Here is a 407,918-nt window from a genome sequence, read left to right as displayed (position 1 = left end):
GGTCGGTATTCGCAGGTCTGTTAGCAAGTGAGGCAAAGTATTGGCCACCGAGATTCGTTTCTGGTTGACGTATGTGCGCCGTGACGGCAGACTGCATGCCCGTCTTAGGTACAGATGTCCTCAGAAAGACAGCTTCCGGCATTGCAGACATGTATCTGCACCCTAAACCTGTACGGATACGGATGCCATTGTATGAAGATAAGTAGGTACATACGGGCGTAAGAGGCTAAATGGTGCATGCAACAGCGGACATGATGGTCGATTCTGGTTTGAGGTCGAGGCCGGTATGATGTGATGGTTGTTATGCGACGGACGACCTTGAGCGCAGAGCGCCCCCAGCTGCCAGCTCGGAGAGACATGGAGGGGAAGCTGGGAAAAAGAGGGGAGGGGGAGGGGGGAGTCGGGATTGGGGTGATTGGAGGGAGGGGAAAGCACCGAGAGACGAGATGAAGGCGTTTGCTTTTTTGGTTTTTTTTTTGGCCGAGCTTCATTTTTTTTTAGTCCATAGTCTGTTTGAGCTGACCTTAATTACGCCGACAGGGAGATGGTTTCTTGTTGCGACAAAGTCTCTGCTAGTGATTGCAACCGTATGAACAGAGATTTCGTCGTACTGGGGCACGAGGAGAGACGGGAGATATGAAATGGGGCGTGAGAGGGATGAAGACTTGGTGAACTGAGCAGCCGCTGACCGAGATGAACGGTCCTGGAAGTACCCTTACTGAGCGAAGTAAGGTAAGCACGCTGCGGGCAAGTAAGGTGCCTGCCTCCACTGCCTTAGGTAAGGCAAGGCAGGTAATGAATGCAACGCTCCTGCCATTGACTGACAATGACACTGCCATTGCCATTGGATTGGAAAGAACCCCCTTACCTCGATACCTTGAGCTGCCTTCCGATTGTGATATCCGTAGAGCAATTGAGGCAAGTGCAATCAATAGACGGGAGCTTGGGCATCTTCTGTGCAGCCGTGCTTGCCTGCCTTACCTTACCTTATCTCAAGGGGTCGTGTATCTTAAGCTCAATGCCCGCTGTCGCTGACATGCACATGCAGCAGCAGTCAACTCAGCCCGCGCCGGCGAGAAACAACCAAAGTCTGTTTCCTGCATGTTCAAAGGCAGGCCGTCAGCAATTCGGAATCTTCCAAGCTCCTTCTTTTCCCCACTCGCTGACCTGACAAACAGGTGAAAAGTATCTTCTTACCAGGCTAGGCTGACCGTTGGCCGCCAGCCATTGGAGGTCCAGAAGAAAACGAACCGTTCCATTCTGTTCCAATTCGCTTCCGTCTTCATGTCTCTATTTCAGGTGAGCGCCATCATCTAGCGTATGTATCCATTTTCGTACCTACCTACCACAGGTGAAGCAGACCAAGACCCTCTCCTCAAGGCTCACGTCCATCATAATGGCACTTTGGTACGGAAAGACCCATCCCCAGTGCCAGTGAGTGAGTGCTAGGGCCCGGCGGATGCCAGTGCTCACCGGGGCCGGCGGGCCTGCCCTTGGGAATTTACATCTTGTTTCAAACCATCGGGCACTTGGACTTCCTTGCTCCACAAAGGGTCCAGGTAATGCTTCATCGCGCCAGTCTTTGGTTTTTTTTCTCTGCGTCTTGTCCTTGCCGGCATTGAATTCTCCTCTTCTTCCAGACACTCACGTCCGCGCCCCCAAAGCTCTCTCACTGCAAAGGTAGCAGCATGCAACACCTGCTCCTCCCTTTGCCCACCCACCCACACTACCGCATCCCAAAACTAGGTTGGTATGGCGTAAGTACATACCAAGGTTGTCTACTATGTAAGGCTCTAAGCATCCCGTCCCATCCCGTCATCAACCCCAACGTCCGTGCCCTTCTGCATCTGCATGCTGAATGTGTGTCTGCGCACGCTTGAACCGTTCAGCTTCACACGCCCGCGCGGGCCACAGTTGCCAACGCGTCTGTCTGGTTGGAGGAGACGAAACGGGCCAACGCCGGTCTGCAATCGCCCAGAGACGGCGGCGGGAGCCGTTTTCTCAAGCGTCCACTGCACCACTGAGACCGTTGCACCAGTAAAATAAGGTCCCGTTCCCGTACCAGGGTCGACAACAAACCAGACGGGGATGCCACCAAGGAACTCGCGCCAAATGCCATCATCATTCCTCCTTTGGGGGACTCGCCGCCCAAGACCAATGCCCACTCGCTGCTTCGTCCCAGTTCTGGATTGCAACGAGATGAAGCCATCCATCCGCACCATCGGGATGCGAGATTCGTCCAACTTCGCCAGTGATTCACGGCCTGCCCCGTCCCCGATCTCATATCACACCCTGCCGTCGTGGGGAGCTGTCTTTAAAGGAGGGCGCCACATTCGGTCAAGGTCGTTCCACGGCTGGCATTGGCGCTGATGAAGCCATGCGTCCCTTCTCCAATCCACGAGCCTGCGTGCGAACCAGCTTTCGCTGACATCGCCCACATGTGACGCGAGCCTAACTGCCCAGGCATTTTCTACAAATCACGACAACGCGATTGACGAGATTGCCGATGCCAGAAGACGCGGCTTCCCCGAACGAGCTTTCAGGGCCGCAACGGCCATCTACCGAGGTTTGCCGCCGAACTTTTGCTCCAAATGCTGCTGTTTAAAAGACCCCGCGATTACTATGTCTGACAGGAGCCCTCATTCATGGATCATCCCTTTCAGGACACGAGCTCGACGGCTCAGAAGAGCTGTTGCCGGGTCCTCCAAAAAGCTAGCCATGAATCATGTCATGACAGCGAATCATTCGTCTTGCTCGCATTGAAAAGTCTGGCTGCGGCGCATGCGTGCATCTCTGCCACATCACCACAAAAGTCGAGGAAAAGCCCCGTGGTGACTACTACCAGGCGTTCGTCTCCGCTCCACGCAGAACGATGAGATATGCTGGAGGGCAATAAGGTTCCGCCGATCCTGGAGGACAGGGCATGGAGGCTTTGTTTGTCTCCCAAGTTTCTCTTAATCAGAGGCTCAGCTTCGTGTCAGCAGAGCTGTTCAGAGCAGAATTAACATAATCCCAGCGTATCCGTCGTCGTCTCAGTCATCGTGCTACCCCGTTCTCGTTCCGGACGCCTTGGGATTCGTCCGCATCCATTTCCTCCCAAGCTCACCTGACGTGCCAGAACGCCTGCGAACGAAGGCTTGTTCTGAGACGGTATTTTTGAGAGGCTGTCAGTCGCAAGCTGCCAACCACGGCATGTCTCTCGCTGGCCATGTCTGGCCACGTAGCACAGCTGTGGGATGCTTGTTTGTGCCTGCAACAAGCCAAAAGCCCCCTTGCCGTTGTTCCTGCAGGCTGCAGGATGCCTCTCAAATGAACCATTTGCCCCTGCATTGAGCAGCAGCCAGTCGCGATTTGCGACGACAGCAAACCCATTACTTCTTGCCGGAAACCGAATTGCCTAAATGATGTCGATGGTGCCAACTTGCAGCTAGTACGACTCACGACCCTGGACTCACCGTTGCGAAGGGCTTTGCGAGCGACCAAGCCCATGCTGTCTACCACGATCACGCAGCGAGGGCGACATGTGCTTCGGAGGGTGCGAGATTTCAGCTAACATCTCGCAATGGGGGTGCGTGGTTCTGCTGATTGGCCAAGGCTGCGTAGATTCCTGCAGTCTGCCACGGGGCAGCCTTTCGCTTCCAGACGCTAGAACAGCGATGGGCTTTCTTTTTCCGATGCAAAAGTGCCCGGGTAACCACAGGACTGAAGTTGCGGGAATCTTGCAGAGGTTGTCGCTGGCTAGCGCTGTGTTGCTGTGTACAACGTAAGGAGATGACCTGGTGTGGTCTCGTGGACATGGAGGCTTTCTATGGCGAGCCTTTGATGGGCTGCTTTTGGTGCGATTGTCTGGCTCGGACTGGGCATTGCAAACCACCCTACGTTCAGAGGATCGAGCTACCACGAGTTGTTCAAGGGAATACCGACGGTAAAGTGTGACGGGCAACTGGTCTAAGGAGCTTGCCAACTCTTTTCAGGTAATGTCTATATCCCAGTGTCTAACATCTCTTGCGGCCTCCATCCTCTTTCTGTAGTCAGTAGTCAATCTACGGACGGCTTGTCACCCTTAACCGCATCAACCTGTCCCTGCAAAATTCCGTTCTATGTTTGTGTGTTTTATGGGCAGTTTGACTTCACAGTGGTTGTCTCAACATGTGCGGTCTCTCCTCAACTTACCGAGAGTCCAAGTATAGTGATATGGGTGTTGGTACCGAACCAGTCGAGCTCTTGCCTCGGCCGGTTTTGTTCTGAGGTAGTTCACGATGTTTAAAGAGCGCACGGATGCCATCGTCATTGAAACCGCGATCTTAAGCAACTCGGGACGAACGGACCCCTGAAGTTCGGAGCATCGTGCCCCGGGCCGAACTCCGGGCCGGCGATAGCCCCCATCTGGCCCGGCAAGGGAGACCAGGCGGAGAATAGCGGCGGGCTTGAGTCAAGCCGAACCCCACGTGATCCGGAGCTGGCTCCCGGAGGTGGTTCAGCGGTGTGGGTTTGAACTTGGAAAGGTCCAATCAGAAGGCGGTCTGGAATGTGCTGGCCTCACCAACTGTGCCGAGAGTCCAACGGCCGACTCCAACCGTCCCCCGTCCTGGCCCTCCAGCGAGTGCCACCTGGCCGGTGCGAGGACGCCTTAACAATTTAGGTTGTGGCTGAGGCTTAGTGTGGGGCAGCTCAAGGTGGAGAGCACCACTGGCAGGCGGAACCTTTCTGGAAGAAGGATCCCTGCCAGCTCCAGAAATTCCATCCCCAATTGAACACCATCGTGGAGTCGAGAAACTTCCACCTCACCCTTTAGCCCATCCGAGCTTCGAGTCCATCTCGCCCTCTGACTTCTCCATCTCCCCCAACCATCAATTGGCAGGATTTGCAATTCTGTCAACCTCGCCCTCGCCGTCCCTCCCCCGATTCTGTCTCGCCCACTGGATTTGTTCATTGTTGCCGGTCAGGGTCGCAATGTTCTAAGCCAGCAACAAGCTACTCTCCTCGGTCTATCTGCTGCTCCACGGTTTAACACGCTTCGGCCTTCTTTAATCGGAAGACTGATTCTACTGGTCTTGTCCCCAACTGCTGTGTATATCCTCAGTTGTAAGTCTTGTTAAAGCCGAGCAGTTTGCACGCTGCTGCATCGCCGTCTTTGCAGCGTCCGGAGCTAACTGGTGCTGTCCCCCTTGCAGATATACCGAATTCACCCAAACAACCCCTATCATCCCATCCAACCACCCGACGACGTTGATCGACACTATTCACAATGGCCTCTACCGATTCTACAACTTCCAACGGCGCTGAGCCTTCGGCTGCCCAGAAGCTGCTTCAGACTCACGTCGACCATCACCCCACGGTCGAGGAGGTTCCTGACGAGGACCTCCCCCTGAAGAGCAATGCCGGTGACTCCGCCTCTTGGGCCGAGCCCCAGTCTTCCAAGGCTGCTGGCAAGCAGAAGGAGACCTCCGTTCCCGGAAAGAAGATCGATCCTAACGATCAGACTCTCTTCCCCGAGCTCGGCGCCGGAAAGCCCAAGAGCAGCCCCAACGTCGCCCCCATCTGGGGAGCCAAGAGCAACGTCTCTACCCCCGCCAACGGTCTCTCTCGCTCTTCCACCCCCGCCTCGGGCGGTGTTGCGACCCCCAAGAACGCTGCCCCCTCGATGTCGATCCCCGGCCGCAACGTGGAAACGGTTGTTCTGGAGCCCCAGTTCATCCTTCCCCGTAACCAGCTTAGACGCCCCATCCCGGACATCATGAAGGACATCAACCGCAAGTCGCGCGCCAACATCACCTTGTCCACCGCCACCAACGGTCGTCTCAAGTTCGACGCTACTGGTCCTCAAGACGTTGCTCAACAGGCACTCAAGGATCTTGTCCAGCAGATCGGAACCAAGGTCGGCAAACCCCAGATCTCTTCCCCACAGAGCTCAAGCTAACTTTTTTTTTCTGAACAGACCACCATCAAGGTCCCGATTCCCCAGTCTGCTCGTGCCCACATCATCGGCAAGGGAGGTTCCACCATCAAGTCCATCCAGGAGAAGTCTGGTGCCCGTGTCCAGCTTCCCAAGGTCGAGGATGGTGCTACTTTTGACGAGGATGACGACTCCACCATCGATGTCCTCGTTGAGGGCAACGCCTTGTCTGCTGCTTCTGCCCGCGACCAGATCATGAAGATTGCCGGCGAGCGCGCTGCCAACGTCAACACCAAGCTTCGTGGTATTCCTGCTGAGTTCTACCCCTTCATTGCGGGCCCCAGCAACAGCCATGTCAACCGTTACGAGACCGATGGTGTTCAGATGCGTGTTCCTCCTCACCAGATTTGGGCTCCTCGCGGCCGTAACATGGCCGTGAACGAGGGCGAGCGCCCCGTCTTCGTCCCTGCCGGCGACAACCACATCCAGCTGGCCGGTGACCGCGCTGCTGTGCAGGCTGCTCGTGCTGAGATTGAGCGCCGCGTCCAGGAGCTGCAGCAGCAGCTTGCCGTCGACCAGTTCAGTCTTCAGAAGGGCCGCCACCAGTTCATTGCTGGCCGCCGTGGCGAGACTCTCGATGAGTTCTTCAACGAGACGGGTTGCACCATCTTGCTGCCCACTGATGAGGATGATGACTCCGTCACCGTCATTGGCCCTGCTGCCCAGATCAGCAAGGGTGTTGAGACTGCCATGGACAGAGCCATGAACATGCAGTTCTCTACCTTCGACATTGGCCGTTTCCACAAGGGTGCCCCTGGTGGTGTTTCTAGCCACGCTCGCAACGTCACTCGTTTCCTGAGACATCGTGACATGTTTGACGACATCGAGAGGGCTCACAGCACTCACATTAACACCCCTCTCGGTGCCAACGGCGCTTCCCCTTACGAGCTGTACGCCCGTGATGGCAAGAACGTTCTCCAGGCTCAATCCGCCATCGAGAAGCTTGTTCACGCCATCCCGCCTGCCAGAATCGTCCCCATCCCCGTCGACCCCTTCTACCACCAGTACCTGAACAAGGATGTCAGCCCCCGCATGAGAGACAACCACGGTGTCCACGTTGTCCTTCCTGAGGCCGGAGAGATCGACGCCCCTGTCCTCCTTGTCTTTGAGGGACCCTCTGCTCCTGAGCCCAAGCCCCAGATCAAGACCGGCCGCCCGTCCCAGGACGAAATCCGTGCTTTCCAGCAGAGCTTGGAGGATGCTCGCAAGCAGATTCTCGACATCATCAACAAGCAGGAGCAGATTGCTTCTGCCTCTATCGATGTTCCCCAGAAGTTCCACGAGCGCCTCCGCCGTTTCATCAAGAAGGAGCAGGCCAACCGTGCCGATGACCAGATCCCCATCCGTGTCTCTTCTGTCGGCACCGTTGTCACTCTCCGTGGCCCGGCCTCTGCCGTCAAGAACCTCGAGGCCAAGGTCAACGCCTTCGTCGAGCAGGAGAAGGAGGACGAGAAGGAGCGTGGCTTCACCATGTCCTTCGACTTCCCTCAGAAGTATGCCAACCACCTTATCGGCAAGGGCGGCTCAAACATCAAGGAATTGCGCGAGCGCTTCGACGTCGAGATTCAGGTTCAGGATGGCAAGGTCGAGCTGAAGGGCCCCAAGGCAAAGGCCGAGGCTGCCAAGGCCCACATCAGCTCCCTTGGTCGCACTCTCGCCGATGAGGTTACTCACGTCCTGAAGGTCGACCCCAAGTTCCACAGAGAGCTCATTGGTTCTGGCGGAAGCGTCACCAACCGCCTGCAGTCCAAGTACAAGGTTCTCATCTTCTTCCCCCGCTCTGGAAAGAGCAACAAGGATGAGGAGGAGAATGACGCTGCCAGCGACGCTGGCAAGCCCAAGCGCGTGCAGAACCCCGACGAGGTTATCGTTCGCGGTCCCAAGAAGGGAGCGGATGAGGCTCGCGACGAGATTCTGTCTCTTCTCCAGTACCTGAAGGATACCTCCTTCACGGCAACCGTCTCTGTCCAGCAGAAGCAGGTCCCGTCAATCATTGGCCAGGGTGGCGCTGCGCTGGATGAGCTCCGCCAGACCACCGGTGCCAAGATCGACATCCCCAGCGGACGTGATGCCGAAACCGTCGAGATTCAGATTAAGGGCACTAAGTCTCAGGTCGCTGCTGCTAAGAAGGCTCTCGAGGAGAAGAGGGATGTTTTCAACGACACCGTTGTGAAGACTATTGAGGTTGATAAGAAGCACCACAAGTCTCTCATTGGTGCTGGAGGTGAGATTGTTCAACCTAACCTGCATTCTGTTTCTTTAAGCTAACCACTGATAGGTGCTACCCTCCGTGATATCGTTGTCAAGGCTGGCGGTTCTGACGACCGCCGCGAGCTTGCACGCACCATTCAGTTCCCCAAGCAGGAGGCTGATGGTAACACGATCAAGATCGAGGGTCGCTCGGACGTTGTCAGCAAGATCGTTGCCAGGATCGAGGAGATTGTCGCGGAGAAGGACAGCCAGGTCACCGACATTCTGGATGTCCCCACCGAGAAGCACAGAACCCTCATCGGTCGCGGTGGAGAGGCCAAGCGCCAGCTCGAGTCTCAGCTCAACGTCTCCATTGACATTCCCCGCCAGGGTGACGGCAAGACGGGCGTCAAGATTACTGGTCGCCCCGAGAACGTCGAGAAGGCGAAGGAGCACATTGCCTCTCTCGTCAAGGAGCAGGAGGGCGAGACTCTGCAGGTCCCTCGTGGTCTGCACCACGCCATCTCCAACAACGGCCAGTTCTTCCGCCAGCTCCGCAACAACCACCAAATTTCCGTCGATCACGCTGGCGCTGCCCTACCCGCCAAGCCCAGCGCTGGCGCCAGCCGCAGCAACGGCGGTGCTCTGCCTTTGATCACCGACGACGAGGATGCCGTTGCCGATGCCCACTCCTGGAAGGTTGTGGATACCGGCGCCGGCGAGGACGGCGAGATCCCTTGGGTCTTGCGCGGTTCTCCCGAGAACATCGAGAAGGCCAAGGCTGCCATTGCCGCCGCTATTGAGCAGGCCCGCAAGAACACCCACACTGGTTACCTTGTCCTTCCCGACCCCAAGACCTACCGCTACGTCATTGGCCAGGGCGGCAGCAAGGTCAACACCATCCGCAAGCAGAGCGGTTGCAAGATCAACGTTCCTCGCAACGACGCCAATGAGGACGCCATCGAGGTTATCGGCACCGCTGAGGGTGTTGAGAAGGCCAAGGACCTGATCCTGGCTGCCGTGCAGGAGGGCCTCAGCTCGCGTGCGCCCCGGGATTAGAAGTCGGGGGCTGAGCATGGCACAACAGATACAACAACTGAGCTGAATCAGTTCAGAGACCAGCTGAGAGCACTCGTGATGGACTGGTCCGAGGAGCCTCGCGAAGACGCAGCGAGAGGAGAGCTGCAGTGGTAGGAGATTTATAGCGAGAGTATTCGGGCTGCATGCGAGAGCCACCTCATCATCATCGATACCTGGGAGAATACCATGATACCAGGCACATTGACACATATATAACACACAAAAATGGCAATACATACTGGATTGATCTACCTCTGCTTTTGGCCATATTCAGATTGTGACGAATATTTGCGTCTTTAGTGACCCCGTGCCTGATTTTGTCTCGATGCATCCCAGCGTATATCAACTATTGATCTGGCGAAGCCTCTTTTGAGCAGTGAGTTGCCTTGGCTACGTCCTACCCTCCCATCGTTCTCCATTGTCTTATTGTAAGCACCTTCCTTCGTCCTAGCTCATGTATCTCGTGGTCTTGAATGCCTCAGCCAGCTCCTACATCATGACATCTGCGCCGCCAGGAGAAAAGTCTAACTGCATAACATGCAAAATCCGCTAGAGGCGCTGAGGATCAGTCAGCGTCACATCGAGCAACATCGCGCCGATAGAGATTTTCCCTTCCTGAGCGGTGACGCTGGTCATGCTCTTGCATTCGGCTTCTAGAACTTGCAGCAACACATCCATCATGAATCAGTCTCGACCGGAAGACCAGGTTGGGGGTTCCCCGAATGTCCCAGGAACCTCCATGTCCGCACCCGCGGCAGGAGCCAAAATGAGTAGGTCGAGAGCATAGAACAGTTTTGCGCACGAAGTTCACAGCTGGAAGAAATGACAGGCGAAATTGAAAACTTTTTTGATAGAAAACCTAGCCGCCGCGGCGGTATAGGGGTCGCTTGCTGGACCCCCACGGCGCCCACGCTCGGCCACGGGACCCCAGCGAGACTCCCACGGTAACGGGGAAGCCCTGACTTTTTGCAGGCTTCGAGAAGCTCTTCATCCGTCGTGGACTGTTTCATCTTCCCTTTTGCGGCGACACGGCGTTGTGCAAAGGTTGCCACCCGCTTGGTCGAGCGTGGGGTGGCCAACACTGTTGTACCCAAGTCGTGCATTGTCACAATGAAGCCAGAGCTCACCAGTAGTATCTTGAGGAGGCAGTCTGCATAGAGGTGCGGTGAAGAATCCGGCACCCTGACGAATTACGGCAGAGGCTCCCAGGACCGCCTCCTCTCAACTTATCTCGAAGAAGGTACGTGGAGTTGTCGAGTCCGCAAGAGGGCAGATGGGATGGCGATGTTGCTGTCACCGCCCATTCTGACCCTGGAGTTGATCCATCATCAAAAGCAAATGGAGACCAATGAGCGCCTGAACCGCGTCGGAAGTAGTTGATGTGTCTGATCTTCTTGAGGTTCTAGCAACAGAACGTTTTCCGTGCCATTAAGTAAATTCGAGGAGTTCGACTGACATTGAACATTGACGCGAGGACATTCAATCCCGTTGTCAATAATTCAGAGGGGCATCCACGGGTTTCGGAGATTCGTCCGAGATAGAGGTGGGTGTTGCACAGCATGTTGTGGGCACGCTCGTTCGTTTTTTGATGGCAGTGCAAACCACTGAAATTGCTACCCTGAACGAGTCAGGAGAAGAAGCAATGAATCTAACACGAACCAAGCAAATCATTGCGGTGGAGTGCGCCAGAGCGTGTGTTTTTGAGGATCGACAGCGCCATCTGCGAGAGCACCGTTTTAATCTGTTAAGCCTGACGAGTGTTGATAGCTGAGACCGTCTGCCTCGTAAGGCAGGTCCGAGAAGGCCGGCGGCAGAAAAATAAGGTATGGGTCACGGCGCCGGTCACTTCTTTCGGGTGTCTCTTTTCGGCGTCGAGAGAACAATCAATATTGATTTGGTTTCCAATATGACCGGTCATACACTGACCCAGGTCGATCGGAGTTTTAACATGCAGAAGTATCATCTGACAATGACTGCGGAGCCGAGCTAGACCGAGACAAGAAAGCCGTTGCCAGTCGCTGATGATCCGAGTTCTGGGATGTAAGTCACCTTGGTCTTTGACCGGTCTTCCGGTTCACCGATATCTTGAGGTCAGTGATGGTGGGCAGCACGACGGACAGGTGATGGAGTCGGCCTAGAAACCCACAAAATTGGTGCTCATCCCATGGTGGACCGCCACGATGTTTCGACGCTAGGGACGGCATTACAGCGTCCAAGCCGCGGGGGTGGAGGTGGCAGGCTGATGCCGGGTCACGATGGAGTCAGTCTGGCTTCTTTTGTTTTTGGGGGAGACTCCCGTCGACGGACGGGATTTGTGGGGATAGGTGCGTGCGTGTTCGCAGGGTTGCATTGCAGCGAAGAAACGCTGGAAGGTCGAAGGCCTCGTGGAAGAATAGGAGACGAATCCCTGACAGGTCCCTGTAAGGTCAAGAACAGACCGCTGGATGAGTATGTGGGAGAAGACAGAGTGTCAAGAAGCTTCGGTAGAGGCTGGAAGGGCGGACAGTTTCCGTGGATATGGGTGTGTAATAGTAATTAGTTGAATATGTTGCGTGACTTTGATTGCATCAAGTGCACCTCCTTCCCCGAAATCAAACATTTCTGGCAAAGAGGAGGAAGTTGAGGATCGTCTGTGCTGCTGGCAGGTGCTAAGGTTCTGGTCCAGGCGCAGGTCCAAATTGCCTGTTCCCATTTTAGCAGTCGGGCTCGCTTGAGAGCGTGCGGTGCCTGCATCGTGAAGCTCTAGCTGGGGCAGCTTAGAGGAACAGGCAGTTGGGACGACCGGGGATGCCAGCAGCCGCCACGAGAGCCTCAAAGATGGGCTGGAATACTGGAGCTGATCTTCTTACATAGTGCACTTATCCACTGTGAGCACGCAAGCTCCCGCTCCTTCTCCAGACGAAAACATCGTGAATGTGTCCCGCAGTTTACTAATATTCGTACCTACCTTAGTTTTTAGTCTGGCCTTACCCCCTTCCCAAGTTTTACTACAAAATTACATGACCATTGCACCAGAAAAGAAAGGCAAGCGCAGCCAGCTCAGCACCTTGCCAATGCGGCTCGTCAGGGATGTCTGAGCCAAAGTTCCTCTGGACAATTCAACTCCTGGAAAAAATCTCTTCTCATCGTCTGATCGACTTCCAATAAGACACCCCGGCCATGGCATCACCACCTCCGCCATCACAACATACCACCACCGGAGCCTAGCTCATCTTCTGAGGAATCGACGCTCTCCTAACCACACCAGAGACACGTTGCAAAAAGCACTTCCCAGATGAGCAGCTCGCCGAGGCACCGCCAATGGCTCCTCTTCCGGGTACCCACGATAGCTCCGCCAACTAGGGACGGACACCGTCTCCTTTCTCCACGCCGAGCGTCGCTAGTCTCCTCCAGCTTCCAGACGATCCCCCAACCGGCAACGGGAACACAACCGCGGTGCTCAGTCTCATTATTTTGGAACCAATATCCTTGCCATGGGAACTGCAACTTGGCCACAAGCTCTTTCCAAACCAGCAACAAGTTTGCTGCTGGCCTGTACATGTCTCGAAAACTTTACGCCGCTTGTTTTCGCCGGCTTCCAACCCTCATACGAGACATGCTCAGGCCTGACCGACCCTCTGCCGTTGCCCATGACGCCCAGCTGAGGCATGCTTTCCACATAGCAATGCGAACTTGCTGGATAATATCAACATCGGCATTCTGCCAGCTCACCCGAGACGACGTTTGAGGAATAGTCGGCCGTCAGCCCTCTCCTGCTACCGGCGCCTACCGACAGCGCCAAGGATGCTTGAGCTACAGCACTTTCACGCCTCCAGAGGCAATGGTCTCCGGCCCCGAATTTGGAACTGTCGGCCGCTGAACATGCGAGAGCACTTGCACCTAGGCGGTGACTGCCACGGCATGCTTTTCTATGCACAGACAAGCTTCCCAATACTCATTCCAGACCGCCCTCGAAGCCCTTGGGTTCCACTGTGTGCAACCCTACCTAGCGAGTCATCCGGGGAACCAGCGGAACGGTGTTGGAAAAAGCGGCTGGGGGACCAGGTAGCTCAGGAGGAAAAAGCTACCCCTGTATTGATGCCGCAGGAGGAGGCAAGGGAACGCACGCAGAACACGGACAGTTGTCCGTCCCACGTTTTCTCATACCTGGATGAGATGTGTCGTGTAAAGCACAGGGCTTCCAGCAGGGCCCAGAGTTGGGTAAGACGGTGCCTGGAGCTAACTGTAGCCACGTGCCCCGCTGCAGCTCGACATCCTCTCACACTTCCAACGATTCGGATGCCGTCTAGCTGAACGATCCAGAAGGACGCAACACGTCTCATTTGACTCGAAGACAGGTTCCTGGGGATCAACTGAATGTGAGACTCGCATGAACCAGCGCCCCGGATGCTCGTGCGACCCTTTCCCCCGCTTGACACTGATCTACCTCGACGGTTGCTATTCTTGCTTGTACGGAAGAAAAGTTAACACAAGCCTGCTCTTCAAACGGCTTCGCCAGCTTGTCCGATGTCACTGTTGCACAGAGCCGTCAGAGCCGTCAGAGCAAGCATACTGACGGCCCTGTCTTGAAATCTCTGCGTGGTGTTCTTGGCCAAAACAATGTGTTTCGAGACTTTAAGTATGCGAAACGAACTTTTGGGTGCTTAGAAAAGAAGCGAATATCTGGAAGATGTCCGACCGTTGACAGCGCAATTACGCACGCCTCACTCGGCATCCCCATATTCCGGCCTGTTTAATCAATATTTCAAGTCCAGGTGACCAGCACCCATCCGTGTCCTTTCCTTTCTCGTGTCGCGGACATGGGAAGGAGAGACAAGCTCATCAAACCTCTCGAGCGAAATCGGAGAAGGTGCATTGCATCTGAGACTTGCGCAAGCTGCATACATCTCAGACAGACAGATGGACAACATCCAGACGAGCCGGCGTTAGTGCCTCTTCGTACAGCAAACTCGCCGCGCGGCTCAGAATTGCATTGCAGCAGTCTCTGAAGGTTCGGGAGGCACCGAAAAGCTTGGCCGCCACAGATGCTTGAGAAACAGAATTCTCGGCGACAGTTCGGCCGAGTGTGCCAGCCGTCTGTCTGTCTGCACTGCCCGAAAGAACTTACCGCCCTGACGGTCTCTGGGCCACCAGGTTGGCCTCCAGATCTCACCTTCCACACCACCATACCTATCGCTCACTCCGGCGGGAACCTCTCGGTCTCTCACGTGGAGACTTGGAACCTCTGTTTGATACACATAACCGTTCTAAGTTGCACCGCGCAAAGCAGGCTTGATGATTACAGTTACACTGTCTTCGGATGACGCACTGCTGGCAGTTGGTCTGCTAAACAATGTTTAAGGCTTGCGTGCGATCTTGAGGCGCTGATGACAGCTTTGAACTCAAGATGCATCATGTTGAAGCTCAAACGACATGAGAAAACCACAAGACCCATGTCTACATCATAGGTAAGGCGTCCCTGGCGCTGGGAGGCGTGAAAAACGATCGACACGCAGCTATTTGCGACTTCACCGTTTGTACTATGCGGAATTTGCCTCTGTCGCGCCGCCGTTACTGCCGCCTTCCGACCGGTTGGAGAAAACAATGTCAAGAGACAGACGAAGTTGGGGAATGCTAGAAGGTACAGCTGCCTATTACCAACGGTGGACAAGCTCAGTTCAAAAGACATTGCAAAAGTTACAGGGCAATTCGCGGGTCAATGCAGCCGTGCTTTTGGCTACTGCCATTGGCATGAGTTGGTTGTCAGCTCTCAGAGTCAAGGTCCTAGACTCTAGACACAGTTTCCTCAGAAACAGATTCAGACACAGAAGAAACAGTGCGCAAAAATCAGAAAAACCAGCAACCTTACATTCTCAACACAAGCATGCCCGACTCAAGGAGGGTGGTGGGCTGGCGGGAGCATCCAGGGCAGAAGAATACCTTCAGTGCCAGGAGGTCGGAGTCTCCTGACTATGGGCGAGCAAGCAAGCAAGCAACATCCTAGGTGAAATGTGTCGTTGTTCCCTCCACAATCAACTCAGCGGCCCACCATGACGCCCCGGAGCACGACTCCCGCAGATGGTTGGGGGCACCCACCTCCGCCGATTATGGTGTTTGATTCCTTATCAGCGAGCAACACTGGATCGCCTCGAGTTTTCAACTCAAGCTTTTCTTGTAGGCTTTATAGACATGTCACGACAGCGGTGAGGTCTCGTCCCATCTCGGTCCACGACAGCGGCAGAGCCTCGACCGCAACAAGCTGTCATGGTGGTCTGTCATGCACCTCATATTTGGTTGTGTCATTACGCTCGACCCGTCAACAACAAGGAGGAGGACGACGACAACATGATATGGACCCAGCGACCCGTCAAGTAAGGTAAGCTCGATGCGAATGTGACGTATTTGTACCTTAATAAACGCTAGATATCTACCCTTATTTACGGTAGGGTGGAATTGCAGGGGGGTAAATGCGCTACGGCGGGGTCTGCATTAGCGTCCAGGGCGGCCTTGACGGGCAGGACGGACGGAGTAGCCGCCACCCACCGCACCTGCACTGCAGCTGCGGACATGCAGCGCTGCACTCCACCTTCTACTGAATGCCCGGGTAGCTAGGTGTTGGATGTACTTCCATTTGTAGAGGTGCCGCCATCCGCCAGTCTCCAGAGACGTAGGTATTGAAATAGATCCCGGATAGCATCAGGAGATGGAGATGATGTTCACATCCATTACGGCCAGCGAGCAGCGAGGAGCTGCTCAGAAGTCTGTTGAAAACGGAAGCTTCGCTTCTCCTCAGCGATGAGCAAAAGTAGACATTTTATACGAGCTGAGCTGACCCCCATTCTCACCACGAAGAGGGTTGCAGCAGAGAAGCCCAGGGCCCCTTGCTCGCTGTATTTCCAGATATGCCCGCCCACGGGTGCATGTCGCAGTGCATGGTGTTGCCCCCAAGTCCCAGGCAACTGAACGGCTATTACCCCTGTGGCGGCAACACCACCAGCTCCGAGTGGGTGTGTCCAGATCTTCCCAATTGCCATCTCATCCCATCGTATCCCGACCGGAAACAATCCCATTCACCGTCAGTCACACCAACAGGAGCTCAAGCAGCTGCAACCTCGAAAAAAAAATCTCTGGGCAACTTTTTTTTTTTTTGGTCTGAAAAAAACCGGGGCTCTTTGGGGGGCACTCACACTTCACCCACTCCACGTCCGTCACTTGCAACACTAGTCGACTAGGAAGGTCCCAAGCCTGATGTCAGGTATCCGTAGAGAGCTCGCCTCAGAAACCGCTGCTGGAAGGTACGCATACGGTAGCGGACGGTCCTGACGCCTTCCTTGCAGCTTGCACTGTAGAACTTCACCGTAGCTGCCCCGTTCGACCCAATCCTCACCTCCCGGTCCCTCACCTCACCTTACTGCGTGCCAGCTGTACCTTCCCAAGCTGATCTCACCGTCTTGCCCGGGGCAGTCCCCATCGCTCCTGCCCTCCCACCTCCTTCCCTCCTTCTCTCCCCTACCTTACCTCACCTCACCTACGGATAACTTTTTCACCTTCAGTGACCTACCTACCTACCTACCTCCCCCCCGTCTGGCTGAGCTTACACGGACCACGCCTTCAGTCCCCTTCCCCCCCTTCGGACCTATATCAACTTGGACGCGCTCCTGCTCGCACCTCTCCGACCTGCCCTCTCCCATCCACATTCCATTGCCATCTTCTTCCTCCCCTCCCCAACCAAGCTTGTATTTTTGCGCAAACTCGCATCTTCGCGCTTTACATCAACAGTCTCAGACTCACTCACGTCTGTTTACTTTTTTCTCAAGAAGCATCACCACTTTCCATCTTCTACAGAATCCTTATCTTCTCCCTCCTACCTACCTCAACCCGACCGACGACAGCAAAAATGGCTTCCGCTCGCTCTGCCCTGCGTCTCACCTCCCGCCTCGCTCCCCGCGTCGCCATCCGCAGCCAGGTCGCCCGTCCCTTCTCGATCTCGGCCCGCGCTCTCAAGAGCGACGTCGTCCGCGAGAAGGAGATCCCCGTTTCGGTCTATGCCCCCGACGCCAAGGGCACTGGTCAGTCGGACCACTTCTCGATCCCCGTCCGCGAGCACGACTCTCGCCCTCCCACCGAGACCCCCCTTCCTGTTCCCGAGAACGACAATGTCGTCCCTCTTACCCGCAAGACCTTCGATTCTATGCCTCCCATGATGCAGAAGCTGTCCGTCATGGGCAAGACCATCATCGTCACTGGGTAAGCTTGGTTTTCCCCCTTCCTTCCCAATCACCACCCAAACCGGCCAATTGGCTCGGATCCCCATCAAAAATCATGATGGAACAATTTGCTGACTTCAATTCGCAGTGGTGCCCGTGGTCTGGGCAACTACATGGCCCGCGCCTGCGCTGAGGCTGGAGCCAAGGCCCTTGTCATCTTTGACGCCAACCAGGAGTTGGGTGATGAGGCCGCTGCTGAGCTTCACCAGAAGACCGGCTTGCCCGTCACCTTCTTTAAGGTGGATGTCCGTGACGGCGCTGCCATTAACGCTGCTGTCGACTCTGTGGTTGAGCTCTACGGCGCTCCTGATGTCCTTGTCAACTCTGCTGGTATCGCCGAGTACGTCATTCCCCACAATGCAGCGTGCACACAGAGTGCACGACATCACATTGCCCCCTTTCGCTTACGCAGCCCCACTAACATACGTCTTTGTGAACAGCTCCAACATCAAGGCCGAGACCTACGACCCCGCCATGTTCCGTCGCCTCATCGACATCAACCTGACTGGCTCCTTTCTCATGTCCCAGTCTGTTGGCCGCGCCATGATGAAGGCTGGCAAGCCCGGCTCCATCATCCTGGTCGCCTCCATGTCTGGCAGCATTGTCAACTACCCCCAGGAGCAGTCCTGCTACAACGCCTCCAAGGCTGGTGTCATCCAGTTTGGCAAGTCCCTCGCTGCTGAGTGGGCCAAGTACAACATCCGTGTCAACTGCATCTCTCCCGGATACATGGACACTGCCCTCAACCGCGTCCCTGCTCTCGATGCCCAGAAGAAGATTTGGAAGTCCTTGACCCCTCAGGACCGCCTCGGCGCCGTCGACGACCTCAACGGTCTCTGCGTCTTCCTCGCTAGTGACGCTTCCAGCTTCATGACTGGCTCCAACGTCATCATTGACGGTGGCTACACCTGCTACTAAGCGGGTGCGCAAGGAAAATTCTTCCCGGCTTCGCGGCCGAGAAGGTGTCGCACGAATCTGGCAAGTTGCTTACTACACAATCAGTCTACAACGACATCGTCTTTTGCATTTCGCAGCCACTTGCGGCCGTCCATTTGCTTTCCACGATGGGAGGCATTGCTGAGCTACACTTCCGGTACGTCTGACTCGTGCAGAAGTGGTACCCGTGGCTTCAGCAAACCACCGCCTCGTCCTGGTCGCGGCCTTCCGCGACTTCGTGCCGATTTCCTTGTGTCTACGCTTTCTCCTACGTTCGTCGATTGCAACATTCCGGGACTATACCCCCCAGCGCCAAGGGTCACACGGCACCTAATCACTTTGGCTTTTCCAACCCCATCATCGAGTGTGTTGTTTTCAAAGCAGGCAAGGCAGTTTCAGGAGTCTCAAAAAACAAGGTGTGGTCTTTTTGGAACGAATCTTGGATTCGGAAGGGGGGACACCGTTCTTTTTTTTCTGGGTTTCGGGTCTTGGTGGCTTTGGGAAATGACCATAAGAGAATAGAGAGAAACGTCCGAGGCTTGGACTCTGGGTTTCCACGGTAGATGAGACAGACAGACAAGATCGCAGGATAGAATCCAGGACACGTCTTTGTGTCACGTACTTCATACGCCTTGGCGCCTTCCTCGAGCTTGCAACGTGAGACCGTCTTGGAGCATGTGATGGTTGATCACCTTTTTTTTTTTTTTTTTTTTTTTTTCCGCGGCGCCCAAGAATGACGTAGTGTCGAGTCGCACGATAGCCTAACACGCCTTTTCCCCGCTAGCTTTGAGAAGCTCAAGCTCCAGCTCCAGCTCCGCCACGGGCCCACCATCGTGAAATGGACCCCTCAGTCCCATCCACCGTCCGTCAATCCATGCCCTGGACGATCCCTTCCCGCCCCTGGGGACCACGATCCGGCAGCATTGCGTGCGAGCAGCCAAAGAGAACCGAAAAAAAAAAAAAAGACAGGTTCACCCACACCCACTCTTTCCTTCGGCCCGTGCCTTTCCCAGCGTCAATCATGTGCGGATGATGTCCGAGGGGACATGGCATGCATCAAAACGCGAATGGGAAGCGGGAAATTGGAACGAAAAATAAGTTGAAGCAACCATGAGATGAACTTTAACCGTTCCCTCGAAAGTGTGTGTGTTTACGGACATTGACGTCAATTGGGTTTCGCGACGGGAGATGGGCTCAACTCTATGCTGCGAGAAACCTTTCTTCGCACAAGCATTTCTTTTCTTCCTATCGGTATTGCCGCGCGTATTATTTCACATATAGATACAAGTAGCGTAGCAAGTGACGTCTCTACGCGTCAGATGCATGAGGACTTCAGATGCAGTTCCACCCCTTCCTCTTTCGGACGCATGATTACCAACGTGAGCCTCTTAAGTCGACAAAGAGGAAAGAAAAAAGACGCAAACCACGCCTGCAATAATCCCACAATCGCAAAAGTTCCGAGGCCACCGCTCTCTCCAACGCCTGGGTATTTGCCATCCCAAATAATAATCAGAGTAATGTTCTCGTATCACGGTACTTCCTAATGGCACCATCGTCGGAAGCCTCATCCATCATCGTCCGGATATCCTTGGCGCGATCATGTTCTACAAGTCTCTCTCCGACTCAACCCACCGGATGAGGGACACGATGTAAGGTGCCTGTAAACGTGTTAGCACGGCGTGTTTGCCAGCACAGAGTGGGGCTTGTGGGACGTACCAGAATCTTGTTCTCGCTCATGATCTCGTAAAGACGGGGAAGCAGAGTGCGGAACAGACGCTCGTTCCAGCCGCCGCCTTCGCCTCCAAGCTCGTGCAATTTCAGGAGATCCTCCTGGGCAGGGGTCTTGACGACGTTGCGGGCGATGTTACGGAGGATGAGCACCGCGCTGAGAGGAATGCCAGCAGCCTGGGGGCCCGCGGCGGGGTTCTGCTCGTCATGGATAGCGGCCGTCTCTTCGTACTGGAAGACCATGGTGTCGCCAGGCTGGGATCCGGGAGGAGACTTGTTCTTGTTGATTTCGATTCCATTGAAGATCTGACAACAGTGTGTCTGGAGGTGATGGCCCATTTCGGCGCGCTTGATCTTGGTTGCCTTCGCGTACTTGGCGCAGTCAGCCCATTGACACCGAACCTCTTCTTCGCTGTTGTCAAATGCGCCTTCCTCGTTACGAGTCCATTTAAGATGCGTCGAGACGACGTGGTTCCACATGGTCTCCTTTGATCCAAAGAAATGGCCGCACTTCTCGTTCGGTCGGCCGCTCGACGAGTCCCAAAGACAACGGAGGAAGACCTTGCCGTCAAGGCCCACGGGCTGCGTCCTGCAGCGGATGCCGTGTATAATAAACTTCTGTTGCATCTCACCGGGAGCGCCCGAGCCATGCCACACTTCAGCCTTTGAACCCTTGTAGACAGAGCAGCTGTTCCTAATAAAGTCAGCTGGAGTGATGAGCGGTTGGCCTTTAGCTTGCAAGGCAGCCTTGAATGCGGTCTGGTATGCCTGCCATGCCGCGATCTGCGTGACGAAGGAGTCCTTATCTTCCTCGAAAAAGCACTTGACCCATTGGTTACATCGCTCAGGTTCTTCGAGTTTAAGGAGTTCCTGCAGCAGGTCTTCAGGCATGGCAGCAGGGTCGTCTGTCTGAGCTGGCTTGATCGCGGGCCGCAGAGATGTCTCGTGCTGCCATCGTTTGGCATTGTGCGACAGCAGACGAACCAAGTGCTGGACCAAATGCTCGCAGTTGAGCGACTTGACAAGGTTGTCGACATTGTTGACAACGGCGGTATACTGGTAGAGAAAATCGAGACAGGCATCCATGAGCTCGTCGTCGTTAAGCAACATTAGCTCGCTGATCTTGGTCAAAACGACAGACGGGACCTTGTCCAGCTTGTTGGTGGCCTCGAAGTTCATCGAAATGCGACCAAGAGCGCGAAGAGACGTGAGGATCACGCCGCGGTCGTCGGAATCACGGAGCTGCCACATGAGGACCTTGTACAAGGGATCTCGAGAGTCAATCTCCAGGTACGGGGTAAGCGACTCGGCAATATCGAGCATGGCATGCTTCAACTCGACGACCCACTCGTGTTTGGGAAGGCTCAAGACGATGCAGATGAGGTCTTTGATGGGCAGGAAATCAGCCAGGTGTGCAGCATTCTCGCGAAGGAGCGACATGTTTCTCAGCGTCAAGGCGGCTTCGTTAATCAATACCATCCTGTCGGCAAGCTCTGCAGGGACAATGAGTTCGTTGAGCTGCTTGGGCTCCAAGGTGTCGATGCGCTCGAGGATATCGTCGGTGCCTTCGTTACCATCAAGAATGTCGATGCTGTCGGCGGCCAAGTGCGAGGTCCAAGAAACCTTCCACTTGATGTCGTAAAAGTAGCTGCCAATCTCCAGAACCTTTTCGACCAAGCCTTCACTGAGACCGGGGAAGCCCTCGAACTTGAATTTGTCATGCCGTTCGTAGGAAATCTTGACCAGATGGTACAGAGCAAACTGTTGCTCCTGGAAGATGTTCGAGCGCAGAGCCATCAGGCAGCGGATGTAGATGTTCGGGCCCTCAAATCCAACTGCAAACAATGTAAGCAAGCTTGCATGAAGCAAAACAACGAGGGTCACATACCACCGGGGTGGGGTCCCGTACGGCGAGGCGGCTCCAGAAGAGAACGAGCGACCTGCCGGCGCCGGGCAAATTCTCCGGGATTATTGCTGGGAGTCTCAACTGGTCGCATGGCAAGGACCTGCTGCTGCTGCGGCGGCTGCAACGATCTGGGGATGTAAACGTCAAGTGCCGATGACGTGTTTTCACTATTGGCAGGGTTGAAGCTGCTGCTTGGTCCCCTTGGAGCCGCACGTGGTTGATGCGGAAGAGGAACTGGAGTGTGTTGTACTTGTTGCGGGATGGCATGGTGAGCACCGGGCTGACCCGCAGAAGTAGGCGTTCCTACATGGCCAGGCTGTTGACCGGAAGCATGGCGCGTCGGCCTAGACGGGCCGGTGTCCGGCTGGAAGATGACTCTCTGAGGGGGGGCTTCACGTAAACCTCGGGAGGCTCTGACGCTTGAAGGAGCGGGGGCGTCTGGGGTCGGCCGCTCTCGAGAAGGGGTGGCATCGTCGCCAGAGGCCGCCGCAGAGTCTCCAACAGTGCCGCTTTCGCGCTTGCCGCGGAAGTTCTCCCTTGTACGCATCAACAGGCCTCCACCCTTGGCTGACACATCCTCCAAGATGTCCTTTGGGGGAGGCTCTTTGCCATGATGAAACTTGATTTCATAGGCAGCAAGATTCTTATAGTACTTTTCTTTCAGGGAAAAGGCAGTCGACGCAACGTTGGAAGAGTGAATGCCCAACTGTTCTGCCATCCTCCGCCAGGCCAGCTTTTCATCGGAGACCTTGTCGTAACCGCCATTCTCGCAGATGTGGGTGTATGTCTTGAACAGATCGAGATAGACCGGCCCAACCTTAGGCTCGGCCTCAAGAGTAGTGCCGCGCTCATTGTGGTATGCTTTCAGCTTGTTCATGAAATCCTCGTACTCTGGTGTTCGGCTGATGGAGTGAAGGGGAACTTCGGGTTCCTTCTCCGGTTCTTTCGAGGGCGCCATTGTCGACTTTGCGGGGTGGAACCTGTCAAAGAATGGTTAGAATGTTCTATAATCGTGAGAAATGCAGGTGGCGAACTAGCTGTGTAAAAGCCTTGGGGTTCCTTCGTGTGGAGATCCAGGACAGGCTGCAGGAGAGCCTCAAGGTTCTAGAAGTTGTCGCAAACGCGCTCGTTTCGTGTTTCGGCAGTTGAAGTACGCGTGTTTTATTGAAGTGCAGGTGCTGATTGTGGATTTTTTTGAAAATCCAACACACGATGGGAGAGGGGTTGGTGGTGCTGTCGCGCAGGTTCCGGGCCCTTTGCGATCGGTCGGTGATGCGCCGGAGACTGGAACCAACCAAACCGACCGTGTTTTCGCGACAGACTGGACGTTGGAAAAATCCCTGTCGCTGCTGAGCTTATCATCACGTGACTCAGAGCTCTGTGATAAGACCGCAGCGGGTGGACTACCTATGCTTTCCCCAGTGGGGTTAGCGTAATACGAGCTGCACTTGCCTGCCCCACGATCCTGCTTGACTGATGGGGAAAGACCCCTGCAGCTAAGGTAGGTAGCTGTTGCCCTAGGCTTGGAGATCTGGTGTAAGTCATGCTCGCTCTTTCTTTCCAACCATTTCTCTTATCTTTCAACTCTACGCTATCGTCGTCCTCCCCATCCGTGGACATCGCCGGACATGCCTCCCCAGGCGCTGCGCTGGGAGTTTGGCCTAAGCCGCTCCCAGGTTATGAAAAGGGTCTCTCACATATCTCCCCAATGGATCACTTCATCTGACCAAGGCAACTGCATCTTGGGGGTGAAGTTGGAGGAGCTGCTTTCCAGCCAGAGCCTGTTGCACAAGCCTTCCCCTCAACAGAGGGATTATGTACTTGTTGTACCCAAGCATGGGGGCTCACTGGTAAGCTGAAAGGTCCAATGGGGGGTACCCATGCTGAGAAGCTCGTAGAAGCTCAATTTTGGGAGCTTCGACGGGTCCAGGCTCCCAGACCGCAACTACATGCTGTGTCGTGACGACCACGCATTGCGTCTTGTCATCCGGTGGGAAACGATAGAGGTGAGTAAGGACGACGATGCCGCCGGAAGACACCAGAGACAGTGACAATTATAACACAGAAGAACTAACCTTGGTCAGGACGATACCCCAACGCAGACCCAAGTTTGCTTGGTTTTCAAGATTCCTGCAGACTTCGACCACGTTTTGAAGGACTTTGGGGATCTGAACCTACCTCCAAGAGCACTTCAGCAGGCACCACGCACTTCTCAACCAGTGTTCAGACGTCCGGAGCCATTCGCTGGCCGCTTGGCGGCATCTCAGCCCAGACCGTTTCACAGAGGCATGAGCGAAGTTCCCTCCGATGCCAGGCCAAGGTCGGCCGTAGACCATAGATACTCTCGTCAGAGCAGCGTAGCCCCTGCATCTTCAGGGTCATATATCAGCAGCAGCAGGCCTGCAGTTGGTCATAGCCACATCGCCGGACATACGCGGCCTCCCTCTCGTCCTCACCCCCCATCTAGGTTGGCACAAAGACCAAGCAGTACCCTCTCAAGGATCAACGAGAGTAGAGCCACATCAGTCGCTCCTGCAGCTAGTCAAGCCTCCTCTGGCTACTTTTCTCAGCCGCCTCATCGCCAAGCCTCCCTTCAATCTCAGTCATCGTCGCAACCCGGGCACGCTTTGAGTCAAGAGCTCAGCTCCGGCAGCGGTGGTCTAACGTCTGTCGAGGAATTCCTTTCTAGTCGGCCACGACCTATGACTACTGATCCTTTGGAGGGTCTTCCTCCACCTCGAAAACTCCCCTTCCGACGGTCAGCCTCAGTAAAGCCGACCCAATCTCAAGTCGCAGACCAAAGTCTCGATTCGAATGCCGACATTGGCATCAGGAGCAGCACCATGATCACCGATCGGTCGAAGCCGCCAGTGCTACCAGCATTCGGAAGGAACACCCCGGCTGAAAAGAAGCAAACGAAAATCACTTTGAGGACCACAAAGAGAAATCTCGAAAATGAAGTGGAAGATGCCGCCTCCAAGAAGCAGAAGTCTGATGTGCCATCCAGACGCATCTCAACAACTCCAATTCCGCTACCAAGGATGCCCACTCCAGCCTCGCAGGGATTTCAGCGTAAGACTCTCAAACCAGTTTCAATCAATGGAGATGAATTCCGGGCCGACGACATCGTGGAAACTCTTAGCAATGATCTCGCAGGGAATGAGGAGATTTCTACGCATTATACAACTCCACTTGTTCAAGAAAGCATTCCAGCAGAAACACAGCAACCGCCCCGTGTTGATGACACAGCCTTGTTCGTCGCGAAGTCGACGCTCCTGTGGAAAACAAACCTTTTTGGCGACGACGGTTACGACAAATGGTGCAAAGACCCACGGCCCGAAACACTGCAGCGGGTGATTGCAGAGATGCTGCAGAGAAACAGGCAGTCATGCCATGAAGCCGTCGCCCGCTATGGCTCAGGGGCTATGAATATCCCACTGGCGAAGCTGGCTGCAGCGATATGTGGAGGAAACGAATTTTGTCCCATGCCAGACAGCATTTACGATGGGAGAATTTGACGAGGACATAATGGATTTGCAGGAGCTCATGTCACGATTGTTACGATTGCACGCTACACGAGAAACGTATTCACGATAGACTTAGACACGGTGCGTTGAAATGAAAGTAGACCTCATGTTCTACGATAGACGTAATTCATTCACAACTTGAAGTCTTGCAACATAAAATTCTCCCTGCTATGGAGCCCACAATGAGTTTTACGGATTGACTCTCTTGAAAATTCTTTCTCTCGTATGAATCTGTCCACACACGCCGACGCCCCTGAACAAGCTGTCATCACAACACCACTCATCCTCTCATCAACTCCCGTACACCCTCAAGTACCCAAACACCATCACTCAAACTCAAGCCTTGCTCTCAACCTTGCCGCCCTCCGCCGCACCCTCCCCCTTATCCTCCGCCGAAAACGTCAGACTGACGCTGTTCACACAGTGCCTCTCGTCGGTGGGCGTGTCAAAGCCCTCGCCTTTGAACACGTGGCCCAGGTGGCCGCCGCAGTTGGCGCACACGATCTCGGTGCGCGCCATGCCCAGCGTGCGGTCCTCGTGGCGCACGACGGCGCCGGGGATCGAGTCGAAGTACGCCGGCCACCCGCAGCCCGACTTGAACTTGTGGTTGGCCTTGTACAGCGGCGTCGAGCACCCCGCGCAGGCGTAGACGCCCTCCGAGGGGTAGTGCTTGTCGAAGGTACCGGAGCCGGGGGCCTCCGTGCCCTTTTGGCGGAGGATGCGGAATTGTTCTTTGGGGTGAGGGTTAGTGATGTGATCTCATGTATAGTGAGTCGTTGAGACAATCAGAGAGGTTGGCGTACCCTTGTTCAACACAGCCCTCCACTCGTCATCGGTCCTCTTATCGGGATACGACATCTTGTCCTGCGAAGACGACCCGAACAGAGCTCCAAGGAAGGGGATACTCGGCATAGAAGCGCGCAGCGGGCGGGTGACGAATGGTTGCTGCACCGATGAGGCGGCGGCGGAGGCGACGCGGGGACGGGTGAGGCTGGAGAAGGTGTAGACAATGGTTGAGATGAAGGGTGAGAATCGCATTTGCAAAGACTCTCCCAAATGTGTAGTTGCTGATTTCGGAACTATCACCAGGTGTTTGAGGTTCTGGTGAGTGAGTACGTTTAAGCTTGACTAGGAGCAAGAATGTGAGTGGTGGTGGGGGTCTTGGTGAGGTTTTATGCGCGAAGGGTGAGAGGATGCAGTTTGAAGACGGGATGATGTTCCAATGAGGGGAGGCAGTGACAAATCGGAGGCCCGGGATGCTGGGACGGGGCGGCTTTACAGGGCCTGTGGCCACCGCGGGATGGTGTTGCGTCAACGATTTTTGGCGGGGTGTCACCGCCACACAGGATGCACTCTGGCGCCACAGCGTGGAATCAGTGGGGGATTCCATCACGATTCCATTGCGGGCAGGGGTCCCAGCTCACCCTCACAGCATCCTTCAACATCGCCACCCCTTCAGCTCACTGCGATTTGGAATGTGAACCGCACAGATGAGTGATTACTTGATTTCATTTGCTTACGATGGCCTCTTTCCGGGATTCTGTGCTCTCCGAATGAGTACGACCTAGGTACGCTACACGCCTGGAACGGCTCAGAAGACAACCTCGACTTTTTTCATACGCCTCACCCATGCAATCGCTCATCCGCCCGCCCGTTGTCTCTCACTGAACGCCAATCCTGCACCCGCAAAACACAGTCCCTAACATCGCAATTTCGTGGCTCGAAAGTCGTAGATTTAGAAGTTCTCCTTGCCAGCGAACTTCTCATTCTGCACAACCTCGACCCAGTAGTTGTCGGGGTCCAGCAGGAAAGCCACGTTCTTCATGCGGCCGTCGGTGAGACGCTTCTTCCAGTTGCACTTCAAGTCCTCGAAGCGGGCGCAGGCGGCATCGATGTTGTCGACAGTGACGCCTAGCTCGTGTTAGCCCTCATTCCCGATAGGTTTTCATGTTCCGCCGTGACTCACAGATGTGGCCAAAGCCCTGGGGCTGGTCGTTGCCGTTGTGGTAGCTGAAGCTCTCGTCCTTCTCGGTGCCGTGGTTCCAGGTGAGCTCGAGGATACCCTCGCGCTGCGCCTGGCTCTCGCCCTCCTTCAGGTCGCCGTAGGCCAGGAAGAAGAGCGTGAAGTCGCTGGCCTCGTTCTTGCGGATCAGAGTCATGCCCAGGACCTCCTGGTAGAACTTGAGAGACTTCTCGTAGTCCTTAACGCGGAGCATGGTGTGGTTCTGTCATTCGTCAGCGCCAGCTCTTCCCCAAATCACAGCTCCCGCGTACCATTCTGTAGGTAGTGACATCGGTCGTCTTGATGCTCTCCGTCTCCTCAATCGGCTTCTGTCCGATAATCTCAACCCAGTACTCATCCGGGTCCAGGACGAACGCAATGTGGCGCATCCTGCCGTCGGTCAGCTTCTTCTTGAACGCGTACCCGGCGTCCTCGAGGCGCTGGCACGCGGCCTGGATGTTGTCGACGCTGATGCACGTGTGCCCGAAGCCGCGGTGAGGCTCCGTGTTGCCGTTGTTGATCTTGTACTCGGCGTCGTCCTCGGTGCCGTAGTTGTGTGTAAGCTCGATGATGCCCTCGCGGTCAAAGGTGCTGTTGCCCGCGGAGGCGGCCTTGGGAGAATCGTAGGCCAGGAAGTAGAGGTCGAACTTGGCCTCCGGCTGCTTGATCTCCTTGATGACGGACATGCCGAGCGTCTCGTAGAACTTGACTTGAAGGGGCCATTAGCGGGTTAGAGACACGAGGACAGACTATGAGTGCGTACCCGAGCGCTTGGGGTCCTTCACTCGAATCCTGGCATTGGGTCAGATCTTCAGGCTGGCAGACAATTGAGTATGCAAGGCTCACATCGAGTGATTGAACTTGTAGTTCTTGACGTCCGTCGTGGCAGCCATGGTTGCGTATTGATTGGTTCGTCCTGCGCGTGGGTAATATAAGGTCAGAGGGAACAAGACGACGCTTGCGATAGAGACCAGATAGGGTTCTTACCAAGGGGCTTGGCAATGAGGGTGTTTTGGATAAGCTTAAGTCTTTGAAGTGCTCTGAAGGAGTTCATAGAAGCTGGTGAAGTGGTTTGTGGGATGCCGCTCAAAGAAGCTCGGAGATGGAAGCTTCAAAGATGGGGCCTTTCTTCGGACATAAAAAGTGCATGACGAACTCCTCAAAAGCTCCAGTGTCTCGTCACTGCTATTTTGTCAGCACTGTAACAGCTCCTACCCCGCCGTAGCAGCTCTGCCCCTCATGCTGGGACCCCCCTCCCACCCCACTGACGTCAATGTGAAGCCAATGAAATTGCACCGGCCCCGGTCCGGCTTCAACCCCGGGCTCGGCCGAAACCACCGACCTCGCCGCGACACGATTAAGCATTCGAGTTCCAGGCAAAACGCTGCTGTGTTTTCTCTATCAGTGTATGCTATGTGACTTCCCTACACTCCATGATATCCATTTTCTGTAAAACCTAGTCCAAAACGTTGCTATCAATTGCTTTTCATCGTTTCCAATCGCTGATCGAATTCAGCGCTCCTAATTCATGATCCTCGTCAAATGTAATACATAGTGTCCCGCAGGTTGGGGTGAACCTGGATCACGTTCGAAGGCGTGGTGCCGTGGGATACGCCCGTGGCTGTCGATGCCACGTCCGAAACATCAAAGAGATCCGGACGGTGGACACGGGCTCGGTCGCAGACAATGTCTGCGTAGTAGGCCGGCGGGCAAATGCTGACCGCCTTGGTGGCACGGCCGAAGAGGTAGCACAGGTTGTGCGTGAGCTTCTCCAGCTGGTCTGCCGCTGCGGTGCCGACACCGTACTTCTCCCTGAAGATCTCGTCCATGAGCACAGTGTAGTGAGCAGGGCGAGCAGTGCCCTTGAGAGCCGTGTGAGCCGTCAGGAAAAAGTCCCAGTAACGAGCTTGAGTGACGCCGCGGTCGACGATCGTGCCGCTCTTGATGTTGCGCGACTTCTGGTCCATGTTCTGGTCAGAAGAAGGATAGAAACGCGTCTGGTGGCGCTTGACGGACACGATGATGGATAGTTTAGGGCGCTGTCCGGACGGGTAGAGCTGGGCACACGCCTTGCGAATCATGGGCAGCTCGATAGTGAGAACTTGGGTGAATTGGCCCTCAGAGACACCGTCGCGGTAGATGAGGATGAATTCGGGAAGCTTGCCCTGGTTGCGCGAGCGCCACAAGACCAAGCGAGACTTGAAATGCTCGACAAGCTCCTCGCCAAGCATCTCCTGGCGAGCACCCTGCTCCCACGCAACGGCCGGCCACTGTCCGAGGTCCCTGTCAACGCTGGCAACCATGCCGACAAGACTGGGCGCGGCATTCTTGTCGTTAGGCATATTGGTCGGGTGAGTGACGTCGTACCCAACAATCATGGTCTTGCCCGAAGTGATGATGTCGCTTGTGTCTTTGACCAGGTGATTGTTGCCACCGTTCTTCAGGTTCCACTTGAGACCAATGTTGGCGAAAGTCTGGGGGTTGTTCTTGAGGAACGTCTTCTCTACGGAGCAAACGGTGTGGAAACCGAACTGGGTGTCGGCGAGAGACTTGACGGCGCCATAGAGGGCGGTGTCCTGCCTTGGCAGGATCACAAGCAGGAAGAAGTTCTTGGTGGTACCCTTATCCTTCTTAGTGTGGGCGTCGATAGCCGCGAACGCTCTCCTGATGTCCTCAGTGGCATTGCCGCGACCTACATTGATCTGGTGAGCGGTGTTTGGAGCCTGAGTGTCAATGGCGACTCCACTGGTGTTCAGGAATGCCACGAATTGCCGAACGGATTCTGCGACCTCGTCGGTAGAGATCCTGGGGTTTCCAGTGTCAACGATGCGAACCCAGTTCCAGTTAGTGATCCGGGGGCCTGCCTTGGCAAACTTGACGCCACTCATGTTCCAAGAACCACTGCGAGCTTGGAGAGTCTTGGCATTGCCGTAGGTGACGATTGGAGGCATCAGCTCACGACCGATGACAGATAAGAGCCTCTTGTCAACCGACAGACCAAACTGCTGCAGGATCGGCTCGTCAAAGCCCAAGGCCGCTGCGCTGTCACGCTCGAGGGAGATGGCGTTGGCAAAAGGAGAGCGGCAAGCAAAGTCGAGCATCATGGTAGTCTCGTCACCGGTAAGCTTAGAACGAACAGCCTGACCCGCAACGATGGTGCACCGCTCGGCAGGGAAGAACATGGGCTTGGCGGCCGTGCCGAGGTTGACCAGCGGCAAGGTGTTGTCGGGAGCTTGTTTGTACTTCCACTGCCAATACTGCCCAACTGAATAGGCACCAGGCGGCTTATTGCCCATGACCGTAGTCTGGCCCTCCTCAGGCTCCAGCTGGAACTTGACCTCCGAGGGGCCACCGTAGGCAAAGTCTTTGGTGAAGAAGACGGTGCTGTCGATAGGGGGCCTGGAGAGGTCGTGCTTGCACGCGAGACCCTGGATCGCCTTCTTGGCGATAACGTTCTTCCCGTCACCGGTGCGGAATTCGATGGTCACGCGAGTCCTTGCGAGGAACTTGGACAAGGTGCGCAGAGTTCCTCTGGCTTCGTTGTGGGCGCGGACATTGCCGGTACCGAAGACATCAACGCCAAACCACTTGCAAAGGTCGCTGATCCGGACATCGGTCTTGAACACACCGTGGGTGACATTGACGTTCAAGAGGGTGCGGCCGGTGCCGAGACGAACACTCTGGAAGAAACCTCTGATGGCTGTGAGGGGATCCTGAGAGCCGAGCTGTGCCGTGGCGGAACCGAGACCCCACGGGAAGAACCGGCCCTTGCCAATAGCAGTGACCTGGTCGTTCAGCCGTGGGGTGTAGCCGAGAATGACACCAAGGGCATCCATGGAGGTCGCGAACCGGGGGAAGTGCACTTCGTCTGGGTCACTCGTATCGACCATGGTCTGGAGGTACTGGACCATGGCAGCCAACGGAGCCTCTGTCTCGCCGACGACCTTGACGTTGTACAACTCCTCACGGCTGGAGTTCTCGTTCTTGAATTTGACGATGATGGGGTTCTTGACGAGCCTCAACTTGTTGAGACAGACGAGCTGGGACTTGAACTCGGTTGCGAAAACGGCGTCGGGCTCAAGCTTCTTGAGCTCTGCAAGAGCGTACTGCAGGATGACTTTGAGCTTCCGAGCAGGAATGGCAGCAGGAGCGCCATCGCCAGAGCCAGCCGGAGGCTTGCCCTTGCCCTTGGCCTTGACCTGCGGTTCTTCGGGCGGAGCGTCCTCTTTCTCGCCCTTGCGGACTTCGAGGTTGTACCGGTACAGCACCATGGGGTTGACGCTCAGGCGGAAGTAGTTTGCCCAGACGATGATCTGCTTGCCCTTGGTACCGTAGGCAGGGCGGCGGGGCATCAGGGAGGCCGAGCTGGAATCGGCGAGCTTCATGCTACTCATCTTCTTGATGAGGGCCTGGTCCTTAGACTGGTGACTCTGGATGATTTTGTCCTCGAGCTTGGTGATATCGGCATCAGGCTGGCGGATGGTGGAGCCTTGTCTGAGAGGTGTTAGTCACTGAGATAGAGCTGAAAGACGTCCGACGTACCCGTAGAAGGTGCAAGCTTCGCCTTCGAACGCATCACGGCGAGGAGCGAAACCGCCGCGACCTCCTCTACCACCACCACGTCCACCACGATCACCGCCTCTGCCTCCGCCGCCGAAACTGCCGCCACGGCCGCCGCGGTCTCCTCTAAAGCCGCCGCCGCCGCCGCCGCGATCTCCACGGAAGCCACCTCCACCACCACCGCGATCTCCACGGAAGCTACCACCACGTCCACCACGATCACCACCACCACGATCGCCACGACCACCACCGCGACCACCACGATCACCACCGCCGCGACCTCCTCGGCCCTGGCCGCGGCCCCCACGCCCTGAATCCGCCATGTCGACGTGAAAAGCTTCAACAAAAGCGAGTGTCTCTCCGAACTAGCAATGTGTGCTGGCTAACAAGAACTCTCTCAGGCGTTATAGAAAGAGAGAAGAGAGAAAACTGTGTCCCAAGTAAGAACTGATATTGGGGATAATACTTGCTCACGGGCAGGGAGCAAGCAGCACGTGGTGAACGCCAGACGCCAGCACAGACGGCAAACAGGCTGATGAAGACTGATGTCGGGTGGCCAGAAACGGCAAACAGACAAACGAGGTGGAGAATGCCGGAGGCCGGCCAGACAAAGTGGATGCAGAGAGCCGGGAGCTACTTTGATGGTAAGGCTCCGATGGCAGTAAGACTTGGTAAAGTATCGGATGTCGTTGGAACAGGAGATGTACGGGCAGAGATCGATGTTTGTACACAGACAGCGAACCCTTGTCCAGTCGAGGTGGGGAACGAGGTCAAATGGAATGGAGCATAAAGTTAAAGACACACTGAACAACGGGGGCAGGGAAGGATGGGAAGGATGAGAGAGCAAGAGGGGACGCCGACGAGCACAGAGATGAAGATTGGAATTGGTTCAGGATAGGGTATTGAGGATATTGGTATCTGTCCAGGAAAGAGAAATTGGTGTGTGGGAGTGAGGGAACAAGGGAGAGAATGAGGAGCGAAACTTCATCGTCATCCGCCCCGGAGCAAACAGGTGCAAAGAAAGGTAACCTCTACCGCCAACATGCTCATGGGCACAGCACTTCGCATGTCTGTCTACCTTAACATGCACGCCAATAACAGCAGGTAGCTAGCTACTACGGCATTGCTCTCAGCAGCCACTGGGCAGCACCTTGACAAGTAAAGCCAGAGGGAAGTGGGAAAAAGGCCCTCCATAAGTGGTTGTGCAAACCAATGTGTTCTGGCAGGGCTCCGTCATGGGCAGATCTACCAATGACAGATGCCAATTGTGTCCATGGCAACTTTTTATGTCGTCTCGTGGGGGGGTGCACAAACCCAGCCCTGATGCACCTATTGTTGGCTCAGGGACGCTCCCAATTGGCGCAGATGAGGCGGGAGGGTTGCAACGCACCCAGGGCCCCCAGTGTCGTTTTCAGCGGCAGATGGTGGTTTTCCGGGCACCTTATCGGGCCCAAGCCCCTGGAAACCCGCCGCAACTTGTGCACCCTGCAGCGAGGGAGGTACCTCGTGCTCGCGGGAGTTGTAGTTGAGGGTTGTTGTCTCACTGCACCGAACAGTCTGCACGTGGAGGCAATAGAACAGGCCTTGTTTTCTCACGATGATGCTTGGAGCAAATTGCTGTCGAATTGCAGAGAAACCGTCTTGAATGATGAAAATCCAGCAGCATTCATGGCATTGTGTGTTGAGAACAGCCGTACACCACGTTGCAACGCGGGCTGGACCAAGCCAGTGACGAAATCGTTCCGTTTGCTTTTCCTTGCTGGCTCTTTTCCCATTGCGGACACACCGCTCCTTTGGTCTTGCTTTTCCTTCTCCCACTTCGCTTCTCTGGCCCTTTCCTGCACAGTAGGACGATTACCCTGGAGGTAGCCACTTCTTGCTGGCGGGCAGCATGACATGACAACAGTCGATCAGGAATTGGACGTTGCCCGTTTGCCGCCATGGCTGGTTCCCGCGCTGTCATCTGCACAGGTAGCAACTGGCAGCGGACCGTTGCATGTAGTGCCACCAGTGTGCTGTGTTGGTCTCTGACTACGCGATCGTGAGAACGAACAACCACCACCTGGCGTAATGTCAGGAAGCTGGCTTATGCTGGCGTCTTCACATGTCCTGCCGTCGCCACCTTCAGAATGTCGCCCTCCAGCCCCTTAATGTGGACAAAGTCGATACCTGCCCTCTCAAGAGCCGCCCGTCCCGTGTTGTCCTTGACGAATTTCTCGGGCTCCTGTACACCGACGTACACTGCCTTGATGACGGACCGCAGCTGAAGAATCCGTTTGGCGCAAGGCAGGTTCCCGCTTAACCTCACTGAACACGGCTCCATGGTGGTGTAGAGGACGAGGGGTGTCTTGATCACCGAGCCAAGCTCCTCTTCCGCCACCTCATGCTGTTCCGCCAGCTTCATGAAGCAGCACTGCTCAGCGTGGGTATTGCCGGGTAGCTCCAACGTGTATCCCGTTGAGACGACGGCATTGCTTGCGGGGTTGACGAGGACTGCCCCGACGCGGTAGTTGGTAGGTTTTGGCGGTGATTGCTTCGCCAGAGAGAGGGCATACTGCAGGTAAGCTTTGTGATCGCCAGGCGCTATCGGCGCTGGTTCAATGGCATCAACCTCTGATGTCATGATTCGAGATGTTACACAGAAAACGTGCTCGAGGGTGAAGCGCTCAAAACTGCTGTGCTGCGGGATGCGATGTCAGGTCAAGATCTCGAACAGCAGTATAGCGCCTCAACTGAGTGCGAGCTCTTCGATACAAAAAAGATGAGGTAACCTGTGATCCAGTCGCATGGAGGGGGAGGGGTCACCAGAGGTCTTGAAGCAGTCGGTGTTGCACTCGCCGGTCGCCGACCATGCCAGACAGCTAGCTTGTCGTGCACGGCTCACCAAGTGGTCCAATCACGCGTGCACAAGCTTGACCCACCACTTTAGCTGTCGCGTCTGGACCAGCTCCAAGCGCGTCGCAAAGCTTCGCCTTCAGGCCTGAATCAACCCAATAAGTCCTTGTCATCGACTCTTCCAAAATGTCTTCCCCTGCGTCAGATGATCTCGTCGAGAGCGAGCTTCCAGTCATCGATCCGTACGAGACTCTTGGACTCGACCGCGAAGCTACGGCCGATCAAGTCAAGTCTGCCTATCGCAAGGCGGCGCTCAAGAACCATCCCGGTATGAACACCTTAACCTTCATCGGGGCCCTTCGGAGCTCATTCTGACGAAATGTTTTCTGTAGACAAGGTTCCCGACGACCAAAGAGATGAGGCAAAGGAGAAGTTCCAGTCCATCGCTTTCGCATACGCCATCCTTTCAGATCCTGCCCGGCGCAAGCGCTATGATACGACTGGGTCTACCTCCGAGTCCATCATCGACTCGGAGGGTTTCAACTGGTCCGACTACTACCGCGAACAATTCCGCGATGCGATCTCTGCCGATGCTATTGAGAAATTCGCCAAGAAATACAAGGGTTCGGATGAGGAGAAGGATGATGTCTTGATTGCCTACGAGCAAGCAAAGGGAGACATGGACAAGATCTACGAGACGGTGATGCTGAGCAATGTCCTCGAGGACGACGAGCGGTTCCGCAAGATCATCGATGAAGCTATCGCAACCGAGGATGTGACAGCGTACAAGAGGTACACCAAGGAGAGCAAGCTGTCCAAGGCAGCCCGCATCAAGGCGGCCAAGGGCGAGGCCGATGAAGCCGAGGAGTACGCCAAGGAGCTGGGTGTCCATGACAAGCTCTTTGGCGACAAGAAGGGGAAGGGCAAGAAGAAGGGCAAGGACAGCGGTGAAGATGACCTTGCGGCGCTCATCAAGAGCAACCAGTCGAAGCGTGCTGGCTTCTTGGACGACCTGGCTGCCAAGTACGGCGCGACAAGCCAGCCCAAGAAGGGTAAGAAGAGGGCAGCTGTCGAGGAGGAGCCATCAGAGGAGGCTTTTCAGGCCGCAGCCGCACGTCTGAAGAAGCCCAAGGCTGATGAAAGTAAGCCTGCAAAGGGTGGCAGAAAGTCGAGGCGATAGGCAGAGTGTGTTTGGTCTGGCGTCACGGGGGATGGGATACACTGGATATTAGGTTATGGGTTAGCCAGGATTCATCATATGGGCCTCAGGAGTTGGTAAACTTGATATCACGAAAAGAAGATCGTTTTGAGCTCAATCTTTGCTTTGGTATTTTGCAGCCGCGAAAAGTCGAATGGGTTTCATTGCCTGCTGCGCCGTCCTCCCCTGTGAGGCGCGGCGTAGCGGAGGCACTGCCGCACGCTGCACGCTGCACTGTACCTGCCACAATGCGGGGCACTAACGACCCTGCAAGACATCCCCAGGTCAACCACCTCAAGTTTGGCTTCCCTCAGTAAAATAAACTCGCCGGTGACAGACACATTTCTCAACGCGACGCGTCCTCTCCGTTCCGATCGACCGCCCTCGACTCACCGCGATATCGTAACAGAATAATGGTCGAACATCTCCAGGCTGGAGCGATTTGACTTCCACTAATCATGCCATGACGGGCGACTCGTCTCCGGGCCTCTACCCCCGCTACTGTTTCGAGCTGTCTCCCACTCATAACACATGGTGCTTGATGCACGTATCCGACATCCATCGCCTGGTATCGGTCCCAGATTATGAAGGTACGTTTGCCGCGCATTGCAGCAGCCTTGCACAAACCTCCAAGCTGACACACTGTTCAGCCCAGGACTTCTACTTCTACAGGAATCTCCCGATCAAATGGGTCCGCGTTGTTGGCATCGTTGTCGCAGTTGACGACTACCCGGGCCGGCGCATATACACGGTCGATGACAGCAGCGGCGCCTGCATCGAATGCACTGTCGTGCTGAGGACGCCTTCCGCCGCCCCTCAGAACCAGCCTAATGGACAATTCGGCCTGAGGCCTCAGCCGCTGCCTCCGGCTGACTGTGTGGACGTCGACGTGGGCTCGGTGCTTGACATCAAGGGCGGCCTGACCACGTTTCGCGAGGAGATGCAGATCAAGATTGACAAGGTCAAGGTGCTAAGGTCTACGGAGCAGGAAGTAGCGCTGTGGGAGCGGCGCACGCGGTTTCGGGATGAGGTCCTCCTAGAGCCATGGCTGCTCACAGACAAGCAAATACGAAGGTGTAAGAGGCAACAGGAGGACGGCGATGATGATGATGAGAGAAGAAGGAAAAAGAGGGAGAAGAGGCGAGAGGAGAAGAAGCGGGCTGCCGAAGAGGAAGAGAAGCGACGCAAGGCTGCCGCCGAAGCAGAAGTCGCGAATCGATATCGGTATCACAAGATGAGGAAGAGCCAGAAGGCACAAGAGCGAGGCGCTGGAGCATCTTCTACACTACTACGACATGTTCTGGACGAGAACATGAGGGGCAAGTACAATGCCCTCGGTCTTTGATGTGGGAAACGGCGCTATGGAGTTATTGGCTTTGCTTTTGATACCCGGGAAATGTATTTGGGTCCATGGTACGGATTATGATCAACCAATCAGTACTGCTTGTACGATTCAGTTTTTCTCAGGTCAAATCACTTTTGCTGCCCCTGGAATCAGTCATTCCTTGTCTTGGATTGGATCAGACCTCAGTTGGTCATGAGGGACGCCAGTCTTATGATCGCCAAGCCCGGCCAAGGTGCTGATCTGGAGCTTGGGACCTGGTCACACCGGGCTTACTACACCTCAATCTCAAAACAACATCCACATAAACCGTCAACTTCTCAACTTCAACCTGCTCAAGGAGGATGAAGGAGCTGTAAATGCTACCCGTTTCCCATCCTACATGTGTTGGCGATCGTGTGCTTGCGTCATGGCCTCAGAACGGCCCGATGCGACCCCGCTCGACCTGACTTCTTAAAGAAGCAATGTAGTCTGCTAACGAGCCTTGATCCAAGTTGCATGCCATCGCGATCGTGGCCAAGTGACCGGTTGCTCCGTGAATTGTCATCTATCACCACAATTGAATGTTTCTTCTTCTTGCCAATGAACCGGCAGGTTCGATGCCGGAGGGTACCCACGCCAAGGGCAGGCATGCGTCAGCCAAAGAGGGTCGGTCTCGCAGCATTAGTCGTGTGCCGAAACTTCCTTCCTTCAGAATATCTGATGATGTTGCACGGGCATGAAGCAACGACATAACTAGCAACAACATCTCCCTCCTCGCAGTTGAGTTTTTAAAATCTTCTGAAGGTCGGTCTCCCCTACCATCTCGATTCTGACAAAGGCTGTTTCGCCCAGCCCTACAACGTCTCCCGGCCACCGTATTTGGATACGGAATCCAGCATCATCAAGACACGATCATCGCCAACGCCTGCCTGTCTCGTCCGATCACGATCCCTCATATCCTAAAAACGGACTCTCTTCTTATCACACAGCTCGCCTCTTTGCAATCCGACATCGAGTTTCCGGGCAAACTATTTAGCATTCCTACCAGGTGAGACTTGCCCATTGTTTCTGAGACTCTCGCATTCCTATCGCCCCCCGCCCACACCACTGTTGCGCGGTAACGATGCTGCCCCGCCGAGTTCTGGGCTTCGATCTTCAGTGCGCTGGTATGATGCTGCCGTTTCGTCGATGGCTCTCATTGTTGACCCAATGGCTCTCCTCGTGGGCCGGATATTTGAACCGGAACACTCGCACACAAGCGTGGGCGGCTGCTGATGATCTCTTGCCCCTTTACCGCGACATTCGCAAATTCAAGCTGCCATAACCGGCCTGATATCAAGAAAACCACATACACAAACACGATAAGATCACTGCTATCCCGCAATGGCGGGCCTCAAATACAAGATGGGGATCATTAGGCTGACTCTTATACAGGTTTTCCTCTGCGAGAGCGCCCTCGCCCTATTCCACCAACAACACGTACGACTTCATCTTGCAGACCGAGAGCCGAGAGCTGTTGGAGAACTCAGCATCCGTCCTTTGCTACTCGATAGCCGCGATCTGACTTGCCTTACCGAAACGACCAATTACACCGTTACCGTCCAGGTTCCCAGAGGAAGCCAGCCAACGCAGGGATCCGCTTCAGGCGCCAATTCCGCCCCATTCGTCACCAGCGCACAATCTGGAGGAAACGTCGTTGTATTGCCATCCCTCACTGGTCAAACTCCTCAGACTACCGGAGACGTCCACAGTAATCTCGATACCGCAGGCAAGGTCACTACTTGCCCTTTGATGTCGGATCCGATTCCGACTCCGTCGACCTTGATTGAACCAACTTCAGGAGGAACTGTCGTAGCGCCGCTACCGTCTGCACCAATGGCATCAGGAGATCTTTTCGCAGAGCCTATTGGCACGGATGCGCCGCCGTCATCTATTACGACTCGAAGCGACCACCCTGTTCCACGGAAGGGCATTACATCAGGCGGGCCGCTCCAGACCAACAAGTTCTACGCCAATTTCTTCTTGGGTGATCAAACGGCACCAACTTACACCTACCCGTACGCCATAGCATGGGGTGCAGGGAAAGGAGCCGCCGCGAGCTACGGCATGACTATTTCTCATATCGATGCGAATCAGCGGGTCTTTGGCCCGAACAAGGACTCCGGGGCGGCGTCCTATTTTATCAACCCAGTAGGCATTCAATCCATGGTCATCAGTGCCCAAGAACTTGAGGCGGATACAGCCGTGGGTATGGACAGCGTCACTGCATTTTCCGCCAGAGTCCACCTGAAGCCGAATTCAGGAGCTGTGCCTGCGATTTCGTTTCCTTTGGTTCAAGGGATGCCGTTTGTAACGGCAAACTACTCTGGAGCTACTCCTGTGATCCGCACCGGAGTGTTCTTCCGGACTGTTACACGGGCAACCCAAGACCCAAAGGCCGGCGTCGCCAAGTACACGTTCCAACTCGAAGACGGAAAGATCTGGCGGCTGTATGCATACGCGACCACAGGAGACCAATTGGACCTACAGGTTGTCAACAACGGAATGGCCCAATCAACGAAGCCCTTCTACGGATCCATCCAGCTTGCCAAGGATCCTGGAAATGGCGAGGCGGTGTTTGATCTGGCAGCTGGTGTCTATCCTACGACGGTCACCTTGTCTGGCTCCGTGAACGGTAACACGGGCACGTACAGCCTCAAGTTTTCCAAGGAAGGACACCAGGATGGAAAGCTGGCCATGTACGCACTGCCGCATCACGTCGCATCGTTCGACGCCACGACCAAGGCCGCGGTTCAGCAAGTCCTGCTTCAGACCCCTACCAAGGGCAATGGAACACTGGTGCTGGCTGATCAATGGACCATGGTTGAGCCGAACCTGCCCGTCAGCATGGGCTTTGCTCCATGGAGTCCCGAGAAAGGTCCTCTCACCACCATCTCTGAACAAGCGAAAACCGTAATCCGCGGGATAGCAACCCAGGAGGTGTCTCAGGATATGAGTGCGCAGTCAGATCTGGACTCGATGTATTTCAGTGGAAAGGCACTGGCCAAGTTTGCTATTTTGATCGTGGCCATAAACGACGTTGTGAAAGATACGGGGTTGGCCCAGTCAGCCCTGCCCCGGCTGAAGGAAGCGTTTGCCAGATTTGCGGACAACAAGCAGAAGTTTCCTCTTTTGTACGAAAGTAGGTTTTGATTTGCCATACTATTCCGCTTTTTGCTAACAGCTCTACAGGCGCGTGGGGAGGTGTTGTATCCTCAGCAACATATGTAACAGGCAATGATGGCGCCGACTTCGGCAATACATATTACAACGACCACCACTTCCATTATGGCTACCACATCCTGGCAGCCGCTGCAATCGCGCACCTGGATCCTACATGGATGCAAGCCAACAAGGCTTACGTCAATGCCTTGGTGCGCGATTTTGCCAACCCTAGCACCAAAGACACGTACTTCCCACTTTGGCGCTCTATGGACTGGTACCACGGGCATAGCTGGGCACACGGTCTGTATGCCTCGTATGATGGAAAGGTGAGCGCCCCGTCTGGGTTTGGAATGCCATGACTAATGATTCAAAAGAACCAAGAATCAAGTTCGGAGGACATGATGGCCGCCTATGCCATCAAGATGTGGGGAGAAGCCTCTGGTGACACTACTATGGCCATGCGCGGCAATCTTCAGCTCGCCGTCATCGCCCGCTCCCTCCAGTCATACTATCTCTACAAGAGCGACAATGTCGTGCAGCCACCCCAATTTATTGGAAACAAGGTGGCCGGCATCTTGTTCGAGAACAAGGTCGACCACACAACCTTTTTCGGCGCTAATATAGAATACATCCAGGGCATCCACATGATTCCTCTCCTTGCATCGTCGCCTTTCGTTCGTACCCCGGCCTTCGTCAAAGAAGAATGGGACGTGTACTTTAGTAACGGCCGCGTCGATAGCATCGTCGGCGGATGGAGGGGAATCCTGTATGGAAACCTGGCGACGATCGATGGGAAGACTGCGTTCGACTTCTTCAACAGCCCCAACTTTGATCCTGGTTGGATCGATGGAGGCGCAAGCTTGACATGGTACCTGGCCTACGCTGCGGGTAAGTTGATGTCTCTTTCATTTGGTGGATGACCGCTAACATGCTACCCAGCGATGGGCGGCATCTAAACTCCCATGACACGTTCAGAATGCAAGTAATGAACTAGGAACGAGACACGATGCTTTGGAGGGCGGCAACATTCGATTTCCTGCTTGCATGAGTAATGACAGAATGAACACGACCAGTATGAAGAGATGTTATGGTAATCCTAAACGACGAAAACGATCAAAAATAACGACCGCAATACGCTTAGATAGTATCCTTTATGAATTGAGAATGGGAGTTTATGCTTTGGTCTTTTGCATTTTGTTCACACATTGATAACGCGGTGTACCAAGTTGTTTGGGATGTTTGTGATTGCGCAGGTGCAGTCATCTTCGGCCTTCTTTTGTGCTATCGGTGATAAGTCCATGCTATCATCGAGAGGTGTTTGTATTGGGATACCAATGAGCATACCCTTGGGGACCGGAACTCTCGAAAGTCAGGTAATATGTTGATTTCCCGGCAGAACCCATGACATACTCGCTACACTTGAAGCCTCTTTACTTGGTCACTTCATGATTGGCATTAATTAATGCTTAAGCAATACTGCCGACGTTGGTGGCCCGATAGTTATAAGTGCCTGGCTAGGCTCCAAGACTCCGCCAAAATGAGGCGTGAAGAGCGTTGCGGCGAGCTGCGGAGACTTGAGAGACAGAGATATGATGGGTTATGCCGATTTAATGACCATTGGAGGGAGCTCAATCAGTCACTGCGAAACATGCATAGGCGCATATGACGGAGGATGAGTTCCGCATTGTTCTCGCGCTGGAGAGGTTGCGAATTTGATCTTGTTCGATCAGGTTTAGCCCTGCTGCGGAGTCCTTGAATTGTCGAATCATAGCAGGTCAATATAATCACACATGTTACTTATAATTTCAGCTGCGTACGGGATAGAACATCTCGAGGGTCTGCTGTGCCAAGCCTTCAAACCTGCGGCTGCATCTCGAAATCTGATAGCAGTCCCGAACGTCTGGACCAGCTAAGAAGCCGGTTGGTTGGCTAGATCTAGCTCGGGGGGTGGCCTTCTTCTCTTTTGCAATTCACACGCCCCTTTATTCATTCGCGGGGGAGAAGGAGGAAGATGCGAAATTCCGTCAGATGGGAATTTCCAGGGGGGCTTTTCTGATGACGCGTCACCCATCTACGTAACACGGGCCCCTGGTTTCCCATTTTCTTTGGGGGCCGAAAAGGCTAAGCTTTTCTCGCCACAATGCTTATTGTAACCGCTTTTGATAATCAGGCTGGCTTGGATTCAGTAACCGTCATCGACTCTGTTTTTGCAAGTTGTCACTTGCATGTAGAGGATTTGGGTGCGGTGCTCTTGAATATGGCCGCTGGTGTGTCGTTGGAGGGCACGAACACCGTGGCGTTCAGCCCATGCGCACCGTTGGTCAGCACTGTAGGTGCGCGGCGCGCATTGGCATTCAACATCCGGATTCCGGGGTCCGTCTCTTGTCGACTTCTTGAAACATTTCCCCATTTCACCCAAGAGACACAGCATACGGTTGGGGCTCCCGCCGGAGTTGTCATTGCTATTGACTGGGTTGGTCGTTAATACAGCCTCAAACCTCAGCTGTCAGGCTATTGAGAAGTGCAGCTGAGGGCAAGGTTTTCAAAACCCGTGAGGCTCTGCAGCCCTTCAAGGCGACTTGATTAGATGCATTGACGAACAGCAGAGGCAACGCTGTCTCCTGGAAGCTTGCCCTGACGCGGTTTGAGCGGGTTGATAAGGATGGTGTGGTCTAGTTCGGAAGACGGCACAATCGGCCCAGTCACGACCGCCTCGCAACCGTCGAGCTTTTGGGCCGATGGGGGCACAAGAGATGACATTCTGGGACCGCCTCAACATGAGACGAAGTGCGAGCCGCTTTGAGCCCGGGCGCTTTGGGTCCACGTGAATTAGGCCGATGCGCAAAAATGCTGCAGTCAAAATTTGCCATGTTCATCATTTCACGATAGTCTCGAAGACGGCGCTGTCGGCTCAAGAATTTCGGCGCAAACAACTCCAGCGTATCCGGAATTGGCTTTGTCCGGTTACCTGGCTGCCCAACAGCGAATGCTGATTGCGATAACGAGACCACCAAGGTACTCGCAAGACTTCAGGCAGATCTGCAGCTTCACTCTGGTTAGCCCAGTGCTGGCTGAGCCATGAAGGCCACGTGCATATTGCGACGCGCCCAAGGCAGCGTCCCGTGAGTGCCGCTCAGTGTCAAAGTTGCCGACTCGAGAGAAGGAAGTGAACGGAGATGAGTGGGGGTGGGGGAGTTGTCGATTGGACGGATGACGGTGGCTGTGAAAGTGCCAGCGCACGATGGCGGCGTCGAAAAAGCACACGCATGAAGCATGAGAAGCTGGATGACTCGGGAGATGTCTGCAAAATGAATCGGAGACATGCACTCTGACCAGCCTCCGTGCCCGTCTCCCCTCCCCCGTCCCCGCATTTCAGAGTTGAGGCAATCGTGTGTTGGATCATCAGATCAGGCGGGCTGAAGAGACGAGGCAGACGGGCCTGCTTCATGCGAGGATTTGAGCGTTAAGTTTGATACTCGAGATGGACGAGGCTGTGCGCACTCTGGCCATTATAGTTGAGGCGATGAGCCAAGAACAAAGTGCAGTTGAACAGAGCGTCGAGTTTGAGTGTTTGACTTTGGGTTGATCCAGTGAGGCGGATGGCAGGGCAGAAGGGCAGGGCCAGCAGAAGCTTTATCGATAAGGCTCGATAAGGGTCCAGAGCGGGTGGGCTGCAGACAGAGTCCATGTCCGCGCCGGGGCATGGTTCTCTCAGTTCACTGCGAAGCTGTCGGGTCGGGACTCGCAACTGGGGGGTCCGTAGATCGGGACATGGGGCTCCGAATCCGAGTGGGCATTGTGGAGACCCGCCCCCAGCAAGCCAAGGCAGGGCGTTTCGCAGGGCAACCGAATGCAGCATTCGCCATTGGCAGGGAGCACGAGTCTGGAGCTTGTTTGCCTCGCCCGGCAACCATTGGGACACTGTAGGGTTCCATTGGCAGCAATCGTTGTGGGCATTCGGGGGTACGTAGCGCCATAGGTGCTGGTATGTTAGTCGCAGGAGCACCCAGAAAAAGTCAAACTTCAGACGAGACCAGGAGATGTCCCTGTTTGAGGTTGAAGAGGTCAGCCGAGTTTGAAGTGTGTGTGTTTGGTAAGAGCACCGTTGCTGCTATTTTTTGCTGCCGTCCAGTATCTTCAGGCCGTGGTCGTGGGCGGGTGAGCTCGAGCTGTTGTTTGTCGCAAATCGTCCGGTCCCCTGAGCCGAAGTTCAAGACGATCGTCCCTGGCTGTGGAACGGCTTCGTGCCGAGACGAAATATGTGGAAAGGGACTGTCAGCCAAGCCTAAACTTGTGCGTTTTCGACCTCAAGGTTCGATGTTGGTAGTTGCTGCGGCAATGGTGGCGGGTAAGTATCTGTACAGCAAATTGGCTTCGGGAAGAAAGGTTGAATGCGACGCCGAATAGCCTTTTGCGGGTGAGTTGCTTGTGACCTACGTGCTCGCGAGCGGCCGCAAGCAAACGGATGGTCGTTTTCCATTTCCTTTCTTTTCGGATGGATGACTGAGCATGCGTCGATAGGAAGCCAAAGATACGATGGACGGGAGCAAAAGTCCGATGATGACGGTATCGTGTCCACAAGCTAGGGGAAGCGGGCAGTTGCCGCGTACCTTGGTGACGTTTAATAAGCTTCTCTTGCCCGGCACTTTGCGAGGTCTTGCTGCCACCGGCCAGGGGCACTGGGCAGCCAACAAGGACAAGATGCGCCTGTCGTATGGAAAGCAGCAGAGTTGTTTCCGCCTCTTCCCAGCTTCGCTCCCATATCGGCCGGCGGAAAAGTGGGAAGTGGGAGAGAATCCCAGACTGTCAGAGGAAAGTGGGTGCTGTCCGTACCTAACTAAGGTACAAAGTAGACTCTGAAGGCCGGCGGCAGGAGGCAGGAGGGCGCTAGGAAGCAGCGGAGAAATTTTGACGAGAGTGAAGGTGAAGCAACCCAACGCCAAAACAGCACAGCCACGCTTGGCATCATCAGTCACCTCCATTGGGCGCCGCCGACTTCACCCTTGCTGGGAGTTTGAAACCTGCCGCCAGGTAGTCGCTACTAGCTCGCCCGCTGTATGACGTTGGGGGAGGAGCAGAACCTAGGGACCCGAAGGAAGCTTTCTGGGAGCTTGCTCTAGTATGCAGTGAAGTGACTAAGGTGCAGTCCAGCGCTGCAGGAGGAGTGGGAAGTGATGCAGTGTACTCCATGACCGCATGCATGGGGGAGGCATCCAATGTCCCAGTGTGCCATTGTCATGGGCCCCATCATCATTCTCCAAGGAGGCCTCCCTTGGGGATCCATACCATCTAAATGCCAAGCAAATCAGGTTCCAGGTCGAGTCCTGTTGGACAACCGTCCAGCAGCAGTAGCAGCACCAAACTTGAGGAACCAGCAGACTTCCACACCACCACCAGCCAGACCAGACACATTCTTGCTGAATGTTGAATTGCTGCTTGTTTCGTCCTACCTTTACGACATCCCGTCCCACGTTTCCCCATAATAGCTTGACAAGAAAAGGGGGCTGTGTTCTTCCCCTTCCTGCACCGCGTCTGAGCTGCTGTCCTACCGTCCACCACCCCCAAAATTGATTGCTCTTGGCTATCACCTGAAGCTTGCTCGAGAAGCACATTGGAATTGCAACAGCAGCAGCATCTGTATTCTGGAACACGGCTTCTGGACCCCGTCTTGTACCCTCTCTTCCTGCCTATTGAGATCTACGCAAAGGCTGCCAATTGGCAATTGCGCTCGCACACCATTCCTCGTTACGGTCAGGGACGTCTGGACTCCCCAGTGCGCACGACACTACCACACTACACCACGCTCGACTCGATCACGACCCTACCACCACACCACGACTCTCTGATACCAGATCCCTCATTACCTTGCGACTTGGCGGCCCAACGTGCCCTCATCTCTGCGCAACCCTCCTCCATTGGATCACGCACGACTTGACCGACCGTCCTCTACCCCACTCACCCGTCGGGCGGCACGCGCATACTGCGTACTGCACACAGGTACAGTAGACCGAGTACACACACACTTAGACACATCCGCTGAGCAGGGCCTCCCAGGACTCTCATCCGGTCCGTTCGTGACAGCCAACTTGTCTATCTGCGATACCTGATAGGAACTCCCGTTGCTGCTACTACTGTACATACGACAGTCAGTCCGCAGACATGGTCTGTAAGTACCCTGCTGCTATCCTTCACAGATAGATACATTGCCGTCCCTGCTGTTGCGTTGGATTTCTGTTTGATTGTTTTCCGATCGAGAGAGGGAAAAAAAAGTACCCTGCTGCGCCAGCTACACCGCAAGGTACTATCGCCTTGTCTCTGAGTTCTTACACTTCACCTACTCACCACTTTTTCCTCCCGTCACCTCCTCTCCATCACCGCCGCCGGCCCCAGTAGCAAGCCCCGTTTCTTCTCTCCCACCCATGTACTGGTAGCTGCAGCTCCCTGGATTGCCTGCGCTACTCTTGCTACTTCAGTCTTGGCACTCCAGTCTTTCCAGTCTTGGATGCACTTCACTCACGCCGGCAACGCACTTGACATTCTCCTTCCCTCCAAGCCACAGCGCGCATCGTAACGTCCTGTTCCTGCGAGTCCTGTTCCTGCGACTGGCTCTTTCTCTTCTTTCCTGCCACACCCATTCCAGGCGCACATCTGGTCGCCTTGTCCCTCGGATCGTCACTCCTTGATTTCCCTTCTATTTTCGTTTCTCATCGGTTGCCTCACCACTTAACGCATACCTTACACTGTTGTCGACCTTCGCGACATCGCAGATACAGCTTTTTTTTCTGGTGGTCTGGGCTTCGGCTAATATGGTGGCGCGATGTCCGACGATTCAGCCAACAGACATTTTCGCGAACAGGTTCGCTCTTGGGGCAGCACGAACAAGCCCAACGCCCGCGATGGCGAGGTAGACGAAGAATCGCCTCTGCTCAACGGCAACCACTCCTCCGGTCACCATGACCAAAACGGCAATGGAAACGGCGTCGCCGAACACGACCACCACCAAAACAAGACCTACGGCTTCTTCCTCGACCCAAGGCATACTCCAGGCACCGACAGCGACAATGTTGCCGTGAGATACGGCTCTTACGCCTGGCACATCACCAAGGTCACTCTCCTCAGCAGTAAGTCGCCCAGCCGCCAGCCGCATCGTGTTGCTGCGCCTGGTAGCTAACAAACCATTTTTCACAGACTATGTCAACTTCCTCCTGGTCATGGTGCCTATCGGCATTGTCGCAGGCCAGGGCAACTGGAGCTCTACTGCCGTCTTCACCATCAACTTCTTCGCTATTATCCCGCTTGCCGCCGTCTTGTCATTTGCGACCGAACAGATCTCCGTGAAGCTGGGCGAGGCACTGGGAGGATTGCTCAACGCTACTTTTGGAAATGCCGTCGAACTGATTGTCAGCATTGTCGCCTTGAAGGATGGTCAGATTGAGGTCGTTCAGTCGTCCATGCTGGGCTCGATCTTGTCCAACTTGCTTCTGGTTATGGGCATGTGCTTCTTCTTTGGCGGCATTGTCAACATGCGCGACAGAGTTACGGGCCAAGGCATGGAACAGAGCTTTGCTTCCGCAACGGCGCAGACCACTTGCTCGCTGATGACCTTGTCTTCGGCTTCGCTGGTCATCCCTGCTACTGTAAGCTTCTCGCGGAATATGCATGTACCCCGCTCCTTAACTAACACCGCCTACAGCTCTACTCCGCCCTGTCTAAGGCTGATTCGGACGACAAGGAGCACAGCATTCTGCTGCTCTCTCGCGGAACTGCCATTATTCTCCTGACGTTGTACGTGATGTACCTCTGGTTCCAGCTCCGCACCCACCCCAACCTCTTCGATGCCGAGATCCAGCACCACCACGACGAGGAGCCTGAGGAGGCCCTCATGGGTCCCATCGCCGCCGCCGCCGTTCTCGTCGTTACCACGGTCCTGGTCGCTATCTGCGCCGAATACCTCGTTGGCAGCATTGACGACCTCGTTGAGAGCGCGCACATCAGCAAAAACTTTATCGGTCTTATTCTCATTCCGATTGTCGGTAACGCAGCAGAGCACGTAACGGCTGTGGTTGTGGCCATCCGAAACAAGATGGACCTGGCCATGGGCGTTGCAATCGGCTCCAGCATCCAGATCGCTCTTCTCGTCACCCCTTTCCTTGTCATCCTCGGTTGGGCTGTTCTCGACAAGCCCATGACTCTCCGCTTCGAGACTTTTGAGACTGTGGCCTTTGCCTTCTCCGTGCTTGTCGTTACGTACACCGTGCAGGACGGCAAGTCCAACTACCTTGAGGGAGCCATGTTGCTTGGCCTCTACATTATCATCGCCTTGGCTTTCTACGTCAGCCCCAGCGACGCCCTGGACAAGGCTTTTTCTACCGTCATGGGTTGAGCGATGAGTAAAATCATACGTTTTTCTTAAAAGTGTCAGAAGGCTCCATACACAACCTGGAACCTGAATTTTTAGAGCTCCGCCAAGAACCAATGACTCTCATATACCCAGCGGGACGTCTTGGTGGCGCGTAGCTAACTTTGATACCAGTATCAAAACATTCCGAGTCTGTCTTGCAAGACGAGGCTCCTGTTCGAAAGACTATCGTTAAAAAAGAGAGCTCGCTCTCGTGTGTGCATATTTCCTTGGTGTGTCTATCTCATCTGTACAATATTCAACGGGCGCGGCTTCTAGGGGGCGGTATCCAAGGTTCCTTCGAGAAATGGGAGAAATTGGTGTTTGCAAAGGCACAAAGACAGAAAACACTGGTTCGCGAGGTCCGCAGTATTAGTGCTCAATTGCAATAAAAGACGTCCATTTGGACATCGAATCAAGATTAACTTTTCTGGTCTCATTTCGCCTTTAGCACCTGGTATCTCGCCGGATACAATCATGAGGTGTCTATGTGTAATATGAAAGTAGACGACGTATTCAACATGGACCAACAATGCATTTCTCCCCATCCGACCATGCCTTTTACAACGTTGGCCTTGACATGGGCGCAATGATGCCCTGCTTCTTGAGGATGCGCGGCTTCGTCGCCTCCTGGAACGACTCCTTGGTAACCCACTCGGGACCCAGAGGCATACGCAGCGAACGCTCGTACTGCGCCTTGGACTCGTACATGTGAGGCAGCTGGGTAGCAAGATACTTGTCGTTCTGTGAGAAACTTGTCAGCAAACTGTATCGACACAACACAGGGACAGAAAAAGAAAATTTACCTTCTTAACGCGCTTCTCGCTGATGATGACCCTGTCGAGCTTGGCATCCTTGCGATCCGCCTTCTTCACGCCCTCGACCTTTGTCACGAAGCGGCCCTGCTGCCTCTTCTTCTCCCGCTGGCTGACGCCCTCGCCGACCCAGCCGCCCCACCCCGGCAGCGTGTTGTCGACGATCTTGTCGTCGTCCTCGGCCTCGACCTCGGCCTTTTCGCGCGCAAAGTCGACCACCACGTCGTCGCCCGCGAACGCCTTGTCCATCTGCGCAATGTCGCGGATCGCGAGGGGCAGGTGAACGTCTTCGCCCTCGTCGGAGTCCACGTCCTCCTCTTCGTTGGAGTCGTCGGCTGCTTTTGAGCGGGACTTGAGCTTCGGCGCGGCGGCCGTCATGGCTTGCGAGTTGTCCAGGTCCAGCACGCGCGGTTGGTGCGCCTTGGAGGAGGACTTCTTGCGCGGGCCCGAGGACCACGCGGAGCCCGTCGTCGAGGGCTCGGCGGTGATGGAGTAGCCTGCGTTGACGGCGCTGTTGTCCGGCACGTTGTCGTCGTCGTCTGCGTCCGCGCCGGCGGCCTTCTTGCTCTTCTTGTTCTTGGAAAGCGCGGGCGCGGAGATGGCGGGCTTAGCCGCTCCGCCGAACTTCTTGCGTCCCACCTCCGTCACCTCCTCTTCGTCACTGGCCTCGCCGTTGGAGTCGATGTCCCGGCGGATCTGCGCAATGAGCTCGTCATTGGCCTTCTTCTGCATCGCCTCGGCCTTTTGCATGAACTTCATCTTCATCAGGTTCGACGCCGGGCTGTCGTCCTCTTCGTTCTCGATGCGCTTGAGCTGCTTGAGCAACTTGCGCTTCTCGCGCACCACATCGTCCTCGTCATCGCTACCCTCGTCATCCTCCTCCTCTTCGGACTCGTCCTCGCTCTCGGAGTGGCCCGCGCGGCCCTCCTTGCGCTGGCGCAGCTCCTCCTCGCGGCGGGCCATGTCGTGCAGTCCCGCCCTGTAGTCGTCGTCCCAGACGGCGCGCTTGTTGGACGCGCCCAGCTTCGCCCACTTGGAGTCCCTGTGGCGGGCGCCCACGCGCTCCAGCGCCCTCCTGCGGTCCGCCGCCTCGCGCTCGGCCTCCGAGTCGATCTCGCCGTTCTCGGCCATGGCCTCGTGCAGCTTCATCTCCTCGCGCTCCTTCTCCTTGCGGTGCACGCGGTGGTACGCCTTGCTCTTGATCTTCTTGATGCGCGCCGCCTTCTTGGTCTCGCGCGAGGCGATCTCGCGCTCCCGCCGGCGCTGGTTGACGAGGTCCTTGAGCGCCTCCTTGGACAGGCCCTCCTCCTCCGCCTCCTTGCGCATCCTGTTCTCCTCCTGCTTGTTCATCGCCAGCCCGCTCTGCTGCATGATGGACATGATGGTCTGCTCGAGCTCGTTGCTCGAGTTCTTGGCCGTGAGCGCCTGCAGCTCGCGGTTGTCAAGCCCCTCGTCCGCGGCGTTCTGCGGCAGGGGGAAGACGAGGTGCTCCGCGCGGCGGTTGTGCTTGACCGTCTCCTGCCAGCGGCCCAGCGTCTCGTTGGCCGTCTCGTACGCCGCCGCCCGCTGCAGCTTGTCCTGCTGCCGGCGCGCGAGCGGCACCTCGAGCTTCTTGCCCGCGCCGGGCCGCGTCTCCTTCTCCTCCTTGGCCATGAGCTTCACCGACTTGCGCATCTGCGCGTCCTTGACGCCCGCCAAGCCGAGGTCCTTGAAGCTGATCTTCTGCTTCTGCTTCGTGGGCGCCGCGTCCTCGTCTTCGCCGCCGTAGCTGGTGATGAACTTTTGCAGGGCGCCGAGCTTCGACGGGTCGACCTCGTCTCCGTCCTCTTCGTCGTCTGAGTCGGACGAGGGCGGGCTGTCGGCGTCGGAGTCGGACCCTGAGCCCTCGGAGCCGGAGCCCTGGTCTTCCATGGACTCGTCGGATTCGTATTCGTCCAGAGCTTGCGCGAGGTCGATTGCGTCCTCGCCCAGAGATTCGTCGTCATCTTCGTCTTCTTCAGAGTCGTCGTTCTAGCTGCGGTGTTAGTGATAGCTTCTCCCGACCGGATATCTAGGTCGCTGCAAACCTCATTTTTGGCAGTCTTGCTACCTCTAAAAGAATATCCCTGAAAATCCTCCTCGTCGCTGTCGCCAAAGGCCTCGTCACTGTCGAGCTCCGAATCCTCGTCCTCGTTCACGCCGTAGTGCCATTCGTTGCCCTCGCTGTCGCTGCCATACTCCGAATCATCGCCCTCGCCGCCGCCGCCGGAGGCCTTGGCCTTCTTCCGCCTCGGCTGCTCCTCGTCATCGTCATCTTCGTCCTCGTCCTCGTCGTCCTCCTCGGTGCGCCTGTGCTTCTTTCCAGTGTCGGGCTGCGCGTCAATCTCCCGGAACCTCGGCGTCTTCTTCTGCTTGGTGGGAAACTGCTCCGAGGCGATCGTGAAGGCGTCGAGGGCCTTGGCCTGGGCTTTGGATTTCGACTTGCGGAAGTTCTTCGGCTGCTGCTTCGACGACAGCAGGGGCCGTCCATGGGATTGTCTTCCGGCCATTTTTCGTTTCGTCGAGAGAGGCTGCTGTGAGTGACTGCTCGTGTGCTCTGGTCCTCCCGTCTTTTTTCCCCATCCAAGAGAGAGCGCAGCGCACGACCATGGGAACTTTTTCTGCCGTGGTGGGCGAAAAGCGGTCAGCCAGAAATTTACAGTGGGGCAGCTCGCACCACTGGGCCGTGGCGTGGGCTGCACTGTGCTCTGGAAAACGGCCCAGGGTCGTTGCGTGCGCCGGGCGGTGTTCAAGGGTCTATGACAAAAAGGTGGTCCCACCTGCTGCCGAGGGGTGCCGGCGACGAACCACTAAGCCGTCCTCGATTTCCCATCCTCCAAATTTACTCTGATCAGCGCATCACCAAACAGCTCCCACTGCGTCGCAGCAAGCACCACTCACCCCCCACGGGCCCAACATGGCGTCTTTCGCACCGGGACTGCGAAGGCTCGCCCTCAAGGCGTCGCCTTCGCTGTTCGTATGCCGACAATGCCAGCGCCAGCAGCCGCAATGGCGCTCCTCGTCTTCCCGAATCCTTGACATCGTACGATCCCAGCAGCAGCAGCAGACCCGATGCTTCAACCAGACCAAGGCGCCTCTGAGCTTTAGCAGCAACGCCGTCGTCGACAAGACCTCTCCGATTATCCAGCAAGCCACCGAGGCGGCCAAGGACACCGTCAAGAAGAGCGCCTGGCCCGAGACGAACTCCAAGTCGGTGGCCTACTGGCTTCTTGGTTCCGCCGTCAGTGTCTTTGGTATCGTTGTCTGGGGTGGTCTTACGAGGTTGACTGAATCTGGGTATGCCTGAACCTCGACACAACTCCTCTGAAGCTTGAGTAACACCGTAATCAGCTTGAGTATCACCGAATGGCGTCCCGTAACCGGTTCCATGCCCCCTCGTAATGAAGCCGACTGGGAATCCGAATTCGAAAAGTACCGCGCCTCTCCCGAGTTCAAGCTCCTCAACCCGCACATGACCATGGACGAGTTCAAGAAGATCTACTTCATGGAGTGGTCTCACCGCCTCTGGGGCCGCTTCATCGGAATGTCCTTCGTCCTGCCGACCCTGTACTTCATCGCCCGCCGCCGCGTCACGCCCAAGATGGCCCTCAACCTCTGCGGAATCTCCTGCCTCATCGGCTTCCAGGGCTTCATCGGCTGGTGGATGGTCAAGTCCGGCCTCAAGGACGATCTCTTCGCTCCCGGCTCCCACCCCCGCGTCTCCCAGTACCGCCTGACCGCCCACCTCGCCACCGCCTTCGTCTGCTACTCCTGGATGCTCATGACGGCCCTGTCCATCTTCCGCACGCGCCGCCTGCTCGCCGACCCTGTCGCCGCCTCTAAGGCCCTCGCCGCGCTGCAGAACCCGGCCATCAAGACCTTCCGCCGCCTCTCCTTCGCCCTCGTCGCCCTCGTCTTCACGACCGCCATGTCCGGCGCCCTCGTCGCCGGCCTCGACGCCGGCCTCATCTACAACGAGTTCCCCTACATGGGCCTCGGCCTGACACCTCCCGCCAAGGAGCTCTGGGACAAGTTCTACTCCCGCAAGGAGGACGGCTCCGACCTCTGGTGGCGCAACATGCTCGAGAACCCCAGCACCGTCCAGCTCGACCACCGCATCCTCGCCATGACCACCCTGACCGCCATCCTTTCCCTCTTCGCCTACTCCCGCACCGGCCGCGTCGCCGCCGCCCTCCCCAAGGACGTCAAGAAGGGCGTCCTCGGCACCGTCCACCTCGTCCTGCTGCAGGCCACCCTCGGCATCAGCACCCTCATCTACATCGTCCCCACACACCTGGCCGCGACGCACCAGGCCGGCGCCCTGGCCCTGTTGACCGGCGCCCTGGTCTTGGGTCACCGTCTGCGCGTGCCCAAGTCCACCCTCGCCATGGTCCAGAAGCGGATCAAGGCCATGAACATCAAGCCTTGAATGGCATGTTCTCTCTGAGGCTAGCGTTTTTTCCTGAGTTAAAATAGCATTGATACCTGCATTATGGCAGCGATTTGGCATTATGGCATTATGGCACATGAACACAAAAAAGTAGATATGTATAACAAATGTAGCAACACGCAATAGGGGCGGAATGCGTTTCACGGCCACCCTTTGAGGTCTGGGTCATCACATCTCCTGTCTAAAACTTTTTTTTCATTTAAAATAGAAGCTCAACTCTAGACTATGGAATGTCTGCCGGATATCTTTTGTTTTTGGTTGGCACCTTCGAGTGCCCTCACGACTAGCAATGATGACAACATCATTCGTCTCTTGACATACCAGTCCATTCATCTATCGTGTTGATCCTCTACTTGTGGGCTGCGACATGTTCAGTCAGACATGAACTAGCGACGAAGGGCTGAATGAGACTTACCAATACCCTCCTCAGGGACGGGCTTGACACCAACGACCTCCGCGGCGGAGGCCTTCTTCTCCGCCTGCTTCTCCTCCTTCATGAAGGGGAAGGCAAGAACCTCACGAATACTGTAGTTGTCGGTCAAGAACATGACCATTCTGTCGATACCCATACCCTGCAATTTGTTAGTTCGTGGTCCTCTCGTATGGCTCAGGAAATAACACTTACCCATCCTCCGGTGGGAGGCAGACCGTACTCGAGAGACATGCAGAAGTTCTCGTCAATGAGCTGGGCCTCGTCGTCACCCTGGTCCTTCTGGTTGGCCTGCTCCTCGAAGCGGAGTCTTTGGTCGAAGGGGTCGTTCAACTCGGTGTAGGCGTTGGCAATCTCCTTCTTGCACACAAAGGCCTCGAAACGCTCGCAAAGACCGGGGATTTCACGGTGGTACTTGGCAAGGGGCGACATGACCTGGGGGTGGCCAAAGATGAAGCAGGGGTTGACGCACTGCTCCTCAATGTACTCGCCGACAAGCTTGTCAATCATGCGGGCGTTGGTCAGGGGCGGCGAGCACTCTAGCTTCATCTTCTTGAGGACCTTCTGGAGGAACTCGTTGGTCTCGGCGGTGTGGAGCTGGTCAGCCGGGGGGAACTTCTCGCCGGTGGCCTTCTCAAGCTCGGGAATCATCTCGAAGCGCTTCCAGGGGGCCTCCCAGTTGACCTCGTAGACCTCTCCGTGTTGGGTGTGGAACTTGGTCTTGTAGCCGCCGGTGAGGTGCTTGACAAGGCCGGAGACGAGCTCCTCGGTTGTCTTCATGAGGTCGTAGACATCGGCGAAAGCCTGGTAGAACTCGCAGGTGGTGAATTCGGGGTTGTGGGTGAGGTCGATGCCCTCGTTGCGGAACTGGCGGCCAAGCTCGTAGACGCGGTGGAGACCACCAACGACGAGCTCCTTGAGGTAAAGCTCGGGGGCGATTCTCATGAACATTTGCATGTCCAGGTCGTTGTGGTGGGTGATGAAGGGCTTGGCGGTGGCACCACCAGCAATGGGACCCATCATGGGGGTCTCGACTTCGACGAAATCCTGTGTGGTGTAAGTTTCAAGGGTTCGGTGTGAAGCTTGCGAATGAGTCCCAACTAACCCTGTCGTCAAAGTACCTTCTGATGTAGGTGACAATCTTGGATCTGGCGATGAGGATTTGACGGCTCTTCTCGTTCATGATCAGGTCGAGGTAACGCTTGCGGTGGCGCTCCTCGTGGTCCTTAAAACCGTAGTACTCGTCGGGCAGGGTGTGCAAGCAGGGGGTCAGGAGAATGAACTCCGTCGCGAAGATGGAGAGCTCACCCTCCTCGCCCTTCTCGATCTTGGACTTGGGTGCTGTCCTGTTAGGTGTTCGTTAGAATTGAGATTCCTATTTACCAAGTCACGCGACACGAACCTTCCGGGGTAACCAATGATACCGACAATGTCACCTGGACCATGTCAGCCTATGTCTCCTCTGCGTATCAATTCTGGTATTTACCTCGGCGAAGGTGCAGGTGCTGATCCTCGAACGACGGGGTGCCCTCGGCGACCTCTTGCGCCTGAGCCATGACCTGGACCTTGACGCCCTCGGCGCGGACATCGTAGAAGAAGAGCTTGTTGCCGGAGGCACGCTTGTTGTAGATACGGGCACCAACACGGATGACCTTGGACTTGTCGCTCTCGCCGGACTTGAGGTGTCCGAAGTCACTGGTGAACTTGCGCAGATCGTAGTCGGCTATATTCGTATCAGGTCCGTTCTTTCGTGGTCCGTAATGGTTCGGAGGACTTACTGTGGAACTTGTGGGGGTAGGGGTTGGGAGACTTGGTCTCGCGCAGCCTGTTCCAGTCCGGTCAGCATATAATTCCATGCAATTGACCCGGATATCAGACGTACTTGTTGATAGTGCGAGATCGGTTCTCAAAGTACTGGCTGGGGTCGAGGTTCTTCTCGTCAGCCTCAGCGTTGCCCTTCTTAGCAGCAGCAGGCTTAGGAGGGGCAGCGGCGGCCTTGGCGGCCTTCTGAGCTTCCCTTTCACGGGCCTTCTGGCGCTTCTTAAGCTCGGTCTTGGAGATCATCTCGCCGGTGACCTCGTCAAGCAGAAGCTTAGCCACCTGCTCGGTGGGGGGTTCGGGGGCGCTGGAGTCGGCCATGGTTGCGGATTGCGGGGTATTTGCCTGAAAGAGTTTGCCTTGTCAGTTTATAAAATCCGGGGGTGTTTATAAATGGCTGGTGTTCTCTTTCGAGGCTGATTGCGAGTCACCTCGGGGTCGGCTTTGACTCACCAAAAATCCTGCGTTTCGCGATCGAAGATGTACCAGTCAAAATTATTTAAAGTCGGGACGAGGGGCACCAGACCAGTGTATTGGCTGCAGCGGGGTAGTGGCGCACACTGAGTCAAAAAAGCAATTGCCCTGACTCACCGCCCTGGATGGAGGGGCAGACTTCCAAAATCGCTACGTGGGGGAGGGGTTATGCTACTGTGATCCTCGAAGTCGCACACTGTATTTTGCACGACTAGCCCCTGAGCCTCCATGCGACCCAACGTCGTCCAAACCAACCTAGATCTCCCGACGGTTTAATTTTACACATCGCCCAGCGAATTCGCAAGCAGCAACTGTGGAAATGAATTGTATGCCAGAGCGACTTCGTTTCCTGTGTGCTTGCTATCGTTGTTGCTGTCGTAGTTGCTATGATGATTGCTGTTATCATTGTCTTTCGCTGTTAGCTATCGTCTTCGTTCGTCGTCGTTGTTGTCTTTATTAAAGTCACTAAATACACAGGAAATACAGCCGCCCGGACGCAGAAAATTTAGGCGGTCTCATGAATTATTAACAGTTTTGGGCTTATATGAGAAGATTATAGCTGTAGTTGAGGCTATAGGAGGCTTCATAAATCTGCGGACGGACTACGACATCCTGTGAGATGAGCGACTCTCATGGGGTGTCTTGCCAAGGTTCTCAGTCTTACCAACATCTGAACGAGCCTTTATCGCTGATGTTATGATACTTTCCCCATGTTGGATACAGGTAGTGTTTTGCAAAAAGAATTGAAGCAAAGATCCAGAAAGCAAAAGTTCAGGGCAATCTGAGTCGAACCTGCCAGCCCCCTCCGCTAGCCCAAATTGGCGATTCTTGGGTTCCTCTTTCCGAAGTGCATCTATGAAAGAAGCTCCTGAAAGATATGGAACCCAACGCCTTCCCAAACAACCTGCATTGGGGATCTAGGAGGGCACCACCTCGTCTCCTGCACCACATGCGAACAACCCCTTTCCCCCTGAAAGATGTCGTCGTTGATTTTCTTCAACTTCACACTCCACACACTTACCGTTCGCGAATTCCAACATCAGCCACAACATAGGAAAAAATAATCAAAGCATCTCAAATCAGGATAACCTTCAATGGCTGACCCAAATAAGAAGACAACGGCAAGCAAGAGGACAAGGGCAAGAGCAAGAAGAAGAGAGGCCAAGAGGGCCAGGGAAGAACAGGCTAGGCAACAGCAGGCCAGAGAGGAAGAGGCGAGAGAACAGCAGATCAGAGAACAAGAGGCCAGAGAACAGGGCACAAAAGCTAGAAAGGAGTTTTAGGAGCCTCTGTATGTCCCCATCTGTTGTCGTTGTTGAAAAAAAAAAAAAAAAAACTGACCGATGTTCCAAGGCACGCGCTCCAGAATGATCTACGCATCAAGTTCCAGGCCGTCAGTAATTTGATGAGAGACCTATACCAGCAAGCACCAAACCCGTACGATATCAATGATACCAAGCGCATGCAACAGTCAGCCAGGCCAAGATGGGTCAGGACACGAGTGCAACTCTTTCACGCCATGATCACACTCAAGGCTGCCGAGGAGCCCCTTCTGGACTGCGCAATGGGGTACCGGGGTCGGATGACTGAGGACGAGTGGATCAGGGTGTTAGAACAAGTAATGGGACTATTAAATGCGATCAAAGCTGCTGGCTGCGACAAGCTGTACGCTGACCTCCTCGGACCGGAACTGGCAAGCCGGTGAGTTACGAAGCAGACTGTTGGGCAAAGCGGAAGAGAAACTGAGCGATTATTGATTGATACGGCTGTTATTCACTCTGGGACCTCTCTTCTACGGGTAGAAAGCGATGCTATTGACTGCAGACAAACCAGATAGTACTACGAATCATACTTCTTCATAATCTCCCTCAACCGATCCAAAGGCAGTGCTTCGATCGTCCGGCCGCAGAAACCGGTCATGGTCTCGGCAGAGCACAACACGTTGTAGATACTCTCCTCCGTCGCATCGGCCGCAGCCTCGAACAGTCCGTTGATGCTGGTATCGTCAATGGACTCAATCTTCAACGCCTTCGCCTTCCACGGATCGACCTCGCGTCTCTCCATGCTGATAGTCTGCACAGGGATGTGGTTGCCGGTGGAGAAGGCGAGGAAAATGTCGCCGGACGGGTTGTGGCCGTACCCGCCGACCCTCGACAGCCCGACCGTCGCTCTCTTGGCGAGCCTCTGGCACTGGATGGGCGTCAGGGGGGCGTCGGTGGCGATGATGACGATGATGGAGCCGTCCTTCTTGTCCTTGTGCTTGGCAACCTCGACGAAGGAGTCGGCCTTCTCCTTCTCGAGGATGCGGCCGACGGGGAACCCGCCGATGCGCAGGTGCGCCGCCTTGCCGTAGTTGGCCTGCACCAGCGCCGCGACGGTGTAATTCTTCTTGTTGCCCTCGCCGTCGAATCCTTCGACAACACGACTGCTCGAGCCCGTGCCGCCCTTGAAGTAATGGCAGATCATGCCCGTGCCGCCACCGGTGTTGCCCTCCCGCACAGGAGCATCCGTGGCCGTCTCAATGCCGTTGATAACGTCCGAAGGCTTGACGGCCAGCTTCGAGATGTCGTTCAGATGCCCGTCGAACGTCTCCCCGACAACGGGCAACAGGAACCACTCCACTTCGCCCTTCTCGTTGGAGTACTTTTTGATGGAGTACTCGTAGATGCCGCGGTAGCAGTCGCCGACAGAGAAGGAGTTCGTCAGGACGATGGGGCTAGCGAGCAGGCCCGTCTCCTCGATCCAATGCGACCCGGTCAGCTCGCCGGAGCCGTTGAAGCGGAAGACGCCGGCGTAGCACGCGTCCTTGAACCAGTTCTTGTGCGGCAGGATGACGGTCACGCCGGTGTTGACGCCCTCGTCGGTGTGGATTTCTTGTGTGGAGGCCAGGATGCCGGGGATGTCGGTGATGGAGTTCTTGGGGCCGGCCGGCCAGGTTCCGAGGTGGAGATTCGGGAGGATGTCGCGGATGCGGCCGCGGGGGGTTGATTGAGTGGACATGATGGTGTTTATATAAGTCAAATAGGGTATTATTGAGCGTGCTGAGCTGCCCTTTGACCTGATTGATTATTCTGTCTCTCTTCCATTCAATGGCCTCCGTTTTATACTATTCGATTTGCACAACGACATAGTCCTCATCGCAAACTCGTCGTACGAAGGATCGCGAAAACCTCCACTTTGGCGGATGAATCATCATGAACCATTGTGAATGATTGGTCAATTGGTCGATTGGAGCGCTCCGACTTGCTTCATCAGGCAGGTCGTGCAAGGAAGTGTTGCCTACCGGGGAATACGTACTCCGCTTGCGTGGATGTAAGTGGATGTCTCGCCGTCTTACTGCTTCAAAACGCGTGGTCATCCAGCGCCTGCCTGAATGTTTGGCTCAGGCTGGAGTAAGTAAGAAAACTGCTCCCCTCAGGCAGACGCATTCGAGATGCATGACGGAGACCAAGTCTCAAAAGTAGGGTCACTTTTGGAGAGAATTCGATCCATGTTAGTGTACCTCGGCAAACGGGCTCCACATCTAGATCGCTCGGTCGGCAAGTGGAGCCTCGATGCGGGGGAAGACGCCTCCAAACACTTCCCCCCGGCGTAGTCGACCATGGGCACTCCAACATGGCCTAGCCTGAGCGGGCAGCTCTGTGCGGAGGAGCCGCGGGACCTGAATCCCGACATCGCTCCCTTTCCACCTTGAGTTTACCGAGAGCTTCACATCATCTCTCATCTCACATCTGTCGTTCGTGATTCTCATATCTCGCATCCAGTCTCTATCTCACTCAATCTTGTAAGCCTGTCATCTGTACCATAGTGCTACACCTTGTATATCAGCATCTCATACACAAACCGTCCACAATGACGCCTTCACTCCGCGTCATCCCCAACGTAAGTCGCCTCCTAACCCGCCTCACGAGCTCTCATCTCACGACATCCTCCAGGCCGCGTCCCGCGCCGTCTCTCTTCTGAGGACAATCCAAGCCCACCCGCCATCATGCCCCTGCCACACAAACCCAGGCCACCACCACAACCACTCCCCGCTTAACTTCACCCCGCGGCCCCTGCGGACCTCCTCTCGCGGCTTCGCAACCCCGGTCGACCACTCCCAGAAGGAGTACGCCTTCGAGATGGCCGCCTCCTCCATCCGCTTCGGCCCGGGCTCGACGCAGGAGGTCGGCATGGACTTCGCCAACATGGGCGCCAAGCGCGTCGCCGTCGTCACGGACCCCACCGTCGACGGCCTCTTCGCCATGCAGCAGGTCCGCGAGGCCCTCGACCGCGAGGGCATCAACTACAAGGTCTACAACCAGACCCGCGTCGAGCCCAAGGACAGCTCCGTCCGCGAGGCCATCGACTGGGCCCGCCCCTTCGCCCCGGACGCCTTCCTCGCCGTCGGCGGCGGCTCCGTCATCGACACCGCCAAGCTCATGAACCTCTACTCGTGCTACCCGGACGCCCCCTTCCTCGACTTCGTCAACGCGCCCCTCGGCAACGGCCGCCCCGTCGACAAGCCCCTGAAGCCCCTCATCGCCGTCCCCACCACCGCCGGCACCGGCTCCGAGACCACCGGCACCGCCATCTTCGACCTCGTCTCCAAGCGCGCCAAGACCGGCGTCGCCCACAGGAACCTCAAGCCCACCCTCGGCATCTGCGACCCCCTCAACACCCGCACCATGCCCTCCGCCGTCAAGGCCGCCTCCGGCCTCGACGTGCTCTGCCACTCCCTCGAGTCCTGGACCGCCATCCCCTTCCACGAGCGCGTCCCCCGCCCCAAGAACCCCATCCTCCGCCCCGCGTACCAGGGCGCCAACCCCATCAGCGACGTCTTCTCCTTCCACGCCCTGCGCGCAACGGTTAAGTACCTCCCCCGCGCCGTCCGCGACCCGGACGACTTTGAGGCCCAGAGCGAGATGCTCCTCGCCGCGACGCTCGCCGGTGTTGGTTTCGGAAACGCCGGAGTCCATCTCTGCCACGGTATGACCAGTACCCCTTGAACATGCCATAGAGTCCCGGAAATGCTGACCAACCCCCAACAGGCATGTCCTACCCCATCTCCGGCCAGAACCCAGGCTACCAGCACTCCGGCTACAAGGTGAACTACCCCATCATCCCGCACGGCGTGTCCGTCGCCGTGACCGCCCCGGCCGTCTTCCGCTTCACGGGCGCCTCCAACCCGGAGCGCCACCTCGCGGCCGCCGAGGCCTTCGGCGTCGACGTCTCCCGCGTGCGCAAGGAGGACGCCGGCGCCGTGCTGGCCGACGCGCTGACAAAGTTCCTCGCCGACCTCGGCGACCAGCCCGCGGGCATCAAGGAGCTCGGCTTCGGCACGGAGCACCTGGACGATCTCGTCGAGGGCACCATCCCGCAGGCCAGGGTGCTGATGCTCGCCCCCGGGTTGGAGACGGAGCTGCAGAAGGAGAGGGAGCAGTTGAGAGGGTTGTTTGAGGCTTCTTTGACGCATTAATATGTTGGGTTGGATATGATGAGCGTAAATATGCATTGCGAGATTGGAAAGCACGCGCAAGCTAGCATGGCAGCACCAATTGGAAAAGAAATGTCACGACGATGGTGCGATGAGTCTAATTGTTTAGAGAATTGACGAGTGCTTAAATATGACAGCCGGCTATGTAATCAAAGAAACTTTTCGCAAGGCCCATGGCCGTAGATGACTATATGTACACACGCAAATCCAGCAGATATGTCCGAGCGCGACAGTCTAGTAGACCTCGAGAATGTAGCGGTCCTCCTCCTTGAGCTTCTCAATCTCGTTGCGGGCGTTGACCTTCTTGCCGCTCTGCTTGGCCTCCGTGTTGATGGCCTCCATGAGCACGTCGGTGACGTCGGGAACGGGCCAGGTGGGACCGCAGAGGTAGAAGCTGCCCTCGTCCTTGATGTAGCTCTGCACCAGGTCGCGCATGGACTCGCGCATGCGGTCCTGGATGTAGATCTTCTGGGGCTGGTCGCGGGAGAAGGCGGCGCCGAGGTGCGTGATGACGCCGGCGTCGAGGTAGGCCTCCCACTCCTCTCCGTAGAGGTACTCCTCGCGCTGGTGGCGGGATCCGAGGTAGAGCAGGATGGAGCCGATCTCCTCGCCGCGGGCCTTCTGGAGGGCACGGTACTGGATGAAGGCGCGGAAGGGGGCGAGACCGGTACCGAGACCGGCCATGATGAGGGGCGCCTTGGGGGAGGCGGGCAGCTTCATGACGGAAGGCTTGACGGAGACGGTGACCTTGGCGCCGACGGGGAGGTCCTTGAGGTAGTGCGTGGCGTGGCCGTAGCGGGTGCGGCCTCTGGGGTCGACCCAGTCGACGACGACGATCATGAGCGCGACGGAGTTGGGGGTGACGGCCTGGGCGGAGGCGATGGAGTACTCGCGGCGCTTCAGGGGGGAGATGATGCGGACGAGGTCGTGGAAGGACGGGCGGGCCGAGGGGAACTCCTGCAGGATGTCGACGTAGGTGAGGGTGTCGACCTCGGAGCGCTTCTTGAAGTCCTCGGCGCCAGTCTGGCCGCCGAGACCATTGAGGATCTCCTTCTCCTTCTCGTCCGTCGCGAACTCGGCGAGGGCCTCGTAGAAGCGCTTGGGCGGCTTTCCGAGGACATCGATGTTCTGCTTGAGGGACTGGTAGACGGTGCGGGTCTCGAAGGCGTTGGGGTCCTCGCGGGCGGCGACCTGGACAAGGGCGTTGGGGTCGAGGCCGTACCACTCGATGAACTCGCGGACCTCGTTGTCATCGTTCTCGGCGTGGATGCCAAGGGCCTCGCCGATGTTGTAGGTGACGCCGGAGTCGCCGAGGTCGAACTCGATGTGGAAGATGTTGCGGTCGTACGTGGCGGGAGTAAGACGACGGTTCTCCTTGACGGTGACGGTAGACGTCTTGACGGGCAGCTCGGGGCGCAGTGTAGCCTGGGTGCCGTACGCCTCCTTGAAAGCGAGACCCTTGGCAGCAGCCTGCCAGTCGACAAGCTTGGACTCGACCTCGGGCTCCTCCTTGTCGAAGGCGACGAAGCTGTTGGGCTTGATGGTCGAGGGCAGAGCGCTGACGACGACGTCCTCGGGAAGCTCGGCCCAGGCGGCCTGGGACTCGACCTTGCGCAGGCACTGGCCGAGAGCGTCGACGCACTCAGCGAGGGTGTTGGGGAAGCCCTCAATGAGGGCGATCTTGGCAACCTCCTCGGCAGAGATGTCGGGGCGGGCGATCTGGAGGAACGCAAGTTCAAAGAGGAACTTGACGACCTGGGGCTCCTTCTCGAACGCAGGAGAGGCGGCAACATCGAGAACGTAGAGCTCAATACCCTTGTCCTGGATCTGCTTGCGAACGACAGGGGAAAGACGCTTCTCGACGTCCTCCTCCTTGAAGTTGGGGAGCTTCAGGAGAAGCTTGCCGTTGGCGTTGACGCTCTTGAGAACGTCAAGATCCTTGAGAAGCTTCTCGTCACCGACAGCAACGACGTCGGCCTCCTCGATGGCGTAAGGAGCCTCGACAGCCTTCTTGGAGCTGCGGATGTCGGTGCGGACGATACCACCCTGGGTAAGGTTGTCGAAAGACTCGTGAACGTACACGTTGCTGGTGGACTCGCGTGACAGCAGGTTGCTGACAACGACGGGCGAGTCGGCGGCGGCAGAGTCGTCGACGTCCCAGAAGGTGTACTGGTGGGCCTGGACCAGAGAGGGGAAAGGCTTGGAGTCGGCCTGGGCGTTCTGGAGCTTGCCAAAGATGTCGGCAACAGTCTGGGGGGTCAAGGCCTCCGAGGCGGAGTACTTGACGTCCCTGACAGCCGGGTCCTGGCGCCACTTGCCGGCGAAGGAGATGGCAGTCAGAACATCGGTGTACAGAGCAGACTGCAGAGAGCCGTCGTTGACGGAGATGTCGTCCTTGACCTGACCCAAGACGGAGACGGTGCGGACAGACTCGGGAATGCGAGCCAGGAAGGCCTCCTCGACGAAGGGGCGGTAGACGCGAACGTTGATGGCGGCAACCTTGGCACCGTCGGCAGCGAGACGGGTGACGACCTGCTTCGCGAGCTGAGCCTCGGCACTGCCGAAGACGACGAGAACGTTCTCGGCTTCGTCGTGTCCGTAGTACTCAAAGAGCTCGTAGTTGGTGCCGAGCTCGTTGTTGAAGAGCTTCAGGAGCTCAACAACCTTGCCGGCGTCGTCCAGCCTCTTGTTGAGAGACTGGACCTCGCTGGAGATCTTCTGGTAGGTCTCGGCAACGCCCTTCTTGCCCATGGGGTCCGAAGCCTTGAGGGTCTTCTTGGCGAGCTTGACACCGTCCTCAACGCCCAGGCTGGGGGTGAGAGCGGTCATGAGGGTGGCCAACAGAGCAGTGTGCTGGCTCTCGTGGTCCTCGGTGGGGTCGAGGTGCTTGTTGAACACATCCAGGAGGTCGGCGACCTTGGAAGAGATGGCGGCTCTCTCAGTGACACCAGTGGACTCGGATGTGATGTTCTTGTAGAGGTCGGCAATGCCGCTCTCGCTCAGCGCATCGACAATGCGGGAAGTCTCGCGGGCGAGTCTTACACCGTCGTAGATGTGAAGAGTGGGCATCAGAGCAGCCATGAGGGTCGCGAAGAGAGCCATGTGCTGGGTCTCGTAGGCGCTGGAGCTGGCAACCAGGCCGAGGCCAAGCTCCTCGGCGGTGCGCAGAGCAGTGTCGTAGTCGGAGACCAGGCCGTTTGCGGCATCGTAGTCGAGAGCCGCAACGTGGGCAACGAAGGGGGAGGCAACTCCGTAGAGGAGGCTCAGCTGGTCAAGAGCAGCGCGCAGGTTCCTCAAGCTCAGGGTAGGCGCGAGCAGAGTCTGGGGCAGGTGCCTCTTGGCCAGGTCGAAGTCTGGGCTGAAGATGTAGCCCAGAGCGAGCGCGCCGGCGCCGGTCCTGGTCTGCAGCTGGACGAGGTCGGTGGCCTCGCCGTGGATGTTCTTCTCCTTGGCCTCGGCCCAGGCCTTGGCGGCAACATCGAGATCGAAAGTCGGGGCGGAGTAGGAGAAGATCTTGTCGGACAGGAGGTAGGCGACCTGCTGAACGAGCAGCTGCGCAGTCACGTAGGTCGGTCCGGAGATGGAGGCGAGGGCCACGGGCTGGCCAAAGGGAAGAGTGGAGGAGACCTTCTTGACGGGAGCAACGGGGGCGGGAGACTTGGCATCGAGAACGGCGGCAGAGCCGCTGCTCTCCTGCTGCTTGAACTGCATCTTGGGAGGTTGTCTCAAGAGAAACTTGGGAATAAATACGGCAAAAAAGATGCGATTAAAGATGGTCAAATATAGACGCAAGACCAGAAGGAGAAGCCGGACCACGCGCAAGAGAATGGTCGCAAACAAGCAATTGATTCACCAAGGGCAAGCAAACTCACTTGCGTCAACCTGAACGAGAGCTTCTTCGTTCTAGGAGGACCTTGGGATCGTGGGGAGGAAAGGGATTGGTAAGTAAGAGACGAAGGTATCTCAAGGTCGAAGACTCCGAGCAGGGTCCGAGGGAATATAAAAAAAATATAAGCAAAGCAAAAGAGAGTGACAAGGGGGACTTGTCCTTAGCCGGGCTCACCTTACCAGTCCAGTCCTTTGCCGCAGATTACCTAGCAATGGAAGCCGCTGCTGCTCCTCCCGGGCCCCAGCCATGCTCATGCGCCAGTTGCGGTTCGTCAACCTCTCTCTTCTTGCTCATGTTGGCGTGCGAAACTCGGCGTTTGGAAATTGTTGAAGCTCGCAGAATTGACTAGGGGACAATTGCGCCATCGCGCGCCAATCAACGCCCCGGGGACATGTGCGGCAGCCCCACATTGCACCATTTTGGCTCCACTAAAGGTCCCTTGGCCGGACCTCTGGCTTACCAAATCCGCGTCGCGCCTGCAATTGCGTGCTCGACTTGACTCCTCCTCGTCCCGGAATTGCAAGCCTCAATGCGGTCTTTGCCCCAGATTTTGCTTCCTCGGTGGCAACCCCGTCCGATCGCAAAACTGCCGGACCCTTTTGTCCCCAGGCTGTCGGTTCCCCGGCCGGTTCTCGGTGCGGTATCCGCTCGGCCGCGGCATCAGTACCCGCCCCGATGATTTCACCACTTCCGCCCAACACCTCGGCCAGTTGCTGCAGATGTGACACGGATGACCCAAGTAACTCATCTATCCAAGGATTAAATGACTATCATCAATGATTATATGGGACTTGAGGATGACTCGAATTCCGGGTGATAGGTCAGGTGGCAGAAGGTGTAAGTGTCTAGAAGAGCTGTTAAAGTGGACGACGAAGAGGGACGACGAGAGACGACGGGTTCCTTTGATTCATTCTATTAGGCTGCTGCTCTCTATTCCTTTTCTTGTACATTGGGTTGCCCCCGCGCTATTCAGTGCATTTTACAGTAATACATGCCCAAGGGCAACAATGATCGATGATAACGTTACAGCCCACGCGGGCGGAATCCAAAACCAGGGACTTTCGTCCGCAGCGCCAGAGAGCTGAGAACCACGCTGATGCTGCTCAATGCCATCGCCAGACTGGCCCACACGGGGTCCAGTCGAATATGCTGTCCTCCGGATGTTGTGATGGGGTATAAACAGCCGGCGGCAATAGGGATAGCGAGAAGATTGTATATGAGTGCCCATCCAAAGTTCACCTTAATACGCCCAAACACCTTGCGACTCAGGTCCAAGAGGGTCACTATCGCTCGTAAATCACTCGTCACAAGGACGAAGTCGGCGCTCGAGATAGCCACGTCGCTGCCACTGCCGATGGCAATGCCCACGTCGGCCTTGGTCAACGCCGGCGAGTCGTTGATGCCATCTCCGACCATGGCAACCATGGCTCGCTTTGTTGAATGCTCTCTCGACCTGCCGACCCGCGCTTTGAGTACGTTCTGCAGGTACGTGATCTTGTCTGCCTTCTCCCAAGGAAGGACCTCGGCCAGGACGTTGTCAGGGTTGATTCCAACGCGCGATGCTACCGCCTTGGCAGTGACCACATTGTCACCCGAGAGCATCCAGACACGCGTTCCACGATCCTTGAGTGCACGAATGATGGGGAGCGCCTCGGGACGAATAGGGTCTGAGATGGACAAAGCCAAAGCCAGCGTCCAAGGCGCATCCGAGTCGGCCTTTGACTTGATGGCTGCCAAAGCAACGGACTTGGCCTCGGTCTTCCAAATCTGGAGCTGGGTAGTCACCTGCTCTACGAGCTCGACATTGTAGTCGCGCATGAGAGCCTCATTTCCGACGATCATTTCGAAAGATTCGCTATGCTTATCACCTCGGTTTGTTGCTCTGATGCCTTTGCCGGGTAATTCTTGAACATTTTCCACCTCTGCCCAGACTTCGGTCTGGGCCGTGCAGTAAGAAACGATCGCCTTGGCAACTGGGTGGCTGCTGTTTTCTTCGATTGCCCGTAGTGTGGCCAATACCAAGCTGCTTTCAATGTTGGTTTCCGCCAAGTCAAGGAATAGTTTCGTGTCGGTGACCTTGGGCTCGCCGCCAACAGTCAGGGTCCCGGTCTTGTCGAAGACGACGACGTCGACATTGCTCGCTTTTTCGAACGCCTCGCCACCTCCCTTTGCAAGAATACCGTGCTTCGCAGCGAGGCCGCCGCCCACGAAGATGGCTGTCGGAGCTGCCAAAGCGAGGCCACAGGGGCAGGCCACGACGAAGACGGATATGGCGAATTGTAACGCGAAGGCAACCCAGCCACTCCCAGAGTCGAGGTAACGGTCGGGAATGACACCGGCATAGCCAAGTATCATCCAGGTAAGCCAAGTCAGGACTGCAATCAGGGTGATGATCGGGACAAAGTACGCCGTCAGCATGTCGGCGATGCGCTCCATTGGCGCCCTCTTTGTTTGACCTTCGCGGACGATGGAGACGATTCGATCGAGCATGGATGCGCCTGCAGCACCAGTAATACGCACTTGAATGGCCGAGTCCTTGTTGACAGTTCCAGCGTGAACCTCATCGCCGGGGACCTTCTTAATAAGACGAGACTCGCCAGTCAGGCTAGACTCATCGAAACTGCTCTCGCCTTGCAGAACAATACCGTCAGCGGCAGGCGAGGCACCGTGAGGCACGCGGATAATGTCGCCATACTCGAGCATGTCAACACCGACAGTCGCATCTGTTGTTTTCCCGATGGAATCTTTCGTGACCAGAATCGCCGTTGTAGGCCTGAGTTTGCCCAGAAGCTCGACCGCATCGCCAGTCTTTGACTTGCTGTACGACTCGATCAGGCGACCAAGAAGCAAGAACATGGTCAAAAAGACCACGGAATCAAAGTAGAACTGAGTGTCGTCAATCTCCGCCAGCTTGTTGATTGCAGCAGATATCATCTGACAGATGGACGAGACATAGGCAATGGTGGTTCCGAGGGACATCAGCATGTTCATGCTGCCAAACTTGTAGAAGCGCCGAAGGATCGGGGTCTTGCTGCCCGGGCGCCACAAATTGCTTATCTCCTTGATAGCTCTGGTATGGAACACGTCGGCCGCAAAGAAGTAGACCGGCGTCGAGAGAATGAACAAGGCGATTTGTGCTCGATTGATGCCTGAAACCCAGGGCTTCATCAACCAGTGCTTCCCGTCATCCGTGTCGGGAATAAGACTCATGTATACGATGCCGATGACGAAAGTAGGGATAGCGACGACGAGGGTCAGATAGATTCTCCTCAGAAGCTGCTGTTGGTGCTTCTGCGTAATCAGCTTAGAGCGCTCTTCGAGACTGGGAGGATGGTAAATCGAAGCTCGAAAGGCCGGATCCGCCGCGTCAATGGCAGAGAGAATCTCGCGTACAGTAAAAGACGGTGCGTCGGGCGTGTACTTGACGCTGATGACGGGCTTCTCGGGCGTGGGCTCTGAAATGACCTTGACGCGCTTGAAAGATCTCAGAGAGTGTGAAACCCGGGATGGGCAGTGTTGGCAGTAGAGGCCGTGGATTGAGATTTGAACCGTCCGCTCTTGAGCACCCTTGTTCTCGGACTTGACACTCTTAACGCTGTCCAGCGTGGCATCGTAGCCCATGTCCTCAATGGCAGTGACGATTTCGTCTTGCTTGCCCTCCACAGTGAAATCGACGGTAGCGCTATTCGTGACTAGATTCACCGAAACTTTGGAAACCCAGTCGTTCTTGCTGAGCTGCTCGGTGATAGTGTTGGCGCATGAAGCACACGTCATTCCCCCAACAGCCACGGCGGCCCTCCACAGATTGGAACCCGACTCCTCTTGCCTGACTTCTGCGACACTGTCGAGGTTGGCGTCGTATCCCATGTCTTCGATGGTCTCTGCAATCTTCTCAGCATCCGCCTTATCGGAAATGTCGACGGTTGCGCTGTTAGTGACCAAGTTGACGACGGCAGTGTCGATCCAGTCCTTCTTGTTGAGCTCCTCGGTGATGGCATTGCTGCATGAGGCACAGGTCATCCCCCCAATAGAGAGGGTTGCTCTCCACTTGACGGGCGTCTCTGTTCCTGATCCTCGGCGTGTGTCGCTGCCGCTGCCGCTGGCACTGGCGTCGTCTGACGCGTATTCGTGTATGAGTGAGCGACATGAGCCGTGAGGGGTAGATTCCCCAGAGTCGCGACACTGTTTGCAGTTCAAGAGATGAGCCTCTCGCTGAGCCGGCGATTCAGCATCGGGCCACGCGGACGGCTCATTCAGTACGTCCAAGTCACTGCTGGTGGTAGCCGTCGTCGTCACACCACTGATCTCAAAGCCAGCTTCTTGCAGCGCCTTCGCCATACATCGGATAGTGACCTCGGGGGTTTCAGTGTGCCTGTGCTCAACGGTGACGACTGAGGTCACCACGTTGGGTGACACCCAAATCACGTCGCGACTGCACGACTCTTTGAGAGCCTGTTGGATCGAATACACACATGACGGGCAGTGAAGGTTGGCGAGCAAAAACGAAGTGGTAATGCGTGGATTCATCGTTGCTTCTGTCGCCGTTGTTGGCGTCCGTCGTCGGCCTCTTCCTCTGTCTTCTTCTCTAGCAGCCTCGCCCCTGAGCGCTGTAATCCTGCTAAATCGTCAGTTTGATTTTTGTTTTCGGTTCCGTATTCACGGTGGCCAATGCGCGTACACAAGGTCGACGATTCAGAATCTGAATTTTTCTTTTTTTCTCTCCGGTCACAGGCCCACCCGGCCTTAAGACGGCGATGAACTTTAAACTTGTGCCAAATACTCGAGCGCCGGAGACGGACGACGACACTGGACGGTAATACCGGGGAAACCAGCGATGAAGGGAGGCGGAATGAGCTGCGGTGGCTCTACTAGTCGATGCTGTGCGTGGATGTAGTTGTAATAGATCGACGGCGCAGAGCGTAAAGTTCCAGGTTGTCAGTGGCCGAAAGGGTGTGGTCAAAGCCCGGAATCCCTTGCTTGCCAGCCGAGAAGTTGCGACGGAAGTCAGTATCGAGCCAGAAAAGGCAGGACACCCATGGTTTTATTATCTCAGGTAAAGCAAGGTGCCTTAAGTACGGCGATGCCATCTGTCATTTCCCCTTTCCTGGCCCATTTGACTTTTCATTCCGCGGCAATTGTGCTGCTTTGCAATGTTGGCTGACCAGATTGCCCCTTGCCTTTTTTGGGTGCGTGTTTTGTGCCTTGCAGATTTTTGGCATTCGGCGACCGAAGTTGCCTCCTTCCGCACAGTTCGGGCACTGTATCGATACCTGCCATGGCACAGTGTTTGCACCGCTTTTTCCGCAGAAAAAGCGCAGACTGTGACGTAATCTGCTCACTATGGGTCCGTCCAGGTTTCATTTTGGTGCCTCAAGCGACGCGCTGATACGCCAAAGCAACGCGCTTGGGTCTGGAATCGACATGAACCTTCCGATTACAATTCACTGGCACCCGCTGTCAGAACCACCACGTTGGAGAGATCTGGAGTCATCTCGACTCATTGCCCACCCTCTTCGCACATCAATGGCCTGCCATTGGAGGTGGCAAACCCACCAATGGCGTCTGGGGCGTCTGCCGCGTCTCCCCGCACTGCGCTAGCCTTTAGCTGCAGCATGACCCACGCCTCTCCTGCATTGCTAAGCGCAGTCTCGATTCCTATTGCTCCATTCGCAGACCCTTGGTTATCAAATCTTGTTGCCTCCTCCTCCTCTCGACCCTTGTCGCCGTTCCTGTCGATCATTGAGAACCCAAATTCGATCCGATCAGAACCGTCTCTACTGATGAGAGCTGCAGAACGTTGGACTAGCCGGTCTTTCGCTGCTTACCGAATAGAAAGGCCGATGCCAGTACTCGCATGGGGAATTCTTCCATGTCACTCAGTGCTACGGAGATGATGATGCGCCAGAGAAAGAAGCAAACATGTTCAGCATGCCAAACATACTCGAACACGGAATGACGTCGACTTCGTTTACGGACACTCGATTGAACGCCTCTAGAGATGCTGCGCTTGGCTTTCCAGTATGCTCTACCAGCAGGCTACCAGCCGACAACCTTCATGACAGCACAGGCGCCACGCGAGCTTCTCGAACGACGGCACGATACAACGAAGTTTCTGGAACGGAAACTTCGGATATGCTGCTTTGTCAACGAGTGGGAGCGGCACAGCCTGTGCTGAGATCGGATCACTACCGCTTGGGCAATGTCAACGGTGCCAGTTATAAAGACACCCGCCCAAAGTCGACTCAGCCCGCGCACGCGAACGCAGCGACTCCCTCCCGCTTTCCTGTTTCGATGTCTGTTTCCTCTTTTCAGACGGTTTCCACGTTGTTTGAAGCTTCGTCAGCTTCACGACGGACAGTCGGGTCAAGCTGGTTTCCCTAGCGTGTGCATCCGAAGTCGTGGCTGAGTCCTCATCGCCTGGCGACTAACACGGCGACGTGACAGTGCCCGCTTGAGCCATCTTCCACATTTTTGTCGACTCCTTCCGAGGATGATCTAGTCATGGGCATCGCAGGAGGACTCGGCATCCTCTCGTTATCGGTGCTTACACCATGGCCAGCCAGCCGGTCCTTTCCAGGCTGAGAGGCTCATAGCCTTCCGGACCTCGCCAAGCCCGCCGGGCCGTATGATGCCAATGGTCAGAAAGTGAGTCTGCCAACGCCAAGAAATCGATGCACAAGGTGGCCTGCGGGCTCGGGTTGAGGCTGAGTCGGCGCAGCAGGCCTTCAACGTTCGCATGGGTACCAATGCTCCCCAGAAAATCAATCAGGCGTAACTCGCAATGTTTCAGACAGCACCCAGGGGCGACGAACCATTGGCCCAAGCCACACCAGTCAACCCAACCTACAGCAGACCACATCTTTGACACTTTCTCGATTTCGCACAGCCGGAGCACTCGGGTTCGCGTTGCGGGCCTGCCTGGCTGACTGCCGGGCGAACAGACAGGGATGGAATCACTTGACCTTGGCTCTAAGCACTCTACCACGGCCTGTGTCCGCGGATTCGGAGGCGGGCTGACCTAATGCCTAAACCTGATGGTCTGATAGCTCACGGCAGCAGTGCAGCACACCGCGGCGTCGAATGCCACTGAGAGGGACGCGTTCCGTCGCCAGACCTGACACTGAGACTGTCGTGTGCATCGGCATCTCACTGTTGTTACTGGCAAATGGAACGCGACCGCAGCATCCGACCGCCACACCGCGACCTGACCCCGACCTTGTGACTCAACCTCCCAGCCCCCGTGCCGGCCGCGAGACCCACCCGGAACCCGACCGCCGGCCAACAGGTGCTCCGTCCTGGCCAACACAAGGCCCTGCCACTCACGAACACGTAGCCAGGCCTCCACGACCACGACCGCAACGTAAACACGCCATCGCACTTGCATGAATAACAACAGCCCGATAATCGCGGAGAGGAGTTCCCAACATGCGCATCACGATCCGGCGTGGGGTCGGAGCCTAATTCCTGCTTCCTGCTGCTCGCCCCCAGCCACATCCTTCACGAACCGCACGCCCGGCAGCAGCGCTCACACACACCCTCCCAACTGACCGACATTTTCAAAACGCAGTCACCAGCGCCCGCGATAGCAACCTGAATGTATCCTAACCACAAGGATGCACCTTTGTGTGAATGCCACGGCGGAATCTCGTTTTTGCCCATCTGACGGCGTAGCCAATCCCCCTCTTCAAACCCCGCCTCTGCTCGTTGGATCATGCCCCAGTACGCACGCTACGTGTACCGTTGCTGACAAGCTGATCCCCGCCATCAGCCATCTAACTTTTTGGCACGCCCAACACATCTAGACGTCACCTTTTTGGACCCCTAAAACCAGTCGGGCGTTCTGCATGCTGCATTCCGCAACTCTCTGCAATGCCCAAAACGCCATGCATCTCGATGTTACGAAACTCTGTTTCTCTCTCTCCTGGTCTCTTAACGGTAAACGATGGAACGGCGAGTTACATATGCAGACACACCATGTAGAGGAAACACGAAGACGAGCGAAAACAAACCGAGATTTCCCCCTCCGTTGGGATTTCGACGTCACGATCCGCCCTTCCGGTCGATCGCGACAATCTCACCCCCATGAAATGTCCGGGGCGGCCCAAACAACCTCCTTCTTTCGGAGTTCACGAAGCGATTACTTTTGTAGAACATGTCCGAGATCCTCCGCAGCACACCACACAAACATGAAAACTCTATGCAGACGAAGAAACATCGGGGAGAACCCCCCGGTTTTCGGGGAGCTGGACCTTTACCTTGACAGAGAGAAGGGAGCTAGGAGACGCCGCCAGCTTAGCTGCATCCAAACGTCAATGTGTCACTGTAAAATCCAAGCGTCTGGGCACACACAAGCCTCCCCTTTCCACCTTTTGCAAACCCAACTTGCCGTTTTTTTCTGCTGCGGCTTCCGGATGGCTGGGTCTTCCTCAACGGACGGATGCAAGCCCAATCTTGCAAGGTGAGATAGAGAATGTCTCTGATCCGGCCGTAACGGGGAGCGCCCAAGGTGCGGCAGAGAGACAACTCTAGCCGGTTTATGCGGCGCCTCCCAAGTCATTGCCCGTCACCACCATCACCATCACTCGCCCAGCGGGAAGTAACAAGATGGCATCAGACTTTTATGTGAAAACCCATCCCCCCTCCCGCCTTGATTCATTCCGTGTGTGCTGTGTGCACCCTGGTCGAGCTATGATGTTATAAGGTTGCAAGAACCCGGCGAACCCGACTCATGTCCTGTCCCCGAGCAAGATGCGAATCATGACCTGGGGGCGATAAACTCTGGGTGTAGTCATGGGCTTTTTGCGATAACGAGAACCAACCAAGTGGTTTTAACCCCTCCAATACCGCCATCGCATATCGTCATCAGCCAACCGCACGAAAAAAAATGAACTGCAAATTTTCTGCACATGGGATAAATACATGGATGGCAGATGGCGAAGAATACAAATGAACAAAATAAGATCACGAGGTTTTTTGATTCTTTTCCGAGCTTGACCCAGAATGACCGACCCCTCACCGCCGACCCCGGCTGCAGATGACTGGATGTTCCCGCTGCCCGGGCACACTGCAAAGGCCGCAGTCGTCCCCAAATGTCTCGCATGTGAAGCTGAATGCGAACCGCGCTGCGCGCTCCGCTACAGCGTCCCCTCCACCCCGCAGAAGATTTTCAATAGGGAAAAAAAAAAAAAAAAAAAAAAAAAAAAAAAAAAAAAGGCACTTACCCCCGACCGCCTGCATCCAACGTCACGAGGTGAACTAGAGCCAACCGTTCTAGACCCCGATGCAAGCGGGGTGTTCGACACGGGACGGGAGGAGCCAGGTGCCGTTCACGAAGACATCAAGTCACAGTGTATGTGCGCGAGCGGAAGGAGGCAAGTGAAAGTTGTTTGGAAACGGGCACCAGTGTGGTTGGTGCCCGCGCTTTGAATTTCCGGCACACCTTCTGAGAAGAGTGTGCTGATGCTCATTTGGAGCTCTGACTGATATGATACTGCTGAACCGGTTCTAACAGTTCTTCCCAAGATCCCAACAGGGGCCAAACCTCTACCATGCGAGGATGCCAAAAAGCCCAACCGACAAGAAAGAAAAAAGTGATAATCATGTTCATGAAATCCGCCCCAAACACCACTCCATATATGCAAATGCCCCGAGGATTGCCGTGTCCTCATAATCCGTGTTCCATGTACCAGTCGTCCCATTACCAACGCCCTCGGGTAAGCTAAACAAGTCTGTCCTTCCGTGCTCTCTCTATAAAGCAATCCAACACCATGCTTTTTTTGGGGTGACTCCAAACATAGGAAAATGTGAGAGATGAAAAAGTTGTTGAGGCTGTGACAAAAGGAAAAGAATCTGTGCGATGCAGCAGACTACCGCACTGTCACGGCACCACCGAAGACGCGGCCCCACATGCCACGTCCCATGCGTGCCCTCTTCGCCTTGGTGCCGTCTTGCATGTCGCGCAGCTCCTCGGTGCTGATCTCGTACGGGAGGAGAGGCTTGCGCTTCGGCAGTGTTGATGCGGGCTGCTCGATGTGCACTTCCACGGGAGACTCGTACAAGCTGCCGTTGGGCACATACATGTAGGGCTCCTCGGCGGGGTTGTCGAGCGGGGTGGTGGCGCGGGACTGGGACCGGCTAGATGCGACAGAAGGAGCGTAAGAGCTGATGGAGCTGCCATAGCTGCTGCTGTAGCAAAGACCGGGTGGTGTGATGGAGGCGCCGCTGTATGAGCGAGCGTGGTCGGGAGTCTCCTGTCGCGAGCGAGAGCTGGCGCGCGAGGATGGCGGGCTGGGGTAGGACTGCATGGCGATCATCTCCTCCTGTCTCTTGCGCATCTCCTCCTCCTGCTTGCGGCGGCGAGCAATGCGACGAGCGTGCTTAGCCTCGATCTCGGCGCGGATGGGCGCCAGGAAGGGGTCGAGCTCGCGGTAGAGGTCCTCCTCGGTGATCCTCAGGTCCCAGTCCAGGAGGAAGAGGAGCTGCTTCTCCATCAGGTTAACCTCTGTCCTGCTGAAGCCAAAGTTGGACAGATCGTTGTTGACGTGGCTGTAGGTGGCCCAGTGCTTGTTCTTGGGTGAGCTGTCGTTGAGGTACTTGGCAGTGAGGATGAGAGCGGCAAGGAAGATGCGGTGGGTGGTGCATCGCAGACCGCGGGCCATGGGTTGCAGGCGAGACTTGAGTCTGGTGAGGTAGACCAGGGTAGACATGAGCGTCGGGACCTGGACATTGGAAGAGACAACAAGCTGGGTAATGAAGGCCTCGAGAGTGGGGAGGTCGGCATCTTCGGTGCGGACAGCGCGGGGCTCGGGTGTCCTTGGTGGTGTCGGGGGAAGCTGTTGTTGACGGTAGGCCTCGGCGGAAGCGGGAGGCATGAGGGCGCTGTCGCAGGAGATGACATTGAAGGCGGCGCCGGCCAGGTAGGAAATCATCGACTTGCTGACTGGTTGGTAGACGAAGTGGTCGAGGGCGGCGGCGTTGAGCTCGGCCTGGGTGAGGTGTGACCTTGACTCCATTGTGACTGTGTGTGTATGTGTGTATATGGGATATGAGAGGTGGTCGAGGTGGTTGGTGACGATGATGGAGTCGTGTGGTGTATTGATAGTCGCAGGGGTCCTTTTGTGAAGGAAGCGTCCCTTTTGTGCTGTCGATGTTGTCGTGGAGAGTGACGAAATAAAGGAAGGCAGGAGAAGTGAGGAAGGGCAGGCTGGGCTGATATATTAGACGAAAAGGAGGGTACGGGTGTGGTGTGCGGCGAAGTTCATGTGCCTCGTCGCAAGTGACGGGGCCAGGCTCTGGGGATGGTCCTGGGAACTGAGGGATGCGGGCAGCTCGTCGTCACCCACTGACGTGCGGTCCACGAGGCTGAGCGGGCGGGTTGTCAGGGGGGTACTAGTCAGTGCTAGCGGTAGTAGGGGGTTAGTTTTTTAGGGGGTCTCAGCAGGACGCCGACGGAAGTGCCTGCTGGGGCTTGGATGCTTGGGGTGGGCTGGAATGCTGTAGATCCCAGGGGTGCAGGGGTGTGGGAGGCGTGCAAGGGGTGGGAGGGCGTGCTTGGGTACGGTCGGCAGGGGGTGGTTGGTTTTTAGTCGGAGTGCAAGAGTTGGTCGCTGAGGGGTGTGGTGATAACACTCCGAGAAAAGCGAAGTCGCAGGGGGCGGGCTGGCCGGCCGGGGTCTGGATTTCGCGGGATGCAGCGTCGGTGCGGGTGCAGCAACTGGACTTGCTGGAGTTGCAGATGTAGTACTGTATTTAACCTCGACAGGTGGAGTGTGGCGCAACACTCTCAACACTCCGAGTCCAGGTAAATCTCCAGATTAACTCGATATTATGGCTGTGACGAACTGGTCACGAACTCTGCTCGAATGCAACTCTTGGCGGCAAGTCGGACGTTGAGCGCTTTCTGCGTTGCGGAACACGATAATGTTTCGGCAGTGAGGCAGAGGATCTCGAGAGACCTAGCAAGAGGCGGGCTGTTGTGCTGGTGTATTGTTGGCGGTGTAATGAATGCTGCTGATGCTGCGCGGGTCGTTCGGCGACGACGGCGAAGAGGTGGCGATTCCTTTCTGAGAATAGAAAAATCGCGAAAGCAGCGAGGATAGCGGACGCCAACGACGATGGCAGCGTGGAGGTGCTGGAAGCAGACGGACGGCCTGGTGGACGAGGGTCGGGTGCGATTGTTGCGACTGACGACAATGGCAGCCAAGGGCGAGAGAGAAAGTCCCGAAGTTCTGGAAAATGCCCGGTGCTCTATGACGAATGGAGAATAGGCGCTCGATTTTTCTGAACGTCTGCAAACGGATGAAGTATCCGAGTCACGCCCGTCGAGTGCTTGGAGAGGTTTGCGGGTGAGGAGTTGAAGGCGTCAAGTAAAACGACGGGGCGAGTCAGGGGGAAGGCGGTTTGGGTTTGGGTTTTGGAGAAAGAGCCACGGCCGCGATGTGATGAAATTATGGACGTCTAGGACAGATTGAGCCGTCCAGGTGTGATTTTGAGTTGGGTTGGATTGATTGATTGACGCTTGGATCGTGCAGCCGCGACGGAATAGCGGATGGCAGACGGGTGTCAAGGTGTGTGAGTTTGACGGCGGCAGAGCGGTAGAGCGGAACCGGTGCGATGCGAAGATCCCAGCGACTGGCGAGTGACAGCACAGTACGGCGAAAATCACAGATGGTCAATTAGAGGGAGTAGTCCAAAACTTCCGAGCCGGCGGAGAGGAGGGCGTTGGACGAGTGTCGATTGTTGATTAATTGTTCTCGGGGCCGCGGGGCGGACGTCGTGTAAGCCAGCAACAGATTGAAGATGCTGTGCCGACTGTAGTGGTATCCGCAAGGTAGTGAGGTAAGGCAGGCTTTGTTCGGCCGGGATCCGAAGACCGGAAACGTGAAGCAGGTTGAAGACGGGGAAATGATTGTCTGTCTCGATTCGGACGTCGCGAGCGAGCGTGAATAGTTTGTCCGGCCGCGCTGTGTCGCCGGTAGATGGGGTTTGAATGAAGGACTGGAGATATTGTTGGATTTTCCGTAGCTTGGCGGGGTGAACCTTGGCCGAGTCTTTCTCGATGCGACGGGGATAAAGTCAACAGCTGGGGAGAGTGACGCAGGTCGTGATGCGGTATCGCTAAGGTTCAGCAACGTCCAGGTTGGCCGCAATGTGAACCGTGAGAGCAGGGCGTTGGTTATGCGCTTTTCCGAAGTGAAGCCACCTTTTCCCTGGCTGACTGCGGAACTGTTGCACCTGGTGGTGGGTTGTTGGTAGCGGAGGTGCACCGCGGTCGGCACCTGGAAGAGTAAAGAGGTGGGGTGTATGGGGTACGGCGACTTCAGACCAAAAATGCCCGGCGAACAGGGTATCCGGTACTTGGCACACGGTCACTGAGAGTCTGGGCAGTTGGGCGCTGAGGCGGTGCAGGCTGCTTTCTGCGAATGGAGTGCCGAAAGCAGGGGTCCTCCAGGTTGGAAGCGACTCTGACTGGTTGTCAACGGAACACGCTTTCTGTTCGTCGACGGTCGAGGCTCTCGGGCAGAATCGAAGGCGGAACAGAACACGAGGTAGGGTGTCAATCGAGATGCGGGTTGCAAGATGGATGCAGATGAGCACCAAAAGAAAGCCTAAGCGATGCCGGTGGTGGTGATCAAGGTTGATAGATCAGACGGATGTCTGCCTTTTAATCCAGAAATCTCGCGAGGGCGGAGTGAATGCGATGCAAATCTGACAAAACGTCGATTTTCTCCAGGGCGGTGACGATGATGATGCGGATCCAATAGATGCAAGAGCTTGTTCCAGTCCTCGGGTCAAGAGGAAGCCTTGGCGGACTCGGGTCGAGGTCGAGGTCAAAGGTTGATGGAGCTCAAGGTGCAGCTGCAGTGGTGCAAGTGGGTGTGGGGCGGGATATCGCAGTTGGTGTCCAGCAACAGCAACGAAAGGGTGTCAACGTCCAATAGTGCAGACGTGAATTATCCAGGGGAAAAGATTGAACAATAGAGCCGAGTCTAGAAAAAACAAGGGTTGAATAGATTCGATTTCGTATTAGCAGACCGGCTGTTGTTGTTATTGTTGTTGTCGATGTTGATGTCTCGGCGTCAATGTCGTCTCACTGCTCACGATAGGCGAAGAAAAGCCGGGTGTCGTATTCAATACAACAACCCTCGAATGCCGGTGATGATGCAAATGATTTGAGATGGAGGAGAGAATCAAGGTCCTGGCAAGAGACAGGATTCAGATTTCCCAGGGCTCGAGAGGGAGGAGGACGCAGGGATGAAATATACGACAAGAGGCGCCGAGGGTAAGGGATGGATTGGACGGCTCCTGTGGGTGAGATCGATATATTTACTTTTGCAAGCCCAAGCAAGACCCGGCCCAGGACCACGGCCAGGCCAAGGCCGAATCAAGAACACGGTCATTTCACGACCATGACCATCATTTGCAGCTGCAGCTAAATCAGCTACAGAGACAGGTTTCCGTGCGGACAGGACGGAGACAAGCGCGGCTCCAAGCTGCATCTGCGTCTGTAATTACCTCACAGAGCACCCTACGTCAACCCAAACCTCACTCAGTGTCTCACGACGGCCGTTGACTGGCCATCGCCGCTCCGTTGGGCTCTGTCATCCCCGTAGCCTCTCGTGCCGCTGCACGCCAGAGCCGGCTGGTGGACGCTCAGCCAGTGGTTGCAGAAACACAGAGACACGATCCCACAAGCAAGGGTCCATGTCTGCAAAAACAAGCCCGCTGGAGCTTTTCGTCCACAGCATCCAAGCGAAGCGAGCGACAATCCTCACTGAGCGACACGACCACGACTTGCAGCAGCAGAGAAGAAAAGCGCATTCACGCGGGCAGGACCCACCCCCAGCCATTCCTTCCTCTGCTGTCTGCTGAAAGTGTCGCTGCCATCGTTGCTTCTTGCACTCTGACTGGCCAACGCCGCTACACACACTTTACCATGCAGTAGGTCCGCGGCCGGTACGTACCGCTTCGGCCGAGCACCTTATTCGTTCTCCCTTGCCCCTCTCTCGCCTCTCGTGTTTCTCGGTGGAAACGGCGCGGTGCAACAACGTCCAATGGCAGCCGCTGAACACCACCAAGGAAGGCGACGATGGAGTCAGCAACCGCCAGCTCAGCACCAAAAAAGCATCAAGCAGCCCCGGCTCACGCAATGCAGACATGGATCGATGGAGAGCTACAGTAACAACCCTAGTAAATGCATCACCCTCAAAAGGGATATTCAGGTCAAAATGCATATCTATGAGCTGCCCGCCTTATTTTATATGGGCAAAACACAAAAAAGTGCATATTTGCATATTGCATACGCCTCCTCAGAATATCCCGTTTGAGGGGCCGCGGCAGGGGATTTAGGGCCTACGCTAGGGGGTCTCCAGGGGGGTCTCCAGGGGGTCTCCAGGGGGCTATAGTGGGGCCTAGAGCCCTCAGAGCGCTAGCTACCCTTCTGAAGGCCCCTATAGCCACTGAAGGACCCACTTTTCGGCCGCCGTGGCCGCCCTCACACCTAAAAAAGCCCGTGCTACCAATTGCATAAGCAGGTCAAATTGCATATGGATTAGGTGCCCGGATTACATGCATTTACTAGGGTTGTTACTGTACACTACTCCCATGCTACGCACGTCAGCTTGCCTTGCCGTCCTGTCTTGTCGCTGTCAGGGGCCCTCGGACACGACTGTTGCGCGCGGCTCATTGGTGGCCGCGTCCTACGTCGAACAGACAGATGAAACAAGCGATGGGCTTCTTTCTCGAGCCCTCGCTGCCAATCGATTCGCGGCCAAGCAGGAGGGAACCCTTCCACCCACGATCCCGCCAAACTCACTCCAAGTCAACACAACACACCCGCGTCGTTGGCGACTGGAAATTGCGACGGTCCAATGGGCGTTTCCCGCTGCTATTCTTGTTTTCGCCTCCTTTGATGAACATGGATGAAACAGCAACAAGGCCTGCCTTTGCCTTGTCGCAGGGCAGGGAAGCGACGGTACCAGCCCGCCCGGGTCTGGCACCACGCCGCGTGGTTACCTGTCACGCCTTTCCAACTGCTGGAGGAGCCGATGAAACTACCACCACAACGACACGACGGGACCACCACCAAGAAGGACAACTGCCCGGCCCGCGTCGCGACCATCCTGAGCTGACCTGACGCCGATACGCCGCCGTCTTTCTTCCGCCGTCTGCACCCCTCCGTGAGTCATCTTATTTCGAGCCCGTCTAGGTCTCTATCGTGCTACTGCTGCTGCTACTGCGCGTTGCTGGCGCTGGTGCTGGTGCTGGTGCAGATTCAGGGTCTGGGTCTGGCTATCGCTTGCCTCTCGGCCGCTGGCTGCTACCGCTGGCTGCTGGGCTGCTTCCCAGGCCTGGCTGTGTTGCCATCGTGCGTTTCTCGAGACGCCTCTGCTATCCGTCCGCCTGCTACCCATCTGCAATCTATCTATCGTTGCCGCCCACTGCGGTCAACAGCCACATCGGCCTCTGACCAGTCTCGTTGTGCCCTCGCAGCTGATCAACAAACAAACGCCATGCGTGCGCTTCGTTGCTTCTTTTGCATGCCTGGCCCGCGGTCCGGATGGACGTGGTGGACCCGACAAAGCCAGATGCCCTGCAGCCAGCGCCTGCACTGCAGATTCCCTCAGGTTTACCAGCCGCAAAAGCGCTCGGAGTTGAGAAAAGTTTCGGTCCGTAAACTCTGGAGTGGCAACGCCCGCCCTGCAGCGGAATGAACAAAACGAACACCTCCAAAAAGGCGTGACCACGCCCGCTGAGCTTCCTACGCTACGCTAAACTACACTCGTGCAACATGGCCAATCAAGACAAGGCATTTCTCTCCCCCGAGTCCTCGCAAATCATGTTGCCCATCCTGTTCTGCATAGCAGTTCAACAGCAGCAAGGAGGAATCCCGCCGGAATGGGTCAAGCGTTTGGTGGTGTTCATGAAACGAAACATCCAACGCCCTCGCCATCTTCTGAGACAGATTTTGAAGTTCCTAATCCTCCCACCAGTTTAACCGTCGGCCAACGACACCAGGCGTACGCAGCCCACCAACATGCTCAGCAGAGGCAGGCTGTTAGCTTCAACACCTCGCGAATTCAGCCCAGCCCAGCCAGCTCTCATCCGACGAACCTCTCGTCTTGGCTACAGAGTATACAGCTTGCTCCTTTGTCGGGGTTTCGGGGGCCCATCGGCAGGAACTCTCCCAGTCCCTTTGGCGCACCCTGGCTTGTCTGAAAGGGGCGAAGGAGCCGTTTATCGTGTGGCTTCGCAGCTCGACTCGCTCTACTGCTGCATAGTACAGAGGATCCTAAACAGACTTGCCCAGTCGCTGCGATTCCTCCACATGGCTGGCTGACCATCCAATTCTCACCGTCAGCCAGCTCTTGGACTTCTGTCGCCTGAGCCAACCGGCGAATACTCCCATCCAATCATGGCCCCTCTTGCGCACGCAGCCAACGTCGAGAGATTAGCACTTATGCCTTTGGCCAGAACGGGTTACAGATACACTACATCAAGCCGTCGTTGACAAGATACGGGCCCTGTCAATGCCCACCGCCAGGCTCAACCTTACCAATCAGACAGAAAGTCAAAGTTTCGAGTTCGCATGATTGATCGCTCCCTTCCCGCAATTGACAAGATCAGTCCCATGGCATCCCCGGGACAGGGAAGGAGCTCGTCGCGTCACTCTCTATCACTGCGCGAACACCCCTCCTAATCCTCCGTCGGCGATATCGATAACCTTCAAGCACAAACTGTTACTGCCCTCCCCTGAGGTAGATCATTCCCCACGTTACGGTTTCATGTGCCTGCCTCTTCATTCCCAATCGAATGCATCCCTTCTCCCCTCCGGCTCGACGTGTCCAAAAGCCTCAATAGTCACTCTATCCAGCCCCCTATTCTCCCCTTTTTTCTCTAGTCTTCGGCTCAATGGACCGACGCCCAAGCGCAGGGCAAGGATTGAGAATGCGGAGGCGTAGGGAAGCTAACGCAAGCACTGTCAAACAGCCCCCAGTTTACAGCGGTCCTCTATCGTTGAAGTGAACAAACTGCGGCATCCGTGCAGAGTCCCGTCGTCTGAATCTTTGCCCCTCTTGACAGCCAAATGAGCAGCGAGAGAGGGACCGGATGGCAGCTGACAAAAGGGCGAAGACACCGTCAACTGCCACATGCACGAGCCCTATGGCGCGCGGCGTCGATAGCTTCGCGCTATCACTCTTCACAAATGAGCTCCTGCGACGGTGGCTTCGCCATGACCCGCGGACTCCCGACCAGATTGCCAAAAGTGTCAGGTCTGCTAGCCCTGCTCAGATAGCATGGCCAAATTGCCCCCCCTCTCGATGCCCGCATCACCATCAGGACCCCCGGATGCTCACCTCCTCTCGAGATGCCTACTCTTGCCTATTGCGGCCGCCTCTGTGCGACTGCTTGTTTTTGAGGTGTGCCTTCATCTAGCGACTTATCTCGGCAGGAAGGTGCTAAGGTCCGCCACCATGCATCAGGGCGTTGCGTGCTTGCATACTATGCGGTGCTATTACGCCACGGAGTTCTGCAGCAACACGAGTTCCCCGGCCGAGCTCGAGTTTCCCCCTGGGTGGCGCAACGGATCTTGATGCTGTGTTTGGCAGCCTCAGCGGAGACACAGGCCAGAGAGAACTGTGGCTTGATCCATGGGACGGGGTGTGCTGCAGTTTAACTGGGTATCGTACTTTCACACGCATTGTTGATGGTCGGTGGTGGGCTCCATCCTCAGGGGCCCCGTCAATGGAGGCGAAAGCGTATGAGGGCGACTGGACATCAAAGCCTTCATGCGAAAATCTGCCGTTGCAGGCTTGCAGCACTACGAAACAGGCATCGCAAGCTGTCGGCCCATCATGCCAGACTCATGCTCATTCCTTGCGACGTCCCCAATTCTCGCAGCCCACGTTGCATCCACGGCCAGCGCAGACGCTCCCTCCGGATCTCTCGTTCAATCATTCCAGCATCCGTCCCTCCGTCCGTCCGCCTAGACCGTCTCGGCTCCCGTCCGCATTCCTCACCGCCTCCCTCCTCCCTCCCCTCGACGATTCCCGCGGCTCCATCGCCCTCTCTTCAAACTCCGTCTCCACAAAACGCCGGACGACCTTGCCGCTTCGGTGCTGGTGCGTCGGAGACCACTCCGGGCTGATGCCGTGCAGATGGCTTGATTGGCCGGAGAAGCCTTGAAACCAAACACCCTCTTCGCAGGGCCAACTCGCCAATCGCGCCTCCCAGCGCAGGCCACACGAGGTGGCTGTGCCCCTATGGCCCGAGACAATTTGTGGCTGGTACCGGTCGTGGCTGCTCAACAGACGACCCAGAGACTCGGGAACTCCTTTGACGCATTTGAAAGAGAGAAAACTTTGCTCGATTGCAACCCCCCGGCGTCGTGGTGCTTCGAGGCTCAGCTCAGCCCGGCGTATAGGAGGTTGCCAGAGTCAGACATATAACGTGCATATGGGAAGAACAGCTGGCTGCTTGATGCAGCAAACACGGCCGTCCCCGCCACGGAGCTGTTCGTGATGCGAATTTGGGATTTCATGCGTGCCCGTCAAAAGGTAGAAAGCGACGAACCGGTTTAGGTGTGTCTCCCCCCTTGGCCGTTCGGATCGTGCCAGCTGATTGATTGAGAGGGAGCATGCCCATGCCTGCTCGTACCTCCGTACCCCGCATGGACAGCGTCCCTCCATTTCGAGCCACACTTCCCGGTCGTCTGAAAGACACACGCCCCCCTCGTCCCCTGCGCAGTCGGCCTTTCCGCCCTCTCCCATTCGCCTGGCAGGGATCCTAAGGTGTGGCGCGTGCGCTCCCCCCAATCTGTCATCCCATCGCTGATCGCCGGCCTCGGCTCAGGTAGTCAGTTGATCGACAATTCCCCGATCACGCTCACCAGGGGTCGTGCTGCCCTGCATCGTGGCCCTTGTTCCGCCCTCGCCTTGCTGGCTGCCCTGGGCCCATGTCGCCGTCGACCTCGGCCCCGGGGCTGCGCCGCTTGGTGATTGGGTGCTGGCTACGTTTGCGTTTACGCAGTACGCAACAGACGGCCACCAGCCACACTTCGGGCCCTGATTGCCTCAGCCCCTCCGCCTCCCGCCATTGCTACGCCGCCGTGCCGTCAATTACTAAGTGTCCGTAGTGAGCACGCAGTATCCCACTCAGTCCCGCCCGAACCGCCACTTCCCGGATCCGAACCTGGTCATGGTTACCAAGTCACGTCGTGTCCGAAGGGCAAACGTCCGTTCCGACCCCACGAAGCGTCGCAATACGAGCAGCCGCAGCCGCAATGCACCAAGCAATGCTATCAACACCGCCAAGGCGGTGCGGCCAAGCCAACGTCACGATCCAAGCCAGAATCTGCGTCCCAGAAACCTGGTGCACAGCACAACACTCAGCAGCCAGACGAGAATGAGAAGCCTGCCAAGCCACTCTTTCGTACGAAGGCAACCCCTCTACCGTCAACACTCGATACTCGACATCGCAGAATGGTCCTAAAAGGGCCAGTGGCTGTCCGCTGCGGCGTGCCGCTTGCCGGGTCGTGGCGTCGCCCGGCTGCCTCCGTTTCTTTGATGTCTCGGGCGCCGGCGTGGGATGCGGATAAACTTCGTTTGCTCGTCATGCAGCAGCGGGCACGCAAAAGACCATTTTGATTCCAGCAAGGCATCTTCCGTCGGCACGTCGCCGAGACGCTCTTCCTCTCTGGGAAGGTGAATCAAGCTCAACGCCGCCTTTCCCAAGGAACGCCGCAGAGACAAACAAAAAAGCATATACTCAATCTCGAGAACTGAGACCTGCCTTACCCTTTCACGCCTCATCCATCGATCTTCAGGGCACCTTCGCCAGCTCCCTTCCACTAACGACTACACCGACACCCTTTTCCCCTCGCTGCGTCTGTCCATCTTCCCCCGCCCGGTGGAAAAAGCCAAGCAAGCTCCCGCGTACCCAGCCTTGAAAGGAGCGAACCTGAGGAACAGCGACGTCAAGGAGGCTAGGATTGGGAAGCCCAGCGCCAGCATCAGCAACCCGCAGGCAGCTCATTCCTCTCCTTGCCTAGCCCAAATCCTTATTTCTCAAACGCCTGCAAAAGGACCGGGAAGGCTGAATGAGGTGAGGTCTACAACCCGCCTCGACACCAGACGAACATCATTCGTCTTGACGGAGCAGACAAGCGACGAACCATCCCGCATCTGCGTCCGGCCCGCTCAATGGCCCCCAACCGCTGCGTTTCAGGAAGCGCGTCCTCTCGTCTAAGCCTCAGAGCTGTTCGCCCTCTGCAGGGCCTGTACGACCAGGGCAGCATGCCATGAACCTTATGCAGCTGTCGTCCGAACAGGCCTTTCGTCCAATGTCAGCGGGAGCCCGCGATTCCCCCACAAGCGCCCGGCCTGCGAAGGCTGTTGGTCCCGTTGCCTCAAAAATAAACGCCGCACGGGCTTGCGCCGATGGAAATAGCCACGGCAATCTGCGCAACCGCCGCAGCTAGCTATGCATAATGCAGTTCTCACGGGATGCCATTGGCCCCGCAGCCGCAGTCACCCAAACCAACCCCAGACACGTCCTGCATGATGAGCGCGCTAGCAAACATGCTCAATCTTTTGGGACGACTCTGTTCGAACGAAAACAGCTCCAGACAACACACCTTAATTTCGACCCAATCTGCAGTCGTACGCTTTGGGGATCAAGTTTGCCTTCTTCGCGCGCACCTCGCACTTTTCGCACTTTTCGCTCTGCTGCTTGCTACCTCCTCGTCATCATCAGTGTACGGTCCCGACAGTCTGGATGATGGCGTTCAGAGTCAACCAGCTAGGAGCGAGACATTTTGCCATCGCCTTCCGTTAAGAATTGAAGCCTTCACCAAACGCATCACCTTCGGGCTCCACTGCCCTGTGCCTCTCCGCAGCCAGGACAAAAGAACCTTTCCTCCAATCCCTCCATCACACGCATTAACGACCGAGTTCCCATCCGCATCCGGCGAGACATTTTCCGCCAGCGCACATGGCAGCCTCCTGCCTCCTGCCTCACCAACACCCAAGACATCCCAACGGGCACAGCCTCCACAAGATCCCACGATCCTCCCCGTCTGCGGGCTGCCAACGCGAGCGATGTCTGCTTTCTGGCTGCCTTTTTCACGGCGCACACCTCCAGCTCAACCTGCTTTCTCGCAAGCTCCAGGTCCCCGAGACGGCCCCTAGCCAGCCCGGTGCCTTGTTTTTCTACACAATCGTATTCGCTCTCTCATCGCGCTCTCGCAGTTACACACCCTCCATGTGGAAATTCGGACAGCCTCAAGCCAAATCACGCCTCGACCCAGCCTGCTCTCATGTTCCCAGGTCCCCGGCCATCAGCCTCCCGTTTGCGGCCTCGCCGGTGACGTCCAGAAACCTTCTTCGTCGCCTTCTAGCGCGTTCTGCCGCCGACACTAGCACGCCCGCCCAGCCCATCGGTCCTCCGCCGTCGTGCCTTCCCGCTGAGGAGTGTATTCAGGGCACAACTTGCTGCCCCAAAACGGCCCATGCCGCGCCCGCGGAGATGTTCACGCTCAAACTCTGTCAAAATGATCTGCAGCAACACCCCGAGAGTCCGTAGCGTGTTACCTACGTACGCCTTGGGTTATGTTACTTCCCTTGGATGGATTTTCTCCCCCCTAGAAGCCCTCGTGCATTCTACGCCTTTACGCACTTCTTTTTCCCTTCTCACGTCTAGTTTTGTCTGCCCGGGCATCCAGGGCGCAGGGCAGAACGCCCGCAGGTCTTCTTGCTGTAAGTTTCAGGAAAAAAAGAGGCATTTGTGTGAAGGTGGCAAGAGTTACTGTCTCCAATGTCTCTCATCTTATCCTCGAACGGCATAGCATCCACCCCCGTGGCCTTGCGAGGTCTTGGATGCCCTCTCGGGGGTGTAGGGGAACGCACAGCTGAACCAGTGCTGCTGCTGAACAGATCCGGTTTTCTGGGATGTGCCTCCAATGTCTCTCCCCGTTTGAACCCAACTCTCGGAATCGTACGTTTGCAACACTCGTTGGAACCATGTCTTACCATTCTTACGTGCGATTCCGTTCCCTTGGGATTCTGGGGTTGACACAGTTGGCAATTGAAGCCTGGCGAAGAAAGCCTGCTTGTGATAATCTGGGCCTTGGGTGGGATTGCTAAGGCTCGTGAAACTCTAGATCGTGACGAAGACGACGCGCCCGTTCGAGAAGTCCAACCAGAGAGCCGTGACGAAAGTCTGACGAGAGGCTTCCTGATCTTAGCCTCGACATCACAAGCCTGGGACAGAACAGGCCCCGTCGATTTTCGGAACCTGCCTTGATGCCCGCTATTACGTGACACTTCTCACGCCCGTCAAAGACGACACTGACGGTGCTTGCTGGACCCCCCTCCCCTTCCTCTCTGCGCGCTAGGCAGTTTGTCCAGAGGTCGTTGGTTCCCACGGTTCTCTCCACGCGCCTCGCCGCACGTTATTCGTCTTCCTTCCACGTAAGTCAGGGTCGTGCAAAAGTCCCCCCTCCCGGCCTATTCTGATGTTGGTGCCATGCCCTATTTGAGCATGTACGTGTGTGTATGTGGTTTTGTTTGCTTACCTACTCCAACCAACCAACCAGCCAACCATTCTCCAGGCACAACATTCCTCCAACAAGTCTGTCCGCAAACAGCCCTACCATGGCAACTAATGCAACCCGGCGGATGTCAATTTGGTTCCCGCGATTGTGCTTTTTGCGTGTCAGTGCGGTCCAGGTAGTAACGCAAGAAACCCATGCGGCGACGGCCCGAGAGAAACTACAATCATCTCCGTTTAAGGGAAAGAAGAACAAACGCCCTTTTTGGGGGATGCCTTACTGTCTGGTAGCCCCATTGGGCCGGACCATCCCCCGACACGGAGTGTGTCTACCTTCTTTCCTACGGGATGCCGTTCGTCCCGTCGATCCTAACCCTCCCACGAGGCCGAATCGCCCGAACTGGCCGGTCCTTCTTCTCCTCGACCGGGGTTAGGACATAACCACACACACAGAATGTAGACCAGTCGACTGCCGAGTGTGAGACAGAGGATAGGCTTAATGCCAAGAATAGCAACGCAGCCTGGCCGACTTGCTTACACCGCACCAGCGCAGGAACAACAATGAGGCAGACACAAAAGTGACATGCTGGCCCCACGCAAACCTCAAAGAACCGCAAAGTACCCCATGTTTCGGTTTATTTGGAAAACACAACCAACAACCCACACACACAGGAACCATCACCCTTCTTCTTTTTTCTTCTGGACGTCCCGTCTAACCGGTGGGATGGGGACCTTTTGAAATTCTGACGACGGTGTGGGGGAGGATATCTTTGTGTGTGAGTGAATAGATGACGATGGAAACTAAACCGTTTCATGGGCGTTCTCGCGGATGCGAGCTCATCCGTCGCTGGCCCCTTCGCACCTCTGGCTTTCCGAAGTCCATACCATCGAAATTGCCCATCAGCTTTGGGGGCCGTGGGGCGATGTGAGATTCAATTTGAGATTTCACGTGAGGGTATCCGTATGCAGTCGCCATTCTCCGAGTCACACCCTACCTCCATTCCAATGGCCGCCCCCAAACCACCCAACCAACATGACAAAAAGGTAAGAGAAACGCATGCAAGAAGCCGAAGCATGCAGCATCGAAAAGACGTTTCGGCAGTGCTAGCCAACGGGGCATCACGGCTCCGGGGGACGGGCGACTCGCCATCCGCGCCAGTGCCGTGAACAGGGCGGCGCGTCAGGCCACATGAGCAAGCGACGATGAGGCCATGAGCCGATCAGATAAGCCTTCTTCTCAACCGTTCTAGGCATACATACAATTTTCCCCCACACGCAGCGAGCCCTGGATGACATTGCTCTTGTCTGCTGACAATTCAAGCCGCGCACTCCAGAGTAAAACAGAGTCATGTAAATCAAATCTGATGCTCGGTACCTGGCGTGATTCCCCCGGAAATGGAAACCGTTTCGCCGGACCGGGCACGGCAGTTGCTCCAGCCGAACAACCATCCTCCTCCTCCACCACCTCCTCCTCCACCACCTCCTCCTGCTTATGCTCCTGATCTTCATCCTCCACATGTCGGGGAGTCTAGCACCTGATAGATCTTCATCGCCGAAGGGTGGTGTGATTCCCTTGGCCCTTGGGCTACTACGAACCCTCTTCTCCCACGTTTTGCAACTCGTAACATGGTCGGTCCTCTTCGGCACAAAAACCACCAAGAAGAAGAGACGTTCCTCCAACCGGACTAGGTGGCGTTGCAGATGAATCGGCAAAACGGCTGCAAGGCGACGCAAGGTTGAGCCCAGAAGCCTCATGTTGCGCATCTTGTGGACGAGGCGCAGGGCCTGGAAGCATCTGGTGTCATGAAGCATCTCCGATGCTGGAGACGATCTTCGCCCTGTGATGTTATCAATGAGTTGTACTGATACAGTCAATCATTTCATCCTCTTCACACAACACACATAAGTGAGAATGAGATATTAGACAAGAACGCCTTCAATGCGGAAAAACGGCAGAATGCCAAACGTGTCTTTTTTGTTCCATTAACCTGTCCTACCGAAACCGACCGTATGCATCATCTTTACTCCGTACATTAAGATTTACGACAAAAGAAATTAGAGTGAGAAAGAAAGTGGGTGAATCTCTTTTTCGCGTGGAACGGGGGACATGACTTGGGTGAGGAGGTATCAGGCTGCCTCGCTGCGAGGAGGGATGGCTGGGGAGGACAAGAGCGACGCTCGTGCTACAAATGTGCTGGGGTGACGAGGTTACTCATCCATCTTTCAGGACACGGTACGAAAGAGCCTTGTGAGTGAACTGTTCTGTGTTCTAATGCAACGAGGCATCAGCCAATCTCGGTAGGGGGTGTGCGCGTTAGTATTGTCGTTGCTCGTTGCAGCCACTGCCACAAACGCTTCCCGTCGCGCTCTCACCAGCATGGTCGAAACGAACGGTTGCCCCGGCCTCCCTTCCTCAACACCTGATGATAGGTCTGTTTTGCTGGTGCTGTTGACCGCCCGAGTGACCCAAAAACAAAACATCCCCCAACTCTCAAGTATCCAGAAAAGCAAGTATGGTACTTTTTGTTTGGATAAGAGTCTGCTGTGCTTATGTGTGTCTCCCAGGCCGGCCCCCACAGAAGGTTGAGAGGGGCAACACATGAATAAACAATGTATGCAGAGAGCCGTGGTCAATCCCATTAGAAGAAGGCCATGTGCCGATCCTGAATGGGGGCCCGGCGCTGCTGCTGGATAATGGGGTACTCCTAGTGACCATAGTATCCGTTCGTGCGGCCGGTCCGCGAGTGCTGCTCGGGGTAGGTCTCGAAGTACGGGTGGTTGCATGCGGCCTTTGCCGAGATGCGGCTGGCCGGGTCGTACACCAGCATCATCTCGAGGAGCTCGAGACCCTCCGCGTCGAGGTTCGAGCACAGAGGCTGGGACTCATCTCGGATCCACTTGGGGAAGGAGCTCTTGAAATCGGGGTACGACGTGACACCGGGCCAGACATCCTCGGTAGGGGTTCCGAGCGTGCTGCGACGAGGAAGACATGTTAGCGAATGTACGAGACAAAAATTCGAGGCTTCTTCTTTCAAAGAGGATAAACTTACCGGAAGATCTTGAAGATCTCGTCAATCTCAGAGTCACCGGGGAAGAGAGGCTTGCGAGTGCACATCTCGGCAAATATGCAGCCGACGGACCACATGTCGACGCCCGTCGAGTACTGGCGACCGCCGAGCAAGATCTCAGGGGCGCGGTACCACAGCGTGACAACCTCGTGGGTGTAGGTGCGCAGGGGGACACCGAAGGCGCGCGCGAGACCGAAATCCGCCAGCTTCAGGTCGCCGTCTTTGCTGATCAACAGGTTCTGGGGCTTGAGGTCGCGGTGGAGGATGCGTCGAGAGTGGCAGTAGCGGACGCCGTCGCAGAGCTGCCACATGAACTTCTGAATGACGTTCTGGTTGAGACCCAGACGGGCAAGGGACTCGGAGCTGCCCTCGGGAAGGGCCTTGCCGCGACCACCATCGCTGACGGGCAGGGACTCCATGTACTTCTTCAGGTCAAGATCGAGGAACTCGAAGACGAGGTAGAGCTTGTGGCCGTCGGCGTGGACGATGTTGAAGAGCTGGACGATGTTGGGGTCGCGCATCTCCTTGAGGAGGGAGATCTCGCGGATGGCGGTGGAGGGAACACCCTCGTCCTCGGCTTCCAGGCGAATCTTCTTCAGGGCCACAATGCGCCCGCCATTGAGCAGGTCCCGGGCCTTGTAGACGACACCGTAGGTACCTGAAGAGAAAGAGGAGAGTCAGCTTGGGGCTGCGGGATGCAATGGACGATGCTTGCGTCATTGTGCGCAGGAGCAGCGGTCCCAGGGCGAGGGTTGGAATTGCGGCCTACCTTCACCGATCTTCTCGAGCTTCTGGTAGTTCTCCATGGTGGCGGTGCAGCGGGTATATCGAAGCAGTGATCAAAGAGAGTTGAGAAGGAACGAAAGAACAATTCTTGACGCAATTCGTATTTACCGCTCGAGGAGGCGTCGGAGGCAGTCGTCAGAGTCGGGGGGCGATGTTTTGTGGCGGGGGGTTTTGGTCGTGGAGATCCGCAAGTCACCTCAGGGTCTGGGCCGAACGAGGGGCAGAGCTGTGTGAGAGAGGATCCGTTTTGGGACGACGGGGGGCAACGCAAAGGGAACAGAAAAAAAAAGACACACAAGCCGGAAGTCGAGATACGGGGAGCCGCTACGAGAGAAAAATCTCCATGGGAATCGGTCGGTCGACGAGAGGTGTTTGTCGGTGACGAGGTTCGCAGGGCCGGGCGGGAAGGGCGTCGTCGGGGGCGGATTGGTCGATGTTTTGTGGTGCTAAAATTGCACTTCGTTGTCGTTGTTTACTAGCAATGAAGAAAAACAAGGCGCGATCTGATCTCACCCAACCAAGGCCTCTGACAGCAGGGTCGCGTTCTCCCGTGGCGTGGGTGCCCCGGTTGCCTGCCCCCGCTATTCTTATCGATAGCAGCCTTATCGCACGGGCGGGCGTTATCGATAAGATCGCTGCTGCAATGGTTGGTGGGGTCCGACGACTCACTCAACCAAGTTTGTCCCGCAGTTTCAGTGAGGCAACGTACGATGCGACGGCCGGAGAGAGCAGCAAAACAAACATTCATATTTATTTCCTGATGGAGATGCTGACTCAATAACACGACACTCCATCCTGGTGATTTTTGTATCAATTTCCCACCCCGAACACATTGATTCATCGACCCACCATGACGGCCGAAATCGTCGAGCTCGATGCTCATGAGCAGCCTTCCGAGGCGATGCGGGCAAAGTGGAAGGGATACTCGAGGGCAGACCAGAAGGACCTCATCAACGGAGACGCTCTTGATGATCCCAGATCAATAGAGCAAGCTGAGAAATTCTGCGTCGCCGGAAAGATTTCAGTCGATCAACTCAAGGCCGCCTTTTCTCACATAAGTCCGAACGCAGTCGACACATCAAACCTTCAAGAGGTTCCACTACTCTACCACCCACTTCTGCCAGGTATGTATAAGTGATTGATGATACTCTCCTTGGCTGATTAGTTTAGGTCTTATTGTCGTTCCGAATCTGGTCCCTCCCGAAATTCAAAAGACCCTCCTTTCTCTCATGATCAACCGTGATCTCAGTGTCCCAACACATCAGACCAACCTTCACCTCCATTACGAGATGCCTTATCCCAAAGCATCTGATGGGTCTCCTGAATCTTTCTTCTCATATCCACCAGATCAGACGCCACTGTTTATTCCGAAAGATGCCTCGGTCCACAAGCCCCTATCCATCAAGCAGGTGATGGAGCGTCGCCTGCACTGGGTTACTCTCGGCGGACAGTACGACTGGACGAACCGCATATACCCAGAAGAGCTCCCACCTCAGTTCCCTTCCGACATCGCTCAGTTTCTTGAGGCCCTATTTCCCGAAACGCTGGCACAAGCCGCCATCGTCAACTTCTACACCCCGGGGGACACCATGATGATGCACCGCGACGTCAGCGAAGAGGTCGACAAGGGTCTGGTCAGCCTCAGCTTTGGCTGCGACGGGCTCTTTATGATTGCACCAAACGATCCAGAAAATATCTCGGAAGAAGCCAAGGCTACTGGCAAGGAGTACCTGCTCCTGCGGTTGCGCTCTGGCGATGCCATTTACATGACCAAGGACTCGCGCTTTGCATGGCATGGTGTGCCCAAGGTGCTCAAGGGGACATGCCCGGACTACCTCGCCGACTGGCCTTCAGAGGATGGCAAGTATGAAGGCTGGAAAGGTTGGATGCAGAATAAAAGGATAAACCTAAACGTAAGGCAAATGAGGGACTGATGGAGCCGGATAGACGATGGATTTACGAGCGTTGGATTTCTCGTCCCTGTAAGATACCATATAGACTTCTGCTGCGTACTTGGGTATGGACGTCATGTGCCGTGTACTCTATGTGCTTCATGCGACGATGTTCCGTGATATTGTTGTCTATATCGTGCCTCCAGTGACTTTCTGTCAGGGCGATCAGGTGAGAACTTGTCAGTTCCGCCAGGGATCGTCGCGCCAGTCGTCTGCAAAGAGCGACAACATCCAATGTGAGATGAACTTTATTCAAGACTGTCGTTCCTTCATCGTGAGACGCTCAATCAGTTAGTATCGCTCCCAAGCCGGTCAGGGGCAATCCATACATTTAGTCATTCAAGACGTGATCAGTCAAGCGGAAGGAACCACCTGACGCCTCATAACAACTGTAACACAGAATATTTCAGGACAGAAGTAAATTTACAAGCTAAAGCACGAGAAGGAACAGTAACAATCAATATACAGAACAAAAAATAGAAGCTAAGGGTCAAAAGAGTTCACCCACCGGTGTGGGCTAATCTCTGGTGCACATGCTGGGAATTTTCTCGCTCGGTATCGGTCGGTCGATCGGTAATTTTTGCCTGTCGTCGAGTAGGCTCGAACCCTTATCCTTCACACTACCCTCCTTGATCCTAGACCTCATACCATTGTGCCACCGGGCGAGGCGTCCCTCGCCCGGTGACGAAAGGCTTGGTTCTGGAATTCCTGATAGAGGCCGTGTGTGTGTTTACTGCTGTGAGGTGAGTATGCTTTGCGTTCTTCTCGCTTGTGGTGGAGCTGGTGCCTGAGGTGACCGACAAAGGTGAAGCAACTCGACCTGGTCTCGTGATGCCTCACCCCTTGGGCCCCACAACCCAACCTCAGGTGAAGCCGCGAAAGGGCAAACGAGATGAGGCAATTCATCTTGAGTGTAGATTTCTTCTTCTCGAAGTGCGTATGGGTGAACAAAACTTTTGCGGTTCCTTCGTGAAATATGTGTTTGTTTACACTAACGCCCAATAACCCCAGCGTGCCTTCCTCACTCCCGCACCACCACCAATTTCAACACCCACTTTGCAAACAAAGTGACCCCGTCGCTTCTAAGTGTTCTACGAAGCATTCGCTTACGATAATCGTGTAAATGTTCTAGGCGCGATCGCCAAGTAGCTGCACACGTGCACTAATGATGCTCGACCCCTTTACCCCGTAAACCGCGAACTTCTGATCAACAACCCCACCAGGCCCTCTCGGCATCGTAGATGTTTCCCCCCATATTATGATACACTATGAGGCCATTTATGAGATAAAACTTTTGCGTTACTGGATGAATTCATTTGGAAGTCGGCACCAGCGGGGTTGCTTGTGGTATTTGGCAGGGCGTCCAACCCCTTATGGGCCTGAGAAAAAGCTTGCCGATTCGCTCCTGCCTTACTCACGTCATACATGAGATTTCAGGTGAAGCCGTCGAAATGTCCAGTTTGCCTTTTAATCTGAAAGGGAATTGCTGCCCGGGCGAACGCTACTTGCTAAACGTGTGGATAACTCAATTCTCCCTTATGTGACCACCATGACTATTGTTTGGGGCATCTTTCTTGCCGTCTTTCTTACGGGATATCTAAAATGATCCGGAAATCTTCTCGGCTCACGTCTGGGGCCTCCTGGTTCGGAGACATGGGAGTTGCGCTACGAAGAAGCAGTATTAGACAGCTAATGTGCAAACAGTTTCCTATGTGCTTATTCCACAGTGAGCAACAGAGGTACAGTGACCCATCAAATGGCTATTACTTGCCACATTACCACATAAGAATTGTGTGTTCGCCAGCATCGTACTGTCTTAGTGCTCCATACGTCTCAAAAGTTTTCATGTTCATAGAGCATTCAAAGGCATGATTACAGATACATAAGGTAGATAACCTAAGGGTTTTCTCGAAACTGCTCGTAACCGCGCCGCAATACCAATATTGTTGATTTCAGCTTGAACTTAGCTGTCTTATCTGGCATCATTGTCATTTGTAAAGTGAATGGTTGTACTTTGCCTATGACTACCGCAAATCGACCATGAACAGCAGAATGCTAGCCTGCATGTCGCGCTTAAATGTACGGCTGCGCCGCTGGCATGCATGTTGTGCTAGGCCATGTGTGTGCTTATATCGAAGTAGGGAAACCTCAGGGGGAATAGGGAGTCCGCCATTCGATGTTTGGGCTGTTCGTTAGGTGAAACTGACGGGCACGAGGTCAAACTCAGTAAGTCGAAAGTCTCCGATCGCCCGGCTCGAACAACTCAAACGAACTGCAACTATTCCAGTCAACTGGAGAGAACACGCGGAGTGGCATTCGAGGTAAATCCCATGGCTTACTTGTGGTGAGATGATCAGTTCTCAACACCACCACAAACCAAAACCATCCGTGGCGATGTCAATCAACTGTGTCGCTTGAACAACGAAATGCCATGTCAGGGCCGTTTCCTTAATTTTGTTTGGTGGTGAAAGAGCTTCTGCCTGGGGTCTAGACGGACTGAGTTTAGTTGAGTTGATGAGTAGGGCCTTTTGGTTCGTACTGCGCCTCACCCAAGCCCCTTTTCTGGCCCCGTTGCGGGGAGGGCAACCAGCACATGGGAAGATCGATCTGTAGCACCGAGAAATTATCAGATGGATATTTCGTATCCATGACATGCTCGTGTCGGATGTTTTGAAACTGTATATCAGGGGAAACCTCGTTTCGAGAGAATGGATTCGTGCGATCGATCAGCCTTGCTTGGAGCCCCGAGGCCCGACCAAGTTCAATTTCATGGAATCCTGATCAAGCTTCAAAAGGAATTCCAAGGATCACTGGGTTTAAACGGATCAAGGCATACCGTTAATACTAAACTAGAGCAGTCAGCCTTGGTTTTCGATGGGTCATCCAGGAGCCCAACACGCACCCGCGTTGTTCGTGATGCTCACCAGTGACGGTCTTGGCTTGTCCACGATCATCGCAAATCCTAGTTGAACACGAACCAGGCGTCAACGACGAAACCTTTGCAGAGATCCCCAGCGCCCAAAGCACCACAGAACAGACATCACGAGTCTACAAGGGGGCAGTGTCACTAGCTTATGAACGGAACAGGGACCATCGTGTATATACGGTACCGCAACGAAAACGGCCTCATGTGGATTGAATCTAGACTATGCATACGGTACCCTTGCAACAAGCCAAGGGCCTCATGCGGCTTGTCGGGTGCTCATCCCGAGGGTATCAACAATAGATGAACTTTGTACATGAAAGTAGAAAAACAACATCTCGGGAAGGATCACGGTCTGTCTCCTCACCGCCCATCTACTGGACAGTCAGACCGGCGTAGATGGGGTAGGTGGCGTACTCCCAGGGGATGGCGTTCTGGAGAAGCTGGTAGTCGAAGCCGTCACCACCGCCGCTGACGTAGAGGAACTTGGTGAAGGCGGCCGAGGCGTAGTAGGTGAAGGGCGTGCTGGCGGGGACGAAGACGACGTCGCCCTGGATCAGGGTGACGGGGTCGTAGCCCTCGACGCCGACGACCAGGGCACCCTCCTCGAGCTGGAAGGCGACGGGCTGCTTCAGGTTCGCCTCGGTGGCGGTCTGGTTCGAGAGCAGGGGGCTGATGGTAGCGGTGCCCATGGTGAAGTTGCCGGCGGTCTGGTTGCCGGTAGCGAAGGGGGCGATGAGGTGGTAGATGCCGCCGTCGGCGTTCAGGTACTTGGGGCCGCGGTTCTTGGCGATGAAGTTGGGCGTGACGGCGTCGGCGGCCAGCTCGTTGGCGGCGGTGTGCCAGGTCGACGCGCCGCCGGCGGTGCCGTTCACCAGGTCTCTGCGGGGGCTGTAGTCCAGCTGCGCGTAGACGTCAAAGGCCTCGAGGGCGGAGATGAGGTCGGGGTTGGAGCCGGCGGAGCTGTTGGAGGTGGCGGGGACGAACTCGGAGCCGGTGGAGGAGTTGAACTCGGAGTTGGCGATGGCGACGAAGAGCTCCTCGAAGCCGCCGGGCTGGATGACGCCCGTGAGCTGGGTGTCCGGGTCGGTGATCTGGAACGTGTGGATGGTGTTGTGGGGCACCGCGCCGTAGTCGCCGGGGGTCAGGAGGCGGGCCTGCTCTCCGGACGAGTTGGTCTTGGCCCAGAGCTGGAACTGGCCCTTGGAGCAGTAGAAGTTCTCGTAGTGCGCCTTGTGGATGTGAGGGAGAACGCCCAGCTCGGTCGAGCCGGGGGCGTTGGTCTGCATCAGAGTGAAGGCGCCGGCGGAGGCATTGCCGGTGACGGAGAAGCGGTAGACCTGGTCGCCAACTGAGACGGCGCGGCCGGCACCCTTGCGGAGGACGTAGGGCTGAGAAGTGTTGGGGGCTTGGTCAAGAACGAGGTCCTTGGACGTGCTGTTGGCCTTGGCAAAGGGGCCCTGGGGAGCTGCCGCCACGAGGGGGAGGCCAGCGGCGAGGGTCGCGATGAACTTCATGTTGGCGATTTGGACTCAGACTCGGGTGGGTTCGAACGGTTAGCGAGAGACTTTGAGCGAGAGAATGGATCGACGACGACTGAGGTTGAGAATCTCACAAGCACCCGAACCGCGAACGAGAGGGCTTATAAAGGGGAAAAGACAACTGCCACGGGATGTGGCCGGACTATACACAATTCGCTCGGAGTCCGAGCCGCTTCTTCCCAGCTCCATAACGAAAGGAGGCGCCCGTCGAGTGTAACCCTGGCAGCAGATATTGCTTGTTTCCACGCTCAAGGCCGTCGCGGACGTCGAGACCGCGTCTGTTCCCTTCCAAGGCCCCGCTGACTAACATGTTTCTTGATGCAAAGCCTTCCGTTGCCCACCAAAACGGTCCCGTTTCGTAGCCATCGGCCCGCTGTTCGTCCCATTCTGAAGATAGAGATCACAGGGGTGACGGGAATCTAGCATGACGTGAACCAGGGCATAGATGAGCTGAAGATCGCCGCGGCGAATAAGGGCCGAAGTTCAGACCGAATGGAACCCCATTCTGGAAGGGATGTTGTCTGTAGGATGGTACATCATGGTGATGAGAAGGAGTTGGTTTCCACTCGGTTGACGTACGCTGCGGCGGAAATCCCGGACTTCCTAGTCATTCGTGTTATTGATGCCCTCCTTTTGCTGGATCCACACCGGAAACTCCGGGTCTGCTGCCACAGCGATGAATCGTCCATGAATTAAATGGTTGGATTTTCGCCCCGTCGTATCGGCGGTCGCGAGCGCCGAGCGCGGAATCGGCTGTCGATGTTCGATAAAAGGAAGGTCGCGGTGACCCCTGCGTCACACTTCCACCCGATGCATCTCTCAGCATTAGCAACTGCACTCACATGGGATGGCCTTCTCAATCGGTGCAACATCCATTGATGATCACAGACAACATCCTGTTGTGAAGAAACGTAAAGTAGAAACCATTCATGGACTGATGCTTTGGTGTAGCTGCATCCCTGCGGCGCAAAATGGACGATTCTGGTCAGCGGGCAGGGCTGATGGAAACCTCACAAAAGCTCCCTCTTAGCTCGTGGCTCATCGATAGGCGATGGCTGTCATGCCCTACCGGTGGTTTCTCGAGATATCTCAATTGCGAAAAGGCGATCCTTGGTGGGAATTGTGATTCTCGCCTTCCCTTCAACGGCCGTTCATTATGATCATGGCGATGAATGCGTCCATGATCAACCGTGTGGAAGTCCGGTGCGAGACAGTGCTCTGCGCCCTGCTGAAGGATTCCGTATAACTGATTCTCACTTCTTTCACTTCTTCCTCAGAAAGCGGCCGCATGACGCAAAGACCTCTCAGACCTCATGAACTAGACTGGCTAGCGGAATCCATCATGAGCCTGGTGTTGTGGCTGCGCATACAAGTGGTGTTTTTCTCACTCCAGTCACCTACCAAGAAGTCGCGAGGTCGCGTTTGTCAAATACGATGCGGCCTCTCTGATGCGTTTGATGAAGTCAAGACCGTCCGGTGGCTGTGACCGTAGCGAGATGGAACTACCCAATAGCCATGCTTCTAGCGCGGCCATGAGCCTTGCTGCCTGGTAGTGTGTTCGATGAGACCGCTTGAAAACCGATGAATCGGTCTAGACGACCTAGCAGGGGTGCGTTGAAGAGTTTCCAGTTCCCTGGGAACCATCTGTACCCCGGGTATTTGTACGGAGCCTCATTGTGGCTGCCATGTGGAAAGCCCCTGGCAGATGGCTTGGTCTCCGGACTGGGCCCTGTGAGTTGTGGTCATGGCATGGCGGCGATGAGTGACAGGGTGAGGGAAGCGAGTGAGTGTGGCCATGGATGACACGAGACCTTTGAGGACTCATACGGCAGGGAGAGAGCTGGCAAAGCGGCGACGCCGTTTTGGGTCTTGCGGTTTGTTGTTTGCTGATATTTGAAACAAAAAGCCTATTACATCTCCAAACGGCTTCCAAACGGCTGTGATATGAAGCCGAAAGCGTCAAGTCGTAAAACCGTTTGCCGATGAAGATGAGATGAGATAGTCACGTGTCGCTTTGGCGATGCAACGAAATGCCAAGAAAGAAATGATGACTGGCATTGGCCAGCGATTGAAATCCCTCCCTCTCTTTGCCCTACCTACCGGCGAGTGACACTTGTGACATGGGAAAGACAGAGCGAATGAGAAAAGCCTTCCTATCAGCCCAATGGCTGCGCCTAATTTATGTAATCGACGCTAGACCACATGGGGTAATAGGCGCTTAGTACCAGGCAGTAGCCCCTCCTTCTGCCGGCTCCCCAGCCTACTCACTTTCAGTCCCACCGCAGCTCTTTCCAGCCCCGAACGGCCTGCAAACGACGAGCCTGCCGACGGTTCTACCTGACCTGCATTGCGAAGAGACAACCGGACCTAGTCATTGGACCGGGCTGCGGTTGCCTCAGAAGTTCCATCAGTTGGCTGATGTTGGCTTCAGTTACTGCCAATTTTAAGGCGCGCGCTCTAGCTTGGCTGACCAGCTGCAGACCTCTCCAACGTGTACTCATTTCTCTTTCGTTAGGTACTTTTCCAATTCACTGTACCTTTCTCCCTCCACCTCATTCACTGCCTTGCCCTACTCACTCCATTGCGCCGTTTCTTTGACCATCAAGACTAGCGACTCACTCTTTTTCCACTTGCTGTACTTGCCATGAGGGTCAAGACAGGGGACAGCCAAAAGAGATAATTGAAGGCATTGCCCTGCGACCGTAGCCCATGTGCGACACAGAGACAATTAAAGGCTTCATTCATTGCGACAAAGCGCTTTGGTGATCGTTACCGCAGCACTGATACCGCTCGCTCAAAAGACCTCATAAAGGGCTTTCATTAAGTTTATTTTCGACCTTCATCAAAATTAATGGGGAGCCTATGCTCAAACATTGAAAAGGACGATGCGCCTGGCGAAAAAGATGCTCAGGGTAGAAGGGACAGCACCACACTCACACGACACTCCTCTAAACGTTTACAGAAGAAACTCTCCAACCACCGCCGTCGCCACCAATCCGCACTCACACCCGACATCCTGCCCAGTCATCAAGCAGACATGAGAATGGCCCAGGAAATGATTGATGCCCATGATAGAGTCATCGACGGCACCGGCAACGGCCACGTCGGCCACGGCCAGAAGGGTCGCCGGACCACCGTCCTCGATCAGCCCCGCCCGAGGACGAGAGCCGTCTCCTCCGCCGCCGCTGCCGAGATGAACGTCGACGAGTACATGCGCCAGAGAAACGAAATCCAGCGTCGCGAGGCTACCCTCTCATTTGACTTCAAAGCCACCGTCCAGGCCTCGCTCAAGGAGCGAGACGCAAATGCCATCATCCAGAAGCTCAAGGCAGACGACCAGCGCGATACTTATGACGCGGCTGACGCAAGGCTGGGGTGGGGGGGTCAGAAACACCCCCGATTCCCGGCCGACCACTTCCTTTCCAACCTGGATCAGATCAAAAAGACCAAGTTGTTCGAGGTCGCATGCGCGATGCCAAAGGGAGCACATCTCCATATTCATTTCAATGCTTGCCTAGAGCCCTCGGTCCTCTTAAACTACGCCAAGGACATGGACCGCATGTTCATAAGCAGCGATATTTCCTTGGCGCCGCCCGCTGAAGATGAGGATGATGGTGTAAAGAAGGACGACGCCCTCGACCGCTGCAAAATCCAGTTTTCCATCATTGCGCCCTCAAAAGAAAAACCAGGCGATATTTTCTCCCCCGAATATGACTGCCCGGACAGCAAGAACCGACTGTGGTATAAGTATTCTCAGTTCCTCAGTGAATTCCCAAGGCTTCATGGCCGCGATGCCCAGAAGTGGCTCGAGAGTAAAGTGGTTTTCCATGAAGAAGAAGCGCATGGCTATCTTCAAACCGTTCAGGGGTAATTACACCCCCCTCTGTGTGGGGTTGATGATGCTAACAGGAGTGAACAGGGCATGGGACAAGTTCAATACCCGCACCCAGATGATGAAGGGTCTGTTCAACTACGAAACGGCCTATCGTAAATATACCAAAGCCCTCCTCGAGGACTTTGTCCGTGATAAAATTCAGTATGCTGAGATTCGCCCAAATTTCATGGCGGCGAACAACCTGTGGACCGACGACGGCACAGAGCAAATCGATAACGAGGGCATCATGAAGCTCATCATTGATGAGTACCGCAAGTTCCAGGCCGGCAATGATAAGTATTTTGGCGGCATGAAGATCATCTACTGCACGCCTCGATCTTTGAGTAATGCGCTGGTTAAAGCCGCGCTGGCAGAGTGTCTGAAATTCAAAAAGATGTGGCCTGAGTGGGTAGCCGGTAAGTCTGCACTTCCTATGTTGACAAGCACTCGATACTGACCAAGCAGGATTCGATTTGGTTGGCGAAGAGTCAAAGGGACGGCCTCTCAAGGACTTTATTCCCGAGTTCCTCGAGTTCAAAAAGGACTGCGGAGACATCGACATCCCCTTCCTCTTCCACTGCGGAGAGACACTCGATATTGGTAATGATACCGACGGCAACATCGTGGACGCGCTCTTGCTCGGCTCTAAGCGCATCGGCCACGGGTTCTCCTTGGCCAGACATCCTTACATTATGGAACACATGAAGAAGAGGGGGGTCTGCCTCGAGGTGTGCCCGATCTCAAACGAGGAGCTTGGCCTGACGCCGAGGATCTCGGGGCACGCCATGTACAACCTCCTCGCGAACAATGTGCATTGCACTTTGAACTCGGACAACGGAACAATATTCAGGTATTTAGTCTCGCAATGGGCTTAGAAGACACCCAGCTGACAACACCACAGATCGAGCCTCTCGCATGACTTCTACCAGGCCATGGTGGGAAAGACGGACATGACGCTGCACGGCTGGAGGCAGCTCATCGAATGGAGTCTGGAGCACTCTTGCATGGACAAGCACGAGCGCGCGGCGGTGACCGAGGAGTGGAAGAAGCTGTGGGACGCGTTCCTCGACTGGATTATCACGACGTACGGGAGCGATGCCGCTGAGGAGAAGCTGAACGCGTCGGCTTGAGACATGCTCTACTCTGATTCTTTGCTTTCAACATTTAGAGATACCAAGGGTGAAGCCTAGGACTTGATGAGACGACTTTTGACGATGTTTATGAAAAAGAAAAGAGGGCGTTTTCATTTGCCGAGGGTACTGGTACTTGGTGATTCATGCGCGGTACTTTTCTCTCTGTTGAAGTGTAAGAAGCGTTGAGGCTGTGAGGTACCACTGGAAAAGGCAGTTCCGTACTCTTGAAGGAACGAACCTTACCCTTCTGACACAAGCCGCAGTCGAGGCAGAACGTTGAAGACAATAATAGACTCACTCAGCTCTCGCGGCCTTACATGTCTCGAAGGGTGATGTGCACAAGTCTCGGTTCCGTTCCATTTGCATGAACGTTGCTGGAGGGCGAAACTTATCTAACCAGGATTCCATTTTCACCTGCAGGTACAGCTAGTGTCCCCCTTCGTGAGTTACAACAGCAGCTCGCTCATTGGAATTATCTACAACCAATACCCAGTCATCGCCCGTAGAATACTATGTACCGTAATCCTACATCCAAGACCCGAGTCATAACATCGTTAATCGTACACCTACTACCCCTAATTCTGGGTATTCAACCCCAGCATGACCAGGTTCGACACGACCATCACCGTAATCACGAACCAAATCGCAACCGCAACGACGCTGACGTACCACGAGTTCGCCATCTTCACGCCCACGGTGCTGAACCTCCTCGCCGGCACGACGCCGGTGTCGCTGCCGTAGCTCGCCGCGCCGGGGACGACCGTCATGTACTTGTTGAAGCTCGTAAAGTATATCAGCGGCGCCGTGATGACGGGCAGCACCGTGCCGAGCACCACCTGCGTGCCGTTCAGCGCGTTGCTCAGCCCCTGCTGGCCGGCGAGGGCGCAGATCACGGCCGCGGGCGTGACGCTGATGACGCGCGTGACGAGGCGCCGCAGCCAGGGCTTCATGCGCCAGTTGAGCGCGCCCTCGCTGACGAGCTGGCCGGCGATGGTGCACACCAGGCCCGCCGAGACGCCCGAGAGCAGCAGCGCGAAGGCGAAGATGACGCCCGCGGCGGAGGAGATGCTGTTCGCGAGGAGGTCGTGCATGCCGAAGATGTCCGAGGCGAGGCTCGTCTGGCCCTGGTAGAGGGAGGCGCCGGCCACGATGAGGATGGCCGAGTTGACGAACAGGGCGAACGTGAAGAGCGAGAAGGTGATTTCGGCGATGGAGAACTTCATGCAGTGCTTGATCGCGGCCATGGAGGGGAAGTAGAAGACCTTTTGGGCGCTGTCGACGGTCGTCATCGTGTCGGAGCGGGGGAGTTCCTGGAGGTTGCCTTCTTTCATGTCAAAGTCCTTGAGGCGGGACTGGACGACGCCGGAGCCTAGGTGTAAGCTGTGCGGCATGACTGTTGCGCCGAGGATGCCGCAGGATTGGTATAATCTGGCCATGTCAGTAAGGGAAGAGCGTAATATGTGTGATAGTTCTCACCCCTGAGTCTGGATGATGGAGCCAGAAGGAAGGTAGCCGCGGAAGACCTGTCCGACGGTGGTGTTTTGAATGAGCGAGAGCTGAATGCAGAAGCAGACGACGACGCCTAGGACCAAGAAACAGACGCCAATCTCAAAAAGCCGCAGACCACGCATGGAGCCGTCTGGGCGGTAAAATATCACGATAAATACGACGTCCAGGAGCGTCAGGATAACGCAGGCGAGGAGCGGTAGCTTGGGAATGAGGAGATGCAATGCGGTGGCGGTACCGATGACCACCGCCATATCCGTCGCGATGATGCCAATCTCCGCGAGGGCATAGACAATAATGTTCATCCATCTCGGGAGAAACACACGGCTAGCGGTGGCCAAGTCAAGACCGGTGATGGTGCCGAGTTTGATGGCGAGACTCTGGAGAAAGATGGCAATAAGGTTGCTCACGAGGACGATGAACAAGAGATCAAAGTGGTAGGATGCTCCGGCTGAGATGTCGGTTGCGTAGTTTCCGGGATCAACTGCAGATTGTAAGCTTGACTGCGTTCCGTGATTCTTTCAAGTAACATACTGTATGTGACGGCAATCATGAACCCTGGCCCAACGAACTTGCCAAACACGACGAGGTCACTCCATCTTCGATTGAACCAACCCGGCCTCTTCTTGTTGTAGGAGTGACTTGGCAAAGGAAGCGTGGGGCCCGACAGGAGGGCCACTGGCTCAAAGTCTATCCTCGACTCCTTGCCTATTGGCGTGTCGAGCTTGAAGGTGCTCTCCGACGGCCCCGGTGTTGCGGGAATGGTATCGAGGCGGACAAAATCTGGCGGAATCTCTATCGTCAGCCGCCTCGAGCGGCGGCGGTCAGTGTGTGAACTCGAGCGGCGACGATCCGTATGTGACAGCCCATGCAGGGTCTGGTCGATGGTGTAGTCCGCTGTGAAGGGGTTCGCGCTGCTCCTGCGCGAGTTGCTCCCATGCTGGGGCTCTTCTAGCCAGGCGGGCGTCATCGTATTCCGGGCAGCAACGATATCAGACGTGCGGATTCTCGAAGCTGTCGAGCATCAGTTCCGTCGAGAGGGCCCGAGGTGTTAATCCTGCAAGACTCACAGTCAACATGGGCGACAGCGAGGGTACGGCGTTAGATGCCCCTCGGCAACATCAGGGAAGAGACAAAACGGAAAAAAGAAAGGGAGACAAAAGCCGGCCGATCCAGGCGGAAGGACTGGAGGCCAAGTAGTTTTGTCAGGTCAAGGACTCGCCGGCTGAAAGCATCACCTCAAACAACTCGACTTCCTTCACAACGGTAGGGCATGCCGAATGCGGCCGTTGCGAGAAACCGGCCTCCTCCGTTTGAGACATATCCCTCGTCATAGGCAAGCCGCGGTTGAAGCGTGTCCGGCCCAGTGGGACGCCCCGAAACAGGGCCATGGAATGATGGGGAGTGTGACTGGCTCTCCATGTTCAGACAATCAATCTCAAGGGTCCTTCTTGGCTAGAGTGAAGTCGGGCGAGACCGTGAGCGAGTTGCCTTCGAGAAAGACGGCCGCCCACTAGTGGCCAGGGCATGGCTTCTGGACCGGAAATGCCTGAGACTCGGCCGCCGGGTTCGGAATAGCGAACGCAGATGGCACATGCTAGAGGCAATCAGCATGGCAAAAAAAAACTGCAATTACGGCATGGCTTGCAAGATTCAGCATGAGAGTGGCTAGAGAGTGTGGTACGGGTTTGTGGCGTGAAGAAAGGCGCGCAGCCCTCTTTTTTGCCAAGTAATCTTGTATTTGCTGGGTCGGCCTCTAGGTTCGGCCTGACTAGAAGCGAAGTTCTTCGTCCTTTTATGAACGCTATTCACCAGCCGCTCTCTGTTGAAGGCTGATCTCTTGTTCTTGGCGGGCCGTTTTTGGCTTGACTTGATTCCGGCCGGCACATTGGGACGGTCAGCAGCTCACCGGGCTGACCGGGCTCACCGGGACCCATCTCGTCTATGTTTTTCCCGGGCGGGCCCCTGTCTCCGTGTCTCCGTACACCCATGTCACTCCGGCCTGACGTTCGGCCCCGAACCAGAGCGACGGTGCAGATTTATGGGGGTTGCTGTTGAAGCTTTGCGGGCCTCTATTCACGCATTTACCTGATCTTCTTGGTCTCCTTTCCGGCGGCACGCTCGCGGTCTCTCTTGGCGTAGATGCCAGCCGTGAAGGGGTTTTCGTAGCTCAGGGCAATCTTGTAGACGATGAAGACCCACACGGTCAACAGAATGCCGGCGGGCTTGCCGTAGATGAGGGCGGCGCCGAGGAAGCTCATGGTGGAGCCGTTGTACATGGGAGCGTCGGTGATGTTGAACGGGAAGCCAGTCACAATGCTGTCCATCAGGATGCCAAAGTAGTCACCGAGGAACGTGCCGGTGATGCCCAGCTGCCACGTCGAGGAGAGAACGAGCACATTGCCGCACGCGACGAGGGCGTACCCGGCATAGGTCACTGCGTCGGACGCGAGCAACGGGTGTGAGGGCTGGAAGCGCAAGGCCCGCTCGTAGAGAAGATCACGGAAGATTCCGAGCGAAAAGATCGTGATTGCCAGACCATAGCATGCAATCTGGGAGCGTCCGCCAAAGAGCTTGGTCAGGAGCTTGTTGTTGTACTCTGGTTCGGTTAGATGGGGTCACTCGGAGGCGGAGCCGGCGCAACGAACCTTGTCTCGCGACGATGCTATGCACTTGTCAGCCAACAATTTTACGGCAGACCAAGGGACAGTCGACTTACTTCCAGAACAGAGGATTGAAGGCAATAGCAGCAGCAGAGACTATCCGGCGCGGTCAGCAGAGTCGACGAAGATGTGAGCTCCAGAGGCCCAAGCTCCACTGAGACGACATGACGTACTGAACAAGCTCTTCTGGTCAAAGTCGACCACCGCCTTAGGTTCAATGTCGACAGGCGCCATGGTTTAGGATCTGAATCGGGGGAAAACCTGGAGGTAAATGGCTGAACTGGTCAAATTCTGGCTGAGCAAAAATCGTGGGAAAAACCGTTGAGAACAGTTGTAGGTTCTGAGTGCGCATTTGCTTGTGACAGAGCTCAGCTCCACCAGTATTTATGTCGGCGGGGACACCTGGCCATAGCGTCGCATCATTACGCAGTAGTGAGTGCACAAGTGCATGGGGTTGCTTTTCTTCGCTGGGGTTTTGGGGGCCTTGGAGGCATGGGGTACGGCCAACCTCCCCTCCCCGCCGTAGCCGATACTTACCGGACGCTGTAAACGGGGGCAAGGCAGAACAGCTAGGCCCCAGTTGTTTCCCTCAAGGCAATGCACCCGAGCTCGCGGAGAAAAGAGGCCTGGGCGGAAATACCGAAAGGCCGGTAGAGGACACACACACAAAGTCTTCAAAGGCAAGCAAAGAAACAAATGTTGAGTCTAATATGACATAGCGCCGTCGCTAAATCGCAATGGGTATCAACCGCAACCTCAAAATATCCGACAGAGAACCACCCCGTCGGAGCAAGCCAACAACAACGCCTGGGCACAATTCACCTGCGATTCCTAGTCTTCTTGGCCACTGTGCCCGTGTCTTCCTCTTCGTCGTCCTGGCCCTTCTTGAGGTCTTCGGTCAAGCCCCATTCCTCCTTGTCGTACCAGTCCTCGCCGTCCGACATGTCCCTGTTCGGCCCGCTGTGCGCCTCCGCCTTGGACCATGCCAGCACCGTTTTGCGCAGGCGATTGGCCTTGAGAAGGCCTTCGTGAAGCTTTGTCGTTCCACGGCAGATTTCCTCCTGCTTCTGCACGTACAGCGCGAGCAACCGGCGGATATCCTCGGCTTCGGGGTCCGGTAGACCCACATCTCGGTCTGGACGGACGTTGGGAGGCGGCCGGAAGAATGGGTGAACAAAGGTTTCTTCCATCTGGTCTGACAATATTGACGGCGCAGTTGTGCCGTTGCGGCCGGCCTGATCTGTGCCGTGGGGAGATGGAGGAGCTGCGCTTGCGTTTCGCATCTCTACGTCGGTAGCCTTTTGCTTCTGCTTCTTGTCGACAGTGGCCTCCTCTCCCTCTTTTGCAGGGGTTGATGATTCCCCGTTGGTAGGCTTCGATGTGTCGCCCTCCGCTTTGGCACCATCCTTTGCGGATTTGTCCGGCAGTGGTTTGCGGCCTTCCGGCTTGTCTGACGCGGCGTCAGTCATTGTGACGTCCCCGTCCCCGCTGTCTTTGTCGCCCGAGGGCTCCCCATTTGTGCCGTTCGGCGCTTGTCCGGGGATCGCGTCGCCGTTCAGTGTCGCTGGTGAGACCTCTGACTTTTCGGGAAGGACTTTCATGCCGCGCAAATACTCGCGCTCCAGGTATTCGGACGAGTAGAGCTCCACATCGTCCGGCGCCACCATCATGCCACACGGCACCCAGGTGAAGTCGCCGCATAGTCTTGTGTAGAGGTGCTTGACCTTCCAAAGCGACCTGTTCTCCTTGCGCCGTACTTCGCAGCCCTGGTCGGTAATCTCGTTCAGGGTCTTGGCGGTGAATGGTTTCGAGAGGGTGGGATGGGTCGGGAGGTCGGTCGACGCGGTCAATGGGGCGAGAATCTCTGGGCAGGGTCAGTGGAGTCTCTACGGTGTCGACAGAGCATACTAACGTTCGATGCGAATATTGGCATAGGGGTCGAGTTCTGTGGCGGAAGCGACAGCTTCTTGAATGCGCTCCTCGTCGTCGTCGCTGTCAATCTCGTAGCCCTCGTCGTCGACAATCGGGGGATTGCGACTGATTATTGTACGCTGCTGCCCAGCGTAGTCGATCACCTGTGGTTGTCAGCACCGCTTCGCCCGCCCAAGGGGGGCGCGACGCACCTCGCTGTAGACTTCGGGGCCAGTGGGAGGCACCAGCTGGCCTTGATGAGAGAAGAGGGCTCGCTTCTTAAGCTTGTGGCCGCGGTTCCCGTAGTGGTCAATCTCGTCGTCAGAGTCGGATTCTGGGGGCTAGTCGTCAGAACGTTACGTCGACAAGTGAAGGGCGTCAGAGTGTGTTCGGTCGCGTACCGTAAGCTTTGCGTTTGAGGGCCTTTTTCATAGCGGCCACGGTCTCGGCGAACAGGATCTGTTGTGTCGCCATTGCGCCGTTGTGCGTCTGCTCCTGGTGATGAGCCCAGAGCGATCACGGAGGTCGGTCGGCAGCGAGGACGAGAGGGCTCGTCTTTGGAGAGGGTTTGGGAGTAATGAGAGTAAAATACTCAGTAGAATGCGGTCGGGATGCGATTCGGATCGAAGGACGGTCGAAAGGGAGGCATTTACGTGCTTGAACAACGTGGTGGTGTGGTGTGGGAGAGGTGTAGGACGGGTAGCCCTCAATTTCTGCGCGCAGTCTCTGTGACGAGGCGGGAGGAGAACCACGCGGGCGGCAAGGCTGGCTGTCTGCGCTGCGAGAACCAGTTTCCCATTCCTTCAGGGCACTCTGGGCCCATACACCATGACCGCATCTGGGGCAGTGGCCAATCAGCGACCTCGCTGTCGGCATCCATTTTTCCCGATCCCGAGGTGGTGGTGTGGCCCGGTTGGCACCCGCCTGGGCTCAGCGCTCTCCCAGGGGTCCCGCCTGCTGTGAAGTCACTGGGCACAGTGGGCCGGGATCGCTGATTCTGGCTCTGGCGCTGGAATGGAGCTGCGATACCTGTGACAGAGTACCTTACCTTTACCTTCCGTGCCACCAGAAGAGGATCCATGCCGCGATTCGCAACTGAACGGGGAAGCTTTCTTTTGCACCCAATTTTCTGCTTTGTCTTGTTCGTCCACTCTGACCGTCCAAATCTCGGCTCAGCGACAATGCTCCCTTGAGTCTGTCACTGTACATCCCGCACCGAGGCACCATCTAGAGCTGCTGCTGACCCGCGCCAGAGCTTCCGCGACGATCTCCAAGTACCCCTCGATATCCATATCTCGACTGCCCCCTCCTATGAAGACATAGAACCACCAGGAAAATGGACGGATATCCGGTTGGAAGCCTGGACCACAACATCCCACACATCGTTCTCGCCGGCCTGACCTCGGCCCCGGCCAAAGAACTGCCACTGAGCGCCGAGCTCCGCGACCAGGCGATTCTGCTGCGATCTGAGCTGCCGAGCCTCGAGACTCCAGATGCCGAATCACTGAGGGACTACATTGTGCGCCAGGACGGGAGGAACCAGCCATGGAACGGCAGAGACAGCGGGAAGCCGTACAAGCTTCGGGTCACCGTCGCTGGTCGGGTACGGCTTACACCGTTCAAATGTGTCCTCTAGACTAACCCTGGGCAGTCCTTCGTCCTTCCTCCACGCCGAGCGAGGCTTCCTGAGGGTATCGAGGCACCCGAGGGCGTTCCCGTCTTACACTCGCCCTTCTCGCCCTTGACTCCGGTCTCGCCTCTGTACCCGGACGGACTTATGAACACCGAATGGTTGCAAAAGCACGAGGACATGGTGCCCAGTGTCTACGTTTCTTTCTACACCCTCACTTCTGACCCGACGCTTGCGACGCTCCACGATAACCAACTAAAGACCGACATCAACAACTTGAAGGCCGCCCTCGGTAAGTCAGGCTATAGGACGCGCCTCGCCGTCGTGCTTCTGTCCGACGGCACGGCCTCTTCTTCCATGGTAGACCTCGTTCAAGACCGGCTGGACAACATTCGGAAGGGTGTCGCATTAGATACGAAAACGTTTTTCTATCTATCACCAGGCGACCTGTCCATCGATCTTGAGCACACGGCGGATTCCATGCTAGCCGCAGTGTTTCTGCAAGCCCTAGAATACTACAGAGACCTTGGCCGTCACGCGCGGAAGAAGCGCGGTCGTGGAATAGCGCCACAGCCCACGGTGCCCCCTACGAGCACCTCGCAAACACTCTCAGTCCAGGACTGGAACGTGAGGTATGATTTCAAGACGGGCATTTTTGCAGAGTTCCGCCAAGAGATGGATGCGGCCCTGCGCTCGTACGATCAAGCCTATGAGGAGCTCTTGAGCCAGGACGTGATGGATATCATTCCAAGTTGGAGCCCACGCTGGAACGAAGCTCGCATGCTCGCTGACACCATTGCGATACGCGGCATACGCTGTGTACTCTGGGGCGCGCAAACCACGTCTGCTGTGCGGAGATGGCAAATGCACCGTGATAGGATAGCCGACTTTGTAGATCGCCGAGGGCGCGGGACAAACAACTACGGCTGGGAGGCATGGGAGTCGAGGTGGGCTGTTGTCATGGCAAACTTGATTGAACGGGTAGATGTACGCAGTCTCGCGCCGTCCACAAAAACCTTGTACCTCCAGCCGGAAAAGGCCGCCGCGGTGGACAAGCTTCAACCGTGGGATATGCTGCATCATACGGGATATTGGTACCGCACTGCTGCAGAGCATCTCGCTGCTCGACGCCGCCTGGCTCGCTCGATTCCTGAATCGGATCGCCGCTCACCAGACACCACTCCAGCATCAGCAGTTGCCAGCAAAGCCTTTACATACGACACGTACATGTGTCCTGATCCCCATGAAGAGTTTCCCCTCCAAGGAATGGGCGTCAACCACTCCCAGCTCATCATTGATCTTTTGATGGCGGCAAGGTCTCAGTTCCAGGCAAGGAGGCAGCACCGGATATCGGCAGAGCTGTCGCTGGAGTGTGCAAAGGAGATGGTGAACCTCAAAGCGTGGGAAGACATTGTCGCAATACTCAGACCGCTTTGGGAAGACATGTCGTTCCGGGAAGAGGGCTGGACGAACATCGCAGAGGATCTCAGCTGGGTGCTTCGGGCTGCCGCTGCGCACACTGGGAATGCAGAGCTCGTGGTTGCCATTGACTGGGAGCTGATGAACAAGAGTAAGTTGCTCAATTATGTCGGCCTTCTCGATCTAACTCGTCGCAGGATTTACGCGGCGCCCCAAGTGGCATTACGACATTTCGAGATCGCTGGAGGGTTTGTCCATTGAGACGAAGCCCACGGTGACAATCAACGACGACATATCATCCTTCATCTCCGCATCGTTCATCTTCAAGGGCGAGGACGGCAAGGCAGGCGAGACTTGTCAAGCTCAACTGGCAATCAAGTCGGATGCCTTCTCAGATGCAGCGCCCATCACTCTGAAAGGGCTGCGAGTCGACTTTGAGGGCAGCCTGAAAACCATCACTCTAGACCACGCAGCTGAGTCCGACGCGGCCACAGCGAAGGGCGCCGTTTCCTTGTCGAATGTTCCATTGAAAGAAACCGCTCGCGCTGGAGAAGACGAAGAGGGGGCATCAGTTCTCAGCGGATCTGCCAATCTTACCATCGTGCCTGGCTCTACCAACGTCTATGAAATGGCAATCCCACTACGAGAACCCGGTGAGGCTCGAGCCGATTCTGTTACTTTACTCCTGGAAACGGACGCCTTCCGCCTAGACTACACCGTCGATTTCCGAGATCTCGGCGCAGCGGACTTTTGGTTCAGCCCATCTCTCGTGAGGAGAAGAATTGTACGCCAAAGCGCGCATATCATCCAAGTACAACCTCGACCACCAAAAATGGAAATCAAGCTCGCGAAACCCTTGGACCAGTTCTACGCAAACGAGCCGATGGAACTTCTCCTCGACGTTTTCAACGCAGAAGACGAGGAGGCTGTTGCTAAGCTCGAGGTCCATGTTTTTGGCGAGCAGATCCCGGCCTTCCGAGTCCAGGCCGCCGACCAAGACGAACACAAGGCAGAAGCTGGCCAAGAAGAAGCCAAACTTACGGGTCTACCGCTCGGCACGCTGGGAACGTCGCAATCAACTCGTGTCAAGGTCTCGCTCGATCCCATACAGCTGACGACGTCGTATGACGTGACCCTCAGAGTCTTTTACCATCTCGTTACCGATCCGGCAACACTGGTTATGCAAATCCTGCCTGTCCAACTGAACGTGGTCAACCCTTTTGAAGCAAACTACGACCTCATTCCCCGCCTCCACCCCGACCCCTGGCCCTCCCTCTTCGACCACGAAGGCGTTCAGGATCCAAACATCACGGACGACGCCGCAATCCAGCCCCGAGGCCTGGCCCAAAAGTGGTGCCTGGTGTGCCACTTTGCATCCTTTGCCTCCGAAGACCTCGAAATCATCAGCATGGATGCGGAGGTCCTCTCCTGCCAGAACAATGCCCGCTGCACAACGATTTCCCGCCCAGAGATAGCCGCAGATGGTCTCCGCATAGCACCAAAACAAATGCAAGAGGCCCAGTTCAACCTGGTGGCCCAGAAGTACAGCCTTGACGATCGGGGGCCGGCCTCGCTAGACCTCGCGTTTGTTCTCAAATGGCGCCGCACATCATCGACCTCGTCGACCGTCAACACCACGACGATGCTCGTCCCGCGGTACATCGTCCTCGGCACAGAACCGCGCGTGCTGGCTTCATACACCCTCGCCAACCCGGCGACGGGACTCGTCAACCTCAACGTCACCATCGAGAACGCCTCCAGCCACTTCCTCACGTTTGGCCTGAGCATGGAGCCGAGCGACGAGTTCGCCTTCTCCGGCGCCAAGCAGACCACAATGCACGTCCTCCCCGTGTCGCGACGCTCGGCGACATATCGCCTCCTGCCGCTCGTCAGAGGCGCCTTCATCCGGCCAAGCCTGGTCGTCAGGGACAAGTACTTCCAAAAGGTTCTCAGAATCATACCCACCGAGGGCATGAAGATCGACAAGGACGGCCTCCTGGTATGGATCCCGCCGGAAGAGGAGGAAGAGAAAGACAGCTAGTCACACGCTTGTATACATACTCTACATCTAAAGAACTCTAAAAAAGGCTCATCTATTGTGACCATTTACATCTTCGCCTTAGGAGGCCGTTCGGGCCGCCCAATCCTCTTCATCCATTCCTCCGTGAGAGTGGTCTTCTCCTTTACGCCCAGCGCTGCCCACCTCTCGTACTCGTCCTGTTCCCTCCTCCACTCTCCCAGCCCCTTGACGATCCACTCCGCCGTCAACTTGGCACTCGTCCCCGGGATCTCCATTGGGAACAGATGTCCCGCCTCAGGCAGCGTGACCTCCCTCACCCGCCCTCTCTCCACGCCTCCGCTCCCGCCCGGCCCCGTGCCCGTCAGCCTCATCTTCTCCTCCCTCAGCTCGGGCGTCGACAAATCGCTCGTGCCTCCAAAGACGTACATCGCCCCCGGCCGCAGATGAGGCAGCCTCGCAAGCGTGCTCGCGCCCTCGGAGCGGTACACGGGGAAGGTGTAGTACCGCTCGTTCAGCGACGGGTCCAGGTCCGGCACCAGGTCCGGCTTGACGATCGTCTGCCCCTTGGCATCGTAGGCGTCCCAGCTGGGCCGGAAATACGTAAACACCTCTTGGTGCTTCGTCGTGGCCAGCGTCACCCCCTGGCCCTCGGGGTACAGCTGCGTCGGCACGTCTCGCAGCCCGTGGCGGACCCAGCTCTCAAAGACCCGCTCGTCCCAGGCCTTGTAAAAGGGGCTCCGCAGGAAGGCCTTCTTCGCCTCGTCCCGGGACGGCCAGAGGTCGCGCCGCGAGGCGGAGGCGGCGGCCGGGCTCGCGCCGATGGTGCCCTTTGCGTTGGAGGACCACTTTGAGATGACGGGATCGAGGAGCACGACAGCGGAGAAGAGGCGCGGGTTGATGAGGGCGACGTTGACGATGGCGTTGCCGCCGAAGGAGTGGCCGACGCCGACGAGGGGCCGCGGGGGCCGCAGGGTGTTGACGACGTGCACGAGGTCGCGCGGGTGGTCGAACCAGCCGGGGTCGTTGCCGAGCTTGCCCTCGTTGAGGACGGAGGAGGCGCCCTGCCACGCGGCGTCGGCGATGATGATTGAGCGGATGCGGAAGTTTGACTTTTTGGACTCGGCGTGGAGGTCTTCCCAGAGAGCCTCGTAGAGTTCCTGGGTGCGGTGTCAGCGGTGGGTTGATCTCATTTAAATCAAGGGAGTCATGAAATGTGAGTTATTGTGTAGGCTGCTTTTAAATGTTGAGACGATGAGATGAGATTTGGACAAGAGCTACCTTGGGAAACCCGTTGGCGTGCGCGCCGATGATGGTCACATCCCCAGGTTGCGGGTTCGGGTTATCCTTGGGGATGTACTCCTTCACGGCCAGCTTGAGCACATCGTCTTGTGAGTTTGCGAGGGCGCGTGGGAATTCGCGAATGTGTGAGGCGTCGAGGACGTGTTCCTTGATGTGGAAGACGGACGAGGGTGACATTGTGGCTTCCGGGCGCCACCAAAACTCTGGCTAGTCAACCTTTACGCGTGGCAGAAGCGTGCCACTGAGATGCGGTAATCGTCTGATGATTGAGATTGATGAGAAAACACCAAAGTTCTCCAAGTAGCGTTCGTTGGAGATGATTCGGAGTTGAAGTTGCGACATTAGACCGAGGGCCCCGGCAACATTGGGACGTCTGGGGAATTCTGGGGGTTCTGTGGAGATGCCGAGGTACCAGCGCCGGCATCCCAGACCACACTGAGGGACAGGACAGCCCAAAACACTAATAGAGTAGCCACTCTGCACCTCCCCGAGACAGGAGCGCGGCGGCGGCAGTTATCGTCGGTAAAACCAAATGAAACCGGCACCCGTCGCGCTTCTTTCCTTTTTGCCTGCCTGTATCGCCGTTGGACAGGAACACAAGGAAGGGAGGGCGTGTGAATGAATTGAGTTCCCGAGCACGGCTGGCGTAACCTAGCTGTCAGTCCTGCGCCTGGCGTGGCACGCTCTCCTTTTTCATCTGTTCTTCAGGGTAAGACGGCGGGTGGTCGAAGGGGTTGATGTGAACCTCTGTGTGACTGCCCCTTGAATGCTGCTGCACCTAAGTACAGTCAACGCCCAGATTCATAATCTACCCCGCGATCCATGGCAGTGCATGCCCCCCACTCATTCTGCACCTCCACACATTCCCCCAGCAAACACTCACACATCGAACCCGGAAGCAGACGGCATACCTCCCCGGCCCTGCATGCCCCGGATCCTAATCTTCGCCGGCGCCCCGGAGGCAGACTGGTCCGCCACCTCCCCACCCGCTCCGGCATCCACCTCCACCCCGCCCGGCCCGGCCTGGCGCTCCCTCGCCCTCCACCGCGCGCCCCTCGTGACGGGCTACTCCCAGCACCACGGCCTGCCGTCCGCCTTCCGGCCCCCAGCGCACTTCTTCAGTCTCTCCGTAGACGCCACCACCGCCGAGTCGCAGTCCGTCTCCGCCTCCCAGGAGCTGCTGTCGCAGTTCTACGATCACTCGCTGGCCCTGCACCACGACGTCCCCTCCTCCCAGCTGCCGCTCCCCACGCAGTCCCAGTCCCAGTCACAGTCACAGTCCTTCGAGACGACGGTCACAGACTCGGCGGACTCCTTCGAAGACACCACCACAAGCATCCGCCCGCCGGTGACGACATCCCACCACCTCTCCGACCTGGAAGACATCCCCGACGCGGCCGCCCTGCTCCGCCTCGCCCCGCAGACCGTGACCGTGAACCTCATCGCCGGCGTCATCTCCGTCTCGCCGTCCCGCGCCATCACCACGCGCTGGGGCACCGAGCTGGCCCTCGTCGAGGTCCTCCTCGGCGACGAGACCCGCGCCGGCTTCGGCGTGACCTTCTGGCTGGCCCCCGCGGCGAAGAGAGCGCCCGGGACGACGCTGCCGTCGAAGCTGAGGAGGCAGGACGTGGTGCTGATGCAGAATGTCGCGTTGCATGTGTTCCGGGGCAAGGTCTATGGGCAGAGCCTCCGGAAGGGTCTGACGAGGACCACGGTGCTCTACCGGAGGAGGATGGGAGAGGGCGACGAGGGCGGGTATTACCGGCGCAAGGATCTGGAGAGCCAAGGGGAGGGGAGGGCGCATCCGCAACTGGTTAAGACGAGGAGGGTGTGGGAGTGGGTGCTGAGCTTTGTGGGTGGTGAGGCGAGGACGGAAGGCAAGGGAAAGGGCACGAAGAGAGGATGGGATTTGCCGCCTGATGATACCCAGTGAGATTGGTTAGTAGCAAGGTTTGGATAGACGGTTTTCTTGGATACATAAATCATTAACCGACTCTATGTGTAGTCGTTATTACAATCTCTAGTCTAGGTAGAGTGAAGTCTAACCCGGGTATCCTCTAAACAACAACAAATATCGTACAGTGATGTTATCCACCTAAACAGCAGCAACCGCAGGCCCCTTGCCCTCCTTCTTGACACTCTTCCACTGCAGACCCAAGCACGCAACAAAAGCAGCCGCAGCACATGCAACGGTGACGTAGTACGTGTGTCTCAGACCAACCATGTACGACTCCAAAACCGCGTCAATCGCGTCCTGACGGCCCATCTGAGTCAAGATGCTGCGGACTTGGTCGGCGCCGGCGTTGATGAAGATGGACGGGTCGAGGTCGGGGACGCGGGTGGCGACTCCGTTGACAAGACCGGTCTGGAACAAACTCTGCGCGACGGCAATCATGATGGCGCCGCCAAACGACTGGAAGAACTGGACGACGGCCGTCGCGACGGGGACCTCTTCGAGAGGGAGCACGGTCTGGACGACGAGGACGCCGATCTGGAAGCCCGCGCCGATGCCGAGGCCCGCGAGGACCTGGTAGCCGAACCACTCGCGCATTGGGGTGTCGAGATCGAAGGTCGTGATCAGACCGGAGCCGACGGTAAAGAGCACGAGCGAGGGCAGAATGATGGCGCTGTAATAGCCGATGACGGAGATGAGAGCTCCGCTGGCCATGCTGGCGACGACGGTCGCCAGCAGGAGGGGCAGGATCTTGATGCCAGCCTGGACGGCGCTAACGCCCTGGATTGCCTGGAAGTAGAGAGCTGCGTCTGTCAGTAGTTGAAGCGGACAGGCCGTAGACACAACTTACATAGGTAGTAGATGAGAGGGAAGAAGGCGGCGCCGAAGAAGCAGGCGAACAGCATGGCGCAGACAACGTTGCGGTTCTTGAAGAGATAGGGGGGGAGCGTGCCCTTGTCTCCCTGCCACAGCTGGATTCCGATGAAGATGATCATCATAAGACCGAATCCGACAAAGAGGCCGATGATTTTGGCGCTCTTCCAGGGGTACTCTGCACCTCCCCACTGCAACGCAAGAAGCAGGCAGACGATCGCGGGGATGAAGATGGCCGTGCCGATGAGGTCAAGCTGCATGAGGCGCTGGACGAGCGACTTTCCCTCGGGGTTGTTCTTGCGGCTCAAGTGAAGCAAGAAGAAGACGAAGACCATGGCGATACCGCCAATGGGGAGGTTGATGTAGAAGCCTGCGTCAATGATCAGTTGCACGCTCTCTAGTAATTAATTTGCAGGAAATAAGACTTACACCACCGCCAAGTCGCCTTCTCTGTGAATACGCCTCCGAGCAATGGTCCAGCGACCGACGCAATACCCCACATGCCGCCAATCAAACCAAAGGCAAGAGGTCGCTTCTCCAGGGGCATCGTGTAGCTGAGGATGACAATGGAACCCGAGAACAAGCCGGCCGTGCCAATGCCAGCGACGGCGCGCCCAATAATGAAGGCGGTCGAATTCGGTGCGAGGGCGCAGACCAGGGACCCAATCTCGAACACGGCAATGGCGGCGATGTAGATGTACTTGACGCTGAACAGCTTATAGACGGTGCCGTACATTGGCTGGAGGGCGGTGGTGGTCAGCAGGTAAGCCGAGCCGTACCAGCCAATGTCCTTGACGCTGCCATATTCCGAGGTGATGGCGCCGAGAGCTGGTGCGATGATGGTCTGGTCGAGGGCGACGAGGAAGACGGCGAGGCAGAGGGCGATGATGATGAGAATGAGCTTCAGGCCGTGTGGGTACTCGACCTCATCCTCGCTGGACTGGTGGGTTGAGGGTGCCTTTGTATCGGCAGCGCTGAGGTCGTGGGCAGGCTTCTCGGTGAGGATCGAGGGGTCGGCAGAGGTGGTCTCGCCGAGTCTGTCGTCGCGATGCTTCGTATCCATGTTGACGAAGCTTCCCAGTAGCGATAGAAGGTGGGAAGGAAGCTGTCTCTGAGGAAAGGGTGTGAAGGTCAACGGGGGGGGATCACTTATAAGTCGAGACAAGGTTGAAAAGGACCTTGGTGGGATCTACCTTTTCGGCGTGCAAAAGGAAAGATCAACCCTGAAAGATGGTACAGCAAGAACGGACGAAAGCAAAAAAGAATGACGGCGGGAAGCGGGCGTACTTAACGACCTCGGGCGGTCCCCTACATTGCATCTCAGATCGTGAAATTTCCCAAGTGCAACATCCCATCGGGTAGCAGCGCGGACCAGCACCGACCATGACCAGGCCCCATCCCGATCTGGACGTGTTTGCAAGCCACAGGGATGGTGGGGGATGGTCCAGGCTGCGGACTCACAAAGCACGAGTACATGAAGCCAAGGGCCAACTAGCCCATTAGCATGAGCTTGTCTGCGTTTGGGTGGGTGGAAAGTGCCAAAGGGCGGACGAGGGTACGGACAAAAATTGAGGGCCACGCAGGGGTCGGGGTCAGTATCGGATGGAAAAGAAAAATCTGCCCGATTGTCCAGATGGATGATGATGACTACATGGCCGTCGCCGCAGTTACGATCATATTCTGTTACGTGCCAGTGGGATGCTCCAGCTGCAACAACGTGGGCCGGGGCATGTCTGAGTAGTCCGGGGGCCCATGGATCACACGAAAGAAGATTTACGAGTGCTGCAGCGGGGGGGGATTCATCATACGGAGTAGAGCGAGTGAGTCTTCGGGAGTTCCAGCCATGTGGTAGTGGGCCGGTAGCGAGGCAAGTCAGACCGCAGGGAAAGGAGCAAGCAATGGCGGCGGAAAAGCCTAGATGTCGGTCGGGCCCTCTCGGAGGTCGGCGTGTAAACATGTCCGACTGACACGGCGCCGTCCCCGGTGATTGGTTGGCTCCATCGCCCTTCGGCCCTCGCACCGCACCTGGTCATTCCACTTTGGGATTTACGACGTCAAGACGCCAAATTGACCAATCCTCCTTTTTTCCAGCTGGGGGAGCACCAAAGGGACTTTGGGGTCCTAGCGGCGGCACCGCAAGCACCTGCTGTGGCTTGACCATCGCCAACAGAATCTCTTTGGTGCAGGACCCCGTCGTGACTCATCGGTGGCCCGATGTACTGCGATCTTTCATGTTTGCGGTGCTGAAATCTATCCGACTGAGACGTCCGTGTTTAGTCATGGTGGCTTGACCGGCCCTCGTCGGACGGCGATGAAAGTGTTGCACCGTAGGCCGAAGACTCGAATCCCCATTCCACGTCCTTGGATTTGCATCGTGTCACAAACGTGCGCGTCATATCACGCGGATCGACGCGTTGCTGACGCCTAGTCTGCGTCTTCCTACTCTATGCTCACGCATCTGTGGCCGCATGCCTCATCGGTGAGATGAGGCTGCGAGAACACCACCACCACCAAACAACTCGGGCGAAACTCCAGGAGAACAGCCTACGTTGGCTGCAGGGCCTGCGCAACGTCCGCGTCAACCTTTCTGTCACGCCCTCCCAGGCTCGGCACGTTTCTCCAACAGCGGCACTTACACGCGATGTGGCTGACAAAGACTGTCTTGCTCCCATGGCAGCCAGCATCTTAAGCTTATTCACATGGCCATAATGTGTGTGCAAGCAGGATCATAAGACAAGGTTGATCCCGCCGCCATCCATCAACTTGGGGAAACACACCTGACCTTCTGACAAGTTCCGCAGAGGCTAGATTGCGAGTTTGGCGTTCGAGCCAGAGACTAGAAGTCAGGAAAAGGTTCCCTCGCCATCCACTTGAAACGGCCCCCGATGGAACGCGACGGCCTGGGATCGACTGATGGACGGGCTAATTGCCTTTAAGCATTTCGGAGATGGAGAGCCTTACTGTGAAAGAACGTGACGTGAGTTTTGGGGCACTGCCTACCTGGGCACCTAGGTAAGGTATTTTAAGGCCCATCCCCGCGGCGTTTCGGCGCCGTTTATGGGGACCACCTCCCGTCAGCCAGTAAGCATCGGGACAAGTGCTGCTGTGGATTGAAACAAATCCCCAGTGGAGGGGGCAGAACGGCAGCTCTTCAAGGTTTGAAAGTATCGACGCGGGTTGTTTGAGTGAAAAGGTACCTGTGCCAGGCAAGCGAGGCAGAGTGCAGGGTGACGCCTGCAACAGAGCCTCAGCGTCACCCGCCAAGGTTCGCTGTAAATGGCCGTGGATGGGCGCCCTATCTAATCTCGGCGCATCCAAACCATGGAACCCTGCACGTCCGCCCGCACCGCATCGTCGGCCGCGTCTATTCGTATGTCTGCTGCGTCTGCGTCTGCGCTAAACCAACGACCTTTCCAACCTCTGTCCGTAAAGTTGCTGCGTCGACGTCCCCTCGCATGGGCATCTTTTGCCAGTCCACGACAGACAATGCCATTTGCATATCCACCCATCGCTGATAGCTCCTCAATGACCACGCCGAAGCGATAACCGACAGACGAGAGCCCCCAACCGAACGAACGGTCCACCGTTTAAACCCACCTGCCGCCGGATATCATTCCCCATCGGTCGAGAGCCTGGCCTCCCGACCTCCATTTCGCAGCCATGGACCGCGCCATGATGATGAGGGACATGGAGTACGATGAGAGCGCCATCATGGAGGATGACAGGGACGCCGAGCCTCCCGCCATCGCGGGGACCCCTCAACGCCTGATACTCGGCCGTTCGCCCTTGTCCAAGACGCGCTCCATGTCCGACGGCGGCACCCCTTCGAAGCTCTCGCCCTCTCCGCACATCGCCGAACGCAATACGTCCAAAGATGATAGCCACATCGGGAACACCGCCGCCGCGACCGTGGCGCCTCCCGTCACTCCCCACCGGTCCGAGTTTCCTCTCCGCGGCCTGTCACTGCAGGTGCCTGCCAACTCCCCGTCTTCCTCGTCCACCGGCTTCACGAAACCCGCGCCGCTGTCGCCAAAGCTCGACCACTCCCAGATTTACGCGAGCCCGACAAACATACTCCCGCGTCGCTCACGCGGCCTCGACTTCTCCCGTGCCGCGACGAGCCTCCACCACTCAACCCTCGCCGAGTCCTCTCCCGACTCATCGCCCACGATCGGAGGCCGAGGAATGAACATACCCGGGAGGAGAAGCAACGACTACGGACAGGCCGAGCAGACGACGAACTCGCTGTGGTCCATGATGGGCAACCACGAGCGCATGACCGTGTCGAGCTCTCTCGGAAGCGCCCACCCGCTCGGGTCGGACTCTTCCTCTTCTTCAGACGACGACGATTTGATGGACGAGGATATGGACGAACCGTACATTGGTACTCCGCAGGCCAACAAGTCTATGACCCCGATCGGCACTCAGGCTCCCAACGCGCCGTGGATGGGGTCCCCGGCCATGAACAGCCTGATGAGCTTTCAGCAGAGACAACGGGCAAGGAAACAGCCCAAAAAGAAGTACAAGCCGCCGCTCGGTCTTGGGTTTAGTCCCGCAACAGTGGCCGGTCTATCAAAGTCGCCGCCGAGCAATGGACCCAAGGACATGTCTGCTCACAACCGGAGGGAAAGCATTAGCTGGCAGGCGAATCAACTGCACATATCCGGCAGTGAGGAGGAGCGGGGAGATAACATTGACCACCTCCTGACCACACCCAGTCGCGACGGGCAGCGACCTACCATTATGAAACGCGTAGTCACCCGTCGCGCAAACCTTTTGGTGAGTTGGCTTTCATCCAGTCTGATTTATGTTTCCTGACTATGTGTGTAGCCCAAAACGAAGAATTTTGCTCGTATCAGAGCAGCTCTGTTCGAGGAAGGCGCGCCTGTTGAGACGGAGACCCGGCGCGAGGCCGAAGTCGTGCGGCAAGTGCGGGAGAGCGACGTGGACCTCGAGCCGCCCCGTCAGCAAACGGCGCCGGCCACGACTCACTCATCACCGAACCTCGGCACCCAGGAGCCGATGCTGGACGACATCCCCGAGAGCATGATCAACGACTCTGCACTGAACCTTTCAGGCAGCTTCAAGCAGCAGGCACTAAAGAACTCCAAGGGCACCAAGTTCTGGGACACATTCTCAGAAGCCAGCAGCGCCGGCACGCGTACAACACCGCCCCCGCCCAGCGGACTCCCCCGGGGCTCTTCCTCGGGCATCAGCGAGGACATATCCATGGACTCGCCCTCTCTCGGGCCGACCGCCGGCTTCGCTATGGCCGCCAGCAGCGGCGAGTCCCAGAAAGGCGACACACCCCTCCTGGCACAAGGGCCGCAGCCAGCGCCGAGCGCGGCCGAGATCACGCGCCGCATCAACAGCAAGCGCAGGAGAGAAGACGACTTTGACCCCGTGAGCTTCAAGCGACGCGCCGTCAGCCCAGGCATGAGCGTGCACAACTCCCCCATCATGCAGAGCCCCATGCAACGGGACGTCGCGCCGTGGGGATCCCGCCCTGGCAGTAACAGCGGCGACCGGGGAGGCTCCGGCGCGCCAAGCGAGTCGGGAAGTCTGGGCGGGACGCCGGGGAGCAACCCCAACGCCAACGGCCGGGTGAACGGCACCAAGGGGCGCGTCGGGTTCCAGGGTATGGTCGACACCAGCGACGGCATGATGCGGATGAGCATCGAGTGACCTGGAGCGGTGTAGGAAGGGAGGCAGGAGCAGAGCTGATTAGCAGGCGTTTCTTGCAGTTCTTTTTGGGGCCAGGGTTGCATTTGAACAAAAGTACGGTGCAGGCGAATCGGTGGTTATTCAACGGAAGGAACAAGAAATATCCATAGAGCCGTACCCGGCATCACACGGCGGCGCATGAAGTAGGCATATCTAATGACCAGACATTGGTTTTTAACAAGTTGATATTTCGTGGTCGTGGTATCTTTTCCCAACGCCTCTGTACGCCTTTAAATGCTCCCAATGGCAATGAAGAATGTAAAAACAGGTCCCCCTTCCTCAACTGCGTGTGATCATTCACTCCACGCCGACACCCTCCTCCGGGACCCTCAGACTACCCAGCTTATCATCCAGCCACCTCGCCAGCTCCTCGGCATGCCGCCTCATAACCACGACACCCGCGGTGTTTACGCTTCCGACACTGCCCAGGCTGGCCGTCGTGATGCCGCCCACGCTCAGCACGCTGTCCACCTCGCTCGGCGACGCAGGCATCTGGCTGGGCGTCGCGCCCCCGGACCTCTCGCCGGTCCCATTGTGTCCGCCGTGCGCCGCCAGACCACCTTGCTGCAGCTGCTGTCCGCCGCTGCCGCTCCCCTCCTCGATGTGCTCCGCCAGAGGCCCGATGCACACGAACAGCAGCCCGCACTTGAGCCTCCTGATCACGACGACGCCGGCGGCCAGCTGCACCGTGATCGTCAGCGGCTTCTCCACGGGCGGCGAGGAAGCGGCGGACGGGGAGGAGTGCGAGGTGGGCAGGGCGTCGGGGATGTCCGGGGCCGTGGAGCCGTGTAGGGCGAAGAGGGAGGAGGCGACGGTCGACTGGGTGCGGAGGAGGGCGACGGGGTGCGGCGAGGCGTGGGCGAGCAGCCGGCCTGAGGGGGTCGCGAGCAGCGCCGTGTGCAGGTGGGCGTTGAGGTTGGCGGAGAGGAAGGTTGTTAGGCGTTTCGTTAGGAGGAGCGGGGGCGTTGGTTGGTTGAAGGACATGTTGGGCCGTTCGTGTGTGTGTTATCGCGTGTTTGGTGGTGATGGCTTCGGATCTGTGAGAGTTTGGTGCCCGACGGTGGGCTGATGGGTGATGTTTGGTGCGTTTCCGACTTGGAAGGTTGGGTCGTCGCGCGTCGTTGGGCTTTGGGTTGTAGTTTGCTAGTATCAGTCGAGCTGAGGTGAGACTTGGTTGTCGGAGATTCTCGAGCTCGAGCTGTAGCTGGCGAACGTGGCGGGTTGAGGTCGAGATTTGATCCACTGGGCAGTCGGAATCGGAGCTGTGGCAGCCTCCAGTGTTCGTGCACCCAGGCAACCTGGAAATTTGGGCTGTGGCGGGGCACACGCCCGACAGCTGCAGCATCATGGAAGAGGTACGTACCGCCCCAGCGGCGGTGGTAGTGTGGCACGTGGGAACGGAGGCCCTGTCAGCGGACATCACGGCCCTGGCTGTATTTTAAGAACATTCTTAGTGCTCGGCGTCTACTGCGGGCTACTGCGTTCTACGGTGGTCATGCCGTCCCGTGATGCATTGGACGAACTAGGACGAGCGGGAGGAGCTGAGGTGCACTGAGTCATCCTGCGCTTGAAGCGACTACATGGGTATTTTTTAAAGTTCATTTGCAGACTGAAATAACACGCGCAAGAGAAAATTCAGAACACCAGTCTACGCCTTCGGACCGTTCAACGAGATGAAGCGCCTGCGGAGGTCGTCCATGACGTCCACGTACTCCCGCCCGTCCTCCGTCTTTACCCGCCACTCGCAGTACAGCTTCTGGATATCGTCGCAGAGCGTCCGCGACTCGGCAGCCGGCCTGACCAGGTCGTAATCCAGGAGAAGCCGCACGGCGAGCTTGAGGTGCTGCGAGTATCCGACTTGCATCAGCGTCTCGTCAATGTGGACGTCTGCGCGCTCATCGCACTGGTGAGTGCATTCGCAGCCCCGGAAGTTGACGTGCTCGCAGCCGCGGCCGACGTGGCGGTTGGTGCCGATGCATTGGATGTCCTGGCATCGGCGGATGTGAACGCAGTCGCAGGTGTCGCACCCGTCGAGCGAGGGGAGGGGGAAGCCGAGCATCATGCGGAAGAGGACGGCGCCGAGGGCCCAGTGGTCGTCGCTGATGGTGTACAGGCGTTTGGCCTGCAGGTGTTAGATGGCAAAGTCTTGAGGCCAGCAGTGATGAGCTTACCAGGTCGCCTTGCATGATGTATTCTCTCCACTGCTTCTTCATCTCAGGCAAGCTCATGTGCTCGTCATCAAAGGGCGCCACGGCCCGTCCATCGGAGTTGGGAAAAGGCTTGCTGCCATCGTTGATCTTCCTCTTGCGACGTGCCGGGGCACCAGACACATACGCAGTGCCGAACTTGCCCAGCTTGCAGACGCCGTATGTCTCGTCGCCGCGCGGGTGTTGAAAGAAGATACTCTTGCCGTTGATGCCGCGGTGAAGAATGGGCATCCAATCCAAGTCTTCATGCTCCCAGTGCCCTTGGCCCGTAACCCAATCAATCTCATGGCGACAGCCGTCGTGAAGCCAGACGAGAGCGCGCATGATGGATGTCAGAACGTGCCAGCAGAGCGACTCGGGCATGTGGCAGCCGGGCTCTTTCTCGAACGTCCGGTCCGCGAAGAGGAGCTCCAGCGTGCCGGCATCGCAAATGTCCCAGACGAGGTAGTCTTCGGTGGCGTCCACCTGCGAGTGGAAGGGCTTCTGGCGTAGGTAGCCCGCCAGCGAGATGATGTTTTCGTGGTTGAAGATGTGTGCAATGTTGCGCCCGATGTTGCAGTCGTACAGCAGGTCCATCAGGCCCTTGACCTCTCGCTGCCTCTTGGTGGTGAAGCCGGCGGCGTATTTCCCTGCGTCATAGTATTCGTCAAAGTCGTCGACCTTGCGGGCGACAAATTCCTCGCCGTCGGCATATCCTAGGTGCTGTGCGAGCCTCCTCGCCAGCCAGATGTTGCCCTGGACTCTCTTGACGAGCTGGAAGGTCGGCTGGGGGTGGTCTGGGTCGTCCATTGCGGCGTGTTACGTGGATCGATGAAGACGGGCATCGCGGGTTTGGGGACCGAACTGTGGACATATATCATCTTTTGTGATCATTGTGATGATTCGCAACGAGCATGTCTTCCTCGCCATGCCGATGACTTGAAAGGGCTTCACCTGCATCAATGGCTTGTCTCCAATGTCCCAGCCGTCAGAACATCACTATGAATGGGGTCATCCAGGCTTCCTGCATCGACACAAAGAGCAGTCAGACATTGTCGTTTGTCGTCCAACGGCTTTCATCTTGGCAGCCCGGAAACGGCCACCCTGTGCGCCCCGTCCGTAATTAGTGTCACGACCGTTGGATGCCGCTCTGCAGCCGCAGTACAGGAAACATCCATCAGGAACAATTTGCGGTCGGACGAACTGCGCGGTAGCCACAATCCCTCACCAAGTCCACGGAGGCGGCCAAAGCCAGAAACATTTCAAGCCTTCGCGCCCGACGCGCCGCCACTTGGCGAACACGCAGACATGGTCTTTCCCAGAAACATTGCATCTATATCGGCCGCGCCGTTCATTGTCGTTTGTCTCAACAAGATTAGACTGACGATAAAGATAGCCGAATGCCCGGGGTAATCCACGTGCCTCCGGGGCGGGAAAATTGGCATTGGCAAAGCGAAATGGCGTCCTTGTCCCGAAGTGGGAGGTGCCCGGTTTTCTCTGGGCCGTGTTGGCCAAGACCTGCCGTCTGATCCGTGGGTGTTTGCGAGGATCCTCCCTTGGCCCTTTGCCCTTGCGTTGTTTGCGAGGGTTGCGAAGCCCTTCTGAATGTCAGGCTATGCTGGAGAGGGAGGAGGGCGACTGGCAGTGTCGATATGAATTAGTTCAGCTGAATGACATCGCCGTCCAGGGCTCAATCAATGCGGAGGGGGCGCATAGGCCAAGTCTGAGGTAAAAGAAGCACTTGCGAGGCCAGGTTCCGTCTCCGGGGGTGCTCGACATCATGCATACCGTGGTACGGCCAAGGGGACGGCGTTTCATCGAGACTGTCCCGAGGGGAAGCTGAGCAAGTCTGCGGCGAGTTGAGACGGGTTTCCCGGCGGGCGCAGATTATCCATTCTGGCTGCAACGAGAGGGACGAGTAAGTTTAACACAGAGACGTCTGAGTTCGACGAGCCACTGGGACAAGTGAGGTGCTCGTGAGAGAGATCTGGACGACGGCCGCCTCTTGGTCGGCCTCGGTCGATTCTGAACGGCGGCACTTTCGTTTCGAAGAGCTGACGTTGCACTCTGCGGGAATGGTTAGCGACTGGCCACGCTCATTCAGGACGGTCGAAACAACGCGGCCAGATGGCCCCCAAGGGCGTGGCGTCCCGCCGCTTCGAGAGGCGCAGGACTTGGGTCAATGGTTGGATGGGTTGGGCGGGCGCGTCCGTTGCGCGGCTGATTGTCAAGGTGAGGCCGCGAACCTGTGGCCGTGTTTAATCTCGAACGGAAGTACCGTCTCGTACAGAGCACTCGTCCAGTGGCAGAGCCTTGCGGCAATACTTTGGAGGCCGTGGTGGACTGGTGGTGCTGCGAGTAAGACGATCCGCCGTTGCTTGGGGGCAGAAACGGCTCTGACAGGCCGACTGATACACTGTCGAAGAGGCAGCCCTGGACGCTGGAGGCTAACAGGGGGAACACACGGTGGAACCCCTTATCAACCCTATATGTGACCCCGGCCAATACGGAGCCAGAACTGGACGGGAAATGGGACCTCAAACGCTCTGATGGTGGCGCTATTCCGATTCGGGACGGCCAGGGCACGGTACCTGCGTTAAAGGCCGCGCTTCAAGTCGCTGTTGCTCCACATGCGCCTCGGATGCTCGAAACCGCCAAACTGCTCACGTCCGCCCGGCCCTGTCGCTGCGACCTCAACTCGTCGCAATTATTGGATGCTTTTCCAGAAAGGCCCCCCTTTCCTTCCTCTTTAAGCGTCTCTTGTCATGTCTGGCCCCTCTGGGTCCCCAGAAGTCCCTAGGGCCCCCCCTCTCGCCGATCCCTCTTGAAGGCCTCCACTCCCGTCTTACTCGCCGCTGGTCACGCTCACGCCAACACTCTTCAGTCTCAGTGCTGCCCGTCTCACACTGGACTGACACTGACACTTCCCGCATTCCTCTCTCGAGCTTCGCGAAGCAGTCCCATGGCCTCGACAGCAAGCCTCGATTGTTCCATCGACCGCCAACATTCCAGTCTCGCGTGAGAACCTCACCGTCCGCTCATTCTGCGCTATTGTCCCTCGCTCGCGATCGATTCGACGACCGTCCGCTCACTCACCAGTCTCGCTACTGTCCACACTGTATCACTCTGCCCTTTTCGACATTCTGATACTCAGCCTTGCAACCCAGCGTGGCCGATCAAACGCGGATATTCGCCCTACCAGCAATAACGCCCACATCACTTACAACATCAACACCAGCGCCCACGACACCGCCCTTCCTCGCTTTCCCTTGTCAATCAAAGCACTTCGGATAGCCCCGATTGACTGATTGACAGCCGGAGCTGACGTTGTCGTCGCGGCTGTTTTCCCTCTCCCTCTTGATCCACCCTCAAACGCCCGGTCGCTCGACTATGCCTTCCTGACGACCCGCGGTCCGAACTCTTGTCTCGCAAAGTCAGCCCTTCGACCCTTGGGCCCACATTCCGTTCTCCCTCTCGTTCAACTTCTCGTCCATTTACCCTTTCACTCGTCCAGTCTCTTGCGTCGACTGGTTTTCTTCCTAGCCCGTCAACACGAAAGCACAGTCGATTACTTCGCGGGCGAGTAACGACGTGTGCAGGCGGCAGGCCCGGATTTACGGTATCACACTCACTCACGACGCCGTTTCCTTTTTTTCCCCTTCTTCTTTTCGACTCGACTGTGTCGAAATTTATCGGTACCTTTTTTTCCCCGTCATCAAAATTCGCTATTAGTTCAAAATGGGGTGTCTCAACCATCGCCGGAAGGGCATCCAGTACAAGGCGGAACAGAAGTGGGATTACATTGTAAGTGCGACCATGGTCGACGAAAGGTGACGGTGCTAACCAATCGCAGTCTCTGAACGACTTCCGCTCGCGAGGATGCCTGACCCCGTTCGCCTACTTTTACCTCTGGCTCATGCTGTTCATCTCGGTCGCTGTCTACGGTGTCGATATGTTCACGGCCGTCAACCTGCTCGCCTTCGACAAGTGGTCATCCGAAATCGATCCCGCCATCGACTTTAAGATATCGAAATGGATCTTTTCCGTCTCCATCATCGCCTCCTTCGTCAACCTCGCCTTTGAGCAGTTCCGGGCTATGCGTGTAATGAAGCGAGGAAACGTTGCTGAATGCTACCTGGACAACATCGCCGTCCGATTGGAGAGTACTCGGATGGGCAAGGGGCAGGGATGGCGACGATTTCTCGTATTCGCCGAGCTCACGAAGAGCAAGAAGGGAGCCGAGTATATCGCTCTGTTCACCTACTTCAGCTTGCAATGTGAGTTACACTGGCATGTCTCATGGCACCCTACTGACATTCACAGCTTGGATCCGCGTCATGGTCTGTTCTGGTCCCCGTCAGGTCGTCAACGCCCTGACGCTCAAGTCCGTCTACGACGCCAAGCTTGCCGTTCACGAGGCATCCGTCGAGGGTTCTCTGCTGGGTTTCTTTGAAAAGATTAGGTCTCTTGCCACCGAGGACTACCAGCAGGCCTTGATCCTGTCTGGTATGCTCTTCACCCTTGTCATCTGGGTCTTTTCCGCTCTGTACCTCATTCTGGCTGTCATGTTCTACGTTTTCTTCCTCTGGCACTGGATCCCCAAGGACGACGGTGGCCTTTCCGGATACTGCGAACGCAAGGTCAACAAGGCTCTCACCAAGATCGTCACCGCCAAGGTCAATAAAGCATTCGCCAAACAGGAGGCGGACAGGAAGAAGGCGGAAATGCGGGCAGCCAAGAAGAACGGCGAAAAGATTGCCCCGGAGCGACAGGCCACTTTGCCAACCCTCCCCAACGTGGGCGATCCAGACAAGCTCGCCGAGATGCCCATGTTTGGTCGCAGCGATACCTTTGCAACGCTTCCCCCGTACGAGTCCCGTCCTGGAACCCCGGGCAGCATCGAGCTCGGTGCCATGGATCGAAAGCGGCCTATGCCTCCCTCAAGAATGGGCACCACGACGTCGACTGCCAGCTACTCCTCCAGCGCTCCTCTCGTCGGCGGTGCTGCGGACATGGGCTACCAGCGATCAGCATCCCCCGCTCCCTCTCTCCCGCCCTTGGACCTGAACAACTACCCTCCCGTTCGCCCGGGCACCTCGAACTCGCAAAGAAGCTTCCGCCCCGCGCTGTCACATGTGCACACCAACTCGCAAAGTTCGCTGCGAAATATCTCGGAGAGCCCCGCAACTTACTCTCCGGATACGATGCCACCCTTCCCGCCTCCTGCCCGAACCAACACTGGTGGCAGCACTAGAAGCTACAACCAGCGGCCTCCTCCCAGGGCCACCTACGACGACTACTCCAGTCAGTCCAACGGCCGAGCCAGCCCTGCGCCGTCGACCTACTCGACGCGCTCTGCGGCCCCTCGTGGTCCCGCGATGAACGGCCCGGGATACCAGGCCTACCAGCCGTACAACGCCAACCCCCAACGGAGCGCCACCGGCCCCGTTCCCCCTCGCGGCCCGCCCACTGCTCCCACGCGGAACATGACGGCGCCAGTGCCTGTGCGACCGCAGCAGGACTACTTTGCCCGTCCGGAAACGTCTCAGAGCCAGAGACCTCCACGAAACAACCAGGGCTACGGCGGCTACAACGACGACGTGGAGGCTCAACAGGGCCCGCGGTACTAGGGTTCATAGAGGAGCATTGGGTTCGGTTCAAATCAGCATTTTCTTTTCATAATGTCTTTATGATTCCTGGGCGTCCACTTTTTGCAGTTGTCACAGGACGCTTCCATCTTTCGCGAACGGGTTTACAGCCATTCTACCTATCCAGCCCCCCTTGGGCTTGGCAGACTTGGATCAAAGAGCTTGGACCAAGATCTGGATTCGCTTCTTCCTTACGACTAACCATCCTTTCGATACCCCCGACTTTTACTTCTACCCAGTTCTCAGTGTACCATTAGGAAAAGGGCATATCCCTCGGCGTCAGCAAGGGTCATGTTCACGGCCGGAAGAGAGAGAAAGAATTGCACTTGTACTTTTAGTAAAATACAACGTTGATGACGATGTGTTGTACGCTTGCCTTCGTGATGACGTCCCCTGGTCAAGGCTGCAGGGTCCCCGGAATGCTGGGGTAAGCAGCGGGGCTGAAACCTTAATAATGTCCAGTGTGGTGTAAGCAACTAGAGGGCGGCGCCTGGGGCGTCAGCGACGTTTCGGGGTCCCTTCGATGTGCTCGGCATGGCGTGCTGCGATGCGCGCCCTTTGAGTGCTTGATTTGTCACCGCCATGTCAACTTCAGATCCCGTGCTGACGAGGAAAATAATTTCATCAGCCGTGTCTGTAGTCATGGTAGGATTATACGAAGGGCGCGCTTGATCTCAATTGAGGGTCGCAACTGAAAAGGGATTCCTTCCGCAGTCCACGGAACAGCTGGATTTTGACGACACACAACTCGGATGAATTACACTCTTCTGCTCAGCAGCCTGTTTGCATCAAACTTCATCGCACAAGACAGCATATTTTTCGGATCATTCACGAGAATGCCGGCCAGGACGATTGATTGGCACGAGGGCGAGCTCGCGGTGCACAACCTCCTCAAAGTCCCCACCCGCCCGAACCCTACGTCCGCGGGGCTGCCAACGTCCTACGGGTACCGCATCGCCGCGGCGCCGCTGTTGGCCCTCGGCACTCTCGACAACGAGGGCCGCCCGTGGACGACGCTCTGGGGCGGGAACGCGGGCGCTGTTGCGAGGCCTATCGCGGAGGATGTGCTTGGTGTGCGGAGCAAGGTTGATGTTGCGGATGACCCCGTTATAAGAGCCCTGTGGGGAGGCGAGGAGAGGGTGATCAAAGAGGGCGAGGTTGTGCAACCGGGGGGAGGGGAGGGGAAGGTTGTCTCCGGGCTGGCTATTGACTTGAGCACCAGGGATCGGGTAAAGTTTGGTGGGAAGATGGTTGCTGGTGCTGTTACGACTGTCAATGGCAATGGAGGGGGCGAGTTGCAGATTGCGGTCAAGGTTGACGAGAGCCTCGGCAACTGCCCAAAGTATCTCAACAAGAAGGACGTGAGAGAAAGAGAGTCGCTGGTCAAGGGGCGGGTCGAACGGGGATTGCCGTTATCCGAGGATGCCGCCGCCGTGGTGACACGGGCTGATATGGTCTTCCTATCCAGCGGCACCGGCGAGACCATGGACACGAACCACCGTGGGGGTTCCAAGGGCTTCGTGCGGGTTGCGAGGAACGATGACGGGGGCGTGGAGATAATCTACCCGGAATGTGAGTTGCATCCCCCTGCTCAACGCAGCATCACAACGGCCGCTGACAAGCCGTAGTCTCTGGAAACAGGTTATACCAAACCTTGGGCAACTTGAGAGTCAACCCCCGAGTCGGCGTTGCAATCCCAGATTTTGACACGTCTGATGTCCTTTACGTACGTCCCGCCCCAACGCAGCTGTGTCTATCGAAGAAGAAACTAACCAATGCAAGATTACGGGAACGGCGTCGATCCTCGTGGGACAGGACGCGGCAGCCTACCTGCCACGCACCAAGCTGGCGATCAAGATCACCGCGTCTTCGGCCGTCTTCGTCAAGTCTGGTCTGCCCTTCACCGGTGCCCCTCTCGAGCCGTCGCCATACAACCCGCCCATTCGCCACTTGCACACCGAGCAGCATCAGCCAGCAGCAGCGGCAGCGTCAGCCGCAGGCACAGCGACGCTATTGTCCCGTGAGATCATCACACCCACCGTCGCGAGGTTCACGTTTGGGCTGGAGCCGGCAGGGCGGTGGGAGCCCGGACAGTACGTCACGCTCGACTTTGCTCCGGAGCTGGACGTGGGATGGAGTCACATGCGCGACGACGAGCCGCAGAGCCTGAACGACGACTACGTGCGGACGTTCACGGTGTCGAACCAGCGCGGGGCGGGGCATACGGTGGAGATCACGGCGAGGAAGAAGGGGCCCGTGACGGGGTTCCTCTGGAAGTGGAACACGAGGGTGCCGCTGGAGATACCGGTGCTGGGCTTTGGCGGTGAGGAGGCGTTCAGGATGGGGAGGTCGCCAGGTGCTGAAGAAGAGGTCTTCGTTGCGGCGGGCGTGGGGATCACGCCGGTGATGGCTCAGGCGGAGGGGGTACTGCAGTCCGGGGGACGGTTGAAGGTCTTGTGGAGCGTCAAGAGCGACGACTTGAAGTTTGTCAAGTATGTTCTTGACCGGATTCAGGGGCTTGCTGGAGTTACCAGGCTGTTCGTCACGGGACGATTGGGAGACTCAGAGGAGAGCTTGATCGGGGATATCAAGGCGGCAGGGGCTTCGGTGGAGAGGAGACGCATGGAACAGGGTGATGTAAAGGAAGCTGCTTCTGGAAAGAGGAAGTACTTTCTATGCACTGGGCCCGCAATGTTGAAGACGCTGAACGAATGGCTGGACGGAGAGGAGGTTGCTTGGGAAGACTTTGCCTACTAGACGATTGGCGAGTTGCTCATCCAATAGAAGCTAGACTTTGGTTTGGTTATCACAAAAGAAACAAAAGAAACATCGCGGTTGCACAGTACTGTCGTACCTATGCATTCCAAAGACACGTCCAATGAGAACCTCGATGTCATCGGAACTGGTTCCAGGATTCCCGCTTGAGCACTTTCTTCATCGAGATGCTGACAGAAAAGCGGATTATGTAATACGCCTTTTCTCGATGCATGTAACCCACCCAGCTGGCAATCCAGATCAACCAGCTGCAACCAGCCGCAGCCACCAATCGCGATCTCCATCGACAGCCACGATGCCACACGTTTTCTCGATGTGCGTCAGTCCCCAGGATTCCCGATTTCCAGATTTCCATGCTGCCGCAACGATGTTCTTGCATCCCCTCGCAACGGGCATGTGCGGCGCATGCGCCAAGACCGTCTCGTGTTCTAACCGAACGGTTCGCGGTTACGTTACTGGCTGCCCCCCCGACGCAGTGGACGGCTCCGAGAGACACCCAAAGGGCCCAGTGTTCGTCGAAACACAGAAGCAGGGCGTGGGTTGTGGTTGGTTTGCACGAGGTTGGCCGTCGTTTCGCGGGCTTTGAGAAGTGCGTCGGAGTCAGCCTCAAAGCCGGGAGTGTCTTCGATTGAGACGCCCATCGCCCGACGTCAATCTATCGATGCTGCCCGTCTGCCTTCTGCTGCCAATGCCGTGATGCCAGCACATGGCTGCGTCGACGCATCTAACACACACCGGTTGACTCTCGATTCGGTGGGGAATGCTTTACCGATACCCAGCCCAGGCGCCCATCCAGCCCGGCGGATGCGGAGTGCGGGTTCGGATGCGATGCGATAGGGGACTCCTCTCCGGGGGGCTCACAATCGGGGCATCACGATCACGCAGAGACGGTCATTGAATGAGGTGATTGAGGCCATTCTTGGGTCGACCCGCATGCTGTCAAAGTCAACAGACGACGCTGCTGGCTCGCAAAATATGGAATTATCCACCATCCCTGACATTGTCACGCTGGCTCAACGACCAGATTCACCGTACATTTGTCCGCCCTTGTCTCTCGGCCGATTTTTTTTTTCAATCGATTCATCAGCACCGAGCAGGCATTAGAGGCTAGGTTCTAGGCCCCTTGCCAACCGAAGCGAGAGGGCGTAGGCTGCAACCAGCCTCCGGCAACTCGCCGGATTGCTGGGGGTGGGAATGTGAGCGATCTCGATGTACCAAACACCCATGACACGGACGATTGCTGTCAGCACGCACCACGCCTGCGGATGGACATATTCATCATTCACAAAGCAGTCATTCTCAAAATTCTATCGTCCCCTTTCCGGCCGCCCGTCCCGATGCTGAAACGCGGACTGGACAAGAATGGATTGCAACTCTGATCTCTGCTCTACAATGACGATGCAATGGACCCATTTTCAGCTGCGTGACCGACCTCGCGGGCTGTCAGGACAAAGTCTAATGTCTACGCCGCACGCCGTGCAACAGGCAGGGGGGGACGGGAGATAGGATGGGCAGGGAATGCCGCGATGGCTGATTCTAAATTCTTCAGAAAAACAGGCCACGCTCGCGGCAGACATAGACAGCAATCGGCATGGGCAAAAGGGCAAAGTTGGGTAAAATGCGCTTCCAGCAGCCAACCGAGGGACTTGGGGGGCTGCAGGGGTCTGTCCAAATCGAGATTGTGGGAAAGCCGTTGCGTCGATCGCCGTGATCGCGGAGCCAAACGCAAATCTGAGCATCGAGGCATCGGATTTCGCTCCGACTCATCACCCACCTCTCTGTTACTGGTGCCCAACACCCACACCGCGTTCGGCGGTCCCCCGTGGGCCACAGGCGCACTCACTCTGCAACAGCTCCAGCAACCATCAGGCCGGCAGCAGAGAATGCTACCGAGACACGATCCAAGCCACGAACTGGCCCTGACATGAGCTTAACACGAGGCCGCCTTCCACCATCCCCGATCGCTGAGACCTCACACCACATCACAGCGATGAGCTGTTAGGCTGCCGTTATGGAACCTTTCAAACGCCGCTTCCATCCAGGCATGACGCTCGTGGCCATCATTGCTCACCCCGCAGTCCCCTCTCCGGCTCTCCCACGCCATCAACGGCAAACCCCTTGCAGAGCATGCAAAAGTGGATGGAGAGCTGGGCGAACCGTCGACATGGGACCCGTCAGGACACCACCGTTGATGTAATGCCCATCGCTCATCGAACAGCTTGTCCCCCCTCTCGGATTGGATGAATAGACTCTGCTCTGAGTGGCACCCTGCCCGGCGTCCCGCTCATTGGCCCCAAGTCGTGTATTTCTGCGAAGAAGCTAGGGCGAAGGAGGTTCCTATTAGCCGTCGGACGCTCTTTACCGATCAGCGGGAGACGCAAAGGCAGACGCAGACCCTTACCGCTGGGCCTCCCGTTTACTATCCCCACTCCCACCCTCCCCGATCACTGAGTCTACTGCATCGACTCGCGATCAGCCCAACGACATGAACGATCGCTCCGCTTCCCATGGAACAACGGTATCTTCATTCCCACACCACCAGTAACCGAATTACCACAAGTACCCGTCTCCTGCCTGGTGCTCCTCTGTCACACAACCGCACACGCCCGCCTCTTGACGTTCTGTAGTCAGCCATCATACTCCGTGTTGGCTCTTTCATCCTGCACCGTTGCAATCCTCATAACGACCTGTCACCTTTTCCAGTTCTTTTGAGAATTCTATTGCTGGTCTTCCAACCAACAATATCCAGCTTCCTGCCGCCTTCCTGCCAACGCATCCAGCCGCATAATGCAAACCGCCTAATTACCCTTTCACTTCACATCATACTGCCTCGAGGCCCGGCTCCAGCAGCCCGACCCATTCGAGACCCCGGACAGTTCCATCGACTTTCACTACCTCATTGCCGCCTTATAATCACGAATCGTGCTGCCGACCTTCATCATGTCTCGCCAGGAGCTTCAATATCCCGCCGCCTACATCCAAGCCGAAACAGAGCGAATTCTGTCATTTCGAGCGCACTACCAAAATCCAAGCACAATGAACCCGTGGGAATCCTGCGCGTTGCAGGTACGTGGATCGAGAATCTCGCCAAGCTTTCTTTACTAACTCGCATAGTATCAATTCTCCGAGGAGACGGAACAAAACTCCAAGGGCAAGACGACTTCAGGATGGAGACAACCCTCTGCCGCTGCCGACCCCGTCATGTACCCCGGCCTCTACGCTCCTAGTGGGTTCGACATGATGAGCATTCTCGTGAGTTTACTCTATTTTTACGCGAGTACCACATCTAACAGTACCAGCTTCGCGTTGCCGGCAGACCCAACCCACAAGTGCAACTCGGTGCCATCGACTGTTCCGTCGCCCTGCTTCTCTGCGACCTGGAGCAACCCGACTGCCCCATCGTATACGCTTCCGAGCACTTCAGCCTACTCACCGGCTACTCCAATAAGGAAATCATGGGCAAGAACTGCCGCTTTCTCCAAGCACCCGGCGGCAAGGTACGAAAGGAGTCTTCACGCAAGCACGTCGACAAGTCCACCATCAAGAAGATGAAGAAGGCTGTAGAGGCGAACACCGAGGTTCAGCTCGAGGTACTCAACTTCAAGAAGGACGGCACTCCGTTTGTCAACATCCTCACAATGATCCCCGTCCGATGGGATTCCCCCGGCTTCCGGTACTCTGTCGGCTTCCAGGTGGAGCGGGAGGACTGAACACTTTTCGATTCTCGTACACTTCCGACCGTCCGATCTGACTTGACCGGTCGTTCCTATTGTCCACAATTTTTAACGTCAACATACACGGCGACATTACGACATCTTACGAGCGCGGCATCTTGCTATTAGGCATTTACGATACCCAGACACGCATATGAGTTAGAGCTCATGCATCTCCCGGTTACGACAACTTTTGATTTTTTTTGCTATTCGGCGTCACAAGGAGCGACACACAAAAAAGCGATGCATGGATATCGGATCACTATTAGGTGTTAAGGATATCATCCCCCCCCCGCCTCACTGGAGGTTCATGGGTGGCAGCGTTTTGTTTTACAGACACAAACTCGCAAAGCAAGCATTTGGGAATGGCGTTTGCAATCCCAGTCGGCATCGGCCTTGACTGGGGTAGGTGTTGGACAGGCATTTTGACGAACTAGCCATGATATTTTGATCATGACGACATGGGATACATAGCACAAAGGCCCAGGCCGTCCACGAATGAACAAGTATTATTTGAGCAGAGATCTGTGCAGCTGCATTGTGCCCTCGGACGCACCGAAACAATAGCTTTCTGCGTTGACAACTAGTTCAGCTGGTTAAGCTCCGCCCCCATGTGTTCTTCTAACCCCTCCTCTGACGGATTGTTCGCGTCATAAAATACCTGCAAGCAAGCTACGTCCGCCAAACCAGCGCTAGCCAAGCAATAGCCGCAACAAGCTTGACAGTCTCATCGCAACCCCGAGGTGCATCTCCCGAGAAGTGACAAAGAATGACTTTCAACTCATCTAGTCCTAAACCATAGCAGTGTCTCACATGGAGGCGTTCTGTATTACCTAAGCCTACGACATCTCATCCCATATGATTGGCCGCGAAACTGTATATTCGGAAGTCCGATGGCTTCTGAACGTCAGCTTCCATTGCGGACGTTAATCCATACATCTCATTAATCAAGAATTGTAAGATCCTGAGTAAATCAAGCAGACAAGATGCCTCTCCGCGGACCCGTGCCAGTTAGGTTGTGCAACAAAGAGAACACTGAAAAGCTCGTCCTGGGCCCGATGACCATCTACATCTACGAGGACGGCTCGAACACGGACAACCGCATCGGGTGCATGACGCTGGGACTGCCGCCTGGGACGTCTGGGCCACCGATGCACTGGCATCGATTCCACGATGAATGTTTCTTCGTGACCAAGGGTGGGTTGTCATTTGAGATGTTGGAGAGTGTACGCTCACGACTGGTCCAGGTACGATTCGCTTCAAGACGCCCGAGGGCGACCTCGACGCCAAGGAGGGAGAACTGATGGTCGTTCCGCCGAGAGCGATCCACACGTTTGCCAACCCGTCAGAGACGGAGCCTGCGGAGTTTTTCATGACCTCTACCCCTGGTTAGTTGCTTCCAGTTGTGATATGCTAGAGTGATGCTGACTGAGACAGGGTATTACATGGACTGTGAGTGAAGCGTCCCGGGAGACTGATGGGCAAGCTAACTTTACAGATTTCCGCATGATGGGCAAGTCCATTGAGGAGGGGAAGAAGTTGTCGCGGGAGAATACGGCGCACTTGATGGCACTGTTCGGGACGTTCCCGCCGGATGTGGAGTCGGAGTCGTGAGGAGTGTAACTTTAATCGATCGCCGGCTCGATAGTTCAATTCCTTAATCGTAGTGACCTTCTTCTGCCAGAATCAACGACCTCCTCCTCCTTTTTGGCCTGCGGGGCTTTGGGTTTTGCCTTGGCTGCTACACCCCGCTGTTTCTTGCTTGGAGCTTCAACAGCTGGCTCTGGAGACTCCTCCTTTACTTTTGCCTTGGAAGGCTTGGCTTTCTTACTCGGCTTCTCCTCAACCTCCTCCTCCTCCTCCTCCTCTTTTGCCGCCCTCTTTGCTGCCCTCTTCGCCTTCTTCGCCTCCTTTGCCGTGACTGCAACCCGGCCCGTCTTCTTCTGCCTTTCCGGCGCGTAACAGCTCGTTCTCCCGCCCACCGTGATGAAAGCCAGTTTCTCCCCATTCGGCAAGACACTGGATACCCCGTCACCCTTGCCCTTGCCCCAGCGATGGTTGAATAGCCAATCGTCAGGAAATTCGTCCGAGTCGCCTAGCTTATCGACGGCCGTCTGGCACACGTAGCGAATCTTCTCGTACAGCGTCCGGATCTCCTCTTCTCCAAAGTCGTCGCAGTACTGCTCTGGGTGCAGCTTCGCCTGGTACAGCACCTCATCGGCGACCCAGTTGCCGATGCCGCTGATGTTGGCCTGGTTCAGCAGCAGCGCCTTGACCGGGACGTGCCGGGACTGCATCATCTGCTTGAAGTAGTCCTCCGTGAAGACGTCGACGTCGACGACGGGGTCCGGGCCGTTCTCCTTGAGCGGGGAGTGGTTCCGGATCTCCGCGCCGGGGCAGTCGACGAGTCTGATGCGGCCGAAGCGGCGGGGGTCCGTGAAGGCGGCCCGGACTGTGGGGTCGCCCTCCGTTTCGATCCAGAACTTCCAGTATTTGGGGGGCCAGGTGTCCATTTCGCTCTTCTTCATCTTTTTGTAGTAGTTGGTGTAGGCGGTCTTGTCGCCCTTGATGTGGATCCATCCCGTCATTCCCAAGTGCATCACGGCGTGAGGTGGCCGGTCAAAGGTGATCCTGGACGGGTGAGCCAGAGGGCTTATCAGAGGTCAAGCGGGACCTACCAGAAATATTTTCCCTGGCTCCCAACAGACACAACCTTCTTGCCTTTGACGGCCTCTTCGAAAGCTAGGCCGCTCGTTCCGACCTTTCCAAACACATTGGCGTCACCGGGGGCGGAGACTCTAGCAATCTTCTTGCCCAAGAGGTGACGGCGCAAGAAGTGCACGCACCGAGCAACTGAGAGAGTCAGTCTACATTTATCGCGTTACATGCAAATCAAGCCTCACCTTCAGCGATTTCAGGCATTTTCAACACGCACACTCACTTCGGACACTGAGTACGGATACAGCTCATGACGCGACGACCTCAAAGGGCCCACCGGCGCGACAACCTCGCGTAGCACGTGACCTTCAACAGCTCAAGTGGGTCGTGGCCGACCGCGGGCGTCGGATTTTTCCAGCTCTTCCCCACATTGGGCGGCTCAATTTTTCGTCGACCTTTAAAAAAAAAAACCTGCGCTTCCTCCCAACCTCACGATCCTTCTTCACCAACAACAACACCTCCAACGGCTTCGCAGCCTTGCATGGTCCGGTAAGTCCACGCTCGCGCGCCCGTCGCGCTTTTTCCTTTGCCTCCCAATCTCTTCTGATGACACACCAAACACCGCAAACTAGAGTCTTTGACCACTGGAATGAAAACTCTGTTTTACACGTCAGTCTGATCGACCTTGACAATTTCACATTGCGTTTCGAGCTCAACACCTTGCAACGACACGACGCTGACTCGACGCAGGTTTTTGCAGATTCTTCTGACGCTGGACACATCATGGCTACGTTGCTGTTCTCACATGGCTGATTGCCAAGGTAAGCTTTTGCATTTTCTCCTTCCGCCTCCCTAAGAACCTGATGATTCATTTTTTCGTGCTTTGCACGGTTGGAATTACCGGCTGAAATCCATTGACGATAAAAACTGGCTGTTTCTGACTGTTCACCCCTACTGTCTCTTGTTTTGTGCCTCGCGTCGATCTTGACCAGTCGCTAACATGGACACCAGCTTCCTGACAAGGTACATACCAACCACATCCCCTTCCCTCATCATCGCATGATGAAACGGCACTGGGCTCCGAGAGTACCCAATGGGACTCGCTACATGAGCAGACAAGCCACTTTGCGGCAGGCCTAGAAAACCTCGCCCACTGATCCTCGATCCGCACACTCAACTTGTCGGGCCACGACTTTGCGCAGCAGAGGCTGACCAACAACAGAGCCAGAAGTGCTGAGTATCGCCTCTGACTCGAATTGCCGTTCCGGTGTTGTCATGGTAGGTCGCTTTTCGCTTCATCCCCCAGCCTTCGTGATGAGTTATTAGATGACGAGTCTGATTTGGGCATCTACCCAATGCGGATAACTTTTATACCTTTCCATTCATGCAACACTGAATTGGCTTCACAAAAACATTTGTTTATCAAGATGAGCATGAACATCGCTGACTTCCATATCAGACTTTTCAGACTACACCGGAACGAACACCAATGGGTACGTTCCATCACTCTTCACACCCAGCCTCCCGGGCTCCGTTCTCCTGATGAACGATAAACCAAAAGACAAGCATATGTCAGAGCCTCACGGCGAAGCTGAGAAACGTTGACTACCAGTCATTCTGATCAGACACTTCACATGCAACGCCTTTGGAAGTCTGGAGAATGCAGGTGGCTAACCGATCACCAGTGCAGTGATCTCTTGCATGTTCACATTCATGGGTATGACCACTCGGTAAGCATACTCTCTTAGAACCCACTCCCCAGCGTCTCATGTGATGATCATAAAATTTTCACGACGGTCTCCATAGCCATATGCTTTGATGATAGTGCCTTTGACAGGGCTCCCATACTGATATTTGACGATTCATTTTCTTGTTTTTGAAAGTCGTGGTTTGGAAACAATTGCTAACTGAAGTCGGTCAGGTCTTGACTCTCTTACGGGATCTTGTCTTTTCATTGTATGCGTCGCCCATGTGCGGCGCTATGAAGAAGAGCTGCGGTACTGAGGCCGTGTGATGGTTCGTCGTGCCTGAACTCTCTCTGTTGTCCCCATGAATTATGACGCCAAAGACAGATTGTTTTGAGTTACTATTAGCTATCATTAGGGGTATCATAAGCCATCAGCAACACTATGCGGGCACTACTACGTGCCTTTTTTCTATTTTATCCAAACCCAAACGCCGAACCGATGCCTTCCCATCCCTTCCAGACCCGTCATGTACAGAGTGAGTCAATGTTTTCTAAATGCTTCCCGTTCCGAGTAACACAGCGCCAGCAAAGAATGCCACCAAGGCAGCAAACGAGTCGCGCGGGTCGTGTATGGTACCGCTGCTCTTGGGCGTCGACGTGGCCGTGAACACGCCCGTCAGGACCGTCGTGGAAGACGAAGCGGCAGGCTGTGTCGACGTGGGCGCCTTCGTGGCCAGGGGCCAGTCGCTCTCCGCGCTGTAGAGCACGCCGTTGATGATGGTGCCCTCCCCCTCTCGCAGCATCTTCTTCTGGTCGCTGGAGCAGGAGGACTCCATGTAGCGGATCCAGCATGTCGGCTTCGGCGAGTCGGGCAGCTTGTCCGTGTGCGTAGCCTCAGAGTCTCCCGTGGTGTTGTAGGTGGTCAGGTTGACCTGGTCGCCCGTCGACACGGACGTGCCGAGGATGACGCGTGCAAACACCTGGAACGCCGTTTCCGGCTGGTATGCCGGGACAGAGTGGCCAGCCTGGTAGATGCGACTGAACGACAGGTTGCCAAACTGCCGAACAACACCGCCAATGTAGGAATCGTTGACGATGATGGGGGCGTAGCCAGCGGAACTGAACTTCTGCCCGTACGTGGTCCCGGCCTGCCAGGCGAGGTTGAGGGAAGCAGCCTGCCCGCCCAGCCAGTTGCAAATGTAGTCTCGGTCGCCGTAGATTAACGCAACGCGGATGCCTCGCTTCAGGAGATCAGCCAGCTTCGGGATCAGGGGACCTCTCATATAGTCGCCAGTATCACTAAAGCTGCTGTAGACCGCCTGGCTAGTCATGGTGAAGTTGACGACGGAGCCAATGGCTTGCTGGAACCCTGCCGTGTTCACGTACTCGAGGTATGTGCTCGGGGGGAAGGAGTCTGGGTTCTCGCGAGCAATGTCATACCAGCTTCTGCCCGCCTCCGCGTACGGCAGCATGACGTTCGTGAAGCAAGTACTATACGCGTTTGAACACAGGTCGTTCACCTCCCTCACTGCGCCAGTGTTGTTGGCATCGTAGACAGAGTTAGCCGTGCGGCACTGCCGGATGAGATCCAGGCAGCCACCGTTCGTATAGAGACTACCGTTGGCCAGGCTGGCACGGACGTCGTTCATAGCTTTGAAGCCGTACGTGTTGTTGATGGCCATTTGGGGGTAGTATTCTTGCTGGATCTGGTCGTCGATGCAGCCGTTGACGATGCCGAGAGACGTCAGGTGGATCTCGAGCGTCTTGTTAGCGGACAGCGTCCCGTTCGCGCGCTTGTCATTCTGTTCCTCCCAGACGTCTGAAAAGACCGGGCCGTACTTTCCACCGTAGCTTTCCGCGAAGAGGTTGATGCCGAGCGCGCTGTTGTTTGGCGGGTTGTACTGAGGGAAAGCGCCGAGGAAGCCCTGCAGCATATGCCATATCGCCATCGCGGCCGTCTCGGTGGTGTTTGCCGTGTTGTTCGTGTTCAGCGAGCTGAATGTGCCGTTGAGGAATGTCGCCGGGTTCTGTCCGCTCGGCACAGGCTGTGGCGGGGTGGACTGATTGGCAGTGAAGAGGTCCATCGAGCCATTGGTGGCGATGTCGTAGGAGAAGCCGACTTGGTTGGGCTGGGCGGTTAGCATGCGGGTGCGGACGACAGTATTTTGGGAGCTTACCTGGTCGATGAACAACATGTTGGAGGCGCGGTCCCAGCCCCATTCCCGCGCAATCGTGTCGTACTTGTCCAGGCCCTTCTCGACAACCTCGCAGGGTCCCACCTCCGTAAACATGCCGAACAGAGAGCTCACGCCGGGCCCCCCGTTGAGCCAAATCGTCATGATGTCAGTGGGCTCGCGGGCGCCGACGAACCAGAAGAACATGTTGGCCGGGAACGGCCCCGGGACGCTGACCCATCCTGTGTACTGCTGCTGATTCTCGTAGGCCGTTTTGCAGGCGCCCTTGGGAATCTTGTAGCTGACGGTGATGTTGCCGTCGACGGGCGAGGTGATGGTGGTAAGATTCACCGACGTGGACGGGAACTGGGCAGTCGCAAAGCCGCAGAGCAGCAGGCTGCCGACGGCGAGAGAACGGAAGAAGCGCATTGTGAGATGACCCGCATCGTGTCCTGGGCGCATAGTAGTCTCTACAGGATATCGTGGGCCGGCACGCGCACAGGAGGGGCGTAGAGATGTTTTGAATCGGCGCCGACAATGTTTTTTGTATTAGCTGAACCAGGAAGCGCGGAATGGAAACAGCTGCGACGACGGGAATGTCGAGGTTTTGAAGGTCCTCCCCCGTAGCGCCTTGGCAGACGTGCGCCCCTGCATTTAGCGGCCCTTTGTTGGTGTAACGGGCGCCCACAGTGCCCTACGGAGCCCCGGACACCCAAATTAGCAGCCCACCTCGCCCGACCTCAACCTTCGGGGATACAGGCTGACACGCGGCCCGCGGGGAGTTTTAACGGATCGACAGTGTTGGCAGGGGCTGTGTTCTTGGACTGGATGTGTTCTGGGGGAGTCGCTGAGGTGAGCAGGAACCTGAGTCGTCGCCCCAACCACCGTATGTGCAACCATCCCCTCTCAATGAGGTGCATTGCAGCCTGCAGCTCATCCTGGAAGTCCCGTATCCTGCCGCCTTACCCGCTGCGATGCCGGGCGTTCGTCTCAAGTAATATGAGGGGGGGAGATGAACTCTCGCCGGGATTGCCTGAGAGAGCGCTGGAAGGATTCGGATTGGACACCGCCAACGAGACTTTTGTTCGACGATGGGATCACCTTGGCATTTGGCAGACGTCAATCGAATCCTTCAAAAGTCAATTGCCGGCATCGGACGATGCGCAGAGGGCATCTGCGCTGGATGTCGGTGATTCGACTTGCATGCGACCGCCCCAAATAGTGCGTACGATAATCTTTTGCGACATCCCCGCAATTTGACTGGAATTCTGCAGTCGGTCGGGAAGCATTGGCTGTCTCGGTGATCGAGCACGTAGCCTGCTTGTCTCGGTTTCTGCACTTATTTTAGGTTCTCATGGAAGAGATGGACCAGATACTCAGGCGTGCTCCAACCATAAGATGAAGATGATAGAAGGGCGTCAAAAGGAGGTATGATATACTACCAACAGATGAAGAAGAACTGACCGTGTGGTTTCTCATCTCAACACTGATCTAAGACAGTCTCAGTCGAGCTTCTCCTTCCAAGCTTGATACTGGAGAGGCACGTAAACTGCAGCAAATGCTGCAAGCAAAGCCCCCAAGCCGAAACCCGAAGAGTCATCTGCCTTACATGCAAGATAAATGGCCACGATCGCCCAGATTACCACAAGCATTACGAGAAGAAGGGACAAGAATAAGTGCCAATTGAAGCGCTCGTTGATCCTGATGCCCCATTCGATAACTCTCGCACTGGTCCCTCGTTCGCGACGTAACGGACCTTGAAGCTTCTTCGGAAATGTTGTGATCCAGTAGTTGTCACTGTGCCGCACGCCGGGCTTTGTCAGATGCCACAATGGGATCGCATCAATCGCGACATCAGTTGGTACTGGATCGTACAAATACCTCTTCCCTTGGACTTCAAGCTCTGGGGGGTATTCCCCGCATCTGAAATGATGTGGTTTGGTCGTTTCGTCTCCCATGGGAACAAGTTGGAACTTTGTGTTTAGGTCATTAGTGACGATGTTCCATGAGCAAGAAGTGGTATTGGTTGATATACCTTCACGTATTCCCCAGTATGCATCTCGAAAAGACTAGCCCCAGACAGCTTTCGAAAGAACTGGAACATCCATTCCATCCAGCTCGGGGTTTTCTGTCTGAGAGAGGCAATTACTCTGCCTACCAATGCGCATACGAACGCTGGGAAAAGCAAGGGTATTCTCCAGGTTGATCCCTCACGTATTGTCCGATACCTTCCCAATATCTGTTGAAAGAGGTATTGGTCATTGGCGAAAGAACTACAGTCGATGTGATCTAGTACTGGCAGCCTCTTTTGGTTGACGCACAACAGCAAGTACTGAGGAATATTTTGTGGTCCTGGAGACAAGGCCACTTCCTCAGATCCAGACGTGTCGTTTACTGGTGTCGACGGCCCTTTTCCTGGCTGAGAATTGCTCGGTCCGGGGCTCTGGGGTGATGAAGTAGATTGGCCTCTCTCCGATCGGAGACGCACTGGAGGAGGGGCGGAAATACCACTCCGAGGATTGTCACCTGCTGTCGCGTCACCTGCTGTCGCGTCATATGTCATCGAATCGCTGGGGGTAAGCAGCCTGGCAAGTCCATCTCTTTCAAAGTGCTGCCGAAATCGACGAATCCCACCCGGGCTGAGCTCTTTGACGTCTAGAAACATGCGGTCGCCACATTCCTATAATGCCTAGTCAGTCAGTCTCGCTTCGATGATGTGGCTAGGAGGATAACAACGAGAGCTACTAACACAAGTGTACCGAACTCTCAGATACCCCTCTTTTGGTGGACACCATTTGTCGCAAAGCCAAGAGCATAGTCTGTCTTTCCAATAGACAATGTCGCAAAACCATCCAATCGGATTGGTCCTTATCGCTGGCTTTGTCTCCTTCTGCCCTTGACTCCCTGTCTCCTCCTGCGTCTCTACAACACCCTTGGCAGAAGGATGAAGAAACTCTCGAAACTCGGCTTCGAATTGTATGAGCGGTTTTCCAGAAACGAAATAGCTTCTAGCATCATCAAGATCAACGAAAGAGAGTCCTTCGTGATCAACTTCCTCGTTAACACTATCCACGGAATTCTCATCCTCGCCCCCTTCATCAGTATCCAGCGATGGTTCCACTTCTGCGATAAGCGCGGGTGTCTCAACATCTGAACGGTCGTCTACTTTGTTAAGAAAGTGTTCCAGGGTTAAGTCCCGCTCGTTTTCTTGAGGGAGGGTCATGGGAACTATCTCCCTCCTCGTGTTATCGAGGATTTTTCTTGAGACGAGAATTCTGTGAGACCTTGGTCTGAGGAAGTCAACAGCCTCGGCTTGTTTTTGGCTTGGGACTTGTGAGAGAAGTGAGAGATAGTATCTTCTGAGCAACCGTGTATGGTTCCGAACGAAGCGTGCATCGCCCAAACACTTACACGCTTTCTCATACAAGGGGCCGAGTTTGGAATCGCTGGTCAACATCTCGGCTAAGTAATTCGCTGCAGCTTCTCTGACTTTCCTGCGAGTTGAATGTGATCCATCTTGCGACTGAATATCCTCAGGTCCCGACGCGAGGGATATGATGTCGTCCTTGATGTCATCACCACAACTTTCAATCTGTTTGTGACTGTAGAAAGATTTTGCAATTTGCCTTGTTGTGTAAGCCTCGACAATGACACTATTGTCTTCTTCAAGCGACGACGGCTTCGTAGAGACGGAAAATGTGTCAGATGCCTGGCTAGATGTCTGGCTGGCCCTGCTGGAAGAGCTTTCGGTGAAAGCCGTTTGGGCGTTCTCGGGTTCAAGTGAGACGAAATTCGATTCGTCGAGGCGTTTGCGAATGTTGACTTCGAACTCCCCCTTTGGCTGACTGACGGCAACAATTTTGACATTATGAAGGTGAAATCCGGAAAGAAGAGGCATCATCGTTTCGATTAAGTCGCCCTGGTGGGCGCATTCGTCCAGACCATCGATTATCAGAAATACATTTTTCTCCCCGTGCAACATCGTCTGCAGGCCCCTGGAAAGCGTGTCTGTTGCTGGCTGCTTCCGTCCGCTATCGTGTGATGCGAAGATTTCATCGAGGACCTTTCTCGTTGGTTCCTGCTGCATATAGAGCTGAAACGTAAGAGACCGGTACATAGAGCTAGTACTTTGCTTGCATGTGCTGTCAAACTTGAAGGACAAGCTGATCCAACTGGGATCATCTATCTGCAATATGTAATCTTGAATTGTGTCGACAATTGCGGTTCTCTCCCCTCCTGGATGCCCTCGAATCCACAAAAGTTGATTATCTTCATTTTTCCACCTGTTGAAAGCAGGGCTGTCCTGAAACCATGCATGAGTTCCGTTGAGTTGGATGGTTCTCGCATGGTTGGAATTGGAAGATGCGTTAGTAGGTGAAAGCCACTTTTTTACTAGTTCGAAGTGGGCGGGCTTGATGTGATTCGGGACATTTTCCGCTGAAGACAGTTAGTTGGGTGATTTAGTTGGGTGATATTCAAGACTTGAAATCAGGACTTGAGAGATCACCTACTGTCATACAGAACGTCTGTGATTATCCTTTCCGCCTCCATGTTGCTTAGCGGGATTTGGCGAAGAAGGTCGCTCGCATATGCAGCAGCCGCCATGGCAGCGTAACCCTGCCACTCCTTGGACTTGTGGGAGTCGGCGTAGTCGCATATTCCACGAATGACTAAACACGGGAAGTCATTCATGAGACCAGCTGCTCCCATCTCAAAACATAATATGTCCTCGTCTGCCGCAAGCCGGTCCCGTGTACGTGCATCTCTCATAAGCTGGCTCGAAGAGCCGATTAGCCCGTAGTGAATCACTGGACTGTCCCCGTATCTCCCTTGTCCATGGCGCAGCTCCAGATGTGATGGACCATTTCCACACGCTTCGCCGCAGGACTCGCCTGATTTCTCGGCGTGAATGATGTGCGATTTGTATAGCTTGTCGGTGCTTGAAGGCGGGCGTGAGTACTTTTTCTGGAGCTGCGGGGACCTCTCCAGACTCTCTTTGATGTTGCCGTCAAGCAGATGACCTTCGATCATGTTCGTAGCTTCGAGTTCACTGACCGCCATGTCGAGTGCTTTTGGCAGCTGATCTATGAAACCTGTCTGAACAAAGCTCTGTGCCAGCGTTGCCATGCGTAAGTCATACTGAACGAACCCTCCTCTTCCACTGCGCAGACTACCGACGACAACGTCGCCGAGACGGATGTCATGCTTCAGACTTGGCGCACCGCCTGCAATGCCGACCATCAAGCTGAGCCGGATGTTGGGAAAGTGATGCAACATGTCCCCCGCGACGACCGCAGCTGATGCCAGACCGTACTTACCATTGGACAGTACGGCAATAGCGACATTATGTATGCCCACTCTGCCCAATGCGTAGCCATGGTCGTTTTGAGAGATCGTACTGGGAAGTTCGTGTGTTTCATCAAGGAAGGCAAGAGCTGCTTCGAATTCTGTAGGGATGGCGCAGATCCATCCGACATGGTATATCAGCGGGTCCGACATTTTGGGACACGAGCGGAATACTCTCAAGAATACTGGTGAGAAGCCCTAAAATTCGCGGTGAGAGTTTGAGCGGGGAAATGGTGAGACTTTAAAAAGAATAGGAAACCTGCAATTGCCTTGGACAGCAGCCTGACGCGGTAAGCTTGGGAAAGTGAGGCTGTGGCTGTCGTCAGACCTTGGGAGGCAATACTGGCGGTCTATTCGACCAATGTCATGCGTGTATGCACGTTGGGTCTGCTCCTTGTGACCGCTGGTAAGCCTGAGCTAACCACAATCGCTGAAGAGGTACCAAGGCCAGTTCCTGATAATCAATATGAGATTTCGTCGTAAGGCTCGAGCCCGGAGGAATTAGGGGTAGAGATGGAGCCATCAACGAAGAGTCTACAAATTGAAGAACTGCTCTTATATTCGAGATGGAACGGTTGTCAGGACCAGGGTATTGGTGCTAATTCAAAGCGAGGTATCGCAATCCGCGGAGCGCGCTGATGTCTCGCGGTGCTGCATAAAGAGTTGAAGCAAGGGGTCTACCGTCTGCCGAGGCGCCCGCTCTCTGTTGGTTGCCAACATATGATTCAGTGAACGTACTCGCTGGTGGAAAAGTACTATGTTATACTTCCACCTCTATGCCAAAGGCAGGCCTCGGATAGTACAAGGCCGTTGTCAGACACACCTCGCCGTTCTGTCGAGAATAGGCATCGTCGCGAGGAGTGTGCCGGACTTGTACCTAGTCAAGAAAACCAACGCAAGCCAATGAGAAGTGAGGCAGATAGTATGCACCATACATGCACACAGCGAGTTTACAAGGTGGGATTGCGTTCTCATTTGCTCTCCTCAACGTGCAGACCCTAAACCAGAACAAGGACAGTGCATCCTCAGATCGGCTGTACTTCTTGAGGGGCAGACGTGAACGCAAGGAATCGTCATGTCAGGTTTGTATACCTTCAATTTTCAGGCGACTAGCAGACGTTGCCAAGACACCCAAAACGACGTAGTAATCATCTGGGCATAGCCAGGACAATTTGCCTGTGTGACAATGGTGCAAACTCCAGGCGCAAAATGCCTAGACCAAAGAGGCAAGGTCGGACAGAGCCGTCGCTAATGGCTTCCCGAAAGCTGCTGCGGCTGAATCGATCGTTCAGGGGTAGTTTTCAGTGTCATCCCGATCGCTCGACGACTTTGTTTAAATCGTGAGTCTCGCCAAGAAAATACACGAACTCCATTGTCGTCGCTCTTCCATCCGACTCCGTGCACCTCCCGGACCACGGCCCCACCCGGCACCATGTCCGACTCCGGCACCTCCTCCGCGGACATTATCACCTACATCGGTGTGCCTCTAGCAGTGCTTGGCGTGCTGCCTATCCTCTACAATACCGTAGCAACTCTCGCCGCTCGCTCACGTATCCTGCGCATGCTCCGCCATGCCCGACTAACAGCGCTCACCCGCTCAGACGTCGTGAACCGTGTAATCGAAGTTGACTTGCCGCGTTATGCCGTCACGCCGTGGGACCGCTTCGACAACCGTGAAGAGTACTGGTCTCTCGCGCGGCATCCATCATCCATACCCGGTGGTAGCTGGACGGTGTTCAACTGGCGCACCAACACCATCGGTCTCAAGACCCAGCGGGTGGAATACGCAGACCAGCTCTGCCAGCCGCAGGTCGATGTAAGTTTCGACGAGTTGATATGCTATCTCCTTGATCTCGGCGCCGTCCCGGACCCTCACGGCTGGAGGTTACTGCGAAGCACCGGCCTATGGACTCCGGTGGGCTGCACTCTCATGAAGAGTCCCGATGACCAAGAGAAAGCCCTCGCCATCGCGTCCTTGAACGATTCTGATGGCCATCTGTCTCTGTCACTGAGCTGGTCTTCCCACTGGACGACTAGGAGTTACGAGTCCCTCCCTCCGTACTGGGTTCGCCTGCCACCCGCTCCGGTCATCGACTTAAACGGGATCTCGGAAGACACAATCACAGAAGAGAGGGACACCGAAACCAAAGACGATGCCGTCGCTGCCAAAAAGGCACCGTCTTACACCTCCTCGCTCGACTCCATCTCCCGCGCCGTTGCAACTAACGCGCACAAACCCATAGCCTGCAAAATTTCCAGCCACGGCCTCATCAGCGCCATCCCTGAGGACGACGACCACCCGACCACCAGCCTCTACATCGAGCACGTCCGCGTCCGCCCCGGTTCCTCCACGGGCATCTGGTTCGCCAGCGCCGCCACGGCCTACGGCACCTCGAGCTCGACGATCCTGTGGAACTACCGCATTCCAGACGACATTCTCGCATTTGCCCGCGGCTCTTCCGTACCGTGCGGCGTGTTGGAGCTGCTAGGCATCGTCGACGACTCGCAGACGCCAGAATGGGCCTCGAAGCATGACGACTCGAGGCATCACCTCGACCTGATGAGCCGCCGCATGCGCGAGCAGCGCAACGCCATGGCAGCAGAGTCGCGCATGAGCCAGGCTGACCGAGAGCACGCCGCGCGGGACCGCATGCGCATGGAGAACGAGCAACGACTGGACGATCGTAAGTTGCCCTTGCCAGCCCTATGAGCACCGCTAACAGCCTCCACAGTCCGCGATCGCATGCGTCTCGACACGCAACGCCGGGAAACCCGCGCCCACGAGGCGATTCAGTCCCCGAAATGGGACGCCGCGCTCGTCGCATCGCATAACCTCCGCTGGCTCCAGCAGCATGGCCTGGTCTCCTCGGACCCGATCAGCGGTTCCTTGCGAGCCGTTGCCGCAGGGCTCCTGCATCGGATGATCCTGGATGGCGAGTTTGCCGGCGAGATGAGCAGGATGCTCGACCAATGGAAGGCGTGGGCCGAGAACGGCGGCTTGCGCAAGTCGGATCTCGAGGCGCTGCGGGAGAGCCTGAAGAGCTTTGCGCTGGCGAGCTTGCTGGTTGCGGTGATCAAGGACGTCGGGGCCGCCGCGGAGGGGTCGTTGAGCATGGACTTACAGGAGTGTTTAAGGATGTGGCGGCAGGTAAGGCTGGGGTGATGCACTTTGGAGAAGATATGCAGAAAGAAAGATAGTTAAAAGTGAAGCAAGTCCATGAATCCTATCCCGCGAAGGTACCTTTGCCGTATTGTCCATTCCCTTTCCGACCCTCCAGTGCCATACAAGCCAATAATACAACTCCATCGCTGAAGCAATCCCGTCACCGCAAGTTACAAATGATTAATCTCTCAAAGTTCGTCATCCTGCTCCGAATCGTACACAATTTCTTCTCTCTCCTCCTCCATCAGCAAGCTGTCCGGCAGCATCTGGCTCTTGGTCAAAAGCTGAGACGAGTCCAGCTGGATGGTCCCCAGCGGCAGACGGATGGGGCTATCGTCCTCGTCATCGATGAATATCGGCATGCTGGAACCCGCTTGAGCCGGGCGCGGTACCGATCTGAGAGGTGACTGTGAAGGACTGGACGCCTGGCTTACGGTGGTTGCTTGGGAGGGCCGAATAGCGCGTCGAGGCGTGGGATTCGGTGGCCGGCTAATGGGCGTCGGAGGGAGTGCGGGCTTGGGAAAGAGCTCGGTGCCAAACGCCCTCCGGCTACGGGTCGGCGTCTGGCTCGCCGGTACCAGGATATCTGCCTCGGATGAATGTACGTTCGAGTGCTCGATGTCGCTTCGGATCTGCTCCGCCAGCTCCTGAGACACTGTGAGATCGGCTGACGTCCGTGGTGTCTCCCTTCTGCCAATCTCTGGCTGGGAAACAATCTCTTCCTGCGTCTCTTCATCCTCGCCGCCAAACAGCGAGCACCGCAGGTTGGCCATCAGATGACCAACGACTGCTGGCGGGACAAAGTTGTATTTTTGCGGCGGCCCGTTGAGCCACCCCTGCTCTTGCATCTCGTGCAGCGAGACTGGATCGTTCAGTTCGTACACTTCATGCAACTGGTACGCGAACTTGGCGCCAGGCAACTTGCGCTGGTTGAACTCTGCGTTGCCGATACCGTCGCCGTCAGTCTCGCCAGGCGCCTTTGCCTCACCAATGCAAGCCATGTACCTCAACTCTGCAACCGGCTTGGTGATGTACAGCCACATGCGCGAGACGGTGCCTGAAATCTTGTAGGCACGGAATTCGTGGTTTTTGGTACCCGCCACAATGTTGTCCATGTGTTCTGGGTGTATTGAGATGAAGATGTCAGATCTGTCCGTCTGGGGTGCCATGGAGCGGATTGTGTCCAGAGAGATTCGTTGACTCTCGAGGCCTTGTGTATGCGGCGTCTTTGGTGTCTCCTCTGGAGCTTTGCCCGTCTTCTTGGCCTTGGGCGTCTTTTGGCTTCTGGTTGGGGTCTCACAGATGGACTCTTCGACCGTCTCGTCAGATGCTTTGGGGATACTGGAGCCACTGCTCCGGGTCGGCTCTGGCGAAGAAGTAATGACTTCCACCGTATCCCTGCGATCCGACTCCCCCGATGTCGAATGGTGCAGCTTTGGTAGAACGAATGGCTTAGATAGGATCACCGTAGCTTCCTCCTCTTCCTCGCTGGCAGCAGGGGTGACGTTTTCCTTATCCGAGTCACCTTCCTCTGCAGGGGAGAGTTCCCTGGTGACTTCCTTCTCTGATGAGGTGAGAAGTTCATCCATTTGGAACTGAGTTTCTTCGCCGACGGCATCGTACCCCTCGGCCTCCTCGTCCAAGATGTCCAGCGCATCCGACTCATCCTCGGAATCCGCAATCTCACGGAGAGGTGATCTAGGCGGCCTTCGAGGGGATGGACTGACCTCACGCGCGTTTTCTTCATTCTCCTCATCTTCCGTCTCTTCTTCTTCCACCGGCACCAGACTAGCCGTCGGATGTGGCGTGATGAAGCGGACGTTCTTGGCAGGTTGTAGTGGCCGACGGGGAGACGACCGCTGACTTGGGCTCTGGCTGCCTACTGTCGCGTATGAGTCTTGAATCTCGAGAGTCCGCGGGCGTTTCACAGATCCTGTGAGTTTGATGGGCGTATTCGTGTTTGTAGACTTGTCCTTCAAGGGAGACCTCTTCGGGGCCGGGCTGTACCTAGCCAGCATCGGTGTAAGCGGGCTGCCTTGCGATGAAGGAATCTCGAGAACAGTCCGCTTGTTGGTTGGGGTCTGCGGAACGACGGATGGCTGCCTGCTCGTAGGTTTCTTTACAGGGAGAACGTTCTCCTTGTCGTTTGCTGAAGGGAGGACCGGCTTGTCAACCTCGTCGTCGGACGGCTGGAACTGCCAAATGTCTTCCTCCTCTTCGGGCGATTTCTCCGACGACCTCCGCGACATCTGCGTCAAAGTCTGCGTGTGAAAAGACGAACTTGGGGTCGGCTCATCCCCCATCGTCTTTCTCCTCTTCTTCTTGGGCGCGGGCTCTTCCTCGTCATCTGACAGGTCGAGATGCACAGGCGAGGAGCGCGTAGACTCGTACATCTGGGTCAACGTCTTTTGCTTGTGACTGGTGACTCGCGCGGTCGGCTTGCGGGCGCTGTAGGTGCGGACCTCGGTCTTTCGATGGGGGAGCTTGGCCTGCTTGAGTGGTTTGCTGGACTTGTAGATTCGGTCGGGAGGGGCAGCAGGGGCCCGGCCGCCGGAGCGAGTTTGCGCTGGCATGTTGGGCGTGATCGTCACGAAACGGCGAATCTATGCCGGATAGTCAATCGTTCGTGTATATTCGACAAATTCTTGGGTGCGCAGGAGATGTCCGCCCGCGATGTGCATGCCGACTAGTCCCTGTGCGGCGTTGAGGTCGCGTCGCGTGTGGGTGGAATCGCTTTACGCGTGGTGGCGTGTGGGAGTGACATCACATGCAAATAGCGGGGCACTGAGCCGGGGTCCTCCGGTAGGTGCATCACGACGGCGACATCACACTTTTGATTTGATACATCATGAGACGAATTGACTTTATTTCATTCGATCATTGGTATGATGGACTAAGGCTCATTGATTGGAGGAGTAGTTATTATTTGGAATATAGTCTATGTGCCGCATCTGCTAACGGGCGCATCCTCCACAGCAATGTCGATCTTGTAGCCAGCAGTCGCGTCTCCCAGAGAGAACAACTTGAATCAGACATGCCCAACAGTGTTGATTGTTAGACCATTTAGGTCTGATTGATACTTGATTATCATTTCATCATATCATTATCTCATAATCCCATTAGTTCCTAGGCCGAGCCTTTCTCAAGACCACCCTCATGTTTGCGCAGCTCCAGACTGGCACATGAAGGCAGCCTTTTATCCTTTCATTGAATGAGCGTGTCTCCTAGACCAGAGTCATGAATTTTTTTGTTGTGTGGTGAGCTCTGTATTGTGTTGATGAGTCGTGAGACCGGTCCTGAGAAACCTTTCGTGGACTCGTGCATCGTGATTCGTAAGTTGTAAGTCATAAATCGTGAGTCGTAAGTCATAAGTCGTAAATTAGAGATCGTAAGTCATAAGTCGTAGATCATAGAACGCAGGCCGTAAGTCGTCAAGTCGTGTACCGTCAAGGTGTGGTTTTTTCTTTTTTTTTTTGGGTTTTTTTTTTAAGAAGTGAGCCTGCTTCATGGCCATGGGATGTCTGGTACCCTTGTCGCCGTACGTTCTTGTCAAAGGAGATTCATGGAGAATCCTCAGGTCAACTGGGGCTCGGATGCCCGTCAAATAGCAGGGGCCGGCCGGAGTTGCGCGCCTTCGCAGTGTTAGTGAATGGAAGACATCCAGTAACTCCCCAATGTCTGCTTACCACTGATACGGCGCAGAAGACGTCTAAACTTGGATTCCGTCTTCGTTGAGGCGTCAGAAGCGACTGATGCTACTGCAGCCTTGGCCATCGCTCTGTAGTGAGCCTCGACATAGTCATTAACAAAGTCTTCGAGGTCGACATCGTTGATAGAGAGGTCGCAAATGTGTTGTATGTAGTAGCGATCCTTGGCCTCGCGTCTAAGCTCTGTGAGCTGGGCGCTAGAGAGGAGTTCAGAACGGGGAACAGAAAATTCAGACATCTTGTTGATGTTAACGAAGCTTGGCAAGGTAGTCATGTGAAGTGAAGAAGCGGAAGTCAGAAAATGTTGAAATCAAGAAATTCGTGTACGGATGATGAAGAGAATGAAGAGCTGGGACGGAGGATTTGGGACAAGTCGCAGTATTATATACCATCCAAAGCTGGCCGGACATGGACTCACTTTACATTGACTTTCTCACTGACAGCGGCACACTGACAGTTGCTGAAAGTGTATGCATACCCGATACAACTTGAGGACCGAGATGGTGTGGTTAGACCTCACGGTATGTATGGGGAAGTCCTCGGTGTTCCTCAGCGTCAAAGCAACATCCAACCCGTCAAAGTGTCCGCAAGAGAGGCATCAGCCAAAAAGGTGGAATTGAGCGCAGCAAGGTCAAAATTGAAAAGAAAAAAAAAGAAAAAAAAAAGAAGAATAACGAACAAAACAGAAACAACTCTACTCTCTTGCCTAGCCAGTAGCAAAAGACAATTGAGATAAAAGTTCAACAGCTTAGGTTAAGCGTTCTACCTTACTGGGCCTGATTCCCGAGTGCACTGACGCTCCGAAACCACGGTGACGAGACCAATTGACCAGACGAAGCTTCAACCGATGACCTTGAGAAGCAGGATTGCCTTTTCCCGTATGCGACCAACCGGCTGATCGAACGACTTTGTAAACTCTTTGCATGTCATAAAATGAAAGGTTAGCCACGAGATTTCACACGCACACATCAATAGTGCAACGCGAAATGGTTGTACAAAAGGACTCTAGCGCGGTTAGTTATATACACATCAGGACCTTCTGATTTATTTCTTGGGCTCCTCCTTCTTCTCCTCCGGCTTCGGTGTGGGCAGCTTGAAGCTATCCGGGCGTCTGTCCGTGCCGGCTCCGACCTGCTCCCACGCGCTAGTGCCGCCCTCAAAGTTGCGGAACGCCTGAGTGAGCTCGAGAGGCTCAGTGACAATGCGCTTCTTCTCCTCGTCGTATCTGATCTCGGTGTAACCGGTGAGGGGGAAGTCCTTTCGCAGGGGGTGGCCCTCGAAACCGTAGTCGGTCATGATTCTGCGGAGATCGGGGTGGTCGGTGAAGTAGACACCAAACAGATCGTAAACCTCACGCTCATACCAGTTGGCACCGTCGAAGAGAGGCGTGACACTGGGGACGGGGGAGGCCTCGTCGGCGTAGGTCTTGACACGGATGCGGGCGTTGTGGCGGACACTGAGGAGGTTGTAGACGACCTCGAATCGCTGGTCTCGGGTCGGGTAGTCGGCAGCGGTGATGTCGCTGATCTGGGTGAACTCGGCCGAGGTGTTGTCTGTGTCGTGTTAGTAGGAACCCGCAACGCCACCTCCAATTGGTACTTACACTTCAGGAACGAGAAGAGGGGGATAATTCCCGAGGGAGAGACGTAGATGGTGAGCTCGTCCTTCCAGACGGAGATCTGCTGGACGTACTTGGGCAGGCAGCCCATGATCCAGGATCCGTACTTGTGCATGTTCTCAGCCTTGGAGCCGTACTTGTCGGCCGGGTTGACGAGGGGGGCCTTGAGGGTGCCAATGTGCTCGCGAGGAGACTTCCTGACGTCCGCGACGTCGGGCTGGCCGGTCGGGAAGCCGGCCAATTGAGGGATCGAGGTCGAGAAGCATCGAATCTTGGTAGGGCGGCAGTTGCGCAAGCCCGCCAGAGCCCTGCTACGGTATAGCCTCGTCGCCATTGTCGCGGTTCTTGCAATGCTGGGGGGCTCGATGCCTCTGTGGGAGTTGATTGATGATGCTGTGCTTCTGCGATGCTTGGGGATTGAAAGAAGCTAGCCGGATTAGGCACACCCGGGGTGGGGTTAGCCCGCTGTTTGCTTCACCAGACTCTCACTGTACCTGACGTGCCTCGAAGGACTTTTTTCTTTTAACAACAACAAACGCAGACCCTCGAAAAGACTTTACCTTTTCACAAATTCAAAAAACAGCAACCACCTTGTGGATTTGTTCTTTCACAAATTTTCCCACAACACCATCCTGCCCTTTCCACACCTTCATCCTCCATTCTACCATCACTTACTGCCGCTATCCACGGACAGGGTGTGCCTAGCAGCTGCTGACTCGCCTCATTCAGAGTGTTGTCATTGGCTCCAGGCGCCTTCAGAATCACGTGAGGCTGCCTCACGTCAACCGGCTTACCTAAGGTGCTAGCGCAGCAGGCGACCCATCCGAGAAAGGCTTTGGCTTCATCCGTATTGAACAACTTCCCTCTCCTGACTACCTCCACTCACAAATCGACGACTACCCTCCCGCAACACATCATTACCCCCCGCAGACTGTCACCATGGCGCCCCAAGACACATTCTTCGACGAGGAGGAAGATACCTGGTATGTCGACCCCTGCCGTCATTGCGCGCCGTTCGAGATGGCCGCACGCCTGCAGTTGGGCACCACGAACTAACTTGCCTCCCAGCCCGCTATGCATCGAGGAGTTCGACCTGTCAGATCGGAACTTCCGACCATGCCCATGCGGTTACCAGGTATGCCGTCCGATTCCCCGATGCTATATTTTTTTTTTCCATCGTCAAAGGCCGATCTCTGACAGTTTCATAGGTGTGCCAGTTTTGCTTCAACAACATCAAGAACAACATGAATGGCCTGTGTCCCGCTTGCCGCAGACCTTACGATGAGAAGACGATAGAGTGGAAGGTCGTCACCCAAGAAGAGTGCGTTCCTCCCCCACCCTGCCTAGCGACGCCACGCTGACAACTACTTTTTAGGGTCGCCCAGTTCAGAGCCAACATCCAAAAGAATCAGAAGAAGCGAGCTCAAGAACAAAGACAGAAGGAGGTCCAAAAACGCGAGGCCGAAAAGGAGAACCGCAAGAACCTCGTCGGCGTGCGGGTCGTTCAGAAGAACCTGGTTTACGTGACCGGTCTGACACCTACAGTGCGAGAGGACGAGCTGCTCAAGACGCTGCGCAAGCCCGAATTCTTTGGCCAGTACGGCAACATTCAGAAGATTTCGATCAGCAACCGAAAGAGCCAGGACGGCCAAAACCAATCACTCGGCATTTACGTGACGTTCGAGAAGAAGGAGGACGCACAACGGTGCATCCAGGCCGTCAACGGATCCCAGAACGGCGACCGTGTGCTTAGAGCTCAGCTCGGTACGACCAAGTACTGCTCCGCCTGGCTGCGACACGAGCAGTGCACAAACAGACAATGCATGTTCCTGCACGAGCTCGGCGACGAGGAGGACAGCTACACTCGACAGGACCTGTCATCGATGAACAGCATCAGCTCGCAAACGCAGCGGCCCCTTGCTAGTGGATCATCAAACAGCGGTGGAAACAGCGGTGGCGGTCCCTCGCGGTCTGCTTCTCGACAGCAGAACACCCCCGCTCCCACCATGTCGCAACCCATGGCCCGCTCGTCGAGTAAAGAGGGATCCGAAAACGGCGGTGATGGCTCGGCGCTTCCCTCGTCGGCCAACTGGGCCAGGAATCCTCAGCGCAGTCGCAGAGGAAGCCACGCCACGAGCGGTGCCGCCTCCAGCCCCGCCATCTCGACATCGCTCCCCGTAACCGCCGAGGCAGTACCCGAGGCCATTGATGAGACGCCGTCAAGAAAGGAGACTCCCGCACCCCCGACTGAGAGCAAGGCACCAATGGTGGCGCCCAGAGCTGAGATTAAGAAGCCTAACAGCCTTCCCGAGACGGTGCTCAAGACGCTTCTCATGGCCATGCAAGGATGCCCGTTTACCTACCATGCCCCCGACACGAATTCACTCGAGACGATTTACCCGCCCATGTTCGATCTGCGTGGTGGCGAGAAGCGCCGAGCGATGCGCGAGGAGGAGGAGTCGCGCCTCGGTGTTGAAGAACAGCAGAGCGAGGCACAGGAGCCTTCTGAGGGCGAGCCAGAGACCGGCGGTAGCCTCGCCCTCGGCGGCGAGCCTGAAGACCGTGACGTCAGCAGAGAGGCGGCATTTGAGCAGCGCAGGCCCGGTACGCAGCCTCCCATTCAGCGCACCAACACCGACGGCCTGTTTGGTCCCGCGCTCGGCTCGGCTTTCGGCCAGGCCTCTGTCACTTCTGGTTCTGTTGCCGGCAGCCGATCCATGACCCCCCAGCAGCAGCTCTTCATCCGCTCGCAGAACGGCTTTGGCGATCATCTGCCGCCTGGTATCGCTACCGTCCAGCCTTCGGTGCAGCAACAGCAGCAGCAGCAGCAGCAAGGAGGCAACGGCCACAACAGACAGGGATCGAGGTTCAGCTTTGCTAACGACAGCGCGGGCACCTCCGCCTCGGTCAAGGTGGCCGCCAACCCTCGCATCATGGCGCAGCAGACGGCCATGATGCCTTCGACATTCCAAACACAGCCTGGCAGCCAGTACTATGCGTCGTCCATGCCCGGCCCTCCTCCGGGCCTCAAGTCGACGGGCACCCCGCCAAGCATGTTTGGACAGGGCCACTCGTTTGGTGGCAGCTTCAATCAGTCCAAGGATTCTGCCGAGCTTCTTCAGACGTTGATCCGGGGCCGAGGAGCCAATGGTCAGGGCCATGATGCTGGTAAGCGTGAGTACATGTTATCTTCTTTTTCTAATCAGTACCCATCCTCTACCTCCTCCACCCCAGCTCCTGCTTCGGGCCTCCTGGCGTCGCTCTACGGTAACCAGCCTGGAGCATTCCAAGACTTCGGTCCCAAGCAGAAGAAGAAGGGGAAGAAGCACAGACATGCTAACACTTCCTCCTCTGGGGGAGGTGGCTTAGTTGATCTTGCGGACCCGAGTATCCTGCAAGCGAGAATGCAACACCAGTCGCAGAGCAACGCCGGAGTCGGACAGGGACTGTTCGGTGGTCAGAGCCAAGGTGGGTACAACCCGAACATGATGTACAATACGCGCTTCCCTGGCGCCGGCTGGTGAAGCCGGGAGGGAGCGCGATAGATCTGGGGCGGTGTTGGTCGTTCAAGGGATTTTTGTTTTACACATTCATGTATCATGAGAGGGAGGGCGTCGCGGCACATCAGCGGACGACCGTCCTCGAGGGACCGGGAACAACCGCACATTACACGCATTGATTCAGCGAGCATTGCGGAAAAAAACATCAGGGCCGCTCAGGGGAGTGGCAAGGGTTGCATTTGGCGTCGTCTCGCGTTTAGGGGCTGGACCGACACCTACAATCGCCCCGACATTATACCTCTTTTCTTTTGGACTCGCATGTCATGGTTTATGGGGTCACGACAGTCAGGCAAGCCATCATCGTCTTCCAATCGCCTAATGTACGTTAACTTGCAGCCCATCCTCCGGCGACGAGGATGGGAGGTGGCTAAAGGACAAATACTATATCTTGCGCACATATTTCGCTCTCCACCCGCAGATCGCTAAGAAGACGATGATGGCAGCCGTGACTTGACCTCCCGCATGTACATATGTGTTTCCCGTTTTGGCGGCTTTTTTGCTTTTGCGACCTTCATGGCTCTAGGGAACCTTGGCTAACTGGTTCCCTAGATGACGAGCTGCTTTCACTCGACGAAGCCACCTTTTCGGTCGACGCGCTGGTGTCAGATGATCCCATGCCACCTTATGGAGGGCTTTCAAGGCCCACGGTGCCGACGCCTCCAGGTCTCGGGACTCCCGCAAGGTTGGCGTCGCCGGCGCCACGGCAGGCACCGATTCCTGCCGTTCCTCTTACGCCAGGCGCTCCCAAGGCCACGCCCACGATGGCCAACGTCGTTCGGGCAGCCACACCCGACGTCACGCCCCGCAAGAATGCCCCTGGATCAGAGGCCAAGAAGAACATCAAGGCCCTGGCCGTCGAGAGTGGGCTTTCAAAGGACATTGCCTCTCAGGGTTCCCCGTCTAAGGGCAAGACTCTTCTCCAGGAGGAGGACTTTCCCGCTCTGGATGCCATCAAGGCGAGCGCTGCTAAGGCCAACGCTCAGCGACCCGGCACGCCGGCCAAGTCTGTCGTCTCGACTCCCAAGATCGCCCCAGCGAGCATCAAGAAGCCCCAGGCAGAGCCTCCTGCTCCTGTCACAGAGCCTCCCACCCCGACGCCCAAGGCGGCAGAGAAGAAGCCAGTGCCGGGCATCTTGAACATTGCCGCCGCCACAAAGGTTGCCCAGACCAAGCCCGCAGAGTCTGCAAAGTCTGCATCGACGGAGCAAGACTCGGCTGCATTCCCAGCCCTGCCAACCCCCACGACAGCCGTCGCTTCGCCCATCACGAGAACCGCACCCAAGACGTTGCGAGTCGTTCCTACACCCAAGACCGAAGTTCCGCCCCCCCTGGTTTCCGGCGCCATCTCCGCCGCCGCCAGAGCCGTTTCCACCGCCTCTGGTCGACCCGGAACCCCTGCGAGCGAGGCCATCAGTGACAGCGCGTCCATCGTGTCCACGTCCGTTTCCGTATCTCGAACCAGCTCGCCCCCTCCGTCAAGAGTCGGTGCTGCTCCTGTGCGTACAGCTACAAAAAGCCAACAGCGCAAACAACGCAAGGAGGCTCACAAGGAGCAGTCCGCGGCCGTCGCCGAGGCGGCCAAGCAAGCGGAGCCGGAAGAAATCGCCCCCATTCTCGGCCGCAAGAAGAAGCAGAAGAAGGAGAAGCCGGTCAACACGACGGCTGCCGCCAAGAAGGCTGCGGAGCGTGCCGCCAACCCCCCGGCGCCCCCCAAGAAGGAGGAACCTCCCGTCCCCAAGCCTCCCATCGAGCGGACGGTCGTCGACCTGCCTCCCCCCAAGGGCAAGGCCGCCAAAGCCGCCCTCAAGATTGCCAAGGCTGCAGAGGAGAAGGGCAAGGCCAAGGAAGCTGCTGCTGTTGCCGTCGCTTCGCCAGCCACACCCCCTGCAACTGCCGCGCCTGAGGAGTCCCAGGACATGGCTGAGAACCCCAAGACCATCCCCGAGGTTGTCTATGACGACCTCGTCAGCAGCGGTGAAGCTCCTCCCGAGGAGATTCTCAGTCTGCTGAGACCCTTTGTTGAGCAGAATATCCGTCTCGACCGTGCGCACGCAGCCCAGGGAACCAACCCGCCTCCTTCCACAACAACAAAGGGTATCGTGAACGACGCAGACCATGCCGTGCTCCTGTCTGGGCAGCCGGTGCGCAAGGTGATTGAGGGTCAGCGCGTGCTCATCACTCCCAATGGCGACTGCGTTCGCAACCTCACCGAAGAAGAGGAGGAGAAGTACCTCGAGCTCCAGAAGAGCATTGCTGAGACCAGCGACCAGCCTGACAGCTTCGTCGCGCCCCGCCACCAGACTCGTCCTGGCGGCTTCTCCCTCATCAAGGGCCGCGCGGTGCCCAACGGAGCGCCGTCTTACTTCCCGCCTCCTCCCACCTCCCACAAGATGTTCTCTGACGACCCCGTGAACAAGATCCAGCGCGAGGAAGCCATCAGCTACATCAACCAGTACGTCCTGCCTCGCCTCAACCTCGGCAACACCAACCTGTTCCCCGGCAGCTGGAAGTCGGCTCCGGGTGCCAAGGACGCCCTCTCTGCGCGCGAGACCGCCGCCCAGAGCCTGAACTCGCTGGCCCCGTACATTTACGGACACGACGCTGCCGCCGGCGCGGGCATCTACTCTGCTGAGAGTGGCGGCTCCGGCAAGGACATTCCCGAGGACGAGACGCCGTTTGGAGGCCTCGACTCCCCGCACCACGCCGTCGCCCCCATGCCCAACATCTCCGTGTCCGCTGCCTCTGCATCTGCCGCCGCCGCTGCTGCCGCGCAGGCCCACGCCCAGCACAGCTCTCACCCTAAGCTCCCCGGCACCCCCCTCAACAGCATGACTCTCATGAGCGTCGAGGATGCCGAGGCCGCCCTCGCCCTGGCGCGCAAGGAGACCGAGAAGCTGGAAAAGAACCTCAACCAGGCCATCAAGCGCAACCGCAGAATCCTGCTCGGAAGCAGATGACTAGCCGTGGAGCTGATGGGAGTCGTGGAGAGGATTGTTTTGGCCGTGACGATTCAGACCCTCATGCTGGGGGTTGGAGTCGTTGGAACCGTGGTGGACATGCTGGCAGGTGCCGGACGAGCGATGTGGTGATTCGTCCACATTGGCACATCCTGCCATCGTAAGGAAGCGATGGAACGAAGCAGATACGGGGGATTTGGCCCCAACGTTTGTAACGATTTTGTGTATGACTTTTGCTACCGGCATTGACGCCGTAGCGTTTGTACAAAGATTTGTATTCTATTGGGAGGCTTGGACAGCCCTGGGTTTGGGTTCGTCTTGGCCTTGGATGAGGCAGCGTGGGGCAGCATGGCTCCACCGGATTCATAAACTTAATGATAGTATCGATACCCTCAGACCTGACGGTTATGTGGCGTGCTTCGCCTGGACGTATGAGCTTGAGTGATGTATTCGTTAGACAACCCAGAGCTCACTCATAATGCATTTGCATGACACGACATCATCAGTGTTTGACCAGAGTTGATTCAGTATGTACAAGGAGTGGAATGGGTATCACGATTCGAATCTGTCCTCCAGCCATCTTGTGATGACTTCTTGACCACGCTCACCCAGCTGCAAGTACTCGTTGTCCCCGACGTCCACCAGCTTGACCCGCCGTTCTGCTTCGGTCTCGGCGTCAAAGTCCTCATCCCACTGCAATCGCGACTTGAACTCCAACTTTTCCAAGCTCTTCCTCATCAGCGAGGCCAACTCCGACGCCTGGGCTTCGAACGTGTGTCCCGCGGCCCTGCGCTTCCCCCTCTTCGTTGTCTGCAAAGGCGGGCTATCGTGAAGCAACAACGACGCCGGCAGCTTCAGTGTGGACTTTCTTGGGGGAAACATGAGCGCGCTCCGCCTCGGTGCCGTGAACGCACTGCCTGTCGCGGCCAGAAGATCACTGACACTCCCGCCAGACGTCAAAGACGACATGCGATTCAACATCTCCGTCATCACGGCTGCCTGCGTGAACGTAGACGGCGGAAGCATCCCCGAGGTCTGGAAGAAGAGACTCGGGCTCGCAAAATTGTCAAACAGGTCCGCGGGTTTCCTGAACAGATCGGTCATCTCCATCTGCAGGGCGTGCAACGCCGAGCCCTCCTTCGGCCGCGAGGGGAGTTTGCGGCCGCGCGGGGTTGCGGGCTTGTTGATGCGGTGGTCTGGGAGGAACATGGACCAGTTGTAGATGCCGTTCCAGGCGACCAGACCGCGGACGGCCACGCGTTCGTGGTGGTGAGACTCGGTCAGGGCGAGGGAGGCGGCGAGGCTGGCGCCGGCGTGGGAGCTGTAGACGTAGAGGTCTCGGCGGGCAGTGTGCTCCGGGCGGAGGTTCTCGGTGATCCAGGTGTAGCCGGCCAGGATGTCGTGGATGGGCGTGGGCCACTGCAGGGGCGTGGTGAAGCTGGGCTCCCCCGACGCGTCCGGGGGAGTGGAGTCCGGGGCGGACCATCGGTAGTTGATGACGGCCGTCGGATATGGGTGAAGAAACCCGGGGACGGACGGGTGAGTGCCCGGGTGTGGCGAGTGTGGCGGTATGTATATGATCAGAGGGGCTGAAGAAGATTGCCGCACGACATTGTGAAGGCTGGGCTTGTCAGACACGATCTTGAGCTTTTTAGAGAGACATACTCTACTGTGATGCTGCCAGACGAGCCGATCGGCAACTCGACAGAGTCGTCAAGGGTTTGCTCGGAGTGGAAGCATCGCCGTTGGGCACGTGGGAGACGACACGGCAGCCACAGTCTTGGCCATCTTCTCATTGTCTAAAAATAAGAGCCGGCGTGGGATCAGAGACCCAAATTCCTCATTCCATATCGACAGGCCTGAAATCGATTCACCAACAATGGATGCAAGATGTAGACGAGGCGCTCGCCAGCACACCCTGACGCGTTTTTGCGACCCCCTGACAGCGAGCGGCCTGGCCAGCCAGTGGCCATTCCGTTCTTGTGTGCTGCACCGCCGCAGCCCCCCCACATCCCCGCCGTCGCTCTCGCCAAGGGTCCCCCGTGGCCCTCATTAGCGCGCTCAAGCAAACCGCTAAGACGCTGTAAAGGGCAGCGCGTGGCATCACCGGCGGCCAAGCAACGCGCGCTATTCTCTCGTACACGACTGGAGCAGCAATCATGAGCTCGTTTCTGCAAGCATGGGTAACCTGATGTTCCATTCCTCACGAGTTGGGCGAGTCTGGGGTCAAGATACATATAAAAGATGCTCGCCAAGCACGGTCACACACTCGACGACCTGATGTTGACACAGGTCTGCGCTCGCACCCGACTCCACGTCCCCGATCATCGAATCCGTCTAGCCCCGTGTTCGCTAAGAAAGCCCCGGCCGTCTTACCCTAGGAGGCGGGCATCAGAGCTGCACACCCTCACGTCCACCAGCCGACGTCATCGCCGAAGCGCGTTGTACCACCATCTTCCCTCGGGGGGAACCCGGGTACGTCGGGTCTAGAGGTCCGGCCGGGCCAAGACCTTGATTTTGAGGTCGAGTGACGCCTCTCCTTTTTCGAAGCACTCATCCCTTGAATTTGTATGTCTTTTTATTCTGGGTAACATTGCCCTGGACGATCTCGCCGTCGTTTCTGCTCAGAAGCGGTTTTTGGACCACATTCGGGAATGCCTTCGTTTTGGTGGTTCCGCCGCTTTGAACCCGCTTATTTTGGCCACAAACCTCTCCGCAAGCCGGCACCATGAACGACGCCGATCTGGGGGATAACATCGAGCAGCGCGTTGCCCAGTCGGAGCAGGCCAAGGCTCAACGAGACAAGCGCTTCCAGAATGACGATGCCCACTTGGATCCGAGGTAAGTTTCCATCGTACATGGGCTTGGCATCTAGTGTTTGTTCCGTCGCTGACCTGTGTAGCCGTTGGTGGTTCGCGTCCTCCGCGTTCCCCATGATCGCCGGCACCCTTGGCCCAGTTGCATCGGCGTTCAGTATATGCGCTCTCGTTCGCCCTTGGCGGCAGCACTTCCCGCCAGGAACCGATATCGATGCCGCTACCTTTGTCCCGGATCCAAAATGGTTGGTGTCGTCCCCTTACTTGAGGAGTGTTCTAACACGACCAGGCTCATCATCGTCAACGCCATCCAGCTGGCCATCGCCATCGTCTCGAATGTATTCCTCCTGCTGAACATGGCCCGCCGGGTCCGCTTCTCCCTGGCCCAGCCCATCACCATCGTGGGCTGGTATCTCTCTGCGATCTGCCTAATCGCTCTCAATGCCACTGCCTCGGGACCACTCGTGATTGAACCGCGAGAAGAGTACATCAACTCCCAGGCCTTCTACTATGGCATGTTCGCAGCCATTCTCTACTTCGTCACCGCCTCCCTCATGGTCGTCACCGTGTACGGCGCATACACCCGCCACTACGCGGAGGACTTTCAACTCACCACGGCGCAGCGTACCCTCATGCTGCAGACGATCCTCTTCCTCCTCTACCTGCTGCTCGGCGCGCTCGTATTCTCCACCATCGAAGACTGGTCTTACCTTGATGCTGTCTACTGGGCCGACGTGACGCTCTTCACTGTCGGTTTCGGCGACTTTGCGGCCGCCTCACCCCTTGGGAGAGCTCTGCTCATCCCCTACGCCCTCATCGGAGTCATCAGCCTCGGTCTGGTCATCGGCTCCATCCGCAGCTTGGTTCTCGAACGCGGCCGCCGCAGACTGGACGCGCGCATGGTCGAGAAGAAGCGTCGGCAGCTAATCCGTACAATGACCCGCAAGGGAAAGGACGACATCCTCAAGCCCATCCCGTCCAACGTCGAGTCTCCCATCTCGGATGCCTCGCCGCTGCCGGCCACCGAGTTCGAGCGTCGCCAGGAAGAGTTCAACCTCATGCGCAAGATCCAAGATTCTGCTTCTGTCCGTCGCCGCTGGATGGCCATGTCCATCTCCTTTTCGTCCTGGCTCATCCTCTGGCTCGTCGGTGCCAAGATCTTCCAGGAGTGCGAACGTCCGTACCAGAACTGGTCCTACTTTGAGGGCTTCTACTTTGCCTTTGTCACACTGACCACCATCGGTTACGGAGACCGCACCCCTGTCTCTAACTCGGGCAAGGCGTTCTTCGTCTTTTGGTCGCTCCTGGCGCTGCCGACGATGACGGTCATGATTTCGAATGCAGGAGACACCGTCGTCAAGGCCGTCCGCGACGCTACGCTCGAGCTCGGAAACGTTACTATCCTGCCGGGAGAACGGGGCTTCCGCAAGGAGCTCCTCGCTCTGCTGGACCGATGGACTTGCGGCGTCATATTCAAGGGGCCGCTAATGGACGAGGAAGACGAGCTGCCCCCGGGCTTCCTTGGAAATGCCCACCGGCTAGAGCAGGGCAGCTCCGAGGAGGACGACAACGACACGGACGCCTACTCCTCCGTCCCCGATCCCACCTCAGGCCGACAACAGTCCCGCAGTCGCGACCCCACGGCACCGCTGCCGTCCTCTCGCGCCGAGTACCATTTCCTGCTCATCTCGGAGATAGCCGCCGTCCGCCAGCATTCCAAACAGAAGCCCGCGAAAAAGTACTCGTTCGCCGAGTGGGCGTGGTACCTGAAGCTGATTGGGGAGGACGAAAGCAGCTCCGCCACGCACCGCAAGGCTCGCCCGCACATCCACTCCAAGAAGAAAAAGAGGAGCAGACGGAGGAAGGTGCGCGATGAGGATATGGAGTGCCCTGACGAAGACAAGTGGTCGTGGGTCGGGTCGCAGTCGCCGCTGATGGGGAGCTTGGAGGAGTGCGAGTGGATTATCGAGAAGTTGACGGAGAAGTTGCGGGACGAGCTTGATGTTGTCCGTGGCGAGAGCAGCAGCAGTGACGTGCGAGGGGAGAAGGACGCCGGGGATGAGATTATGTAGTTTTGCGAATGATACCCAACAATGTTTCTGTACCCTCAGTATTCCTGCCACAACCTGATATCGACCATTCACTGCACCAAGTCAAAGACTGCCCTTTTTCGACAAAGAACGCGACAGCTTCACCTGGTCGTCGATCCTATCCTTCTTACAACAAGTCAAACAACGACGCTGCACACTCCCGCCAGGTCGACCTTGGCTGGATCTGTGTCCAATGAATTGCAGGCATTGACAGGCCAGCCCTTGGCAAAATTACTTTGCAATCCAATCAACCCTGGCTTGGCTCCGCCGACCAATCTGGTCACGGTTCAAATTTCGCCGCCAAGAGGGGGCCACTTGCATTATTTTCACAACAAGCCGCCCGTCTTGCAAGAAATAAATTCTGAATTCTCGACGCTACTTTCCCGACCTGGGAATCCAACAGAGAGAAAAACAAACAACTTTGTTCTTCTCGCATTCGTCCCATCTTCATCTTCGAAGGTTTTCCGCCGACTCCACCCACGCAGCGGCACTGCAGCCGCCGACCCGCTCCTGCACTCGGCGATGACATCCCTGGTCGCTGGCTGGCACAAAGTTGAGCGTCCGTGGTACGCACCCACATTCCTTCTCCTGCACACCCACCGTGCGGCGCATGTCAAACATAAGCGCTGAATCTGGCCTCCCCGGCATCGCCAATCGATTGGCAGCTGATGAGTAAGATTTGCTCTTCCGGCCTGATGGTCTAGAGGTATGATTCTCGCTTTGGGTGCGAGAGGTCCCGGGTTCGATCCCCGGTCAGGCCCCATTCTTTTGCCGGATTGGTGAATTTTTGGCAGATGATGTTAATGACGCTTTTTCTCGCGACGTTCCATGATTGTCGGACTCGTGCAGAATCATTTGTGCTAGCACAAGTGGGTCGATGTTCTGTCCGCACGTGACATGTCGAGCTGCTCTGTTTGGGCGTTTCCGAGACGCTCATGTGAGGATCAACGGGCGAGTCGAGATTGCTCGACGTTGCAGCGGGCATCCGCACCAATTTCGAGCAATCTCAAACCTCTTGATCCGATGTTTGACCACCGGTGCATCTGATTATCAGAACTTCTTTAACCCGAAGCGGTGTAGTCCTCCGGCCCTGAGTCTCTGGCTATCTGGTGCCAGCCAACCCTGGCTTGCGGTCTGATGAAATGACGGCATATTGTCAGATTTGTTCTGGAGCTGTGTGGGCGACCTGCAGCTCCAGACGATGGGCGAATGCCACCCATCAGGGCCAGGCTCTTGGTGGGTGGTAATAACAACGCTGCATAATCCATCGGCACCATCGCCTTGATCAGGAGCCAGCTGGAGCGAGAGCGAGTGCAGTGAGATGAAGTCGCTGCGGCAGAGGTCGACGCCGTCCTTGGCGCGCAGCATGCAGCATGCAGCCACAGCTTCCAGCAAGCAGAAGGGCGTTGGAAAAGCAGGGTTTCAGCATGCCGCTGCCCGCCCATCCTGTTCATCAAACTTTGCCAGACTTGCTGCGATACGAACGGCGCGAATCTCCGATGACGGATGAACTCTGGGAGGCGTGCTCTATCTGCGGGAAATCACTGCTGACGCTCGTGGATTGGCACATCGGGACGTCTTCCGCTGCTGTTCAGTGTTCACTGCCATCTTCACTGGATGCCTCCGGCTGCCTTCGCCTCCCGCAGTCAAGGTCGTCCTTGGCGTGTGAGGTGCTTCTGGATCCTAATTTAGCAGCCATCGCAAGTGCTAAGCTCTGCCCGGGTACGTACCGCGTGGGGAGGTCGCCAATGTCGCCCACTGCCCGCCGTTGTGGAGGAGTCAGGGCGCACCTGGTGATGCGCTAGGGAGACCAAAGTGTGCTGTAGTCGGTGTCACTGGTAGGGATGGCAGCTGCACGGTTGGCCGCCACGGGCCCCTCTCCATTGATTGTCACTGCCTCAGCAGGGAACGAGGCACGCACCATTGGACCCCAGCTCCTTCCCGCCGTTCTGCTGAGACGAGAGACCCTTTTCTGCCGCTGCTGCTGCTGCTGCTGGGCGCGTGGCTATTTCTACTCGAGGCCCCGGCATCGTCGTCGTCGTCGTCCTTACATCCAACGTCCATCGTCTGCTCTCGCTGTCACCATCCGAGTATTCAGTATCAACCCACTACCAGTCTATCGCTGCTTATAAGCGTATCCAACCACCGACAGCTCTACTACAGTCATTCAAAACCGCCATCATGGGTGGAGTTCGTAAGTAGCCCCGTCGTTGCGTCCGCGGCCCATGAGCTTGCGAGAGCATCATGCTCAGATACCTCGGAAACGCCTCTCCTGTGGCCGGTCTCCATGTCGTTCAAATCACAATGCCAAGACAAATCACTAACACGTCCATGACAGCTCTCGGCGCCCTTGACAACCTCAAGGACAAGCTCAAGGAGATCTTCAAGAAGAAGAAGACCAACAACACAAGCCAGCCGACTAACGGGACACAACCTGCTGCCACCACTTCGACCGCTACTGAGCCTACCAAGACCGAGGCCGCTCCCGCCGCTGCCCCCGCGAGTACGTGATTGCCTTGCATTCCTATCAGAGGAGACGCGTCTTCAGATCAGTAACTGACGTTTCTCGCAGCCGAGCCCGCAGCTCCTGCTGCCGCTGCCGCTGCCGCTGCCGCTCCCGCTTCTGAGCCGGCCAAGGCCCCCGAGCCCGCAGCCAAGCCGGAGGCAGCTCCGGCGACCACCGAGCCCGCCAAGGCGCCCGAGGCCGGTACGTTCACGTGTTGGCGATCCACCCGGCACAGATACCCGAGACTGACGCGTTTTTAGCTGCTGCACCTGCACCTGCGCCTCCCGCTGAAGCCCCCAAGGCTGCTGAACCCGCTGCACCGGCTGCCACCGAGCCCGCGAAGACGGAGACTCCCGCAGCCCCGGCTGCCGCCCCGGCCGCTGGAACTCCTGCTGCTGCTCCCCCGGCGGCGGACCCCCCAGTGGAAGCCCCCAAGGCGGCAGAGCCAGCCAAGACGGAGACCGAGACGAAGGAGACTCCCGCTCCGGCTCCCGCCGCTGCTCCCGCCCCGGCTTCTGGAGCTCCCCCTGCCTAGTTGACAGTCCATATTCCTTATGACCTTGAAGTTGATTTTGATCCTCTCACCTATGATTTCGGTCATGCCCCTGGATACTTCACGTCTGGCGGATCTGAGATAGCTTGGTATGAAGATCACCCTGCCTACATAAAGGTTGAAGTCCCCAATGTTGGTCCGGCTTGGATCTAGGTGGGCAAACGCCACCGCATGGTATACAAGATCTGCAGCGAAAACAGCTGAAGGGAGCGATGAAAGCCCGCGGGCTACTTTGTTTGTTTTCTTAATTGCCGGATACCCATTACTTGAGTAGTTAAATCAAAGCGTTTTGCTTCTACATTTTGAATTGTGATGCTTCAAGTGTTGGTGACAGGGCACAACTGGGCAGGACCGACAAGAATAAGACGACGGATAACGCTGAGTGTTGTACTCTGGTAAGGTAAGGTTTATTTGATTCAATTGATCTTGCATTCGGCCGTCTACGGCTCTTGAGGGTATATCCTTTGATTCATTGCTCTGGCATCTCTCGCCAGGCTGGTCTCATAATCATGATCATCGCTTCCCTACTTGGCCCACGGTGCCTTGGTCAAGGTGACCTGTGCATCCGTCGAGCCGCTCTGCGCCTGCGCACCGGGAGCGGGCATCGGAAGCATGCCCGGCGCTGGTGGCGCACCCGATGTAGCCGCCGGCGGTTGTCTCGTGTACGGCATGCCACCAGGCGGAGGTATTCTAGCACCAGATGGCGGTACCGGTCCTCTCGGCGGCATCATCTGCCCGCGGCCTGCCGCCCACGGTGCCGCTGTGCCTGCTCCCTGCGGCGGTGGCGGGGCTGTCGTTGCCGGGTAGTTGTATGACGGCTGGTTTGCGGCGTGTACGGACGGGGCGACAGGGGCGGCGTCGGGGTCCTGGTCCCAGGAGAAGAGGGAGCCGAAGGTGAAGTGCTGGACGACGGGGAACTTTTGCAGGACCTCCGCGTTGAACATCTTGAGCATGCCCTGCGCCGTGTCAGTTACCACTCGTTAGCACCGGAGACGAAGACCTTACCTTGTTGATCTTGCCCCAGCCGGCTTGGACGCCAGAGACGTCGAACAAGATGGGGCTGTGTTCCCAGAACGGGCCCTTCTTGACGTCGTTGATGAAGCCCACGGCGGAGAAGTACATGTTCTCGGTTCTTTGCTCCTCGACGACGGCCGCCTTCACAATGTCTCCCGTCTTGGGCGCCCCGCGGACGGACCCTTCCATCGGCATCGGCTCCGCGGAGCCTTGGGTTATCGGGGTCGTGAGCTGTGCTGAGCCGAAGATGTAGGGGAGGAAAGAATGGTCGTCCAGGCCCCAGACACCGTGAGAGCCCGCGGGCTCGAGGGTGTATGTGAGGATGAGCTTGCGCACGACGCGGAGGTAGGGCTCGATTACGCCGAGGACGATGGCGCGGTCCGTCGCGGCGGGGTCGGCTTCGGGGCCATCGCCGAAGAAGCCCAGCTTGTAGAGGGAGCCCAGGAAGGCGAGGAAGGCGAGCTCGTGGCCCGTGCCGTAGTCGAGCCTTTGCGAGGACCCAAAGGAGCCGAGGAGGTAGGAGAGAAGCTCGGATGAGGGCGGTTCGGAGGAGGGCGTCGTCGGGAAGGAGAGGACGGCGGACGGGATGTGTTCGGAGAGGAGGGCCGGTGCACGCTCGGCGAGGAGCTCGTGCCACTTGCGGAAGGAGACGTTGCCGAAGCGGCGGGGTCCGGGGTCCGGGGGCGCGAGCTCGATCAGGGACTCGGCGGCGGAGAGGAGGTTCTGGAGGGCCTTGATCGGGGCCGGGAGGCGGTCGCTCGAGGGCGGCGGGACGGAGGTGAGGGGGTAGGTCGTTGCGGGGCCGCCCGAGGGGGAGCGGCGCGGGCAGAGGGATCGGTTTAGCTGGAGGAGAAATAGAAGGATGTCGCGGTATGCGGTTGTGGTGAGGAATGTCGCGAGGTCGGTGCCGGTGTTGATGCGTTTGGTGGGGGTTTGGAAGGTGTGAGGGGTCGTCTTTGGCAGAGGTTTGATGGTAGGGAAGGAGGAGGGTTGCGCTGGCGGCGCTGATACTGATGCTGGAGGCTCCATGGTGGCTGTCTCGTTTCCAGCTTGGACGGAGCTGGTTTGAAGACGCGGTATGATGTTTGTGACGACTGAATCTTGAAAGCTTCAGGAGCTTCAATGGAGGGGTGTGACGACAGTGTCTGCTTAGTCAGCGGTGATGAAGACGAGAACAAGCCACAAGCCACACCTCTCCAAAGCAACTTCAAGAACACCACGACCACCTGTTCTCAGCACGTTCAACACACCAACACCGCATTGTTTCTTTGACGAGACTACACAGGCAACGGGCTGGCCTCTGCACCGGAAATGTTTCGAGTGATTCACTTCCCGGATTCTCTCTCGAGTCACGTCGGAAACCTGCTTTGCAACTTTCCCATCGGCAACTTCACATGCCTCCCCGATTGACTCTGGAGGTGAGAAGTCTCACCTGCATTGAATCCATTGACAACCTCTTGACGAGCTGCTTTCTTCCCTGGGCTTCGGCACGACTGGCGCTGTCATCCAACCCCTTGGATGAATCTCGATTCCGCGCCGTCCGCCGTAGCCGGCAGCGAATACGATTTGCTGGACGTCATTCGCATCTGCAATTCCAAAGCCTCGCAACCGCCCGAGGCGATCAATTCAATCTTGAAATGAAATTACACAAGTTTTTCAACTGGTTTTGTCTTCCCGACTTGCCGCAAGGCGGGCTGAGCCTAGCTTCAAACGCGATGGTCTGATGAGAACCAGACGATTATCGAGGCTAAACCTCTTTGGCAAGCTTCTTGAGAGCGTTCGATGCGAGATTTACTGGCATCAACGCAGTCACTTGCGAAGTCCGAGGCGTATCTCCGTTGGGAAGCTCAACCACTCACTGCAGCACTGACTCTGCGGACATGGACCTCCATGTCAAACAGCCACATGTTCCAGACCAATCAGCAACTCCACCTCGTTTCGGACGACCAGTGGAAGCTCTTATCTCGCTTGCTGCTTGGTCTCGTTGTCTGATATTTCATCTTCAATATGGTTCTCAGAAACATGTCTCCTGGCCTTGCATTATGCGGCTCCAACTCAGCCAAGCAGACACAGCCTTTCGTCTGAATGGTGCGACGTGTCCCGTTCCCGTCCTTTCAGCCTCCCGGAGCTGGAGCGTCATACCGTCATAAGCTGTCGGAGCGCATACTGGTGGCGACCGCATCCGTTTCGTCCCGTCTCGGGCCTTGGGCGGCAGGACGATGGGAAAGCAGGGAACGCGCAGCCGCCTTTGCCGTGAGTGTGTGTGTGTGGATGGTGCTTCTCGCGGTCTGTTGAGAGCTGTGCTCGCCGTGCCGGAGTAATCGGTTCATCCGTCAGTTCAGTCTTTTGCCAAGGCAGTTGACGGATGCCTTCTCAACTATCCACCACACAACCATCACGAAAAAGCACAGCTGCAAGCTTCCGAAAGTGAGGCGGGTTTTGCACTAGGCGCGATTGCCGCTATTGTCGTTGTCGAGAGCTTCCTTTGAAAAAGTTATATATGCCAACAGCTACCCCGGCGGTCTTAATGTCTGATCGTTTTCACGTCACTCCTTCAGAAGCTCTTTTCGATAGCCGTTGCCGTCCAAAATGTGGTTCAGCGTTGGAATCGCTCTACTCGTCGGCCAAGCCTTGGCCACGCCTCACTCTCTGCAGCAAAGACAGGGTAACGACTGCCCGCCAATTCACATCTTTGGAGCGCGGGAGACGACTGCGCCCCCGGGGTTCGGGGCAGCAGCCAAAATTGTCGACGATCTCACAAAGGCCAACCAGGGAGCCACGAACGAGGCCATCAACTACCCTGCTTGCGGCGGTGGTACGGACTGCTTGGGTGTGAGCTACGCCGACTCGGTCAAGAACGGCACAGACTCTGTAGCCACGGCTATCAATGATTTCAACAAGCGGTGTCCCCAGACGAAGATTGTCATGTTGGGGTTCTCACAGGTGAGCGGTCCGTTGGCGAGTACATTACAGAAGCTAACGAAAACGCAGGGTGCCCAAATCATGGACAACGCATACTGCGGCGGCGGTGACAGCATCGAAGGAGTCAAGAACACCAACGTGCTCATCTCGCAGCAAGCGTTGGGGGCAGTCAAGGTTGCCATCTTCATGGGAGACCCGCGATACGTTGCCGGGCTGCCCTATGAAGTGGGCACCTGCCAAACGAAGGGAGTGAGTGGCTCGAATCTGTTAAGAACTTCACCAACTAACATGGTCAGTTCGCTCCTCGACCCCAAGGCTTCCAATGCCCGTTTGGGAACAACATCAAGTCCTTCTGTGACTCGGCCGACCCCTTCTGTTGCAACGGCAACGACCCAGTAGCGCACCTCCAGTATCCAAACATCTACGGCGACCAGATCAAGCAGTTTGTCAGCGATAAACTAAAGTAGACAGAGATACGAGACCATCGCGAGCGAAGTCTGCGACTGCTCGCGCTCGCACTCGGACACGTGCGGATGTGACAGAACACCCTCAGAACTCTCGGCCGCGCGTTCCTGGATATAATAGATGCTCGGGAGGGTGGGGAGGGCATTGTGCTTTTCGAGTTGCTTTTGCCGAGCTCCAACTCCTACAACCGAGTTCGGCCAGACCGCAAAGTAAATATCCCGACGTCTCTTAATAGAGGGTGCCATAGACGGCGCTCAGACCGACCGAGGGTTGGGTTGAAGAGCCTAAGCATAGACGTAATTAATCGAGAATCCGTATTTAGAGACGTTGTCGGTTTCGCATGGCCGATTTTGGTGTGTGCTGCAGCTCTCCGGGAATCTCCAGTCGATCGCAAAGTCAATTCGATGTGTAAGCTTAAAGCTTCGTGACTCGATGAAGTTCTAGCTGTTGATGGTCTTCATAACCGTGTGGCTAGAGGCATGTAAGAGTGGCTGAGCATCGTCGTCCGTGATCTCGGGTTGTGGCTGCTGCCTGACTAAGCGGGATAGACCCACCCATCAATCGTCTGTCCAATTAGCTTCACATCTAGCTTGAGCTGTCCGACGCGTTCACGATCCAGCTACCGCGTCTCGAACGACAACCCCGCAATCGGAATGCTCTGACGATCCCAACTGCTACTGTCATGCACCTAGCCGACAAAGTGACACAATGGCAAGAACACGAACTGCCAAACCCGATGACGCAAGCACCGCCCCCGCCCAGGTGACAAGCCCCGACGCCGGAGCGCGTCGCAGTAGGCGATTGAGACAGGACGACGTCGAGATGGGCGGACTACCGAAACCTAAGAGACCGAGGAAGAGCCAAGAGAATGTCGAGCAGGAGCCCGAAGACCAGGATGAGGCGGGGGGCGAAGATGTTGCCACAAGAGTATGCCAAATCATGTCCAGAGGTGCGATCGCCGCTCACATGCCCTGCAGGAAAACAAGTCCACTCGAAGACGTGCTGGCTCGAATCTGAGGGTACACACCCTTCGAAAAGTCGCAGAGGATACGCATCGTAGGACGCAGCGTGCCTCCGAGGCGAACCAGACCACGAAACGGGTGTCGAGGAGGTCGTTTGCGTTGGAGAAGCGGCGTGTTCCACCGCGGCAAGAAGAGAGCCCCGAATCAGAGCTTCAGCACCAAGAAGACATTTACGATGTGCCCGTGACTCCGCCACGAGGCAGCCAGCCGAGGCCCCGCGCGTCTCAAGACGAGTCTGAAGAAACGGGATCGAACCCTGAGGACGAGCTCTTTGTGCCGCAGGAAGAGGCCAGTGATGCGGATCTGTACGAGGAGCCGACGGGGGTGGGAAACGGAAACGACGAGGAGATTTCAGAAGAAACGCCCGAAGAAGCTGAAGAACAGCCTTTCCCGTCTATCCAGAAACTCAGAGATATCGTCGTGGACATGGGTCCGGCTGCCCCCGACGCTGAACCCACCGACTTCACATACCCCGACGACCACTATATTTTCGCGATGCCTACGGGCGACGAGAAGACGGCATCAGCACCTTACAAAACTCACACCCTCAAGTACATGACTGAGCTGATGAGCGGGTCTGGTTGGGCTAGAGGGATCAATCCACATGTCGCAGGGTCTCTGCCCAAGTCGAAAGTGAGCCGCGAGTTCTGGGATGATTTTGTTTTCTTGAAGAGCTTCTGGTCTGGCATGCCAAGGGCATCCTACTTTGACGAACAGTGCGACTATTTGCACAACGATGATTTGGCGTCTCGGGCCAAAAAGGCCATCAAGAGGATCGACAGCTTCGTGACCGTGACCGTCGAGCGGGCCAAGAAGACATCCAACGGGTTTGAAGAGCTCATGCCCCCAAAGCCACTCACAAAAGACCTATACGAAAAGATTATACCCATGCTTATAGCAACCCTCAACAGCGTCTTCCAGAGAGGCGTGGCCGGCAAACAGCAATGGCTTGGGACTTTTACGAAGTCGACTCTCCAGATTATGCAGAGGCTGCTGGCATGGCTCCATCGGCTGTATGTGACCATGATGGATAGTCTCGCAAAGAGGCCGCGAGACCAGACCGGGACGCAAAGGAAGAGCCGGGAAAAGCTCTCTAGATACCTGGTTGACCTCAAGGTGGAATTCAAGAACCTGGACGCAGAGCTGACGGCGGCCCCATGGCGCAAGCGAGCTCACGAGGAAAGAGTACGGCGGGCGTTAGAGGCCCAAGAGCGACAGCGTGTTCAGGAGGAGGAGAGGAGACGTTGGCAACGAGAACTGGTTGACCGGCAAATTGCGGAACGATTCGCACATCGCGCAACTGCCGCACGGCAGACTCAAGCAGCGCAGCAGACTTCGACGGCACGGCAAAACCAGGGGCTGCAACCGGCAGCAACACCACAAGGCACATCTCAGCAGGACAGTGGTGACGACTCCTGGTCGCTCGAAGCTGACAAGCACCTGCTCAAAATACTGCTCAACAACCCAAAGGTTCAGCCACAGTTCCTGGCGTGGGAGTTGGACCGCAGCATCGACGACGTGAGGGACAGAGTGGAGGTGCTGAAGCAAGCCGCCAGGACAAACGCTGCCAACAAGGGCACGCCGCTGCCAGCGTTCGCAGCCACCTGAGGCGTTCATTGAATACGATATTAGCTTAGAAGCGTGTGGTTTAAATGATACCCAGTCTGCGCCATGCGCGCAATTATCGAATCCGCAGTACAAACACTTGATCCATTCTGCCGGCCCGGAAATGTCAAACACAGTCATCTCTGCGCACAGGGTTTCGCTCGCTCGCCGGCGGCGATGACTCGGCGTTGGTGTTTCGACGTCTATTGTCATCAAACCGTGACTCCCTGCGGTTGCAGCGACGGTCCAACATGAATCATGCTTTAGGCTAACCCGATTACAAACCCACCGCGACGGGCGGCGGCAGAAGAAGAGAAGAGCTGTAAAACGGCCGCCGTCGATGGCATCAGGATGATGGTCCAAGTCGACGGCGCCGCGATCTTCGCACGCTACATCAGCACGGAAACGGCAGGCGTGTAGCACCTCCCACGTGGCCCTCCGATCGATCCCACCTGTTCGTGTCATAGGGGTGGTACGGTCGGGCGGCGGCAGTAAACGAACGGAGGCGCGCAGTACGGCAAAGGGCAGAAGCAACACGAACAAGGCCAGGGGGCGCACCGAGACCCTTCCAGAGTTGGGGAGGAGGGGGGGCGCACACGCCCTGGGCGGCCGCCATTTTCGCATCTGCCGAAGATTTTGGCTCAGCGACTGATACGCCACGTAGGTGACACTGGCACACTGCGGGCTTGTTGGTTTTGGGAGGTGCGCTGGTTTGCTGGCCGTGGGGCTTCGGCAGATGAGAATGAGTGCTGTTTGGGTGAGAGGCATGAGGGTTGGTCCCTGCAGGTCGGCCTCATGGGTTTACGGGCTACGTGATGGGACGAAAAGGCGAGATGGAACGGATCAGAGGAACGGACGAGGAATCTTGGATCGCGAGTGCGAGCGAAGGAAGCTTTGGTGCTGCTCGTGGGCGCTCGGGAAGCCTGAAGGGGCTTGGCTTGAGCTGCGAGCCGCATCTGCTTATGCGTTTACGCTGATCTTGTTTCCGAAACTTCGATGAGGACAATGGCAGCGCCAGTCCGTCGTTTCTCCGGCGGTATCGCATCACATAAGCACATAAGAGACCGGCGGCCTTGCTAATGAACACATGGTAGCAGTAGGGGCGGCGCACAAGCGGGCAGTTCTTCGGATACTGCACTGGATCTTGGGTCGACACGTGCTGGGGAAGGGTTCAGGACCACCGGACGGTCTCTTCTGGGCTGGTCGGGCAATTTAGAGGACGGAATCAATTGCCGATGAAACTGGACCGTCGAGGTGGTGGTGTGTTCTGGCCAAAGAACTAGCAGGCGTTTAACATAGCATCGCCTTCGTGCCTGGGAAGTCTGGGACCGGCGGCAACGTTCTGATTTGCCGCGGTAGGCTTTCTCCTGCTGGGCTGGGCTTACCACCGCCGCGCCGAAGTCGAACGCTGGAAGTCAGAGACGCTCAAAGCTTGAAAAGCGAAAAGCAAGACGGGCGTCAGTGGGAGATGTCAAACGTGCTGCGCTGCAACCCACCACCAACCCGTCCCCTCGGCTAGGCTTTGGAGGGGGATGCAGGTGCGGGGAACCCTTGAGTTGTCAAAACTGGGAGACGTCCGGGGCGGGTATGCGGTGCGGAGGATTCGGGCGGCGGAGACGCAGGACGGCCGAGAGAGATGGCATTGGACAGGCAACACAGAGCTGAAGGCCGAGATGGGCGATGGACGAATGGCAGAAGTGCCGCGGCAAGCTGTGCAGACTGAGGCTCTACTGTGCATCAGGGAGTGTTGCATTCGACCGTCAGTCAGTCTTCGGTCAGCCGTCGGCGCGCGTCTTATTCGGGGCCGAAAACGTTTTGTGCAAGCAGAGTCGCTTGAGACAAGACCTGATTGGCGTCTTGGGAGATGTTGGAGAGGAAGAGAGAGGCTGGGGTGGAATGCATGGAGCTTGTCTTGGAATGTGTGGAGTTTCCAAGTGGGCAAATTTGGCGGACCCATTGGGTGTCTTGAACCTTCGGGCCAGAGAGTCGGCAGTGAGAATCGGATCGAATTACATTTCCAGTGTCTCTGAGCCCTCGAATGTCTTTGAGTCTCGCGGCGAGGCGGCGAAGACAGCGAGACAAAGGGCAGCAGCGTCAGATCTCACCACAGCGAGATGAATTCAAATGCCAACAAAGAGCCTCGTTCCCGGAGAAGGTTCCGAGAGACCACTCAAACAATCGGATTCAGAGACAATAGAGACAGCCGGACACACAACGAGGGCAGCCAAAACACACTGCAAAGAGTGAACTGAACCACACTGCTGCTCATTTTCAACTGCCGTGCCCCCACCAGATGCCATGACCAAGTCATGCCTGTTTCCAGCAGCCGCCGACCCCCTCCCCCGCAGATAAGGTGCTCCAACGGTGGGTCGTCGGCCCTGTATTATTTGCGCAGAGGACGGCACGGCAAGGCAATTGACCGCTGGCAGCGTCAGCAGGATTGCGCTGTGGTTTGGAAGGCTTGTCGTGAGTTTGATGCTGAGGTGGGAGAAGGGGAGAGGCGGCTCCATTGTCTCGTTGTGTCAAAGCCGGCCTGGACAGTCAGTCACCTGGCCCTGTCTGCCACCAACAGAGTCTCGGAGATGCCGGCCGGCCTGCGAGCGATGGATCTCTCAAGTCCGCAATGAATCGACCGCATGGCAGCCATGCCATGACCACGGCCAGCACGCACGCTCTTTTCCGGGCCACCTTGTCCGCTCTTTGGACGAAAGACTGCGAAATGCATCTGCCGAAAGTCGACGACCTGGACGACGCCCAGAAGAGTGTCACCAGTGTCCACCGACCAAGACCAGACCCCCTCCATCAGATCATCCATCGTATTGCAAGCTGCGCTATTGTCGCAATCCCGCGCGCGTCTCGTGCCAATCGCAGTCCCAATACGCAACGCGAGAGGGCAATCAATCCCATCGGCAGGCAAGCGGGCAACCCCTCACTCGTAGCTGTCTCAACCATGACAGCATCAGCATCGACGACAAGGACCCCGATCTGCCGTCTGCTGTGAACCGATACGCTCGCTGCATGTCTCGAGGCACACACACACGAGGACACACACACACCACAACACCAGAGGCACAATACCCCCGGCTCGGTCCCCTCGGCAGCGGAAACTCCCCCTCCTCAGCGACGGGCTTGCGGGCCCATCGACCGGGGGGCCCCTCCCTACCCCAGGATCTGTTGCCCTTGGCTGGACCTCCCCCCGGCGTCATTCTGCGAGCTTCTGAGTGGCCGCCATCCGCCGCTGTACCTGAGGACGACCGACCTGCGGTGCGGTGCCTAGCCCGTGTCGCCTCCCTCTGGGCCCTAAATGCTAGGGTGCGCTGACGCCGCTGGCTTTGGGGGCTTGCTGCGTAAGGTGTGGCATTCGATTTGCTGATTTGCGCCGTGGTGACGTGGGGAGCTGTTCGAGCAGCGATTCCACCGACTCTTCCACGCTACCGACCGCCGCACCTAGTCTGCGGCCACAAACACTCGGACGGGTCCTTTTTTTGAGGTCAGCGTCTCTCTGGGAGATCTCTCTTACCTCCGGAGCCTCTAAGTCTAGCATCTTCCCAAATCAAGTCTGCTTGGAACGACGGCGACGGCACGACGGCCAGCCTAACGAGTAGTCAAATTCCACATCTGGGCCCCCTCGCGTGCTCCGGACGGTTTGCAATGTCCTAGTCCAGGTCATCCCGAGCCTGACTTTGCCGTTGTTGATCGGTTTTTGCGAGATTTGCAAAACCGATCTCGCGTGGTGGTGGCCCTTGTGTCGGCACGGCGTCTACAACCGCCGCCCCTTCCAATACTCGGTGCACTCAGTCACTTCATCCCTCCTCCAAATCCACATCAACCACATCCATATCCGCCAGTCCCCGTTTTCCCACAACCCAGGATCCCAGAAACCCAAGAACCCTTGCGAATTCTAACTCTATTTCGCCCGCCCTCTTGTCTCATCTCGTACGAGACAAACGCCGACGCCAGCGCTGCGTGTCCTGGTCCCCGAGAAAAGCCAGCGGACCGTCGTCTGAGAGGGTTACCCTTTCTGTCTTCACTTTCAACGGCGTGGGAATCCTCTGATCTTGGCTATCTTGGCTACCCCGGAACCCGCACGCTGCATTACTTGCCGTGCCTGTCGCCGGATACTCACCAGAGTCACCGCAAACTTTGGCGCATCTGCCATCTCGAGTGACGCTCGCTTGCTCCACCGCCGAGGCACAGGTGCAGCTGCACGTTGACCACACGGCATGCCCCCTCGCATACCTCCCAGCCCCATAGGATCCGGTCGATGCGTCCCAAGATAGAAACTGGATAAATTACTCTCGGTACCTGGCCCGGGTAATCGTCTGGTCGCCGGCTACATCAACCCCATAACCGCCCCGTTGGTATTGCCCGGTCTTGTGCACTCGACTCTTGCAACTCTTAGTCAACCTCAATACGACTTGGCAAACATGCACGGCATCACAGAGACGTTACTAGAAACCCTAGCCACACACTGGCTGTCAATAGGTGCATCACTTATTGTGGCCTGGCTGGTTAAGAATCATTACAACAACGGACTCAACAAGTATCCCGGGCCTTTCCTGGCGTCGTTGACGGATTGGTGGCGCTTCTTCGACGTCAAGGGACAACGCCCAGAGGTAACACATCAAAAACTACACGAAAAATATGGCGACGTTGTTCGGCTGGGTCCCAATACGCTGTCGTTCGCCGACCCCGCTGCCCTGAAGACCATCTACGGGCTGAACAAGGGATTCGTCAAGGTAGGCTCTCTCGATACCGTCATGCTACGCAGCTAACAATGTCAGTCCGATTTCTACATTGTGCAGCAGTCCGTGGTCAAGGGCCACAGCCTGCAGTCGCTGTTTAGCACAACAGACAACAGCTTCCACTCGCAGTTCCGCCGATGTGTCAACTCGGCCTTTTCCATGTCGGCCCTGGTTCAGTATGAGCCGTTTGTCGACAACACGACCAAGCTGTTTCTGTCACAGACGGAGAAGCTGTTTGCTGGAAACCCCGAAGGGTGTGACTTTACGACGTGGCTTCAGTTCTACGCGTTCGACGTTATTGGAGAGATCACCTACAGCAAACGCCATGGGTTCATTGAGAAGAACGAGGACATTGACGGTATCGTGGCGTACCTGAGCAAGCTGTTCCTCTACGTGGCGCCGGTGAGTCTAGCCTTGGCACGTCGCGGAATCTTACTGACGTGAGCAGATTGGCCAAATCCCCCTCCTCGACCGCCTCTTTCTCAAGAACCCCATCTACCTGAAGCTGTCCCAATGGGGCTTCATTGACTCGACGTTCCCGGTTGCCCGCTTCGCCCGTGCCCGTATGGCCGAGCGTCTCCCCGAGCTCAACGGCAAGGAGCCCCTGCTGCCCGTCACGAACGGCAAGAAGCTGGCCGAGCAGCCCGACCTCTTGTCCAAGTTCCTGGCCGCCCGCGAGGCCCGCCCCGATTTCATGTCAGACGTCCTCGTGCAGACGATGGCCGTCAGCATGGCGTTTGCCGGATCTGAGACCACCGCCATCAGCCTGGCGGCCGTCTTCTACTACCTGCTACGCACCCCGACTGCGCTGGCGCGGTTGAAGGAGGAGCTGGACCAGTTTGGCCGCGAGGGCGGCTTCAGCGACACCGAGACGGGGCTGGTCACCTGGACCGAGAGTCAGAAGCTGGTCTACCTCGACGCCTGCATCAAGGAGGCCTTCCGCATGCACCCGGCCGCCGGTCTCCCTCTGGAGCGTATCGTCCCCGAGCAGGGCGCCGAGATTGCGGGAACCTTTGTCAAGGGCGGAACGATTGTGGGCTGCAGCGCGTGGATCATCCACCGCCGGCCCGAGATCTGGGGCGCAGACGTTGACACCTACCGCCCCGAGCGGTGGTTGGTGGACGAGACAAAGGACCGCGAGGCGGAAGAGCAGCGCATCAAGGAGATGAACGGTCACATGTTCCAATTTGGCATGGGCAGCCGCACGTGCATCGGAAAGAACATTAGCTTGTTGGAAATCTACAAGGTGGTGCCGAGTCTGTTGAGGAGATTCGACGTAAGTAAACTGTCATCTTCTGCAGACCTTCACTAACAGTCCGCAGATCAAGTTCAAAGACCCCAACCAGGAGTGGCAGCTCATCAACGCGTGGTTTGTTAAGCAAGTCAACTTTTACACAATGTTTACGCCTAGGGATATCGTCAAGCCGGAGGTGAACGAAAAAAAGTTCATAAAAGACGATGAGTGATGAGATGATGACCATAGAAGTATCAAATCAATCTACACACATATATATATATCTATACAAGCAATTTCAACAGGCTCCATTGATGCTGAATCTACGCCATCTATACAACCAATTTCAAATAGGCCCCTGGTATAATATGCAGCCCACCGTTCTACAGGATATCTTTCGGCAACAGGATAAAAGCAACTCGGAATGCTCAACTCAAGCCCACTCAAACTCGTTCTTCAACCCCTCAGCGCCGCTCTTGTCGTCGGCATCTAGATACCCGCAGATCCGTCCCTGGGGATCCCACTCCTTGCGGATCTGCATCAGCTTCTTGCCCTGCTCGTCGCCCCAGAACTTGGTCCGGCGGTGGCGGAAGTCGGCATCGCCAAGGTAGCTGCCCGCGGACTTCTTTTCGACGTCCTTCATCACGTCCTGGACCCAGTCGTGGCACCTCTCGTCGTCCTCGGCGTCGGGGTAGATGGTGTACAGCGCAAAGTAGTGGTCGCTCTGCATGCTCAGCGCCATGTCGGGCATCGTCTTGGCCTTTTCATCCACGTCCCCGTTGGCCACCGCCGAACCCAGCTGCACGCGGCGGGAGCAGGGGTTCATGGAGAAGTACAGCGCAAAGGACTGCGGCGTCGGCAGCGTCGTGAACGCCTTCTTGAGCACCTTGGGTACGTCCGCGTCGTTGGACACGTACGAGTTCTCCGAAATGTACCGGTGCGCGGGCGGGTTGCTGGCGTCCTGGTCGACGTACTGCTGCGGGAGAGACGTCGGGTTCGCGAAGACGGTCTGCAGCGGGCGCGAGGGGTGGGACGAGTGCAGCGGGATGAGGTCCTCGGGGTCCGGCTTGAAGGACAGGAAGTTGGCCATCACCTGCGGGGAGTCTGCCCCAGGCGGTGTGAGCGTCAGCAGGACAATCTCCGTCGACGGCGGCGCGGTAGGGCAGATCTGGGACGGTCAGCATTCGGTCTCTCGACATGCAGCAGGGTGGCATACCTTGATGACCCAGTTGAGGATCTCCTCGAAGCGGTCGAGCGAGTAAAAGTACAGCGACTGGTACATGCCCGACAGAGGCCGCGTGCGGAGGTGGAAGCGGACGACGACGGCCGGGAAGCCGGGGCCCGAACCGCGCGCTGCCCAAAAGAGGTCTGGGTTCTCCGTTTCCGAGCACCGGAGCTCGTTGCCGTCGGCCGTGACGACGTCAATGGCGACAATGTTCTCGCAAGCCCATCCCCAGTTCTGCAGCCCGTCAGCTTGAAGTCTCAGATGGGAACAAACGGCTTACCTTGCAGTTCCACCCCATACCGCCCTGCAGCAAGAAGCCGCCGAGCCCAACGTCGGGGCAGTGTCCTCCGGGAAAGAATCTGCCGACGCCCTCCTCGCTGTCATCACCAGGCCCGCCAAGCTGTCCGGCCAGGAACCCGTTCACCTCTCTCCCGGTCCGCGCCGGCGCACAGCTCACGACGCCGGTGCTCTTATCATACACAAGCCCGTCCTCGCCGCCCTCGTCCTTGCCAAACCCGCCCAGGTCAATGAGCAGCGCCTCGTCTCTCACGCTCCACGCGGCCCAGCTGTGGCCTCCGCTGCGCACACTCACCCGCCACCCCTTCTCCTTGGCCAGCTTGACCGCCTCGACGACGTGCGCCCGGTGCGTGGCCTGGACGACGGCGACGGGCCGCCGGTGAAAGTCCCGCATGGCGTTGAACACGCGCCCCCAGACGGCGGCCGAGTACTCCGAAAACGGCGTCTCTTCGGCGAAGAGGATCGGCAGAGGCGGCGCGGGCATCTTTGCGGCGGCGAGTAGTTGTTCCCTGCGTGCGGCGGGTATGCGGTTTCCAAGTCTGGACATCTTTTCTTCAGCACTGCGTGCGATCCGCGGAGCTTTAAGACAATGCAAATTCCTCCAACCCTGTGATCTGGATCGGGGCTGAAATCGACGAGGGGTTGCGGGCGATGCCTCGTGGCAGCAAAGAAAGAAGAAGGAATATACCGTAAATAAGGCTGCAGTCCGCTGAACCCAAGAGTACGGCTCGTGGAGGCTCAACAAAGGCGGGACAAAAGAGCAGCTCGTCCAGCTAGACCAGTCCAGAACCTGGGTCTTGTACGAATGCGTAAACGGGGATCTCAGCTGCAATCTCCTCGAACAGAAAAAAGGTCAGCTCCCTGGGTTTTCCCTTCTTTTTAAAAAGGGTCGCGATTGGGATGCAAGCTAATCAACTGCTACGGAGCGTACCTCTAGACAAATCGGAGGAGCTCAGCTCAAATCTCCCGCGGGGCAAGCTTAAGCCAAATAAGCTCTCGTCCTCCGAAGCAGACAAGGTAGAAGACGAGAAAAATCGTACCACAATCCCCTCGGTAGATGCGTCTCCAAGAGGTCAAAGAGTTGGTTTTTTTATCGATAAACAAGTGCAACAAGGATCAGATCAATTGGACTCCCGCGGAACGCAGCGGATGGCAAGTCCAGTTAAATGGGTTTCATCGCGCCAGCAGACGAAGTCACCCTCTCCGGCGTAGTCATCCTCCACTCCCGCTCATTTCAGTTCTCTTCTCCAACAAGGCAGCGGGACCGCCTTTCGCCATCCCCCACCCATCCGCCTCCATTGGACGTCAATGGCTCATTGGCTCCGTGTCACCGAACGACTCGTGCTTCTGCAGCAATTGCAGCAAGATGAGGAGACGATTTCCCCGCCCTTCGATCAAGAATCGTTTCGTTTCACGGGATGCGGGAGGGGTCTTGGCTCAGGAACACGCACATACGGATGGATACTCGTCAACTGCTAGCGGGTGCAAGGGTCGCACACCCCGGACCGGCCGCTTACGAAGCCTGGCCGTGGCGCACATCGTGGCCGCACCCGCTTTACCACGCCTGGTTTGGCACTGCCACCTCGTGGCTTCTGGACTTGCGTTGTCGAACACGCATCGAATCAATTCACTCTCAAAATCAGTTCATCTGGACCGGCCTCGACCCGCATCTGCAGCGAGAGGAAAAGGGGGTATCGTCCATTGCTACCTCGTCCCATCACACGCGTTCCTCCATAATTACATCGCGTCCGACGCAACGCATACAGCACTCAACAGCTCTGTCTCTCTATCCATCTCCTGCAAAGAATCAATTTGGTACCAGTACGCAAAACAAGCACCCTCTTCGATGCCAGACCGGCCCCGTGCCGGAATGCATAACCCCCGCGCTGTATTAAAACGAAAACCTCAAAACCCGGCCGGGCGGGACAAGGAGAAACGGGCCAAGGGCCCTGGCTTGCTGTACAAGTCAGGCGGCGAGCCTGCTAGCCACTGAACATGCGCGTGCCTCTACCGATTGCTCAGTTGTCGGCCCGCGGCGACTGCTGGAAGTCCGTGATGGACTCGAGCATGGCCAGGTTCTTCTCCTGCATGTCGCGGTCCATTGCGTGGATCTGGTTGGCGTTGACTCTAGCTCGTTGCAACTGCAGACTGTTAGCGACTGCTTCACCAGCGTAGACGGGGAGCATCAAGCAGGGGGCGATCCCACCACAGCAAGTGCCTCGGAGGAATGGTCTTCTTCCTCACCTTCGGGCTGGTTCGCGCCGTTCGCCTCGTCGTCGCCGTCGGCGTACCTGCTGGCCGCGAGTCCCTTGGGCTTCGCCACGGCCGCGTTGGCCTGTGATTGTTAGTAATGAAATGAGTAGACATGAGTGATGAACGCACCTTGGCCTCCGCAATCTCGGCGTCCTTCACCTTGAGCTGCGCCTGCAGCTCCTCGACGCCCTTCTCCTTGTCCGTCAGCGTCTTCTTCAGGCCGTCAATCTGCTCCTCCAGGTTCCGGCGCTTAGCCTGCTCCTCCTCCACAATCTTAGTCATCGTATCGTTGAGCTCCTCGTAGTCCGCCTTGTACGTCTTAAGCTGCTTGTCGGCCTCGAGCTTGGAGGCTTCGAGCTCCTTCTCGGCGAGGATGAGGTCCTCCTTGACGTCCGCGACCTCCTGCTTGGCCGCGGCCAGGCTGGTCTGGACGACGTGGAGCTCGTCCTCGAGACCCTTCTTGACGTTGGCGAGCTGCTCGCGGAGCTGGTCCCGCTCGGTGGTGTCCGGGGGCGTCGGCGACTTGTTCTTGACCGCGTCCAGGGCTGCCTCGGCCTCAGCGCGAGCCATCTTCTCTTGCGCAAACATCTGACCGAGCTCACCGTTCTCTTGCTCGACCTGGGCCTTCTCAGCCTCGGCCTTGGCGACGGACTCCTTGGCCGCCTTGAGGGCAGCCTCGAGCTCGGACGCCTGCGCCTTCTGCTTGGCAATCTCCTCGGCGAGAGCCTCGCTCTTGTTCTCGTACTGGTTCGTCAGCTCAGCAACAACCTTGGCGTGGGCCTGCTTCAGCTCCTCAAGCTCCATCTGCGCGCCAGAGGCGGACTGCTGCTTCAGCGCGTCGAGCTGCTCGGCGTGCATCGTGATCAGCTTCTCGACCTCGGCGGAGTGCGTGTCGTCGAGATTTCGCTTGGCCTCGGCGAGGGCGGCGGCGCTCGACGTCTCGGTCTCCCTGATTCTCGTCAGAGCCTCCTCAAGCTGGAGCTTCAGCGTAGACAGCTCCTCGGACTGCGCGCTGCCGGCCTGCTTGGCAGAGGCCAGCTCGGCCTGGTGAGCGGCGAGCAGCTTCTCCCTGGCGTCGGCGAGTTCGGCCTGGTGGGCGGCGATGATCTTCTCGCGGGCCTCGGCAAGCTCGGCCTCGTGGGCGGCGCGCAGCTTCTCGGTGGTGGACGCGAGCTCTTCCTTGTGCGCAGCAATCAGCTTCTCCTTGTCACCAGCGCTCTCCGTCAGGGCAAGGGCCTTCTCCTTCTCGCTGGCAATCTCGGCCAGCAGCTTCTCCTTCTCGCCGGTGGTCTCGGCCTTGAGCGCCTCGACAATGTCAGCGTGCGACGCCTTGAGCGCCTCAATCTCCTTGGCCAGGCTGGACTCGCTGTCGCTCTTGAGAATCTCGAGCTGCTTCGCGTGGCTGTCCTTGAGGCTCTGGAGCTCGGCGAGCTGCGCGTCCTTGTCAGCGGAAGCGCCGCTCTTGGCGCCCTCGAGCTCCTCGGCGTGGCTGGCGCGGAGGGCGTCCAGGGCCTTTTGGTGCTCGGCCTCCCGCGCCTCCAGAGCGGCAACGGCGGCGGCGAGCTCGGCCTTGGCCGCCTCGAGGGCCTGGGTGTGGCTCTCGCTGCTGTCGGCCTGGGCCTTGGTGAGGTCGCCGTGTTGAGTGGTGAGCTCGGTGTGCTTCGACTCGAGGTCGCCGTGCTTTGTGGTCAGCTCAGTGTGCTGAGCCTCGAGCTCGTTGTGCTTGGTCTCGAGATCCAGGAACTTGCGCTTGAAGAAGGCGTCGCCCTTGAGCGACTCAATCTCCTCCTCGTAGTCGGCAGAGACCTGCTTGAGCGCCTCGTCGTGCTTCTGGACGTGGGCAGCGTGCTCCGCCTTGGCCTGCTCGAGGGCCTCGTCCTTGGCGGCAATCTCCTCCTTGATGCTGTCAATCTGCTTCTTGAACTCGAGAGCCTCCTCCTGGGCCGTCGCGAGGTCGGCCTGGGCGACGGCAAGCTTGGACTCGACCTCGGCAACGAGGGCCTGCGCGGCGGCCAGCTCGGCAATCTTGGCATCCAGGTCGGCCTTGGCCTGCTCAGCGGTCTGCTCGGCAGCCTCGAGCTTGCTCTTGAGCTCGGCAACCTCGGCCTCGACGGCGGCGAGCTTCGTCTTGTGGGCCTCGAGCTCGGCGCTGACCTTGGTCTCGTGTGCGACCTCGAGGTCGTTCTGGGAAGACGTGAGGTCGTCAATCTTCTTCTGCAGCTCGGCGATGGCGCTCTCGTGGCTCGACTTCATGTTGGCGAGGGCCTCCTCGTGGCCGGCGAAGTCAGACTTGCCCTGGTCGAGCTGCTCGGCGTGCTTGGCTTCGAGGGCCTCGATGGCGGCCTTGTGCTGGTCGGTCAGGGAGCTCTGCAGCTCCTCGAGCTTGCTGGCGTGCTCCTCCATGGCCTTGTTGAGGTCGGACTCGCTCTGCTTCAGCTTCTCCTCGTGCTCGGCCTGGAGAGTCTCGAGGGACTGCTTCAGCGAGGCGAGCTCAGTCTCGGCGGCTTCCTTGGCGGCAATCGCCTCCTTGTACTCGCTTTGCTGTTTCTCCAAGTCAGCATCCGTGGCGACAAGATGTTCGTTGGCGTCATCAACCTGGGTCTCGAGCTCGGCCTGCTTAGCTTGCAACTCCGCCACCTGGTCCTGGTGGGCCTTTTGAATGTCATTCACGGCACTCTGCACCTGGGCGGCCTCCTGGGACGTGGCCTCGCCCATCTGGGCCATCCGCGACTGCGACTGCTCTACCTGCGCCTTGAGCTCGGTGAGCTGGGTCTCCTTTTCGGCCAGCTGCGACTCCTTGTCGGTGAGCTGCGCCTTGAGCTGCTCAATCTCCTTGGTCAAAGCCTCGGACGCGCCGGACGAGTCGGGTCGGATCGACGGTCGCGACGTTCGCGTGGCAGAGGTCGTGCCGGCAGCGGTCGAGAGGCGCTTCTTGGCCTCGGCGACGGCGCCGGTGCCGGTGGCGGCCGATCGGGAGGTCGTCGAAGAGGGGCGCGGGGCGGAGCTGATGGACTGTCGCGAAGCCGTCGAGGTCCTCGGGGCGGACGAGCTGCTCACGGAGCTGGCGGGTTTTCTGGCGGCAGCAGTGGCGGCGCCGGTGGTCGTGGTCGACGTCCTCTTCTCCTTGCTCGGCGAGCCGGCGCTGCTGGGGACGGCCGAGGTGCGGCGGACCGTCCTCTTGGTCTCGTCCTCAGAGGCAGACACGCTGGGCCGCGAGCGGTGAGTGGCGGTGGACGACGTGCTGCTGGGGACCTTGCGGGTGGCGCTGCTCGTCGTGCTCGTGCTGCTACCGGGAGGACGGGTGGGAGGCTTGCTCAGGCCGCCTGCCACGCGGGTGGTCGAGGAAGTGCCGGCGGGCTTCGCGGTGCTCGACGCAGACGCAGCAGGACGACGAGCGGTGGCCGTCGTTCCCGAGCTCGAGGCAGGCTTCTTCAGGGAGGAAGCGGCCGAGGCGGTCGACTTGGTGCTCGGGGAGCGGGGCGCGGCCTTGGGCGCATCGTCGTGCTGGACGACCTCGAAGCTATCGGCGTCGGACATGGCTGGAGATTATCGTGGCACAGCAAGAGATGTGTGTGTCGTTGGGCAATTCTGTCGGCGCGAGTCGGGTCAGCCAGGAGTTCAGGAAATAGAGCGCGGGCGCGGGTAGCTGCAGGAATTGATAGACACAGGTGGAGAGGGTGGGAGACACGGCATGTCTTGGTGGGAGCAGCTCGTGGCAAGCTGCACTGACCCCTCAAGGAGGGCAATTGGGCTCGACAAGGACGGAATGGAATGGAACTCACCTCGCGACGTCTGACAATGAGGCCTTCTCCTTTTCTTTTCCTCGCAGCTGGGCGTTGGTTCGCGGTTCAGGCACGGCGACACACAACGAGACAAGGAAAACAACACAAAAGGAGCAAAGAAAGGTACGGGGAACGGCGCAGAGGGTCGTTCTATCTACAAGCTTCGAAGCTCGGGTCAGTGGCGAAGCTGAGCAGAAAGGAATTGGAATGGGAGGTGCGGGATGGAGGGAGGAAGAGGTGTAAGGTGTCTTATTAGGTAAGGCAACGGCGAGGATATAAAAAAGTTGTTTCGATGCTGGCGGCGTGGATGGAGTCGCTCTGGCCTGTACACGTCCACATCCACATTGGAAGGTCCCCCAGTTCTCCCCTTTGGATAAGGTGATGGGTGGTGCATGGGATGGGCGGCAGCACATGGGGGACAGGCGTAAAACACGGCGGGCACGGCGGGCACTGCACTAAAGGTGCGGGTGAACTGGCATTAGGCGGCCCTTGCAGCACTGGCACCCGACGAGAGCAGCGCCCAGATTAAGCGAAGCCGCCTGTAGGGACGGCCACCAGCGGCAACGAAGCAGGGGTCTGCACGCTGCGCAGCAGAGGTGGGGTGGAGCACTGGAGAGGAGATGGGGCGGTCGACCGTTTCTACGAGGTGCATGAGCACTGTAGACGGTTGTATCTCTTCTCTGATTTCATGCTCAAGTTCCTGTGTCCCGATTGATTATCAATGGTTTCTCAGAGTGATTGACCTTAGGTGGTAAGGTAGACAGGTCGAGTATACAGGCCCGGCAGCCCCTGACAGCCCAGCGATAAGGTGCCAAACAAACAGCCAGCGGACGGTGCTGACAGCGGCACTCGCTCCAGCGCTCAGGAGCTCGGGCAGTGGGTCCATCTCAGGCTTGTCATTTGCTGACGCGACATTGGACGCCAATTGGCTTTCGCTTTCGCGGTACGTACCGCAACGTCTCTCGGTACTCGGGAGGTACCTTGAGGTCGCCTCGCATCCACCAGCGTCTCCCAACACCACCACCACCACCTCCACGTTCCAAACCTCGAGGTCCCCATCGTCTTCATCTCGGCCTGGGAAGCGCCTGTTCCAGCACCTTTATGCACCGGCGACTGGCCGTTTCAATTCGCCATTGCCAGACGCTCGCGGGATCGACACAGGTATGGCATTGACGAGCCCAACGCCGATGTAACTGGCCACCGAATACCAGACCGAACGTCTCTCTTTCTGCCTTGTCGCCATGATGCATGCCCCCGAACTCGGATGCCCTTCGAGCGGTCGCTGTCACCTGTGAAGAAGCTGCTGTCCGGCGGCAAGCCACCCGGAGCTATCAACGAGCCCTCCTGAACCCCTGAACTAATAACATGATTAGCAACTCACGTGCGGCCCCGCGAACGCCTGTCTCTGCCTCTTTGGCTCGTGTCAACTCCCCTGCGGAAAAGGAAAAACGACCAGATTACGAGTCGCAAAGGGGCACGAGCGACCGGTCCAATCTAGACGGGAAATTGTCCTCAGGTAGCTCGAGAACCCCCGCGCTTTCATCTGATATTCCCTCATCCACCATCGGATGGAAGCACATGTTTGTTCCCATTGTGCGCTGTCGAATTGAGAGATTTTAGATCACTCGTAAAAAAAAGTTGTTAGTTGGAATCAGCCTCATTCCATCGTCGTCTGTCTCCCGGCATGGGTCTGCTGGCTTCCGTCGCGCAAAAAGCACCGATCAGGGGTCCTCCTCCGCCTCACCTTTAAAAAGAACCTTGCTGGGCGTCGAGTTGATGTCACCATGAACATGTTTCGCATCCAAGATCCTGCGTGACAGCAAAAGACACATGAACCACTCCACCGCCCGCCTGTCCACTGAGCCCAAGCCGCCCAATCGCCGATGCGTTGTCACCATGTCACCACAGACCACTCCGCCGCGATGTGGCACCTCACCGTTGGCCCGCCTCAGTCGGACTGTCGCAACCAACTGACCTGCATCGTAGCCCAGGGAGCCCGACCCAGAACTCTTCATCGGAGAAATCCAGAGAGACGACGCCTGAGTGTTCCATGCCTAACCTGATCTGCGGCCGCTCCTTGCTGGCGCCATCGTCTCTCCCTTGCGCCCCGCTATGACTCGCATCGCGATTCTGTGGAATCTCCAAATACTGTGGATGTTGTCGTGTAAGTGATGATGGGACAGACGTGTATGTATCAAGAGGAAGAAAAACTAGATTAAATCAAACAGACTACAATTTTTATTCACCCAAAACTACTATTACAACAAATTCGTATCTAATAATCATCGTCAGAGTCGGTGTCCTCATCCGGCACCAACGCCCGGTATCTGCGGCTGGCCAGGTCCTCCTCGATGCCGCCCTCGCTCTCGGGGTCGACGTATCCCTCGCCGCCGAACAAGCTAAGGGCGACTGGGAGGAAGATGAGGGCGTGGGTGCCTGCAAAGACGACCAGGGCGAGCCAGACACGGAAGTAGTAGATCTCAAAGATCTTGGATCTCGTAAAGGCGAGCACGCAGACTCCAAGGAGCTTGGTGACCGTGATGCCCGAGAAGACGGAGCTGCCGACGTTCACCAAGGCCGTCCAGGCACGCGCGTCACGTCCGCGGAAGCGGTTCTTGGCTCGCTCCATGACGGTGCGGGACGGGAACATGAAGGCCCTGGCGATGTGGGCGCAGAACTCCACGCCAATGCCCACGCAGATGATGAGGTTGACCAGAGAGACGGCGTTGAGCGACACGCCAAAGACTGCCATGGCACCGATAATGTCCACGACCGTCATGCAGACCGTGACCGTTACGACCAGGGCGGTGAGCAGGGAGCCCAGCATGATTGCCGAGATGATAAAGATGATGCCCACCGCAGAGCCGAGGAGGGCGCCAGTCAGCGAGACGATGCTGGCGTACTGGTCAAAGAAGATGTAAAAGAGACTGTAAGGGAAGACGTCGACGCCGGTGGAGCGTGTGATATCAGATGCGATTCTGCGGGCGGCCGACATGGCGTTGATGAAGTCGTCCTGGCTGCGCAGAGGCGTGTGCATCGTTCGGAAGTGACTGGCAGGGATGGTGTCCCTCTCGGAGTCAATCACCACAGCCTGACCGTAAGAGGCCTGGCCGCCCAGAGGGCAGTCGTCGTTGGTGGGAGACGTGAGGAACTTTTCAAGGTAGTGGACAAACTCGCCGTCTTGCGGCATGCCGGACAGGGTGATGTTCCACGGCGGGTTGCGGTCGGCGAAGCAGGCCTTGCCGTTCTCGACGCAGCACGAGTCGCCGAGGTCGGGGTTCAGCCACAGGAAGTAGTCGTCAATCCAGCTGGCCGTGGGCGAAGAGATGAAGGAGACCTCGGGTCTCTTGCGCTCACCCTCGAGGATGTTGGTCAGGGAGAACTGGTCGCATGTGGTGAATCTGGCGCAAATCTCCCGCTGGTGGCTTCGCTCAGTAGCGTTGAACTCTCGGGTGACAAAGTAGACAGGAGGGCCCGTTTCCATGTACTCGTACAGGTCGTTGAAGTACGGGATGAGGTAGGACCCGTCGGGGATGGCGACACGCTGGTCGAGACCGAGCTTGACCTCAGGGATCAAAGCAATGCCGGCGGCAAAGATACCAAGGAAGACGGCAATGATGGCAGCCTTGGCCTGTCGAGTGAGGATGGCCGGAGCATACGTGCGGCGGATGAACTGCTGGAGCAGGCTCTCTTCGGGCACCTCGTAGAATCTGGCATTGGCGTTTCCGTTGCTGCCGCTGAGGTGGACACGGGCAGCCTTGACCTGGAGGCAGGGGATGCAGTCGGCGCGGTGGTCCTCGACGCGGATCTGGTTCATGGCCAGGACGGACACGAACAGGGTGATCTGCAGGATGGCGTTGATGAAGACGGCACCCGCGGCGTAAGCGGCAAAGTTGCGGACAGCGGGCATGCCGACGAAGGTTCCGAGAGCGAAAGCAACAGTCTCGGTCAAGGCAGAGAATAGAATGGACGGGCCCATGCGACCGAGTGCTTTGGCGATTCTCTCCTCAACCATCTCGTCGGGGTGGCTGACGTTGACTCGCTCGAACTCGTGGACAATCAAAAAGATGTTGTCGACACCCACGGCGAGGACGATGAAGGGAATGACCTCGGCAATGATGAGGGTGGCCTTGAGACCAGCCCAGGAGAAGAGGCCGATTGATGCGCTGATGGACATGAGAACGATGAGAATGCCGACGACACCGAGGCTGAACTTGGACTGCACCAGCGCGACGGCGGGGTTTCTCATCATGTCTTTGATAGACAGAGTGGTGGATCCTAGAGCGAGAGAGGCGTAGAGGAACATGATGATGTAGCTGATGATGACGATCTTGGCGTCGGTGTTGGTGGACTTGTTGAGCTCCTGCTCCAAGCTGACCTCCGTAGAGAAGGACAGGCGAAGTCCGCGCTCCTTGGCCTCTTCTTGGGCGATGAGAAGACGGTCTCGGAGAGCGTTCTCCCAGTCCATGGCGCGCTCGACGGCAGGGCTTCCCTCGGCTGCGTTGCTGACAACCCAGTTGATCGTGATGGCGGTGGCCTTGGCCGGGTCCTCGTCGTAGCCTCCGAGAATCATGTTCGGCTCGATTGGCTGACCAAAGTCGGGGCGGCACTCGACGGGAGACTTGGCGCACTGTCGGAGCTGGTCTTGCCAGGAGTCACGGCCGACAAGCGCCGGCTCGTTCTCAAAGTAGGCGGCCACAGACTGGACGACACAGGCAGAGCCGGTGGGCTTCAAGCAAATGTCGTTGAGCGTGGCTCCATATTTGGCGCCCTTCAGCTGCTTGACGCTCTTCTCGACGTCCATCCACCAGATCAGCGTGTCGTAGCTGAGGACGGGAGCCGGGCCGTCCCGGTCATTGACCAGGAACACCTTCTCGGCGCGGTAGAAGGGACCAAACTTTTCATCAAAGAACGCCTTCTCCTGCGCGGCAGGGGAGGTCGGGCTGACCCAGAGACGTGCGGGGTCCTTTTCAAGGTCAAATCGGACCCAGCCGGCACTGAAAATGATGACGAAGATCAACGACACACCGATAGTGATGCCGGGGTATCTTGCCGCCGCATGTCCGAGCTTGCTGAAGGCCGCGTCGCACCACGTGTTGATCTTGTAGTAGCGCTGGGGACGGTCAAACATGGCACCGTTTTGGACCAAGTCGCCCTCGTCTTCGTCGTCGCTGGGAGAGGCATCCTGCAGAAGTCTCAGGCGCTCACTCTCTCTCCTGGCACGGCGTCTCCAGTAGACGTGTCCAACGACGGCGGCAATCGCGGAGAAGAGCAGGATGCTGTAGGTGAAGATGGCGGCGAACGAGAGGCAGGGCAGAAGGCCGACGTGGCACTCGCCAGGCCTCTTGACGGCGGGGAGCTCCGGGCACACGGACGGGCAGTCGACGCATGCACAGCGGTAGTTGGGGTCCTCGTCGTTGCACTTCTTGGGCGTCATCTCCCTGGGCGACATCTCGGGCTCGGTGTATGAGGTCGGGAAGTTGATCTGGAACGGCGATCCAATGATTTTCTCGTCTCCCAAAAACTTGAGCAGCTGCGAGTAGTTCTTGGCGCCGCCTCCGATAAAGTCCATGGCCTTGGAGTTGGACGGCCCGAACTTGACCTCCTTGCAGCTGTCGTAGAAGCCCGTTCCGTATTCCTCGGAGATCAGCTGGTCCAGCTCGGTGACCATCTCCTTTTTGTTCTTTTCCATCGTCTTTGTGACATTGAGGAAGAGCGACTGGTCTGGAGAGCACGTAAAGGTGCAGAACAGGTTGAAGAAGTTGTCCTTGCAGGCCGGGCAGGAGGACACGATCTGGTTCGGGGTGCCGAGCTCGGACGCGAGCGCTTTCACCTGCGCGGGTTAGACAATGCTTCGAACGGCTCATTGAGTGTACTCACCTGGTCAGCATCGCAGCAGACAGGTCCCGATTTCCATTTCTCTCCGCAGAGGTCGACGATCTGCTGTCGCAACTTCTCGTCCGGGTCCTCGGCAGGCCCGTTATCGACACAGGGCAGCTGCTTGCCAAAGAAGCTCTTGGAGCCGCAGTGGCCTCGAATCGCACATCGTCCGGCTTCGTGTTTCGGTGTATATGGCTCTGCTGCCGCGCCGTTCAGGCCGGCGATCAATAGTCCGCCGGCTCCGAGGAGCTTCCACAGGGTCATCGCAAGTGTTGCCGCGCAGCGGCTGTATTGGGCTGTTATCGGCGACTATTTGGTGGAATAAACGGGAGATGTGAAATGAGGAAATATGGCGAGACCCAAAGAAAGACGACGATGAAGAGGCCAGAGGTATGGCGACGGCGATGGTGATGTGTCGGAAGTGAGGTGTACGACGCCAACAAGCTTCGTGGGAGCTCCGGCACGTTAGCGGTGGTCTGGTAGTCAGCCCAGGCACTTGCGACACCCAGGTACCGCCCGCGTGCCGCCCTGCGTCATCCGCACCGACGCCCACACGCACCTGCCACAGGCGTGCAGCAAGAGTGGAGACCTCCAGCTCAACGTTCCATTGGCGGGCTGGGCCCCAGCCACTCGGCCCGGATGTCAATGTCGTCACGAAACAAGTCACGTGGGGGATGAAGCACCTGCCGAATGCGGAAGGCGTGTTTGTCTTTGCTTCTGCCTCATTGGCAACATGAGGTGTAGGAGTTGAAGTTGAACTTGGGTAATGCAGCCGGGTTTTGAACGTATTTGATTTGAATCTGTTTTCCTTCGTGCCGTTGTATGAGAGGGTCGATCCATTATCTTCAATTTCTCGATGGTGGGTATCTTTCGAGTTCTGTACTGAGCCTCACAACCAAGGTTCTTATAAGTGCCCCTCTGAGCCTCCCATTGCTGTCTATTGTTGTTCTGCCACCTTTGCGATGAACATTGATACTGAATGTTGGCATCATTTCACACGACGGGTGGCATCATCAGGAATCCACAAAGGTTAAGGCATAAGCCGTCGCAGTTTCAATGGCAGTATCAAGATAACGCCGGTGACAACATGTTCGTGATCAAAACCCCAACTTGAGTCACTCTCAGAGACGGAGCCAGGTCTTTCGACACTCTCATCTGGGAGTTCAAAAGGTTGGTCATTTAGCAAACAGAATATCCGTGAAATGTAATCTGTCTCTAAACCACTAAACTGGTGAACTACTAAACTGGCCGTTGCTTTCCATCAATTTACACACGAGAGGGCTCTGCAGCATAATTTGTGAACAACTCCGTCATTTACGTTCTTCCTCTGTCAATTGTAACCACCGTCCGGATAGGTGATGTCCGTTTGAGGGGTTGTTGGTCCAAAACCCCAAATCACCCAAGTGTACGGTGAAAAGCTTGTTCATCCAACCAGGTAAAGTCCAGTGACCAATCTGCGGTCTCTGCCCTCGTTCGCGGTTGAGATTGACTTGGTCCAAAGGCCAGATAAAACCAGCACTCCAAAGAAAAGAACGCTGGAATACAACTGATGACAACAGCCGTCAAGAAACGATCATCCGGAACTTGGTGGAGAAATAAAAAAACCACCAAAAGCAAGAGTGCGGACATAGTGACCAAGAAGGAGCCTGAGATAATCGAAAGGATGATGGGATAAAAGCACTCGTCGCACATGTCCTCGTCGAAAAGGTGCGGCAAATGTAGTCGAGTCTGCCATAGACGAATATGCCGTATGATGAAAGTCTTGTGTTTTGAGAGAAATCGTTGGAAAGCCGGTAGGTCGCGGCCTACTTTTACAACATTCTTCTCGGCGTCGTAGATGTTGTCAAAATCTGCTGTAGATTCATCAAGCAGTGACTGCTTTTCCGGTACGGAGTCCATGATGTGTTTGATAGCGTAAAATGAGGTGGGGTTGAAGTTGGAGAGGTTTGTGGATGATGCGATCAAACCAACAATCACTGTGAGGTTTATTTTATATCTTGTAGTAAATCTTCTTCCAACGTGTCATCAACTAAAGAAAGTGGCCCATGATCCCGTGGTCAAGGCTATCATTTCGTGATTTGAGTTTCCCATCTCGCCAAGTGTATGAGTGCCCTTCAAGGTCTCTAGTTATAATGCCTTCTATGTTAAGTTCTACGTCCGACACCTTTTCTACTCATTCCGATGCCAATACATGGACGGGCAAATGAGCGGAGGGACCGACTCTCAGAGAGACCTGGCTGGACTTAGTGGCAAAGCCTTGTACCAGGCATCATGAATGCATTACAGAGATGCCAAGACTAAGAACGTATTGAAGAGTAGTGATTAGACCGGTGAGTAAGCCAGCCGCGAGAACGCAAAAGAGTGAAGTTACAAAGTCTCGAAACAACAACGCTACATCTGCACCGCATCCAAATGAGACGGCTTGACATGATCCCCCTATTTACCCTCAACCTCCTCCTCACCCCTCTCCCATCCCAAGATCTTCGGCCCAAAGTTGTACCACCCGTAAGCCTCAATCGACGCAAGCACACAGAAGCCCGAGATTAACCAGAACCTCGCCCTGGGGCTCGATGTGATGTGTCGGAGGTTAAACGCCGGAATCTCGACGTCGTCTGGCTTGCTGCCGTTGGTGCTCTTCCCTGCCCCGGCTCGGGATCGGGCGGTGGTGGAGAACGCGGAGTACGGCGCCCGGAGTGGAGTGCGGAGGGCTGCATTGGTGATGCGCGCGGCCATTGGAGACATTTTGGCGTCTTCTTTTTTTAAACAGTAATTAATGGTCTTGTCCAAAGAGTATAAATATCAAGTTTGATGCATTTTGATCTCTTGACATCGCCCCGACTCCGTCGTATTTATCTTTCTCGTCGCTATTTACGACCCGAGCGTCTGCTACGATATTTACGAAGGATGCGTCAGGCGTCATCCTTAAACGGCATGGTAAGGCGTGAAGGCGCCACTGAGACCGGCTGAGCCCGGAACTCAACCCCTCGGAGCGCATCGGGTCAGATACATTCATTCGTTCGCCAATCAAGTCCGCTGTGAAGATGACATTCTTGGTTCAATAGGTGATTCATATTTTGCGCCTGGTGCAACATGTTCTACAACTGCCCGTAAGCCATAATCTACCCGTACAGCAACGCCAATCCAATGCAACGGGAACGCCCCTCATTTCTTAATCGTAAGCGGCTTGAACGGCTTTCGCAGCCGGTCTATGGGTGCAATCCCCCCTTCCTTCTTCAACGCCGCGGGTCTTTTAAAACCCCCAAATCCGTTCGTCGTTGTCGTAGCATGCAAACAGCTCGCCGGGCGCTCCCGTATGGCCGGCGGCACATCTTTGTCTTCGTTTTCCTTCTCTGGTCTCGGCGGCGAGCTCGAGAAGTTTGCGTAATGTTTCTTTGGCCCTGCATCGCCGTCAAATGTTGGTTTCGACGGCTTGGAAGGCATTCTGGCGCCTAATTTGTGACCAGCAAGACCAGGCTCGATAGCTGGCGTGGGGGCCTGCCCTCGGTGCAGATTTGGCAGCTCGGGCATCTCCTGGAGCGGCTGTCGCGGGGGAGGAGCGGGCATGCTACTAGTGTCTGACATGTCGGACCTCGATCTCTTGACGAATCCCAGGAGGCTCTGCTGATCGGCCGGGCGCTTAGTTGTCCCTCTCCTGGGGCCTGCCGACTTTTGCGGTGCCAGGCGACGGTCTGGGCCTTGGACTGACGCTGCCATTTCTTTCGCGGCAGCCTGTATCGCTGATTGAGCCGCGGTTGCGGTTGTAAAGCCGGGGAGAGACGACATGGTAAAGCTTGATGCCGCATCCATTGTCGTGGCCGTTCCAGAGGTATGCCATGATGGAGCCACCTGCGGGTCTTCTTCTGAAGCCGAGGCCATCTGCGGCCTTGAGCGCCGCTGCCATTGACGATTCCTGCCATTGTCCCCATCTCCAAACGCATCCTCTGGGTTCTCGGGGTACAGGTTATCTTCCGGTCGTTCCATCAGCGGCATCTCGCCAAAGACCTTGTTCTGCGAGGGGACCTCGGCCTCTCGTCCGAGAATCCGGCCAACCTCTTGCAGCACCCCAGGTTCGAACGACGGACCGCGCTTCCTAAAGTACGGATGGATCTCTGAAGGGATGAACTTGGACAGCTCGGTGCGCTCGCCCCCGTTGCCTCCGTTTGACGAACTGTACATGGGACAGCTGAGGTAGAGCAGAGACTTGGCTCGCGTCATGGCCACGTACAGCAGCCGGCGTTCCTCGTCCATGTCTTCAGACCGCGCATGCGGGATGGACCCGTTGTACACCGCCGGGACGAAGACGACCGGCCACTCGAGTCCCTTGGCTGCGTGAATCGTTGAAATGGTCACCAGAGGCTTACCTTCGGTATCACCCTTTTGCGCGTCTGATGCCAGGGAGACGTTTGCCAGAAACCGGCCGAGAGCGTCGTTCTCCTGGACCTGCTGAACCCCATCGACCTCTGGGAGGCGATCCTCATCCGCCGTGGCACTCAGGTCCCGCATAAAGTCGCCAGCTAAGCTGATGAACTCTTGAACGTTGGCCCACCGTGCCTCGTGGTCTTCTGGGTAGTTCTCCTGGAGGTACTTTTGGAAGTTGAGCTGGTTCAGGAGGCTCTCGATCATGTCCACGAGATGGTAGTAGGGGCTTCCTGTCGGCGGCTCCTCGATTTTCCTCCTAATGCCCGAGATTATCCGAATGAGTTCGCCGCTGATTTTCTGCTCCATGGCCTTCTTGATGTTGGTCTTGGCAGTCCGGTCTCCTCGGCAGTGCTTGTTCAGCAGAGACCAGACACTCAGCTTGGCGCTCTCTGCCTCTTCGAGAAGCGACTTGATGGTAGTGTCTCCGACACCGCGTCGGGGCACGTTGATGATGCGCGCGACCGCGTCGTTGTTGTCCGGTTGGTAAATGACGCGCAGGTAATCAAGAATCACCTTGACTTCTGCGCGGTCGTAGAACTTGAATCCACCTACCATGCGGTAAGCCAGGCCTGCTTTGCCCAGAGCCGATTCGATATGTCTGGAGAGCGAGGCGGATCGCAGCAGAATCGCCACGTCGTCGTAGTTCAACATCTTGCCTGCCATCAAGAGCATTCGCTTAATCTCTGACACCATCCATTCGGCCTCGACGGCGGAAGATTTCAGTCGGCGCAAAACCGGCCGCGTCCCTTTGTTGTGGATTGGCAGTAGCACTTTCTGGTATCGCCGCTTGTCCTGTTGGATGATCTTGAGGGATACATCCAGAATGGCCTGCGATGATCGGTAGTTCTCTTCCAGGGAGATTTCATCTGTCTTTGGGTAGTCCCTCAGAAGGCGGTAGAGGTTCTTGATCTCGGCTGATCGCCAGCCGTAGATGCTCTGATCCGGGTCGCCCACGATGGTGATTCTCTCACGGGCCTGCGCAAACAGTTTCATGAGCTCGTACTGGATGCCATTGGTGTCTTGGTACTCGTCAATGAGCACAGCCTGCACGTTGGCGACGCAGGAAGGATGCTTGCGCAACAGCTCCACGCACTTGGTCAAGAGATCGTCGTAGTCCAAGAGATTCGACCGCTCCAAATGATTCTGATACTCTCGGTAGCAGGTCTCCAAATCGGGGCTTTCCGGCTTAGAGGCCTTTCCTTTGGGAGGGCTTTGGACGTCACCCTTGGCCTTTTTCTTGCTGATCCAGGACCTCGCCGCTGGGGGGTCCACTCCGAGCTGGAAGCGTTTGCATATCCTCTGGATGATGGCCCTCGAGTCTGAGTCGTCTGCGATGCCAAACTTTTCATCGAGCCCGATTCGCTTGCCATATGCAGCCAAGTACCGACGAGCAATGCTGTGAAATGTGCCCAGAACGATTCGCTTCTCGCGGTCACCTCCCAGTGCCCTGCCAATGCGTTCCTTCATCTCCCGGGCGGCCTTGACTGTAAATGTGGCCACAATGATCTCTGATGGCGCGTATCCGACATTGTCAACGAGCCATACGACACGTGAGGTCAGCGTGTGCGTCTTGCCACTGCCTGGCCCTGCCAGGATGGCTACCGTCGCGGCCTTGGACGTGACAGCTCGGCATTGTGCAGTGTTGAGCGTGGCCAGGATGGATTCAGCCGGGCCCGGGGCCGAACTCGACGAGTTCATCGTGTAGGGCGGTCATAGGAGACGTCAAGCAAATGAGTTGGTCGTAAGGGAAGCGTGCCGGCTATCAAACTACAGACGCGTCTCGCCGCGCGACCATCAACACGCCGGGACCCGGCAGATCCCCGGCCCATACGGTGTCACGTGCACGTGTCTCGCTTAAGCACAGACCAAGCGAGATGTCCGCTCCCTCTCCGGATAACCACTGCTCCACCACCGGCTTCATCACCACTGCCACCGCCTCTGAGACATTGATAACTGTGCCCAAGCGGCCAGACCACCGGGCGACCCGGCTATCCAGCCAGCCAGTCTTGCTTCGACAAACGTCATCATTGAATCAAAGAAGCTTCCACCAACACCAGCCTTCACGAACTTATCCATCTCCGGATATCTATCAAACGTCCATCGGCTGTCCCCCGAGAGAGATACCACCCGCCGAGACTAGCGTTCGCGGTCGACGCCGCTGATTCGCCCGAATTGTTTCGATTTCCTCTGGCCATCCAGCTGGAGGGTGTCGAGAACGCTCAATCGGGACTCGGGTCAAGCATCGCTCGGACAAAGTTTGTTTTCGCTTTGATGACTCGCAAAGAGACATTATTCCCGCTGCAAGCGACGCGGACGTTTTTCCAAGGTTTTTCGGTTCGCAACAGCGCAGCTCAACGGGCGAACTCCAAGTCAACGTCCCATCAGCCTAGAGGAACGAAGACGACGATCCTATCACGCATGCCATCACGGCCGCAAAGTTGCGATCATCACGCTTTAATGCTGACCGCAATGTGAAGTCACACTGCGCAGAGATCCCATTCGAGGATGCCTGTGAAAGCGATTCCGCAGAGGGCATGGTCTGTGCCATATGTCGTGGCCTATTGCAGCAGTGCGTATGCGGTCAGAGAGACGGGTGATGGGCCGACGCAGGGGATGCCCGCGGCGGCGACTGCTGCGAAGCCAAAAGACAGGACGAGAAAGCGAGACGACAGCACAGCTGACCCGGGGACGCTCGTCTTTTCACATTCTTCTCACGTCTTGGACCATGTCTCCTGGGACTATTCGGCCATGAGTGGCCAGCGGATTGGGGCCTCGCCGGCATGCATTTGCCCTGCATCAACGAATTGAGTTGGCAGAGTCAGTTCGTGTGTGGCACGGCGCGGGGTCGGATGTGACGAAGCAGCCCAATCACGACCCCGGCAGCCCTACTCGGCGCTTACGGCCCCTGCCATCACGTCGATCCGTCCAACCACATCTCGGGAAGCCCTTGGTCCTCCCGCCTCCTCTGCAGACGACATTAATAGCCACGGGCCATTTTGGGCGCTACTGCAATTCCATTGAGGTCGCCATCATGCAAGTGCGACCGCTTCGCAGACTCGTGCCTGGGGGCTTCAGCAAGTCAGAGTCGAGAGCACATGGCCAGCGCCAATCTCGACGCACTGCCGAACCTCACGAGCCGCTATATACCCTTTGTGCGCCGCATGACCGTGCCTTTCCATGTAACTTCTCCATCACAATGTGTTTCGGACCCTCCACCAGGAGGTAAGATCATCAAAGCTGGATTTGACTTTTAAAGACTTCCGGTGTCCTCACCACCATGAAACCCGTCAAAGCCCCGACTCTTAACTCTCGACTTCGCTTCTCGACCCTCGCTCTTTTCTTCTTTTGCAGTTATACACACGCAGTGCCCTCCGCCCACGAGCCTCGCAACAACAATCCCCTCAACATCCAGTGGGGTCCTGCACCATCGCCCGAGGACGGTCCGCCCGCATCTGCAAACGCTTTGAGAGATCCCGCCTACCTGCCATATCAGATAGGCGCCATCGTCGGTTCCTACGGCGTGTCATTGGTGCTGGTCGCCGTTTTGCTGCTCGTACTGTCCAAGAGACGTCGCGAGGCCCTCTCCGCTGGCGACAACGAGGTCGACTTTGACGAACCAAAGGCGTCACCCAGGCCGCTGAGACTTACCTTGGAGGTGCCAAACTCGCCCAGAAGCATCCCGCGGAGCCCCGTCCGCAACTTTTCGTACCCGCCACCGGAGGACTACCAGACTCCGGAAATCCCGTCGCCCCAGACGCCGTACGTGGCCCCGACGCCGACGTCTACACTGCACGCACCTGGAATCGACGCTTCCGTGGACCAGAGGATCGTCGCAAAAGACAAGAAGATGGCGCAGACACAGCTCGAGGAGATGTACAAGTACGTGATGGAGCAGGAGGAGGCCAAGGCGCAGGGCATCATACTGCAGGGCTCGCCGGTCCTCGCGAGCAACTCGCAGTTCCCGCCGCCGAACAATGCCAACTTTGGCAAGCCGACGCTCAAGAAGGAGAAGCACAAGCCGGCCAACCTGAACCTCGGCGCGGAGCCCAAGCCGGAGAAGAAGTCCCGCGCGTCGTCCATCTTCTCGGCCCTGCGCTCCCCCAAGAAGGACAAGCACGTCAAGGGCATCAGCATCTCGTCCCCGATCATGACGCCCATGACAGGAACTTTCCCGAGGCAGGAGTCGCAGGAGATGAGCGCCATCCCGCCGCGGCAGTACGCGCCGCCGCCGCCTCCGCCGGTCCCCACCAACCAGGTTCCGTACGGGGTGCACCAGGAGAACGGGCAGGTGTCGCCCATCACCCCGGACCACTCGCCGGAGAGCACGCAGAGCATTGACGAGCGGATCGGAGGACAGCTCCCGATTGGCCACGCCCGCAAGATCTCGGCGGCGCCGTCACATGCGTCCCACGCGGCCTCCGACATGGATCCCAACTCGGCCACAACAGAGAGGTCAACGGCCCCGCTCATCGGCCTGCCGCAGTCCCCGAAGCCGGGTGCGCGCTTCCCCACCCTGCCCGCCTCCCCCAAACCCGGCGCCACGTTCCCCTCGTCTCCTCAGCCTGGGGCCACATTCCGGTCCAAGGCTCCGTCGGCTGTCCGCACTGGCGGCGCCCTGCCCCTGCGTGCATACGAGCCGGCCCTCAGCTCGCCATCCATGGCATCGCAGACCACCAAGCAGACCGTGTTCACACGCACGGGACCACTGTCGCCGTCGGGAGCCCGCACGCCGGCGACAGGCATGGCTGTGCCGTACTCGCCGTACCAGCCGTTCACGCCCATCGTACCAATGACCCCGTCGCTGGTGACCAAGGCGGACCGCAAGCGGATGAAGAAGCTCGAGCCCAAGACGCCGACGTTGGAGATGGTCAAGAGCGAGGATGACATTTGGTGAGAGGTTAGAAAGGGGATATACCATATAGACTGTGGATAGCAAGGGCGACCGGGTTAATGCGATTACGATTTTCTTTGATGAAGAGGGGCGTTGTGTATCTCGAGATTTCTTTGTCCATACACTTGCAGCAGCAGATGCACCGCGTCCACGGAAAAAACATGCCACACCACCACCACACACCGGGCTGGCGGAAACACGGGTAGGCGATAGTCAGAGTCATGGCCCTAGGTGCATGGCGAGAGTCAGGAAAAGCAGGTCTGACATGCTTCTGGAAACGCGAATCTAGCATCTAGGTATTTAATAGGGTTTTCTCTGCATTCTTGTCGAGTGCATTCAGGGTTCGTGCCATGTGTGTCAAGGACGAATAGGCGTTTCAGATGATTCAAATGAGAGCGAAGGGTGTCTCGCGTCTGCGTGTGTCTGCATGTGCTGATCGGCAGGGGTACGGCGAGGTTAACAGCAGACGGCCGTGTTTGGCGGGCACGCAGAGGGAACGAAGCTGGGGTATGTTAGCAGCCTTGTCGAGGGCATGCGGGGGTGCTTGGCCGTGGGATCGTGGCAGGTCGAGTCGCAGCCATGCCCATTGTGAGACACTTGCGAGGCGGGTTGGTCGAGAGGGCGGGCAGAGGCAGGGGAAGACGGTCGGGGCGAGGCATTGCCCATTGTTCTGTACGAAGTAGACCGAGGAAGCACTGCGGAGTGAGGACTCGGATCAGAGGAAAAAGAGATGAGAGACTCGAGAGAGACACGCACCCACACCAGGCACCAAGACCCAGGGAGGGAGAGAGAGACGATAGGGCAGCCACAGGCGACATGCGGTCCCTGGGATTGGCGGCGGGGATGGGGCATCAGAGTGGTCTGGAACTAGCAGCGGCCATGGCTGTTTGCAGCGGCCCAAGCACTGTACGAAATGGGGCCACAGAGCGTGCGTAGGTGCGTGTGCCATTCGTGTGTGTCTATGTTTTTTTTTTTTTCTCTTGTTGTTCTAGCCTCGAGGTCTAGTGACTTTTTCTTGTTCGGCGATCCGATGGGACCCAATGGACGACGCTACGGCGAGCGCCGGGGGACGTGGAGAAGACTGACATGGCTAATGGACATGGGAATAAATTGGGACGTCAAGTCTGGGCAGACACAAACCGGGCAGTTTATTTGCTGTGCAAAGATGTGTGTGTCAGTCACGGATAATGTGTGCATAGCTAGTAAACACTGATGAGGCCCGACGGGATGACGAGATGGAAAAAGTGCCCGCTCCCACGCTCACGCCCGTTGGCAACGAGGGAGGATGTGACGGGACCACGGGCAATCACTCACTTCATGAAGAAGAAGAAGCTCTCTGCTGGCATTGGCGTCGATTGTGTCCGTATTGGCACTGGGTTTCTGGCTGGCTGGGCTGGCAAACCTGGCTGGAACTGGAAGCGTGTGTTCAGCGCAAAGCCCCTCCTTGCGCGCGTTGTCATAGGCCAGCTATCAGTGGCTTTCTTGGCTCAGTGGCGTTTCTCGCTGTGGAGCTGTCGAAAATGAGGCAGGCCGGCGCGCTGTTCCTGGCTCCCCGGGCACTGTACGCCAGTCGTCACTCGGTGGGATGTATCTCTGCTCGCGTTTAACGTGCAAAGATACAACGCCCTCGATGTGGGCGACGGCAAGGACGGGGGCCGTACCACTCGGCCCATTATCAGCTGTGGTTTCCCATTTATCGTACGATCTGCCTCCATTCTCTTCCCTTTCTCAATTCTCGCTCTCCTTCCATCCTCCCACCCAATTCCCTGCCCTCTCTTCGCGATCCAAGCATTCCAGAGCGCACCTCTATTCGTGTGCCTGAATTTCCCACCACGCACATCGACCCCCAAACCAACCATTTCGTGCATCTCGCGTCGAATCCCCTCGTCGCTGCTGACCCGTCGACCGAGTTTACCCCCGTGCAGTGCCGAAGTCTACCTTACAGTACCCCCCCTCTCTCCAACGTACCAGAGAGAGGACCCCCAAGCAACCCAAGCTCTGAGCACCGCCAAACCTGCCCAGCGTCATACGACTTCCACCCGCCGATTTCTGCCCATCTGGGTCCCGCGTCTCCCTCCCGCCTGACACCACCTCGCAATCCCCATCCCTTCCCATCGCCTTCTGCCGACAGTCGTACGACCAGAACGATTCCCGCTGCGACCACGCCGCCGTTTGCCGTCAATCAACCGCTGTCCGTCCTGTCCGTAATCTGCCCCCTGCGGCATCGACACCGATCCATCGCGACCGACCGGCCACTCACGTCGAGTCCTATCGACTGCCTCGCCGGGTCCTGGCCCCCCCGTTCTCCAGTCCTGCGAAGGGCCGTCCACGGTACCGACTTCGATGAATTGAGCATCAGGCCATAGTTGCATATACACCGCTCTGCAACATGGCCGACCAGGATCAGAATGCCTTATTTGGGCTCGACGAGTCTAACCTCGGCGTGGCGCCGTCTTTCCTTGACGATCAAGACCCCCAGACCGTGAAATCTGATCCCAACGGTCAACCAAACATCGCCGCCGACAACCAGTCCTTCTATGACGCCAATTGGGGCTTTCAGGACACACCCCCGTACGACTCCTACAGCATCGCTGCCACCACCGCCGCAGGCGCCACTTCTCTCTTCCAGACCACCGCCCCGTGGGAGCTCTCTCCGAACCAGCAGCATCAACAACAACACCTCCCGCCCAACGTTTCCGCCGCCATCGATCAATCCATCGTCGCTCCGGCCGGCTTCTATGCCACTCCCGCCCCCTCCAACCATCACCAGCGAGGAGGCCACCCTCACACCCTCCCCGACACCACCCTGAACCTCCTCACGCCCGCCCAACAGGAGAAGCTGCGGAATATCGCCATGCCCGCCCATCTCCAGTACCAGTCACCCAAGAGCGAGCCGAGCCCCGGATCTGCCACGAGCGACCACAAGGCAGCAGGACTGTCCTCTCCGGATGCCCACGACTCGAGCAAGGCCAGCAGGAAGCGCAAGTCTTCCGCCGACGTTGACGATGAAGATGACGAGGACGACGAGAACCAGCCCGTCAAGAAGACGGCACACAACATGATTGAGAAGAGGTATCGGACCAACCTGAACGACAAGATTGCCGCCCTCCGAGACAGCGTGCCTAGTTTGAGGATCATGTCCAAGAGTGCCAGGGGAGAGGATACCACCGAGGACCGCGAGGAGCTGCACGGCTTGACGCCTGCCCACAAGCTGAACAAGGCTACGGTATGTGTTGTGCGAATCTGAGTAAAACGGCACTAACAGCCACAGGTCTTGAGCAAGGCGACGGAGTACATCCGCCACCTCGAAAAGCGAAATAACCGACTGCTCGACGAGAACAGCGCCATGCAGAACAGAATCGCCGCGTTCGAGAAGCTCTTCATGGCCGGCGCGATGAATGGCGCGATGAGCCCTCTCCAGCAACCGCCGACCCCGATGCAGTACCCGCAGGACCAGTACATCAACACGCCCATCGGCACCCCCCGCGGCGAGTCCGCCCAGGGCATGATTCCCGTGCCTGAAGACATGAAGCGCATCATCTCTGCGCAAATGGCCTCCGGCCAGCCGTATCCCGTGCCGCAACAAGCGTACCGCGGAAACCCTGCCCTCATGCGGCAGCAACAGATCCAGCAACAGCAGCAGCAGATGCAGCAGCAAGGCCGCTGGGGCAACTCGAGCCAGTACTTTGGCAAGCTCATGGTCGGTTCTCTTGCTGGCCTGATGATCATCGAGGCTGTGCGAGAAAACGAGCAGAGCAACGAGAGCCCCGAGGGCCGCGGCCTGTATGCTCTTCCCGTCCAGCTTCTCAGCTACCTGGGATCGCACTCACACATGCACATTGGCGGGTACTACATCTCCCCTGCCCAGATCATCTCGCATCTCAAGTTTTTGCTCTTCCTTGGCACCTTCTTGTGGGTCTTTGTGCCCTCGCTGTTTGTGCCGTCCGACAAGAAGCCAAAGAAGGCGCACCAGCTCAGGGAGTCTCTTCAGGCGGCCGGATCTGTGGCGTCCCCTATTCACGTGCGTCGTCAGGCCTGGTTGACGGCCATCCAGACCGTCTGGGTCCCGAAACACAACTTCATCCTCGAGGCTGCTGCTCTGATTCTCAAGACGATGAAGCTCAGCCTCCGCAATGCTATCGGCGTCCACGGCTACCAAATGCTCACCGGCCTCACCGAGGAGCAGGAGGCTGCCCGCGTCAAGGCGTGGTCCATCGCCCTTGACGCCCAATTGGCTGGAGGTGACGTGGAGATCAACAAGAGCCGCCTGACTCTCACCCTCTTGGCATCCGGCACACTTCCCGACACCCCGTCCCGACTCATGCTCAAGGCCCTTCACGTCCGCGTCCTCCTCTGGGATCTTGGATCCAAGGGCCTGCACAACACCGTCGCCAAGAAGCTTGCCCGCTCACTCTGGAACGACGCCAGGAATATGAACCGTGCCCTGGCCCAGCTTCGCCGCAACTCCGAGCAGGTCGAAGACGACCTTCCCGAACACCTGGCCGCCCTCATCGAGCAAGAATGTGACGTGGTTCTCAACAACAGCGTCATCCAGCGAGCCTACAACCTGGCGTGGAACCTGGCAACGACCGAGGGTGTCACCGAGCACAACGACGGCATGGATGCCGTCGTTGACGATCAGGCTGTGCGATCCCCGCTGGATGCCGTCGCTGCCTGGTGGTCCAGCCAGACCATTCAGCGCGCCCTGGTCACCAGCCTCGAGGCCACTAAGGATGATGGTGACGCCCCCAGAGTTGTATCGACCTGCCTGGAGAATGCCCTCAAGACTGCGCCCATCGGCTCCGGCGTCCAGGCCCGCGCTCTCGTCGCTCGCGCCGTGCTCGTCGACGAGAAGCGCGGAGCCAACATTGCCGCCGCCCTCCAGAACGTCCAGCCCACCTCTGAGCAAAAGTCGCTACACCAGATCGCCGCCATCATCGATTCTTCTTCCATGGTCCAGTCCCCCGACGTCCAGATGGCCCTCAAGTGCGCCATGGCCATCGCTCACCTGCAGCGCGCCAAGTCGACCGCCGCCTACCCCCAGGAAGGCCTCCGCCTCGTCGAGAAGATTGCCCGCCCCAGCGCCACCGCCAACATGTCCCTCCTCGGCTGCACCGCGCTGTTCAAGCTCATGGAGGAGCTCTATGCCCACCGTTCGTCAACCGAGTCTTTCAGCACATCCCTCGAGCGCCTCGCCGGCAGCCTGCGCATCTGGATCGGCAGCGCACCTGGTGAAAAGTGCGGCCTGGAGCAGGACGTCCGCCACAAGATGGTCGACCGCTGCCTCAGCATCACCAAGAGCGTCGTCGGCATGGAGACGGACACGGGCTACGGCAGTATGAGCGAGTGCGAAGAGGACGGGTGCTGACAATCTTATTCCTATGTCTAGAGGCGGTATCTCCCCTTACTACATACTAGATGCATTTATTTTTCTTTACTTGTACTTTTTACGGACTGGACATGGGTTTTGGGCGTCAACCCGGGAGGATATATGTGTCTTTTGACCTGGCGTTTCGTACGGAAGCAACGTGACGACGGCTGGAAAAGGCTGGGACCAGCGGATTTTGCATGAGCAGAGACAACGGATGTCGCTTCGGGCTGGCATTGATCCCCTCGAGGACTGTCACAATATGGAATTGGGCGAGGGATACGGTCAGGGGATATATACGTGTCGGCTGAAAAAGTTGCGATGTTTTTATTTCTCTATAATCAGTGGCCGTGGGCCGCCGCTATGTAGAATCAATATCGACATGTGTCGTTGCGGGTCTGCGCATGAGTTGTATTGTGATTTATGATGCCGGTGAGGGGCTGTCCTGTTTGAGGAGGTGCCAAAGGGTCGATGACACCCTCTGACTTGAGAGTTCGGCTGTGGTGGGAGGGCTTACAGAGGTACGCTTATGTCTGTCAATTACTCACCGCGTTGCTGACCCTGCGAAATAATAGGAGAAACTCCTGATGTGTGGTGTTTCTGTTTATTGCGTTTATACGACAACACGCACTCGTCAGCCCACGACCGCTCCCTGACGGGCTGGAGAGTGATTCACCAGCGGAGACTCGACAGCGGAGTCGAGCGGATACGGCACGGCAGTCCTCACAGGCGAGGAGTCCACATCCCCACCTTTCAAAGCTGCAGGCCCCACCCAGATAAACAACACATAGCCGTCGCTATCGGGGCCGAGCCAACTCCCTGCGTACGGCACATGACGGGCCAAAAGGGGAACACACCGGCCAGGGCTGGGTTATCAACGTCGCAGCAATGTCCTGCTCGAACGGGCTTCGCATGCCGCGCGGGCATATCGCTGTTATCTACACAGTTGACGCTGACTGAAGGCCTGCGACCGGGATGCCAACTCTGCAAACCGGGCACCTGCAGCATCGCCCTGGAACGATGTGATGCCTCTCGACGGGCGATTAGCCACGAGCTGAGCTCTTCTTCTAGTATAGCAAGACGACAACCCTGCGAACACCCGGACGCACCAGTTTACCGTGCTCCTCTCCCTGACGGCCAAATCGGAGCCCATCCTGCCGAGCGGGACATGCCCATCTTCACGACGACCTGCCCAATGATGGCAACGGGTGACCCCAATTACAACTCCCCGCACTCCCAATGGACACCACCCTTACGCACATCTCCAATCAGACGGCGACATCGCCGGCCACCATGTGACGCAAGATTGCATCTGCGCAAGGGAGCGTCCATCTCTTGTCGTGTTGACATGACCGCCCCTACCTGCTTTTATTGACCTCGCTTGCCGTTGGGGCTGCTCAACGTTGCGCCCATCAGGGCACGGGCAAATCACGGCGAGAGATGTGTCGGCATACCTTCCCCTTCCCGCGTCACCGGCATCCAGGGCCAGGAACAGCTGGCTGTAGCTGTCGAGGGGCTACGATGCTTGATGGCCGAGGTGTGCGGTCATAAAGGGCGACGGCTGCCCTGGCGTTCCCTATCGTAACTCGAGGGGCACACCGCATCGCCCGCCATGCCTCGATACTCTCGTTCCGGCCTTGAGCTGCCCCGGCGCTCGTTCTTCGCCGTCTTTGCACTCGTGTCTTTTGTGCTCCTAGCCACTGTCGCTTTCACCAAGCTCGGCGCTCAACAGGGCCCCGCGCTGAACATCCGCCGCGATGATACCTGGAAGTCGCACCTCAAGGCCAAGACGCGCGCCGCGGCGGGTGACAAGTACCTGATCGGCGCCGGCAAGGCCGACATCACGGGGCCCGTCGTCGAGATTGGGTTTGCCGGGTATGCTGATCTGGACCAGGTTGGGACTGGTCTCAGGCAGAGAATCTACAGCCGCGCCTTCATTGTCGGCGACGTGAGCAAGCCGAACGACCGGTTTGTGTATCTCGTGCTGGACACCCAGAGCGGTGACACCGCTGTGCGTAATGGCATCTTGGAGGGCGTCAAGGCTCTCGGATCTGGCTATTCCATGTACAACAAGGACAACATTGCCGTCACGGGCACCCACAGCCACGCCGGCCCGGGAGCGTGGTTCAACTACCTGCTGCCGCAAGTCACCAGCCTGGGGTTTGACAAGCAGAGCTACCAGGCCATCGTTGACGGCGCGGTGCTGTCGATCAAGAAGGCGCACGAGTCGCTGACCGAGGTATGTCGTTCACTGCCTTTCAAGACCTGACTGACGATCCAGGGCTATCTCGACGTCGGGACCACCTCGGTGACCGATGGCGCAATCAACCGCAGTCTCTGGGCGTACCTGGCCAACCCTGAAGAGGAGAGGGCCAAGTACAGCGCCAGCACCGACACTACCCTCACTCTTCTCCGCTTCCAGCGTGCCTCTGACGGCAAGAACATTGGTGTTCTCACGTGGTACCCTGTGCATGGCACTTCCATTCTCCAGAATAGCACCCACGTGGCTGGCGACAACAAGGGCGTCGCCGCATACCTCCTCGAGAAAGATCTCGCGGGCGACTCGAGCACGGCTGATGGCTTCGTCGCTGGCTTCAGCCAGGCCAACGTCGGCGACACCACCCCCAACGTCCTCGGCGCGTGGTGCGACGACGGCTCTGGCCAGCAGTGCAGTCTCGAGAACAGCACGTGCGCTGATGGCAAGAGCCAGTCATGCCACGGCAGAGGCCCGGCGTTCCAGAAGCTGGACCTGGGCATTTCCAGCTGTTATGAAATTGGCAAACGGCAGTATGCCGGCGCCAAGAGCGTCTACGTAAGTTGATTGATCCTCACACCGAACTTGGCTGACCAGACAGACCGCCCTGAGCTCTTCGTCGACCCCCGTCACCGGCACCAGCGTCAAGTCCTTCCACTTCTTCCAGGACATGTCCTACTTCAATTTCACCGCGGCAGACGGCACCAAGGGCATGACCTGCCCTGCAGCCCTCGGCTACTCCTTCGCCGCCGGCACGTCCGACGGCCCCGGAGCGTTCGACTTCACCCAGGCCGACTCGGGCACCCCTGACGCCAACCCCCTCTGGGCGGTCGTGTCCGGCCTCCTGAGAACCCCGAGCGCGGCGCAGGCCGCCTGCCAGCAGCCGAAGCCCGTCCTCCTCGATGTCGGCGAGATGAGCACCCCCTACGCCTGGAGCCCCAACATTGTCGACATCCAGATGCTCCGTGTGGGCCAGCTGGTCATCATCGTCGCGCCCGGCGAGGCCACCACCATGTCTGGCCGCCGCTGGAAGGCAGCCGTCAAGCAGGCCGCCACGTCAATCGTCGACAACGACCCGATCGTCGTCCTCGGCGGCCCTGCCAACACCTACGCGCACTACATCGCAACCCCTGAAGAGTACGCCATCCAGCGCTACGAGGGCGCGTCGACCCTCTTCGGCAAGAGCACCCTCCCGGCCTACATCAACCTCACCGTCTCCAACATCGGCTTCCTCTCCCCCTCGGCCACGTCCACGCCGCCCGCCGGCCCGTCGCCCCCGGACAACCGCGGCAACTCGCTGTCCTTCATCACCGGCGTCGTCGTGGACGGCACACCCAGCGGTCGCTCCTTCGGCTCCGTTGTCACGCAGCCGTCGTTGTCGTACTCCCGCGGCGCCGTCGTCAACGCCACCTTCCAGGCGGCCAACCCGCGGAACAACCTGCGCCTCGAGGGGACGTACGCGGCGGTGGAGCAGCTGCAGAACGGCGTGTGGACGCAGGTGAGGAACGACGAGGACTGGTTCCTGGTGTACACGTGGACGCGGACCAACTGGCTGCTCGGGTACAGCGAGGTCACCATCAGCTGGGAGACGGCCGGGGACGGCGCTGCGGCGGGGACGTATCGGATCAAGTACTATGGCGATTCGAAGCCGTTGATTGGGTCCATCACGGCGTTTGAGGGGACGTCGAATAATTTTACGTTGGTCTAAGATGCCTCCCACCATGGGTGCAGGATTACGTATTTCATAGTCAATGTCTAATTTGTGTTGTCGATTTACGCCAGTCCTATAGATAGATGTGTCGTTTGCAGTCCCTGATAAGTTGATGGATGGCGATGATCACAAAGAGTACAAAAGCCATGTGCCCACGGTGACTATCCGCGACATGAACTCACCATTGCTTCTTTGGTGCTAGGGTTCTCGCGTTTGAATGGAGGATGGATGGGTGATTGAAACAGGCCCGCTTGCTCGCTGTAAACACCCGGAACCTGTTCTTGTTTGCACCTCGAACCCGAGCCTCCTCCCATGGTGGGAGGTGAAAACTCTTCAACTCTTCCTCCTGCCTTTTTCCTTCCTTCTCTCTCCCTCTCTCTCCCTCTCTCTCCCTCTCTCTCTCTCTCTCTCTCTCTCTCTCTCTCTCTCTCTCTCTCTCTCTCTCTCTCTCTCTCTCTCTCACACACACACACACACATTTTTGATTTTTCTCGGGCCCTCCACCACCACATTTCTACCCCTCGAACTCTTGTCACCACCACATTCCTACTCCCCGCACTCTACTCTTACCTCTTCGTTTTTATTCCTCGCACTTGTATCCCTTTTCAGCACAACGCCGCAACAGACACTATGACAAGGCCGAAGCGTGAACGGGAGGAAGGCAGGGGCTCCGCCGCTGGCGAATACCCTCACGCAAAGAGACCTCGCCGCGACTCGCTGGAGGAGGCAGAAGATGACTTTGCTCGCGCCCAGGCCAGCCTGGACAGGAAGCGACGCCAGAGACAGCAGCCCACTCAGCACCGGACATCGACGATGTCAGAGGCGCATGAGTTTGCTCACGTCTCTGGGGATAGACTGCACAGGTTCCAACCATACAACGACCACCGCCACGACGTGGCGACTCACGACAGACTATCGTCGCGGCCTTCTTCAGGTCCGCATCACCGAAGCAACCAGCACCAAGCAACCAGCGATAGATCGCACAGGAGGCAACAACACAACGATCAGCGCCACGACGTGGCTGCAACGAGCGGAAGCGGCAGGCTATCGCCGCAGCCATCTTTAGGTCCGCGTCGCCCAAGTAATCAGCCTCAAGCATCCAGCGATAGACGGCACATGATTCAACATCACAACGACCATCGCCACGACGTGGCGACTCACGACAGACTGTCGTCGCGGCTCTCTTCAAGTCCGCATCGTCCAAGCAACCAGCCTCGACCCTCGCATCAGGTATATCGAGAGAGCTACGACAGCTACGGCCCGCAGCAAACTCTGGCTCGAGACCAGACACGACGACCAGATGATCGTGACCGCGAGATCAAGCCTGGACCCGGATCCAGACCCCAGAACCCAAGCAGAGGGGTCTACCACGATTTCGCCCGGGAAGGACGTGACCGCCCTGCCCCTTCCCGTTTTGACTCGCCACCCCAGACACAAGGCAGTGATAGAGACCAGCAGTCATCATACCACTCACTGACAAGAGGTGGTGGCCATAGCAGGGGTCAATCACTCCAACGCGAGCCCGATGTTACCTCAGATCGAGGTCAATCGCACCACCCACGGCGGTTCACTGGCACGTCCTTCCAGCCCCCTCAACAGATTTGCAACAAGCCGCCTTTCCACGAAAAGGTCAAGCTCAACACGGAGGACGCAGAGAAGCTCGTTACCCACGGCGGACAGTCGATCGACCCTCATGTTGAGCTCAGGTGTGGGAATTGCGGCCACAGAGGCCATCGTCTGATCGACTGCATCTGGCCAGACCTCTCGGGCCAGATCAGTGGCTGCCCATTGTGCAACACGAAGTTGCATTATTTGGATGAATGTGCTCGAGTATCGCAGCTCTCCAAGGCCCAGCTATACAATCTCCTCATCCATAGGAGAGGCAACAGGCCCGCTATCGCCTCGAGGACCCCTTGGGTTGATCTCGTCATGGAGGCCGCGACTGCTTCCATCGGGATCAAAGACCCACGAGGGGGCCCTTTTCCTTGGACCAAGGACTTCGCCAAGAGCCAGGGGCACGTCTGGTGCAAGCACGAGAACCGCTCGGGTCCCTTGTGGGAGTTCTACGATTACAGGGCGGGAAAGGAGGGAAGGATGCCTTTGCCGACCGACCCCAAGACCAAGAATTTGGAAAAGGTCTTGAGCAGCGTGGAGGAACTGCGCAGAACTGAGGTGCACCTTGGATTGGGGCAGAATGCGCTCACTCTTTAGTGGAGGTTTCCGTGGCAAGTAAATGTTGGGTTTAAGAGAACGTTATTGAGTTGCTTTACATAGTCTTCAGGCATAGGATCAAGCACTCGTTCTCTACATTCGTCATGGTATCCACTGCCATCGTTCTCGTGAAGTTATCTCCATGTAATTTTCGCGATGGCTGAGTCGTGGTTGCTGTTCACTAAAGAGATGTAGACGTTAGAGCAGCGACTTCCTCCTTTGGACCAATCGGGTACGTTCCTTACCTGCCCTATTCGGAAGGAAGCTGGCTAACCCTGGGCATACGCCTCTTTCAACCGACACTCGTCCATCAACTTTTCTCCAACGACACTCCATCACTGCCCCCATTAGCTGGTATTTGATTCAATCGCCTCCAACTGTTCCTTTAACGTCGAGAAACAGAATACGATCCATCCCACATACACAAAACATATTTCCTCCCCAGAGCGACATTAATAGACAAAATGCCTCCTCCACGCCTTCTCAGTACCGAGCTCGTCGAAGTAGCAGATTCAAATTCGGAGACGGATTGTGATAACATGTCCACTTCAAGCAGTGATTCTTGGCCTGGCATCTCCATGGCTGGGTCTGACAAAATAGACGGCGACGAACCCATTGAGCCCTCCAGTCCGAGGCCGGTGCCTAGGCTACGTGGCATCCTCAAGAGTTCCAGCTCAGGAGACTTACAGAAGGCTCAAACCAATCTCTCTGGCCAACAAACACAGTCTGAAGAAAGAGATTCACTCCGCAGCGGCCCGTTACGAAGGATGAACGCGCTCGAGGAAGAACAAAGTCGTCGGCGGAAGCGTTATCGCCATTGTCCCTATGCAGACAGCAGACGCAAGACGTCACACAATCGTGTCGAAGAAGACTTGTCGGATACTGTCGATGAAGATGAGGACACCGACGGTTGCAGAAACCGGGTCTATGTTACGAAGAAGCCCTGTCATGACCACCAATATCACCACAGCCATAACAACCTCGCCGCCCCCAACACGACTGGTCTCCAAACCCCGGCTAACGCCATATTCAATGTTGGACAGCAAGTAGGCAGCCCGCGAACTCAGCTTTATGGAAACCTTCCTTCTCTCCAACTTGACCCCAGGAGTCCTGTTGAGACCCACAATGCTGCGCATTCCCACGCACCAGCCGGCGGTCTCAATATGTACGGCGTACATCAGCACAGAAATTACTTTCCAACGACGAATCAGTACGCTGGAGGCTTTCATGGTCAGGCCCGGTACCCTTATTCGCATCGAATGCGCCTTGGTTATCCCATACCGCAGCAGGACCGGACACAGCAATCCGAAGCAAGTTGGCTCGCTGGCCTCTATAACAGCCGAGACCGGCTCAGGGACGAGTACTTTCGGTTGAAATCAAGACCCCGTGACGCCAGGGACGAGAGCTTTTTGGCCATCGTGACGGCCCAGCTGTATGTGTCATCGCTTCTCCTGACACACAGCCTGCGATACTGTACGTGAGAAGTCGGCATCCACCCACGGGTACATTGGAAGGGGGGACTGATGTGTAAGGACAGTGGTTGGCGCGCGAGCTTGCGTTGGCTGGTATTGAGTATGTTTATGATCGTGCCTTGGGGGTGAAGATTGGCTGGTTTCTCGGGGGTACAGAAGTAACGAGCATGCAATACATGATATACGACGAATGTGCTCACTTCAGTGACTTCGATGGTTCCAAGTCACAATATGTCTTCCTTGTGATTCTGACCATGCTTGAATTTACCAGTGCCTCCCTTATAACCGCATGCCCGATGCCTCAGCACTCGAGGAGACCCAAGTACCTGTTTAGAAGGCCTGGACTTGAGACCAGTGGTGGGCTCATCCGATGGTAATTGTACCGAGACACGGGCAGATATTCCTTAACAACCATTGTCATTTCCTAACCGCCCGGATAGCTTTCGAAGTTCCCGAGACAGACGTCACCGGTGGCAGTGTTTGCTCAGTAAGGGGAGGAGGGAAGGAAAGACTTGAATCGAAATGGGCTCATGTCCTATTATTACATTCTGACGGCTTCTAAAAGCTGCTCGTCCAAGTATCCAATGTGTCCAACTGAGAGGGGACGTCTCTAGGCTGGATCCTGCCTCTGTAAGACAGTGCTTGCCCCACGGATGCGGTTGCGTCTTCTTGAAAAGTTGGACAGTGGGGAAGGAAGGAGATGTCTGGGAGAGAAGTTGCAGGAAGGAGTGCAAAGAAGGAGCGTATTCAAAAGACTGCTTTCTTTTCTACTAGAACGACGTCTCTCTTCTTCTCACAACATCACATCTCTAGTTTGTCACACTTGCTTTTCGCGTCTTTTCCCCATATTGCTCGTGTATTCTCTACTGCGAGTTTCACTACCACTTCCCATTACCACCTCCCACGACGACCACCAAGATGCCTCCCAAGGACATGAAAAAGCCTGCGGCTGCGACGAAGACCTCGGCGGCGCCATCAGCTTTCACGGCAACGGAAGGTCAAAAGACCAAGAGAAAGAACGCGGACACACTTGGTTCCGTTAACAAGAAGCAGAAGACGACGAATGCTGGACAGGTCGAGACAGATTTCGAGGAGGGCGAGGCAGATGCTGGAAGAGAGGAACCAACCGGGGAAGATGGCGATGATCAGTCGGATGCTAATGAAGGTAAAGAGAACGACGATGACGACGGCAAGTGTCTGGTGCGTCCTGACAAGGCGTGGAATCTTGTCGAGCAGTCTCACATTGAGAAGCAGCCATTCAAGTCCTACAAGAAGTTCCTTACGACAGGAAGTTACGTGTCGAAGATTACCAAACAGGAGGTCGACGAGATAATCCCTCCTATAATTCCTGCTACAGAGCTTCCAGATTCGTTGTTCGACGAGTTCTGGACACGACGGGACGAGGACGACTTGCAGAAGACGTGGGCGGCTCACCCCAAACGCGATCTGTGGATGAGAATTACAAACTCAAAAAGACTCGCCAGGCTATGGAAAGTGTTCCTGCGCCTCTTTCGCAAGAGCCCGACCGAGGTCATCTCGGCCAAGTACGCGCTGCAATATCATCCGGAGCGGAAGAAGCATGCCAAGAGGGCCAAGTACGACGAGGACGTCAAAAAAGAGAAGGAAGCCTCGCCGCTGTGGAGTGGGCCCTTTATGGAGAAGCTGATCATCTTGGCACATCACCCGCTGTGGCAGGGCAAGGTCGAGTGCCTCATTATCGCCATCCAGTACGCAGTGATTGTGCGAAACAACGACTGCCGGACGTGGAAGCTCCTGAACCCGACCGGGGATGAGTTTTTCAACACCATGATCCGTTTTATCAAGCAGCACGAGGGCCAGGGCATGGAGATGCCCAAGCTTCACAAGATCGCCCGCGACGACATGCAAGAGCGTGGCTTCCCGTGTGGCTGGTTCTCTATGTTCATACAGAAGCTAGAGGGCAGGCACAAGCGACCGCCACCGAGACAGACAGAGGACAACGGTCCCTACAAGGTCTCCAATATTCATCTAAAGGACATTTTGAAGGCGCTGACGGACATGGATCACCAGGGAATGCCGCTGTTCAGGTACACGGGCGAGGGCTACGGCATGGAGGCGGGCAAATTCAAGATGCAAAACGATTTGCCGTCGAGGGACGTCATATCGGAATATCACGAGCGTAGAATACTCGTGGAGCGCCGCTGGGTGGCCTTGCAGAAGAATCTCGCGGACCGAGAAAGGCCCGTCGAGTCTTCGACGGGGCTTACGGTCAGTGGAGAGGCGACCGGCTCAAGCTCCACCCAGACCGATATCGACCAGCTGAATGAGAGGCTTCGAGTGTTGGAAGACGATAATCTTGAGTGGCAAACGAAATATCAGGAGCTGCAGCGGCATAACCCGGTCCCGTCTTCGGATGCGATGGAGGACCCGAACGACGACGAGGTATAAGAGGGCCGCGGCGGTGGCGACCGCCCACCTTCTTTGTTCGGACTTACGCCCTCTTGACTGCCAGATATGGCACGGGGTTGACCATACCTACTACTCGGGAAGCCAATATGCTTTTGTAACAATACACATTCTGTGCAATTCAACCACCTGTGTGGTGCGTAACCCGAGGAAATTGACCTTTGATTGTAACTTAAGGTACCAAAGTGATCCTCTGTATGAGAAATCCCGACTGCGTCTTCTTGGAAGTTGGCTAGTGGGGAAGGAGGTGGTTTGTAGAGGGTATGATGAGTTGTGTAAGGAGAAGGAACGAAGTAGAAGGCTCCTTCCTTTTCCCAGGTGGCAACGTTCCACCTCCATCTCTCCTCAAATTATCTCTGCCTTCCCACACCTGCGTTTGTCATCACTCCTGCATTATCTTCTGTAATTTTCACAACCGCAGCCAAAACCACCCGCCCCCCCGACCAAGATGCCGCCAGAGTCCGATTCAGTGGAAAGGACAACGGCTTCACGGCCTCAGGCTGCGACTGCGGCTTTGGTACCTACCGCGACTGCGGCCGGAGCAGAGAGAGAAGAAATGAACGGTCGACGGACTGTTGGAAGGAAGAGAGAGGGCAGCGGATCGTCATCAATGAGAACGGCTAAGCAGCAGAAGATGAGCGCAGGGAATGAGACCTCCGCAGTTCAGGCAGGTGCGGTCAGTGATGCAGATGGTGCAAACGACTCTGGGTTATCTGTGTATGAGACAGTCTCTGCAGTTGCCATGGCTCCGGTGAGCGGAGATCAGGAGCGATCCTCGACAGAGGTGAGGGTGCCTGGAGGCAATCAGGCCGAAGGCAGTCGCAGGACAGAGATCGAGGTCTCTGGAATCCTCAAGAGGTTTGAAGACGCGCTGAAGAGGGCAGAGGAGACGCCAGACAAGGTTATGAACGTCCAGAAGAAGCTGGACTTGGCCGAGCACGATGCCAAGACCGCCGGCATTCGAGCCGACGAGGCGACCAAACGCGAGACTCGGAATCGGGCGGAACACGCCAAGCTCCTACAGGAGTCGGACGAGAAGAACAAGAAGCTGTCCAAGGAACACGAGAAGCTCCAGGCAGAGTATAAGGCGATGGAGAAGCACGCGCATAAACTGTATATGGAGAACACTAGCAGCATGGTCGCCAACCAGACACTCAATGAGGTCGTGCAGAGGCTGCCTATTGCCGAAGAGGAATTGAAGAAGGCGACGACGGAGAAGGCAGATCTCGCCCAGAAGTTGCGCCAAGCCGAGGCAGCACTGAAGAAGGCGCGCGAGCAGGCTGAGACGGATTCCGAGAAGGCGGCCTCTGCAGCGAGATTGCGCGAGCATCAGCTAAAGCTGGAGGCTTCAAATCTCAAGGATAAGCTGGAAGCAGAAAAGAGCGGACAAGAGACCTTGAAAGAGTGCGCGGGAAAGAAGATTGAAAGTCTCACTCGGTCCAAAATACACGCCGAGGGAGAGAAGACACGAGTCGAGCTCGCCGCCAAAACCAACGCCGAAAGGATGGAACTGCAGCTCGCCCAGGAGAAGCGCCAGAAGAACACGGCGCTGGAGGACGCCAAGCGGGCGAACGAGGCCCTGGAGTCCGAGCGGCAACGAGTGATCGAGCTCGAAGGCGACTTGGGGTCGCGTGACGCGGCGGTAGACGACCTGCAGAAGAAGCTCGAAGCGGAGAGGCAGCAGTCCAGGGATCGCCAGACTGCTTTCGAGAAGGCGTCAGCGGACGTGACGGCGCGGGACAACAAGATCACGAGGCTCAGGGACGAGCTGCAGGAGGCGACCACGGCCGCGGACGATGCGACGAGGAACGCAGACGACCGCGTGCAGGCGGCCGAGACCGCGTCGCGGCAGAGCGTGAAGGAGGTCGAGGACAGGCTGGCCGATGTGTCGAGGCAGCACAGCGCGAGCCTCCAGAAGCACATGGACGAGCTGAAGGGCAAGATGGATGACGAAACCAGCCGTGCCGTGGCCCTCGAAACCCAGCTGAGCGAGCTGCGACAGCAGGGCGCCGCGTCTGAGAGGAGGTGGACCGAGTTTCTGCGCGACGACGGCGAGAAGAACCTGTACATGTCGTTCTTCAAGACGGTCCGCGAGTGTGAGCTAGCGTGCACGGCGACCGCCCACGACCCGTGGCTCGTCCACACGACGTGGACCGACACCGCAGTGGAGATGGACTACCCCGGGCTGGCGCTGCCCGAGGTGATGCTCGCCGTCCTGTCCGCCGTGCAGAGCGAGGCGCCCTGGAAGCCGGACTGCTTCGCCGGTCTGATGCGGCGGCTGGCCGAGTGTCTGGGGGAGGCCCCCGCCGTGTATCCCGCGGTCATGAGGCTGCTCGTGCAGGCGTGCCGCGAACGGGTCGAGACGTCGTCGCCCGAAAGCCGCCGACTGGCGCACCAGGCCCAGATCACCGCCGTGTGCGACGTGCTGTCGGCGCGCTGGGCAGAGCTCGGGGACCTTGCACCCAGCCAGGTCTCGCCGCTGGCGATGCTGGAGCGGGCGTTCGTGGGGGGCACCCGGCCGGAGCCCGGTGGCAGCGAGTGGTCCACGGCGCAGGCGTCGCGGGGCGACGAGACGCTGTGCCTGGTCAAGAGCAAGAGCTGGGACGTGGCCCTCGTCTGGCTCAAGGGCACGCGGAAGATGTGGTTCATAGACGTCAGCTGCCTCGACATGGCGGGCATCCGCGTCGCAGTAGGCGCCCCGACGGGGGTAGAGTCGTTCCAGCTGAGGCTGGCAGACAAGGAGGTCATGATGTTCGTGTTTGCTGCCCACTGGAGGATTCGCGGGATGGGTGGTGTGTAGATTTGCCTGAATAGACTTTCGTTGCCTTCATGTATTTGCTCCGTGATATGTGATGTGCCTTGAATGAAGCTGCTGCTGAAAAGCTGGTCAGATTCCACGTGTGCATTTCAATTCAACTAAGCTGTCATGTGAAATGCATAGATGCCCAGGGGGGGAGGGGGGGTTTACAGGCCGGGCGGTGTCCACCCACACGTGCAATCCAAACACATCGTCGTCGCTATCATTACTATCATTATTATTGCTATTATCGTCACCGTCGTTAAAGTTATCGTCTATCGTCGTCTCTGTCGTCGTCGTCTGTGTTGTCGTCTGCATCGCTCCCCCTTTCGTTTTCTCTGCTACCATCGTCCTTATGAGGGTTTTGGGTACGTTGATTGAAGTTATGGTGAACAATACCAGGCTAGAAAAACTCCTTTGTATTATATGTAAGGTAGCAAAGGACATCTTCCTGCTTCACAAGAAACCCGAATCTTGTACCGTGGCACGCGAAGGTGGTGTCCTCGCACTGTGCCTCGTCTGGAATGAGTAAGATTCCAGTCGACAAGCTGCGCGTGAATGGTGCTACCGTAGATGATAAGAAAAGGTCTCAAGTCATACTCGACACTAATTCTTAGATCCATCAGCAAAACTCGAATAAACACTGTGTTTTCAGCATGATGGCCTCAAGTCGATGAGATGCAGTCGGAGACCTGGAAGGTCCAAATCCGAAGGACCCATAATTCAACACCAACGGCCAATCGCGTGTAATGCTTTCTGCGTTCTAGCGGACGCATCCCGCTGAGCGCAACACTCAAACTTTACACCAACCACATCAGACCTCGACACAGAGAACCACGTCAACTTACGGGTTTGAACATTCGTAACACCAACTACTCTTGTCGCAACATATGTCAATCGCCCGCAGGACACTTTCGACGCAGTCGTTGTATGATAGTCTTCATGGCCAGCTGGGTCTTAGTCGTTCTAAGCTTTCTCTCGTATAGAGTAATCGATTTTGTCTCTTCGAATACCAGCATTTCAGTAAGTTCATTCTTGGCAGGTAAGAATCGAGGAGCTGTAACACCCCGCATCATTTTTCATCGCTAACAGACATATCTAAGGCCGAACGCTTCATTTTTGCCGCCTCCCGCGTACGCCCAACCATTCAATATTCAACAATGCCATCGTCTAGTCCTCACCAATCCGGCGCACTCCCACACCCCCCACCGACTGCGAGCTGCGCTGCCTTGTGCATCTTCAACGTCCCCAGTGGCCTCACGCCAGGCTTCTTCCCACGGTGGCCCTTGAAGTTAATCTTCTTATCTAGCTGCTCAAACGGGCTGCTCCCCGCCTCGCCCTTCTTCACCATCCATTTTGCGGTCCCCAACGCGGCGTCAAGCTCCTCGACGGGCGGCAGCTTCAAGTATATCATGCCGTCCGGACGCTCTTCCACCGGGAACGTCGCGATGCTGAGCTCTGCGTCCGTCTTGCAGTCGCCGTTGGCCAGGTCAAAGTTGCGCTTGTGGTACGGACACGACACCCACGGCGCGGACCGCTTGGCGTCGCCGTTGGTGCTGCATCCCGAGTCGGGCTTCTTCGCGTCGCTGCACGTGTCGGTCCCGAGATCCTCGCCGATGAGGCCGTCCGAAAGCACAAAGGCGCGCTTGTGCGGGCACATTTGCTGTGTGGCGTAGTACCTACCGCGGATCCGCCAGATGGCCAGCTGCGTGTCTCCCCGCTTGACGGTCGCAGAGATGCCGTTGGGCGTCTCGTCGGCGCCAAAGAAGTGACTCGCTGGAAGCATCGGCTGCCACGCCATGCTGCTCCACCTGCTGATGAGGCCCTTGAAGTCTTCCTTGGCCGAGTCCTTGGCCCAGTACACCGGGCGGGGCTGGTCGCGGTCGAGCTCGACCTCCATATTCTCGAGCGTCTCCTCGGTGTTGTTGAACTGCTTGAACTTGGCGGCGATTTGGGGGTTCTTGATCGCCTCGGCCCACTCGTCAAAGAAGCTGTCGACGAGCTCCTGCATCTGTGCTTCGAGAGAGGCGCAGATGCCCAGCTTGTCTTCGAGGACGACCTCCTGCAGGTACTTGATGCCGCCCGGGAGATTCTCCAACCAGCGGGCGGTTCGCTGGAGTTTGTCGCCGGTGCGGATATAGAACATGAGGTATCTGTCGATGATGGGGATGACCTCGGATGGGGGGACGTCTTTGGCGAGCAGCTCCGAGTGCTTTGGCTTGGCGCCACCGTTGCCGGCGACAAAGATGTTGAAGCCCTTTTCGGTGGCAATGAGACCGAAATCCTTGTTCTGCGCTTCGGCACACTCGCGGACGCAGCCGCTGACGCCGCCCTTGATCTTGTGCGGCGCGCGAATGCTCTTGTACCGCTCCTCCAACCGGACGGCCATGCCAACACTGTCACCAATGCCGTATCGGCACCAGGTCGTCCCTACACAGCTCTTGACGGTCCTAAGCGACTTGGCGTAAGCGTGGCCCGACTCCATGCCGGCCTCGACGAGCGTCTTCCAGATATCCAAGAGGTCCTGCTTCTTTGCGCCAAACATGTCAATGCGCTGCCCGCCGGTGATCTTGGTGTACAGGTTGTACTTGCTGGCCACCTCGCCGATGACGATGAGTTTATCGGGGGTGATCTCGCCGGCAGACACACGCGGGACGACGCTGTACGTGCCGTTGCGCTGGATGTTGCCGAGGAAGCGGTCGTTGGTCTCTTGCAGGCCGTGCATCGGTGTGTCCATGACGTGGCGGTTCCACAGCGAGGAGAAGATGCTGCCGCAGGTGGGCTTGCAGACTTCGCAGCCCATGGACGCAGGGTCGCTGCCGGCCTCTCTCATGACATCCTCAAACGTCTTGAGCTTCTTGACGAGGATGATGTTGTAGAGGTCGGCGCGGGAGTAGTTGAAGTGGGCACAGAGGTGGTTCTTCACCTCGTTGCCCATGGACAGCATCGTCTTGTTGAAGATGGTGGTGACGAGCGGCATGCAGCCACCGCAGCCCGTGCCGGCTTTTGTGCAGGTCTTGACCTCGCCGAGGGTCTTACAGGTGCCGTCTTTTACCGAGTTAACGACGTCTCCTTTCGTCACGTTGTGGCACGAGCAGATCTGGGTGTCGTCCGTTAGGTCGTCCCCATCGTCTTCGCCCTCCTTCTTAGCACCCAGGATCAGCTGGCTGGGCGGCATGTCGAGCTCCTTCATGTTCTTGACCAACGGCACGAGCTTGATGTAGTCTTTGGTGTCGCCTATCATGATACCGCCAAGCAGGTACTTGCCGTCCTCGGTGAAGATGTACTTTTTGTACACATTCTGGAACGGGTCACGGTATGTCAACGCCTTGACCGGGGCCGGTGGCAGGCCGTTGGTTAACGTCTCGATAGTGCTCTGCTCGTCTTTCTTCGCCCTCCTTGCCGCTTTTGGAGGCAGGGACTTCGGTCCTTGTGTATCGGCAAAGTAGTCGCCAAAGCTCGCCACGTCGACCCCGAGCAGCTTGAGTTTTGTGCTGAGGTCTGGCCTCTTGAATATCCGCGGCTGGTGCAGCTTGGCTTGTGTGAGGTTGAAGGAGAGGACGTCGGCCATCTCGACGCCGGGGCCAATCAAGCCGAACGCCATGCCCTTCCAGCTGGCGCACTCGCCGATGGCGTAGATGTCGGGAATGCTGGTGCTCATGTCGTCGTTGACAATGATGCCGCCGCCGCGATCAGCACACTTGATGCCCGCCTTGCGTGCGAGATCATCTCGTGGCCGTACACCAATAGCGAAGCAAATGGCCGAACAGTCGAGGCGTTCGCCGTCCTCGAAACGCACGCCCTTGACGTGGTTGTCCTCGGTGGTCTCAATCTCTCCGACTCGTTTGCTGAGCATGATGTCGAGGCCGAGGTTCCGTACTTGGTCCACCACCATGGCACCGGCATCTTCATCAATCTGGCGACTCAAGACCCAGCGATTCCTTTCAATGATCTTGACTTGGTTGAAGCATTCAAGATCGACCATGGCCTTGGCAGCCTCCAGACCGAGCAGACCACCGCCGACGACTGCTCCGTCGGTGCCTTTTCTTGTGCCGGCAAAGGCGATGAGCTTGTTGAGGTCGTCGATTGTGCGGTAGACGAAAACACCCGTTGCGTCATGGCCGGGAGTGTGTTTTGGAAGAACGGCGTCTGAGCCGGTGGCCAGGACCAGTACGTCATAAGAGACGACTTCACCGTTCGAGCAAAGTATCGTCTTTGCTTGGGAGTCAATATCCGTTACTTTGGTGTTGATGTGGTATCCCAGGGAACCTTGGGGAGCGCCGCGATACTACGCACGTCAGCGTGAGCCACGAATGCAGCAACAACCACGTACCCATTCCTCCGGGTTGAGGTAGAGGTTCTCAATCTTGCGGTGGTCAAAGAAGCTCGTCAACCCCACGCGGTTGTAAGCCAGGTAGGGCTCCTCCCCGATGATTGTGATGCTGTACTCATTTGTCCGCGCATCCAGCTTCAGCATCTTTTCTCTGCGAAACGTCAGCCAAGGCCTCCAACACCACGCGCAGACTCACATGAAGGCCATGCCGACCATGCCCAGGCCGACGACTACGAGCCTCTTTCGTTCCGCCATCGTGAGATGCCAAACGCTACTGAGACACGAACAGAGTTGGGGGTTCGAAGAGCAAACGGAACAAAATGGAACAGACACACAAGCGAACACACTCCAGGGCCGTATTATAAACAGCGCATCGTCTTGTCGCCTCACAATGAAGTCAGTTGGCACGATCCGCTGGGATCAGCATCTCCGGGAGTTGGTCCATGACGTCCCAGGAACGGCCGCACCTGATTGGACGGCGGCGGTCTGAACGATGCATTTCCACGGTCGAAACCAGAGTTTCCGTGCCACACGGCCATGTCTGCGCATGGCGTGCAGGGACATGTGAGTGCGTTCTGGTGGAGGGTGGCACGGGTGCATTACAGGTTGGTCGTTGTATCGCATTCTAGGTCGCTCGTGGTGATAAGGTGAGCTGCCATCGGATGATAAGGTTGGTGTTGACCAATCAGAAACGGAGGATTGCGGCCCGCAGCGGGCGGCCCTGGCTACGCCCGCGGAGAAAGACGTCTCTGGCCTGCTAGCCGCATTTCTCTTTGCCCATGAAACTAAGGACGTGGGGAGATTCTTCTTGCTGCTGTCTCCTAGGAGAAAGGAAACTCTTCTTCACGGCAGATAAGCGGGAGCTAATCTGATTTGTAGGGTGTTTGATTGGACAACGAAGCCTCCCTGGAGCCTCCAGCTGACGATGTCTGATTGAAGTCAACTCACTTGCGTCCGACTGGATCCCATCATTTCATAACGAACGCCCAATCAACCAGATGGCAATCCAGTCCCGTATTCCTTCTAGGGTATCACCAGTAGTTTACAGTATCATACAGTCAACCTCACGCCACCCTCCTGACGCCGAAAAAGTAGTTGCCCACCTTCTCGCTGCCCTTGACCTCCTTCCAACCCAGGCCGGGCACGTAGACGACGCCCAGGACGCGCGGCATCTCCCAGCCCTTGCCCATGAACATGCCCTTGAGCTCGTGGTCGTTGATGTACTTGCGCCAGTCGTGGGTGCCCTTGGGCACGATGCCCAATATATCTTCAGCGATGAGGTTCGTCGTGAACCAGCTCATCCACGTCCGCGCGATGGTGCTGCCGACGAGCCACCCGCCGGGCTTCACAAACGGCGCGCAGCGGTCCAGGAACTCCTCCGGCGACGACACGTGCTCGACGACCTCGAACACGGACACGACGTCGTACAGCTGCGCCGGCACGGGCAGCGTCTCGATCGTGGCGGACTTGTACTCCAGCCTGCCCCTCAGCGCGGGGTCCCTCCTCGCGTGCGCCTTGGCGATGGCGAGCACGCCGGGCGTCGGGTCGATGGCCGTCACGGCGGTGGTGTCGGGCAGCCGGGCGGCGCTCTCAGCGAAGATGCCGCCGCCGCATCCGACGTCGAGGAACCGGGACGGCGTCGACGGCGCGTCGTACTGGCTGTTGAGGCAGTCGCGGATGAAGGTGTGTCGGAGCGGGTTCATCAGGTGCAGCAGCCGCGAGGAGCCGTGGGGGTCCCACCAGTCGGCGGCGAGGGCGTTGAAGTGCTCGACCTCGTCGGGAGAGACGGAGGAGAAGGTCGAGTTGAACCGGCGGGGATGCAGCCCGGCTCGGAGGAGAGGTGACGTCGTAGCCGCGCGGGAGGCCGCGACGAGAGGCCTCGCCCGCAACGAGCGCAGCAGGGCGGCTGCTGGGCGTGACGATGCCATTGCTGGTGTTGCGGTGGTGTGCAGAAATGAATCCTGCAATCGTGATGACAAAGCAGGAGATCCGCTGAAATTCTGGCTTCCCGTCGGCGCTGTTGCCGACCGTCAGTGCACCCCTGTCAACTGCATTGCAGATGGCAGACGTTCTGCAGGCACGGGATTTCCACCGCAAAGTCGGCGGCGGACCCTTATCCTAGATGTGCACTCCCGGCCCCAGGAACACCTCATGAACAATCAAACGGGGCCGCGCGGGTGCTTCCACCAAGGTTTGTCAGCCAGGCCATCACCTGTGTAATCGGCGGGCCCTCGGACGGTTCGCAATCCTTACGTAATTCACCGAGCCCGCTATCGGTTTGGTGCCGTTCGCATCTGAAAGAAGGCGCCACAGGGGCCCTGGACGCCAGCAAGCCCGACCGCCGACCGAGCAAACAAGAAACAACCCGCGCAGGCCGAGAATCCTCGGCGTGGTCGGCGCCCTGGTCCAGGCACATGGGAACCATGGATGACAGGCACATCATGAGTCAACCGATTGGCGACGGGTGGGCTTCTTGGGGTGTCCTCTCTGCTCAGCATCGCCCGATAGATTATTAAGTCCAGCGACCGGCGCATCGTGAGAACACGTTGTAAAAGTGCTTTACCCGCCGGCGGTTACCGTCAATTCCACCTGCAAGATTCCCTATCTGCCCGCTGCCGGTTGTCGCGGGTCCTCTCGCATGACGGAATCCCTAGCGCAGTGAAGAAAACGAGGACCCCTGCCCGAACCGTGTGCCCGCAACCGCAAAACACCACTAAATTTCCCTCGGAGCCGCTTTCAACTACCCCTCCAACGTCCCCCTCCTCCACGCCGCCAACCTCACCCTTCCACCGCCAACCACAGACCCAAACGCCGCGATGCCCTCCTCGACAATAGACGAGTCCAAGTTTGACTCCATCCCGGATGCCATTGAGGCCTTCCGTACGCCGTCCCGCGCATCCCGCATTGTCTATGACTGCCCCGCTGACCCAAATCCCCAGGCAACGGCGAGTTCCTCGTCGTGCTCGACGACCCCTCGCGCGAGAACGAAGCCGACCTCATCATCGCCGCCGAGTCCCTCACCACCGCCCAGATGGGCTTCATGATCCGCCACTCGTCGGGCTACGTCTGCGCGCCCCTCAGCCCCGCCATCCTCGACCGCCTCGACCTGCCGCAGATGGTCACCTCAAACGAGGACCCCCGCGGCACCGCCTACGCCGTCTCCGTCGACGCCGCCGACGAGGCCGTCACCACCGGCATCTCCGCCCACGACCGCGCCCTCACGTGCAGGGTTCTCGCCGACCCCGCCGCGAAGCCCGCCGACCTGCGCCGCCCCGGCCACGTGCTGCCGCTGCGCGCGCGCCAGGGCGGCGTGCGCGAGCGGAGGGGCCACACCGAGGCCGCCGTCGACTTTTGTCGCCTGGCCGGCAAGAAGGAGGCCGGCGCCATCTGCGAGCTGGTCGACGACGGCACCGTCGTCGAGGGCCAGGCCGTGCACGAGAACCCGGGCATGATGAGGGGCGAGCAGTGCATCGACTTTGCGAGACGGTTCGGGCTCAAGGTGTGCACGATTGCGGATCTGGTGACGTACCTGGAGAAGACGCAGGGCAAGCTGGACGTCAATGGCTCGTCGTAGGGGGGTAAGGACGGGGGAGACGACAAGAGGAAGAACAGCAGAAAGCCGAGTCCATGACCGGCCACATATACCCATGTCGGGTTGGCAAAAGGCGCTTGGGAATTCGTCACATACACTGTTTGCGCTCGTTTCGGCGCATTGGGTACTGGTTGGTATAGCATCACTGAGAGGCACACAAAAGACACCACTCTGTTACCGGCGAGCGTCGTTCAACCGTGTAAGATGTGTATTCGGCATAATCCAAATGTGCGACATGATCCCACATGTGCTCCGTACCCGCAAAATGATGATGACCAGCCCAGTAGGTGTCCGTCTAGTAACGCCAGCCATGCACCCGTATTGCTTAAATGACCGCCTTCGCTCCCCGCCTACTGCGTCACGCCTGCCGCGCCTACTGCATCTCCTCCAGCGCGCCGTTGACGTGGTATGTGGTGTTGGCGGCGTCGGGGTTCGTGCGGTCCCACGCCCACATCTGCTTTTCCTGCTCCGAGAGCTTGCCCTCCAGCATGGCAACCACCTTTTTGCCAATGACGGGCAGGAACTTCCAGCCGTGGAACGAGCCGCCCGTGGCGAGGTAGAGGTTGTCGCAGCGGGGGTGCTCACCGATGAAGAAGTCGTGGTTGGGGGTGTATGAGTCCCTGGCGGCATCAGTAGACGTTCACGACTGTCTCAGACACGACTTACCAGCAGAAACGGTACTCTTCAATCTCACAGCTCTCGAGCTCCTTGCCGCACAGGCCAACCAGGGTCTCACGACAGAGCTTCTTGATGTCGTTCTGGTCAATGTCGTCGACCCACCGGGTCAGGTTCGCGTCGGTTGGGACGAGGATTTCCCTGTCCTTCTCAAGCGTCCAGCACCCGTCGCGGTTGAACTTGAGCAGGCCGTCCTTGTACGACACCAGCTCGCCTGATACGTCAGCACGGCCCTCTCTTATGATGAACGTACTTACCCATCACTTCGTTCACTCGGTTCTTCCAGACGGGGACGGGGCCGGCGTCGAAACGCTCCTTGAGCTCCCCGTCGATGCGTACGGTGAAGCTGATGGCGCCGGTGGCCTTGAGTCTCTCGCCTGCGTGGAGCTCCTTTCTCTCGGGGGCGCTCTTCTCGAGCAAGGTGGCAGTTCGTGCGCCGGTGCACAACACCACCTTGCCCCTGAGCTCCTGAGTGGTGCCGTCCTGCAGCAAGACGTTGACGCCCGCGCAGTGGCCGGACTCGTCAAAAGTGAGGTTCTGCACGTCACCCACGACAAGATCGACTCTCGGGTGGCTGAAGGCTTCCCGACGGGTCGCCTCCAAGGCAAGCGCGGCATCGACGTAGCCAAAGTCAGGGTTGTACATCACCTTGTCCGAGGTCCCAAAGTCGGCGTTGGCAAAGACGGGCGTCTGCTTGCGCACCTCGTCGACCGTCATCCACCGAGACTTGGTGGGATATCCGAGCTGCTTGTACGCCTGCAGGCTCTGCTGGTTGAAGTCGTCCGGCTGGCACCGGTACATGCCCACACGGTGGAAGAACTCCTTGAAAAAGGGGTCCTCGAGCCACATGTCCATGGCAGCCCGCGCCATCTCGATGTGAACCGGGATGGCGTAGTCACTCCTGACAATCTTGGAGAGGTCATGAGACGCTGAGGCAGGGTCCGCGTGGGGATCACGGTCAACCACGACAATGTCGTAGTCCTTGTACGTGTTGCTGTACTGGAAAGCGAGGGCCGTGGAGGCGCCAAAGACGCCGGCACCGACAACGATGATGCGCTCTCTCGTCTTGACAGCCATGATTTATAACGATGTATGATTAGTGTGTCTTGTGTAAGTGAAGAGCTGCTTGGATATCGACAAAACTTTCCCATCTCAGGGGCAAGCCACGAGCCTTTTATACAAGAAACGTCAGCACCGCTCTCCTCATGGAACATCAAGACGGAAAAGACAGGCAGAGGAGAAAGAGCTCGATACGCACCGGTGTTGTACCCGTCGGCCATCGACCGCAACCTCACCCCGTTCCTCGAGAAAGGTGCTTCAAACTTCCCCCTCGAGACGCCCACCCGGCGGCAGTGCAGGAAACCCCCATCCAAGACCAGCAGACCGGCATCTCCCATCCCGGGCAGGGACAGAATTCCATGTCGTCAGCTGGATGGAATGATCTGACTTTGGCATCCTTGAACAATCCATATCCCAGCGGCCGCGGCGCAGAAAGAAACTAACGCGGCTGCGACACGAACGGGCGGGAATAAACTAGCACGCATCATCACGTATGGGCCCCAAGCCATGGCACTCGCCCCGTCATTGTTTCGGTCTTGAGAAAGAGGCAAGTGAGGCAGATACCCGGTATATGATCCGGTGTCTCTCTACGTCTGGCCAGAGGTCGTCAGCCAGGCCCCCCGCGGCTCGAGATGAAGACCTTCCGGGAGACAGATCTGCAAATCAACAGGTCCATTCTGTGTGCCTGAAAAGGTACGTTGGGCTCGTGGAAAAAGAGTTGTGACATGACGGTTGCCAGAGTGGGTGTGTAAGCTGAATGGTATGGCAAGCAAGGGGGGTTGTCACTGTGTGGGTGTGGTTGGAAGGCACGATCTCAACCACGGCCGCCGTTCACCATGCCCATCGCCCCTCCTCTGGTCCAACGCAACTCGACAAGGAGGGAGCTCCGGGCACGCTGATTGGGGCGCCCGAACGGTGTGCTCCCATTGGCGCCCCGCCTTTTTCATGTCAATAGCGTTCTTTCCTCTGAGAACAGCCAGGGCACCGCATTTCACGTCCATCCGCACCGCACCTCCCCTTCGATCTAGTGCATGGTGTCTCGTCGCTAAAACGAACCCGGTAAACGTCCCCATATCGCTAAGGCAGAATCATACCAAAATGGCCGTCCTCTTTTCTGCTTTCTCTTTCTTCCAAGATTCTCTCTCTAGACGCCCCCAACGCGGCCCAGCCCAGCCCACTGAGCAAAAAGCGTAAGGAACTTTGGTATCCCTTCTCCCAGGACCCTGTTCACTGACACGCTAGCCAGCTTTCCCCTTCCCTCACCCGACATCACATCGCCGGGTGTCGACTCCGCCTGGGGTGCCGATATCAGCGAAACTTGCCTCGATGGGCAACCTTCAGCGATTCCCGCCCGCCCCAGTATTGTGCTCCTTATCCGGATCATGTCCACACGTGTGTGTCAGTCTCCTGGCCGTCGTTTCTTTTTCGGTTGTCCATCTTCACATTCTGATCTCGCGGCCAGAATCAGGTCCATGATGCGCCATCGACAGAATCTGCAATCCGCCATGCCTCGATATATCCAGATCGAGAACATCGCTGCTGAATCTCACGTCCTGCTTCCAGGTGTAACTCGAGCGAAGCAGGAGATGTGCTCAGCCAAGTAGGGGTTCAGTCGGGCTTCATGTCCGACTCCGTCGATTATGACATGGCACATGGGAAATTCGAAGCCCATCACATTTCCCGTTATTTCCCATCTCTGACCAGACCGGCTTAGCTACGTAGTACCACCTCAGCCATCCGCAAGGCCCAGGCGATGGGCCAAGCCCACGACTGGCATTTTATGCCACCCTCCAGCACCTCGTCGCCGCGTTAGCGTTGGCGCCAGAGAAGACGTACGTTTGCCCTTTTCCAACCTCCTGCCGTATATTACGCCATGGCTATCCGTCTGGCTTCGTGTATGCCCGCAGGCGAGGCCGAAGAGAAAAATCTCACGACGGCGGTACGCGACCAATCGCTTATAACAAAAGCGAATGCAGCAGACACCCTTCCAGGCGGCAGATGCGCCTCGCGTCAGCCAATTCGGGATCAGATCTTCCTTCCCACGCGGCGGTGCGTTACACATCGCCACGCCTACCTTACGCTCTGCGCAGCATGCCGTGTAAGACTGCACGAAACGGTGACAGACATTCCCGGGGCAGGCAACCCTCTCCCACTCGACCAACCAGCCCCGGGGGATGCCCCGCCTTGCGGGAAACAAACGGTGAGGAGGCTGCGCCGCAGAGGACAGGAGAAGAGCCCGTTCGGCCTGCTTCCCGTGCTCTGCTCCCCTGTGCCCTTGCCGCAAACCCGGAGCACGCCCTCCTGCTGCCATGTCGGTAGGTGAAGATCGGTCTCCTTGCATGACAGCCGAAGAGCAGCCTCGTTTTTAGCAGCCTAATTATCAGTCCATCTTGGAATCCAGGCCTGGCAGGAACCTTGGTGATGACTCTCGCAGACGAGTCAGCCCAGGCGGCTCATCTGCTCCAACACCAACAAGAACAAGAATCAGACAAGACAAGAATCTGTCCACCGGCGATGGCGTCTGCATGGGTTGGCCCATGTTTCACTGCCATCGCATAGACCTCGACGTTGCAGGCTCATGAGAGGCACAGTGATGAGCCCACGGCCACCGATTGGGCTGACTGGATCTCGGTCAATGTTGGCATTCACTCGGGGCATTTCACTCGGGGTTTGACCCATGAAGTGCTGATGAGAATTCGTGTTGGAACCAGCATACTGGTCTGATACTTTCGTCGCGCATAATAGCGCATATGACAACGGGTTGGATGCCCAACATCCAACCAACCAAACATGGTCATCGCCATGACCTGATCCGCCCGCCGCGCCCTTTCGCTATTCCTGCCATCCCATTCAAAGACGGCCGACCATGCAGCCCATAACTTTAAAAGACCGTTCGTGATCCAGCCGCATGATAGTAGTACACCCAGTTTGCCAAGACTCCGTAGATCGTTTACCCGTTGTGCCATCAAAAGTCCATATACGCGCGCTATCACAAATCAGAGGAAACAAGAGAAAGTGCGAACCCTTCGGGACGTTGTCTCGCTGCTGCTGCCCCCCTCACCTCACTTTTTTTTTCATGTAACCATCCCCAGACCATCCCGTAAACCTCCGCTGCTGCTACTACTGCAATGCTACCTCCGTGACGTGGGATAATAGGTCGTCGTTGTCACCGGGGGCTGGCTCTCGTTGGGGTCTTCGTGCTTGACGTTTAGCTGATGCCTGACGAGCTGGTCCTTCCTCGCGAACCCCTCTTTGTTCGGACACCCTGGCAGATTGCACCTGTGAGGTTTGGAGTGCTTTTGCAGGTGTTGTCTGCGGGCCAGTCAGCGATGATACTTCGAGTTGTGACGGACTCCGCCATACCTGAACATGCAGTTGCGTGTGAAATACCGCGGGCCTCCGTCCTCCTTCTTGCCCCCTTTCTGGCACGAACGCCATTCCGGGCAGATGTAGTGGCCCTTGCCCCTGTGCTTCAGCTGCTCCATGTCGATCTTGTCTGCGCGCGCAACCTCGTCGTCCATCGAGAGCCCGTCGTGCATGCCCGACATCTCGTAGTCGTCGCCGTCGTAGTCGTCATCGTACCCTGGTGAGCCGGGGGTGAGCGACCGCCTGTCGCTTCGGGCGTGTTCGCTGCGTGTCGTGTCCCCGCGGGCGAGAGACGTCCCGACGGACGACTGCGATGCGGCCGCGGAAAACGGCCCCGTCGAGAACCCCGAGACGCCTGTGGAGATGGAGACGGACGACCTGGAGCAGGATTCTGGGGCCACGGGCTGCCGCGTGGGCTCGGTGTGAGCGTGTTCCTCGGCTTGCACCAGAATGTCTCGTATCTCCCGCTGGGCCTTGAGCACGGTTTCGCTGATTTGCCTGCCAAAAGTGTCAGTGTTGGGAAACCCATCCAAACGGATCCTCCAACCCACCTGAGTGTCTTGCGCTGCTTCGTTGCTACCTCGAGGATGCCCATTCCCTGCTTTCTTTCGCACAGCGCCTGATCCACCAGGTTGTAGCCCGTCGACTGCAGGTTCTGCTCGTCCGTGAGCAGCGCGATAAACTCTGCCACGCGGGCGAAGGCGTGCACCGAGGCCTTGCCGTAGTATGCCAGGACGGTCTCATCTTCGTTTCTGTGTGGGATATCCCCCGGGTGCAGCTGGCAGGCTCTCTTGTATTGTCGAAATGCTTCAGTCTCGGGGTCCAGCGGCTGGTCTGTCTGGAGCAGCGAGCGGATGTCGAGGGCCGCCATGGTGTATGAGAGTCCTGGGGAAACAAGACAGCATGCGAGTTCCCGGCGAACAGGTCAAGGTGGCGACCGCCGAGGTTATCAAAGCTCCTCCCACAACGGTCAAGTGCGAGGAAGCAAGCTCAGACTGTGGCCTGCGTGGGTGTCAAGACCGTTGGAACGACGGATCAAGAAACAGTCGAGGAACGCCAAGTGGGTCGGGTCGAGATGGGAAAGCAAACGACGGGATGCGATTCAGGTTTGGGCGCACCAACAGCGAGAGGAACAGCAAATTGACGAGAGCGGAGGAGAACGCCGGTTTGGAAAAAGGACTCAGCCCAAGGTCCAGGTCACAATTCAGCAAAAGAGTTGTAGGATTGCGAGCAGGGGGAGATGGACGGCGGTTGATGGGGAGGCGGGTGGAGAGCGGGCCAAGTCAAGCGTTACGGGAAAAGAGGAAAGAGATAATCAGGTAATGATGGCGAGAGGTCAACCGTGACCAGAGCGCGCGCGCGGGGGGAGGGGAGAGCGGCGAACACCCAAAAGCTCGACGTCTTGCCCACCGGGTGGAATGGATGGGGGCGAAGACAGCGGCAACGGCAGCGAGAGATTGAACGGCGCGTGGTCGAGCCGGACGCGAGGGGGCAGCATGAGGGCGGAGTTGGAGCTGCGAGGGAACGACTTGGGGAGGAGTGTCTGGTGTGCGAGGAGTCTCTGAGGTGAGTCGTGGGCGAAAGTCCCTTGCCTCCCACTACGCCCGTAATGCCCGTAATGACCCGTTTGGCCAGGCCAAGATGAGGGGGACAGGCATGACGACCAGTGAAGAGCGGGTTAATGCTCTGCTGCTGCTGCGTGTCTGGGACAGATCAGGCTCGGGGCCAATGACCAGATGGCTGCTGTCCGGTAAGCAGGCAGGGCAGCAGTCAAGTCAGGTAGCAGGCAGATGGATGGCGATGGCGACGGCGGACAGAGAGAGAGAGGCAGAGCGGGCGCGCGCGCGCTGGTGTCCCAACATAGGTCAGGTACCTGACTTGATGCTACCTGGCAGGTGTAAGCAGCGATTGACAAAAGAGGGAACGGGGGTGTGACAAGAAGAAGCAAGCATGCGGCTGGCGACAGGGCAGATGTGGTCCAGAACATGGGCCATACGATGGAAGATGGGGGGAGCGGGCAGGCACGGCGGCCTTGTCGTGGGGCAGAGGTAGCCTTGGAACACTGCGAAGTTGGAGCTCGTCACATTTGGCCGCGGTCCGTTGGTCCCACAGCTGTTGGTAGCATGGCATTGTGGTCAACATGTGTGGTACTTTGTCGGATCCGCAGCACGGATAAGGCATCACGTATTTGCAGTGCTGCGAGTCGAGGAATCGACGACGGACGTTGTTTGCTGCTTGTTCCAACTTGTCGACACTGACACTGACACTGGCCGCCCGCCGGGAACCCTAGGATCGGGAAATAGGCGGTGTCGGTGACGGCGGGATGGCGCTATCTGGGCGGTATCCGGGCGTGGGCGTTGTGGAATGAAGCATGGAGCGAATGCATGGGTCTGGACGAGGAGGAGAAGGAGGCGGCAGGCTAGACAGGGTAAGACATTGTGGCGGGCGGGGGTTGTTGTTGGAGGTGTGTTGGTGTTGGTGCCAGGTTCGTTGGTGCTATCGGCAGGCGTTGTTGTTGGTAGACTTGGTTCCAATGGTCCCTATCCGTCGTGTATTGCGTAGCAGATGGTTGCTGTCGCTGTTGGTGTTGGTGGTGTTGGACTGGACGTCGATGACATGCGAGACAAGGGTGCCCGTCCATGGCCCATCCTGTCCACCTCCTCCTTCACATGAACGGCCAGTTGAGGCTTTCTTCTTTGAGATATGCGAGATTGGGGATGAAGAAAGCTGAGGGGTACGGTGGTGATGATGCGCGTCGACACCTTCTTGGAAGCTCGATGCGAGACAAGGCCAAGGCTCACCAACGGCTGGCTCACCGAATTGCTTCTGGATGGATTGACGAGGTGTGTTGGTGGCAGAAAGCTGGAACTTTGGGCGAGACGCATGGCCACCCCGGCACACCGGTATCCTGGTATCAGTGGAGGCAATCAAAATGGCAGGCTGGGTTGGGCTGTTTGCTCCTCACTCCTCTCGCTGCTGCCGCTCTTCTCCCACTTCCGCCGGCCCCGGATGTTGGTGGTTGATAAATATCCCTGCGCCAGCCCGCGAGGAAAAAGAAATGTTGACTCGTTAGATGTAGAAAAGAAGGCAATGCGTGGAGGAGAGGAGGAAGGAGGGAGGAGGAAGAGCATGGGCCAGCGGGCCAACCAGAGCAGGGCAACAGGGCAGCTGGGTGACATTCAAGGGTCAGGTCGGCCGGGGTCAGCACCGCACCTCATGGTGAGCCAGGACCAGGTTCTGTTCTATTCGGACATAGACCGGGGTTGGCGGATAGGCAGGGTGCAGGCGGCAGGCATCTGAGCCTCGCCCTCGAGCCCTCGCCGCCAACTCGAGCTCTTTGGGCCAGGTGCAGCAGCAGCAACAGCGCAGCAGACGAGTTGGTTCGATTACCAGTGTCTGAGAAAGCTGCGGGCGGCTCTGAATCGGGAATGGCAAGCTGTAGAGCTGTTCAAGGGACAGTTGAGACTGCAGCGAGTGCGCGAGTGATCGACTACACACACCTCCTCCTCAGGCAGGGCAGCTTAGATATGCACGACTTTTCACTTGTGTCTCGTCCAACATTCCTCTTTCTCCTGCTGTTCCCTCCTTTTTTTTTCTGCCCGCTCGGCTTGCTGCCCTCTCCTCCTCGCCCCCTCCCCGCTGCCCAAGGTACCCTACGTTCCTCCTCCTTCTTCACGTCTGCCCTCTGCTCTCCGAGCTCTGGCCAGCTGCCCTGATAACTAACCTTTGGTTTTTCGGTTTCTGTCTCTGTCGCTTGTCTCGTCGCTGCTTTGTCCGGCATTGCACGTCCGGCGACAACTTGGGCCACAAATAACCGACAGGGCAGGAGATGTCGAATTAAGCTCACACCCCGTCCCGTCGACTTTGAGTTCGGCCTGGCGTGACATCCGCAGCCAGCATCAAGCCAGCATCAAGCCGTCCCCGTCCCCGTCCTCGTCCGCGAAGCACGCACGCAACGTGTCGCATCTCGCCACTGGGCCAGTGAACGACCGCAGAGTACGAATACCTACGTGCGATAGGACAGGACCACTTTCACCCGAAGTCGCAGTCTCCTCCGTCGGGTCCCTCCTTTCTCTTTCCTTCTCCCGTCTCGCTCCAGGGTCGGGTGGAGGAGGAGGAACCTACCCTACCTTGCCTGGGGTCCCGTCGCCGCGTGTTGCCTCCCCCCACCGGCGGTAGAGCGGTAGCGGTAGCGGTACCGTAGCCGCTGCGCTGCGGATCAGTACCCACGGCCCTTTCTTCCACCGTTGTTCATCGCTTCTACCAAGGCCGTATTCATCCACTGCCCTGACCTCGGGTTACTCGACGTCCGTTTTCTCCCAGGAACAGCAACTTCACACACCTCTCGCTTGCTTCCTTCCGCATCTCTCCATCGGTCTCTCGGGCGTCAATCTTGGGTCGGCCACAGTGTCAGGTATCGAGGCACCCGCCGGCAGAGGACCATCGGCGCTGCAGCTAGACCTGCGTTCGCCTCCACCTCATTACGTCTGCACCGCACCCTCGCCCTCGATCGTGCCGTGTCAGCAGCATCCAAGACAGTGCGTGACTGGAGCTGCCTCCTTGCATATCCAGCGGTCTCACTCTCTCTTTTCTCAACAAGCGAGGTAAGGACACCAGTCTGTGGGTGGTCTGGCCATCCCACTGGACCACCCCGCCCTTCCTTCATTCCTTTGCCCATCATCATGCCCTACGGAGGGGAGGGGATCCCTCTTCCTTAGTCTTCATTTCTCCTCACCGGTCATGTAGCTAAAAGATCGCGTCACAGTTGCAGCCGCGCTAAGGCACCCAACGCACGGCAGGACGAGACAGGGCGCCCTATCCTATTCCCTACGTTCGTCGTCTGCCAGTCCAGTGTCTCTCTGCTCTTCTCGCCTCGCTGGGTGTGCGTCTACTACACCACTACAACTTGGTACACTACATTTCGGCATCCGTGCCTAGGTCTCTCTCTCTCCGCGCGCTACTGGGCGCTACCTCGCTGTCCCGTGCGGGCAAGACCACCACCGCCGTCCCATCACAACTCAGACAGAACCAGTGCCGTCCGATGAGCGGGAAGGTCCCATTGGCTTGAACTCTATTCTGCGGCCGCCAGCCAGATCAAGCAAGACATCACCGAACGACATCAGGTCATTTGACAGGTTGCGTCTGCCCTTGTCTTGCCTCCTGTCTCTTGCTTGTCTCCTGCCCAAGGCTTGTCAGCACCAAATCCCCTCAATCTGCATCTCGCACACGAGACATACATGCTCGACGACTCCTCGCATCCTCACATAGACAGCATTCCTTACATCACACGCTGCACGGAGGTTTCCCCGACTCGCGCACGCCCTGGCAACACCTGCCAAGACGAGACGAGACCACAGAGAGAGAGATATCCAGGGTGTCGCGCTTCCCGCGGCCGTCAGCTCCATTCTCGTCTCCATCCTCATCTGCGAGGTAAAATCTTAATCAGAGACCAGCCTCAACGGCGGACAGTAGCGAGTCCTCCGTCCGTGCCTTGCCCTGAGCCTACGTCTGGCCTTACGGACGGATACCATTCTATTCGTACCCAACGTCCAAGGCTCTTTGCCTGACGTCCAGTCCACGCCTCGTGCCGTCGTACCTGCTCTTGCTCTTATTGCCTCTACAGGGAGGGCGGGCTCGGCCAGAGTGGACCACCGCTAAATTAGGGCCCCGGCGTTTCGGTCCCGGCCTGTTCGGTGCCCTCAGTGCCCCGTTGCCTTGCCTTGAGGTCCTCTGCGCTTATCCACAACCGCTGTCACTGTCACGCTCGGGGAGCTGTCATCTCTACGCCGTCCGCACCCTTTGCAACGCTAATTGGGGTGACCGTCTGACCTGCCAGCGGCCGACGCTCGTCGCCAGCACACTGGAGAGGATAATTTGCAACGCGTTGAATGAGAGCACAGAGCCGCGTACGGATACCTCGACAATCAGCCGCGGGTGCCGTTGCCGGAGCCGGCCGTTGTCGTCCTGGCCTGGTCCTGGCATTTGTTTGCTGGCCCTACCGAACGCCCTGGCTCGTGTTAGCGAGACCACCGCCGGGGGGAACACGGCACGCCTGCTGTTCTCTCTTCGGCCCCATCTCATCTTTCCTCACTGGGCCGCACCTGCACGACGCTAAGCGCTCTGTCGTTGCGGGCTCCGCCTCAAGTGTCTCCTCCTCCTGCGTTCCCCCATCAGTCCTCCCTGGCCTCCCCACACGCCGAGTGCGAGCTCTCCACTCACGATTCAAACACGCCGCGATCCCAGCACCCCCGACCCGGGCGTTGTCCTCCTCTTTTCTGGAGACACTCGTCCTCCTGGACATCCAGTCTCCCGATTCCGGGACCCGTCCCGGTGCTGGAGCTGGTGCTTCATCCGACCTAGTCTAGCTTTTGGCCCGTCTATTAGGACATGGCCAGCAGTTTTGCCATCACGAACAGGCCTCGCAAGAGAGCCCGCGAGGTCGATCCGCCGTGTTCTAGCTTGGCCTCTCCCCCGTCGTCTGACCCGTCCACGTCGCCTCCCAACTCTGCGACGCTGCTGGCTAGTGCGGAGACGAGCTACCAGACGAGTCATACTCACAGCAACCTTCAATCGCCCCCCGCAGAAGTCGCCCAGCACGAACCATCGAACCCGCCCGCTCGGAGACGTCGTTTGTGTAATAATTCACGATTTGAAAGGAGCCACCCGTCGGCGCAGTCCTTGTCCCGTAAGCTACCGTCTGACCCCTGCGATGCTCCCTGTCCCGCGAGAGGCACAGCAGGGAAGCAAAAGGGAAAAGGGGAAACAAACAATTGAGTTGAACAATAGACTGACAAGAAACAGGACTCGCTGAGGGGCCTCTGCACGGCCCGAAACCGCCATCGTCACATTATGAGCTCATCGTCACGCCTCAGCTTCCGCGAGAATGCCCCCTGGAGCTGAACTTTTCTAGTCCGTTTGAGGACCACGTAGAGACGAGGCAGCTTGAAGGGCTCAACTATGTGAGACTCGAAAAGGGCATCGTCAATGGCTACATCAAACTCGGCGCGCCCCGGTTTGCCGCGGGCCACGAGGGCGACGACAACCGCCAGAAGAGCCCCCATAACAAATTGACCGTGTGGTTGAGGGCCCACCAGTACCCAGATCAATGGTTCGAGGAGCTTCATCCGACCGACCAGAGATTCTTTGGCTTTTGTGAGTTCAGCACCATGCGCATATGTGGGCACCGCTGATTCCGCAGACATTGTCGCCTGGTGCTCTGGCCGGACAGTGCTCCGGAGGACCAACACTTGGCTGGTGGACATTGCGCAGATGGCTTACAAGGACAACTGCGTCAAGCATGCGCTGCTTGCACTCGCCGGCACCTACGTCTTTGACTACCGGCCGCTGCAAAAGTACAAAGACATGGCCGAGTATCACTACAAGACGGCGGTGATACTGCTGAGCCTGCAGCTCGGTGCCGCTCGCAACGACAGCCTGAGCGACGGTGACATGGAGGCCGTCCTCGCCGCCATTGCCCTGTTGAACATGAATGATGTCGTCTGCAACGAGCACTGGCGCCTCCAGAAGCGTGTCCCCCGCTGGCTTGACGGCGCCCGCCTCTCCTGCCAGCTGCTGGACACGTCGGACCCGGGCCACCGCTACCGGGATCCCGTCAACATCCAGCCGTCGGACGCCCGCGTGGGCAACGCCATCCTCGCCAGCAGGGCCGCCATCTTCGCGCTCCCGATGATGCCGCTCATGCTCGAGAACACCAAAGACAAGCAGTTCGTCTGGCTGCTCCAGGGCTCTGAGCTGAACACGAGCCGGATACACGGCGGATGCGGCATGTCCCCGTCGCTCCTCTACCAGTTCGCCCAGATCACCCACATGGCCGCCCTCACCCACCTGGACCCCGTCGACAGCTCCTTCTTCGCCGGGCCCATGGCTCTGCGGATGCTCCACGACCTCCTGGGCCTCTCCCAGTGGTACGAGTTTGAGCGGGCGACGGGCGTGACCAAGGTCAAGGTGGACGTCGACACCATCGCCGGCCTGCTGCGCTCCGGCCACCTCGACGCCCACGGCGCCATCAACTCCAAGGAGGGCATGACGGCCTCGACCGCGGAGGCGTGGCGCTTCGCCGCCATCATCTACCTGCAGTGCCGCCTCCTGAGGCTGCCCCGCAACCACCCGGACGTGCTATGTCAAGCCGCCAACCTGGCGGCGACCATCCGTGTCATGCCCACGTCGGGCTACATGTTTACCGCGCAAGCGCCCTTCTTCCCCGTGTTCCTGCTGGGCGTCGTAGCAGTAGAAGAGGAGCACAGCAAGTGTGCCCTCGACTGGTTCGAATCGGTGACCGAGACAAAGTGCCGCTCGGTAAGTGCCGTGCCATCCATCCATCCCGTGACCCAATGCCCGGCCAGGCTGACCCCCTTTCGTAGAGCGTCCCGCCCGCGTATGAAGCTTTGAAAAAGACCCGCGAGTGGATGGCGTCCAACGTCCACGACGCGCCGCTGCCCATCCCGGACCGCATCGTGGATCGCCACGGCTGGTGGGAAGACGTCGTAGACCATGTAAGCAAGACCTCGGGGACGCTGTGCTTGGTCTAGTCATGAATATAGATTTGCAGCCGAGGCGCAGTCACCACATGGATGTGCATTTAGATTCGAGGCGTTCGTTTCCCTGGGTGTGCTATGAAAGAGGCATACGCCGTTGTGTCTCGTATGGATCACGAGAGAGGCATGCACCATTCTGTCTGACGGAAGGACCATGAGAAGCATTTACCATCACCCATACAGGTGGACCATGAGAGATACCATTCTGTCGCTTACTGGGTTGGACCATGAGAGGCGTTCACCATTCTGTCTCGTATTGGATGGACCATGAGTTCATTAACATATATTACGTTGTATTGCTATTGCCGCCGCTGTCTGTTTTCAGCGGGAGATTTCCGTTGGGTATACTAAAGGTGCGTACCAGCGTGCCCCCTTTGCTGGCCACCGTCTAAGCCACATTGAGACAGAAGAGAATAGACCCAGAAACCGTTAATCTGCCCCGTCCACGTTGCCTTGTTGCCCTGCCTCGCAGCACTAAACACCACTGACGCTGATGGCGCTATCATCACTGTCAGACGACTGCTCGGCGCCCGTGTCCAGGCGGATGAGGTACTGGCGCATCTCGGAGCCCTCAATCGCCCACGACTTGACAATCTCCAGCCCCGCCGCCGCGCACATCTCCCTGACCATCCACTGCGGGCGCTTATGCGCGTCGAACCAGTCGAGCTCGGTGCCCTGCTGTAGGACCAAACCCGCGTCGCCCCCCGTGGCGGCCGCCGAGACGGCGACGTCGCGGTTCGCCTTGAGGAAGAAGCGGTGGCGCCCCTCGTCCTCCTCGATCTCGCCGCAAATCTCCCAGTCCTGCGGCTTGAAGACGGCCTCGCCGAGGAGGGCGTTGGCCCGCTCGAGGCCCTTGTGGAAGAACGTCTCAAAGAGGTCCGGGTGGGCGTGGTAGGCGTCCCAGACCTTGGGGGAGGTGACATCGTGGCCGTCCATGCCGGCGAGGATGAGGTCGTCGGGGCGCATGATGGCGGACCACTCGCGGAGGGAGGCGATGGCCTTGGCCCAGGGGTCGTTGAAGAGGACGGAGCCGAGCGACAGGAAGACGCGCGGGACGTCGGCGGGCAGGGCGTCGCTGTAGTCCAGGCCGGCCGCGAAGTCGCCCCAGAGGCCCGCCATCCGGACGCTGCCGCCGGCGTGGGCGGGCGAGAGGAGGTCGAGGTTGGACCGCAGCGACCGCTCCGAGATGTCGAGGGCGAGGTACGTGGCCGGGCGGCCCATGGCCTTGAGCTGGTCGAGGAGGTAGTTGACTTTGCGCATGTCGCTAGAAAGGTCAGTCGTGGTCGTCTTTACAAAGGGGGCTACTCACCCAGCACCGAGGTCAACCATGACGGCGCCCTCGGGGATATCGACGGCAATCTCGGCGCTGTTCTCCTTGAAGAGCTGGATCTCGTCGCGGGCCTGGTAGTTCTCCTTTGTAAAGATGATCTTGGCCCAGATCGCGAGGCCCTCGTCGGTGTACAGGAGCTCGTCGGGCATGGTAGGGTACTGCGTGGCCTCGCCCTTGCGGGCCGCCATGCGGAAGACGGCGCGCAGGTCGTCCAAGACGTTGGAGGACATGCTGCCGCCGCCAATGTCCAGCACGGTGCCGTGCTCAGGAATCGGGGCCGTCTTGACGTGAGGTCCCATTGTGACTGGTTGAGAGTGGTGGTGGTCTGGTGACGGATGAGGCTATTGCCAAAATGGTGACAGTGAAGGTGGATGTGTGATGGATGAGGTGGTTGTTTGCGGATAGCTGCAGACTCTTGTTGTCGACGTCCGTCTATATATACTCGTGGAGCAGCCCGGTGGATGGGCATTCACTTCACCTCACCTCACCCCTTGGGCTGATCCTGCCTCGCATGCATTTGATCCAATCTCTTGTGCTTGATTCACTCCCCAGCCTCTGATGTTGACAGCCCTCGCTCAACCAGCAGAAACCCCCCCACACTGGAGGGCCTTGGCGACCCTGCCAAACGAATGCTGGAGAGACCTTCACCGGCCAGACATATCTGGACATCAGCCCCGACATGATGCATGCGCATGTATATGGTGCGCCTGGTTGGGGACCCCTAATGGCGGCGCGTGCGTGGAATGCCAACTCCCATGACGCCCTGCTGATGCAGGATCCTCCAAATACCCCGCTGAGGAGAGGAAACGCGGCGTGTGCGAATGAGAAGACAAATGTCGACCCGTTCCTTGTCTCGCTGCGGTTCCGGCTTCGCTTACGTTGGTTCAGGTCGCTGGTGGCCGCGGAGACTCCCTCTTTAGGGCCGTCCCGCGCGGCGGGAATAGGGGGAACAGACGGGAACACGATGCATCTTTCGGAGGCGGCCCTGTCCTCCGCCGGAACCCCTAGACACGCATGTGTGGAATCGCGATCGGCCATGATGTCACGCCCAAAGCATTATACCCAGCCGTGGTGCTATAAGAACCATTAGTCCGTTTCCCGAGTCAAGCGATGTCAGCCTTGCAACATGCCTCTCTTTCAGAGACAACAATGCACGATAGACCTCTCGGATACGACTGTCGCAATCCCCCAAATTCTTCTTCACCAGGGGGGCGGACGCGACCCCGCGCTCGGTGAGCCTCGTCGAATCGCATCCCTGTCCAGGGCACCAAGCATTTACTCGGCGAGCCAATCTCTCGCCCGTCGTCGCAGGGTGACCATCCTCAATCCTTCACCGGTATTGAGACAACAACAGCACATGGCGTGGGAGCCGTTTCCTCACGAAGAGTGATTGGCAGTCGACGGTGTCATGTCGTCCATTCTGGCGGCTCCTGTATGGCACTTTTTGGACAGCATGTCTCAGCGCCTCATCCACCTTGTCGGACCCCTCCGTCATGTAAGACCGTCATCGGTAGGGCAAAAAGGCGCCAGGCCGCCTTGCAGCTGCATCTGCAGCTTGACACCCACACCGTGACGCAGGCTCGGGTCCGCCGGTGCATCGTGCAACAGGGACACCAAAAAGCTCGCCGTCCTCCGCTCGCGAAGCTCGGATGCTGCGATGGCTGCTCGGCGGCGACACTGGTCCGTGTCCTGGCCACGGCCCCGGGCGGAATCACGGAGCGGACCGCGTAGGCAAAAGATGGCTGCTCAGCACGGGGCCTCCTGACGGTCTTTGCTGTCGTGGATCAACCGCATCGGAATGCGACCCTGGCACGTTGTGAATCAGTCCCCGATGCACCTTTGCGCTCTTCTCACCGGTCGACTTCCGACATCCCCGAATGTCTTGCCCCGATGTGTAATCAACAGGCTCCCTTCGCGGCCAAGAGCTGACGGACGCCAGCCCGAATTCCAGGGCCGGCTGCACTTAATCAAAACCGCGGTCACTGATTGTCGCTCATTGGTGATTTTGCACAGGAAAAGCAACGCCTGCCCCCCCCACGTCCGGCTGCGAGACCTGCAGGCCGCGACCGGTTGGTAGCAGCAGTGTTGGGAAGTCGGATGCGCAGCGCAGCTGAGCCCGTCCAACTGGGCGCGTTAGACGACCGTGATCGCCTCCGGGCCAGGTAGGGATGCTCCCCGAAGGTTGCTGGTCCGTCGCAGCGGGACCGGAGAATTGACAGCGAGGCACCCACGGCCGCTCGGCAATGTCAAGCCAACGTCTGGAACCTGACTCCAGGCATGAATGAAGCACAGCCAGCATGGGACTCGCGGGCGATCATTCCAACGCACGGGGCCCCAACACGTACGAACGAAATGGTATCAAGACTGGCTGAGACCCTACCCACTTGCGCTGCGGTAAAAGACAACCGAGAGAGTGAGTCGTCGAGAGCATCTTTGCAGGTTTCGGATATTATTCGCTTCCCCGGATTAGATCGTCTGACCGTCACCATAATGCTCGGTAATTACGGGTGAACCGTCTTGTCGGATGTCGAGGAATCCAATGGGACGGGCGTGACCCAGACCTGCAGCCGGGGTTGGCATTGCTTCCGCAAGGTTTACGCTCCCTGCTGCGCGGTCGAACCGCGGAGTCAGTCCAGATCAGGCTGCTGCGCTCGCTGAGCCCTCGTCATGGCCCGTCATGGATCTGCCTGCCGAAGACCCTATGTAACGCTTCAAAAGGGTCAGTTCCGACCAGTCCCTCACAGGCTCACGGGTCCGAGAAAAGCTTATGGCCCATCCATCTCAGTCCGCAGACATCGAGGGGTACAGGACTCGACCACGTCAGAGCCTGCAATCTCTGAGCTTCTGGCGTCCTCGAAATATGACTGGCGATGGGGAACACGCAGCGCCATCTTCTTCATTTGCCTGCCGGTCCTGTTCAGCTCGATCCTCCGATGATGCCAGTCCCGCGACCTGCACTCTGATTGTCTTGAAAATCTGCACCTTGGGACAGCGGCGGCAGGGAGTGGCGGCCGTCGGCCCCGATGAGGGTGTGGAGCCGGACGCTCAGCCTGTGGAAGTTTGAGGTTTCTTGAGTCAGTTTCTTGGTACTCGGCCGGATTGAATTTTCAATGGCGGTTTCAGGAGGCAAAGAGGCAGCGTTGCTTGAGCGAGAGATTCGCCTCCTTTTGCACATCCTCGCCAGCATGAAGAGACGAACGTTGAGATGATCACCGGTGGGAAGCCCAATGGTGCCCAAGGTGGAGAGGTCGATGGCCTACAGTTCGGTCGGGTGTCTAGCCAAAAGGACCATGATGGTGTTGTCGATGCCTTCCAGAAGCCGCGCCAGAAAGTCAGTAGCGAGAGTCCGTGTGGGCACATGACTTTTGAGGCTCCCGAGCGGGAGGGCACTTTGTTGGACGTGCTCCCTGGGGCCTCGTCGATCGTCCTCCCGTGCCCGCCAATTGGCACGTCGCGATCGCGTTTGCGGAGCGCGCGTGATGCAGCCCGAAGACGGTTGTTTTGTCTTCTACCGCGGCGGCTTCGTGTAGATGCAGCCCGTGGCTGTTGTTTTCACGGCTGCATTGCTTCGACCCGTTCGCTCCCCGGCGGCCTGGCAAGCTGCCGGGATCATGTGGAACAGCGGAAATGCCGGTTCTCGCCGCAGGGAGACCCATCAGGAGTCTCCCCCGTGAATCCGGTTCGATGTTTTTTGGGCGCTGGCTGTCTGATGGGTTGCTGGCCCTTGCCGTCTGAAGGCGCGAGACAAGGTCAGCCTGGACAAGCAGAGAGTCTATGCATCGTGGAAAAGGTGTGCGCGTGCGTGCCATGCAACCAAAAGGACGAAACAGCCAACGGGGCCACCATCGTGGAATCTGCGTCCCTTGCGACGCGACAGTCACCAGAATGCTCGTTGAGCAGCGCCCCGAGCTTGGCAAGAGCAATTTGACAGCTCTCGGGGTAGTATTCAGAGGTAGTGTATCCGTAAAGACGGCGTAGCGTCGCACCGCCGGCCGACGGTCATCTCGGAGTCAGTTCATCCCACTCAGCTAAGTTTAGCTAGCAGACGTGGTTTCCTCGTGTGGGTGGGTCTAACGAGATTTAACATGCCCATCCCTCCAACTGCCGGCGTCTGGCCTGACGGGACACTCCTGAACGAGTGGTCGTTGTCGTGTCTAGCCGTCGTCGTCCAGTTGCCAGCGAGGCGAGTAGTAGGGCAAGCAAAGCAAGGCAAGGCGAGGCTAGCGCTGCTCTATCCCGTGCTAGTCAAGCTGGAGACGTCGTTTGGCCGCGACTGACAGAGACGAGGTTTCGGCACGGGCGTTTCATGTCCAGATCGAGAAAGGACAATGTAAGGAACTCGACAAGAGGTGTGCAGGACAAAAGTTCTGAGCTGCTGAATGACGAACGGAACGGCCGTCGCGGGCATTATTAAACAAACCATGGGCTGTGGCCACGATCGGGAGACTGGGGCGCGCTATTGACGACTCCATTCCGACTTTTGATTTTTTCCTCTCGTCTCGCCCTTGATCCTGACTAGTCCGGGTCGCGGGAAGCACCCAGTTGGCTGACATGTGCACCCGCCACGCTGGAGGGTCTTGATGGCGGTCTCTGATATTATCTTGGATCCAGGTGAGGCTTGGGTGTGCCGTCTTTGTCCCTGGGGTGCATTGGACGGGAGGCGGAGGGCGCTACAGCATTGACAATGGTACGGTGATTGGTTTCGAGGTGCGATCAGGCCGGGCGTTCGTCGAGTGTGTGTGTGCGCGTGCGTGTCCGGCTCAGCGGTCGTTAGTGCGGCGGAAGAGAGACACTGGCTAGGAGATGTCGTTGCTTCGGCACGGAGTCGACGGGAGGCTGAGGCTGCACGGTGGCAGCAGGGCTGACGCAGATGTCGACGGCATCGTCGTTGTCTTGATAAACTTGGAACGCTAGCTGAAGGCCTCGACGGACGGCCATCCTGGGGCTCGAGGGCATCTGGCATCTAGCATCTTGTGGCGTCTGCCACAGCGCGGACGCCTGAAGAGAGCGGTGTATCGCCCGCCGCGAGAGAAGGAGAAGAAAAGGACAGTACCCGACAAAAATAGACAAGATTTTCGGTTTCGCGGCCCTCACCGAGGCTGTTGATGTGACCTGGTCTTCCTAGGTTGACGACAAACAAGGATGCATGATGGTCGATGTTTAGGGGTGGCCTGTGAGCCTGAGGCAGGGTCAGGTAGGAGGCCGCAGGGACGCCGGTTCTCCTGCTGTACTTGTCGAATACTCTGACGGTGATGCTGTCGTGTTGTAGCGTCGTGACGATGGCACCCAGCAGGCACAGACGTGATGGAACATGATGCCAATCGTGCCCGTGGACGACCGTCTGCAAGGTACCTCCCAAGTCTTCAGTGAGAGGCGCACTGTGAAAGGTGCGGCATCGAGGGGCACGGCCCATGAAGCAAGTCTGGGGGCCAAGGCACACGGAACACCAACGTCAGGGGTCGGAGCGCTGAACCTGGTCGCACAATGGAAGGCAGTAAGCGACAATGGAAGGATGAATAGAAGCTTGCATGGAACAATCATGGAAGCCTTCCCCCCAGAGGCCCAAGGGTCGATGCATAGGAAACGACGTCGGCGCCCGTCAATCATTCTGTAGCCGCCGCGCCGAGTTGACATTCGACTATGACCTGCCAGGAACAGATATTCCCTCCCGCTAGCGCCGTGTTGCGCCGCGGCGCTGTTTGTCGGCCGATGATGCAGATATCCAGGCTATTCGCAGACGGCAGCAAGCAGCTCATGCGACTGAACCTGGCATCTTCACTTTGTTGCGGAGATCCGGCAGCCGCATCCCCTTCCCCATTCCCGTCCCCTTCTCGACGTGCAGTACGTACGTACATACTTGTCTCTTTAGCTGTTGAGTTGGTTGCAGTATGTAAGCCAGCCGCCTGAAACAGCTTGCCTCGAGGATGGTTGTACGACTCGTACACGCTCAATTTAGCTCGGGTCTGCTGTTTGGGACGATGCTGGCCGCAGAGTCGTTAACCTCGTCCGCCTTACCACATGCCCCATACTTTGCAATACACTCAGCATCGAGCAGAGCCTCCAACCGCTTTTTGGCTCTGCTGACCGCTTCTCTGCATCATCTGCGCCTGACCGTCGAAGCCTGTTCTCGACTCGTCCGTGCTGGGGTTAGGGGGCTCTCTTTCCTCGCTTCTCCCATTCCCCACGTCTCTCGCTCTTCCTCTTCGAGGTTGGCGGTCAGTGTCACCAGATTGCTCGTGAGCTTCGACTGATTAGGATCTCTGTAACTGCAGTAGTACGACCCGCACAGACAATCGTTGTTCAATGTCGCCTGCGGCAATCTCCGTCGACGCTCGCTAGTCTACAGACCCCCATCACCTTGACCACTCCACGTACCTTGCATTGCGGGTGTAATAAACGATGCCGCATGAGTGCCTTAGCCCATGGTAGATGCCGTGCTGTGCGGCGCGCCTGTGTCTGAGCTGCTGCGAGAACGTAAGGTCCATGTCTTGACGATGCGGATACCGCTAGCTTCTGTGGGAGTGGTAAGCTCTGGCAAAGGGCCGCCCATCTGCAATGGGACCCTGCCCGAGCCAGTCTGAGCTTCGGGAGCAGAGCCGCGGGATATTACGATGACGGTTGACGGTTGGGAGTCATCCCTTGCCCTGCTTGTCCCGTGATGCATCGCGCTGGTCATGCCGGAAGCCCATTGCATGCCCCCATCATCCAGTCATTTCAAACTTCAACCCTTCTCTTTCACAACGGCGGTCCCGTTCTCAAGTCAAGGCAGCCATGCGCGCGCACTCGAACGGGAGGCCAGGGCGACAAACATACACACGACAATGTCGACCGTACGGACGTTTTGTCTGAGCTGCCCGAGCCCGACAACCATAACCATGGCCAGGCGCGAGCTGAGCGCTGTACGGTACCGTGACCGTGTGAGCGAGACGGGCCTCCAGTCCGTCCGCGCGACGCCAGCAAGCGCGTCCAAGGCTGATACGATGCCAGGTGCCCTGCTTGCTAGGCCCTGCCGTGTGCAGCAAGAAGTCCGTGTAATCTTGCTCGGCCGGCCAATTACCCGGGGACCCCTGAGCTCGACCAACCTTCTCGAAGCATTCCAGAAGGAGTGGAGAGGGAAAAAAGGGCCTGCAGGGGCGGTTTGACCTCGGGGTTCCACCCTCGTCGCAGATGAAGCGGCGAGACGGCGGCGCAGCCCATCCCTTTGACGCAGCCGTAATTCCATCCAGGCTTCTACGCCGTCAATCCCTTCTAGAAGGCTTCTGGAAACCTTCCCCGGCGGGACTAGTGCCAATCTCCCAATTTCCTGCCTTCATGCATGGACCATCGCCTCTCCCCACGCATCCAGCTTTTGTGCCGGGCTAGTGCTTCCATCCCTGCAGCATCTTGTCACAGATGTTGGCGGCGGCACCCCTTTTTGGCCGCTGCTCCCTGGCTCAGATGCTCAGCTGCCCTGCACAAGAGCCGGCCCAGCAGAGGCAGAGACGTCAAGGCCGTCCACTTGGTGATGCTGATCCTCGGCGGAGAGGGGTCGGCTATTGTGCGTCCCTGTCGTGTGTATCCCTCTGGGGGCCGATTCCGACTCCAATGGCATGTTGTTCTCCATGGACGTTTGCTCGAGTACCGCAGTACGAGCAGGGCGGCCTGCAGGATGGCTTTTTGAAGACGTTTCCCCGGCGAGGAGGCTGCAAGCCCGGCGCGTCATTCAGCATTTGAATTAGGAACCCCGCTAACGTGCAGAATACTCGAAGCCGTCAACGGAGGCTTCTGTACTGCTGCTGCATGTACCACGCCACGGACACACAGTGCCCTCTTACTGTCCGAAGAGCAGTCCAGTTGCAAAGGGCCCTTGGGACAACGGTTCAACGGCTGTGTCTGTCTTGTCCCAAGGGCCATTAATAGATCCTAGTGTGCCAAACGGCCAACACACACGAGGATGACGACTTGTTCAGGCCAAATGGCTTGTCCCCCAGGCTGGCGTGTATGATTGCCGGGCCTGTTCACCGTCACGGCGCGCCAGAAGGTTTCCTCTGGCAAACAGACCTCTCTTCCAGAAGGAATGGAGTGATTCCATGATATTGCCCCTTTCATACGGCGGAGCAGCCGGGTGCCCCTGCACCTTGCATCGTTGCACTCTCGCAAGGCCCTTGGATCGAGATTGGCCATGCTATAGCAAAGAGAGGCTCGGCTTCAGACGTCAGTGACAGCACGGAATAGGCATGGGCTGGGAAGGGGGAGCAAGGGACCATTCAAACAGCTCCAGCGCAACTTTGTTTCGTGACTTTGATACGTGCTCTGAAGGCCGCAGCCAATTTCATGGCGTCCGAGCGTTCATTAGATGGCACTCTGCACCTCGTGCCGTAACATTACGGTCATGGGCATAATGATGCATTTCTTCCCTTTCCCTTCGAGGTTCGGCTGCCAAGAAGCAGCTGGCGCAAACACTAGGGTGGCGACAGCTTCTGCGGCGGCTAGTCTCCAAGATGGTCTTTGTGAGGGTGCCGCGTGGGAAATGAGCGGTAATGAGCTGCACCTGCCCATTGTCGGGGGCTGGTTGCCGTTCATGTAAGGTGCCAGGCCATCGCAGGTAGACGTCAGGCACGGCCGTACGACGCGGAGGCGAGAGATGTGCGTGAGATGCTGCGAAGAGATCCGGATGCTGCGCGTTGGGTGATCTGGGACTCGGGATAATGCGAGATGGAGTGGCTCTGGCCACACTCTGTCTGCCCTCCATGACAGCGCACGCTCAATGATGCCCGGCCGGCGACAACGGTGCTTGCCCAATCGAGGAGGGGAGTGGCTACATGGAAGCTTTGGAACATTCGTCTGGCACAGGGTCAGAGCACCGCCAAGTCTACCTTATCTGACGAGCACTGGCGGTGGTGGTTGGGTAGGTACCCGAGTGCCGGCGGCCACATTTTGGCCATCGCCAGGCCCAGGGATGGCATGGCACGGCGGGCGCTGGATGGATGGATGGATGGCCACCTTCACGGCCAGAGGCTGGTCATTGATCAACGGGTGTTGGCGAGAGATTCATCAGTGGCCGCCGTGTGCTCTGAGTGCTGGGGTTTCCCGCTCATCATGTCTTCTTGGTTGCGCAGTGCACCCTCACGAGCCTCCACGAAGGCCAGACTCCCATTGTCAAGTCAGTTCAGATTCTGAGCAGTTCGGGCAGCGGGCAGTCCCTGGCGGCATGGGAAACAGATGCGAGCAACCACCCCTGCTCCGCCCTATCGTAGGTTTTGTCTGTGGGGATGCGAAAGGTAATTTGGTGTGTCTCGTTCTAGCATTTGACTGGGAGACGAGCGGTCCACTCTTTTGGTGGAGATGATGGCAGAAATAACCCGATTGTTTGATGATGACGAGGCAAAACGAGAGAAAAGCCAAATAGTCGCCGGGGGGGTTGCTCTGCTAGGCGAGCCAGCCCAGCCAGGGGAGCGGACAGACAGCGCTGGGAGGTGTCTAGGTTCCTGGCGAGGGCCCCTGAAGAGCAACGGGGAGCAGAGGGACGATGAAGATGATGATGAGCACGACGGGCGGTAACTGCGGCGGCGGCAGGCGGCGGTGTCGGCGGCAGCTGTAGGTAATCGTCAGGTACGCACGTAGCGGTGATGACAGGTGGTCCCCTATTCTGATTGATGATGCAGGGCGTGCAGATCGGTCCGTATTGTTTGTCTGTTTTCTCAACGGCTCATTTGACATGGACATGAAGCGCCGTGATGGAGGGTGGTCAACGGATGGGAGGTGGTCGTTGCTGTCGCGTTGCTGCTGGGTCTGCTGGGTGTCCGTAGTCATGGTACTGCGTAGGCCAGTCAGTTGGACAGTCGACTGCCGACAGTCGACCGGGCTTTGACATTGGCATTGGCATTGGCATAGGGAGGCGTCCATGTCGTTGGTGCCGCTATTCGTGCCCAAGGTCCGCCGCAGCCATTGCTGGCCGCTGTCGTGCCGTGCTCAGGGCGTTTGGTGCATAACGTCTGTTCCTATGATTCCCGTCGTCGCTGACTGGGGCATTTGCTTCCTTTCCGTCGACGGCGCTGCCAATGGCAATTGCAAAAGACGACTGTAGAGAGAATGGGCAGTCCGCCCGCAAGCGTCAGCTCCAGGTGCAGCTCGCAGGGCGGTCCCAACCCCTGAATGGCCTCCCACGACTAGCGGTGGCCCAACCGGCAATGGAACAACAGCACAAGGACGATCGTCACTGACATGGAGGTCTCCTTGGTCCAACAGGGCAGATCCAGCACCTCCCGTCAGGTTACCTCAGGCCTCTCAGGGAGCACTCCGTGTGCACGAGTGAGCTGAGGTCACTCGCTGCCCGGGCAAGTCAAAGTCGAGGGCGGCCAGCACTGTGCGCACTGGGTACGACAGGCGCAGGCGCAGGCAGTGGCAGTGGCAGGCAGGTACGTGTGGTGGGAACTTGCGGCAGGTGGAAACTCAGTGTACGGTTTGGGCGACAGACGGGCAGGGAAGGCAGGAAGAGGAAAGGACGTGGAAGGCGAGGAAGGCAGGGGTGGGCGCGCAGGGCAGGGGGCACGCACCCTTGCTGAGGAAAGGACGTGGAAAGATGTGACCTAAGCAGGGTGAGGTCCCCACGTACCGAAGTACCCTCGTACCCTCGTACCCACCCACCTCAGGGCCACCTAGGGTGACCTCCTGGCCCTGCCGTGGCTCTGCCAACCCCCGTCACCCCCGTTCGTTCCTGCTTCAGCGTGAATGGCCCCGGTGTCCACTCTGGCCAGCGTCCCAGCTAAACCGTTCGTTTCAATTCACCAAGCTTCCGCACTTGGGACATCTCACTTGACCTGACTTGGGGGGAGGGTGCGCGTGCGAGTCGAGCACCTCGCATCTCAGGAGCTGCCTTTCTCGCTGTTACTTGTGTGTGTGTGTGTGTGTATGCGTGTGTGTGTGTGCTCGCCTGGTACTGTGTGCAAAAGATTGAATGAGGATGGAAAGGTACGCAGCACACTCGTGGGTGTGTGTGGTGGAAGAGGCCATGTATGAACGAGATGAGTGCGTGTGTAATGAATCTTTTTTCTCTCCTCTGCCAGCGAGTGTCAAGTCAGCCAGGACACGCCGGGCCATCAAACAAGTACCTCGCTCTGCAAGAATGTACGAATGTACCTCGACACACCGTCCGTCATCCGTACCTCACTTTTGCCTACCTACCCTTACTTATCCTTATTCATATTCTGCTCTCACCTCTCATTCGATTCATAAAGTAAACCCATTTCTTTTGTCCCCATCCCGTCCGTCCACCACCGTCCATCGTCCTGCCCATGTCCACAACAACCTGTCCGGCCCCTACCTGGCTCTTCTGATCGATCCGTTACCCCCCCCTTCCCTCCTTCCTTTCTGCCCCCCCGGTCTCACTAAAAGGATCGTCTCCGTGGTTGACATTTTTATAATACCTGCCGAACCCCGTCCGTCAGTCCCTGCGCTCCGCCTGCTGCGTCACAGCTTCTTCCTTCCTTTCCCTTGCTCTCTGCTCAGGCTCAGGCTTTTGCTCGCACCGCCGCAACGCACCGCATCCCACACACGCGCATACACCAAGCAGGAAGGGGGCCCTTTTTTCCCACACCTTACATATCTCAACGCTCCCTCTGCAGTAGCGACAAAACTCAGTCAACCGTGCTTTCTTTTTCCTACCTTTTCTTTCCTTTCCTTGCCATTGACGACGCATTCCGACACCGAAAAGGAACTGCAAACCCGCATTGAGATACCCAGGTCGTGGTCATCAGGTAAGCTGCACCGCTTTTTCTGTTTACTTTCCTGCCCCCCTTCATTTCTGCCGCTGCCGCATCGAGGTCCATCGAGGTCGTCGTTTGCCCGTTTCCCGTTCCTGTTTGCAGCGTTCACGTCGTTGGCCTGTTCACCCGGCAGCGTTCCTGGCTTGTTCCCACGCCATTTGGGTTGTTGCCGCTGGCTGCCGCTGCCGCTGCCACTGCCACTGTCTGCTCCTTCCTCCTTGCTGCGCGTGGCGGTACGTACCTCCAACCGTGCTGGCCTGTGGCTGCCGCCTTGCCTGGGGCCACTTCTGGGGCTGTCCAGCGCCTTGGTCACGTCGCCGCAGCTAATTTTTTTTTTTTTTTTTCCCTCTCACCTCGCGCTCTCACACGTCCACTTTTCCCCTAACCCTGCCGGCCATCTGCACCCCCGATCATAAGGTTTCTTGGCCCCTGTTACCTCATCTCATCCGAGACCGTCTGTACGCGAACTTTGACAAACACTCCTCGACACTGGACAGCCCTCGGCGTCGGAGGCACCAGCTTTTCCTTCCACACTCTCTCTCCGGCCATCAATCCTGGCTTTGACACTCTTCTAGCCTGTATATCAGGCCTTCCATCTGCATCTACTGACAGGAGGCGCGTCTAGTTGGTCGATCTGATACGGCCGCCTTCACACCTATTCACTCCCTCTGCTTTTCCGCCTTCACCGCGACTCGACTCGCACACATCCGAGAAGGACATAACCATCCCTCGATCGACTCTACGAGTGCTCTCCGCACGCGTGCCATCTCCGACGATTAATCAACGCATCTGTGGTGGGCTGTGCCTCCATTCTACGATCATCACCACTCCTTGCGCCACGTCGATATTCTTACCGACACAACCCGAGTCACTATATATAATCGTCACCGCTTCGGCTACCCACTCAACACCAAGCAACACCGATCTCGACTCGAGCGAAGCTTGACCCGGGCGGATACTTTGGGCGGCAAGGACGAGCAACATACTGGTCTGTGATCTTTGATCGGTCTCTCCCGGATTTTTCGCAGCACCCGTACAAGGTAAGCCTGCGAGCACAACCCGTCAGTCTGATTCAGCCCGGATCCGCCACCAGGTGCTCCTGGCACTTCTAGTCATGCCAGCGAGCATGCCGGGCTACCCCCGCGATCATTTTGCCTTGCCCAACCCTGTGTGTGGAGTCGCACTCAAAACGCTCCCTACTCGTGGCGATGTGCTTCCCCCCTCAAGATGGCGCTGCTCCCTAGGCGCCTTCGTCCTTTTAGCCTCTTGCCTCTCGGTGTCGCTCTGTATACTAACTTTTTTCCAAGAACACGCAGTCCTTTTGAACCTAAAGTCACCTTCGTCTGACGCGGTGAACCGTCCGAAAACCATCCTGCAAGCTGGCCATCCACGCAGCAGGGATACTGACACCGACTGGCGATTTCCATCGTAATATGAGGTCGCCTGTTCCGGGCGAAGTAATGGACATTGGCAACTTGATGAATCAAAGAGCTATGCAACAACACGCCCCCATGCACACCGGAAACACCCCGGATCGCCAGATGCCTCATCTCCCTCAACTCACCGCGAGAAACATGGCCGAACCCCCAATGGACCGCGCCGGCTCCCCTCACGGATCTGAATACTCTCAACACTCTCGTCACACCATGGAAGGTGTCCCACGATCATACCCGTCGCCCAGCGCCGGCTCATACCCCTCTCCCAGCGCCATGGTCGGCGCCCCGATGTCCATGCAGGTTCCTGTCTCTCACATGGCACCGATCCTGCCTGGCATCCCGCAAGAGATGTCCCAGCACATGGGCTATAAGGCGCCCGAGCAGCAGGCACCTCAGCAGCCTGCAAAGGCCTACCCGTGCAGCACCTGCGGCAAAGGCTTCGCCCGCCGCAGCGACCTGGCCCGTCACGGTATGTACTGATCTATTGTTTCGTGGACCAGCACTAACTTGAACAGAACGCATTCACAGCGGCATCCGCCCTCACGTCTGCGACTTCCCCAACTGCGGCAAGCAGTTTATCCAGCGATCTGCCCTCACCGTCCACCAGCGTGTCCACACGGGCGAAAAGCCTCACATGTGCGAGCGGTGCGGCAAGCCTTTCAGCGACAGCAGTTCCCTCGCCCGTCACCGCCGAATCCACTCCGGCAAGCGTCCGTACAAGTGCCCGTACGCCGACTGCCAAAAGACCTTTACCCGCCGCACCACCCTGACCAGGCATCAAAACCACCACACCGGCACCGTCGAGGAGGCGGCTGCTGCCACTGCCGCTGCGCTTGCTGCCCGTGGAGCTGCTGCCAAGCCCACCCGCTCCGACGGCGACGCCATGTCCAACCGTGGCTCCCCTCTGACGACACCCTCGCCCGGCCAGCGGACCCTCTCAATGTCTCCCAGCGCGGACAACATGCACCGGGCCAACGCCGAGTTCCAGTACATGGGCAACAGCTCCCTCCCCGTGCACCTCCAGCGCGACATGCACGTCGGCAGCCCTGCGTCGACAACATCGGCCGGCTACAACAACGGCATCCGCCCGACCTCCCACCCTACGGGCTACGGACCTCCTCCTACGCTGGAGCCCAGCGTCGAGCAGCACTCGGGTCCCGGCAGCGCAGGCGGCAGCCCTCACATGAGCAGCGTTGGCTGGCAGTCCCCGTCTCACGTCCCGTCGCCCTCGCACAGCAGCAACGGCGGCAACGGATACACCTACCCCGACCCCGACGCGTACCCGTCTGCCCCCTCGCTCGGCGGCCAGATGTTCTACGGCAACGCCGGTCAGGTCCGCCGCCCCCAGAGCACGGAGCCCCCCGCCGCCTACGATATCAAGGGTCGTCAGAGCGAACTGTGGGCGGGCGCCCACTAGGAGTCTCAGGGCGAGTGATCTGTCTGCGTCTTCCTTGGACAGTTGTGTCTTTTTTCTTTTTCCTCGAGTAACGAAAAGTTTGTGCATGGCAAGGTGGTGGGTGGGTAAATACATACAACTTTAATACTGCGGGCTGCACCGGGAACGGGTCAGGGAGATACCACAGGGTCGGTCAGCCATCTGGTTCGTTTAAAAACACGCCTTTTCTTTTGTAGCTTGATAGACGGGCGGAAAGCACAACTTCATGATGACTCTGGGCCTGCATAGGCATTGGCGGGAGGCAACGGTTGGGAGGAGTTTCCAAGATCAGGAAACGAGCGCTCCTGGGCGGGACACCCCGATAAAGGACTGGACTCTTGTTTTGTTGCGGATCTTTGTATGCAAACCTGTACTAGACAATGAACGCGAGTAGCTTATTCTTCTCATCGCAAGTCTGTGAATTCAGTGACAATCCAGGTGGGGGGCAGTGTTCTCAACAGCTTCACTTATGGTACACCTAATACCTCAATGGGGACGAAAGTAGTAGAGAAACCAATGACAACAAGAACGACGACGACAGAAGACGACAGCGATGGACGATGATAGACAACAACAATATAGGCGATTAGAAGGGGTAATTACACGCGTGTGTAGTGGACACTGCCCGGATCAAACCTCCTGCGATCTCAGTGACAATCCAAGTGGGGAGCAGACGTGACCAGGGCCAAGCTTGAGGTTCGATCTCACGATGGTCAGTGTGCGGACGACGGGGCGAGTCTAAGGTAGCGTTGCGTTGGATGGTCCGGGGGACGGCGACCCGCTGCACTTGGCAAACTTATGATGGAATGGCAGCTGGGTCGACGGGCTTCGTTCGATGCCAAGGGGACGGCCACGCGAGCCTACTTAACAAGTGGCCTCGCTCCTGCATGCGCTGACAGCGGCTGGATGACAGCTTTTCGGCCGAACCCATTTCCTCATCATCGAAAGCTGATGACCAAACGCGGTTCTTGTTTTCTAATCGGGGCGATCTAGCCTCAGTGCCTCAGCAGCAGAAGTGAGGCGGGCGGGGCGATTCAGACCCGATGCATACGTCGTTTGTTCTGGTCTCGGGTTGATGAGAAAATCAGAAAAGAAAAAGTGTTTCTGCGGGGGGCAGAGGACCGCCTTCCGCGGGTGGCATCTGGTTGGTCGGCTGTCTCGCAGGTGTTGGTTGCTGCATTTGCTGCTTTTGGGAAATAAGTGATTACTCAACTCGAAATCTTGAATCATTCTTCTGAGGTCAGGAGCTCGGATAATGCGAGAGGAAACCGGAGACGGACGGCTCCTTTTTTTGGCTTTAGTGAGACGGGCAGGGCGGGCGTTGCGCGTGGCATTCCCCCCCAAAGGTAGATTGCTAGTCCGAGTGTACCCGTTTTCCAGCTGCTGCGCTTGCTTTGCTTGTCGTTCTGAATCGCTAATCCGAACGTTTTGTTCTCGGTAGCCCCCAGAGATGACTCGATTAGTATACAGTCTCTGGTGGAACCCTCGCCCGTGTTTGCTTGTCTTGGTGTAAGCCGAGAAGGGGAGGGGGAGGGGGGTGCGTAAGAGAGAGAAACAGTGTCTGGGTGTTTGTGGGATATTTATCCCACTGGCAGCTCAGCCGGCGGGAAGCAAGCCTGATTACTATTCAATGTCGTGCCTTGGGTCTCTTGACCTCACCTGAGGCGTGGGCGGCCGAAGTGAGGAAAAAAAAAAAAGACTCTCTCTCGAGACTTAAGATGCATGGCTGGCCCTGATTCATTCTTTCGCTTTTTGCCCGTCCGTTCCCGGATTGAAGTTAGTAGTCCCCGCAGAGCGTGTAGCTGATCCCACGCGGTTTGACGCCATCGCGGACCGAGGCTTTTCTGCTTCGGGGCTAAGAGGAATATCAAGTCTTCACCCACCACTTTCGGCATTCTGCAGAATCTCACGTTGCACAAACAAAATGACAGTCATTCGTATCGAGGCCGTCACGGACATGCTCTGTCCGTGGTGCTACGTCGGCAAAAAGAACCTCGACCGCGCGATCGAGCTGTACCGCGAGACGGACCCGTCCGCCGAGTTCCAGGTGGCATGGAAGCCCTTCTATCTCAGCCCGGCGATGAAGAACTCTGGTTGGTTAGCCGCCCATTTTCACCTAGACTCACACTGACGCAGACAGGATACGATAAGCGCACCGTCTACACGAGGACGTTCTCCGCGGCGGGCGATTTTGAGTCGGCTTTCGAACGCGTCTCGTCCGAATGCAGCCGGGCAGGCATCAAACTCGATATCAGCGGTACCACGGGCAACTCTCGGCAGTGCCACAAGCTCATCGCCCTCGCGTTGATGAAGGGCTTCGACGTGCAGGACCGGCTGCTGGATGCCCTGTTCCGGGGCCACTTTGAGGAGGGTGCCGACATTTCGGACAGGGAGTTCCTTCTGGCGGCGGCGGCGGAGGCGGGGCTGGACGAGCGCGAGGCTGCAAGGGTGCTCGACAGCGAGCGGGCCGGCGAGATTGTCGACGGCGAGGTCATCCGGGCGAGGAAAGCGGGCGTGAACGGCGTGCCCACCTTCACCATCCAGGGCCGGTGGAGAGTCGGGGGGAAACAGGAGCCGGACGTCTTTCTGAGAGTGTTTGAGAGAGTTGCCGAGGAGTGAGTGAGACGTTTGCCTAGTCGAGTCAGCAGCATAGCGGCGCGGATGATACCACAGTTGAGCATCGGGTCTGGTAATAAGTTTATTCATCGCGTTTTCTGCCCCTCACCACAGGACCTGTCCCTGATCGGCCGTGACAAAGCCAGTCTGAAACCCATTCTATAAGACCGAGGAAACCTATCCGAATATGCCCAAAGAGCCGCCGCCCATCAAAACGCCAGAAATGCAGCCAAATGTGTCCGTCTACCGCTTCGTAAGGTGGCTGTAGTCCTTGAGCAGATGCTCCATGTGCGTGTTGGTCGTCTTGCCGGTGCGGCGGACGGCGCGCTTCTTTTGCTTGTTGTTCTTGGGGTCGACCTTCTTGATGAGGCTCGGGTCGGCGCTGGCGGGCTTCTGCCCGACGGAGACGAGCTTCTTGACGATGTCGTCGGTGCTTGGCACCTCAACAGCATTCCACATGCGCTTGAACTCGTCGTCGACGTGGTGATGCAGCGTCGCGTCGTCGAGCCAGATGGCGCGGGGGTGCTGCTCCTTCTTCGTCTTGACGATGAGGATCTTGTGCTCGCGCTCCAGCTCCATCAACGCCTGGTCGCAGTCAGGCCAGCCGTCTTTCAGGTCCTTGACGTTGGTCCCCTCGGCGTCCTTCTTGCTCTGCAGGTGGCGCAGGAGCGAAATCTTGTCCTTGACACCAGGGATGATGGGCCGGTGGACATACGTGCCGGTCCTCCACGTCTGCTCCGAGAGCTTCGAGTCGGGGACCCACTGGATGCGCGGGTGGCGGCGCATGGCCTCGACCAGCGACTGCTTGTGCTTGTCGGTGCTACGCGTCTGGCCCAGGTGGTCAAAGATCTCCGTGGCCGTCTTCGGCTCGTCCTTGCCCTTGAGCCACTCGAGGGCATACTGCATCTGCGTGAAGACCTCCTGACCAAAACTAGTGTTCTGAGGCTGCGAGTAGACGACAGCGTTAGGATCGCGCTTGCGCTTGCCGGACGAGGCATCGTTCTTGGATGCGGTGCTGCCGACGGAAGGAGAGGGCGAGGGCGGCGCCAACGACGGCTTCTTGGCCGTCAGCTTGCTGGCGGCCGAGGCGAGCGAGCTGTTGAAGGCTGCCTTTTGCTTCTCGAGGAGGGACGACATCTTGGCGGCGGGCTAAAACGGTGTCTAGTATATATTGGAGGGAATCGATGACGGGTTGTAGATGCTTCTTAGCATGCGGTCGTGGGTGTTGCTGGCTCGATAGACGTTTAGTGAGTGATCAGGCAGCCGCGCGACTCTGCCGATCGAGAAGCAGGAATAAAATCAAGTCTTTTCGGGAGTCTGCGCCGTCGCTCGTATCTCGTAGATTCCCAGGTTCCCCGACAACTCTTCGCTTCAATGGTCAGCTGCGTGAGCTGGGCGGCGTCGCCCTGTCGTCGGCGGCTCGCTGCCTCGTCCTCGCGGTCGCTCTCCTCGGGTCGCGCTGTCGTGCCTTGTTCGTTTTTTCTCCTTTCGTTCCCGCTGCTTCGATATCCACAATTATATCCAGACGTTTGCTGCGATCAGCCGGTTGACAATGACGGCGCAAGCAGGGTGACGGACGGAAGATTCTTTGCTGAGCCGAGATGGGAAGCTGCTGATTCAATCTTCTTGGACGTTCGGCACTGTGGCGCACGGACGTGGCTGATGAGCTAAGCCACGCCAGGCACCTTTATCTCCGATCGAATGCATTTCCGATGGACGCCTACGGACTCTCGCTTCCATCAATGAAAGACCCATCATGTACCTTGTGGGTGTCTCATGCAATTTTCCGATGGGTTCCGGCTGTTGTCTCTCACAAGCTGGCGACAGAGTGGCTGTGGATATGGCATGCACGGGCCATGCCCCTATGGCGGGTTGACGCAAGAGTGGGAGCCGAAAGTGGCCGTCAAGAGTGGGAGTTGACCTTGGTAGATATGGTTTTGGTGAATGAATTGACGGCAGACAAGTCCGGACTATAGAGGTACGTCTGGAATAAGGCGTCCCGGCATTGGCCGCAATGGTTGGTGACATGCGCACCATCAAAGCGGTCAGCGCCGAGCAGCCAGTCACAAGCATCCCGAGTCCGAATTGTCCAGAGAATCGCAGACAGCAAGACACACTCATCCTTGTTGTCAACTATATCCAGCGCTTCTTGCCCATCTCCAAACACCCCGTAAACAAACGTCCATAAGAATCGTGACCGAACGTATATTCTATTAAAAGCAATATCTTCAACTGGCAGATTCGGCTCAGTTGGAGCACAACCAGCCAGATCCACCTCACGACGTCAAAAAAGCTCCTGCCGACCGACGTCAAACCTCTTGTCAGATGATCGTAAAGACGAGAGAGACCCGTCATCAATCCCGTCACATCCGCCTGCGTGCCTCATTACGGGGCGGCGCGCGCGCGTTTCCCCTCTGGAACCGTGCGCGGTGACGGCTTCCATCTTCATCCCCCTTAAAGTACTCGCTTGGCAGTCAAAAAACACAACAAAAGTCCGCCGAGGAACTTATGCGGACTGCTGCTGTTGCTGCTGCTGGTAGTTGTAGGCGACGTAGGCGAGGACACCACCGATGAGGAGGACGGCGTACAGGCCGATGCCGAAGCCGGGGCTCTCGGTGTGGCCGGCGGAGGTGGCGGGAGCGGTTTGCTTCTTGGGGGAAGGGTCGCCGGGCTGAAGAGGAAGAGGAGCGTTAGCTGTGAATATCCCGAGCATGTGCGCATGCGCGCGGAGGGGTTTCGGCTTACCTGGCGCTTCAGGTCGCCAATGTAAAGCTGGTCGAGGGTCTCGCGGGCCTCGTCGCTGTGGCCGACATCCTCGAAAGCCTCGGAGGCATCCTGACCGCCGACATCGAGCAGAACCTCCTCACCACCGCTAGAGACAAAATGTCAGTTGGGACGAACAGACGGACAATGGGGGAGCCGGCCATTCAGGGGCAGCCGAGGTCGAGTAGTACTCACGGGTGCTCGTCGACAAACTTGGTGCAGTCGTAGATCTTGTCGTGGACTACAATGTAAATGTCCTTCTTGGTGTTGTGCTCGGCAACATCCTGGTAGGTGAGTTCGACGCCGCCCATTGTGACAGATTTCGCAAAAGAGGGTTCTCGTTCTGTTGGTGATAAACGTGGCTTTTGTTGAGCAGCAAACGGGGTTGCGAACTGTTCTTTTGTTTCGGTGAAACTTGGTGGGTGGATGTGCGAAGCAGGTGAAGAAGCAGGACAAAGAGACTTTTTGGCGAGATTTAGAGGTGGCAGTTGCACAATCAGGCCAGCTCGGATGTTGTTGAGCCCGCTTCACTATTATCGCGTAAAATTGGGGGGGGATAGCTGATGGAAGCTTCTGCTTTGACAGTGGACACAATTGCAGCTTGGGGGGAAAAAAGGATATCGGGGGTCCGCTCAGGGGGGACTTTCGGGCCAATGAGGGACACCGAAATTAGTGCACACCTGCTGTGATTCGCCGACCTGGTGGATTGGGCGTCCAGGGTTTAGAGGGATTGAGCCTTCGAGGTACCGTTTTTAGGGGCCAGCAACGGGAGGTTGAGAGCCCAGCTGGAGACTCCATGACTGGAGAGGTCCAGTGCCCAGAGAGTGGGAGCGGGGCTGGCACCCCGGCGGAGCGAATGTGATGCCGCCGTTCCTGTCGGCATCGCACTCGGGAAGGGCTGGCAAATGAATGTGAATACGGCGTATGTCACCCACGGCTGTATTCGCAAACTTACGCAGTAGGTCTACCAAGCCTGCCTCGCCTTACCCTGCGACACCCGTTCCTTACCTTGGTCCTAGGCAGTGCCACGTCTCTTCCCCGCCCATTGAGACTCGACCAGGCTGTCTCCGAGTCAGGGCGAACGTTGCTCAGAAGAGAGAGCAAGCACTGCGACGTGAGGGCATGCCGTGCCTGTCCTGACCGCCCAAGCTGCTGCGTCCAGTTAGCTCGTTTCGAAACGCGGGTCTCTTGCCGGAATCCTGTCGGTGTCCGCTGCAGCGTGGCTCATTCGACGAGTAGCCGTCGCCTCTCAGTTCCGCTTCCACGTCGTCGCAAACCCTCTGCGAATATCTACAGCGGAAACCGCTCGTCGTCTGCCGGAATTTCAGCCACAGGGTCCGGTCCGTTCCCCAGTATTTCGTGTTCGTATCCTTGCATTGCTACATCACTGGGCTCGACAAGCAACCCGACCGAGTGCAACGCCGCAGCTGGCCGGTCCAGTGTAATGCGTCCCGCGGGGGGGATTGCCAATCATCCAGCCATACCCACAACCCGCCCGTCATCTAGCCACTGGGTTGGGTTCCTCGAGACTTGTGCCCGTCGGAATGTTCCTTATCTCACCGGTTCCGCGGGGTCCCTGTGGGCGCGTAAATGGCGCTCACGGACTCTTGGCCGACGGTTGATAGTCCGAAATCCCACGGAGCACACGGAATATTCCAAGACCTGGGACGGCAGACCTGATTCAGATAAATCACCCATGCTGCCTGCAGAGCGGCCGTCCCCTTCAGTCCGCACTACATAAGACCGGCGCTGCTGTCTCTGACATGCAACCCGTACGGCTTTTCTGCCCGCATGTCAATCCCGCTCGCTGACATCTGGGAGTTCGGGATGATGCCGAGGCACTCCGTGCGTCCTCCGGGATCGTGATGTCAATTCCACACAGATGCAAAAGGCGGGGAACGCGCGGGGTAATCAAGCTGGCTTCTGATATCGGTTCCCAAGGCGTTTTGGCCGTGGCTCGCGGTTTATTTCCTGAACGGGTAAAAATCGCCGGCACACTCGCTTTTGCTGCATTCCATCAGATATGCACACGGCTGTTTTAGCCACTCTTGTATCGAGGCGGTCCCGAGTCCGTGGGAATACATCACCGAACCATTGCCGTGACAGACGAAAGGAGGCTCGCTCCAGTTGGACGCCTGCTAAATGCACGGAGGATATCGATCTAACGTCTACTCAACACGGCCCCGTCCCCAGCTCATCGCCTTCCGCTGCCTCCACCAATGTCCTGTCCGAGACGGTACGAGGTGATCTTGTCCCACTCAATCTTCTGTCTGGTCACGGGCAGCTGCCGTCTCAGGCCCTTGAACGCTCCCTCGCTCAGATTCGTGAACCCCCTGTTGAGCTCCTCCTGGTACTTCTTCTCCGAGTTCGAAATCTCCTTGACGATGCCGGCGCCGGTGCCCGAGACGGACGTCTGTGTGGGGCGGCTGGTGAGCAGGCGGACGTTGCCGTCTTCGTAGTAGTGCACGTCGACCTTGACGGAGCCCTCGAGGCTCTCGGAGGAGGGGTCGTAGATGTAGAGGGAGCGCCAGCGGCCGTTCCTGGGCACGTCAGCAAGGCTCGAGGAGCTGTGAGGAAAGCACATACCAAAAGTTGTTGGGAGAGTACTTGTTGGAAACGATAATGACGGCGACCTTGGAGTCGTTCTCGGTCGGGTAGACTCCGTACGCGGCGTTGGGGAAGTGCTCCTTGACGTAGGGGCCGAGGCTCTTCAGCGTCGACTTGCTGCATTCCGTTTAGCACCATCCCTCCCATCCACGCAGCGTCACCTACATCAAGTCGGCGTTGGCGCCCTCCAGAACGTAGCTCTGCGCGTTGCTGGCCTTCTGTGTGCTGTGGTCGAAGGTGAAGCTCGTGGAGCTCTCGACGTCAAAGTATTGACCGTTACCCAGCGAGTTGTGAGAGCTGACGATGACCTGATGTATTCCCTTAGCTTCCGATCGCTCCCTCGAGCGCCGCTTGACCGACCTGCTGGCTGCTGCCGGGCAGCTTCACTGTGATGAACTGCTCCTCATTGTACTTCTCGAACGCCGGCTCGAGGCTCGAAACGAGTTCGGGGTCGGACACGGTGAGGGACTTGATGTCTTTGTCGGGTTAGCTGTCGGTCGGGCTGCGAACCGGTGGCGGCGTGTCGTTACCTGCGATGACATCTGCGAGCTTCAATCAGGTCAGCTCGGGGTGTGCACGGTGGAAACAGCTCAACGTACCTCACCAGGGGGGGCTCCCTCCACGAAAGAGGACACGGTCTCGACTTGGGACATTCTGGGGTGATTTGCCAGAGTGGTGTATGCTTGTAATATCGCGTGGGCGGTGATGATGCGGCGGTGGACGTTGAAACATCAGGTACCTGATGCGGGGCAATTGGCGGGACACCGACGACGGGGACGATGACGGGGGCAGCGACGGATTGGCCAGGAAAGGGGCGTTAATTGTTAGCGCGCAACCTCCACTGTAGGTGGGATGAAGCACAATCGAGTTGTACCTTTCCATCAATTCGCCAGGACACCAGATACGATTCTTTCTTTGCAATCACTGCTTGCAATTCAAAGAGCGATTGATTTTATAACTTTGGTCTTCTAGTAGCGAACACGACATGGCAACGGTAGATCGGCCTTGAGCTTCAATTTGGTATCCTTTTGCCTTCCAAAGTCTAGGTCTAAGCCCACACGCGTCTTCAGATTGATCATCATGGGTATGTATTAAAAGTTGACGTCCATCCTCCCGCCTCAGTAGTCCAACACCCGCTTAATATTGTCGTAAACCCCTGGGTAGGTCAGCAAACTGTTCAAAGACTCGCATCAAAGACCACTTACTCGCAACATCCGGGATGTTGAACTTCTCATACAACAACGGCGTATGAATGCTCCATCCCGCAACCCTCGCAACTGGCGCCTCCAGTCGCAGGAACGTATCCGGGTCCTCCTGGATGGCTGCAGCAACCTCCGCGCCGACGCCGGCATTGACCATCGCCTCGTGCACCACGATACAGTGGCCCGTCTTGCGGACGCTCTCAAAGACGCACTCCTTGTCCCACGGGTACAGCGTCCTGAGATCGATGAGCTCCACGGAGATGCCCAGCTCCTCTTCGGCCTTTTGGATGGCCGACATGCACGTGTACAGTGGTTGACCGTAGGACACAATCGTCACGTCCTTGCCCTCCTTCAGAACCTCCGCCTTGGACAGCGGCAGAGTGTACGCCCCTGCGGGCACTTGCTCAACAGCGGCCCGGTAGAGTATCTTGGGCTCCATGAAGATGCACGGGTCGTTGCTACGAATGGCTGACAACAAGAGACCCTTGGCCTGGAGAGGTGACCTCGGCATGATCACTCGCAGTCCAGGGATGTGCGTGAACAAGCTCTCAGGGGACTGGGAGTGGTAGAGGGCGCCGTGGCCGACGCCGCCGCAAGGCATCCGGACCGTGAGACCGCCCACGCTGCGACCGCAAGCACCGTCTCTGTATCGGAACTTGGCCGCTTCATTGACGAGCTGGTCGAATGCCGGGTATACGTAGTCGGCAAACTGGATTTCTGCCACTGGCCGCATGCCCTCCGCTGCCACACCGATGGCGAAGCCCATGATGCCCTGCTCCGTCAGGGGCGTATTGAAGATGCGGTCCGCGCCGTACGTCTCGGCGAGCTTCATTGTGCACCGGAACACGCCGCCAAAGGCAACGTCCTCTCCAAACACCATGACGGAGTCGTCTTCGGCCAGCGCAATCGACAGGGCGTCATTGATGGCCTGGAACAGGTTCATCTTCTTCGTCGTGCCATTGCGGACTTCGGCTGGGAGCTCGACCGTGCTGAGGGCCGCCTGAGACGAGTGCGCGAGGAGAGAGGTCGTCGCGTAGTCGACGGGGATGTTGAGCTTCGCATTGGGCGGGTGCGTCGAGTAAAGCCGAGAGACGGCAAGGGGAAGCTGGGTCGACACGGACGGCGCCAGCGCTCGGCGGAGTGGACGTAATGAAATGGACCTCATTGTGTATGATATTTGTAGCCGGCAGAATCACTGCGAGACCCAATTCCCATGAATGTCTAAAGACGAGGGAACTGAGACCGCCGGCTCGACGAGGGAGGCTGTCCTACTAACCCGCGCCCGGGTGATGTAAGTTCGGCTTGCAGCGGCGTTCGCGGGGTCGCAGCGGCCCTTGGCGGGCGACCGACCCTGCCGGCCACTTTACGCCCTGATAAGAGGCCCGAGCGATTGTTGCCCTGCCAACAGCCGAGCCGCCAGCCCAGCGCCAAAACAGGGCAGTGGACATGATTACGATCTTGGTATCCTTGGCGTCAACACGTATATCCATCTGGAATGGCCGCCGGTCAGTAGCATTCCAGTGCAACGACGTCTAGCACTTTTTCCGACGGCATTCCATCTCCAACAATGGCGCCCGGTGAATCCTCGAGACCGTCGTCGCACCGACCGCGGGACTCATCGGGCAGGAAACATCAACACAAGAAACGGCGGTCACAGGATCAGAGATCGAGACGGCCAGCGACCGATTCTGGAGAGAGCAGGGGCTCGCAGACGCTTTCGGCGGACGCGCTGGCACAGTTGAACCAGGAGAACACGAGAAGACCAAAGAGACGGGGATCCGATGCGAGGCCAAGAGACCCGGAAAGAGATGCGGAGAGGGAAAGGCTGCGGAGGGAAAGGAGGGAACGAAGGGCACGCCGTGCCGCTGCAGAGAGTGCAGACGCCCCGAGGGAAAAGGATCCGCCGAGGGAGAGGCCGCGACGAGTGCAAAAGGAAGAGTACCGAGATTTGCCGTATGAGAAACCGCGGAAAGACAGGCACAAGAAGAAGCGGGTGGTCAGCGGCGCCATTCTCGAGGAGGGCCGGGGGTCGCGTGGTCTGAGAGGCGGCGGATGGAGCAGCACCGACAGCAACAGCCTCGAGAAGGAACGTCTCGTGGATGACCCACCCGGGCCGATCAAGAAGAGGAAGAAGCTTTGTAAGTGATCCGGCAGAGGTCCGCGACCGCCAGCTAACCGCCGCCAGGGATATGCCTTGGAGTCTGTTTGGTCTTATTGATCATCATCATCGTCGTGGCAGTGGTGGTCAGCAAGAAAAACTCCAACAACAGCGACTCGAGCTCGGTAAACCTCGACGGCCAGGACAAGAACAGCATTCCGATGAAATGGCGCGGTACCTATCTCGACCCGTGGTCCTGGGCCGACACCACCGATTTCAACGTCACTTTTACCGACGAGATGGTTGGCGATCTGCCAGTCATGGGCCTGTACACCGACTGGGACGACTCGACGCAGGCCAATAGCAAGGTCCCGAAGCTCAACGAGGACTGGGGCTCGTACGGATCAAGGCCGGCGCGCGGAGTCAACGTCGGTGGCTGGCTGAACCTGGAGCCCTTCATCACGCCCTCGCTCTTCAACTACGACTCCCGTCTCGGCATCATCGACGAGTACACCCTCTGCACGCACCTGGGCGCCAAAAAGACGGCCCAGGTACTCGAGGACCACTACAAGTCCTTCGTGACGGAAGACACGTTCAAGGAGATTGCGGATGCTGGACTCGATCACGTACGCATTCCCTTCAACTACTGGGCGATCGAGGTCTACGACGGCGATCCGTACCTCTTCCGCACGTCATGGCGATACCTCCTCCGCGGCATCGAATGGGCTCGCAAGTACGGCCTCCGCGTCAACCTCGACGTCCACGGCCTGCCTGGCAGTCAGAACGGGTGGAACCACTCTGGCCGTCAGGGGGTCATCGGCTGGCTCAACGGCACCGACGGCGCCACCAACGCCCAGCGCAGCTTGGACTTGCACGACCGGCTGTCAAAGTTCTTTGCGCAGGACCGGTACAAGAACATCGTTGCCTTCTACGGCCTTGTCAACGAGCCCAAGATGACGGAGCTGAGCGCGACGGGTGTCGTCGCGTGGACGGAGCAGGCCTACAAGCTCGTCAAGGGCAACGGGATCAAGGCCATCGTGGTGTTTGGCGACGGCTTCATGGGCCTCGGCAACTGGCAGGGCAAGATGACGGGCTACAGCGACCTGGCGCTCGACGTGCACCAGTACGTGATTTTTAACACGGACCAGATCGTGTACACGCACCAGAAGAAGGTCCAGTACGCCTGCGACGGCTGGACGCAGCAGGCGGAGCAGTCGATGGACACGTCGACGGGCTACGGGCCGACGCTCTTCGCCGAGTGGTCGCAGGCCGACACGGACTGCGCCAAGTACGTGACCAACGTCAACTGGGGCAACCGGTGGACGGGCACGTACGACACGGGCAACTCTTCGACGTCGATCCTGACGCCGCGGTGCCCGACAGAGGACAGCCAGTGCAGCTGCGACAAGGCCAACGGCGACCCCAGCGGGTTCAGCAGCGATTACAAGCAGTTTCTGCAAATGTTCGCCGAGGCGCAGATGCACTCGTTCGAGAAGGGGTGGGGCTGGTGGTACTGGACATGGGACACGGAGAGCTCGCCGCTGTGGAGCTACAAAAAGGGCCTCGCGGCCGGAATCCTGCCTGCCAAGGCCTACGACCGGGACTTTGACTGCTCCGGAACGGTGCCGTCGTGGAGCAGCTTGCCGGAGTATTACTGATGGGCCGTGGTTTTTTTGCATGCAACTGGCGTTTGGGGCGAGCAACCTGCATTTGACTGAACGAGGCATATAGAGTGAGCGATGACGATGAACATGTATGAGGGAGACGTAGTCATGTATGATAATAACGCTGGAGACGCACATGATGCCAGTATTAGATAGCTTTAACGACAGCACGCTGAGGTTCAGCCGTCAAATTTTGATGCCGTCAATATTGTGACATGAGTTCGTAGACTGTAGCTCTTACACATTAGACATAGTTACGCAGTACATCAAAGCTGATCATTCTTGATTAGAAATGCGTCCATCTCCAGGGACGTCAACACAAGTCCACGGACGTTGCTGACAGACAGCCCGTCATCGCACGTGGCCCGAAGGATCTCACCATCCCACGCTACGGTAACCGGCGCCGAAGAGAGCTCGGGGCAGGTGTCAAGAAGCACAGACTGGACGAAAAACAGACGGTCGGGATCGGCAGGCGGGTTGACGGCGCTCGCGCTTCGCCCTCTCCGACGACGCGAAATGAGTCTTCCTTTTCGGAGGGGGGGCAGCAATCCAGCAATCAGTGGGAATGCAACCCCACTTACCGGCTTCGTGGGCCCGGTCGGATCACGAACTAATGTAGGGAACATGGAAGATGGGAAAAGCCGATTGAAGCTTATCGAATGGCGCGAGAACTGTTGGCCAGGCAGGGCACATCGGATCAGCTCAGGTTGGGTTGCAGCTCAGGGCGTCCAGGGCCAGTGTTTCTGTCAGGTTTCTCCAGCATTGCCGCAATCCAACCCGATCGCTCGGCGTCTCCCATTTTTAGCCCTGCGACTCTGTTGAAGAAGCCCGCTCTGACGGGCGCCTCCTGGCTGGTGTCTCACCCACTCTTCTCTGATGCCGAGGGTCCCCCGTTCTACGACTTCTGGAAAGACGCTTGTCAACGTCATGTCAGGTTGAGACGGGCTATTTCCGTGGGAAACAGAGAGAAAAAAACGAAACAGCCCCGCTTGCTTTCCTATCAACCGCTAACAGAGCACGGATGTCATCCGCCGCCTATCGCTGTTATCAATCACATTCTGGCGCCGCTACATCTTGACTAACAAACATGCGGCGTTGGGAGCTCGCCTTCGATGGTGTGCTCGCGTGGAAGAATGAACATGCGGCATCCCTACTGGCTGAGCCCCCCTCCCCTCCCCTCGAACTGGATGGACCCCTTCGTCCGTTGGTTCGGATGCTGCACATGGCAAGTCTCCTCGTCTCGCGTCTTTCCCAGATCGCAGGGCCCCATGGCGGCGTCATCCGTCCACCAATGCGTCCACCTTTTCCCAGAGTGGAGGTCGCCTCGCCTCAATGACAATGACGAGATCCACCTCCCAATCCGGGGGTTCACGGGTCAAGCTGGTCCAAAAGGCGTAAAGGCGAGCCGCGTTCTGGGTCCCAACAGCGCGCGCCCTAGCTGGGCTGAATAATGGCAAAAAAATTGCCAAAGAGGTTGCGCGCCCTAGAGACGTTCGTCCGTCTTTGACTAATGGCCCAAGATCACGCTTGTTTGCCCCCTCTCGTCGACTTGTTTTCACGGGGTCTGGATCGTTACAATGGGAGAGGATCCTGTTTCTACCACTTCCAAATAAAAACCACGCCGGGCTGCCTGCGACACATTTCATCGTGGTAGCAGATCCAGCAAAAAAAGAGTGTCCCCGGTCACGATCCACATGCTGGAACTCGGAAGTGGTCCCATAATAAGTCGACCCTTTCCGTACATAATACCCGACATCCGCAGTCCCAGCTTGTTTGCTATCAAGCTCGCCATTGCCAGATTTGTTGGAAGTTCAAACAACCTTTGATCAGGACGACTGTCAAACAACCATGGCGGATGTCGAAAAGGCTGAGAGCGGCCGGTCATCGAGCGCCGACAACGACGACGAAACGATCGCCGCCGAGGACGATGCGACCTTTCAGCGCATCCGAACGGGGGCCAGCGCCGGCGCGCGCTCGCTACGCTCCCTGAGCCGAAATAGGAGCAACAACGGCTACGGCGTCGACGACCTGGACAGCAGCGACGACAGCCCCTCGCAGGAACCCGAAAAGGACCCCTTTGAAGTATCTTTTGACGGCGGCGACAGCGACCCCATGTGTCCGCGCAGCATGAGCAAACTGAGGAAATGGGTGATTGTCTCGATTGTGTCTCTCGCTAGCACATGCGTGTAAGTGGCAGACTGAGAATTTGAAGGGCGGGTGTTGACAAGACACAGCACCGCTGCTAGTTCCATTTACACGTCGACGTATGCGCAGATGAACGCCGAGTTCGGGACGTCGAAGCTCGTGTCTACAGTTGGTTTGTCCGTGTTTGTACTGGGCATCTCGCTCGGCCCAATGCTTCTGAGCCCTCTGTCCGAGTTCTACGGGCGCCGGCCCATCTACCTGGTTTCCTGGGTGATGTATCTCATCTGGATCATCCCGTCCGCCGTCAGCAAGAACATCACAACCATGATCATCGCCCGATTTCTCGACGGTCTTACTGGCTCAGCGTTCCTGTCGGTGTCCGGGGGCAGTGGTGAGTGCAGTCGCCATCATCACGTCTCGGGGTATGCTGACTAGTCACAGTTGGCGATCTCTTTGCGCGTCACGAGCTTCAGGCGCCAATGCTCATGTACTCGCTCGCCCCCTTCATTGGCCCGTGTATTGGACCGCTGATTGGTGGCTTCATCAACACGTACCTTCACTGGCGCTGGACCTACTACGTGCTCATCATCATCACGTTTGTTCTGCTGGTGGCCATCGTCGTATTGGTGCCCGAGACATATCGTGAGTGCCTCGTGGAGGGTGCGCCCCTGAGCTGGTGGTGCGGGAGTGCTGACACCGTACAGATCCGATCGTCTTGCGGACCAAGGCGCGCAAGATCCGGAAACAGACAGGTGACGAGCGCTGGAAGGCCCCCGTCGAGAAGATGACCAAGTCCATCCCCAAGACGATCGGCCTGTCGCTGCTGCGGCCCTTCCAGCTGCTCATCTACGAGCCCATGATGCTCAACCTGTGCGTCTTCTGCGCCATCCTCCTCGGCATCCTGTACCTCTTCTTCGGCGCCTTCCCGCTCGTCTTCACGACCAACCACGGCTTCAACCTCTGGCAGGTCGGTCTCACCTTCCTGGGCCTCCTGGTGGGCATGCTCTTGGCGGCCGCGACCGACCCCTTGTGGCACCGCATCCGCAGCCGGCTCATGGCGGACCTGGAAAAGGAGACGGGCGTCGAGGGGGCCAGCGAGCCCGAATTCCGCCTTCCTCCTGTGATTTGCGGCGCCTTCCTCGTCACCATTGGGCTGTTCATCTTCGCGTGGACGACCTTCTCCTGGATACACTGGATTGTGCCAATCATCGGAAGCGCAATCTTTGGCGCGGGGTGAGTCGAGTCTTTCTATTTTCCCCTTACACGACATATCGCAACTATGGCCCCAAGATGGAAAAAGGCCCGTGGTTCCGCAGCATATAAGCTCATGCCGTGACCTGGCATGCCCGTCCTTGCGTCAGGCCGGCTGCCGTCTGCAGGTTCATGTGCTGGCGTAGTCACGCTTTGTCAGGCCCCTCCACGGACCGTGGGGTCGTCTTGCTTTTTCCTTTTTCCAACTGTGTGTGTGCATGTGAGCTGCAGCTGACCGTCTGAAGGGTGCTCCTCGTCTTTACTGGCATCTTTACGTTTCTTGTAAGTGGCCTCTGCTTGTCCCACCGGTTGGGCGGCGGTGCCAGGGGTCTGGAATCCTTCTCCAGGCCCCGGGCGTTGCACGACATGAGAGATGAGTATGCTAATGTTGGGCTTCGCAGGTGGACGCCTATCCTCTCTACGCAGCGTCAGCCCTTGCTGCGAATGCGTTTGTGCGATGCATGTTTGCTGGTGAGTTTACCCTCCCGTGGCACCAACAACGCTCTCTCCCACTCAGCCGGGTTGTGCCCCGTGTGTCTCGGTCAGTGCTGACCTAGACGATTGCCTGACAGCCGCATTCCCGTTGTTTGGAACGCAGATGTACACGGAGCTCGGATACCAATGGGCGACGTCATTGCTCGGGTTCCTGACGGTAGCGATGCTGCCGTTCCCGTACATCTTTTTCAAGTACGGCAAGCAGATTAGAAAGCGCAGCCGGTTCGCAAAGAACACTTAGCGCCAGAAATTCTCCGTGGACGGACGGACGTTGGCGAGCGGGCCGACGCGATGAAGGGAAATGACGGCCGCCGCCTCAGGATCAGACACGGCCGGCCACACCGCACAGACTTCTCTACCCACCGGTGCGGAGGAGCAGCGGTGTTGGTGCGTGGTTCCTGCTGTCGGATGCAGCACTTTGCAGCTGTTCCCGGTCCAGGCAGGCTTGCTGCGACGACACTTGGCACAACTGGACGGCTAGTGCGCGCAGCAGATGCGGCTGTTGATCGTGGCGATCGTCATTCGTGACGGCAGCAGCCGTCTGCAGGTGCCCTGAGGTCCTGGGCTGTCATTGACGGAGGCAGATTCGAGGCAGCCGGACTGAAGACTCGTGGGTGACGCGACAGGAGCAGGTTGTTCGAGTGGCCGCCAATGGTGGGTGGGCGAGAGGAGCGGTTGGATTTGTGCGCACATGCAATAAGATACCCCCCCATCCTTTAGTGGTTGCTGGACTGCAGATAGAAGGCAGACCGACGCTCGGCACGTCGGCTAAGCCAATGTTAATGCAATAGCGGTCGACATGAGACCGTGTTTGGAGTCACACATCGTAAAGGCAGCATGGCATGTTTCGCTGAGGGGCTGAGTTGAGGTTGGAAGGTTCGGCCCTCGGCTTGGTTCCCCGGCAGGCTGACCGACCTCTGACTTGACCTGGGGGACGTGGACCTGGCCGTGGATCGTATTGGATCTCACATGCAGCGGTTGGATAGCAGCAATGCCAGATGTCCAATAGAGTGGCTTGCATCGACGTCGTTAACGTAATGCTGTGCTACCAGATTGGGGCATATTGACACAGAAACGAGGGTATCCAAGGAGCCAAGGGGCGGCGAGTCGTAACTGTTATTAAGCGTTGACTGTCGGAGATGAAGAGATTTGAGGACGTTGACATAAGAAATGCTAGATTAGATCGAGAAACACGAACGTGGTCTGGCCAACCCGGTCCACGTCGCGAGGAACACTGAAGTCTGTTCCAAGGCTCGGACTGCGGCCAGGTCCAAGTGGCCTGCCATCTGCATCGCGGTGCACAGGTCGGCGGCAGGCAGCGCGGAGGCGAGGTACGTACACGGTACCGAGTACAGACGATTCTACAGTCAGGGACGCTGCAAATGACATGCCGAGGACCTGGATGACGCGCGCGCTCCTCGGTGGGCGGGCCGTGGGTGAAGACTCTGGCGAAAACTGTACCCGGGGGTCCAAGCGGCGCAGGCTAACGCTAGCCCCCCTACTCACGTAGGGGGCGAAAAAACAGGGTTTCTACCTAAAAAAGGGGGTTTCTACTTAGATTACTAAAAGTAGCATTTTTTAGTATTAACTTACTAAATTAATAACTTTTCGTAATATAATTTTTAACCTTAACTATATTATATAATAATAAAAGTAGTATTATTATATTACTCTTAAGTAAAGCTATTTAGCTATATATAATATCTATATATCTTATATAAGTATTAATAAGCTATAGAAGATAACTATATTATTACTTTCTATATTATTAATAATATATTTCTATTTTTTTATTACTTATATTAATAGAAATATAATTAGAAGGTTACTTTTTATAGTATTATTAATATAGAAGTATATTAAACCTTTTTATAGAGTAAAGTAAAGTGTTTATTATTTTACTATTAGTATTAATATAGTTAATAAAGCTAATGTTAATAATAGTAGTAACTTAAGTTTATTAGTATTAATAATATTATTATTATTACTAAAGTTATAAACTAAATTAATACTTAATATAATATTATTACTATTTTCTTTAATAAGGTTATTAATATTATTAAAGACCTCTAAGTTATTATTATTAAAGTAGTACCCTCTTAAAGCTAATAACTCTCTAATATTAAAGTAGCTAAAAAGCCTTTTAGAGTATTTAATAATATTAAATACTTCTTTTAGTAGTAATATAAAGTTAAGATTAATCTACTACTTAGAAAGCTTAAATAGCTTAACTTATTATAAGTTTTTTTTATTAAAAAGGATAAAATTATTAAACTTATTAGTATAATATAACTATAATATAAAGTTTAACCTCTTTATATACTTATTAATTAGTTAATACTTATTAGTATTATACTCTACTTTTAACTTTTTCTCTTATTATTAAGCTTCTTTTTTTATAGTAGTATATTACTACTTAAGCTCTTTCTATAAAGTTTTTTCTATTTACTTTTTATAATACTCTTTAATTTCTATAAATATTAAGTTTATAATAAATAAGTAAGCTAGTTTAATACCTTATTAAGTTTATTATTTATATTACTATATCTCTATATATTTATTCTAATTAATAATATACTCTTAGTTTCTTTTATAGTATAGATTACTCTTACTAATTATAGCTTTAATTACTTTATAACCTCTCTAAATAAAAGAGCTTTATTTAGTAGTATAATATTACTTAATTATATCTACTTATAGTATAGCTTTCTTAAACCTATCTTTATTTAGTAAGTAGTAGAAGAGGTAACTAAGTATATTAACTTAAGCTAACTATATATATTTAACTAATTAAGAGAGAACTATATTATCTCTAATTAACTAGATATTTAACTTTTTAAACTTTACTATAATATTAGCTTAAATAAATGCTATATCTATTATCTACTAAAACTTATTAATAAAGTTTCTATATATAAAAGTAAAGTTACTACTTTATATAAACTCTTATAGTATTATTTAATAAGTTTTCTTAAATAGCTAGAAGACTCTTATATTTATAAGTTAAAGTAGATATATAGCATAAAAAGGAAAAAACTTAATAATAATATTAAAGTTAATATAGTATTTTATAAGATTTATATTAATATACTTAGAGAAGCTATTTAGAAAGAGTAAATAATATAGCTTTATATTAGATTCTTTTTAGAGGATATCTCTATATAACTTAATATAAACTTTTAGTATAATACTATATATCTTAAGCTAATTAGAATAACCTTTATAAATATTAATATTAAATTATAACTCTATAATATATTTAAATTACTAGAACTTTATTAAGTATTTAAATAAATATATATTAAAATACTTCATATAATCTATTATAATTTCTTAATTAGAGAAAGTAATAAAAAACTATATAAAGTAAATACTTTTATTAATATTATAATTAGCTTAAGTAGTAATTAGCTATATTTTAAAAATAAAGTAAGCTAAGATAATATCTCTAATAGTATTATTAATACTAATAAAAGTATATAACTCTCTATTAGTTAGATTAATAACTTTTTATAATTTACTCTACTTCTATTATCCTTAGAGTAAAATAATATATATATAGCTACTAAAGTAGTTAATATAATAACTAAATTTATTAGTATTTTATATTTTAGAGAGCTTAAAATTATATTTTTAAACTATAGTATTATACTAATTAAAAAACTTCTAAATTAATACTAAGTTAAACTTAGTATTTTTCTAATAAACTTTAATAAGCTTAATTTTTAATCTTTTTTAAAACTCTAAGTAGTTAGCTATTTAGGATATTATAAAGTAGTTTAATATAAGGTTTATATTTTAAATAACTTAAAATAAATTAGCTATCTCTTTAAAAATTATTAAAGTTACTAAAAAGCTAGTAGTATTAAGCTATATTATAAATACTACTAAAGCTAAATCTTTAACTTCTATTACTATTTTTAGTTAGCTACTTTCTTAAAGTAGTATAGAGAAATTATAATTAGTTTCTAAAACTTTTAAATACTTCTTTACTATTATATAGGATATTTTATAGTTTTTAGTAATAACTTAGATTAATAGTATTATAAATAGAAACTTATTAGAGTAATTAAAATAGAGAGCTTAATATTATATAATATATAATACTTATATAGCTTATTTAGTAAGTATTAAATTAGTATTACTTTAGTAAAATATCTTAGTAATAAAGATTAAAAAAATAATTAAAAAAAATATAGTTTTAAGTTATAGTATAGTTTTAAAAAGGATATTTTTTAGTAGTAAAATGAGAAAAACGCGACTTTTATACGACTAGCTAGAAACCCCCTTTTTTAGGTAGAAACCCTGTTTTTTCGCCCCCTACGTGAGTAGGGGGTGTTTTGCGCTTAACGTGGCTGACTAACGCCCCTGGGTAGGTGAAAAGTACCAGGAACGGCGTGTGCGGCATGCTCGCTGCCCATTGCCCCGTCTTCTCCAAGTAGCCGATACAGGGTGGGGCACCGGCTGGCGATATCCACATGATGGGCGGATCGGCCAATCGCCGGGCTGGCATTTTCTCCAAGAGAACCCCGCAGCTCAGCAGCAAATCTTTGACCAACGGCAGCGAGGCTGGGATTCCATACCTCGCTGGGCCGGTGTAAAACTGTTTAGCCACTGCTGCCGGGGTCTGCTACTGCTGCGACGGTACTCTGCCGACCCTTCTCTCTCCCGCCTGCTCTTCTCGGTCAGCTCCAAAACGACCACTCTCGCGTGCTCCTCTTCCACCCGACCGAGGATAAACATCACGGCCCCCGATCCCGACCTCGACCCCGACGACAGTTCCCCCCGAAACCGCTGCAATTCCGCCGGCGACCGTGACCGCAAGCCCTACGAGGTCTCCGTCCCACAGAGACAATAACACTCTCACCGTCCGCGTGCTCGTGTGTCGATGCTTGTCTCTTGCAAGCACGAGGGCCACGGCTACCTGCAGACACCCTTCGACGCCTCGACCTCTCAAAACTCCCGTCACATCACCCCGGTCCTGCGCCGCCAGTCTCCCATCCGCCGCCCCTCGACCCTGTCCCCGTCCCCGTCCCCGTGACCTCATGTGGTCCGCGACGCGAACACCGGTCTCCAAACGACTGCGCCAACTATCGAGTCCTAGTCCTGCCGTGACGAGCACGTCGCACAAGAGACGCCTCTTTTCTCTCCACCACCACACCATTGGAGACTCCTGACTGCTGAGAATACGAGCTCACCCAGAGAGAGACCAACGCCCTGCCCCCTTCCCTCGCCTCGTCTTCCCTGGCCTGTCCTGCAGCTTGTTTGCCTGCCTGCTGCTGCTGCTGCTGCTGCTGCCGCTGCGCATCTGGTGAAAAGAGGGAACGAACAGCCTCCCGTCTACATCGCGGGAGCGCACAGCGCCTATTTCGGTCCCTGCCATCTTCCACCCCACGGCCCGCGGGAGACTGTACCCGGCTCGACTCCCATTTGCGGACTCGAAGGCTCGCCCCTGCGCATATAGGTGTAGGTGAACTGGGAAGACAGCAAGCCACGGCGGTGCTGCACTTTGACCTTGTGTGTGTGTGTGTACGCGTGTGCTGCACGAGACGGATCCCGGCGTGTGCCACTTCACTTCTGACCGCAGGAGGATTTTCATATTCCCTTCCCTATTCTACGACGCCTGCCACTGCGACACCAAGCACATTACGGCACGTCTGGGAGTGAGCCGTGTGGTTTCGCAAACATAGCATCCAGGGAACAGTCCTGGACCAGGGCCTTGCAGCGCCGTGCCCGTCACCGCGGCAAGCTTGGCTCGCCGTTGTCGCTGTTCTGTTCTGCCTGAGGAGAGAGAGAGGCTTGCATATAAAACCAAGACAATATGCCGGACGGCCTCGAGGAGCCCGGGACTGAGGTCTCGGATGCCATGTCAGATAATGACCACGAGTACGACGACGAGACGCCCGTAAAAGACGACGACGACGAGAAGATGGCCGAGTCCCACGATAGCGGCAACGACAACAACGGCGAGGTAAAGAAGAAGTACGATCCCAAGGACCCTTCACGGCCGAGGAGGAAGAAGGCTCGCCGGGCATGTTTCGCCTGCCAACGAGCCCATCTGACCTGCGGTAAGCTCCTGCTCGATTCCTCAGGGTCCGGCTCTCGCGACAGTCTTGTGGTAGCAAGTGAATTCGTGTGATTGTCCCTCCTCCGTGGTAATCGGAGGTCCATGTCATCTTTCGTCTCGTATACGGCCTCTTTCGCAACTAAACCTTGTGCTGATGTGATGGCTTTAGGAGATGAACGACCTTGTCAGCGATGCATAAAGCGCGGCCTTGCAGACGCCTGCCAGGACGGTGTTCGCAAAAAGGCAAAGTATCTCCACGATGCGCCGCCGGAGGCTCTCCGGCCGGTCCTCGGGCCCAACTACAACCCCAACGCAGCCCCGACCCGTCCCAACGGCCAGCGGCATCACAGCGGGACCTCGGACACGGCCTCGACCGCCGGCAGCACGTACTTTGGCCAGAGCTCCACCACCTCGTTCCCCGTGTACTCGGGCCAGCAGACGCCCGTCGCCATCCCCGAAGGCCTCCCGTTCCAGGCACAGCCGTCGCCGATATCGCCGTCGTTCCCGCAACCGGGCGGCAACAACGGCCGTTCCATTGGCGGCATGATCTCGCCGCAGGTCACCAACGACCCGTTCAATACGTTATTCGACCCGAGCAACCCGGCCATCTTCAACTTTGACCTGGAAGGGCTCAACTTCGGCAGCCAGTACGGCGCCATGGAGTTTGGCATGCTCGGGCACATGTCGTCCGGCGCGGCGGAGACCCCGCCGCGGGACGGCTCATTATCCGGACCAAGTGGTGAAGCGGTCAACTTTGGATCCACAAACGTCTTTGGCAATGGCAACAATCAGTTTGGCCAAGTCTACGATAGCGGTATGATCAACGATTTCATGGGTGTAGACCAGTCTTCCAACGGCATGTACCAACAAGGCAACTTGCAACATGGGCTCCCACATGCCTACGCCATCGCTGCCGGCCCAACAAGCCTACATAGCCCAAGCACAGACAACACCGCCAGCCCGCAACCTACTAACTTTACGTTTGAAGGATCTCCAAGTGGGAACTTTGGCGCTGTTGGAAACTCCCAGACCATATCCGCCCCCTCGCGCCCCAAGGCCGGCAACAACAACAACAACAACAAGAAGCCCGGCCAGCCACAGAAGTCGGGCCCCCACTCCCTGCTGGGCAAGCGGCAACGCGACCCCTCGTCCATCTACGACACCGTCAAGGAGCCGTACCCCTACCTAGCCGGCTTCCACGCCCTCATCGAATACCTCCCGAAACGCTTCTCCGCCAACAGGACGCTGCGCATCGCCAAGGCGCTCGCCAGCATCCGCCCGTCCTTCATCGCGTGCACCAAGACGCTCAGCCGGCAGGACCTCATCTTCATGGAGAAGTGCTTCCAGCGCACCCTGTTCGAGTACGAGGAGTTCATGCACCACTGCTCCGCGCCGACCATCGTCCTCCGCCGCACGGGCGAGATCGCCGCCGTCAACAAGGAGTTCATCGCCCTCACGGGCTGGACCAAGGACGTCCTGCTCGGCAACGACCCGAACCTCAACGTCAACACGGGCGGCACCCCATCCTCGGCGACCAACAGCGGGCGCAACACGGGTCGCGCCGGCTTCTCGACGCCCAAGGTGCCGTCCGCCGCGCTCGTCGACCAGATCAAGAACGGCGAGGGCGGCGCGCCGCGCAAGCAGCCCGTCTTCATCGCCGAGATCCTCGACGACGACAGCGTCGTCGAGTTCTACGACGACTTCTCCCACCTCGCCTTCGGCGACAGCCGCGGCAGCGTCAACCGCACGTGCCGCGTGCTCAAGTACCGCACAAAGGAGCAGACGGAGGCCGCCGCCTCGTCCGACATGACGCCGCAGCAGGACCCGCGCAAGAGCATCCTCAGCAACCGCGTCACCCGCATCGACGGCGAGCACGGCATCTCCAAGATTGAAAAGGACGGCAAGGTGGACTGCCGGTACTGCTGGATGATTAAGCGAGACGTGTTTGATATCCCCATGTTGATCGTGGTGAATGTGAGTACCCCGAGTGTGTTTTGTGTGTCGGCTGCTGACTCTTTCCAGTTCCTGCCGTGCTATTACCAGAACAAGGAACCGCATCAACTGGCTGTGTGAGACGGTGTGTGTAAAAAGGGGCGACCAGGGCATATATGAAGGCATGGGAGGCGTTTGGAAACGGGTTGCGAGTTTCATAACCAATCGAACACACGGCTCTCCTGTGTCTACCATCGCAGAGAGGAGAGCCGGACGGCGCATCTGGGGCTTGATGGGTAAACGGTTCATATTCATGGGCTTCTGCCGATTTTGTTTCTTTTTTTTCCTCCTTTCTCCCGCGCAGCTTCACTTCAGCCACCCCCAGGGGCAAGGAGGGACAGTCACACCTCCCCAAGCAGAGCCCCCTTTTTCGACAAGAACAGATTCCCCAGGTTTTATATCTTCAATTCTAGAATTTCTAAACGCTGAATATCGCGTGGTTTACTCCGGGTTACATCGTGATCATGAAAAACATAGTCTAGTTCTTGGGCAGGGGCTCCACCAGCCATCCCGCGTCCAGCGTGCCGGCCTTGTCGGCTCCGGGGCGCAGCTCGGCGGGGGGTGCCCAGGCGGGCCTGTCGAGGGAGCCCCGCGCGACGTCGCAGTCGAGGTTGATGTCCTTGATGAGGGCGTCGAGCGACTTGTAGTCCTTCTCCTCGCGGACGAAGCCGAGGATGAGCAGGCGCATGTGGGAGTCGTAAAAGTCGGCGGCGAACTTGTGGAGGACGTGGACCTCGGCGGAGCGGACGGTGTTCTTGTAGAAGGGGTTGTAGCCGATGGACATGACCATGGGGTACAGCTGGAACTCGAGCGTGGGCTGGGCGGGGCCGTGGCCGGCGGCGACGCGGTCCGGGTGCGAGGCGGGCAGGGCGAGGGAGGCCCAGCCGAAGTAGACGCCCGACTTTGTGTCGTCGATCCAGGGGGTTTGGGAGGAGTCGACGGGCAGGTTGGCGGTTGGGATGCCCAGCTTTGGTGGGTTAGATCTGCGCTGCTGCGGGATGGAGGAGAAGGAGGAGGGGTGGGACTCACTTCCTTGGATCCGCGACCGAAGCCCGAGATGACCTTGCCCTCCATCTTGAGCGGGAAGGGGGCCTCGGGGCCAGAGTCGGGGCCGACGATGAGGGGACGTGATGTCTCTTCCGCCATAGTGAGTGTGTGTGTGTGTGTGCTGATTAATCACGAGTGAGACTGAGAATATGACACCTGTGTGTCTCTCTGTGAATCTTGAAATGCGGGGGGCGAGACGCTGTGTTTAAGACCCAGACGAGAAGACGCGCGCGCGCAAGTTCAGATGATCGAACCCGAAAAGCAGTGTGACGGTAAGCAAAACCTCGAGGGTGGTCGTGAGAGAGAGATTGCGAGTGAGTCGCCGCCGATGAGATGTGGTGGGGCAGCGCAGCTGTGATGTGATGGAGGGGTCACGGTTCGGGCAGGTTCGATAAGGCTCCGTTTATCAGTTTAACGATCGGCCACTGGCGGATCGGGTCTGCAGTGGGATGTGGGGCACGAGCGCCGGAAGATCCACGGTTTGTGAGATGAGCGGCAAGCCGTCTGACCCTCTGTTTTTCTTGCATATTGCATGCATAGCTATCGTCCAATGATTCACCGCATGACGCTTCACAGGGACGGGAGGTCCAACCGGCTCGGTTCCGGGAACAGCAGACTGGTATTTTTCGTGGTATAATTTTGCTGCAACACTAACGACCCTTCAAACCAAAGACCAATGGACAAAACGTTGCCTGGGCTTGACCTCTAAAGACAGTGGTGGTATTTCATACAGGAGCGTTTACACGGGGATATCAACAAGAAAAGGAAACAAGGAATATTGACAGGAACAGATAGAGTGTAGAAAACCGGGGCTGGCGAGGCCAACTCCGAGCCGGACAAGCCCACGCACTTACACCAACGACTTCACCTCCTGGACGTCGTGACACCGCACGAAACACGCTCCGGGGTGCCAATGCACGCCACAGGAAACGATGGACACGCCATTATCCCGAGAAATCTCGCCGGCGTCGTGTCACGGCGGAAATGAGCCGCGGGACGACAAGACACAGGTGGGACATTCTCCCGACGGACGGCCGGCCGATGGCAGCGACTCATCGCTCCCGTAACGTTCCACCACCCCAGAGACACAGTTTGACTCCAAATCTACGATCGGGGCCAGGCGCCGTGCTTCCACTCTGTGCGGCCGAGGCGGACGATGTCGTGGGCCTCAATCACCCACAGGCCGCTGGGCGCCTTGCCCTGCTCGACGAGGACGGAAGCGTGCACGGCGGCGCGCGCAATGACCTCGGCGTCCTGGCCCAGGCTGTCCTGGGCGGCCCGGCTGACCATGCCCAGCCCCTTGATGACGCTCTGGAAGATGCCCTCGCCGGCGCGGCCCTGCTCGCGCTGGCCGAGGATCATGCCGGGCTTGAGGATGATGCCGTGGTCGAACTCGGCCTCCTTGATGGCATCCTCGACGCCGTTCTTCATCTTGGAGTACGGCGCCTGGCCGGAGATGGCGCCGCGGGTGCCGGCGGAGGAGACGAAGATGAAGGCCTTGACGCCGGCTGCCTTGGCGGCCTTGACGAGCTCGACGTTGAGGTCGTGGTCAATTTTCCACTGCTCGGCGATACCGCCGGCGGCGGCCCGGGTGGTGCCCAGCGCGGAGAAGACGACGGTCGGCAGCGGCTGCAGGGCGGCGAGCTTCGGCGGCCACGCGGAGGTGTCGGCCTCGATGATGGGCTTGAGGGTGAGGCCGCCGGCCTTGGGGGGACGGCGGGAGATTGTGTTGACGACGGCAAAGGCCTCCGAGTTGATGAGGTTCGACAAGATGTGGGATCCGACGAGGCCGGTTGAGCCGATGACTGCGGCCGAGTGCGCCATGGTGTGCGTTTCTGTAGAAAGTGAAGCTTAAGAGGTGCTGCTTTGATGAGCGGTGGGCAAGGTTGCGGTGAGCGATATGCGAGAATGATACGACGACCGTTGAAGACCCGGCGGTTTGGTAGCTTGGTAGGACGATTTGGTCTGTGATGCTGCAGCTGTCGGCGCTTCCTTATTGTCCGTGTGTGAATGGACAGAAATGAGAAGAGAGGAAGAGAGGGCAGGACGTCTGTGGGAGAGGTTGATGCTGTCGAGGCCGGGCTTTATGGGACTTGCGTCTTCTTCCTTTTCCTGCTTTACGGCCTGACGTCTGTGTGTGCTTGGTGAGACAAGGCCGTGAGGGGGTGCGACGAGGCCAGATGAGGGGATAGGCGGAATTGAGAGGAGGAGCAGGTTGAATGGATGATTGGTAAAGGCTGTTGCTCTCGCTCGAGTGTTTTGGGGTGTGAGGGCAGGGCTGGGCTCGAAGATGACGAAAGGCTGTAACTTCAGAGCAGAGTAGCTCTCGGGTGCTTTCCAACTAGCAGCTGGGACGGAGGAGGAGTAGCGGCAGGGATGGAGGGGTGAAGGGACGACGGGCAGCAGAGTCGGTACGGTCTAGTTTTTTAAGCTCAGACAGGGAGGTCGGAGCGGGTTTCTATCACGGTCTCACACCTCTGGATGCCCCACACTCCAACGGCGATGCTGATCTTGTCATGCCATGCTTTTGCTTCCCTGACCATCCATGGATTACACATCAGCTGGAGCTGTTCGCTCTGTGACCTGCGATGTTGATCCACCTTAGGTTCGCGAGCTCCGTCTCTGCAGCGCGGCCACCTTTGCATGAATGAGCACGTACGCTGCTACGGCTCATGACTAGCACCGCTCGCTTCATTTTGACTTCTCTCCGCCCTGGACTTTGTCGCTCGAGACCGCAAAGACGAGACTGCGAGAGAAATCCGGCACCGCCCACGGAAAACCAGAAGCAACGAGAACCAACACATACACGCTGATGGGATGAAGAAAAAAAAAAGTCGGGGGAAACCTGGCAAGTCCGCAGCAGCTAGCTGATCATGCAAACTCCGCTTAGACGGAGAGCTCGGCGTGCCTGCTGCCTTATCGCCGCGGGATCCATGGCTTCTGGGATTTGTCCCGACTGGACGCGGCGCCTGACCTCATCTTTCATTGCTGCAAGAGAAAAAAAAGCTCTCAGTCTGCCGCAAGCCTCAAAGGCAAGGTACCCTGATGCCATCGCCAAGACCGTGGGGTGTTTCGGTGCAAAGTAGCAACGAGATCCATCTCCCCGGTCTCTTTGGAGCACTCATCGGCGATAAAGATGAGGTGACGTGCGGATACTCCGCCGGCCTGGAGCTCCATAGCGGAATCCTGAGCGGAATGGCGACTCGGCCCTCCCGAGAAAATCGTCAATTGCCTGGCCAAGAACCGGCAGCTGCTTACAGAGATCTGCGAGAAACGTCTTCACATGATGAAGCCAATTCCAGTCCTGCAACAGACTTTCGGCAGCGGCGGGCGACGGGTCCAAGGTGAGGTCAACACCTCGAGCACAAGCTGCGGTGAGGTTGGAGGTTGGAAGGTGAGGCGAGGGCGGCGGTGCAGCCACACTTTTCTGCCTTCGACGCGGGGTGCTGATCCCTGTAGCATGCGTTAGAAGCAGAAGCACAGAAGCTCTTTCACCCCGCCATCCCTGACCTTCCCCTCACCAAGCAATCCTCCGCCGACCGAACTTGCGACACCACACGACTGCCTCACTGCCTAGCCACATCATCGCCGTTGCAGCCTCACCCTTGCTCCAAAAGCTGCTCTGATCCGACCGCACGGCACCTTTTCGCTCTTCATCAGACTTGTCTTTTCTCCAACTCACAGTAACGACCAGCGGACACAGTCGCCCACAATGGCCACCCAGTACGAAGGTAGATACTCCCCGGCAGCACCAAACTCTACCCTTCACGTCTGATACTGACTTACACGCAGTCGAGCACAACATCAAGCCCGGGCCCTCCACCCAGTCCGGGACCCGCCGCATCGACATGTCCTCCTTCACCTCCTTCCTCGCCAACCTCACGACCGACGCCGCCCCCTCGTCGCCCCAGGAGCACCGCCACACGAACCCTCACGCGACGCCCACGCCCGTCGACGCAGCCGCACTGTACCACCTTCTCCAGCAGCAGTTCCAGACCCTCTTCTCGACGGCCCCAAACGACGACAACGCCCGCTTCCTCTCCTCCCTCGTCGAGGCCCTCGAGTCCGACATCAACAGCCCGCCCTCCGAGATCCCCGGCGTCAGCCAGGAGTACCTCGACTCGCTCGACCGCGTCCCCAAAAAGTCCCTCGGCAAGGACGAGGCCTGCCCCATCTGCGCCGAAAAGTTCCTCGACGACCAGTACCCCCTCATCGTCGAGCTGCCGTGCCACAGCAGCCACCGCTTCGACCTCGAGTGCGTCAGCCCCTGGCTGCGCAGCAAGGGCAGCTGTCCCATGTGCCGGAAGGACCTGACCAAGAAGAAGGAGCAGATCGTCGTGGACGACGACGAGGAGAATGACGACCCCGACGGGCTGTACGCCTAAGAACGAGGAAGCAATAGAATGGGCGGTGACGAAGGTGTTTGGAGTTGGGGCTGCACTGATATCCTCGGAGTCTGTTGAAACGTTCACGGCGGCGGATAAGGCATCACACGGCCTTCAGATATGCTCAAATCATGATTATGTCGAGACAAACGCCGTCTCTGTCCTGATGCTGTTGATGATTTTGTGTACACACGCCCATGCTTCTCTCATGATGCCAACCAAGTATTCATCCCTCAAGGGGTACCCGCCTTCGGGGCGCTGCCGCCGCCGCTCTTTCCTCCTTTCCTAACCTCCTTGCCCGCGCCCTTTCCACTCGGGTTCTCGCCTTGCGGCTTCGACAGCTTCTGATTCGCACCGGAGGCGTGGAGCTCGTCGCTGCCCTCCTTGCGCTCCGTCTCGGGCCGCGTCTTGGACGGGTCAAACGCCTCAGAGTCCTTGGCGGCGTCCTGGTCGCGCCCCGACTTGGTCGCCTCCGTGGTGCCCGTGTTGATGGAGTTGCGGTCTTGGGTGTCCTTGTACGGCAGGCGTGCGGTCGCCGTGCCGGTGAGGGCGCGTGTTGTCGAGGGAGCTCTGAGGGAGCCCGCTGCTGCGCGGAGGTTGACGGATCGGAGAGCTTGAAATGCCATACTGACGGACCGTGTAAGGATTTGCTCGTAGAATCGAAGTTAAGAGAGGTCAATCGAGGTTGATCTGTTTGTTGTGTGTAGGAGTGACGAGCTTCCACTGTGGTGGGAGCTGCTGCATCGACGTGCCATCATTCTTCGGCTCGGTGACGTCATCAATACGTCCAACAGACGAGACGGGCAGTTGCGGCGCACCCCCAGCTCGTCGCCATGCTTATTTTCACATCACTCTGAGCGAATTCGAATCTGACGCACATCGCGCGCTGCATGGTGGCCAATTCTTTCGGTGCACTGGCCCGTGATGCAGTTTACCTCCCGGAGCTCTACCTGGGCCAGCTCCCGAGAGCTCCCCCGATGAGTCTCACCCATCGCACAATGCTCTCCGGAATCATGCTGCTGCGGGAAACGCTTTCCGAGTCGTAGAGACCTCCGAAATCATCCCCACAGGCTGATTGGACGGCGGTGATACCTCCGCGCTGCATTCGGCCGTCGAGCCTCGCCGCCGCATGCGGCAACTTCGCCCACCGGGTTATATGACAGTCTTGCTCCCGTCGGCCGTACAGCACGTCTGAAGAATGATGGACACACTTCCATACGTTGGAAGCATGCCTTGTCACATTCCCCCACAACAAGGCAAGACAGACCATCCCTCAAAGACGACGAGTCGGCATGCATGCCATGCCACTCCAAGATGCGAATGTCTCTGATCTGAAGCTTCAAATCTCGACATCTTTGATGTTTTGAAACTGCACAGCCCCTACGAAGGCTTCCTTCAGCCCCCCGGAATGCCACTTGACATTTGTAGATGTTTCCTCGCGTTGCCCATCGGTCACCTCCATGGGTCCAGTTGTCTCGGCCGAAGCAGCAACTAAGCTAGCTATCCGCGGTTCGTGACATCTCGGGTGGCGCGGAAGGGCCGCCTCTCCAGATCCGGGGCAAGCCTGCGCCAATCATATGGCATGCTCGCAGTCACACAAGTAGGCGGCATTTCCTAGAGAAGGCCCTTGATGGGAATTTTCGACCTGCCCGTCTCCTTTGAAGCTTTGTTCCATGGTGCAGCACGTCAAGCCACCGTCGTTTGCGCCTCCCGGTAACGATATTTGACATCCTTGGCCAGGCACGGGCAAGACAGGCCTCGCGGTGGCATTTGTCGTGTGTACGGATCTCGAAATGCTCGCGTGCGTTCTGGCCCGAGGAACAGGAGGCGGCACAGCGCCGGTGAGGGCGTCCCGAGTTTGCAAAAGGATGGTAAAGGTCGTCATTCTCGACCCTTGCGCAGCACTTGCTAGCGAACCGGCATGAGACGTGAAATGAGAGTTGCGGTCTGGCCCTGTCCTCACGACGCAACGCTGCGTCACAGGCCGCGAGTGACCACCGCTGGCCAGTGCGGCCATCTGGTTGAAACCGCCCTTTGGCAATGCTGTTAATGATGAAGGGATTCCCGCAGGATGTAGCTTCGCGAGCCTGCTGCTGGTGGCCTCGCTCACACGGTTGACCTGTAGGAACGTCCGCAGTGCCCTGTCATTAACGAGGATGCATGTGGACGACGTCGGTCGGCTGAACCACGACACCGATGCATTGACCCAACGGAGGAATGTTGCACAAAAAGCAATGGAAGAAGCCGTCGCCGCTAGAATGCGAGCCGGGGGATCAACATCACACCACGACGCCTCTGCACGAGAAAGGGATTATGGCCGGCCGGCCGTCACGGCCGATCCCACTGTGGCACTCCTCAAAGCCACTCGCTACTGCTTCCGTAGCAGCCGACGGTTCCACCTGCGCAACCGGCCCAGGGCACCGCAGGCCTCGCTGCTCCGTCACCACGTGGAAGCCGGCGGTTGACGTTGTACGGCGCCGTAGGTCTTCATTCGGCTTCATGTGCCAGCAACTCTGCGACAGTCAGCAACAGCGCCACGAATCCGATGCGGAAGGTGAGCAAGCTTAAATATATTACCAAACGGGGGGAGGTTGAAATGAGGCTCCTGGTGGACGCGTCGAGACGTCAGTCAAATACGACCCAAGAAACGCGCGGGGGAGCCAATATGCGTGCGCACCCCTGAAATGGGGCCTGCCAAAGGAGGCGACAAGGACCGACTGTCGCGGCAGTCGTGTTTTGGGTTTGAATGCGATCTGCAGGATCAGCAGCGTAATCCAGAAGATGCCTGGACGCGAAGCCCACAGCTCTCGTGATTAGACGAGAAAAAAAGTCAGGCGTGTCGCGTGTGCTGCAAGTGCTAGCATTGCAGACGTGTGCACAAAAGTATCGCCAGCTGTCAAATGTTAATAAGGGGCCAGTAAGGGATCATGTGTTGCGTTTGACGGAGATGACCGGCGTCGAATGCGAACAGGTGTGCTCCTGAGCTTCTCCATCCGGAGCATCTGAAACGAACCTGCAGAATTGGGATGATCTCTCTGTGGGAGGAAGGGGGGGGGGGGGGGGCCGGGGTCCGGCAGTGGGATGCTGCAGTCGTGGTTTGTCGGTGCTGTTGGCCGTTTGTTTGCTGCATCATGGATGATGGATGTTGCACATGGAAATTACGTTATCCATGGAGATTCCAATTCATCAACGAGTCGTCTATTTTAGGCGTGGCCGGCGGGAGATGTGGCTTCTCTTTACTTATCGTAAACGTTTCAACCTGTGCCTGGTTTGACATGCGTGACGAAGCGTGGCGTCAAACGGAAGACTGCCTTTTTTTGTTTCTTGCCCCGACAGCGGTTCCCACTGCAGCATTGTCTCGAGTTGGTTGATGTTCGTGCAGGGTCTTGTCAGTCCCGCGTGGCCGGTGGAGGGCGGACGGGAAAGAGACGAGTCGCTAATCTGGGACGGCGGCATGAAACTAAGGGGCAGAATCTTTCCAGAAGGCCGCACATGCTGCCGTTCCACATCGGGCTCCGTGTCTTGGACAGCCCTGCGCTTCAGCTGGCAGGCGGGATGACCGCGGCCTTGGATGGCGGGGGCGGCGGCGCAATCAATCAGCGCGACAGAACTTTCGAAGCAGTCTGATCAATCCTCGAGACGCGGGTGTAGCGCGTCGCAGATGGCAGAGCCTCGGGAACCGAATGTCGCTTTTCGTCGAGGTGGGCACCGTTCCCCGGGGCCATCCCAAACCTGCAGCGGGCGTACGACCGACTTGGCTGGGCCTGAGAAGTGCAACCTGGGCAGTTCGTGGGGCGAAACCGCCAGATGCGCCGACGACGACATTTCTTGCATGTTTAGCTCGACCCATGAGTCGGAGTCGTGCGGACCTGTCCCCCCAGAGCGGAAAGACGTCGGAGCATGGCCGCCAGCACGGAGCGTTTTCGCTGAAATGACCATGTGATTCAGACGGGAGGCCCTTGTGCGACATCCGCAACCGCAAGACAGGACTGACGGATCCCTTCCTCGACGGCACGGTAAGTCAGAATGACAATGTGTGCGGCAAAACTGCAGAAGCAACGTGAGGTTCAGCATCATGTTCGCCGCACGTGGTTGGCAAGGATGCTCAATGCGCCGTCCTGCGGATGCTCAATCTATTCCCGATTGCGGCCACACCAATGTGCGCCGCCCGTTTGCAGGGCGAGTTGGCGTGGACGTTCGACTGTGTCCGTCAGTCAGTAGTCGATATGCAGAAATCCGCTAGATCGACGCTGGGCTTCCATGATTCCACGCTTCCTGATTCCCAGCCGTGTGTTTGCGTTTCCACAGTGGGCCTCAGCATAGCACGAAGCCGACGCTGTGATGTTGGATTCCCAGCGTGGCCTGTTCCTGGTGGCTTGGAGCTGCTCAACAAAGACTTGTCCGTTAACGTGGTCGTCACGCCTTACAAGGTGCAATGGAGGCCATGACGACAATTGACTTTGCTGCTGACGGAGGCATCGATATCCTTGCTGGATGGATGGATTTTGGTCAAGCCGAGTGTCCGTCGTGGGTTCGTCCGGCCACTAGGCAGAGATCCGTCGCAGGCGCAGAAGGGGGTCAGAAGCGGTTGACCTCGTGGCCAGAATGTTTTGGCTCCTCGATTGGACAGGTTATGGCATGTTTCGAGGCATTTCTCAGTCGCCGGAAGGCCCCGGATTGGCGAGACAATTTAGCTTCTTCCGATGGGCAGCTAGTGGTACGGACTTGTCCTTCTAGGACAGTTCGCCTCCAGTCCGTTTGTTTCCAAAGCGCGGGCGTTCGGCAGTCGAGGGACCAAAGTGATTAGACGGTATGCTGCTGCTGCTGTGCTGGTGTTGCCATAGACGAGAAGATAGAGTTTGGTGCAGTTGAGCACCGGCCAGGCTCAAAGTCTGAGAGTCGCAGAGTCGGGACTCTGAAGACTGCGCAACGGGGAAAGACGTTGGTTGAGCCGGAGTCGAGGTTGACGCCATTGGCCAGTTCGTAAAATGTCACGTACCTTGCGTTAGGTACCTTATCTCTAGAGGAAAGTTCCCGGACGTCAAGCAGCGGAACTGAGGCGGTTTTGCCATAGTTTGCAACTCGAACTGTGATGGCGGCAACCGCAACTGCCCTGCAACTAACTGCCTTTTCTGCCCAGCGCCAGCCAGAGCCAGGTGGCCAGGAACAGCCAGACAATCTTACTTCAGCGCACGTCCCTCAGCCTTCAAGAAATGAGGGTAAATTGGAGGTACATACGGCTACTTTTCCGTCACAGCGGTCCGGCAGCCGCTACTCGCGCGCATCTAGCGGCCGTGAGGATGCTGCTGGCGAGCTCGCTCCCTAATTTACCCTCGTCCTTGGACGTGCTGTTCCTCAAAATCAGGGACTCTGCAGCGCTGCAGGTACCTGTGCGGTAGTCGCCCGGCTGCTTCCTTTGCTCGGACTCTCCAACATCCACATCTCACTTGGCTGTTTGTGTTTTTTTCTCCCTCCACGTTCCTTATTTTACGACCCGGGCTGAGATGGCCTGCAGCTCTGAGACCCTTGAATCATGCGCAAGATACCAAGACTGCAATAGTCATCGTCGACACGACTCGACATGGGCCGAGCAACAGAAACGAGGCCGACGGGAGGAGACGCGGGGCGACGACGGACGATCGACGACGACAGAAACAACGTACCGGGGAGTTGAGAGTGGTCGTGTGCCACAGTCCTCCACGGACGGAGATACACGTTCGCTTTGCAGGAGGGAGTTTGGACCACATACTACAACCTCGTGTGGCTTGATGAGTGGCAGATGGCATTTTGACAAGCTCCTGCGGAAATCTAGAATGCCACGAGATGGATTCCCCCCTTGTTCGCTTCTGGAAAGCTGTTCATCGAGCTACGCTGCTACGGTCTGCGCGCCAGAGCCACGAGGAGACGGCAACTACGCTACAGACACCACCACGGCATTGTCCTGCAGCCATTCATCTGCCATGCCGGCTTCCGTACGAAGGAGCGATTCCTTGGACCTGGCTCGCCGAGACCCTTGACACCCATTCCTGAACTTGCTGCGGATTGCTTACGGCTGGTCTCGCCGTCAACCCCAGGCGCACCTACCTACACTGACTAAACCATCTTGTTTGCCTGCCCTGAGCTGAGCCATGGGAGAATAGATGCAAGGTGCCTGACATCAAGACGACGCCTTGCCCTCTTTGGCAGACTTCTCGACCAGATCATCTGAAACCTGATGCATCTTTGTCTCCGCGTGCTGCGGCCATGCTCAATCGTCCCGGCATCTGTATGCTATTCGGTCTTTGAACAGCGGGCGGTTGACGACGAGAGTTTGATGCTTTCTGATGCTCCCGCTGCTTCTGCTGCCCAGACCCGATTTCTGCTGCCTCTGCATATCAAGACCATGGGAGTTGGACATGCATTTCCGAATGGCCCCAGGTGCAAGCAAGCTAACCTTTTTCCGCATGCAGACGCAAACAGGCAGGGATATGAACAAGAGAAGGAAAAAAAAGAAAGGAAAAAAGCAAAGAGACTCTCGACAGGGTATCGTCGGTCGGTCTGCAGGTCAGGGATGGTGAAGTTGCTTCGTTAATTACTAGCATCATCCATCATCCAGCAACCCCCTCGTCATTGGCGAGCCACCGATCCCTGCCTCGTTGCACAAGCCTGTCGGTTCCCACTATGGCTCCCACTCCCACTTCCAATTGCAAGCCCCTGCCACACGCAAGCAACCCGCCGCCCACCTCCCACGACGACGACCACCACCACCACCACCAGAAAACGTGGGAGACGGGACACAGTACCTGAGCCCACGGCACCATACCGCTTGGTACATGCGTCAGCCTGCGATACCACCCGCCGTACAGAGTACAGCACTAGGTAGAGTACTGCGTGCACCACACACGGCGGCGGCGACAGCAACAAGCACCGCGCTAGGCTGGCCTAACCTTACTTGACCTACATTACCGACCGATCCTGCGTCCGTCCCGATAATTTGCAAACCAAATTGACATGTACTTGGAGTGCCTGCCAGAGGCCCAGAGCAGGCCAGCCTCGGCGTCGTAAAGGTAGCCCGGCAGACAGTGCACGGCTGAGATATCTCGCATGGCAACGCAGACCGACAGTCCACCTGCTGCGGTACGGATAGTTCCTCGCTGGACAGCACCGACAGGCACAGCGACGCTGCCGCCGACGCCAACTCAAATACACCAAAACCCATTGAGCAGTTGCGTCTCGACACTAAGCCCAGGTGCGCTAACAGAGGGACGGGACCGTACGCCGCAAGATAGCCGCTTGTCTCGCCCGTATCGTACCTGGGATGTAAAGTAGTGTATGTATCCGTAGTCTGCTGGTGCAGTGTATGCATGTATGTACGCAGTCACAGACTCTGGACTCTGGACTTGCGAGCAGTGCCCTGGAGACGAGCGAGACTTGTGGCTAAGGAAGGGTACCTAGTGCCTGTACCCCCATTCAACAACGACGACGTTGTTTGCTTGCTTGCTCGACTTGTAGATGGTCCGGTCCGGCCTGGCCTTGTCACTACTCGTCTCCCCTGGGCTGGGGGGGAACAGACAAACGGACGGCAGACCATCAGACAGACCAGCAAGAGGCGAACAATTACCCATCACCCTAAACACACACATGTTCTCCTTTTTCTTCTGTCTCGTCTTTTTGTGTTATGTTATTTCCAGCCAGCCCTGGTCCCCGAAACAGGGAAAAGACAAAAAGTAGCACATCCCTTCTTCTTTCCGTTACCCTCGTCCTCTCCCGCCTCCGCTCTCTTCTGAGTCTGTTCTGTCCTGTCCCGTCCTCTCCTCCGCCGCCCGCCCTGTTTGCTTGCCTGCCCTGTCCGGCGGCCCTGTTCACTACTCGCATTGTACCTTTTTTTTTTTTACGGTACTGGCCACTCTCTTTCGCTGCTCTCACTGGCCAGCACTTGCTTGGTCCGTACTTACTGACTGACCACTGAACGACGGCCCCCTCCCCTCCTCTGCTCTGCTCCACGTCCTCTCTCTCCCGCTCTCTCTCTCACACAGTCTCTCTCTCCTCGTCTTTCCCGTCTGTCTACATACCTGCTCCCCATCAATTCAGGTCTGCTGGTCGTAGCTCAGTCTCCCCTCGCTCCTTGACCTTGAACCCCCATCCCCTCCAATCCTCCACCACAGTACCACCGAGTCCCCGATTTTGAGACCATCACTCGAAGCAACTGGCCCTCCTACGGTGCCATCCCCCTGTCACCCCGTGCCAGCTGACTGTGACGGACTCCACTCCTATCTATCTGCCTCCATCTGCTGCTCTCTCGCTGGTTTGGGCTCTGTCTCTCTTTCTCGCTCCGCTCATTGCCTTTCGCTCTCGTTTTGCCCCCGATTTCAATTCTGCGGCACCTTCATCCCAAAAAAACGACACACGTCTGGATCATGGTGCGCGACAGTCGACACTGTCTTCCCTAGATCCAACCAGTGCAGACGTGAGAGCCATTGAAGACGACTGCACGTCGCAATGGGCAATAGCCAGGGCAAGCCCATCGACTTGGATGGCGAAGGTATGTCTCGCTCCCAGCCTACCTACCCTATCTACACACAGCTCTGTCTGCTGTTCGACCCGTCCCGACGCTCCTGTCCTGTCCTGTCCCGTCACTGAATGCACGGCGGCAACCACCATTTGCCGCAGCACTCGCCTCACCACCACGCTGCGCAGCGCTGCACTGCACCGCTCTGCGTGCCGCCGCCGCCTCTCCCCACCACCAGCCCGATCATCGCCAAGCTAACCGGCATCTTTCCACTCTGCAGTCAACCTCAACCATTTCCGCCTGCTACGAGTCGTCGGTCGAGGCGCCTTCGGTAAGGTCCGCATCGTCGAGCGAAAAGACACGAACCTGTCCTTTGCTTTGAAGTATATCCGGAAAGATGAAGGTACATACACGCATACACACCGCCTCGTTGCACGGCATCCTCCTGCCCCGATGGGACGCCGTGCACGACACCACAGGATCACATAGATGCTGATACTGCCCTTATCAAACAGTCGTACGATCAGAGAGCGTGCGGAACATCATACGAGAGCGCCGGATGCTCGAGCACGTGAACCACCCCTTCATTTGCAACCTGCGATACAGTTTCCAAGACATCGAATACATGTGGGACCGCCCTGCCATTGCTGCCCGACGATGCCTCTCGCTGACCACTCTCCAGGTACCTGGTTGTTGACTTGATGAGCGGCGGCGACCTCCGATTTCACATTTCGAGAAAGACCTTCACCGAAGACGCAGTTCGCTTCTGGATTGCCGAACTAGGATGTGCCCTCCGATACATTCACCAGCAAAACATTATCCACCGCGACGTCAAGCCCGACAACGTCCTCCTCGACGCAGACGGCCACGTGCATTTGACCGACTTTGTGAGTTTTGACTAACAATTGCCGGCGGAAGCGAAATACTGACTGGACAAGAACGTTGCCTCGGATATCGTGCCCGGCAAGGTTTTGTCTAGCAAATCCGGCACCCTCGCATATCTCGCTCCCGAAGTTTATGCTGGCAAGGGCTACGATGTCCGTGCAGACTGGTGGTCGTTGGGTGTTCTCTTCTACGAGTGCATCTACAACAAGGTGGGTCTACTCTTATCGAGACTTCGAACATTGTGATTAAACGTCCTACAGAGGCCATTCGACGGCAATTCAGAAAGCACCCTCAGCCAGCAGATCCAGCTCGCGAATCCCAAATACCCCGTCACACAGCCCGCCGTCAGCCTTCCCTGTTTATACGCCATCCGAGACGCATTAAGCCCGAACCGCGACACACGGATGGGTGCCACCTGGGAGAGCTTCACTAAGCATGAGTTTTTCATGATGATTGATTTCGAAGCGTTGGAGCGGAAGCAGATCGAGCCCGTGTTTGTGCCGGCGGCTGACAAGACCAACTTTGACGCCACATACGACCTGGAGGAGCTCCTGTTGGAGGAGGCCCCCCTTGAGGCGAGAGCCAGACGCCAAAAGCCCCGCGAACGATTGAAGGAGGACGCTTCGGAGAAGGAAATCAGGGAGGACGAGCTCTACCGCATGATTGAGAACGAGTTTCGGCCGTTTGACTACACACTCGCCGCGTACAAGAAGTATGGCTGCGATGAACCCATATATCCTGACGTGGCTAACGTACATAGAATCACCGAGCAAGAAGGAGGATTCCCCAACGGCGACATGAATCAATTACACCCCAACAGCGGGCCTCAGGCATTGACCACCGACGAGGCCACCCCCGCCGCGATGGCCACCAACGGAGGGAGGAACACCATGCCCCCGGCACCCTTACGAAAGAGCACGAGCTTGGAGAGACGGCCCGGCAGCAGTCACAGCGGCGTGCCCCGCCGGCCAGCCGTGAAGCCGCCCCCGATACCGCACTACCAGCCAAACGAGTACCACAACCAGAGAGCCGCACCGCCGGCAATCGGAAAGCGCGTCACCAGCCCAACCGGCGGCATGTCAGTCACGCTGGACGGAGGCGGCAGTTGGTCAGAACTCGCTCGGCAGGACGCCACGCTTCCCACAGACGCCAACGCAACGGGCGATGGCAAGTCGGAGAGCTCAAGCGGCGTATTCAGTTTCTTTAGGGGCAAGAAGGGAAGAGGACACAGCCCAAAGCCCAAGGAAAGGGGAGTTTTGGGCAAAGAGGGCGCCAGGCAGGTTATTGGCTAGAAGACGATATGGAACAGGTTGAAGAGACGGACAGACGCAACGAGGATGGATCGATACCCGAGAAACCCAGCAAAGCTCGAAGGGGACCATCAGGTCCGTATCCACGATCCCGCAGAGTCGAGGACGAAGGACACGGCCAGGCCGTGGCGTTCTGGCGATGGTTGGCAAAGCTAGTGCCCGTTCGCCCAGGGATGCGACACAAAAGTTGCAGTGTGAAGACGCTGCGACGTCCCGAGAGGAGAGGCTGCACTACAACGGCACGGGCTGCATGTCACATTTGGCGGGCCTCGTCGGCGGGCACCAGCAGGCAGGAGGCGAGACGGCCTGTGCCGTGTGCAAACGACCAGAGCGGTCTCTGCGCTGCCGCCCTTGGCCGGAGCCAAGGCTGTTGTCTCGATTCACTTCATCGCAAGGTTCCAGGAGGATAAGGTACACCAAGGGGCAACCAAATTCATGAAGCATCAAAGACGGTATGGAGCGTGGATTAGCAAAGTGACATAGGACAACTCATCAAGCAAGAATATACCCTTTGTAATAACACAGGCCAACACTCTACATGCTCTCTCCACGTGCTGTCACAGTCGGTCGAGGCTACTGCTGCCACAAGGTTACCGCATCACCCCAACCAATGCAAAATAACTCCTGGCCTCGAGAAACGTGCGTCTGGCCCGTTTGGCTGCGATACTTTCCTCGCCCCGGACGGGGATTGGATGACGTTGGACGATTCAAGCAGTCGGTCCCCGGTTCCGGGGGTCGCCATTGGTCGGCTGGGACGCTGCAACCGGTAAGTGGTCTTGGGGGAAACTCGGGGGTGGGAGGGCTGCTGCTGCACACCTGCAGATCCCTCTTGTCGCCCCCTTCCCACCACCACCCACTTTCCATCTTGCCATCCGACATGGACGCAACGTTGGCCGCACCGCACCGCATCGCAACCCGAGGATACGGACCTGGGGTGTGAAGGCAGAGGGGCGATTGCTTTCTTCTGTTCAATTGCCGAGTCGATACCGCCTTGGCGGCAGCAGCTGGGGGGCGGCCCTGGAAACGAGCCGACTGAGCAGGCAGACAGAATAGCCAGCAGCAACTCGACAAGGGGTCTGATAAGTCTCGTGATTCTTCTTCTTACGGGCAGAAGCCTTCTTTTTCGCCTCCTGGTGAGGGGAAGGGGGACCTAGGAGGCTTGTTCCGGGTTTGGGTTTAGACCGGGGTTGTCAGAAGAACAGGCAGCATATCATAAACGCAGTCATAGATACCGGAGCAGATAACAGAAAAGACCATGGACTACTCCTTTGCTTCTTGGTGAGCAGTAGACGCGAGGGGGGAAGCTTGTGCCGCGTAACACACCGCTCATCGCAACATGATCCTTACCGTGAGCGCAATCAGCATCAACCCCCTCTCCCCATCCTTTCTGCCGTGTGCCATCTTTTCCTTTCGTTCTTCGTACGATTTTGCCCCCTTCTCCCACGTGCCGCTCTATCCATTCTCCTAGGTTGCCTGCCATGCCATGGGGTGGCGGCTGGGCAGGCAGCATCCCCCACGTCAAAAAAAAGGTGCTCACTGTCGACATGCCGCTGGTGGTGGTGGTTGGGGGGGCCTCTCTACGCTCCGTGGTCCGTCCCCCCCTGGCGGCGTGCACACACGACAGAATACCGGCCTCCCCCCGCCTTTCTGCCCGTACAACCATAATGTGGCGTGTCCTGTACATGAGCAGGAAGGGGGAAGCCAGCCTGGCTTGGGGGAATCACGCACGAAAAAAAGGCACCGGGTGCGATGGGGGGAGTAGAGACAGAGTTCAACGTCCAACGGCGCAGGATGCGACCCTGTTCGCCCTCGGCCGAAGAGCTCCATCCCCAAAATCCGCTTCCCCGTCTCCGACCGCCCGCCAGAGACCGAACGCGAGAGACAGTCGCAACGCCGAACGCCGTCCGTCCGTGGTTCGTGTCGTGTCGTGTCGTGTCGTGTCGTGCTGCCCTCCCCTCCCCGCATGTTTCCAGCAGCATCAGGGAGCGCATGATGGAGTTCTGCTGCCAAGGAGAATTCGGATGCGGGATGCGGATGCGGGCGGGTGCGGGGCGGCCGCAGACCACCTCGGCCTGGGGGCAGTTCTGGACTACTACGAATCGTGATATGTACTTAACGCCAGTGTCTGTGGGGGAATGGAGGGCCGGCTTGTTCCCGCCACGCTATTGATGGGTAGCTATCGACCTGAGATTTACGGCGGGCGCAGGAAGTTCAGGAGGCTGACCGCTAGCTCACTCGCGCCCGCCGGGTCCATCGTTTGAAGGAGACGGGCCGAGGGTGCTTATCGGGCCCCTGGCATGGCAGAGTGATGGCATCCGCCGCGAAGGAGCTGCTCCGTTTAAAGCTCCGTGCTGGCCGGAAGCTCCGTTGGAACGACGACGTGGGCCTTGATCTCATTCCCTTCAAGCACTCATCTGAAGTACTCGTCTCAAGCACATACGGACGGCCATTTCAAGAGAACCAACCCTGACAAGACACCAAAGTGAGTCCAACGTGGAGATTCTCATTCGCTCATTCATCCTTGGAACACCAAACTAGCCTATACTAGTAGCATATTACATCTGCAAAGAAAAACCAACCCCTATATGCCGACCCTCGACGTACAACCGTCGTGGTTGCCGCAAACCTCATCATCGTAGCCTTCCCAAAACCATTCTCGGTCGCTCAATGGGAGTTTTCCAGTCGGAAACAGGCCAGGGCCTATGAGCCACTCGGCCGGATCTCGTGCTCCGCATCTAGAATTCCGGTGTTTGATGAATAACCATTCGCCTTGCCGCGGGTCGGAAGCTTACGTCCGCCCTTATTTTTGGTCCGTGTTAAAACGCCTGTCGTCCCCAGAAAAACCGACCTAATCCTGATATGCTTCCAAACCTGACCGCCTGACCTGTTGCCGTGGGCACGTGTGCAAATGTACATGGAGACGTCTGGTCCTTCAGGCCTTTGTCTTGTTCTGGGCCGCGAAGCAGGCCGCCACGTCCTTGCCCATCCACTTGTTGACGACAGCCTGGAAGTCCGTCTCGGACACGACGGGGCCTTGACCTGAGCACTTGGCCTTCTTCTGAAGCTCGGAGCAGAGTCCGTCGAGGTCGAACTCGCCGCTCGCCACGTCTGGGCAGTTTTGCAGCTTCTCCCTGGGGTGGGTGTAAGTCACTGTGTTACTTGCCTGTCGGGGGACAACATACCAGATCTTATTGCAGTTGTAGTTCTCGGCCTTGACGGCGTCCTTGACCACGTCGTCGTCGGCATTCTTGGCGGCATCGATTTGGTCAATGAGGTTCTTCTTGGGCACAGCGGGGCTGGGCGCCATGTTGTACGGCGTGATAAAGTCGGCGTCAAGGGCGTCATTGAAGAAGCTGTCGTCAAAGGTGCCGCCTCCGAGAATGTTTTCTTGAGGTTCGCGGTAGTCGCCAAAGAGCTGAGGATCAAACTGTCCGCCGTTTTGCTGAGCAAGCCAGTCGATGCTGTTGGTGTCGATGCCCGCAAACAACGACTGCTGGCCGGTGTGCTCTTCGCCGATGGTGGTCATCGTATCAACGGGCTTGAAGCCCATGGGGGACTGTGTGAACGGCTCAGGGGAAGTGCCGCAGGACGAACTGGGACCGGCATTCGACTGGGATGACGCTGACGGCGAGCTGGTCGATGTGCCGTTGTGCATGCCATAGGAGCCGGAGTCGACGCTGGCGCGCGACGTGGCGGTGCCGTTGGTGCCGTTCATGGACGGGCTGCTGAAGAGCGAAGTAAAGTTGGCCAGGTCGTCCTTGGTGCTGCTGAAATCCAGGCCATGGATGATGTGCGGGCTGTTGTTGTCCTTGGTGTTTAGGGGGCTGACGGGGTTGCTGCTGCCGTTGGTGTGAGGCGATGCCGACGCTCCTGTTCGTTGGACGGGCTTGGGCATGGCAGCACCGGGGAGGACGCCAAACTTGGGGAACTCGAACTGGAAGTTGACGTCGCTGAGGTTGCCGATTGCGGACGCACCAAAGCCCATGGGAGACTTGCCGTGTGAGACGGAGCGAGTACTCATGGCCGCGAGCTTGGTCTTGTACTCGTTGAGCTCGGCCGTCATCTTTTCAATCTGAGACTTGAGAATGCTATTCTCGCTGTTCGCATCCTTTGACGCCTTCTCCAACTCCTCCACCTTGGTCTCGAGGTCCTTCAGATGCTTCTCCTTGCGCTCACGGAATGCGCGCTGGGCGGCACGGTTCTGGGCCTTACGTTTCTTTACGAGTGTTAGAGAGATTGTCTACGGTCTAGGAGGTGGCAGAACATACTGAGCTCGGCTCGGAGGTAAGGGGCTTGCGTCCGGGCTTCTTGGGCACCTTCTCGGTGCTCTCACGTCTCTTGGCGCCGTTTCCTGGCGAGGACTCGTCGTCCTCGTCGTCGGGGTGGGCTCTCTTGTCAGAGGAATCGTTGTCGGTAGAATCTGACTTGGTGGACTTGGCGGTGCCCGGGATATCTCCAATCATCTTGCCCTGGTCATTGAGGGAGTCAAAGTCGAAACTGGAGTCGCCAAAGTCGTAGTCATAGTTGTCGAGATACGGGCTCTCCTGGAAGCCGTTGGCGGGAGCCTGGGCGGGAGACGTCTGGAAGGAGGAGGGCGACATGGAGGTGTCCTTGGTGCCCGGGGACTGGTTCGCCAGCTGCTGCTTGTTCGAGTTGAGGGCGGCGAAGAGCAGGCTCTGCTGCTGCGGGGTCAGGATGAAGTTGGTTGGGAAACCACCGTTCGTTGCGGAGGCCATTGCGAAGAGTACGTGAAGGGGCGAAGTGGTGAAGGTAAAGAGAAGTCAATTCGGTGCAGGAGGGCTGCGAAGAAAGGTAAACTCGGGAGGCCGATTGCGGCTCGTGCCGGGGTCAAGATGGGATTCGGGTCCAGGCCGCCGGATCAACGGATGGTATCGCGGGGAGACTGGGTGTTGTTCAACAGTGTCGCGACGCCTGCGTGGTGCACTCGGCAATACAAGACGCCAAACTCGCCGTCGAGATGTGTAGGAGGCAAAGGCGTATGGAGATTGTTGGTCGCAGCAGCGGTGCTGTTGGTGGTGGTGCTTGCGGTGGTGCTGGGGAGTGACGCAAAAAAGCTGGGGTCCAGTGCAGAGTTGGTGCGTGTTCCGCCTTAAAGTTGCTGCCTGAGTCACACGGCGGTCGCCAGGCCACCAGATTTCTCAACAACAAGAATGGGATGCAGATGCAGAGATTCCACGGGATTCGGGGAAAGACGTGCTTGGGGAAAGGTGTGCGTGATGCGAGGACGAGCGGTTGGTGGTGTTGGTTTGGTCGCCGTGTCCAGTGAGAAAGTGAAGTGGAACTGAATAGAACGGCGGCACTCGGTGAGGGGGAAGATTCAGCGCCCTTTCAATTTGTCAGCCGTCATGTTCGACTCCAACGGGGCCTTACGCCAGTCCTCGATTGGCAAGGGGAGGAGGGGGGGGGGAGGGAAGACTCAAGAGGATGGGCGTCGGGGCCCCGAGGCGCATTCTGACGCTTCCATTGGCAGAGGGCGCGCGCAAGCCCCGTTATCGCCGAACAGCAGCACAACTGCACCGTCGTTTTCGCCAATTCCCTGGACCTGGCCCCTCTTTGCCCCAGTCTGCCCATGATGGGAATCCGGTCTCCCGGCCCCAACACTGTGAAGCCCAGGTGTCACCACTGACTGACCAGTGTGTGTGAACTGCCACCTGCCCACTCGAGGACAAAAGTCACCTCAACCCGCCAAGTCCAAGGCACCAGCTCGCGTCCCCTGTAAAACCCGCCCTTCATCCCTCTAAAAACGGCATGTTCATCGGTTTTGCCACGCATCCTCTTTGCTGCCTCCTGCTTTCCGTGCTGCTGTTTTGGGGATAGCCGTCTTCTAAGCACCGCCCGCAGCATCAAGCGGTGGTGGGTGAGTGGAGGCTCCATGTCACTCACTTACATGACAGCACTCCGCCGGACGAATATCATCAAGAGACTGCCCGCGTTTTACAACCGCTGCGTCTCGCGTCTTCCCTCTCGTCCATCGTTTCCGTCTCATCCACACGAATATCGGACCATCGCGACTTCGCAATCTCGCGTCCAAGGACTCCCCCGCATCGGCCTGACATCTCAATATGACGGCCACACTACACCAGCTTCGGCCCGCCATCACCAGTCTGTCGCATGACGTGGGTACGCTCTTCGTTGCGTAACAATGCGAGTGGCGGGTCGTCGGCCAAGACCCAAGGACGAGACTGCGGTCAGTGGTGCTCACCGTGCCGTCACTCGTCCGTCTGTTCACTGTACGGGCTGTGCAGCACTAGCCCAGCCTGCCAATTCTTCAAACGGCGCGTCCGGCCGGCTGGCTATGAGTCAGGGTCATGCCAGCCTTACTGCGTAAATCCGCTGACCCAATATTCAAAAGCCGTGCTATCTGACTATCCACCAGAGGTATCTCTGGTGCAGTGTAACCACGCCGATACCTCTCCGAGATGGTATTGCATCGCGCCCCAGGCACCGCCAAAACCGCCATTCTTCCCACGCCATGGGACAACAAGCAATCCATGCTCTGGCTCACGCTTCCCACTCCCAGAAGCGTAGGAGACTGGCGTGACTGGCCGAAACTCTAATCGTTTATGGCCGTGGGACCGTCTTGGCCCTGATCAACTGTTCTCCAGAAAAACGAGAAACGGGCGTTGGTTAAAAAGGGGCCAGATCTGGTTGATCGGGTTCCTGCCACGGCCTTGAGTCGCAAGATCTGCTCTGGTTGTCAGGGAAAGTCGTTGGAAGCTTTGAGCATCCGGATGACAAATGGCACTTTTCGGTGTTTGCTGCCATCACAATTGCCAGGATCAAAGGGACAGGAAACAGACGCAGTTCGCGGCACGAACCCGCCCCGGCATGCCTGCATTTGTACTCTGCGCCCTTCGTGCCTCTCGTGCCGTTGTAGCGCGATTCCTAGTGACTGTTGTTGGTCAGGGACCACAACATGATCGGCCTGCTTACTCTCTTGGTTGCATAAATCGCCACGCCCGAGAAGGCGTCTAGACCCGAACTGCCCCATCCGAAAAGCTTACACCATAAGCCTCGGAACATGGCGAGGGGTTTGGCCCCGTGCGGCGGCGCGAAGGAACGAACCGCCTTTGCTGGGTGCACCTTTGTAAAGGTCAGGATCAGTTGAGTTGCCTCAGCCAAGTTGAAGGTGTAGAATGCAACGGTCTGAGGCCAATGACTGCTGTTACCGTCTTCGACTACTGTCGCGGCTTCTGAATTGCATCGTAGGCGCACGTGAGCCACGGCACTGTTGCAATAACTCCGTTGCCACTCGGAATGGCACCACACTCCCGCTGCCGCCTCCGGTCTGGGGTAAGGTGTCGCGCAGGGTAAGCCGTAAGCTGCCGCCGCTGTGAAGGCGCTGGTGTCAGAGAAATCGTCGTGTAAGTGAACCAAGTCCGGCAAAGTTCTGTTGCAAGTCCCTTCGTGCAGACAGAACCACCCTCTCGGCGCGGGCGTCCATATCCCATTCCAACGGTGACGTAGTTTCGACCATTTCAATCTTGTTAACTTATGTCAGCAATGAGCAAGTATTTAGGTACAATAACAGCTATCTAGCTAAGTACTCTCTTCTTAATACTATAACTTATACCCACAGTTAGAGGTACTACTATAAGTGAATCTAACAGGTTATAAGCCTAGAAGCACTACTTCTAAAGACTAACTATAGAATTATACTTATTAGTATATCCTCACCTTAAACGCATAACGCTAAGTTTTCTAATGAGGCCCTTAATCTTCTACTAAAGTTAACGCTTTAAACACATTATAGCTTATATATAGCTCTAAACTATACTAAATATACCTATATATAGCCTTAAACTACCTACCTCTATAGTAGACTATAGAAGCTTATATATAGCTCTAAACTATCTAGAAAAGCCTATATATAGCTTAAAACTATTATTACTTATAATAGACTATAAGAGCCTATATATAGCTTAAAACTATAACTACTATACTAATTATCTCCTTTCTTTCTATTTACTTAGTATAAGATAAACTCTCTATTATATATCTATATACCTAAAAGAAGAGTATAGCTTAATAATAAATCTTATATAGTATTAATAGGTAAATACTCTATAATAAAACTACTAAGAGGTATTAGTTAAGTCTATAATTAACTATAGTGAGACTACTAGAGATATTAATAGAGTTTTTTAGGCATTATTAACTATCTTTAGACCTAAAATAGAGAGATAGTAATAAGCTATAATATCTAACTTAGTATACTAGCCCTAATAGGGAAGTTAGAAGTTTAATCACCCCTAAAAGAATATAAATATAAAACTCCTCTATTTTCTTTTTATTATAACTTATAGTTATTTAGGTATAACTATAAGGAGTAGAGCTTTATATACTTATAACGTTTTACTAGTTATCTAAAGCTTATAGCCTTAGAAACTAATACCCTAGAGGTTTTCTACCTCTAGGGATAAAATAATTATTATTTATATAATATCTAAGTATAATATACCTATTTTAAGAGCTATATACTCTATAATATAAAATTCTTTTTTAGTAATTTAATATCTCTAAACTAATATACTACTCTCTCCTTCTATTATCTTATTCTCTATCTACTTTCTATCTAATATATTAATATACCTTAATAATAACCTCTATAATATCTTAATCCCCTAAAGATATCTAGATAACTTCTTAATCTACTAAAAACTATATAGATAAGAATGCTATACTTAGCTTCTTAGAAGAAGAAGTACTATTCCTTAATATAGCCTTAAAAATAGAACCCTCTAAAGAGTTATTATATATACTATCACGCTAAGATTATAACACTAATAGCTACTAAGTTAATAAAGTGCTTATTAGGAAGAGGGAAGTTAAGAGACTATATAAGGAATTATTTATAGAAAGGCGCCTATTTGCTATATTAAGTTAAAGCCTAAAAGTCTTCTAAAGTCTAAAAGAGGTAAAAAGTAGAATATAATTAAACTAATAATATAACTATAACTAAATCTCTCATAATACTTACTCTATACCTATAGCACTTAATAGTATTATTATTATAATACTAATTTAACACTATTAGCTACTTATAGCGTCTTTCCTTATAGAGCTTCCTAAACCTCTATAATCCTTTAACTACTATAATCACCTTTAACTTCTTTCTTTTAGTCGCCTATTATAAGCACTTCCCTCTCCTAAGATATTATCTTCTAAAGATACTACCTACTAATTAAGCTACTACTATATAGTAAATATATAACTAGTTATATATACTATCCTTTAGCCTATTTAAACCTATTAACTTAAAGAAGAATTTCTTAAGGAATAAGACTTAGATACTTAGTCTAAAATAGCTTATATCTATAGTAGTAGATCTAACTATAATATTAAGATCTTATAACTTAAAAATGCTGAAAACTAAGCTAATTAGGATAGAGCACTAAAAAATGCTATATTAGCTAAGAAGAATAATATTCTTACTTAAAACATCTTAAAACTAGAGCGTCTAAATAGAGATACCTATATTACTAAAGTATAGAATAAATATATCTAAAATAAACTCTATTAGGAGGCTATTAATAGTAACTTACTAATAGAGATTAGATAAAACCTATCTAATTTTATAGCTAAAAAGATCTACTATTATATTAGTATACTAGCTACTTATAGAGCACTATAAACTAAATATATTTATTATAGCGCTAGTATATTAAGAGAAATAGTATTTAAGCTTATTTAGGATAACTTATTATAACATATAGATATCTAAAGCTATTTAGAGAAATTTCTTTATAATCTTAATAAACTAAGATAGATAGAACTCCCTTAGTCTCTTTTAGATAAGCTCTACTAAATCTAATATCTCTCTAACCTAAGTGAACAATTTAGCTCCTTTAAAGCTAATATCTATTAAGGTTATATAATTACTAATATAAGTGAGGGCAAAAAGCTTATACTTAATAAGATTATTATAAAGGCATAGAATAAATAGGTATACCTTTAAGTAAAACAGCATATCTTAAATATTAGTATATACTTCTTTAAACCTAATATAGGTTATAAATAAGCCTATTAGTAAGCTATAAAACCTATAAAAAAGCAAAAATAAATTAAAACTAAGCTAGCAAACTATAAAAGACTATACTAAAAGGTATGCTCTATTTATAACTAATAAGAAAACATATTAAATTATAATAACTCTAGTTATAAGGTATAACACCTAAAACTAGCTAATAAGCTATAACTACTTATAGCTTATTAATTAGCACTAGCTTATAAAGTTAAACCTACTAAGTAAGTCCTTAACCTTAATACTATTATAGCTAGCCTTAACTAGCTAGTAAGCTTCCCTAAAGCCTTCTTTATTCCTAGTCCTTAGCTTAATCCTTAAGCACCTACCTCTCTAGATATCTCCTAAGTTTAAACTTAGATTAAGCTAATATTATAAAATAGTTACTACTAAACTTAGCTCTTAGATAGTAGTACTAAATACTATATTACTTCTTAACTATACCTTTTTAGTTCCTACTAAGAGTTCTCATTATATATATATATAAATAGAGTTAGGTAGGGCGCTTATGCTTTAAGCTAGAGTATAATTCCTATCGTCCTATAATATATTATTAGCACTAAACTTATCTACCTTTATAATATCCTCTATATACTTTTCTTACTACTAAACTTTCTATTAGTAAGTACTTTTACTAAACACTTAAGTATTAAATACTCCTAAACTATATATAGTATAAGATATACTATTACTATATTAGAACACTTAAAACCTATCCTTATTTTTTAAGGTATTATATATAGCTACTTTAAGCACTTTAATTACTCTCTTACCCTCATAATATAGCACTAGAAAGACCTAGAGATTACTATAGCTATCTATTTTATTTCTAACCTTTAATAAGAGGTCCTACTTAATATCTTTTATAAGCAAATAAGTTATCTTAGCTTTACTACTTATAAAAAATTAGCTAAGGACCTTAGTATATAACTGCTAAATAATAATAAAGAATTTATCTATAAAGCTTATATATAAGGTAAGGTAGTAGTATAGGTAAAATCTACTTTAGTACTTTAAGTAACTTAGAGGGGATAGTATTAATTTATAGACCTTAGTAGCCCTATATTACTACTTATACCTATAGGAGAGCGCTATTACTTACTAATAGTTAATAACCTTATAAAGATACCTAAAGCCTACTTACTCTAGAATAAAGCTTAAGCTATAAGCTTTATATAGTAAGATATTGCTAAGGTTAAGATAGAAACTAAATTATATATTTAGTTTATTTAATTAGATAATAGAGGAGAGTTTAAAAACAGTATACTTATCACCTACTATAGGTAAAAAGGTATCTAACCTAAGTTTACTATATTATATTAAGTAGAATAGAACACTATAGTTAAACACCTCTATAAAATAATTTAAGGCTAAGTTAAAGCTATTATACTAGAAGCTATACTTCTTAATAAGCTTTAAAGAGAAATACTTCTTATTATAGTGCTTATAAAAGCTTACTTCCTATACTTAGTACTTAATTGCTAAATATCTCCCTTTAAAGCTTAGATAGGATAAAAACTGCATATTTAGCACTTCAGACGCCTTAGCTATAAAGCCTATAAGTTAATCCTAAAAGCCTTTTATCTAAAGAAGCTTAAAAGTTAGATAAAAACCTATATCCTAGTTAGCTATAAAGCTGAGAATATCTATAGACTCTAGAACCTTATAATAAAGGCTATAAAGCGTACTAAGTATATTATCTTTAATAAAGAAATACGTTTAGATCTAAAAGAATAGTATATTTTACCCTCTATTACTATAAATAAGGCTGCACTACTAAGCACTAAAGAAATCTTACTATAATCTAAGCTTAATAAATTTTAGTAGACTAATATAGTTAAGCCCTTATAAACTAAGGAGGTAACTACTAAAAAAAACTAGTTTGCTATAGCCTTAATATCTATAGCTTTCACTACCTTAATACCTAAAAGACTATAAGCTATCTCTATATTAAACCCTAAAAGTATACTATAAGAGTAAGCTTTCCTTAATAACCTATAATAGTATATAAAAAAGGAGTACCTTATAGTATTAAACTTTATAGCATACCTAGTAGCACTAGAGGAAGCTAAGGAACTTATTAAATAAGATCTTATTAGCTATAAAGAAGCTATAAACTTAGTACTCTCTAAAGCTTAAAAACTTATAATAGATAATAAGTTTTATACTCTTTAGAAAAATAATACTTAGAAGCTTATTAGTAGGTTTAACCTCTTACTAAATACTAATATCCTTAGTAGCAAATAGATATATAAAATAAAATAAAGCAGTAATAAAAAGGTTTAGCAGTATAAAGTACACTAAGTAGTAAGAGGTTTTAAGTAAGAATATAGTATTAATTACTTTAAGACCTTCACCTCTATAGTATATTAAAAGACTTATAGAACTCTCTTTACTTTAGTAGTAATAATAGACTAGGAAATTAAATAAATAGATATTAAGATAGCATTCCTCTATAAGCTTATATTAGAAATAATACTTATTAAACTTTTACTTAGTTATACTACACTTAATAAAGTATATAAGCTAAATAAAGCACTCTATAAGCTAAAATAAGCCCTAAAAGTCTAGTTTAATATACTAAAAAAGGTACTTATAGAACTTAGCTTATAGTAATTATAATAGGATAAAATAATATTCTATTCAGATAAAGCTATCCTCGCTATATATATTAATAATATCTTTATCTTTAGTCTAAATAGAGTATATATCGCTTAGATTAAAGATCAACTAAAAGAACGCTTTAAGATATTAGACCTTAAACCTTACTAATACTTCTTTAGCATATAAATCACCTATAATAAAGCTAAGAAGAAGCTATAGTTAAGCTAAAATACCTACTTATAGAAAATACTTAAGCAGTTTAATATAGCAAATTATAAGCCTTAATATATACCTATAGAGACTAGAGAATAGCTCTATCCTACCCTAAAAGACTATTAAGTAGACAAAAATATACTAAAAGAGTACTAATTAATTATTAGTTCACTAATATATATAATAATTAATACCTACCCTAACTTAGTATACCCTATATTAAAGCTTAACTACTTCCTTATAGCACTACTTAAGATCTATCTATTAGCAGCAAAATATATACTTAAGTATATTAAGCACACCTTAAACCTATTACTACTATTCAATAGCAACACTAAAAAGCAGTTAGTTAGGTTCTCAGATACTAAATATACTAAAAACTTAAGTAATAGTAAATCTATTAAGTACTATATCTTTATACTAGTAGGGGGCATTATAAGCTAGAAAAGCTAAAAGCAAGGGAATATAGCTATATTAAGCACTAAATTAAAATATATATCACTCTTCTCTATAAACCTTAAAGCAGTATATCTATAAACCCTACTAAAGGAAATTAGTAGCTATAAGCTAATACTAAAAGATATAACACTTATTATAATCCACTATAATAATAACCTTACTATTTAGATTACAAAAAACGCTAAACATCATAAATAAATAAAGCATATTAGAGTATAATATTATAAAATCAGAAAGCTATAAGATAAAAGTATAATCTAAGTTTACTAAACACTAAGAGAAGAAAACCTAGCAGATATTAATATAAAAGCCCTACTAAGTACTACGCTTAAGTAATAGAGGATAGCTATAAGCCTAAAGGGATAAAAAGAGAACACTACTTTTATATATATACCTTTTATATTAATACCTAAATACTTCCCTTATTAAGGGGGCGTGTTAACTTATATTAGCAATAAGTAAGTATTTAAGTATAATAACAGCTATCTAGCTAAGTACTCTCTTCTTAATACTATAACTTATGCCTACAGTCAGAGGTACTACTATAAGTGAATCCAACAAATCTCACTAAGCACTTCCCAAGCTGCTTTCAAGTCGATCAGTGGTGGAATGCTCAGCTGCTTATCGTGCAATAGACGCAAGCGCACGTGCGGGACGTACCACGACTCCCCGCACTGACCATCATGCAGCCGGCCATGGACCCCGCCCATCAGGGGAAAGGAACAGCACCAGCCTCAGGTCAGTGACCATTCGTCCGCCGACATCGAGCAGAACCTCCACGATCCGACATTGCCCGCACCAGCTACCTAGCCTCGCAACGGACCATCGAACACCCGAGTCAACACCCGCGTCGACTCCAGCTTGGACTTTGCAGCCTTGCCATGGATCTGGCCTACGATCACATCCAGGAGAGCGCCCTCCCGAAGGACGCCGATAAGAAGAAGGGCGACTCCACGGACACCAAAAATGACCAGCCGCAGGCGTCGCTGAACGAGGACCTCCAGGAGGCCTACAAGGCTCTCTCGACGAGTGCTTGGGGCATGAGGATCGGCGGCTTCTTGGGGAACGCTGTCAAGCAGGTAAGAAGACGGCCGAGGCGTGCACACCGGAGGCAACGGCTAAACCGAGTGGCAGGGGCAATCCGTCTACAAGGAGGCGTCCAAAGAGGTCGCAGAGCTGGGGGAAGATGCCGCCAAGGGCTTCACATCCATCGTCAACCGCACTCGGTCGCTCACCGTCAACACGGTGCAGGGCGAGCCTTCCGGGGATAAGGGCAAGGAAGCCGATAACCAGACCACGCCGACGGCGACACGCGACCAGGCCGCCGCCGCCGACGATGCCATGAGTAACTCGGAAACGTACATGACAAAGTTCCGCGCCGAGGCGGCGAGGAGGCTCAAGGAGCTCCAAAAGGCGGAAGACGCTGCCGACGAGGCCCTCCTGCGCTTCGGCACCAACATCAGCAACTTTTTGAAAGAAGCGGTCAGCATCGCGCCGCCCTCCGACGCGACCAACCAGAGCGGCGCCGTCCTGTTCGAGAGCAAGGACGCCCAGGGAAAGAGAGTCATTCACACATCGAGGCAGGATGCGCAGCTTCACGTCATTCACACGAGCACCGAGAGTTTCACAACGGATCCCGCAACGGAGGAGTTTTCGACCTGGGGCAAGACTTTTGATGTGGAGTCCAAGACTGGGGACATTAGTGATGATCTGAAGAAATACCCTGAGCTGCGGACAACAATGGAGAAGCTGGTGCCCGATCAGGTCCCGTACGCCGAGTTCTGGAAGAGATACTACTTCCTCAGACACGGCATGGAGGCCGCCGAGGCCCGCCGCCGAGACCTCCTCAAGGGTGAGCCCGACTGACTAGGTATGAATGCCGTGATGCTGACGCCTGTCACAGCCGCGTCCGCCGAAGACGAAGTTGGCTGGGACGAGTCCGACTCCGAAGAGTCCGATTCCGACGAGTCCGACGCCGCTCCCGCTCCCGCTGCCGCAGCCAAGGCCGAGCAGAAGAAGCCCGCCCGGCCGCCGTCGACCGAGTCCTCCACCACCATCCAGCCGCCCCCTGCCCAGACCTCCCAATCCACCCTCAAGCCCACCGAAGCCCGCAAGTCCAATGACGAAAAGTCCCAGGCCGATAGCGAGGCCAGCTACGACGTCGTCGGCGCCGCCTCGGGCGTCCCCAGCCGCGCCCCCAACAGCCCCAAGGAGGCGCGCAAGGCCGAAGAAAGCAGCGATGACAGCGACGACAGCGACAGTGACGCCGACTGGGAGTAGTAGACGTAAGAATTGCTTTTGCTGGCTGGCGTTCCCGGGGTTGAACTCTTTTCTGGCTCGTATGGCAGCTCTTAATTTGCGGACTCTTGTACATCACAGCCGCGGCCTTTAGTGCACCATCTCCATGAGACCAAGTCGGATTTCCTTCGCTTGTTTATCGCTTCTTCTTCGTGACCATTGTGAATCCGTCCTCATCAACCTCGGGCTGCGGCTTCTCCTTGGGGGCAGCGACAAGCTGTGGCGCCTCGTCCATGTCGACGTCTCCATCCTCGTCATCCTCACTGTCGTCCTCCCAGTCGGTCTCCTGGTCGCCGCCCTCAATCTTCTTGTAGAGCCCGTCAACCTTGGCGCCCTTGCGGCTCTCCCAGTTCTTGCGCAGCTCGTCGACGGCCTCGAACTTGCCCTTGGCGCAGTCGGCACGGATCTTGATGATGCGCTCGGCGACGTCGAAGCCCGTCTCGTCGTCGACGTTGACCTCGAACTCGTCGACCATGACCTGGAGGAGGAAGGTCTCGATGTACTCGGTATCGGGCTCCTCGATGGCGTTGCTGGCGGGGACGGCCTGTCCGTTGGCGATCTTGGTGTAGGCCGGGAACAGCTCGGCCACAGCGCCGGCGAACCAGTCTCTCTTGTCGGCCGAGTCCGGGCCGCCCCAGTGGTTCTGGACGGCGAGGGAGAGGGCCGGCCACATGTGCAGAGACAGGGCCACAGCCTGCTCAAAGGTGGACTGGCAGGCCTCTGTAACAATGTGTCAGCATTTGATCATCAGAAACATGAGGATATCGACGTGTTTCGACTGACCTGCCGTGGGAGGGTTGGAAGATGCCATGGTTGCCGTGTTGACTGGTTGTGGTGTTCGCGGGGTACTTGGAGGGGCAGACCATTTCGGTGACAATTCTCAAAAATCACAATTTTTTGGGCAGATAGTGCGTGCGACTCCCGGCACTGTGACGAAGGCTGTGTGGGGCGCCGCCGGGTCCGCTTTCAGGCCTGGGCAGGGTCCTGTGCTGAGCTGCGAGATTGGGTTGCCGAATACGTGATGAGTCCCGCTGCCAGCAGCATGCTTGTCTGGCGAGAAGCTGAGGATAACATGATCAAATTTCACTGTGAGCGTTCGAGAGTTATTGATAATTGTTCGCTAAGCTCCCACGATCACTTTCGTCTCACTGCCTGAGTCGCCAACCCAGCCCGTTCGTGCCCAACTACTGTTAGACTAATTGACCAGGACCGCGGACATTAACCATCCACTTGGTCTCCGCGTGATGTCATCGGTCCCCTATTCCGGCAGTGAGCTTTGAGGGCGGTTTCAGGGCCAGCTTTCTTCTGTGCTCCTCCGCGACGTGATGGTCTGTCCCCCGGGCCTGCCAATCACCCCGGAAGCTTCAAAAAGCTCCATGCCCGCCGTTGCCGACGGCACAGCAGCTGTCCTCGTCGCGAGCCTCATCAAGACGTAGTCACCATGAACCCCCTGAAGCTCAACACCACGTCGGTGTCGTTGGCGGTGACGCCGACCGTCGTCTCCACCCTCTTTTCACATGTGAGAGCATTCCTGCCCCCCGATCCATCTTCCCCAGATTCCGCATCAATGCAACCTGGAATCTACGGGCCGCAAGCTGACCGTCCGTCCCGCTAGTATCTCAACCGCAACCCGTTGAAACAGAAGCCCACCGCCCACCTGTCCTACGACGAAGGCCTGCACCTCGTCCGATCCTTTCTGGAGTTCGCGTCGCAGCACACCGTCGAAGAGTTGCAGGCATTCACGGCCCAATGGGTGCCGCATCCGCAATGGGTCAAAGTAGAGGATGCCCAGGTGCCGGAGGACCACATCGAGAGGTCCGCCGAGCTGATTGAGGCTCAATTGGGGCCCGGAGGCGTTCACGCTGTTGGTGGCCGCAAGTGGTGGAGATGGAGGCAGCCCAACAGCCCTCTCAAGGCCGAATGGATCGAGATGCGGTCCGACTACCACGAGCGGAAGAAGAACGACGGCAAGACGACGCGCGCGATGCTGTACGTCCATGGCGGGGCCTATTTCTTTGGTAGTGTCGACGAGCACCGCTACCAGATGCAGCGTCATGCTCGCAAGCTCAAGGCGAGAGTCTTTGCCCCGGAATACCGCCTGGCGCCTCAGTTCCCGTTCCCCTGCGGGCTGCAGGACTGTCTCGCCGCGTATCTCTACCTGCTCACGATCCAAGACCCCAGCACGATTGTGCTGGCCGGCGACTCGGCAGGCGGCGGCATGGTTCTGTCAATGATGGTCATCTTGAGAGACCAGGGAATCCCGCTTCCGGCCGGCGCGATCCTCATCAGCCCGTGGGTTGACCTATCCCACTCTTTCCCCAGCGTCTCTGGCGACAACCCCTTCGACTACATCCCGCCCTCGGGCTTCCACCACAAGCCGTCGAGAGCGTGGCCGCCCCCGAACGAGGACGACATGGCGATGATGAGAGAGCAAGCCATCAAGGCGAGGGCTGGCAAAGAGAAGAACGCCACAAAGCTCAACACGCTGGAAAAGAAGCAGGCCGCTCCGATTTCCTTGGACCCCGCTGCGGAGGGAACTGCTGTCAACGGTGTTTCGCAGACCAACGAGGACCCCACAGAGGACGCAGACCCCCGCAGGACCGCGCTGCAGCTCTCTGTAACCATTGACGGCAAGCTGACCACGGTCAAGGATCAAATTCAGGTTAGTGAATTCGGGTTCATGAGGAACACTACTGACTGTTCTAGATGTACACGACGAATGCTCTTCTGTCTCATCCGATGGTTAGCCCTATTATGCAGCCCACGCTCGGCGGCCTTCCACCTTTATTGATCATGGTTGGAGGAGGCGAGGTGCTCCGCGATGAGCAAATCTACCTCGCCCACAAGTGCGCGAACCCCTCCAAGTACACGCCCCCCAACCTCGACGAGGCAGCTATGCGACAAATTGAGCAATACAAGCCCACCGACGTACAGCTCCAGGTGTGGGACGACCTTTGCCACGTTGCCCCAACACTCAGCTTCACCCGCCCGGCCAAGTACATGTATCGAGCCGTCGCGCAGTTTGGCGCCTGGGCGCTGGCGAGAGCCCAGAAGACGGAGATTGAGATTCTGGACGACGATGACATTAGTGTCATTTCGAGCTCAGCGTCCGAGTCTGACAAGCCGCAAGAAGGAGAGAGCTCCGAGTCTGTCCCGCAGCAAGTCGGCAAGGCGGGTATGCCGCTGCCGCCATTTAAGAAGCACATGATTCGGCAAAGAATCACCCGGCATGGCGTGGTCCACGATCTCGTTCCCGAGTCAGAGCTGCCTGGCTGCACCATCAAGCAGGAAGAGGTTGGCGTCGTTAGGCCCACGCCAGTCAAGAGATGGCTCCAGACGAAGGCTGTGTTTGATAAAAAGTTCTCCAGCACCAAGGCCAAGGTGCACAAGAACATCATCAAGGACATGGCGGCTGGGTTTGTGGACTTTGGTGACGGTGAGAAGCCGCCACCAACCGCTCTGGCTGGGCGACGCCGAGCCACGGATGAGCTGCTGGACCGCAAGAGAACCAAAAGCTTGGGTCTGGCTTTGTGGTCGCTCTGGGGATCCAAGCACGACGAGATGACGATGGAGAGAGAGAAGAAGGCGGACTCGGGGGCGAAAACGTCCATGACGAGGGAAGAAGGCGGCGAGGGGGCCAGGTCGTTCCAGGACGTAGAGCAGCAAGACCCGGCACCGATCCAGCGAAGCGGTAGTAAGCGGCGCGTCGTTGTCGACGAGCACCAGACGTCACAGAACACCAGCTCTCAGGTTCAGGACTCTCAGGTTACCGACGTGGAAGAGACGCCCGTCGCTGCTCTCATCGAGAAGAGAAAGGAGCAGGAGAAGGCCAATGACCACCTTAGTCCGGAGTTTGTGCCTGGAACCGGGGTGGCTGGCAAGCGACCGTTCCTCGACGGCATCGCTCTGCCATTCAGCCTCGGCAAGAAGGACGCAGAGACGGCGAGCATGATGACGCTGATGTCCGGCGCCGACAGCCGCCCCATCAGCCCCATGCCGCCCATGGACCAAGATCACGTCAGCTCAGAAGTCCAGGACAGCCAGGCCACCGAGGTCTCTCCTGAACCAACCCCGGCGGGCGAGAGCGAGCGGCCCCCAATGGACAAGTTCGTGACGGCGGCGGAGGACCTTCCCCTCAGCAAGGGCAAAGGCAAAGAGACTGCAAACGGCGGGGTCGAGCAGACGGCGTGATCCACGCGGACCGGACCAGCAATACCCTAATGTGTATACATAAGTTTTGGATGAATCTTGCGTACCTCACGTGCCGCATGTTCCCAGCGTTTAGATAAGCGAAGCTGGGCGTGCAATCGTTTTACATTTTGTTACAATGCTTCAAGGGTATATACATCTTTTGGGCAACTCAGCCGTCTTTCGCTGTCCGCTGGCACAGCTTCATCTGGCGGCTTTGGTCCCATTTCTCCCCGCCGCTCGAATCGTGCCATCATTTGTCGGCCCAGGCAAATTAGTCGAAGCCGTTCTTCTCCTTCCACGTGCTAAGGAACAGTGCTGGGTCGCGGGGTCCGTCGGGGTTGTTGGTCTTCTTGTACGTTCGTCCTGCGGGCTTCACTAGCTCGGAAACAAAAGGCGTGAGCTGCGCGGCATTGGAACACGTTAGCAACGGCCGCGCTTGACACCCCGTGTGTGTGTGATGGTGGAAATCCTGTGGAAACTAACCTTGCACTTCTTCAGGCCCTCGGGGACGACGTACGTCCGCACTTTTTTGTAGTCGATCCTGTATCCTCCGTACTTGGTGTGCTCACCCATGGCACCGGTGCGGTTTCCCTTGTAGAAGCCCTTGTTGACGTCCTTGGTCGTCAGGCGCAGGTGCCTGAACTTGAGCACCTGGAGGATCGGGGAGGGCCTCATGGTGGGCGGGCGCGGCTCGGACGGGGGGTGGTGGTTGGCTGATGAGAGGATTCCTCCCTTGTTTTTTTCCGGGGGATGTTGGAAGAGCAGCTGGGCTCAATTGGCTGCGCTCCGTCTTTCGTTCGCTCGAATTCGTGCCGGTCGCGTCGGTCGGCGTCGTCGTCGTCGTCGTCGATTGAAGCTGTAGCGAGATGGTGTTTCCCAATTTTTGGCGTTACGCCGGATAAGAGTTGGTCCTTTCTCCGATTTTTCTGGCCGGAAGGAGGGTGCACAGACCCGGCATAGTACGGCCCCATCTTCCGGGTTTTATGGGTCGATCCGGTACCGGGGCGGCCGGTATTGCCGTTTTAGGCTAATTCAACGGAAGCTACGATCGACTGTCAAAGAAGTGCAAAAATTGGTACTTACTGCCAGGGCATGGTAATTCTTTCATTCGGTCTCACTTTCTCTCAATAGCATTTATTTTCTGGACCGGCAGTGCGTTCGTATTTGCACAGAGACTTCGCGATGGGTAGCTCCTAAAAGCCCACCAAGAGACCCAAGGCAACAGTAAGGCTTGATCACTCGAGGAAGATCCGAAGGGCATCGATAATATGTGTTGCATAACATATTACTTGTCTTCAGCGGTGGCCTAGGCTGGGCAGTTCCAAGTCTCTTCCAAGGCGCTCAACGTCCTCACTCAGCCACGAGCTATCAAGAATGAGACGCTCACTCAAACGCTCTAATGCTTCCGTGAGTGGCTATTCAAATCCAATGAAGAGGGATCGGAGCACGTTTACTTGAATTAAGGCCGCCTCAGGTCTCTCACGATTCGATTCAGCCACCCGCACGTTGGTCCTCAACCTTGAATGGAAACAACCCAGATTCATTCGTGAAGCTCACTAGAGACTTCATGAGCAGTCTTTCAACTATGTTAGGTCCTAAGTTTAGAGGTTGAGAATTACCAGCAACGTTCAAGAGTCTCGGTGCTTGGTCTTGTCGTAAATACTGCGAGAGATCAGACATGTCGATTTCATCGGCGACGTGTCTACGTGTGACCAGCCAGGCAGCCGCGCAGACTTTGGGTGATTTTGGATATCCGGGCAGATACTTCTAGCTAGCCGGGCATAGAACCATTAATTTGATCTAGTTCTTTACACTTTACTACTTCTTTCTATATTATCTCTACTTTCGTTCGTTATTGTCCTTCTTGTCGTCGTCCTCATCGTCGTTGTCTCCATTGTCGCCTGTGCCCACTACGCGCCCGGATAGCAAAACTTCCTTGAGTTGGCTATTGAATTCCTTTTCGGTAGCCAGAAATAGACATCGTCGGCTAAAACGGCACAGCAATGGTGTTTTCGACAATCATAACGTAAAAGGCAACACTGCCGAAACATAAGCGAAAGATCATGCGAGCTGAGGCTGTGAGGATAGGCGGCCAGCATGGCCCGCCGCGTCAGACGGAGACCCATCGTCGATGATCACAGCTTTGATACCTGAGCTGATGTGAACCCCTGGACGAGAAGGAAAGAAAAAAAAGTCCGACGGATTCCTCGGCCCCCGCAGTCATCTCATCCAGTCGATCCATGACAAGAACCAACGGCGAACAATGTCAGTCGACGTCTAGTATGAGATATCAGGTGAGACGAGACTGGTAAGAGCCAGACCGTTGCATCTTCAAAGGCCGTTTCCGGGCCATTTCATCTGTTTTCTTTTTCTGTTCGTTATCCGCGGCAATGCTTCTGGAAAATATAATGGCAGCCTCACTTCTCAACGTCTCTCGCTCGGTTGGACCTTGCAGCGCACTCCGGCGCCCCGTTATGCTTACTCGACGACAGTCGAGAGCTGAGACAGCCCGACCCACGGCGAGTGACCGCAGCATGGTATGGGAAGTGGGAGAACCCCTGGATCGACGTCGAAGCCATCGACCGCACGTTCCTTTCGTCCCACCATACACCATGGGGGGGCCTGCTCCTCAGCCATCATCCGTGCTCTCATGTTGCCCCCCCTCGCTTTTGCGTCTTCCCATCGTCGCCCCGCCAAGCCAAGCCCGGGGTCGACGAGCAAAGGCGCGTACGGATAGCCAAGCCTTTCGACGGCCGGGGAAAGAGAAGAAAGACTACAACACGACAAAACCGCTTGGCTGTGCCGTCTCATACTGCCTTCCACCGCCAAGTCTGTCGCTTGAGCTTGGCTGGGAATTTTAGCTCGAGCAGCGTAGCATCTCTCACGACGCAGACGTTGGAAGACCAGACGCAAGCCAGCTTACACCGCCGTGTATCGTATCTGTCGATGCCAGCCCGCCATCGTCGCCAATGCATGCATACGCACCTCAGAAGGGTCTGGGACACACAAACGACGATACTCTTGTGGGTCCCTTTCCGCAAAGCTCAAAATCATTACGTTTCTCTTGATGTTTTTTCTATGTATGCCTTTTCTACGGGATGCACCATCTGCCGTCCGTCCCCCCATGTTTGTTTCACGTCCTTCCGATGCCGCTCTGCGCAGAGCAGACCTCATCGCTCATTGTGGCTCCATGATTGTCGCAGGCGGGACTGTCTGTTCCGCTTGTTCCCGTCTGTTCCCGCTGTTGGTGTGCAGCAGGCGGCCAGGGTCGAGATGGGTCGGGTCGACAACCTTGCCGGAACGACTATCGTGGAGAGAGAGATAAAACAGATTAAACCAGATTATTGCGGCCCAAACGCCCAGCCTCTTCGCTTTTATTACTCGTAGTTTCCTTCTTCCAGGCCTTTTCCCTTCCCTTCAGTCTCTCTCCTCAGGACGAGTTTCGCCCGCTCGAGATCTCCGTCTCGACTACCTTGCTAGTGTCCTTCTTCGTCCGCAGCAGGATCTCTTTCAGCGTCCTCTTGGGCTTCTTCTCGACCTTTTCGTACAATGCTTTGTGCTCGGTCTGGATGTTGTGCTGGTCCTCGTAGTCAACGTGGACGAAGGCTCTCTCGACATCGCCGAGTCCTGTATTGTTTGTCAGCTCTGTAGCCCAAGTCCAACGACAGCAGCAGACTCACCCTCTACCTTCCTCTGCAGCTCTTGCGCCACGTCGTGAGAAATCTTCAACGGGGTCGCCTCGTCCATGACGATGTCGATTTCCACGTAGTATTTCTGACCGGCATGGTACGCCCGGCACTACTTCATTGTCAGAGACGGCTTTCATCATTACTTGGCAAACGCCAACTTACGGTGTCGACTTTGAGAATCCGAGTGTCGTGGGTCATTGACATGTAAGTCAGCTTGGCGAGGAAGTCTCTTGGCGCGGACTTTCCGACTAGGAGCCAGACCTGCTCAAAGGCGTTTGCGACCCAGGAGAACAGGATGAGCAGGGCAATGCACATGGCACCGATCGGGTCGAGATACCACACGAAGCGATCGCCCACCACGGACATTATCAGACCAAAGCTATTGACGACGATGTCGTTGCGATGGTCAATCTACGCACACGCTATTATTAGCCCAACTGTCATCTGAACGGGCTAGACTCATGGGACGACCACGTACGAAGAAGACATGCACCGAGGGGTACTTTCGGTAGGCAAAGCAATACAACATCAAGGAGCCCTTGGCGAAGATGGCAACGCCAACGATGACGATGGGGATGATGTGCAGCTCCTCAGAGGCCCGCTTGCCCTCGCCAAGAGCACGGCCTGACTCGACCTATCCCCAGATCAGCATCTCCAAACCCGACCAAGCCAAACCGTCACTTGGCAACTTACCAGCAATTGTATGGCGACCGTGGTCATGAGAGCGCAAAAGAGAATGATGCCAATCGTCTCAATCCTGGTTCGTCCCTAGTTTTTTCACCCCTTCTGTCAACCCCGGATATCCTACTGCCAAGGCGTCGCACGTGTTGTAACTCACCACTGGGTACTTGTAAACGCTTGGCCGCGCTGCCAATCTCGACGTGATGAGCATTACAAAGGATGAGACGAGGTCCATCTGGGCATCTCTTGGTCAACCTCTACACCAACACCTCACCGAGGGGGAAAGGTCTACTAACGAAAGCATCGGCTGCAGTGGCAAACAGCTGGATTTCACGAGTCAACATAGAGTCCGTGAGCACAGGGTCTTGGGTGCCTGTTTACCGATAGAGACCCGGTTGAGACGGCGGCATAGAGCTGAATGACAAAGAGGCAGAAGTTGACGGTGAAGGATGCGTTGACGGCGAACTTGATCTTGGGGCCCATCCGCGCATCCTCGTCGACCTGCTGCCTCTCTTCATCTTCGGCGCCCAGGAACTGGTCGATGAGCTCGTTCTGGCGGGTGTAGAACTTTGAGAGCTTTCTCTTGTTACCCTTGGGATGCTCAATCTTCATCTGTTTCTTGGAGACATTGTCACGGCGGTGTCGGCCAAAGTCGTAGGGGTCGGGCCGGTAGAAGGTGTCGACGGTGGAGGCGTCGGCCCCGTCAGTGTTGGACGAGACGCGTGCGTCCTGCTTGTCAACGGCTGTGTCGTTCGTAGTTGAAGTGAAGAGCCTTTCTGTGACAGCTTTGTCGTCCGTGCCAGAGGCTGGGACGGGTGTGATGATGTCCTGGTTGTCTTTAAGGTGTTGACCTGGTTCACTGTTGGCTTCACCTTTCGGATCACTTTTCAGATCACCGACAGAGTTGCCTCGAGATGAAGTGACTGAAGCAAATGGTTAGCGGTCGAGTGGTCGATGGTGTAGTGGGATGAAGCAGTGGCCAGCGGTGGTCAGTGGGCAGGGCAATCCGATGCGAGTAGCAGCAGCAGGCGTCGCACATCTCAGCGAGGATGTGATGAACCAACCACAGCGCCCAGGGATTGGGTAGGAGAGAAGGGAGGCGAAGGCGAGGCCAAGTCAAGCAGTGCGAGGCAACAGACAAGGCAAGGCAAGGCCAAGGGGAGTGAGTGGAAAGGGGGGTGAAGGGGGTGGGCAGGAGAGAAAGGTAAGGCGAAACCCACGTACTGGACGATGGTTGGACATTGTCCCGGGACTCGCGTGGAGTTTGCATTTTCGGGAAGCTATTGAGCTGGGTTCTGTTCTTGGTACTATGCAGTAGAAGGGAAGATGAGGAATAACGGGTAGGCCGCGATTTGCGAGTGGGAGTAATATATTAGACAGATCCGGCCGACATGCCGTGCCATGCTATGCTATTTGAAAGGTATGTGGTTTTCATGTAATGCCATGCTTGCTTCTGATGAGCCGCCTCCGCATTCCGCATCCGCCGGGGGAGGTAACCCGCCGCCCGCTGCAAGAGATGGACGGCCCCTTCTTACGTGGACGGTTAACAGTAAGCTCTTCAATGCAATGTGCGGGCGGGCTAGAACGTGTCGAGAAAGAGGGGGAAACAACAGCCCCTGGCAGGATGACGGCAAGATTTCTTGATTTGAGTGGTCTCTCAGCGCGGTCTGCCGGTTGTTTCTTTGCAAAAGTCGAGCATCCAGCCAGTTGAAGGGCGGTGATGGGGCACGAGGTTTGTCGGTCAGGGGGCATCTATTTCGGTGTTCCTGGTCTTGGACAGTCGAGCCGGGTCGAGTAAAGTGTAAGCGAGGGGCGATCGTAGGCGGCAGGCGGAGTCGAGTGAAGTAAAGGACCACATTTGGGCTAGCCTGGAGACAAAAAGGCCGACGTGTCCCTGCAACAGCATGTCACGACGACGAAGGTGCTTGTTGTGATGGCGCATGGATGACAGAGAGAGAGTCGAGGACGATCAGGACTGCGATCCGAGCACAGCGGGCAGCGGGGGCCGTGATTGGGCGCCATTGGCTGTGAGGTGCCGGGCGGGGCTGTTTCACACCGAACGGCAGCCCCAGGTGCCGCGTGGGTACACCGATACAGGAAGCGATAGTCCCTCTGCCAAGAGTTTGGGGCTGTTACAGGCTCCCAAGGTACCTTACTGCGTACCTTACTTCGTGGTGCGGGCAGGGTTCTGATGACAAAAGTTACGTAGTAGCCGTAGCGTAATCCAGAGCCTCCTGTTGGCCTGCCTGTCTGTGAGCTGCACACGAGACTCGGGTTGAGTTTGACGAGTCCAAAAGTCAAGGGCCTGCTCTGCCTAAAGGAGCTGAGCGCTCGGGACGTCTTGCATGTTTGTTTCCTCGGAAAGCAAGAATGAACGACAACCGACGCAATGGCTCCACTTCTTTTCGTCTCCGCCTTCTCTTCTGCATCACGCTCTCGGATGCAATAGTTGCTTTTCCATCCTTTGCTATACACACCACAGACACCTTGCGCCATACACACACCTTTCCTCACAAAAACTGCAAGAACAAACGGACACACACACACTCACGCCTCCAGCGTCCCAGACATCGACAGATACGTCGTCTCGTCGTCGCTGCGCCCAGCCTCGCTTGATCTCAGACGCCGAGAGAAGCTCCTCTTTTCCCTCTTTTCCTTGGCTCTCCAGGTTTGAGCTGCCCTTGCCCAGAAACCCGATGTGCGCGACCATTGACGACGTTTGCCCTCCAGCATGTCATCCCATCCCATCTGTGAGCCCATTCAGAGTCAGTCGCCTGCCTCGAGAGCTTCAGCCATCAGCTATGATGCATCAGCCTCCGACTAAGCCCCGACCCCGATCGTCGCCTGTTAGGTAAACCGCCAAAACCTGCCCCTCACCCAGCCGCCGATTAGGCAACTCAGCACGTGAGACGAGACACAGGAGACGCAGAGAGACCCAGCAGAGACCCACGGCAGGGCTGATGTGAACTCGAAAAAGAAGCACGCCAGAAGGTCAGTGTCAAGGGTGCTGCGGCGGCTGCTGTCTTGTGCTGCTGGGCCACCTCGACGAACAGACACTTGCAGCAGCAACAGCCACAGCAGCAGCAACAGCGGCAGATGCGAGTGCGGATGCAGGCACACGATCTCGGGGGCTAAGGCAGCTAGCCATCTCGCAGAGAGGAGACTCCCGCCAAGCTTAATTTCTTCGACGAAGAAGAATGGCAGCCAAGCGTGTCAGCGGCCTCTTGGCTCGGCTCTTGGCTCCAACGGTTGTGCCTGTCCCGCCGAGCCATCCCCTTCCTCCGCCTCCTCCATCCTCCAGCCGCCCCCGCGCCGCCAACGCCAGGGACAGACACCTCTCCAGAGTCAAATCGACTTAAGAATTCTCCGACTGGCGACCCTGGACGCAGACCCCGGGAACCTCCCGTTTCACACAACCCAAATTTTTCATATGCCGGCAAGCCCCATTTGACGCGCACCCCACGTCCCACACCCCTGCCTTCTGTGGCCTCTTGCGTCGTCTTTTGTCCTGGGCTGGCAACTTCCCGATGGAAGATCGACCGTCGTCTCGTTTTGGATGGTTGTTATCATTCGCGCCAACTAAGACTACACCAAACCAGACAGCAACCTGCTATGCAGTATGGCCCAACGCCAAGCGCTGGCCGGCAACGGTGGCAGAAGAAGTCGAGACGAATTGCGGCCGATAGACACAACCTACCCTCCAATCCGCGTCTATCCGCCCACCAATTCGTTTCCAGTCCGTCAGGTCGAGCCGGGCTCTCAGACTCCCAGTCTCGTTCTGCCGGCAAATCATGCTATAACGAGAAACATGATCGAACAATCCGCCAACATCGGATCCGGTTGACGCCTGGGATCATCGATGCCCAGAGACAAGCTGGGTCTCAGGCACCGCAGCAAACTGCACCTTTGAACCGTGGTTGACTTAGCCTATCCTCCTCGTCCTCGTCGTGACCCTCTCCCTCGCCTCCGCCCCATGCTCACGGCCGCGTCCCACGGACAACCTTGTTCCCACTCAGGTCCTCCCGCCTCCCGCTTCCCGCGAGGCGGACGCTACAGCCACGTACCCCATCGCGAACCCACAGGCAAAGGTCCCTTTCCTCAGCTGCCTCATCCTGGCCGCAGTCTTCTATTTCTGATTCGGCCGGGCGGTACTGGCGCAAGGGCTGTTGTCCCATGTCGACGTTTATTCTTGCCCTACCAGTTTCCACGCGGGAAGTATTGCGCGGGCTGTCATACATGAAGCATATTAAAGCAAGTCGAGCCCAGACTTTGCCCAAGCCTTTTTTTCTGCTCGCCACAGAGCGTCAGGTCTCGTTCGATTCTTATTGCGCCCGTTTCTTCCTTCCCTTTTTTCCTTTCTCTTCTTGTCCTGTCCTTTTTTCCTTCCTTGCCCTCTCCGACAATTACGACAGCGGGGACTAGATCAGCACTTTTTTTCGTCTGTTCTATTCATACTGAAGCCGCGGGACGGTTTCTCGTGTCCCCTTGTTTTCAGTAACATTCCTTTCTCAAATGAGTCGTCGTTATTAGGCAGCCCAGGACAATTGGCTGTCCCTTCCATTCTCAACTTCAATTCGCTTTTCTTTTGGGGCTACCAATCAAGTAGTAGTCCCTTTTAAAACAAAAAACTACCATTTTTAATCAAGATGGACGGTATGAAGGAGCCCAAGCCGCAATGCGGCGGCAAGAAGGGCGGAACCAGCGAGTACGATGTCGGTCTGCACGTCGCCGGTCTTTGTAAGTCGCAAACCTGGCGAACATCACCTAATCGAACAACTTGGCTAACTTGGCGCAGTCTTGGTTTTGGGATTTTCAATCTTTGGTACGCAATCAAAAAACAAGCGACGAGGATCTCGTGGGGCCGGAAACTAACTGAGTGGATGCAGGAGCTGGATTCCCCGTGATGGCCAAGAAGGTCAAGTGGTTGAAGGTCCCTCCCAAGGTCTTTTTCGCATGCAAGCATTTCGGTACGGGCGTGCTGATCGCAACGGCATTTGTCCATGTAGGTGCATCACCTCTGTGGCGGTCGTCAGAGACTAACAGCAACACAGCTGCTTCCCACCGCCTTTGGCAATCTCATGAACCCGTGTCTGCCGGACCTGTTCACCGATGATTACCCTCCCCTACCCGGCGCCATCATGATGGGTTCCATGTTCATTCTCTTCACCATCGAGATGTGGATCAACTCCAAGGTTGGAGGGCACTCGCACGGCGGCCCAACAGGCGATGTCATGCATGGGTCGCATTCTCATGGTGCGCACGATCATGCCGTGGGAATGCCTTCTAGACCGCCGCGTTATGGACGCAACAGCTTCGATGCCGAGGCCGACAGCATCGACTTTGAGAAGAAGGTTGCCCAGCGCGCCTACGACGAGAAGTTCCCGTCGTACCAGGAGAGCACCTATGGCGCGCCCCCGCCATCCAACTTGGCCGATTCCGATATGCCACCCTGGTTCGTTGTCTTTTACGAGCAATATGTGCGCCAGCGCATGGAGATGATGAACATGATCCGATCAACCCAGGAGAAGCAGGTTTCGCAGGTCGCTGTGCAGGAGGTCAAGCAGGAAGATCCGTTCTATGACGAGGAGGGGCAGGCCGTTGACCCCGCTGTGTATCGCAAGATGTCGCTCAACATCACCATGCTTGAGGGTGGTATTCTGTTTCACTCGGTGTTTGTCGGCATGACCATTTCCATTACCATTGACGGCTTCATCATCCTTCTCGTCGCCATTCTTTTCCACCAAATGTTCGAAGGTCTTGGTCTCGGTTCTCGTATTGCTGCTGTTCCCTACCCCAAGGGCAGCATCCGTCCGTGGGTCCTGGTCGTTGCTTTCGGTACCACCGCTCCCATCGGACAGGCCATCGGTCTCGCCACCCGCAACACATACGACCCCGACAGTGCCTTTGGTCTCATCATTGTTGGTGTCTTCAACGCCATGTGAGTGCAGCTTTGCCCCATGCCACTCTGCCTGCTAATGTAAACCAGTTCTTCCGGACTTTTGCTTTACGCTGCCTTGGTGGACCTCTTGGCTGAGGATTTCCTCTCTGAAGAGGCCAACCGCATCCTCACCAAGAAGGACAAGATCACCGCGTTCTGCTACGTTCTCGCCGGAGGTCAGTTCATCTCATTCCATCACACAAACCCCGCTAACTCTCTTGCAGCCGCTGGCATGTCAATCGTCGGTATCTTCGCCTAAGCCATTACCGACAACCGTGGGGATTCCCGATCCCCGACTCCCTCGGACACGCCTCTCGCGAGGGAAGTAAACACCAGTTCAGTCGAGTCGCCAGCCATGACTCCCCACGATACCCGACGGGCGATCGAACGGCGCAATCACCACCTCTACGACTCGACAGGACTTGATAGCAGAGAATGAACGCTCGTTATCTTCAATGCTGCGCCGGATTTTGTCATGCAAATCACAAGGGAAAGGACTGCTTGGGGCTCTACCGACAGCGGTTTCTCACAAAATTCATCCACATTCGTTATTCTTGCTATCTCCGTCACCCATCCCCCCAACGCACGAGTCTGCAGTTGGGCAAAGATCCTTGTATAATAGTAGTGATGTGGCGTGTTCCTAGCTAACAACCACACGAGAAAGAGCGTACGGCAACACAGGCGCTGTTTATTTCGGAAATAGTTGGGATAATGGTTCAATGAGCAGTTAACAGTGTAGCTAATGACTTGAGAGCGCACACAATGTTTTTCACGAACAGCACGATAGAAGCATGGAACCCAGGCATACTCATGTACGATAGTTGCATTTTCCCCCGACCAAAAAAGGGGGCGGCATGGCATAAAAAGTAGATTGCATCAATACCACACATATATGATCTCCAACTTTTGGCACGGGAGCTACTCTCTCCGCGCGTCGCGTTGCCCACCCTTGCATTGGGTGGATTTCTAAGCGTCTATGAAGGCAGACTGACGTCTCAAGCCCGAAAGCCCGAGGACACCGATGCCGATGTGATGAAAAGAGACAGCATCTTATCAATCAAGGTCCATCAACAGCGAAGAGGAGGGATTAAATAACCGATTTCCTCCTGAAGTCCCCCCGTTTAGACTTTCTTCCCCAGACTTGAACGGCGTCTGGAGTAAAGTGGCAGTGAAGCCCGGAGGGATATGGTAAACGAAAAGGGGAAGCGAAGACAAGATGCCAAGAGCGTATTGTATGCGATGTTGCAGCCAGGTTCGCGGAAACGAGCAGTCGACGACACTGGGCGGTAAGGTATATAAGAAACCCAAGAAATGAGAGGAAACACAAGAAGGAGGAAGCGACGTTGAGAGAGGGTTGGCGTGCCTGGGAGCCGCAGGGGGTAGCCCGCCATCGACGAGTGAGTGGGATGGGTGGTAGTGGTGATGGTGGTGGTGGTAGCAGTAGCAGGCCGCCAGTCCGAAGGGGAAATGCAACCCGCGAATAAAGCGATGGGCTCGTTTTGCGCACTCCCTCCTTTCTTTTCCTCTTCTCGTTTGTTTTACACACTCTTCAGCTTGCAGCAGCAGGCATTCCCGTCATTGACCGCAGCGCAGCGGATGGCGTTTCTGCTCCAGGGGGGCAGTGCAACCGTAGCTTCTACTGCAGCACCATGCTAGTAGGGGACTCAAGGTTGTCACGGGAATTTAACCATGTCTTGTATAAGGTTATTACACGGGCCGGAGGGAAAGAAGCGGGAGAGGGGGGCCCGCCTGTGTCTCTGTCTCCTTCGTTTGCCCTTCTTCCCGCGCGCGACTACTGCAAGGGGCAACGCTACATTGCATTGCAGCTTGCTGCCGTGACGTCTCTGTCTGTCTCTACGAGATGCGTGCGATGGTAGGCTGGTGGTGCGAGTGAGAGTCTGGCGGCGCTATTAATAACACCCCAGACGTTTTGGGGACCGGGGATGCGTCTCCGCGACTCCAGACGAAAAGAGAGACAGGGGGCAGGGGTTTGAGGGGGGGAGGGACCGGGGTCGGGGGAGAGAGTGGGATGGATGTCAGGGGGGAGGGTTCAGGCACCGGAGAATAACAGCGACCAAAAAGCATGGACTTTGAATGGGAGAGATCGACGGCGATGATGGTGTGCGGTGGTGCGTGTGGTGGTGGTGGTTCTAGAAGTTTTTGTTGCTGAGGTTTTGTTTCTCTTTTCTCGTGTGGTGTGCCATGTAGGCTGCGGCGCATACGCAGCAGACCTCGCATGCTTAGGTGCGTATCTGCAGGAGGCACAGACGGGTATCGCGGCGAACGCAGCACCTCGAAAGTGAAGCTACTTTTCTTCGACTCGAAATCTTGAGCCTCTTTGACGGGAAGCACCGAGGATCTGGGGAAGATCCCCAAAAGAAAAAGCCTAAGAGATCCCCCCAAAGCCTAAAGAGAAGTTGGGTTGAGGGGAAAAGAGAGATTGGCTTTTCTTGGCAGGCGTCAATGAGGGGACCGGACCAGCCAAGCAGGCACAGTCTTCTTTTCTTTCTGGGTTTAGGCTTCTTGCGAGAACAAGAAAGTGACTGAGTCGGTCGAGGGCAAGATGAAGCGATTCCTGGGCGGGGAGGGGGCAGACGACACAGCTAGCGCCAAGGTTGTCAAGCACTGATGTTCAACTCTGTCCAGTCTGGCTCTCCTCTGCTCTTCTCAAGAAGTTGCTATCTGCTCACGAGGCCGAGTAGCCAGAGTCTCTCCGCTCTTGCCAGCTTGGCATTTCATGGTGGACTCTGGATGAGCGCTGACCCGACCGTGCGTTGCATCTGTTGTTCGGGATCTTCGGTGGGGTTTCTTTGGGTTTTTGGTTTTGGTCTGGGTCGTCGAGTATCAGAAACCGACAGCCCTTACAAATTCGAGCCTTGGCGTCTGATGAACACGGAACTACACATGTACCGCCGCCCGCCCTATAGCAAGCTTGTATTTCTCGTTACCAAACAACATCGCTGAGTGGTTGACACCGAAGGACATACAAAGGGTTGCATTCTCTATGCGTTCCCTTTCCTTATTGTTCGCTCCGGCGTGTTCCGAAAGGGCTTGCGTACGACTTGCGTGGACGGATGCAACTGTATATCATTACTTTCTTACTGTTGCTGCTGCTACTTTGTCTCATGGAACGATTTTCATCCGACGTTTTGAAAATTACTTGCATTCTGCTGACGGTCGATGATCATCAGGTCAGATACTCAAACGAAAAACAAGAAAGTCGAACCGGGAGGTTGTGAGCCCGAACCAAAACCTGGTGATGTCGTTTATGGGAGGTATGAGATAACGGTCAGGAGGGGGGGTTTCATTCGGGCATACTTGCCCTACGGCATGCCTCGCTTTTTGGCCATTTTTGTCTGAATCACGACACGATTTCCAAATCGGGATGATTGATAAGGGACAACACAAAAGGGGGGAGGTCGTGGCGAATTTCGTCATATGGCAAAGAGTTGAGATGAAAGGGATTGAGAAACGGCAGTGGAAACAATTTTGGGGGCATGAATTGGCGGGATTTGGGGCATTGGGCATTAGTTGGCGGCAACACATTGAGCTTGTCTTTTTTTTGACTTTGGAAACACTACGGCGATTCAGGAGGGCAGGCCGAAACGGAATGCTGCGAAATCGGTGGTGGTGGTGGTGTAGATGGGGCTGACGAAGGAGAAACGACGCATCTTTGGATGAAGTCTAGATGCCCGGCGGACGCCGAAAGACGAGCCGAGGGCGATTACTCACGGGCATCTTCACACGGGTCGTTTTCTATCACCTGAAGAGAGAGGCAGGGCGTTTTGTTTAGCAGACTTTACTTCAATGCGTGTCATTCCATCGTTGGTTTTTTCCATTCAAACATTACACAATATGTACAGAGAAGGAGGCCTCAAGTTGGCCAGAGTTCACCCCATGGAACCTTTTTGTCCCAAGGTTAGAGGTTCGGACACCACACCTACTGGACAGTGACGGTAGTGTTCGCGCGGATGTCGTCGCTCGAGGAGCCGACGAGGATCTTGAAGTCACCGGGCTCAACGACATACTGCATCTTGATGTTCCACAGTCCCCAGTTGGCGACGGGCAGGTCGATGTTGACGGTCTTGGTCTCGCCGGCCTTGATCAGGACCTTGGAGAATCCACGCAGCTCCTTGTTGGGGACAACGACGGTGCTGACGACGTCCTTGATGTAGACCTGGACGACCTCCTGGCCGTCGCGCGTAGAGTTATTGGTCACGTCGACGGAGACTGTGATGGTGTCGGTCGCGGAGGGGGTCGAGGATGAGACGGTGACGTTGGAGTAGTCAAAGGTGCTGTACGACAGACCGTAGCCGAACTGCAGCTGTTAGAATAGGCACGCAAGATGACAGGCTGGGGCTTTCTTACCTCGTACAGGGGAAGAGGGGTAGACAGGACGTAGTTGCTGCCAAAGACCAAGGTGCCATTGGGGTACTCCTTACCCGGGTTGGGCCAGGAGCGGGCGGAGTTTAGGTAGTCGTAGTAGACGGGAGTGGTGCCAACGTCGTAGGGGAAGGCGACCGAGAGCTTTCCAGAGGGGTTGACGTTGCCGTAGAGGATGTCGGCCAGGGCGTGACCGCCCTCCTGACCCTGGTAGAACATCTGGACCAGAGCGCCGGCCTCGTCGGAGATCCAGGGCTCGGTGATGGGCTTGCCGGAGCTGAAGACGACAACGGTAGGCTTTCCGGTGTCAATGACGGCCTTGACGAGACGGCCCATGGCGCCGACGAGCTTGAAGTCGTGAACATCAATGTGCTCGCCGGTGGTGGCGTTCAGGCCAGCCCACAGCTCGTCCTGGTCACGAGACCAGGTTCCAACAACGACGACGGCAACGTCGGCGGCATTGGCAGCAGCGACGGCCTCCTCGAAGCCAGACTCGTCGTTGGACCAGCGCTCGGCACCCTTGGCGTAGGTGACCTGGCCCTCGCTGGCGGCCTTGATGCCATCGAGAGGAGTCACGCCGTACTCCATGGCGGTGTGGATGACATAGTCTCCATACTATTTTTTGGTCAGCTCTTGCTCATGTAATTCTCTTGTTGGTCTTACGTTGACGTATCCGTGGGCCATAGGTCCAATGACAGCAACATGTGCGTCCTTCTTCAGGGGCAGAGTGTTGTTGTGGTTCTCAAGCAGAATGATACTCTCGGCGTCCAGGTCGCGGGCAACCTTCTTGTGGGCGTCGGTGCCAAGGTAGTTCAAGATCTCGTCGTCAGGTACACCAGTGTATGGGGTCTCAAAGATGCCAGCCTTGAACTTGGCACGGAGAACACGGGAGACGGCAGTGTCGACAACGTCCTCGGGCAGAGTTCCGTTGGCGACAAGCTCGGGGATGTACTGAAAGCTGTAGCGGCCGCCGCCCATCTCAACATCGTTGCCGGCAGGGAGAGCCTGTTATGGTTAGAGACTTGCAGAAGCAGCTATACAGGGAAACATACGTTCATGGTAATACACGCGTCGTCGGTCTCTCCGCAGACGGCAAAGGCGTTGCCCAGACGAGCGGTACCACCAGCGTCAGACTATACTTGTTAGTCAAAACCAACACCGAAGACTACGGCCAACTTACAATGACATAGTACTCGTAGCCCCACTCCTCGCGGAGGATCTCGGTCAGGAGGTGGTGGTCGGCAATGGTGGGCACTCCGTCGTAGGAGTTGTAGGAGGACATGATACTCCAGGCGTCCGCCTCGAGAATCGCGCGCTTGAAGGCTGGGAGGTAGGTGGTGCGGAGCTCTCTAGGACCGCCGTGGACGGGAGCCGTGTTGACACCCTGCTCAGGAGAGGCAAAAGCAGCAAAATGCTTTACCTGTGCAGTATTAGTACCAATCGACTTAATTGACTTGCAAGAAACCGACCATGGCCGCCACCTGGGCCTCTTGGAGCCCCTTGGTGTAGTGGTAGCCGTACTCGCCCACACTACTTTTCATCAGTACGAGTCGGCTTCACTGGTTCTTGCGCACATACAGGAAGGGATCCTCGCCGTAGGTCTCCTCGACTCGGCCGAATCTCAGCTCGCGAGCCAAGTCGACGACAGGGGCGAAGATCTGGTTGACTCCGAGGGCCTTGGCCTCAACGGCAATGACCTTGGCCATCTCCTCGACAAGAAGAGGGTTCCACGAGCAACCCATGGCAATTGGCGAGTTGAAGATGGTGGCATTGAGGGCCAGGAAGCCGTGAATACCCTCGCTCTGGATGAAAGCCGGAATACCTGTGCAGTCTTAGCACCAATGGGCCCAATTGACTCGCAAAAAACTCACCCAGAGTCGTGTTGTGGACAAGATAGTCTTGGCCAATCTTTGCTCCCTGGGAGATGGTCTCTGGGGTCGCGTAGAGACCGGTCCAGATGGAGTTGGCCCTGTGCTCAGCAGCCCAAGCCAGGCCGGTCTGGTTGAGGCGGCCATCGGTCAGGTTGAGGTAGTCACGAATATCTGCCTGCAGCAATTGGGACGTCTTCTCCTCAATGGTCATGCGCTTGAGGAGATCCGAGACTCTGTCGTCAATGGAAGCCTTGGGGTCCTTGTAGATGGGCGTGCTGCTGTTGGATGTGCTGTTCTGGGCGCTGGCGAGCGCAACCAGCGAGGCGAGGGCCAGAGAGAACTTCATGATTCCTGCTCCGGTGTCCGGTCAATGGAACTCAGGGTGACGTTCGGCTAGGGCTCCAGAGATCAGTGGACGCGACTCAGGATGACGCGCGCCGTTGGAGGGTATTAATACGCTCGCAATTGCTGGTCTGCACTCCGGCGAGTCGGCAAAGGCGAGCGACATGATGCCACGGCCAAGGAACCTAAGCAAATAGACGTAATTGCTTTGGGGCAAACAGCCGATGGGGAGAGTGCCTTCTCCGCATCGATCACAAATCCCTAGTCCACCCCGGAAAGCAATATCTGGAGCGATGTAATGCTAATTTGCTCGGAGCAGCGGTCTTCTCTGTTGTCCATTGGGTGGAAGTACACGACCCCTGACCGTTCCTGCACACGGCTTCTTGGGGACAGTGGCGGTGTTGGAGACGAACTGACGGTGACCTCACGAGGACCAGGAGCTACAAACTGCAGACTAGGAGCCGAAGCAGGCCATTTTTTCTCACATTTTTGCTCGTGAAGCTGGCGATGTACGGCGTGTAGCATGAGGGGAAATTGAATTGGGGTTGAAGTTGGAGAAGCTGCGGGTGGCCCCAGATCTGCAGGCGCACGACTAGGGGTTTTTGCTTGGGGTGGGCGAATAGCCGGTGCTTGGCGGGTGGACCCTTACCGGCTGGTTTCCACCAATCCCGCTGCTCGCGGCCCCTACTCATCCGGAGCCCGAGAACCGCCCAAATCCGACCACTGCGGGGGGAGCGAAAGCTCGCTGGGGCACGCTGGGCCGCCTGAAGACCTCGCTGAAAGAAGGAACGCTAAACGGCGCCGGGACGGCAGGGACCCCACAGTGAGATCCAATGGCCCCAGATCTGCCTGCTGATGCCTCTTTGCTCTCCCGCTCTCACACTCACCAACAAACTCCAACCCACTCACGCAATCCTGCGCTGTCGGGCCGCACGCCGCAGCCAATCGGTCCCTCACAATGGCTAAACTGAATCAGTGGCCTTGCGGCCGAGGCTCGCTCCATTGCGGATACCGGCGGGATTGAGGGCACCGGATTCGCTGGCGATAGTCCCGACAGCGGGACGCCGCCGTGCAACTCGAGCCTACTCCGCCTGATTCTTCTGCCCTCGCCCCAAGGCCGTCGTACAAGAGACGAGATTCACTCGGTCCTCATCAGCCTGGTCGAGCTGCGTCTTGATCTTCTAAACCTTTTGGTAGCTGCCAGTTTGCCCGTCGAGATACCTCCTTTTTGAAAAACACTTCGCCATGGTCCGCCTCCGCGATGGTATGTGGCTGCCCGCCGAGGGCACCACGACGGAGTATGCAGAGGAGGTCTACTACACCACCGAGATTGAAGATGGAAAAGGCCTCAGTCTGCTGTGTCCGACGAGAAAAATCAAGTCCCGAGGTCATACGTTGAATGCGAGCACCGTCACTATTGTAAGTCGAAGCAACGGCCCATTCCTGGAAGCCATGTCACTCATACCCAGACAGGATGTCAAAGCCGAGTTTGACGGCGTCATCTCAGTCGAAGCAACTCACTGGGCCGGTGCACTCAACAAGGGCCCTCATTTTGAGCTTTTCCCTGATGGAAGACCCGAAGTTGAGGCACAGATCCAAAAGGGCGACAAGGGCACGACTTTATCCTCGGGCTCGCTGTCCGCCACCATCCACCCCGATTTTGACATCCAGTTCCACAGTACCGACGGCTCCAAGCGGCTGACGTCCCTTGGGAGCCGAAGCGTAGGCCTGGCATACAACCCTGCGCCAAGCACACCAATGCAGACCGGGGACATGCGCAACTTCAAGCACTACATGTTTACTCAGACCACACTCGGCGTCGGTGAAACAATCCACGGTCTCGGTGAGCGATTCGGCGCCTACAACAAGGTCGGCCAGTCCATTTCTCTTTGGAATGCCGATGGCGGCACTTCTAGCGAGCAGGCTTACAAGAACGTCTCATTCTGGCTTAGCTCCAAGGGTTACGGCGTCTTCATTGACACGCCGGGCAAGGTAGATCTTGAGATTGGAAGCGAGCGTTGCAACCGCCTGCAGACCGTGGTCGAGGGCCAGAGGCTCAAGTGGTATATCATTTACGGACCCACGCCCAAGGACATCCTCAAGCGGTATACGACTCTGACGGGCAAAGCCGGCAAGGTCCCGAGCTGGAGTTTTGGCCTGTGGCTCACAACGAGCTTCACCACCAACTACGATGAGCAGACGGTCAACACCTTCCTCGAGGGCATGAAGGCCCGCGGCTCGCCCGTAGACGTCTTCCACTACGACTGCTTCTGGATGAAGGCCTTTACGTGGACAGACTTTGTGTTTGATTCCGAGCGGTTCCCCGATCCCAAGGGGCAGATCACACGTCTCAAGGAATCCGGCCTCTGCAAGAAAGTCTGCGTCTGGATCAACCCCTACATCGCCCAGCACGGCGCGGCTTTCAAGGAGGCAGCGGAAAAGGGCTACCTCGTGAAGCGCAAGAACGGCGACGTCTGGCAATGGGACCTGTGGCAGGCCGGCATGGGCCTGGTAGACTTCACGAACCCCGAGGCCTGCAAGTGGTACGAGGAGAACCTTAACAAACTCTTTGATCAAGGCGTCGACGCCATCAAGACAGACTTTGGAGAGCGCATTCCCACGCTGGACGTCGAATGGTACGACAAGACCATTGACCCCGTCAAGATGCACAACTACTACGCCTTCATCTACAACAAGGTCGTGTACGAGGCGCTGCAGAAGCGCTACGGCGAGAACGAGGCCGTTCTCTTCGCCAGAGCAGCGTGCGCCGGCACCCAGCGGTTCCCCCTGCAATGGGGCGGTGACTGCGAGTCGACCCCGGAAGCGATGGCCGAGTCGATCCGCGGCGGTCTGGGCCTGGGCCTCAGCGGGTTCTCCTTCTGGAGCTGCGACATTGGCGGATTCGAGGGCTACCCGCCCCCCTGGATCTACAAGCGATGGGTGGCCATGGGCCTGCTCTGCAGCCACAGCCGGTTGCACGGCAGCAGCTCGTACCGCGTGCCGTGGGTCATTGACGACGACGACCAGAGCGAAGAGGGCTGCTCGCAGACGCTGGCCAAGTGGACCGCCCTCAAGTCGCGCCTCATGCCCTACATCTTCTCGCAGGCGCAGGCGGCCGTCGAGCAGGGCATCCCCCTGTCCCTGCGCGCCATGTGCATCGAGTTCCCCGACGACCCAACCTCGTGGTACCTCGACCGACAGTTCATGCTCGGCCCCAGCATCCTGGCGGCGCCCATCTTTGAGGAGTCGGGCGAGGTGGAGTTCTACCTGCCCAAGGGCAAGTGGACCTCTTACTTCTCCGGCGAGTCCCGCGATGGGCCCGGTTGGTTCAAGGAGACACACGGCTTCGGCACGCTCCCGCTCTACGTCCGCGAGAACACGGTTCTCGTGCTGGGCAGCTCCAATGCCGTCGGTGCTGTGTACGACTACCGCCGCGACGTCGAGGTCAGGTTGTATCAGGTCAAGGAGGGTGCCAAGGCGACTGTGGTCGACAGCGAGGGCAAGGAGCTTGGTGTTTTGGAAGTGGGAGCGGACGGCAAGTTGAAGGACATGACGCTCCTCAACGGGAAGATTAGCATTACTGAGCTGTAAAGCGGAATGGTAGTCATTTATGAAATTACGATGCTATCTGCATGAGATATCTAGGGTTAGATGGCATAGAACCGGTTCAAGTTCAGGATTCCTTTCAGATATGTCATGAGATGCCGTACTTGCTCGCCGTCACAGGTCTGCCGGCCCGTCCCAGCGGTGAGCCAACCGGGGTTTGTCGGATACCGGCTGTGTCCATCCATCAACCGTCCCCGCGCCAAGTGGCTTGACATCACCTCATCTCCGGTCAACGTCCCCTCTCATCTACGCTCGTTGTTGCCGTGGTCTGATGTAAACGAACCTCGCTTCTCCGAATCTGTGCTCCAAGCCCCTCTCGTCGCTAAGAAAGAACCCTAGTCGGCCAGAGTTTCCCCGCGAACCACGACGATCGATCCCCACCTTTTAGCCCTTTGCCGTTCTCCTCCCCGCCCCGCATCCAGGCCCCCCGACCCCAGATCCCAGCCAAGGCCAGTCAGAGCTCTCCAAGACCGCCGCTACGCACTTGCGGTGCTTGTATTGCTAGGCTTGACCTTTGTGTAACTCGTGCCACGGCACCCTGGATAAGTTTTGCTGTTTGGCGCGGCTGGAAGTTGGCTTGCGTAGATGACGATGAACACCCCAAAATTCGGTCTCGGGCGGCTTTCTCCAAGTCGCGGGAGATGGCAAGGGTTCCCCAGGTATACTTTAGGTGTGGGGTAGGAAGCTCAGGCATGTTCGGACGAAATGTCCTTAGCTGGTCTTCTCAGGCAAGTAACCTCAAAGCATATCAAAATATCTCTCAGTAATCAAAGAAGAAGTTGATTTGGGGCTGAAGCTTATTGAGTTCGAATTACTCGCTGTATCTTTAAATTAAGGGGCAAAAAGGAAATGTGGCATGATGAGGTATTATCTGAACTCGGATCTACCACGTCCGGGCACCCCAATCGGCATTTTGAAAACTTCCGAAAGCGAGTTCCACCATTGAGCCATCAGGCCATCCGAGAACGCAGCCAGCTGGCCCAGACCTGAGGATCTAAGAATCTGGCAAGAACCCGTGGATGACACATGTCGTCCAGTAAGCTGGATCACCATGCAGGCACCGCTTCCTTGCAGCTTCACCCGAGCCATGTCAATCGAGCCTCTGGAAGCCTTCGAATGGATCTGATGCCCGGATCTCGGAGTGCAACCCTGCAGTACGACTTCAAGGGTCGTGTTTGTCCGTTCGCTCCTGTATGGAACGAGAGGAGTATCCGAGGTACAAGGTGCAGCAAGGGACCAAGGAAAAGGAGACCAAGTCCCGAATCGCAATAACCAAGAGGTAAGCACATGGATACTAATCTCAGTACTGAGACAAATACGGAGTTGTCCATATAAGAAACACAATCCGGCAATCAAGGTCTGAGAAACATCATTGGACCTCGTAAACGCCTCGATGTTGGAGATATCTCCCAGCTAGATCTTTTATATAACGTAGGTATCCTGATATGAGCAAATTGTCCAAAATCCGATGACGCAATGTCACCAAAGGGTATACCGCATCATCCTGAGCCTCCCATGAAATTTCGCGCAAGAGGCTAGTTCAAATCAGTCCACTGCGTGTATATGTTAGCCAGTCTCATGGAATCTCATATAGGGCAAACCCACATTATCTGGCGCATTCGTGACCTCCTCGTATGCCTGCATGATCTCAAATCCCATTGCCATGACGTGTTCGTAAGAGTCATCTTGTACCTGTACATCGTTAACACGTGTGGGCCACTCATTCGAGGGTTTACGTACCCAACTGAGCACCGTTTTGGCAGACTTGTGTGCCTTGTTCTGCCGTACACCCATCAGAGTCAGCCCCTGGAGCACGAGAGTGTCCTGCAACCCCGACTTAACGACGGGTGCCAGGACACCTCCTATTTCCTCATCCCCAATCGGCACAAGGGCCGGGATGAAGTTCGACAGCGGACTGCCTGGTCTGCAGATGATGATGGTACCCAAGATCGCATCTCCGGGACCCTTGGCTCTCACGATACCGCATGCCTTGGTCTCCTGCAACGCACACCTATACAGCTCCAAGACCTCGGGGTTTGCGTGGGTGTTGACGAGGTCCAGCACTAAATCGGCATTGTCGAGACCGTGAATGAGATCAAAGCTCAGGTTGGCCCGCTGGACACTCTGGAGCAGGCCCTCGGGGATGATCCAGTTGCTCAGATCGTTGATGATCAGATTGGTCAGCCGCTTCGGGAATTGCACATCCCAGCCGTTGTTGGCGAACCAGTTCTTCACTCCGCCCTCGTCAATCGGGATGCCCAGGAAGATGCCGGGGAACGTCGTGCCCAGCTGCAGCTTCTTCACACCCCGCTTGCCGGTCAGGTACCGCAGAGCTCGTCGATGAAGGGAGCGCCCGACCGAGACGTTCCGCTTCGTCGGGTCCACGAAGATGGCGCCGAGAATGCCGATGCCCTCGAGGAAGTAGGTCGCTGCAAAGCCGTACAGGGCATGCGTGCTGCTGTTTCTGACCACGAAGTGCGCCTCCTCGACGTCCTTGTTGAACAGTTCGAAGCATCCGGCTGGCATGTTCTCCAGGTGGCCCAAGTCGATGGTGTTTGCGCGAGCGACTGCCTTGATGAGCTCTTCAAGCCCCTGGGTGTCTCGCTCGCGGTCGAATTCTTCAACGATCCAATGCTGCCGGGATTTGAGGACCTTCTTGCTCTTTCGCAGTGTCCCGGGAAGCGTCCCCTTGGGCACGAACACGCCGCATAGAGCGCGGACCAGTGCATGCATGGCGTTTTCGGTAAAGTCGAACGTGCAAATGTAAGTGCCGATAGACTTGTCCATGGCGAAGTCGTATGGTGAGCTGACGGCTACGACAATGACCGACTTCTTCTGGCCGCGCGTGCGCAACATAGAACACATCATCTCGACGTGCTTAGTGAAGCCAGCTTGATACAGATTTCTGTTGGCATCGGCAGTCACGATGATGATGCAAGAGGCTCTGTGGATGAGGTTCTCGTGAACTATTCTCATTAGCTGGGAAAGCAGTCTCGAGCCTATCGACTTACCTGGCCGGACTCCGTTCGCAGTATAGCTGGTATGTAGGAGCTTGCCATGTCGAGCTCTCGCCAGAGAACGCCCAAACTCTCGAAAGACGCCTTCTCCACTCATGATGGCGCCCTTTTCCCTGTGCAACCACTTATCGTGAGCCGTGGGCGCAAGCATCTGAGCGTCTTTTGCCTGGAGGATGCTCTTTGTCAAGCTCGACGCCGGCAAAGGCTTTACAAGCGGTGTGAGGAGCAACAACTCTTCCTCTTGATGCATGGACTGCGACAGAGGCAAGAGCTTCTCCTTATCTCGGATAACCGTTATAGAGTCGTCGTATGCCTTCCTCGAGAGAGCCATGTGACTGGGGTGCAGCTTGGACAGAAGCGAGATGCCAGGGGGGTTGAGAGCGGTTTGCCACGACGTGCAAGTGTCCTTCAACCGCAGCACCCTCTTTAAAGAAGTGAAGATCCGGTCTTTGGCAAAGATACCGTTTTCCACTCCGAGTTTCAGCCCCTTGATGGCTTCCAGCTGGACATCGTAGGCTCGGCACAGTAGCACGAGGTCACAGCCAGCCTCGACAGCCATGACAACACCGTTCTGGACGCCGAGGTCGTGTGCGAGGGACTCCATTTCGAGGCACTCAGAGATGGCGACTCCATCGAAACCCAGCTCTTCCCGTAGGAGATCGTCCACAACCTGGTTTGATAGGCAAGCATGCGATACGTTCATAGACGGGTTCGAGATGCCACATCCCCCGACGAACATGGCGTCGAGCTTACCGGTCGCAATGGCATTGCGGAATGGTACCAAAGCACTCAAGCTCAATTCTTCGAGGGTCTGAGTGATGATGGGAACTTCCAGGCTCGAACCGAGGAAGTCCAGATTGCCGTACGAAGGGAAGTGTTTTCCGCACGAAGCTAGTCCGGCGTCGCGAATGCCGTTGATGGCAGCAATGCCATACTGAGAGACCTCTTGGGGGTCGTCTCCCGTGGCGCGGACACCGATTGGCTGGTACCTGGCGTTCGACAGGACGTCTAGAACAGGGCCGAGCATAAGGTTGATGCCACAAGCTCCAACTTCAGTCGCAGTAGCCTTTGACACTTCATAGGCTAGATCGACGCGCCCCGTGGCCGCCACGCCCATGGCGCTCGGGAACTGGCACACATAGTCCTCATCAAACAGGCTGTTTACGCCCCCATTCTCCTGGTCCAAGGCGATCAGCAGAGGCTTCGGGTGACCGGCTTTGTGAGCAATAGTCTGAAGCTCCTGGACCAGCTTGGCCGTCTCTTGGGCCGCTGGAAGGGATCAGCATGGATCTACAATCAACCATCCGGCAAGTAGGGAGAGCTATAGGACAGGAGGGAGTGCTAACTCTTGAGGTTCTTGGCCGTCAAAATGATGGTCCCGAGATGGTGGTCCTCAATCAAGGAGCGGATCTGGGGCGTGACCTCGGTGCCATCCCAGCCCATGATGAGCATCTGGCCAATGGCCCTGAACGGAGTGAGAGGACATGTCAGCGAGCGAATTGGGATAGAGTCAAGGTGACAGGCTTCTAGAAGGTCCAACAGTGACCAAGCGACAGGGAAGACGACATGGGGAGACGGGACCGGATGGCAGGGCGGAGGACGGAGGGTTCAGGCGGAATCTTCACGTTGGAGAGAAGAAGCACACAAGAGCAGGCGGGTCGAGGAAGACGAGACGTACCAATCGAGATCCTGCCATAGTGGGTCGAGCTCCATGTTGAGCTGGGCCGTGGAGAGCGGTCTGCGACTCGTCACGTTTTGACGTGCATAGTACCTCTCGAGACTGCGAGGTGCCTTCAATGGGGAGAGGTAACGGCGACCCTTCTCCGACGTTGACGTTGAGTCCCTGCTGATGGATGGTCGCGAGTGCGGGTGCTGGTGGTGTCTGGAGCTGTAACTGGAACTGGAGCTGGAGCCGGAGCCATCGCGCGTCGTCCGAGAGAGCGCGGACGTGGAGGAGTGGTGGTGCACCTGCGTGTGGGACGCCATGTGCGCCGCGCGGGAGGGTGGTCCGGGCTTGCGCTGCCAGACACACGGCCCGATGCTGATTGGCTGCCGGAGGGCGGGGATATCGATTGGCCGATTCGCGCACGGGCCAGCGGTCGCGGCGGATGATGTGGGACTGGTACGTACCGAGTGATTCGAGATCCATTTCTGTGTGTTAGCGTCTCGATCATCGGCCTCGACAACGGAACGTTACATGGAGCCTCACCACGTCAAACCTTCTTTTCCCCGTCTGCCCCGAAAGTCTGTGTGTCTGTGTCTGCGACGGTGACAGTCTGTCTCTGTCCGTCTCGTCCTGGGTCCCACGCCTCAGTCCCCCTCCGTCAGTGTGGGGCCCTACTCCGATTCTGGAATCTTGGGAGGCAAAGCAATGGTGTGCGCCGGTGCTTGGGTGCTTGCGAGTGAAACAAAGCAACAGAAACGAGTCCTTTGCCCATGTGGACCGGCCGTTGGTCAAGTAGTCTCTGACTCGGAGGGGTTCCAGAGGCACCTCGCGGTGCAACGGGCGACTATCGTGCCCAGTCCAGTGTCTCCAACGCTCCATCCCCCACCGACGGCACGTTGATGCGATTGCCCGTCGATACACTCGTCCTATCTCATACCACCATGTGTGGTGGCCAACTCTCTGTGACTGTGAGGGGCCATGACGAGGTTGCCAACGCCCTGGAACCCACGAGACTTCCATGCAAGCCGGGCCATGCCGGCACCGTTGCCTTTCGCCGCTCCGGTTGCAGAAGCGCCCTGCAGTGCCCGTGAATAATACCCGGATCTTGCCCAGCGCTGCCTTTGGTTTCGGCTCTGTTCATGGCGTCGATATTGAAGATTAAGCCTGCAGCCAGCTCTCCCTCTGCCCAACAACAACAAATCAGCGCACACCATCCAGTCTGACACCATGCCCATCGCCATTCCCAAGACGCCCAAGAATGGCATTACGAAATTCACAAACTGCCGCCTCGTGAAAGGCGATGCCCTGGTGCAGGAAGACATCTGGGTCAGCTCCGTCACGGGCAAAATCATTCACAGCCAGGCGGCCTTCTTCGATGACCTCCTCCTACCAGATGAGACCGTCAACCTCGGCGGTCGCATCATGTCTCCCGGCATGATCGACTGCCAGCTCAACGGTGCCTTTGGCTTCAACTTTTCCACACTGCTCGAAGACATGTCTCAGTACGGCAAAAAGGTCCGGGAGCTCAACAGGAAACTGGTGGCCACTGGCGTCACTTCCTACGTCCCAACGCTCACCAGTCAAAAACCCGAGCTTTACCAAAATGTAAATCTTCTTCAGTGTTGTACACCTCTAGAATACTGACCGATGGCAGGCTCTCCCGTACCTGGGCCCATCTGGCGGCTCACAAGTGGCCAATGACGGTGCCGAGTCTCTCGGAGCCCACGTCGAAGGCCCGTTCCTGAACCCTACCAAGAACGGCATCCACAACGTCGATGTCCTGCAGCAGGCAGAGACATTCGATGATCTAGTCGAATGTTACGGCGCCGAGAACATCGAGCCTAGCACCAACGGCGGCTCCATTCCAATTAAGATGATCACCGCCGCGCCAGAACGTGGGCGGATGACACAAATCATTCCTGAGCTGCGGGAACGAGGCATCATCTACTCCATCGGCCACTCGGAAGCGACGTACGAAGAGGCTTCGGCCGCGGTGGCAGCCGGAGCCACGATGATTACTCATCTCTTCAACGCCATGCGACCTCTTCACCACCGCAACCCAGGTGTCTTTGGTGTCCTGGGTATTGCAGAGAGTCTGGCGAGGCCATACTTTGGCATCATCTCCGACGGTATTCATCTGCACCCGACCACCATTAAGATTGCGTTCAACGCTCATCCGGATGGCTTCATCCTGGTTACTGACGCCATGCACATGATGGGTCTGGCCGACGGCTCGTACAAGTGGACGAATGGACAAGACGTCAACAACATTGTCAAGGTCGGATCCACGCTGTTGTTGGAGGGCACCGACAAAATTGCTGGAAGGTGAGCAGTCCGCATCAGATTACGAAATTGTGCACCACTAACAACCGTCAGTGCCGTTACTCTGATGGAGTGTGTCAACAACTTCCTGCGCTGGTCCGGCACCGGCATTCCGAAGGCTTTGAAGGCTGTGACCGCGACCCCCGCAGAGATGCTCGGCCTCAAAGGCATCAAGGGCTCTTTGGAAGACGGAGCTGATGCGGATCTGGTCATCTTCTCTGAAGAAGTAAGAGACGGCGCCACTCAGCTCGTAGTGGACGAGGTTTGGAAGGCGGGAACGATGGTATCGAGCCGGGAGGAGACCCAGTCGCCCATTGCATAGACTGTCCGAGTTAAGATAGGGGGGTTTCATGAGACAAGATTAAAGAAAGGGTCGAGCCCTCCAATAGACTGTAAATTCATAGAGCTGCTATCCAAGTATGTTGGGGGATAAGCAGGCGGCATTAGGTATATGATATAAATGAGATTCAAAGATGATGGCCATGATGTAAGTGTCCTCTCAATCTGCCGACTTTGGCATCATCAGACCATTGCGTCCTTTCTATAATCACATAGGTCCCTGATTGCTTTACGAATGGACTGTTCGGAACAGTACCTATCCCTCATTCGCAGCGCAAACTGAGGATCGGCTTATGTGAGATGGAGACTGTAATTCCATTCGCTGCCCTGCATACATGTTGACTGCTACGTGTTCATGACCAAAGTCCTTCCTGTTGGCCGGCACTTTGGGTATATAAAGAATATTGGTTATTCCATCCACCTGATAGCAAAGGCTACTTTTCAAAGTTCTTGCAGACCGTCTTAGTTGTTAAAACCAGTTCCTGTCCGCCATGGCTACCTCCGACGCGCCCCTTACTGCCCTTTACGAGACCATCGAAAAGACGTTACGCGAGTTTCTCAACGGTTACGAGGACGCCTCGAAGGAAAACGACGCGTCACGCATCAACACAACCTTGACACCGGATTGCAAACGCCACTTCATGCCCCCCTCATTCCTCCAGGCTATGGGCGTCCCGACTGATCTTGCTATTGGGAATGAGATGTACGAAGCCAGGTTGGCCACCACCCTCCCGGTCTACAGCACGAAGATGACGGAGATCAACAATGTTGTCATCGACGTGCGGAAGAAGACAGCTGCCGCTACAACGATCCTCGACAGCGAATTCATCGATGGGGAGTCCACAAAGCTGTACTTTGCATGGTTTATGCAGTTCACCGAGGACGGGTCACAAATAAAGGATGTTTGGGAGTACGCCGACAGCGTGGTACAACCCGGAATCTCAGCCAAGTGTCAGAAGCTCTTTGAAGAGCAGAAGGCCAAGGAGTGAGTGGATTGGGGCATTATCAGATATGAATTGATGTCGTTATTTCAAGCCATCATTGGTTTATACCCGGTCCCAGTGAGGACATTCGACCACTGTGGTGAGCTCATGTCGTAAGCCCAGATGCGTGGGAAGACATCTCGATGCGTGAGGCGATGTTTGCTCCAACCTGGCCGACAAGCTCAGACAGAGACAATTACAGGGAGCTTCATTGTACCCAGTGGAGCTCATCTCCCCCGCCCAGGTGCCTCATTCCATGCAGGTTCACTGGGGATGCTCCCAGTCGCGGTTGAAAGGACCCCCAGAGCAAACCCCATTAAGCGCCCCTCACTTGCCTCCACAGTGCGATAACGCCTGCAGCCGTTGACTTGCAGGCCAGCCAATGGCGGCAGACCAGCGGCCTGATAGGGGTTGGTGCCAGTCCAGGTCACCCACCACCTAACCTCCACGTCCACTCGGCTGCCCGTGGGTTGGCTCCAGACACAAGAGATCCCTCCGCTTCTGCATTTCCATCCAGAGTCGCTCGGACAAGACATTCGCTACATACCTCGACGCCCACTCGCCAGCTTGCTTGCTTTTTTGCAGCAGGGTCATTTTTGTCTCCCATCTGTGCCTGTCCTTCATTTTGTCGACAACTCGGTGCCGGGCTTCGTCGTTTACTCGCCCTCTGGGCCGCCCAGCCACCTCTGATCGTCCATCGTGACGACGAGCGCAATTCGTCTGCCGGCGGCTGGCGCAGTCCTACCATGCAATGGCCGCGTTCCATTCATTGTCGTCCGGCGCGACGCCTGGCGATGGCATGAGCCTCAACAGCGCTGTCGTGGATGGCCTGGATTCCTCCATGTTTGACGATTCTCTGCTGTAAGCTTTCCGGGCGGGAAACTTTCTGGAGGCGCCTGTCGCAGTTGGGATGGGAAGAAGTCAGACGACTAACAGTTTGCTGTCGCAGGGATACGGTCAACGGCGCCTTTCCCCCCATACCCTTCACTCCCACCTACGGATTCGAAGACTTCTCCGCCACGGGCTTCGAAGACCCTTTCGCATATTCGAACCGACCCTTCGAGGCGCAGCCTGCCCCCGAGTTCAACCAGGACTCCCCTACTCAGGAGCTCGACAACAAGCTACTTGGCTTCTCGGCGCCCACGTTCAAGGCGACGGTCGTTGACGGAAATGGACAACACATGGAACCTGGGATTACGGCCGAGCTGTACGGCATGTTCTTCGTCGCGGAGGACGTCTTTGGCGCCGAGAACAACGGCCGCCCGCTCGAGCTTACCTGCTACCGTCGCAACCTGTGGCAGTGCTCTGGACAGGTCACGCTTCCGCGACATATTACCCACGCCGTAGACGAGCAGGGCCGGCAGATACCCGTTTTCGAGCTTGCCGCCTCCATCACGGCGATCGAGTCCATAGAGGGGAAGATTACGGAAATTATATCGATACCCTGGAAGAGCGCGCATCCCATCGGCGCCGAGGAGCCAAAGTCGTCTGGTGGCCCGCCCAACATTGTTCTGGATCTAGCCAACGGCCAGGAAGTCGACGCGAACAGAGTGTCGTTGCCGCTGTCATGGAAGAGGCTGCAGTTCAAGCATGCGACGGCAAACAACGGCAGGAGGAAAGGTCTCCAGCAGCACTACCTGGTGCAGATCAACCTCTTAGGAAAGCAGCAGTCGGGGGAGTACATCAAGATTGCTGAAATCAGCTCTGGCCCCGTCATTGTGCGAGGCCGTAGCCCGAGAAATTTTGACAGTCGCAAAGACATCCCTCTGACAGGCGACAAGAAGCTTGAAAGGAGGAGCAACAGCGATGCGTCTGCCTCTGCTCCGCCTCACAAGGACAATGGCATGGCAACCCCGGTTCCAAAATACCAACCACCCAACAACCTTCAGGTACGCAAAGCTGCTTCGACTTACGGATTTAAGATGCTAACGGCTCACAGCAACCTCCAGAATGGAGCACGCCTCAGCTGTACAGAGAAACGAGCAACAGTCAGCCTCCCGCAAAGAAGCTGGCGCTGTCGCCGTCGCCGGGGATGTCTCGGCCACCGATTCCAGCGTGGTCTTCAGAGCCCGCGCGACAAGCGGCAAGGCCTTCAATGTCAAGCTCACGCCCTGGCATCTCGGGCCCCATCAACCTGTCGTTGTCGGAAGACGAGAGGAGCCCAAACAGGTCCAACTCGGACATTTCGAGCCCGCAGTTTACAAAGTCCATTGCGGCTGCCGTGCACAACACAAGTCAGAGTCCCAAAGAAGAGGATGACTTGCTGTACGAGTACTTTCCACTCAGTGTGGACGACTGGTGAGTCTCTCGTAAATCCGTCGCATACGGGAACTAAGAAACAATAGGATGCCGCCTGTGGAAGCCATCTACCGACCTCACGTCGTTCACCACACAATTGTGCCGCCCGAGATCAAGGCACAGCAACTACGCAGCAAGAGCAAACGCATGTTCACAGCCGAATCATAATGATGATTTTAGACAGGATGTATCTGCCAGCCATCTTGGTATTCATACCCCTCGGCATGTATTCGCCTCATAGGGATCTATTTGAAATGATTTAACGAAGCCACCTCATGGGTTTGAATGTATTATAAGCTAATCGGGGTCACCTACTCGGCTATCGGAAGGCCGGGTCGTACAGAAAGGAGGGGCGAGACATACGGACAGCCCGGAAAATAGGAAGGCGAGTCAGCGGTGGAACACGTGGTTATACCCGGATCTAGTGACATTGAATGATCAGAAAGAATATACTCACCAACAGCCTGCGTTGGGCTGGGTGATTCAACTAACCGCTGCTATTGTGTGATGGTCTCGTTCCGGCCAATCACATGACACGATGTTGGAGAACCATACGTAGCAGCACAAACTCCAATTCAACCCCACAATCTATTCTCATTCATCTCATCTTTTCAAGGTAATGTACACGTCGAGCCCTGCTCTTCTCTCTTTAAACAATGTCTATGCACCCTCTCCGAGTTTCATCCGTTCTTGCGATCCATGTCTCATGATTCCCTTTAATTTGGGCCCTTTCTACTATGCTACATTCTGTTTGGCCCATCAAATAATCACACGAGTAACCAATGCTCTTTGCATCTAGCGAGTGACTGGGCAGCAGCGAGTTACGGCTTGGCTTACAATCAATGAAGCGCTTACTGCCATGCAACCGGGCATGCATTCTTCCTTCTTCTCTCTCAATCGGCGTCTCATCGGTATTTAGGCGCCAACGGCGTTCACCCGCAGCTGCTGCTCCGGGTTAGGAGTCAATCGCCGCGCAAGCGCCGGCTCGGGGATGCGGGAGGCCATGCGGTCGGGTACCAGGTCGGGGGTGTTTGATCTTGAAATGGACAACTGCTGCTGCTCGGGGTTCGGCGTCAGCCGTCTTGCGAGGGCCGGCTCCGGAATGCGGTTGGCCATCCTGTCGGTGACGAGATCGGGCGTCACGGCCCGGAGCTGTTGCTCTGAGGGAGTCTTTGTGCGGGACTCCATGCTCTCGAAGACGAGCTCAATGTCCGGGGACACGGAGCGGACGGGGTACTCCGTGGCGGGAGACGCCCTGAGGAGACGGGAGGTGGTGGGTTGAGGGTGGTGGATTGTCGGAGTCGAGACCTCGTCGACGACCGTCACGGGGATGGGGCCCGGGCCGGTGCGGATCTTGGACGGGAGGATCTGCTCGAAGCCCTCGGCCTTTGCGACCTTTTCGATGCTCTTGAAGTACTGTGGTGTTGTGTCAGCGGACAGTTCCCGAGACGCGTGCGTGGTCTGTCTTACCTTGACAGTCTTGACCTGCAACTCCAGCGTTGCGTCCTCGTCGACGACGAGCATCGGGTGGGGGTGCAGCTGCAGGCTGGAGAGGGTCCACATGTGGTTGACGCCGTTCTCGATGCACTTCTGGAGGGCGAGGGCCTTGCGCGCGCCGATGATGATGGCGACGACCTCGCGGGCCTCGAGGACGGTCTGGACGCCGACGGTCAGGGCGAGGCGGGGCACCTTGCTGACGTCGTTGTCGAAGAAGCGGGAGTTGGCGAGGATGGTGTCGTAGGCGAGCGTCTTGACCCTGGTGCGGGACGCGAGGCTGGAGCCGGGCTCGTTGAAGGCGATGTGGCCGTCCTCGCCGATGCCGGCGAGGAAGAGGTCGATGCCGCCGGCGGCCTTGATCTTGGCCTCGTAGGCGACGCACTCGGCCTCGAGGTTGGGCGCATTGCCGTTGAGGATGTTGACGTTGTTGGGGTGGATGTTTACGTGGGAGAAGAGGTGCTTCCACATGAAGGAGTGGTAGCTCTCGGGGTGGTCCCTCGGGATCCCGACGTACTCGTCCTTGAATGGTGTCAGGTTGCTGATGGCGAGGGCATCGGGGACGTCACGGAAAGACATACCATGTTAAAGGTGATGACATTTTCAAACGAGATCTATCAACAACGCCGTCAGCCTCCCATCCAGAGCACGAGCAAGATTTAATCCATACCTCTCCGGCCTTGTACCTCTGAACAAGAATCTTATATACGCCCAAGGGGCTGCTTCCTGTGGGCAGGCCAAGCACGAATGGGTGTGCGGGGGTGGGACTGAAGTGCTTGATCCTGTCGACGATGTAGTTGGCTACATAGGCGCTGGCAGAGTCGGCGTCGTCGCGGATAATCAGCCTCATCTTGAACGGGGGATCTACAGAAAGAGGATAGCGTAGGTTGCAACGACGATACGAGGATGGGTGTGAAAATAAGCGCAGGGGATGATAGAAGAGGGTAGGTTCTAGGCGAGGTCGATGTCTATTCTCGAGGAAGAGGACGGGAAACAGAGCGATACGAGGGAGGCAAGCTGAAGAGACCATCCTTATGAGGGACTAAACTCAGCTTCGACTGTGGCCAAAGGTTCGGGCGGTTTTCCCCATACCCTTTCCCTCAAACCGTCCTGCCCCCTTGAGGGGTTCCCCGTCGCAGCACAGCTGACATCACAGACTTTTTGCGGCAACGGCAATCTGCCCCCAGAAAGTCTGCTGAAGATTTGCGCTGTGGTGGAGGGATGGAACGTCACTGCAACTTGCTATCGGTGGTGTTTGAAAGTCCCACCACCCGGGCGTCCGTCCCACTGTGACCGGCTCGCGGGGAGGGGCCATTATCAACGTTGCCAGTCGCAGGTATCGGCCGAGTCACCTGGTTTCAGTGGTTGGATGTCGAGGCTCTGGACCGGGAACCGCGGAGGGTTGAGAGTGGCCATCCATTGTGATAACTGGAGCTCTTGAATCTGGCAGGCAGTGAGCAGCACACTTGTAGCACTCCCCCGTTCTAGAGGCGGCCATCATCGTCATCCATCAGTTTAGACTCGCCATGGCCCGACGGCCGCGGGCAGGGGTCGGCATGTCAGTGTGGCGGTGGTGGGTGTTGGACGAGCCAGGTGGTCGGGTCGATATCCCAGACGTGTGTGGAGGCTGTTCGATGCCAGGAAAGTTCGCGACGCTACCTACTGCATAGTAAGGTACGCACGGGTGGCGAGGCCGTCGTCGGCGCGCGGCGGGGGCCAGCACGTTCACGTCCGTGAGGCCAGACCCTGGTTTTACAACGACGGCCATGTATGTACGATCTGGCAGCGGCTGACCATTTTGCGCTTTGCATGCAACTGATACGTTAGACGTGGGGGACTAGCAGCCGAGGCTACTGATGGCGATCCAACGTGACGGGCATAAGAGCCGTTTGCCGTTTGCCGTTTGCCGCCCGCCGCGTGGGACTTGGGCCTGGCTCGGAGAAATACAAAAGGTGTCATGGTGGACGGCTCGTGTTAGTGGTTGTGTCCCGCTCTCTCTCGACGATTTCTATCTCAACACGTTCAACGCGAGTGAGATGTAGTTCGAGGACCGCCAAGAAACGTGTTCATGGATGATTCGGCATTGACGGTGTTGTGAGACAAGAAGCAGATTGATGAAGTTCCCCCTCATGTTGGACTGGGGACATGACAATGCTGCATCGCCGCTGATCGCATCGACAGCTTTGTTGAAGATGCAGAGTCTCCGTCATCTGTCACAGCAGGACCCCTGTTCAATGTTTCTTGCTGGTGGTGTTGGTCGTTGCATGTTCCTCTGGCGGCGGGTCTTAACAATTTCCACCGAGGGTCCCCGTCCGCACGCGCTAAGCAGCAGGTCTTACACCTGAGTGGTCGCTGAAGAAAGCCCCTCCATGAGTCCGCTTTCGTCTGATTTGGTCAGCCACCACCTGACGGATACAGTGCCCCTCCAATGGAATTCGCTATCAGAGGCAACGTTACAGCTGGAGGGGCGACGCATCCTTTCCGCATTGCACCTCTCAACCACGCGCGGCGACAGCGACATCCTGCCATGCCAGCGGACGGGTTAAGCTGGTCTGGTCTGGCCTTAGCTGAGATGCCAATGGCTCGTCGTACTTTACGTGGGTGTCCATAGCTTACGGCAGTAACAATCAGTGGCCAGGCAGCGCACTTTGTAGCCGCGTTTCAGCACAGCGTACACTCGTCTTCCTCTCTCATTGTTGCTGTTCCATCACTCCCCCGTCTTGCTCCCAACGTCTTGCGGTGTAGAGCAGCCTCTGTTTCTTTTCACTGCCGGCTCGTAGCAGTTGATTGTTGCACCGAAATCTACTGTGCTTCTCCCGACGATCCAGTCTTCCATGCATCCCCCCTAAACACCATCCCATACAACGCTCTCGCATCCACCTTCCTCCGCCGCATCCAACCCCGTCGACGAACGGCATACGGCCCCCAAAGCAGGTGGACTGGATTATCGCGTCTGGGCCGAACTAGGCCATACGAACATGCCCTAGGACTGCCGTCAGTCGCCCCATTGCCTGTGCGACGTTGGAGAGGAAACGCGAGAGGCCCTCCTTGGCTGGTGGTTCCCGCTCGAGTCTCACTCTCACCGTTGACCTCCGCATGGTCTGGTGCCCCCAAGGCCCTTCTCTCCGTACCCTAGCGGCCATCTCTCTCCTCCTGTAACCATATTGGCCGTTGGTCGCTTTCGCCATCGCCGCTCTCTTGTGCCTGTTCAGTCCACCGCCAACGCGCTCCAATACGACATCCAACCGGCCAGCTCGACGGACGAAGGCCAGCTCCCGGCAGGTTCCATCCTGCTCGGTGCGAGCTCCAGTCACCCTAGTTCCCCGGCCTGTTCCTGTCGATCCGCTGTCGACACCGTCTGGTGGCCGCCGTGGAGTGCTGTTTAAACCTCGTTTGCGACATCTCTGCGACCCTCCCTCTTCCTCCATTCCTCCGTCTCACTCATCTTGCTCCCGTCACCTCTCCGGGGACATGGCTCGTGCCTTGCTCCGTTTATTTACCTGCCATTGTCTCGTCAGCTAAATGATACGGCACCGTCCGACACCAAATCTCCTTCGTTCGAATCTTGGGTCCTTGTCATGCACCGAATCTCTCCTGCCATGACGTTCCCGAAATCATTCCTGGCCGCCGTTGTCAAGCAGCTGCTGCGGGGCAAGTCCCTGATACAAGCCATCCTCGCATTCTGGATCACCCCTCAGGCCGTTTCCGGGAAGCAGTCCAGGACGTCGTCAACAGTCGAGTGTTCCAAGTCCGCCGCGTCTCTCTATCCACGGAGGATCGACGAGTTCCTGAAGGAGGCCGAGGACCTGCTGCTGGGCCCTCTCGCCGGCGATGGCCTCCTGGAGCTGTCCAACGCCCTGAAGGCGCAGTTTCGGGACAAGTTGCAGACCAGCATGGCATGTATGTTGCCGTCGTACAACCACCAACTTCCCGCCGGGCACGAAGTCGGTCAGTATCTGGCGCTGGATGTGGGGGGATCGACCCTGCGTGTTGCACTGGTAGAATTGCGGGGCCGCGGTGCCAAGGGTCGCGAGAGCGAGATCGTCCGCCTCAGTTCCTTTGTGATCGATGCCGACATCAGGAACCTGGAGGGCATGGCTTTCTTCGACTGGATGGCGGAAAGGATACTGGAAACCATTTGTAAAGATGGAGAGGACCCGTCACGGCCCATGCCCATGGCCGTGTCTTGGAGTTTCCCCATTGAGTAAGCATGCCGCATCGCACGTATGATATCAAGCTAATCAGGTGCAGACAAACGTCGCTGAAAGGCGGCCGAATTCACGGGATGGGTAAAGGGTTCCTCGCCGCCGACGGACTCATGGGCCAGGATCTCGGCGAAGTCATCGAGACCGCGTGTAAAGCCAAGGGCATGAACGCCGTCCTCAAGGCGATTGTCAACGACGGCGGCGCCACCCTCCTCTCGCAAGCCTACATTCACTCCGCCACCCGCTTCGGCCTCATCCTCGGCACCGGAGTCAACATCGCCGCACATCTTCCCGTGTCCGTAATCGGAAAACCAAAATTCGGCGAGCGGCCGCAGGAGTGGTGGGACGAGGCCCGTGATGTAATCGTCAACACCGAGCTCGGCATGTTTGGACAGGATATTTTGAGCGTCACGCGCTGGGATAGATCATTAAAGCAAGGACATCCGAGGCCAGACTTCCAGCCTCTAGAGCAGATGGTGAGCGGAATGTACTTGGGTGAGATGGTGAGGTTTGCATTGATTGAGGCCATTAACACCACTGGGCTTTTCGGCGGCATGGTGCCCAAGTCGCTCGATGAGCCGTATTCCTTGAAATCGGAGACGATATCAGCCGTTGAAGGGTAACGCTCGCCACGTTTCGCGTCGTGTAACGTCTGCTAACATGCGCCACAGAGATACGTCGCCACTATTCACATCATCTATCAAAGTCTTTACTTCGCGTCATCCGTCATCACACACGCCGACGTCATCTGACATGGCGGCCCTCCGCGACCTGACGTCTTTCGTGTCGAGGAGGTCGGCGGCAATCATCGCTGCATGCTTGCATGCGGTCTGGGCACTGCGCCTGGAGGCGCTGGGCGAGGAAGACGTGGAGTATGCCGGCTCAGAACGGCTAGAGAAGGAGTGCGGTCTGGAGAAGACCACGGTGGCGTACAACGGCAGCGTGATTGAGCATTACCCGGGGTACCTGGCGATGCTGCAGGAGTACGTGAACGGACTTGTCAACAGGGAGGACAGGAGTATCGACCTCGTCCCGGCAAAGGAGAGTTCGTTGCTGGGCGCGGGTGTGGCTTTGGCGACGTGTGACGTTGCGGCAACAGGGGCTTAAAAAGACATCACCAGTCGCGGGAGGGGATGGCGAAGACGTAATCGTGGGCACCCTTCACATGAGACGAGGGCAGCCTTAGTAGATCTGGAGTCGCATAATATCATAAAGCGGGAATCATTGTTTTTTTTCAGTCGCATATCGACCATGCGTCGTCGAAAGCTCATGTCATTGACCATGGGTATCGTGCCGTGCCCATTCCGAAACGCCCCTATCAGTGATTCGATCGTGAAATACTGTAAAACACACCGTCAAAGCCTTTGCTCCCCGCGCTCACTCGTCATCGTCGTCAATCGCCTCGACCTTGCGCTTTCTCCTTTCTCGTTTGACCTGGCGCCGGGCGTCTTCATCGGCGTCCTCGTCTGGACTGCTGCTGCCCTCCTCCTCTTCGAGCCGCTGCAACTCCTGGGCGCGCTTCATCTTGCGCAGGATCACGTTGTCGTCGTAAAAGTCATCCACACCGAATTCCTGCTCATGTCAGTGGTTTATGCTCAGCCTCGCCGGTGTCATTCTCATCAGACGTACCTTGGAACAGCCGGCCACGACACACTGTGCGCGCCTGTTTGGTGCCTTGTTCAACATCTCCGTGATCCACTGCTTCTCGTACGTGTGGTTGCAGACGCGGTTGCTAAAGGGCTCCTTCAACTCTTGCATCGACAACGGACACCTGTAATCGCGGATCTCGCCGGCAATGACCAGGTCCTCGTCCTCGTCCTCGTCGTCCGCTGCGCCCCCCTCGTCCTTAATATTTTGAGCAGCACCGGCCATACGAGGCATCACGGGGTTCCCCTCGTCGTCGAACCACCGCTTGGCATTGGGCAGCGTGGGGCCCGAGTCGCCGTGTACGGCGTCGTGCAGCAGCTTCTTGAAGCCGGCATAGTCGTTGTTGAGGGCGTAGCGCTGGTAGACGTTGAGGTTCTGGTACTCCCGCGCCTTGTCGGCCCGGTGCTGACGCAGGGTGTCGATGACGGATTGCTCGGGCGGCGGCGCCTCATCCTCCATCTGGGTGTCTCCCTCCTCGTCCTCGTCTCCATTCTGCTGCCGTCTCCGTCGGGCCCTCGCCGGCGCGGCAGGGAGAGTCTGGAAGTAGTCCGCCGTCTCCGCCAGCGCCTTCTTGTCGTCCTCGACCTGCGCCTGCCTGTCGAGCAGGTCGCGCAGGGCGGCCTCGACGTCCCTCGTGAGACCGGGGACCTCGGCGTCCAGGGCGGCGGCGTGCGCCTCGACCTGCTCCTCGCGCTGCGACTTTTCCTGGCTGCTGTCCGACTCGGCACGCTTCGTGGCGATGCGCCGGAGCTGCTCGTGGCGGTCGCGGGTGGCGTCGTTGACCTCGGCGACGCTCTGGCTGAGGTTCGAGATGGACTGCTTGATGTGGGATGCGTAGCGGTGGACGTCGCGGCTGTTGGAGAGCTCTAAGATGGCGCGCTTGGCTTGGTCTGTGAGGGGGCACGCGAGGGGCTCGTAGGGCGGGAGGTCGACGTCGTCGTCGTCCACGACCTGTCGTTCGGGGCGGCGCTGGGCCGGCCTGCGGCGTTCGAGGACCGGCATGGTGATGGTAGCTGGGTCTGGTCGGCGACAGTTGAGTCGGAGATGTGAGGTGTGAATGGTGTCGCAGATTTTGGTGGAAGAGCGGCTGCAAAACTGACGTCGAGACAATCTAGACGCTGGCTGGAATTTTTGGCTGATGGAGGAGACGCGACGTGCCGTGGCGCGTTGGTGGGGTCGGAATTGATGCACTTTAAACAGCGGGGATGGCCCTTGCATGGCCCGGGGTGTGTCGGTACGTAGCGTTGCTCGCACCTCAACTACACCTCGACGTGAAGAATACAGTTGTGATAGTCTGTTAGCGATGCAAATGGCATCACAATTTCATTTAAGTACCGTATGAAACCAGCGGTCGAGTCATCAGGATCATATTTGCAAACCATGTAAGCCTTGGGGTTGAACTTTGGACTGTAGAGACTGACGAGGATGCGAAGCTCTAGTGTAAGTGGGTGGTGATATTGGTCGTAGTGTTGAGATTCTCACTGGCTTCATCTTTATTTCCGAGATTGACTGCCTTCGATGATTTGAAATTCATAGAAGCCATCGGGCTCGATTGCGTGTGAAAACACTTCTCTGCGAGGGCAGCCGTTCCTACTACAGAAGCAAGTGAGTCCACCGCACCTGCCACTGGCGCGTTGTTTCCCTTATGGCCTACTCACCTTCCAGATTCCGCAACAATGGGTGCGACCACCGTCGCAAGATAGCCTAGTGGTGGATTGTATGCCTGGTTTCGGCAAAGCTCGGTGGTTCGAGTTCTTTAGGTGGCTCTACATATCTCCGGTGGCCGCCCATTGTTTTTTCTTCTTTTGTCCATTTTCTACTTTTTTGGTATTGAGCTGTAAACTTGTTGTTGAGGCGACTTCAAACATACGAGTCAATTTGTCTTGTTACAGAAGTCAGACTGATCACAGAAGCTTGCCACTGTATGTGAGAGGCTTGACGTATGCTTCAAGACAGGCTCGATCCTGGCGATGATTGACTTATACTGAGTATTTTGACTAATTAACTAGATTTTAACTCCTTAACGACGTGAGAATGAATTAGAGTCCGGGCCTATCGCATTCACGGCAGCCCTCAATATCATGGAGACACTCTCTTTCCGCCTCAACAGCGCGGCCATCGAGTTCATGGGCAGAAATCTGGTCAGCATTTCCAGTCACCTCATCTTCTTTCTCGCCGCTGTCCCGCGACTTCTCGTAGGCATCCTGGCGCTCCAGAAACAGCTCATTTGCCTTATCCAAAGCTCTCTTCACCTCTTCCAGAGACGTCGCCTTGGGCCCGTCGTACCCCTTCTGGTTCTCTTCCTTAGTGGCTCCTGGCGCTCGACCGAGAAGACAGCACTTGACGCCGTCAATCACCAACGCCTCGTCAATGACACGAGGATCTCCAATGACAGCCGCAACACGACCGATCTTGCGCCGGAGGTCCTCATTCTCCCTCTCCATTCGCGCCATCCGGGCGTCAATGTCGCGGCTCTGCTTCGCCCATCGTGCGACCTCGCGCTGCCCCTCCTCGTGCAGGTCTGCGCTAGGGAAGTCTTCGAGCATGAGCGCGGCGAAGGTGTTGGCGTCAATGTCGCAGATCATCACGTCGAGCGCCTTCTGGGCCTTGGCCAGGGCGTGGAGGGCGTCGGTGCGGGCGCGGAGCTTCTCGTGGAGCTCGTAGTGCAGGAGCAGGAGGACGGCCTGGAGGCCGGAGTGGTACTTTAGAGGCTCCAGCTTCTCCCTCGTGCGTGAGGTGCGCTCGAGGTGGTCGACTTCTTTGCAGAGTTCGTTGACGATGTCGAGAGCCTTGGCGGTGTTGTGGTTGACCGCCTCGACCGTGGTCGGGCTTGAGTCTTTGGTTGGCGACATTCTAGAGCTTTCTGGGTGCAGTAATGTGAACTTGATCGGAGAGACAACCATCACCAGAAGGTGTCTTATACAGTAAACCGCAAAGAATTGCTGACAGAGTGACACATGCTCGTGGACTGAACAACTACTGCCTGGCACTGATTTACCTCCACGTATCGATATGTTCCTGAACTGTTCAACTGTAAAAGTATTTCAGAGTATTCTAATAACTCTTGATCCGCCTTCGAGGGCGTGATTCATTCTATGTACATGGGGCTCTCGTGTCTCCATAGATTCGTTCATCCTCCGCAACGAGCCCGTCAGGTCCCAATCCTAGCTTCTTTGTATATCATACACTCGTAGATATCTTGTCGTCCCATGTAATAAATAACTAAGACAAATATATGGAAAATGCTGTAAATCAAACGCCCAATGCCGGTAAAACTTCATGTCGCATATCCTTCCTTTCACCCTCATTATCTTTCATCCCAAATCATTTTTCTTGTTTGCTTCACTGCTTCATCAGATCATGCATGTGCCCAACATGAAAGTAGCGACCCAGATGGACTCGCCCAGTATTGCGTTGGGGCATGCGTCTATATTGCAGTGAAGTAGCAGCAGCAACACAACGCAGTCGACGAACCCGCCGAGATCAGTCGTCGACAATCTCGTCACTGCTGCTGCTACTCGACCCAGACGTCACGCTCATGCTCTGGCGGGCGACGTGGACTAATCTGTAGATGCCGAACGCGACACCGGCGAGGACGATGAAGAGCACGATAACGATGATCGCGATGACGTCGTTTTGCTTGACCATGGCTGCGGCGACCGGGGATCAGGGTCTTCCGTCGAGCCCGAAGCTGACGGAGACACCTGCGGAGGAGGAGAGTTTGATCGGGGGTGGTGGAGAAAAGACGGACAGACGGGTCCGATGAAGCGGAGTCGCCGTGGGCCGTGGAATGCGTGATGTGTCTGTTTGTCTCGGGAGACGTGCTGAGTTCAGAACGTTGGCCGTTGAGAAAAGTCGTTTTTGGGCCAAAACTCTGCAGTTTAAAATTAGTCAATTGTCTCGAGGGGAAAAAAATTCCTGAAGGAGGTCGTACCCAATGGTTGATGGCCTGCAGCTGTCTGGCTAGCTCCCCGCGGTGTACAAGATACTTTTGCGGCTTCCGTAGTATGGGCCCCGATGGTGGACGGCGTGGGGTGCGGGTTGACCGTAGAACAACGACAGTTGTCTATCTCAATGGGCCGAAGAAAAAAAACTTATTTTCGAGTCGCGAGATCGAGGCTTTTCGTGCAGCATACCAAAAGGAAGAGAGAAAGCAAATCCAGGAAAACCCGTGTGGAATGCAGTCGGGCAGCGCAGCGTTAAAAGGCAGCGTTGCCCCGCCACCAGGTTTCCCAGAGAAGTCAATAAAATGGGAGAGGCTGGAAAACCCGCGACCACGCAACGCCAGCACCACCCACACCGCGACCCCAACCGCCCGCGAAACAGGGGTCTAAAGCTGCTTTTAGTGGGTCGCCCGGGCAGGGATTTCAACGCACCCAACCTCGCGGGTGCCGCATCCTGCAGGTTTTCCCCCGTCGTCCCAGGCTGGGCACTTGTACACTCACCGCAATCCTTTGGTGGCGGTCTACCTTTGCGGTCTGGTTCCTGTCCTGGTTCCTGCGTCTGACGGCGACATCCGCTTTGGACAGCCCTGTATCCTCTCTTCCCCTTCATGAACTTGAGACCGACAGTCACGGCTGTCGTGGGGCTACTGGCGGCGGCGCATTGGGTGAGTCCTGGAAGTCAAGACTTGTCTTGTCTGCGAACTAGTGCGCCTCGTTCCTGGTTTGACCTGAAGACCTTGAGCTAGCTCGTGTAGACGTGACGATGGAGGCTACACCACATTCAGACATCACGCCAACAAGGCCAACCGGGTCAAGGTGAAGCATCAAATTTTCCCTGGCACTACATCCCTATCGCACATCGTCTCGCGCTGCCCCGCTTCAAGACCCAGGGCACCCGTCTCCCGCAAACCGCAGTTCCTATTTACAGGTTGGGTCTGACGCGGATTCCTTTGAGAAACCCATGCGCAAGACTGATCGAAAAGAGCAATTCCGAAATCCATGAAAGCCTCCTGGTAAGGATGCCACCAGCCCGAACGCCGTTCCCACGTAAAACAACCCAACATGTCGTCCTTTTATTGATTCACATCTCAGCCTCTGGCGCAGTCTTCTCGGGGAAATGGTTATCAGCGTCCGCCTCGGGTTCTGACTTGACGATTCGGATGTGTTTCTCGTAGAAGCGTAGCATCTGTGACACAATTAATGTTTGCCCTCTTGAATAAACAATAGGAGAACTCACCTTTTGCGGGCATCGCTTGTACACCACCTCGGTGGGGTGCTTCGTCTTTTGGCCGTTCTTCCAGTTCAAGTAGATGACCAGCGCCCCCGAAACCTCATCCTGGCATGCATCAATGCTCTCAACATCCTCTTCCCAGCTGCCGCTGGGCAATGTCCACGGCTTGGCCTTCGCGGCGGCTACTGCGGATGCGGGAGGGGTCGAGTCGGCCGGGTGGCCGTTGCGTCTGGACTTCTTGGTGGTTGCTGGTGGCGTGGATGAAGCAGCAGGGCGGCCGCGCTTCTTGGTAGTCTTGGCTTTGGTCTTCTGCTCGAAGAGTGCCTCGCGGCCACCAATCGCTCTAAGGTACTCTTCCAGAATCTCGGCTGCGCCCTCCCTGTAAGTATGTTAGTATCAGAACTACAAGCTTCGACCGCAGCATGCGCTCGGCACGTAACGTACTTCAGCGAGTCCTCTGGCTCCCAGGTCTGATCCGCCTTCTTCTCGTAGCCCTCCCACTTTACTCTGAAGTTGACCAATCCCTAAACACAAGTCAGCTTGGGGGCGCAATCAGCGGGCGGAGGAGCGCATACATCGTCGCCGACCTGGTGATCTAGAATCTTCTCAACGACATATCTATGGCATCATTAGCGCCAGCGTCCCCCCAGTATTATCTGTCGCGCGACACGCACTCGTCGGCCTCGAGGTCATCATCGTCCTCGTCCTCGTCTTCGTCATCGTCTCCGTTGGCGGCGGCAGCACTGCCATTCAGATCGCCGGTAACCTTGGGGATGTCGAGGTCGCTCTTAGTGTCACTAACGTCATCCGCAATGTCGACCGATCGGCTCTTTCCGCGGGTCTCCTTGACGGGGACGATGATGTCGCCGCCAATGTCGGACTGCTCGTCGTCGCTGATGGCTGCGACGCGGGTCAGTGCCTTATTCTTTCTGCCTCGGGACTTTCTGCGCGTCATCTTGGGCGATGGGGGGTAATTGGGACAATGGTCGCGTCGGGCGGGTGGCTGTCGCAAAGCAGACGCGCTTGGTGATGATGCGCGAATGGTGGTGTGGGGAGGATGGGAGCTTACCGGGAGGCATTGCGTCGGTTTTTTATCAGGCAGAAATTTCTGGAATATTCAGAGAATACGTGAACGGAAGTTGCGCACTCAGGCAGGAAGTATCGACACGAGGAACAATGGGAAGGTGCGATTGAGCAGCTGTCCTAGCTTTGCCTCAGGCTCGGGAGAAAGGTGAGGCTTGTGCCGCGTCGTACCACTGCCACATGTGGCTCGGTGCATGTCATGTGAGATACGCTCTAGCCACAAGCCGGGTCGGCGCATGCTTTCCCGACTTCAATCCCGATGCTTTCCTTCCACACGGGACCCCGTCCTTTTGCAAAGAGCTTGTGTGGATCCTCCGAACCGGTGGACCAAGCTCCAAGATCTGTCCCGAGAAGCTTCACCAGGATGGGAAGTTGATCTGGTGTGATGAAGGAGGTGCGTCCGGGCTTGACTCTGCCACTCCGATATCGTAAATTTGGTGCCACGGAATCGATTTCAATCGATATGGCAGCTCTACGTGCGATGCGCACACCTAGAGAATCATATCTCAGCCCCATCGATCTTGGCCTTCCAGAGGTCCATGATTTCATCGAGACCTAGCATGAGCATTGTTTGTTCGCCGCAATATTTGTCAGCTCGGAGATATTACTGCACATCATGTCTCCTTTGTTACCGCCGTCCAATCGGTTCGGAGCTCTGATCAGAGGGTATCGTAGCAGTCGCTTGCATGTGAGGGACATTCCGCCAACTACGAGGAAGATGCGCTGGTTATGGGGTGCACACGTTCTCCCTGAGGTTGAGGGAAATCAATGGACGCAACGCAAATCATTGACAGAAGCAGACAGCTTAATCATCCGTTTAGGATGTTTCCGTAGCACCGACAAGACTGAGCTGTGCCGCTCCAACCAACAGACGACAGAACGCGCCTGCAGCAGTTGCAGAAGCGTAATGAGGTTTTCATGAAATCTCTGCAACGCAAAAGGGGCAGCGCTTTGCTGGAAGACAACCATAACCAACAAGAGTTACAAGACTTACTCCCAACAGCGGTCGACTCAGGGAAAGGCAAAGCGCATGAAGATGGATCGCGATTTAGCAGCTGGCTGGCAAGTGCCAACCCTGTCCCGCAGCAAGGTTCTTTGCAGGAGACCAAACTTTTGCGGTTTTTGTCGTCTCCCTCGCGTCAATGTATGCTCTCCGGGAAGCTTGTGGTACCTCAACGTCGGAGGACGGAGCATCTTGCGACTGTTGCTTTGGATCAGGTTCACACATGCCACGCTCATCCTATGGGTATCAGCTTTTGTCCTTGGCTGCCACAGGAAAGGAGAGGCTGTTGCGGGAAATTATCGGTGTGCTGCAGGTTGGTTGGCAAACGACGTCTTGGACGGGCCAGACAAGGTGCACCCAAGATGCTGCGGCTACGGCATGTTGCACTAGACGGCAACGACCAGCCTCCAGGCCAGGGCCAGGACCGGGAGCCATGAAGCGGGCGACAGGAAGCCACAGGAAGCCACAGGAAACCGAAGCGCGCCGCTAGTAGTGGCCCTGTAGTCGCGAAATGATATTTGTCGCTTTGCTGCGTCGCGTCCTGCAGATGCCAACCCCATTATTCGATGCAGGAAAACGGGGGCCCTGAGCGCCGGATGCCATCCCCGGACTAAAACACAGAGAAACAAAAGGTCGGGGAGGGAAAAACAAGTCGTCGGACACACGAGGGGTTTCTACTTGGAATCTCAAAGTCTCTCGCCGAAACCGACCAGCGCTGTCCGCAACCCGTCTACTGGCGCTCCCTGATATCTCAATGAGCGAAACCCAAGGGGCGCAATGTCCTTGAGACGGAAGCTGTCAGGTCTGTTGGCGCCGCTGGTCCTTCACCGGCTCCCCTGGATGATCTCCCGGATTGCCCCTGAAAAAATGGATCGGACACAAGCCGGTGGGACCCAGGAGCCTAAAGAAACGAGCCGGAAATGCCAACGCGCGCCCCGGTCGGCCAGTCTAGCCAGGATTTATTTCATCCAAGATGGCCAGGTGGAAGATGTTAGGAAGAGCGCTGCGGTTGGGTGCCATTCGCGTCTTTGATGTTGGACTGGACAGGGTGCGGCTGTTGAGCTACCTACCAAGGCACGGTATCATCAACCTCTGCGAGCGGCGACGGCTGTCAGTGCCGTCGCGCACCAAGTATCCGTCCATCTGCAGCGCAATATGCGGCCGGTCCCGATTTGTAGACCTTTTCAGGTCGCTCCGAGTCAGAGTCTTCGGCAGCCCAACTCGATTCGGGGTCAATAGGGCAGCTTGGCAGGGCAGGGCAGGGTTGATATGTGTCTTTCTGGTAGGGATATCTCCTACGGAACCCGTGGGAGTCCTTGGACAACTGCTGGAGCAGGCAAGAGACAACAGTCGTCGGGCAGGGTGCTGGAATCAAAAGTTCCGCCGTGCACCCCCAAGACCGCTAGGCCAGTAAAAGTGATGCATAGAGCGGTGCCGGGCTGTCCCTCTCGTTTCCGCGGGCCAGATCAGCACTAACCGAAAGACGTGCACATGTGAGAGGGCATGCGGCTGGAATGGAAGAGCGAGGAAGCGAGCGAGATGCTGAGCGGGAAGCCCGTGTGTCTGAACCATGAAGGGTGCAAGTTGGTATGTGAAATACCTCAGGGACCCTCGGTGGGAGGGTCGCCGCGGACAGGCAGCCAACGTGCTTTGAAGACATGTGTGTGTCGATTGGTTCAGTGGCCATGTTCTTGGACATTTGCTGCTGAAGAGTTGGTGGGCACGGTAGGCCAACGGCGAGGCGTCATTGGGGCCCGAGACGCGATGATGCTGAGAGAAGTCCAGGAGAGGAATCCGTCTCGGTTGATCTGAGTGCGCGCCTTGAGGATAGAAATAGAAACAGAAGAAAAGAGAGTTGTTGGTCGAGGTGGCCTTGGGGCGCCGTTGGTCGAGATGACGGGCGGGAGAGATGAAATAAGAGGTACGTACCGTGCTTGCTATTTGCTTGGAGAGATGAACCCTACCTTAGGTGCTTAGGTAGGTAAGGTAGGAGGTAGCTCCTTGCCGTGCTAGGTAGCGACGGGAGGTACCTTTTCACGGAAGGTGGTGGCAGATGTGATGTGCTAAGGTAGGTCGTCTCCATCGCTGAGCCGGGCTGCTGCACCTGCACCTGCTCTTGCATATATCCGTGGCGTACATCCATTGCATGAGATACCTACTGGTGCAATTGCATTGGATTGGAATCAAGCCCCACGAACACTGGGCCAATGTCAATGGATACATGTTCATCGATAGGTACCTGCTGCATACGGGTACACTGACGGATGCTCAGCGGCATCAGGGCGAGGTGGGACCACCGTACGGCCCTGAAGGGGGCTTGATCTGGGCCGTCCTTGGCTCCGTCTGTGCTGCCACTGGCGCCAATCTGGGGGAACTGGATGGGGGGGAGCTCGACTTTTTTCTGGCGCGGGTCGGTGGTGCTACCCCTGCCGTCCTGCCTTATTAAAAAAACTGCAATAATTAAATCCCGGGTGACATTTTTGCACTTCCCCTTACTCTGTACTTTACTTTCCACCTCCTCCCCGACTGCCCTCCTCCACCCCCCCTACCTCTTTCCACTCGATAGAGGTCTCGAGAGACTGCGAGCGTCCACGGATGAAATAGAGACTGCAAAAGGCGAGAGTCTTCCTTAATTCTTGTCACACGACTTTCCCGAAACTGAAGAATCCCTCTCTCTCGCAAGAGCCTCGCCTCGCCACGCCCCGACTGCCCCCCCGATCCGAACCGCCTCCTCCCCGTGTCCCCCGACTACCTGCCGGTAATCACCAGGATTAGCTGTGTTCTGTTCGTTCTGGCTTTTGGCAAGCATCTGCTGCTTCTCGACATCTCCCACCGACCTCCTTCTCTTACCACACTCGTTTAGCTCTTCAGCACATCATCTTTCTGTCCCTCATTCGTTCTTCTCCTTGTGTCGCATCCACTCCGTCCTTTCCACGCCCTTTTCCTTTCCTTGCCGTAACTATCACCATACAACTTTTTAAATCTTGCTTGCTCTTGTTTTGGGAACACTTTCCGCATACAACTACACACAACTACAACTACATACATACCCTACCGTATGACCATCGACCGCATAGCTCCCCCGGAGCAGCTGCAAGAGCCCTTTCGCGCGAACGGCCTGTAGCCACGCTCAGAGCTCACCCTCTACCTACCGAACTTCGATCCACTCATTACCTTACCCACCACTTCTTTTAGGAACACGCAAGTCGAGCGACAATGGCCGAAACCGCGAGCAACGCCGACTCGAACCAACAGAAACTGGGCGCCCCCAAGGACAAGAACTGTCAATATTGTGGCCAGGCGTTCACCTCCTCCTCTCTCGGCCGACATCTCGATCTCTACATCAAGGAGAAGAATCCCAAGCCCCCCGATGGAATCCACGATGTCGAAGCGATCAGGCGCGTGAGAGGTGGCATCACACGGAGACAGCCCAGGGGTTCGACAGGCGGTAGGAACGTCTCAACCCCGGCTGGCACACCGAGACCTGCCCCGGCCAAGCGCGATGCCACCATAGACTCCGAACCGCAGAAGTCTCCCGCCCTTCCAAAGGACGGTCAATATGCTGTTGACTCCACGCTGAGCAAATACCCCTGGACCCCTTCATGGGAGGCCACTGGCGTGATCAACAACATTCCCCCCAACGGCGAAACCGCCAACTCCACGGACGGGGAGGGCAGCCAGAATGCCGGAAAGAGACAGAGACAAGTGAGCAAGCAGGTCATGCAAAAGGCAAATTTCGATCAGAAGCACAAGCTCGCCGACGCCATGGACAATGCGCGCGCGGCGGAGCTCGCTTTCAGAGAGCTCTACAGCTCACTGAGAGCTGCAAAGTACGTTATGCTGGTCAGAGAAGACGGGCGTGTATACTGACAAGTGACAGGCAACATATCGACAACAACTCCATGCCTTTTGACTTTGATCCGCTTGCCCTGGACTTTCCTGCATTAACATTGCAGTGTCTCGCTTCTCCGCCCACCCTTTTTTCCTCAACCCAGCATCCCACATCTACTTCCTGGTCTGTGCAGTCGCCAGGCCAAAGAGAGTATGATGCATTGCGGGCTTTCTTCCAGGAAGAGTTCAGCAACTGGAAGATCAAGTGCGCGACTGCTACCACGGCAGCAGTGGAGGAGCTGACGTACCCTCCCCGAGATGGACCCTACCGGGACGCTCGTGAGGCTGTTAAGAAGGCCGAAAAGTCTGCCGAGAACCTCGAGAAGCAGGTCACCGAACACTTGCAGTCGGCATTCACTGTCTGGAACTCTCTGCCCGTCCAGAGGCGTAACGAACTATGGCTTTTGGAAATGGCGAGGAGTGTGGGCAGGAAGCAGACGGAGATCAGCAAGATGAAAGACGCGCAACACAAGTTGGAGCAGGAAAACGCTCACTTGAAGTCTCAGATCGACCAGCTAAATCGCCTACAACAACCACGGGAGTTCAAGCTTTTCGCCCCTACCATGATACCCTTTGACCGTCACCACATGGCTCACGTGTTGGAGAATGGTGTTAGCGGCATCGGCCGCAGTGTCGGTTTGCGCCTGGAGGACAGGCATTCGGACATCAACGAAGTTGTTGAAAAGAGTATTGGACGATGGAAGACTGTCATCGCATCATCTCGTGTCGCCAGTAACGGTATGAATGCGCAGAGATCTTTGGACCAGGCGAACAGCAACACACCCACCCCGACCCCGACTCCCCAACAGCAACAGCAACAACTTCAGCAAAACCAGCAGCAGTCACAGCAACAGGTGCAGCCGCAACCTCAGCAGCAGCAACAGCAACAGCAGCAGCAGCAACAACAGGTTCAGCAGCAGGTGCAACAGCAGATGCAGCAACAGGTCCAGCAGCAAGTTCAGCAGCAACCTATTGCTGTACAGCGGCAATCGACAACAAGCACCAACGGCCTTAGTGACCAAGGTGCATCGATCAGCGGACCGCCTTCAATCGACGAGAACAGCGATCAGGATGCTGATGCCGATGCCGATGCCGACGCAGAGATGGAGGATGATGACAGTTTCGCAGTCATGAACACGCCAACCACAAAACCCATGCAGCCGGTGCAACGACAAGCTACTCTCGATGTTCCTCGGACGAGACCGGTGCAGAGGGGTGCGAGTGACGCGCGGTTTGTGCAGCAGAACGGAAATCCGAATGCGAATCGGGGCGCAATCAACATGAGTCGGTCAATGCCCAATATGCAGGCCACGATGCAGGCCATGCACGGCGGCGACATGGGGATGGTAATGTCCCAGGTACGGGGGGATCCGATGTATATGGATTGAATAGATGCTGGATACGGCATCTTCCCAATGTAAATGGATTGAGAACGCTCAAAAAGTTGAACCGGAGGACAAAAAGGCTGCGGCATTTCCTTTTTCTTTCTGCGCCGCAGCTTGCATTCAGGGCGACAGCCCGCTGTATAAGCTTACTTTACGGATTAGCATCTCTGAGGCATCCCGGATGGAGCCCAGGGTCACTTTTTGGCTATTAGGTGTTCTAGTACAAATCGCCTGTTGGGCAATACAGGAATCATTCTATCACCACATTGGATGCCATTAGCCACCTGCTTCTTGTGCTTGCCGACAACCAGCCACACCAGAGGCAGCCCATGGACCGATCTACTTGGGCTGGATCTCAGCGGTGCCTGCCCGACCTACCCACCGGTTTGATTGCGGGCTGATGAAGTTGATTTCCGGTATCTCATTCCGGATCCTGTCAAATTGCTTAGTGTTACCATTGTGCCGGCACGCTACGGTAAGGGTGGGGGCCTTCCTCTCCACTGTGGGATTGCCACGGCCCGGGGGTTCGTCACAAGTTGAGAGAGGCCCGAAGCATAAAGCAACTTCGTTTAACTCGTCAAGAAAGATGCGCCGAAATGGGCCAATGAAAGTGAGTTGTGCCGCAAATTTGAGTACCAGAATGTGAATCGAGTGTAAGTTGTGAAGCACACATGTTCATGGAAATGAATATGCCCCACAGATGTGTTGAATCTGGTCGCTTACACGTAGCCAGGGTTCCGGCAACCTTGGTTCCCATAGACTTCAATATCTGGCTGATGCTACTCTGCATTAATGGGTCTTGTACTTATCGTTCAAATAGCGTCATATTCACGGATAACTCATCTCAAGCCCCAATATCTCGTCTCGGTAGTCCGCCCCTCGTCCTTCTCACGATCTTCTTCGCCCCCATCGCCTCTCTCTCATCCCAACTCCTCCGCTTCTCATGTAAGCCCTGGCAAGATGTACTTTCCCTGGAAGCCAATAATACAACGTTACCGGTAATATTCCCCCGGTTCCGGGTGGAGAGGTTGTATTCTTAGCTCCTAGAAAACGGTCCCGGGTCTTCGGGAAACGGCCACGCGGGAAACGAGACTCTCATCTCGACTGCCGGTGGCGAGCTCGGGTTGGTTCTACGGACGCTCTTCATTCCCCAAAAGCCGGGACGGTGGAGCAGACCAGACGGGGACTTTCCACTGTCTCAGTCACCATGCCGAGATGGGAAACTCTCGCTTTGTGTGTCCTCCCCCCGGTTGTTGGTAATCTCACGACTACCCGCCGCGGTGGCTCTCCAAATCCGGATGTTCGACCGAAAGTAGTATGACCAGCAGAAAGAGAGAGAGCGTGTCTTTGGTGGGCGGGCCTTTCCTAATAATAGCCCCCTGATCTCTTGGAAGCTTCTTCGGTCCTTCTTCCCCCTCCCCCTCCCCCTCCCGCTCCTCCTCTCCGCGCCTTGACCTCCCGCACGATGATCTCGTGTTCTGTGATGGCGACGGAGTGGACTCGTGCCAGCCTCTCCTGGAGGGACAGGAGCTCGGGGCGGGGAGGCGTCGTGGTGGTGGACTGCCGGCGGGCGATGGCGTCCTGGAGACCGGCGACCACGTCCTGGAACTGCTGGGCTATGTCGTGGAGGCGAGATGTTGCGACGGAGAGCTGGTGAGGGGTGCAGGATGTGTAAGGGGTCGTGAGGGTATGTTCATCATCTTCGTCGTCGTCGCCGTCATGTCCAAGGGGTTGGGGGGTATGGCCGCCGCCGGTGGGAGATTGTGATGATGGTGCCGAGGTGATTGGGGACGGGGGAGGGAGATGAAGGGTGCTGATGATGTCGACGGCGGTGCTGCTTTCGCGGCGCTTGCTGAGGCGTTTCTGTTCTTCGTCTTGGATTGTGTGGAGGTGGGTGAGCATGGTTTCCGGAGTGAGGCGTTTGGGAGATGGGAGCTCGGTGAGACGGTCGGCTCGGGGAGATTGAAGATCTCGTGGGAGGTTGTGCGGGTTTCTGGATAAGGAAGACTGTCCGGTACTTGCTGAGCTTGAGTGCAGTGGAGGAGGTGTTGTGGTCAAAGCATATTGGTCATGACTTCCTTCCTTTCCAGCACCGTCGTTCTCGAGGACTGGCTCCAGCATGGTGACGAAGTTGGCGATCTGTGCTGCGATTCTCTCACGGTTGAGCCGTTTATTGTGCCTTGTAACTCATACCACAGCGTGTATGGTTCTTGCGTTGGGCCAACCGGCGTCTTTATCTTTACTCTTCGTTTGCCACGGGATGTTAGAAACTCGTAGAGAGGGCAAACCAAACGGAGAGCACGCAGGAAACCCCTTTTCGCGGTCACCCAGCCGTTTTGCCGTATGTGTGATATATCACAAGAGCCGCGGCACGCCCGCTATTTGTTTTCTCATGATACGTCGCAAACTTGTTCGGCGGGCTATGTGCTGTGCGGATAGCAGCAGCCGTTCTGTTTGCAGTTGGCCCGGTCATCCAGTGAGATCACTCGTCGCCGTTTGCTCTCTCAGCCAGGACCATGGACCTGGTAAAATAGTCTGCGACTGGCGAGTTCCATATTCTTAGTTGTTCCATTTTGTCATTCCGCTTCTTAGTCGCTGTTGTCCTCTTCGTTGTCCTTGGTTGGCACTTCACTTTGGCGCTCATGTGAGCTTATCAGAGAATGAGAAGTATCATATTGAGAAAATTACTCCCACGGGAAAAGATCATACAGCTGGGCACGGTGAAACATGGGCATCATTGTCATAATGTCTGTGGCAATTTAGGAAGAGACCGCCTTATTTTCCCGAGTCTGCGCGGCTAGATTCCCTGAGTACTTCATAGATTTGAAGTTTTACTTCGATTAAGGACGACAGTAAGCTATAGAAGCAGTAGAAGATCAAGATGACGACAAGGATAGGGGGCAATCAGTAAGAATAGCCCCTTTAGCACGACAAAAATGAGAGTTCTATGTAGGAATTCTTAAGAAGAGTGTACATCAAACTTGAGCAAACAGCCAACTACGACTCACCGAAAGAATGCGGGTATACCATGAACAGACTGCGCCAATCAACATGGTAACAATGAATCCAAGCGAAGCTCGGCTAGAATCGTCAGCTGGACAGCATGCATCCATGGACACCTTTCAAACTTGGGAGAGACGACACCGGATCTTGCGAGGCATTGTTGACGACAGGAACTATCTCGTACTCCGCACTCATCGGCACCTTCTGGCGTCCGCTACCGTTCTTCATGAGTGAAGAAACAGGTGAGAAACATGAAGCCGAGGTTGAGCTGCAGCATGCCATGTACAGACAGATGACTGTGCGTTGGTAAGTTTTGGTGACAATTTCTTTGTCAAATCATCACATATCAGGGTCCATCAGCCGTCCGATGTGTGAGGGCACAGGCCATTGGAAGACGAAGTCATGCGGCCTGACAAGACAAAAAGCGCGAACTGAAGATTTGGTCCGAGCATCGTGGTCGTCCGGCAGCGGCAGGATCCCTGTCACACGGAAGATGACGTCTCATGGTCGGAGGCAGAGGCGGCCCGACAAGCGTCAAGCCCAACGTCAGAAGTGTCCGGAGGCTCGGCAGCAGGGCGGGAGAGGGAAGCCTAGGGACAGTGGCCTTCCGGCAGTTGAAGCGACCGGAGTGTGGAGGGGGCGCCTTTTCTCATCCATGGACAGGGCAGCTTGAAACAAGGACGAGTAGGAGGCATGACGACGAGCGCCCGAGCTCTCTGACGGCAACCTTGCTCCGATGATGCGTCTGATAACGGTCCAGTGCATAGATTGCAAGAGCCAGCATAAATAAGGATGATTTGTCGCCGTCAAAGTTGCTTTTGATTCGGCTGAGACACGGTGAAGTGGGATTACCCGCGCGAGACTTGCGGCGATAAGACGACGCTTCCTCTAGGCGTATTGAAAGATGCACCAAGAACGGGACTCAAGATAGACTACAGGCGAACGAGCCATGCGATTGCGAGAGGGAACCTTAAGAAGCCAATTGGTGGCGGTACGGACGCTCTCATACGCGGAACCTAGGCACATTCCGCTGTGGCATCCCATCCTCCCCTCCTCCCACCGCGTCCTGAGCACCCGACTGGGTGGCCCAGGGGGAGCAGAGGCCGCTGCAAGTTCCCGTCAGGTAGCAGATATACAGGCATTGGGCAGGTACGCCAAAGTATCGTGGAGTTCAATGCGGAACCGACGTGTTTGGCGGTACGCGACCTAGACGATTTGCATTGTTGGTCTGCAGGAGAAGAAACACCTCGAGAATGGCAGAAATTCAATTAAAAATGTCCATAAACATGCCAAAGACTAGACCAGCCACATGTTAACGACCACCAGCCTCGAGTGATGAAGTGGCGGCGCTACGAAGGGGAACTGCTTAGTCCTGCACTACCTCGAACCCCCAGACTGCAGCAGAAAAGATACTTGCAACATTCCCCCCCAAACTCGCAGCGGGTCCCAACCTAGGCTCTACGCTACCTTAACGGGTAGGCTGGCAGCAAGCTACCCCCAAGAACACACAGCACAGCACGCAGTACGGGCACAGCACTCCCCTTCTGCCTTGCATCACCACGACCTTGAGATCCCACTTCAATTTCGACCTCGACTTCGCCTCGCCCTCCCCAACCAAACCGCCATCAGCCTCCCTTCGAAGCGCCCCATCGACCGCCACATCGCCGTCCAACGTCGAAATAAACATGCGCATGCTGCCTCCCTCTGCCCGCCGAACCCACTCATGAGTGCTCCCTCCCACTGCGACCGACCGCCCACACGGAGCAGCGAGCAGCCATGGACAACAGGGCGCAGCGATTCGAGGACGAGAAGCGTCGTATCATCGACAGCTGCTTCAACAAGAAGGACGTAGATGGATCGCGTAGGTTCTGCCCATCCCATTCCCTCTCCCTCGAATCGGATCCTTGTCCAGATGCTCACCCCGCTGCTTGCCTGCCCGACAGTGCTCGAGACATACATCACCCACATCCGAATCGTCGAGTACTCCTCCCATCCGACATCACCGCCGCCCCCCGAAGCACGAACACCCCAGTCTGAGAAGCCCCGAATCATTGTCGTCGCTGTGAGAAAGTCTGGCCGTGTGCGCCTTCACAAAACCAAAGAAAATGCCAATGGCTCCTTCTCCATTGGAAAGACATGGAACCTCGACGACCTGTCCGCCATTGAATCCTTCACCGGGCCCCCTGCCAACCCAACACTTCGTGAATATGCCGGGGACACGGGCTTTGTCGTCACCATAGGCAAACCCTATTTCTGGGATGCTCAGTCAGACAAGGAAAAGAAGTTCTTCATCGCCAGCTTGGTCAAGATCTATGGCAAGTACACAGGGGGAAAGGTCCCCGAGCTGTCGGGCTTCGACCAGGCCGAAATGGGACAGATCTTGAGAAACGAACGACGACCCCCGCCCGGCGCCCAGCCTCCTTTCAGACCCCCGGCGATGTCGCCAGATGCTGCTGCTAGTCAGAGCAGTCTCAGTGCTACAAATGTGCCTTCAAACTACGGGACTCCCTCGCCGGGACCGCCAGGCCCGCGACGGCCGCCACCTCTCAATGGTCCACCCCTCAACGGGACCAACTCACCTGTCGGCAGCATGAGCTCGTCTCTAGGCCAGCCAGAACCCCCGACACTGAGACGATTCGGCAACAAGAGTCAAGAATCGTTCGCTCAGTCGCTAGGAGGACGAAGTGACGATGCAGGAAGCGTGCCGCCGCGGTCGAGGAACGGCATGCCCATCCCCGGTGCCTTTCCCAGATTCAACGACAATACGCCCGAGCCGATTCCTATACCCCCGCCCCAGCGCCCAGAAAGTCGAGGCAACCAGAGCCGCGAGCCTCCCCCCGAACGCAAGAGACCTCCCATGGATCCGGCGCGGCCACAAGGCTTCTCCGACCGGGACCTGGTGCCTGCGCCCTTGGTGAGCCCAGGAATGCGACGAGATCAGGTGGCTCCTCCACCCAGGAGTACAGCCAGGAAAAATTCCCTGTCGCAACGCTCCGACGGCGGTTCGTACAAAGACAGGCCGGTCACTCCTCTGACCCCCGGAGACGCAGGAATGCCGGATGCGCCGCCGGCGCTCAGAACTCCCACGCGGAATGGAATGACCCCGACCAGACAGCCTCCCCCGATGGTATCGCCGCCGCCTGAAATTCCCGTTCCTCCCGCACCTGTCTCCCCGATCGCACCAACGCCGCCTCCCGCAGCCCCCGCTCCCCTACCTGAGCCGGAGCCGTTGATCGAGGAGCCCCCGGTCCCGCCAGCTGAGTTTCAGCCAACACCCCCTGTTCCGCCTGAGCCTGAGGAAGAGACGAGGCCCGGCCTTGGCCCGATGATCAAGGCAAAGAAATCAAAGGGCGATCTTGCTGGTGTACTTTGGAAAGCCGCTTCTGCCGCCGCTGCGTTCAAGCCAAGAGCCGGTGGCGCGGGCGAGAGACTACGCTTGGCAGCAAACAAGAGCGCTGAGCCAGCGGAAGGAATCACAACCGTCTTTCGGCCTCCGCCTCGACCTGTCTCTTCTGATGGACCCAAGGAGGCAACGCCGGAGGCCACCCCGGACGCCGCCCCCGCTGCTCCAGCAGAGCCCGCCAAGCGGACGTCGGGCGTGCCGGAAGTCAAGGTTACAGTACCCAATTCCAGTCGCCCGACTAGCTTGCAACCTTCAGTCAAGGAGGTCAAGAAGCCCGAGGAACCTGCATCAAAGGAAGAGGCCCGCAAGTCCTTGGTGATCGGCAATGATGCCAAATACCTGGCATCTCTTGGTGTTGATCCGTCGGTCCTCGACAATAGGAGCACCGAGTTTACAAAATGGCTCGACTACTTTGGCTGGGTGCCTGGTGAAAAGATGAGAACTCGTAATGTTGATGAAATGAAGATGGATCTAGAAAGAGAACTGAACAAGGCCCAAGCGGGCGGTTGGGTCGCACGTTTCCAGGAAGAGGACGACCGCGTTGAAGCTATCAAGCGCGGCATTGACACTGCGATTTCCGAGTGTGAGGAAATGGAGAATCTATTGACGCTTTACAGTGTCGAGCTTTCGGTAAGCGATCAATTTTCCATTGAGGCCACTTCGCAATGCTAACATCACAGACTCTTTCGGATGATATTGCGTACATCGAGGCTCAAGGGCAAGGTCTGCAAGTCCAGACTTCCAATCAGAAGCTATTGAAGAAGGAGCTCGAATCCCTCTTGGAAACGACCACCATCACATCGGCCGATCTCAATGCTTTGAGAGCCGCACCGTTGGAAGATCTGGGCGGTCTCGAAGACATTGAGATGTCGCTGGTGACTTTGTATAAGGCCATGCTCAAGATCGATCCCTCACTGCTTAGCGGTGGTGAGCCCAGAAAGAGCGAAGACACCTCTGCCGAAAGTGACCAAGCTGTTGGTCTCGACAATACCGACTACGGCAAGATGAGAATCGTGCAAGAAAAGAAGGAAATGTACCGACAAGAAAGCTCGCTCTTCCTCAGACGACTCGTCGAGTACATGGCACGACAGTTTGATGACGCCTACAACGAGACCAATAGGGCGCTCAGTGAAGCTCTGTCAAGAAAGGTGGACTCGCGCCACCACGATGCAGGCCGAGATACGCTTTGGAAGTACAGTCCTCTCATCAAATATGCCAAGGACGTCGACCCGAAGAACTGGGATCGCATGATTCAAGTCTACCAGGACAAGAGCTTCCCGGTGTACAAGAACGAATTCCGGCAAGTTCTGGAGGCATGGAAGCGCAACGCGCGCAAGATGACTGCCGATGAGACTGAGCAGCTCCTGTTTACGTACGAAGTCGAAAAGCAACAGGAAGGCAGGGCGACCACCGTCAGGAAGCTTACAGTCAAGCGCAGTCAAACTTTGGCCAAGAGTTTGCGCTCGCCCATCGACAGCAGCAGCAGATCCAACCTGAAGGAATCGGCAGAAAGCCGCAGCCTTCCTTATGAGGTGTTTGGCTCCGTTATGGACGACCTTCTTCCTCTGGTTGAGATGGAGCAGAACTTTATCGTCGACTTTTTCCACGCCACCACCATGGAGCAGTCCGATTTCCCCGACCTCGTCACCGCCACCCGGCCCGGGGATCGCAGAGGAGGCGACCTGCGGCGCCATCGCCTGATGGAACCCGACCGTGATCTTGCTCGCAGAGTCACCAAGGCGATGGAAGTAATATTCTCTTTCCTGGAGCGCGAAGTTGGAAACCTCGTCACCTGGGTTCTCCAAGCCGATCCTTTGTAAGTTGCGCAACTCCACTCAAGAAGAACGTGTGCTAACAGCGTGGCAGACAAGGTGCTGGTGTGCTGGCTGTCCTTGAACGCAGCCTCGTCGACATTCAGCAGTCCAACCAGGACTTCCTCAACGCTCTGTTGCAAAAGCTGCACGGCGCGCTCGAGGGACAGTTCAAAAAGTTCGTCGACGAACAGATCAAGGCCATCGAAGATACAAAGGTCAAAATCAACAAGCGCAAGGGCGTCATTTCCTTCATCCGGGTGTTCCCCCACTTCTCCAACGCGGTTGAGAACATTCTCTCGGGCATCGACCCGAACCTCTCAGTGCGCAAGACGGTCGACCGCGAATACGACCGCATTCTCAAGTCAATGTTCGACTCGCTCAAGATCATTGCCCGCGAGAACCCAGCAGTCAGCGTCGGAGCTGCGGGCGCCGACCCTGAAGACAAGGAGGCGCTCAACTTCCATATCCTGCTCATCGAGAACATGAACCACTTCCTCGAGGAAGTCAACACGCATGGCTTGGAGGTGCTCGAGGACTGGCGCGAGGCCGCCTCTAACGAGCTCAACGAACACATGGGCCTCTACCTGAACGCGGTTATGCGCCGTCCGCTCGGCAAGCTCCTCGAGTATATTGAGAATATTGAGGGCCAGCTGTCGTCAGGCAAGGCCGGCTCAAGCATTGCTGCGCAGCCCTCCAACTCCAAATCTACCTTTAACAAGGTGCTTTCCACATATGACGGGCGAGAGGTCCGCAAGGGCATCGAGACGCTCCGCAAGCGCGTAGACAAGCATTTTGGCGACGCGGACGACCCTGCTCTCAGCCAGAAGCTGGTGAACAAGGTGCTCCGCGAATGCGAGCGCTTCTACGGCGAGGTGGAGCTGCGCATCAGCCGCATCACTTCGGACGTCTACGGAGGAGACGTCATTTTCGAGTGGCCGCGCGTCGAGGTCAAGGCCGGCTTCCGCTAGGCAACGAAGCCGTTTTAATGTCCCTTCACACAAAAGACGTTAGCATAGCAGCAAGCCGCCGCCCAACCAGAAATGTTTGTTTAAGTGTATTTTGACGGATTACCCCTACCAATTTTGCGTGTTTTCCAAGTATGGCGGCGACAAGCTGTCTCCCACCCGCGTAGCTCGCACATCCCTGGCTTCCGGGTTGGTTACGGGATGGAGGAGAACGTAGGGAAGGGGGAGGGATGTCTTTCGTGTTGTGTGTGTGTTTCTATAGGGCGAGGAGGGCGGCGGGATTGAGGTTCCGGTAGCTGGGGCAACTTTTTCTTGCGCAAAATAGGGACAAGATCCTGTCATGAAATGAAACTTGTTTTATTGATGCATTTCATAATCCGTGTAGGCCTTTGTGATGGAACCGGTGTCACCGTGGGAGCTCGTTCACCCATGACTTTTGCACTGCATATGGCGTGTCCAACACGACACAACCTTCACAAATCTAAATGATCCTTGATGATTCCACAAAACAAACAACATTCTAACTACGGAAAAGAACCCTATTTGCAGTTTGCGTGACGCTTCATCTGGGACTGGTGGTTGACCCAAGAGACAGTGCCAAAACAATGCAGGAAAGAAATGCCTCGAGGCCAGAGCGTGGAGGCAAATTGAAATCAAGCTCTGACGCCTAAACAACCCTGTCATGCAAAGCTGGGCGGGATTTCATTCATATTCCCTCGCCCTTCAATCCGCCTTCCCCGTACCTTGCCAGGCCGTTACCATCCATAAAGTCTTTATTGTTAAAGGAATACTGTCATCAGACACAGAGGAGACGCCGTGTGTCTCTCTGATCTGTAGAAGCGCTGCCCTAGTTGGCGCATAGTGTGTGTTGGGGGCACTCTCACTGCGGTGGCCACATCGCCAACCCTTTCTCTTCATTTTTCTTCTTTCTTCATATGTTCCGCTTTTTCGTATCGAGTGGCAGAAGGATACACCGTCTACGAAAGATGGAATGCTCCTTGGCCTTCCTTGATCGCCGTAGACAGTTGCTTCCGCATGACGTTGATGCTGGTGTAGTCGGGGAGCTTGAGGTAATTCACACACGTCATAACGCTAGGGAGGTAGTCGTCAGAAGTGTAAGGAGCCTCGCTAGGCTTGCAGACGACCGTGAACATGGGCGTCAAACTCTTGAAGCCTGAGATGAAATTAGCCTTATTCGAGCCAAGTCTGCGGGGCAACGTACCTCCAATGGGGAGCTTGGGGCTGCCGGTTGTAAATTGCAAGAAGTCACGGCGCTCCGCAGGCGTCAGCTCGCTCATAGTCTGGAGCAGGTTCTTGACGCTCTTGCTGTCCATGTTGTATCCGTGGTCCGCCTTGATCGAATCCATAAGTGCTAAAGAGGATGTTAGTGCTAGTTCAAATCAGAATGAGGAGGTAATCTTACTCTCAAGGGACCAATCTTCTTCGACTCTGCCAAACAACGTGACGAGCTCGTCAGGGGTGAAGGCGCTCAACGCCGAGTAAGGGAACACCTGAGAGAAGCCGGTGCGGAAAGCATCGACTTGACGGCGAACGCCGGTGCCCAGGGTCATGTCAATGACACGCTCCAGGTACGAATCCACGTTATCGATGGTGACTCGGACTTGGGCGCCATTGTGCATGAGCTCGATCTCGGGGTATCCCGGAAGGGTGAAATCCAAGCAGAGATCATCCAGCTTGACGCCGTCGATGGTGATGTCTTCGGTGTCGGCAACCTTTTGCGCCGGAGTGCGCGAAGGGTCCTCGTCAATCTCCTTCTTGGCCAAGGCGAACTTCCTAATGGTCTTCAAAGACCTAGCCAGGCCAGGGTCGACAACCTTGACAGCACCGAGGGAAGGCTTGACTCCAGGGGCTGCAGAGCTATCCCCAATGCGGAAAAAGGTAGGATTGAAGTTCAGGTCGATGATGCGGGAGTCAATCATGGACCGAGCAACAAACTTGCCGAGCGTCTTGAACAGCTGAAGGATGCGCTCTCCGTTGGGAGAAGTCGAATCCTCATCGCTAAGCGGTCGAGGGAAGAGTCCACTGGCCCCAGAGATGTACTCTTCTGAGTCGTTCGAGTCCATCTCTCGCCAGAGCTTGAGTTTCTTCTTGGCGAACTCCTTGGAAACGGTGGAGTAGAATTCAAGGGTGGGACCCAGTCCGGTGCCAACTTCCTCAAAGTACTCGACCTCAAGGATGCTCTGTGAAGCACCATAGAGCTCCATCACCTTCAGGGCAGACTCCAGGATCTTTGACCGCGAGATTCGCACCTTCTGGCGCTGGAGGCGACCCAGGAATGGACGATCGTGATCGCGACGGTCGCGTCTGGCGTCGTCGTTGGCGGAAGCGTTCTGCCAGCGAGTCATTGACCGGGCATACCCGAACGACGTCGATTGCAAGAACAAGTGTCTCGTCTCGAAGGGAAACAGGAAGGGGTACAGTCTGGCCAGATCCTCTGCCCAACTGGGGATGCAGTTGCTTGCCACGATGAGGGGCTCTTCCAGCTGTCTGTTCAACTTCGCGGTGAGCTTGGTGTTCACAAATTGAGACAGGGGTTCGATGTTCAGTCGAACTGCATCCTTTTCGCTGTTTTCAACCATGACGTCTTCAATGTTTGCGTTCAAGTCGTGCAGGATGTTGAGCAGACGAAGGATAGAGGCAGTAGACGGGTGCTTCGCCAGGGACGCGGGCACGTTTCCATCTCCATTCTCTTCGGCGTTGGCCTCGGTGTTGGGGCTGAAAGACAAGGTCTCTGCGGGTGGCGGGCCAGGAGCCCGTCTGAATTTGATGGGATGAACGGCAGACCACACACTGCGGCTGAAGTGCTCGTCCGAGTTCAGAGCCGATGTATGAACTGCGCGGTAGATTGTGGTCTCACTCGGGATCACCTTGCCATCAAGGGTGAACTCGATGTGCCAATCTTGAGGCACAGATTGGATGGCTGCAGCATATGACAAGGCCCGAGAAGAGGCTGAAGGCGTGGGCGTGGGCGTCTCGTGAGACGCTGGGGCTGGCAGTCCGCCAGTGCGAGTCGGAAGAGAGCTTTGGGATGGCGTTGGAACTCGTGTGCCGTCATCCTTGCGTGCAGTCACCTTACCGCCAGCTGCGACCTCCATGTTGACAGCACCTGGCTCAGGGCCGGGCGACTCGCCCATATCCTCATCCAAATCTCCGACAATGGCGTCGAGGGCACTGCTGCCCCCAATCTCTTCGTCGTCAGACAATTGCTTCTCGTCTGCGCATTCAAGAGCGTTCTGCAAATCGTCATCCTCTTCCGGAGGGGGTCTGGAGGGTGCCGGGCTGTCTGATGAAGCTACGGCACTACGGCGTGTCGATCTGCGGAGTACGGCCTTTTCTCTAATGCTTGACGAGGTGTCCGGCGTGGCCGCGGTATCTGACTGCGGCGTCGACTTGGACTTGGTCTTGCGGAGGGATCGCGAGCCACCAGGGGTTGGAACGCTGGGTGGCGGCGGGACGGGGCTTGATGTGGATGCAGCCGATGCACGCTCAGCAAGTCTTGCTGCGGCGTGGCTCAACGGGAGCCCAGCCGAACCTGCGAGTGAAGCAAGGGCTCTAGAGAGATTGTCGGCTCTTCTAGAGCCTCGCGGCCTTTCCGACAAGCTGATCCTAGGTCGTAAATAGTCATCCAGGGACTTGAATGTCGCAATGGCGTGAATTGACACCATAATGTTACGGTAAGAACGGGGGATCTCTGACTCGTCGTCTGCCACAAGTCTGAGCCGGATCTGCTTTGCCAGCATCGACGCTGCACTGCTTCGGTTGCCGTCAAAGGTGTTTTGATGGACTGTGATGACTTCAAAGTGCTCAGACCTACTGAGCAGATCCTGGAGTTTGTGGACCATGACACTGAAAGGGGTCGCAGGCGAGTCGGCCGTCGCTGTCTTGGGCTTGGACTTGACCGAATATCCCATGAAAACCTGCAAGAAGGCTGACTGTGCCGCTCGGGCCAGCTCCTCGTCCGGGTTACTGAAAACATCGAGAAGAACTCGGACAAGACCAGATGCCAGCAGTTCCGCGCTCGTGACGCTTTCCAGCACATCCGCGTCGAATGACGAAGCTAGTCTCTTGAACAGCTCGGTACCCTTCTCAGGTGCAAGGTTGCTTGCTGTCCTGTGGACGTAGAATGCTTCAATCTCCTCGGCCAGATCAGAGAGGTTGGAGAGGATCTTGGCGGCCCTCTTCTTCATGGTCTTACCATGCTTCTCGGTCTCATGGTTTTCCAGGAATTTCTTAGCAACATCGCGGATTCTGGTTCGCATAGACTGTCCGTCTGATGACAAGAAGTGTTGAGGGGGTCCGTCGAGTGACATGGTAGACCCCCGAGAGCTGACCGGAGACCCAGAGATGTCGTCTGGATGAGCTTCGTTCTCATTGTCCTCTTCATTTTCACCATCGTCGGACTCCTCGTGCTCCTCTTCGTCTTCAGATTCATCATTATCTGATGAGTGGTCTCCAGATTCTGCTGATGCTTGTCCGTCCGTGTTGTTGGTCTCCTGCGACGCGCTTGCCTCTGCAGGAGGGGGCGTTTGCTCCTCTGCAGCGAGCTTGGTGATTTCAGAAATAACGCCTTCGCGGTAAAGCTGGTATCGGTAAACATCGTCCAGGCGGCTGAGGAGAAGCTCTGTAGCTTGCAACGCCAGCATGACCAGGGTTGGATGATCCTGCTGAGATAGAATCGACGCAAGGAAGGAGGCGTAGGGAACAGTTTTCAGAGATTCTCCCAGAATGCCCTCGTCGAGGTTGGAAAGCATCTTCAGCTGTGCAGTGAGAACCTTTTGACGGACGTTCAAGTTCACCGTGCTCGAGAAGGCGTCTGTCAGCGTCGGGAACAAGATGAGTGCGAAGCGGCGGACCTCCGCTTTGCAGCCATCCAGCAACTCAATGCGCTTGTCGTTGGGCGACTTGCGTGCTTTGCCAGTAGCGGTCGAGGATGGCGTAATGGGCTCCGTGGCATTCATTTCAACAAAGTCACCGTAAGCGGGATCGGCGTTGCGAGGAAGGCTGGGAAGGAGTTCGCAGATGACGTTCAGTGTCTCGATGATTTGCTCTCTTGGCCGGTGGATCAACGCCTGCATGATGACAACGCTGTCGAGCTTTGAGGCAACGTCCTCGGTCCCGCTGGGTGGAGACACGCCCGTGAGAATTTGGTAAAGGGTTTCGACAATGTTGAGCTTGAAAAGCTCTGCTGACAACTGAGGGCTGGCACGAGCTGTAAAGGCGAGCACTCGGAGGAACTGAGTGTGGATGTTAGGCCCAATGAGGTTGGTGGTGCCTGGTACAAGTAGCCGAAGAACAGCCTTCAACAGGTCCACGCTGACCAGCTCCTCGAGCTTCGTGGACTGATATTTGAAGCTCTCGACGATTCCAGAGACACAGATAGACGCCTGCTCCACCACACGCTGATCACTGCTGCTGAGAACGTTGAGAAGAGTCGGCATTACGTCCCTAATGACGGGGAACGAGTCTTCGGGTATGTTTCGGCAGCAGTTTGCGGCTGTAGTCACAGCTGTTCTCTGGGTGCTTGTCGCGAAGAAATCCAGATATGAAAGGCAGGCCGTCAGACCGCCCTCGCGAACAATGCTGGAGGGATACTCGGCCGAAATCTTCTCCAAGGTGCTCAGGGCTTGCTCGGCAAGATCAATGAAGGATATCTCCAGCAGCTTCTGGCAGAGGACAGGTACCGCACCTCCGTAAACAACGTTAGCGACGCTTGCGGGCAGAGCCTCCATCAAGTTGGCCAGACAGCGGCAGGCCAGGAGCATAATCTCGGGGTTTTCCTCCCCAGTGATTTCATTAGGCTGCATCAGTATGACGAGCTCCTTGACGAATGAATCTGGCGAAAAGTGGCCGGACAGGTTGTCCTCGTTCGAAACCAGGAGAATCTCGGAGAGTTCTTGTAGGGCGATCAGCTGCATCGAGGGGTCGTCCTTTTGACGCAGGCTGCTCAACAGCTCGCGCAGTCGGGAGGATAAGCCCGACATCATGCCTGTGAGTGCTCGCAAGGTGCTAGACAGTCCTCCTGGACCTCCGGGTCCTCCAAAACCGCCGAAAGGATCATCGTCCTCGTCATCATCGTCGTCGTCGTACCTCCGAGCATCATCGTCGTCGTCATTGTCGTCACTATCTTCGTCGTCGTCGTTATGTTCGGGAGGTGGTGGCGGTGGAGGGGGGATTCCTTCCTTCTCTGCCTCGTCTGTGCCCGTCATCGCAGTATCCTGATCGGCGTTATTCGTAGCGTTTCGTTTTGTCCGACGAGAAGAGCCTGATGTGTTGGCAGACGGATCTGAATGGCTCGAGTCAGTACTACAGTCCACGAGCCAACGGTTGTTTGAGCTTGATGTACCTGTTGCACTCGGGGCGGTTCTCTTGCTTCTGCTCGATTTGCGGCTCGAGGACCCTGACGGAACGGTGTTCTCTGATGTGTTGGCAGGGCCCGAAGGGGTGCTGTTGGACACTGTCAGGCTGATGTTTCCGAGATGAATTGAGCACGTGGGACTTACTCTGGGCTCGACATGGCTGCGGTTGCTTTGTCTTTCCTCTTGGAACGGGGAGGAGCAGGTGTTTGTGTAGAAAGTTGAGGCGGCGGAGGAGGCTCAGCAACTTTCTGACGCTTCGATCTTCTGGTCGAGGCGGTCGAGGATTGCTGCGTTCCCGGAGTAGGGCTGGGTGGTTGAGCTGGAGCCTTTCGCTTCCGTGACGCAGAGGCGGTAGGGTTCTGAGGACTGGAGCTCGCGGGTGCAGGGGCGTTCGCGGCGGGATCGGCGCCTGTAGCGGATTGTGTCGATGAAGCTGCGATATTTGCCGCTTGTCGAGCAGATGATCTAGTTATTCTAGGAGACATGAGTGACTGGTTTTTGCGAGGCATGGCCGACAGTAACGAAAGAAAAAAAAACGAGAATCAAGTCAGATCAGAGAAGGGTCGGTTGGCAGTCCAGAATGCCGCCAGCCATCTGTGTCTCCAGCCAGGGTCGGAATAGTGTGGGTGCAGGGTGGATGCTGGTGTACAGTGTAAGGTCTGGTGGATTGATGGACCAGGGAAGACGAGGAGGGGTCGGTGGCATCGATCTGGAAATGACCCGAGGAGAGAAGATAGGCGGGAGGGACGAAGGAGGAGACGAAGAGAGATGTGTCGGGCAGAGAACCAGAAAAGCGGCGTCGCGGATGGTAGACGGCGCGATGCAGGCGTTGTTTCAATGTTGGGAAATAAGGCCTCTTTTTTTTTTCTGGCCCTTGAGGGTAGGTAGACAAGGTGCGGTGCAGTGTGGTGCCTGAATGTACCGAAAGGCAAGGTAGGTAGACAAGTAGACAGTGACCAGGCCCGCTTAAGTTGGAGATCCAACAGGTCGGGTACCAGGCTGGAGGCAGGTAGCTTCCTAAGCAGGCCAGCCGGGAACCCAGGTAGGTACACCGGGGTAGTCCTGAGGCAGAGACCGGGTGATTTGGTTTTGAGGATCAAAATAAAGCAGACGGGAAGGTGAACAGCGAGGGCAGGTGGTGTAGAGGCAGACAGGCAGACAGGAGGGAAGCCCCGATATGACCGGTGACTGGTGACTGGTGGTGATTGCCCCCGCGACACAACTTTGAACGCTCTCCTGCTTTTGAACAGCAGAGCAGGGCTGCTGCTTCTGCCTCTGCTGGCTGCTACTCGATGCCTCTTTCCTCTTTTGTGGTCTCTTGCCTTCTTCACTCTCCGATATCTTCCTCTCTTCGACTTCTCGCGATGCACAAAGCAGTGTAAGGGGATCGAAACAAACAGCCCGGAGCAGGGGAAAAGAAGTGACCTACCTTTGGGAAGGCGAAGTCGCGGCTAAGGCGGGAGAGCCCGATCCTGAGGACGATATCGTCGGCGTTGACGGGAGGCGCGCGGGGGGATCGTGGTCGACTACCGATCTGGAGCGCGGATTTGCAGCGGCGATTCGTTCTGCCATGGATTACGCCATGAGGCAGGGCAGCTTGGAGCGGTGCTGGCGATTGGGACGGCGGTATATCGATGCTATGAGATGGGTGTGCGTTCGAACGTGATCGCCCCGTCGTTCGGAGACGGCCAGCGGAGCAAGGGCGTTGGAGAGAGTAGAGTGAGGGGAGGGGAGACAGGGAGAGCTGTCGGCCGACCAAATCAACTGATCGAACGAGCTATCTTTCGGTCGTGGGGAATCATCGACAGTCGAGGGGCATTCGGCGGTCGCTATCGGGGGACGTTGCTATCGTCTTGGTCGTCGTTGTCGTCGGCGTCGTCGAAAAAAGGTCGATACTGCAAATGGGGAGTTCACAGTTATGACTTGGAATTATGCAGGACTGGAAGCAAGCATGGAGGAAAGGTGACTGGCCCGGATGGAACTGGCTGAACCTGGACCTGGACCATGCGGACGCAGCTCGCACTGAAATGACTGATGGCCGACACCGACACTCTCTCACACACACCTTGGCACACACACACTCGCCGGATACCTAACGGTAGGGACGCCTTTTTCTCTATCAATCACGCGCACCACCGCTAACAAGGCACTGGCCGGTAGACACACAAGCCCTTCTCCGGCTCCAACACGTAACAAGCGGCTCTGATATTCCTCCTCGTGCCACCCATTCTTTGCTGCTCCTGCGAGAACGGCTCAGAGGTAGCAGCCACTGGGCGTGCGGGACAACCAACTCAACAGTCGGAGGGGGATCCCTGCAGCAAAGCGCCTTGGCTCCAACAACGCCAGCCGCCCTTATGTCATGATACCGTCTCCCATTGCCACGCCCACCGTTTGGGTCCGTCCAAGGGTGTCAATCAGGGACGTGCCACCACGCTGCCCGCCCCAGGAACCCAAAGCCACTGCTGCCAGCGCCCTCCCAGCGTCCGACCGTACATCCTGACGATGCAGCAACAGTGCTGAGATTGGCAGCTTGATCCCGGTGACAGGAGGTTGGCAGTGGTTGGCAGGCCCGGAAAGCAGTGCAAACATGCCTATCGCTCCGCTACCGCACCGCATAGCGCCATGTCATTACGGAACCCTGTCTCCGTTTGCACCTCCACATCCTGCGCTTAGGGCCCCAGATTCTGACGGAGCTGATTCAAGCAGAGTGGATAGACGGAATCTGCGACTCCTGTTGCGCCATCAAGGGACTTTATGTGGATGGGGCTGTCGATTTTGGTCATTTCTAAGCAACATGGACACCAAGAAAAAGGCTCACTGAAGCTCCGTAACCGATACGGATGGTTTTGGCATCTATTCGCTTATTCATTGAAAGCCCTACATGTCTGCGGCGCCGAGAACTCCGTCTGTGTAATTCTTGTCATACACCAAGACATCGCGTGAGTAGCACACCTCTGTCTACGCCTTCAGACTGTCCTTGCCGCCCTCAAACTCATTAAAATCATATTCGTCAGGATACTTGTCGAGGTGTTCCCGCAGCTGCGCCATCTGCTGCTTCAAGTCCGGCGTCAGCTCTTCGTAAACATCTTCAAACATGCCCCGAATGGGCGGCTTCTTTTCGTTCTCGGCCTCCTTGAATGCCTTCAAGACCTCCCGTCTCGTGGAGTCGCGGCACTCCTTTTCCTTGTTCTCATCCCACATGCCCTTGGCCTCCATCCACTTGCGCAACCGCGTGATCGGGTTGTCCCTCCGCTTCCAGTCTTCCACCTCGACCCTGGCACGGTAGGCGAATGAGTCGTCCGACGTGCTGTGATGGCTCACGCGGTAAGTCATGGCCTCGATGAGGACGGGCCTGCCCCCATTCTCCAGCGCCATCTCACGCGCCCTCTTGGTGGCCTCCCGTACGGCCCAAATGTCGTTGCCATCCACCCGGATGGTGTCGATGCCGTATCCCAGACCTCTGCTGGCGATGCCGTCTCCCCGGTACTGCTCCAGAGTCGGCGTTGAGATGGCGTAGCCGTTGTTCCTGCAGATGAAGATGACGGGACACGACCGCGTGGCGGCGATGTTGAGGGCGGCGTGGAAGTCGCCCTCACTCGCGGCGCCCTCGCCAAAGTAAGCCGCGACTACTCTCGGAGGTATCGATTGGTCCTGCATCCTTTGCATCTTCAATGCGTACGCCGCCCCCGACGCCTGCGGCAGTTGCGTCGCCAACGGGGACGAGATCGTGTGCTGTCGATCAAATGGTCAGTCACGGCGAGGCAGTCAGGGGGAATGGAGAGGCACCCACAATATTTAGCTCCTTGCTACCGTAGTGCACCGGCATGTTCCTCCCTCTCCCGGGGTCCTTTGAGTTGGCGAACAGCTGGTTCATAAAGTCCGCCGTCGTGAAGCCGCGCTGCTTGAAGACGCCCTGCTCGCGGTACTGGCAGAAGATGACGTCCTCGGGCGTGAGCACGCTGGCCGAGCCGACGCTCAGCGCCTCCTCGCCCGCCGAGACCATGTAGAAGCTCAGCCGGCCCTGGCGCTGCGCGTCGAACATGATGAGGTCCATGACTGAGATGAAGACCATGTCCTTGTACAGCTTCACGACCTCCTCCTCGCCGAGGTCCGGCGTGAACGAGTCGTCCACGATGGCGCCGTTCTGGTCGACGACGCGGTAGGTTGGCACGGCCGGGTACTCGCCGGGCGTCTCGAACTTGAGCGTGCTCGTGAAGGCGCTCTTGACGGCGCCTGGGAAGGAGACGTGGTTCGCGTTGGGCCGCTGGGAGAGGCTGCTCGCAGCTCGGCTCGGGGTTGCTGCGAAGGGCATCGTCGCGCTCGCCGGGGAGGCTCGTGGAAGGACCCCGCGCAGGGGTGCACGGCGAAGCATCTTGCAAGACCTCATCGCTGCGATTGAACAAACACACGGCACTCTCAAGAGACTGGCAGCAAGAGAATTGAATACTCAATCCCACAATAACAAAGGAGGGATCGAAGGAGCGGGAAGCCGAGACATCTAGCAACAGCGGCTGGTTCACGGCGGGAGTCGTCTATCGTCGGCCGGCGCTGCGACGTCATGGCTGAGCCGAAGGAAAGCGAGCCGAGCTGCCCTTCGTTTATCTCCTTATCCGCAGCGTTATCCCCCGGTCCAGTCCACCCGTCCCATGCCGCAACCACCCCCGCGCCCCGCGTGTGGCAGGAGCCGATAAGGAACCGAACGAACCTTGGACAGGGGAAGTGATTGCGAGATGCGTCGTTATTTGGGCGCTGATATTAAAGTTATGTTTTCCCCCGTGCTGGATACACCTGTCTGGGGGGCGCTTTTGAGCTCAACTTTTTCCACTGTTTGAGGATCAAACTGACAGCCCGTCGCATAAATGAGGCTGTTTACCGTTTTAATTGCGGTGAGTTTATGTCTTGCTGCGCTGTCGGTACGGATGCGGCACCGTAACGGTTCTTCGGTGAAGGCTGCAGACCGAATATCCGATGAGCATGGATCGTGAGAGTATTTGCACTGACATTGCGATGCATCCTTCACATTTGCTTCTCAACCACAACATGGATGGTTAATAGCGTTGACCAGAAAGCAAACGTTTGCCTCGATATATTAAGGATATCTAGTAGGTGTAACGGAACCCCTTGTTCTCCCAGTCCGTCTTATCCTCTCTCTCAGACTCGAGGCCAGCCTGGACCTTGTCTTCCGGAATGCCATACTGTGCGTCGCGGCGCTTGTTCTCAAAAACACACAACACGTAGTATGCCACGCCCGACGCAGCCATGAGGGCAAACGCGAACATCATCGCGCCGATGCCCAGGGGGTATCTCGGGGCCTGGCTGGAGAGGAAGAGCTGCGGTCCGATGATATTTCCGATGGCTACGACACAAGATCAGTGTTTGTTCTCAAACGCTCCAGCGGGTTTTATGCGACTCACCATAGCACACGGCGACAGAGACACCCATGAAACTCTTCTTCGTCGCGCCCGCGGTGTTTGACGAGTTGAGACTCAGCATAAACACCCACGGAACGTTGTAGAACCCCATGATGTACACACCCGCTAGATTCTCATTAGTCTCATTTTCCTATACGATAGCAGTCTGTTTCCATACCTAGCGATGCGTTGCGCGCAGAAGTCACATCAAGGGTATGCACCATCACGGCGCCAGCGAGACCGATGAGGGCGGAGATGATCCAGAAGAAGCACCTCAGGTTCTGCACAAAGTGCGAGATGGCGGTCAGGACGGCGCCGGCCACCATGGCGACGGCGGCTTGCGGCGTCGCCATGAGCACCGTCTTGGTCTGGCTGAAGCCGTACCCCGCGATGATGAGCGGGTTGAAGTTGGTGATGCCCGCGTTGGCGATGGCGTAGCCGATGCCGCAGGCCCAGACGCACCAGCACTTTGGGTCCTTCAGGGCTTCGATGATTTGCTTTCTGTCGAATTTCTGGAACCTCTTCGTTAGCAAACACTTCCTCTCGCTCGCTCAGACGAGAGATTCCCATGTCACCTACCTTGTGGTTGTCGACACCTGTCTGGTTCTCCGCCAGACGGATGATGACTGCCTTCTTCTCCTCTTCGGTGAAGAACCAGGCTTTGGCGGGGGAATCCGGCAGGGCAAAGAAGATGATGAAGCCGGTGAAAATGGTGACGGCTCCGTAGATGATGAAGATGTACTAACATCAAATTAGCGGCATTCAATTTCCAGTCCGTGAACAGCACCCACCTTCCATGTAGACAACGACCCCTTGATGTTGCCGATAGCATACGACAAGATACCGCCAAAGACACCAGCAAAGGTGTTGTGCCACAGCGCCGTCCGAAGCGGCTGCTCCTCGCGGCGGTACCAAGTCGAGTTCAGCACCAACATGCACGGCAGCAGGGCCGCCTCGAAGATTCCGAGAAGCACGCGGATGGTCGCCAGCCCGGCAAAGTTGTGGCAAGCCGCCATCAGGCAGATGGCGGCGCCCCAGAGAATGAGGCAGGCACTGATGTACTTTCCAATGGGCACCTTGGTGATGAGCCACAGGCTGGGCAGCTCCATGGCCAGGTATCCAAAGTAGAAGATGCTGCCCAGCCACGAGTACTCCTGGCCCTTGAGGTTGGCGTCGGTCCTGAGGCCAAAGATTGCGGCAAAACCGAGCGCGTTCTATGCCAATGCCGGGTGTCAGCTGCTGGCATCTAGCTTCGGTTTGGCGGTTGGCATCGTCTTACCTTGTCGAGGAAGGCCAACGTCATGCTGATGACGAGACAAGGCAGGACCACGAGATCCGTCTTCATCAGCAACCGCCTGTTCACTGCCGGCTTCAGCGCCTCGGATTGGTCGAAGGGCACTTCATCGTGAGAATCCTTGAGCACTGCAGGCTCCGTCAACTTGCTGTCGGCCACCGGTTTCGGGTCCATGTTGAAAAGTCGTCTCCAACAGTGTCAGATGCGGGAAATGCAGAGATGCCGTGTAAGTCGAAGACACCTCTTATCTTACAAAACGTCGGAACCCACTGGCCGAATCGAGATAAGGAATGAAGCTGGGTAAAAGACTCAAAAACAAGAAACGAGAGGAATCGCCATGAAGGCCAAGATATTCAAAAGGGTATGAGGTAGATATTTCACCTCGCCTCCTCACATCATCCATTGTCTTGGGTAATGGAAATCCAGGTTGTCGTTTTCGATATGGAGAACGCGTTCAACACTGATTGACGAAATCGCACTACGGGATCACGCAATCAGTATCGGTCTCCACCGAGACGATGTTCGGTGATTGACAGAGATATCTCGGACCAGTCCGAATCCGAGTCATGGAGCAGCGCCCACTGTCCGCGACATGGATGATGTGGAATAATATGCCGATCGGATTATTGGGGAATCTCACTCAAAGTCGGCCCCCATCCGCTCGGTTGATGCTGTCACCTAACAAAACTTTGGGATGAGATTGGATCAGTCGTTGAGTCCAACCAATTTTACCCTTAGTCTCTGGGATATCCGTTGGGTATGAACGGCTCCTGGGTCAAAGTTGGAAACAACGCAAGCAATGTCCAAATGCCATATTCCTAGTCTTGGTATCACATTATCGGTCGTTGAGCGTAGCTGCACAGAAATTCACAACTTCAACCGCTTCAAGACACTAAGATCTCGAGGTGTCTCCAAGTCAGCCAAAATAGCCTCCCTCGGCCTGGAGACATCCCGCGTCACCTCTGCTGCGTACAACTTCTGAATGGCCGCAGTGACAGGACCCTTGTTTCCATCCCCAATCTTCCGTCCATCGACCTCGGTGACATGGATCTGTGACGGGAAAGTGCCCGTGCAGAACGCTTCATCAGCGCCATAAACCTCAGTGAGCGCAAAATCGAGCTCCCTGACAGTGATCCCCGCAGCACGGCAGACGTCGATGGTCTTTTGGCGGGTGATGCCCTGCATCTGGTTATCCTTCGTCGGCGCCCAGACCTCGTCACCTCGCACGATGAAGAAGTTGACCGAGTTGCAAGTCTTGACGAAGCCCCTCATGTCCAGCATCAGCGCCTCGTCGACTCCCATCACGTTGGCACTGACACAGGCCTGGACGTCCGTGGCCTTGGAGATGTGGTTCCACTGCTCGTCCTTGACGTCGGGCGGACCGCGGCGCACCCAGGTCGTGCCGAGGCGCAGGCCACGCTCCTTCGCTGCGGGGTCGACGGCCTTGATCTCGGGGATGATGACGATGAGCGGCAGGCCGACGTTGACGTGCGGGTTCTGGTAGGGAGTTGACTTGAGGCCGCGGCTGACGACGAGGCGGATGTGGACGTGAGGCTCGTCGCCCATGTCGTTTGCGTCGAGGGTCTGGTGCAGCAGAGATAGGAGGTCGGTCTTTGTCAGCCCCAGGTCCATGTACATGGCTTTTGCGGATTGAAAAAGGCGGTTGATGTGTTCCTTGGCGAATTGGATTCGACCCCTGACCGCGCGGATTCCTTCCTGAGTTAAATCGTCAGTTTTGATGTGTTGTGAAGAGTTCAGGATCAAATACCCAAATGCCATCACCAATGAGGAAGTTGGAGTCAAAGACTGATACCACCGCCTGGTCTCTTGGAACTAGGCGGAAGTCATTGGTAACGCCATTGCGAATACCGACCTGTACAGCATTAGCACTCCTAAATTTTACTGTCGACGAGAGTCACTTACCAGAATGGCTGCGTTCTTGGGATTGAGAACAGAGGTGTGGCTGTTGGCCGCTTGGCTCTTTGGTTGAGATTCAGACATGGTGTCTTTGATGGTCCTGGGTGACTGTTAATGTGGTTTGATAAGCTCTGAGAAATCTGTCTTGGCGTCTAGGTCTGAGTTGAGTTAGAGAGACTTGCAACTGATAATAAGACTTGGTTCATATTTATCTTCAGAGGTTGCCTGGATTCGTAAGTTCAAAGCTGCAAATAACGGCGATAAGGGCTCGGTCGACACCGAGAAAGTCCCTGGACTTATCCAAGTTTAGCCCTGCTCTGCTCAGCCTCTGTCGAATTATTGGGTGTGTATTGAGCAGAAAAAGAGCGTAGGGGGGCCCCCTAGAGGCGCGCCCTTAGGGTGGCGAGAGCGGTAGCGTGCAGTAAAAGCGCTAATTTAACACCCCCTCTGAGATTAGCCTATAAGGGTTAATATACTATAATTACTATACACGCTAGAAAGGCTTAAGAATAAGTAAAAATAAAGTATTTAATAACTTGATAAAACGCTAGTTAAACTGCTATTTTTAGCTTCTTATTAGTCTATTAATCTCTTAAGTAATTTACTTAAAGCTAGCAAGCCCCTATCTAAGTTTTTATTACTCTTATTAAACTTCTTAATAAGTAAGAAGAGTAACGCTATTTATAAGGTCTTTAGAAGTATTTCTATCTCTTTTTTAGTTTCTCTTTTAAGATTATAGCTCTATAAGTAAGAAGTTAGTACTTTATAAATAGTATTTACGTTCTTTTTTATATTATATATAAAGTAACTATTAATAAGCTCTTTTTTAGTAGCTATTATCTCTATAAGTAGTAAACTATATAAGTAGTTTAAAAGCTTCTATTTTATATAGTTTTATAATATTTATAAATAAAGTTAATATCTTATTTTAAGTAGATCTTTTTAATAATTTAAAGTATACTTTACTAATTTAATAAGTAATCTATAATATAAGAGTATTTATTAAAATAGTAGTAATATATATTATAAACTTTATAACGCTCTATTTATTTTAAAAATAGTAGTAATAATAGCTTTTTACTTATAATATACTTTTAGCTTTATAAAAAGTCTCTATAAATAATTAATATTACTTTATAGAAGTTAGTAATAACTTTTTATAAAGTAATATTAATAGTAATACTATTTTTTTATATTCTATAAGTAGTTAACTAAGTATTTAAAAGATAATAAAAAATTATTATAAAGAGTTAAGAAAACTATATCCTCTTTAAATAGATATATATTAAGAATAAATAAGCTTTTAAGGTATATAGCTTTAAAATCTATAAAGAACTTAACTTTAATAGTAGTATAACTTAACTAAATAGGTATTACTTTATAAAGCCTCTTATATTCCTTAATAAGTATAATTTACTAATAGGTAAGTAAAAGTATAATATAGGTTTATAGTAATTTAAATTACTATATAAAAGAGTTTTAAAGTATATAGTATATAGTAAAGTAAGTAAAGCTAAATATACTTATAATAAGCTTATATATCTCTTTAAGCTTATTAATAATATAGTTATATTTAGTAAAATTAGTAGTAAAATTATTAGTATAATTAGTATATAGTTATATATATATATATATCTTAAAGCTATTAGTAGCTATATTAATATTAGTATATTTTAAAAATAATAATAAAAAAGGTATTTTAAGCTTTATAAGTATAAAAAGAAAAACTTTAAGCGTTTAATTATTACTTATAATAAGTATTAATAGTAGTAGCTGCTATATTAGTAGCTATAAGAATAATTATTACTACTATTATAAGATAAATTAAAGCGTTAAAAGTATTTTAAAAAAAAGTAATAAATAAGTACTAAAAAGTAATATATATAAGACTTTTAATTATTAAATTATTAAGTATATATTAAGTAAAAGAAAAGTATAAAAAGGGTTTTTAAAAATATACTTTTAAAGTAGTAAAAATAATAATATATAGTAAAAGTATTAATTTAATAGCTTTTATAATAACTTTTAACTTTAAGAGATTTTACTTTTAATAAACTTAATATAATTTATTATATTAATAATATCTACCTCTTCTTTTTACTTTATAAAAAGTAAAAGAAAAGAGGCTTTTTATTAAGAAAACTATAAAATTACCTTATAATTTATACTTAAATAACTCTATATATATAATATATATAAGAATAAAAGAAATATTATTATTATTATAACTTATACTATAAGTTAAAATTTCCTTCTAATCTCTTTATATAAATAGAATAAGGATTTCCCTAAGATTTCCCTAAGATTTCCCTAAGATTTCCTTAATATTTCCTTAAGATTTCCTTAAGATTTCCCTAATATTTCCTAGAGATTTCCTAGAGATTTCCTAGAGATTTCCTAGAGATTTCTTAGAGATTTCCTTAAGATTTCTCTAAGATTTCTTAGAGAAATCTTAGAGATTTCCTTAAGAAATATATAGAGTATTCCTTAGAGAAATCTCTAAGAAATCTTATAGAGAGGATATTATAATATTATATCTTTTTACTTATACCTATATATAATAATTAGTTATATAACTAATACCTAGCTAATAGAGTAGTTATATTAATTAGACTAGTAAAAAAATAAGCTAATAAAGTATTAACTCTTTTTAATCTTATTAAGATAGGTAATAAATTAATAACCTTATTAAGAATATATTATAAGTATTATATTTATAAACTTAAGAGAACTATAAAATATCTCTTAAGATCTTAAGAAACTATTTATATATTTTAACCTTTTTAGTGCTATTAAATTCCTCTATAGTTATTAAGTTTATTATAACTAGCTTTATTATATTATTAAGCTTATACTTTCTATTAATTTCTCTTAATAGTAAAATCTACTTTTAAAGTAAAGAGAAATTAATACCTAATTATAAAAGAAGCTATAAAGAATACTAAGTAATATTAAATATATTTAAGTTAGTTTAAGAAAAATATTTTTATTTAGCTAGATAGAGAAGAGATATATTAAATAGTTATCTTTAATAGCTTTAAAAAAGGATTACTAATCTAATAAAATAACACTATAAAAGTAAGTAGTAATAAGTCTCTAGCTAAATTACTTTTAAGCTTACCTCTATTATAAGAAAGCTAAAGTATTTAAGAATAAGTTGCTCTAATCTTAATAGATCTACTAAAGACCTTAATAATATAAAGAGAACTATAAGCTGCTATTAAGATCTTAAGAATATAAAGAGCAGCTAAAGCACTTTATCTCTTAATAAATAAACCTTTAGTAAGAAACTTATACTTAGCTAGTATATTACTATTAAGTAATATATCTTACTTTAATTAGCTTATAAAGCTATAGCTTAGAATCTCTAATACTAACTAAGATTTCCTTATAGTTTACTATATATAATACTTAAGGTTTCTAACTAGAATATTATAGAATAAGCGCTAAGAGACTAACTAAGCTTTTTCTACTAAAATAGATAAAATACTATAGAAAAAACTACTAAAATTAGAGCTATTTAGTAATAATAATAATATTAAAGGTAATAAAGCTAAGAATATTTACTAAAGTAATATTTAAGTTTATATAGAAGAAATTAAGTAGTTTAAGCTAATATTAAGATATAATAACCTTAAGTATAGCTATTTAAAAGGTATTAAAACTATTTAAATAAGCGTAAAGTATTTTATTAATTTATTTAAATAATATACTTTTTAGTCTCTATAATATGCTATTATTATTGCTACTAACCTATATTTTTACTTATTTAGTATAATATAAGATTAATTTATAAGATATTTATCTTTAAAATAGTAAGTATTATTATAAAGTCTATATAATAAGTTAGATCTATAAGTAAAATAGCTATTAAAACGTTTTTATATACTTTATACTATTATATATACCTACTTAAATTATTTTTAGTATACTTTAGAAAATATTAAGGATAATAAAGATCTTAAATACTTTATAACTAAAGTTAGCTAACTAGCTTATATTTATAACTATTTAAATTCTTAAATATTTAGACTAGTTTATAACTAAATTAACTTTAATCTAATTATTAGATAACTCTAACTAACTAGCTATAAGGACTAAAACTTTTAGCTTTAAGAACTTATAGATTACTATAAGAGTTAGAGAAGAAATATTACTTAAAGAGGATAGAAATCCTTAGTAAAGCTAATTAAAAACTTTATAGCTTTACTTTCTACTAAGAAATCTTAATACTCTTAAAATAAAGTTTAAAACTATTTAGCTTAATTTATATTAAAAAGGAATCTACTAACTAAGCTAGTAACTTAATTCTTTATATTAAGGAAACCTAAGAAAATAATAAAGAAAAGCTTTATAACTACCTTTAGAATTATTTTAACTATTTTTAAAATAGATCTAATTAAGTAAACTACTAGAAAAAAGCTAGTATACTAGTATAAAAAGGATAATATAAATATAATATATAATATATATTATTAATATAGGTATAAGCATATTTAGAGGTGTAATATATATACCTATATAGTATAAGGTTATAAATAGAGTTAAGTTATAATAAAAAGTAATAATCTTAAGCATTTATAGGTATTTAATTATATAGATAATAATAAAGGAAGAGATATATTATAATAATTCCTATTAATATAGTTAGTAGGTTATTCCTTAGAGTAGGGAAAAGTAAGAGGAAAGATAACCTAAAATATAACTTATTAAACTAATAATTATATAAGGTGCTTATATAACTATATATATTATATAATTAATATTATAGTTATAAGTTATAATAAATAAAGCATTCTTATATAAGGTTTTAACTCTTAAAGTCTATTAGTTTATTTTATATAGAATATTTAAGTAAGTAAGTATTATTATAAGTATTATTATTATTATATAAAATGTTATATATTAATATAA

At 55.9% G+C, this 407,918-nt stretch overlaps 110 protein-coding genes across 110 annotated transcripts; 50 read left to right on the top strand and 60 right to left on the bottom strand.

The window, feature by feature from the left end:
* Positions 1-5,248: 5,248 nt before the first annotated feature.
* vgl1 (Vigilin 1) lies at positions 5,249-9,205 on the top strand (the record flags this gene model as incomplete). The annotated part of the gene is made up of 3 exons (XM_036634260.1): positions 5,249-5,878; positions 5,939-8,180; positions 8,235-9,205. The coding sequence occupies 3 exons, from the start codon at positions 5,249-5,251 to the stop codon at positions 9,203-9,205; spliced, it is 3,843 nt and encodes a 1,280-aa protein (XP_036500075.1).
* Positions 9,206-17,102: 7,897 nt separating this feature from the next.
* Positions 17,103-18,390, top strand: MTDH-1 (putative NADP-dependent mannitol dehydrogenase; the record flags this gene model as incomplete). The annotated part of the gene is made up of 3 exons (XM_036634259.1): positions 17,103-17,452; positions 17,561-17,812; positions 17,913-18,390. The coding sequence occupies 3 exons, from the start codon at positions 17,103-17,105 to the stop codon at positions 18,388-18,390; spliced, it is 1,080 nt and encodes a 359-aa protein (XP_036499929.1).
* Positions 18,391-20,012: 1,622 nt separating this feature from the next.
* On the bottom strand, positions 20,013-23,000 carry rsc9 (Chromatin structure-remodeling complex subunit rsc9; the record flags this gene model as incomplete). The annotated part of the gene is made up of 3 exons (XM_036634258.1): positions 20,013-20,066; positions 20,125-21,971; positions 22,025-23,000. The coding sequence occupies 3 exons, from the start codon at positions 22,998-23,000 to the stop codon at positions 20,013-20,015; spliced, it is 2,877 nt and encodes a 958-aa protein (XP_036499159.1).
* Positions 23,001-23,670: 670 nt separating this feature from the next.
* Positions 23,671-24,458, top strand: CGCS363_v002408 (uncharacterized protein; the record flags this gene model as incomplete). The annotated part of the gene is made up of 4 exons (XM_036634257.1): positions 23,671-23,892; positions 23,941-24,048; positions 24,127-24,362; positions 24,419-24,458. 4 exons carry the CDS (start codon positions 23,671-23,673, stop codon positions 24,456-24,458), a joined length of 606 nt encoding a protein of 201 aa, XP_036500080.1.
* Positions 24,459-25,905: 1,447 nt separating this feature from the next.
* Positions 25,906-26,607, bottom strand: CGCS363_v002407 (Uncharacterized protein; the record flags this gene model as incomplete). Its single annotated transcript, XM_036634256.1, has 2 exons — positions 25,906-26,300; positions 26,373-26,607. 2 exons carry the CDS (start codon positions 26,605-26,607, stop codon positions 25,906-25,908), a joined length of 630 nt encoding a protein of 209 aa, XP_036499169.1.
* Positions 26,608-27,304: 697 nt separating this feature from the next.
* glo1-1 (Lactoylglutathione lyase) lies at positions 27,305-28,464 on the bottom strand (the record flags this gene model as incomplete). The annotated part of the gene is made up of 5 exons (XM_036634255.1): positions 27,305-27,480; positions 27,536-27,794; positions 27,844-28,280; positions 28,335-28,363; positions 28,418-28,464. The coding sequence occupies 5 exons, from the start codon at positions 28,462-28,464 to the stop codon at positions 27,305-27,307; spliced, it is 948 nt and encodes a 315-aa protein (XP_036499168.1).
* A 645-nt stretch (positions 28,465-29,109) lies between these two features.
* AGO5 (Protein argonaute 5) lies at positions 29,110-32,454 on the bottom strand (the record flags this gene model as incomplete). Its single annotated transcript, XM_036634254.1, has 2 exons — positions 29,110-32,065; positions 32,114-32,454. The coding sequence occupies 2 exons, from the start codon at positions 32,452-32,454 to the stop codon at positions 29,110-29,112; spliced, it is 3,297 nt and encodes a 1,098-aa protein (XP_036500085.1).
* A 1,763-nt stretch (positions 32,455-34,217) lies between these two features.
* RIB2 (Bifunctional protein RIB2) lies at positions 34,218-34,754 on the bottom strand (the record flags this gene model as incomplete). The annotated part of the gene is made up of 1 exon (XM_036634253.1): positions 34,218-34,754. The coding sequence occupies one exon, from the start codon at positions 34,752-34,754 to the stop codon at positions 34,218-34,220; it is 537 nt and encodes a 178-aa protein (XP_036499280.1).
* Positions 34,755-35,152: 398 nt separating this feature from the next.
* Positions 35,153-36,146, top strand: CGCS363_v002403 (DnaJ-like protein subfamily C member 9; the record flags this gene model as incomplete). Its single annotated transcript, XM_036634252.1, has 2 exons — positions 35,153-35,294; positions 35,359-36,146. The coding sequence occupies 2 exons, from the start codon at positions 35,153-35,155 to the stop codon at positions 36,144-36,146; spliced, it is 930 nt and encodes a 309-aa protein (XP_036500084.1).
* A 481-nt stretch (positions 36,147-36,627) lies between these two features.
* Positions 36,628-37,509, top strand: stn1 (the record flags this gene model as incomplete). The annotated part of the gene is made up of 2 exons (XM_036634251.1): positions 36,628-36,754; positions 36,815-37,509. The coding sequence occupies 2 exons, from the start codon at positions 36,628-36,630 to the stop codon at positions 37,507-37,509; spliced, it is 822 nt and encodes a 273-aa protein (XP_036500083.1).
* Positions 37,510-38,871: 1,362 nt separating this feature from the next.
* Positions 38,872-41,648, top strand: CGCS363_v002401 (putative endo-1,3(4)-beta-glucanase; the record flags this gene model as incomplete). The annotated part of the gene is made up of 4 exons (XM_036634250.1): positions 38,872-40,669; positions 40,720-41,018; positions 41,067-41,580; positions 41,632-41,648. The coding sequence occupies 4 exons, from the start codon at positions 38,872-38,874 to the stop codon at positions 41,646-41,648; spliced, it is 2,628 nt and encodes an 875-aa protein (XP_036500082.1).
* A 5,861-nt stretch (positions 41,649-47,509) lies between these two features.
* Positions 47,510-49,075, top strand: vcx1-1 (Vacuolar calcium ion transporter; the record flags this gene model as incomplete). The annotated part of the gene is made up of 3 exons (XM_036634249.1): positions 47,510-47,813; positions 47,881-48,329; positions 48,386-49,075. 3 exons carry the CDS (start codon positions 47,510-47,512, stop codon positions 49,073-49,075), a joined length of 1,443 nt encoding a protein of 480 aa, XP_036500081.1.
* Positions 49,076-49,651: 576 nt separating this feature from the next.
* CGCS363_v002399 (Uncharacterized protein) lies at positions 49,652-52,433 on the bottom strand (the record flags this gene model as incomplete). The annotated part of the gene is made up of 3 exons (XM_036634248.1): positions 49,652-49,834; positions 49,897-51,915; positions 51,972-52,433. 3 exons carry the CDS (start codon positions 52,431-52,433, stop codon positions 49,652-49,654), a joined length of 2,664 nt encoding a protein of 887 aa, XP_036498991.1.
* A 407-nt stretch (positions 52,434-52,840) lies between these two features.
* On the top strand, positions 52,841-54,352 carry COX15 (Cytochrome c oxidase assembly protein COX15; the record flags this gene model as incomplete). Its single annotated transcript, XM_036634247.1, has 2 exons — positions 52,841-53,220; positions 53,275-54,352. The coding sequence occupies 2 exons, from the start codon at positions 52,841-52,843 to the stop codon at positions 54,350-54,352; spliced, it is 1,458 nt and encodes a 485-aa protein (XP_036498990.1).
* Positions 54,353-54,722: 370 nt separating this feature from the next.
* Positions 54,723-56,942, bottom strand: cla4 (Lysine--tRNA ligase cla4; the record flags this gene model as incomplete). The annotated part of the gene is made up of 8 exons (XM_036634246.1): positions 54,723-54,733; positions 54,789-54,945; positions 54,999-55,850; positions 55,909-56,149; positions 56,206-56,239; positions 56,290-56,526; positions 56,582-56,628; positions 56,686-56,942. The coding sequence occupies 8 exons, from the start codon at positions 56,940-56,942 to the stop codon at positions 54,723-54,725; spliced, it is 1,836 nt and encodes a 611-aa protein (XP_036498996.1).
* Positions 56,943-58,189: 1,247 nt separating this feature from the next.
* CGCS363_v002396 (uncharacterized protein) lies at positions 58,190-58,800 on the top strand (the record flags this gene model as incomplete). Its single annotated transcript, XM_036634245.1, has 2 exons — positions 58,190-58,309; positions 58,441-58,800. The coding sequence occupies 2 exons, from the start codon at positions 58,190-58,192 to the stop codon at positions 58,798-58,800; spliced, it is 480 nt and encodes a 159-aa protein (XP_036498994.1).
* A 134-nt stretch (positions 58,801-58,934) lies between these two features.
* Positions 58,935-60,095, bottom strand: BAPA (Beta-peptidyl aminopeptidase BapA; the record flags this gene model as incomplete). The annotated part of the gene is made up of 1 exon (XM_036634244.1): positions 58,935-60,095. The coding sequence occupies one exon, from the start codon at positions 60,093-60,095 to the stop codon at positions 58,935-58,937; it is 1,161 nt and encodes a 386-aa protein (XP_036498993.1).
* Positions 60,096-60,947: 852 nt separating this feature from the next.
* CGCS363_v002394 (Hydroxyacid-oxoacid transhydrogenase) lies at positions 60,948-62,553 on the top strand (the record flags this gene model as incomplete). The annotated part of the gene is made up of 3 exons (XM_036634243.1): positions 60,948-60,977; positions 61,031-62,063; positions 62,126-62,553. 3 exons carry the CDS (start codon positions 60,948-60,950, stop codon positions 62,551-62,553), a joined length of 1,491 nt encoding a protein of 496 aa, XP_036498992.1.
* A 252-nt stretch (positions 62,554-62,805) lies between these two features.
* Positions 62,806-66,282, bottom strand: MET10 (Sulfite reductase [NADPH] flavoprotein component; the record flags this gene model as incomplete). Its single annotated transcript, XM_036634242.1, has 1 exon — positions 62,806-66,282. The coding sequence occupies one exon, from the start codon at positions 66,280-66,282 to the stop codon at positions 62,806-62,808; it is 3,477 nt and encodes a 1,158-aa protein (XP_036499003.1).
* Positions 66,283-67,483: 1,201 nt separating this feature from the next.
* Positions 67,484-70,987, bottom strand: HMA5-0 (putative copper-transporting ATPase HMA5; the record flags this gene model as incomplete). The annotated part of the gene is made up of 1 exon (XM_036634241.1): positions 67,484-70,987. The coding sequence occupies one exon, from the start codon at positions 70,985-70,987 to the stop codon at positions 67,484-67,486; it is 3,504 nt and encodes a 1,167-aa protein (XP_036499001.1).
* Positions 70,988-76,326: 5,339 nt separating this feature from the next.
* PCL1 (PHO85 cyclin-1) lies at positions 76,327-77,472 on the bottom strand (the record flags this gene model as incomplete). Its single annotated transcript, XM_036634240.1, has 1 exon — positions 76,327-77,472. One exon carries the CDS (start codon positions 77,470-77,472, stop codon positions 76,327-76,329), a length of 1,146 nt encoding a protein of 381 aa, XP_036498999.1.
* A 15,240-nt stretch (positions 77,473-92,712) lies between these two features.
* On the bottom strand, positions 92,713-93,881 carry CDC2 (Cyclin-dependent kinase 1; the record flags this gene model as incomplete). Its single annotated transcript, XM_036634239.1, has 3 exons — positions 92,713-92,980; positions 93,058-93,733; positions 93,845-93,881. 3 exons carry the CDS (start codon positions 93,879-93,881, stop codon positions 92,713-92,715), a joined length of 981 nt encoding a protein of 326 aa, XP_036498997.1.
* Positions 93,882-94,711: 830 nt separating this feature from the next.
* Positions 94,712-95,808, top strand: abh1 (Alpha-ketoglutarate-dependent dioxygenase abh1; the record flags this gene model as incomplete). The annotated part of the gene is made up of 3 exons (XM_036634238.1): positions 94,712-94,985; positions 95,032-95,742; positions 95,801-95,808. 3 exons carry the CDS (start codon positions 94,712-94,714, stop codon positions 95,806-95,808), a joined length of 993 nt encoding a protein of 330 aa, XP_036500210.1.
* Positions 95,809-99,110: 3,302 nt separating this feature from the next.
* Positions 99,111-100,253, bottom strand: QDOI-0 (Quercetin 2,3-dioxygenase; the record flags this gene model as incomplete). The annotated part of the gene is made up of 1 exon (XM_036634237.1): positions 99,111-100,253. One exon carries the CDS (start codon positions 100,251-100,253, stop codon positions 99,111-99,113), a length of 1,143 nt encoding a protein of 380 aa, XP_036500211.1.
* Positions 100,254-103,314: 3,061 nt separating this feature from the next.
* On the top strand, positions 103,315-105,281 carry ADA2-0 (Adenosine deaminase 2; the record flags this gene model as incomplete). The annotated part of the gene is made up of 4 exons (XM_036634236.1): positions 103,315-104,144; positions 104,197-104,567; positions 104,617-105,001; positions 105,053-105,281. The coding sequence occupies 4 exons, from the start codon at positions 103,315-103,317 to the stop codon at positions 105,279-105,281; spliced, it is 1,815 nt and encodes a 604-aa protein (XP_036500212.1).
* A 578-nt stretch (positions 105,282-105,859) lies between these two features.
* SMF1-0 (Manganese transporter SMF1) lies at positions 105,860-107,760 on the bottom strand (the record flags this gene model as incomplete). The annotated part of the gene is made up of 3 exons (XM_036634235.1): positions 105,860-106,712; positions 106,761-107,274; positions 107,325-107,760. 3 exons carry the CDS (start codon positions 107,758-107,760, stop codon positions 105,860-105,862), a joined length of 1,803 nt encoding a protein of 600 aa, XP_036500213.1.
* A 1,114-nt stretch (positions 107,761-108,874) lies between these two features.
* On the bottom strand, positions 108,875-109,687 carry chol-2 (Phosphatidyl-N-methylethanolamine N-methyltransferase; the record flags this gene model as incomplete). Its single annotated transcript, XM_036634234.1, has 4 exons — positions 108,875-109,389; positions 109,439-109,455; positions 109,510-109,549; positions 109,627-109,687. 4 exons carry the CDS (start codon positions 109,685-109,687, stop codon positions 108,875-108,877), a joined length of 633 nt encoding a protein of 210 aa, XP_036500214.1.
* Positions 109,688-110,271: 584 nt separating this feature from the next.
* Positions 110,272-111,838, bottom strand: CGCS363_v002384 (uncharacterized protein; the record flags this gene model as incomplete). Its single annotated transcript, XM_036634233.1, has 4 exons — positions 110,272-111,317; positions 111,366-111,528; positions 111,577-111,698; positions 111,766-111,838. The coding sequence occupies 4 exons, from the start codon at positions 111,836-111,838 to the stop codon at positions 110,272-110,274; spliced, it is 1,404 nt and encodes a 467-aa protein (XP_036500215.1).
* An 862-nt stretch (positions 111,839-112,700) lies between these two features.
* On the top strand, positions 112,701-116,454 carry TRAPPC11 (Trafficking protein particle complex subunit 11; the record flags this gene model as incomplete). The annotated part of the gene is made up of 3 exons (XM_036634232.1): positions 112,701-112,967; positions 113,016-114,564; positions 114,611-116,454. 3 exons carry the CDS (start codon positions 112,701-112,703, stop codon positions 116,452-116,454), a joined length of 3,660 nt encoding a protein of 1,219 aa, XP_036500216.1.
* A 65-nt stretch (positions 116,455-116,519) lies between these two features.
* mpaH (Abhydrolase domain-containing protein mpaH) lies at positions 116,520-117,909 on the bottom strand (the record flags this gene model as incomplete). Its single annotated transcript, XM_036634231.1, has 2 exons — positions 116,520-117,590; positions 117,712-117,909. The coding sequence occupies 2 exons, from the start codon at positions 117,907-117,909 to the stop codon at positions 116,520-116,522; spliced, it is 1,269 nt and encodes a 422-aa protein (XP_036500217.1).
* Positions 117,910-118,657: 748 nt separating this feature from the next.
* CGCS363_v002381 (uncharacterized protein) lies at positions 118,658-119,665 on the top strand (the record flags this gene model as incomplete). Its single annotated transcript, XM_036634230.1, has 1 exon — positions 118,658-119,665. The coding sequence occupies one exon, from the start codon at positions 118,658-118,660 to the stop codon at positions 119,663-119,665; it is 1,008 nt and encodes a 335-aa protein (XP_036500218.1).
* Positions 119,666-119,827: 162 nt separating this feature from the next.
* aflT-2 (Efflux pump aflT) lies at positions 119,828-121,622 on the bottom strand (the record flags this gene model as incomplete). Its single annotated transcript, XM_036634229.1, has 3 exons — positions 119,828-120,489; positions 120,537-120,929; positions 120,989-121,622. The coding sequence occupies 3 exons, from the start codon at positions 121,620-121,622 to the stop codon at positions 119,828-119,830; spliced, it is 1,689 nt and encodes a 562-aa protein (XP_036500219.1).
* A 2,597-nt stretch (positions 121,623-124,219) lies between these two features.
* CGCS363_v002379 (uncharacterized protein) lies at positions 124,220-126,244 on the top strand (the record flags this gene model as incomplete). The annotated part of the gene is made up of 2 exons (XM_036634228.1): positions 124,220-125,338; positions 125,390-126,244. 2 exons carry the CDS (start codon positions 124,220-124,222, stop codon positions 126,242-126,244), a joined length of 1,974 nt encoding a protein of 657 aa, XP_036499774.1.
* Positions 126,245-126,580: 336 nt separating this feature from the next.
* On the bottom strand, positions 126,581-127,267 carry CGCS363_v002378 (uncharacterized protein; the record flags this gene model as incomplete). Its single annotated transcript, XM_036634227.1, has 1 exon — positions 126,581-127,267. The coding sequence occupies one exon, from the start codon at positions 127,265-127,267 to the stop codon at positions 126,581-126,583; it is 687 nt and encodes a 228-aa protein (XP_036499773.1).
* Positions 127,268-127,931: 664 nt separating this feature from the next.
* On the bottom strand, positions 127,932-129,279 carry CGCS363_v002377 (uncharacterized protein; the record flags this gene model as incomplete). The annotated part of the gene is made up of 2 exons (XM_036634226.1): positions 127,932-128,405; positions 128,455-129,279. 2 exons carry the CDS (start codon positions 129,277-129,279, stop codon positions 127,932-127,934), a joined length of 1,299 nt encoding a protein of 432 aa, XP_036499895.1.
* Positions 129,280-132,207: 2,928 nt separating this feature from the next.
* CGCS363_v002376 (putative vacuolar membrane protein) lies at positions 132,208-134,099 on the top strand (the record flags this gene model as incomplete). The annotated part of the gene is made up of 3 exons (XM_036634225.1): positions 132,208-132,273; positions 132,323-132,746; positions 132,793-134,099. 3 exons carry the CDS (start codon positions 132,208-132,210, stop codon positions 134,097-134,099), a joined length of 1,797 nt encoding a protein of 598 aa, XP_036499771.1.
* An 854-nt stretch (positions 134,100-134,953) lies between these two features.
* CGCS363_v002375 (uncharacterized protein) lies at positions 134,954-136,874 on the top strand (the record flags this gene model as incomplete). The annotated part of the gene is made up of 3 exons (XM_036634224.1): positions 134,954-135,689; positions 135,746-135,843; positions 135,900-136,874. The coding sequence occupies 3 exons, from the start codon at positions 134,954-134,956 to the stop codon at positions 136,872-136,874; spliced, it is 1,809 nt and encodes a 602-aa protein (XP_036499896.1).
* Positions 136,875-139,832: 2,958 nt separating this feature from the next.
* Positions 139,833-140,602, top strand: wc-1-0 (White collar 1 protein; the record flags this gene model as incomplete). The annotated part of the gene is made up of 3 exons (XM_036634223.1): positions 139,833-139,958; positions 140,007-140,144; positions 140,192-140,602. 3 exons carry the CDS (start codon positions 139,833-139,835, stop codon positions 140,600-140,602), a joined length of 675 nt encoding a protein of 224 aa, XP_036499772.1.
* A 989-nt stretch (positions 140,603-141,591) lies between these two features.
* Positions 141,592-142,219, top strand: CGCS363_v002373 (uncharacterized protein; the record flags this gene model as incomplete). The annotated part of the gene is made up of 4 exons (XM_036634222.1): positions 141,592-141,802; positions 141,853-141,993; positions 142,043-142,057; positions 142,104-142,219. 4 exons carry the CDS (start codon positions 141,592-141,594, stop codon positions 142,217-142,219), a joined length of 483 nt encoding a protein of 160 aa, XP_036499769.1.
* Positions 142,220-142,254: 35 nt separating this feature from the next.
* FPG1 (Formamidopyrimidine-DNA glycosylase) lies at positions 142,255-143,527 on the bottom strand (the record flags this gene model as incomplete). The annotated part of the gene is made up of 3 exons (XM_036634221.1): positions 142,255-143,236; positions 143,284-143,458; positions 143,509-143,527. 3 exons carry the CDS (start codon positions 143,525-143,527, stop codon positions 142,255-142,257), a joined length of 1,176 nt encoding a protein of 391 aa, XP_036499768.1.
* A 1,974-nt stretch (positions 143,528-145,501) lies between these two features.
* CGCS363_v002371 (Carboxypeptidase S1-like protein B) lies at positions 145,502-147,553 on the bottom strand (the record flags this gene model as incomplete). Its single annotated transcript, XM_036634220.1, has 2 exons — positions 145,502-147,079; positions 147,128-147,553. The coding sequence occupies 2 exons, from the start codon at positions 147,551-147,553 to the stop codon at positions 145,502-145,504; spliced, it is 2,004 nt and encodes a 667-aa protein (XP_036499894.1).
* A 1,073-nt stretch (positions 147,554-148,626) lies between these two features.
* CGCS363_v002370 (uncharacterized protein) lies at positions 148,627-149,082 on the bottom strand (the record flags this gene model as incomplete). Its single annotated transcript, XM_036634219.1, has 1 exon — positions 148,627-149,082. The coding sequence occupies one exon, from the start codon at positions 149,080-149,082 to the stop codon at positions 148,627-148,629; it is 456 nt and encodes a 151-aa protein (XP_036499770.1).
* A 2,545-nt stretch (positions 149,083-151,627) lies between these two features.
* Positions 151,628-152,623, bottom strand: CGCS363_v002369 (uncharacterized protein; the record flags this gene model as incomplete). Its single annotated transcript, XM_036634218.1, has 1 exon — positions 151,628-152,623. One exon carries the CDS (start codon positions 152,621-152,623, stop codon positions 151,628-151,630), a length of 996 nt encoding a protein of 331 aa, XP_036500741.1.
* Positions 152,624-153,902: 1,279 nt separating this feature from the next.
* CGCS363_v002368 (uncharacterized protein) lies at positions 153,903-155,678 on the top strand (the record flags this gene model as incomplete). Its single annotated transcript, XM_036634217.1, has 3 exons — positions 153,903-155,154; positions 155,203-155,618; positions 155,676-155,678. 3 exons carry the CDS (start codon positions 153,903-153,905, stop codon positions 155,676-155,678), a joined length of 1,671 nt encoding a protein of 556 aa, XP_036500742.1.
* A 143-nt stretch (positions 155,679-155,821) lies between these two features.
* On the bottom strand, positions 155,822-158,206 carry CGCS363_v002367 (uncharacterized protein; the record flags this gene model as incomplete). Its single annotated transcript, XM_036634216.1, has 1 exon — positions 155,822-158,206. The coding sequence occupies one exon, from the start codon at positions 158,204-158,206 to the stop codon at positions 155,822-155,824; it is 2,385 nt and encodes a 794-aa protein (XP_036500735.1).
* A 1,027-nt stretch (positions 158,207-159,233) lies between these two features.
* CGCS363_v002366 (uncharacterized protein) lies at positions 159,234-159,578 on the bottom strand (the record flags this gene model as incomplete). Its single annotated transcript, XM_036634215.1, has 2 exons — positions 159,234-159,265; positions 159,320-159,578. 2 exons carry the CDS (start codon positions 159,576-159,578, stop codon positions 159,234-159,236), a joined length of 291 nt encoding a protein of 96 aa, XP_036500736.1.
* An 806-nt stretch (positions 159,579-160,384) lies between these two features.
* On the bottom strand, positions 160,385-161,292 carry CGCS363_v002365 (NADH-ubiquinone oxidoreductase 30.4 kDa subunit; the record flags this gene model as incomplete). Its single annotated transcript, XM_036634214.1, has 2 exons — positions 160,385-160,893; positions 160,944-161,292. 2 exons carry the CDS (start codon positions 161,290-161,292, stop codon positions 160,385-160,387), a joined length of 858 nt encoding a protein of 285 aa, XP_036500733.1.
* A 605-nt stretch (positions 161,293-161,897) lies between these two features.
* Positions 161,898-167,475, top strand: MOT2 (General negative regulator of transcription subunit 4; the record flags this gene model as incomplete). Its single annotated transcript, XM_036634213.1, has 5 exons — positions 161,898-161,941; positions 162,027-162,093; positions 162,167-162,279; positions 162,334-164,426; positions 165,068-167,475. 5 exons carry the CDS (start codon positions 161,898-161,900, stop codon positions 167,473-167,475), a joined length of 4,725 nt encoding a protein of 1,574 aa, XP_036500734.1.
* A 552-nt stretch (positions 167,476-168,027) lies between these two features.
* CGCS363_v002363 (uncharacterized protein) lies at positions 168,028-169,271 on the bottom strand (the record flags this gene model as incomplete). The annotated part of the gene is made up of 2 exons (XM_036634212.1): positions 168,028-169,096; positions 169,141-169,271. The coding sequence occupies 2 exons, from the start codon at positions 169,269-169,271 to the stop codon at positions 168,028-168,030; spliced, it is 1,200 nt and encodes a 399-aa protein (XP_036500739.1).
* A 932-nt stretch (positions 169,272-170,203) lies between these two features.
* On the top strand, positions 170,204-172,363 carry TOK1 (Outward-rectifier potassium channel TOK1; the record flags this gene model as incomplete). The annotated part of the gene is made up of 3 exons (XM_036634211.1): positions 170,204-170,316; positions 170,378-170,536; positions 170,581-172,363. 3 exons carry the CDS (start codon positions 170,204-170,206, stop codon positions 172,361-172,363), a joined length of 2,055 nt encoding a protein of 684 aa, XP_036500740.1.
* Positions 172,364-175,964: 3,601 nt separating this feature from the next.
* On the bottom strand, positions 175,965-177,483 carry RRD1 (Serine/threonine-protein phosphatase 2A activator 1; the record flags this gene model as incomplete). The annotated part of the gene is made up of 2 exons (XM_036634210.1): positions 175,965-176,396; positions 176,446-177,483. 2 exons carry the CDS (start codon positions 177,481-177,483, stop codon positions 175,965-175,967), a joined length of 1,470 nt encoding a protein of 489 aa, XP_036500737.1.
* Positions 177,484-179,043: 1,560 nt separating this feature from the next.
* Positions 179,044-179,843, top strand: axe-2-2 (Acetylxylan esterase 2; the record flags this gene model as incomplete). Its single annotated transcript, XM_036634209.1, has 3 exons — positions 179,044-179,397; positions 179,446-179,625; positions 179,673-179,843. The coding sequence occupies 3 exons, from the start codon at positions 179,044-179,046 to the stop codon at positions 179,841-179,843; spliced, it is 705 nt and encodes a 234-aa protein (XP_036500738.1).
* A 706-nt stretch (positions 179,844-180,549) lies between these two features.
* On the top strand, positions 180,550-182,471 carry CGCS363_v002359 (uncharacterized protein; the record flags this gene model as incomplete). The annotated part of the gene is made up of 2 exons (XM_036634208.1): positions 180,550-180,768; positions 180,819-182,471. 2 exons carry the CDS (start codon positions 180,550-180,552, stop codon positions 182,469-182,471), a joined length of 1,872 nt encoding a protein of 623 aa, XP_036499701.1.
* Positions 182,472-186,895: 4,424 nt separating this feature from the next.
* andK-0 (Cytochrome P450 monooxygenase andK) lies at positions 186,896-188,679 on the top strand (the record flags this gene model as incomplete). The annotated part of the gene is made up of 4 exons (XM_036634207.1): positions 186,896-187,207; positions 187,253-187,615; positions 187,662-188,489; positions 188,536-188,679. 4 exons carry the CDS (start codon positions 186,896-186,898, stop codon positions 188,677-188,679), a joined length of 1,647 nt encoding a protein of 548 aa, XP_036499700.1.
* A 201-nt stretch (positions 188,680-188,880) lies between these two features.
* Positions 188,881-190,516, bottom strand: HDNO-1 (6-hydroxy-D-nicotine oxidase; the record flags this gene model as incomplete). The annotated part of the gene is made up of 3 exons (XM_036634206.1): positions 188,881-189,615; positions 189,664-189,906; positions 189,953-190,516. The coding sequence occupies 3 exons, from the start codon at positions 190,514-190,516 to the stop codon at positions 188,881-188,883; spliced, it is 1,542 nt and encodes a 513-aa protein (XP_036499709.1).
* A 1,471-nt stretch (positions 190,517-191,987) lies between these two features.
* epi-1-0 (Laminin-like protein epi-1) lies at positions 191,988-195,759 on the bottom strand (the record flags this gene model as incomplete). Its single annotated transcript, XM_036634205.1, has 3 exons — positions 191,988-192,110; positions 192,176-192,304; positions 192,352-195,759. 3 exons carry the CDS (start codon positions 195,757-195,759, stop codon positions 191,988-191,990), a joined length of 3,660 nt encoding a protein of 1,219 aa, XP_036499708.1.
* A 2,520-nt stretch (positions 195,760-198,279) lies between these two features.
* On the bottom strand, positions 198,280-202,148 carry NCR1 (NPC intracellular cholesterol transporter 1-related protein 1; the record flags this gene model as incomplete). The annotated part of the gene is made up of 2 exons (XM_036634204.1): positions 198,280-201,837; positions 201,885-202,148. 2 exons carry the CDS (start codon positions 202,146-202,148, stop codon positions 198,280-198,282), a joined length of 3,822 nt encoding a protein of 1,273 aa, XP_036499707.1.
* Positions 202,149-204,320: 2,172 nt separating this feature from the next.
* On the bottom strand, positions 204,321-204,626 carry CGCS363_v002354 (uncharacterized protein; the record flags this gene model as incomplete). Its single annotated transcript, XM_036634203.1, has 1 exon — positions 204,321-204,626. The coding sequence occupies one exon, from the start codon at positions 204,624-204,626 to the stop codon at positions 204,321-204,323; it is 306 nt and encodes a 101-aa protein (XP_036499706.1).
* A 420-nt stretch (positions 204,627-205,046) lies between these two features.
* Positions 205,047-208,001, bottom strand: srs2 (ATP-dependent DNA helicase srs2; the record flags this gene model as incomplete). The annotated part of the gene is made up of 1 exon (XM_036634202.1): positions 205,047-208,001. One exon carries the CDS (start codon positions 207,999-208,001, stop codon positions 205,047-205,049), a length of 2,955 nt encoding a protein of 984 aa, XP_036499705.1.
* Positions 208,002-209,580: 1,579 nt separating this feature from the next.
* Positions 209,581-211,197, top strand: CGCS363_v002352 (uncharacterized protein; the record flags this gene model as incomplete). The annotated part of the gene is made up of 1 exon (XM_036634201.1): positions 209,581-211,197. One exon carries the CDS (start codon positions 209,581-209,583, stop codon positions 211,195-211,197), a length of 1,617 nt encoding a protein of 538 aa, XP_036499704.1.
* Positions 211,198-213,583: 2,386 nt separating this feature from the next.
* On the top strand, positions 213,584-216,562 carry sre1-1 (Sterol regulatory element-binding protein 1; the record flags this gene model as incomplete). Its single annotated transcript, XM_036634200.1, has 2 exons — positions 213,584-214,420; positions 214,466-216,562. 2 exons carry the CDS (start codon positions 213,584-213,586, stop codon positions 216,560-216,562), a joined length of 2,934 nt encoding a protein of 977 aa, XP_036499703.1.
* A 1,612-nt stretch (positions 216,563-218,174) lies between these two features.
* On the top strand, positions 218,175-220,524 carry NCER2-1 (Neutral ceramidase 2; the record flags this gene model as incomplete). The annotated part of the gene is made up of 3 exons (XM_036634199.1): positions 218,175-218,801; positions 218,844-219,374; positions 219,418-220,524. 3 exons carry the CDS (start codon positions 218,175-218,177, stop codon positions 220,522-220,524), a joined length of 2,265 nt encoding a protein of 754 aa, XP_036499702.1.
* An 816-nt stretch (positions 220,525-221,340) lies between these two features.
* On the top strand, positions 221,341-222,738 carry CGCS363_v002349 (uncharacterized protein; the record flags this gene model as incomplete). Its single annotated transcript, XM_036634198.1, has 1 exon — positions 221,341-222,738. One exon carries the CDS (start codon positions 221,341-221,343, stop codon positions 222,736-222,738), a length of 1,398 nt encoding a protein of 465 aa, XP_036500664.1.
* Positions 222,739-225,128: 2,390 nt separating this feature from the next.
* CGCS363_v002348 (uncharacterized protein) lies at positions 225,129-226,637 on the top strand (the record flags this gene model as incomplete). The annotated part of the gene is made up of 1 exon (XM_036634197.1): positions 225,129-226,637. The coding sequence occupies one exon, from the start codon at positions 225,129-225,131 to the stop codon at positions 226,635-226,637; it is 1,509 nt and encodes a 502-aa protein (XP_036500665.1).
* A 3,992-nt stretch (positions 226,638-230,629) lies between these two features.
* CGCS363_v002347 (Nitrite reductase) lies at positions 230,630-234,040 on the bottom strand (the record flags this gene model as incomplete). Its single annotated transcript, XM_036634196.1, has 3 exons — positions 230,630-233,740; positions 233,786-233,936; positions 233,982-234,040. 3 exons carry the CDS (start codon positions 234,038-234,040, stop codon positions 230,630-230,632), a joined length of 3,321 nt encoding a protein of 1,106 aa, XP_036500670.1.
* Positions 234,041-234,849: 809 nt separating this feature from the next.
* Positions 234,850-235,713, bottom strand: CGCS363_v002346 (Ubiquinone biosynthesis O-methyltransferase; the record flags this gene model as incomplete). The annotated part of the gene is made up of 1 exon (XM_036634195.1): positions 234,850-235,713. The coding sequence occupies one exon, from the start codon at positions 235,711-235,713 to the stop codon at positions 234,850-234,852; it is 864 nt and encodes a 287-aa protein (XP_036500671.1).
* Positions 235,714-236,601: 888 nt separating this feature from the next.
* Positions 236,602-237,359, top strand: RIB3 (3,4-dihydroxy-2-butanone 4-phosphate synthase; the record flags this gene model as incomplete). Its single annotated transcript, XM_036634194.1, has 2 exons — positions 236,602-236,665; positions 236,725-237,359. 2 exons carry the CDS (start codon positions 236,602-236,604, stop codon positions 237,357-237,359), a joined length of 699 nt encoding a protein of 232 aa, XP_036500672.1.
* Positions 237,360-237,750: 391 nt separating this feature from the next.
* On the bottom strand, positions 237,751-239,129 carry fap1-7 (L-pipecolate oxidase; the record flags this gene model as incomplete). The annotated part of the gene is made up of 3 exons (XM_036634193.1): positions 237,751-237,997; positions 238,044-238,266; positions 238,310-239,129. The coding sequence occupies 3 exons, from the start codon at positions 239,127-239,129 to the stop codon at positions 237,751-237,753; spliced, it is 1,290 nt and encodes a 429-aa protein (XP_036500673.1).
* A 1,080-nt stretch (positions 239,130-240,209) lies between these two features.
* Positions 240,210-240,715, top strand: CGCS363_v002343 (uncharacterized protein; the record flags this gene model as incomplete). The annotated part of the gene is made up of 3 exons (XM_036634192.1): positions 240,210-240,301; positions 240,357-240,509; positions 240,574-240,715. 3 exons carry the CDS (start codon positions 240,210-240,212, stop codon positions 240,713-240,715), a joined length of 387 nt encoding a protein of 128 aa, XP_036500666.1.
* A 1,527-nt stretch (positions 240,716-242,242) lies between these two features.
* On the bottom strand, positions 242,243-243,348 carry CGCS363_v002342 (uncharacterized protein; the record flags this gene model as incomplete). Its single annotated transcript, XM_036634191.1, has 3 exons — positions 242,243-242,423; positions 242,475-242,975; positions 243,029-243,348. The coding sequence occupies 3 exons, from the start codon at positions 243,346-243,348 to the stop codon at positions 242,243-242,245; spliced, it is 1,002 nt and encodes a 333-aa protein (XP_036500667.1).
* A 5,516-nt stretch (positions 243,349-248,864) lies between these two features.
* CGCS363_v002341 (uncharacterized protein) lies at positions 248,865-251,032 on the top strand (the record flags this gene model as incomplete). The annotated part of the gene is made up of 5 exons (XM_036634190.1): positions 248,865-249,105; positions 249,279-249,629; positions 249,676-250,793; positions 250,859-250,990; positions 251,027-251,032. The coding sequence occupies 5 exons, from the start codon at positions 248,865-248,867 to the stop codon at positions 251,030-251,032; spliced, it is 1,848 nt and encodes a 615-aa protein (XP_036500668.1).
* Positions 251,033-251,506: 474 nt separating this feature from the next.
* On the bottom strand, positions 251,507-252,661 carry egt-1-0 (Ergothioneine biosynthesis protein 1; the record flags this gene model as incomplete). The annotated part of the gene is made up of 2 exons (XM_036634189.1): positions 251,507-252,296; positions 252,342-252,661. 2 exons carry the CDS (start codon positions 252,659-252,661, stop codon positions 251,507-251,509), a joined length of 1,110 nt encoding a protein of 369 aa, XP_036500669.1.
* A 12,956-nt stretch (positions 252,662-265,617) lies between these two features.
* Zkscan3 (Zinc finger protein with KRAB and SCAN domains 3) lies at positions 265,618-266,959 on the top strand (the record flags this gene model as incomplete). The annotated part of the gene is made up of 2 exons (XM_036634188.1): positions 265,618-266,011; positions 266,058-266,959. The coding sequence occupies 2 exons, from the start codon at positions 265,618-265,620 to the stop codon at positions 266,957-266,959; spliced, it is 1,296 nt and encodes a 431-aa protein (XP_036499629.1).
* A 1,942-nt stretch (positions 266,960-268,901) lies between these two features.
* Positions 268,902-269,596, top strand: CGCS363_v002338 (uncharacterized protein; the record flags this gene model as incomplete). Its single annotated transcript, XM_036634187.1, has 2 exons — positions 268,902-269,070; positions 269,118-269,596. 2 exons carry the CDS (start codon positions 268,902-268,904, stop codon positions 269,594-269,596), a joined length of 648 nt encoding a protein of 215 aa, XP_036499628.1.
* A 240-nt stretch (positions 269,597-269,836) lies between these two features.
* tfa2 (Transcription initiation factor IIE subunit beta) lies at positions 269,837-270,730 on the bottom strand (the record flags this gene model as incomplete). Its single annotated transcript, XM_036634186.1, has 1 exon — positions 269,837-270,730. One exon carries the CDS (start codon positions 270,728-270,730, stop codon positions 269,837-269,839), a length of 894 nt encoding a protein of 297 aa, XP_036499631.1.
* A 1,369-nt stretch (positions 270,731-272,099) lies between these two features.
* Positions 272,100-272,667, bottom strand: CGCS363_v002336 (putative cytochrome b5; the record flags this gene model as incomplete). Its single annotated transcript, XM_036634185.1, has 3 exons — positions 272,100-272,264; positions 272,339-272,465; positions 272,552-272,667. The coding sequence occupies 3 exons, from the start codon at positions 272,665-272,667 to the stop codon at positions 272,100-272,102; spliced, it is 408 nt and encodes a 135-aa protein (XP_036499630.1).
* A 1,883-nt stretch (positions 272,668-274,550) lies between these two features.
* On the bottom strand, positions 274,551-275,616 carry CAP1 (F-actin-capping protein subunit alpha; the record flags this gene model as incomplete). The annotated part of the gene is made up of 6 exons (XM_036634184.1): positions 274,551-274,896; positions 274,943-275,080; positions 275,129-275,271; positions 275,324-275,439; positions 275,494-275,512; positions 275,563-275,616. 6 exons carry the CDS (start codon positions 275,614-275,616, stop codon positions 274,551-274,553), a joined length of 816 nt encoding a protein of 271 aa, XP_036499633.1.
* Positions 275,617-276,081: 465 nt separating this feature from the next.
* On the bottom strand, positions 276,082-277,330 carry CGCS363_v002334 (2-oxoisovalerate dehydrogenase subunit beta; the record flags this gene model as incomplete). Its single annotated transcript, XM_036634183.1, has 2 exons — positions 276,082-276,119; positions 276,169-277,330. 2 exons carry the CDS (start codon positions 277,328-277,330, stop codon positions 276,082-276,084), a joined length of 1,200 nt encoding a protein of 399 aa, XP_036499632.1.
* Positions 277,331-277,732: 402 nt separating this feature from the next.
* exgD (putative glucan 1,3-beta-glucosidase D) lies at positions 277,733-279,921 on the top strand (the record flags this gene model as incomplete). Its single annotated transcript, XM_036634182.1, has 2 exons — positions 277,733-278,303; positions 278,351-279,921. The coding sequence occupies 2 exons, from the start codon at positions 277,733-277,735 to the stop codon at positions 279,919-279,921; spliced, it is 2,142 nt and encodes a 713-aa protein (XP_036499635.1).
* Positions 279,922-281,775: 1,854 nt separating this feature from the next.
* Positions 281,776-284,059, top strand: atB-1 (Efflux pump atB; the record flags this gene model as incomplete). Its single annotated transcript, XM_036634181.1, has 7 exons — positions 281,776-282,113; positions 282,162-282,463; positions 282,514-282,714; positions 282,777-283,305; positions 283,569-283,605; positions 283,725-283,794; positions 283,896-284,059. 7 exons carry the CDS (start codon positions 281,776-281,778, stop codon positions 284,057-284,059), a joined length of 1,641 nt encoding a protein of 546 aa, XP_036499634.1.
* Positions 284,060-289,639: 5,580 nt separating this feature from the next.
* On the top strand, positions 289,640-291,958 carry CGCS363_v002331 (Transcription activator of gluconeogenesis; the record flags this gene model as incomplete). Its single annotated transcript, XM_036634180.1, has 3 exons — positions 289,640-289,886; positions 290,055-291,859; positions 291,908-291,958. The coding sequence occupies 3 exons, from the start codon at positions 289,640-289,642 to the stop codon at positions 291,956-291,958; spliced, it is 2,103 nt and encodes a 700-aa protein (XP_036499637.1).
* A 397-nt stretch (positions 291,959-292,355) lies between these two features.
* On the bottom strand, positions 292,356-293,023 carry FMN1 (Riboflavin kinase; the record flags this gene model as incomplete). The annotated part of the gene is made up of 2 exons (XM_036634179.1): positions 292,356-292,844; positions 292,907-293,023. The coding sequence occupies 2 exons, from the start codon at positions 293,021-293,023 to the stop codon at positions 292,356-292,358; spliced, it is 606 nt and encodes a 201-aa protein (XP_036499636.1).
* A 1,005-nt stretch (positions 293,024-294,028) lies between these two features.
* On the bottom strand, positions 294,029-294,748 carry CGCS363_v002329 (Protein fmp-52; the record flags this gene model as incomplete). The annotated part of the gene is made up of 1 exon (XM_036634178.1): positions 294,029-294,748. The coding sequence occupies one exon, from the start codon at positions 294,746-294,748 to the stop codon at positions 294,029-294,031; it is 720 nt and encodes a 239-aa protein (XP_036500599.1).
* A 1,888-nt stretch (positions 294,749-296,636) lies between these two features.
* On the top strand, positions 296,637-297,309 carry CGCS363_v002328 (putative RING finger protein; the record flags this gene model as incomplete). The annotated part of the gene is made up of 2 exons (XM_036634177.1): positions 296,637-296,655; positions 296,717-297,309. The coding sequence occupies 2 exons, from the start codon at positions 296,637-296,639 to the stop codon at positions 297,307-297,309; spliced, it is 612 nt and encodes a 203-aa protein (XP_036500600.1).
* A 233-nt stretch (positions 297,310-297,542) lies between these two features.
* CGCS363_v002327 (uncharacterized protein) lies at positions 297,543-297,935 on the bottom strand (the record flags this gene model as incomplete). The annotated part of the gene is made up of 1 exon (XM_036634176.1): positions 297,543-297,935. The coding sequence occupies one exon, from the start codon at positions 297,933-297,935 to the stop codon at positions 297,543-297,545; it is 393 nt and encodes a 130-aa protein (XP_036500597.1).
* A 7,852-nt stretch (positions 297,936-305,787) lies between these two features.
* Stk32a (Serine/threonine-protein kinase 32A) lies at positions 305,788-307,974 on the top strand (the record flags this gene model as incomplete). Its single annotated transcript, XM_036634175.1, has 7 exons — positions 305,788-305,830; positions 306,078-306,200; positions 306,313-306,424; positions 306,480-306,684; positions 306,736-306,891; positions 306,943-307,394; positions 307,443-307,974. 7 exons carry the CDS (start codon positions 305,788-305,790, stop codon positions 307,972-307,974), a joined length of 1,623 nt encoding a protein of 540 aa, XP_036500598.1.
* A 2,950-nt stretch (positions 307,975-310,924) lies between these two features.
* napA-2 (AP-1-like transcription factor napA) lies at positions 310,925-312,728 on the bottom strand (the record flags this gene model as incomplete). Its single annotated transcript, XM_036634174.1, has 3 exons — positions 310,925-311,123; positions 311,175-312,208; positions 312,261-312,728. The coding sequence occupies 3 exons, from the start codon at positions 312,726-312,728 to the stop codon at positions 310,925-310,927; spliced, it is 1,701 nt and encodes a 566-aa protein (XP_036500595.1).
* Positions 312,729-322,194: 9,466 nt separating this feature from the next.
* On the top strand, positions 322,195-323,593 carry CGCS363_v002324 (BSD domain-containing protein; the record flags this gene model as incomplete). The annotated part of the gene is made up of 3 exons (XM_036634173.1): positions 322,195-322,392; positions 322,448-323,165; positions 323,217-323,593. 3 exons carry the CDS (start codon positions 322,195-322,197, stop codon positions 323,591-323,593), a joined length of 1,293 nt encoding a protein of 430 aa, XP_036500596.1.
* A 154-nt stretch (positions 323,594-323,747) lies between these two features.
* Positions 323,748-324,422, bottom strand: TSR2 (Pre-rRNA-processing protein TSR2; the record flags this gene model as incomplete). Its single annotated transcript, XM_036634172.1, has 2 exons — positions 323,748-324,331; positions 324,395-324,422. 2 exons carry the CDS (start codon positions 324,420-324,422, stop codon positions 323,748-323,750), a joined length of 612 nt encoding a protein of 203 aa, XP_036500593.1.
* Positions 324,423-325,052: 630 nt separating this feature from the next.
* Positions 325,053-327,802, top strand: CGCS363_v002322 (AB hydrolase superfamily protein; the record flags this gene model as incomplete). The annotated part of the gene is made up of 3 exons (XM_036634171.1): positions 325,053-325,130; positions 325,227-326,273; positions 326,318-327,802. 3 exons carry the CDS (start codon positions 325,053-325,055, stop codon positions 327,800-327,802), a joined length of 2,610 nt encoding a protein of 869 aa, XP_036500594.1.
* A 271-nt stretch (positions 327,803-328,073) lies between these two features.
* Positions 328,074-328,477, bottom strand: CGCS363_v002321 (54S ribosomal protein L27; the record flags this gene model as incomplete). The annotated part of the gene is made up of 2 exons (XM_036634170.1): positions 328,074-328,202; positions 328,286-328,477. 2 exons carry the CDS (start codon positions 328,475-328,477, stop codon positions 328,074-328,076), a joined length of 321 nt encoding a protein of 106 aa, XP_036500591.1.
* Positions 328,478-331,232: 2,755 nt separating this feature from the next.
* On the bottom strand, positions 331,233-333,442 carry MTP7-1 (Metal tolerance protein 7; the record flags this gene model as incomplete). Its single annotated transcript, XM_036634169.1, has 9 exons — positions 331,233-331,429; positions 331,483-331,600; positions 331,654-331,902; positions 331,970-332,125; positions 332,185-332,259; positions 332,330-332,407; positions 332,469-332,495; positions 332,554-333,095; positions 333,397-333,442. The coding sequence occupies 9 exons, from the start codon at positions 333,440-333,442 to the stop codon at positions 331,233-331,235; spliced, it is 1,488 nt and encodes a 495-aa protein (XP_036500592.1).
* A 3,376-nt stretch (positions 333,443-336,818) lies between these two features.
* On the top strand, positions 336,819-338,369 carry ZRT2-3 (Zinc-regulated transporter 2; the record flags this gene model as incomplete). The annotated part of the gene is made up of 6 exons (XM_036634168.1): positions 336,819-336,909; positions 336,968-336,994; positions 337,059-337,174; positions 337,224-338,110; positions 338,159-338,286; positions 338,335-338,369. The coding sequence occupies 6 exons, from the start codon at positions 336,819-336,821 to the stop codon at positions 338,367-338,369; spliced, it is 1,284 nt and encodes a 427-aa protein (XP_036499560.1).
* Positions 338,370-342,050: 3,681 nt separating this feature from the next.
* Positions 342,051-344,710, bottom strand: bglX-0 (Periplasmic beta-glucosidase; the record flags this gene model as incomplete). Its single annotated transcript, XM_036634167.1, has 8 exons — positions 342,051-342,428; positions 342,479-343,108; positions 343,157-343,498; positions 343,546-343,626; positions 343,674-343,913; positions 343,963-344,023; positions 344,072-344,315; positions 344,365-344,710. The coding sequence occupies 8 exons, from the start codon at positions 344,708-344,710 to the stop codon at positions 342,051-342,053; spliced, it is 2,322 nt and encodes a 773-aa protein (XP_036499559.1).
* Positions 344,711-345,951: 1,241 nt separating this feature from the next.
* On the top strand, positions 345,952-348,297 carry yicI (Alpha-xylosidase; the record flags this gene model as incomplete). Its single annotated transcript, XM_036634166.1, has 2 exons — positions 345,952-346,125; positions 346,180-348,297. 2 exons carry the CDS (start codon positions 345,952-345,954, stop codon positions 348,295-348,297), a joined length of 2,292 nt encoding a protein of 763 aa, XP_036499552.1.
* A 1,550-nt stretch (positions 348,298-349,847) lies between these two features.
* Positions 349,848-353,315, bottom strand: nagZ (Beta-hexosaminidase; the record flags this gene model as incomplete). The annotated part of the gene is made up of 6 exons (XM_036634165.1): positions 349,848-349,865; positions 349,918-350,004; positions 350,053-351,278; positions 351,324-352,598; positions 352,676-352,794; positions 353,008-353,315. The coding sequence occupies 6 exons, from the start codon at positions 353,313-353,315 to the stop codon at positions 349,848-349,850; spliced, it is 3,033 nt and encodes a 1,010-aa protein (XP_036499551.1).
* Positions 353,316-354,222: 907 nt separating this feature from the next.
* On the top strand, positions 354,223-355,639 carry AMDHD2 (N-acetylglucosamine-6-phosphate deacetylase; the record flags this gene model as incomplete). The annotated part of the gene is made up of 3 exons (XM_036634164.1): positions 354,223-354,600; positions 354,650-355,320; positions 355,372-355,639. 3 exons carry the CDS (start codon positions 354,223-354,225, stop codon positions 355,637-355,639), a joined length of 1,317 nt encoding a protein of 438 aa, XP_036499550.1.
* A 508-nt stretch (positions 355,640-356,147) lies between these two features.
* CGCS363_v002314 (uncharacterized protein) lies at positions 356,148-356,645 on the top strand (the record flags this gene model as incomplete). Its single annotated transcript, XM_036634163.1, has 1 exon — positions 356,148-356,645. The coding sequence occupies one exon, from the start codon at positions 356,148-356,150 to the stop codon at positions 356,643-356,645; it is 498 nt and encodes a 165-aa protein (XP_036499549.1).
* Positions 356,646-357,390: 745 nt separating this feature from the next.
* Positions 357,391-359,105, top strand: pacG (the record flags this gene model as incomplete). The annotated part of the gene is made up of 4 exons (XM_036634162.1): positions 357,391-357,500; positions 357,589-358,528; positions 358,579-358,937; positions 358,985-359,105. The coding sequence occupies 4 exons, from the start codon at positions 357,391-357,393 to the stop codon at positions 359,103-359,105; spliced, it is 1,530 nt and encodes a 509-aa protein (XP_036499556.1).
* Positions 359,106-359,852: 747 nt separating this feature from the next.
* Positions 359,853-361,281, bottom strand: GNPDA1-0 (Glucosamine-6-phosphate isomerase 1; the record flags this gene model as incomplete). Its single annotated transcript, XM_036634161.1, has 4 exons — positions 359,853-360,353; positions 360,408-360,953; positions 361,013-361,045; positions 361,102-361,281. 4 exons carry the CDS (start codon positions 361,279-361,281, stop codon positions 359,853-359,855), a joined length of 1,260 nt encoding a protein of 419 aa, XP_036499555.1.
* A 2,749-nt stretch (positions 361,282-364,030) lies between these two features.
* Positions 364,031-365,743, top strand: hxkA-1 (Hexokinase-1; the record flags this gene model as incomplete). The annotated part of the gene is made up of 4 exons (XM_036634160.1): positions 364,031-364,635; positions 364,683-365,255; positions 365,308-365,681; positions 365,736-365,743. 4 exons carry the CDS (start codon positions 364,031-364,033, stop codon positions 365,741-365,743), a joined length of 1,560 nt encoding a protein of 519 aa, XP_036499554.1.
* Positions 365,744-366,013: 270 nt separating this feature from the next.
* Positions 366,014-367,285, bottom strand: nse2 (E3 SUMO-protein ligase nse2; the record flags this gene model as incomplete). The annotated part of the gene is made up of 2 exons (XM_036634159.1): positions 366,014-366,208; positions 366,266-367,285. 2 exons carry the CDS (start codon positions 367,283-367,285, stop codon positions 366,014-366,016), a joined length of 1,215 nt encoding a protein of 404 aa, XP_036499553.1.
* A 1,037-nt stretch (positions 367,286-368,322) lies between these two features.
* On the bottom strand, positions 368,323-369,135 carry CGCS363_v002309 (uncharacterized protein; the record flags this gene model as incomplete). Its single annotated transcript, XM_036634158.1, has 1 exon — positions 368,323-369,135. The coding sequence occupies one exon, from the start codon at positions 369,133-369,135 to the stop codon at positions 368,323-368,325; it is 813 nt and encodes a 270-aa protein (XP_036500542.1).
* Positions 369,136-371,308: 2,173 nt separating this feature from the next.
* On the bottom strand, positions 371,309-372,413 carry chp2 (Chromo domain-containing protein 2; the record flags this gene model as incomplete). The annotated part of the gene is made up of 5 exons (XM_036634157.1): positions 371,309-371,413; positions 371,465-371,837; positions 371,903-371,982; positions 372,034-372,076; positions 372,133-372,413. The coding sequence occupies 5 exons, from the start codon at positions 372,411-372,413 to the stop codon at positions 371,309-371,311; spliced, it is 882 nt and encodes a 293-aa protein (XP_036500543.1).
* Positions 372,414-376,760: 4,347 nt separating this feature from the next.
* On the top strand, positions 376,761-378,823 carry CGCS363_v002307 (uncharacterized protein; the record flags this gene model as incomplete). Its single annotated transcript, XM_036634156.1, has 2 exons — positions 376,761-377,374; positions 377,425-378,823. 2 exons carry the CDS (start codon positions 376,761-376,763, stop codon positions 378,821-378,823), a joined length of 2,013 nt encoding a protein of 670 aa, XP_036500532.1.
* A 1,362-nt stretch (positions 378,824-380,185) lies between these two features.
* On the bottom strand, positions 380,186-380,941 carry CGCS363_v002306 (uncharacterized protein; the record flags this gene model as incomplete). The annotated part of the gene is made up of 1 exon (XM_036634155.1): positions 380,186-380,941. The coding sequence occupies one exon, from the start codon at positions 380,939-380,941 to the stop codon at positions 380,186-380,188; it is 756 nt and encodes a 251-aa protein (XP_036500533.1).
* Positions 380,942-383,599: 2,658 nt separating this feature from the next.
* Positions 383,600-388,008, top strand: EXOC1 (Exocyst complex component 1; the record flags this gene model as incomplete). Its single annotated transcript, XM_036634154.1, has 4 exons — positions 383,600-383,684; positions 383,767-385,856; positions 385,907-387,042; positions 387,093-388,008. The coding sequence occupies 4 exons, from the start codon at positions 383,600-383,602 to the stop codon at positions 388,006-388,008; spliced, it is 4,227 nt and encodes a 1,408-aa protein (XP_036500534.1).
* A 974-nt stretch (positions 388,009-388,982) lies between these two features.
* Positions 388,983-394,891, bottom strand: CGCS363_v002304 (putative ubiquitin fusion degradation protein; the record flags this gene model as incomplete). The annotated part of the gene is made up of 5 exons (XM_036634153.1): positions 388,983-389,179; positions 389,228-389,377; positions 389,429-394,309; positions 394,370-394,470; positions 394,527-394,891. 5 exons carry the CDS (start codon positions 394,889-394,891, stop codon positions 388,983-388,985), a joined length of 5,694 nt encoding a protein of 1,897 aa, XP_036500535.1.
* Positions 394,892-397,340: 2,449 nt separating this feature from the next.
* Positions 397,341-398,694, bottom strand: CGCS363_v002303 (2-oxoisovalerate dehydrogenase subunit alpha; the record flags this gene model as incomplete). Its single annotated transcript, XM_036634152.1, has 2 exons — positions 397,341-398,114; positions 398,173-398,694. 2 exons carry the CDS (start codon positions 398,692-398,694, stop codon positions 397,341-397,343), a joined length of 1,296 nt encoding a protein of 431 aa, XP_036500536.1.
* A 787-nt stretch (positions 398,695-399,481) lies between these two features.
* Positions 399,482-401,261, bottom strand: CGCS363_v002302 (putative transporter; the record flags this gene model as incomplete). Its single annotated transcript, XM_036634151.1, has 6 exons — positions 399,482-399,738; positions 399,797-399,919; positions 399,972-400,305; positions 400,373-400,534; positions 400,585-401,007; positions 401,073-401,261. The coding sequence occupies 6 exons, from the start codon at positions 401,259-401,261 to the stop codon at positions 399,482-399,484; spliced, it is 1,488 nt and encodes a 495-aa protein (XP_036500537.1).
* Between the last annotated feature and the right edge of the window lie 6,657 nt (positions 401,262-407,918).

This window comes from Colletotrichum siamense (assembly GCF_013390195.1).
Source record: "Colletotrichum siamense strain Cg363 chromosome Unknown KSG_Cg363_contig02, whole genome shotgun sequence".
NCBI classification, from domain to species: Eukaryota; Fungi; Ascomycota; class Sordariomycetes; order Glomerellales; family Glomerellaceae; genus Colletotrichum; species Colletotrichum siamense.
The sequence above is the reverse complement of the archived record's forward strand: the minus strand, read 5'-3'. Positions and strand labels throughout refer to the sequence as shown.